Source organism: Aphelocoma coerulescens, chromosome 1A, assembly GCF_041296385.1.
Source record: "Aphelocoma coerulescens isolate FSJ_1873_10779 chromosome 1A, UR_Acoe_1.0, whole genome shotgun sequence".
Taxonomy (NCBI): domain Eukaryota; kingdom Metazoa; phylum Chordata; class Aves; order Passeriformes; family Corvidae; genus Aphelocoma; species Aphelocoma coerulescens.
The window spans coordinates 17,735,228-18,311,943 of record NC_091014.1 but is presented as its reverse complement, the minus strand read 5'-3'; the positions used below and the strand labels follow the sequence as shown (position 1 = coordinate 18,311,943).

At 36.6% G+C, this 576,716-nt stretch overlaps 1 protein-coding gene across 4 annotated transcripts; it reads right to left on the bottom strand.

Moving 5' to 3' along the window:
* Positions 1-121,767: 121,767 nt before the first annotated feature.
* Positions 121,768-532,221, bottom strand: TAFA5 (TAFA chemokine like family member 5). Of its 4 annotated transcripts, XR_011148129.1 has the most exons (6): positions 531,785-532,221; positions 427,123-427,209; positions 303,893-304,042; positions 199,570-199,697; positions 124,352-124,444; positions 121,768-123,028 (listed from the first exon to the last, which is right to left on the bottom strand). XR_011148129.1 is itself a non-coding variant. In XM_069003863.1 (5 exons), exons 1-5 carry the CDS (start codon positions 531,975-531,977, stop codon positions 123,020-123,022), a joined length of 567 nt encoding a protein of 188 aa, XP_068859964.1. In that variant the 5' UTR covers positions 531,978-532,221; the 3' UTR covers positions 121,768-123,019. The 4 variants fall into 4 exon arrangements, 2 of the variants coding, with proteins under 2 accessions (XP_068859964.1, XP_068859965.1); XM_069003863.1 differs by lacking the exon at positions 124,352-124,444; XM_069003864.1 differs by lacking the exons at positions 121,768-123,028; positions 124,352-124,444; positions 199,570-199,697 and adding an exon at positions 301,188-302,525.
* Between the last annotated feature and the right edge of the window lie 44,495 nt (positions 532,222-576,716).

Genomic DNA, 576,716 nt, shown 5'->3' with positions numbered 1-576,716 from the left:
TTTTACATGTATTTTTGAGTGTGGACAATACAAGCACACAATTCATTAGGAAAATACTCAGTTGAAGAGGGATACTATTCCTGTTTCATTAATACCAATATCTTTTTGCTTTCTGAAACTTCTCTGATTTGCAGATTTGATTGAAAGGTCATTTTTTGACATTAAAATGTGCCAAATTAAATCTAGTTGCAGAATCCTATGTCTTACTAATATTTATATTTTAAATGTCTTTTGTTATGGGCACATGAGAGTACTTTGATAGCCTTGGTATTTCTTTTCTAGAACATAGTCGACAGGGACTCAAAGCAGCTCTCAATAAACTGAGCCATATGTATTAAAATATTTAAGAACATTTTGCTAGTGGAAGACATGTCTGAGGAAGTACTATTTTCTGAATCATCTATATTGTGGCATCTGGCTCACTTTAAAATTCAGTTTTATCTGAGTCATTCTTTTTGCAACTTGACACAATAACTTGACTTTTTTTTAAAGATAAAAAATGTGTTTTAATTCCTCAGCATGTGAAAAACTCCTTGTCTGATAATGTTTTTCCTCATTCTTTTCTTCCAATATTAAAAGTTATCTTGTTTTCACTGCACTAATCTCTACACATTTACTTAAAAAAGTAAACGAGATTTAAAGTTCTTAGAAAAGAAAAAAAATTCCTGACATCTGCACTTATCAGGCCTCTTTCTTGTGGGTAGCCTTTGTGCTGTTCCTTTTCTGAAATGCAAAATTTACTTCATGGATCAACAAGAGGAGAAAACTTTTTTTGCATAAAGATAGAGCTGAAGCAGACATCAACTGCACTCTGAAATCTAATGGATGGAAGGATCCTTCCTCTGTTTCACGACTATGTAAAACTTTTGCATATCTTTAGAATAGAAATCATCACAAGTCAGCCAAAGTGTTTGGAAAAAAAGTTTATTCTGAAGAGGGTTATGCAACATCCTTGGACTGGGGTGATATTCTGCCAGTGATTCTCCAGAGTGACGTGAATGCTGACAATTTTTATCCTATTTCAGGGAAGAAACTTGCAGGCTTGACACAGCTTTTACATTTAACAGCATTCCTGAAATTCTACCTTTTAGTTCAAATTATTCCAAAGACGGTGTCATTCATGGACAAATTTTTCTTTATCTTAACATACATGCTTAAGTGGAAAGTTGGCAGCTGGGATAGAAGAAAGAACAATGCAATAGTCAAAAAAAAAAAAAAAAAAGTAGTTTTCATATATTTTTATAAACTGAGTCTCATAAATATACTTTTTAATACTTATGGTTTTCCTTTGGAAAAAAATGGAATTTTCCCCATCCTACTGGCAAGTAGATCACTGAGGTTTACACACCTCTGCTTAGGAAGCAGGTCTTGTTTCTTGGTCTTGTTTCTGGACATTGGGATTAAGGATGATGTAACCTTACAAGTTTTCCTGCCACCAAAGATCAGACAAAGACAACTTCTATGACATCCTTTCTGGCGTGACACCTCTGACTTTTTGTCTGTCCTTTTGGGACTAAAATTAATCTTTGTTATTTCTGAAATGGATAGAGCAACCATTCACAGAAATATAGGTATATATGGAGCACCAAGTCAATTTTCTTCCAGTACCGTAAATGCATTGTGTATTTCCATGTTTTATTCAAATGTAGGAAAAACGTTCTGATCCCACTGAAACCGGAAAATTATGTTTCTTTAGGTTCAAAGAAAGAAGAAATGGCAGGAGACAAGAAAAGGCAAGGGGAAGAGAATGGAAATGATTTTGTCACTATTCAGACACAAATATTAAATGAAAACTATGAACATTCCAGAGGGAAGCTACTGCTGGGAAATCATAAACTACGCAGATTAAAATGCATATGTTCAAATTGCCTAACTTCCTTGGCATTTTTTGAAGAAGAGCTAAATCTTATTCTGAGAACACAAACTGGACAGCCCTTCAGGATTTAATAATGAAGCACATTTTTCCCTCAAATGTGTTGTGTCACATGTTAAAAGCTTGCAATAATGCAAAATGTATATTTGGCTAAGTTTTAGCAAATAAGAATGACAGAAATGCCAAATTTTGAAAACACAAAGGATTATTCCTTGACTGGAAATAATTCTCTGTTGACCAAAGATGAAGGAGATAATCAATGTTGTAACTGTTAGCTTGCCCCTTTCCATTAGCATCAACAAGGTCAAGAAATGGTAATATGCATAAGAAAACACATAATATGTTTCTCTTTTCTTCTCCTCTACTGTCTGGGAAGTGATGGGTCCTTACAAATATTTTCAAAAGGAATCACATGAACTTTAGCTATCACACCTATGATCATTCGTGTGATTATTGCCTTTTCACCCAAATACTCGTTGCTTAGTTCTGTGCCTTAGCCAGTGAGATTCTTTTGTAAGACCGAAGCTACCTAGCAGTGACCTTGAAATTTAAGAAAACAGCTCTGAAGACAGCCTCCACAATCCCAAGGAACAGGAAGAGCAGTGATTACCACAGAACTGTACTATTAAATTGTTCAGAGCAGATGTATAGATATATTGTTGTGGAACAGAAGAAAATTGTAGAATCACTGAATGGTTTGGGTAGGAAGGGAGCTTAAAGATCATCTAGTTACAAACGCCCTGACATAGCAAGGGATGTCTTTCACTGGAACTGGCGGCTCAAAGCCTCATTCAACCTGGCTTTGAACACTTCCTGGAACAAGGGCATCCACAACTATAAATATCTTTAAAGATGGGTGCCAAGAAGACAGTGCCAGACTCTTCCAGTGGTGCCCAGTGACAGGGCAAGGACTAATGGCCAGAAACTAAAATACAGGCAGTTCCACCCCAACATGAGGAATAACTTATTTATATTGAGGGTAGCAGAGAACTGGAACAGGCTGCCTGTGGAGGTCATGTTGTCTCTGTTTCTGGAGACATTCAAAATCCACCAAATGGACACATTCCTGTGTCACCTGCTCAAAACTCACCTGTCCCATTCCTTGGCAGGGCAGTTGGACTAGAAGATTTCTAGAAGTCCCTTCCATCAATAACAATTCTGTGATTCTCTGCGCAACCTGTTCCAGTACCTCACCACTCTTACAGTTAAGAGTTTCTTCTTAATATCTCATCTAAACCTATTCTCTTTCAGTATGAAGCCATTCCCCTTATCCTGTCACTATATACCCTTGTAAACAGTCCCTCTTCAGTTTTCGTCTAGGCTTCCCGGAAGCCTGCTGTATGGTTTCCCTGGAGACCCTTCTCTTTTTCAGGCTGAACAACCCCAATTCTCTCAGCCTCTCCTCATAGGAGAGATACTACATCCTTCTGACCATCTTCCCGGCCCTCCTTTGGACTCACTCCAACAGGTACAGGTCCTTCTTATATCAGGGGCCCTAGACCTGGATGCAGTACTCCAAACAGGGTCTCATGTGGGTGGAGAAGAGGGGAAGAATCACCTCCCTCACCCTGCTGGCCACATTTCTTTTGATGCAGCCCAGGATGCAGTTGGCTTTCTGCGCTGCAAGTCCACATTTCTGGGTCATGTTAAGCTGCTTGTCAATCAACATCCCCAAATCCTTTTCCTCAGGCCTGCTCTTGATGCATTCTCCACCCGGGTTGTATTTGTGCTTGGGACTGCTCTGATCTACATGCAGGACCTTGCACTTGGCTTTGTTGAACACCATGATGTTTACACAGGCAAAAATTCCAAGCCTATCACAGTCCCTCCGGATGCCATCCCTCCCCTCTAGCCTGTCAACTGTACCACATAGCTTGATGTTGTCAGCAAACTTGCTGAAGGTGCCCTCAATCTCACTGTTATGTGGGAGGAACTATGTCATGAGGGAGAAAGTAAATCATGAGAATGATGCAGAGACATGAGCTGAGTGGTGGACAACCTTAAGAAGTATTCAAACCACTGGATTATTAGGTATTTTGATGTGAGAGTTCCATAATTCCTCTTGCAAAATAGTTCTGCTAATAAAATACATAATGACCCTTTCTGACTAGTACTTAGCCAGACCACTGGAGTGTGATAAGTGTTATAGATTTTCATTGAATATGTATAATGAGCTGAATAGACCCTTTATAGATTTGTGCCTAAAATTCATCTAAACCAGACTTTTCCTCCTCAGTGCTACTAAAAAAAAAAAAAAAAGCAACAGGAAAACCTGTTCCCATTACCATTCCATTTATGAGAAGTGCTTCTTCTCCTCATAAACAAAATAGTAAGCTTAAATACTTAATTTTGTCCTGAACGTTCAGCTAAGAAGTGAACTCAAATTTTACATATTACCCATGCCTTAAGTATTGCACTGCACCAGAAGGTTTGTGCATATCTCACAACTCACTTCAAATCCCAAACCAGAGTTTCAGTGCAGCGTAAACTATACATGTACCTCTTCTTTTCACAACAAAAATCATTAACAGAGTGCACAGACACAAGTATTTAAAAGAAAATATCAAGAGAAGTACAAAAAAATGAATCACTATACAGGGAATAAGTCTCTTTCTTTTAAAAGGTGTATTGGGAGCAATTTGGTAATATTTCATCACACAGTACATCTCAGGTGTAACACCTCTAAAGCCATCAGCAGCGTAGATCAGTCCTTCACGTTCATTATGCATAGTGCCCTAGTGTCTATGTATTCTAAGTTGTAGAATGCAAGATGGTTGGAGGTTAATATCAGGTTTCCTATGTATGCTGTCTTTGAAACCAGCATGCCATATCCATTTAGGATTCAAGCAAATTGAACAGAGCACAAAAGTGTTTTACATATATCCACTCAGCTACTCTACAACAAAATTCACTTGTAATGTAAGAGGAGACAAATATCTGCATAACGTTTCAAGTGAAAGCTGATGCAGGCTTTAAATCTGAAAGCAGGAAGGATGGTTTAAGGCATGGAGCCTAAAGAAGAAAGGATTTAAGGAGGATAAAGTGTGCTCACAAATGAAAAGTAGTTCAAGTAAGACTGAAAGCAGAATTGCTACGCGGATTGTCAAGCAAAAAGCAGGGTGAACCAAAGTAGACAACAGCAAAGAAGGAACATTAAATTTGTATACAATGCATATATATCTGTATATTTGTAAATACATGTAGGCAATTATGGGTAGGATCAAAATACTCGTATGACGTGTGTGTTGTACATCCAACACTGGCCCTTCATAACAAGGGATCACAGTTCCTCCTTCCAGACATGGCACAGATGCCTTCAAAGCCTAATGCCCCGAATTTCAAGCTCCTTCAAAGCCCATGTATAATCCTACCACAGGATGTTCCCATTTGTGTTCTCTCATCCCTGCTACATGCATGCCAATGAGTGTCAAAAAGAAAAAGATGAAGGATGCCTTAACAGAGAGGAGTGTCTAGGGCCAGAGACAGGCAGGAGTTGAATGCAACCACAGGGTCAGGTGGGGAGGAAATAAGTATATTTACAGTGTGCTTGGCTGTACTTTGAGGAGAGGTATCTGAATAGGAGAGGTATCTGAGTGGGAGACGTATGAGGCAAGAAAGTTCCTGGAACCCTTCCCTTTATCCACCCACACAATGCCTGACTGGGGCAGGAGTTTCCATGAAGGATCACAGTCTACCAACAAGGCACGCACAACATATCCAGGGATGCACAGGAAGAAGACTACATAGTTTCAGAAAAGATAAAGGCAGAAAATACTGTAAAAAATCAGAACTTCTGTTGAACAGTGTTTCATTACAAGCAGAACCACCTAAGTTTAGTGGAGCATGTATTTTATGCAAAATCCAATACACTTTAGGTAGCACCCTAGTGTCCCTCAGATGGACTACTAGATAAGATCTATATATTCGGTAATTATAACTAATTCATAGCATTGGTCATGATGGGTATTACAGGAAAGTAATTTTTTTTTTGTATCTTCTAAAATACAGTAGTAACAGAAACATTTTCTAAAATGTGATGAAGTTTGGCAGTACTTTTTAAAAAAGCATATTCTGTATTAGATAGAATATTAGACATATATTCCTGTAGCATATGTGAATAAATATTTTGAAAATATTTTTTTTTAAAATTCATTCTCTTACCCAGAGTAATATTTTTTTGCCTCTTTTTTAAATACAATTTAGTTTGTAATTAATTTTTATCATCTGAAACACTTTCCCATGGAAAATTTGAATGATATGTACTTGCAGTAATTTAAATTATGATACCACATAATCCCAGTTCAGCTGATACTTAAGTTCAGTTGCATCTATGTTCATATACAAATAATTTAGAAAATTCACAGCCAGAAACAGTGTAAAAACAGTAAATAATAAAGTGTCACCATATTTATGAGTAATCAAAAATTTCCTATTATCCTCTGTTTTTACAGACAAGATTTTCTGCATTTTTTTACTATGTGCAATTGTGGATTGTGAACAGAGAATTCAACTCTGGTTCAGATGTTGACTCTTAATTAAATTAGAATATGGTATGGACAAATTGAAATGTTTTCCTTTTATGCAACTACTTATTTCCTCAGCCTAAATAAAGAAATTCAGCTGGCACCAGTGTAAACTTTATATATGTCATTTATATGAAACTACATAGAAATTCCCTAGCAGATTTTTCATTAAGGTGGAGACAAGATTATCCCAAGATGATACACAAGGGAAGCATAATACACGAGAAAAGAACGTATCAATAATGTTAAAGAAATTATCTCAAAGCAAAAAGCAGAATGTGATAAAACAGAGTTGAAATGTGGTTTTCTATGATGATTAAAATAGATACTTACCTTAAAATTCTTAAGCAGATCAAATGAAAATCCAGAGTAATAAAAAAGGAAATGAGACAGTACATAACATATCTAAAGAATGGATTAGACCTGAATTTAAATGATTCATTCATATTTGTTTCTTATGAATGCAAAATAAAACAAGTAGAACATGAATGCAAAACAGATTTCATATAGACTGACTAATTGGCTCATATAAAGTGAAGCAATAGTGTAGGTTATAATCATACTGCATGTATGGACACCCTGAAAGATGTTTGGACACTGCTTTCCTTAAATGAAAATGCAGATTGTTTTCCTACTCTCTCCATGCTGGATCAGTAAAGTTCCATGTAAAACTACAGACAACATGAAAGGCTATTTATGCTTTCACACTTGAAAAGCCAATGACCTAGAAAAAGACCAGCTGGGGCACACACACACTATTGCTGATTTCCTTATGAAATTATTTCATTTCTTCTATTAAAATATTTTAACAGAAAATATACTAGTGTTATTTCAGAATAACTTTCTGATGCCAATTCCCAACTTCACTATGTATTCAAAACAGTTATCACCAGAGTCATTGAACCCCTGCTGTCAGGAAGCTGCGCTTATTAATAAAAATGAAGATGATAATTTGAGATATAAACCTGAGCAATACCACAATAGAAGAGGTTTCCTTGACCAAACAGAGGGGAGCAAAGAGGGTGTAAAACATTATTAGCTTTGAATGAGGAATATGCTACAGCATCAAGACAAAAGGATAAAACTTTTAGAACAGACATTATGTCAAGTTAACTGAAAATAAAAAAAAAAAAAACCACATTGATTAGTAAGGAGAAACCTCTAGTGCATTTTACAAAGAGCTTAATACTGGGGTATAAAAGAGAAAAAGGATGCACCATTTTCAGAATCAGACATATTCAATCAATATAAAAATCTTTCCTTGCATAACTTTTTCACAGAATCCACTGGAACTTTCATATTCAGAGACAGTTTTAGATTTAGATTCTATTGCATTCACATTTACATTTCACAGACTGTAAAAGAAGAACTAAATCAAGCAAAATTATATACCCAATCCTGCACTAAATTTAGCCTAAAAATTAAATCATGTTTCTCTTCTTTAGCCAATATCTTAACAGAAAAAAAATATTATTTCTCTGGTTATTCTAATAATTCAGCTCTAGGTAGATCTTGCCAATAGCAGCACCACTTTCTGCCTCATAAAACATTAGTATAGTATTATGAAGCTGGTAGGATAGCTGGACTTGGTTCATTTTTTAAAATAGATGGATAATTGCTTTCCTATTGAAACTCTCTTTGGACTTAGTGTGTGTTCCCACCTTTCACTGAAGGCAGTAGTAAATCAGGAAAGAGATGGGAGACAAGACCATGGATCAGCAGTGACTCTGCTTTTCCTCAATTCTGTTTTCTCTCTTACTTATAGATTGGGCAGCAAATTAAGAAGATAGAAAAAAGTCAGGACACCATAAAGATTCTTCTAAATTACCTGCAAACATGGCAGAAGTCAAAAAACAAAAGAAAACAAACAAAAAAATAAAGTGAGTTAATAAAACGACAAAATCACCCAAAGAAATCCCCAAATAACCAAACCAAAAAGAAAGAAGGTTCCAAAGCAGAAAACCCTAATTACTCTCATTTTTTTTCTTAATAATCACATTATTTCTTTTTCCATTGCTAAAGTATTTGCTTGTTTCTGTAACTGTTTACTAAAATTATATTCTTGTCTGTATTCATCTAGATGCTAACAGATTTACTTCTTCAACTCTATTGTAAAGTATTTCAAAAGTGGCAGATTATTAAGGAACAAATAGATGAAAGTGCATGAAGTTGCAGACCCAAGAATCCTTCAAACATTCAAAGCCTCAAAAGCTCTAATACCCAGTAAGAAGAAACCAGTAGGACCACAGATATAAGTGGTCTTGTCTTTCAGGTATTTCTTTTATTTCTGTGAACTGCTGCAACTCAAAATTCTACCTGAGACTTGAGTGTTGCTTTACTTATTTCCAAACTTTTGAATTCTCTTTTGTTATTAAAATCTAATGACAAATATAAATAATGACAAATCCAAAATGTAATGTGGCAGCAATGCCAAAACATATGCAGCAGTGCCAAAATCAGCATGAACTTTATGCAGACCTGTAAGTAGAAGTATAAATATCGAGTCTTACTGCAGTTTACTTGGTAACAAAGCTTACTGCAGATTTTTAGTCCTAAAGTCAAAAGGTCCAGAGAGGTTTTTATTGCTACTTTTTGAAAAATTAAAAGTATTGCCCCACAGAATTTAATTTGTATAATTTCTCCAGGGATATTTTAAGTATAGAATGTAAAGGGGTAGAAGAGACCCCCAGAGTGCTGTTAGCTTGGGCAAGAGCTCTATTCTTGTGCCAAAGGCTTTATTTCTAAGCAGTAAGATTTTTCTCAGAGGCCTTAAACACTCTTGTCTCCAAATGTACTCTGTGCCAGAACCTTTCATAAAGGTTTCTCATGTGATGTATTTGGTGTAAGCGCTCTCATAAAAATCATGTGCAAATAACACAGTAGAAAAACTAGAGGACTTCCTGAGACCCACTTTTAATGCTGATCTTCTTTAAAAGCCAATCAGTAAGTATAATTGAACAAAGCTTTTCTCAAGGGCATTTGGCAAGTGTTTTCCTGGGGTCTAGATACTCGTCCATAACAGAACAGTTGATAATACTTAATTCAACATGAGAGTCAGGTCTAGTTACTTGACATGGAATCTGCAACTGTTTTCTGCCATGTTTATGATGGCGCTATCTCACTATATATCAATTTCCATTATAGTCAGTCTTTTTTCAGGACTTTGTGACTGGGAAAGTTAGGCCTCTTAAAAGACCTAATCAATTCACGCTCAAACTTTTAAAATTTATGAATGTAAACTGAAAATACCTTTGCTATTTGTGAAGAGACCATTATTTATATCGACCTTTTCTGCTAAAAAAAGAGCAAAGGGTAATAACCTTGCATTATTCCTCCTTTCCTCCTGTGTTCAGATTGCAATTTACTGCTTAACCTGAATCCTCTCTTTACTGTAATATTCCTTACAAAAAAAAAAAGTGTTTTAAAAGTGGTTGATCTGCTTCTTTAGTCTCCTCACCCACAACTTCTGCTAAACCTTGATTACCAGTGATGTTTTTTCAAGGTTTTATATTTACTCTCTGTAGTGGGTTGACCTCGGCTGGATGCAGGTGCCCGCCAAGACACTCTGTGACTCCCCTTCCCAGCAGCACAGGGGAGATAAAATAAGATCGAAAATAACTTGTAGGTTGAGATAAGCAAAAAAGCAAAACAAAAATAGTAAGCAAAAAACCCCAAAAGCTTGTGCATGCATAAGCAAAGAGAAAAAAAGTTTAATCTCTACTTCCCATCAGTGAATGAAGTTTATCCACCTCCTGGGAAGCAGGGCTTCAACATATGGAGAAGTTGTTCCAGAAGGCAAACATTACAAAATAAAAAGCATCCCCTATTCTTCCTCCCTTCCTTAGCTTTTATACCTGAGCTGACATCATCTGGTATGGACTAGCCCTTTGGTTAATTTGGGTCAACCGGCCTGGTTGTGTCCCAGGATATTACCCACTCCTAGCCCCCTTATGGGAAGGGAGGGAAAGGGAAAAGAAAAAGAAGAAAAAGAAAAAGAAAAAGAAAAAGAAAAAGAAAAAGAAAAAGAAAAAGAAAAAGAAAAAGAAAAAGAAAAAAGAAAAAAGAAAAAAGAAAAAAGAAAAAAGGAAAAAGGAAAAAGAAAGAAAAAGGCGATAGAGACAGAGACAGCACTGATGCTGTGCCAGCCCTGCCCAGCAGCAGCCAAACACTGCAGTGTTATCAACTCCTTTCCAGCTACCAGTGCAAAGCACAGCACTGTGCGGGCTGCTGTGGGAAAATGAGCTCCAGCTCAGTCAGACCAAATAGACTCTCATTGTTTGAACTTGCCCTTGTAAAAAAAATCCCAAAAATTTCAGGTCAAGAAGTTTGTCTAATCTCATATTTTGTCACATACCAACATGAAGCTGTGATAGTGCAATAGGTATTGCCTACACATTAGACATTCAAGCATGGTTTTTTCATACTATTTCCACCAATACCTAATCTGTGCACAGGAAACAATACTGAAAATTCCATAGCCATGGTAATGACTAGTGGTGCCAAGTTTTAATGACCAGGTTTCTCTGGCCAACATTTATAATAACATAAACTTCTTGACAACATAGGAAAAAAATACATTCCTTAAAGATTTGAACTATTTTTCAACCTTAAATTTAAAAGTAATTCTTACCTTCTCCCATAGAAAGTGATCCTTTGACACATCTTGGCAAGTAACCAAATCAAATTAAATCATACATATATGAAATAGGCTGCACCACGATAGATCTTTGATGATAGTGATAAATTTGATGGAATTCCTCTCATTCAGCTTAGACTTGTACATCTGCTGAACAGAGGAGATCAAGAGGCTTCTTACAGTAACATTTCTCAGATGTAACTTAAATATTTTCTCTGGGGTTATAGGAACCACATCGTGATCTCTAAAGGGAGTCTGGACAATTGCCTCTGATGTATAATAAAGACATCTGATGAATCTTTTCATTTAATACAGAAAGCCTCTTAGAAATTTGCATCCATTTTTTTTCTCAACAAGTTTTTTCTTATGTCAATAGCCTAATAAAGCTAAGTAAATTCAGCATCATTTAGTTTTAGCAGCCATCTATCCCAACAGCTCAACACATGGAAATTCATACTTCCAGCTTTATACATTTTTTTCTTTTGTGCTGTAACACAAGAACATTAACAGATAAATCTTGGATGTAGTTTAAAGTTTATTGATGACTGCAAATCGAAATAGCTTCTGCTGCTTCACGAGGTTCTTATCAGCAGTCATTCCCAATAGGACCAAAAAAAGCAGACACTATATCAATAAAAAGAGCTTCATATTTGGGATGTTGTGTTTTTCTTTTCTTTTACTTTAAGCCAGAAGGCCCACTTTACTCAGCTGATCAAAATTAGTTTGGTTCCTTTGTGGGGTGATATTTAGTCTTCATTGAATTCAGGTTTCCTCAGAAACATAGAATCATTTGATTTCAAATCATGGTATAGCTAGGAGATAATATCATACACACAAAATAAAACCCTAAATTATTTTTGAAGCATATGTACATTAAAATTTAAAACTTATCCTCATTGTACACACCAAACTTTCCTCAGCCAGTTGGTGCTTCATCTGTCTCTCTTATCACTGTGAGAGCTCAAGGTCTCAAAGTATTGGCCATTTGCCAAAGCAGAGGGTGCTCAGCTGATGGAGTTCAGGGTCACAGCCCAGATGCAGAGGGGGTGTACACCCACCACCAGAGGTTACATGAGGGTTTTGGCCCTTTGGCCCAAGGGAAGAGGCCAGTAAAAAACAGCTCCTGATATGTGGGATAATGCTTTTTATTATGCCAATTTCTGCCCTTTCACAACTGGGTCAGGTGTGAAAACTCCTCTCTGAGGGAGATATTGGGACATTCACCTGAAGGTATTCAACCCTTCTGATGGGGCATAATTGTCTCAACTGTGCTGACCTAAGGAGGCAGCTGTCATGTCTTAGAACGTGTGATTAAACCATCAAAGAACCCTGAAGTGTCCCATGATCCACAGTGCTCTAACAGTGTAAAACTTCCTAACCCAGGGAAGGCACCTGGGTGTTCCCACATAACTAGAGTGTAATCACTAAACTCTGTGTTTTGTGGGCTTTTTCTACCACTGATGGACCAAGACTGTGACCATCACTTTGACAGACATTGAAATTTCAACAGTCAAATCTCATTGCTATATCATGGGTGGTGACTATATACCTTTTTCTCTTCTTTTCCTCTCTCTTTCTCTCCCAACTTCTTATCAAAATATATTGAAGGCAAGACTAAAAATTTCCAGTCAATATCTTAGTAAGTGCCTTGTTCTTTGGATAGGTTAAATTTGGCTAAGTATAAATTTGCTAAGTTTGTGAAATGCCTTACTTTGTCTGGGTGTTGTTTTACAATTTGCCGAGTACCTTATTCTACCATAATGTTCTAAAGTTTGCAAGTAAAAGTGTGGTTTTGAACCTCCTGAGAATTCTGTTGTTTCTTCTGTGCACGGCCCAGAATAAATCAACCAACCTTCCCCTAAACCCACCAAGTGGACTGGGGCATAACATTCCCCCAGAACGTTTTACCTTTTTACAAATTTTTTGCAAGTGAATTTATATTTTCCAGATAATTTCTTCCCCATCCTAGCTGCAATCATTAGCAAGTAAATTATTGTATCCCAAAGTTTGTTTAGAATAAAAACTCCAGATTTTACCTGCCAACTTTATACATGTCAGTAAAAGTGGTATAGAAAGAAGAGCTGTGCTGGATGAACTGTAACTTATTTTTTCCCTTCCTCATAGGATCTTGGCTGTATTCTTAAGTTTCTATAACAGACTAATAAAAAAGCTATCTTCACCAGCTACTAAGTGGTAAAGAGTTTATAACAAATCTACATTCTACCTCTTTGCCATGAGCTATTTCAATTGTATTTTCTAACATTTCAAGAAAAATCCTTGCAGAGTGCTTAAAAAATGTAGGTTGATAACAAACATAACTGAAGTGCGGAACTTACATACTTATGATTTACCACTGTTAACATTCTCAGTGTTATCACAAAACACACAGAATTTAAGCAAGCCATGTTAACAGAGAGAATCTCTGTAAATATAAAGTATAAGTAAATATAAAACTTTGAAAAAACATCACTGGTAATCAAGGTTTAGCAGAAATTGTGGGTGAGGAGACTAAAGAAGCAGATCAATCACATTCCTGCAGTTTCCACTCTGAATTCTCATTTTTCTGAAACTAAACTTGGTTGTCTTATCTACAGTTGTGCAATACTATAACTTGGTATATTAAGAGTTTTACACTGAAGTGCTGAATTTCAAGGCAAAAGACTACATCTATTAAATGTCTCTGTAGAAACATTGCACACCATAAACATTAGTGTTAAATTTATGGCAAAATTCAGCCATTTCTAACTGCCATTGCTCATTCAAATACTCCTTCAGCTGCCTTGTAGCAGCTCATTCTGCAAGTAAAGACCTGAAATTCATGTGTGCATACATACGTTTTATTTCCACCGCCTACTTTCACAGCTTCAAACTATTCAAGGTAGAGTAACCTCTTGAGCTAAAAGTAATTTCTTTGTCTTTTCTAACTCTCAATATATTTTCCTTCCAAGAACTTCCCCAAATGTAACAATAAAAAACCCAGATTGGAGGTATTGGGTATTTTCTCTTTAGTGACTCCATATATAGCAATATTTATTAATTTTAAAAGTAATTCCACACACTAGGTTTGTACCAGAAGCCAAAGAACTCAGAAGCATTCTTCATGGTCACAGTAAAGAATGGTGTCACAATCTTTTCTTTGGACTAATTTCATCATAAAGCAACTTTAGACAATCGGGCTGAAAATATATTAATAAATGTGACACATGAAATTAAAAATTTCACCTGGTGGGTGTGGTGGCCCGTGGGCCTGTGGTTCAAGGGACAAAGAGAGTCCAGAGGTAGGACAGTCCCTAAGATCAGAGACCCTCCCCAGGTTAGGGTGACAAAAGAGGCTTCTCCAAGGCCGCTCTGCCCTGTTTTGTTAATGTACCCCAGTTCTGCTTCCCTGGTTGGCTGTTGGCCTCTCCACCCCCTTGTTACTTTATACGTCCCTGCCCTAGAAGGTTCTCTACTCCATGTTCCCCCATTGGCCCTTGCCCCATCACCACGCCCCCAGAGCTCCCCATTGGCTCCCTTACCCTAGTCCCACCTGTGTACTGCCCCTGTGCCCTCAGATCATTGGTCCCTGATGCTCTGTCTGCTCCCATACTTAAACCTGAACCCTCCATTGTTCTCTGTGTTCATCCCTGGTCCCTTCATGGTGTGGCTGCAATAAACCCCTGTCTGTGGAATCCCATACAAAGATCCTTCCTGCCTCTTTGCCGTCAACTCGCATTACTGGAGCTATCCGTGTGTGTGTGTGTGTATGCGTGTGAGTGTGTGGTGGTCCTGCCGAGCGGCTTCGCCAAGGAGACGCTTTTAGGAAGGTCGCGGCACGTCACTATCCAGCACCAACAAGCTGTGGACCATGACAGGTGGGTATACAAGTCTTCATTTAGAATAGATACTCAGGATCTTATGTTTTCCAGATCATATTAAAATAAACAGAAAATTATGGTTTTCACCTAGGAATTTACATTCCACTGAAGTATAGGGAACTCAACAGATTTCCTTAATAAGGTTTCAATGCTTCCGTGTAGCTTGAAATAATCAAATTCTACTGATTCCACCAAGATTAAGACAATGATTCCATTGAAAAAGGTAACTAATTTGAGGGTCAGTATGATTGAACAAGCTTTCTACTCTCCTTCTGCAGTCTCCTCCAGAAGGCAATACAGAGCAGTTTATCTGTGATGTTCCAAATTACCCTGTAGAGGAGCCAGTTTCTGAAATTGGAAAACTCAGAAAAGAACATCATAACAGTTGGAAAATACCATCATAGCATAGACTCATAAATTAGATGTCTTATTTTAAAAAGTCTCATACAAACCAATATATTGCTGGAAAGCTTTTTAAAAACAGGTAATCTTTCGAAGGAGGACAGTAAGGGAAACTACATGATCACAAGTTTTATGGGATCAATCTAACAATTTTACATTAAAAAGTAAGCTAGTGAAATATTGGCACACATAACAGAGCAACCAGGTAGTCTTCTTTGTTCTAGGAAATGTGTTCATGTACACCCATGTCTACATATGGTGAGAGAAGCAGTATATAAACACAGAAGGATTATTTGGAGCAGGTAGAAAGTAAGACAAATATCTCCACAGCAAGCTGCCACTGAAAAGGACAAGGAATACCAGAATGCAGTTTTTAATTGGATTTGACAGACTTTTGAGAATGGGAAGCATCAGTACTATAGCTGTCACCATGTTCAGGGACCATAGCCAAGAAAGCATAATCTCTGAAATGCATTAGCATTTTCTGAGACTCTCCAGTTTTGTGACTTTAGATAGAACTGAGCATCTCTCGTGATTCTGAGGAAGTGCATCCACTCTGCTACATAATCATGAAAAGGTACCTTGAATGAAAGCCAGGGATGTGCCTTAGTACTTGTATTCTAGGGAAGCTGTTGTTTTATCAAAATTTACAGTACTGCAAATGCATTAATCTCAGCATAATGAAGGACTGGGAATGCAATCACAAAACACACTCCTATAAAAAATACGTGTTAGAAGGTCCATCTTTGTGATGGGCATGGCATCTGGTTTTTTCTAGTGTAGCTCTAGCTTGCTACTGAGTTTGTATGGATACCTTAAGATGGTTTTCTATTTTATTTTATGAAACTGTAAATAGAGAACAGTATAATAAGTGAAAGTTCTGGAGAGAAAATACTTTTTCCTGTCATTCCAAACACGGCACTTGAAAGAGCTGTTACCTGGGTATAATGTTGTGAAGGGAGGAGGTTTTGTGCCATGTTGCGTACAAGTATGCAGCCAAAAAGCATTCTCAAATGAGACTAGATAGTTTGTGACATAAAAATATTAATTCCCTTGATAATTAACTACTTAGCTCTTCTTCATTACCGATCAAATTTGGAGGTCTTTTATCTCTATCTCTCTGGCTCTGTAGCTTCTGTGCCAGAGCGTGAGGTGTAGCGATCTCTAAAAGGCGTCTCCAAAGCGAAGCCGCTCAGCGGGATCAGCCACACACACTCACACACACGTGCAGGCACAAATGCATGGACAGCTTCAGTAATGTGGTCAGTGGCAGAGAGGCAGGAAGGGTCTTTGCATAGAGTTCCACAGGAGTAGTTTATTGCCTCTACACTGTGAAGGGTTCTAGAAGCAAAAATCTCAGAACAATGCAGAACTCAGGCTTAAGTACGGGGGTGGGGCTAGCACTAGGAACCAATGGTGTGAGGGCATGGGAGCGGTACAAAGGTGGGACTAAGGAAGGGGGACCCATGGGGGAGCTCTGGGAGAGTGGTGAGGGGCAGAGACCAATGGGGGGAACCTGGAGTGGAGAACTTTCTATGGCATGGAACATATACGGTAGCAAGGAGGTGGAGCGGCCAACAGCCAGCCAGGAACGCAGAACTGGGGTAGATTACCATAACAGAACAAAGCTGGGAGAGGCTTCTTTTCTCACCGTGACCACTAAGTCTCTGGCACCAGGGACTGTCTTACTGAGAACTCTTTCTGTCCCTTGTACCACGGGCTAACCAGCCACCACAGTCTTTATTCACTTTCACTTGGGCTTGTGAACGCTAAGATCTAAGGCTTAGCTGGAAGTCTTCTGAACAGTTCAGCACAGTATGTAGGACCCAAGCAGTAGAATCAGGTGCAGAACCTAAGAGGAAAGAAAAAAAGGTCTCTATTTTATTTAAATGTCTCAGAGGGAGTATGAGAGGCCTTGTGGATGGGACTAAAACTCTGCAACTCCATGACTGACTGACTGGGATTTTTTCCTCCATATATTAAATGTTTGCATCTTCCAGGTTAGGAAGATACCATGTAACTACCTATACAGACTTTTAAAACCAAGTTCTTTTAATAATCCCAATTTTGAACAGCAAGTTCATATAGCCAGTCCCTCTGATTGTTAGGAATACAAATTTATGAGAACAATGCAGCATCCTGTGTGATCTGCAAAGTGTCCCAAAAGCAAATGATAGATGTTTTAAATCATCTACTTATTCTGACATACCTGCAACCTCCTGAAACTCTGTTTGTTGTGATTGGTTTAAAAGGCAGACACTTCTAGAATGAAAATATGAATAACACAGTCCATTCATCAAAATAGCAGAGCAGAAAATATCAAAATTCAAGAAATATGTATTACAAGAAAATGTTCTCTTTTTACTTTATTTTAAATACACAAAAAATATGTAAATAACACAAGGAACTTATTTTCTCTAGTTGAGCAGACATCCTTAGTATTATCCTTTACATCCCCTCAGTCTCATCTGAAAAAAGGTCGACAGAGTTCAATAGTGCAGCAGTGAAGCAGCAGGACATCTTCACAAAACCATCCTAACTATCCTTGTAAAAGTTCTGTGTTCATTCTCAGGCAGTGAAGAGAATCATTATTATTGTTACTAATGCTGAGAAAAAAAGTATTCCAAAGTAAAAAGAAAATTACTTTATTAGTACAGAGTGCCTCATTTCCCACTGCTGGTTATTAGTGTTCTTTTGCTATTGCCTATAGCTTGTCTTTATTCACTTTCAGTATAGAACTTTTATCATCCTTTCATCCTACTCTTAATTTTCCTTCTCAATGCTTATCTTCAGAAGATTGTTGTCAGACCACACTATCTTTTAAGACCCAAATAAGAGACATTTAATACAGAACACACAGAAAGACTGGCAAAGAAAGCACACACTCAAAAAATTACACAGATACTTCTTGCTTTCATTTAATTTTCTCATAAACCTGTGTTAATATCTCATTTTTCAAAATTTTAATCCAGTAAAGTGCTGGAAATTTTGTCTCTAATCAAGCCAAAGATACAAGCTAGAAACTTACACATCCATTTCTTTGAAGTCAGTAACCTTAGAGAATTCTAAACTGAACCAGTCTTAAATACTTTACTGAACAGGGAGCAGACACAAACTTACAGTTCTGATTTCTAGAAGCGAGAAGATACAAGTGCCTTTTACATGTCATACCTCTTGCTCTTGCTCACATAAATCTATCTATCTATCTATCTATCTATCTGTCTATCTGTATAGATCTATATCTATATTTACAATCCTATTAACCCTGATAGTTTGATATGAAGACAATGGCATATGATTTTAAAGTGATTTTGTTTTGTTGTTTTCAGGGTTTCTTGGTGGGTTAGTTGGTTGGTTGTTTTTTTCCGTGTTAGACCGTTTTCCGTGATAATTCTCCTGACAATTTCAATTATCTTTCTTTAGAATCGCCTCAGCATCATTACTCATCATGTGAAAATTACCCATGATTTCACAGAGTCTGTAAGGCAAGAAGTGCATTGTGGAGGATCACTGCATTATGCTGGTTTGGGCTGATACGTACAGCAAGTCATACAACTATTTTTCACGTGTTCCTATAGAACAATAGGAGTAAACAGTACTGTAGATTTCAAACACCGTTTCTTCCATGAGTCAGGAATATTCATAAGTACAGTTGTTTTCCTCTTCAGTGTGAAAGATGTGAAAGAAAAAGTCTATGCTCATTATGTATCGGCTAGGTTTTCATGCTGGATATATTTGTTAAGAATATATGACAGTAACTAATAAAAATACAAGACTCAAAATTATGGCTTTTAATAATGGAACCAGGGATAACATAGTGATGTTTCTCATTGCACATTTGCTTATGCCTTGGTGTCTAAATCATAGGTCTCACAATTTTATTAATGCTGTATCTAGACGTTTGTTAGCATACATCTATTTTAAAAAATTCTTTTCTTTATCTCCTCTTACCTCTTTCTTACACTTTCTTCCTCAATCAGTTTTCAGAAAGATCCAAATAAAATAAATATAACAAACAACAGGCAAGTAATTTTCACAACTAACTAGTATTTTATACATCTATAGAAACATATCTATAAATGCCTAGGAATTCTAAGGACAAATTCTCAGATTTTAAATGTGAATTTTGAAGAAAGCATTGTTTAAATCCAGGGTAGCAATTTCCTTCTATGGTAGAGCTGTTGGCAACATCCCTGTTATTCCAGTACACACTAGAACACTAGAATCAATTTTTTAGATCAGGTGCCTTTGAAGAAAGAGGTTCCCTAGGAGAAAGTCTCATCCCACATAATTTTAACCCTTCATCTATTTTATGTATCTAACCCACATTAGGATAAATTGCCTCATGCAGTCAAATGATCAGATAAGTATCTTGGCATACCCAGGAAAGTCAATTATTCTGAGCTAGATCTTAAGCCAAAGGAAAGATCTGAAAAACATTGTATATTTCTCTTAATTCTACCCCCTATCCAGTCGTGTTGATTACAATGATAGGAATCTTGGCCAACAATAAACACTTACACAAAGAACAGTAAGCACACCTACACAAAGTTTGCAAGTGGACAGATATTTAAGCCAAGTGACCAACTCATTCAGTTTTCTGTCATTTGCATAATGCCTGCCCACATGAAAAGTCAACTCTAATCCATTTTCAGATGTGTCAACTATCCAGTCTAAGTTCTGTTATCCTAATATGGTACATTATAGAAATTAACTAATGTCTGTTAAACTCGTAATAGTCTTTGTATGGTCTACAAGAAGTATCACAGTTTACCACTGTTCAATGCAATTCCCCTTCCAAATGAATACAAACTGCTGTGGGCTTCAAATCACAACAGGGAAAGAAAGAAAAACATTTTTAAACCCATTATTACTTGCATATCCTTCACCTTTGACTACAACAAATTATTTAGCACATTTCTGAAATTTCAATTAAGCACTGCTTGGTGCTTAAAAACAAAATACCAATGTCCAAAGATCAGTCAGACGTGTACAGAATAAACATACAGCTTTTCTTTCTCATTGTATGTGAGTTCATTCAGTTGGATCTTACATTCCTGTAATCATTTTTGGTCACAATGAGAAAAGTCACACCTTTTACAGCTTAATTGATGCATGCACCATCTAAAAGTTTTATAAAGCATTTTGTGGTTTTTTGCCTTCTGTTCTTTTAACACACAACAGCAATAATGAAAACAAATATAAAAACTTTTTCCTTTCAGCTCATGCAAGCATGCCCAGCTTTAAACCAAAAGAAAGATGTCATTACAGGCTAGTAATTTTTCCAGAGAAGATGCATTAGCATTAAAAATAAATGCTATGCATTCACATAAAAGCAGAGATAAGTCTACACAGTAAATCACACTTTTAGATTCATGATATTCAACAATGTGCAAGAAAATGGTAAGAAAAAAGCTTTTACCCTATGTATATGTATGAGTACACAATGCACTTAGTACCTTTAGGAAAAAAAGATGCTAATGCTCTTTAGCAAACCTGTATGCAATGAATTTTGAGGAATGTAGTTCTTTCATTAGAGGTGAAAGAAGTGTGGATAACAGACAGCCTGTTAATTTACTGAATAAAGTCCATGTGAAAAATGGCTTAGTAGTATGTGTTCATCTGTTCCAGGAAACTCTTCATTAAGATATGTTTAAATACAACCTATCACGTTGATGAAAGGCTTTTTATAATAGAACTTTTTGCATGAGTGCAAGATGTGACTTTGAACGTATTTGTTATAAAAATAGATAAGGAAAAAAAAAACCAACCCAGAAATCAAAACCAAAAAACAGTTTCATCTCTGGCCAGAATTGTAACACAGTAAATTCTACTTTTTTGCCATTTCTAGTAGAAGGCTTTAGGCTGTTCCCTGAGCTCAGAGCACCAGTCTCAGAGCTGGCTTGGGCTCACCTTGGCCAGAGTTGAGCTGGGCTGGTTTCGGCTCGTATCTCAGCTCCAAGGGCCTGTTACCTCCCCTGCCTGAACCTGAACTGTGCCAGTGCCTCCATGGGAAGGGTCTGGAAAACCCAGGGGGTCCCTGTGTCTGAGCACAGGGAAATGGTGAGGATTATGCTCATCCTTCAGCTGGGATCAGCCAGAAGGCATCAGCCATAGGTAAGGAAGTATTTTAAAATAAATCCAAGCTTAACAAACTGAGGAGGAAAGATGCACCCCACCTTTGCACACGAATCTCCTATGCACTTCACAAATTACCTGTTCCTCCTTGTGAGACTTTGTGATGTTTCAAACATATTAAAACCTTTCCATCCAGCAGCCCATGAAGCATAATGAAGTGCTGACCATAGATCCCAAAGAGATACTAAAAGGATGAGAATAAGGCGAGGTAAAAGGGGTAGATCCTAGCCAGTTCACATACAAAGATTTTAAGAGTAATGTTAGTATTTGTTTAGACTCTTGGACTGTTAAATAGTTAATTGGACTAACAATAAGTTCATAGCTAAATGTATATTATGTTCCTTTCTTCCTACAAGATTTTGAGTGTAATAGAACATAGTGAACAGTCAAAAAACTGTTTGAGAACAAAGCTGATTTTTTTACTGTTTTCACACTTTGATTAAAAATAATCCTGCAGCCGTCACATGAAAAATGAAAATCTCAGGAAAAATTAATTAAAATCATAATTAGGTAATAGCCTAGATGTTTGCCTTAGCTCTGCTCTCATGCACTCTCTGTACCTGAAGATTGAGCAAAATTTTAAAATTTTTTCTTTGCTAAGAAGGGCTGTCTTCCCAACACACATTGACCCCTGAAATACAAAGTTAGGAAAGCAGATATCTAGGACATCTAGGTCAACAGAATATGCATGTGGCATCACAGGAGCAAATATGGACCTGTGAATGAATTTGACTATCTGCTTGTCCTTCAATACAGGGTAGAGGAACCTCTAGTGTTAAACATATTATTCTGATTCGAACAGAGGAAATAAGAAAGGAATAAAACATGCAAAATGTGAAAGAAATATTGAATATTCTGAACAAAATTGTTTGTTCCTTTCCTCCTCACAAAGATATCTTTCTTCCATCCTAGATCATTGTGTTCTCAGCTGGTGTATAAACCCAATTAGAATTAAGTTGCTGCATCTGTGTGCACTGTTATCCAGTGTACCCTTTATCCAGTACATATTCTTTGTCCAGAAATTATTAATTTCTTATTATTTTTATACAGTCTAGGTACAGCCATCCTCAAGTGTTTAGACCAGGCTCTGCTCTTTCCATCTATAGCAGTTTGGATGCTGTCTTCCTTTGCTTTCACTAGATAAACCCTGTTCCTTCTGAAGGAGAAGGTATAGACTTACCTTTGAGGAGATGTAGCAGTTGCATCTGGTGAGTGAGTTGCCACCACAGCCAAACTGAAATCCATACCAAGCCTTTGACATTATTTCACTCTTCCATCTTCTTCATCACAGAATGAATGAGTTAGCTGGAGGCATGGAAAAGGAGCAGTGAGGACTGAGAGGAAATGAAGGTTATCTTTTGGGATTTCTCCATTTTTTTTACTGAACAACTTTGGTATGTTATGTTAAGGAGTTATTTGCAGCTTGATGATAAAAAAAGGAACCACAATAGTGCAATGTTCAGTTGCAAAACAAAAGATGGATCAATACTTAATTGAGCCTTACTTTACTTCAAGTCCCATCTCCCCAAGTTCCTTCTTATATTCAGCAAAGAAATTCTCTGAGGGAAAACTTGAAGTGGTGACAACTGTAACATTGTTGTGAGCAGTTCATACCATCCCTGCCCGGCTCCGTGGGCTCCCGCGTGCCTCCACAGACGCACGGGTGGGTTCAGTGTTACAGTCGGTACCAAAGAGCCGAGAAGGGCATTTGTGTGCGTTCCAGCAGGAGCATTTATTGCTGCTACACTGCTGAAGGGTGCAGACGCAAATACCAACATGATCCCGAAACTCACAGTTTTACCTGGGGGCGGGGAAAAGGCGGGATCAGGGAACAGGGACCAGTGGGGAAGCTCTGGGGGAGCGACGAGGGGGTAGAGGCTGACAGCCAGCAGGGGAATCCAAACTGGGGTAGATTAACATAATAGAACAAGCATCCTGGGAGAAGCCTTTTTGGTCACCCTAACATGAAGTGGTTCCTGTGGTACTAGGGACTTTTCTTACTGAGAACTCTCTGTCCCTTGTAATGCATGTTTACTGGCCACCACAAGCAGTCTTACTCCATTAATAGGTCTTCCAAAGCCAGAGGTCTCTTGGTGAATATTCTGTAGTGATGATAACAGCAAGGTTTAAATGTACTTCTCTGACATACCTACACAAGTTTAGTCCTGTGTATTGCAGGATATTCATTTGTGGAGCTTAACACAACAATGTACTTTGTATGTCACAAGGGACTTGCATAAACCTACTTCAGCATGAATTAAGCCCACAGCTTTTATTCTAGTCTTAAATAATATTGTAATAGTTTTAACCTAAAGTGCTATAATTCAGATAAAAAGCATGGAAAGTTGTGTTTTGAGAGGGTTGGGGGATTTTATTTTATTTGTTTTAAATGGAATGTGTGAATGCAAGATATGAGTAGATATAATTATCTTACCTATTCTTTGTCTCCCACTCCATGCAAAAATTCACCTCTTACCCTCTTATTTTTTGTGAATTGGTGTACCCTCTCAAAAGCCCCTCTTTACAAACTATTCCCAGTGGAATCTCAGGAGTGAAAAAACAGCTACAGACTGAAACAAATGTATATGCTTTTATTAGACCGGAATAACTCCATTACTATTTAGCTGTTTATTAGTGTCATAGAGTTGAGTGGTGTTATCATTAAATACTTGACATTATAATGAGACTTCATGGAAAAGCAGTTGGACATTCAAGTCAGTTTTTTAGAGCGATACTCAAACAGAAGATAGGCTTTGACAGAATGAAAGAAAATTATAATTAAAATTTCACAGGTTTTGAGAAAATATTTATCTGCCCTGTTGTTTTGCTTCCTTCATTTCATGAGTTTGATTATTTAAAGCCAGCATTTTTAACAAAAAAAATTCTTTAAAAGAAAAATAAATTAGAAAGATATAATTTTCCCAATTGTGTTATGAATTATGAAACAACCTGTAACTTAATGATTGCATTTTCTGCTGCTGTCAGTGTGTGTAATGGACAATCTCCATTAAATCAGTGGATATGCAGTATTTTGCTATCTATTTGTTGTTCACTGCCTCTCCCTGTCTTAACTAAATTTAGATATCTCTATTCAAAATCAGGTTTGAAGAGAAAATTCTTAATATATCATGGACTATTTTTTTGCCATTTATCAAGATAAATTCTCTTTGTTTCTTAGTGACTTTATCTCATTGCTGTCTTATGTGTGTTATTTCAATTTTACAGATGTAGAATGGGTATATATGGAGGTTAAGGTTTACATATTCATCAATGACATATCTGGTAAGGTAAATGGTATGCATGAGTATATATTTCCAATTACTGACATGCAATTATTGTTACCTGTACTGTATGCCAAACCCTGCTATCAGTCTCTTATCTGGCTTTTTGCCAGTGCAAATGCTTACTTTCTAATAAGGAATTCAGTCTACACCAACACAACGTATTTCAAATAGCTCAATTATAGTTGCACGTGCTGCGAAGTAGCAAATAGAAATAACACATTAATTAATTTTGTAATTTCTGTGGATACAGCACTGTAGCATGTGGCTGTATTGAGCCTTGCATAAGAGGTGCTTATTCTCAATGCAAATCCCACACTCTGTGGAAATACAAATAGTATCATGTGTGAAGCCCCAGAGGTTGCACAGATAAGAATACATAGCTGCAAATTAATGAACTAAGCATGCGAAATTCAAGGAATTGAACAGTCTCAGAGCAGTCAAAAAACCCAAAAGGAATCAAGCATGGTTAAACTCAGTGCTGGGTTCAACAAGGAGATGAAGGAAATCTCAGTTCTAATTCTATTTATGTTTTACAGTAAACACTAATTGGATTTTAAAGAAAATTTAAGAGTAAAGCCTAGAACCTTTGTTATTTCTCAGTTACTGATATAACTGCTCTAAATGCAAGCTATCAAGTCAGAAGACTATTTATTCTTCAGTCGTTCTCTGGGCTTCTCCTGTGCCAAGGGGTGAACAAAGCAGCTGAAAGCAGCAGCTCACCTCTGATAAATAGGAAACTTTCACAGAATATAAGATACATAGATCAGATCCCCTGACATGGCTGTGTGAATTTGCTAACCACTGGGTTAAGGGAAAAGCGTCTCCTTTGACTGCATGTCAGAGGCAGATCTGTAACTCCCCCTGATAGAACAGTCACTGGCATTTGCCTTTGGCAGAGGGCTCTGTGAGCTCATGTCTTACACAACTTTCTAAAACTTTACATCATGTATCAGGAGGGTGACCCCAGGACAGAGGATGAGAATTAGACCCAATGTGAGGCACCTAATTGATGCCATACAATAATCCTAAGAGTCTAACACTCCTCTTTGGTTTTCTGTTTTAACTCTTCAAACTAACCTTATCGCTGTCTAATCTACAACTGAAATCAGCAATTCTCTGCTCTGCTGCTTTCAGTGGGAATATTACCAAGGGATCTATAACCCCAGTCATGGGTGTTATGAAGACGTTTCATCACTTTCAGAAATTTGGGCTCATTCAATATAGAGATCATGTTAAATGGGATATACAAGTCTGTGTATGACCCTCATTGCACAATGGTCTGAAACGCCTGAGTGCAAAACCTGTATGAAAAATCCAGTCAGAAGGTCATATTCTGTATATTATGTAATGATAGTATTGTGAAAATAATTTAAAAGTAGGAAAAAAATAAAAGGGAAAAAAAGGAAGAAATAAAAGAGAAAACAAAAAGAAAGAAAAAAAAGCTTTGTGTGTATAAATTTGAGACCAATGTATCATGAGCTACTACTTTAAATACCTTTACCTGTAATATTTACATTAGTGCCATAGAGAGCATAGTAAAGGAGAAAGAGATTTCTTAAGAACGTAGGGCCAGATTACAAAGGTTTTTCATTTCATAAAGTCATTTATAATTCTCCAAAGGGCAGAATTATACTCAAATTTTAGAGGTAGTTTCTCATTTGACATTATATTGCCTAAATACTATAGATAGATACTACAGATACCTATGGGTGAATATGAAAGAAAACAAATATTAGAGGAGCACTTCTCATCCTTTCCACAATTCAAGTGGCACTGTCAGCAGATTATTTCAGAATTAAGTATTTGAGGCTCATATAAAATAATTTAATGAAACTAGATCCTTTCTATCTACTTTTTATGAGATTATTTTTTCCACCAGGAAAAAAAATTTCTCATTAGGGAGCTAAGTAATCAACAGTGTTCAGATTAAGAGGAAATAGTGAAAAAATTTTTCTACATTTCTCACTTCATCTTTCTGTTTTCTGTTGGTTTAATGATACTTTGTGATACATCATGGGGCAAAAAATGTCGGAGCTGAAAAACAGCAGGAAATATTAATGGGCCTGCTATTTAGTAGCAGCAAGAATGTACTATTCTCTATAAATTACCTTTTTTTACACATTGGGAATTGAGTCCTCAATATGTCCTTGATAAATGAAAAATACCTCTGGCATGAGGAGACCAACAGGCAGCCCCTCAGATATTTTAAATGATAATTACCACAGCAGGCTGTCTTATAACAGAATGATGACCAAAATCTGCAACCAGTTTTATAAACAACAAGGGTAATAATAAGGGTATTAGACAACTACTTTTATTTTAGCACTTCATAAGAATCATTTACCTTTATTAGATGGCTTTACCTTTATTTCATGGAGGAAAAAAGGAAAGTCCAGGTCTACAACTCCATCATTCTTCTTTTGAAACCATTTTAGATTAATAGGGCCCTGGTGATTTCATATAATTTACCAGTCAGCCACTGGTAACTTCATAAGAATTTTTCCCTGAGGGGCTGCTGGATGCTGAACTGCTGAGTCTGAGCACTGACATTACATTACTAAGTGGATGAAAGTGGTAGAATTAGATGAGAGCATTTACAACAGCGTTTGGTCCTTGCTGTTTTGCAACAAGAGTCCCTGTTGTGCCCAGTGTGTGAGACCATGGAGAGAGAAGATACATATTTACAGAGTTACCTGTCCATTCAGGAACCAGTGTTCCTGCCTGCATTCCCATCTGAAGAAAAAGCACTCATCAACTACAATATTTTAGGCTTGTAACAGCTTGCAAAAGTGGTGAAAGAGCAGAATGGATTTTAACTTTCTGACTTTCATGGCAGGAAAAATTAAAAAGAAAAGAAGACTGAGAAATTGTTATAACTTATATGTATCTATAAGTCTACGAATATAATAATTCAGACACAAACTGGATATAGTAGTTTCAAAGAGAATGACGTGTGACTCTTTGAATTAATTATTTTTTTAAATGCCATTTCTTGCTTAAATTGCAGCAAGAAGTTTAGATATATCACCAATTTAATTTGTGGTCTTCTATCAGAAAGCAATCAAGGAGCACTTGATAGGAGGGAAATCCTCTTGGGTTTTAAGGCCCCCTCATCATCCTCTTCCAGTTTAGATTAAAAGATGCTCTTATATTTATGTCATAACCAAACCAGATGTATACCTCTTTATTTGAGTTCAGAATGCAATGTCAGACCTGTCATATAGAGTAAGAAGGAATCACTGAGTGTTCATGTATTTCAGAAAATATAATCCCAATCCAAAAAAAACAGTGTCTTTAAACCTTTTCAGTTCATAAAATTTTACCTTTGGCACTTGATACCATAATCAACTATTGAAATCCTTGCCTTTGCAATCAAGAACCATTATCTTCAATATTACATAGAGAAAGACAAAATAAGCTTGTTTAAGCAACAGTGGCACATTACTGAGTGTGAGGGTTTTTTGTAAATATTTTCTGTGAGCTATATCATTGATCTCAGTCATTAGGATTTAGACTTGTAAATGTTAATTACATTATTACTATGAAACAAATAGGCACAACTCAAGGTTTTTATATGTGACGTCCTTAAATTAGGAACCTTTATTTAAGGTCTACGAAATTTCAAAACTCTTTACTGAAATCACAATGGCTATATTATACCATAGGGCTGACTGCAGTGCTACGTCATATTTCTCATTAATCTTCCCCATTCCTTGATATCACAAGGAATGAACCATGCTATTATTTGATTGGGAATTTTGCCCAGCATCTGTGGTGAAAATTCTACAGCATGTGACCTTTTATTTTTTAATTTTATGTCTGTAAGTTAATGTTGGAAGTCGCTGAAGTATGACAAAGAAAAACTTGTGTGGAAACATGATATAAGTACAGGCAGGTTAAAAATGGAAACAAGTTCACATGAGCTTATTGACCAGAAGTCTCTTCCACCATGTTATACAGGTTTAGAATTGATCTTTATAGATCATCTTAATTTCTGTCACTGTGTTTGCAGATCTCTTGTGAATGAAAGACATAACCCTGTAAACCTGTGTAGCTGAGACATTGATGCTTCTCATTCAGAAAAATGACCCTGGGATAAAAATGAAAATGAGATGTAACTACTCACCTCAAGAGGTTATCCCAAGCCCTAAAATGTGAAATAGACTTTTTAAATTTTTATTTCATTAAAAAAAACCTACAAATTTATTAGTGTACTTCAATTAATTTATATCATACGCAAAACAGTCCTATTCAAAACAACGCTAAGGGACAAAGTGTTGCAAGAAGCCTTCTCATTCAGATTAGGGGAAAAAACAGCTGTGATATTGCCCTTCAAAAGCCTTATCACAACTCTGTGTCACAAGCTCAAGCTTTGTGTCTGCATAGAAATGTATAATAAAAGTTTCCAAATAATACAAATTTGAGAGCTGCTCACATTCTTTATGGTAGGACCATTTCCAATACATTTTTAGAATAAGTCTTCATTTTTGCTGATCTGTTGTTTTAATAAAGATACAAAAGACTGGCAAGAACTTCTCTCTTTGATACTTGCCTCCATATATGTGAGTTATGGGCATATATTTTACTGCCGAGAAATTACTTATTTTGTTAGTAGGCCTCAGTGAAGCAACATAATGTCTTCTGATGTTAGCTTTCATTTGGATATGATAAATATGAAAAATTCATTTGCTCTCAATAGCTGCCATATTTCAGGTAGTAATAAATGAACCCCATGATTTACATGCATGCTCTAATTTCTGAATAGTGACTTTAATTAGAATTATTAACCCAAAACCAGTGCTAAAAGGGGTAGCATAGCTTTCCCCTGCATGTGCTCTTTGTATCAGTCGTACTTGCAGTAATATCAACATCAAAACTCCTGTTGATTTTCCCGAGAGAGAGATGGGCTCCATTTACTGCATACTCAAGACCCTAAAGGATCTTTTAAAGCCTTCAATAAACCAAGCCCCTGTTGTACTGTGGCTAGTTAATTCTGTTAGAATTATTCCCTGAGTAGCACTACATTGCACAACATCTTTTTTTTCATTTCAATTTCTTTTTTCTCATACCATTTTATTGCTTTTAAACTATTCCCTTTTCTTCATCTTTCATAATCAGCTCCAATGTCTTCTTAGGCTAGCACTCAAATTTACTGAGAGGGCAAGCAGCAGGCAGTGAAACAAGGGCAGACAAAGGAGTAGAAAATGGAAATTACTGGGAAAAGACATGCTAGTTCAAATAGTTTTAAGTTATTCAAATGCATCTACTTCCATTTTTATATGGCTCTTGACACTAAATACTTGAGTTAGCTGAACATTATGGTCGTCTCACTTTCAGTAGCTTAATATACCTTAACAGTGATATCATTTCCCCTGAGAGTCACAAACCAAAACCACACAGATAAATCACTGAAGTTTGAAAAGAATTATAATTTTTAGTTCTTTCAGCAAACAAAATTAATCTTCAAATATATACATTTTGTCAAGTAAAATATGTATTTGTTTATATTAACCAAATCTTATTTCCTCAGCTATATTGGTTAGTAGAAAAGATAACAAAGAACTCATATACACCCAGGCACATAACTGTATATACACAAATGTGCATTTGTAGAAACACATGTGTGTTGTGTATGTATTTATGTTCCGTCCCCATAATGCTCCTTTCTTTGCAGTTTATAGCACCATCTGCAAATTGTCCCCCGAATACACCGTATGTGGCATGACATAACTGTCAATTCTCTTCTCCAGATGCTCTGAAAAGGGCAATGAATACTGGAGAGAGAGTTAACTTGAAATGCCTATATTCCTTTGAAGGAATATTACTGAAAGGACTTGACAGTACATTCCTGATTAGACCTCTTCACCTGAACCCATTCTTCATTCTCTTTCTGTTGGCATCGGCTTTTATTGTAAGGGGATAGCTTTGTGCAAGCTACTTTGCAGAGCCAGTGAGTAACTAAGGCAAGCTGTGCAGCTACTGTGAAGTGCACAAAATTATACTCTATTAACTATGTCTCCTTATGGGATTAGCTGGATGATAACTAAGCCTTCCCTGCTTCTAGATGACAAAAACCTGTCAGCAGCTCCAGATCACCATTTTTAAAGCAGTGGTGACTGTAGGGTGTAGAGTTGCAGAGCTCCATCCTTTTGTGAGATGCGTTGGTTTTCTGTCAAGATCAGGGATCAGGGACCTTGGTCACTTGCACTGAAACACACACTGTATTGACACTTGCAATATTTTTTTCCAGAGACAGGGTAAGACCTGGAGAGATGGTTAGTAAAAGAGAATACAAAACAAAGTCACAATGCAGGAATGTTACAAAGCACTCCACAACTGCATGAAATACAGTTGTGCTTACAGACGTCTGGCAGGATGAGACTGCATGTTACAATGGGAGTGTTTCAGAAGGCATATATTGGTCCTGTGTTTTTAGGTCATCTGCACTTTCTCATACACTGCGGTCCATAAAAAATGCTCCAAAGGGGAGCCAAAGTTTTTCAAACATACTTTATTTTAACTGCAAATGCAGGGAATGGCAACTACCTGTGTGCCATGCTCTATCTGAAGCATTTAACCTGGAACCACTGTGACTGACAAGGGGTGAAACTACTAGGGGAAAATCCTCCAAAAGATTCACCCAGCCCTGAAATCTGTCTCTGACACAAGCTAATGCATTGGCCAGTGACTTAATTTTGTTAAGTTCATGAACAACAGAAGTCATTGCCTTGAATCTTTTCTTTGACATTACAGGATATAATACATATAGGAGCTGAAAGGCTGGTTTATAGTTTCAGCTGTCATAAGGTTTAGTAATGCCATTGAGGTTGTTGGTTTTCGGACATTTTCTTCAAAGCATTGTATTTTCTTGAAATGTCTGCTAAAATATTTAGTAAGATTTTTTTTTCTCCATTTAATTTGCTTACACTTCAAATTAATTTCTCCTTTAAAGGAAAATGCTTCTGAAAAATAAATCATATTTTAGGAAATAATCCCTGATATCACTCATTTACATCACTTAGCAAAGTCTCATGCAATTAGAGCTACTGGGCCAGAGAAGAAAAACCAAGTCAATGTCAATGATTTTCTTTCTACCATCAGGCTTCAACAATTTCCTGAGTTTCTGTAAATACAAAACTGTCTTGTTCTTCACATATAATGCCCACGTATTATCTTCAAAGATTAAGAATAAAATGTCCTGAAAACTACCAGCAATCTACACAAAGTACTGTCACCATCTACAGGTCTGTTTCATATGATGACATTATGGGTCAGTAATCAGGTTAGACAGTTTTTATCACAATTTACAAGAATATTGTTATCTAATGTAACTTGTCCAAGTTTCTTGAATATTTGAAAGCTTGTTGACATTTTCTGCCCTATATATTAACAAATCTATTTTGAATCCCTAAAATCTTGAGGAATTATCTTCATTTTTATGGTGATATTTATTTGAAAATTTGTGATAACAAAGGAAGAGTAATCCAAGCTGTTGCATAGCAGGTGAAAACACAAGGTAAAAATAATGTGATGTTTCTTATGGGATTGGTAATTGCAACCCCACAAATTTAATTTTGGGAATCCTTTCAGTCACTGCAATTCACTTTCTTTAACAAGTTCATTTATTCAGTCTTAAACGTTCCAGAACTTGATGCCCTGTGATTAGCACTGCTTTCTTGCATATGTAAAGGGGAAGAACAGTCAAATAATTTGTAGCAGTCTACAAGACTATTGACATATGCATTGATGTTACCCATGACAGGATAGGCCCTAGCGACAGTAATCCACAGAAGGCAGCACACAGCACTGAATAACATAAACCCCACTAAATTGAAAACAGTGCTAGAATGCAAACCAACCTAATTCAATCAAATGCAGCTGTCCTTTAGACTGCCCATAGACCATCTTTTGGAAGACTCATTAGAAACAAACAAAATTACAGTGATCATGTTTTTTATTTAATGTTTGATTCTGTCAGTATTCATACTATGACTCAGTTATGGATATTATATAGTCTGTAATATAGTGCCAAGAACACTTGAGGGAGGTTGAAAACTATATTTTGCTTTTTGCAATATATGTAACAATTATTATAGTGCTGTTTAGAACTGGGAATACTCAAGCTGGACTTCAGAGCTGTTTTTTACAAATTAGAAAACCTAAAAAATTGGAATGCCTACTGTGAAAGAGAGAGAGCGAGAGAGGAAGGAACAGACAATTTTTTCTCTTTTCCTGTATGAGAAATGTTCCCATCTACCAATGACAGATATGTGCATTATGGAGAAACCCATAGCACATGACCTGCTCCCAAATGCTGTAGTCAAATAGAATTTAGTATTATATTCCCATTATTGACCTTAACTGAAGGTACATCCTTGAGGATGCAGTATGACATTGATGGTAGTGATAGAGAATGGGGAGTCTTAAAAAGATTTGTTAAGATGATTTGGTCATGCTTGTCAAATCTCAGGCATCTCTGACTCATTTCATTATTTTTATATTTTACATTGAATCCTGGGATGTTTCATATTGAATGCTAGGATGGAAGACTGAGTACTAAGATACAAATTTGACCTTGTGCAAGATGGCCCAGCCCTGCGGAGGTTGGCAATGTTTCCTGAACCATGAACGTGTACGTGTGATTGGTACTCACTTTGCCTCACGTTGCTGTCAGTTCTCCAGTGCTGCTCAAGTGTGACGGCAAAATCTGTCCTAAAATTTTAGAGAAATAATCTGTGCATGTGCAAAAAATGTGGAAAATCAAGAACTAAACCAAATTGTAAGCCCTTGAAACCTTGCCACCAGCAACAGATCTTTGGTAATTCATATGAGTATAGAAATCTTTTTGTTTTGGCAGTTAATTTGTGTGGTAGTAGGAGAAATTGCATAATTGCATTCAATGCCTCCCAAGTTATTTGCTGTTGAAACAGATTTTTTTTCCAAACATCAGCATTTTTAGATGCTGTCATAAATTAAGAGTTTATTAGCACAAGAAAAAAAAAAATCAAATGTTAAATCTGTTTAGCATAAGCTTTGTATATTAATTCAAGTGAATATTCATCAGCCAGTATTTGCAAAAGAAAAAAAAAATCCTGCCAAATGTAAGCAATGTAAGAAGATACGCTGATACAAAAATGATTTTCACATACCTGTCTTTAACATTCATTACCTTTCCCTATGAGTCTGTCTTTACAGCAAAATAGATCAAAAAACAGACACTATTTCAGCCTTACTCAAAAATCATAAAAAATTGGTTTAATCAAAATCATCCTTCCATAACTAAAGAAGGAATATGAATCAGTGTGGTGAGTTAACCTTGCTTACTGCCAGTTGCCAAACCATCCATTCTCTCATTCCCCTTTATCAGCAGGACAGGAGGAGAAAAAAAAATGTGAAAAGGGTCACGGGTTGGGATAAGGACAGGGAGATCACTCACAAATTACTGACACGGGCAAAACAAGCTTGACTTGGGGAAATGAATTTAATTTACTGTAAGTTAAAAATAGAGTAGAATAGTGAGAAATGAAGACAAAATTAAAAACACATACTCCCAGACTGCTTTTCTGCTCAAACTCAACTGCATTCCTAACTCTTCTAAATCTTCCCCGAGTGGCACAGGCAGGCAGGTAATGGGGGTTCTAGTCAGTTCATAACCTTTTGACTCTGTCATTCCTTCCTCATCACACTCTTCTCCTAATCCAGTGTGGGTTCATCAGCCATGGGATAGAGTCCTTCATTAATTTCTTCCTTTTGGATCCTTCCCACCAGCTTCATTAACTGCTCCAACAAGGTTCTTTCCATGGTGTACTCTTCTTCAGGAACGGTTTGTGTTCCCTACACGGCTACAGCTCCTGACAGAAAACCTGCTGCTATATGTGGTCCTCCATGGGCCTGTGTCACTATGGTCTTCTCCACAGGGTGCAGGAGAATCTCTGCTCTGGCACTTGAAATACCTCCTCTCCCTCCTTCATTAATGTTGGTATCGGTACGGCCGTTCACTTCTTTTTCCTCTCTCTCACAACTTCTACACAGCATTCATTTACCCTTTCTTAAATGTGCCATCAGAGAGGGGTCACCAGCTTGGATCATGGGCTCAGTTTGACCCAGTTTTGGGGCCTTTTGGAGCTGGCTGGAACCACCTGTGTCCAACATAAGGCAGCCCCAGGCTTCCCCTCACAGAAGCCACTCCTTCAGCACACTGTGCTACCAAATCCTTGCCATGTCAACCCAACACAATGAGTTTAACAGCCAAAGACAATACAAGGCATTTCACTAAATCCTGTGCGACCTTCTACAGGCTTTTTCATTCTGCAGTTTTAGAGCTTCACTGCAAAGCATCAGCAAAACTGGCAGTGGCAACAGCAGCAGCCAAATTTTCTGCAGAAAAGATTGTCCAAAATGCTATTAGAAAAAACAAAATTATTATTCTGAAAGTATTTCCTTAATTTATTCTTATTTAGAAAGAAAAAAACAGACAAAATTATGTAAATTGCCTTTCTGGAATGACCAGGCATCACATCTTTTTCTTCTCTTGTAGCAATATAAAAAAATATGGAAAATTCAGTGTCAAAAAAAAGCCAAATGAAAGTCTCTCTTACATATGACAATAGGTATAAAAAGAATCATCCACCTAAATTAAATGCTGATTTAATATTAGAGTGTTCAGCATCTTTGGAGTAGTTGATAAAGATAGAAGGTTGTAAAGAAAAGAATCTTCTGTCAGATTTCACAGGAGCACAGATACACAGCCAATATTTATCTGAATACTCAAAAAATGCTCAAATCTTCCACTTAAATTTCTGCTTTCCTTCAGTAAGTCATAGTCCTTTTGTTGGCTCTAGCAAAGAATAACTTTCTGGAGATAATTTCGATACAATCTACATGGATGTGAATGCACCATTCCTTACTACAAAAAAAAAATTCATATGTCTTAAGATAATATTCTTTGAAAACAAATCATATATGAAGACTGTCTTATTGAATTCACAGCAAAAATGTTATTGTTCAGTTTTACAGTGACCCAGAGTAGCCATAGGACTGTAATAAAAAATTTAGGAGTCCTTTAGTTTAGATTAAGAAAAAGAGAAAACAAACGTTCCATCAGGAACATGCATCTACTTTGGAACTACCAGTTTTTTGGTGCTTTGAGAGCAAACAGGCCATTACTTACTGAAGCATCAAAATCTGTGTTTGTTTTTGAGTCAGTGATAATAAAGGCTGATTTCTATACACCACTTTTAGTTGTATCAAGGGCAGTACTTTATGAAATTTTACAAATACTCTGAAATTTTCCCTCTAGAGAATACACCGGTCATAGAAATCTGCTGTCTCTTTTTTGAAAAAATAAAGGTCTGGATAGAGCATCTGAAAGGGTTGTTAAACAGATGTTTGGGTAATATTGGACAGTATGAAATTATATCTATGAATAATTTTCTGGAAGGCCACTTGTATAAACCTAGTGAAACCTCCCTGGATTCTCCCTGTTCAGATCTCCCTATTAAAAGTGTCTGCCTTCAACAGATGGTAGGAGACAATTTCATGTTCAGCCTCCAATGCTGTTCTTCTCTTGAAAGTACAGAATCACACTCAAAGGATGAGAGAAAAGTTACTGTCAAAGCTGTCATTGTCAAAATAAAAAAAAAAAATCACACAGTATAGAAGTGAAAAATCTGTGCAGTAGTTATTGCATATAGCTGCATCTACCAGAAATTTGGTCGTGGACATGGAAGGCAAGAGACTGGTTTATTCAGTTGCAATTACTTTTTTTTTTTTTGCTTTTTGCTTTTGTTTTTTTGTACTATAATTCTTTCTCAACAGAGAGAGATTAAATGGGAGATTGTCTTCTGAAAGAAGATAAATATTTGGGGGTTTTTAAACACTTCATAAAATAAATAAAAATTATTTGATCCTAGACATATAAAGGAGAAAATAGAGAAAAAATCCTTGCTAAAAAGATCTTCATTGATGACATTATCAATGAATGAGCACACCCTTTAATGTTTTTCTGAGAGATGAGAAAGTTTGTGTATTTGATATGAATTTAAATGTGATGCCTTAGTCAACCAACCGCACAGGTAATAAGCTCCCTTGGCCAGTAGTGTCTGGGAAAACCTCACATGATACATAACAAGGCTAAATATTGTTTCTAAAGCAGACATTATTTTAAAGAATTGCGATATTTACTCAGCCATTCTCACTAATAGCAGAATCTGTTTCAATGGTAGGATCTTAATTTCAGGGAGTTGGGCAGTGTGAAAGCAAGCAACTCAAAGAATTCTGTCCTTTAAATCTGTGCAAGATATATTTCTTATGTGTAACCGTATAAAATGGTGAAAGATTCTGCTATGAAAGCTAAGTGATTTATTACCTTGATATGGAGCACAGGTGAACATATTTCTTCCTTTTTCACTGATACCATTAAGAAGTATTGCTTCATTTATCTTATGTATTCTACCTTCATTTATCTTACATATTTTACCTTCAACACTTGTTAGCAAGCTACAATACAAACTTCTTAAAGAAAGTTTTGATACTCAAATAATGAGATTCCTCTGCAAAAAATACAGTTCTAGAGACTCTGGAACATTGTTCATATCTCATTCCTTCTACAGGGAGCATATTAAAAATAAATTAAAAAATAAATTAGTGAATAATCTTGAAAGAACAGAAACATTAGGCCCCATCTTACTAACTATCCCCTCTTTTTATATGTAAACAAACTAAAAGCCATTTTATATGTAAACAAACTTTAAAAATTCTTAGTTTTGTAGTTTATGATAGCAGGTAAAAATACTTCATACTTCAAAGTTTATGCTATTGAATGATGAATTACATTAGTTCTTGATTTATATGGTGAGTAAATCAACCAGATAATTAGTAGTACAATTAGGCCGTGGGAAAAAAATAATATCAAGAACATCAAAATGAGACATTACAGGAACCATTTGAGAAAAGTATTAAAAACAAACTAATTTTTACATATGAGAAAGCAAATAATTCTCCCCTTGCCTCCCCCAAGGTGTCAAGAACGGCAGCTAAGATCCTTGGGACAAAACTTCAAAATTCAGCAGAGACTGGTTTACATAAAACAAGAGTTTACCAGGCTGGAAGATATTCTCTGCGCATTTCTATGAATGGCTTTCAGTGAAGTTGCAATAACAGCATATATGGGAGACCTGTGGAGCTAAGAAATCCAAGGGGAAAAAAAAAATGTATATATATTAGCTAATGTAAAATCTAGGACTGAAGTAAAATAAATTGTAAGATCTGCCTTCTTTTCCTAGCTTTGTCACAGGACTCACTACAATCTGGGCAAATTAATTAAAACATAATTGCTTTTACTATTGAAGGCAAAGTCTGGAAAGACAGAAATGTATTTTAAATCAAAAAATGTTTCTCTGTCCATCCTTCCAGGTTGCTTCTGACACACCGCAATCCTGTCACTGAGCTTCTAGGTCTTCCTGGTAGTTCCAACTAATAACAGTCTGTATGTCTAACAGAATATTTCTGCTTCATTATAGAGTCATCAAACAATTAAGATTTCTCTGAGGAACCAGGAGCTTTACTCTGAACCACCTCTTACATGTTTTTTAACTGGAAGAAGAAGTTTGAATAAACAGCATGTGCTTCTTTTCATTTGGATATGTTATGTAAGTTAAAATGATATGAAAATATTACTATGATAAAAATTATGTTAGTAGCAAACTTTGTTTTTCAAACATTTAACTGATTCCAAGCAAGTGGCAGCCACACTTCTGCTATGCTTTCCAGGAACTGCTGTAAAGAATAACTTTAAACAGAGAGTCTAATTTTTTTCAGTTGAAAGAAATATCATGCACATTTTGTTGAGGAATATATCTGGTGCAGGTAGCTGGGCTCAAAGGCTGCAGATGGAGATTCAGATTGATCTTGGGTGGGAGCCCCAGACAAGAGGCTGTGAACTGTCAACCTTTGGAATAACAAAGGGCATGAAAACTGGTGACATCAGCCAGGTGAATGGACACTGGGAGTGATGCCTTGAGTGGCTACTTAAAAACAGAGGCTAGACAAAAATAAGAGAATAAAAGTAGGTATTTATTTGAAGGGCCTTCAAAGGTACACCCTGGGCAGTCAAAAGGCCACACCCAAGATGAACCCTGGGTCATGGGTTCTTCACACTTTTATAAGTTTGGTCCATTTGCATATCGAGTTTAATTCTCCAATTATAACTTCAGTTAATGATGTCATTAACCCAAATTTGTCCCTCCTCTTCAGGGGCTTTTAGTTTACACATTTTGGGGCCTGGGACAATCAAGGTGTCCTTGGAGTGAAAACCTAGAAAGGGTTTGTTATGTCTAACCAGCATGAGAAAACAGTACTTAACAGGCCACACGAAACTTCAGAGTTACAAACTAGGCAGTACAGAATTTGAAAAATGTAAAAGTTAAAACCCAAGGCATGAGGAGACACAGCTGGAGCTCAGAATTGCTGATCTTTTGGATAACAAAGGAGATGAAAACAAGTGACAGCCAGCGAGCTGGATGGACATGGAGAGGGGCAGGAGCGGGGCCTCAGGAAGAAGAGCAAGACTTGTGGACAGTTTGTGAGGGTGTAAAAGCCTGGGTTCTTTTGTTGGGGGTGCCTTCTCAGAAGCACCAGCTCGAGCTGTTTCTGTGTCACTGCACCACAAATAAATGGTGATGAGAAACCTGGGATCGAAGCAGTGAGGAAACCTGGTCTGTCTGGGTGTGAGTGGGGCATGAGGGAGTCAAGGGGGCTCCCCTCTGGTCACTGGAGCTGCTGCTGTGAAGGAGCTCTGGTCCCAGCAGTGAAAGTCTCTGGCATTGGGAGTGTGACTGCCAGAGATGCTCAAGAATGATCAGATTGAGAAATTTTCTTAATGATTTAAAATTTCAATTTTCATTTCCATTGTAAATGTTTCATGTGTTCACACATACATTAGGAGACACAACATCCCCATTCCATAAAAAAAAAAGAACCACCATAGTAGAAGGTCAAGACACATAAACATACACATAGTTTACCCCGCAGAAAAAGCTCAAGGGTATTGCCAAGGCCTCTGCTATAGTGGTAAAACAAATTCATGCAAAATTTTGTACTGACCCCAACAAGTGGACCATGCCCTCTGCTAGAGAGAAATGCCATATTGTACGGAATACTTTTGGTCGGTTAGGGTCAGCTGTCCTGACTATCTCTCCTACCAACTTGTCCAACCCAGCCTGCCGGTGAAGGGGGCAATGTTGGTGAGACAGTGCTGATGCTGTGCCAGCACTGCTCAGCAGCAGCCAAAATGCTGGTGTGTTACCATCACCTTTCCTGCTTCTTATACAAAGAACAACACTATGTGGGCTGTTGTGGGGAAAATCTTAATCTCAACCAGACCCAATACATACCTCCTGTCCTAAAATCTTAGGATAAATTATTTCTCTCACATTCTTCCTACACTGAGTTGAGTTCATCAGCTTTCTTTTGGTATGACTATGATTCTTTTTTGGGACAGAGATGATAGTGCTCAGACTTTTACTGAATCAGCATGCTAGGCTCATTTACCTTTTGCATTACAAGAAACTTGGATTTAAATTAATTTTTCACCCTAAAAGCTTTTGCTAATTTTTATTAAAACTTTAAAAGCTACCACTGCCTGACAACTGTGTCTGCAATACATGAATATGAGTAGCAGCTATTTTTTTATATCAGAAGTGAGTGGAAAATATTTTAAAAACAAAATCCACTGTTTATGAAAAACAGCCAGAATGTTTGTAGAGTTAAATCTCTCACTGTGAAAATTTAAGACCTTGGCTCACTGTAAATGTGGCAAACCTCCAGAAGTCAACATGCTCTTTGGAGGTGAACCCTTCAAGTTCAGCTCCTTGGTATTGATTGTGACATTTTCTTGTCAGCATGAACATCCAATATCCAATGCAGGCAATATTTCTCATTAAGTTGTATAGACTACAGACAGCATAAACTTAAACAAATGTGCAGCGTCAGAGCACAGGCAAAGTGCAGCACCTAGTTCTAATAAACTGAGAACAATCCAGCTGACAATATTCCCTAATTTTACCTTTGTTTATGTTTTATTCCATCCAGCATTCCTCCTTTTATCATTACTTTAGCTTCTGCTTTTGTAACCTTTCTTTTTTTCCCAAGTGAGTGGCTTCATAGAAGTCTGCTTCACTGAATTCAGCAATAATGCTCTCATTGGCAGCTCTCATTGGCAGTATCAAGCTCATCTCTAGCAAAGTAAAATTTTTATTGCTATTGCTCTGTTAAGTACTGAATACTCTTCTCTAGCTGCATAATTCAAGTATTAATTCTTCACTAGACTCACAGATTTTAAAGCATGAAGAAATCAACATGATCACCTAATCTAGTATCTTGCATAGCGTAGAGTATATAATTTCACATCATTTTTGTAATGCATTCATTACCTTCAGCTATACTATCTCTTCCCAAAAGTCAGTTCTCTTGAATGAGTAACGTCGTATAAAGTAGAATGTGTCCTGGCCTTTGATAAGTTATTTCAATGGCTCGTTAAATCACAAACCAGTTATAGTTCAATTTTCAGTATGTTTCATTTATGATGAAGTCACCTCTTAAACTTCTCTTGGATAAACCAAAAAGCATGTCTCTGTTTAAGCCACTGTCAAACCATGAATACTTTTATCTGTGTTTTATGAAGCTGTTTCACTCTGTCATCTTTGCTCTAAAGAGCTTCACACAGTCAGTATTCAGGCAATGACCTCACTAATGTGGCAATACGATTTCCCTCTTTCTACTTGATAATCTTTTGCTTATTGAGACTCAATAGTCTGAAGATATTGTCTGCCATAGGTATGCTCAGAGTGCTTTCTGATTACTCACATTTCAAAGATTTGAGTTTTCCCACAATTTTTGTTGGTTAGTTAGCTGGTTTTGTATTTAATTGTCTTAAAGGGCAAGTGAATTTGGTTGATGAGTAGCACAGAGTTGTCTGTATAACAGCCAATATTTTTGTCATTCACTGAGTTCACTAGCAGTGACTTTGCAGTTTCTTCTATAGACCTTCCAGCTACTTGAGTATTGTCTCAGAAGTTTCTGAAATAGTATAAAACAGCCTGGGTTTTGTTTTTTTTTTGTTGTTGTTGTTTTGTTTTGGTTTGTTTTATTAGTGAATACAGGAAAAAAAATCCTCCTCTAATGTGTATTCTTATAGAGCGGTCTACAGCTTCCTTTAATAGAACTCCCACTGGCAGAAAACAAAGAAATGGAGATCCTGTGGAAACAGTAACATCAAAGAGACCAAGTGAAAGAAGCTGTAATTATACAGTCACTTTGGTGTCAGAGTCTCTGTGTTCAAATAGAGATTGTATGTCTGTGGGGGACATCTTGGGCCTGCCTTGTGATCTCAGAAGCTCCTGATAAATCTTGACCAAGCTGACTGAGTGGTGAAACATCCCTTGATTGGATCAGCTGGGCCATGAGTCACTCCCTGATTTACCAGGAGCTCTTACATGGTAAAGGTGGAAACAGCCAGACACTTCTGCTGCCCAGTCAAGGTGGAAAACAAAGGATAGGCAATTATCCTTAGTTACCTTGGTAAACCATTTACCTGAATTATAGTCTGAGTGGAGTGGTACCATTGTGAATTGTAGCCCAAGAGGAACAGCATCATTGTTACTGCACTTTGGGGAAAAAAGCCCAGTAACTGCCAACTTGCATTATATCCAGGGTGGAAACTTACTGCTGACAGAAGTTAGTCATCTTGAGACCGCAGCAGGTTGTGCCACCATCTCCTTCTGTGTGTGACACCTCTCAGAGCTCACTAAGTCTGTTGTGTTTGGAGGCCTGGGCTGATACTCCCCACCCCCATCTCCACGCTCCTTCATATGCACGCCTTGCCTGTGGGGAAACACAAAGGGATTTGATGTGAGTGTTTCTCTGAACTTGAGGGGAATTTTTGATAGGTACCTTTTCCCACACAGAAATAGGTGTACACATCATTTTACCTGTGTGTGTGTGAATTGATGATGGTGTGAATATGTGCTGGTTTTGTGAGTTAATTTTTTTCCGAATGTATAGTATGGGTCTGTGTTTTGGATTTATGCTGAAGACAGGGTTGATAACATGGAGATGTTTTTGTTATTGCTGAGCAGGGCTTACACAGAGCCAAGGTCTTTTCTACTTTTCATATGGCTATGCTAGTGAGGAAGTTTGGGCTGGGAGGAGACACAGCCAGGACAGGTAACCCAAAATGATCAAGGGGGTATTCCAGATCATATGACATCATGCCCAGTATATAAAGTAGGGGGAAGAAAGAGGAAAAGAGTCAATGTTTTGAGTGATGACATATGTCTCCCCACGTCACTGTTATGTGTGATGGGGTCCTGCTGTCCTGGGGATGGCTGAACACCTGCCTGCCCATTGGAAATAGTGCATTAATTCCTTGTTTTGCTTTGTTTGTTTGTGTGGCTTTTGCTTTCCATATTGAATTGTCTTTATCTCAACCCACGAGTTTTCTTTTACCCTTTTGATTCTCTCATCAATCCCACTGGTGAGGGAGTGAGTGAGCAGCTGCCTGCGGGTGGGTTGATGGTCGAGGTTAAAACATGACAGATTGTTACTATTTCAAATCTTTAATTAAGTCTTTGTTGTAACTGTAGTGAAATCTACCAAATCACTTTGTGAATTTTAAAGTATATGATGATTAAGAGCTGCTACATCCTTTTGCACCCTTATCTTTCCATCCACATCCTTTTCGCTCTTACCTCCTTTTGCATTCCTGGGTTCCATGCAAATCATTCAAAATTATGTCTAATTTGATCTTCCTTTGTATTAATCTTCGTAGCAAGCAGTAGAATGAACCTTGCCACTGAACTCTGTAAAACTTTGGAAAAAAATTTTCACAAATTCATATCAAACCCTGTTTTTGACAGCACCTTTGACAATGTTCCTTAAAGTGGCCAAGCAACTCATTCAGAACAATGTTTCAAAACAAGTTATGGTCTTTTTACTTTTGTATTTAACTTTGTTAACAAAGATACCAGATTATAACTTGCAGAAAGCAGAACCTGATCTATTTTACTTACTAGCTTTGAGGTATTAAACAGAACTAAATTTCAGGAATCCTGTGTATTCCTTTCACAGATTTAATCTGCCTTTTCAAAGACACAGTAAATTAGGCATGTAATCACAGTTTACCTAATAGAGTCATAGAATTATTTTCAAAACCTTAGATAAATTTCCAAAAGCTTAGAAGACTATATCCAGTATATATAAAGCAAGCATGTCTCTATGACTGTAAAAGACATGAAAGAAAAACTAAATGCTTAGAAATTCAGATAAACCAGAAATTGGAAGGAGTAGGAAAAAAAGATGAGTAGAAAAAAAAAATTATAGCAGGGGAAAACCCTAAAAACCAGAGAAGTAGTTTGAATTACAGCATTGGGAATGAGGGAATAACTTTATGGTTTTGTGAAAAAGCTCGACATTGTAGCTGGATGAGATTTAAATTGTAAAAGGCTTTCCATATTAATGGAAAATAACAAGGCTGCTAAATAACAGTATGATAGATTGTTAAATCAGCAGGTCCAGATAATTTTGCCTGCAAGTGCTGTGAAGAGTCAGCTGAGCAGATCTCTTGATCATCAGTGATGATTTTCAATAAGTCTTGGAGCACTGGAGCATTTCCAAAGGGTTGGAATGAAGCTAATGTTATGCCAATATTTTAAAAGTATAAATGGGACATCTAATTATAGGTCTGTCATCCTGACATTGATCCCAGACAAATTATGGAACAAGAGATATGGGATTTGATGAATAACCTATTAAAAGAGGATAATATAATAAATGGCAATCAGCATGGGCTTATAGGAAAGACATACTTTTGAACTTGCTTGTAAGCTGATCAGGAAAAGCTAGCATTGAACATGGATAAGGATGATGCTGATGATCTTGTTTTACTTCTATAGGTCATTTAGTTTCATTCTGAACATGCTGATTAACAAAGAAATTTCAAACACCAACATTATACATACTAAACTGAATAAAATGTTCTAACATGTAGGTTTTAATATACTGTATTTAAAGAACTATCAATGAGCATGTGTTCTAAAAAAACGCCAGAGGGCTTATTTTCAGCTTTATTTGCAGCCTCAGTATAACAGCATTATTGCTGGAAAAAAAATAGCAGATAACACAGCAACTGGAGGAGGGGTAAATGAGGAAAAGGAAAGATTGCTGACAAGCAGTTGGAATCCACCAGATATCAGGAATAAACATTTTTTTATTATACACAAGGAAAATTATGTACCTAGGGACAACAGTGTAAAGAACATTTATGAAAAAAAACCTCTATCCTCAGAATTAAAAGTCCAAAACCTTGGGGATGATAAACAGCAATGTACTATGCCTGGAAGAGCCTAATGCAATCCTGGCCTGTGCAGGATTCAGACTCTCTTTCTTGGAATACTAAGGCTATCTCTGTACTCCTCAATTAAAGAAGGACACTCATATATTTAAAAACAAGTACCGAGAAACATTGCAAACATATCTAAGCATCAGGAAATAAATCCTGACACCTAATCTTAAGGTACTGCTTTAAAAATTTTCTGATACAGCAGTTCCTTTGCCTCTTTTAGCATAGAGAGCATAGCAACTATTCTGGTAGGAAGAAGTCAGCCTTCGGGCTCATTTTGAAAGAGTTCGGTCTGCTTAAGTTGCAAAAGAAGGTAAAGGATTCATTTGACCATAAGCTGTCTGTACTTACATTCAGAACAGAAATATGGCTGTGGAAAAATGTGATAACCAGAATCCATTTACCAGACAGTGAAGCTTCTCTTTTTTTTTTTTTTTTGAAATCATATACTAATTCTAACAGAAAGTGTAGTTATATCATTAGCTGTGAGCTTGTTTGACTGCAGTAATTTCCCCTACTAATTGACTTCCATGAGTCAGAACTGATACATCATTCCTACAGATTCTGCTTTTGCTATGTGCTGTCCTTCCTGGGTCCTATTTAATTCAATAGCATTTATGAGATTTATGGTTGATGATAATCCACTGTATATACCCAACTTTAAATACTCAAATTTGAATTAATTATTTCCCTGCCCTTTTTATCTTCTTACTCATCAAAAATAGAGAAAAAAAAACCTAAACAAAAACCCACCAAAAATCTACAGAATAGTTGTAGCCAGTAGTAAAAGAAGTAACACACATGACTTCTCCGGCAAGAGAAGTTAAGAGTGTAATGTGTAAAGTCAGAACTTGCTTCTCAGTTTAGCTTGTTTTAATTCAGTTTGTAACAAATTTGCCTTCCTTTGGAATGAAACACATGAAGTATTCTATTCAAATTCTTGTTTTGATTTCTACAGAATATTACATATTTTTGCATTTTAGGGAATAAAGAATAGGTGTTACTCTTTTTATGACTAAAAAGTAATGCTTGGAAATGATTCAGCTTCACCTAGCTGTTTATGCAACAATCTATTCTGAACTTGTTCTCTAAGACTTCAGCTTCTTCTAGCCTAAAGTAAGATACACTATTTGACAGCATTCCCAGCCCTTTCTAAGGAATTCCTATGAATCAAAATTAACATATTTTAACCATAAATTTTTTCTTTATTGGGTGCTGACCATATGAGTTTCCATTGAACTCAACATGATATTAACTAAAGCTCTCAGTCAGGAATGTCAAGGAGAAACATGATTCCATAATGCTGACTAATTCAGGACTCTCTTGTATAGCAAACAAAAAAGTTCTTGAAGAAATAGCTGCTTCTTTCAGTGCTGATTGTTCCACTGCTGTCCTTTGATTGTGAAAACAATAGCAAACTAAAATTCAAATGGAAGAAATCTTGAAAAATAAGAATATTTTTAAAATCAAGCTTAGCACAAAACTGAGTTTGCTTTGCAGCTCCAGTGCTACCATATTATACCAGTACCAGTAATAAGACATGTGAAGCTCATGCAAATATCTAGAGGCTTTCTATGTGAGGAGAGATATTTTGAAAAATAGTATTTAATAAAAGTCTTATTTTAGGAAATACTGTATAAGACTCTCTAAATACTATCAAAATGTGGTAGAGCAGTTAAGGAGAAGAAACACACATAAGAATACAACTTTCCAAAGATGCAATGCTAGAGTTAAATTTTCACTGGAGAATGATTTTATAACAAGCGCAAAATACTTTATCCCGCTATTAATTGATTGGCAAAAACTGGCATAATGACTATGAATATAACAAATTACGTGATTTCTAAGTGTTTCACAGATGCACACTGCCAAGGTACTGGAGTGTGAAATTAGCAAAGCACTTATGCAATATACAGGCATTGTGAACATGACTATATCTAAGAGATGATTCTAGTAATGATAACTTGAAGCTCATGCTAGAACAGTAACATTTTCATCAGGTGGTATGGGTGACAATTTTAATGTTAAAGGTCTCTATCTTGATCCCTTTAGCATCTGTATGGATATAGCCAATGCAGCCATGCACTAGCGTGGAAACAGTTTATTTCGAGACTGTTATTTGTATCTCAGTTCTGTGTGGTGTATATATGGCTAAAGGAATTTCAGTGTGGCACACTGAAAACTAAGCCATTAATTACATTTATAGAATAGATGAGAATAGTTCACTTTGAAGGAACCTACAAAAGTAATTTAATCCAGCTGCAATATTTTGCTCATTTATGTTACAGAGCAAAAGCTGCTATTATGTGGTACACTGACTGCAAAATTGTAAGGTGGGCCAAAATTATGTATGGTCTAAAAAGACACAGTAAAGACTATAAAATGAGAAAAAACATCAGGCTAAAGCTAGGTAGTGATCACGAAGTGGTTTTTTGTATACTTAGGGTCAGCTGCTCATGCATGAAAGCAGATTGTGCACATACTTCAGTTCATGGAAATATCACTGGTAATCAGTAATAAACCAAAACCAGTCATATTTCTTACAGGAAGGAGTTCAGTTAAGTTTGTTTCTCTTTTCCAAGGGGCTCATTCTGGAAGATGCAGGCTCTCCACCCTGTCGGTAAAAGCACAGCAAGAAAACCTGTATGGACAATGCTCTCAGGTACATGGTGTGACCCCTGGCGTGTCCTGCAGACGGCCAGAAGCTGGAGTCAGTGATCCTGATGGGTCCCTTCCAACTCAGCATATCCCATGATTCTATGATTTGAGACCCTGATTAAAAAGAAAGAGCACAGGTATGGAGATATATCATGAATTGTGCAAAGGATTTTGACCTTTGCTACAATCTCCAGTATATCTCAAATGTGTATTCAGTGTGAACTGACAGTTCCCTGGGAAGTTGAACATACCATCAAGCATTCCTAGAGCTCCAGTAGACAAAGCAGAGTTTTAAAAGAATCCCATTCTCTTGAAATCTATAAATCACAGCAATGTACAATCCTGGTATTTAAAGTTGTTTTTATGCAGTGACTGAATTGACGTAGTCTCTTATTCTGTCACCAAAGCCAACTTGCATAGAGCTTCTCAAGCACTGATGTTTGAAAGGAAGAAAACCTCCAACATTTCTTTGAGTATGGGCCAGAAAATATCTTGATTTTCAGGCAAATGCAATCACAAATACACAGAGGTGTTCGTCCTAGGCATCTTTGACTTTCTACTCCTTTGTATTGATGTCCTCAAGCAAGAATTCTTAATTTCATTTTTGAACATATTACCTACTGAATTATAAATTTAAAAACACTGACAACTAGCCTGAAGTAAATTTTTTTTAATATAATATGAAACTTTTATTTGGATCCTATGCCATTTGGATCCAATGGCAATATAATCACCAAGATAATTTGCATGATTAGCTGGAAAACTCTTTTACAACACTAAACATGAATACTTGAAAACCCATGCTGATTTATTTTCTTCTGTATTTGAAAATGAAACTGAACACTGTCTTTTCTTGTTGAACCTAAGATTCATGAGTCTACAGAGTAAGAATATTTTTAAAAAAACATTTGAGGCAGCAGATGGCTCAGGTATTCCTATAGCGTTCATCTTTCCTCAAAATTTTAATAATAAAAATGGGTGGGATCAATAAAAGTCTCATTCCAACAACTTTCCAGCAACTTGGGCTTTAATATGAGCCACAGAATTAATATCTGAGAGGGTAATACATTGTTTCATTCGAAGTTGACCATGCACTAATACAGCTCCAAGAACTCCAAGAGTTCCAGAGGATGGAATTGAAGGTCCTTGTCATCCATTTAAAGACTCGGGCTTTAACGCGAATTGTATCATACATTGGAAATTTTTAGTTTCTTACAGTTGCTTTTACAAGAATATGTGTGCAAAAATCCCAAAGAATACGTGTGCCGACATCCACAATACATCTATAAATATGACATTCATATTTCTGTATTTCCTCACTGACCTGACACAGAAGGTGTAATAATTTGTAACAAGGCTTTAAACAAGGCAGAAGAAGAAAAGAAAACGTTTTCTTAAAAAAAAAAAAAAAATAGAAACACCTGTAGGTCAGATACTGGTCTTGCCCTCAGGAGACCAGTATTCATTTCCTGATTCAATAAGCAGGAATGAGCTTATGTGTCTCTGTCTCCCATATCAGAGTAAAGATACAGCTGTTTAACACTCTCTAACCACAACATCCCAAAACCTGCTTTGAGTTGCTGAAGCTCGCTAATGATTTTATATTCACAGCTTTGTGTGTACAGTCTCTCTTAGGAAGATGCTGAAGGGAAGGAATAAATCAGTATTGCCTTTCCCACCAAAAATTTCCTTCTCCTGTGATCATCTAACCCGACTGGTTTTGTTACTGTCCAGATGGTCTTGCTGTATTTTCCTTGTATTGTCCTGGTAACCCATAGTCAAACTCCAAGGATGTTACCACTTTGGGGTGTCCTTCAGCTTATGTATGTCTTGTTTATTCTTGCTTCTACCAAGAATATCACATTCTCCATGTCTGTAAATTCTAGCTTCAAGGAAAATCAGGGCTGTAGGCAAAACCATGTATCTACATCCTTAGAAACAGTTTGGAAGTGAACAAAAACCCACTAGAAATCTACAGAATAGGCTTGGGAGTAAGATATGGACAAAAAATATTTGGTGCTCAGCAGCCAGTCCACCTCCGCCCAACACCCTCCTGTAATTCATAACAGGTCTTGTTAATTACTTTTTGCAATTCGTGCCAGAATAATATTCCATTTGAGTCTATGACCAGAAAAAAAATGAAATAACAGTAAGTGACATCTTAAAGCACAGAAAGAATTTTTGAAAAAATATTTCTTCTAAAGAAAATAATCTTTTATCCTATTTAAGCGACACTGTGAAAAGACCATTTCTTCATTAAATTATCCCAGCTGGGCGTCTAATGCGCTCTAGTTTTGAAAAAGTGATGCTCAAGTGATGCTATAAATTTCACACAAACGTTCCAGTTATTTACCAAATGATTAAAACCAAATACATTATTGTCATGTTACAGACTTCTTTTTTTTTTTTTTTCTGGAATCTTAAAAATGCTGCTTCAGACATGCCCCTTTACTGTTATTTGTCAATCCTGAAAATATTTTATTCTTATATGGCAGTGATGGAAAGTTGAATATGAGTCAGCAGTGCCCTGGCAGCCAGGAGGGCCAAGAGTGTCCAGGGGTGCATCAGACACAGCATCACCAGCCAGGCAAGGGTGTGCCACTCTGCTCTGCACTGGGGCAGCCTCACCTCAAGTGCTGGGGGCAATTGTGGATGCCACAATGCAAGAAAGACATTAAACTATTAGAGAGTGTCCAAAGGAAGTCAACAAAGATGGTGAAAGGCCTCAAGGAGAAGCCATATGAGGAGTGGCTGCAGGCACTTGGTCTGGAGGAGACTGAGGGGAGACCTCATTGCAGTTACAAATTCCTGATGAGGTGAAGAGGAGGGGCAGACACTGATCTCTTCTCTGTGGTGACCAGTGACAGGACCTGAGGGAATGACCTGAAGTTGTGTCAGGGGAGGTTTAGGTTGGATATTAGAAAAAGGTTCTTCCCCCAGAGGGTGGTTGGAACAGCTCCCCAGGGCAGCGGTCACAGCACCAGCCTGACAGAGTTCAAGAAGGGTTTGGACAATGCTCTTGGGCACATGGGGTGACTCTCGCAGATGGTGCTGTGCAGGGCAGGGAGTTGGACTCAATAGTCTTTGTGGGTCTTTCCAACTCAGCTTATTCTGTGGTTCTATAATAATTTTTCTCATAAAAACATTTTGAAGCTGTATTCACTTTAATAATTTAATAATAACGCTGATCATGTAATGTTTTAAGTTCCTGTTTCAAATTCATTTTAGACTTCTTATATTGCAGCTTTTTATTACAGAGTTTTCTGAGGTAGGAATCTGATTTTTTTCCACTCAAGCTCTTTTATATTCATAAATGAATTTATGAATATAGAAAAAAAATCATTGCAGGCCAGACTCACAAAGTCATGTAATTAGTGTTGAATTCCTTCCTTCCTTTAGTTGGATAAGCTCTCCAAAATAACGAAGCAAATTTGAATGCAGTTTTTTTCTTCTGTCTCAGATATCTGGCTTTGGGTAAGAAGACATTTCTTTGGTAAGTACCTGTCTTCTTCATTTGTGTTTAGGGTTTATGTGAAGGGAAGAGGACTCCCATGTCAATGTTTTGAGTTAGAAATGGGAGCCAGAAGTTGTGAGTCCATAGTAGTGGGGGCTTTTATTAAGTACTCTGTCTCTGAGATCCTCCCTTCCTTATTTTAGGACAGAGATAGGGTGATCTATTATATAAACAAATATCAATAATCTAAACAAATCAATAATCTAAACAAATCAAAAATTTATACAGTGGGACTTTTTTATACTTATGTATTTCAAATGTCTTGAGGAATCTACCTTCTGTTGACTGATCCAAATCAAATACAGGGAAATGTGAGTTCTTCTATTAAATTTCAAAGCATAACCATCAAGCTACCATTTTCAGGTGGCACACAACATCTCTCTTGTGAACTATTAGCCTTAATATGCCATTGATGTATTTTACTCAGAAACATAGCAGACACTATTTTCCCAGAATTCTAGTAAGTACTAAGTACTTAGTACTTCCCAGGACTCAGAAAGGCCATCAAGTTCTTCTCAGTAATTTCCTTCTTTATTCACTCTTTTGAAATGTCAACATGGAAAAAAATTTAAAATCAGAGGATATATCATTATATGCTGCATTTTAAGAAAAAATTCAAGTACCAAGCTGGAAAGAAATGCATTACTTCTAAGAGAGGCTTTTTTTGTCATGCCATTGTCATTTGTTTATGTCTGGATTGCAGCAATTCTTAAATCCTAATCTTAATTTAGACCAATAGTATACTGACAGGTATTGCATTCTGTAGTGTGTGCACTTGCTTCAAATTGACATAGCATTGACTGGACATGCAGAATCAATTCTATCTGTAGGATTAAGTGAGAAGCAATAGAGGCGAGTATAGAAGCACCTGTGCATAACAATAGCTGCAAAGGATGGGCAAGGCAGCACTTTCATACCTCCACCAAATTTTACTGAAAGTCTGTAAAGCCGACCAGAGAATTGCATCTCAAATAATCTCAGTGCCAAGAACTGACCCTATTGAGAATTCCAGTTTGAACATTTTTCTAATTAAATCTGTTACCTACACATCTGTGTGGATGGGGGGTGTGGGGCTGTCATTTTTCTGCTGAAGGCACACTGAACTTTTTTTCATGGATCTTTTTCTCTAATTTACTTAGGCTTTCATAAAGCTGTATGTTTTATTGCACTATTGGTCTCTACTGCATTAGAAAGTCTAAACTTCAAATAGAAAAAAATACTCTAGAACCGACCAAGCTAATAAAAGTCTCAAATGGTCTCTCTTTAGGTAGAAAAAAAAAAATAGTGTTAAAAACCAGGCTGCACTGCCCTAAATAAAGCATAAATATTTTTTCTTGTAGAAATGCTGACACACTGCATAATTTGTTAACCTGGTCCTTCCTAACTCAGTGGGGCACAAAAGTGTAGTCAGTGAGGCACAGATGTATAATCAGAAGATGAAGTGTGGGGCAGAGAAGTCTGTTATTACATGCTGGAGGCTGCTGAGAAGCCATCATAACTGCTCACCACTGTCAGCAGAAGAACACACACCTCACTGTGTGCTGAGGTGCCTGATCAGCAAGGTGAAGGGAGAATTTTACTTTTCCTTTTCCCTCTGCATCAGGGTGAGTTTATTGTCAGAATAAACAAATAAAGGTAGTGTCCAGAAGAAAGCACCCTTGGAATTCTTCATGCTGACCGCAAAGGATAAAGATTAGTGCTTTACTCTGAGCTCAGGTGTAGCTTCTACTCACACTTGAGCTGGAGTGCAAGTCTTGTGCACTGCACAAAGGCTTACAGTGTCAGGGATTTTCCACAAATGTTGGAAATTATTCTCAAGGATTCACACGTCTGAGCTGAAAATGCTACTGCATGATAGACTGCTGCTTCTATTCCTTTCAAACAAATGAAAATACGTAATGACACATCTATATCTATATATATTTATATAGGTCTCTCAAAAAAAATGTTCCTACTTTATGTCAATTTGTTGCAACATGAAGCAAATACATACCTGCTTCTTTTTAAAACATATTTTAGATAAAACAATATTTTGGTCAAATGATCTATGGATTTATTATTTCTCTTTGAAAAGTAATTTCAATGTCAGTATGGACACATTAGCTGTCCATCTGTGCCAGAAATACCCAAGTAAATTTCACCCATTTTGTTTTTCAACATTCCAAAACTTTCTGAATTAGAAGTGGATCAGAAATAAATATTTCAGATTTATTAGGGCTGATCAGAAAATGAAAATCTGCTGTGGAGAAATTATTGAAATTTGAAATTTACTCAGTAACTGTACAAAGCTGAGATCTTTGAATTTGTTTATAAAGAAATTAATGTAAAGATATGAATATTAATAAAAGACATGGTCAGACATTTACTCTAGCTGCTCTAACTGAAGATATTGTATGCTTGAGGATTTAGGGTCTACCTATAATTCTAATTTATTTTGGCTAGAAAACACTTTCTTAAAAAGAAAAAAAACCCTTGAATTTTATATGCTCCCACTAACTTTTTCAGTCTGGATTAATAGATGTGTTTTGACAAAATTTATTTCATCACAAATTCCAAGCTGTTCTTTCTCCAGCATTCTCAAATTTTAGTGATTTAGATAAAACTGGATGTAAATATAGATAGTATTCATTTCAAAGCCTAATCCACATAAACCAGTGTTGACCACAGTGAAAATAAAAGCAGAATACAATCTCTTTAGTGAGCTGTAGTCATAATAGGCTTAATCACATCAGAAGGTTGAACTTAGGATTCTTGATTTCTAGAGTTGCTGCATTCTAGAAACTGAAACTTAATTATAGACCCTTGCCACATGCTCATACAGTAAAGACAGATGAGACTAATAACAGTTATTTTTGCTTGATAGCCTACTAACGAGATTGCATGTGCCATCATGATTTGCCCATTGCCTTCTCTCTGAGAGAGAGGATATTTGATTTGTTTTATTTGTATTGTATCCCACTTTTAAAACAGAGATTAAATCAGTTTAATTTTAATAAAATAACACTGCTGGATGGAAATGTATTTTATCACTCTAGCATTTGATTGGTATTGATTTAAGAGATAAAAAGAGATACAATTGAATTATATGATTTTTTTAAAAAAGAAATCAGAAAGGAAAACTCACTTCTCTCACATGAGATTTTAATCAAGTAAACATACAGTACCATATCACATACAATTACCAAAAAACTTTTATTTTCAGAAAAATATAGAAAGAACACTTAGAGTCATGAGCCTAAAACACACAATCATTCAAACAGGAGCACCAAAACCTGAAATAATGCACAGGTCTCAGGGGGTCAAATGTATACAGTCTGTTTTCAGTGCTCCATCCCAAGGGATTCCAGTTTTTCTTTCAACATAGTGGCATGTGTGGCACATTATTTTTTTTTAATGGAGATCTTGTCAAGTACTTAAAATTAATAGATTTGTGTAACTCTTTCTTTTGACATGTCACTCTGTTCTCAGAGGATGAGCTTTCATTCTTGAATTACTTGCTTTAATGAACTCTTTCCATGCCATATGATAACTAAGAAATAAAATCCCTTGAATTTTGAAAAGTACAGAATCTGGTGCACAGTGTAATACTTTCAATTGTATTTAAAACTATGTCTTCCACTGAAATGCCTAACTATGCCAGACATTCTCTCACTTTAATAAAGCATGAAAAAATGTGTATTTTGTAGAATACAAATAGTTATTAAAGACTATTTTAAATATATAAGCCCTATTGTATGTGATGGAGAAAAATTTAGACATATGTAAAATCAGCTTATGTGCTGTTTGTCATCCAGTTCTTCTGTAAAGAACACAGAGTTAACCTCAAGAACATAAAAAGTTATACCAGGCCCAAAGTTTCAGAATTTAGGATATGTTCCTATAATAAGGTGTTTGGAATGAGGGAAGCCTTGGTAAGATGTTGGATAACATTCATGGCTACAGTCAAGATTTCGATCAACACAATAAACAGAAGTGTTACACAACATAAGGAATTTGTTTACACAAGTTAGTGACAGCTTATAGGCAGGATTGAGGCAGTTATCAATGAAAGATGGTGTCTTAACTGCAGGATGAAAGAAAGAGTAATAAAAGCTTAGGCTCAAAGTTCAGTGTCATTTATGGTTCTTCAAGGTTGTTCTAACACAGAGTTTATGGATGCAATGTCTCGCCATTTGGTTGTAGGCAGAAAGGACAGAGCAGTCCACGTAGTGAGGAATGACTGAGACAATGGATACTGCCAGCAGAACAATTCTGCATAAAGAAAAATAAAAATAAAACAATCACAAAAACAGATTTGAAAAGAGAGATTATGTAGTGAATTTCCTTCTTTCTACGATCAGTGTCTGAATTTTCTACTCTAAAGGTTTTGACCATCCCATATGAAAAGATGTTACTTTTGACACCACCTATTACAGCAGAGAAACATAACCAACTTTTGTTTTGGCAGTTACAGATAAAAATACTTTCAAAAGCAAACACCTCTTATGGTCAGAATTGGAATTTTCACTGCATACACTTACCTCCGTGAGTTACAGTATGCCTGTGCACACTCATTTGATGATGATTGCAGGAGGACTAAGAAATATCCAGGAAACTTTTTGAAAGAGGATCCGCAGAATATAGCAACTTCTATGTCTTCTGTAAGGATTGTCTTGGTTTAACCCTAATCAGCAACTAAGCCCCACCCAGCCACCCACTCATTTCCCACTGTTGCCGTGGCGGAGAGAGTTACAAGAGCAAAAGTAACTCCAGCCAGCAACTCCAAACACTGACCAATCAAAATTGTAAAGCTGGGGGGGGGCAGGGTGGGGAGAGGGGGAAAGTATACTACATAATGAAACCAAAACAAATTCTTTTTGGATTTGAACAAGGTACATTTCCAGTTTAAATAGACTGAGCTTCTTATCATCTACATATGCACTGCATCTTTCCTTTGAGAAAAAGAAAAAAATTATCAAGTATGAGAAAGACCAGTGAGGGAGAAAAACATCAATAAATACAAATTCATACTTTAAACTGTTATGAATATGTAACAAACACTTAGTGATGTGTTTCTCAAATATGCACACAAATACCTGAACTGTATAGTTCTATGGCTCTTGAAAGAATGAGATGAAGATGGAAGAACAGCTCCTGAAGCTGCAAATTCCAGATTAATATCAAGCCACTTCTAGTGAACAGAAGTAAAACAATGTAAGTAAGACTCAAATCATACAAGTTACACAGCACCTTTTGTATTTTAATAACATTTCACAGTAGTTCACAAGTAAAATTAGTCAGCTTGGTTTCAACAGTGATGACAAAGGTTTCAACTTCAATTTTATAGTCAGAAGAAGAATGTAAAACAAAAAATCTTATGGTTTAGGGGTTTTTAAACTAAAATATTAGATGAAACAGTGGCCCCATCTCTGAAACTACGTGTTCATAGTTGTTCTTAATGAAGACAGGGTGACAAGTGGTGGAGGGAATATAATTTTGTAAGAGGTGATTGTTTATTTTTTTTGGCACCTCTAAGGACAGAATGATAAAATAGTCTTACAGACATTGGTATGTTAAAAACAGCATTGCAATTGGTCTTGCAATTTGTCTTGATGAAACTATAGCAGTTACAAATGGTCATAAAATCTTCATTACTTGAGATGACTCTTCTCCATGATATGTTCCTGTGTTCCAGCACATGGTGTACATAATTTCATGTCAATCCAGCATTTACTGCTGAAGCTGTGGTCAAACACTTGACATCTATCCAATTTACCCCACTTCAATGTCTGTATTAGGTGTAGTTCCTATTATAATTAACAGGGTTAATCACATCAGTATCACTCATATAGTGCTCTTGCAGTGTTTACTATTGACCTTACAATTTAACTGTAATAGGTCAAGATCCTGGAGATAATATATACTTGCAAAAAAAAAAAAAAAAAAGTAGCTCTGCTATACAATATATCCTGTATTAATATATATAAATTATTACCATTTTGATTTCCTATATCTTACCTTTACATTTATGTTTGAGATTTCAATTATTAAGAATCTTTATATCTTCACAATATATCACAAAATTATGAGGTTTATATGTAGATTTTTATTCATATATGTTCTGTGAATAACTGTAAATGAACAAAGCTACTAGTATAAGGATGATATAATTTTTTTAATGTTGTTCTACTTTAATTTTACCCTTGATTAAATTTTGTGAAGGTTGTATTCTAAGCTCTGTGATGAGAAGATATCAATTCACATCTAAGTAGTTCATAGAGAGTTGTAAAACAGAGTGCTGAGATAATTAAATAAGTATTAAGTGGATTAGTTGGTTACATCCCAAAGCTCTGAAAGGCCTTTTCAATGTAAAAGAATGCAAAATTACTACAAAACGTGATGGTAAAATTTTAGTCATGGATTTAGCTGTCTTTGTGTGAATCAGCTTTTACTTTCTGTTGTATTTTGTCCTTGCCACCTTACAACAATTATCAAAGAGTCATGACCATATCATAATTATTTGCTATTTTCAGTATTAGTTTACATGGAAGAGAAAGCGTCTAGAATGAAAATTTGACTCTTTGTAATTCCCAGATGGATTTCATAAAATGTGTAAAATATAAGACCTTCTAATATTCTTTATTTCTACTCTCATAGAAAATAAGAGTGTCATACTACTGGAACCAAAGTGTCTTTAAGTTCTGAATATTTGTTATTTGTGAGAATTCAGATAATGACCATTTTTCAGGAAAAAAAAATCTTAAATTGTTTATATTTCACATTATTCATTTTTAACATATATAAATATATAATATATAATAAATAATAAACATAATAATAACTAATAACTAATAAAAATTAATAACTATATTATATATTAATTATATTAATTACATTAATATATAATATAATAATTAAACTATATATTTTTAATATAACTGTTTACTTTTTAACAGTTGTTTATTTTGCATTAATACTTACAGCAGGACCAAAAGGTTTCAACTTGAATGCTATCTCAGAATGCAGATAATATTTCTCAAGAGGTAAACATACAGAAGGGACAAGACACTGGATAAATACAGAAATTTTTTTTTTAAAGAGAGTGATCAGACTTGTCAAAGTCACTTTAGGATTATAGGTAATAACTAACTAGAGTATTTGCTAGGTTTCTCATTCCACTTTGGAAATTTGAATTATTCTGCATCCTGTCCACTGGAAGAGTTCCACTGGTAGGCAGATTAGCTACAGCTACAGCAGCCTAAAGTGAATATTCCATTTCAAAGTTGAAAGCTATAAGCAGCTACAAGCTGCTGTAAGGTTTCACTTTAAAAAGAGTTGGTGTCCTTTTCTCATAATAGTGTTCCAATTTTCTCTCTCTCTTTTTTTTTTATTTTTTTAATCTGGCCTGGAAAAAGGTACTAAAGCGAACACATGGGAACTGTTTCATCATAGAGATTTAAATGTATGTTAATTAAATCAAAAGTCTATCTAAAAATTCTTCAAAGTGAAACTGTACAGAAAATATTTGTCTTCCTTGGAATTTTCTGGGTTAAAAATCTGATTAATTATCTTTACATTTCATCTCTAATTTCTTGGAAGTCTTTGACTGATGAGCCTCATCCTTTTCTCAGTCCTCTGTCATGTTACATTTTTCTTCTATGTTGTGCATATTTTGCAATACCTTTTCATGTCAAGCCACATCTTCCTGGCAAACCCTCCCATTTTGCTTCAGGTATTGATCTCTGATGGATTTTGCTTTACATATCTGAAGAGGAATTTTCTTTTGTCACTCAATTTTAATCGTCAGTAAGAAAATATTAATCTTCCCCAAGGTATTTCACTGGAGATTCTTTTTCTTTGGTAATATCCCTGGCTGCAGCTTTTTCAAATATAGACACATCCTAAAGTTTGAAAATATTATGAAAGGAATTTTGCTTAAATAAGCCAAAGGCTTGCTGACAATGATTTACAATTTTCTTTAAAAACATAAAAAGGAGAGAAGCCAGATCCATAATTAGCAGACAATAGACAGCAGAGTAAAATCAGCAGATAATTATAATCAGTTATTTACTTCCATGCTTTCCACGTGGCTTTAGTCAGCAGAAAGCATTTGTTAGTTACAAGCTTATACATTATCATAGCTCTGTATTATACAACAAACTGCATATCTTCATGACAAATTTTGAAATAAGGAAATTCCTGACCATTCTAATTTTATATGCTTATTGTTTTGAAAGCAATTTTTTTAGAATAGATGGCCAGTTATCTGAATAAGAACTATAGAATGTTTTGTAAGAACAACCTTTTTTTGCCAGAAAAATGGTATCAGATGGTAGCAGAAAAGCATTTGTTTAAAGCAGTACATGTGTTCCAAAATAATTTTGAACATCTTTGTCTATAAATATGCAAGCATCTAGGTAAAAGGAAACTCAAATGACAAAGAAATACTCATTACAAAAAAAATATATAATTTTACCTATTTGGCTTCAAATTGTCGAGTCTGAAAATTCTGGTAGAAACTGTACACACACAGACTTCTTTGCAAAAACTCTGTCAGTTAGAAAGTCCTTAAAACTGGGAGGAAAACTGAGATATAAGAATATCTTTTGAAAGGGCAGGACTCTCTCTTACTGTATTGAAAAGAAAGGAAATTAGACATTAGAAAGGTAATGGGAGAGAGTACGGAGAAGATATAGGAAAAAACCCTGAGTCACAATAGAGGAAATACCTATGTTTTAGTACATGTCTTTAAGCACCAGTTCTTGAGGTATTTGCTTTTCACTACTGTTGTAAACTACCTGTCTTCAGGCTGAGAAAATTAGTAAACTGAATATAAAGTTTTCCACTGAAGTGACTTTATGCAAATGATTCATTAATGCAGTCTCCAGGATGGTGCCAGCCCAATCTGTTTCTATCTTAGCATTAACTTCATAACATATGTTTGCATCTATTTTATGATACTGGTAACACTTCTATCATGTGAACGAGGAATTGGCCCCAAAACTTCTGAGTAGTAGCAGCTTGCTATACAATACAGGAAACTGTTGTGCAGATCCTTTAAAAAATGATTTAAAACATTCCCAATACATCGCTTAAATAAATTGCTCCTTTAAAGGATTATAGAATAAAGAGATAAATTGGTTCTATCCATTACACATGCTGATGTATTTCTTCATGCTGGGCTATACTGCAATGTGTCACTGCTGGTGAGTTTTCTACTTTGTTTCCTTACAATTTCAGATTTGACATGCTGTTACTGTGACTAATGCAATCTTACAGGGCCTAAAGAAACTTCCACACCAGGAATCAACAATAAAGACTATCTTTGCTTTGGTTTGCACACTTTTATTTATTTAAAACAATGAAAATATCTTTTTCTCAGTAACAGAGAAAATATTCACTAGTTCCTATTGGCTATTTTTTTAAAAAAACAAGAGCTACAAAAAGTGAATAACTATTCTAAATAATATACAAATGAAAATACTTTTCTGATTGCACAGTCCTTTAAAATAATTCATCTTAAACTGACAGAAGCAGAGTTTTGTACATAAATAGCCAATGGCAAGCTGATGCTAATTCTCTTCTGCTCTCAATAAAAATGAAAATTATAACCCCAAAAGGTTTTCCTTTTTTGGCATTATTAAAATTTTGATAGCTGCCTTTACATTTCAGTTTGAAATGCTGCCTGAATGATTTCAAATTGTTTTTTGAGAGTACCAGGTTGTAAGAACTCAGAAATTTTAAACTGTTGCCAGTATAAAAGGCATTAACATCCCACTGCGTAGGGACTGAAATGCTGGACGACTTCTTAAGCTGTCTCATGAGTTTTTGAATGAAGTGTTACTTTTCTACTGCACAAATGAAGACCAGGGGCTGGGCCAGTTATGCCATAGAAAGGATGTAGTGGATACGCAAAGTTCGTAGCTTCTACATCACAGCTGGGGGGAGCAGGATGAAGAAAGAGAAAACTGACAGCTTCAGATAGGAGGGTCTTTCCCTCTGCAGAAGCTGTGGTCCCAGCTTCTCCTTTTGGAGCTGGCAGCAATGGGAGCCCAGCTTTTCACAGCTTTGATACAGTGGGGAATGAAATGGTGCAATACCTGGCTGTCTGGCTCCAGCAAGAAACTGGCTTGGAAAATGGTACAATTAGAAGCTGCTCAGCCTTCTTCCTAAGTTATCATTTGTAACAATTGAACTTCAGCTACACTTCCACTTTGTTCTTTTTTGCCCTGGTTTCATGAATCATACACTTTGATTTGCACAGTGATGCAGCTTTGTCATATAATTAGCCTATAACCAGTGGTCACGGTGAGATATGGATCTGAAACAGCTGGACTGAAATGGATATTTTATCTTTATCACCAATTTCTTGCATGATTCATAAAACTGTCTATAAAAAGTTGGCAGGAAATAGTGGCCCATGGGCAGTAATTTGCTATAGATGCTTTAATTGTCTACAGTCATTCCTTTTAAATTTGTTGAGCATATCTACCTGCAGATATGTCAGTCCTGAGACTGAAAAGCAATGGGATTTCAGGTATTAGCTCTCTGGTCCTCCTCATTTCCTAAATCCCTAATCAACACATGAGTATTTTGAAGTATCTAATTTCTCTGTATAGCACACAGGATTTCCCACTCACATATTTGACTTCTAGTCAAATAAAAAGAAGGATCTAATATACGATTTCCAAAAAAGTGGCAACCCACTTTTTGTGGGAAAATTTCCATCTCTAACCCCATTGCAGGATCACGGTGCAAGCTAATAAGGAGATTGTTTCATCTTAACTTCTTTCCACCTACAAATTTGCATCTGGATATTGTACTATTCAATATTTTGGGGCCAAAAGTTGTCTTGGATTTTGCTTATTGACCTGTCTGTGGTGTATTCCATCCTTTTTCTCTACAGGTTTTCAATGTTGTTATTGTTGTTGCTGTGACTTATACTATTTTTTTCACTACTAAAATACAAAAGTAAAACAGATATTCTCCAAGTTTAAACAAAATAGTCACCAGGGACATCACTATAAGGGGCCTAACTAGACCCTTGGGAGTGCAGCAAGAGGAAAATCATTTCCCCAGAAGATTCTTCTTCTGAAGTTATAGCTGTGGGAAAGAAAATAACAACCAATATAACAGTAAAATCCAAGAGTAAGAGCAGAAAGGAGAATGAAATGAGGTAAAAAGACTCAGTAAAGGTATTCTTTAAGGAACAAATGAAAGAATATATGAGAGGTCAGAAAACAAAAAGAAATGACTGTTACTCTGCTTTGTCAACATTTGAAGTATAAATACATTTTTATTCCCTATATGAGAATATTTAGAGTAGATCCTTGGATGAGCAGAAGCTCACAGGTTTACTTCATAGTTTTCATTAAATTTATGCTTTGTAAAGGTGTTTTTTTTTCTCCTAAATCTGAGTTTCAGAGAAATATGCCTATAGGAAATATCAGAACCTGTTTCTGACATAATTATTTTGTCATAAGAGACTATTGAAAAAGAGAAATATTAGCTAAGCATTCATATTTAAAATTGTATGTTTAAATATAATCTGTGGATTTCACCAACAGCATAAAGTGTATTCATGCAAGTTTTTTTCCTCTTTGATTTTAATCTGTAAATGCAGGTAAGACTTCTAGTGTTCTTCAAGTATTTGCACATATGAGAAAGAATCAGTTCATTTGAGAGATTTAACAAAGGAATTGTTTGAAAATCTTTCTAGAACTTCTTCCTCCTCTGTTTATGATACTCTTCCTTATGCATCATTAACTGTAGGATGACCCTGCTTTATATAAGGTAATACTAATTCAAATTGTTTTCTTAACAGGATGTCTTAAATCACATTCCCTCCATGTGTTTCTTCTGTTCTTTCCTCTTGTATGATTTACACGTATATTCTCCTCTGAAGTGGCTTTAGTGTGGTTGAAAATAATATGTAAGGGTATATGGAAGGGGCTTGTCTGTGCCATTAAGGAATATCTGGTCAAAGGAGCCATAAACAAGAACACACAGAGACAAACCTGACCACACAGATAATGGGGCTGTGACATAAAAAATTGTGGTTTGTCACCCAAATCGCTAAGGACATAAGGAGGGTGAGAAGGTTCCTTTATTCAGCTGGAAGGATAAGGAAAGGGAGGAAGACAACACACAGACATAAAACCTGAGCAATTAATGTTTACAAAAGGAACAGGAAACAAACCTGGTCATTAGCACTAAATGATGTGCTTTCAGGAAGCTGCAGGCAAACCAGGACACTGAAACTGATAAGGATAGGATCTTGAGGGTCCAGTACATGGCAAGAGGTCAATGGAACTATGCCAGCTGGTGAAGCAATGTGCAGGGTAAGGGCAAACAGGGAGCAACAAAGTGAGGGGTAAACAAAAAATGGTAGAAAAGGGAGCAGCTACATGAAAAATGGGGTCACTCAGCACACTTGTCTGACTGAGCCCTGTGTCCGATCACCCCACTCCATCCTATCTTCTCATATCTCATTCTTAAACCTTTTCTTAACTATCTCTCTGTGCAATCTCACTCTCTATCTTGTGTGTACTTGTGCAATACAATGGCTGAATGCCAGCTACAGGTGAGACCAGTGTGTGTGTGAGTGGAATTTGGTGCCAGCTACTGGACTCAGACCAGGGGTATGGGTGCCCCTAGCCTGTGGTGTCAGCTATGGGAGCGAGGGTGGTCTCAGCAACTGGGATGAGTGGGCATCTTTAACCTCCAGCTATGGAGTGGGAATGGTGCAGCTCCTAAAGGACAAGTACTCGGGGCACCAGCATGAGTGGGAAGCTCATTGCTGGTGGATGGACCGACACCACAAGACAGAGGCCATGTGCTGGCTGATGGGGCTCTGGGCAAACTGTTCATTTTCTTTTCAAATTTGACTTCTTTCACAGTATGGAAATGAAAGGAACATAATATATAGGCAAAAATATTTCTACATATTTAAATAGGTTCAGTACAAAAATAGGTTCATTACTATTTTCAGTGCTGAGTTAGGATTGTGTCTTTCTTCTTGTACTCAGTTAAGTCAATATCTGTCAAATTTTCTTTTAAAGTCATGGAAATCCACTGGATAATTAATTTTTGTGTAACTTTAACACTTAGAGCAAAGACCACTTGTGTATTGTTTTTGAAGATGGCTCAGATTTGTGTATAAATGTTCATTTTATGAAATAATGGAGTATTTTGTTAGAAAGCTGGCAGTTTTTCCCAAGCTACAATCTATGACAAAACTTATTTGCAAAATTGCATTAACTATAAAAAATGTGCATGGTTTGGTGTCTCTTGTAGAGCATACAACGAGCATTTCCAAGAAGCTGCAAATGCAGGGACATAATGCAAATGCCTATGAACAAGCCAATAGAACATTCTCTCACATTAGGACCAGAATGTCTGTGACCGGTTGAAAGACCTCAGGAGTGGAAAAAGGAGTTAAGATGTTTCTAAGTCACATTTCACCTTTCTGAATCCCTCATCTTGTCACTCATAGGAGTTTCCCAGAACAATTTTTCCAAGCAGAGCAGTATCATTCTCCTTTCTTTTCACAGATTCCTCCATTAAAAAAAAAAAAAAAAAAAAAAGAAAACAAAACAAACAAAAAATCTTAAATTAGAAGCTGGTTAGAAATCAGGATAAGTGATGCTCACTAGGTGGATCTAGACCATCAGAAAACAAATTTCTTAATCCTTCCAGCACTTGTCAGTTCCTCTCACTCATCAAAACAGAAGGTGGGAGTTCTGAAATTTTCGTGATCTTCAGAGATTTCAATGAAGCATATACAGAGTATGTTGCACAAAGGGAGTCATAGAAGAGATGCAGGACTTCTTCCAACAACTGTTTGACTCAGGGCATGAATTCATAAGCTAATGCCAACTAAAGACACGCACTGTTTGGTGTGGAATCACATTTTTTAATCAGCAGAAGGAACAGGGAGCTGAGCCAGTGAAGAAAAGACAAATCCAAAAACATTTCAGGGATAATGTGATCAATAAATTTCAGTCTGTGACAGGTGTGTGATTAGCATATCCCAGATGTAGTGAAAAGGACATACAGGGCACCAATAAAAAGGTCAGAATGCAACACAGAGCAGTAATTGAGTGTGCTGCTTATAAAGAACCTCTACAGGACTGAGTACTGCCCTTAGTGGAAGAGTGAGAGAACTAACTGTAGGCATTTTTCATTTAATAAAATTTAAAGGACAACCTCTTTTTGTGCTTTTTCCCTAGAAAATTAAAATCAGCAATTTACAGCCATACTTAACAGAAAAATACAAAGAAATCCCCTCCCCCAATAAAATTCTAACTCCCAGCAAGAGCTGATACCTGATCATCTATCTAAATATGGTTTCAGATCTGAGCTCTTCATCTCCAAATTATTATTTCTGTTGAGGTCTAGATCTAGATATCAAAATAGATGAGCCAATTAACTATGTTATACTGGTGTTAACATCTGCTTTAGTTCTGTAATAACACTGTTATTTTTAATAAATGATAAACAGTATAATGTTCCTCAATCTAAGAATAATGCAGTTTAGATTTATGTAGCAGATTACAGATTACTGTGTCTTTACCACTCCTGAAATCAAAATGAAAATTACAGTTGAAGAGAAAAGTTATAGGAAAGAGAGAGAGACTCATAATATAAACATTCTCTGGCTGCAGGTCAGATGAAATTAGTTTACACATCTATTTGTGTTAAAAGGAAGTAATTCACTAAGAGTTTCTGGCTCTTAATGTATCTGTAATACTTAACATGAGAAACCAGTATCAATCTTCCTAATAACAAATTGAGAATAGGGGGAGGAAGTATTTTTCTGCATGCATTCAGCACAGCTGGTAGTCTCCCAGTCACTTGTGTGTGTACCTGCTGCTCTAGAAACACGCCAGCATAAACATAATCTGCAAAATCTCATCCCAAAATAACTGTGTAACAATCCCTGTGTTACTGTGATCTTTCTCGAAACTCATTATAGAACTCAGAAGAAACCGATAGGAATTTAAGGAAAAAAATTACATCTTTCATTCTGTATAATACCTATGGATCAAAATCCTGCCAGTTCTACAGGAGAGATATAGTTGAACCTTTGCAACAGACTAACCCAAATACCTGTATGAGAGATTTTCTGGTCTGAAACCAAATCTTACCTGAATACCTAACTCAACATGTCAGCTTAGTACCTATGCAAAGGGAATTTTTATAGGCATATTTATGACACATATGTTAATTATAACTTTCTTTCTATTCAATGTGCTCTCCTATCAAACTCTCAAATTCCTCTCCTCTGGGACATTGGCTCTTTTGGTTCCCACTTTCCAGCCTGTAGCAGAGGTAACATAAAAAATTAATCTGTAGTGAATTAATATTGAATTCCTTACATTGGTATATCCAGGGTCTGATGTCTCAGTACTGACTTGTAGGTTACTTGTAGTTGCTATAATTATTGACAATGAATTAATTAATGTAAGTAGAGACATAGCCAACAAAATATGTAGCATTTGTAAACTGTAGTTCTTCAAATATACAACCAAATTCAACCTGATTATGTCATTAGTGTGATTTGACTACTTCATAGTGGTTCTTCCAGGCAAAGCATATTGAAGAACATCACAGAGTTTCTTGTGTAAAACAGAAGCAGCATGTTCACACATCCTAGCTGGCTGTAATTTCATGCTGAGAGTAGTATATGTGCTCACTGGTAGGGGAGGCTGGCTACAGCCCAACAGGCATCTTCTTCTTCCCTGTTTAGATAGAATGTATTTATTTGTTAATTTGCCTACCATGATTCCTAAAGCACTGCCTTTACTATAGGAAAGGTTAATCCTGCTGAACGTGACACAGGAGAATAGACTTGCATAAGCACGCAAACACATAAACAAAAACTGACAAAAAGCTCCTCACTTTTCAAAGGAATTGTATTCCCTTATTAACCTCTCACAAGTAGCAAGAATTCATATTCACTGTTTGCCTCAGGGAAAGAGTCCTGTAACTCTGGTTGATATGGAGATATGGTTTCTACTGTAGCCTCACACGCAAGTAGATTCAATCCTTTCAACTAATGGCAAAAAAGAAATATATTTTATGCCTTCCTCTCCATCTCACTCAGCCTATAGCAAATGGTAGTGATGCCCTCCTTGTGTTTCATAGAAGGAGGTACAGTAGCTCATACACAGCCAGCTACAGACATTTTTTTTTGTCCTATGATGTCTCACAGCTTATCATGAAGCTGACAGACACAATTCAGGACTTTCAAGAAACCAGCAGTCTTTTGAAGCAGCAGCTGGAAGCCAAGAGGGGGACTCTAGAGCATACACCTGTCTAGAAAACAACAGGGTGATTGGAAGAGGGGACTCTGAACACTTTAAAGTTCATTGCTAGATCTGCAATTCATGTAGGAATATGAAGACAACAACTGATACTTACATCCTTTTAAAAATTAACTTCCATCTCTGACAGCAGTGTAAGGTAGCATTCCATGACCTCTGCATTTTCTCCCATATTTCTACACACTGGGAAGGAAGATTTGGAGGAAAGATTGAACATGCACATTTCTATGCAGCCTATAGCTCTCTTCAGACAGGAGTTATATGGCTGTAAACACATTAAAAAAAGTGATCTAGAGACTCTACTCACCCTTTTGTCCTGGGGAGTGGCACCATATCTAAAGACATAATCTCTTTCTTTCTATTTTTCTGAGTATGACAGCATGCCCAACAAGTGAAAGATGCAGTCCCTTTTAGGAAGGTTCCAAGACAACCAGAAGCACAAGGGGTCTATGATTTGCCCTCTCCTATCTTTACCAGAGTTTAATTCACAGGCATTGCATAAGCAAAGTAAGTCAGATGAATGAGGCTGGAAATATGGTTAAGTTGTTTGACTTTCTGTCCTAAAATACTTCATATCACACACATTTTCTTTTATCTTTCAGGATGTCTTTCTTTTTACACTCACTACTTTGGCATTCTGAAGGGCAATGCTCATTTTAAAATATGTATAGACTTCATTTAAAATAAATGAATCTAAAATCCTCTGGGGCAAAACCACGTTTGGTGTATCTCAGCTAACTTCAGTGGAGTTACACCAAGGTTGAATCCAGGCCTACCTCCTCTCTTCATGAGCTTAGAGAAAAACAAAGAGACACCAATAAAAATACAGGTTATTTTACGTTCCCTCCTTCATTGACTAGCTTTGTTTTACAGCCTTAATAAAACCTCATATTAGTGGGATTTCATGCATTCATCTTTATGTTTGATAACGTTTTTGAGCACTATGATAAAATCAACGGAAATTAATGTAATTGTTTCCAGCCAGATTCGATAACTCTAATTACCAGCATTTCTAATCCAACTGCATAATATGCTTAACTATCCAATGTACTGAAGAAAATTTAACTACTGCTGACTCAGTGTTCTTTTATATTTGTATAAGGATAACAATCAGAAGAGTAAATAAAGAAAAAAATGAATTTGCAAATTTCTGTTCATCATAGAATTATCATTATTGCCAAGCTCCATAGAGATATATGAAAAATCCAATCAGGAATCTTTTGTGATGGTGCATTTACAATAAGAGAAAATTGTATGAACACATTATATGAAGAAATGTGGTGACACAGTAATGCATTTTTAAATTGAAGAACATCTATGATATCCTAAAATAGCTAGCTCTTTCTGATATGATATTTTCATGACTGTCTTTGTACACTTCTACACCCTTATTTTTATATTCCTCTTGGCTGAAAATGTCTTCAATGGCTTCATGTGCTGAAAACAACATGAAAAAGATAGAGTCCTCATTATTTATCTAAATTTGGTCAAGGGAAACAGGGAGAAACTATGACCTACTTGTATCCAGAAAAATTTTAAGCACACTTCCATTTAAATACTTCTCTTGATAAACTGTAAAAACTGTATGTATATCACTGAATCATGGGCATTTTGGTTTATGTAGATATTTCTAGATATTTTCATCTGGAAAACAGACTACAAAACAGGCACATGGCATAGAAGCTGCCGGCATTTTTTACTTTATCACAGCTGACTCGTGACTCAAAGGAGTATGTTCTACTACTTTTTAAGTTACCAAGTAATTAACAGGGGTGGTATCTCTGTTACCTTGAGAGGACAGACTGAGAAGAAAGACTGAAAAAGAAAGATCATAATGTTCACTTGTGTGATCACTAGGGATGGAGGAAGTCACTACCATATGATAGATAAACAAAACACCAGCTTCTTCCCACTGAAAATGCAATTATTTATATTTCAGAAACAGTCGAGATCTGGAAAATGCTTTTGCATTTTCTATTCAAATTAAAGTGTTTAAAGCCTGTTGTGGATATGGGATTATAATTAATTCTTCTCAAGGCTGCAAATACAGTGATTCACTGAGTTTATTTCATGTGGCTCAACAAACCATGAGATTTAAATACATATACATCACACTCTACCTACATTAAAATAAACATTGCCATTATATGATAAACACAAAGTGAGGAAATTTTTTTCTAAAATTCTCATTTCCTACAAGAAAAGATATATTTTCTGTTCATTCTTGAACTTTACAAAGTAAGTTTCCTATGCAATATCAGAAATACACTAATTTATCTTATTGCTTATATGTTCCAGCAGTATATTTCAATATGCATCCCTATGGTGTTTGCTTTTACTTGTCCACAAACCCAGATGAGGCATAACAAAGACACAAAAATCCACATATCTTGTATAACATACATGTCCAGAAGCTCAAATATCCATTACTGTTTAATCTGAAGCAAATATAAAGCAGAAATTCCCTGTTAGTTTGACATGCTCATCTCATCCCTTTTTTTCCTGAATAGAAAAAATTAATTTCTCTGCAGAGTAGTAGCATAGAACCTATACACTGCTTACAGTGCTCTAAATCCCTGTGCTTTGTACTATTCCTCTTCAAAGTCGTCAAATTTAGCAAATTGCAGGACTGGTAAATAGTTAACAGTCCTGAGTGTCTGTCATTTTTAGAATGTCACACTAGGTCATGTTTATGTTCTCAGCTTGGTTTTCTATTTTGGTTTTTCTCCTGCTCTGGCCTGCTGCTTTATTTTTTTACTGGTGCTTGTGCCAAGCCTAGTTTTTTCCTGTTCATGTGGAAACCGTCACCTTTACAGTGACTGTGATGATTCCAGTAAAATCCAGCATCTTAAGGAATCAGAACACTTGGTCTTGCTGAGAGGTGCAATAATCACGGATGTTTAGGGATGCAACTAATATTTTTTAATTAATTGATTTAAAGAACAATGACCAGATTCACTCAAGGGGATGCAGGGAGCCTCAGTAACTCCAAACATCCAAGCTTAATTTAGTTCTCAGACTGCAGAGTGATAGAGTGCCCTAAGGAAGGTCAAAGCACCTGGAAAACCAAACTCTCTTAAGGATAGTCAGGCTGTATATGTTTATTTTTCGATCTTCAGCATTCTAAGGCTTCCTTTAAAATAATAAAATATTATTTCTTAATAAAAATATTCCCTATCTGTATTTTCACAAAAATGTTTACTTCAGTAGTTATTTTTTTCAAAAATAAATGCTTCGGAAAGTGCTTTAATATAATTTGATGTTGGGTTTATTTTTTTTTGTCTTTGTAGATGGGTACTATTTTAGTACCAGCCTTTTGCGAACTTCTTTTGATCCTGGCCTTGATTTTTTTTATCCCTTATTAGAGTTTCACATCCTCATCTGAACTGTGTCAGACAGGAAGCAGAATTGTAGGTACCACACACTGAACACAATCTAAGGTGCTGCTCTAACACAATTCAGATTGCTGAATATATACAGTAATGATCACTAACAATGACAGTGCACACTGTATGTAGATCAACTCGCATGCTATAGAGCTGAGGAAAATAATGTTGTTTCATTTACCTTTTGGATTCTGACCTTTTCAGTTGCAACCTAGATTAAAGATGAGGAGAGGAAAATAAAGTAACCAGATTGCTCCATAAGGAAATGTAAAAATTATTGATGTTAGTAATGAAAACAAATTTATTATAATATCTAGAAGATAATAAAACCAGAAGGAGGATTGTTTTTTCTTTTGAGCAAAGTAATTTTTAACAGTTCATTCATAGATTATATTGTCAGAGGCGTTATGTGTTTAATAAAAGGGTTTAACATTTTCACTCAGATGTAGAATACAAGAGCTTAAAAGCAATACAAGTACTTTCTATTTTATTATTTTTTCTCACTGAATTTGTTGTGCTGTTGTTTTGGTTTTTTTTTTCCCAATATTCAAACACTCTGATGATTATTTGCCCTTCTTCAAGGAAAATGTTTTAAAGTACCACAGACCTGGTAGAGTTCTTTGTGCATCCGTCCAAGATCTTGGCATACTTCCCTGTGCTCTTCTAGCCTCAACCCTAAGGGCAGCCAAAGGCAAAAGTATTTTCAGCAGACTAAGAAACACTGTAAGCTTCAGGGATTTCTGGATGACAGATTTTAAACTGCAACCAAAGTAGAGGTGTGATTAAAAATAACAAGAGCTAAAGCCTCTCTCTAAAGAGTAAAGGGAAATGTACAATTTTAGCTTTCCTCAATATTACAACTGATGACTAAAAAATTTCTAAGCTATTCACAAATATTAAAAACAGGGTCAATCTATAGGCCATTTGAGCCATGTTCTTAACAAAGCAGCTGTCCTGGGTGATGCTATGAAGCCGCTTTATTCCTTAACTGTCCGCTCAATGCCCAAGGACTCAGTGCCTTTAAGATGGACCCGGGGGTGGGGCCGGAGCCAGGGACCCGAGGGGGCGGTTGAACGGTTCAGCCCAAAGGCTCGGGGGCTCTGGGGCTCGGCAGGGCTCGGGAGGGAGTGCGCTGGGAGCGCTGTGCTGTTTTCCTGGGTTTCCTTTGTGTTCCAGCTAGCTGGGAAAAGGTTCTGTTGGTTTTCCATGTACTTTTTCCCTTCCCCTTGCCTCACTGCCTCCCTTCCCTCCTCGCTGGTCTGGGGAGCCTGCTGGTGGCCCCAGCGGGCCCACGGGGTGGCCCCGGCTGGTCCAAGCCCGGGTGTCTGTTCCCTCTCTGGGAATTTGTTGTATTTTTTTGTTGTTTTTTTTTTTTTTTTTTTCCCTGTTCTACCCTGTTTTATTTGGCGTTAATAAACAGTTTGGTTTTTTCCAGTTTCACTTGCTGTGACCCACTTGGCTTATTGTTGGAGGAAAAGGGGAGGCCCTTTTCCCTTCGGAGGAGACACTCATTTCAGAGTGTTTTCTCCTGAAATTTTGTCTCCAAAATTTGGTTGGGTGCCAAATTTATGTCTCAGTTTTGGAGACATACCCCAAGGAGACAGGCCCAATAAAAAATTCTTTTTCTCTTTAAGAAAACTTACTGATTGGACAAACTTCCTATGTCACTGAAAAATTCTTGATAATCCCTGAAAAAAATGTCATTATTAAAAATTGTATACTGTTGATTGGAAACATTGTCATGGTTAGGCATCTGTTATATTGTAAGTAGATTTATTATGCATTTAATTTTATGCACTAGGCAACAACAATTTGTCATTCAGTGGTCCTTGTTATAATTATTTTAAGCCTCCAATTTTAACCAGATAGTTTTAAAATATACCATGTTTCCTTTCAAGACACTAAGGAATTTCTGATACACAGATAACTGCAGCAGTTGTAATTCACACACTTTAGCTTTGGGTTTTGTTTTTGTTATTTTGAACAAGTCTCTTGACATATATATTTCAAGGTAATAATAATTTATATACTAATTTTGTAAGTATTGCAACTGAATATATTTGTCTATAGATTAAGATTTATATCATTTAGGGAATTAGAAATTATTTTGGGAGTGATGATAACACCAAAAATATCTGATTAAGTAAGAGACAAACGTCGTCTTGTCTTCTTTCTTTCAGATCAGCTTGGTAAGCTATATTTGCTTACATTACTTATCTTGTAATTTAGAAACAGGTGTTACTAAAATAGCTTCAGTTCATAATTTATGTCTATTTTAAAATTTAACTTCTATCCTAAATTTATCTCATATTTGATCTTTCCTGTGAAAATGGATCTGAGTTTAATAACGTGGGAGTATATTTCTTTTAAAATGCTGTCCTTGCATTTTTCCTAAATGCTACTTGGAAAGACTCCCATTAATTTCAGAAGATTTGTTTCAGGTCTTTGTTAAGGAAAAACATTCTATTTTAAGAGTTCTGTGTTGCCAGTTACAGTATTTCCATATGGAAAACAATTTTCAATTTAATTTTTAATTCACCATGGCACATAAAGGTACTGCAAACATAACAAATATACATAAATTTATACAAATTGGAAATCCTTTTTAAGTCAATACACCAAGAACAAGTAATAGGTTATATAATTTACATCAGTATGAGAGTTGATGTGATTTAAAGCAAGATGTAAAAATAGATGTCTGAGATAAGAGTGATTGAAAAGTTGATGTAAAACTGATATGATTTAGGTCCAGAAGTTGAAGCAGACAGAGAAAATAAAGCAATTCAAAAAACTGATGTAGCTCTAAGTGAACAATGCAAATGGTGAACTTAATTAAACTTGAAGAGATGTAAAACTTGAAGGGATTTAAAATGTTAAGCAGTTAGGCGCATCTGAAAAAACTATGTGTTTTAAAGAGAAGACTGGAAGACAGGACCTGAAGTAGAATTGAACAAAAAACTGATTTAGGCTGAAACAAGAAATAGAAATAATCAGCTGAATTATGACTGAGAAATTTCAAGGAAGACACAGTTATTAGATCACATGCTATATCCTTGTTGAAGTCCAGAATAATTTCTACTTTAAACCAATGCAGTTTCCAAATATAAATGCCACATGCTTTTATGAGAGTTTTCTTGGATTTCTTTATCTTTGGGTTGAAAATTTTTTTAACCTGAAGTTTCCTGTGGAGTGTTATATGCTTCTGCCTTGTGCTCCCACAGTTTCAAATGCAAGATTTTGACTCAAGCAGCTGTTTCTTTTTATGACTTAACCATGGCTTTCATACCCACATTCTGGTCCATGCTCCCCTGTGTTTGTCTGCATCCTAGGATTTTAGAATATTATGAGACATTGCAGAAACATGCTTGTTTCCTTTTTTTGCGGTCAGGGCTTTCACAGACCTTGAGTGATATCTTCTTGTGTTTAGAGAACAGGGATATGAATCATGAGTGAATCCAACCTTGGCACTAGCTTTGACAGCTCCATGGTACTGGACAAGACACTTTATGTTTTTCATCAATTTCTCTTTTTGTAAAACTATGATATAAACACTTCTCTGTCTGCAGGCTGTTTCAGTGAATAATTGAATTTATAGGTGTTCAGACCACTATTTGTGCCAGTTTTTTGGCACAGAAAAACTTAATGATGCTGGTGCTGTGGGGAGTGTGTCAGCTTAGGGAAACAAGGGGGATCTGGGAGTGGGGTTGGGGTAATAGGTAAATTTAAGTATAAAGTATGACTCTCATTACTGGATAAAACTGTAAAATGCCCTAAGGAGGATAATGACAATGTTGTGATTTTTACATGAAATAAACCTATTATTGATAGGAGTGCATATATTGACATTCTATGGGGTCTACAGTAACATCAGATTTTTTAGACATTGGTCCATAGTTATATATCTTAATATCCTGTGCATTCCATGTATCAGCTGATTAAGTTAATCTCTGCAATTTAGAGCCCCATCTGAGTTTTAGCCTCTTATGGATCTGCAAATATAATTCTGACTTAGGAGAAATTTGAGATTTTGTCTGTTTTACTCCTGAACACAAACATGACTGTTCTGGATATGATTTCAATTCATAAATAAGCTGTATCAGCATTAAAAGGATGTAAGGTAAAGAATACCACAGCAGTAAGGGTGGAACAAGTACTCACACAAGACACATTATTAACTGCAATTCACTTTCCTTCTCTGCTATATTATCAGGAGGAAAATACAGTGAACTCTTTAGGCTGCCCTGTTCCCAGCTGCACCTCACAACACAAGTTTCCGTAGTTTTCCATGGAGACTGAAGCAGTGAAGGAAGTCAGGAGAAAGGTAACACTGAAAAAGATTATTCAGTCCTTCAAGATATTTGACTGAAAAGTCCAAGGAAAAAGTTCCATAATTTGGGAGGTTGATTACGTTTGGGGGAAAAAAATAGGGAAAAATACTTTCTACTTGCCCATTTATTTATTTTGTCCAATGAAACAAATTATGAAAACAAAGCTCAAATGAATTTAAATGAATATTATAAATCACTGTTGTCAAATGAGTAATCTGCTCATATGGCTGACAGTCCAAATGACAACTTCTAGCTCTTATGCAAACACTATTGTTTAACCAAAAGTATATGGATTATCCCATTAACTTAGTGGGACTGCAGACATGTTTTACATTCAGGAATATATAGAAGCATTTTCAGCAATAGGGCCTAATAAGTAGATGTGGTGATCTGTTTACCCACAGCTTTTCTGATCCCATATTGTTCCCCCCCCACCCCCGGTTTCCCCTGCCCCTAGCCCTGGCCACTCCCTCGGGCTCTCCCTGTTGGTTCCTGTACCCCAACCCCACCCAGGTACCGCCCCTGAGCCCCTGACAAAACCCCCCTGCGCCCGGATCACGAGGTCTCTTTTGTCTCTGGGGGTCGCCAGGACAAGATGTAACCATTAAAGGTTCTCTGAAACCCTCAAGGGGAGCCCCTTCTCGCCTCCTTCGCCGTCACTGTGTGGTAGAGCTGACAGCTGCCGGAGCAAAACCGCGGAGCCGTCCCAAATGGACTACGGGAGGGCGAAATGGTCACACTGCCCTAAGCAGCTCTGCTGAGCTCTCAGGGAAAGCTGCAGCTTGCTAAACTAAACCTAGCACTACAACAAGTAGAGAATACACTAAACCTGAAATAAAATAGTAATTTATCATATTTTTATCTGCTGGGGGAAAGGTCTCTGTGAATATTGATACCTTATTACTAAATCAAAATGTAAATTCAATTCATCCTTGGTCCACTTTTGATACTGCTTTGAAGAGAATGTTGAAGTAGTAAAATGATGATTAGCTTTGATATTCATCCAAGAATAAGTTAAGATTCATGACTAGGGCAGGGGAGAAAAGATTTAATTAGCATCCAGTCTGTTTACTGGCAGATATATTTTTGTTGTTAGTACTTTTTGATGGTGCTCTGCCTCTTACTTGGTTCCACTTAAAATCCAGATATTCAAGACAAACCAGTTATAATATTAGGAGTTACTTCTAAGTGGGACAGTTTGAGATCAGACAAACTGTTCAATAGCCAGGCATATATGTGTGTGTGTGCATATGTGTAATAATTTATTGCTTTGACAGAGAATTATTCAGCCAGTGTCTTAGGCTGCTGTTTTCAGATAGATCAAATAAAGAAATTGCAATTTGGTGTACTTGAGACTTAATTTCTCTATTTTCTTCAAGGCACATAGGAACAGGAATGAAATTCCAAAGACCTGAATCCTAATCCCAGTTTTACTATTAGGTTATTCTTCTGCTACTCCAAAGTCACTAAAATATGCTAAAACTTTAAAGCAAATCAGGACAAATATGAAAGCTCACTACCCTTGGCTTCAGGAATGCAGACTCTGGTCTCTTCATGGACCTACTCAGTAGAGTCCCATGGGATGGAGCCCTAAAAGGTAAAGGGGCCAAAGAATGGTGACTGAATTTCAAGGATTACATCCTCCAAGCTCAGGAGCAATGCATATCAACAAGGAGAAAGTTGGGCAATAATGCCAGGAGGCCTCAGATAGATAAGGATCTGCTGTGCAAATTCAGAGTGAAAAAAGAAGCTTTCAGGAAGTAGATGTGATTGATAGGTGGCCTGAGAGGAATAAAGTGGAATTGTATGGGAAGTTAGTGACAGGTTTAGGGAAGCCAAGGCCCAGTAAGATTTGAGCGTGGCTGGGGATATTAAGGATAACAGGAAGGGCATCTATAAATATATTGCAAGCAAGGGATTAGGGATAAGTGTGAGTCCTCTCCAGAAGGAAAAGAGAGACCTTAATACCCTGGAAATTTTCTCATTTTCATAAGAAGATTGGAGATTAGACAGTAAGGTTTTAAGTAGTGCACACAGGTCTGAACAGATTCACTACTACCAAAATCAATACTGATGTCTACTGTATTAGTACTTTAGTGTCCATGTTATTCATACTCTAGATTACTCTGGTTCCATAAGCCTATGGGATATAGGCTAGGGCATGACAGGGTAAAGTCACCAAGGTAGTGAGAGATAGTGGAGTAAGCAAGTTAGTGAGAGGTATTACAGTGTGGGTCCCAGATTCTCGTCTTGATCTTGGATTCCTGGAACTCTTACTACTGTTTCACACCCCACCAAAAATAAATTTTAGAACAGGGGGATGACACCAAACCCACCAAAGTGTTCTGTAGTCAATGATGCACTAAATTTTCTATATACCACAGAGGAAGGAAGAATTTTTCCTGAGGTCAGCATCAGCTACTCATGGCATAGTGCAAAGGGAAGCTACTCTTTTGTATGTCACAGAAAATCTTAATGATAGCTAAAGGTCCTTCCAAAGCTCACTGAACTCAAGGCAAATGCTTCCTTTGCCTGTGCTGGAAAGGAGTAAGAATTAAACAGCAGGGAACTGACATGACAGAAGACTATAAGGACAAGTGGAGGTAACACTGAATGAAAGGAAAGCAAAAGCAGATAATTAAATTAATAAGAATAGCTCAATGAACAAGAAGATAATGAAAGAAGTGAGAACTGAAGTATATGAGACACATAACCAATAGAAGGTACGACACAAAAATTAGCTTGAAGCAGTTAAGTGAAAATTGTTTTTTAAACAGAACTCTGAAAAGTGCAACAAAATTAAAAGGATGAAGGATATAATTGACTAAATGCTGCTTAAAACATCTTCCATGTCTTCATTACTGTTCCTCTTTCCTCCCTCCTCATTTTTCTGATTCTTTCAAAAATCTGGTGCTTAATTTTCTTCCGCAGTGGTCAGCAGCCTAAGATTGTCTTAAAAGGACCACTTATGGTTAATTTCAAAGGCTAGTTGGGCTTTGTATTTCTATTAGTTACAGCTTCCAGCTACTAAAATTTGTAGATACTGCATTTGCTACTATACTGGCCCTCAGTTCTCTACTGATTCTGCCATCAGAAACAAGAACACGGTGATTATGCACGTTTACTTTAAAAATAAACCATCCATTACTTACCACCTGCCAATCAGGAACTGCAGTCACATGGCATTAGAGAAGAAAACACACATTTGGAGAGGTTTCTATCAATCAGAGAAAGTCTTCAGAATAAATGAGTTAAAGATCACAGAATAGTTTGGGTTGGAAGGGACTTTGGAGATCATCAAGTTCCAATCCCCTATCCATGGTCAGGGACACCAGGTTGCTTGAAGCCCCATCCGACCTGACCTTGAACAATGCCAGGGATGGGGTATCCATGGTGTAGGAAAGGTGTCCAACAATGATCTGTACTGAGAGGTAGGCAAGTGGGAGGGGAGATAATGTCACTGACTAAACATTGTTACAAAACAGGAAACATTTCCCTAGTGTGTATTCATTTGCACTTTCAGATGAAATACAAATGCTTTTGTGAGGAAAAAACATGCGTTATTATATTTACTTTGACTACCACACTGCTTTTGAGTTCCATCCTTGGCCAAAGATCTCAGTGTGATAAATTAGTTGAATAGATAACAATGTTAAATACTTCTCTAGGGGTGTTTTGTATTGCTGGTAAATCTAAATAAGTAAATTAAAAAATACTGATTGCTGACCTTCGTCATGCCTTTTTCAGCCCCGTTACTCTTTGCAGCAGGACTGAAAAGTTCTTTAGTTAGCCCAAAAAATCTCTAGGTTTTTTGATTTTTCATGTGTTTTTCATAATAGCCTATGTTGTTTTGGTGTGAGCAAGTGTTGTCCCTGCAAGATAATCAGGTTTTGGACAAGTGGAAGACAAAATTCAGATTTTTCTGATCTATGGCAAAAGTTCCTGAGAAACAGACAAGAAATTGTTTAATTCAAGATATAATTTGTTTGTAAATCGGATTACTTAGTTTTTTCCTTCTTTTTTTTTCCCAGAATTTTTTGTCTCAGTCTCTGTGCACATCTTATACTGAATAATTGTATCCAGAACTTTTCTCAGAAATAAAAAAACCCTAGACTCCTAAAACGTAAGTATAAACATACATAAAAACATTAGCATTCAGTTTAAATTTAGTGGCAGTTTTCAAATCCAAATTAATTGCTTTGCCTGGATGTTATAAGTCACTAATTACTGATGGACTGATAGCTTCTGATTAATTAAGTAGCCCAATCTGAACTCATATTTTTAAGAATATCATGCAGCCCAGAATAGATAGATCGTGAGCCTGTTTAAATTGTGGTATCTTCCTTCTCTGACTCTTAGCTAAAAACTTACATTTTCCAGAGATTGAATACTAAGATACAGACAGGTTGCACTCTTAGTGGTATTCAGCTGGCCTTTCCCCAGCTTCTTCCAAGAAATATTCATTGTGTTATAAACCACCTTTTTATTTTATTCACCCCTTCTTGGTGAATAGCTAATTTCCTTATTGTGAAAGATTGGTTAATAATATATCTACAGCATTGTGCGATTATGCAACTGTCTCTCTTTCTTGATTTAGAAGTAAGAGGGTGACCTCCCAATACAGCTAATATAATCTGCAAAAATAATCTTGCAAATTGACTTGCCAGAAACTAATATTAGATGAAATTTTTGTTCTATTGAACCTGACTGTCATTTGTGATTCTCCATAAAAGGCTTAATCTGCAATTGTAAAAAATCTCTACTAATGTTGTCAGGTTTCATAAAATATCTATTCTATTAAAGAATTAGTGATGCTGATTCTGGTGGGTTTGCAATATTTTGGTAGAAAGCTTGGATCTGATTCAAATTCAGATCACCTTTTGTATTAAAGTTTGGTCGAGCTGAAAAAGTGCTGCAGTAGCTACTGTGGGTATAAGTCAAGAGCATATGGTTTTAAGAAAATGTTAATTCTTCTAGGAATGTGAAACATTTTAGTTTTCTATGAGGAACAAGAGTTATATCATTAGAATATTTTTCAGCAATCCCCATTAATGTGACTGCAATTTTCTTTTTACCTAAACAGCTGTACACATTATCTAAGATTCCCTATTTCACCGTTTAGGAACAATTAATCTTCACAGCAAAACAAATATGTGATGGTATTGCACATTGTAGGTAGTTCTACAAATTTCAGTATTAAAGCAGCAAATCCATTTGAAATAGATTTTAGTGCTAAATATATTTAATTTTGCTAAATACTCGAGCATAAATACAACAGCTATACTGAAAAGTTAAAAAATTCTTTGTGCATATCTGGAACAACCTCTAAAATCATATAAAGGTAAGTGAGGCTAAATCAGAAGATGATTCTCTAATGCCTAGGCTGTGCAGTGTTTGAAGTGGTCTCCCACCAGACACAGTGAAATGCTAACACCTGATCATTTAAAATTAAAATGCATAGATCAAAGTTACAGAGAAAAATCAAGCTTTGACTGGGTGCAAAATAGATGGGATTAGCTACTTGTGACTTCTCTGTGATTATTTTTACTTACAGAAAGTGCTATGAATTGCATGAGGACAAAGAATATTTTTTTTAATTCAAATACAATAGAGTGTATTACACTAGTGAACAGCCACTCTGTGAACTAACCAATGACCATCAGTTACTATGTGTATACTCAGTGCATATGCACATGTTTTTTACTAGGTCAAGATTGGAGGCAAAAGACAGGTTTAGGAAACAAGCAAAGTCTCTTTGAATACCACTTCACAAATTGGTGAATGTGAATTCAATTTAAAATTCAAAGCTAGAGGTCAGAGCTCTTCCTTCTAATGGTCCATTCCATAGTACAATTAAATACTGAACTTTATCTGAGGCCACAACAATATATATATACATATATATATGTGTATATATTTATATATGTCTTTCTAGAATTCACTTAGTTTACATTTTGAAGCTAAGCTCTTGCTTGAGTACTTTTCAGTGCACTTGAAAAAGTCATTGGATGTTGGACTGTCACATCAAGATACATACATGCATGAAGAATACAAAGGTTTATATTTATCTGAAGTATACATATATATTGTTTATGTATACTGTTCTATACCATACCTCCATTTTTAATGCTGTCAATATATAATTATACAAAAACATGCAAAAAACAAGATACGTGTAGTTGGTTATGTCTGAAGATAGTTGTGTAAGTACCAGCTAATTGCATAGATGTATTTATTCATATCTTTGTACAAAATACAACCAGGTGGAGTCTGTTTTATAGTTGCTTAGAATTATAATAACATTTTTAACATTTAGGTCTTTAAAAGCTATTCAGTAATGCCTAATTTTGGACATTATGCTTATAATAATGAATCAAACTATCATACTACCATTTTATTTTCAAATTGAATAAGTGAATTCAAAGGTGATGCTTGTTTTTAAATTTACTGCCAGCACTGTGCAGAATAAACTATTGTAATAAAGAAGACATGGTGGCAGGCTTCTGTGTTGATATTACATAGAATGTGAACAACACATAACAATTCCAAATAGGCTGTAATAATTACCCATTTGAATTGCAATGGGTTTTTTACATCATATTAAATAAATAAGCATGCTAATGGGCCAAATAACTTGTGTCCAGCTAAAAAAAAAGGTCAGCTGTCAGAGTGCATGCTAGCACTTTCCATTGTTTCCTATATGCTTGGCTTGAGCTTGGGCTATAGTTATGTAAAACATCAGGACAATATTTAATTCGCTTTTAGCAATCTCATATTTCCCTAGTCAAAAAACCCACGTAAGAACATCAAAGTTTCTCTTGACAGTATCTTTTCATGAAGTAATACAATCAAAGGAAAGCAATTTACATCCTTATAGCATGTCTGTCTGCATCAGGATAGTCAGTACATTTCTCAGGTATTATGAAAATTTCCACCCTACAGTTAAAAATTATTGGTTAAGAGAAAAAGCTTTCTTAGGGAACAATGTGAGTGTGAATATGTAATGAACTACAAAAATATCCTGGGACGTCATCGTTTTGCTATTGCTGCTTGTATGGTGACTCATGCCAGTGGGCTTTGTTTCTTTAGCAGCCTGCTAAAGAAACAAAGCCCACTGTTTAGCTAGGTCATCTGGAGAAAGTCCCACATTTTCTGTGTTTCAGCTATTGCAGTTTGAGTCACCCAAATCCTCCAGATGATGGAGGTGAGAGAGGACCTGTTCACATTTGGAAAATGAAAGGGTAAAGCAAGGAGTTGGAATGACAGTAAGGATGGAACCTGAGGCACCCAGAGAAAGATGGAGCTTGCTAAGATGAACCAGGGCGCAGACTCAGCAGTCAGGGGTTGAGAAGTGATTATGCAGACTTTGTTGCAAAGCCGACACAGCTGGAAATTTTTGGGTTAAGCCTTAAGGCTTAAAATGTTACATCCAAAATTTTGTTATGGCAAAAGAAAACCAGCTATATGGAGCAAGGAATTTATTGTCTTTTAGTGCTTTAACAGTCTAAAAGAATAAATTATCATATTGTAACAGAAAAACTATATTAATAATATAATTAAAATTGTATGTAAACAACCCACTACTGTTTCTGGTTTATATTCACCTTTCCTCTAGATCTTGTGTTTGAAAGTTTCAATCTTTCTCAAAAAGCACTGGGTATATGTAAGCAGGTGATACATGTTATGTCATTAATAATCTAAGACTTCCACAGGGAGGAATATGATGTTCATGGTGAGAGTGCCCCCCACTGAGCCTTGGGGGTCCTACTCAGGCAATTTTTATATTCTTCCTTACCCTGGGCTCCTGCCCTCTGGCTGCTCCCAGCTGAGCATGAGCGTGGCCCTGCAGCCTCCCCACGCTCAGCCACAGGGGCTCATCTTATTTGGGCAAGGATGCCCTGGGTCTGCCAGAACCTTCCCTCAGAGGCACTGGCAGAGCTCAGCCTCAGGCAGGGAAGGTAACAGGCACATGGCTCCAAGGCAGGACCTGAAACCAGCCCAGCCCAGCTCTGAGACCAGCACTCGCAGCTCAGGACAGAGTGTGATTCCTTACCAGGACTGACAAACCTTATTGGTCAGGCTATGCCAAGTGCATTTCTCAAGCTTCCCTTGTACTCCATATGAATTGCAGAGATCAGAGACAAAAAAAAAGACCAAAGATGTTCTTTAGAGATCAAGCATTGCCCATCCAGAGGTCTTGCCCTAGACTCTTCTCCCTGCCTCAAGTTGCTCATAAGCACACATGCACAGACTTTTTGAAGGTGGAAATTTTTATATTCATTTACCCAGGCACTTGGTAAGAAATGTAGGTGCAAAATCACACCCCACTTACCACAGAATTACTCATTTTGCACAGGAAATTCCTAATAATATGCTAATTCTTCATACTATACAGCTTCAAAATGTACCGAATCTTCATTTTCTTGAGAGCTTATTAACATAATATAACTACACATCAACATAAACATAGTCCTACCATTAAGCTCAGAAGAAATGTGCACAAAAGGAAAAATAATACGATAATTAGGGAAGAAAAAAGGGAGGAAGAAGTTTGACTAAGATCATCAAAACATCTTGAAGAGGCAGGAAGAAACCTAAAGCTTTTTCAGAAACCAGCAAAAAAACTGCACAACTACTAGTCCTTTGAACTATCAACTAATGAACAAAGGAATCAAAGCAAGGCAAAAATGAAAAGTAGCTTTCTACACTCATATTTGCTACGAAGGGCAATGAGGGAATTTCTTGACTCAAAGATAATTTTTATAAGAAATTAATGAGTGGACTTAACAAAGGCTGATGCCTCTAAGAACGATGGTATTGAGCAACTCAAAAAAACTCCAGGGCAGTAAATCACTGGGACCAGATGGTGCTGATGAAAGAATTCTGAAGGAACTGAAGTGTGAAACAGCAGAGGTAGCAATGAAGATATGCAATATATCCTTAATAAACCACACACTGTTCCCAAAGATTGGGAAGTTGTTATCTTAGGTTAAAAATTAAATAGAAAAGCCATGTATGATCCTTAGCATTACAGACCAGTGGGTCTTATATTTGCTCCAAGGAAACTGGTTTTGAATTTAATTAAAGACAGCATTTATGCAATTATAGCCCAATAGGGTATGGCTTCTGTAAGGGCAAAAGTGTCAAACATCCTAGAAGTTTTAAATGACAGTGGAAAAAAGATTGGTGCTTCTTAACTGACCAGAGTAATGATGTTTTATAGGTTCAGCATGTTACCAAACACATGGGGATCACAGTATACAATCTAATAGATACAAGTGAAGGAAAGGCACTTCATTTTACCTTCCCAGAGTTATGGGGTCAGGAGAGGCAACTGGGTGCTTCTGAAGTGCTGAAAATGTAATTATCATCTGAAATGAAGATAATCTCACTTGCCTGCTCCTTAAAACTGTAATCTCAGGAGAAAGTATTCTCTGATGACCTTTCCAGAGTCACACAAGTAAATTCTGTTGACTTCTCACTGATACATTTTTGAACTTGTTTTTACAGAAACTGTAAGGGAGGTGGTAATGAAAATTTAACTTTGAATAAGCAGACATCTACTTTGAAAGGCTGAAAAATGTTGCTTTAGGGGAACTACTATCACTTTTTTGTTATGATCTCTTTTTTTCATTGCCAGAATTCTCATTTTCTACCTCACAGCTTGAAAGAAGATATCTGCTAGAGGCTCTGAGGTAGCAAGAATTCATCATTAATCTTCTCATAATTTCATCTTTTTTTCTCATCTTCATACCTAATTAGAACTGTGCAGAGACGGAAAATTCCATTTAATCAGAGATTTTATATTTTGAAATTATGTTATGAAACGAAAAACCCAACCAAAATAACTATTTCTTGTTGGTGAAAGAAAACCGAGCCCTATCAAAAAAGTGGAAGATGTGGGTTGTCTAAAAAGTTTGCATCCTAGGAACCCCAGAATCCCTGTTTCTGGGTTCAATCCATGTAGTTCAAGACTAGACAATATGGGAAAATGCTTGGTGTTACAGTACTGGGAAACTGTGGGATCCTCAGCCCTGTGGCAATCAAAGTGTCTGGCAGCTGCACCAGCCAAGTTATCTCCCTCAACCAATCTATCTCTAAAATGTCAGCAGTGCACGCTGTAACACCATGCAGATACATCAGCACAAATCCCAAAGCAATATATTCAAAGTTATATTGAATTCACTTCCAGGTCTTGCTTGTTCAGCACAAGAGCATGGCTCTGGGCACCATGCAGAGACACACTTACAGAACTGCACTCCTAGGAAGCCAAAACTGCTGATGGATTGTGCAGGTAAATTACCAGGAGCCTAAGCAAGCCATATATTTAGGGCTGATTTTCAAAACTTACAAGGTTTACATCAGATTATTTTTTCACAGAATTACTAAACTTCAAGAAAATACTGTGCTTGGGATAATATGACACCAAATTAGTATGTACCTGATGGTTTGGTTCAGCTTATTTCTCTACTGCAAAGCCTTCACTGGAATTCCACCTCCTTGCTCCTCTATCACATTTCTTTTCAAATAAATACTATGCCATAGACTGTGGAGTTCTATTTTATACACCCTATAGTGCAATGAGTTGTTCTTCAGGCAATACTTCAATACAGATGTTAAATAGCAGTAACAAAAATTTCCTGCAAAATACAATTATATCAGAAGAAACTTGGGTTATTACTTGAAAGAGGATTATATATTTGCTTGTTGTATGACAGATTCATTTTTTCACTCTTGTAAAACAGTTATCTGGTACAAATGGTCAATATGTTTTCACATGCTTATTAGCCTCTCTTATAAATCAGTAGTACATTTATAAATGTTTATTTTTGACATACTGAGTGTTATGGCTTCAAAACAAATTATTTTTCAGCACGGTATAAGCAGAACAGAGGAGTTAGTTATGAAGGCTGTTGAGTTTCACAATAATGACACATCTGTCTTCATATCACTTTTCTGACTGTACAATACTCTTTTGTAATGCAAATACCAGAGTAATGTAAGCATAATGCTAAGCTTAATTGCCTTACAAAATCTTTATCCATTTCTCAACATGCATTTTAGTCATTCAACTATTCATTAACAGATAGTTTGCTGTGTGGAGATGATATTTTTAATATGTAAAGCAATTTATAGAGAGTAAGAGTGCTTACAGTACAGAGCTGTTATACAGGTCATTGACCTGTATGGAAATTAATGAAGAAACCATCTTAACTTAAGAGTGCCAGTGAAAAAAATGAGACATGCCAGCAATGCAAATACATAACATTTATCTATGTAAATCTCCTCCATATACATGAAATTCCAGACAAAAATCAATAAATTCAACTCTTTTTTCTTTTTTTCAACAATCACTCTATTACAGGTATCAATAACCAAATCAGGCAATCAAGAAAATGATCAAGTATTATTCATTATGATTTAGGGTAGTATTTGAAAATTAAAATCAACCAGTTACTAACCTTCTAAAACAACCCTTGCACATAGATTCAAGTGTAATTAAAATCTGTATCAGCTCTCAGTTCTGAGGTCATCCTAATTATGTCTTAATACTAAGACAAGCACAGGACCTTGGCCTTATTGAACTTCATGAGGTTCATATAGGCCTACTCCTCTAGCCTGACAAGCTCCCCCTGGATGGCATTCCTTCCCTCAGGTGAATTAGCTGCACTGCTCAGCTTGGTATCATCTGCAAACCTGCTGAGGGTCCACTCAATCCCAGTGTCTGTTAATAAATATATTGAATAATTCTGGTCCCAGAATAGACTTCTGAGGGACACCACTTGTTACTAATCTCCTTATGGACAAAGTGCTGTTGACTGCAAGTCTTTGGAAAATGCCATCTGTCCAATTCCTTATTCATTTTATATTCCATCCATCAAACCTCTATCTCTCCCATTTAGAGACAAGGATGTTGTGTGGGACCACTTCAGAACCCAAGGTAATGACATCCATAACTCTTCCCTCATCCACTGATGTGGTCAGTCCATCGTAGATGGCCACCAGATTACTCAGGCACAATTTTCCCTTTGTGAAACCATTCTCGGTGTTTCTAATCACTTCTCTGGCATCCACAAGCCTTGACATAATTTCCACAGGAGTCTGTACCATGATATTACCGGGGATAGAGACAAAGCTGTCTGGACGGTAGCTCCCATGAACTTACTTTTTATATAGATTACAAATTTAGGATGTATGAATTAGTATAGCTTTCAAAATTTTGAAATGCTAAGCATATACATAAATGCTGCTAGTATTTTATTAAATACATTTTGACACAGGTGTTGTGGAAAGTACTGTATACTTTTTTTACAAGGACACTTTAGATTTCAGTGATGAGGAGCCCACTAACATGTACTGGCTATTTCAGTGGTTGATACTGTATGCTGTTTCTTGACACTAAATTAATCTGCTTTCTGCTTTTTGTTTGTGTTAGTTTTATGCATTTGAAATAGTATCTGATTCTGTAAGACATCTGTAGAGTGTATATTGAGATTTTTATTTTTCAGATTTCTCTAGTGTTTTAAATAGTTGTAAATATGTTATAATGAAATTTCTTAAACTACTTCATAAAGGTCAGTTAGCTAAACCCTTCACTCCAAAACTCTGAAATGGAGTTTCCAAAACTTGTGTCATTCTTGTAGCTTTTTTCTAAATCCTGAATTATTTTTCTATGTACTTTAGAGGGGTGGAAGTAAGGAGCAAGGAAGTAAGGCTTATCAGGTGATACATTGAAAGCATTGAGCCAGCTGAAAATCTACTTCTGTAGATGTATGAAGTATCCTTTAACATCTCCAATTGTTCTCATTCTTTTTAATCTCTGTATTCACACTTAGTACCACCAAGAAATTATGCATCATCACTTTCAAAAGATATGATAAATTTAGCTGTTTATTATGTCTGCTTTTGCAAAATCATTTGCTTCTCCTAATCCTCTCTTTGTAAGTGTAATGCAATGCTACGTTTCTACCTGTGTGATTCAAGCCATTTAGCATGTCCTGTAGAACTGACTTGCTCCATTCCAATGATGCTAGTATGTTTTTCAGAATGCCAGACTATTCATAATAATATACTCAGCTTTATTAAAAATCAACAGCATCAAGGATTTTATTTTCTCTTAGAATTGTTAGGAATAAGCTACTCAAACCTATAGACCTAACAAAAAAAATCATTTTCCATTTAGAATTTGCCTAATTATTTCTGAAACAGAAAATATGGCTGTTTCATTGAAACTGTGAATTTGTCATTAAACTCTCCTTCAGGTGCAGTAGAAGAACATTTGTTGAGCATCTTACGCCACCTTCCTATGCCCTTATTAATCTTCTGCAAGCTTTATTTAAAGAAACTTGAAAACAACAAAAATCTGCAACACAACAGCATTGCATTACTTTAAACGTTGCATGTTTAAAGTAGCATTACTCTTCCTCTATTCACTTATACATTGTCTTTTACATTTCTGGGTGAATTCTTAAATGTATTTCTTTCAATGGCACAGTCACCTCTACTTGTGGTCTACATAAATACAACCAAAGCCAGTGGAGAAATGGATAACACCTACATGCTATAGATTCCTAGTCTACTGTTGGCTCTGTCAGCAGACCTCATGAAGACTTGTCAATATGATCAGGATCCAAGTGCATAAAAATTCAGGGCTGTAACAAGCACAGGGAAAGATGAATAGTGTGGTATCTTTCTTGTCATTGCTGTTGGTACTGTCACATAAAAAGAAATACTGAAGCTTTACAGACACATAGTTGAAAAAAAAAGGGGGAAGAAAAACAAAAGGGACAGAATACTGTATAAAAGGCTCCAGGAGTATTAATCCCAAGATTTAGGATTACATTTGTATCCTGTGTTCTCCTTGTTATGCTGGGGATTGGTTCTTTTGGTTATGTTAAATTCAAAATGTTAGGAGACAGTTGAAAGCAAGCAGATTATCACCCACTGTTTCCAGAAGGCATAACTACATAAAATCTTCTGGCAGCTTTGTAAGCAAGAAGAAACTGATCACGATTGGCCATTTCAGCACTGAATTCATGCATATTCCCCTCAATATTCGCAGTTCCCATCCCTAATGGGAGCTGACAGAATGTAAATGAGTTTCTAAAGGAACCAGCAAAAGTGGCAATTTTTCTCATTTAATCTTCAGATGAGCTGTCTGTCTCCCAGCTGCTGAGCTTCATTAGAATTCTGAAACTAATTTCACCTATCAACACATGATTATTGGTTTGAGTGAGGGTTTTGGGATACTCTGAGTAAAAATCACTCTACAATGCAGAGTTGGCTCAATAAAAAAAAAAAAAAAAAAAAAGGGGATTTGAATAAAACTGGCAGGCTTCAGAACAGTCAGTTCTTACCCTGAAGAAAACTTTCATCTATCTTTGGAATCTGGGAAAAGCTCACCCTACACAGATCAGCAACGTAAAACAATGTGATATGTAGGAAAGCTAGAAAGAGATTACACTTTACTTACTAGCATGAAACAAGTTAGAAAATATTAATATTTTTGCCCGATGACAAAAGCCAGTATTTAGCAATCACTGTTGTGTTTAACCAAATAAACTACAATGACTAATAATGAGATTTAAATCATAAAGTAGTAGAATATACTGCAAAAAAAATAGAATCACTAATTGATTCTTCTATGCAAAGTGAGCAAGATTTCGATATTACCATTACATTAATATTGTCTTTTCCATATCTTCCCTGAAGTCATGCTTTGGTCATCTCCAATATTCATTTTCTTGTCACTTGTTCTTAAGCAAGCAATCAGGTATGTCTGTTTATCTGTTTCAAGATCTATGATGACCACTGATGTCATCACAAATTAGTCATAAAACTGTATATATACAAAGCAAGAAATAAAAATAATTAGTTTTGTACATTTTAATTTGTCCAGAAAATTACATATGTCTGCAGGAGATGGATATAATTGTTACCATGACTATGTGTCCTTGGCACTGGAAAATTGTGGTTTTCTGTGATTGCCTTCCCATTTATTACCAAGAAGTCTTTTGTTTGTCATCCATTTTCCCCTGTATTTTGTCTTTATGGATCAGTATGTGCTCATAACAAGATGCACTTCATTTCTCTCACTACTTTCATTTGAGAAGTCAAGTTTTCCCTAATCTTGCAAACTATTCAGTGCTCTCTTAAAGTACAGTCCATTTCTCACAATAATTCAGCTTCAACCTAGTTATCAGTTACATCACAAATAATTTGTCTCTGTTGGTCCATCTGTTATCTGCACAGCTTACATGATTTAGCTTTATTATGTAGGGGTAACAGAATGGCTAATAGTCTCAACTGGCAGCCTGTTTCTTGTAAAGAAAATTCCTTTCCCCTGTGATATTATTGAATGCATCACAGCAGTCTTGAAATTTCTAAGTGGCTTTGCCTAGTATTTTACATTCCCTTTCTTTCTCCCAAAAGAGCACTGCTCTCAGCTTGCAAGACAACATTTCGATTGTTTCCAGCTCTGATTTCTCTACACTACTACCCACTTTAACTTAATGCAATTTTACACCAGGAGCCTCTGACATATGTGTTAACATACCACAGAGGCACAGAGCAGAAAGGACAATGTTGATTTCTTATCCCTCAGTCCAATGGCATGGGGCAGTTTGCAGAAAGATAAATATACCACAACAGAGATTAGCATAACCTGATACACCAGAGATATAGTACAAAAGAAAAGGAACAAGCTAACTCTCTAAAAAGGAGAACCTTGTTTTCAAGGTCAGAACATTATATTCTTTTTAGAAATCAGGATGTCCCAGGAAATAAAAAGAAATTCTTGAATACAGAAGACTTGGAGCTAAAATAGCTTCATATTCCCTTTTCATTTCTAAGGGCAATGGAGCACAAGGATTTCTTAAAAATATAAAATTAATTTAATTGAAGAACAATGAATAATCATAGAGATAAATACAACAGTAATTTGTGTTTACTAATTATAACTCAACATCCACTTACCAATAAAGCACTTTTAAGAAATAAAAAGTAAAATTTAAACTATTTCTAGTTCTAGTATACATATACAGGCTTGAGAGTTGGGCCCCTGAAAACCTCATGAACATCAACAAGGCCAAGTGCAAAGTCCTGCAAGTGGCTCAAGGCAATCCAAAGCACAAACACAGGCTGGGCAGAGAATGGATTGAGAACAGCCCTGAGGAGAAAGACTTGGGGGTTTTGGTTGGTGAGAAGCCAGACATGACTCAGGGATGTGCAATCACAGCCCAGAAAGCCAAATGTATCATGGACTGAATAAAAAGAAGCATAGTCAGGAGGTTGAGGGAGTTGATTATCCCCCTGTACTCCATTCTAGCAAGGCCACACTTGGAGTAATGCATCCAGCTCTGGGGCCACCAACATAAGAAGCACTTGGACATGTTGGAGAGAGTCCAGAGGAGTGTCATGAAGATCATCAGAAGGCTGAAGCACCTCTCATATGAAGACAGGCTGAGAGAGTAAGTGCTGTTCAGACTGGAGAGGAGAAGGCTCCAGGGAGACCACACAGCAGCCTTCCATTACCTGAAGGAGACCCACAGAAATCTTAAGAGGGCTTTGTGCAAGGGCATGTAGTGATAAGAAAAGGTGTAATGACTTCAAACTGAGAGTAAGTATAGATTAGGTATTAAATAAAAATTTTTCACAGTAAGGGTGGTGAGGCACTGGAACAGGTTTCCAGAAAAGTTGTAGATGCCCTGTCCCTGGAAGTGTTCAAGGTCAGCTTGGATGGGGCCCTGAGCAACCAGGACTGGTGAAAGGATACCCTGGCATGGTAAGGAGCTTGGAATTATATGGTCTTAAAGATCCCTTCCAACCCAAGGCATTCTCTGATTGTACATTACAGAATGCATGGTCAGTAACCCATGTCCTATGTGCAGATTCACATCACAGGCTTAAAACAGACAAGTCTGAAAAATACTACAAGAGAGATAATTGCAGTAGCCTACAGTTTGTATGAAAACCTTGTAACTGTATCAGAGATACTTGTCATTTTTCCAAACTAACATATGTAAGAATTGTTTATTACACAACTGTACTTTATGAATTTGTAGCTTCTTTATAGGAGGTTCTGCAGGATAACTACAGAAAGTCATTATTATTCCATACATATCAAGTGACTTTAACAGGATTCTTTTTCATTTCTCCTATTCATGCATTTTTTACAGCTAATAACCCATAAAGCACCTTTACAGTCAATTTAACCTGCTTTAAATTTTTATTTATCAACTATACAACACACTCCCACTTGCTGCCGTTGCTTCAACAGGTTACCACTATACTAATATATTAAAACAACCTTCCAGTACCTAAACAGGGCCTGAAGAGGGACTTTGTAGAAGGTCATATAGTGACAGGACAAGGGGAAATGGCTTCAATGTGAGAGGCTAGATTTAGATTATATGTTATATAGAAATTCCTTACTGTGAGAGTAGTGAGGCACTGGCACAGGTTGCCCAGAGAAGTTGTGGACAGTCCATCCCTGAAAGCATGGAAGACTGGGATGTATGGGACTTCAAGCAACCTGGTCTAGTGATGGTGTCCCAATGTCCCATGACATTGGGCTTGGAACTAGATGATCTCTAAGGTCCCTTCCAACCCAAAGTGTTGTATGATTCTATGATTCTATAGTACAATAAAGTCAATGGTAAAGAATTTGACATATCATACAAGCGAATCTTAACAAAGTATTATCTGTGCTACCATAGCGTCTTTCCTGCTGAATGCCCTTTTTAAAAATTGTTTTACTGGCTGCTTTAATTTCTGTAATGGGTGTAAAATGGACAAAACTCTTCTGTGCAAAATTTTTCATAGCTAACTAGAAATGGCAATTTTTCAACAGGTTCAGTTCTGAGGCGCTCACTGGATTTCTGTTCCTGGTAGGTAAGTCACTGATGATTCTTAACCTCATAATGAAAAAAAAAAAACAGGTCCTGGGAACAGATATTGTCCCACAAGTTATTAATATGTGTACCATGTCTTAAAGAAAAAACCCATAACAAATCTCTAGAAGATAATACCTATAGCAGGAAAAGAAGCAATTTATTAAATAATACTGAAATGAAAAGCACCTTGAATTGGATAAGCAGCTGAAGATTAAACAGCTGAAGATGAGCAGCATATAACATTTGTATCACAGGAATACAAATTCATTCAAATTTTCAGTTCTAATAACTAACTCTTACCCCTTCACATGATTTTGGTTACCTGAGAGGTCAATCTTTTTGTCTTATTTATATATAATACTTTTTAGAGAAAGCCACAGTTGCAAGGGTATGTATGGGAGAGGCAGGACATTAAAAAAGTCCCACCGTCTCAGAGATCTGTCCTAGGTTGCAGTGTATTCTATTACCATCCTCATGAGCTGTGGAAATCAGGTGGGGCAGTGTTTCCTTGCCTCCTCCCCCCAGACTATCTTGCTGTTAATGGCCCATCATTGTCCTGCTGCATGACTCAGAGATAACTCCCTCCGGACTATCTTCTGTTAATGAGCCTGATCAACACTTGGCCTCATGACTCATTACCCCATTGTGAGATGCTCCACCCAGAGGGAGGAACCAAGCATCCCATCCTGGATATAATCTGAGATTCCAAACACCACAGACACCCTTTCCGTTGGATTCCCAGAGGACAGGAGCTATACAGCCGCCACTGGCTACATAGCCCTTTCTATAGGATCACTGCTTTGACAGAACCACATCCACCACTTCAGGAGGACTGCAGCCACCATCTTATCGGACTGCTACCACCACCCTGACTGACAGGGTGTCAGGTTGTATCCTGACTTCATCAGTTTGAACCAGTGTTTTCTTTTTTTGTTTCTTCCTTTTCTTTAATTTCCCTATTTAATTGTTATTCTGACTTGGTGCCTCCCACTGGTTTGTTTTCAAACTAATACAGGATCACTGCTATTTCCCTAAAACTAATGAGAACACTTAGGTTGCTTCCAAAGCTGCCAGATCAATCCTAGAAACCTTTAATCAGACAAAGCTGGAAAGATGCAGCTGAGGTTATATTAAATGAGTCTGAGTTGTTTTTTCTTGTTGTTCTTATTTTTTTTCTTTTTCTTTTTTTTTGCTAGGGGGATTATACATGGATATGGGATATTAAAGGAAAAACCAGGATACAGGTGTTATTGCATTCCAATTACTTTTACAAAGGGACATTCAGAAAGAGCATGAGTCATTGCTACATTCTTCTGCCTGTGAAATGGCTGATATTAAGAAAACCTCAGAAGTGAAATAACCTTATTTCAGACTTCTTTACCCCTTGTCATCTTTATACACACAGAGCATGCATTATACCGGACGACTGCCCATGGTAAAATTTCATTTACATAAACATGCTTCATGAATTGAACTTGTATTTTTTCTATCCTTTTTTCTGGGTTTCTAGAACTATTAATATGGATCTGAAGCTTTTTCATAGTGTCATTCACAGTGGTAGGTTATACTTATTCATTTGCTTAATTAGTTCATTTATCAAATGGATGTGCTCCATTGTAGAGAAGCCTGATTAAATGCCTGTCTTTTCTGTTGGTTGGTTGGACTCCAGCTCGGCTGTGAGCTGATTTCACTAAAACCAGCCAAAAAGTTTATAGAATGAAGACATGAACCTGATCGATCTCTAGTTCCTCCTGTTGTGTTCACAAGAACATTAATAACAAGTAATTTTTCTGAAATTACAGAAAATGAGGATTTTTCTTTCATTTTTCTGCTGAGGACAGAGTTAAAATTGGCCTTATTATAATTATTATTTATGTTGCAGTGGTTTCATTGTGCATGCGACAAGTGTGTAATATAGACTCTTTTGAAAACCTTAAATTCTAAAGAGAAGAGACAAAGGGGGAAACAAGAAATGGAGACAGGGAAAGGTGACGTAACTGCTTAGAGACCACACAGCAGGTCACAAGAAAACCAAAAATAGAATGTCTCCTGTCTTTCAGTTCACATTGTCTTCAAAATCCCCAGTAAAAAATTATAAATTCTCTGAAATAAGTTCTCTACATGTTGAATATCAGTTGTTTTGCTGTCGATTGAATGAACATCTGCTGTTTTCTTGGCAGCAGTTCCAGCCATTTTGAGGCACATAATATGTTTTGTTCCTTCGCAATATTCATCATGGTACCTCACAAACAATAAATACAATTTAAACTATGCTAATACATAGAACATATACTACAATATGTTTCACCGAAGGGTTGACTAGAATAGGCACAGGAACAGATCAAATTTTATGTGTGTATTTGTAATATTTTATGCCCATTTCTTTTGAAAACAATGCACATTAAAAGAAAGCAAAGAACCATATTTATGCTGTGAAACACAAGAGCGAAACAGTACCTAAAAGATAAGGTGTTCTCTCACAAACAGACACATTTGAAAAAATAGATATTAGTCAAATAATCTGAGTGATTTTGACAAGATAGAAAAGATTGCTGAAGAAACTGGTATATTTTTAATAAGGCTGATGGTTGGATCTCACTCATGAGATCCAAGTTTAAAGAAATGGCAGTGCAAAACCATTGCCAGCAGGCTGTCTGCAGTGCATGGTTACTGGGAATAACTAACAGCAAACTTGGAGATTGGAAGCAATTACAGGAGAACTATGTCATGGAGATTGATGAGGTATCTGGTTGCTCAGATAAAAGGTTATAGTTGACTTAAGTGGTTTATGGTGAATGGCCAACAGGACTCGGTAATCTTGGTGAGGCTGCTCTACACAGCATTCTAGATTTGACCTCTCTTTGTAGGGCCCTGAAAACACATCATGTCCTTCAAGGATAAAGAGTAAGTGATATGAAACAAGAGAAGAAGGCGATGAGAGGCTTCTCCATTAGATAATAATCTGCTTTCATTTAGCAACATTGTGTTTTGTATGAAATTTATAATGCCATTTGAATATCACTTTTCTTAAAATAATACAAACTGAGACTAAGTAAAGACCCAATCCTAAAAACAGCCTTGGTGACTTAGACCACAGCTGTGGGATTGACTGAATTCAGTCACAGTATTTGAACTCATTAAGTAAAAAGTTTGAAAGTTTCTTGGATTTAGGTCACTGTTTTAGTTGTATCCCAGCCCTGTATAAAGCCAAGATTGAAGTCTTCCTAGCACATTTCCCATCCAAGACCTTCATTTTCCTGGGAAATAAATCTGGACAGACAGAACAGAAGGAAGAGGAACAGGTTTGAGCTGGTTTCTGGTCAGGACACAGAAGAAATGAGGCACTCCACAGTATGTAAGAAAGGGCAGAGAGAAAGAAGTTTTTGTCCCACTGATTTGCTTCCCAAATTAGGGGCTCAAAAAGCTTGAACATTAAGACTGCAGCCAAGTACTATAAAGTTATCTTTCACTGAATTTTAAAAATTTGGGAGTTTACGTTTTGGTGACTTTTTTTTTTTCTTTGGTGAGGGCTTTGGGTTTTGTGGAGTCTTTTTGTTTGATGGTTTGGGTTTTTCTTTTTGTTTTGTGTATCTGGGGGTTTTTTTGTTGTTTTGTTTTATCATGGTATACCTCCTAATAAATAGGCACATAGACCTATTTAGTTTGCATAGCATGATATTTTGAGATTAAACACAGCACAAAATGGCGATATAAAAGTAGATGAAGATGAAAGTGGGAGATGAGAAACAGCTTAAGGTAAAAGCTGTAGTCTCTGAAACTACTTTGATGATAATTTTAGCCTAATTTTCACCCTCCAAATCAGTCATGTAATTGAAACTAATCTCCACAGTTCCAGCCACAGAGAAGGGAGGGTTTGACATTTCCTCATTCACTGTAAATTTTTATCTTCATTATTTTAAGACAGAATGAAATATTTCCTAACACTTTTTCCCTGACACTGACTCTGGATGCAATCCACATGTCTATGCACCTATGGAAGAGCAAATGAGCCTTAGAAAGTTTCTTTTCTCAGTCTGATGTTCTCTGAAGTTAGAAGGAGCATCCTTATGCCCTTGTTGCTCAGTCAGCGATTTATAAAGTATTATCAAAATATATTAAGATAACTGATAGCTCAGCTTCCTTCTTGATTAGCCACAAAAATTGCTAGACTTTGAATTAACAGAGAGGGAAGTAACATAACTAAAAGCAAAAAAACTAATGTAACCCTCGAAAATGTCTTCTCAAATAAATACCACAGCACAGCATAAAGCATCATGCATGAAGATTTTATACACTTCAGATTTGCTTGCACATTCCCTAAGGTTGCTGAGATATCTGTGCACAAGGCTCATACAAACAGATGGCTCCCTTGTTTTTCTAGCTAGAGCAGAATATTTCTTCCCTTATCTTTCTGTCTCTTCCAAAAGATATTGTAATTTCCCTTCTTAGTTTTAGCTGTCTTCCTCACCTTACTTCAAGTTTCTTAAATTTATTTTCATTGCATTTGGCTAAATTCACAAATGTGTTTTTTAGGTTTCCTACTGAGTCCTTAGTATTAATATTCTTCAATGTCAAATTCAGTTTTGTAACCCACAGTGCTATGTTGTTCCCTGCTGTTCATCAATTTCAGTCAAGTAATTTCTATTCAAAGCTAATAAAAAATTGCTTGGCATTAGCTAACTATAGGTAAAAAATTTTCTAGAGAGAGAAAGACGGAGAGTAAGAGATGCATATATAGTTCTAATTATTTTTATTAATTACTTAGTCTGCTAGGTTTTTAATTATACCAAACACAGCTTCTTATAAGCCTAAGGCCAAAATGCTTGTTTGCCCCTTACTTGCTTTCATTAATGTAGCCAACAAGATGGACACAAATGAGAATTTAGATCATCTACTTAGACAAATAATTTTTCTTAAACACCTGTAAATAACAAACCAGGTAACAGAGGTAGTCTGATTGTTAGGAGGCTCAGCAGATGACAGAGGAGATGTGGATTACCTACAAGCAAAAAACATGCATCATCATCCCAAATGAGTTCTAGAAACGTCAGGTTACGAGGTCAACCCCTTCAAAAATCCTGTCTTTCTGAACATATGTCACTTTTTGCAAGTACATAATTATCTGACTGAAAAGAATGAACAACTAAGCACACAGTCCAGTGATTGGGCTATGACCAACTGTTTACACAAACAGGACTTGCATGAAAGATTGAAGAAAAGCCACTACAGGATTCCCACTAGGGTGTTAATTAGCATAATCAGAAAGCTATTAGGAGCTTGAACACAGATGCCCCTTCTGTTGGGTCTGGGATTACCACACTCACCTATGGGGGGCTGTGCATGGACAGTATGAAAGAACATGACAATTTCATCAACAGTCACTAGCCAATTTGAAATGATAGCCAAATAAACATCTTTTTTTCTTCATATGTCCTAAATTAAATTTAAATAAATTATGGAGTAGCAGAATATATTGTTTCTAGTAGCTTATAGCAGCTCTGTAAACTTTGGTTAAAAAATCAAATGAGAGGTGGTACCAAGGACAAAGCAGGACAAAGTATCAGGAATCAAAGACCTGTGTTTTGTACTAAAAATGGTGGCATGAATATGTGAGACACTGAATTCAATTAAAGTCTTAAAACTGTGAAAGAACAAGACTTTGTGCAAGGAGTAAAGGGAATGAGAAAAAACTCCATAGAACAAAACTGGTGAAACATGAAAACTCCATTGCAATGAGAGGTTACAATATAAAGACTACATAATATACTACTATCCTTCACTTCATAGCAGACCTATTTAAAAAAGGGAAATAGATAGAGTTGCTAGGAAATACTGTTTCCTCTATGACCTTATGTGATTCTTATTAATTTCAAGTAGACCTAAGCCAGTGGTGATAGATATTATATATGATTTTCACATAACATTTGTTCATAAATCATGTTTACACCCACTAGGATTCAAACATAAAATCTAACAAATCATTATGAAGAGCACATTTTGTAACATGTAGCAAGGCTGCAAGGTCTCTCATATCTCTTTATGTACATTTAGTGAAGAAAGAATGGGGAGGGTATGTATATATCCCTTTAGTTTTCACATATATATACTATTTTGAACAGATAACAGCTATATTTTTGGCACGACCCTTCTAAGTATGCATACAGTAGAAAGCATTTGCAATATTCTTAAGATCTATGGATTCTGTGATACATATAGAATACAGTGATTGCATAGCTGTAAATCAAAAATTGTTTTTACAGTACACTAAGATTTTTTTCTCAGACAACTGAAAAGACTGAGATAATTCTAATGGATTTGGATAATTTTTGCATTGTGTCAAAGTAATATTTATAAGATTTCATCCATCTTTGACATTTCTTCAAGGCAGTATCTCCCTATAACTAGTCTGACACAGGTTTTTTAAGGAGCATGGAAAAACACATTTCACTATTTACTTCAAGAATCTTGGCTTTAAGATCAGCTACTTAGTAGTATACTGGAAAGAGTATTCACAAATTAGAGTACCTCTGAAGCTCATCCAGCTTATGCCAAGCATTAGCTTGAGCCCATCAGCTCTCAGAAAACATGTTAATAAGGCCAGCTATGGCGTTAACTCCCTTATCTGGGTGAAACGAGCCGTGTGTGTGCAAGAAGGCGTGTTTGCACACCCCATTATGTAGTTTCATGTCATGTTCCAGACATATCTTGGTAGTTGAGTGTTTAGGAATTCACTTCTCATTGTTTTATACAGCTGATTACACATATAAAGACCCTGCTATTGAGCACACAGTGCAAGGTACTGTTTTGTTAACAAATGTTCTGTGCCACAGATGAGGTGGCACATAATTACAAAAACACAGATCTTCTTTTCCTTTTGTTATTTTATGAATACCTGCTTTAAAACAAGTAGTGAAACATTTTTACTCCCAACATTATTTTCTGTAGCAATTTGAGTTAACTTCATTTCTAGAGTCTAACATTTGTGGTGTCTACATTTCTCCCTTGTCAAATAATACTTGGAAGAATGTACGATCACACCATTGTTGCAGCAAGTCTTTCTTTTCATATCTCCATAGCTGTGTGAATAGCCGAGGATGCATTCAATCTTTAATTATCCTCAGTAGCAGCTTTATGTGGCTATATAGCTTTCAAGACCAGAGCAGACACCTTGTCATGGAGCTGTACTAACCCAGGAGACGGCTTAGAGCTAAATCTAAAAGGCCTTAATAGTCCACTGTATTGATATGGCCTTCTTTTAATTTTGGGTTCTCTTAAAGGGTGGAATGCAATTCATGGGAACAACTCTAGTCTACAAAAGGAAATATATATCATAACCTTAAGGAGATTATGCTGAAGTAAACATCATGTATATATTAAATCACTATTGCATTACATTGTGACACTGAATTATTTAACTGCAGAGAGCAGAGCAGAACAGATACACCAAATTGAAAAGTCATGTTCTAAACTGGCCTGTGGTTTTGATTCCCTAAATAAACATGAGAATGTGTAAACTTCTCTGCTGACCAAATCTTGATTTCACTCACAATCAGGCTGTTGGTCTAAGATATGTACTGTGAACAGCAGAGAGGAACTGACCGTTCTCCTTCCACCCGTGTTGTGCTGCTTGAGGGGGAGACAGAGGAGGTAGAGGAGTTAGGAATGAAGGAGTGAAGGTGAACCTGGGAAAAAGGAAAGTGTTTCTTTAATTTTGTCTTTTTTTCTCACCATCCAAGTCTATTTTAATAGGCAAAAAATTCAATTCATTTTCTCAAGTCAAGTCTGTTTTGAACCTGACAGAAATTGGTAAGAGGTCCACTTGTCTTTATCCTGACCTACAAGTTTTTATGTCTTGTCCCCCTGTCCTGTTGAGGAGAGGGAGTGAGAGAGCAGCCAGGTGGGCATCTGGCAGTTGGCCAAAGTCAATCCACCACAGTCAGTAACAGAAGAATAATCACAAACATGAGAATGTCATTCCTGATTTCCCAAAGAAATCCTTTGTGTACTTTCCAGGGGGGAACATATATCTAAGGAGAACTGAAATAAGTTCTAAAAAATTAGACAAATTATTTGCATGCCAAGACCCACATTAGTGAACAGGAGCCTTCAGAGTTCTTTGGATCTTTCAGGTCAGCAGCTTTAAATATTACAAATCCTTATTAAACAAATTCATAAGATGTTACGATGTTTCCCTGATTGCACTTAAGAATTCAATCTGACTATTTATAATGTTAATATTTTGGAGCCTTATCACTGTAGAATTAGACACACTTGAAATGCATCATAATACATACATATTTTCAATAAAATGTTTTAAAGAGAAAGCTTCATCACAAGAATAATTCACGTCTTCCCAATTTGTTTCCATAGAGATCTCCTAAATATGAATGGCGGTTAGAATGATTTTACCTCTTTTCCTTTACATTGTGTATACTTATAATGAAAGAAAAATAAAATAAATTCTCTGTTTCTTGATGTAGTCCTGCTCTGGTTATACTGTCTATGGAAATAAACCTTGAAGACCCAGGAATGTTTGAGACGCCTGGGAACGGACTTCAGCAGTTAATCGAACGCCACCCAGTGTTAGAAGAAGAAATCACTACTTAGCTCTGCTCTAAAATAAGATGGGCACTGGGAAATGAGAAAGGGGGGAAGACTCGTAAAGAAGGTCGAATTGTGTTTTATTTTTAAAGTAACGTTTTAAGATGTAGTCTGTTTACTGCTGCTGGGCTATTAAATGGAAATTAAATAAGATAATGAATAAAAGAGTAGGCAAGAAATAGTGGGGGAAAGAAGTTTAACCTTCAGTTTTGAATTGTTAGTTTGAGTATCTATTTCATGTAGTGTTGATCTAAAGTTTAATATTGGATTTATAATCTACTAACTTTCAAAAATTTTCCAACAGTGTTAGCCCACATTATTTAAAATGTTTTCTGTCTTTTGAATAACTTTAGCTCTTGAGAATTAATGGATATGAGTAGAGAGACAATTTTGAAAGCTATGTCCTAAACCCCAGACACATATTCTTCAAAGATTAATCATATTACTTTAGACTTAGAAAAAAAAAAAAAAAAGGGTCCTGCTATATTACATAGTTGAAGGAAGAGAGTGTTGGGAAAAGAATAAATATATCCATAAAATTCAGGAAGTTCCCGAGAAGAATAATCAATACAGAGATATAAGAAGAAAAATTTTGAAATAATTCATGGACGTGCCTCATAAAACATCAGATGAATGCAACAGAATCTTTGGGGGTGGAAGGAGGGATTTTGCCTTCAGACAGTCATGTTTTGCGTATTTGCGACTGATAACTCATTTGGATGTTGCTTCTTTTCCTGGTCTCAAACTGTTGGTGAGCAGCTCATGGTTGTTTCGTTTCAGTTTATTTTTTTGCTGAATGGCTGCTGCTATTGGTTGATCTCTTGGTTGTTCATGTTCACTTTGTTACTCTTGATTCTAAATTAAAACCTGCTTTGACTACCCACACAACAAATCAGCATGACAACAGAGAGCAAACACTTTGTACACTGCGCAGTACTCAGTAACAGAAAAAGAAATATCTGAGAAAACACTGAAGTTTACTTGGTTGGTTTGGGGTATTTTATATATATTCATGTGAATATTTGTGCTGCAATCTGAAACCTTGTTGTATACTTTAATTTAAGGCTAGGACAAGATCTTTCCTTAAGAAAGTACCTGTGGCTACTCTTTGTGTTTCTTACTATGATTTCCCAAAAATGATTGCTCAAAGCTCAAGAAAGAGGATTTTATCTATTATTTTCTACTATATGAAAAAGAATAAGCCTATTCTCAACAATATGCACCTAGCAGATTTGATAACCATCACGCCATGTCTACTCTAACTTACATATACTGATAACATGAGACACTTTTTAATGGTTTTGTTAAGTGGTGTATGAGCCAATAGAACAATGAGTAGTCTTTAGAAGTATTTAGAGGAAAAGTCAATTATCGTAAGGCCTTGATGAAGGTCTTAACTGAAGTTCATAAGGTTATTTGAAACATTTTAATGAATTGAGAGTGATAGAAAACACCTTTTTTCTGTAGTATATAAACAACCCTATCTACGAGAACCATCTCTAATAATACCGGCACTTTGTAATAGAGCGTGTCAAATTCTTAATTCTGGTATTGTAAGTGAATATAGTGGGTACCTCACTGAAAGAGAATGAAAATCCACAGACTTGAATGCATTAAAAAAAAAAAAAAGCTGAATTTACATTGAATTTATGGGTTTGAAAGCAAATTCATACTACTTATAGGACAAATCAGAGCCTCTGAGATTTTTTTTCCTGGTAATAGTGGTTATGTAAGAACAGTGCACATTCTTCATAAGCCAATAAATGTGTAAGAGATGCTTTAAAAGCATCTTGCTTTTAGTTTAATCTTCAAGAATTTGTGGAACAAATGTCAAAGACAGTATTGTTTGCCACTAAAGAGATTCAACATTTTCTAAGATGCTGTAATTTCAGCATGTAGTAGTATTTAGATTTCCATTTACACAAACAAACACACTATGTCAAGATGGACCCTAGATCCAAATGTAAAATTAGTACTCAATCCAAAGTTTTTCCAAATAGGCCCTGGGGTTTGGGTTGGAGTTCAGCGTGCTTTATACGTAGCACATTTTTTCACATAAAGCATATTTTATGAACCAAAAAGAACAGACAAATATACACTTTTCATCATTCTCTATTCTAAAGAATAGATAACTGACAACTGTAACAAACCCAATTTTTTTATATTGCTATGAGCATAAAATATAGCTGTACTTCCCAATTTAAAGGAATGGGAAAGAATGAATGACTGCTTTTATGCAATATTTTTCTGTTTACTGTGTATCTTCTCCATTAAAAAGTCCTGAACTTATAAAAAGAAAACAATGGTTCAGATATTATCAGCATTAACAAGAAAAAGAAATCCCAGGGGTGAGGGAAGGATATATATATATCTAGTTAATGAAGCTAATATTTGGTGATAGGGATCTCCTTTAACAGGTTTTACTCTGACATGATGGGGAAAGAAAACCAGTAATTAAATGAGTTTATGAGGCACAATTAAAATAGTAATACTACTACTGCTACTACTACTACTACTACTACTAATAGATTAGTCATCATTTAAGCAAAATATTCACAAAACTTGTCATGTTCATATGCTATTTAAAATTCCATGTCTTTAGCAAGGAAATGTATTTCTGAGTATTTGTCTAGATTTGTTTATTTGTAGAAATTATTGCATTATTTCTCAATACAGGATCTCTATATTTAATACATGGATTTTTTTTGTCCCTTTAAGAGTAAACTGGTTAAAAATTAAATGATAGAGATTAGATACATTTTCTTCAAAAATTTTCCATTTTAATACAGCCCAGAAGAATAATTGCCATTACAAATTGAGTGGGAATTAATCACATCACAATAGTCTGCTTAAACCCTAATCACAAGCACTTTAGTATTTATATATGCTACCAGAAAAGAGATGCAGGCATTATAATCTGTGATCTGAATTGTTCTCTGTGTCTGTCTTTCTCCATAGGAACTGAAGAAACCTCAATTCAGTGATGATGGTGCCCAGTTTGAGCATGTGGGCTGTTAAGGGTTTCTGCAGCCTGAGCTCGTTGAAACAAACACAGGTGAAGCCAGGCAATACAGACGGAAAAAAAAAGGAAAAGGAAAAAAAAGGTCTATAGCAAGGAAAAAAGTGAGATGAACGAGGTCTGGATTCATTCCACTTAACTTGAGATAGCCTGCTAAGTTAGGATCATCAGTCACTCTAGGCTCCCTGCACAGAAAAACAAATTAGAGGTAGGAACCTTCATAAGGCAATTTACCCCACCTAAGAACCAAGTCATCTTCTGGTGGTATGTCTCACACTGTTAACCACAGGGACAACCCTTGCTCCCAGATAAGGTATGCCATTTTATTCCTGTAGGGGTCCTTCAGCTTAACTAGAAGAGGAGCAAAGTGGCAAAAATAGTAAGACATAGAAATTAATAGCTGGGATATCAGAAAAAATTAAGAGCATGAACAGGAAAAGATTAAACACAAGTTAATCACCATGGAAGAGAGGAAACTGAAGAACCAAAGAAAAATGCAACAAATCACAAAGAATTCAAAACAAGAAAAATGTTTTCTTTCTATTTATAAATTCAAATCAGCAGAGATGGCACTGATGGTGTGAATTAAGAGGCCGTATCGCATTTATTATTTTTTATATTATTTTTAAGTTGCAGTAGGCTGGAATAGCTCTAGCCAATTGGCAAATGTCTGTTCACACATCACATGTGGTTTGATGAGATACAAAGGTGATTTCAATATGCTGGGACTTGTAATATTTCACAAATCCCAAATTATGGCCAAAAAACCTACATCCATCCAGACAGGCAACAATTCTCTAAGCACCCAGACCCTACTGAGAAATTCACATGAACAACCTTTGTGAAATATGTATATTCACTTATTAAAAAAGAGGTGGGGGGAAAAGTGTGCAGAAAATCAAAAAGCATCTTGAACTAATCTTTAAGCCATCTATGGTAACATGGGTAAACAAATAATTCAATGTTCATTATTTGCTGAGCCATGTACATCTTGTTTAATAGAAGGATAATACATTCCAGTTCCCCTCTTGAGCAGAACACTCTCTGACTTGGAATTTGGGCAGCTACTAAACACACTTAATTTACACAGGCTATCTGAGATGTTAAATGAACCATAAAGGGCAGATGACAGAGACAAATAATCCTTTTCCCTGAAAGTGTCGAGTTTCAGGGTCTTGGTCTCCCTTTCACACTGATGCAGTGTGTGACACTGGAGGACCTGGCTATCACTTTCTATAAATGGCTTAACCTTCAGCTTTGTGTGGTCTGTCTAGTGCTATACCCTGACAATTAAAGAAAATCAATATCTGGCACTTCAATGCTGAAAACATGAAGCCCACTTTGGAGGTAAATAATTAGTTCAGAAATGCTTCAGGCAATAATTAACCAAACTAGACTTATTAAGAACACTTGCCTACAGCATTTTTCCTTTTCAGAGGTGTTTAATATCAATCACATAACTTTTAAATGATTTAGATTTAAGCATTTCAGCTTTTAACAGTGTTATAATTAACACTGTTTGACTGGTTACCCTTTTACACAATAAATTATTCTCAAATCACCACACCTTAGTGAAGCTTTAGACCTCATACTCATTTATTTCAGTCTACAAAGACAGAAGCACATAAATTATTTGATTCAGAAGCCTCTGATTTACATTTCTATTTAATTCTCATGGAGAGGGGTGATTGTTTTATATGTTTCTCTTTGAATCACAGATTATACATTTGATTATACAACACACTTGCACAAAGAATTCCCATGTAAGCCACTGAGCATGAGAGTGAAAGGCTAACATCCTTGGCTGTCTGTGAGATTTTTTTTCCACTGCCTTTAGAAGGAATAGGAGCTTATGGGAGACTCTTATGGTGAAGTCCAATGATGTGTCCAACATATTTCAAGTTTACATCATTTGACTCAGTGACACAAAAGAAAAAATGTCATTCCTGTTGGCTAGATACATTATGGCTCAATAGCTGGCTGGAAAGAGAGAGTGGGAAGAGAAGAGGTAATTTTTGTCAGACTAGATATCTGTATTTTTCATGAGCAAGTGTTGAATTATTATCCAGCTGAGGGCTTAGCAATTGCTCAACTTTGAGAGCATTCCTGTTGAAGCTATACTCCTGTTGAAGTCAGCAATTCTTCTAAAGTTCTAAAAGACATGTAAATATTTTTCAGGATCTGGGCCTCTGTGTATGTTCTGTTGCTGTTAACACTGGAAAACTAACATTATGAAGGCAGAAAAGATGATTCATACTTCTGGGTGCAGTAGTCCTGTGGTATCCTCACACTCTGGACTAAACTATGATCCCACCACCATTCTCGTGCAAGTAAATTACAAGAGCAGAACAAGAGATTTTCACAAGGCTGGGCTTCGGGCCTGTATGTGTGTGCGCATGCACGTGTGTGTGCTCAGAAATCCATCCTTCGCCTTTAAAAGTATATGGAAAACACTTACACTAGAACATTTACACTAACAAAAGGAAAGAACAATCCTATACCCCAGTTTTGTAATTAAACAAACTGGTTATCTGCAGCCCCTCTGAGATCAGTGGAGGGAATTACAGAATCTCCATAGAGAATACTGTCCTTTTTTCTCCTCTAATTGAACTGCTTGATGGATAAAATTAGTATTGTATTGTAATCTATCTTCTTCAGTGCCTCATGAATTTTATGGGTAGAAAAGTACACTTCATCTTGCAATGCTTTAAAAAAACCCAAACACTGTAGGAATTACCAGTCATGGATTGCTTTCTATATTTCATAGAATCTATGTCATCCATTTAACAGTGTAAAGGTGACTAGTCAGGAAAGTCAAACACAGAATCATAATATTTTACCTTATAAAGCAAAGTGCATAAACCGGGACATTATGGAAATTGAGACACTCTAAACTAATGAAGAAAAGAATTGTCCTGCTTTATTTTACCTACCAATCTTGAAATGTAGAAGTGCAAATAATTCAAGCAAGGTATCTGATTTAAGTTATGCACTTAAGCTTCCTGTATGGTCTCTAGAAAGAGATTCAGTTGTCTGGCCATTGTCACATATCCTACACTAGAATACATAACTTATCTTCTGGAGTTGATTTATTGGCTGTAAAAGGGTTATTAGAAGCTTATAGTATGGGCAAATTGTGGCCTCATTTTAGTAGTATAGAATGCAAGCAGCTACATATACAGTTTTATAAACTGTCATAAGTCACCAGAAATTAAGTTGATGATTTATAAGCAGTTCACAGGGCCAAATGCTGGTGTCTCCCTTAGGATAAGGTAAATTGTTCTCAGGACACTATTAACAGTACTTACAAATTCTCTACTAACTATATGGGAAGGTCTGAAAAAAATTACCTGTGTTTGAGGCAGTTAAACACAAGGCAAAAATATCCTCAAGATGCCTAACTTTCAGGCATATAAATTTAGATATCTATCAGTTATTTCACACTAGACCTTTCTCTGCCCATCATCTTGTAATTTCTTTTATATGACTGCCATATCACATGGTTCCTATTTTTACTTAGTTCTTCCAGTTTTATGTCACTGACCTCACGTACATCAACACTCACATTATATTAACAGTGTGAATGTATAATTTTCTTTCCATGTATTTAAATTTTAAAGGTTATTGCAATTGCAATACTTTAGGCTACGTCTATAAGACGTTTAATGAAACAATCTATTTCAGAGTAGAATTATTTAAGTGATTTTTATTTATTTTCAGAAATTGAGGTATAACAGGATCAAAACTTTTAAAAATGTCAATGTTTATTAATTTTTTATAAAAATTCCACCAAGGATGTAAAGTATTCATTTAGTCAGTATGTTCTATAGATATTTGGGGTAAAAATCATAAGGTGAGTATATACTTGCCTTCTCTAAGATCACAGATTTGAGTTCAGTATAAGAGTAGAAAATATTAAAGAGAAAACATGCATTCACCTGAAATATGGTAAAAACACTCCATGGAGGATAAAATAAGTTTGCAATTAGGTTGTTGCAAGATTTTTGTTGAAGGCCAGGCTTACAAGAAAATAAAGTCAAGTGGTGCATTTTATTATTTCAGACCCATTACAACATCACGGGTAGATGGTACCCTTACCGTGAAAACAGATTGATTAATTTTCCGTACACTCCTATATTTTTATATTGATCTTCTCCTTATTTGTGTTCTTTTGCCTTTCATGGATTGTTTACCACAGGAAGTTTGGCACACCATTTTTATTGGTACTCCTTTGCTCAGTGTAGAACTTACATCACTATGACAAGCATTTCATTCTGGTTTTAATGAGTTAAAGGAAGTCTAAACTGAAGAATGAAATAGCAGCTCTTTCCAGAATCATTCATCTGAAGTCTTAGACATTTTAGACACAGACAGCTTCCACAATATTTGATTGGTTTCCACATATTTTTCCATTTCTTTGCAAACATCCTGGCCCCCAGGGACATTTTTAATTCTCTGTAAACATTGCACCTCATTCAATAAGTGTTTGCTCTGTTGTGTTGAAAAAAGTGAAGACCTTAACACTGAGGGAATAGAACCACTGACGGTCTAGAAGCAGGATATCATTCAAACTAGAGGAAGAGGAGGAAATGGAAGTGGAGGAAATAACTTTACTGCAGATAATATTTCTTGTTTCTGTATGACCACAAGTCATCCTTAATAACATTTTAACAAGAAACAATCATACAAGCCTCTGCACAATTGGGATAAGAGCTCAGTCTAACTAAAACAAATATTAGCATGAAGAAGAATTTTATTATCACTCTTGAGACTGTGAACTGCAAGTTTTTTGGACAATAAAGATTACATTCATGTCTTCTCAATAAATTGCCTGCTGTACCACAGGAAGATTTCCACTAGAGTTTGCCTAGCTTTATTTTGAAACTACATTCATGGAAATTTATTATAAAAACGACGGCTTTTAGATGCCTTTAATGTAAAAACATCCCACAAGTATTTAATGTCTGAATTGTCCAACATTTTTTCAGGTATTCAGGTGATGTTTCTATGCTTGAAATCAAAGACGTATTTTATTTAAAGATATCCCACAGTTAGTCTTTCAGATACATTTATATTTTTTGTCACTTTTTGAATATGCTGTCTCATGACCACCTATTAATTAGGGAACTAAATGAAGAATTTAGAGCATCCTATATCTCAACTGACCTTGTGTGTATCAGTGGAAAAGCAACAGAACACATGCATGAGATCAAATTATTGGCATTTTCTCTGACATGTTAGCGGTGGTGAGGAAAGCAGATGGAAAAAAACATATTAGATATTGATCCCTTTCTCATTCCTGCATACCCTTTAATTAGATTTAGATTGTAAACAATGCTATTGTATCTTGTGACAGTATGCATGAAATGATGGGCTGAACTGTATCTATGTGTATTTTGAAATATTAGTCAAATTGAGTGCTTGGAAATTTTATGCATTAGAAATATATGCTTTTAGTCATATTGCAAATTTTCTTAAACATTAACATTTAAAAAAAATTAGAATGCCCTTTTGAATGCATTATGAAGGAATATACTAACCTCTCTTTTAAGGAAAGGAAGTAAAGAAACACATATAAGGATGTGCTGTTAAAGTTTATATTCCAAGTATGCAGACAATGCAAAGTAGCCAGGATACCAACAGGTCAGAATTTCTGCCCTTTTGTTAGGCCATGGCTGTCACTGCAGCTGCATCAGCATCTGCCAAGCCAATACCATGCCAACAAGCAAACACACTCCTCCATTTTACACACACAATGGTACCTCACAAAATTATCCTTCACAAAGCTTATGTGAGTTCAGCAGTTTTTCAGCTTAGATCTGTTGTCACACAGGACTTGCTCTCTGATTGTAAAACCAGCTCTCTCCTATTGTAGACCACATCAACATATTACTGATCCCAGGCTCCTATGTTTTGCCAGAACAGCAGCAGCTGAGCAGTCTGCATAATTCCCCTGCATGCTTTGAATTCTGGAGGGGCCTATTAACAAGAGATCTGTGTTGTGAGATGCAATTACACTACATAGGGTTCTATGCCAGGTCCTGGCACACTGGTGATAGTAGATATAGGTTATTAAGACAGCCTGGATTCAGGAGTTTTGTGCAGAGAGAGAAGAATTTCACACAGAGACAGCTCTGGATTTGTTTGCTTCACATCACTTTGTTCCGTTAATCTCAAAAGACCACTTTGATGTTGTTCAAAACAAATACAAAAAAGTATGCACCTGAGATGAAATATAATGTTACATGTAAATAAATTTACTGATTTGGATTTCCCATTCTGTTAGGTAGTGGTGCAGAGTAGCAATGAAGTACACTCTTCTCAGTGGTGGCAAGCAGGACAAGAGGCAAACTGAATAAAATAAAATTCCATTTTAAAAAAAGAAGTTCTCTTTTATTATTACTTTTTACTGGTAGGATCATCAAACAGTGGAATAAATTGCTGAGAGAGGTTGTGAACTCTCCACTGTTGAAAGCACTCAAATCTGACTGATCAAGATCCTGAGAAACCTGCTGTAGTTGACAATATCCACCAGTCCCTGCCAAGCTCAGCTATTCTGCCAAAACACATACATATTAGAGAATTAGTCAGCTAATTTTTAAGATATAATAATAGTATGTATATTCACTTTAAAGAGAATTGCATGTATATGCTGGTGCCAGGCCTTCCAATTCCTACTAGAGCATCAAAACTGGACATTTATTTTTTTAAAAAGTGGGTTACACTCCACCATGGTAGGATAGATCAAAAACTCAGCATGCCACACATACGAGTTACAAAGATTTCTGCTCAAAGCCATCTAGTGAAAAAAAAAAAAGCGCAGTTTCTTGAGATATAGTGAATCCACATTTTTTTCATTTAAAATATGATTCATTGCACTCTGTTCCACATACCATGCAATCTACTTCTCTGTTCCTTTCTACCAAAGCAAGACCAAACTTAAGTTTTACAAAGGATTTTGGAGGAGGGCAGAAGGTGGGGAAGAAGATAGAAAGAGGTTGATCCAGTGATTTCTGATATGGACTACCTATTGCTATTGACTTCTCAGCATATGGATACAGAAATGGGCAGCAGTAATAATAAATCTTAAACTCAATGAGGTGGTCTGAATGGAATAATCTTAATGGAGTGACTCGTCTTCAGTAAACACAAGCCACTGAGAAGTCATGGATTGCAATTCTTTATTAGTAAGTGTACTGAGGTTTTCCATTGCCTGCAATCTGCAGTCAAAGTGCTTCTAAAGCCTCAGATATCTGGAGCTGGCTGTACAAGGGAGCAAATACAATGTCAAAGGCGTTTGCTTTTCCTTATTTAATCCACTGAAAATGCAATTATCCCCAGAGACAGGAGATGAAAGAGACTTGGGAAAAGGGAATTTTTCTCAGTCTTATTGTCAAGGGACTGTCTTGTCAGGCTCTATTGGCTTCACTAATTTACTTATTTCCTAATATCCTTCAGACCTCAGCACCTTTGTTAAGAAACAGTACTGTACTTTTTTTACATTTATGTCTGTAGTTTGGAAATTAACTTTTTTTTAAAGTTGTGACTTAAGTGGCTTTGAGGATCTGTGGAGTTTTGGTTTGGGTTTTTTTGATTTTTTGGGGGGGTTTGTTTGTTTAGCTTTGGTTGTTTAGTTTTATTTTTAAAGACAGTGGCTATTAAAATGTGCTGGATTAGAGACTAAATCCCTTGTATTGCAATTAATGAAGAAAGATGTCAGTGTAAAAAAAACCCCAAACAATTACAAAGAAAAAAGAAAAGGGGCTTCCAGGGGCCTCGGTGATGAGGATCTAGGTCTGTCCATGGCCAGCTCCACCCAGCTGAGCCCCTTGGCCAAGATGGGAGCACCAGTGGAAAAACAGACTTAAGAAAGGTCAAAATACTGCACAGCAGTGAAAAGTGAGATAAAAAACTGTAAGAAACAGCCCTTCAGACATGTAGGTCAATGAAGAAGTGGAGTGGAGGTGCTGCAGTTGTCAGAGATGAGATTTACCTGCAGCCTGTGGAGGAGACCATGGTGGAGCAGATATTTCCCTGCAGCTCTTGGAGAGACTCTGCTGGAGTAGATATCCACACTGTAGCCTGTGAGAGATGACACATTGCATGGTGTACATGGATATCCAGGTTTTGGCCAGGACAGTGAATTTTTCCACTGTAACTGTGAGGGGGCAGAGGCCAGAGCCGTGTGGGTGTGTGGAGGTTGTTATTCTGTACCACTTCACTGCCAGGGAGCAAAAGCAAGGGATTCTCACTTCCAAGGAGGGGAGTGTGGCTTGCGGTCATGAAGAAAAAAGTGGCATGTTGAGGATTTCCCACCATTTCATTCATTGTCTCAGGGGTCACATGGGGCTGGGTTGGTCTCTTTTTGTATACTTTTGTTATTAATGCTGGTTTCGTTCCTCTTTGTTTTCTTGTCTGGATGTTGTTTCCAGGAAATTGTTCTCATCACAGCTCGAGATCTCTCTTTTGTCTCTCTCACCAGAGGGGGAGGGGATGGGGATGGGGAGAAGCTCAAGCTCATGGTTTGCATTTTTTTTACTGGAAAAACTTAATTAGGGAATACCATTCCTAAACCACCACAGTGGATATGGTCTGAAGGAACTGTGGCCTGTGGCAGACCCACACAGAACTGGTTTTCCCTTGAGGACTGCAGCCCACTGGAAGGAACTGTGCTGAAGCAAGGAAAAGTCTCAGGAGGCAAGAGCAGCAAAGAGGTTGTTATGGACTCAGCACTATCCTCCCATCCCATACCCTCCTTGAGGACAGGAAGAGGAAGAGTTTAGAATGAAGTAGTGAAGTTGAACTTTGGGAAAAAGAGGAGAGAGAAGGTGATCTTTATATATTGTCTTTTTTTCTTACTATCCCCTATGTTTTGATTGTCGATACATTGGACAAATTCTCTCAACTTCAGTCTGTTTTTCTCATAAGATTAATTCATAAGTTATCTCCCTGTGCCTGTCTCATTTTCTCCCCCTGTTCTGTTGAGGAGCAGGAGGCCAAGATTAACCCACCATGTGTATAAAATCCAAATCGAGTTACCTTGAATACCAGGAGCAGCAGTATTTTTGAATACATTGTCAAAATGTAGATAAAAAGACTCTGTGAAGAGTCTGTATGGTTGTACAGTACGTGCAGTACAGGAAGAATCACACTAAAAGTACCCAACTTTTGTTAACAGTAGCATAGAAGATGTGAAGACAATGTTTCTCATGCAAATATCAGCATCTCCAAAAGGTCAGAACAACCCTCACATATGAAAGACTAAATATTTCTACCTCTACCACTTAAGCTCTATAGATTGTATCTCTGAATTTTTTTACCCATGTTGATATCACAGCTCCTGAGTGTAACATCTATGAGAGCAAGAAAGACAGTAAGCTCAAACCAGACAGTGTCCTTCACTCTCTCTATATATACACATACATTTATATAATATATTTAAGATAAGACTAGTAACAAAATGGTAAAGATAAAGTTATCCTTTACCTGTGCCCAGATTATCCTGCGGTTTTTCCTTTTTAATTATCTATTTTCACATCATTTTAAGCCAAGAAAGAGGTTGTAATCCAGGACTTGAAATACAAAAGAGTATTTGGTCTTTCAGTTCATATGACACATATTTAGTATCATACCGCATTTTCAAGTAGCAGAGAGGTCAAGGTGTTTCATTACATAAGGGCACTTTGATGTTTTCAATTGGTGCTGTGAGGTGTAGCATTTCAATACTTGTACACTTTTAACTCACATTTATTTAAGCCCTGCTAATGGGATTAGAGAGTTATGATGTTTCCTGGCAGTAGGTATATTGTCCTGCAGATTTTTGCAGATCTTCTATTATCATTAAAGGGAGTTACACACTGGAGTACCAATGTCTATTAATACGAATAGCAGCTTCCACAAACAGTCTTCTAAACAGCAATTTGGGTGTCCTAAAGCTTTCTAGTCATTCAGGAGAAATGACTCTGATGTCAACACTTTAGCAGCAGAGAAACATCCATTCCTCTATAAGCACTCACAAGAGACTCTCAAGCAAGACCTTTTTTTTGTTTTAGTTAGTGGAAATGTCTTCTATTCTTGAGCCTATTAACTTGTAACAATAGAAATAATAGGAGCTGAGACAGGTGTAGAAAGTTTAATTCTCTTCTTCCTTGCAAGCCTCAAATTTAAAAAGGGAGTTCAAAATTCATGATAAAAAAGGTTATTAAAATTCATGAATGCTAGTATAATATAATTTTGATCTGCACAGTTTTTCAGGGATTGTTGTCAGTTTCTATTCCACTGTTAGCCATCATTAACAGCAAATATGACAGATACACTAATGAAATCGATTTGGTCATGTTATCAATTTAATCCAAAAACGTAACCCCATTTTATTACCTTGTAAGTTATAAAGGCTTATAGGCTAATGTCATCTGTCACTGCAAGAGTTCTCTGCTGAACTTCTTAATAAATAAATGTATGTTTATTTTCTTATATTTTGAATTAATTACTTCAATACAGCAGTAATGCTGGTTTAGCTCATGGTAGGACTGAAATATTGGTCAATGCACTCTAGTAAGGGAACCTTTTCAGTGAAAGGAATATAGCAATACAGCATTGCCCTGGAACCTTGCTACAGCTCGGCAATAGATAACTGTGCAGCAATATTCCCTGCAGCCAACTCACTGTCTAAGAAACTAATACATTCCTCAAGCCTCTATAAGAGTTGTGCCTTGTTGTAAGGAAGTTTTTTTAAGGTACAATGAAAGCAGGATTGTCCTCAAGCACATACCTCTCCCATTAATAACATTAGAAAGCTCAGCAAGATACTCCTCCTTGTAGATGGCAGTATTTTTTTTGAGCATTTATTATCTGATGAAAATACTTTATAGCTTTCATATTGTGTTTGGAAAAATAACAGACCAAGCTAGGTATCATTATGACAGGTGTCACCAGATGGCATCATTAGAAACAGACTTCTGAATTATTTCACTGCGCGACTAAATATTTAAACTTGGGAAACTTCTCAACTATGAACATAAGCTTAGGCATTATCTTTAAAAATGGAATGAGAAGCAATATTTTTACCTCCAGTTCGAGTTTGTTCTCAAGGAAGAATTGGTTTTGGAGCACAGAAATATACTGTTGGATGTGAATAGTTGTTTTACAAGCTGTTTGCCTTGTTTCCAGACCCAAGGCATCTTTACAAGTAAGTAGAAAGTCAACAAGCTTTACCATGCATCTATCTAGATTTTTTTTTCTTCACAAGACAGTAAAAGAATGATAAAAGACTTGTGAAAAAGGAAAATGTTCTTTTTTTAACTGGAGAGACATACTGAAGAAATCTTTCATTCCTGTTCTCAGAAAGCCATTCAAATTGCAGTGATTTCAGATTATACATCCTATACAAAATCCCTCCAAGAGTAGCAAACCTGGGGGCCAGTTGCCACTTGGCATACAAGTGCTCAGCTAGAGGCAGTATCATGAGCTGGGCTTTTAGTTGGTACTGCACCACACACTGCCAAACCCACACCAGTAGCCAATAAATAATTCCTTTAGAACTGCTGGTAACCATTGCAGTGGGTATGTCTGCACAGCACTACAGGCTGCAACAATGGGAGAAAAAGGACAGGAGAGGAAGCTTGCTGAGTTTGTCAAACTGCCTAAGGAGACTACAGTTACCATCTAAATAATTCAAAGTGACCATGTCATGGAGTCAGTGACAAATCTTCTTCCAATAACATTTTGTTAATCTACGAAGAACAAGTAATGAAGTACAGGAAACTCTAACCTGATGCATACAACTAAATACAAAGTTTTCACAACAACTTTTCTCTCTAACTTGCTGTATTTATCTTTGAGTTTAGACAGTTTTCATGTGTTCCTGGTTTGGAAGAAGCTCTACAGCAATGCATGTATGTTTCTGGAAGAGCCTCCTTTTCATGAAGAAGGTGTGGCCATTTGCTCTTCTTAAGAACTGTCGGTGTCATTTCTGGGGGTGTTAGTTTCCTGTGCACAGTGAGGTCATTGTTATTTACTCAGCTAGAATTTCTGCCCATCCAGAGCTCACCCTCATTTGATTTGTTTTGCATGAGCTGCAAGATACATTATCACTGTCATTTTGCTCTCTTCAAAATTCTGAGAAGAAACAAATATGCCTGTGGAGAAAACCAAGTGCTGCATAGCTTCATTGAGGCAGAAATTGTTAGTTGTGCCAAATTAAACATAATTTTGTTCAAGCACCAATATATACTTTTTTATTGTTTGTTAATAGCATGTCATTTAGGCTTATGTGTCTTGAAGTTGCAGTCCATGTTGAATTTCTGCTCTGGAGGCGGCTTAAGTACATCTTTGTAGAAGTGAATGGAGAATGTGGACAGAACTAGCCCGCAATAATTTTCATCTATCCATGTGGAGATTGTCTGCATATACAGGAAGAAATATATGACCCTTGCACTTGCTTTAGTCGTTGTGATGGGAAGGCCCTCTTTACTGCCACTGGAGCTCTGTGAGCTGTTTTGTGCAATGTGTTTGTACATTAACAGCTGTGTCAGGCTTCTACTACCCACTTTTTGTTAGCACCTTCACAACTCAGTACAAAATTCTTGTTGACAGCTGATGTCAACCTTTCCTGTCATAGCCTCTGCCTGAGGTGGGTGACAAGTATTGTTATGCCTGTGTGAGAACCCATACTAAGCCACCTGTCTCTCTTCTTGGGTACATAGAAATGTACACATCAGCTTCTTCCAGTGCAGGGAAGGAAGACAGACACTTGCTCACAGTGCTTTATACAATGGCTTTGAGGTAGTGCTCAAGCTCCTTAGGTAATGTAAACTGCTCTCAGCACATGCTAACATTGTTCCTTCTGTTATGTCAGACCCTATACTCCTAACATAAACACCTTTGGAGTTTCTACTCCTAAACAAAGATCTTTGCAGAGATTTTCTTTTTATACTATATTTTGGTGTAGTTTTTGGCTTCTTTGGGTTTTTTACATTAAAAGTCCTTACATGCTTTCCATTTTTTTTTACTGTATCTGTTCTTTGCATGCTATTTATTAATATTTGTAGTAAAACTGGATTTTGATTATATGCTAATCAACTTTGTTCATTTGCACAGGTCTTTTTGCATCACTGCGGCACAATATAGTGTTTTAGTGTCACTTTCATTAGCCTGATAGTGGCAATATCAAACCTAGAAAATTGTGGGCATGGTCTGTCCAAGCCAGATGTGGAGGACATCAATGCCATGAGCACATTGTGCTTTGTGACTACAAATATAAATCGTAAGGGTCCTCCAATGGCTTGCTGGAGCTCTGAAAAGGCATAACTAACATAGGATTACCGTATGAAAACAGTGACTTGACCTAGGCACTGACTAGCTTGAAACATTAGTATCTATTAGTATTATCTATAGTAATATCTATAGTAATATCTATAATGTATTGATACATTAGTATCTATTTCAAGAGCAGAAGTTATTTTCCACATATTTCCTAAAATTTGCCATAATTGAAGCCACAATTACTTTGATGGTGTAAGAAATGATAAATTGACACTCCTGATTTTCAGTTTTCCATTTTCTGTTAATATTTGGTGATCCATTTTGTCTCTGCATATCTTCATATGCCTCCCATATTTTCACTAATCTGTGTAAATTACTGATACTAACAAACTGTGCAATCTCAGTATTCATATTTCATTCATAGTCAAAAGCAGTACAGGAACTTGTGTCGATCCTCCCACAGAATGGCTCATTATTAGTTACTGTCTATTCTGGCTTACTGTAATTTCTATTTTTTAGTTTAGTTTCCATTTTTTAGTTTATATTTAGTAAGTGACAAAATTGCCTTTTATATATTACCCATGGGTCTCCAAGTTTAATGGGATTTATATCTCAAAAGAAGACAACCACATTATCAGTAAAATTCTCATCTCTGCAGTTAAAATAATGTTTCCTTTCTTATTTCCCTGTTTCAAATAATACTCCTTTTGACTCCCCTAGCATGTACTGAATACTAAAAAGCACTTATTAAACACTAAATACTCTGAAATGAAAAAAATATTTTTCTCTGGTCTTGGTAGTTTTTTTTTTCAGTTTCTTTCTTGAACTCCTTTCTCTACTCAAGCCCCAGTTTGAAATCAGAAGTCGAATATTGTGCTTTCTGTCCATCTTTATTTGCCTAAGCCCAGTGTGAGATTCATTATTTCAGTAGGATCAAATCTGTTATGTCAGAAAAAAATAGTCAACACATTCCTGTCTTTGGTTGTTACTCATATAACATCCAGCATCATACAAAGAGGCTTAAAAGAAAATGCTTTCTTATGTATTTATGTTTTTTTAATTGGAATAGCTACTGAATATATGTAGGTTTATGTGATGAAACAGCTGGTTCTGGGTGCGGTTTTCTCCCTTGAATAAATACAATAAATATTTCAATTTAGGTTTGGGTTGGTTTGTTTGTTTTTTTGGAGTTTTTTTGGCTTCTTGTGCTACATCCACTGCTGGCCTGTTAATTTCTTCTTTCCACTAGTTCAGTTGCCCAGATAGTCAGTGCTGTGATTTTCCTGTCAACCAATCATTTACCACCTTTTAGTTCAGCTGTTCTTCATAGCTACAGAGGCTTTTCAGACATAGAGTTGAATTCCTTATTTTCTTCCGGAAACTCTAATTAGTAATCAGGATTGTGATGAGTAGGCTATATGAGATAGTAAGTGCCTGGGTTAAAGATTTATGCAACAGCACATGGGTACAATTTCAGTAAACAAGTGAATGATTGAGGATTCCACATAAGACCTGAGCTGCTGCTAAGAAGAAATGAACTGGCAAAAAAAAAAAAAAAGCTAAAAGCATAATTATGAAATTGGTGAATGATGTGTCACATTGATTGCTACAGTGTGCTAATGTTTGCTCCATTTGATATCCCAGATATTAAAAGCAGTACTTAAATGTGTCCTTGCCTGAGCTAACAGAAAGCTAAATTGAGCTTTATTCAAAAATTTTTTAAAGGTTTACTGCATTTCTAGAGGTTGTTTTTATTAGTCTATTATGTGTTTTTATGTATTATTCTGTTTCCTTTCAAGCGTGTTCTGAAAAAGTTACTTGTGTGCAAGTTGAGAAATGACGGATATTTAATAGCATTCAAATAAGACATTATCCTCTGTCTTTCAAATTCTGCTTTTGAAGAGGCACATAAAATACTTTCAGAAACAAACAAGTTTTTTTTTTATGTAACTTAGTTTTGTAAAATTAAAGTTAACAATATTCTGAAAACATATTGTTCCTGAGAGAGAAACATTTCACCACTGCTCTTAGAGTAGTAATTCACAGTGACAAAGGCAGCCAGTATATTTTGTTTGTTTAAAACTGTACATTCTGGGGGAGGACGGAATAGCACAAAACACATTTTAAGTGCCTTGAAGTGTCTGTTGTACACAAGAGACTCAGAAACTAAAATGCATCTCTGAAGAGTAATCAGAATCTTTTTCCTTTATAGATCTTATCCAGAGTAGGCATTATAACCATGTACATCTACTCTTTTTTGAGTATTTAAATATTTAGAAAACAAAAACATAAGGTTGCATATTCAGAACTGATTGGAATGTATGATTTTAGATGCAAAGAATTCAGATGTCCAGTCTTAGATTCTCTTGTTCCTGGAAGATCCATTTTCCAGAAAATAAATGTCCTTAATACGATCTGTGACTGAGCACACCAAAATGAAAGCACCCAAGACATGAAAAAGGAAGGGTAAAACTTCAAAACACAGTTCATGTCCTCAATTTCCAATTCCATCTTTCTCCCTGTGCTCCCACCTTACTTATCATCTGGTGAAATTCCTTTGGTGACGTCATGCTCAGGGAACAAGTCTCACTTATAAAAGGATTTTCTTTATTTTTCATAATTTAGCTGAACCAACACAAAACTGAATACTGTAAAGCAACAAAAATGATGTAACAACTTTCATTTTTTTCTGTGTTTACTAAATAAGGCTACTAAGCTCCCTTTAAAATAAATCCAAACAGAGAGTTGGTAGAGTGAGGGATCTGGCTCTTGAGGTCTACATGTACAGTAAATGTATTTACCATCATTTATTGCATGACATTTTAAACCTGACATTGGTCATTTATAGTGCAGTCAGTCCATAACACTTTACAAGTGGCTGGGCTTAAATTGCTACTTTGATACTGGTCAAAATCCTATGATTAAATAAGAATTTTGTAGATATTTATTTTACTTGAAGACAAAATGATCCATAGTTCACATTTTCCTGCAACCACTGCATTAAATAAGCCTCAGTGTTTGAGTAGGCTTTAAAAAAAATTCTTTAATCAACTTTTCATTTTTGTACCTTTCATCTATGGTCACTTGAATAATCTCTATATATTTTTCTTTAGTAGAATAGAACTAGCATAACACTAAAAGTTAATTGGAGTATTAGGTAGTATACTTGAAACCAAAATACATTTGCCAGGAAGAAATTAAGCTCCCTTGTTGATTGTATCATACCAATATGTACCAAACTTATATGCCAAAAGGTACAGTAAAAGGGAACAAGGTTTTGTTTCTGTTTTATCATAATTTCTCCCTTGTCTATGCTGTCTTTGCTAAATTTTCACTAACCAATAATGCTGAAAAAGTGGGCTTTCTAACAATGAGGTAAAACACTGAAAATGGGATCAAGGAACAGGTTTCAAACAGACCCTTACATAAGGAAGAGAAGGAAGGAAGGAAGGAAGGAAGGAAGGAAGGAAGGAAGGAAGGAAGGAAGGAAGGAAGGAAGGAAGGAAGGAAGGAAGGAAGGAAGGAAGGAAGGAAGGAAGGAAGGAAGGAAGGAAGGAAGGAAGGAAGGAAGGCCTTGCTATGAAGAGCAATGAGTAAAATATTTTACACTCTATTTTTATCAGTACATAAAGACAAAAAAATAAAAATAAAAATAAAAAATGCCTTCCAACAGTGCAATGGTTGAATGCATTTATGTAATATAAACAACATTATTCTTTGCTTTTTCTACACAGTCCTCTCTGGTCATGCTTTACATCCAGAATGTCCCAATGGAAGAAAGCAAACGACACCGGTCACTTCAGAGACAACTGAAGTAATAAAACACAACTTAACTCTGAACCACTTTTCATAACTGTCAGAGTTATCACGTTAATTGTTAAATAGGATTTTCTACAAATATACAACATATAAAAACTGTTAAATATATAACTTTAGGCTTTTCAAAATACATTTAATGATCTCTTTCAAACAAGTGTTACTTTTGTTTTCTCTTTAATTTGCTTTCTGGTGCTAAATGGTGTATCAGATGAGACATAGGCCACAGATGACCAAACATGCTCTTTGCAAATACTGTATTATCCAACTTTAACTATCAAAAATGGAACTGTAGAAGAGGCATGTTTAACTGGTTAAAACGGAAAATGATTTTAGTACGAGAAAGTCAATCTAAGTACAGAGGAATAAAGGTGCCGTGTCGACAGTTTGTGTTCTTTTTGTCCAAGTTTTCCAAACATAGGTCATTTTCTCTCAGTGCTCCATTATGTTCTCTTGAACATGGCATTTCAAGAGCAGGTCTCTGAGTTAAGTTTTTACTTCAGCTTTCCATAAAGACTTCTGCTGGACAACATTTCAGCTTTGTGAAAGCTGGAATCATGTCTTTGTGGAGACCTCCTTCAATTTAATGACATAACTCTGTTAAGAGTAAGATTGTGTCCACTTTAAAATAGATTTTGCTCTTTGGTCTATTGTAAATACTGAAAGTATAAGAAAATAAAAGCAATTCAGACAGTTTAGGGCACAAGAAGAGTTTCTCTTTTGCACCTCAGTGTCCTCCCATAGGCAAAACAGTCTTCTCTAAGGCTGATTGGGATGATACTCTTCATTGTAGCAGACTCTTCAGATTGAAACATGTAGGTAACAGCAAGTCCAGCAGTGGTGTATAACGCAGATGAAATGTTAACCATGAACTTTTTTGTATTGCTAATGCCCAAGCATATCTCTTTTTCTATATTCCTTAGTCCAGTGATTCTTAGAATGGTAGAACAAACTTTAGCTCATAATGCAGAGGAATTATGCTGTCATTCATGAGATACAGAGAAACAGACAGTTGGGTTGATGACATATAACGGATGATGATCAACAGCAGTGAAACTTGACTAAGTTAAGTAGCTCACAGAGAGCCTAAACCACTCCTACGAGGATTCTGTGTTGCTGCATTTGTCAGGAGACCTGTAAATCAATAAAAACAAATGAGTCAGTGTTTTAATTTACAATTCTGCTTATCTTTGCTGTCCATTATTATAAAATACACTGTACTGAGATTTTTCAAGGAGACAGTTAATTAATTAGAAGATATTTATTTTGCACAGAATTTTCCCTGAGAAAGAAGCATATGAAAAAGCCTATATTTTTATTATAAAAAGTTTATGCTTTAATAATTATTTCCAATAAATTATAACTTATAATAACTTCAATGCCATCTACTTTTTACTAAGCTTCTTGCACGTTCTTTCTCATAAAAATCACAGAATGTTCTTTTACACACATTAAAGTTACAAATAACAATGTCTAATACACATGGTGATTAAGATTACTTTTAATTTTATGTTTAGGATGTAATGAACAATGGACATGAAAACCATGAACATATATTAAAAATGCAAAGATGTTTGTACTGGAGACTTTTCTGCAGTTAAGTTTCCAAAGAGCACTAGAGTGTGCCTAATTTAATCAATACTGCCCTCTAGCGATGCTATTACAAGTGCAAATTAATGTAAATAATGGCTATTAATAGTCAATTTAATCAGAAAATTGTTTTAGTTACGTACCAGAAACAAACAAAACAAAACAAAACAAAATCCCAACAAAATCCAAGATAATAAAAACAGGCAAAGTACTGCCCAATGAACCTGTTGCAAAGAAAATTGAATAGAAGCAGTATTTTGAAAGAGAAACAGAACCAAAGTTCACACTATTAAAGAAATCAAGAGTACTGGAAGACAGCACAAGCACAAATGAGAAAATAACAACTGATTTATACAACAAAGAGCCAGCTACTCATGCTCACCCAAAATATGAGTTTAGAAATGGTTTAAAAAATACACAGATGCTGTATGCTCCAAAATGTTGTGGGGTATATTAAGAAAGCATGATTGTTACAAAATGCTGTTTGAATTTTCAAAAAAAATATCTTCTGCTTTGGCATTTTTCTGTCTCCAAGTAGTCAGAACTGTTATTACTGATGGAAATACCATGCAAAACTCCAGAAAATACTTAACAGTGAATGTAAAAGAGCAAAACAAACAACAAAATCAAATTCAATTGGTTTAAGCCATATATTAAATATTACATTTTTAACCTAATCTTCAGAGCTTTACATGAAAGAAAAATCTGCCTCCAAATCAATTTAGTGACAGCTTGAAACATATGGATCTCTATATATATGCATGTAGAAAGAAAGAGAGAGAGAGAGAGAGAGGCAGATAGATAGATGAATACTTTCCTTACAAGGCATAAAGTGTATGTTATAGATTTCTGCTTTTGTCCTCTCACCTTTTCCAGGAAAAAACACCCCAGAAATCTTGCAAACAGCCTTTCCTTTTCGGACTAGTGATCAGATCTCCAAACCACATGGCCTCAGACAGGCTGAAGGCAAAAAACCTGGTTGATTATTGTGATATATTCCCCTTCTTAAATATACTTTCAGCAAGAGAAATTAAAGTTTTGCTTCTATTAATTTTACTCTTTCCCCTTTAAACTCTTTCTTGGGCTTCCTGATATGCCCCCTATTTTTCTTCCCATTAGAAAAGAACACAACTTTTAAGGTAGTAATACTTTTAAGGTTGCAAGACACAAAGCAAACAATTTATGGTTTATTAGGTCTGAAAGTAAACTACTATGTGTTAAGAATTAGCTTGACATAGATCCATCTTTCCTTTATCATGCTGGAATGGCCCACAGCTAAAAGCAACAGCGTAAACTGCTCATGGACTGTATGTTCAGTGTTTTCACAGTGTACTTCTCTACCATATTGGTCCCAGGATGAAGAGAGAATTCAGGTACAACAACATGCATTCAGAGATACCTGCTGCTTTGTCATTTTATGGGGATAAAAACTTCCTTCCTTCCTTGCTATCCCTGTCTCCACTTTAAACACCCCTGCTGCATGAATATGGTATTAACACTTTAAAAGAAGACAAGAAGCGAGGAGAAAATTATGCACTTTAAAAATGCTGAGGAAGGGCATAGAGCAAGCTTGAAATAAAGTGATGACAGGAAGAGGAACAGATTAGAGAACAGGAGGTGAATTTACAACTTTGGACAATGACAGGAGAAAATGAAAGTGGGAAAAATGCATAGGTTAGCCAGGGAAGTATAAACATCACTCACTAATGAAGGCATGTAAAAGAAGTAAGATAGGTAATAACAGATAAAAAGGAGAGAGAAAATAAGAGAGAGCATGATGAGTCCAGAGAAGAGGAAGAGAATGCACACCTACCCTCCCACCTCCTGTTTTTTCCCTTTCGTTCCTCATTACAGGTAAATTAATCACTCCCCAGAAAAACAGACAGATCAAATAAGAGAAAAGAGGGACTCCTAAAAAAAAATAAAAAGGACTTGTTTACTATTTATAGTAATAGGTCAATCCATAGAATAGAATCATTGAATCAGTTAGGTTGAAAAATACCTTTAAGACCATCACATCCAACCCAGTGCTGCCAAGTCCACCACTAAACCATGTCCATAAGGACCACATATATACATCTTTTAAATACTTCCACAGATGGTGATTCAATCACTTCCCTGGGTAGCCTCTTCCAAGACTTGACAATCCTTTTAGCAAAGAAATTTTGACTAATATCCAATATAAACCTCCCCAGTGTAACTTGAGGCTGATTTCACTCATTCTGTCACTTGTTACTTGGGAAAACAGACTGACCCCCTTCTGGCTACAATCTCCTTTCAGACTGGTAAGGTGTCTCCTGAGCCTCCTTTTCTCCAGGCTGAACAACCTCAGCTCCCTAAGATACTCCTCAAAAATCTCGTGCTCCAGACCCTTCCCCAGCTCCGTTGCCCTTCTCTGGACATGCTCTAGCACCTCAATGTCTTTCTTGTAAGTGAGGGGCCCAAAACTGAACATGGGATTTGAGGTGTGGCCTCACCAGTGCCAAGTACAGGGGGACAATCACCACCCGGTCCTGCTGACCACACTATTATGGAAATAAGCCCGAATTCCATTGGCTTTTCTGGCCGCCTGGGTACATGCTGGCTCATGTTCAGCTGCTATAGACCAGCACTCTCAGGTCCTTTTCTGCTGGGTCGTTTTATATCTGCTCTTCCCCTGTAGCACCACATGGGGTTGTTGTGACCCAAGTGCAGGACACACCACTTCACCTTGTAGAACCTCCTATACTTGTCTTTGACCCAGTGATCCAGCCTGTCCAGAGCCCACTGCAGAATCTTTCTACCCTCCAGCAGATAAACACTTCCACCCAACTTGGTTTCATCTGTGAACTGACTGAGGGTGCGCTCAATCCCCCTGTCCAGATTATTGATTGAGATATTAAGCAGAACTGGCCCCAGTATTGAGCCCTGGGGAACACCACGAGTGACTGTAAGCCAGCAAGACTTAATTCTATTCACCACCACTCTCTCTGCTCAGCCATCTGGTAGTTTTTTATCCAGTGAGAGGTGCACCTATCAAAGCAGCCAATTTCTCCAGGAGAATGCTTTGGAAAACAGGGTCAAAGGCTTTACTAAAGTTCAGGTAGACAACATCCATAGCCTTTCCCTCATCCACTGAGTAAGCTGCCTTGGCATTAGATGAGGTTGGTCTAGCAGGTCAATGCCTTTCATAAACCCATGCTGGCTAGGTCTGATCCCCTGGTTGTTCTGCATGTGCTATAGGATGACACTCAAGATGATCTGCCCCATGACCTTCCCTGGCACCAAAGTCAGACTGAAAGGCCTGTAGTCTGCTCTCTGGAAGTCCAAGGTGGCAGTTCTGCTGACCTCCCTCTTTCCTTCTCTAAGAATTGAAAACATGAATCAAAATGCATGAGAAGCCACTTCCCTGACAGTCAAGTTTTAAGTAAAATGGTGCTCTTGATGAGTGTTTGGCAGCAATTTTTAGAAAACCATTTAGGTCATGAGATTGCAATAATAACTGCAACTTAAATAACTATTTACATAAAACTACTTCAAAGCCTGGGAAATTTGTTTTCACATTGTTTTGGTTCTTTTTTTCCCTTCACTCAGGATATTTGTAGCAGAATCAAATTAAAGAAGGCCTGGGTACCAATCACATAGGACAACATTTTCTATTCTGTTCATACATAGAACTCATGTCAGTTCTAGGTAGCAATGCAAGTCTGTTTGTCACTGACTTCAGCGAAGTCAGAATTTTTTCCTAGTGCTTCAGACAGCATGTTCTGCTTCCTTTGGAAGGAGCCAAATATTTGGGCTGTAAGTTTGAATTTCTTCAAATTTGAGGTACTGAATGGGAATCTAGTATGAGAGATTAAAATACTACTGTATGTGTTCTGATGGTTCACATGGTGGAAGTCCAAGCCCCTGCATGTTCCACAGGAATATGCTCAAGAGGAAAACAAATTTTCCTGCTAATAATCCAAAGCATAAAAAACAATATAGTTCACATATCCATATATATCTTACTGTTGTTTTTGGTGGCTTGAATATGTCTTGAGAGTGTTTGGCTTATTAGAGCAATTATAACACAGTCCACTTAATTTGCCTTACTCTGGAGGGAGTAGAATAAGGGTCAGTCTATCTCCAACTGTGCCCTAATGGCATGTAAAATATTTCATTGGTTAATTTTTATGGTCAAGAAGAAAGGAAAAAAAGTTATGTAAGTCATCTTGAGAAGATAAGATTCTATGATGCTTTGCTGACTTACACAGGCTTTCCACCCAAAGAACCCCCCATAAAACCCTCTCTTTCTTTCAGTGTAGTATCTAGGATTTAACTGAGTGACAAAAATGTTTGAATTTCTCATCACAAACCAGAAAGTTGAGCCAGGCTTACTGCAAATATTTTCAGAGTTAGGATTGAGTTTCAAGTATGTCTGTCCTGACCTTTTACTTCATGTGGAATCTGCATAAATACCAACAATTCCATGTCAAGCCTGATAAAACTTTAGCAGTTGCATCTGCTTTCTACTTGGTGTTTTCTGAATAAAAATAAGAGTGCACCAAAGTTGTTATTTTTGCTACAGTAGCCAAGTCCTCTTAGATGACTACCTGTTGCAGTCACACTGGCACTCTGTGAACTCTGAACTACCTATCATGTTTCCAGAATTGATTTCTGGAAATTTTCTGGGTACCTACAAAGCAATTGGTCATAGAAAAGATGTTTCAGTGTTGCTTAACAGCTGAACTACTTGTCTAAATTGTGTGTTTTACACTTTCAACTACAGTCTTATGCCTCTGCAACTTTTAGGATTCTGTACGGCATCCATCAGTGCAAACAGGTTTTTTTTTGTTTGGGTTCTTTTTGACAAAGATAGTTCACAGAGATGGATGCAGGTTGGACAAGTCTCCGACTCACAAATCTACTCATAATAGAAACAGTTCCAAACCTTTTACCAACTGACTGCAAGTCAGATAAACAGCATGTCTTTTCCCTCTGCTTCTGTGGCTCTCAGTTCTAGGTCCCTAAACAACTAAGCATGTATGATGCAGAGAGAAAGATGCAAAAGCATTAAAATGCTCAAGGAAAACCTTACACTGCCTTGCAAGATACCTCCTGCTTTATGGGAATAAAAATGTAAATTTCTGGTGGTGGTCCAAGGAGTAGAAATGACCCGTTGCATTCATGAGAACTCCCATATTCCCTCCTGAAAATTTATTTTGTTTTCCTCTCTTCTTCCCCCTTTCTCCATGCTGTTCATAAACGCAAACTGAATTGCTTAGTCTTCAGGAAAAAAAAAAGGCAAGTTAATCTAACGCTAAAGCATCTGCAGCTATTAGGAATAACAAAAAGAAACATGAAAGCTACCCTCCTTAATGCTGTATTCTGTCTCACTGAGCTAGCCACAGGAAGCACAATTTCAAACCAGAGTACCTGCAGAACTAGGAGTTATAAGATTGAACAAATTTAGTGTCTGTGCTTCTCGGTGAATATTTATAAAAAGAAGTCTAATGTATTAGGCAGTGTATATGCAGGTATATTTTCCTGTGCTGCACTCCAACAAAGTAGCATTCTGAGTTACAAATAGCAGAATCGCATTATCAGCCACCTTAAAAAACACATGCCTTTTTCTTTTAACATCCATTGTTTGTTTCTTTTCACACCCACTATTCAAACCAGACACAGAAAGAAGTGCTTATTTCAAATCTGAGACTCTTTGCAGATTATTTTTTCCCAATAATTATTTTAATATCAATCTCTCTTGAAAAAAACCCCAGAAGTCTCATTTCCCCTTAAATAACACTTCTAGTCCTATCTTCTCAGGCTTCCCAGATCATCTACCAGGACTATCTTCCTGATCATTAATTTCCTTTTCTGTTAAAATCCTTTTTGTCTCATATTACCTTTTCTTAACTTACAAGATCTTGGAATGCATTGGGTCAGATCATACACTCCTCTCCTCTTCTGAATTGCCTATTACTTCATAAGCAATAGCAGTGAAGAAAGTGGGACTGTTATAATTAGATAATCCTTACAATGACTGAAAATGTTAGAACCACATGTTGTAACCCAGCTGAAATACATTTGAACTCAGGTCATGTTGGTAACCCTTGTTTAAGAGCTCAGCCTTAGGCATGTATAATATCGCAAGTTTGCTTTGCAGCATCTGAGAATATGCAAAGGAAAAGCAATGGAGGTCGCAGAATCACACTCATTTAGGTTGGAAAAGACTCTTCACCAGCTCCGTGCCCTTCTCTGGACATTCTCCAGCACCTCAATATCTTTCTTGTGAGGGGCCCAAAACTGAACACAGGATTCAAGGTGTGGCCTCACCAGTGCCGAGTGCAGGAAGGCAATCAGTGTCCTGGTCCTGTTGGCCACACTATTGTTGATCCAGGCCAGGATGCCATTGGCCTTCTTGGCCACCTACGCTCCCGGCTGGCTCATGTTCAGCTGGCTGTTGACCAGAACCCCAGGTCAACACTGGTCCAGAAGGGAAAGACAGCAGCAAGAATATCTGTCCCCAGAACATTCAAAGCCCTTGGACACAAAGTTGGTCATGGGAGATTTTTGCTCAGGGTAGCATTTAAAGCTGTTGTGCATAACAAAAGAGCAAGGCAGGTCTCATTCTGCCCCTGTGAAAGTCTAAAATCAACTGCTTCAAGCAACATGGGTGAAAAGAAGGAAAGGTGAAGAGGATCACTCATCTTGTAAAGCACAACAATGCAAAGCAGTGTCTTCATGCTGGCTAAAATACTAAACACCCTTCAAATAACTCCAGCTAAAGACCTTGGGCAAGTAACTAAATTTTATCTGATTTCTTTCTGCTCTTTTAAAATGGTTACAGGTGTGCACATATGAAGGTTAGTAGCAGATAAAACTAAGAAAGATTTGCAACTGGCATGGAATTGTAAACTTGAAAAATTACTACTTCTCTGTCACCTTTTTATTCTTCAAATAAAAAGCAACTGCAATAATTTTTATGGTTTCAAACATGATTGAAAGTATCCAAGAATAGCTATGGGCTTTCCTCAGGATACTGAGAAGATAACCTGAGTTTACAATTTCTGACACTTTTCTCTGAGGTAGGAGACTGATTCAGATTAAATCACCAATGTATCTAAGAATCTATCTTTTGTTTAAATGCAATAACTTAATTTATACTGAATTCTGACTATTCATACCTATATACCTATATTCAAAGCATGCTCTTCATAGCCTAACAAATTTTAACAAAGATATAAGGTTAATTACATTAAAGCTTCTTGTGAAAAAAGTTACTTAAATATTTGTGTTGATAAGTCTATTAAAAACAATGATCTTCCATAAAATAATGCTTGTATTGACAAAATAGAAGAGTATTTCATTAAGAGGGTGATGTGACTTTTAATTATAAAGTTTAAAAAATAATCTTGTCTATAATTAAAGTTTAGTAGTCTACATCATAGAAAAAAAAGGAAAAAAAAGTCTGAAAAAGGGCATCAGTCAGCACTGAAATCCACTCACAAATATAAGAATTACTTTTTCTTTTCTAATTAAAAGGAGAAGATTTTTCAGGGACATCTGGGAGTACCAGCTGATTGACAGGTAGTTGGGCTGAAGCAAGGTTAGTCTCACATTCAGTAAAAACTGGAACAGTGTTTTGCTAAGACTGATTGTGAAACTAGTTGAATAATACATCAAAAAGGCAATATGCTTTTAGACGGAATATTTAGGATATTTCACCCATTAAAAGAGCTAATTCTGTCTTTAAAAGCATGAGCTTTAAACTGGAAGTTCAACTTCTAACGAAGGAACTGTGTAGTCAATGTTCACCAGTGAGATACTTTGTCTGCTTTATGTACTCCATTTGACAATTGATCGTTAAGGAAAGCAGCCATGTTTCACATCATTCCAGAAGGCAATGTAGCACTGTAAATGACTTCTAACAAGCAATCTTTACAAATATGTTGTGTTAGAAATAAATTTTAGTATTTGGAGTTTCTCTGCTTAGCCTTTGTCTAGGACTTGAGGAGAAAGTAGTAAGTGGATGTCATGGGTTAGCAAGCATAGCACCAGAAGTGAGTCTTTTGCAAAGAGGTGCTTACAGCTTCCTCTATGACCTGACAGAACCTATCAACTGGCTAGTTTGAATATTGACAAATTTTTAAGCCACTTAGAATTTTGACTGCCTCTGTGGTCCACATTTAAGAATGGACAAACCCCGGGAAGCCCTCTCTCTTGCTTCCGGCCGGGGGACAGGTAATTGGGCTGGGCCCGTTGTCACCCCAAGACACCCGTACAGGGCCCAGCGGGCCTGGGCCGGGCCCTGCTGGGTCTGGGCCAGAACCTGCTTGGGCCGCGCCCGGTCTGGGACACAGCCATCCTGGAACTGATGGGCCCTGTTCCACCCGCGGCCCCCTCTTCCCTGCTACGTGCAGACGGTGCACCCCGGCTTCCCCATCTCCAGTGCGGCCGAAGATTCAGCTGAAGCTGCTCCGCTGCCCGGCAAAGATCATGTGACCAACAGCAATAAGCGACATTCCAGCTGCAAGGCCCGGGTGAGATTAACCCTTTTAGTGCTGTAAGTTCCCTCCAGAACAGATGGAGCCTGCAGACATTAAGTGAAGAAAGAAGAGCTGAAATCCTGAGGGAGGAGAAAGAGGAGATGCTTAAAGCTGAAACTGTTGTGAAGCTATGGTAGTGATGGACTATGATATATCAGAGTACCCGTTGTAATTTCATGAAAGCACGGGGGGTGGAGCGTTCAACTTGTGAGCAAAAGCACCTGTGCTGAAATAAGCAAATGATGAAGCAGCTGTAATTTGATGAGGAATTTGAACAGGGAGAGATGGAAGCAATGAGGACTTTTGCTTTAATCGGAAGAAGAAGACCTCTTTTCCTAGAGATACTCCCAGAGATAGTCCTAGAGATGAAGATAATGAGTCCCCTTTTTCTCCCAGGGAAGAGGAGGGCCTCTATTCTTAGAGATGAAGATGCTCCCAGAGATGGGTGAAGAGAACTTTTATTTTTGAACAGCTCAACCTTAAAATGGTACCCCAGTAGCTCAAGATTGGACCCTTGAAAGCAGTTGTGGGAAAAGCTGCAAGTCAGGGGAAGGGACTCTCGCAAGCAGAGAACCAACCCAGGCGGCTGGCTCGTGATACTGAAGCCATGAGAGAACCTCTTGTGGAGATGTGTCCATAGCATGATCAAGAGAGACTCCTCTCCCTAAGTGAACTGAACAAGGTTATTATAGAAGTGGTAAACAGACTGAGCATCTCAAGGGTTGTCTTTTTTACAGTGGGAGAAGGGAGAAAGGTGGAGGGAGGAGAAGTGTTCTGAAGGTGTGGTATGATTTCTTTTTTTTTTTTTTTCTCCCTTCTTCTAGGTCTGTTGATAAACTTCTTTATATTCTTCCAAGTTTTGTTCCTGCTTTGCTTTCTCCTAATTCTTATCTCACAGAAGGTAAATAGTAATGAGTATTTTGGACAAAACCACTACAGTGGACAACTATAGGGAATCAGAGTAGAGGAGGAATATATACATGTCAGGTAAGAAGAATGCAGTAGGGTTTTTATTCTCTCAGAGACATGTTTGAAAACAGAAGCAGGAATATACACAACATTCTTCTGTAGAAATAACACACAGACATCCACTAAAAGCAGTAAAAACAAGTGTGGTCTTCAACACAGCTCACATGTAGGTAGATATGCAAACAGAAGAAAGTCTACTACTGCTCTTAGTTCTTATGTCCTCTGCAAAGGGAAAGTCCTCTGAAGATAAAATTTGCTAAAAATAGAATTCTTAGACAGTCCTCTAATATGTACATGGAAAACAACATAAGCATGTAACAGCACAAATTAGTTCAGTTTTTTAAACCTTGATCCTATTCACTTTCAGTGCAAGCCCAAAAAGTCCTAGACTAACAGATTGTTACATCCTTGTTAACAGGTTTATGAGATTTCATTCCTGGCCCTAAAGACACTTTCTAAAATGAGAAAAATCTTTCCCTAAAACACCTCACCACAGAACCAGTGAGGTTCTTCGGGAAAGTGAAACGGATATTCTTCAAAAAGTCAACTATCATTTTATATCAGATTAAACCCAAGGTTTTCTAGAGATCCTTCAATCCATCATTCAACCATAAACATCCTGAAATGACAGTGGAAAATGTAGTGACTTAGTGTTTTTCTTCACATTTTCAGGAGGGAGAGGATATTTCTTGACAGGGTAAGGGGAAAATTGACAGATGTAGCGGATTGTGCACATAGCTGATAGGATATGCTGATCCTCTGTTTAATGTATCCATACACCTTACAAACATTCAAGTTCTAGTGTTCTTCACTCCAGGAAATATTTATGTTTGTTTTGTGATATAATCTTATAATCCCACGTAAAATATTCTTTTGCGCACCTATGCTCATCCTCCAGTTTTAAGTTGTGCATGACATTGGCAAAGCTGGAAAGAAGGATGAAACAAGGTATTTAAGGACCATTATCCCAAACCAGCCAATTAAAACAATTTGAATCACCTAGAACAATGCATTTAGGTATAGCAGACACCTAAATGCATTATACCGTGTGGCATTCTGATTAGGAGTGCAAATATATTTAAACTTAACACAGATTAGGGATGCAGTGTGTCAGAAACAACCAGTGTTTCAATGACTACTGAGGCAGAGTGCTCTGTGCACTGTGCAGCATATTGGATCAAAATTCTTTGGCAAGATCACCATTACTCTCCCTACCCTGTTTCTATGCTATTTTGGCAAGCGGTTCTGTGGTGATCAGATTTCTGCAGTAGTCTGAAAACAAACAACAAAAGAGGAAAAATAAACTGTGGCAAACTTCAAGGAATTTTTTGTAATTTGCAATAATATACAGATGAAAGACAAAACTATATAGAAGCAGCTATGATAGGACTTTTGGGGAGGAGGAGAGAAAGTAAATCTTACCTTCTCTCAAAGACATCAATCTCATGTGTCTGTCCTAGAAGTGGGTGAATCCCCTACCTTATTAAACCTTTCTCAACCAGATTTTAGAGATGCCTAATGCAGTGTCTCTTCCATGACAGCCCTTCAACTCTCCTTATTACAGCCACCTCGGGTCAAATTTAGAGACTATGAAACCTGAATGTAGGTGTTAAATGTGATTTCAGTCAGTATCAGCAAAATGTAGAGCTCAATTCCACCTAGGCATAGATGCTTAGTGCCTGTTGGACATGCTTGGGTATCTCTCCTTGTCTACAGATGCTACTTAAAAAGCCCTTGTTGTGCTCCTGAATATATCCTAGGCTCTCAGAACATCTAGGCTGCCCTGGACACATGAGTTAAGGGAACTGAATTCTGCCCTTACTCTCTTTTCTCAAGCTGAAAAGTTACAAGCAGCTCCTGCTTGCGGCTCAGTGAACCTCATTTAGTCATGAGTGACCCACTGCACATGCATCAGTACCCAAACCATGTCCTTGTGACTGAGCATTTCATCTGGATTGAATGATGCAGATGACAGGCAAAAAGAATAAGACACCAATCATGATCTATCTCTGTGCTTAAGAAGCAAGTGATCATGGTTCAGTTAGTCAACATTACAAGACAGACCATGAAACATTTGTGTGGGTCCATCCTTAAGAAAGAAATGTCATTACAGTGATCACACAGAATCAGGAGGATGGGATCACAGATAAGTGTCTTATTACACTAAGCACAAGTATTATACGAGATGTCAGTTTCTTTCTTAAAAACATTTATCTGACCTTTGTTATCTTCCAAGCTTGTTTTCACTTTATAAGAATGACAAATATTAACATCAGACCCTAAGAACATTTTAAAAGTAATTGAGCTATTTGAGAGAGGCTTCTGGGTTAAATCAGAATAAAGTGCTTGTTCCAATCATAGGTATGGAATGGACCTTGCTGGTTCATAAAACAGTTACTCAGATGAAATGCAATGAACCTGAGAGAGAAATAAGCTTCAGGTGAAGAGAGGGATCAAGCTATAGTATTGACAATGTCATTAGTGAATCCATTTTAGTGAATCACACTGTTTCTGTGCTGGTCATCATCTAATGTGACAAATCAACTTCAGGAATCACTAACATAAAATTTATTTTTAATATTTTATGTTTTAAGACTTTAATCCTTTCATTATGGTAAGATTTTTCTGCTGAGAATTCACAGATTTCTTTTTCTCATCATAGTTTTTCTCAGATTTGAAAAAAATATAGAAGAGATCTAAAAGAGTTCAGCTGCTGGCAGTATCAAGCCCTTGGTTCCTCTGGTATGTCTGGGTTTGTGAGGAGGAGGTTCTCAAGACAGAAGGAAGAGATATCACCATGCTTTAGCAGCTACAAGAAAGTACATCAAAGTTAAGGGGATAGGTCCTAAAATATTAACTATAATCCAGATGGCATGTGTGGGTGAAACTTGAGAATGTTTAATGAGAAATCACACAAAACTCAGATGCTATAGAAACAAGAGACAAAACAGAAAAAGAGGAAAATGTATTACTGACTCTGCCAGACATGCTAGGCAACATTTCATAAATATCAGATGGAAGAAGTCATGATCAATCTTTCAGTTGAGGTCAGGAATTACATGCCATATAGAATAGGACTAGTGCACAAATGACATCATATTGTTTGAATTTCTGTTGTCAGAAGGATACTTGTAGATTCTACTCATAACAGGTCTTGGCTTAGGCTAAGAGTTTCTTGGATGTGAGTGTATCAGTGTATTGTTAATTAGCAAGGAATAGTTTGTGTTTCTCTGACACTGTCCATTTTTCACTAATTAATCAGAAATGGAAAAAAAAAAAAAACTTTTTTTTTTTTTTTTTTTCCCAAGTAGGAGCAGAAATCTGGTCTGTGTAGGAGACAATGTGGGTGTGTTCCACAGATTCTGCAAGATTCACGGGGACCACTGTGGGAACGACAACACAGGCAGGAACGTACTATTGAAAGACAACCTTGCAAGGTAAAAGCATAACATTTGTCCCAGAAGTCACATCTGTTTGGAAAGCTTAGCTGCAACTCTCTTCTATACACAATTAAAAACTCTGATCATAAAATCTTTTATCACTGCTAGACTTAATAGGTACAAGAACAGTAAAAAATTATTTTGAATAAATTTGCTTAAGAAAAAACTGGTATTTCAAAAAGTTAAACTTCCATTTTAAAGTCAAATAATTAATTTCTCATTTTGCACTCCAGAAGTAGTAATATGTAAGAAGATAAGCTATTATGAGTATATAATAGTAATTTTGATTTTTATTACTTAAATAATTAGCATAATTTGTTAGCAAGAATTAACTGGGATGTCTTATTTTCAGTGTCACAGTGTTATTGAGCTGTGGTGAAAAGTTGACAATACTTCTAATAGAAAAAAAAATCCAACTGGGCTGCAAATATTATCCTATTGACTGGGCATTTAAAAGCCTAACTTACAATTTTGTTGCTCAAGGAGACTTCCTGGAAAACAGACATTTTGAGGTGGCAATACAGTTTTTTCACACATACTGCAACTAGCTTTTTTAGGTGCTTTCATGTCAAATGCTCTAAAAATGTAAAGCTTGATAGTATTTGAGGAAAAAATAAAATTGTCTTAGTCATCTAAATGAAATTAAACCTTATCTTTTGCAAAGACCTTTGTCTTTCCACTGATGATGGGGAAGGCTAACAGCAACTCTCTTCTGAAGTCCTGTAACTGGTAAATGCCTTATAAAGAAAATGAATCTGGATGTCACAAGTTATTTCTTTGAAATTTTAAAAATCACATTCCTTGGTTTTGTTTTGTTTTTGTTGTTTTTTATTTAAAAAATATAAAACCACCAAAAAAACCCACAAAAAACCCCACCCCAACTGCATACTATGCAACTTCTAAAGATAAGATGACATTTTCATCTTCCCAGCAAAAAATATTTCAAGCTAAGATATTAACAAGAAAACAGCTGCCTTTCTAATTAGTACATTTGATGCTTAGCTTCTTTTCATTACAGCACAGTCAGGGAACACTTTGATCTAAATGTTTTAATCAGTTTTAAGTAGCATCAGGCCCCAATAATTTAAAAATTATAATATATCTATGTATATATGTTTATATATATATATAATATTTTTTAATGTACACCTAAAAATTGATCAGATCAATACATTCCCTTATAACACATCAGTAGGAATTAAGCACATTATAATTGCTGTGGATAGGCCATAAAACACTGCCACAAGTGTAATGAAAATGAGAAACACTGTGATAGAACTGAAGTTTCTTTTGGGTTCTGAAATCAAAAATATTAAAATACTTAAATATCAAAAAGAAGTGAAAATTCCAAGTTTTAGCAAATATGATTAGTTGTTCATCTGACTGTTGATTTAACATTTGGGACAGGAAAAATTGAAATTATCCCTGAATCTCCTCCCTTTCCTTTTAAAAACTCCATACCAGCACAACATCTGACTAAAAGATAGGGGTGAGGAGGGTTTACTTTTTTACAATATATGCACTATCAAGTCGTTAAACTTATTCTGATAAAGTATGCTTAATTAACCATTGGTACTTGTTCTTCTTACCGACTTTCAAAATGCGTAAGAGCTATATCAACGTGTAATAGAAGACCTTTTCACCATGATTTTCTATTTAAAAGTGCACTTATGTTGATATTTGATTATACTACTGTTCTTCTATAAATAGCAGAGTGTCTGCATATTCCCCTATTGAGCTCTGCTCCTGGGAATTTTCATTCAAAATCTGGCACAACTGTAAGTCAGAGCTCTGACATCTGGAACACTTTGGGCTACCTCTAAATGGAAAAAAAAAAAAAAAAACCAAACAATCAGTATTTCCAGAGGCCATCTTTCTCGAAGATGGACCAACCAACCTCGGCCAAACACATATAAACTGAAATTGAGCACCTTGCCATCAAAATTAACAGAGTGCCTTCAAAATGATCCTATCATTCTAGCAATGACACAGATTTGCTCACTTTTGAGATATACAGTTGTCTGATAGGCCAAAACTACACAAATAGTATTTGCACAAAATTGACATGAATTATAAGTAGACATAATTAAGAAGCTACAGATTCAGATCTTTGTTAATGTCAATGAAGAGATAAATTCATTTTCCTTTAAAGCCTCATACAGTGTTTGATCAGAAATTAGTGCCAAGATTCATCAAAAGCTGTCAATTGCCATTTGTTGTGCTAATTCGAGACATTAATGTACTTATATTTAAGTATACTTTTTTGTTTTTCATCAATCCTGCTGATTCTCCTGAGACCATTATAACTGGCATATTTCCCAGACATCTCTGCAAAGGATATTTGGCTCATAGAAAATATAATGTATAGTGTCCTAAAGTGAAAAGTGTGGTAGAACACTTCTGTCTGTCAAGTTTGTGAGTTAAGGGAAAGAAGTGTTCCAATATCAAGATACGAAAGGTAAACTGAACTCTTGGCTAAGTCCTTAAAGCTTAAAAAAAGACAAGTAAAAAGAAAAAAAAAGCTCCTTGGTCCTTTTTCCAAATAAATATAATTATGTATCGTTGATTAAATACCTGCTTTTTATTTTCTATAACATAATTTATGACTGGTCAACTGTATGAACAAAGACTGTAGTTCTCACAATTCAGTTCCTAGTGCAAATAAGAGAGTCTGATGTAATATCTAAAGCATCAGCTAACAACCATACTTTACCTTAAACATAGTTCACAGCTACCACTCAGAAACTGAGAAGAAAGTTATTCACTGGGATTCTGAAGACAGGATAAGGTGTACATATCTGTAACACTTTCAGTCAAAGAAAGAGATAAGGATACTAAGGATATAATTAGGTGCAGTATCTGAAAGCAGTATGGCTGTTAGCACAGCAGAGTTATTAAATTTTATAACATCAGAGAAGCACTTAGCTGAATTGTATGAATCTGCAGGTTCTGGTTACTGTCTCAAAGCACAATGTCAACCTGTTCACAGATTCAGCTCTATTTTTAATCAGATGATGAGTAAAGTACTACTCAAGTCGTTTTTTTGGTTTTTCTTTGTACTTCTTTTTTTTTTCCTAAGGAACCATTCAAAAGAATGTCCTCTTTGCTAGCTTGCAGTTCCAAATTCTCCCCTCTCCTTCCAATGTTCCTGGTTGCACAGTGATATACCTACAACAAAAAAGATTCAGTGTTCATTTTCTCCCTTACCTTATCTCTAGACTAGAGACAAAGTAGATTTCAATTCCTACACTGAAAAGAGAAGAGAACACAAGTTTCTTGCCTCATCAGTAATTATTTTTCATTAGTTCTAACCACTAAGTCTATGGGTTCAATCCATTAACCCCAGCATGCCATGTTTAGATGCCTCAGTGTATCGAGTGCTGATGGACTTGGTCAGGCTCCAGTGATCATGGATACCTGCTTATATTTCTTCACCAAGTACTGTGTCTCCTAGTAGGGAAGTAGGGTGGCAGCTGTGGGAACTATGTTACACAGGAATAAATTGCAGCAGATGAGACCATTTCCTTGAAAAAAAAAAAAATCTTCTACAATCTTCTGCCTTTACAGGTCTTATGTGACAAAAGTCTGCACAGGGAGAAGTAGAGCAGAATACCTGACTTCTGATAAATTGACTCAGTGGAAGTTTGGACAGCCCCAAAACTCAGAGGTTCCCAGAACTATTAGTCCCCAGGCAGCTAACTTGCAAAATAACACTCAGACTACGTGAAACCTCCGAAAGATTGGGTCCTGGCTTTGACTTTGAGTCCTCTGTGGTATTGTTACAAAAACATGGCTGGTGCATTTTTCTCCTATCCTAGTTTTTGAGGAAAAGACGTTTGGATCCAGTGCTTAGTGTAGAAGCCCAGAGTAGCAATATGCATGGGCTCAGTCTCAGTTCAGAATTAAGTGAGGGAATGTGCACTTCGTGGATATCAAACACGCTTAACCTCAAGGTAGCACTAAATTGCTCCTTTTTGCCACAGTAGCCAGACCTCAGGGTGTATGCAGAAGTAAAATTATATGCCTGTGAGCAACTTTACTGAGAAAACATATGCTGTTTATAAAATGACAAGGACAAAGATACTAAGCAGAACATTTATTGAACACCATCTTGGATTTAAGACTCATCAATAAAACAGGAACAGCATAAACACAAATATATTGCACTAGAGTATTCAAGTAGAACATGGTTCCATTCAAGAGAGACTATTTCTCTATATGTTGTCTCTGATACTCAGTTTCCATTAACATTTGTGCCTTAATCACCACACCGAATGTATTGACAACCATTTCTGAGCTCACCTTTTGACCTCACTGTTAGAAAACACCTCAGTATCAAACATGGGCAATATTCCTCAGGAATTATCTAAAAGAAGTCAGAGTGGATAAAACTGAATGTATTCTGGCCTCCATAGGTTTTAAATTGCTTTTGAAAATTACCCTGGACATTTTGAATGCTTTGTCATAACAGAATACTTACTCAGTAAACACCACTCAGGTGCCTTCTAGTGCAAATATGATAAATACAGCATCACAAGATTCAACAAGAATGAATGTCTACCCCAGGAACAAGGAATGCTGACAGGCTTTTCACATGATGAGGGAGCAGATATCCTACTGCACATCTCTTCATCCTTACCACTCACCGGTCTCACTCTCTATGTTGTCTTAGAAGGATGTCTTCACCAAAGATGTTTCTCACAAAGAATTAATTCTGAAGGAGACCTAGTTTTCTTTTCTTAACAAAGTTAAGTTGCATGTACTGTAGGCATGCTGGACTAACTGAAATGCCTAAGGTCAGACCTTCCCTTAGAGCTCAGCCAGATGCTCTCAACAAGCTCTATAAGATGTTCTGGAAACACTGAGATGTGACAACAAAAGCAACATAAACTTTCATAAATGTATCAAACCGTCTGAGGACTGCACTAATGCATACTCTGTAATATTGTATAAACTAGTATGATCCTGATATTTTTTAGTTCTAGAAATAATATATTTTTTAGTACTTTTTGTGTATTATGTGTACTTATGAAAAATGAGTACTTGAAAATACAATGAAAAGGGACAATAAAAATAAATGCTGGCAATTTCTTGTTCTGTCTTTTCAAGCAAATATATTTTAAAATTTCCCAACATATACTTCTTTCCACTGAACTGGGTGTAGCATCTAAAACTTTATTTTGCAATGCAACATCAACCAACAATGGGCTATACTGCACGAAAGGAGGTGAGTATTGTTCTGTTTCATACAGCTGCCTGAAGTAAAGTACTACCGGTCTGTGGTCCACCCCAGGGACACAAGGAGGAATTCATGTGTGGCACAGCTCTTCTTACAGCTCCTTCCAGCTTCACACAGCTTTCCCTCTCACTGAGACCTATCTCGTATTATGACACAGTCAATCCCCAATTCATTTCTAATGCTAATTTGGGCCCAGTACTGCCCATCAGTTTAGTGCCCATGAAGTGCATCAAATATTCCCACTCAACAGGACAGATAGGAGATGACTGAGAAACAACCTATGACCCTGAAAAACACCCACCCTCACTCCAGCCACTGCATCAGCACTAGATGATTCCAGGGAAGCAAATGGAAATCATGTAACTCCTTATGAAAAATTAAAGTCATAAAAGGTGTATGACTGACTGACCACTAAGACAAGCTAAAAAAATCTTAAAAAGGAGAAAAGCCCAAATTTAAAACCTACTCTCATGCTTTAAAAACCTATTATCTTAGTTTCAGAGGCACACTAATCCATTTATTTTCCTCTTGGAAAGAAGGAAGGTGAAATGCAAGGCTTTTTTTTTTGTGGGTGAGTAGCTATCAAGGGCAGCAGATGCACCAAAAATTTCTTAGTGGCTTTGAATATCTTGTGGGTCAGTCTCTTCTCCCAAATAACAACTGACAGGATGAGAGGAAATGGCTTTAAGTTGCTGTCATAGGTTAGCAAGCATAGTCCCAGAAGGGATGTCCTTGCTAAGGGGTGCTTACAGCTTCCTCTGGGACCTGACAGAACCTATCAGCTGGCCAGTTTGAATATGGACAATTCTTTAAGCCACTTAAAGTTGTGACCGCCTCTGTGATCCACACTTAAGAATAGACAAACTCCCCCCCAAGCTCTCTCTCGTTTCCAGTGCTGGGACAGGTGGCTGCAGGTCCCGTGTGGGGGCCAGCAGGCCCGGCCAGGCCCTGCTTGGGCCAGGCCGGGATGGGCAATGGCCATCCTGGAGCCATGGGCCTGTTCCAGCTGTGGAACCCCCCCCCACTGCCTTGCCGTGGGCAGCCGGAGTGGCTCGGCTCTCCCTCCTCTCCACTGTGATAAGAAAAATTCAACATTCCAGCTGCAAAGCTGCAAGGCTGAGGTGAGATTAACCCTTTTATTGCTGTGAAGAGCTGAAAACCTGAGGGAAGAGAAAGAGGAGATGCTTAAAGCTGAAAGTCTGTTGTGAAGCTATGATATATCAGAGTATCCTGTTGTAATTTCATGAAGATATGGGGGGTGGAGTGTTCAACTCGTAAGCAATAAGCAGATGCTGACGCAGCTGTAATTTCATGAGAAGTTTGGACAGGGAGAGATGGACCAGATGAGGACTTTTGCTCCAAATGGGAAAGGAGAAAATCTCAGTTCCTAGAGATGCTCCCAGAGATAGTCCTAACGATGAAGATGAGGAAGACCCTTTGCTCCCAGGGAAGGAGAAGGGCCTCTGTTTTTTGTTTCTGAACGGCTCAACCTTAAAATTGTACCCCAAAAAAAACTTCAAGAGTGGACCCTCGAAAGCAGTTGTGGGAAAAGCTGCAAGTCAGGGGAAGGGACTCGCATGCGAGCAGAGACTCCTCTTCCTAAATGGACTGAACAATATTTGGAAGTGGGCGGCTGGCTCATTGTGATACTGTTTTCATAGCACGAGCAAGAAGAGACTTCTCTTTCTAAATGGACTGAACAAGGTTATTATGGAAGTGGTAAACAGACTGAATATCTCAAGGGTTGTCTTTTTACATTGTCAGTGGGAGAAGGGAGGAAGGTGGGGGGAGGAGGAGAGTTCTGAAGGTGGTATAATTTTTTTTTTTTCCTTCTTTTAGGTCTGTTAATAAACTTCTTTATATTCTTTCAAGTTTGGTGCCTGCTTTGCATTTCTCCTAATTCTTATCTCACAGAAGATAAACAGTAATGAGTATTTTGGGCCAAACCACTACAGTTGCATCAGGGGAGGTTTATATTGGATATTGGGAAAAATTTCTTCACCAGATGGGTTGTCAGGCATTGGAAGAGGCCACCCAGGGAAGTGGTTCACCAGCTCTGGAGGCATTTAAAAGACGTGTAGATATAGCACTTAAATACATGGTTTAGTGGTGGACTTGGCAGTTCTGGGTTATGGCTGGACACAAAGATCTTTTTTAGCTTAGATGATTCTGTTTCTATGATCCCTGACGATCATCAGAATAACTTGGGCCAAACCTCCTTACACCTAATTAAAAATCAGCCACACCTTCAGCCATAGGCAAAACTAAATGAGATGCCAAGATGGCATCCAGGGAAGATGTGCTTGTCCACTGATTCTTGTATAGTGAGGAGCTGTGTGTTGAACTTTCTAATCATGTCTGAAGTTTTGTTGATCCTGCCTTTGGCTGTAAATGGGGAAAGGTTCTGTACAAATGTGTGGTCATGTGCTGTACACTGTAGGATCCAGATCTACAAAACCTTCTACTGACAGAGGAGAATATGCAATTTTGACATCAGTAAAAATCATGACAGTGACCTAAGGATACATCTATATTAAAAAAAAAAAATTGAATCCACAAACAATGACTACAGTGCTTATTATCACTAGCATTGATTGAAAATTCAGGAAAAATCTATTACAAACATTCCTTTTTAAAACCATTTCATTGAGAAAATACCTTCATTCTATAAAATAAGCTTTCCAAATGTTCTTCTTATACAGTGTCTTTCTCAGACTTTCATGTTATCTGGATTTAATTTTGGTTTCTATCTTAGACAAGGATCATCCCCCCTCATTCTTGGGTATTATTTCTGGCAGAATTAAAAAAAACCTATTGTCATTCTTAGTGATGGTATCACCATGACATTTTTCAGGCACTTTGGACAACACTTGTGAAGCTTATAATGTATTTCCATTCTACCATGTACTCATGACCTAAACAGAAAACCTCAGTTTTCATTCAAAAGGCAACATTTTTGGACTTTCTAAAGCATTGGGAGAATATACACACATCATATTCAAGTCTGATTGCAAAAATAATTATTTTATTTGAGTAACATTTTCGTGTTCCTTATATGTTAAGAAAACACTCAAAAAAAATCTAGCATAACTATCTTCACAAATCTAAACAGCATTAGCATATAATAAATTATTTTCTCTACATCAGTTGATTTCATCTCTCTTCATTGCTTCTCTCATGCTTTGTCACACAAGTGGAACAGTGAGATAAATCAACCATTTATTTGCTTTATTGCATAAATCTCAGAGCAATAAAACAGAATTGATCACATAAAGAAATTTAAGATGGGTTTCAGTGAATCCTTGAGACACTGTAAATTAATCATGCAAGCTGATATTGTATTTCCCAAGGGAAATATATTTTAATAGATCTTTTCCAAGCATTTTCCTCCTTTAATATATTTATAAATATTGCTACTACTCTTTCTTTTTTCTAAGATGATTAAGCCGTTATTTTTCCCTAACCTTGTATGTTGAAAAACAAGTCAAGAAAATCTCTTCATTACTTATAAAAATATGCAACAAAATAACTGGGAAATTTAAAATTCAGGTATGTATCTACCTTCAGCAGCATTTATGTATTCCTAACCTTTGTTTAGACCAAAATAGATGACACTGCAAGAGGATCCATAAAAATGGAAAGCCACACTACATGTAGCATGTAATGCTAGCCTGAGATAAGTTTTAAAATATGAAAGAAAATTCAACTAGTCAGTTCATCCTTTGCATTACTTGATACTGTCTATAAAATAGTATTTTAAATCATTAAAAATTTATTTCATTAATTTCAGAGCCACTTGATTTATAATACTAGAAAGTATAGTTTAAAACCCCATTCAGAAAGTACAGAATAATGATTTTATGTCCAAAAGTGTAATTTAAAACTGGACTGCTACTAACTCACAAATAGCTACTGTGTGAATGTTGTCAGTACACAATCACCTTCATTGTCATGTCTCCCTTTCTCAGGGACCTGAACTGTGAAAATACAGTCCCTGCTTGCTCTTGAGATCCTATACTAAATTTTTCCAATTTCTACTGATTTGTGCAAATCGTAATAATTTTGTTCTAAGATAGTTACCATTCTGAGAAAACTGAAGCAAAGCATGAACATTTTCGTACTTGTCCACACAATGGAAATTGACATTAACAAAAGGAGAGAACTGGGCTAAATTACGACTGGAAATGAAAGCACTTTCCCTATCCCCAGTCTTAAACAAATTGTTAAGTCTGACTACTTTATTACGGAAATACAGGATTAAAACATCTGAAACCAGTGATGGACAAGGTAACATTTGTTCCTTTAATAATCCAAACATATGCGATGGTTTTAGTTTGCTCTAAGAGTGATAGCTCTACAGTGAGAACCAGCACCTCTGCATGGCTCCTGATCATCAGCCCTTAAAAAGAAGTCTGGTGTTCATGGTTGTTGTTTTTATTGTTGTTATTATTATTGTTGTTGTTGATGATGATAATAATAATATCATCAATAATATTATTTCCCTTTCTGGCAAACAGCTGGCTGGAGAATCTGGGTTGAAACACAACACTGTCACATAGTCAAAGACATCATGAGGCTAATTCACCAGAAAGTGGCTTATGTGAATGGTAATCATGCATTATTTTTGGCATGGAACAAGGCCAGAAAACTTTGTATCTGATTTAGAGTACAAACTAAGGGCTACTTGTGACCAGTGAAATTGATAGGGGGAAACCTAAGACATTTTTGACACCAACAAGTAACAGTGTGAAAAATAATATTGAACTTTGCTGCACAGGGTAGATGTTGCCAGTGGCATTTCTATGGGATCCGGTAACAAAAAGATTATCTTTATGCTTCCATAATGTAATTTGGTTTTCAGTGTTATTGAAAGAAAACCCAAACAGATTAAGGGAACGGTAAATGTTTTTGCAGTATTTTGCCTTGTTACCATAATTTGAAGTGACTGATCCCTCACCATCTCCAGACAAAAGAGGGCACGTGTAAAATAAAAGGATGAAACAGGGCAATGGATTGCAATAGTAAAGCCAGTGTTAATCTGCTAACCCACTTTGATTAGTAGACTTTCCAGATATAGAAATAAAGGTGTGGTTTCGTTATACTCTATGCTCTATAGTTCACTCTTAGTCTGTTCAATTCTTCTTCTGCTTTCTTGCACCATACACAGTTGCTTATCCACTTGTTTCAAATCTAATTATGGTGCAATCAAAGAAGAAGTGGAACAGTTCAATGATCTGATAGAAAATTAACTCGTTTAAAAAAAAGGGAAAAAAGACTTTCTGTCAGAGCAGTGAGCTCAACTGATTTATGCACACAATTGCTAGCTGCAAGAGATGGACAATTTCCAGCCAGGCCTAGAAGAGCCTCCTTTTCAGGGGCAATGTGTAGCTGTATTAAATCAGGTGCAATCTCACAGTGAGTCCTCAGAAAGATAAATACAAGGGTAATGTCTAGATGCAATATGAGAGGAAAACATAGTGATTAGAAGTTATATGGAAGCTTTAACACAAGCAAAATATAATGATTGCATTCTATAGAGACTTTGAATATGTGGGAGTCAAAGTACACCATTTTATCAGGTGTGTAGATTTCCTGTATTCGGAATTGGCTTAAGAGCCATAACCTTAAGCAGAAGGTTACTGTATTTGAAATATTTAACACGTGATTTCAAACAATGTCATTACCATGAGGACTCTGTTTCTCATCTTCACAGGAACCAGCCAGCTATATGCAGAATACTATATGCTTCATAATATAATCATTACTTAACCAAAATTAACTGAATTTTACAAACACTACATACCAGATGCTAAGTGGTCTTCTTCACTTTTACTTATCTCCTTTCTTCTTCTCTTTGTCTGACATATTGCTTCCCTCAGATTCAAAGTGGAAAGTTTTGGGGACAAGTAATATCTCATGTCTTATGTGTACAAGAGCTGACATAGAGGTTACTGATCATTTTAGATTATTTCTATATTAATCTGCATTGATTTTTTGTATTAATAGGAAAAGCAACAGCTGATACCAAGGTTAAAGAAGGTAATTTTTAATTTTAAAGAGGATTCACAAGTCATCCACCATCTATGCAACATGTGCCAAGTAAAGTTTAATGATGAAGAGAAGTGTTGGCCTTCAGCCCTTTTCATTTAATGAGCTAACAATGCTTCACTTTCTTGGCCAGCACTGAGAACATTTTGATTTACAGTGGATAAAACTGGATAAAATGTTTACATATTAAGCTGCAAAATCTTTCTTCAGAGACAGATTAAGTATATCCAGCTCCTGGCTAAAGAATTTTGAATTTATTGTCTTATCAGAGGTCAAGCTTGTAAGCTATCTTTCCAACGGCTCAACCTGTACTGCACTTTCCACAACACCTGGAAAGAAAGGATTAGTGAATCACCTCTTCCCATTATGGAGATCAAGAGTTAAAACACTCTCACTGCTGCCTCTGGAGTTCCCTCAGATTATGATTAATGAGTCCATTATATTTTCCTGATGGCTCTTCAGTTCCCTCGCTATAGGTTGAGCTAAGAGAAACCCATAGTTTCTTTGCTCTAAAGAAAACTAATTTCCAATTAGTTTGATGGCTACTGTAGTTTTGCTGAGCACACCTCACTCAGAGTATTTGTTCAGTCAACACGACCAAGATATCTGGGTAAACACACCAGATGAATACAAGCAGCATAAAGCAAGGGAACATGGCTGATCAAGCATGAAAATTAACATTTCTGTCCTTAAAAGTCTCTGTGTCCAAAATCTTTAAGTCCAAAAGAGGTATTTCTATTGGAAAGAAGCCTTGTCATGGCAAAGCAATAAATACAGCTAGGGATATATCACATAAACTTCAGTGAAGTTCATTATTAGTCCTACTACAAGGAATTGATATTGTGGAATAGGAATATGAATTACCATTTCAGTGCCTCTTTTGTTTTGCTTAACACAAAAACTTGGTAGTACCTCTGGAAGAGATGTTTTTTAATACATATAATCATATGTGCTACTACTTGGGTGGTAGTATATATGTACCAAAGAACTTACTGTCATATCACCTAAAGACAGAAATTTTTACCTGTTCATTGAAATATTTCACTTGCACCTTCTTCCAAAAAAAGGAAACTGTGTTTAAAAGAAACTTTAAACAATCGCTTTTGCTCTAAAAGTTTACTCACTGGGTTGAACTACTATTTAACTAGTTTTCATGCATACAAGATCAACTATATTTTCCTCCTATGACACAAAAAATTGTTCTTTAAAAAAGACATTGTTTTCAATTCAGCAGCTGCTTCAGGATGTAAAAATTTAGAAACCATTCTACAGTGTGAGACAGGATGAACTGGAATGGCACATACTTTACATGAATGCCAATACATAGGCACACCAGAGAAAATACCTGAAGGACATTTGTGTTGACAGTGCCAGTTTAAGTAATCAAATCTTGTTGATCCACCAAGAATGAAAAATATTGAGGGTTTTTTTTTTGTTGTTTGCTGTCATATGTCTTGTTTTTAAATACTGTGACAATGCTGAAATCTCCATTCTTTCAGAAGCTGGCAGTTCTGAGCATGCTACATACTGTAGTACTGAAGTGACTGAAGCAAAGCCAAACATCGTATTTGTCATCATATGCCTGCATTTCCATTTTTTCCCCTGGCCCATCATTGGAACAATTTGTCTTTGTCTTTTTTAGAAAATGCTCCCTTTCCAAATCACCCCTCAAACAGAACAAGCTGCCAAGAAGACTGAAAGGCACATACAACATGCTCATGATAGGTTGTAATGAGTGCTGTGGGTGTTAGACATTACAATGGGTGCATTTGGTGTTCCAACTCAATGGTACTTTTCAAGATGGTATTTTTACACATGGCTGCTTCCAGTCGGTATTGTACATTATAAATAAGGATTTTCTGGGAGGTATACTAGGCATATTGACCAAGGAGGTACAATATTGTTATATTAGAAGGCCTCTGTTATCATTCATTTCTGTATCATTTCACTACTGTTTCTTCCTGCATTTCATTCAGATGTCATTTACAGCTGAGGTGATCTACTCATTCTTACAGGTTACATATATCTACCATATATAACATGCTGCATCCCAACAGGGCCACTCAGCTTTCTTTATGGCAATTTTAGAAGGTTTTATAAAGGATTTAATGCGAATATCTAGATTTAGCATTTTTAATGTAACAAAGTAGTGGATTTACCCAAGTAACAAGCATTTTCAACACCCCAGTATCTTTTTAGTTTGAGGGAGACATTTTGGCAAGCTACATGCACACACAGACTGTGTGCTATAATCATGTTAGGAATTACAGAAGCGCTGCTTTGCACATTTCCCATGTCTAATAGAAAAACACCTTTCACCATTCTGATTGTATGAGAGATTGTCACCTGTGACTCCCCCACTCAGGAGGAGGTGCTCTCTGGGAGCACCTCGGCTTGCTCAGGATCTGAGGATCAAGCAGCCCTTGAGGAGTACCTCGAGAACAATCTGGTGTATGGGTTCAACTTCTTCTCTGACTCCCCTGTGGGGGGCTTCCATATGGCATTTTTTCACAAAGAAGAATGCGAGTCTCTGCCTCTGCATGGATTGCAGGAAGCAGAAAGTCATCAGAGTAAAGAACCAGCACTCCTTGCCTCTTACTCTAAAGTGTTCTGAATGTCTGCAGTGGGCTCCTCTGCCCTCTATGGTGGATCTATAAGGGGCAACTATGAGCATCCTCCGATGCCATTCAGTCTTTGCAACACTCAGGCTACATTCCAGTATTCTGTAAATGCTGTTCTTAGGGAGTTTGTAGCTATGCTGTGGTATACCTGGATGATATCCTCGTGTTCTGCACCACTCAAAAGGTATTTGTTAACAGCACCCAGGACATTTTTAATGACTTGCAGCAGTGTGCTAAACATAAGAAATTTCTTCTGTGCTAAACAGAAGAAATGCTGCTTTGACCAACAGACGGTGGAGTTCCTAGGGTAACTGGGCAACACTGAGTTGCACACAGACTCCAAGGAGACTGATGACATCACAAGTTGGCAGCCCTTTCTAGCACAGGTGCAATGGTTTTCAGGATTTACCATGCTCTAAAGATAGTTCAGGAGGGGGATTTCTGATTTCTGGCTCCCAGAATGGCATTTGCCCAAAAAAAGGGCTTGACTTTTATGGATGCCTGAAGCACAACCAGCTTTTAATAAATGGGTATGCACTGCAGCTTTTATCCCATACCCACTCTTTTAGTGTAAAACCAGATGCTCTAACCTGTACCTGTTTCTCTGGGTAACTCACCCCACTGAGAGGAATTTTGCCTGAGATAATGAGCTCTTGTTAATCAAAGCTACCTTTGAGGACTAACAGTACAGTCGTGAGGGAGCAGAAGGACTGAAAATGGTGATGACTAGCCACTCCAGCCTGGAAGAATATTGAGGGATGGAGTACCTCTCTCTCTGCCTTGCTTACTGGCCCCTTTTTTTTTTGTTCTCCCCTTTCACTTTCCTTTGGCATCTAGGAAACAGAATGTCAAGGCAGATGCCTTGTCATGGAAGAAGGACCCAGATTTGGATGCACACCTTATAAACAGACCTTGTCTTCTTTTTCTCTGCCTCACTGCAGCTGTGGCAGAGGATGAGGTGGCCAAAGATCACCAGGTCACAGCAAACAACATGCTTCTGACTCGGCATTGTGATGGCACAACTTCAACCAACCTGTAAGCAGGCAAGCAGGTATCCCACAAGGACTGCTGAAAATATGGCCCTTGCTCTTCTACTGATGCCACAATGCATCTGAAGCTGGAAATGAGCACTTGTGTATCCAGTCCTGTGGGTAATCCATTATATGGACATGTGTGGTTGATTATATTTGGGTCTGTAACACCTGTGCTTGTACCAAAAGGCTTCTGCAAAGACCACAGGGTGTTGTATAGCCACAGTAAGACAGCGGGGCTGTGGTCCCTCAGTGGTACCTTAAGACCTGTCTGTCTCTAATCAAGCTAAAGATGTAAACACCTGTATTGTTCCTACAGATCTCATTGGAGCAAGTGGGTAGGAAAGACAGATCAACATTTCCATGTCTCTTTCTCTCCCCATCCCAGATCATGGATACAAAGAAGAAAAGAGCTTTCATTTCCATGCTATGGGTTGTGGGTTAGAAGTTGGTGGCCCTGCCATTTCACTGGTGCTTTGAGTAAATGGTGCTATAAGGAGAAAAGACAGCTGCCATGGAGTCTTTCAATAGATTTCCTCCAGCTGTGCAGGTTGCTGGCCAGAGAGCTGCTTCTTTTTTACTGCAGTCTTAATTTTTGAAATTTTATTATCTCTTATCACTATTACAGTGCATATAAGGTAAGCAGAAAGGAAGAGTTATCAAAATGTCTGTTGCATAAGCACACACAGTTTGATGGATAGTTTCTTCTTTCCCTTTCATGTGAGATGCTCTATTCAAAACTAAATTTTAAACAGTATTATATTTACATAACCAATGTATCCCTACCAAATTATGACTTTTATATTATTCAGTATTAAATTTATAATTTCTTCTAACAATGAAATAAAGTGTTTTCCATGGGATCTTTTTGCTTTCCTTGATGTCATGACCTAATGTAAGAGAAAAATTTTTGTGCAACACAGTTTCTATCAAAGCCTCATAATTAGCAATAAAAGTACCTTAACAATCTTTATTCTTCATAATGAGCATGTACCTTCTAACACTTTTCTTGGCTTGCTTACTCCCTTCATTCTGCGTTGCTCTTTCTGACTTGGTCAGACTATTTTTCTAATTGGAAAAATGCAAGCTGTCTAGTGCATACTCCATTAATTACTAGTTTTAGTCCACAGTTTGCAAAAAGTCTTGGCAAATTGTCAATACAGAAAAAAATGTGCATTGTAAAAAAAAAAAAAAAAGAAAGATTTTCTGGTGAATTTTCTTTGGATCAGGGTGTGATGTTTTGGAATTTTACACACTGGAATATTTCTTAAGTAAACATTAACCATTTTGATTGGACTACAATTTCAATTTCCCTGAAAAGGTCATCTATACTTAGAGTAAAATATAGCAAAATCTTCACAGTTGCACACAGAAGGTGTAGAAACACAATATGAAAACAAAATTGTGGAGGAAATAAACTGGAGATGAATATGCAAAATAACGCAAATTTTAATAACACCAGCTTTCTGTAATACAAACTGTGAGGTGCTATTAGCAAAGCAAGCGAAGATAAAAATAACCCTAATCTTGTAAACACATTGAAAAGTTAAGAGATGATGTAAACAAAGTACTAAGAAAAGAACATAGCTATTTTTTTTTCAGAAGCTCAAGTCATGATTTTTCTAGGAATATTGGTACAGAATGCTGTGGTTGTGCCTCGTCGTGGAAATTTGATTACTGCAATGTCCATTTACGATTTCTGCCTTGCCAGCCTGACAATGTCAGCTGTTAAGTGTACAGGTCCCTAGATACAGCACTGAGATTTTTACCACACAGCTTTGTTTTTGCTGTTCTTACACTGCTCAGTGGCAACTTCCTGAGCTTTGGCTCTGCCGCATTTTGTACTGTAACACTTCAGGCTGACATTTCTGGCACAGCACCTGATTCACTGCTCCTGCAGACAGTACACCTGAGCTTCCTCCGTGGGCAGAGTCTTCATGGTACTATTTCCCTCTATCAGCCTGCTGTGATTTCAGCTGGAAAATAAGCACTATGCAGTCACTCTCTCAATTCTCCTCTCTCCCTTGCTTCTCATTACGCCCTTCTGACATAGTAGGGTGCTGGGGATACTGGTCACTGTCAGCTGAACCACCACCAGACCTTATTCCCAGTTCATAGAATATCAGATGAAATTGGAGAAAAGCTTTATATTTCTCTGAATGCACAGCTGTAATTTCTCTCTGTCCTTATGAGGTCCTCACAGGCTTGGAAAAATCTGTAAGCCCTCCATTTCCCACATGTATCCAGATAATATCAAGATACATTCTGTCATATAAGAATAATTTTCAACTTTTAGGCAAGTGGATTTATTAGATATGCATAGGAAGAAAGGTACTTGGCATGCATAGTCTGTGGTAATGTCTCATATAGGGCTCTCCTAGATTCTAACATACATACATATCATCTTACAAGTTACACAGCGCTATTAGACTGAATAGAAAATATTTAGGTCTGGGAGTCAGGTTCAATATACACTTTGAGCTCTAGGTCAGAGAGCTTGCTTTAAGTACCATCTGTACCTCAGCTATCTCCAGACACAGCATAGGACATTTTCCCTTGTTTCTCCAAGGATTGAATGACCTTCTGCATGACAGTCATTCAACTGATTCTTTTAACGTTTTAGTTAAATGCAAAACATTTCTCAGAGTTATCTCCCACTTGATACTATCCACAAGGCTACATCTGTTATTCTTTCCTAGTATTGCCCCCTGGTACATGAAGGACAGATGATAAATCTGGGCTAGATTGTATCTGGCTTTGCATGGACTTGCAGTGAATCAGACAAAAGGGTACAAGGAACTCCTCCTGTTTCCTTGAGCACTCAGTCAAGGGGCAGACACAAGACACAATCTCATCCCTGATGTAGGTTCTGAATGTGCACAAGATTTGTATTTAATATTTTTAGAAACACCGAGTGCCAAAAAGGGATCTAAGGCCATGGTCTTCTGATTGGGTCAGCAGTAGAATTAGATGACTTTTTAAATGAATTTCACTCAGAAATACAATCCAGAAGACACCAAAAATACTAGGATAGGTAATTTGGATTTCTTGACTAGATTACTCCACACTTCAAAACAAAAACCACAAGTAAAACATTTTCCTGCCCCCTCATTTAAATAAGAATAATACAGTGGCAATAAAATTATTATTCTGTTTCAGTAGTCTCTGTGCCTTGATTTTTTTTCAATTTAACTAGCAAATTAAAACCAGAACAAAACAAAATAATCAAACAACTTTTTTACACAGTATAGGCAATGAGAAAGGCCATTGTTTAAGAATCACAAATTGTACCCTTTAAAAAGTACAAAGGAATGCAGCACAGTAAAGGTCCACCACACCCCTGAATATATCAGTTTCATCCCTATCACACACCCATGTTATGGCAGCTGGTGAGGGGTCAGTAGCTCTGACCGAGGAAGCTGTGACCAGTCCGCAGAGATGGTCCCAAAAGAGATTGTCTTCCCGAGGCCCGGTGTGTTCCCTCAGCTGCTGGCAGGAGGGCCCGTGCAGAAGCTGTCAGCTCTTTAGTGATTGTCAGCTCGTGATTCCAGCTCAGCTCTGCAGGGCAGCCTCCAGGCCAGGCCAGGCCAGGGAGAGATGAGAGGCCCGTGTGGCTGTTCCGCACGAGGCAGATTTATCGGTCCGTACTCCGGCAAAGGAGAGGCCAGGGACGAGCTCTCTCTGCCCTCACTGGGGAAGGGGGCTTGCTCTTATAGGGATACAGGGGGTGGGTGTCTGAGGGTAAGGGCTAATGGGTTACAAAGGATCTGCATAGGGTCTCCCAGAGGATTCTGGGTTTGTCTTCTTCTCACCATAACAAAAGTGGCTCCCTTTCCAGGGGAGTTCTGCTGGGAAGTTAAGCACTCTCCTTATGTCAGCAGATGTCCCTCCAGGGCAGGGGCTGGGTATATCCCACACCATAGCACCAACCAGTCTATATATTAAAATTCATTATACTGTCTTAGCTTAATTGTCTTAGTAAGAGGCTAATCCAAAGTCTACTTCCATTAATAATCAGAAACATTTCAATTTTAAGATCACAATTGTCCATGGCTACATTGTCCTTAAAACAATTCATTCCCTTTGGTGCTTACTTTCTAGCATATGTCTGTTCTGCAATCATCTACATTCACAGGCTTGTTCTCTAGACAGGGCCACAAAGCACACAGTCTCTTTTATTTTTTGGGGGATGGGGTTGTTTGCTTTTTTATTTTGAAGCTTGAATGGTGAGTATAAGTAACCTTAGCATACTAGATGAAGTTTCATTTGTGTTGTATGCAATGGCATTATTGCTTCTTTACTCCAGAATGTCATTCTTCTGGTGCTTCCAAGGGCAAGTAACATTTACCTTAACACAACAATTCATATTTGTTGGAAGGCCTGATACAGAAGCGATGGAGTTAATTACAAAAAAAACCTTAAGAATCGTGTGTACTCCTGAGGAGTTAGAGGAAACTATTATAATAAGACTATTAACTTTGGGATAAGGAAAAAAAAAAAAAAAACAAATAAAAGACAAATGCTCTTGGTAAGGCTTTGGGTCAGATAAGATAGATTAAAATGATATTTGTTTTAGCCTTGGGAAAAGAAAACTAGCAAATTGGGAAATAAGAGTTATAACAGATAAATATAAAGAAGATTAGCTAAGTAGTTTAAACCAAATAGTCAAGGATGGAAACACTTCTGCATTGTGTTTATGAGGGTATAATTGAAAGTAGGAGTTAGACATGTATAAGTTCTTTCCTTAGCGTCTTCCAATATGCTGTTGGATTGAGTAGCTACCAGTGTTTCTAATAAGGATATAGTGTCCACTACCCAGTTTAACTTCAGCTCTCAAACAGGACAATTTGAACACATAAAGCTGTCTGTCTGGACACTGAAACTTTGAGACATATTATCATTTGCTATTCAGCCTTACTCGTACTGAAACCAACACCAAAGTAATTTAACTTGAGGGCAACAGTTTTACTACTTTAGTGTCCTTATAAACGGGTGTTTTTTTCACTTTTCCTTATTTAATTTTGTAGCTACATGGTCAATAAGCACATTGTCAAACCTAATGCCCCATGAAAGTTTGATTTCAGTTTGACTTCTTGAAATCCTCATTTTATTCTACAAGAGGTAAGGTTTTACATCCTTTGCATTTTTCCTGTTTAATATTAACGTCTCATTTGTATCAGTTATTTATCCAGTTTTGATCTTTTCTGCAACGTCTTCTAGCTCTCTGCTTGCGATACTTGTTCAAGAACATTTCTGGACGTGCAAGACAAAGGACTTCTAGGTCTCTTCTGCATCCAAGTCAAATATTAATCTGAGTTTTGTTTCTTGCATAAGTAACTAACTAATTTTGTTTATCTTAGCTTGCCTCTTCAAAACTGATACCCTTCATTACATGCCTCTATTTACTCTTCTACTTAAATGAAAGTCAACTGCCTTGTGATCATGCAATCCAAGTCTATTTTCTACAACTGACATTTTGCATAATGTCCTCACTACTTAAAAAAGCCAATTTTATAGGCAAATCAACTTTGTTGTTTCATTGGTGGAAGCAACACAGTTTCCATATTCTGAGGGAACTCATTCTTTATGAGTAGCTTGTGGTCAGAAGCTCTAGCCAGGAAAATGAAATCTCCTGTGCTTGATTTTCCCAAGATGCACCCTGACAAGATTTTGCATATTTACTCAAGAGCATAAAACTCTTTCAGGACAGGTAAGTTCCTTTGAGGCATCTGCTTCACAGACAAGGTTCCTGAATACTCCAGGGCCCTGGAGCATCCTGGGATGCTCAGAGCAGTATTGGAGGGGCTCTACTTACACTATTCTGTCACAACCAGGTGCAGTTTCACATCTATTATACCTTGCTTCTTTATTTTTTTCCACACTGCAGAGCAAGAATGTATTCCCAAAGGAGGTATGTTCTCCCCACTGCTTTTATCTTTTTTAAATAATTTTTAAAAATTTTTTAAAATTTTTATTTTTCTCTTTCAAACAATGAAAGCTGATATGCTTGAATAAACTATAAAATATAAGCCTGAGTTTTAAATAATAAAGACTGTGGACATAATCAACTAACATATATGAATTATCAGCTTTTTACTAGCCATTCTGTAACAAAATAATTTCAAAGCTGTTTCCAATTCCCTCACATGCCAGATGAAGCTGGGTACTGAATAAAAGACAAATGCCTGTGAGATGCAGAAGGAGTGGCAGTAATACATTTGTCTTACTTATTTTCATGCTAGGCTTACACAAAGGAGGTCCTCTAGAACTAATTTAACAAACGTTATGCTCTTTTGCTTTGCTTTGTAATCTAAAAGGAAGATTTCTATTATGGTCTTTCTCTGAGGGTCTTTGTGGTTTCAGCTAGATATTTTTTCTTTGGAAATCTTGACATTCTTTTCAAAACATTAAGTCAGACTTGGGGAAGATCCCATTACTGTTCCATGGACTGCGTGGCTTCACGTACTGGTACTGAATGAAAGACTCAATGCATTTCATCAGTATGAGTGCACATGAGTGGTTTTTAGGACAACATGAGGAGGTCATACCACAGCCTTTTGTAGGGGATACTAGCAGAACACTAGTAATGTTACGTATTCAGAAGAGGTTAAGACCTCATATCCAAAGATACGTTTTGCTCAGTGAATACTCCCCCTTTCATTTTCATGGGTCCCTTCATCCTGACTGAAAAAAGAGCATTTAAGCACATACTCAGTTTTCTGTCAATATGCATGTACCAGCCTGCAAGCAGGACACTGAATCACATTTCCCAGCATTAGTTAGAGGTGACTGTTACTTGGGGGCATTGCTTCACTGTAACTCCATTTCTTTGCACTTCTCATGTGGGGTCCTGATTTAGCTTTCTGTAATTCTAGTGTAGCACTCAGTCTTTCTAATGAGACTTCAGCCTAAGTAAAACCACTTACAAGCAGATTTTTATCTTCCTGTAAATTAAAAATTCTGCAAGAATGTCAAATGGTTCTGCTAAACACACAGAGCTGGCCATGCCTGAAAATTAACTTTCTAGTCATTGCTCCAGCCCTCGTGGCACTTGACAAGTGCTACAACACTCAGAAAAAGAGTGTTAATTATCACATGACTATTATTTATATCTCTATTTCTTGAAACACTATTCAGTCATTAAAGATAGTGAAAAATGGCACTATCCAGAATGAATATGAAATGAATATTCATAACACGGCTAATTGTCACTGACATCTCAAATTTCATTATAATTTCTGTTTTGCTTAGCACTTTCTCACACTTGCAATAATGCCATCACTGTGCTATGCAATTACTGACTATAACACAAGTCCAGACAAAATTACATATACACAGTAGGACTCTACATTTCATATTCAGCAATATAGTTAGGATGTTTAGAGAAATGCTTCTTATATAAGTATAGATGCATTTATGTAGCAGACCAGATCTTAACTTGCTTAACAGAATCTCCCACTTTTTTTAATAGGCATTGTGTGTTTTAATTCACAGCAAATCTAATAATTCAAGAGTTTGTAAACTTGTTAGTGTAACTAAAATCAACTTTTCCCTTCTACTGGGAAATTATAATAGGTTTTATTTATTTAATCAGAGCATTTAATCACTCCTTTGAATGTGCAAGTAAGAAAATGCGACTAAACAAAAAGCTTACAAGTGAGCCATTCTAATGTTTATCGAGAGCATTATTTTTCTTGCAGGCTTGTTAAGCTCTTAAATATGCATTTGTATCAAGTTAATGTAGCCCATGCTTTTTGTGCTATATCACCTACTTCACATACACATAGACAATAAGGGAGCTTAATTTAAAAATGACTATGGTTATAATGCTGACTATACAAAGCCAAAGGGAGATAATTTTAGCTTTAAAAATTGACTTGGGGAAAATTAACACAGTGAACAAGCATATTAAATACTAACTGCTTTAAACCATACTGATTCTTGCTGCTGCTAAAGAAATGGCTATCTAATTAAAAATATCTCTCAGACTTTAACAAGTACTTCTCTTGGAAACACTTACCTTTACAATCACTATTATTTGAATTGCACTAAAAAAGGAGCTGTTTATTGTCGGCTGTTTAGAGCCAAAAGTTTTGAACTGGACACTGTGATGAGGAAGTCTGACACAGGTGGGAAAATAGTCACTTGGGGAGGAGAATTTTTGATGTTTGATCATGACATATTTACCAGGATTCCTGGGACTGTGGGTCAATAGATCCCCTTTTCTCTAAAGGGGAAGAAGTCAACTCCTAACTAGAGGGCGGTCAAGCCACACGGAGCTGCAGACCCAGCTGCAGAATTCCCACTGACTTCTGCTTGCGATAAATGTCAGCCTCTGAAGCAGTTATTTACAAGCTCTGTCTGTCGCAGCCCTGAGATTCCCAAGACATGGCTGGCTGCAGCATTATGCATAAGTTCTTTCAATCAGAGCAACCAAGGCAACAGGGACTGAAGCTTACAGGTCACAACCCCATTACACTTTATGGTGACTGACATTCTTTTTCGTTAATGGATACTTTTAAAAAATTTAAACCATTTTAAGAAACATTTTCCTAAGAAAATTTTTGTGTATCTATAAAAAATAGCTTCTCTCAGCTTCTCTTGGGTGTGCTATCATTATTTCTTTTACTTTTCTGCTGCAGAATATTCACAGAGGTATATAAGCAGGATGGACAAAAAGAGCTGTGTGTATGAGAAAGTTTTAAACTAACTGTACATGTTCATTCTCTAAAAAGGGTAGTAGGAAAAATTTTAAAAATTCTTTAATGAGATAAATCAGTGCAGACAGTTTAAAACTGATGTTGTCTGTATGGTTTTTACAGAAGCCATCCATGATTATTCTAACGTATACAAATATCTAATAGAAAAAAAACCTCAAACAAACATCTGTATGAGAAGCACATCATACAAAGAACCTTTCCAGAAAAAGAATGTCTGGTGACACTCACAGGCCTAGTTAGCTGCCCCTCTCGAAAGAGGGACTAACAGCTAATAACAGTCTGCCAAAGAAGTTCTGCTGGAGGTTGCATTTGATACTTGTGACATTTAAAACAGAAATGTAGAAAAAAAGGTGTTAATGCTGGGAAAAGAATCAGTGAACACAAACTGCAGCACAACTAAGTTGTTAATACTTATATCTATCTACAAACACCAGTATTTTCTTTATCCCATGATGCACTTAGCTGTCTGATACATCCCTATGCTGTTTAAATATGTTAAATATAAGGACATATTTTAAGTAAATTGAAGAATACAATGGGAAGCATGAGTTTAAATGACATTTTACACTACATTTTAAATACATGTTTCCTTGAACTCCATCCTTCATCATCAGTTAATCAGCTGGGACAGACTAGCTACACTGTGGGAGTGCAGAAGTGTGTGAAACAGGGCATAAGATTCAATTCACAGCCAAAGTACTCCCAAAGATGCTGGAGTCACTGTTAATGGCCTGGATTCAAAAAAAACCAGACAAGATACCTTGAAAATTCAACTGAACTGTGGAAATTAGAAAATGTTCTTGTGAGAGAACAATTAAATTCTGTAGCACCACACATTCACTGAATTTTTACCTAATGTTTGTGGTTTGGAGATAACTTTTCACAGGTGATCTACTAGCAAACTGGTGTTTTCTTCTTCAGTTTGAAGTCAGTCCAGAAGTATTACAGCTGGTGGTGGGGTCAGTGTCTCTGACCCAGGAAGAGATGACCGGTCCGGAGAGATGGTCCCGAAAGGAATCGCCTTCCCGAGGCCCGGTGTCTTCCTCTCAGCTGCTGGCAGAGGGGCCCTTGCAGAGGCTATCAGCTCTTTAGTGATTGTCAGCTCGTGATTTCAGCTCAGCTCTGCAGGGCACCCCCAGGCCAAACCAGACCAGAGAGAGACGAGAAGGCCCGTGTGGCTGGTTCCGCACAGAGGTAGCTTTATTGTTGGTCCCCTCCGGTGAAGGGGAAAGCCAGGGACGAGCCCTCTCTCCCCACAGAGCCAGGGGGCTTCCTTTTATAGGGATACAGGGGATCAGTGGGGGACCAATGGGTTACAGAGGGTCTGGGACAGACCAATGGGTTACAGAAAGATCTGCATAGGGTCTCTCAAAGGATTGTGGGTCCACTTTTCCTCGCCATGACCCAAGAAGTGGCTGCCTTTTCAGGGAGTCCTGCTGGGCGATTGCAAAATCTCTTGTCTCAGCAGAGATCCCTCCAGGGCAAGGGCTGGGCACATCCCACACAGAAGGAATGCTAAAATATGTTATAGAGCTTTTAAAGAAAAACATGAATTTTAGTGAGAATCCCTAAATTTCCCTTTGGTGTGGTGGATACTGCCTTTCTGATTATAGCAAATGTTGAGTGAAGCTGCAATTAAGTTCTTTAGGGCTCCAAACCGACAGTACTAAACTCACTATGGGAAAAAGAAATTGGCTGTCAGAAAAGAAATGGACAAATAAATAAATATACTGGTAGAACTCAGAGAAAAATAATTTGCAATACTGCTATTGGAATTGCTGTAAAAAGCATGGCTTTAATCTATTAGAGAAACCCATTCAATGTGAAGACATGATTTTGACAAGAACAAACGGGGAACAATGTGAGAATAATTACATCCCAGTTTATGACAGATTATACTATTAAACTGGCAGAGTAGTCATGTTTGACCTCACCTACAGAGTAGGTTTTTACAAAATAAGCAAGCAAGAGAACAAAACATAGTACCTGTAATAATAATGCAATGTAGAAAAACACTATTTAATTGCAAATTTTGATCATTGAATACAAGGCAACAAATAGTAGGTAAGGTAAGTTAGTAACCCTACTCTTCTAAACATCCCTTGTTCTACTTAATATGTAGTGGATATTTGAGTTCAGAAAGCAAAATATCACCCCATCTGGAGATGAGATTCCTCTCATTCAGATTTAGAAATTGAGGTGAATGAAATTTACATCACATGTTTGAGACACCAAATTTATGTATCTACATCTAACTTACATATCCAAGACCTCAGTCTAGTCAGTAAAACACTGTAGTTTCAGTCAGCTGTCTAAACACAGTATTGCCTTCCCATTTAAAATGCCTTTTGATTTAAAATGCTTCCAGAGTATCTGAGAAAACCTCATGGGACTGGTAGATATCACAGAGGAGTTCAGGGACACTCTTTTGAAGAAGAGGCTGGAGAGTAGGCAAGAATACCTGAGACACGGCTCATAAATTAGACACCTGTTCATGGACAACTGAAGCAAAGCCATCAATGGATCCAAAGAGCTATTTAACCCCCTCCAAAATGGACATCTTCAGCAGATGAACTGAGCTGATCCCTACATGTCCCTGCAGAGGACCAGGATAAAATCAGAACTATGAATTAAATCACATGCATCTACTTTCTTCTATGCATACCTATTAAGTAGTTGGTTAAACATTCTTCTGCAGTGTACATTTACTACAAATAAACCAAGCCTTGGATTCATTATTAACCAAGTGAACTCCCACAGCACTAACTTTCACAATCTAGCAGGTAAATCACTCGAAAGAAAGAGGATTATTGTGTTATGAAGCCACTCTATTTGGAATACTTCATTCAAAGAAGGAGCTACATTCTTAGAAACAGATTGGCAAATGGGAAGGAGTCCTTCAAAGAAAAAAAGAGATTAGGAATAAATACTTCAACTTTTACTTATTAAATCACTTAAATATTCCAGAGAACTCAGTGGTCAAACAACCTTGGACAAGTGACGGAAAGGAAGAATAGTATCAGTTTGCAATAGTACAACTCCTTAGAAAAGAAGGGGATAATAGTATACAGTACTCTGGGGTGTAATTAGAAAACAAAGACAAGAAATATGAACAGAAACTTCCCAGTCAGTGATAATTTTTTTAGTTATTCAGTAACCTCTGAAACATAGTAATCCCACTTCACAGGATACTGAAAATCAAACTCAATTTAGTAATAGAAAATGTACTTTAGGAGAGTGTCCTATATCAACAGGGAGACAGATGGGATAATCTGAAAAGCTCATCTATTAGCAACACCTCTGAATTTTTCCACACACTATTAGTTGTCAGATATTTTGTCAGAAAAGCAACTATCCTGATAAAGAAACAAGATTTGTCAAGAGAATACCAAATAACTCTTACTCAGAATTCACACTGGTAGGCCCTTAGCAGTACTGCCTTAAATCATGTCTATCCACCAATATTTCTGTTTAGCAGATGCTCCTTGGCTAGTACTTATTTTGGACTGGCTTTAAAGTAAAAGATTAAGGGCATTGAGTATTGATAACTAAATTAAAAGGGCTAGCTGCCAATAGCTATAACAGTAAGTAAAGAATAAAGAGCATTGCCTGCTCTGTGTCCTCTTGACCACAGAGAACAATCATTAAGAATTAAGTGCTGTGATTCAGTCCCCCTCCTCCCTTTTCCCCAGGAGGCAATGCCTCACACACCACCAAGTATGCAGTACTCCGGGAGCAAAGCCAAAAGGAGCAACTCGTTCTCTGAATGAGAACAGCTCAAAAATAGGTCTTATCCAAGACAGAGGAGCAGGGGGAGGGGAATGACAATGTTTCCTGCTATTGCTTATAATGCAATTTTTGTAAATGGAATGAAATTTGTATTAACCCATCTTTTACTGTCCTTCTTAAATGAAGTTCAGGATTTTAGCTGACAGGATACTACAAAAATCTGTAATAAAATGATACTGTTTCTTTTATTCTTTTACTTTTGCAATCATATATATATTATCTAGACTTTAGGCAGATCACTTAAGTTACAGCAATTGATAATGTGTGAAGTTTTGAAGGAAATTATTTCCACCATTCCATACCCCTCCTTCTCTTATCCCCACTAATATCTGCTTCTGGAACACAAACAAAAAAACCACCCCCAACAGCTGCATGATACATACAACAAATATATATGCTTTATACACATATACCAGCTTATATGTGTATATATATGCATAGACATGCATTAACCCTTGTAGTTAAACTGAAAAGCTAGAAATAATCACAGTAACGATTTGAAAAAACTGTTTTACAAAAGACTAAAGTGCAACTAAAAATAATAGCTAAGAAACAGAGCCCCTTCTGTTGGCTTGAGCTTGCTCTCTTAGACTGGTTATACTAAAAGAAGGGCACTGACTTAATTGTAATTGAAAGCAGGAACAAACTACAAAAAAACTTACGTAATATTTGCATCTCTTTAAGGTATTTATTCTTGGTAGAATGAAACACAACTGTTGATTAACTCAGTTACATTTTCAAATGATTTTTCTCTCTTTTGCTTACAATCAATAGATGAATCATTTCAAATACATATTATTTTCCATTTGGAAAACACATTGTGATTTGGATTTTTTTTCTCTATGTTTTTATTTCTAATGATGTTCAACATTATCACCAATTTTCTATTTACTCTGCTTGCAGATCAACCTTGATTGTCAGAACAACACTGCTGCTGGATGTGGTTTTTAAAATTAGTTCTCTTTAGAGAACTAATTGCTCTGGAGAGCAAAAAATGGGAATGATATCTAAATCCTTCAAAAATCCACCTGTGGCTCTTACTTAGGTGTTTTTAGATGTCTACATTGATGACAACAAGGTAGAACAGGCTAAACACAAATGGTATTGAATTCAGTGGGATTATACTGATGATTCATTTAATCAGGCATGTTCAGTATAAAGAAAATATTAAATACTCTTCAGGCTGTAGTTGACACATGAGGGGCCAGATGACAGAAAAGTCTACTCTTGCAGGTGAGAGCCACAGGAATACTGGGGAGGGCAGTCGAGGTTAGTAGAATTGAGCTGAGCAGTGACAAACAAGCTCTGAACCATTTCAAACTGTGGCTGAACTCCTCCTCCAGCATCCCCTCTCCAGAGGTCTGGCACCCTCTGAAAAGGCTTCAGTATGTGACAGATGAATCAGGGAGTATTCCTTGAGGGAATTCCACTGTTGCACAGCTCCTCTTTGTCTCTTGTTCCCTCTAGCGTAACACAGTGCATGCAGTTGTCACGTTCATATATTCAGACCCTGGATTTACACACAAATACAGATGTTTGCATCTGCATAATGAATACACCTCCAGTTTTTAGGGTATGCTCAGAATGACTCCAGAATTTAATGTCTAATTAAATTAGGAGGATGTGCATTGTGACTTTATATAAACTTCATGGAACAGTTCTCAGATCAACAGTCTGTGAATTTTAACCACTAGATACCAATGTCTTTCAGTTGTTCCAATTTTTTATTTTTATTCTTTTTTAATACTCTACATACTGGAATAGGGCATGTCTTAGACATCTTTTAGTACAGAAAAAGTGTTACAGCAGATATAAAATTGAATATTTGAGCATTTTTTCTTGACTGAATAGTTTTCCTGATACCTGACTTTTAAATGCTTTGGAACAAACTGGACACTGATCTTGCATTGCAGTCACTGGAGGGTAAAAAACCCTCCTCCAGAGAGCAATCAATCTTATTTTCCGATAAGCATCTGAGATAGGTCAGCACACGGCTAAGTGCTCATTTCTCTCTGTAATTTGCAGGTAGAAGTTAGGGTGGATAGCTGAGGCTTGTATATCTACATTTTTGATGTCTGTTGTCAGAGAAATCAGCACAAAGCCAAATGACCAATGCAAATCAAAAATGTACCTTGTCCTCTTCCATTTTTCCCTCGACTTCATCAAGGAATCACAAAATCTCAGGATGACATAATGGTTGAGTTTGGTGTGGACATCTGGAAATCCTTTAATGTAGCACCTATGCTCAGAACAGCTAAAGCAGATTATGCAGAGCTGTGTTCACTTGGGTTGTGAATATCTCAAAGGATAGAGACTCTACAATCCCACTAGGTTTGACCACTCTCAAAGTAAAAAAGAAAAAAAAAAAAAAAAGAAAAAAAATTTCTGATATATAAGTGAAATTTCCAGTATTTAAATTTCTGTCAATTGTCTCTTCCCCTTTCACTGGGCACCACTGAGGAGAATCAGGTTCTCCCTCTTCTTTATGACCCTCCTGTCAAGTACTTATAGAAATGGATAAGATCTACCAGAGCTTTCTCACATCCAGGACAGATGCTGCAAGCCCTTAACACTCTTTGTGGTCCTTTGCTGGACTTGCCCAAGTAAGTCTCTCTCACACTGGGGAGACCAGCACTGGACATAGCACTCCTGATGTGTCTTTCCAGTGCTCACCAGAGATGAAGGCAACTCCTTCTGACCTGCTGGTGATGCTCTGTCTAATGCAGCCCAGACGGCTGTTGGTCTTCAATGCAAGAGAGCTCAGCTGGCTCAGGCACAATTAGCTGTCCATCAAGACTCCCTTATTCTGCAAAGCAGTTTTCCAGCCAGTCAGTCCTCAGCCTGTACTGATGTGTGGGGCTATTTTCTTTGGCTGCAAAACTCTGTATTGTTAAACTTCACAAAATTAATACTCCCAGTCATTATAGCCATCAAGAAGTCAATTAATCCAGTTTTTTAAGTCATCCCAATGAATTGGAATGGCAAAATTGTTTCAAAGGGCAATTCATCCACCTACTGCACCAAGTAATGTCTGGGAGAAGGGCACACATATCTCCACATGTGTGGCCAGTCATAGACTGGAGAGTATTTGATGGTTTTTTTATGCTGAATGTGTTTGCTTGCTTCACAAAAATTCACTCTTAATGCCTTATGCTTTCTCATCTCAAGAAAATTTGGATACTAAATTGCTACTAAATATGGTTGTGATGGTGCTCAGCTCTTCTTTGATCCCTGGTGTCCGAAATGCAACTGCTCCTCCAATAGCAACCTTCCCCCTATCTAAGGCACGTCTTTCATTTGCTGTCTTATTTTAGTCTTTAGTTACCTTATCCACTGTGTCAAGAAGTCTTATTTTAGTTGCAATAATTTAAAGCTATTTCTGTAATATTTTATAAATCTCATGTGATAAATATTCACTATTCTTACATCCAGTCAAATTCAGTACCTTTAATATGCCTTGATTTTTTCACACACACCACATATATTAGACTTGATTTTAAAGTTTCCTTAATACGAACTACTTTTTCCATGATACTTTAATCAGTTTTAAGAGTTCATGCCATGGTAGCTTTCAGCAAAGAGAGAAAAGAACTGAAGTCAGTAAATTTTTTTTTTTTCTAAAGCAAATGCAGAAAAAAGGGTTGTTTTTATAATTTGCACCAGTCATTGAATAATGTTTGTATTGCCAATGGCAGTTTAAAGTCCAATGACAGTTCATACATTAAAATCATAACATGAAACTCTACAAAGGTATAGATTATTTTACAAAACTGTCTGGGGTCTTTAAAAAACTAATTGAACAATAAAGAAAGAGCTATGCTAGTTAAAGGAACAACACAGCTAAGTGGAAATTTATATGCAAAGGAAAAAAGAAGAAATAACTATTCTTGCACCCCACAAGTTCTGTAAACACTTATGGCTAAAATCAGAAATCCTACTACTCATGAAAAGAAGTTCTGTTCCAAAGTACAATTTTATAATGGAATCCTATCATGCTAGACTCCTTCTGGAGCCTTTTTTTTCCTCCAAAATATTGTCTTAAGAGTAACTGTCACACAGATCACTCCATTAAGCCAGGTTCTGAAATTCTCATCCATTTTTCCATCTACTCAGTGAGTGGCCTTCAATAACCCTTTCAAAAAATGACAGAGTTCCCCCTCTGGCATGCCCTCTCCAGAGCTGCGACTCCTTTTGAAGAGAGGTCAGCTGGTGCAATACAGACCATAGAATGGCAAAAGCGGATTATTGAGATAGAGCCATAATTTGAAGTCATGCATGCTTTTCTCCACCTTTTTGTCACCTTCTCTTCTTAATTTTTTAAGGCTGCTGGGACCAAACTGGCCCCTGGCATAAGTAAGGCATTCTTAGCAGCCACTTTGCTGGGCTTAATTATTGCAGTGATGCAGAAGGGCTGTGCATTTGGTTTTGTATTTTTACTGTCCTTGGTAGAGTATTATTGAAGGGCAAAGAAGATGATGTAATATATGTCACAATATATTACGGAATTTCTGTGAGGCCATATGTATATTTTTTGAAGCAACTTCAAAAAGAACTTTACACTTAAAAATGTAAATCTCTAAGAAAAAAAAATAAACCCAGCAAACATAACTAGAAGAAAAGGACAGTGTTTGAGGATCTTACTGGATATTCAACTTTATACCTGGTAAAGCATATCCTGCATTCTCTTATTAAAAACAAAACATGACAAAAATCCCCACCTCAAAACTAAAAAAAAAAAAAAAAAACCAAATAAATACCCAAAACAAAAGCAAACACAAAATGCCTGGCTTATATTCCAAGTTAAAAATCTTAGGCCCGTAAGACCTGGTTTATATAGGTGTTTCCAATAGCTCCTGAACTTCCTCCTTGATTTCAAGACACTTCAAGGTTTTTTTAAAAACTACCAATAACATTTTCACTAAATTACTTCCCCCTGTCATATATTCTTGCTTTCCTCATTGGTGTGAGCTCTACACTGTTTTCCTTGCAAGTCTGTCATCAAGGAATCCACATAAACACTTCCCTATCATTGTTTCACCTGAGCAGGAGTAATCACTTTAGTGCATTTTGTTAGCTTTTAATTTTTTATGCCATAGGATCATAATTTGGTGCCACAAAGAAAGACTGTTGACATCTACTATTGCTATGCTCCTTTGATGAGAGAGCACAGGACAATACATTATTTTACTCAGACCAAAACAGCTTGGTCAGGGCAATCTAGAGCCATATTAGGGATTGCACTTGTACTGCTGATCACAGGTGTTTTGTGACATGAGGGGCAGTTGCATGGCTGCATCCTGAGGCTGCTGCTCTCCTTGCAGTCACACACACAGCGGGTCACAGTGCCCTGGGCAGTGGATGATGCTGTTACTTCAAAATAACAATTCTTGACACCGTTTCCTCTTTGAACTAGATATTGCAGCATCAATAACAACACACCTTTGACTTGTGTCTGGAAACCTACAGCTTTCTACAAAGGCTGTCTTTTCCCTTGATTAATGCAGCTTTTCTTCAGCACTGTACCTCTGAACCATTTGTCTGCTGTGTGTTTTCCATCTCTATACCAAAGCTGTCACTGAAAAATGCGAAAATTTTAAGAATGTGAGCAGGAAGACTTGACTAACTTTCATTTCTAACCTTCTAATTTGTGTCTGCCATGATCATGTATAGATTTTATCTATACCAACATGATTATAATGTAGGTTTCCATCAGATTCCTCTTAAGTAATCATTTAAAGGGATAACTCCAGTGTAAAATCCATGCTTCAGTATGAACTGTTTTTAGCTATTATTCTTGAAAAGAACATTTGAAATTATCATTTCAGAGATAGAAAAAAATGTTCTGAATCTTCAGTCTTTATTTTCTGCACAGAACAACCTTCTTTTGCATCATCATTCTGTTTCTTCATTGCCTTCATTTTTAAAAAAAAGTGTGATTTGGTTAAGTCCATATGAAATGACAATATAATAATTCATAGGAAAGTCTACATTAAATCATAGTCTACATTAAATAATAGTATTTTTCACCTGACAGTACTACTGTTAAACCAAATTCCTCTTTGTTACTCTAGCAGAAAAGCAGAGAGTCTGCTATACGATCAGAACAGTTAATCCTTAGTGAGGGCCAAAGAATCATGTCCTGTTTTAATCATGATGTCAAGAAAAATGTTTCCATTTATTTGAAAACATGTCATAAGTGAGAAATTGCAGGATGCTTTGTTTTTCATTAAAGTTATTGACATTTTTTCTCTGATTCTTCACAAAGTAGGACTAGTAATTTCATCCTTGTGCTCATCAGCATTAGAATTGTTAAAGACAGTGAAAAGCAGTTAAACTTTCTAAGACCTGGATATTGAGCTAATTAAAAACAAATCTTTCCAGGTTTATTTTTATTAGATTTCTTACTAAGAAGTAAAAAAAATATGCAGGAACTGCACAGCAGTCATGCTGTTCTCTACTGAGTCTGTCACTTCTGTGGACATGTCATTCAGGGATGTCAGATTCATCCCTTGCATTGTTTTGTCTATATAGACTCTGAATTGTAGACTAAATATACCTGTGCTGCACCTCTTATATACTCCTTTTTCCATCTAAGATATTTTGGAAGAACTATGGGTGTCTTCTACAGGATGTACTTCATTATATTTTGCCTGAAGGTAGACTTCACATTATCTATACCATATTCCTATCCTCAGATAGTCACACTCAGGCTCCCTTTGTAGCCAAAAAAATACAGGAAACTATTAATTTACCCATACACACTAGATACTTTAAGAATGAGAGAAATCACTCACTGCTAGGGTCAGCTTCTCTCCACAGAATTTAAATGGGATTCTTGATATCTACATAACAGTGAGTCCTATTCCATGTCTGTCTTTTTCATCCACAACTTGCCTAATGTGCAATTAAACAGTGCTTCTATCACTCTACAGGAGTAGAGTACTGAAAACTAAACCCGCTTATCATATTTAATTAGGCAATTTAACCATGCTGATTTCAGGATTGCACTTCTTCCTGATTCACATTTGAAAACAAAACCCAGACTGTTTAGAAAGAAACTGTCACATTGAACGGCAGCTGAAGGAGCTCTCCAAATCATAGTATCACTTTTTCCTGATATATCAGCTCTTGAGGAGATTTCTCCATCACTCCACGAAGATAGGGACTGAGCAGATAAATTGTGATGTTGAGTCCAGGAAAGTCTGGAACTTGAATTATGCTGAAAGCCAACAGTACTGAGAATTTAAAACAGAATCTACTTCTGTTGCCTTTCCCACATAAAGGTCTTAGGTTCCATTTAAAGAGATATTTTTTAAGAATCAGTAGTGAGGCAGTATCATTTTGGTATACGTGTCTTACATGTGAGGTTTGTTCAGTTTGCAGTTTACAGAATTGAAAGAAGATAAAAGTTTGTTATAACTTTGCATTGCATGTGGGTAACCATATGGCTCACCCATCTCACCAGAAAAAGCATGAAATTTTATGACTGAGCAGTAGGCAATAATGTTCTTAAAAATATTTTCAAAATTAAAAGTACTGAAAATATATGGCACCTTCTAACCTCTTGAGTTTGCTCTATTCAGGAAGAACCAATGAAAAAGCAAAAATTTATTGGGGCCAGGATAGATTCCTTGGAAGTAATTTACAGCAGTCTGTATCTCAAAGAAGATATTCCTGGGTAAATACTGATAAAGCAAACCTAGATATAATTCTAGGCAATTTCAAACAAGAAATGTAGTTGATTAACTAACATCAAACTTTTTTCTCATGAGTCAATCTTTGAAGTTACAAAGCATTATTAATGGTACATAGTTAGATTAAATAAACTAATATATGTTAGAAGAAATGTAGGAAGTTCATTTTTTTTCCCACCTTACTTATGAAAACCATAATTTGTACTTTTGGAGAGTCATCTCAGTAAATTCAGTCACCAAATGATTTTCTTTTGTTTAGGAGCTCTATGATTGACTGATTCTTAATAAGTGCAAAAAATAGCTGTAGGCAAACAACAATACTAAGCTTCAAGTGCACAGAAGTAAGCTGAAAAACAGATGCCAGCCCTCAGCTCTTCCTGTATAATTTGTACATGGCAACAATAGCAAACTGATTCCTTAAGCATATTTTCTAGCTTATTATTCACTACTATCTTATTTCATGTGGCACTTCAAAATGCTCTTTATACCTAGGTTGCTAGAACAGGATATCAGCAGCTTTTTGCTAGTGCATATAATTGAAAGGCTGCTACTTAGAGGAGGCACCATTAAAAATCTGAATTTGCCAGCAGTTAAAGCCCAATTCTACACCTAGAATAGAAAAGCAATTATGGTATGCTGCTGTATTTGGAAGTGTTGGCAAGTCTTGATCTCTTAAGGGTGACTTCTGTTCATAATAAGAAGCAGACAATCAGTGCAAGTAGGTAAGGCAGAATGAAACATTTTATTGGGATTTAAGGTTCAAACAATAAATTCTGTTAAATTTCAAAGGTAATTTCAATTTTTAAAAAATTTTGTTGGTTCTCTTAATTTCAGATATTAGTCTGGAACCATATATTTTTGTTTCTGCTTTGTGAAAGCAATCCCAGTGTTTGACACGGAGTACTTAATACCACTGTTCAGCTGTAAAATGAACACCACTACAATTCCTGACTATACATTGCTCAAAGGGGATGAAAATCAAATGACTTCACATTCTGATTTTTCCAGAATACAATCCTACTGCCTCAGGTGAAATCAAAATAAACTCCCAGTACTGCAAAGAGTGTGTTCTACTATACAGATATGTCCTAATGGCACTGCATACAGTGCAGCATGTCATGCACATTTACTGCCCATCTTGTGCATTCGTTAAAATAGAAATATACCTGGCATTTCTGAGGTAGACTCAAAAGATTAGGATAAAATTATTAAGTGCTGTGCCTTTTGTCACTGAAAAAGGTGTTAAATTTGAAGGGAGCAGTGAGCTGACTAGATTTCTGTATTGTTGCACATAAGCTGGATTTGCACTAACAATACAGTACTGATTATACCTTAAAGCAAGATTTACTTTTCTGTAGAAGATCATCCCTCTTTATTTACTGAGATAAGCACTTCACAGGCATTGCCTTGTCTAGCATGAAATAAAAGAGCTTGTACTGAAAAAGGCTGCTGATGAATGAGGAGTTATGTATGCTGTAATACATTTAAATTATTTACCATTTATGCATTTAAAATGATTGTCAGAAACACACTTTTATGGAGAATTGATACTAATGTTGTCAATTACCATATATAGCCTTTGGGAATGTAGTGACAAAGTTCTCTGCTCCCGTGTAATCCCAAATTGGAGCATGGATGGATGTCAGCTTGATCAATCACATTCAGGTGAGATATTCATCCTAAAAGTTAAAATCTCTGTGTTTTTATTAATACTCAAAATACTCAAAACTTGTATTTTTATCTAAATAAAGAATGTAAGTCACAGACTCACATCATCTTTTTTAATCCAATGAATACAAAATATTCTTTAAAAGCCAATTTTTAAATTTTGAGTTTTAAAGTACTTTTTTTCTTTTATTGCTGTAGCAGCCTCTCTGGTATGAAAACACTTATCTATTACTCAAATTATGTGTTATTAATTCAAAATAATGGTATTTCTTTTACTTTGTCAATATTATGCTTGTACTTGAAATGCAGTTAAAGAGAAATAGTCAAGCTAATACAGAAAATTTTCAAGAATTCAGGAAAAGTGCCTCTACATTAGCCTGAAGAGAGCTCATTATATCCCTTTTTTAATGTAACTGGTGTTCTAGGAATTTAAGATACTGTGGAGTCACAAAATTGGCACACAGAAATCCCACTAGCAGCACAACTCTGGAGCCCAGGGAGCTGAAAAATGATACAAATCATAAGAAAAAAAATCCCATCTCATTCATTTGATTTAGTAGATGAAACAAGGAACAGATTCCTAAGAGACAACTCCAATTTTATGTAGTCCTCATTCAGGCCAGTTCTCACGAGCACTAGCATGAATTAAAACAAGACAAGATCTTACATTTGGCTTAATAGGATTTGTAATTATGTGTGCCAAGGTATGAGTTTTCTTTTTCTTTGAAGAATATCAATCTTTCCACATGATTTGCATGTCCATGTTTCTCTTCAGTACCAATTGTTTACGAATCTGTAGCAAGATTCAAAATGTTACTCACTCTGAAAGTGCTGTGGACTTAACTGACAGCAGCAGTGGTTGTTATTTTGGATATTTTGGGTCACGGAAGAGAATGATGAATTTCAGTTTCATGAGTGATCTTGTGTAAAAATTCCATAGAGGAGTTCTGTACACATAAGTAGATAGGAATAACAGCAACAGCGTTTGTGACTCTGACCTTTACTGGCATAAATCTGAAAGTCTACATAGACAGGCAGACCTTTCAAATGTCATAATTGGATGGCAAATGCTTCTTGTAAGAGAAATATTTCCTCCTGTTCATTCCTCTTCATGAAAGTGAGACTGATTCCCATGAAATGTTGAGCCCCATTGAGGTGGTCTTTCAATTCCTTATATCTTAACTGCAAGTTGAATATTTCAGACAGTTTTACTTTTGATTTGGTAGATTAACTTATATCTTTTATTGCCTTTCTCACAGTCATGGGTAGCCATCTAAAGATATAGATTTCCTTATAATAAAATCAGGGTGGACAGGCATAGGAATGCCAAGATTCCCTAAGCAGTCCTCAAGAATTTTGCACAGGTTTTTCCCTAATGCTACTGCAACATAAAGAATGTAGAAGATATCTCTCATGGACTAATGCTCTGAATTTTTCTATTCTTTTCCACTGAAAACACCCAGTGTGTAAGAAGTTGCAAAATTATGCTGAGATACTCCAACAGGAAAACTAAATCTTAACTACTTTATCAATTTTAATGTAGAGGTGTTTATATTAAAAATAAGAAAATCTAAACTTAGAATTTTAGAAAAGAATACCACATGTAGAACTAGACTCTTCTTACTTGTAAAATGAAGCTTTTATACAAATCAATGATACCTAAAAACCTCATGGAGGAAATACTAACAGCTTGGATCCAATCATAATCATTTACTCACATTCTTAATTACTAAAAGTCATACTATGATTTTTAATTTTCCAAAGGAAGAAGTTTTTCCTACCAGCTTCTAAAAAGTAGAAGACATGATATTTTTAATGGAACTGTGCTCCTACCCAGCTGACTGTTAAATCAGAAGATCATAAAGAAATATACACTCCACACGAACTTTTGTTTCATAGCATTTACATTTCTTCCACGCATGCAAAGGAATTCCCAATCCAATCAAAATGCTGATAACCTTCAGTTTGGAGATTGGGTTTATTTAAAAGACAGCTAGACTTTTAAAAGTAATAAAGGTTAAAAAAACAAAAAAAGAAACTTATTAAATCTAGCTAGCTGGCTGCCTAAAAAATTGCAAATATAAACAGAGAAGTTTCATCAACTGCGCTTTGAGAAACCTCTAACTTTTTTTCTCTTGCAAATAGGTCACTTCTTCACCCCATGATTTTTAACCATCTATGTAAGTAACTTGCAACACAAGTGCATCCCACATCACCTCTGGTAAAATATAAGGTAACACAAAGAGTGCAGCCACGTAAAGGAGCAGGTCTGATCCCTGCTACAGAATAATTGTGACTGTAAATATACTTACTTAATAAACTGTAAGGGAAAATTAGTATTATATCTACAGGAATAAAGAATGAATGGCATCAATACAGCTATATTTTGGGGTACAAAAACTCTGCAAAGCACTGTGGGACAGGGACTGGGCTGAATATAAATCCACTTTCCTGTAAGAGACTTATCTAAAATGCATATAAAGGGAGGATCTTCACTACTGAGTCAATAGAGCACTGGAGTCCAAGACACTGCTAATTCTGGAACAGTCTGTTCAGTTCTGCTAAAACTGTCATCTAGAAGATCTCCAATAAAATGGAGAGTTTTCGGAAGATATTAGAGAAAATAATTAAAGGAATGAAAACAGACCTTGCCTGATCAAAGGAAAAGATTAATGGGAAAAAAGGGACTTAGTCACAGCCTGTAAAATTCTGTACAGGTTTTTATCTTGCATTTTCCCATCCAGCAAACAAAGGTATAATAAGATCCCATGACTGGCAGTGATGGAATTGATGATAGATGAGTTTGCCTCAAGAGTGTAGTTAAATTTTCTAACCAATGTCTTTTAGAAGCATTTATGTAGTATTACTTTTGAGTCACCCCACTTGATGATTTAAAATAATGCTTTTTAGAGCATTGTTTAATAACATGATGGTCTTTTCCAAACTAACCTACAGAACAACTTAACTAATAATTAGTGCTTCTAATATTAGAGGGTAAATTAATTCAGTGAAGGATTCAGAGAAAATAAAAGGCTAATTCACCAATAACCTAAGTGAAAAAAATTAGCATAATAAACCTCTATTTCATTAACAGATCTGTGATTTAAACACATTTTTGTAAAAACTCCTAAATGAAGATTTATTTCTCTTTGGTCAAGAAGTAGGTTCTTTATTCATGACTTCACAGTTCTTTAAAAACATAGCATCCATTCTAATTTTGTCATTTGGGAAGGTAATATGCTGAGTTAAAATCTTGTCCATTCAGGCTTTATTTCTGTAGGATGTGGGCTACAGATAATTTGAACAGCAAAATCTCCTATCTCTTGGGAAGCACTCATTTGCTTTTAAACTCCAGTGCACTCACTGCAGTCATGCACTAAAGCACCATATTTACAACACAGAATACTGGATGTATTTAACAGGTTCAATTCTGTTTGCTGGTTAAAGATTAAGAAACCAAAAGATGGCATCTATTAACAATACTGCATGAAGAAAGAGGAATCACTGCAGACTGAAGTAAGTCCCACTGGGGGCCTAAGAAGCACCTGCCATTTTCACGTGGTGAGAGATCAATCAGTCTCTGTATGCAGCAAGATGACCTGCCAAAAGCTGAACCATAAGGGGGAGAGAAGAAAAATTATCAATTCCCCAAACTGTGTGCTCTGCGGTAATAAAATGCTGCTCTCTAATCACTTTGCAATTGTGGTATCTTGGTCAAGATCAAACTTTGCAATGAAACCCCAGGTTGATAAACAGAAAAAAAAAAGGTGTCCAAAATGTATTAGAAAATGAATTCTCTCTATTGTTAATGTGGAAATTCAGTCACATTATGAGAAAAATAAGTTTTAGGGTTTTCAAACTGACAGCTGTGGAGCACAAACACCCAGGGTTTTTTCCTCATGTACAAGACTCCATATTTCCCAGACTTCAGTTCATTGCTTATTTGATTTCTGGTTGCCATGGAAGACTGAGTTGGCCAATGGAATACTAAAACATTCTAAATATGCATCAAAACCACAACTGTGACAACTGGAAATGAAAACAGGAGAATTGGAACCTGATATTTGTCTATTTGCTTGGAAGTGTTGTACCAACATCCCTATAAATTCACTTATTATGAAGCAGAAGAATAGTCTAAAAATCACAGAATCGTGCAGATAATTCTAGGTTCCTACCAAAAGTCCAGGCTATTACCAGCTTGGGTTGGTGCCAGGGCACTTGGATACAATTACATGTCAAGGTAAGGAAAGCCAACCTCAATTTGCAAAGATGAGAAACCATGAATGAAATCTCTAGACATTACTATTCTTCCCTAGGAAATCAAATACTCAAATGCATCTTAAAATCTGGCATGATAAAAAAAAAATAAATCTGGAATTCTAGGGGAAGCAGTTAGATCATGCACTTCTTATGTGATTAGCCTGGATTTTTTAATACTTTCATGTTCTCTCTCAAGTGTTTTTAAAGCCACTCTTCCACAATATGAAGTGTGATTTTTCATTTCCTGTTTTACAGAGGACAGCTGTGGAGCAGTAGTTCAGTAGTAAATAATACAGGATGAGAATCTGTTTGGTATACATAAAAAAAAAAAAAAAAAACCACAAAAACAAAAACAAAACCAAAGAGGCTTATTATAGGTATTTATTTTCATTTTCACTTCACTGCTGTTAAGAAGAATGATGGTTATAATAAAAACTCTCAATTAGAAACATCCAAAGCTGTCTTTCAATGTAACAAAAGAAGTCCAAACTGGCAAAAATTAAAAATAAAGAAGACAGCCAAAAAATTCAAAGTTGTATATTATTCTTCAAGAGTCGATTAGAAAAGTACTTTTGTTTGAAACAAAACTATGCCAACAATCTGAGAAAACGGTGTGCTTATCTTTCACTGGAGAAATTGTTCTGGAAGTGTTCATCCTTGCACAAATATTACCTTTAAGATATTATTAAGGTCATGGTCTGCAGAGGTTAACTGCTGAGCAAGTGACTGTAGTGTTAGCTCAAGAGAGATCCAAAGATGGCTATAACTGTTACATCAAACTTGCAGGAGAAAAAAACGTGACTTTCTCATAAGAGAAAGGCTTTTAAATAGCTAGTTCAGTTCCGCCAGTTCCTGATTTAGTCTATTCTCTGTGACTGCAATTAAGTTTCAGCAAATCCATCTTCCCATTAGTTTTTCTCCTCAAACACCATTGTCAATATATTTAATTTTAATACTACACCTTCAGTTGTCCCACGGAGACAAATACAACGCAACACTGGGCAGACCTGCTCTTCAATCTGAGGTAAAGTTCTGACTTCAATGAAGGGAACAGGTAGACTTCCTCTGATTTCTGCGGTATCATGTTTTAACACACAGACTCTATAAATAAACACGTCTCTAGGGTTTGCACAGTAAATCCTGTTATCACTTAGTGCCCTGAACAACTTCCATACATTAACACTCAGTAAATTAACTTGTACAGTTAAAACAAAAAAAGACTTAATCAATGACAGTTATGTAGACAATCTTTAAGAAAATTATTAAAATAAGCTCTTGATAAAGACTACAAAGATAGAAAATAAACAAAACCCCAAAACAACAAAAAACCTCTTCGTACCCTACAACAGAACTGCATATATGAAGAGGTAAACTGCAAATAATTTCTTTCACACATAACAAGAGCTTTCAAACTGTAATGTGTAGCATAGTTGCCTATTAAATAGGAAGAAATATATTCTTTCTTTTTGGCTTTCAAGTATCACAAAAAATATATTCTGTACTTCTGTGTGAGAGCTAAGTACAAAAATGATGAACAATGCTGCAGTCTTTAGTGGTTGCTTCTTTTTCAAAAAACTCTTCTAGGATGACAAAACTTACTAGCAAGTTCTGTGTATGAATTGTGTATCACTGAGGCTTACTGTGACTCAATGCCTATGGAAGAGATTTAAAGCTATAGCTGTGTAATAATATTCAGAATACAAAATTAAATACTTCCCTTTCTAGGAATAGTAGACTAAGCTAAATGATGCCTAAAATGATTTTTAGATATCTTACAAGACATCACCTAATACCCAGCTTTAGCTAATCCTGAAAGCATTTCACTCTCTACCCAGTTCTCAGTTTGATCTCTACTTCCCCTGTGCTTTTATATTAAATATCAATGTGAGTGCATTGACACTGATACACAGGGAAGCGTGTGCTCTGGGGAGAATTCTGTCTTTCTTCTGCCTAAGCTTCTCTATGATCTACTGTGCCTAACCTAAATTCCACTTAACTCCCCAGAAAACTGCAAACATTTTTATGGTCAGTCACAATCTAAAAAGCCATGGAAAACACAGTGTTTAACTCCTAGGAAGCAACCTAATGGCTATCATCCATAGTCCTTGCAATATAAGCTATAAAAGTTTCTATTCACAGCCTGAACCATACTGAAAAGTTTCCAAGAGCTCAGCTTAGAAGTTTGAATAAAAAATTGTAAATATTACATCTCAGGTATTTTTAAAGAATGTCAGTGTATTTTTTCCTGGATCATCAGCAAGCACCCTCTCCAGTTTATGCTGAAAGGACTTCTGTCATCATTGAAGAAGAAATATTTTAAAGTACTACTGTGTTAAACAAATTAGAAGGACTCCTCTGAGTATCCCTAATTTATATTTCCAAACCATTTTAATTAAAACATATATCTCTGTACTTAACTTAAAACCTGTATTTCAATCTGACTGCCTTATTATGATTTTTCAAGGTTCCTGTATGTATATATGCATATACATTTTGAAAAACAAATATAAATAAAATATGATGGAATAAACACTGATTAGAACATTTTGTAACATCATTAACATACCCAATTTACATGGCACAAATCTGCTAACATCTGCAGTGATATAGAATCTCTCAACATCTTTTACATCGTGAAGATGAAAACAGCCTTTTTTTTTTTTTTTGCTTCATTTGGTACAATAAATAAAACAGTGTATTTCACTTATTTTGCAGTCACGAGAAACCAATATGTCATTACAGCATATTAGCATAGAACATGAAAAGGGAGAAGATGGAACTATGACGCTGAGCCATTCAACTAATCTGTTAGCCCAGGACCTAGAACAAGAAATTACCTCCATCAGACAGTAATTCATTGTTCTGGGAGGTTCCAAGATAAATAACCTAGACTACAGCATCACCCCCCTTGGCATTTTTTATATTTCTTCATTTCCATCATCCAAACTGAACAGTGGAATTTTAAACAAGGAACAATATATTAAAACTGATGAAAACCATGTCCTTATATACACTAACATGCAGAAATTTCTGAAACCATTGCTGTTGACTATTTGTGACCAATATTACGTCCCTGTTTATTTAGATGGACTTGGTTGTTTGGTCAACTTTTAACTGGGAAAATGTTTTCTTGACTCTTAGCTGGAAAATAAAAATCTGCCAAAAATGAAAATATATTTTGAAGGTTGCCAACTGTTGATGTAAAATGCAATTATGTTACAATTATATCCATAGTGTACTAGCACAAAGATGCAATAAGTATCATCCATTCAGACCTTATAAAAGAAAGCTCAGCTTAATACTCAACTGCCAGATTTTTGTTTCAGTTGAACTGTTTCACTCAATATCCATTTGTACTAATAAATTAAATACTAAAGTCTTTATTCAGCCTGAAAAAGCAACTATAGTCTTCCTCTGCTGAGAGTGGAGTGTACAACTTACCTAATAGTAACAGATCTGTAAATTGATACTGTAGTCTGTCCATCTGAACATTTTTAAAACAGACAGTTCAGATCCAATTCAGATCTGCAGAAGTTCATTCAAGAAAGTATTAAGTCCTTAGAAGCAACCCTCCTCTGCAAATTCCTACAGACAAATAACTGTTGACAACCTCTTTAATTTGCAGTTCTTTATTTCCACAGAGCCGTGTGGTAGCAATCTATCATCCACAAGGTTTCTTGCCTGTTTGCTCTTTTCCTTTGTCCACATCCTTTGCCCCAGGCATTCTTCTGCTTCACAAAAACTAACTGCTTGTATTTCAGAAAACCTGAATGCAAAGTGTTATGCATTTGCAAGCATCCAAATCCAAGAAAGCCACTGTGCTAAAAGTGAGTGCTTAGATTCAGGAGTCTGAAACCAAATCACTGAGACTTTCAGCTCTTAACCTTTGCAAACTGTTTTTGAAACAAGAAAGACCAGAAACACATTGAACCAAACCACTTTCCCATGGGCCACTGCAGCTGTCAGCATTGCGGTGGCAGCCAGTGGACTGGGTGTTGAGCAGGTTGTTGAACAGATACTGATTTTTCTACTTGTTATATTATTTTCCCACCTTTCTCTTCCACTCAGCTGAAACCATCTCTGTGTCTTCTCTTCTCAGCCATCTCCGTGTGTATTCCACACCCTATCAGGTGCGGGATCCCACACCCTATCCGACACACTTCTCAGGTGAAGAGCTATTACCATACATTAAGATAACCTACAAAGTCAATATCTAAAAGTAAGATCAGTCTGAAAAACAGTTTATTACCTTTACAGATTTTTTGACTACTTATCCATTGTACAGTGCAGGCTTTTTCTGTTTTTACATTTCAGATACATCACATACTATTCCAAGGACAAAAATGAAATGTACGCCAAAAATAATTTTAATGTGAATGTGTCATTCCTCACATAAATTAATGGAAGACCTAGTCCTTGGTTCATAAAATTCTAGCTTATTTGCCTTTATTAGCATGCATTACCAAAGACATATAAGATACATCCCTGTCTCCCGTTTTAACAAGCACTTTTACTAAGATGATTGTAATTAATGATGGGTCTTTTATTACAAATTATTTTGAAATTTTTACTTCCAAAAATGTTATCAGCAGTAAAATCTCCATCACTAACAACAGACCACTCAGCACCACGAGGCAAGAGAAAGATAGCTTCAATAGAGCAAATAAAGTAGCAAAAATACTTCTTTTCTGTGAAAGGAACTGTTGGACTTCTCATATTGATTATGTATTTCTTGTACTTTTTGCATCCTTCATGTTCATCGTAATTTTAGAGGAAATAGTTCCATAGGATTGTAAAAGACAAGTCATTCCTCCTAGAAAGATCAAATTGCTCCTGTGATCAAGTCAAGTAATTCAGCTTGCTCTGGCACTACAGGAGCCAGAGAACTGGAAGAGCAGCAGCCCCTTAGATCACTGGGTCACTGGGTCACAGTCCTATCTGTATGAAGATCTAAATCAAATGACCCAAGCGACTAGCCACTCACTGTAGATGAAAACTCTCTCATTAATCCTTATCGGGGGTGTGTTATCTTCAGAGGACTCAGAACAATTAATGAGATTTCTAATATTTAAGATGCAGTTCATGATAAAGCAGCAATGGGGATCTACAGCAAAACCTTAACTGAAGCACCATGGTCTCTCTGGGGCAATAGCCATCTCACCTGAAACCTGCCTGAGCTGGCAGATGACTGCAGGGATAACAGCAGAAATAAGGCAATCTAAGATTTTGCAGGGAACTTTCACAGACATTTTTCCAGAAAAGTTTAGGAGGGCATTCGCACATATGTAGTTGTATTAATAACTTTTGTATTAATGTATTAATACTTTTTGCCCCTTTCCAAACCCTCAGTTCACTTCCAGCTCTTGTCATCTACACCATGGAGTCCCCTCTAGGGGCCAGGTGCAGTAAAGTATATAATTTTAATGGTGGCAATTTTAAGAGCTATGGAAAGATTTCTGGTTTTAAGAGGAACAGCTGGGCCAAAATATTCTACTGAAACATGTACTATCAACATTACAAAACCAGAAATGCATCCTATTTTACGGGGTTAATAATCTTTAGTGCAGTTATCTTATTCTTTCATCTTTTTATTGTCTCGTAATGGAATACCATTTTTAAAGGATATTGTTCCAGATAGTATCAGAGATTTAGGAAATACAACCTATTAGTTTCTTTCTGCACTTATATTAGGCCTCTTAAGAATAAGTCACTTGGAAATAACTTGTGAGAAATAGTATCTCTATCTTATGGGCTTTTACAGAACTCAGCTTTATTTTTATGGATGTTGTTCATTTACTGAAAAGGTTAAAGATCTTTTAAAGTGTTTCATTATTCATCAGCAATAGAACTTAACACACATTCTATGAACAAAAAATTCCCCCCATACCACCTGTAATTGAATTGTTTCTGCCATTATATACTAGCAGTGAAAACCCTGGATTTTTCTTACATTATGCAGTAAGTTGTAATAGGGTGCAGTATGATGAAATATACATATGTAGTGCTGGTCAACAGAATATTACTGAATCCAGCTCAATAAATTCTGATTTTCCATGTTTTGAAAGACTCAGAAAAAACCACCACCATCAGCAAATAAGGTAAAAGAATGGGGTTTCAGTCCTGCTATCATGGAAAAAGAAAAAGCGGGAAAATTTCACCCTGCTGAGGCAAAGTCACTCAAGGTACACGATCACTTCTGCTTGAATTGCTGGCTTCCCAGAAAGCACAGGCTACACATAAGGGTCAGGTCTTCTAGGGCTAGATCACACTGTAGGCCAGAACTAGATGTGAGGAAAGGAGGCTGGCTAATCCTGAGCCTCGCAGGTGCCCTCATGCACAGAAATATATGGTTAGAGAAAAAGGTCTATACTAGCCTGGAGAAAAGGGAGCTGAGGAAAGACCTTATCACTCCCTGCAACTATCTGAAAATACATTGTATCCAGGTGGGGGTTAGTCTCTTTTGACTAGTCATAGGATAAGAGGAAATGGCCTCAAGTTCCACTGAGGGGGACAGATGGTGAGGGGATGTGTTTGTGTTAGATTGAATATTAGGTAAAACTTCTTTATCAAAAGGGTTGTCAAGCACTGGAAGAGGCTGCTCAGGGAAGTGGTGGAATCACCAGCCCCGAAGGCATTTAAAAGATATGTAAATATGGCACTTAGGGACATGGTTTAGTGGTGAACTTGACATTATTAGGTTAATGGACTTAATGATCTCAAAGGTCTGTTCCAATGAAAACGATTCTATGATTCCATGATTTTATCATTCCTGTCATAATGACTGTCTACCCCTGCAATTGTAAGTAGGCACAAAACTATCACTGAAAAGAAAATGAGAAGGTTTATTTGGGAATATTCTTCTCTCTGAATATGAATTAGTGGACCATTCTTGAACCAATGGGCAGAGAATTCAATGCAATTTTATTAATACGTCATGCTGACAATTTAAAACACGTACCAAGAATTCATACTTGTGGCTGTAGTCAATACAGTACAGTATAATTTCAGTCTTGTTGATACTAGCAAAATTTTCACAACCTATACATGATTTGTGAGTAGAGCTGTGCCTGAATCAAGGCCTTATTACAAACAAAACAAAATAAGCAAAAAAAAAAAAGGAAAAGGAAACCCCAAAAATAGAAGGAATTGTTGAATTACTTATAGAACTCTTCTATATTCTCTTCTATAGTTCTATTATATCTTTTCAGTGTATCAGTTTGCCAGCAAAGCTTAACAACCTCAGACTTTAAAAAGATGTGATATGTACAAAATCAGTCAATAAAACTGTCTGGAAACATCAACAATAACACGCTAACTTTATTACTTAGCACTCCTAACTTGGTTTGTGTACACTATGGTCACAGGTTTTTGATCATGAGGTTTACTAGTCTCTCCTCAAACTACTAGCTTTTCAGTCTGTGGGCCATAGAATTACAGAATGTCAAAGGGTTGAAATGGACTTTAAAGATCATCTAATCCAAATCACCCCTGCCATGTGGAGGGACCCCTCCCGCTAGACCACATTGATCAAGGTCTTATCCAATCTGGCCTTGAGCACGGTCAGGGTTGGGACATTCACAACTTCCTTGGGCAACCTGTTCCAGTGTCTAACAACCCTCACAATAAAAAATTTCTTCCTAATATCTAACCTAAATCTCCCCTCTTTCAACTTGTACCCATTATTCCTTGTCCTGTCACTAAAGTTCCTGATGAAGAGTCCCTTTCTGGCTTCCTGGTCCTTTTCGGGCTTCCCTTTCCTGATACTGGACAGATCCTATGAGGTCTCCACACAACCTTCTCCAACCTGAATAGCCCCAGCTTTCTCAGCCTGTCTTTGTAAGGGAGGTGCTCCAGTCCTCTTATCAGGTTTTGTGCCTCTCCTCTGGACTTGCTCCAACAGTCCTTATGTTGGGAACACCAAAACTGCGTGCCATATTCCAGGTGGGGTCTCACAAGAGCAGAGCAGAGGGGGAGAATCACCTCCTTTGACCTGCTGGCCATGCACCTTTTGATGCAGAACAGGTTGGCTTTCTGGGCTGCGAGCACACATTGCTGGCTCGCAGCGAGTTTTTCATCAACCAACACCCCCAAATCTTTCTTCTGCAGGGCTGCTCCCAATCACTCGTTCACCCAGCCTGTATTTGTGTCTGGGATTGCCACAACCCATGTATAGGACTTTGCACTTTGATTTATTGACCTTTGGGACATTTACAGAGGCTCACTTCTCAAGCCTGTCCAGATCCCTTTGGATGGCATTATCCCTTCCCTCCAGTGTGTTGTCTGCCCCCCCCAGTTAGGTGTCATCAGCAAATTTGCTGAGGGTGACCTTGATCCCACCATCCATGTTGCCAACAGAGATGTTGAACAGTATCAGCTGCAGTAGTGACCCCTGAGGGACACCACTCAACACGTGGACAATGAGCCCCTGACCATAACTCTCTGTGTGCAGCCCTCCAGCCAGTTCTTTATTCACCGACTGGTCCATCCATCAAATCCATGTCTCCAGTTTGGAGACAAGGATGTCACATGAGACAGTGTCAAATGCTTTGCATTTAAGTCCAGGTAGACAATGTCAGTTGTTCTGTCCCTATCTCCTAGTGCTGTAGCCCTGTCCTAGAAGGTCACCGGGTTTGGCAGGCATGATTTTGTAAAGCTGTGTTGGCTCTTACCAATCACCTCTTTATTTTCCATGTGCTTTGGCACAGTTTCCAGGAGAATCTGCTCCATGATCTTCCCTGGAACAGAGGTGAGACTGGCTAGTCTGTAGTTCCCCAGGTCTTTTGCTTTTTCCATTTTAAAAATGGGGGTTATATTTCCCTTTTTCAGTCATCATGGACTTCACCTGACTGCCATGATTTTTTCAACAGTGATGGATAATGACTTAACAGCTTCATCTGCCAGCTCCCTCAGGAGCCACAGATAAATCTCATCAGGTCCCACGGACTTGGGCACATTCAGGTTCCTTAGAAGTATTGAACCTGGCCCTCTTCTACAGTGGGCTGCGGGTCTTCATTCTGCCAGTCCCTGCATTTGCCTTTCTCAACTAGGGTGGCATGGCTGGAGTACTTGCTGTTGAAGACTGAGGTATAGAAATCACTGAGAAACTCAGCACTCTTTTTCCATGGTAGTAATGTCTCTCAGTAATGTCTCTCTTTTCCTTCTGGAGAGGGCCCACATTTTTGCCTAGTCTTTCTCTTGCTTGCAACATATCTATAAAGCCTTTCTGTTATCCTTAATATCCCTGGCCTGCAAGTAAGTGTGGCTCTGTTTTTTGAGTTTTTTTTTTTTTCTGTTTTGTTCAGATTTTGGTTAAGCTGCATAATACTGTAATGAAGATTTCCTTAAAAAGCCATATAAACCCTGCTGTGCAGATATTTCACTCTTTACAGCCTAGCTACAATACTCTTCTAAGATATGGTACCAAATTTTTATGCAATGCTCAGTTTCATGGCAGAAGTCTTTGCATGCATACAGACATTTATATGGCAGATGTTTTGTGCATGATATTTTTTGTTTTCCTTTCAAAAAATTGTATTATGTCTATGCAAATTCCCTGTACTTCAATAATTTTGTTAAGAGCTGACAAATATGATCAGTACTTTATCTTCCAATGGGAATAATACTCAAATACAGACTGCTTTGTCAGCAACATCTACAACACTTTGGGAGGGGCTTCACAATTTGTTTCATTTTAAAGTTCATTAATTTGAGGCATTTAAAACAAAAATGTATTATAAAATGGTGAATTTCTGGCTTTCATTAAAATGTGTATATTGCAGAGAATGTGATTTTGTCAGTACCCTTTATTTCCTTCAAGTTCACCATTAAAAATACAACTATATTTGTATTAGTGTTAGAGTTTTATTTCATATGTTGAATCAAAAACAAATAAAAGAGTGGCACAAAACACACTGTAAGAGGATGTTTTGACCCAGTTCAATTTTGATGTTCCTAAATGAAAAATAAAATATTACTTCTAGGGGATATAACGGGAGTGGATTTCTACATTACTAAGTTGCTACATTGCTCCCGTAAGAGCCAGATGACAACCCATCAGAACAGTGTGACTATTTCAGCAATGCAGGTAGAGATATTTTCACACTTACTTGAGCAGAACTGCATAATATGCTACCAAATAACCCCAGATTTTAAACATCTGCCAGTAGTCTTATATTTTTTATCATTTATTAAGAAGGACAAAGAGATTACTGGTGAAATACAGACATTTGAGAAAGCATTCGTCTTGCAATTAGAGGACCTTCTATCAAGCATTATTATATAAATACATATTTATTCATCATGTTGTACCATTGATTTCAGTAGAGTTAGTTACATCAAGAATGAGAAGAAAGAGAAAACAGCAGTTCACAAAGGAAAAACAAAGATGAAAGGTATGGTATTTAACATAACAAAGCCTACTGAAAATCAGATGATTAAGTGCAAGTATGCACTCAATGAAATGGAGGCGAAAGCAATGCTGCTCTCCACGTCAAATTGTCTTCTGGAATGAGAGTAACAGGGGATGATTTGATTTAAAAATAAAGACATAAAATGTGACTATAAAATAAAGGTAAGCATCAAACTTAAATGTTTGGAAGCGTTCTCCCTCAAATGCATTTAGAACTGCTCCCCCAGCCTCCACTGAACCTGTTTACTGCAGTATTATATGGGTAAACCTGATCCTCCGGATTGCCTGCAGTAGCCAAGATATTCACAGCCTCTGTTCAGATTCCCTAATGGCTCCAAGTTCTTATTTTTCCACCAATAACAAGTTACTATGAAAAAATTTCAAAAGTCAGTAAAAAGTTCTGCGATAATCACCCTGATTGCTTACCAAGTAACATGAAGGAAAAGGCAAGCCACCTAAAAGGTTAGGTGATAAACATCTAAACCTTCCAAATTCAATCTCTTAATTTGCATGTCTTTAGAGTTTATATTTATTAGCTCTCTCTGAAGTTAGTATTAAATAAAAAATGTTCGTTCACATTCTAAATGGAGGTCCCTCTACTATTTTCCAGATTTAGGCAGACAAGAATATGAAGTCAGGCTGAACCACTAGGATGAATCATGAAAAACATGGCAGTACCTTAAGCAAGTATGATGACAACAGGGCAATCCATCATTTGCATATCAGTCAGTAGGTAAACCACTTTTCTGGGATGAATCTAGACCTATTTATCGCAAGGGTGATTGAATCTCCCCATCCTGCATCCCAGGAAAATTCCATGATCACCAGGCAAATATGTCAAATCAGAATATTTTCTCACTCCTTTTTCAAAAACTAAAGCACTGTGCAGCAAATCTGAAGTTGCATGGAGAACTGACAGGATAGTTTGTCTAAGCTCAGTAGTAGACACCAATCAGGGAAGAGAACTGAGGATATAGACCTCTCTCCATGAAACATAGATTTTTATATTGTCATTGGATAAATAACAGTCTGGAGAGATATAATTGTCTTCTGGAGATACCTAATCTGACTGCAAAGCCACTGTGCACAGAAATTTCACTGTCCTGGTTGAGGTCTGGATAGGTACCCACTCTTCTGGATGGATAGTAAAGCTGGGCACCTTTGCTCATGTCCTTGGCTTACACATTTAAGATATGAACAGATGGGAATTCAATTCAAAATTTGCAATGCCTAGAAAGAAATTTCATCATATAATTTGTGTCCTGTTCAAGCCCAGGTGTGTCAAATCTCAGAGACTAGTGAAAAATACAGTAGTTGGCTTGTATCTGATTTTCCCATGCTACCTCTACTATTATAAGAACTATCAGTCTTCCCATAAACCTGACAACTTTCTTTTACTGTTTACACATTTGACATTCCCACACCACAAAATATCTCATTCTTTTGTGGCTAGAACAAGAATTGTTGTGTAAGGGAAAATTCTCAGGACTTCATGGAGAGAAAGGAAAGAGGCAGGAACTAAAAGGAGAAGAATAAAAGAGAAAAGAATTTTTTTTTTTTTAAAAGGTAAATTTATTAGAGAGTAGAGATGCTACCTTTAAAAGCCCTGGTCCAGAAAAGTACAACATCCTCCAGAGTTTAGGACATGGACTTTAAAACATCTTATCCTGTTCATGTAGGGCTACACTGGTATATTTCACATGAGGGATGTATTTAATGCACTTTGTCTTTACTTCAGAGTCAACTTTCATAATTCTTTGGTAAGTGCAAAGTGGGGAAGAATAGCAGTGTTGGCTGAAAAAAGCTAACTAGGTATCCATCAGCAATTGTTGATGGCCCAAAGGCAGTGGAACTATGTAATAAAGGCAGACAGCCTCATAGGTTTTGGCCTAGAATAATTTAATCTGCAATAAGAAGCTGATCTGGCTGAAAACTAACCTGGCAAAAAGTGATGGCTATTTTGCATCCCAGACATTTCCACAAGCACTTAGTGCCTGACCAAAACAGAAGTCAGGCATATACAGACAGAGTGAGGTGGGAGAGTAGGAATGGGGCACTCTGGATTTAGATTGGTTTAGACTACCATGAAGCTGCACTACAAGTTGAAAGAAAAGCTCTTAGTCTATATTTTGCTGATTGATTTTGCTATCCCACCCTTGCCTGGCTTTATTTGGATCAAGGATCAGCCAGTTTTGTTCACTTCCAACCTCTTGTCTCATTCATGTATAATGAGATTACTAAGACCTAATGAAAAACAGGAATAACCCGAGTTTTGGGCTATCACTTTCTCATGACACTGTAAACTGAACTGTCTTTCTGCATACCCCTGCATGCTCATATGCAAGTGATCCAGAGGAGTAGCTGAAAAAACCTCACAGGCAGGAGTTAACTAGATCAAAAAAACTGGCATCTTTATCCTTAAGGTCTGCCCCCAAGGTAAAGAAACTTACATGCAGACATAATGCTATTGAGTATTTCTATTCCAAATGGTTAATGAAAATATAGCAGTGGAATACTGGAAAACAGAAATGTCTGTTATGTGTCTACCTTTCACAGATTTTCAATCACTCTTAAGAGCTTAATATCTTTTATGCTTTTGAAACCATTCTTAATAAAATAACATTAGACTTTTCACAAGTCTGTCACTTCCTGGGCCACCTCGACCTAGATCAATACACTCCTGTTAAGTGTTATTATGCACTGTTCGCAGGTCCTCCATCAGTATCTTGTTGAAATGACAGTTTTCAATATGACAGGCCTTTCTGAATTAATTTTCAAGTATGGTTTTAAGAAATAATGTGTCAAATGTTATTATAAAAATCCATGAACTAAAACACCTTTTTCATTTTCTATATTCACTGCTTGTTTTTTTCAGTCCAAGAATTCTAGCTTGCTTTGCATGATTTAACAGAAATCTTTGGGAGTATTCTTAAAAATGGAAATGTTCCAAAATGGATATACATGTGCAATAACTTCATCTTCTAACACTTATGTCATGAACATTTTCTTTGGGCAAAATGGGTGTGTAATAATTCCAGCATTTTAAATTCTTGGGGTTGATGTGAAATACCAGTTTTCAGCCTTCGTAAGTTTACTTTACATGCCCACCAAAAACGTGTTTTAAACTATATATCAAGTTCTGCGTTAGTCTTTCCAGCCTTTTTCCTCGTTTGCATTATCAAATCTATTTTTCTTCCACACATAAAATGTATCCTGTAGTCCCCTTCAGTTCAACCATATGGTATCCAGCATCTACTGAATCCTTTCTTAAAAACAGTGTGTTGTGCTACTTACAGCAAAAAATTGCACAACTAATCTCCAGGTTTGTTTCCTCAGATAGTCTCTCTTTGCAGTCACTTATTAAATGAAAATTGATTTTCTCATATTCATGCAAGAAATCAGAACCTTCAGACAGTATCAATCTATCATGAAGCATATATGGTAGGAGTGGGCAGCGCTGTATCAAATTGTCTGATTTAGCAGAAATGAGAGGTTTAGTGAGAAATGAGGTTTAGTGGCTTACCACAGACAACCAGTGAACCAGCACATTCTCCTGACTTCCAGCTGTCACCCCACAAGGGCACTGGTCTATAGGTTTTATGTCGTGTGCTCACCCTGTGAAAGATGCTGTCCATACCCTTAGAATGTCTATCTGTTATGCTAAGAATTGTCAAAACACAAAAAGACCCAATATTACCATTACTAATATGAATTTGGTTTGTCTGTTGCTTTTAGTCCATCTCAATACTAATTCTTAACATGCTTATTTCTTAGACCGGTTACCACGTTATTTCAGAATTTGGAAAGGCCTATCTAAATGCAAGTGGTGACCAAATTGTCAAACAATAATTTAAAAATCTAGTATCAGGTTCTTCACAGACTCTCTTTGATGGGCCTGCAAATTTTCCAGGCAGATACCTGAACCATCCATTAGAGGCGTGAATTTTCTGTGCCCTGAGCCTTCCATTTTTAAATTTAGGCTCTTTTCTTGTTTTGGGGGCGATGAAAGATAATCCTAACCCTATAAAAGAACATACTTTTTACTGGTGTCCTGGAAAAGTATGCAATTTAGAAAGAATTTCAAATGAAAGTATTTTGTGTTTATCAGGACCAACTTAACAATTTAGGTATTCCTTAAATGCACCTTTTAAAGACTTTGAACACTTTAACTTTTTCAAATATCCACAATTCATTGTGTGGGTTCACTCTATGACAGAGTACTGAACTCACCAAGTTACAGATGTGGTTTTATTTCCATTTCAGAATTCTGTTTTCAAAGTACAGAAAAAATCCCCAACCCAACAAAGGGTCTGCTTGGTGTTTTTACCGAAAACATAATTTATTCCACAAACCCATGAAACAGACTATCAGAAATTATTATTATTGCCTTGGGTAGAATCAGCTTTCATTTACTTACTGAAAGTGACAGTTCAGACCTCAAACGGATCAAAATGTAGCTCATTTTACAGTGCAGTAACTGTTTTTATAAATAGATTAATCTGTATAACCACGAAAAGCCATAGTTCATAAGCATTAATCAGAAACCATTTTTACCTCACTGAATCTAAAACTGGCCTGTCCCTAAGTTAGCATAGTAAGATTGGACTGAATGCTAGAATTCCCAATATGACTGTGAGATAAGTAATGGGAATCCTGAAAGAAAATATATCTCTAGAAGTCTTATCTATCTAAAATTCTGTTTATTTATTTGCACAGAATATACAACATCTTTGAAATTGCCCATGCAGAAGTGGGCACTCATATTTTCTGTAACTTTATAAAGACAAAAAAAATTAGTATAATTCTTAATTACTGCAATCTGAAAATACATGTTCTAAAAGTGAGGAACAAAACTTAAATTTCCCTAGTTCCTTCCAAGGATTTATTTGAGATGTTAACAAATTATGATTTCACTTAGTATGCCATTTCACTACAAGCTATTTTTGGTGTAAATTTTGGTCTCTTTTCAGGCAATGTGAATCACCAAACATCAGTAGAACCAGTATTCAGCATTCAGGACAGAGGAAGGCAGCTAATCTCTTTAAGTTGGTACTTTAAATATCTGACAGCTCCTTTCAACCTACAAAAATCACAAAATCTTTGCTACCATTTTGGCTTAGGACTTGAAGATCAGTTATTTGACATGAAGAAGTGTATTTTCATAAGGATAATGGAAAATACAATGTGCAGGTTTCAATACATTGGTATGACAAAGAAGGGCACAGCTTTGAAAAGACTGTAATAGTTGAAGCATTACTAATATGCAAGAGAACCCATGTATTTAGAAGGAATAGCATGGCCCCTCCATGAGACGCTTCAGCTTCATGAGGATTTTATTTCTATTTAGGTTTCTCTGTGCATGTAGTCCTTAAGACATGGGGCCATGAAGACCATCCTACCATTCTGCTTGTAAATTGTCTACCATTGTTCTGTAACACAAGAAGTAGAAACATGGTATTTAGCCTTTCTGAGAATTAAGACAACCAACTCCCATACCCCATATTTGCTTGGAAATTAATAGAACAGGATCTAGTTGCAATCCTGTGAATGATGACCCATTTGTAGATCAGGAAAACAATGAGGGGGATGGAAACTGCTCAAAGCATTAAAGCCTCTTGTAATCCATGGAAATAAATAGGTTGAATCTAGGCCTTGAAGTACACATCTATAGAGTAGACACTGAAGCACGTAGCTATAACATGTAAAGAATTGGTATTTTCTCTCATAATTTATATTAGTACTACTGAGAAGAACATCAAATTAATACAAAACTATTAAAAGGCTCAGTTAAAGCACTGTACAATGACTAGGACTTATTCTATAGATAGACTGGGACATTAGAATGAGATGTTAATTAAAAGTAACCTAGTTCTGGTAGTTCATATGTACAGTCAAAGATGCAGATATCATGACTTTTTGATCTCAACAATATCTGCCAAAGGTCTTCTGCAGAAGGTGTTCATGTTCTACCCTTCCTCAATTTGGTGTGTATATATAAAAGGTAGAGCACATCAATGTCTTAACATATGAAAGCTATTTCAGGCTAACGTCCAGTTATGTGGTGTGGTCTTGGAAAATCTTAATCAAATATCAATTTCAGAAGCACACTACTGAAACCTGAGTTGGTTTTAAAGGACTTTGTGATGCATAATGCTTGGTGAAGCAATGGTCTCAGAGCTCACAAAACTGGCTGGCAGCAGGACTTAAGAATGCAAATTATTCTTAGTGGCTTAAAGGATAGGGGTTTTTTTAAATCAGATTTCTAGACAACCAACTAGAAATTAAGAGTGAGTATGTCTGAGGATGGGCCAAAAGGGTTAATTATCTATTTCACCACAAAAGTGTATTTGTGAGAGCCCTTTCTGCTGCTGTTAAGGTCTCTCACAAGGCAGTGTCAGGCATGCCATTATGAAGAGGGACACATAGAAAAAGAGAAGAAAGAGAAGACATAGGGACTCACAATTCTGCAAGCTCATGGACTTTGAAGAAAAGATAGTCCTATAGGTTAAATATAGCCAAAGATTCTGATTCCCCAACAGCTGGCTATACACAATGAAAATTCAGGATCCTAATTTCCTTCTTGTTTCTAAAAGCTAATACTTGGACTAGAGTGAGGGGATACACCAGCCTGATGAAAAGCGTCCTCTGTAATCTTGGTCCATACATAGTGTTTCTGCTACAATTAGGACAGTGAAGGAACTTAGTAGATGAACTGCTGACAGATCTGTAGAATGGACACTGAAGCACACAGCTGTGACATGTAAAGAATTGGTATTATTGTATCTGTTTCATAAGTTGACCACTTCTGACAAAGGGGAAGGGTGAAACTTAATTTGGCATGGCATGCATGCAACATTCCACTGCTCTAATCTGGTATTGGCTGAAAGCTTGTTTTGGTAGGTATTGTATCCTGGAATGACATGGAACTAAAACTGGCATGATGTCAAAATACTTCCAAAACCAGCTTAACCAAATAAAATCAGCTGAGCTGTGGTGATGTGAAATGCACATTTAGAAACACTCAGAGCTGGAATGCAGGTGAGGCTAAATACAGAATACCAGTTTTATGTCAATACCTAACAACAACAGGAATATTACCAATGAGGACATTTATAAATAACATTAGTTTTATTTCTAAGTTACTGTGAATTTCTAAATCCCTTAAAATGTTAAGTCAGGACTCCCAAATTCACTGATGTATGGAGCTAAGAATTGTTAATCTTACTTTTACTGCTGGGGAAACTGAGGCAGAGAGGTTCAGTGACTTACCCAAGGCCACAGAGGGAGTCACTGTTAGAGCCGGGATTAGAGCTCAGGAGTTTCTGGCTCCCAGTTCCCAAGCTCAGACCACTAGACCATGGCCTCAGGATATTTCCAGCTGATCTTCAGTCTAAAAAAAAGTAAATTCTCAAGTATGTTACAGATATGTAACATATATAGATATATGTATATGTATATTTCTTTTTTCCTGAATGTAATTGTATGAGAACACATTGCTCATACATATGCCAGTGATGAAAATCAAACCAGTATATTTTATCTGAGTTACTTTATCATACATATATGTATGATAAAGCTTTGCTGAAAAAAAATCTTGATTTAAATTACAGCTAATACAAATATATATATTTTTCAGGGTAAGGAACAAATTGCCTTTCCAACCCAGCCAGCATGTCATTTATATTAATGGTGAGGAATGATAAGTTGCTCTGTGTGTAAGTAAACTCTATTAAGAAAGTCAGGTCCCTTGGTGAAGCCAGATCCTTAGTAAATTTTACTAGCTAAGCACTGAGCTCCATGTCAGAGTAATTACACCTTTTATCCACTGTGAGCTCTCTCTTAGCTTCTCCATATTCCTTAATTTCCCACTTCAGCTAATTTAGCAGTAAAACAGCAAAGGTTTAAAAGGTTAGCGACTGAGGAATTGGCGCATGAATGTTCTGTTAAGCTCCATGCATTGAAATCACATTATGTAGAAGAAGGAATTAATTAAGTAACAATTAGGTAGTGATGGATCATTGACAACATATATACACTTGGGTGATAAAAATTAATCTCCCCAGTAAAAACAATGCATTGTGTATCTTCTCATCTATACACTAGCAAGGTTTGCACTTGAAATTTAAAATAGAAAGGCCCTTCAGCAATTTCTTTAAAAAAAAAGGCGTATCTTCTGGCAGTGTTAAAACTAAAAAATATTTAAAAAATCATGTAACTTAATTTTTAATAAATAATTGAAAAAAAAGGAGAATAAAAAAAAGAATTTTCAAGGCAGGAGATTTTAAAGTGACTGTAAGGACATTTGTTATATGAAAGTACTTCATATGTTGAAATTGCTAACAATTGTGTAGTATTCTCCTGCTATCTTCTTTTACAAGTTGCCATACTGTTTCCTTGTATTGACAGTCAGCATCTTAATACATAGATTGGCAGTTAGCCCAGTCAGTCCTCAAGTCTAAAAGCCTCTTAGAAGATGAAAAATCTTTGGTTCATTCACACCTTGTAGAGAGAACAACAGGGCAGAAGTGACATCCAGATCCATTTAGAGTATACTTTGAGTCTGATTTTCCTTTGCCTTGCACCTTGTGTAGTCATTTATAGCTGTGCAAAGTGAGCACAAAATGGATATAAAACACTTTTTGTGAGGAGAGAATTCTGATTTGGTTGCATTATTTCCAGAGGTCAACACAAAAAGTGCCAGCCAGTTGAAAAATCTGGCTCTGCATAGAAGGTGTAAACAACTTTGACACAAAATATAAAGCAAAAAGCAGAAGCCCTTTCCAAACATTTTACAGAAATGGCACTTCTGTTTTGCAGCAATGGGTATTTTCACTTGCTGTTTGCTTGGAATTTCCATAGAAAAAATACTAAATGTTAAACTCATCTACAGGAAACAAATGCTAATTTTTTCCTTTCTTTGTAAGAATCGTATTTAACTATGAGTCCTAAAGTATATTCTCACTTAAAAGGGAACTCATGTCATCTATAAGATGTCTGGAAGTGCTAACTTTCCACATGCTGCTTTTAAACCCAGTACTTAAAAAGCTGCACTTCTAAAAACCCTATGGAATGAATGTGAAAAGCTGATATTACCACAACAGTTGGTCTCAGTCCATCAGAGTTCAACGCTGTTCTGACTTTATTACGGGTGACAAATTATAGTCAGCATTTACCAAACAGTGATATCTCTGCTATACAATCTACTATCAGTATGATAACTCAAGACCTACTGCCAAAAATATCTTTAAGATGCAAGCTATATCAGCAGGAAAGGGCTGATTAGATTAACAAATGTGTTTTAACAAAACTGATAGTTAAAAAACCAAGGACCTAATCTGGCTGTTGCTGGAGATGTTGTCAAGACTTATTCCTACTTAAGAACCATGTACAGTAACTAATTCAATATGTCTGGACATTTTTTCCCCATACTACCTAGTGGTCATTTTTATGCCCCTGCCCAGCCAGAAATCCTTCCTAGTACACTTAAATACCATGATGGGCATGATAGTGCCTGGCAACTTATGTATGTCGATTGAGAGCAGAAATAGAAATTACTGCATTAGCGCTGTTGATCTGAGAGTATTGCTAGAGTAAATAATGTCTCTTAGTGTTTCTACTGGAATTTTGTTTTCTTTTAATCACTGTCATGCATTTCATGAAGTCATCCTAAGACACAGTTTCCAAATCGACTACTATGGTCCAAAGCTCACCCTTCAACCAATATGCTATTGGTACTGTATTATAGATGGGAGTTTATCGGAGGGTTTTGTATTTGTTTTTCTTCTTGTCTTTCTTCCCTCTCCCCGCTCTGCATTCAGTGCTTCCGTAAGCATTCTGAGTTGCTAGTCTGGCTTGACTGGAAAGTACTGCGTGTTTGTTGTGTGTCTGCATGTGTGATACCAACTGTTGAAGACTGCTTGATGTTAGATGAGGGCTTATGCTCAGAACTGTTCTACAGTTGTCTCTGGCAAAATCTTTCCTTACCAATGACGATGATGTATCTGTGTGGGGAGAGTCTGTTTTACAATATTATACTTGCTGTGGTCTTAATTTTACTGATGGGGCATGATTATGATTTCATTTACATTAATCAAATTCATGAGTCATTCCATTCATGTCAATAGCATTAAAGAGCTATACAGACAAGTAAGAGATCAGAATCAGGCTTCTGGTGTTCAATCTGAAAGCATATCTGAATCACTTCATTAAAGACAGAAACCGAAGGATAGATCCTCTGCTTACTTTGCATTACTCAGTCATGCCATTACCATAAAACATCAAACAAAGAACTAAAATGACAGCTGGCAATGTGTCACAGTACATAGGTTTTCTGTTTACCTCAGATACAGAAAACACTCCTGAATTAATAAGATTTAAGACTATATTTCAAGTATGACAAAGTTATGGTATTAGATCTCCTTGCCTTTGAAAGTTGGCATTAATGTTTAAAAAACTTTTTTCCTTCCCTTTTTTTATGTCACTCTTACATAACTTGAATGCAAAAGATTTACATAACTTGAATGCAAAAGATCTAAAGGCAAACTATATTTAAGTAAGACCTCAGAGATGAGTTAAGTTTTATAGCCCTGTCCATAATGAGTATCATATCTGGAAAATACAGAAGCATGAAAACAGTGGTCACAATGCATAAAATTTGTTTTGTAGGTATCTCATACAGAATTATCAAATCTCCCTTCTTTTTAAAAAGTGAAAATCATGTTAATTTTCTAGATACAGGTGTTCTAAAACAGTAAAAGGTTTTGTACCACTTTCTGTCTCCTGCTCAGACAGAGAAATTGTGCAGGCGACGATGGGCATTAATTTAGTCCTCACTGATAAGTACGTCTAAGACTAAATATTCTTGAAATTGCACTTATTTAAATTACACTCAAACTCCCTGTAAATCTAAAAAAAGATTATAAGGAGGGGAAATAATTTCAAGAGGCCTAGCAAGCTATCAGAAAATTGCTCTATTATATCTCTTCTGATTTTTTCAATTTTTTAAGTCAAGGAATTGCTGGAATTTGAGACCATTTTCTAGAAATCTGTTTGATACATTATAGGCCCAGGAAACTATTAGTGTCGTATATACTTTCAGCTTCACTACAAGCACATGCCGCAAGGCACCTAAACTGAGAACTGAGGGATTTATCAACAAACCAGGGCCAAAAGGAAGTTGGAAGATGGGATCTTTTGCAACGTTTTCTGTAGGTCTCACTGAAAACTAAAGATCTGTCTGTGCAACTTGTTTTACCAGTATAATTGGAATAGAAAAAATATTTTCTTCAGAACTCCCAGTGAAAGCTTTCTTTTCACCCTGATAGACCACACATGGAGTTTTATATCCTGCACTACAACAGCATAAGAAAATCTGTGTATGCTGGAAGAATAAGATTCTTCAGGCTGAATGCAAACGTTAGTTAAACTACTGGTGTCTTTTAAGAAAACTTTGATATAATATCTACTCTTAATAACCATGAGAATGACTTGTTATCTTTTCCAATGTTGTACTTTGTGATAACATTGCTGTGTATTTCAGCATGCACACTTGGGCACACATTAATTATGAGGAAATCAACTTTACATAAAAGTGCTGAAAATGATTAAAAATCTCACTTTTTTTTTTTTTTTTCAACAAACTAAAGTGAATGAGAAATTGAAGAAATATAAAACAGAGAAGTGACCTACCGTGGTTGTCTTTATCCGTCCTCCTGGTTGTGTACAGGTCCAGCCTGATTTATTGATTAGCAAATCACAGCCTTCTCCTTCTAAACATGGAAGCATTTCACACCACTGTTTTGTTTTGATAATTCGTGCTATAGAACAGAAAAAGAAGAAGAAAAAAAAACCCAAAAACAATTGGCAGGAGAATTCACATTTCATTTATCTCTAAACACTTTCTCATTTGAGTTGTCTATTTTCATTATCTGATAATTCAGCAATAGTTTATGATGTAGACAGCCCTAGGCAATTTACAAAATTATTTACAACACATGTTGTGCCAACAAATTTAATTTCAAACTTAAAAACCAACAATAAAACAAAAGACAGCTTTATTATAAATCAAAAGAACATAGAAACTAGCTATTTTTCTAATTTCATGCTCCTCCTAATCAAGGAAACACTGTTGGAGGGGCTAACAATTAAGACTTCCTATCCTAACTAATCGTTATGGTAGCCCACAACTGGGATCCATTGTGTTAGACTCTCCATAAACCTGAGTAGACAGTCCTTATCCTGAAGTGCTGACAGTGTAAATAGACATGAGCCATGCAGTGGAAAGAGAAAAGCTATAATAAAGTTAGAGGGGTCAGCATAATGACAGCTGTTGTGAAACTGTGATACTTGCTATGGTAGGGGTATAGTCAAGGGCAGAAACTAGGAACATAAGGACAGGTGTTGAATGAAGCAAAGGTTGAGAAATCAGGGAGAAGGAGACAATAAGCTGAGGGAAAAGACAGGAACAAACAGCCTATTACTATAAGGGAAAAGAAGTCTAGTTAGGAAGGGCCCTAACAGAAAGATGGTGTGATATGTATTTTGTGTCTCCTCTTAATGCTTGCGTCTCTGGTGAGCCAGTTCTGCAAAACTTCCTCAAGGTCACACACAGCATGTAGTCTTGGAAGAACAGAGCCCTGACTGCAATGAAGTAAAAGCAGAGGAGCTGTAAGGAGAAACTTTTCTTCAAGATAGGGAGACAAGGGACTTTAATACCTGTAGACTTCTTTCTGGACTATAATACTACTTTTGAGTTCACCTTTGTAGTATCTGGGTTCCTTCTCCTAGAATAGTAAACAATATTACTAATATCTAGTATTCCATTATTCTTTCACTCTCCCCTGAAGACAATATTGTAGAGCAGAGTGTTTAGGATACTTTTCATAAAATACATATACAGAGAGACACTTTCATGATGCCATATATTCATGCTAAATAAGAAAAGGTCCCCCAAACTAACTTTTTCTCAGACTACAAGGCTTGCAGTCCACAGAAAATGGTCCTCAGGGACCTTTCCTGGGTTCCTTCAGGGATCATCTCACCAATTATTTCCTGGACTATAAGAAAGCTTCCCCACTTCAATTCATACATAAGTGTCCTAGGATTCAAGGCCAGAACTTGTTCCACATACAGGGACACAGATCATGGCTTCCTCTATGTTATGTGACACCAATACACATAACACACCTTCAATAGTTGTAAGCCCAGCAAAAAGAGAACTACAGGAGAAATAATTAGTAAAATAAGAGTACAAGAAGCTTATGCTGTATCAAATTAATTTGGAATCCAAGGAGGCTAAAAGCAGGCATTTATTCCAGCGGCAGTTGCAGCTTTATGCTCACCTGAACGTGTGATTCAGCCTGACTTCTGTCTGGAACTACTTAAGAATACAATTCCCAATGCCACTGAATCATGGCAAGAAATAGAAGTGCAATTTAAATTCTTTTAATAAAATCCTTTCCAATATTTTGACACAAAAAAGCTTGTGTCCTCAGCTCTGGTATAATTGTTGGTAAGCTCTAGCAATATAACAAAATCTGATTTCTTTCAGTGGAAGTTCAATTTGAAATTCATATTAATATTTTAATTAAAAAAAACTCTTTAGCACCTAAATGTCTACATAGGAATTTGCACTGTTCATTAGGCAATATATAAATCAATGGTGAAATGATTCATAACTACAATTTTTTGAAGCAACTCTGCTAAGTTTTTATAGCACATAATACACAGAAATGTGGATTGTACTTGGGCACCAGAGGTACAGCTCTACTGATAACTGGATCATATCAGTTTTTGACACTAACTCCTCCTCTGCAACAGATAATAGCCTCATCCTTTCTTAGTGAAGGCATGCATCCAGTTACAAGCTTAACAGAAAAAGCTCAGTAAAATGTTAACACCAAATCTGACTTACTTGCATGCACAACTTTCATAATTCACATATAAAAATGGCTATTTCTATCAATGTTTCAACAATATGAAGTATCTTTGAGAGACTGAATAGTCAGCTAAACTCAGAAACATGGACTAGATTGCCTTTACTATCTCAGCTAGGAGGTTTTCCTGGAAACATAACTTGAAGTAATCTTATTTTTTAAAAAAAGTATCTCTGAATTATTCAGTGTTTGCTTGGTCGCTATTGGTATTATCACAAATCCATGGGATCCTTGCTCTGGGTATTGGCCATATTAACACACACAATATGGCCAATACCATAAATTTAAGACACACCAAGAATATTTTACAAAACATGAAGTCTAAAACACTTCTGTGCTGGGTATAGACCAGTTCATGCATTTAGGCCTTGAGAATCAGAACTTCTTTTGCAGGGAAGAGTTACTCAGCTCAAATGGTTTACAGCTAATTGGTAGCAAAATGGTGCCTCCTCAGCCCCCATGCCCTCTCCCCACTCTGCTTCCCACCAGGATCTCTTCCCCATTACTGGTTTTTACATCGTTTTAGTTCTGCTTCTCCACCCACCCCTCGCTTTGCTTCAGGAGCTTCACCAACACACAGGCCCTCACACACAGTGCCACAAGGGAGGCCCTGTTCCCATCTGCAGGACTACATCTATTTTTGCATTTTCAGTTTTCGGTTTGCACATTATACCAGAGTATGAGTGAAGCTCAAGGTGTAATATAGGAAGGGAGCAAAATGTACAATGATTTTTATCAGCATAATTTCAAAGAATTTTCATCAGTAATTGAAACTGAGTTACACTAGTCAAAGCAAAGGAATATAGTGTATTTCCTGAGGCAGTGCAGTTGCCTTTTTACTGTGTATATTCACCAGGGGTGTAATTCAGCCCTCTGCAGACAAGAGAGCAAAAAGACTATCAGCTTCTTCAAATCCACTCCGAGCTCCATTATAAAGAATTAAGTGGCACTTAAATGATACACAGGCTTTGTGCAGAGCTTCTGCAGAGAACTGAATTTCAGCTTAAGAACCTGTGCTGACATTACCTTGAATCTCCTAAGAAGGAGGCTGTGCCCCTTCACTTAAGCTGAAGTTGATAGGAACTGACATTGCTCAGCACATGGTAGAATTGCTTTCCTGGGCAGTGCCATTTGAACTGGAGAACAAATAGACTCTATCCAAGGGTTTTTCATGCAAACAGTTTTGAGGCGTTGGATGCAAGCAGAGGCTGTATCAACATAACGACAAACTATCCACCAATGTGTTCTTAACTGTTTTGTAAGACAGAGAAACTTGCAATCTATTTCCAGTTATTAGTAGAAAAAATCTCCATTCATGATCAGTATAGTCTAATTTAAGAGTGCTCAACTGAGTAGTGTTTCAGAACACCACAGATTGTTTTCTGCTAAATACTGCAGCTAGATAAGCTTTGTCACTAAGCCTCTCACCTGGTTTAACATTATATATATATTTCCTATGGAAAATAATTTTTATTTTCTGTATTTTCTTTTCCCAAATTCACCCTATATGCAATGCATTCTAATCACTGCATCTCTAGTCAATCTTTTAACTGAAAATCATCAGCTGTTTGTGATAGCAAAAAACAGAGATAAGTCTTGTTCAGCAGCAGTAAATACAAAAACTTACAGCTATCTAAAATATGATAGATTAAAACAGATTGTTACAGTTTGTTGTCTCTTTTTTTTTTTTGTGCATGAGCCTAAATAAAGTAAAAAAAAACCCACCAAAACCAACAACAAAAAAAAGCCCCAAAAGACAGCTTAGTTGATGTTTATCAGTCAATTCCAGATGCCTGAAGTAGCAGAAAGAAGACTCATTGGAGTAGAGAGTAGGGAAAATTTCTCCCGAGCAGAACACAACGTTTTGAAACACACTTCTTCAATGAGAACTTAGCTCACCTATACTTCTTACAGAATGATGTTCTTCTTCACATTACTTTTTTTCAATGATAATTTGTTGTATTTAATGCAAGCTGTAACATATGCATTGGAGAAAATATTTCCTCTTCGACTTTCATATATTATTTCACTCTTGTTTTCCTTGAACTCCGAAGAAAGCTGATCAGCATAGTGGATTCCCAAGGTTCAGAAATGCCTTTGGCTTCACCACTTTTGAAGTACATAGACAAACACATTCATCTTGGTGTACTTCTCTTGCCCTATTAACACTGAATAGGATCACATCTTTTATAATTATTCACCTGCAAATGATCCCAACTGGTTCCATTACCCCACTTATATATTTTTTCTTTTTATCTGATATTTTTCCTTTTTCCTTCTCCTATTTTTTTCAACTCTAGCATTTTGCTTTGGCCATTTCCGTCCTCTTCCTGATTCAGTACATACACACTATCTACCAATCAAAAATCCCCACACACCTTGCAGAACTTCTTATATTTAACTAGTTTGGTAGTTTATATTTAACTAGACTTGTAAATACTGTTCATTGTCCCTATTTTGCACAGAGGTTAACCACCTTGACCAAGGTCACACAAGAATTTGTTCCAGAGCTGGAAACAAAACCTCTGAATTCTTAGTGGTCACTAGACTAGAGACCTTTCTGTGTCCCTTCTTCCTGCAGAGAGAGAGAGTGTACTTAAATATAAAAAAAATTAAACAATAAACTATGCAAAGTAATACACTTTTAAAAACATATATCAGTTAAATTGCAGCAGCAGGAAAGAGGCCATCAGAAAGACAAACTGAATCACAGTACTCTAAGACACTGCAATCATGAACTGTCTTTAGAGCAGCAATTTGACTGTAATAGTGTAAAAGCCCCACATGTCAATCTATTTTACAACAAGGAAACATCACAAAGCTTGGAAACATTTTACAGCAGTCATTCTGCTTCCCTTAAAATAATTGAAGCACTGCTAATTCACAAAGAGTTAGATTGTCTCAATTATTTATAGGGCATCTAGACTGAAGACTATTTAGTTCTAAGAACAGCAACATAGCAATGTCTAGACACCCATTTTATCATTTAGCTCTTGCTGTCAAGATTGGGAGGGATGCTTGAGCTGAGGTTGAGAAAAATATGGGAAAAAGTGGTCTCCTGTGGGCTACAGAGAGGCTACAAATTGAGACCAGGTAACTAGATCATGAGTAAAAGATTGAATGACAGGGCAGAGGCTTTTTCCTGCAGCTCATCCAATCATAGCTCCACTGAGGGATAAATCTTGTTTCAAACCCTGGGTTGAGGAAATACCTTCACTGTTCACCTGTACCCGAAAAAGAATGAAAATATGGCTTTATAAGAAATGATGCAGATTGCACCTTGTATAACATGTATTTAGGAGGAGCAGGATAATACCTAGGAGACAATTTCCAAATTATGCAGTCATCTGTATTATCCCAAACAAAGACTCCCTAAGGGACACTATTGCCAGTTACATGAATTGTCCCTAGGAATTTAGCTGAATTAGCTGGCATAAGAAGTTGTTGGATTAAACTGACTGAATGCAGGAAGCTACTTAGTAAACCACTGAGGCAAAAACTACTTAAAAAAACCTTTAAAAAAGTAAAACCAAGTTTAAACTACTCCATTTAGTAAGACACCCAGGTATTTGTTCAATTTTATGACATATTTAATGTTTTGCTGTATCTTCATAAGACCCTGTAAAATAAATATATACTGAAAGTTTAAAAATAATTACACTAACAAAAGTTGAAGTATAATCCAGATTCTAGGAGCACTCTCATGAAATTCAACAGGTCTTATCTTTTTTCCTGTTTGTATCTCCAAATAGAAGAATTTCCTCATTATGATACCCCAAAAATAAATAAATAAACAATGAAAAGCATATGAGACTAAATACACAGGAACATGATACCTGATTTTTTGTAGTGTAGAAAACAGAATATATTTTTGTGGCCTCTCTCTTTTCACTTCTTTGAAAACCTTAATACTATATGACTCACTGACAGTGATAGGTACCTTAGGTTAGTCTACACCCAGATGTTCAAATATTTGTATGACAGAAGCATTATGCTAAGATGGAAAGCATCCTACAAATCAGCTTCACAGTCAGCTCATGTCAGTTGCCATTTTACTTTTCAAGGGCCAGTATTCTTCTCTTTCTAATTGCTCTCATTTGAGATTGTAATATATCTCTGCATTTGTTCTTAACTCCTCAGCCTCTCGCTGGCAATTACTACAATTGTTTACACGGAAAAGTGATGCAGCAAATATAACACATATTTTTCCAACTTCTTACAAAGCAGTCAAACAGAAACAGAAAAATAATAATTTATTATCATTTACTAAATTTGTTATCATTTACTAAATTGCACAGGTCACAACAAGCATCCTGACAGTTATAATAAATGATGAATACATATAAAATTTACATGTTAAATTTTATTTAGTGACAATACATGTGCTACCAGTCTCTTCCAAACTACTGTTTTCTAACTAAATACTACAATGTCAGTGCTTTGAATAGGCAATCTGGCCTACAACTTCACCCAGGATTTCAGCATTTGTCTGAATATCCATAGATGTACATATTCAGTGGTTTTCAATCTATGAATGATCTAATGCTTAATTGTCTGTGGGTAGCTAGCATTTGCTGTCTAATAAGAGATGCTAATGGAACACCCCTAGAGAAAGCCTTTGTCAGGACTCAGTGTCGTCTGTTTCTGTCCCCTGCTGTTCTGCTCTGCTGTATTCAATTAGTGTGCTGGAAGCAAAGCAAAAATTACTAAAAATCTGATCAGTGATATTCCAGCAGAGAACCCTTCAGAGATCAGGTTTTCATCACATTTCACTTTGCTGCCAGCACATTGAGAACAGCAAATTTAACTGGAGAGGGACAGCAATTTCAGACCCAAACAAGAGAATTTGAAGATGGCAGCAAAGGATAGAGACAAGAAGGGTTATAATGGGAAGTAGTGGGAAAACAGATACCAGGAAAAAAAAAATAAGGCAAGAAAGGAAGGAAAAAGAGGGCAAATCCCAGGTATATGTAGTAGCTACTGAAGCTAATGGGCAAGGTCAAAAACTTGAGCAACTTGTTCAGTGGAGTCAGTATGACAATGTAGGTAAGTGAAGGCAAAAGACCAGAACACACTAGTTTTTTTTCTCTTAAGTACACCAGTTTCAGTCCTCCTGATGTTTTGAGCAGGGAACTGTAGTGGAAGACCAGATTTACTATGGTTAAAAGTAGAATGTGAAAGAACTGACCAGATATTCACTGCCATCCCTATGCTATGCAGAGAAGGCCGGGCAGCTGTGGAAGAGGGAGAAGGACCCTGAGAACTCGTAGCTATGAAACGTTAACATAAGAAGGTAACCACTGAATACACAGCAAATCAAGAATTTTAAGGAGGAAGACACAGTAATTAAACCTGCTCTAGGTTACATGGTATTACAGCTGGTGGTGGGGTCAGTGGCTCTGACCCAGGAAGAGGTGACCGGTCCGGAGAGATGGTCCCGAAAGGAATCGCCTTCCCGAGGCCCGATGTCTTCCCTCAGCTGCTGGCAGAGGAGCCCCTGCAGAGGCTGTCAGCTCTTTAGTGATTGTCAGCTCGTGATTCCAGCTCAGCTCTGCAGGACACCTCCAGGCTAACCCAGACCAGAGAGAGACGAGAAGGCCCGTGTGGCTGGTTCCGCACAGAGGTAGCTTTATTGTTGGTCCCCTCCGGCGAAGGGGAGAGCCAGGGACGAGCTCTCCCCCCACAGAGCCAGGGGGCTCCCTTTTATAGGGATACAGGGGATCAGTAGGGGACCAATGGGTTACAGAGGGTCTGGGACAGACCAGTGGGTTACAGAAAGATCTGCATAGTGTCTCTCAAAGGATTGTGGGTCCACTTTTCCTCGCCATGACCCAAGAAGTGGCTGCCTTTCCAGGGAGTCCTGCTGGGCGATTGCAAAATCTCTTGTCTCAGTAGAGATCCCTCCAGGGCAAGGGCTGGGCATATCCCACAACATGGTAGCAAATTTTCAGTGCCATGGAAAGAAGCTGGGAATAAAAGATTATGAGGCTGGAGTGAAGAAAGGGTGGCAGGAAGGTTATAAATGAAGTTCACATTTGAACACAGACCAAATCTCAGAGTATAAATACTCATGGATAGGGGTGACAGAGAATAATTGGACACTTCACCCTGTCTGCAGCTTCACATTTGACTGCACAGTATCTGATACTGTGCTGACAAAACACACTAAAATGATGGCCAAGGATCAAGGTCCTTCTTGGGACCTTAGCTGTAGAGAGTTCATATACCCTGTCCTACTGGATACCTTTAACAAACTCCATACATGCTTAGTAAGGAAAATATAAAAAGAAAGAAAGAGAAAAAAAAGAAGAAGAAAACAAGAAACACTCTCCATTTGACAACTGCTTTTGCAAGGACAAAGCAATGAGAATCAAAATGTGAGATTTCACTTGCCCAAGGACAGAAATCCATTAGTCTTTAATCTTTTGACAGCTATTTCTGGGAATTTTAGTTAATTTTCTTCATGTGCATTCAAATGACAAGCATTTAGCTGAGTGGTTCTGCTGTGGCCCTCATTGCTTTTAGTACTTTCCAAGTCTTGTGTCAGCATGTGTATTGCTGCTGTGACATGGTGGTGACATTTTATTGTGCACTGAAAGAGATAATAATTCAGCTGTTCTCAAGCACAATGGGCTTCCTTTGTCAACAACCAGAGTGATGGCAAATTCTGCCCTCCTTTTGTCATGTATGTATGACCAGAATATGGAAGCAAACTGAGGTGAAATGAGCTGATGACTAGCACAAAAACAGACTAACAAGCTGCCCTGTGAGAACAATTAAAAGTATTAGAAAAGGGAACTCAGAAATGAAGCTGTACTTATCTCCTACCCAAAGTGTTTTCCCCTTATTCCACGTGACTAGATGCTGTGTTACAATAAACTGTGTGCTTTTTGGGGTAAGCCTGTGACTTTTTGCTTTCATCAAATATTAAAAAAAAGCCACAGTTATAGTGGGTATTTTGACACAAATCAATACTTAAAGAATGAAGATTAAGAAAAAAATAACAAAATGAGTGAAACAGATGAAAACAAAGAAAAAGGGAGCAAAAATATCACTTTTCATAGTGAGAATACAATTAATTATAATCACTTGTGATTCTTTTGAAACTTGTGCCAGTGCCCCAGGACAATTGCCATAGGGAACTGTGATGTTGACCTTTAGATAGCTTGGAAACTGGCCTTTCCTTATGAATTTTGATTTCATTAGCTAGTGTTTGACCAACAGAGGAACAAAAGTGTCAAAATAACAGCAAAGATGTTAATTTATATAACATGCATTGTATTGGTACACTGTCCATAGGGAAATCCTGTTACAGGTGGGTAATATCTCAATTGCAGTCAATCACACATCCTGTCACACAGCAGTTTGACATTATGGCTGTGCAGAATATGATTTCTGACTGACAGACTAGGTCATGTGAATTTTTTTAAGGTAGCTTTTCATCTATACATAAATATTACTGGTCCTTTACCCCAAAATTTTATGATCTGACAAAATTTTCCTAATTTTGTACTTAATTTGGGCAATTGTTAGTCTCATTACTTAGTAAAGCTTTCTATGTAAATACACCAGTATTTTGTAAAAATAAAAAAAATTAAAAATGAGTGCCTAATACTGACATTAGGTTCCTATTTTTAGTTTATTTTTACAATGCTCATAAAATTGGGAGACAGATACCTTAAAAAGACAATGTATCTCCAAAACTCAGCTAATGCATGAACATTTTTACCTTGTGTACCTAATGCAACAGGAAATTGACTTTCAAAGATCCACTAGATTCTACTTCATAAAAATTCTTAAGATATTTTATGCATTAAAAACACTAAAGTTCAGAAGGAGCTCTATAACTGAGGTAGTCACTGATGAGAAGGAATAGTCTTTCTTGACCTAACAGGCAATATTTGATATATTGGAACACGTCCAGAAAATCTATGAATAACCACATATCTTCTTGATATCACTATCTTTTTCATCATCAGAGCACCTAACTTGAAATTTTGAAAGTTGTTTCTGTGAAATCAGACTAGAAGGACTGGCCACAGGCTGAGAAAAGGGGAAATGCTGCCTCTCTACCAGGGCAGGCAATGCATGTTCTGCCATGCTACATCCACTGTATTTGCAAGCATGAATCCTGTCCCCTGTCAAAAGCTGCACAGTGAAGGTTGGTTGGGCCAAAGGACACAGAAATAGCACAGACAATATACTCTGGCTTACTTTTCTAAACCAGAAATTCTTAAAATTAGGTGCTGTAAGCATTTGTGGTTCTGCAACAACTGTTCCAATTGCCAAAAATCAGGCACAAAGCAGTTGATCAGTTCAGGACACTGAGAGTTAAAACTACTTTTTTGCATTGTACTCCTTTACAGGAAACATGACAGAGTCATATATTTTAGGGACAGAAACAAAAAGTCTTTTGAAGGCCATAAAATTTAATCCAGCAATTTCTATAACCATTTCAATAATTTATTGTTGACATAAAACACAACTTTTAGAAAGACATCCAGTACTGATTTTCAGAGAATGCCCTCATTTCTAAAAACTCTTAAGGCAGCTTATACAATTCAATGGCAAAGGCAAAACTTCTCAGTTCTGTAGATTTTAGTATTATTCCTACAGGACTCATTTAACTCATAGGCGTATACTCATCTCCTTTACTAAGCTCCAAAATATTAAGTGGTGTACTGTCAGCTCTAATAAAGCCACATCGTTAACAAAACACTCTGTGTTCCTAAAGGTTAATTATCTAAATTTTAAATCTCCAGCTCTTGCCTTTTTTTTTAACATTCAAAAGCATATTAAGGAAAATAAACCAAACTAAACATCAACACTGGACACACATGGGAGTTAATATCCCACAAATTTAACTGGAATGGAAGCAAGTTAGAATACTCCATCTGCAGGATTGTAATTGTTTTCTTTTAACAGTAACTGTCTGCAAAACAGCTTTCTAAGTGACTCTCACTTTGTAAGAGCAATGGGGAAACCTTACTGGAAATATCTACGGTGTGTAACAATACAAACAGTACAAGTTCACAGTCCTGACTCAGGCAAAACCTGCAATGGGTTTCTTGAGGGTTCTTCTGAGTAAAGCACTGCTTGACAGAATCTGCAGCTTGGAAATAGCCCCTTGCAGATTAAGAAATAACAACTGCTAGTTCTCCATGTTTCTCTTAAGTACAATACTGAACTATTTAAGCATTCATTGAGACTCAACATTTTAAACATACCAAAAAAAAATAACTTAAAGAAATCTCCCCAGGGAAACTCCACACATTTTTTATATTTTCACATAGCAAAATGGCTCTTTAAATTATCCATGAATGCCTAATTATGCTATTAAGCATGTATGTATGCATTTATGCATCTACAGTATTAGGAATAAAAGCTGCTGTTACTACTTCACTGCAGTGTTTTACTCTGGTCAGCAGGATACCACTGTAGCTGTATTGGAATAATAGAATAATTTGTATTAACGTGTAGAATAATGTGCACACTTTCTCCTGTTGAACTGAAAAAACACTTTCATAATTCCATATCTGTAGAGCCTATTTACACATTTTTTTAAATTCCTTATGTTCAAGAATGGAGATATGTATATATTAATAAACATAAAATTATTCTGATATCTTGTGCCATTATCAGCATATTGTGTATCCTAAAATAATCTTCAAATTTCTAAATTTTAGCTTGTCAAGTGAAAAGGTAGGTATTTTTAGCTGCCTGTTACAAAGATTTCTAAGCCCACGAACTTAGAAATAGTCAACAAATATTCCAGATATAGGAGAATAGTTGCATGAAAACACATATGTAGTCTGATAGTATGAAGACTGGCAATTGCTACCATGTGCACAAGCAGGCACTTCAGTTTTCTGAAAATGAATGCCCCAGAGCATATGTGACAGAGGTATGTATAACACACACTGACACAAATTTGTTAGCAAATTCTTCAGCAGCTTTGCTGTAATATGAATGCTGGTTTGTTTTTTGGTTTTTTTTAAACAAATTTGCAGTGGATGTTACAGCTTCAGTGCCCTGTTTATTACATGTATGGTCTTGACTACTTGAATCTGTGCAACCCATTTAAAAACAGACTGCAAAATGCCAAAGACTTTCTTTCACTTCCAGTCCTGCTCAAGTTTTCTTTGAGGCAGTGCTCATCTGAATCATTGCCTGTTTCTTGCTTACAAAACATTCATATTCAAAGCACCATTAGCACAATAGCAATTAACAAAGAGCCTTTTATGCCAACGTGATACAACTTCATCTCACACACCCTTTACAGGAAAAAGGTCTTTTTTCTTCTTTCCAGTATCAGTGAAGCACTCATGCCATGTGAAAAGAATGCTCCCTTTCAGTGCAGAGGAGACATGACTGTGCCTTATGTGAATCTACTCTACGTACAACTGAGGGGAGGACAAGGTTACCTAAAAGATCTTTCTCATTTCTAACCTCTATGAAAGTTCATGGTATTGGGAATTGCATATTAACAACCAGATGCAGGATTTTGTGTGGAAATGGCAAAGTGCTTCCACAGGATGTTTTTTCTTAATTTTTTTTTGCTTTAAAGGATAGGAAAAACACTTTTAGGTTTGTCACAAGTATCATCAACAAGAATGGACAGCAATTAGCATTGAGTCATTCACAGCAGTCATTCCCAAAATATTGCTAACACTGAGCAGTAAATGGGAAGCAGGAAGAATCTGCAGCTATATAACGCCAGGAATTGGTGGGGTTTGTTGCCAATACTACGTCAAGTTGCCACATTGGCACTAAGACAAACACTGAGGTTTCCCATGAAGTAAAACTGTTTCTTCATGGTATGCTGATCGTATTAATTAGAGACAAACAAGAGAAAGTGGAAATGTTTTATACTTTCTCCTAATAATAATTGTAATTTACAGGCAATTTCACAAGACAAAAACGTGAGTCACACAGAGTTGGTCAGAAAAACACAGATCACAAACACATTTGCAATAATGGCATATAGGCAATATCAAAGCATTTTAGAGTAATGTAAAGACAGATATGAGAATCTAAATGCCACAAAACATCTTCAGTATCAGTCACAACATTTCCAATACCTGAACTACACAACCCTGTGGGACGTTAATAAACGATCATTCAGGAACAGCTGTAACATTGTCTAGAATGTGTTACCCTGAGTTCCCACTTGCACAACACACACTCGTAAAACAAGAAACAAAAAAGAAACGACCCCTCAAAGGCTCTTGTGTGCCTTTATTTCACACTGAATAAGCAGGCACAGTACAGCCTGCTGCTAAGCTTTTCCCTACCAGTTGGTCAAAACATGGATAGACTCTTGGTTACAGCTCCTAATGTGTTGATCAACTGACCCAGAATAACAAAGGCTAAGGGTAAGCAACACAGAAATTACTATACTGGATCAGACCTGAATCAGTCTAGTCTAACATCCTGCCTCTGCAAGTAGCCAGAGGGACGTGTAAGAACCCAGGACCAGCCAGCTGCCCCTGTTTCTGTATGTTCTAGCAAGAACTGTTCTAAGAAGAAATAACTTAATATGTTTAGGTTTGTTTCTCAGTTACTGCTTTCCAAGCTGTGGATTGAGAGGCAAAGGGTGGAAATTGTACATCTCAGAGGAACAATTAACTTTGTTCTTGATTCCCTGAGGTGTACAGTAAGCCATAATACCATAAATTAACCCAAAGAGAATTTGCCATAATAGATCTAAACTGATAGCATTAAAAATGTTCATACATTTGTATTTAAAAGGTTTTTTCTGTTTCTCTTTTTTTTCTGTTTTTAAGGATTTTTCATTGCCAGTTTGAGGGAAAAAAAACCACTATAATTTTTTTCCATTATCATACAGAAAGCATTGCATATGCATCACACATTAATCACAGAAAAATTATAGACACAGAAAAACAAATATGATAAATCAGACATCCTTTTGCCTGAGATATAATACAGCATCAGGCCTGTATACCTCATTAACTACTGTGTTTGCCATTAACACTTCACAAAAATGTGTGAACACATAGCTGCATTATGAAGCTGTTAAAAAATAAAATTGCCTTTAATTTTTTCTGCTTCATCTTCCTCTATATATTAGATGAAAATCATCCATACTGCATACATTTCCTGGCTTAAAATAAAAAAATTTCCTTTATGATGGAATCTGCAAGGTATTCCATTCACTGTAATACCTACAGCACATTATTTCCTAAATAAGCTTGACCTGCTCATACACTGCTCTGTTCCATTCAGCTTCTTACACAGCACTCAGCTGTGCTGGACCCAAGAGTCTCTTGGTAGGATATGAGCAATGTGGCTCTCATTTATCATGTGCACTCTCACTCCCCAGGACAAGAAGCACATGAACTAAATGTTTTGTTCAACACTTCATTGCTTCTGTTTTTCTTAATGAGCATATACACCTAAAAGTTAGGGAAAGCAAATCAATGAAACAAGTCCCGCACTTAGAATGGAATGTGCTGAATCTTATCATTAGTTCTCTGAAAAATTTATTTCAGTTGAAGTTAGGCCATGGGCTGCTTGCCTTAGCACAGCCACATGCCAAATGAAGCTGCTGAATGCACTCTCATTCCTGCCCTCTCTTGTCAATAAATACATGTTTAATTATATTAACTTCAAGACACTTCTTCAAACATCTATCCTCTCTTCCACAGCAGCTCTCAAAATAACTCTCAAATTAAGAAATCACATTCAGTTCCTGAAATTCCTAAATATATCCCATGTTTTAGATAGGAAAGACTACTATTTGATTTAGATTCATTGCTTCAGGCAAAAGACCACAACTGCTTTCATCAGGCTCTCTGGAACCCACCCTTAGTACTGGACAATTTTAAACACAAACCCACATTTATTATAATGCAAAGTGTTAACACTTGGAACATGAAAAGAGAATATTAAAAAAATTCTGAATGTTAACATTTGTACTGGATGTTACTCCAGTATCTTACCCACTTGGGGTGCTAGTGGTCTACCTTATTTAATGGAGAGGAACATACTGGAGTTAAGGAACTCTCTCTATTTATTTTTTTCTGATTCTATAGAATAAAGTCTATAATAATGAAGAACTGTTTCTCCTTAGCAGAATCCCTGGTAATTACACTCATACCCTTTAGTATGTTCTTTCACTCTTATTGCTGTAGTTTCATATATTTTTTGTGCAGTTCATGCATAGATCATGACAAATATTCATACATGCAAGTACATGAGCAGTATATTTATCCTAAAAAATGTGTAGCCTCTGCCTTGTCCCAACACCTTCAGAGGGATAACACACACTAAATTAATGACAAGGTAGCAATTCTGACATTTAGAATGCCTCTCAAGCCTGCACTCCTTCATTCATCTTTTGTGAACATGAGGAGTTCCTGGTTTCACAGCTATTTGTGAAGCTGGAGTCTGGCACTGAGAACTTCCTCTAGGAATCCTGACCATATTGTCTACTTCACTCAGTTCCTTCAAGTTATGGAGCAAAATGCAGATAAGATTTAACATCTTCTGGTGATGTAGGCACTAGCAAACAAGTCAGCTTGTTCACCTTGCAGTGGTATACGTTGTCAAAGACACATTTAATTGGAAGATTTTTTCAAAGGCTTCAGGATTATGCTTCAGTCAAAAATAGTAAAACTTGCTGTGGTCTTAACACACACAGTCAACTACTACATAAGTAACCTGTCATTATAAAACTGACTCATTAAAAAAATGGGCCAGAAGTAACCTTGAAAAAGGATTTTGAAAGATTATTGCTAAAATAATGTAAAGAGAAATTCAGGAGATAGCAGTGGATAAAAATAAACCTTGGTTAGGAAAAATTGCATATTTTTACTGACTCTGATTTAACATCAAAGGCTTAGCAAAAATGCAATTCTCAATGACTATCCCACAGTAAGAATCAGTGAAGTATAATTCTAAACTTTCCAACATGAGTATTTAAGATCTCTGCTTTTATATCTTTATATCTATAATTTTCTTTTAGCAAGTTACTAGAGCATGATGGAAATTAAATAGCTAGTACTACCAATATAAAGAGTATTTGTGCCTTTTTTTCAAGCATTATAAACCAGAATAATTCCACTGAACAAAAGAAATCCATTTACATTAATACTAAATCTAGAACTGCTTGTGTTTATTAAGCACTGGGATGTTTCATTCACTGAGATTTTAGGTTTAGAGATACATATGAGCATATCTTACAACTGACAAAATTGTAGTTGCTCTTGGAAATGAGAAAATTCAAAATCTGTGTTACTTGAGAGAAAATGCAAGCCTGTACTTCACATCTTAGTTGCAACACTTGTTCCTAATACAGCAAATAAAAGCAGAAATCAACTTCAAGCAAAACTGTAAATAATCTCAATCATTAAAATGTGTGAACTTAACTAGGTTAAGAAAGAAAAAAAATTTAAAAATTACATATTTGGAAATCTAAAAGCAATACAAGTTGAGTTGAAAAATCTGAAACTGGCAAACACAAGAGCTGTTAATTTATTTTATGGATGACAGACTGTAAGCCCAGCAAGATTCATTGTAATTCTATATTCTGACCTCCTGTACAATGTTACCCAGAGGAATTCTCTGCATTTATCACTCTACTCACCACAACTAGCAGTAGATGTCATAGAACTAGAGGACCATTTTGGAAAACAAACAGAAAATCCTGAGTTTAAAATTTTCAAACCACAAGCTCAGTAACAGTTCCCAAAGGGCAATGGCAATTGCTTGTAGAAAAATCTTGTGCTTGTTTTGCATTTTTTAAAGTCAAAGTTACCACACTGGTGCCTTAAACTGGGTACCCCAGATTTAGGGATGGATGAGGCCTCAGGAGTTTTCTAGTTCTCTTAACTCTTAATCAATGTCTTGATTAGCACAAACTTCATACAGTAAAGCATGTTACTTTCATCATCACCAAGACAGCTCTCTGAAGTCTTTTCAATTTTTCAGTATCTTTATTGAATTGTGAACATAAGAACTGAGCATACTAACATATTAAAATCTGTTCTATGTCTCAAAACTGTACCAATGGGTTTTCCCATACTGACCCAAGCTTTTCCAGACTTTTGTTTGCAAGATATTCACCTTTATGAGCATTTCCCATCTTCCAATTCTTTTATTGCAGTGTATACACTGGATCTGGCTAGGCTGGAGGTAATTTTCTTCACAGCAGCTGGCATGGTACTTTAGACTTGTTATGACAAAAATCTTGGTAACACATTACTGATTTAGCTATTTCTGAGCAATGCTGCACAGCACCAAGGCTTCCGATGCTTTTCATTCTGTCCTCCCACAGACAGCAGGCTGGGGATGGGCAAGAGGTGTGAGAGGACACCCTTCCAACTCAGCATATTCTGTGATTCTGTGACACCTGATCCAAACTGACCAAAAGGATATTGCATGTCTTATAATGTCACTCTTGCCAAAAAAAAGTATGGGGTAGTTTTTCCAAGGTAGACATGCTGGTTGGGCATTGGTCTGCTTGGAGGAGGTGGTGTGCAACTGCCTTTGCATTGCTCCTTCCCCCTCTTGCTATCACTTTAACTGTTGTTCTCTCAACTCTCAGTATTTTCTTACTCTTTTTCTTACTTTTGCTCTTCTCTTGCCTATCCTGAGAGGGAGTGGGGGTCAGTAAGCAAGCAGATGGTGGGTGCCTAAGTTACTGGCTGTGATTAACCCAATACAGCCTATTAAAAGGTACAGTTCACATGGTTACATGCACTGTACCATCTGATAAAGCCCCTGAAGTTTTTGTGGATAATTCCCAGGCTTGGCCTTTGGAACATTTTGGAAAAATTTGACCTGAGTAGTCTTTACAGCAATCTCTGCTGCATACTTTCTGGATCACCTCATGGTAAGAAGTGACTTCCTAGAGCTGCCTGAGGTCATGGAGACATAATCCTCCAGTGCAATGCAGCAGATCCCACACAACTTTCTTTCCATATCATTCTTCCAGCTCATTATGACTTCACACATGGTTTATCTTTTCAGGGGCAAGATGTAGTAAAAATCTTACTTGTAAGAGCCCAACACTGCATGATACTGCACAGGAAAAGCACTACATGTGCAGCCACAATTAGAGACACAGCTATAAGAAGTGCCCATGATGATCACCAAGAATAGAGCAACCTCACACCTTCCAGCATTTAGATTCTACAAATGCCTCTCTTAGCTTCTATAAATGCTAGTCTTGGGCTCTTGCCCTGACATTGTAGGTTGAGAGCTGAAATGGGGGTTTCCCAGGCAACTCGAATCTGTCTAGCAACCACCCATGTAAGCACGCATTACAAGGTCATCACAGTGTGTTTGCTATTTCCCATGGCATCATCTTGTTCCTTGGCAGCTACAGAAGACAGATGCACATGGTGCCTGTTCAACCTTGGCTCCTTGGCTCCTTCTGCCAGCAACCAGAAGCCAGCTGGACCTGCAATCCAACTTTTGACAGCCAGCAGCACTGCCCAGTGCTGATGTAACACCCAGTCGAGAAAAGCGGACAGAGACGGTCCCTATGTGCTCCACACATTGGATGCCCTATGGACCCACTGCCCAGTGCTTCCTGGTCCCACCTGTCTGGGTCTGCCAGCAGACACAGGTTAAGTATAGCACAAATCAGGTATCCACAGAGGCATGGCAGGGAGAGCTTGATGCATCCAGGGGATCCAGTGGAGGGGAAATTTCTGGTAAGATTGTGTTGAAATGGCAGCAATTGCATTTGGGATATCTGTCACTCTTAAGAGCTTTTCTTTGCAGAATGCAGTGACTGGGGTCCCCTTAAGGGCTTGCACTAGGAATGTAAATAGCTATTTTAGCATGTAGTGCCACCACAGGGGTCACATAAAGTTATCTAACACAGCAGGATGGGTAAAGCCATTAGAACTACTGTAGCCATTGATGCATTTTTTACCTGCTTTTAGTCTGTGAATCATCCAAAAAAACCAAAAGTGACCTTACATTTTCTTCCAATTTAAGAACAAAGAATATTAGGCTCTACAGATTAAAAGATCCACTAAAAATGCAGCTATTTGATGAGATCCTCTATTTACATTTACTTACTAGGATCTACTAGTTAATTACTTTTTCACTTATTATATGGCATGATTATTTTTAATTGTACACTGTTCTTTCTTGCCTCCAATTCTTGTGTCTATAGAGGAAGTACACTACATTAACACTAGTACCATTATTACAAAAATTGTAATTGATTTGGGGAAAAAAAATAGGTGGGGAGCAGTATACCAGCTGAAAGCCTGCATTTAAAGTAGCCCAAGTGATAGCCCAGGTGATGAACTCACCTCATTGTCTTAAGTTATTTTTGATATGCAGATTTAAGCAAATAAGCTCCCCCATACCTTTACAGAATAATTTTCATGTTTAAGATTAAAGCATTTCAGAAACAATGTATGAAAGCCCCTCAGAATAATCGCTGACCTAAGTGGTCTTTCGGCATGTTAGAACTACAGGCATTGTTTCACCTGGGATTACCTTTTCGTCTATTGGAATTTAGTATCTAAATTTGTACTAGACATCCCAATGTTTGTTGCAAGCTGCCACTAGATTATCAAGCAAAAATAACCAAGCTCAACCTCCACTCCCAGGAATTCTTTCAACCTGTCCCTGGTTGTACTTCCATACTTTCCATACTTCCTAGACTTGCTAAATACCATGCTGATATTCAGAGAAGAGTCTTTATCTGGGTATTTTTTAATCTAAGAAAGATGGTACTTACTACTACTACTTCCAAATTAAAGTACTCAATTGCTGCTGTAAAAAAGTATTTCATTGCTATCATCTCCATCTAATATAATGTTTTCTTTTTACATAATTCTAGACATAAAAAATAGAAGTTTTTGAATGTAAAGTACTGCGATAATTATAACACATACACTGAGAGAGACATGAGTTTATTCAGTAGCTGAGATAGCATTTATGCTGAAAGCATAATTTGTTAAGGAAAAGAAAAAAAAACCAAAATCCAGAGCAAATATTGTTTGATCAGATTAAGTAGCCAAATATCTTTGTTTGCATACCCACAAAGGAAACTATTTTATCTGTCATTCATTGCTTGATACATGCAAGCAATACAATTCAAAGCAACAAACACAAATACATAAAAATGCCTTCCATCTTATTTAACAGGTGCCTTAAATAGCAGATTCTGTAAAAAATAAAAAACTTTGTCTTACATACGCTTAAATAGATCAGTCTCTGCAATTTTTCTAAAGCAGTCTCAGAAAAGATACCTTTGAGAAAATCTCAGATTACCAAAAGGATTTGATTTTATTATAGTTCAATATAATTTTACTTTCAAATTAGGCAACACAGTCCTTTTTAAAACTAGTGAAGTAATAATTTGTCTCATCATCTGACATCAAAACAAAGCTCTGGGGAAGCTTGCAAGAAAAGATACATAATCTTTAGCATAGCAGGCTCATACCAGTTTGGAAAACACAACACTAATAAAAAACAAAGGAAAAAGGCCAAAACTCAGGTTCCTGTGTAGAAAAATCTACTTTCAATTAAATATTTTTATTTTTTTTGATTAAAAAATGAATGGAAAGTTTAAAATTGTACTAATAAGTTGGAATAAACTGAAAAATTAAAATAATTGATCTACTGCATGGGACTGGAGTATTGATGAAATATTGATGTTGATTTAGATAAAAAAGATGGTGTTTCTGCCTTTGAGGCAGCTATCAGGATCCTCTTCCCACTGACTGCTAAAGACCACTTACCAGTTATGAGCTATACTGGCATTCCAGCAGTTTTACTTCACTCACAGATCCTTTTAGAGGATTGAACAGTAAGGTAATATTCTAGAATGCACTTCAGCATTTGTCTTTATTGTACTAGGACTTCATATCCACATAGCATCAGCTACCTACACTCAAATCAACGCTTCGACTTTTGATCAATTTAGAAAGTAAATCAGAGCAAAAAAGTGCCATCTGACTTGGGTAATAGTGTTGGACAGTCACAGTGGGACTCCAGGATTTCATGACCTGCACAGCTCCCACTTTGGTTTTAACTTAAAGGGAGCTTTGATACAAAAATGCTCCAAATGTGCTCTGTTCCACCTACTTGAAGCAATACCACAGCTAGTATCAACAGAGAGGCTTAACCTAAATTCCTCCCACTTTAAAGAAATCTGAGTATCAATACATTGCTTTTAATGGGAACTTTCAGCTCTATGGAACCCAAATCAACTGGATCCTTGAAGCAGAATTACCTTCTTCTCCCTTGCCTTCTTGAAGTGCACCCATCAAGTGATAGTTCACTTTTATACCTACCTACAGGTATGTTTAACTAGAATAATTTAAAAAACAAAAAAAACCAAACAAAAAAAAAACCAAACAAAAAACAAACAAACAAACTAAAGAAAAAGAAAAACAGGAATAAAACCAGAACAAAACAAAACCCCAAACTCACAAAACTAGTCAAAAACCTCTTAAAACACAAAAGTCTGAACTGCTGGGTGAAACGAGATGCTTGTGAATAAATCTATCCCTGTTCACTGTTCTTAGACTAAAGTGACCTTTCTTCTAGCTCTCATTTTCAGTGTAATAATTTTAGTGAGTTTTTAACCTTGACAGGCTGGAGAGATGGGCTGACAGGAACCTCATGAAGCTTAACAAAAGGGATGTGCAAAGCCCTGCACCTGGGGAGAAACAAACCTATCCCAAGTAAATGCTGGGGGATACCCAGATGGGGAACAGCTTGGTAGAAAAGAATCTGAAGATCCTAGTAGATAACAATCTGACCATAAGCCAGCAATGTGTCCTTGCAGCCAAGAGGGCTAATGGTATCCTGGGCTGCCTTAGGAGGAGTATTTATTCCACCAACCACGTCTTAACCTAGCTGCGGAAACAGCAGATCCTTTCCTCTGCATATTTACATGTCAGTAACACAGATAAAATCATTACAAAATTTCAGAGAATATAGAAGTAGCATAATTATCATCACTTCATCACAGTAGTGCAAACTACACTACTACAATAAACCAGTATGTACAGTATTTCAGTGCAGTATGAGCCAAAGGAAGCCTCATTTCCAGCAGTGGGAGATACAGATTTAATATTTAGTCTTTTTCTCCTGAGGGGAATGTCAACTTTCCTGCCTTAATTCTCTTTGGCACAAAACATTCGCTGGAAATACACCTGGTTCAACAGAGAATGTTACAACTAAATACTGAATTCTGCTCTAAAATAAGCAGCTCAATTTAAATACTGAATGTCTCTTCATATTTTTTGTATAATTTTTAATTATAATAATACATGCAATTACTAGTATGCAGTACTTTTCAGCTTCAGAATTCCACAGCCAAAATTAGATCATAATAAAATATTTCTTTGGAACTTTTTTTAATTTCAATAAAAGGTTCTCTTTCACTCCTTTTTAATGTGAATGTTCATTTTAAATGCATCCAATTTAAACACTATAGCACTTTGACAGTGCATTACAATAAAACATAAAACTGACAGAATTAATTAATGAACAGTAATTACTGTAATTTACAGTAATTCTGTCTGACAGCATCTAATTACCAACAGAGCATCTCTATGACTATAAAGGTAAGCATTTTATTGCTTCTCATTTTTTAATGGGGAAATTGAGGCAAAAATGTTAATTAAGCCCAGAATACTGAAAAATTAGATGTCCAGAATTTAGTCTGGTATGTATCTGTGCTAGATTTAAAGCTTTTTTTTTTATTGGAATGGCTCATTAGTCTCTAGATTCTCTTATTGCTTCAGCATATTTTCAGAAACCAAACAGTCTGACTGGGAGGGGTAAGAAAAATTTCCAAATGATATATTTTGCCAGTGTTTTAATTTCTCACAAGGGGGCAAATCCCAAATATTTAAGTGTAACTATTAGATTTTAGATCAGCTTGGATGGAATATTTATCAGGGATTCAAATATAGCAGGTTTCAGGCTTTTTTAGAGATTTTTCTTCTCAAAACTCCGCAGGTCCCTTTCCATGGCGCTAATATCCAGCATCTTGTTCCCCAGTCTGTATGGAATCGAGGGTTGCCCTGTTCCAGTCAGTGAATCTAGCACTTGCCTTTGATAAACTTCATATGGTTGGTGATTGTCCAGCCCTCTAATTTGTTGAGGTCTTTCTGCAGGGCCTCTCTGTCTTTGAAAGGTCAACAGCTCCTCTCAACTTACTATCATTAGAAAATTTGATATACCTTCAAGTTCTCTGTCCAAGTTGTTTACTAAGATGTTGAAGAGCACAGGGCTGAGGATGAAGCCTGGTAGAACCCCACTGGTGACAGTTCAACAGCCTGATGTCATCACATTTACCATAAACCTTTATGCCCAACCCGTGTGCCAGCTGCTCACCAATCACATGATGTGTTTATCCAGCTGTTGTGTGCTGAACATTTTGTGCAGAAGGACCCTGTGATAGACAGAAGGCTTTACTGAAATTGAAAAAAGTTGCTTCAGAGTCCAACCTTAAATGTCATGTTTTGTATTGTAAATCAACAAATATAACCACCTAGAACTAATCCAAAATGCTTAACTAGATACAGAAAATGGCATACAGAATACCCTTCCTGATCCCATTTTCCCAGACAATGGGGATGTTCCCATTGTATTCAGGAACAAAATGTGCAAGTATGTGAGTAACTTGTGGAAAAAAACCCTGCACAACTGAATGAGATATTCAGACTGCTATACTACTTGTATAATCACCCCACTCCTCTTCTGCTCCTCTTCATTAAAATATTAGCTTATCCCTTCCTGTCACAGCTTCACCTTTCTGTCCCAGAACCATTTCCCACTATAATAGGAGCATTTCCAATATAATACCATACTATACCATACTTCTATCAATACTACCCTGCCACTAAGTCTCTTTTTGGCAATATGAACAACATTAAATTGACAGAAAGATTAATTGTCATGTGTCCATAAAGTCATGTATATGTTTTTGAACATGCGACAAAATATGCTTCTCACAGATATATTCCTTGGACACAGACATGTCAAAGAGAGAAGGAATTCTAAGGTTTGTACTTCCCCACTTGGGTACTTTCACTGTCTGTGATACACACTCCCACAACACAGGCCAGGGCAGCAACTGGGCTTCTCCTCAGGTCTCTGTTTCCGTAACAGCCATGCCTTTCTCTGTTCTTGATTGTGGTCCTGTATTCCCCCCCCTTTTCCCCCGCCCCTATTCCTGGCCGCTCCCTCGGGCTCTCGCTATTGGCTCCTGTACCCCAGCCCCGCCCAGGTACCGCCCCTGCGATCTGACAAAACCCCCCTGCGCCCACATCACCAGGGCTTTTTGCTTCTGGGAGCTGGCTGGGCAGCGTGTAACAATAAAAGTTCCTCTGAGGCCCACATGGAGAGACCCTTCTCACCTCCTTTAGTGTTACCATGTTGCGGGGCTGGCGGCTGGCGGGAGCAGGTATACGGGGCCATCTGGAAGGACTATGGGAGAGCGGAATTGCTGCTCTGTCCTAGGCAGCCTCACAGCGCTTCCCAAGAAAGCTGTGGCTTGCTAAACCAAACCAAGCACTGCAACACTTTACCAAAATGCAATGTAGCAAAAGTGCATTGAACAAACATGTTGGAAATATAGTAAAGACATAAATACCTCTGAAGTGGAAAATGAATGGTTTTCAAAGAAACACTATATTTCATCATGCTATGCAAATTGAACCTGTCTCCTTGGAATTTGCTGTTTCTTGGTTTCTGTTAACACGTGAATCTGCTTACTTTAACCATCAGCTGGAAAAAATGAATCACCTAGAACAAGACCTGTGAGACTGCATGAAGTCCTGCACGTACCATTGCACACTGCTTAGTTCAAACATGCCATAAAGAGCAAAACTGCCAGTATTTTTACGAAAGGTATGGAAAATTTGCACACATTGTTAGAATGTTCAAAAGTACAAATATTTCTTCTAATGTTGCCAAATAGTAGAGTCTATAAAATCACCTTGTTTTTTTTCTTTTTTGGGTAGGAAGGCAATGTAGAAACCTCCCTTTCTATTTTCCAGTACGTGGCTAGTGCACAAATGCACAGGATCAGTCCCAAGTTCTCTCTGACACTGAAGAGAGAAAACTGAGACAGCACAAGAATATTCCAAAATCTAATTTCAATCTGATCAATGGTCTCTAGGCTTGGGTATAAAAGGCATTTGCCAGGCTTTCTCACTGGCTTTGTAACATTTACAGTTCTAATTAGATGTAATTAATAGATTACTTAAAGTCTCTCCCGCATTTTCTTCCCCTTTTGGTTCACTAGCAGATGTATCCCTTACACATGCTGATATTCAGACATTCCTGTAAGTCTAGGAAACTGCTGACATTCCTACTATTCACACTGTTTGCACTGTGATAATGTAGCTGAACATGTAAGCAAAACAATGGCACAAAATGACATCAGGATTTGGTGTGAATTATCCACTCACCTGCATGCACCTTTAGTGCAACCTCTTTCTTAGTCAAGTGCAAATTCTGCAGGATCTCCTTTTCTTTTGGAAATGAAGCAACCTTTCTGGGCCTCTTTTGTAGCATCAGCCACCCAAACGTGAACAGAGTGCAAATGGATATCGCTGTGACTCTGTCATGCTCACAAGAGCCAGCTCTAGTGCTTCTGTCACTATTCCTACCTTCACCAAGCTGCAGGAGAATAAAACCTGGCTGAATTTAATCACATTTAATTGGAAATACTGCCAGCATTGTGGACAATACAGTCACCTAAGAAAAGTGTGATAAAGCAACCTGAAAGTCATGATTAGACTGCTTACACACCACAGGTATAATTTGTGAAACTTGGCTGTCAGCAGCCTAACTACTTAACATTGCATGTTTGATGGGGAGCCCCACCAGACCCCATATAAATAAGACAGCAACAAAAGAAGGCACCTTTGAAAAGTTTAACAGCTGCTGAAGATTACAGTGTTCTCTTGTATTACAATATTATTCCCTATTTTATCTGTGCAGAAGGTCACTCCATTTCATGGGGGAATCTAATATTCCAAAATCTAATTTCAATCTGATTAAGAACAAGAAAATTCAAATACTGAAAGGCTCATTTAAAAGGGACACATTTATTGGATGTATAAGCCCCGGAGCAGTTTGCATGGAAGTTCTAGGCCAAAAGGTCAGCTCCTGAAATGCTGCAGCCTCACAAAGCTCAGATTTCTGTACTGACAATTTACCAGTATAATTTGTGATATTTTGGCCAAATTGGACAATTTCTGTGAAGCATTCCTGTTTAACTATTCGCTATATTCCAACGAAATACAGAGATTTTTCTTTTCCTTCTGACTTTCCTCTACATTCCTGAGCTCTTCAGTTTCTCTGAACTATGCTTCCACCACTCAGGAACCACTTCACTGCTTAAGGACAAATGGAATGCCATATAACACTTAAACAAAGCAAGCCTGGTAGTGAGAAGCAATATATTCTATTAGCCCTGTTGATCAAACTTATCTAGACAAGCTAGCAGACTCAAAACCTTTTCTTTGGGACAAAAAAGGACGACAAAAAGCTCCTCATTTGAATTCAACTTGGATTTACAGTAGAACTTCATAGTACCATTCTGGAAGGAGGTAGCAGCCTTGGAATGCAGTTCATGCAGACTTGCATTAGCTTCATGCTGTGGCAGCTGCAAAAGAGCTGCAGTGCAAGTGAAAATCAGGGTTTTCTTTTTCTTACAATTGCAAGGATCAATTTCAAATCAAGACTACCTGTGAAATCAAGAACTTGAAATAAAGCAGCAAAGTGAATTCTAAGGCCTTCAGAAATCAACACTTTTATGTGCTTTTAAATGTTTTATAGAATAACACTGCATAAAGCTTTAAAGAACTTTGAGAAAACGTATTTCATAGTGATACAAAAGAGCTGCATAACAAAATAAACACACTCATTGCTCAGAAATAACAGACATTTCTTCCAGTGAGGGGTAGATACAATGTGGGGCAGCCCATGAATTTCATCTGGTAGCTGTCAATTTAAGTAAAAACATAAGAAATAAAGAGAAAAAAAAAAAAATCTTGGTTTACAAGCAACTTGCTAAAGCACAATGCTTCAAACCTGCATTTTAGATGTCATTTCACTAACTTTTTTATCCCCTGTAATCCATCAATATAATATGACACTTCAAAGCTAGACTCTAATCTTTTAAATTAATATTTTTAAAAGATTGCATGTGTTTTTGTTTGACTGCTTGGAAATGCTTTTTGTTTTAATGAATAGAAGGCAGACCTCAAGATGTTTATTCATAATTTTATTGGTGCACTGCTGACATTTCTTTCTTGACTTAAGCACACCAAGATACTATAATTGCAGTTAGTTTATTTCTCTTATCACATACTGGCTATCAGTACATTTCAGATATGGTTTATCTGGATTAAAAACTACCACTAGTCAAGTCCCAATAGCAGTGTTCATAAGAATTTATTTTACTAAATTATAATTCAGTTTGGGACATTCTTAACAGCATTATCAACTTATGGGATAGAAAACACGAAGTACAACAGTGTTCACAAAACAGGCCACAAAAGTTTTACCATTTTCAGATTTATGCTTGCTACATAAAATATTTTGAAATGAGAAAATACTTATTTGCTCGAAAACAATGAATTCAGAGCATGAAAAATTCTTTATTCTGTGACTTGTACTTAGGTGAATTTTGACAAGACTAGAAGTTCAAACTCCCCTGATAAAAGAAGGAAGTATTTCAATCCAGCTAACGCAGCATCCTTGGGAGTACAAAGAGCATGTCCTTATATAAGAAAGCCTGAAAGACTCGAAGGATCAAAGCTGCAGAGTAAGACGGTGCTGCGAACCCAGTGTTAACCAAGTATGGATTTGTGAGGTTTACCCTGGACTAGATCTATTCTAGCTCAATGCTCGTAACCATTACACTTGATGCCACCAGACAAAATATCTTCCAGCTGAGTTTTTGTTTAAAAAGAATTTAGCTTGCAAGCTCTCAGAGAGGTCTGCAATGTAATGTAAAACATGGTAAAAATGGGGATGATTAGGAGATTTGCTTTGAAAATGCTTTAATGCACTGTGCATCTCATCTGTGATTTTTGGATGCACATACCTGAAGAATATCTTGATCCTATGACCCTTGCCTGTATTCAGTGACAGGAGGAACAATCCGTGGGAGGTGTAAGTCTTCTAGACACACTGGAAGTCTTTAAAATGCCTTTTCATTCCAGTGGGTGAGAATTACAGACCTCACCTGTCCCTACCTGCTCCCCTCTGGCATTTTTGACAGCAAGGCAGCTGAGTCTCATAGAGTACAATTGGTAGATGTTTTTATTATACCACAATGCCCTAGAAACAAGGGAATAATGCCGTCCTTTTTGGCATCAAGTTAAAACTTATCAGGCTGAAGAAGACTCTGAGTCTCTCCTACTTAGATCAGTGCTGCAATTAGCTGAAAGGTGGGTGAGGACTGCCACTGCTTTATTTTGCAGTCCTGATATTTTGGGCTCATTCAGTATGGAGATGAGATTATTGTGTAGCTAGAGAATGCTATAGCTCTAAATAACCAATCATGATTTATTTCTTTTCTACTCTTGGTTCATTACTTGCAGCCATATCTTTTCCCACTAAAAGTCCCCTTAAATGGTTTCTAATTTGTTGGTACAGTTTCACCACTAACTGTGAGGGAAAGAGGAAAGATTTTCACACTTCCAATTGAGTGCTACATCACCTTGTCTTAGCAAATGACCAAAAATAAATCAATTGTAGTTTGTTCTACCTAAAGAGACAAATCATTCTAATCAAAGTGGTGATTCAACAGACTACAGGCTAGTGAGGTGCTTGGTTTGTTTTTTTCTTTCATTAGACTAACTAAAGGTTTTGTTCCTTTAATCTTTATTCATTATGTGACAATCCTATTTATTCTATGGCACTAGAATAAATATCTACTTACTTTTACCTTGTTTAATAAGTTCTTGTTTAACAAAAACTAGAATACTGCCCATTGGTCTTATAAGCCTTCTAATCAATGCAACAACTTAGTGTAAAAAAACCCCAAACTTAGCATGTTCTTTTCTTTTAAAATAAAGAAAGAATAGACAGAACCACTCTAAAGAAGTGACATTTAGTGATGTTCCACAGTAGATCTAAGAAATCCCCCAAACACATGCATTTTTTTTTCTACCAACACTGAAATAAAATAAATATGTAGAAGACATTTTTTGATGAACAAAATATTCTGAACCATTTTCGTTCACCAAAATCACAACCTTTCAATGTTTATTTTATCATTTAAGATAAATTAAAGCATTGAGAAATTTTCAGTATAAATTTATACGACAAGAAGGTCATTCTGAAGGAGATGATGCTTTCCTATTGGGAATGAATTTATGTATATGCTGGCTATTGTATGGACTGCCATTACTTGATTAGGATTTGATTATGCTTGATTACACTTGTTAGAAAGTTCTTACCAAAAAGTGCTTCTTTGCAATTTTAAAATGTGTTTGTTTGCATCTTAATTCTATTTGTAATAGCTTGAAGAATAACTAAGATTATATCACATCAAAAATAAATAGATGATACAGCCTCAATAGTTTTCAAAGATAATTCATTTGAAAGTTGGAAGAATGGTTCTGCATACAGCTGAGGTCATTGGACAATTTATGATCTTTTATGAAAACCAGGCACACTTCCATCTGAAAATGAAGATATTCTAGTTTGGATAATAGAAAAATCTACAAATCCATTTACTATTCAACTTTAGTCTTTTGTGATAGCTATTAATGATAAAAGTTCATAATTAACAAATTTTAAATTAAATAATAGTAAAAGCATAATGAGATGCCAATCTTACTATTAATGCTTTAAGGATCCCTCCCAAACATATTTTAACTCTTTTTTCCTAGAATTTATGAATATTTTCCAAAGCAGCAAGCAGAAGTATTCGCCCTGTTTTGGTCTGGTTTTGATAAAGACCCTAATCCCTTTCAAGACAACATCAAAATGTCTGATTAATTGAGTAAAGGATTTTACCCAGAAAGCAAATAACAAACAAATCCACAATGTCTTAAAATTTCGCACTTAAAATGAGATTAATTGCTGTCTCATCCCAATCTTCAATATGAGAGTATGCTATTGTTATTAGGTACAACAAACTCCTAGTTCAAGCTATTGCATGTTACATCATTTGGACAATGTGTCCTTAAAAATAAAGACAAAAAGTAATTCATCTTCTGAAACCACAAACATTAAAGAAAAGAAGTTCAAAGAAACAGCAATAATGTGAAAACTTAATGGGCCACATTCCCTGGAAACACCACTCTAGGGCAGTTTCTACAAAAATTAATTCAGCCCATTTCTTTGTGTTTCATGACTTCTATTGAAACATGATAAGAATGACAAAGTAAAAAAAAATTAATGTCTCTAATATCTGACAGACCACAGTGACAAGGAGATTTTAAACTGTGTTTATATACAACTAACAGATGTTTTTACTTGAGCTTCCATCCTGAAAAAGCTTATGTTTGTCCATCCTGGTAGTTTTGCTAATGCCAATGAGATTACAAATGTTTTCAAAACGAGAGACTGGAACCTTGTGTATCCCAGCAGACATTTTTGCTTATAAATACTTGTATATTGAAAACAATCGATCTTTTAATCAGTGTTCCTGTTATAGCATGCTTTTACTCATCTAGCACCCAGTAAAAGCTAGAGGCTCCTCTGACTGGCATAAATTCTATCAGTGAAAACCAGACATGTACATACAACTTTGTCTGCAGTGTCGGCTGAAAATTAGAAAGTGTATCCCTAACTAACTCAGTTATGCTGGAAAATCACAAGTACACTTGGACTTATTTCTACTTGTTTAACATTACACAAATATTTACGAATGACAATATGTATTCCCAGAGGAAAAAAGAAAAAAAAAAGAGAAAGAGAGAAAAAAAAAGTTTTTGAATGCAAATTGAAAACTAACGAATCAGCTGAATAATTCTGGCATCTCACTGTGTTTAACTATAATACTGAAGAAACTGCTAATAGCTCAAGAATAGACAACTGAGGAAGTAAAGAGCTAGCAGCAGGAGGTGTCTGTAGTAGACGCAGCATTAGTTTCAGTGATAATCTAGACTTTCCAGCCTCACAATATATCCTAAACCCTTTAACTGATTATAGAATTCAGAAAGATAAGAAAAATTAGGAGTTCTTCAACAGCAAAGTAAAATTCCTCTATAAGCAATTGGTAATTCCAACCAGCACTGAACAGACATATATACATAGGATATATTTCAAATTTTCCACTGTATCATACTTTAAAAAGGTACACAAGCCTCAGCCTGTTCTAGCCTCCTCCCCAAGTTTTCCTCCCTCAATGTGGAATTCTGTCTGAGATGTTACCTGAGAATATCTGAGCTACCTGAGAATGAGAAACCATTCTTCCTGAACAACTAACTTCCTGTCCCTTCAAAAAAACCTTACTTCTGTTCTGTTGGTTTTGGTGGTATTAATAAATTGATAGTGAAATGGATCCAGAAAAAAATACCCTACAATTCAAAGCAAATTTAAGTATCTCAAATTACAATGGCCAATATAAGAGCTCTAGATATTTATGAAGTATTCCATAATTTACTATCTTCATAAAATATTTTATTATATTAAACATTTTATTATAAAATACTCAATATTACTGCTTAAGCGCCTAGGTCTGATGGGGTCAGGAAAGTTTTAAAAGATTGTTTGAAATATATACAAGAGTGAAATTAGGAAAATTAAAAACCCAATTTTGACTGTATTAAGAAAGAACAATGTCCTTGGTTTGTTTCTGGACAATTTCTAATGGTTCTGTGCTCCCCAACAGGGAGCTGATAATGGGTTCAGATGTTATAACTCTCTGAGATGTTCTGCAGGGGAAATAAACAAATGAGCAAACAAAGAAACAAAAAAAAGCCTACAAAAAATATTTAGCAAATTAAAGGTTTCAGCACCTAAATTCTCTAAAGTTACCAAACATGCTGCCTTTCCTTCATGATCTCCCTACAAATTTATGATCTCTGAGGAAAACTCCTTTATGACAGGATAGCAGCTTCATTACAAAGGAGAATTTTCCTCACAATTTACTGTTACTATTGAAATCTGAAAGAGAGAAAAGTAGCAAAAGGTAGTGGAATAAGTCAGCATAAGAAGGATTGAGATGGGCAACAGAGACCAGGTGGATATGTAACCCCAGCAGGATATTGCCTCATAAAACTTGAGAATCCTTCTACTGGCAGATAACCTGAAAAAACTGAAAAATATGTCATGTATTTCTAGGGGCTGATACAAATAACCAAAGACTGTCACCAGTAACTTTGTAGGAAAGATTGATTAAATGATTTGCAATATCTAGGAAACTTGTAGCACTAGCAGGAAAATCATCCAGTATCCTTTCTTACCACCTTTGCCTTGAGGGCAGTCTTCCCCCACCCAATCCACCTGAAATTCCTTGCTTTTCATCAAATCCCTCCTAACACAGAAAAAGTGTGGCATAGACCCTGTGGGTTCTTCCATAATTTTCAGCTCATGTGAAGACAAAGTTCCTTTTATAGATCATGCTTTTTATAGAGAGCAGGGAAGAGGTTTGTGGGAAAGGTAATGTGTAGTGGCAGCCATCATCACTTATAGGATGTGCTCCTTACCTTTCCTGACATTAGAATATTTGATTCATAATCCTGGGATTTCATATTGTTTTAGGGTCTCTGCAAATCAATAATGAAAACAAGATTTGGGCATTTTTAGTAGCTTACCTTTATTCAAAATGGAAGGGCCTCAGTTGACTTTTGCACTCATACATTCTGAAACGCACGATGGGTTTGCGAACTCCACATAGATAGTGTCAAAGCATAATGGTTATGAAAATTATTTTAAAACTTTGCTTTTGGTCTCTGAAAGAATCTCAATCGAGTAAAAATAATTACTAGCTACTAAAAATACTGATTTTTTTTCCAAAAAAATTATTATTATGCATATTTGTAATTAGAAATAATAAATCACCTATTGTTTTTCCCAGCTTTTGCAAGTAATCCAAAATGTGACTGTAGTCTTAATTAAACTGATCCACCTGTGGCTTTCACTCAAAACTATATAGTTTAGAGTTATAGACTATAACTAGACTTTTGGTCTAGTTTAAAAACACATTAATTCATCTAAGAATAAGACGTGTTTCATCTCAATAGCAAAACGTCAATTGTGGACAATGATGCTTAGAAATGATGGAAAGATCTGCCTGAATGAGTATGCATGGCAATGGACTCAGGCAAGCCATTCCTAATACCTTGGGAAGACACATCAACATCGTACCTCTGATGTGAACGTCCCTTCACAATGAATTAGCAGCCACAACAAGGCAGCAGCTCATCTCCAGGTTCACACCACTGCAAGGCTTCCTCCACAGCTGATGACCAAGTGGCCATGGGCAGTGGTAAGCCAGGAAATCCGTGGTTATTACAGACCAACATGAGTAGGACATCAAGGAAAATAATCACAGCCTTAGATCATTACAAAATAAGTGCAAACTTGATGGAACAGGCATTTTCTCTCACCACACTCTTTAAAAATAAGAGAAGTGAAAAATTAAAAATAGGGGCAAACTTTGGATCAGGAGTGCAGAGGACCTCGGAAGAGTCACCAAAGAAGGGGGAGAGAAACAGGAAGTGCTAAGGACATAAGAGGGTAATAAAAGCTGTGGCTGCTGGGGAGGGATGGAGTGGACATCCTTCAAATTCGTGTATGGGTGACCCAAGGGAGGGAGAACACTTCTTACTACACCAGAGGTCCATGATAAGAGAATACAGGGAAGAGAACAGAGGGCACCATATACCCGCTTTGTAACACATAGCACCTTAATATTACAGATGAGGAAGTACCCTGGGAGCAATCAAAGAGGAGTAAAGAGCTACCCTATTTCAATTGTTCCAGATCTGACTATGTGAGTTGTAGTAAAAATAAACTGCTTCTTTTGCATGTAAAACTAAAGAGCAAGTCAAATATTTGACTTAAGTAAATAATTTCTGTAAGAGGAAGACTATCTTTTATAACCCTACCAAATTCTCTGCAGGAAAAGAAGTGGTTTGCTTTCAAAATTACTGGCTATTGGGTGAATCGACAACTCACTCTTTGACTAGATTGTGAATATACAAATTTACCCGTTAAACATGGTGGGCTTCACACACTGTAAGTCAGAGTTCACATCCATTCACATTCAGCAAGACAGAGTATCTTCATATTTACATGTAAACATGGAGGGATACTAACTCTGCCCTAGTTTCTGAATTTTAATACATATGAAATTTGATCGAGAATCATTGCAACTAACCAAAAGATATGCTTACCTTTGCGTAGACTCCAATCAGTGATTAATTCTTCCTTATCTTTATCTGAATTGGAAGGTCATCGTCTCAGGGACATGAGACTTTTCAATGGATGAAGTGAGATGATGTAGCTATTGTGAACCATGACTATCACTATACAATTTCAGAGGGAGAGAAAACCAGGGCATTGTGGATGCTAAAAGGCAGGAGCAGAGGAATTTTCCTGTGAAACTTTTCTTTCTCATGAGATAGCAGTTAGAGAAATCCAACTTCTCACAGCTTCTCTGTGAAAGCTTTCATTCTCATGCGAACTGGATGGACAACAGTTTAGAGAATGTAAACCATTTCTACACCTGCCAGTTGTTTTGAGAACTGTGAAAATTATTTTCCTTCTCTAAGAATAATATTTGGGAATGGGTGTCTTACTGCTCAACCTATCACCTTGAGAGGTGGTGGGTCAACAGGGCAATCATGTAATTTCTCTTTTGTGAACCATGCTATAAAAGGTATGGGTGATTAAATGAGGTTGCTTCGGCCATATCATCTGACCTGGACTTATGCCGTGATTTTTGCTGTTCCCTGCACACAACAGAGACATGGCATATGCTGTGAATCTTAACAGTGTCACAATGTGGCAATGAAACAGCACAGTAAGACTGTTGCTGTGAATAAAGAAGGCAAGACTATCCTTACACTGAGGTGAGTATGGAGCCTTTTTCCAAGTTGCACTTTGTTTCATAATGAACACAAAACTCACTTCTCATTATATCTTATTATAACCTTAAACCTTGACCAAAACCAGACAGCAATTGCCATTAGTAACAGTAATCCTTAAAGGCGTATAATCCTCATCAGCGAAGAAGACACAATTCACTCCAGTCAGACACAGGGAAAGGAGAAATGCCTGTTCTTTCACCAGGCTTGGGACAACCCTTCAGCTCCCACTGAGTGACACTGCCACAAAGAATTTTTTTTCTGATGAGAAATTTCTCCATGCCATTCTGCAAATGACTTCTTAACTGATGACGTTAATTTTGTTTTCAAACCATGTTAGTTTTCCAATTCCTAGATTAAAATGGCCATTTTCAGTCAGTATCACTTTGCCTGAAACCAACTACGAGGGTGGTGTACTAATTAGGCTGTACTTTCCAGAAACAATTTAATGAAAAAGTAGATTTATTTAGATAGGCCTATTTTGAGTCTTTTGCCGTAAAATACCATGTACTAGTCAGGCTGCATTCAAAACTGAAATAATTATGTGTGATTTCAAACAAGAATGTTTTTAAACCATGAGGAAAGAAATGCACTATGTACAGCTTGAGATATAGCCACTTACAACTTTTTTTTAAGGCAAATTTAATTATTTTTATCTGCCCTGATATAAAATGTTAGTATAAGAAATTAATCTCTACAATCTCCTTGTAAGAGATAAGAATGTTCTGTAATTCATGTGCCATCTGATATGAATATGCATGAATAGATACTTAAGGTAGAGCAGCTTCTCAGGCAAGAGTTTGGCAGTAATATTTTATGTGTAGCAAAGTTCTTTATGTTTCATATTATGAAATAAAATTATATTTCCAAGCTTGAGTTTATCTGGTTCTCATTACCCTGATATGAGAAAAATTTTGACAGAATACTTGTCCAGATTAGAAATATTTTAAAATAAATCAGTCTCTAATTAATTTAAAGAGCTCATTTAAACAGGAACTTGATTTTTTTTTTTAATCAAACTGGTTAATTATTATTTCTTTTTAAATCATGTGTATACAAATATTGATTCCTTTCATTTTTATTGCTATTTTATAGCACATTCTAGGCAAAAAAAATCTTGGAGGATTTTTCCATTGGTAGCCTTTACAATAAGAATTGCATATACAAATAACTCATTTAGAGCATGAACTAGTTGATTGCACATGAAAATTCTTACTTTCTCATGACAAATATATAACTTAGGAAAATCAGTCCAGCAAACAAATTTTTATATTACACATTTTAAAATCAACCCAAATACCCAGCCAAATAATGTTCCCAGGCAAAAGGAAGCACTTATGCTTGATGGTTCAGGTATTTAAAAGATGTGTAGGGGTGGCATTTAGGGGCATGGTTTAGTGATGGACTTGGCAGTGCTCAGTTAATGGCTGGACTTGATAACCTTAAAGGTCTTTTCCAACAAACTTGATTCTGTGATTCTGATTCTATAAACTGTTTCTATGTGAATTAGATTCTTTACCCAGCAAAAGAGATGAGACCACTGACAAACTGCTTTATAACATTTACTAATGTATCTGAACATTTATGTGGATGCAAGAGGATAATTTTGTTTTCAGTATAATCCTTTGCTAAAAATCCCTTACATCCCTCTATGCTAAAATTCTACCGCCAGTCTTTTCTTCTCTTCTGAAACAGTCAAAAGTTCAAATCTGCATTTTCAGAAATGGTATCTTATGATGTCTTTTAGTGTAGGATCCAATGTCCCCAGTTGAATCAGTGGAAATGTAATCAATACAGCCAGATAGTTCAAGGCAGTTCAGCTCACCCTAAATTAGACACCTAACAGTAGGTAAAAATTTCTCCTTGTACTCCATTGACTAGAGTAGGGTTTACTGTATTTTTCACACAAAAGCATCCTGTGCTTTCTGAAATAGCACAGGGGGTTCTGCTTCCCCTCCCTCTGGCCCTCTCAAAGGGCACAAGTCTTGCACATTTTATCTCATATCAGCCACAGCAACTCCACTATTTTGAACACTCTGGTATCATGGAAAGAAATGCCCATGAGTAGATAACTAAGTCAATGCTAAAGTTCCGTCAATGATAATTGGAAGTTAGATACCTACTGATATGTAGGTACTTGAATTTAAATACTTTAGTACAGATATTTTTCAAGTGAGTGCTGGGACCTACCCTTGTTTTCTCTAGCTGTTGAACTGACCTTTCATTCTTTCATATCTGTTCATGCAGATGCATTTTGAGACTTACACATGATAACTTGGATTTGAACAGAAGATGAAAACTTACAAAAAGCTCCATGAATGGTAATATTTTTTTAAGTCAGAGACTTTAGACATTATGTTTCTTTTTAAAACCATTGAAGGATCTTTTTCAAGAGCAATAAAATTATATAGAAATGCATGGAATTGGCAAGCATAAAAACACAAACCAAAACCAGACAGACAAAACACATGGAAGGACAATATCACTTCAAGTATTCTGAGCCCATCAACAGAAATACAGGTCACTGTCATATGAAATAAAATTGAGGCTCATACTTACTGAAAACAAATTTGCTGCTCAAATGAGATGGTGATAACAATTTCTGATAAGAAACAAAGTGGAAGCCATCTTCGTGAGAGGCTTTTCTAACTGAATGTTAGGGCTGTGACATAAGGAAAGTATAAAAAGAAACTAATGCCTTGAAATAATGCAAAAAAGTTTGAGAGCAGGAGGTGGAAGGGACGTGTTCATTACAAATATTGTCACATGGTATTTGGGAAACTAGAAAGCACTGGTATTTTCCCTGGTTGTTTTTTAAATTTAAATCTTCAGCACCGCGTGCTGAAAGTGACCTACATCACTCTCCATACAGTACATCAAATAACCCATTACTTAACAAATCAGTGAAGCACCTCTGCTAAATGAAAGGAACCTATAGCTTTAATCCCACTTCGATTAACTTTGTTCTTCTCAGAAAGCAGACCTTCATTTATATCAATTTGCAGTAATCTTTACAAGAAAATTCTACTTGACTTACACATGCTGTTTGACAGCAAAATGAATTTCTCAGGCATGTGGATACCCTATGATGGTTTCTATAAAAATTGCCCCTAGTAACAATGAAGAAGCTGAACACTGTCTGCTTAAATGATTTCTTTGGTTAGACAGATGATGAGGTTCAATGATGTGTGTTGTGAATTCTCTCCACTAACAAATACAAGCAACACTGATCAGTGGAAAGACCTCAAGGACATTTGGTAGTCATTTAAATTTTCCTGTACATCTCTGTAGAAAGGCATTTTGTTACTTTATTCACTTATACATCTCTGTAAAATAAGTTAAATATATCTAAAGGACATCAAAACAGCATGTTATTTTTACCAATGGAGAATCAAGAAAAGGAATCTTTCAAGTGGGGTTTTACAAGTGGGGCAAACTAATGGTAATCACTTAATTGAATAATTAGGCACTACACTTATTTTTGGTGCCCTGCTTTTTTGAAAACCCACACTTCTCAAGCTAATTGATTATTTTTCAGAAGTCTTATATCTGAGTGTCATTTCTCAGGGTCTGCAAAGACAGTCAGACATATATCTCTTATGCATTTGCTTAAGAATAGAGGAATTTAGAAGCTGAAGCAGAAGGTACTATTTGTGTGTAGTTATTTTTGCAGATTTAAGTCTAAATCCATAACAAGAAGATGCCAATGGGATGCTCAGAAGTCCTGTTAAATGATTCCCTAATCCCTCAATGATCTGAAGCCACAGAAAAGTCACATTTTTGCTAAATAACAAGCAGGCAACAAAGTCTTGATTTGCCCAAAACATCTTGTGATCAGACACCAGGAGATCAGCCAGTTCATTTCTTTTGCACCTCAAAAGTTATCACACTTGAGGAAGTATATGTAAAAATAGATGCTGAAATGGTTTTGGCAGCAGGAACAGACTACCTGTGAACTTGTTTGTTAGCACATACAACAGCCAGTGACTCCATAAGAGGAAGAGTCAAAAAAAGAAGTAGGATGCCTGTTTTCAAGTTCATGTGCTAACATGAAGCAGAGCCTGGATCTAGACTGTGAATGCCTCAGCATTCAAGCTGTAAGACATGCATCATCTCTGTAGCCTTGTTCATTCAAATGACTATTAAAAAACTGATTACCACGTGGAACACCTGCAGCAGAAAGAACTGGGACAGCCTTACTCCAAAACAAATGCTTTCTGAAAACTGAGAAATTCCATGACACCTCAGATATATAGGTTTGAAAAGTTGCATCACCTCTGGTGAACACTATTATAAAACATATATTTGGCCATCAGTGGGACACTAAAGCAACTACAGGGCTTCAGGATATTATGCAGGTGAGGGAATGGCTGCTTATTTCCAAATTGCCAGGACTAATGACTGGACTGTCTTAAAAAAACAACAGACATAAGGATTCCAACAACTATGAGCAGAACTAGACACCTCATAACAACCCATATTTAGGCAGAGTTAGAGTTGACTTAAACTCTGGATTGAATTTTGGTATCTTAGTCCAGGCTCCTATTCAATAGGTCAGGCACAAGTATCTAGTGCTTTCTGAAGTGCCCTTAGGTTCCCTAACCTCCAGCTGGTGATCCAGAGGCAAGTCTTCTGTCAAAACTGCAGGCCTTAGGTTGATGCTTTTGACGTTATAGAGCAGCTCAGGTGTATTAGGTGGCTACTGGGAGATAACAGAGCAGAACCTTTTGTTCATGCAATACAAAGAGTTTAGGGAGTTATACATTGGACCAAATAAAGGCATTTATTTTATTCTGAACGACTCTCTATATTTTGTTTACTACAGACAAGGCATTAAGACACCTAAATTTAGATAGGTTTATGAGAATATTGAATGTTGAAAGATATAGGTTCTGTGGCAGATTTATCCATGATATTATCTACCTCACCACAAAATGGGTGCCAAAAAAATCAAATAAATAAAATACTTTCACAAAGCTGGAAAATCTCACTTCTGGTTTGCAATTCTGTGGTTGACATAAACTCTTAGAGACATTGGTGAAAGTAATAATAGGAAGTGTTTTTCAATGGTCTTTCTCACTAACTACTAAGCAAAATATACTTTCATAAAAATTGGCTAAGACTTTAGGATTTCTAACTAAAGAAAAAGATGCCAGTCCTGAAATTATTTTTTTATATAATTTTAGATTATTTCCCACTGTGTCACACTGTGAGCACATGAATAATTAATGTGGCAGCAACAAATCCAAACATATGGATTTGTATGTTTTGTGTTGGTCTTTGTTAAAAGGATAACATTCTGTACAAACACAAACAAATCCTGTTGCCCTTCATTCTTCCCTCCCTCTGGGGTTAGCGTTGTATCAAGAGTAAAGGCAGAGAGTTTACAAAGCTGTTTGCTGTTTAAATACGTAGACGTCTAACTAAATGCTATAATTTTGCAGTAAAGTTTTATTTCTACGTAACAATTTATTGATTTGTGGTCAATTAATTAAGCAGTGGGTATCTGACCTAAGTTTGGATAAAACATTGGTAGTGCAAATATGGATATTGATGTGCATATGTTTTTTTGGTTGGTTGGTTGGGGATTTTTAAATCCCTCTATTTCATATATAGTTCAAGAAGAGACATCTCATTGAGTCTATATCAATTCAAGAAATGACAATTCATTGCATTTCTAATTTGTTGTTTAAAAAATTATTAGTTCAACTAATTTGTAAGAAAGATAGTAGGTATCATAATACTAAAGTGATGATATTTTATCAAGCCAAATAATGAAAAGAGTATAAATTGGCTTAGATGATACTCAGGATCCAGGAAGAATTAATTTTTAAAAAGAAGAAGAAAAAATGAGCAATCACAAACAAACAAAAAGACAAGAAAGTAACAGTTTTTGGCAGCACAGTTTTCACGTGTGAAGTCCACTCTAGGGCTCAAACGAATTGGTAGTTAAAGTAGAGATGCACCCAAGCAAATTATAGCTTTCCTGAGGACAAAAGGAGGTGGTGGAGGGAGTACCATGTGTTTAAAATTAGAAGTTCTTCTCAAAGCTGATGATTACAGTTAAATATAAATGAGGGAATCCAGCCCATGACTGTCAAACAGAAACAGCTTCAGAGCCCTAAAGGCCTTTCTAAAAACCATCTGAGTTCTAGCCTGCTACAAGAAAGGTGATCAGTCACGCATCCCACAATCATAGAGGGGAAAAAATACTTAATAAGAGTCTTAAGGTATTTGACCCAAAAGATTTGATCTAATATACTTTATATAATATAAAATTATCTTGCATGACTTCATCAGAAGTCCCTGAGGAGCTATTGCATAGTCACTGCTACTCTGTTTTTTTAACTGCCCATTTTTTCCTCAAATGAACCTTGCTGAAGATGCCTACTCATTTCCGCTTTGGGAAGGTCATTTCTGATTTTGAAATCATGGATGAAATACAAAAAATACTGTTATGCTTTGTCTATGATTTACTCATTTCCCTGTTCACTAGTTGTTTTTCTTCCCTTCACTCACCCTCTTTTCCCTTTTGGCTCATACTCATTTTGTGCATGGTTGCCTGAGGTGAAAAAAACCCCAACTCATAGATGCTTTTTCTCTTTTAAAAAGTTAATGAAGAAATAATAGTCCAGGATGAAGCTATACTGGAAACACAGAGTCTTTTTCTTTATCTGACAGATACAATCAGCCTGTCTTCTAATCAACAGCAAGATATCTAGCTAGAAATTCTGCCAACGATATTTCTTTTATTCAATGGATAATCATTCAATCAATATGAAATGCATCTCAGATGAGAAGGGAGCTAAAATTTATCAATCTTAAGTGATCTGAAAAAAACCTGAGCAAACAATAGAAAAAAAGCTGGGAAGTATATGGGCTTGTTTCCCTGCTTGTTCGTATTTTTTTCCTCTGGTAATGTATTATCCAGTATAAATGAGTTCATGACCAATGCCTGAGATTCAAATTTATTCTTCTAAAAACCTACAGGAAATCACTCAAGTTATTGCTCTTGCAACTAAAACATCTGCACTGCCACGGATTTATTTCATATTACACTCTTAATTAACCTATACATGCATAAAATTTGAAGATGAAAAATGTATTTCCTAATACAAGCAGGCATGGTTTTCAGTGTCTCAGATACCATTTATTTTTCTCTCAGGAATGTTACAGTACATAAAATATCTGAGGGCTGCCTGAAATACTATGTATACTAAACCCAAGTGTTTCTACAAGTAAGATTTAAAGTCATGAAGTAATAATAAAATCTCTGTTGTGCAATTATTAACCTACAAGAATTCTTACTGGAAGTGAGAAACTAAACAATGGCTAAAAAAAGAGTAGATATTCATTGCTTCTACCAGCTCTGCCAGCATATGATATCTGGCATATCTTTGTGTGTGGTTTTCTGGTTGGTTTGGTTTTGCTTGGTTGGTTGGGGGTTTTCTTGTTGTGTTGTTCTTTTGGTTTTGGTTTTTTTTTTTTTTTTTTTTTTTTATTCCTAAAGATTGGACCCCTAAGAAAGCAGGGAAAGCCATATATATATATATATATGTGATATACCACTAGGTTTCGGAAAGACAAGAAACTGAGAAGGGCTTTTTTTTCCTCAGATCTTCTGTAGTCACTGTAATCATACTTGATCTTTAGGTACTTATTTTTCAGGCAGAGGTAATTTTTTTTTAAGCTATCACTGACCCTTTAAAATTGCTAAAAGGTTTCCCCTTGTTTCCAGATTTTAATGGTTTTTAAAAATTCAGCTTCAGTTTAAACTGTCAGAGCTCATTCTCAGCCAAAAAGTAATTCAGACAAAATCCAGAAATGTCTTCCTAACACTCACTAATTTGACATAAGAGACAGTGATTGGGAGTGGTGAAAACACATAATTAGGAGAGCTTTATAATAGGAAACCACAGCACATTATGTGCAAACTGCTCTATACCATACAGCATCTCCCTCATCCCCTAAGTATCAGCCTGGCTAATAGGAGACTCTATCCTGATTAAAAAACACATATGCAATGCATCTACCCTATTCTCTTTCCAGAAAAAAAAAATCCAACTAACCAACAACAACAACAACAAAAAACACCCAAAACCAAAACAAAACAAAAAACCAACCTGTTATAAACAAGAGACATCAGCTTTGATACTCTGCTTGGCTGACAGGGGAAGAACTTATTTCACCCATCAATAGAGACTAGAAGGCAAGAAATAAAAAATACAATGCAAAAAATAAAACAATGACTGAAATTTCACATCTGGACATGCTCAGTGATGATCTGCTAAGATTTTGGCAGAGCGTAATGAAGAACCATCTCCTTTGTGACCTCACTGCACATTTTATCTGCCCAGTTTGGCAGGCACATCTGCTCCTGAAACAATTTGCATGAGGCAAATTTTAATTGAGGCACTGAAACACAGAGCCATGGTCTGCAAAAACCAAACAGACCAACACTTCTTCTGCATCAGACACAGGGAAAAATGCGACTCTGAGAAAATAATAATTGGTCTAGTAATGTTAAAGTATTTCCATGCTTTGCTGTTTTGCATACTTAATCTCTTCCCCTTTCTATTTTAAAATTAATCCTTCTTTTTTTTTTCTACCTGCAACAGTATTTCTATTACAGCATATACAAATATGTATGTTGTCCTATTAACCTGCTCTGAAGTGGGACCTCATTGCAGTCTTCAAAATCCTCATGAGGGGAAGCAGAAGGACAAGTGTCAATCTTTTCACTCTTGTGACCAGTGAATGGACTCAAGGGAACAGCATGAAGCTAAACCTTGGGGGTGGTTTGGCTTAGATAACAGGAACAGGGTTTTCATCCAGAGGGTAGTTCTAGAGCACTGGAACAGCTCCCCAGGGAAGTGGTCACAGCACCAAGCCTGACAAAGTTCAAGAAGCATTTGGACAATGCTTTCAGGCACATGGTGTGATTCTTGGGGTATCCTGTGCAGGGTCACGAGTTGGACTTGGTGGTCCTGATGGGTCCCTTCCAACTCAGCTTATTCAATTCTTTCAAAGTGAATGAAACTTAGCAATTAAGTTACCCAGCAAAAGAATAGCATTAGTATAAAGTTGAAGTTTCACCCCAACTCCAACCAGTTGTTTCAGAAAAATGATAATTTCATTCTCGATTAAGGATTCTGACATTAAGTGAGACCCGGACAGGATGGGGTGGAGAGGTGGGTGGAGAGGAACCCATGGAAGTTCAATAAAGGCAAGTGTAGCATCCTCCATGCAGAGAAGAACCCCATGCACCAGAACAGTGTTGACCTGATGGAAAGCAGTTCTTTGCAGAAAGACCTGGGAGTCCTGGTGAACAACAAGTTGTCCATGAAGGAAGGTCAGTGGTATCCCCGGGTGCATTAGGAAGAGCATTGCCAGAAGGTCATGGAAGGTGATCCTGCCCCTCTACTCAGCCCTGGTGTGACCACACCTGGAGCACTGTGTCCAGTTCTGGGCTACTCATTTCAAGAAGAAACTATCAGAGAGGGTCCAGTGGAGGGCAACAAAGATGATTAAGGAACAGGAGTATCTGTCTTATGAGGAAAGGCTGAGAGTTGGGCTTGTTTATCCCAGGGAAGAGATGACAGAGGAAATCCTATCAATGCACACAAACATGTCAAGTGCAGGCGTCAAGAGAATGGGGCCAAGCTCTTTTTGTTGGTGCCCAATGAAAGGACAAGTGGCAGAGGGCACAAACTGAAACACACAAAGTTCCATCTGATTATGACCAAAGACTGTTTTCCTTTGAGGGTGACAGAGCACTGGAACAGGCTGCCTAGAGACGTTGTTGAGTCTCTTTCTCTGGAGATACTCAAAACTTGCCGGGATATAATCCTGTGCTACCAGGTCTAGGTCTAACGTGCTTTACCAGGAAGATTGGACTAGATGATCTCCAGGAATCCCTTCTAACACCAACTATTCTGTCATTTTGTGATTCTGTGATGATTAAATTATAAAATAAGCAAAACTATTTCCATTCTCTCATATCTGGAAAAAAAAACAAAATGAAGGAAATAAAAATATAAAAAACAATCACATTAAAATAAATATTCAGCTAACATTTTCTTTTTTTCATGTCTAAATGCTGACATGAAGATTTCTGCCCCAGCGGTCATACTGTAGGTTCTACATCAAAGTGAAATTTTTTTGATCTTTAACTAAAGTCTGAATCCTGTAAGCTATTTTTAGGAGTAGATACACGTTTGTGTGTATACGCATATACAGAGATCACACTGCCCATAAGGTACATAATCACAAAGTTTTAACAGCACTGTCAGTGATCAGCACTAGCTCAAGATGACAAAATGGTAGCCACATACAGTTAACAAGCAATTCACATCTGGTTCCCATGCTGGGACTGCAGTTTGAGGCCAGTCTGTCGACGTGAAGATTTTGCGATAATCCAAATTCTCTGTCAGAGGAAGCGAAGCAGCCAGGTTGTGCAAGCAACACTGCAGTCCACTCCAGTACCGAGCTGGACACCTAACCCAGTCCTACTCCACAGCACAGCAGAAATCAGGAGCATTTTAATACTCCACGTGAGGGCTGATTTCAGTGTAAACCTTCAAACCCCCACTAAGCACACAGCACTCAGTTGTGAATCTTGCCCACATGGAGGTGCTGGAAATGTGGCTCATGCAACCACGAAGGCTAACCAGCCTAATCCGCCCTGCAGCCAAGCTGGTTGACATCAAATATTGGTCTGAAGCTCAGGGAGATCCCTCGTCAGCTCTGTTGATACATGCTGACCCATAGGAATGGCCTGGGCTCAGGAGATCTACGAGCATTTGTAGATCTCAAATGATCTAAAAATTGGCAGAAAAATTTCTTTAATACTGAAAAGATATTTCACTGGATGTACACAGCGTTTACTTTCCAACAAGCAAAAATCAGAAGTACATTGTAGAAAATGGGCAGGAAAAAAACCATGATTGTGAAATGGGATTGTATTAATACTGCCACAGGAGTAGTAATGTTTTGCTATTTCTGAATCCATTCATAGTTGTTCAGTTTTACCAGAGTATTGAAGTGCTTAAAACTGTTTTCATGCTCTGTGTACTATATCCTTTCCAGGCATATCTATAAAGTTCTCCTTAAAAAGTGCTTATACACCTAGAAAAGAAGCCACCTATTTTTCATTTTGCTTTATTCAAGTATCCTGACAATTCATTGAAAATATTGCAATACAGTTCTCATGCTGTACTGGCTGCAGACCCATTGGAGATAGGAAATCGAGTCAAGAAAGCATGCAGGTAATACACAGTGTTTTCTAAATACAGAGATCAGGCCAAAAGCCAGCACAGTGTAAAATGGGAAAGCATCCAAAAGAGAGCTTTATGCTGTTCTCAGGCATAAATATTTATCAACCAGTGCAAGAGAATGTCACATTCCTCCTCAAGCAAAGAATTTGCTCAGAAAGCATTCCAGAAGAGACAGAAGGGAGAGAGAATGAAGAAGGAAAATAAAACCTGTAAAAAAGTGTTGCCTTTATGATGTCAAGCTGGGTTATAGCATAGAGCCCCAACTAAGAAGCTGAACTAATCACTGTTACTTTTGTTGTCAGGGAGAAAGAAGCCTCTTCCAGAACACCAGCCATCTCCATGACTGGCCAACACTGAGTGCAGCACAACCAAAATGGCAAATGATCATTATGCCATGTGAAAGCTGAAGATAATTTAGAAGTTGATGCACGTGCTAAATGAAGAAAAGCAGGCTGCAAGTATGCACCACACTCATCTCATTAAAGCATTACTCACCTTTTCTAGCTTACATTTACTTTCCTCCCAGAGAAACACAATCAGCTTGCTTAGTTTCCTAATGAGTATAATAGACAGTCATGTAAAGTACACTATCACTTGGTAAAAATGTAATGGAGAACTGCAGGCAGTCTATTAGATGTAAACTTGCTTAATTCTTTAATTACGTGTCTTTGATCAAAAGCAGCTCACTTGGAAAGATTTTTTAAAAAGCAAAGTAATGAGCACTCACCTTTCATGTACACTATTGACTGTTAGGCCAACCTGATATAACTGGTTTCACTGCTTGTATGTCAAGGACACCACCAAAATTGAGATAATAAATGTTACTTACAGCTATTAAAGCTTTTCTCTTGGAGACACAGACCTGTAAGAGCTGCTCTGCACTTTTAGCTTTTCTTTCCATCTCTGTCAAGTATCTCAGAGAATTTTTAAAGGAGCTAATTGAGGCCATTTGTCTTTATTTTTTTTCTTCTTTGTCCTCATCCCCTTTCTTTTCCTCATTAACCTCAAAATCTCTGTTGACGATCTCTTTCCTATTACTTTCAACACTTTATACTGTTCCTTGGACTTCATCTTCTGACAACCCTTAATCAAGACACAATCTCTTCAAGACTCTCCTACCTGCTACCTATTTATCACATATGGCTATTTCCTTCTCATCTCCTTCCTACCTGGTCCCTCAAATATTTTCTCTATTCGGGTCTGGTGCCATTTTTTAAAGGCACAAAAGAGTTGCAAACCAACTTAATGTCATGTGTTATTTAGTTTTTACAATCATGGTAAATTATCGGCCTGAAGGTGGTGTGACAACAGGAGAAGTTTCAGAAACTGCTGCTCCAATCTTTTGTCTATAAGTATAAGTAAGTTTCTGTCATTGACTGGCCAAGGCTCCAGCACGCATCATCAGAGACTGGCAATGAAATCAATGGCAGCATAACAAAAACAAAGAATTGACCATCAAAGGGCTTTGAGCGCAGCCCGAAACATATCATGGTAAGTAGGGTCTAGAATGGAATAAAACACCCTTTCAAAGCAGTAAAACCAGAAGTTAAATTACCTCTATATTTTTAATATAGAATTTTACCTATTTATCAACATATCTTAGGTAAATTTCCACAAAAACAGAACTCTTGTCACAAGAGAGTAAACACACTACATGTTCATTACTGTTTCCTCTGTGTAGTGATGTATTAGTAAATTTATGACTGATATGGAAGTCAAGGCTAATTCATGCTACCTACTTCAATCTAACTTTATTGGAAAAAAAATCATCTAATAAATGGAAATTAGGCAGAAACTAAAACAGAAGGATGCATAGGAATGGTCTGTGCAGCATTCCTGCAGCTTACCGGACATCATGAAAAGCAACTGATGCTATTCCTCTCCTGCAAGTGTATTTTATACATTCTGTAAATGAAAAAAAACCAATTTTTACTGTATTCAGTTACAAACAAGGTGTAACTAAATACTCCTCCTTTTCTGTAAGAAAAAAGAACCTACGCATTGAACAGAAAGAGCCTGATTTGTCTTCTCAATACAGATACCATTTGTGTAGATTACTGTTTAATAAAAATAAAAAATAAATGCTTAACAGTATTGTAGGAGGGCTTACCAAACCCCAAAATGTCAAAAGAAGGAAAAAAAAAGAAGATAAATACAATTCTGAAAGCTGGTTTTAACTCCATGTGTTCACTTACTGAAACTACAGTACAGAATCTATTCTGGCTCCCATAAATAACAGTTTATATTCTTATACTGTTTCTATTTGCAGTTTCTTCTCTATGTCAAATGTAATGACTTGATCCTCTGAAATCCTTGTTAGGACACATGCAAATCAATATCATGTTTTGCCACACACTGCCTTAAGTTTCCTCTTCTGGTAAATATATATATATAATTACTAGATCATCGAGGTTTAGTTGGATTTTTAAAAAGAAATTTTTTCTTGATTTGCATGAAATGTTATTCTTCTTTAAAAATACATTCTTGGACAGTCTTCAGCAACATTTCCAAGACATTAGCGGTTTCTGACATTGATGACTGTACATCGTATAATTTACACTAATGCTAACTTTCAGAAAAATATTTTTTTTAATAAAATACGAGAATGTTTCAAATATTCTTCTAATTCAAAGTTAACTTGCCTCTCAGAATCATAAACTACATACTTAAAAATCAGCCCAAGTGCAAATACTGATATTATGTTAAAGGATAAGACTGAAATGAGTAAGAATTGCTGTTATGACATGAACTAAGCAACTGTGTTTCAACACAAATTAAAAAAAAATAAATTTCTTATCACTGAAAATTGATGGCATTCAGAAAGTAAAACTTCCATTTAACATAATTGCTAATTGCATCTAACCAGGACCTCTAGGAAATCCTGTTTTTTTCTGTTTTAAAGGCATAAATTTAGTACAGCTTTCCTGCCCCATAACTGTTTAGTCTCTCATTTCTTCTTCTGACTAAGCTGAGTTTCATCCGTTGACTTCTGTCTGTAGCAAAGTGAACCAAATAGCTTTGACTAAATGAACAAGCACATTCCATTGCAGCTTGTCCTGTTCTGACATAGCTGTGGTGATCCAATCAATGGCATATGTGAATATCTACTGTAGGCAGCAGGAAGAGCAAAAAGTTATGAATATAAAGGCCTGGGTACAGCACCAAAGAAAAGGTATATTCTGTATTTTTTAACTTTTATTAGGTTTTTTTGTAATAACATGGAAAATACAGAATTTGTCTCTTGAGTCTCCATACTAAATTTCAAGAGAGGATAGCTAAGAGAAAATGGTTCCAATGGTAATCTCAGCACTTTTGATTACACAGCCCTTGAAGAATTGTTTTAGAGTAAAATATTACATAGGAAATACCTTCTAAAGTATTATAAAAATACTAATGTAAGATTGCAGAGTTAATTCTCAGAACACAGGTAAACAACAGTGTTTCTGCATTTTCTTTGAGTCACTAATGTAACCCAGAAATCTAATTTACTAGTCTCTTAGCAATTTTACAGGAGGAGTGCTACCCTATGATTTTTCTCACTTCGTGATATACTCATCTGTTGATTTCTGCACATCTTCCTGCTCATCCGCAATGCTGTTTTTGCTTCATCCTATGCATCAGAGTTAAAAAAGAAAACTTAAGAGCCTGATGTAATTCCGCCAATAATTTCCTCCCACAAAGTTAACCTGCACATGTAGGAAAAACTTGTATCCTTTTATATGTGTTGATGAAATGCAGTGGTTCAGAGCAGGAAGGTGATACATACCTGCACTGACACACGGCCACATCTGTTTCCATTGTCAAAAGATCAGCTTGAACTTAGCCTTCATTGGATGTACTATAAAGTCTTGCATACACATTCAGGCAGTGTTCTGCACTAAATCCTGTAACAGCCTCTTTGATTTTATACTTTCACTAATTACCCTAAATGAGGAGCGTGGTTAACCAAGTTTCCTTTGTGATGTGTGGAGGGAGACCCTTTTCTCCTTAGAAAGCAACTCAGCATAGCTGAGAACATCCCTTCGGACATTCTTTCATCTCTCCACTGACGATGAAGGGTGTCTAAAGAGACTAAGATCTTCACACTGGGGACTTCAAAAAACACCTGAAGTTAGATGGGATCAATCTTGGCTCCAAGCACTGCTGACATATGTAAAGGACTGCATGAGGCCATGGGATGAATGGTCATCTCATGAAATTTCATACAAGGTTTTCCAAAGAATCTGAAAGAGTTCACACTTCAAGCACCTTAAGTCTTCCAGTTCCAAAGGGCTGCCTGTTCAACCTATTCATTTAAGAAGGATTTAGAAGACAGGAAGGAAGAAAGAAAGCGAAAGGCAAAGGAAGAGAGCAAGACAGACAGACATGCATCTATTTTACAGGATTTGAAGTCTTCCCCTCACTCTCTTCTTTTTCCATTGACTTCTTCCTTAGCCAGTTGAGTTGATGACTTATGATTTTAGCTTTTATATTTTTCAGATCCTGTAATGCTTTAGAGTGCAACTCTAAAACTCCATATAGCCTGTTAGCTACTGTTCTCCCATCCTGGTCAGACAAAACAAATCCTCTCTAGGCCTGGACTTAAAGGACACCTTACTGTCCCAGGCCTCGAAATAAGTAAACAAAGCCTCTAAAAGGGAGGAACAAACTTGGGGTAATGACTTCATTACCTGAAATTTTAACTGGAGAATTAACCCTGATATGCAAATGGACGAAACTTATAAAAGTATTAAAAACTTGTGACCTGTCGTCCATTTTGGGTGAAGCCTTCTCTGAAGGCTTTTGACTGTCCAAAGTGTACCTGAAGGCCCTTCAATAAATACCCACTTTTATCCTCTTAATTTTGTCAAGCCTCTGTTTTCAGGTAGCCCCATCAATGCATCAAGTAAGGACAGGAATATAGATCACTAAAGAAAGATAAACCTTCCCTTAACAATGAGATGAGAAGGATATGAGAAACCGTTGTTTACCTAAGCCAAGATGACAAAGAAAGAGGGTTAAGCTTCCTCTCTTTGAACAAAACTCATGACCTAGTGGTCAGAATGGAAGACTGAGACTATGGGATTTTTTTCCCTTTCTTGCTCCAAATAAGCTGTCTGAACTTATTTTTATTTTCTCTGTGCCATTGTTTCCATGTCTGTATAATAATAACAGTTTCTCTTAAGGTTACTGGAAAGTTTAATTCAATAATGTGTATAAAGTACTGAGCAATTCTTAGAATGGGACTGTGGACATGTGAAATATTATTAATCTGTCAGATATTTTCCTACAAAATGAGATCCTTTTTTCGCAGTAAAAGTAATTGCTATGACAACAAGATTGAAAGCTTTTAAGTATAACATAAAAGCTTGCTTATAATTATGAGGTTGTCAACTGACACCATATCCTGCAGAAATTGTGGTTCAAAGACCGTAGCATGACAACAAAGAATTATTTTAGCTAGCATAGTTCACATTTATACGTATTCCAGTATTATTATTACACACACACAAAAAGAAAGTACAAGGGACAAAGAAACAAATGCACCTCTGAGAAATCTCTGTAAGCCTGACAGTTAAAAAGATACTGCTCCTCTGCTAGAGTTTTTGATGGATATTACAGGAATCAAACTTTGGAGTTCTTTAGCAGACATTCAAAACTATTAAAGCATGAGTTTCAAGGAACTGCACCCAGAGATATGCACTATCAGAATTAAAGAAGAATATTAAAGAGATACTTGATACCTGTAAAAGAAGGCTAAGGTTTTATCTCATGGGAATTCTGGCAAGCAGTGTGCCTATGTGTTATAATAAGGACTGACTATGAGAAAAGCAGCATGCTGGGAATACGCAGAAAGTCGACAAAGATGATGAAGGGCAGATTTTGACAAGGACTTTTTCAGACAGCCTGAGTTTCTTATATCAGAAAGTGTGTTTGAAGGAGGCAGGTTATGAGCCAAAGAGTGGTAACATTAATGAATAAACCAGACAGGCAGGAAAGGTGCCATGTGTTCTTTTCACCACCTTACTTTAGACAGGAGCCATGAGAGAAACTCAGTCTGCCTCCTATCTTTCTAATCCTTAAATGTGATAACAGAAGCTTGGTAACACCACTTCTTCCCTAGCAGTGAATCATACTGTGTACTGAGGTTCAAGCTAGAGAAAAAATGAGTATTTAAAATTCCCTTCACCTCTTCTCCTACCTTCAAGGGGGCAAGGACCAGATGTTACCTTTAACATAGATGTAATGCCACAGAGCCTCAGCCACTGTTTGGTTCTGCAGCTCCCATAGCAACTGCTATTAAGTTCTAATAATATGATTAGGAGATAAGAAAGAACTGCTTGAACAACTAAAAAGTAACAGAAACATTTTACTCCGACCCTGCATATCTTTACACCAGATGTTCTAGGAAATACAACCAAAATGCTGTTGATGACTACAACTAGAAAAGGAATTAAGTACATCAGATAATGTGCGATATAATAAATACTTCTATCTCATATTTGCTGGGAGGTAGCAGTGTGCTAGAAAGCAGAGTGACAAGTGTGCCTTAAAAAGTATAAATCGACTGATGATAAGAGAACTGACTCACTTGCAAACCAAGTGATCCTATCTACAAGCAAAAGAAATGGAATCCCTGCATAAAATGTCCAGACTGGGATATTTTATGATTGTACTAAAAAGGAAGAAACAGGGACAGGAAAATAATGCATGGTTGCAAAACAAAATTCAAGACTATAATTCAGCTGAGGTCTGCTGACCCCACAAAGCACAAAGGCCCAACTCAAACAGCTCCTGAATGACAATGAATGACTGAATTCCAGCTCCCGTATTTCAGCTAAAATCAGGATGCAACATAAACCAGTAGAACAAGACTCTTAAATCTGTTTCTTACAGTCTGCAGGTGAAAAATGTCAAAAAGCCAAAATGGCAGCACTTACCCCTTGTGAATTTTAAACAGATAATTAAAAGAAAGAAAGGCTCCTGTACACAGACAGGAGATTTAAAAGGTTAATGAAGGTATAATAAAGATGGAGATCTGACTATGAATGCAATAGTGACTTGAAAAAACAAATGTGAATAATAGGCAGAAAAGTAAGCTGATTAAAATAATTTCCATTGGACTCTTGCCTTCCCACTTGCCATCTACTTTTCTGGTCATTTACTATACATAGGCACATATATAAAATATGTATGATCCCATTTGTGGGATCTCAAACTGTGACCATCTCTGCTGACCCATTCTGAATCAGTTAGGCCACTCTGAGAGCATATGCATAATTATAAAAAAAACCCTAACAAATTGGTTTTATTTCAGCCATTCTACTTCACCTTGCCAAGTGTCCATAGCAAACTGGATGTCTATGTAGCTTTCATGAGCTATTTTAATGTTGTCAATGTTTTGAAACTATCTGAACTTATGGATGGAAGAATTATTATTATGTTTTACTTTTCCAGCCAGGAAACTTGGGCGGTAACACTGGAGTAAATACAAACTTCCTCTCACTGACTTTCAGCTTTCTCAGGGTGGATGGTTATTTGTTTCTTCATAGATTTACAAAAGGTATGACACAGTGTTAGGGTTAATGTAACAGGTCTTAGAAGTAGTATCTTTGGGCAAACACCATCTTAGGCAATACTTTTTACTTTTCAGAGCCCTTGAAAAAAATAAATAAATGCAACATATTTTGACAGTGTAAGGTTATCCCTCCATTTCTCATTTTCCATAAAAGTATTTTTGTGATAATGCATGCCCTGCATCCTATTCATGGAATATCTCAAAAGATCAAAAAAGATTCTAAACTTTTCTCTAAGTCTGTGAAATATCATATTGGACTTAATGCCTGAAAAAAATTATTTTACACAATTTAAACTGCAATTTGGATTAATTGCAAATGTGTAAAATTAGGTCAGAAATACATATATATATTCGATTGAATTTGTTTATGGCATAACTATTCTCCCTCAGGCTATATGTTACAAAGTGAGCTTTCAAAGAATCAAAGCTCTTCTGAATCTAAGTACCACAGAGTCTTTGTGGAGACAATACTGTAGCAAATATTTATTTTGAATTCTGTATACAGCTGTAGTACTCTTCTTAACCAATGTAAATAACTTTATAGTTATTAAACAACTTAATAGTTGCTTAAATCCACCTTATTTCAGTCCTGGAAAAGTAAAGAGAAGTAAGGAGCTTTACAAAGTATTTTTAATGACAGAATAACCAAAGCACAGGGTTTATCTGAAATATTCTCTAGTTCCAAATTCAAGTGGCACTATCTCAGGGTACCTGAAAGTGCTAAAATGTATGCTTAATTTTATAAAGCTTTTCATCAACACAAAAAGACATAATTTAGCAAAACTTGCCTGGAATTAATGCACTGGGCTCAGAAGCTGAAATGTGTGTGCTCACAGAAAGGTGAATTCAAGCCTTTTATGCATATCCATTTCCTTTCCAAAAGTACTTGTTTACTGAGTTGGACTTCAGAACAGGTTAGAAAGGACTTGAGGTATAAAAATTTATGTCTCCTTGCCAAAGTGTCAGACTGACTAAAACCTCCATTGGCAATGGCTCCTTTTCCTAACCATGCCCCTTTACCAGAGAAGAGGAAAGCAGTCATGTAGAAACTGTACAAGTGGTCCTAATCCTTTGAATATTTTCTGTGTAGGAGGAATTTGGGATAGTGGTAGGTTAGCATATATTGCAGGAAGAGTGCAGAGCGTCCTCAATAAATTTCAGCTTTGGCAAGCATATTCTCACTGATTTCATAATTGCTGACAGTTGTCAGTTGGCTGGGACCAAGCTACAAGATGATTGGAGTTGAGAGTAAGCAAACAGAGAAACTGCTTAAAAAGGGAAAAGGAAAAGAAAACAGTGCTCTGGCATCAAACATGAAATGAATCAGTAAAAAAGCAGGATCTTAATACTGATGATGGAAAAAACATGGAATAACCTGTAATACAGCATTCTGCAATTCCCCAGTGTAGAAGAAAAGGGGCAGTCCCCAAGGCAGCATCCAAGTCAATCAATACAGACTGCATACATGATCTGTACACAAACACATGGAGTCACGATGTTATGAAACACAGACAGATGTGCTGGCCTGAAATTTAGCTGAACACAAGAAATTGTTCGAGACAGTAAAGAAGAGCATGAGGAGGTGACAAAAAGGACAGAGTGGTCCTGATGAGAGGAGTCCTGTAAGAACAACCAAACTGCATGTGTACTTGAAAGGCAGAACTGGGGACCTTTGTGGAGAGAAGAGCCTCGCAAAGCAATAACAAGTAATGCCATAAAAGATAAGATTACCTAGGTAAGGGTATCAGAATTACCAACTTTGGGTATGGATTTAGGACAGGAGCACCAAGGCCAGCAACAGGGGCAAAAGGGATCTAGGTCTGGCTCCTGGACAGACCACATGTGTGAAGCCAGTTCTGGATCCCGTTATGTGCAGGTGTGTTGTCTGTGACACTGTGTGACCACGAGCAAGGTCTTATCCTTATCAGCTGGACAAGAGAGCGCTGTGGGTGTTCATGAGGGTGTCACTTGGACACAGCTTGCTTTGGTGTCCATGTGGCTGGTCATGCCTTACAGTGTGTGTGGGGGTGTGTGTACATATTCACCTCTGTATGCCTGCACAAACATCTCTGGAATCCATGCCGGACTTGCAATAAGCTGGACCTGCAAATGGGAGTGGCAGCAAACAGACTCAGAGGAGAAATCACCTGAGCTGGGAAGTCCATTGGATTAGGGTTGCCATAAAATAGCTTATCTTTGGAAGTCCTCTGCTCTCACTTAATAACAGGGGGCTTTACAGCTGGAGATGGAGAACCTGTGTTGAGACAATAAAACTAAAAATCAAACTGGAAGTTTAAAGGAGTTGCAGAAGTGAAATATATATGCTCTGTCTGGCTAAGAAAATAAAATCCTTTCTTTCTCTCTTTCTCCTGTCCCACATTTATGTAAGTTCATGTGTGTGTGCATAAATACGTATATAAACCAAAATACAGGCAGATAGATGTCAAAGAATCAATACATATCTGTTGAAACACTTTTTGTTCAGCTTGAACTTTACAGAGGGACAGGATATACTTCTTTGGGAAGGGGCAAAATCTTCATACTACAGGTATCACTGACTATAACATATTTACTATGTGTAAAGCTTCTTTTTGCTAGACAGATAGGAGATAAATTTGTATTTTCTGAGGTTTCATTTATTGGTGGGGGTTTTTTGTTTGTTTTTTTGGTTGGTTTTTTTGTTTGTTTGAGAGAGGTTGGTTGTTTGTTCAGTTTATTTCTTTTTGCATTATGTTGGTTTTTTTAACTAATCATTGCTTAGTAATGTAGACCGAAAGGGCATGAACAATTTGAATAGATTTACAGCCATGCCTGTTCCTAGTTTTTGACACTGTTTTTAAATATGTCACTCAAAACAAGAGTAATTTAATGGTGATCATATATTACTAATGAATCCAAATGCTTTGAGATGAATACAAGCTCTCATCTCAAGAGTGGTTTATCAATAGTACAACCTTGTCAGGAGAATATCCAGGGAAATTTACTGATATCAGCATCATAAAATAATTAGGCCATTATTACTTCATGCATCTGCGCTCTTATTTCTGGTTTTGCCTATATGATTACATGGAAATGGCACTGGAATGTCCAATAACATCATTCAGATAAGAATCATTTTTGTATTCATAGAATGTAGCTTTATATGAGACTCAAGTAGATAGACCCTGAATGTTACCCTGCCTATTATGAAAGAAATCAAGGGATTCAATCCACTGAAACAACTTTCTTCAGGGCATGTATTATCCCAGTGGCTACTCAGTGGGCAAAGCTGTTGCAGTTGGGTCCCCAGTTGGAGATCTCTGAGACTGGACTCCTAAAACGAATTGTTAACTCTGCTTCAAGTGCCTATGAGATTCATGCTTTGAGTATGTCATTATCTACATATTACAGCATTTTCATGGAGATTTATATTACAACATACAGAAAATTAAAGAAGATAAAGAAAATTAAATGCAGTTGTGTTGAAGTAATCTCGATGGGATTTTTTATTTTTATAGTATTAATTTCAGGTATGTTTCTTATTTAAAATAGCGCAAAAAAAAAAAAAGGTTTTATAAACAGTCCACCTTACATTAAAAACCTAAAATCTCTTTATGATAATTATGATGGAATAAAATACAGGTTGTGGACTCTAATATTAAATTTATATACTTCAAACCTAGGTTTTAAATTTTGAAGATGCCAACAGATGAAAGTCTGAGCATGGAACAGCATTTGTGGGGGAGGGAGTAACCGTATCTGTCAGTCATGAGGCTACTGCTGCTATAGTCAACATTAAATCCTAGTGCTGGATGCTTCACTATGCACTAAGCAATAAAGCACAAGGGAAAAGATTTCTTGTTATCCTTATTGGCCAGAATTGCAGCTGGCATAAATTGGTACATCTTTAATAACCTTAACATAGCTATGCTGAGTTGTATTACCCATTTCTTTAGAGATACCATTCATGATGTCTTTCTGTTCAAGAATACATGATCAAGTATACATGTAGTTCCTAAAGCTGCATGATCTATAAAAATGCACACACAGACATGTATCAGAACTATCCTATCTCCAGTAGACAATTTCTAAAGCTAAAGTGTAGAGACAGACAAGATGATTGCATTCAGACTATATAATTTCAGATCAAAATTCTGCCTGTGAAATTGGTTTGATCTGTAGACAAATGTCAGCTCTGTGCCCTATTAAACTTGCAATTGTTTTAAAAGGACATATCAGTGAGCCCTGAAATGTTGAATAAATGTTAATTTGAAGTCAAAGAAAATATCATGAGAAAAAAAAATATGCAAAGAAAAAGCATTTTCCATCTATAACAGAGTAACAAGTAGAGCCAAGAAAGGAAAGCATTACCCAACAGTCAGGTTCCATCTCAACAGAAGACAAGACAAATACTGGAAGCTAGTTTAATTTAAATGAGTATAACCCTGATGATTATTATTTTTTAAAGTTGCTATCATGAAAGTATATTAATTTTAAAGATTAAATTGCATGATTAAATTGATTGTTGAGCTACCTATTAGCAATCCCATATGCTTAGTAAGGTAAAAATGCACAGGATTTATGATTGCCATACCATAATATACTCATGTAAGGCATTGAGGATTGTAATAATCTTTTAATCTAATTAGAATGAGGAAATAACAATTTGTAATGTTCTACCTTTTTTATTATTCATCCAAGACTAAGTATTATGAATGATTTTTTTTTTAAATATTTCAATCATTTTTCTCTGGTACATTTGTACAGTTTGACAGCAGCAATTTAAAAACGAAGACAGAAGAGGGATTTGATTTTTATTTTTAATTATGGAAATGCAATCTTCTCCGTATCTACTTTCAAAATGATGACTAGAGGCTATTTACTTAAGTGAACAGTGAACAGTGAACAATATGATGAGTGAATAATCACACTTATTGCAGGAACTGTATAACTTATGAAATTATGCTAAAAGGCTGCTAGATATAATACTAAAGGGAAATACCATAAGAACATTGTATCATCTCTCCTCTTAGAGTAAAAATAACATTTTGCTGGAATGAAGTAACCACATCTTGATGTGGAATAGCAGTAAAGAATTTTATGGGTATACTCTTTCCTAAATCCGGATAAGAATTTTAGAACTTGGAAAAAAAATTAAAATATTTTTACCCAAATAATGACACAAAGGCTGATTATTTAAATTCATGTAGTATGACCAATGTCATCAATGCAAACCTTAAAAAAATCAAATACAGTAATTATTACAGTGTTGCTGGATAGGGAAAAAAACAACAGTGTTGGTTCAAATTATACCTAGTTCAAAACAAATTCTGGTAGAATATGACAACAAAGGAAATAAACTGACATTGCTTATTCCCTGAGAAAACAAGATATAAAAGCTTGGTTTCATATGATTCAGTGAGAAATTTCCTACTGGCAAAGGCTGAGCAACTATTTGATTTTAGGCTTTTTTTTCTTACTAACAAGAGTATTCCCATTTCCATTTCTGCTAATCTGACACTTTGATTGCATGTTACTTAATTTTCTCCTGCTCACAGTCTTAGAGAAGAAAAGATCTGATAAACTGCTTTCTGGATTTACTAACAACAATAAAAAAGACTCTATTACTATTCATTTATCTTCAAGTGCATCTGGAGAAACATTTCTTTTCCATGGGAAAGAATATAATATTTTAAAAATTTTAATCCTTGGCTCACTACCTATAGACACCTAATTCACATGCTCTCCAGAGAAGCTTCAGTTTTAGTCTTGAAATATAACCAATCAACAACAATGGAGTCAGTCAATCAATGTCATGAAGGCAGTTTTTAGCAACCTTAACTAAGCACTCCCTTTATTTTTCAATTGTAGAGAAAAAAGTAAGAAGGAGAAAACAATTTCACCTTTTCTTATTCTTTCTCTTCCTCTCAATTTGTTAGGCCTTACCTGAGTGATGAAAAATTTTGCTAACCTACAGTTTTACTACAGCAAAACTTTGTGATTTGGTTTGTTTAAATACATGTTGATAACATGAATAAGATTATACATATTGCATAGAGCATATCCATAGGAAAAAAAATATCCTTAATTCAAAATAATCCTAATTTGGTGAGATGATCCTGCCTTGTGTTAGTTTCCAGCTGTCCCATCCTGCTATGCTTCATGCAGTGCATCAGCACTTCAGATCAATGTCATAGTCTACAGTCATGTATTACTCATCCCATTTCTGTCTGTTCTCTCTTGTTTGACTCATTGTCCACACTGCTGCACATTTATGGGGCCAGATAAATCAGAATCTTTGGGGTTGATGGACTATCCAGTTTCATCACCTTTTACTATTATTTATCCCACCTTTTATGCTGGTATGGCAGCTACAGAAGAGCACCATTTCCTTCATTTCCCAGAAGGGCAATGTAACAAAGAGAATGGAATATATTCTGTGCAACTTCAGATATTTATTTCATCTAAAAGTGGCTGTCTAAAGCAATTCAGTTGAACCAAGTCCAGTAGTGCTTATTTATCTCCAAAGAGTAGAGGGAGTTTAGGAGGGTTAGCTGAGATGTAGTCATATGAAGTTAAGGAAGATGAATCCAGGCCCACCTGCCAAAGGTCATCAAAGTAGCCTAAAAAGACATTTCAACTCATATCTCAGGTTTATATTTTGTATTATGGAATATCTGAGAAATAAAGCCATGGAATAGATTTGTCAGACTAATGAAGAAGAGTTAATGTTGTACTAGTGTTCTTATGAACTGAAAGAAAATATTTAGTTAATGGATGTATTCAGAGTCCCATTTGATATAAAATATTGTAATCCCCCTGAAAATTTTAGACCCAATAGTTATGGTTTATGTTATTAATTCAAAAATTTTAAAATGACCATCTCCTTAAGAAAGAAGTGCAGTTAAAAAAATAAATTTGCAGGTTTTTTAAATTAAATACACAGATTTAAGATCTCCCTGCATCTAGGACCACTTGTTATTTTAAACATAAACAATATGAAGAGTCAAATGATGAATATGTGAATACTTGTATTAAGAGTTGTACAAAAAGAAGGGATCTAAATACTGTTAATTGAAGGTTGACTTGTATAGTGACAAAGACTATTTCTATAACACTGAACAATGCCTCCTGTTGACTCAGACAGTGGTATTTTATGCAAAAAACCTGTATTAGTGGATCCATATCAAAACCTGATACTAGGATTACTTGTATTTTTTGCCCTTGGTACATTCCATTGTCTGGACTTTTGCAAATCAGTTGAACAGTGCATATGAAACCATCAAACAACAGATGAAATAAAGATAAGGCTAGAAGTGAACAAAGTATTCATTCACTTTGATCTCCAGCTCTCAAACTATTATTTACAGTACATCCTGTCCTTCTCAGTTGAAAATGGGACTTCTATTAGCATACAGTTGTACTAATGGCCAACACAGGAAGACATTAAGTTCCAGTTCTTACTAAGAAACTACAATAACAACATAAGAAAAGTAATTGCTTTTAAACAGAAAAATTGTTTGGGTTTTTTTTTCTTTTTTTTTTTTCAAATGAGCTACTTTTTTAGCCTTACAGAACACTGTAACATAGTAACTAACTGAAAATAAAAACCTCTGTGTTGTTCATATCCACTCTTAAGGTCAGAAATTATTTACGCACATTTTTGAACAGTATATTGTTTGCTTTGTTTCATCTTCTTGATGGCTTTAATGTCCTTTTACCTGTGTTTCCTAAAGACAAAGGGCCACATTTCACTTGCAAACATAAACAAATTCTAAGCATCTCTTTCCTGCACAGATGCTTTCTGTGCAACTCTCATTGCAGGGGTGCAACTTTTACAGTTAACATTGCTACATTTTGCAAATGAGAAGCAAAAGCTGAGCAAGGACAATTGTGACAGACCCAATCTTAACTTGTATAAGTCATAAACTGGCCAGGACCCCTACCAATATGAAATGCCTTGTGTCAGTCTTTAAGTTTTTTAAATATTTTTTTTCCTTTAACAATAAACAGCATGTTATGACAATCCTAATAGGGACTGACTGATACGGAGTTATGCTTGTAGAGCCCTTGCAGTTTTTCTAGCATCAGTTCTCCAGAATTTCTTAATTGCCATTGCATAAGCAACTTTTCCTCTCACCAGAACTTGGTACATACTGGCAAAGCAAAGATATGACTTCACTTTTTTTTCTGCCACTTCTCCAATGGTTTTTATTTTAAATATTACCAAAAAGACCAGGAAGGCTTCAACTGTGCCATCTAACAGGACTAAAAAGGATGAAAGATTTTAAAATATCTTACACAGGCACAATTTAGTTTATAGAAAAGCAACATAAAGAGGTACTCCTACCATCTTCCTTATTTCTCAGGAATCCCACCTGTACTACAAGCTGAGAATAGATTTCTGAACCAATTAAATACCTGTCTTCTCTAAACCATACTTATCACAAGAACGCCTGCCCACAATAGGTAATAGAATTAAAAGCTGTAGGTGTATTCACTCTCAGAAAATATCCAATTTCCTCAAAAAGATAAAAAATATGCAGCATTTCTGTACACTAAAATACTGTAACTGTTCTGGAATGAATAACATTTCCAGTCCTCATGCTTATTTCTAGCAACTCAAAACAGTGTGTTCTGCTTGTATAACGAGTATTTAATTTAGACTCATATGCACACTCACTTCTATACAAGCTGAACTCCATCATAAGCATCCTCTTCATTTCACTTACCTTGATTTACCCTCACAATCACTTTGAAGACTGCAAGATACAAAAGTGATTAAAAGGGATTAAAAGCATGGATCAAGGAATAAATGTATAAACAGAAAATAGTACCACCAGGATTTTTTTGAAAAATACTTTTCTTCTAGAATCAGCATATGACAATACTGCATGCCATATTATGTGACGGATGGACTATAATTTGCTAGATGGCCTAAATTTGAAACGTTTTTTCCTTGTTCTTTTGACAGAAAAATACACTCCCACCACCAATCAAACTCTCCCCAAAACTCTTAACACTTCAAAATATTGAAACTGTTCTCAAGCGTAACTTTTAGTATTACAGGATGATTCTTAATCAATAAGGTTCATAAATCTTAGGCTATAATTTTCATTTTATAAACTGGATTTCTTTTGCTCTTTCTCTTTTAGGTTATGATTCCCAAGCCTTGTTTCCCCCCAAAAAGAAAAAGCAAAATGAGAGAGAGAAGTAAACACCATCCAATTCTTGTAATTCAGGTAGGAAAATATGAATTTTCCCTGTGTTTATCAGTTCCAATCACAATTGAAGTTACTCCTAGGATCATAGCATATGCTGACAAACACACAGATTTTTCTATGTCTTTGTATACACTTTCTCGCCTCTATGTTTTTTCTAATGTATGTCTTTGCAATGCAATGATCAGTTTGGGAATGTACTATCAAACGGGAAAGTCTGTATTATGATGAAATACATGCTCAAATGCAAATAAAAAAATAGATATTAAAACTATTCTTAACTTCATATAATGGCATAATATGTTGAAGAGAAGTAGTAGAATAACTTGAATTTCTTGACCACAGTTGTGATTTCAACCAGTTTTTTTCAGTGCTAAAGGAAAAACAAGCAGTTTTTTACCTCTGCCACTCTTTGAAGGTGTGTTTTGGAGGACTGAAGGATGTGTTCAGTAGTTCTAACTACTTTTATTCTGAATTTATGACTTCCAAAGAATGAAAATTTCAAAGGCAAAATAAAAAATAGGATGATTATGTTTTCAAACACACACAATAGTTTTATTCTTCCATTTCCTATGTATCATTGACTTCTAATTCAAACTTCTTCCCAATGTAAAGTAAAATGCAATGCATTCTTACAGCTGTGTGACTGATAGGAGGGAGGTCTTGGCTTTTTGCTGGTTTTGTTAATCACTTCTAATACAATGGTGAGTAGATTAACAGATGCTGCCAACAGTCTCCAGGGAAGTGCAAGTACATTAAGATGACTTTGCAATGTGTCACTCCTGCTTACAATGTAATTAAGTTACAGTTTTCTGTATATAATTTCATTAATATGGATTAGTCAAAATATCAATGCACAAATAAATGCAGACTTGCAAAATGTATATGTCAATAAAATAAACATAGCACTCTAGTAATAAGGTAGGAGTGTAACTTCCACAAAAAGCTGATTCAATACTGCTACTTAATTGTCATTCACATGAGTAACTGAGGTTATCTGAACTGTGAATTTCTGGCCACCTCCTTTTGACAATTCCTCACTATTCTAATATCCTGAGAGAAATGCTTTTTTCCCCTGGTTCTCTGAAGGCAGACTCTTCTGTTTACTCAAATCAATTCTCTGTGACAACATTTTATGAAAGCAAAGGTGAACAGGAGCTCTGCAGGATGAATAGAGTGAAGTAAGGCAGCTCATAAGTGAGCCAGGAGCCCATCACAACAGACCACAGAGTCAGCAAAGAATCTGTCAACGTTTATAGTCAAGACGAAAATGAAACTTGAAGAAAACATAAAAGAAATCTTGACTGTACACCTGATGAGAAATTACGTGTCAAAAACTAATATGGTTTTCATACAGAATTAGTTTGGTTCCCTTCCCTTCTTTCCTTTCCTACATCCTACTTTGCTTTCCCTTTGAAAATTAGTTACACTTACAAGCATGTAGGGTTCAATTTGTAACTTGTCTATAGTCGGCTTTATAGAATATCATTCAAAAATAAAAATTGTGTACAAATTGTGTACAAAAATACAAATTGTGTACAATACAAATTGTTTCCACTCTCACCATACTGGCAAAGCCTTTGAAAGGACAGAATTGTCATTAGCTGATCAAGAATAGGTAAAAGATTTTGATTTACTGACCTTAAGGTTATTATTACACTTAATGTCATGGTAATAAATAAGAAAGCAAACCCATAAAGGCTGTATAATATAACATGCTTTTAGAACCCTCAGAGAAATAGAAAAAAGAAAATATATAATCTACTTGTTAAGTATTTTTATAGTAAAAAAATAATAAATATAGATATCTTTTTCAATCTGAGTTTATACAGAGGAATGACAAATAACATCTCCTGGCTCAGTTGTGTTTGCAGATCAGTACTGTTTGAGTCAGAGAGAATTAAGCTCTTTCACCTCCCACAGCAAAGGTAAAGGTGATGAGTTTCTATTAGTATAGCTAATAAAATCCTACACTGCAGCAAACTATCACAAATAAATCATGCGTTTCCAGCACTAGGCATTAAGATGTTGTACATTAAAAATAAGACTGATGCAAGGAAAAGAGACTCAGACTTAAGTTTAAAGACCTAGAGATTTACAGTGTTGTTCTACAGGGAACAGAACGGCTCACAATTCTGTACAGCTCTTTAAGAAGAATAAACGGACAAAGAGAACACAAGCCAACTGCTGTTTTCTGAAAAGATAGGAGGGTAACACACTCTTCAAGCATAAAATAAATAAATAATTATGATAATTCATTCATTTGAGCTTGTTTTTGAGCAAGTTCCCTGTTGGTTTCTTAATGAGGATAATGATGTATAATCTTTACAACTGAAAGTCTCAGAGGGAAGTTTACACTTCAGAAAAAAAAAAAAAAAAAGAATGAGACAAAATGCCTTAAGAGTAACCTAAAGCCTCACTGGGATAGATCCAAACAAGTGATATCGTAAGCTTTAGGAGAAGCTTCTACTCAGGCTGTGCAGCCTTATGCAGTCATGGAATAATAGCATCAACACATTAGAACTCCTGATTCCCAAAAGCATCTCTTTTTAGATACCAAAACCACATTAGGATCAAAGACTAGGCAGTACAACTGTAGTACTCTGCCTCAAATGAAAGCTATGAAATAAATGGTCTTTCTACCCATCCTATCCCTTAGGAAACTATGCAAGATTTTATACCAAAAATATGTATCTTCCTAGTACTGGCTGGCTGAGCTTGTGTTTCAAGAGAGGATCTGACAGGCAGTATAAGGTAGCCACCAAACATTCAAAAGTGCGAACAGAGATAGAATCATCACAACATAGAATCGTTGAAGCTTTTAGATTGGAAAAGACTTTTAAGATCATTGACTCCAACATTAACCAAGTGCACCACTAAGCCATGTCCCTAAATGTCACAACTATATGTCTTTTAAAAACACCTCCAGGGATGCTTACTAAACCACTTCCCTCTTCCAGTGCTTGACAACCCTTTCTGTGAAGAAATTTTTCCTAATATCTAATCTAAACCTCCCTGGTGCAACTTGAGGACAATTTTTCCTGTCCTATCACTTGTTACTTGGGAGAAGAGGCTTTCCCCAACTGGACTACAGTTTCCTTCCAGGTAGTTGCAGAGAACAGTAAGATCTCACTTGAGCCTCCTTTTCTCTAGGCTGAACAATCCCAGTTACCTCAGCTGCTCCTCATTAGAGAAAAGATATATAAAACAAAAGACAAGAACATTGATGTCAGAACTGAAATAAAAATACAACCTAACAAGCCCAAAGCACTTTCTCTTCTTTATGTCTGGAATTTTAATTAAAATTTTAAACAAAAATAAGCATGACATCAGAAATGTAGCTGTTACAGTAGGGCAAAGGAGAACGATGCTTGTTTGATATGGTATTAGTAAGTTAATAATGTGATAAATCTACTTATTACTTAGCATTAATCCCAGAACCTATTGAGAAGCACTTGATAAAATCTGCCCTTAGAGAAATGACTTTCTCCTTGTTTGAGGAACACATGTAATTGGGTTTGAAAATGGCATCTGATCCGCTAATCTGACAATTTTGAATGAATTGGTCTCTCAGGTTTTATATACTGATAAATCTACAACTGCTGGGCTTTTGGTAGCATTCTCATTTTTAACTGTTTTTGAGATGAATGAGTGCACATTTGGACAGATCACTCTCTCTCTCTCATCTTGATTAATCCATTAAAGTTAATGCTTTAGACCTCGTCTGCAGCAGAATCTCCTTGAAAACCTGGTAAGACAAGTTAATCATGAAAACAAGGTGATGTCACATCGCAGTCTTTAATATGCCCCTTCTGATAACCCGATTAGTAGATCTAAAATATTAGGGAATTATTTTTAAGAGACAAGGATCTGAGTTTCCAATTTAAACTTTGCATTACGAACTGCAAGAATTAGATTACTTTGGTCAGCTATGTGAGAATATAAAAGGAATACAGCTAAATGACTAGTAGACTTCAGTTCAATGTACAAGCAGTGAAGAACATTTCTATTCAAGTAATGTTTGTAATATAGATATACATCAGTGATACAGAGCAAGTATAAAAATTGAGAGTAGTATCAATGTTGAAGACAGTGACATAATAAACACATCAAAATAAAGACTGCAGTTACGGGACTATCCCAGTTTCTATCTTTGCCCTCACACATTAAGAAACCTATTTTGCTTCTTCTGAACATGCTCAACTAAAAAGTTTCCAGTAGTGCACAATAGTACCAGTTATTGAACATATGATAAAATGACTGACAGAGTAATGATGAAATGTGATTGATAATTAAAATAATCTGTTTATAGGACAGGACTCTCTTGAAAAAAATTAACTCCAGATATCGAAGAAGTCCAGAATGACCACTTTCTGCATCCAGTAGTGTTTTAAAATGTACGACACTTCAAAGTACATCTTAAGTCTCCAGAAAATACTTTGTTAAAAAATCCTCACCAAAATTACATTTTTATAATGAGCCATTCAGGCTTAGAGAAGATGCTGCCCATCTCTATTAAATCAATAATGCACTCAGGTGGATATTGCCTTATGTGAAATTTTTATTTCTTCAGGTACTCCCTATAGGTGACATCAGTGTTTTCTATAAAGCATATATAAACATATATAAGCATATATAAACACATATAACTTGCTAACAAGTTGCAATTAGAACACAAAAGAATACAGGAAATATCTTTCACATTCTAATTCAGCAGCTGTTTTAGAAAACTTTATTCCTTACCAATAGCTGAAACAGATAAAATACATTTCACACTCAAAGAAATTTCACAAGTTTTAATTATAAATATACCCATTATTCTTAACATTGTTTTGTTTTTCTGTTAATTACAGAACCCTCATCATATGCACATAAAAACAGTGGACTGCCACTTCGGTAATATTGATCAGGTGAACAGATGAATTCCACTTTTTTGAGAAGTTTTGATGGATGAAGAAATGAAAACCATCATATGCCACAAGAATTTGAAATGTTAAGTTGTAGTCATTAAAAGATCCAAAATGTTACGTCATTTCAGTTGGACTAAGATATCATCCTCAAATTTAGAAATTTTCAGAGCCATGCTTTTTCCTTAAAAGAAAAAAAAGAAGAAATAAAAAAGAAAAAAAAGGGTAAAAAAGGGGAAAAAAGAAACAAAAGAAAAAAAGGAAAAAAGCTACAGAAATTCTGATTTGCTTCACTAGAATAGGATGAGATTTTTAAGTCATCTGAACAGAGGTTGGCCTCTAAGGCATTGTGTTTACAGCATTTTAAAGCAGAGAAGTACTGAAGTTGCTGAGATATTTCAGTGGAAAGAGGCACACTATGATGAGCACCTGAGTCACAACTATAATAAACAATTAGGAGATGCACTAAAAAGCCTGGTAAAGAGAAAAGAAAAATTATTAAGAAAAGTCTTCCTCCGAATAGAAATCAGCAGGAGGGAAGAACTCTCAGAAACCTGCAATAACTTCTTAGTGTATATTGTTGGTATTTACAATTTTGTACTGCTTCTTTTGAAGCTCACCACCTTTTCCACTGACTAAGAGAATTCACATCAGACAATTCCTGACACAGAGTAAAGCTCAGTGAAGTTAGGCTGACGTTCTGAGTAGTGGCATAACCCTAGAGTTTAGGTTCCTTAATAAAGTAAGGAATTCCTAAATGCATGATTTGTGAAAAGTCTAGAGTGACTTGTCTACAATGATTTAGGAATTCTTGGTTCTGGTAGTAATGAAATTCAGTTTTTCAGAGTATAATTCAAGAAACAAACTTTTCTGTTGATCTTTTGCTTCTTTAATTCACCACAAAGGATTTAACAGCTGAGCAAACAAGCTCTGACAACACTACCTGCTTTGACCACATGATAGTGTATGCTCATAGAAGTATAGCCTTGCCCCTCCAATCGTACAGACAGCCCTGTCTCAATTTTCCATCTCAACGTTGCCACCTTAATAATATTCTTCTAACACCTTTTGTTTTCAATATGACTCCCTAAAGACATGATAGTGCAGAATAATGCTACCTGAGTGTCCCTGCTGTTAAAATTTGAACCCAAAAGTAATTTCTCTGATTTCAAATAAGGTTGGAAAATAAAAACAAAGAAATTCTGGGTAAACCTGGGTGGTTGAAAGAAATGTCATGGGTACTTATAGAGGGAAAGGAGGCAGCCTGAACTCATCATGAGACATGACTCAAATGGAAACCATGCTCCTTAAGTGTATGGCTTGATTAGCAATTTTACCTTTCTGAGGGGCAGCAGGAAAGCTAGCAGCTAGAAAAATCATAAATCCCCCTACATGACTTCCATAACAATATGAACACAGAAGAATGATAAGAAGATTTTGCATCTTTATCACAAAGATGACTGCTACTTGAATTACCAGTACAGTAACTAACAGTAATTATAATGATAGCATCATTGATATAAAATAGGCACAGGGTACATTTCTTAGTTCTGAAGTTGGATGACATCCTCTTAGATCATCTCTGAACCCCATAAAGCAGCCACAGGGCTCTAAAGCTTATTGTTTGGTTTGAGTTTTTTTTTGTTTGTTGGTTTCATTTTCTGGTTTGAAGTGTCTGAAATACTGGGAGAGTGGACTGCATCTGCTAATGGTGGTGTTTCTTACAGTACATAACTGCTTCTGTGCCATACTCTAGGATAAGACGTGGCAGCACACGGGAGTATTTGTTGGTGAAAATATGTTGAGATAGTAATGGACAACTGTGGAGAGAGACAAACTTTCTTTTATCTTGTTCACACTACTTCTTCAGGAATGGTCTCTGGCATTTGCTCCCTCAGGCACTGTCTCAAGGAGCACTGGCTGGCCCAGACCACTGATGCGTGGTCAGGGACCATGCTGATAAGAGAGCTGGATGAGTGCAGGTCAAGGCTCAAGCTGGTGCTCTGGCCCTGTTTTACTTATTATAAAGATGCCTGCTATAGAGCCAGCAGGACACAGAGATGGGAGATGGACAGAGGAGTTGGATGCAGACGAGAAATTGTCCAAAGGGTTTCACTGATGTTTACTAACAAAGAAAGAAAGTAAAGTTGGGAAATCATATATTTATACGGGAGCATCCTTCTACCTGTTTCCTCCAAATTAAGCCCATATCAGAGAATCACAGAATCACAGAATATGCTGACTTCAAAGAGACTCACAAGGATCATTGAGTCCATCCATTGATGTCTGTCTTCCACTGACACCATTCCAAACTGTTTATTAATTTCTAGCTCTTCACTGTAGTCCCTTTTTTGCTTAGTTCCCATCTTCTCTCAATTGGCTTCTACCAGTTTCTTCCTTTTCCTACCCATTCCTGGGCTCATGCTTAACAGAGAAGAATGTATTATTTCCCCAATCTCTTTCTTGGAAACAGATGAACCATATTTAGCCTCAAGCAAGCAGCTGTAATGAAATATTTCAGTCCAAAACCAGAAAGTTAAATAAAGTTAGAAACGATCAAAAAAAAAAAAAAAAGACCCATCTTTGTGGTAGACAACTAAAAGATGTGTGTATAATACACATAGCCTATTGTATACTCAAAATAAAGAAACAAATCCCCCAAAATCCAACCATGCCTGACATCCATTTGGCAGTATAACCTTGTTGGAAAGATTTATACTTTTGAGACTAAAATTAGCTTAGAAAAACAGTTGCAAACGCAGCAATGCTGGGCATATTTTGAACACTTAGCAAAAAAAGAAAAAAAGTAAAAAAAAAAAATAGAATGAGGTGACCTAAGAAAAATGAAAACCCCAAACATTTCCTGCCTCACAGGTCACCTAATACTCTGAACCCTGCCCTGTAATTCTTCTCAAGCCAAGGGACCTTTGGACACTGGAGAATAAATAACCTCATTTCCTCTCCAGTCTGTTGTTGGATGTGCCACTAAATAGGAGAGATGTGGCAGCTTTGACATAAAAATTGAGATAACTTACTTTAAATAAAAAAAGGAGGAAAAAAATCCTAGTCAGAAGCAAACTGCAATGTTTCTTTCCTTTTTAACACACTTATACAAACTATGGAGAATACAACTATAATTTTTCCAAACATGAGACCACTGTTCCTAAAATAATGTCAAATGAGCTGGTATAATCACATGCTAAGTTGAGTCTCATATGGCAGCAAAACAAAGACCTTTAAAAGGACTGGGAAATCTTTGAAAAAAAATCAAGTTTTATAACTATGCAACATAAGACAACAGTTTAAGCTCATATTAGAGAATGCAAAATGATTATTAGAGAAGTAAGGAATTTATAGTCATCACCAATTTGCATAACATAATGATCTAAGTTTTAGTGCACAAACTTTTGGTTTTAATCCTTTAAATTATGAGTTTTGTGTAGTAGTTAAGGTAAAAACTAAAGCAGTGAGCAGTAGCCTAAATACATGTAATAAATACTTCTGTACATGAAAAAAACTTTAACAGTCAAGAAAAAAAGTGTCAAAATTAAATAGTTCATATATAAAGCTATCAAATTAAAGGAGTATCTGAGAGCTAAAGTGCTACAGTGAATGGAATTTGTGTGAGTTAGTGTGAATGCTATTTTGGATATCTAAGATTCAACCAAAAAGAACTTTGCAGCTGCCTTAGCAAGTACATACAGGTAACAGAAATGAGAAGATTTACAGGATATGTGGTTTCATTGGATGTTATCAGACAGTGGTTATAATTATATTGTGAAAATAATACTTTAACTGTGATATATCTTAAGAAAAGCATCTCTTACTTTTCAGAGCATGCCAATGAGACATAGGATGGAAATTGTCTACATGCTCCATTTTCATTTTCTCTTAGGCAATCTGCATTTTCATGAATGTACCAAGACTACCTTTTAAACCAGATTCCACAAAGAAATTGTTTAAAGTTGACTAAATGTTATGACAGACTATCTGTAATATTAGATAAATTCTGTAATACTAGATAAACTCTGCAATAGTGCATGAATGGTAATAGTTGGGCAATTGCAAATACTTTATCCCAAAATATTGCCTACTGTAATTGTGGAAGGATATGAAAGTACATAAAGAAGTATAAGGTTGAGTAGAGGCCTTTATAAAAAATACTACCATATCTAAATGGTATTCTTGTACTTATCAGTACCAGAACTTATTTTTAAACTAAAATAAATACAAACATTCTCCTTTAAATACTATATAATATACAATCATATAATGTATAATAAAAATTTCAAAATGTAAACCAAATACGTCTCCTGCAACCTGAGTTTGAAAATAAAGTGAAGCCATTTGTTATGAGAGGTTGTAACTACCCCATTCACCACTGTATGGAATCCAGGAGAAAAAAGCAAACATACACTATAAACATACATTAATTAGTGTGAATAAAAACTGTAAGGCTATATGAGGATTTCTTGGAACTACACACAAACCAGTAACAGACAGGAAAGAAAAAAAGGAGACAAAAACCAAAAGGTCAAGGGAAAAAAGCCTGCTCCATAAAGGAGAAGCATTTTGGAAAAAGATTATTTTTCATCTGTACTTTGCTTCAGGTTAGTATTGTACATATAAATTTTATAAGTGGAGCTGCTATTAATTAATTATTGCTTACCATTCAAAATATTTGAATGTTAATTAATGTTTAGAAAACTCATTGTTTTAAATACACTCCTACAATATCTTGTCCTGATCTACAATTGCTTCAGATGTTGTGGACTACCTCATTATGTGCATGAAGACGAAGACCAGAAAGTTCCCTTTCACCCAGTAAACTGGATGGGAATTTTGATTTATTTTTTCCTTACTGTTACATTGATTATTGCTATTTATTGCTATAATCTATTTAGTGTATGCACAATGCAAGCACTAGAAAGTTCAAATAAGAAACCTGAAAAATAGTGAATGCAGTTCTAGAAGAATCTCAGAAATATATTTGAGATTTCAAAAAGATAAATGAGTTCATGTCTTCCTTCTTTTTTGTCAAAATGTGGAGAAACAAGCTATTATAGTAAAGAAATTAAATGTTGAGAGAAACTGTTTTATTGAAGGGGAACCTGAATGGAAAATATTTTGCTAGGTCTGTTGCAGAGCAAGGATTTTCAGTCATAAAATATCCAAATGTTGCTAAAGAGCATTTCAAAGAATCTGTGCTATTTTTTCCCATAGCAACCTTAAGGTAATTTATAAAAGCCAGGGCTTTATATGCTGACTGACTGAAAACAAAAACTAAAACCTTGAGATACATCTGTTCATGTGGCAGAAATGGCTGGAAATGAAACAGTATTTGTGAACTTAAATCTGACCTCTCTGTACGTAAACCAGCTTAATCTTTCACACTTACAACTTTATAAATTCAGGGGATAAAGGAGTCAGTAGTTTGGAAAGATAAATTCTAAAACAGAAGAATACTTTGAATTATTTCGAATACATTTTCAATACATATGATAAACCCAAATATGATAAATCTAAATAAAACCCCCCAAAAGGTCTGAGACTATTTCTTACCTAATCCCTCATAAAATATAAAAACTTGAAATTGTTTCTTTCTCTATGACAGACTTTTGGTATAAAAATGCAGTCAAAATACAGAGAACTAAGTAAAACAGATCAATCTGGTTGCATCTCAACATTCTTTAAACAGAACTCTCACATTTAAGTTTGTTCCTCTCTCTCTCTGCTTTGAAAGTTTATTTGTTGCAAAGATTGGGAGAAAAAAATATTTGAACAGGAAAACTAACTGAAAAAGACATTATCAATAATTATGTTTGGTTAGCAAATATTCAATTTGTGCCCCAGGATCTCAAGCCATTCTACAAACATTTCCTGTTAAAACATTTTTATCAGCTGTACAGATTTACATGTCAACATGTACCAACACATATGGTTATCATCAGCCAATGATACACATTTATTTAGTGATTACATCAGCTTTTTAGAATTATATGATGATAATTTTCAACTGTCCCCCATGCTGGCATTTTTGGATTATCTTTTTCTTTCTGTTCACACTTCAGGACCCAATACTGTCAACATTAGAAGTTTTATTTTTTAAAAAAATATTTTAAAAATAGAAAAAAATAATAAAACAAACAAACAAACAAACAAACAAACAAAAAACCAGAACCCAAAACCAACCAACCAACTGAAAAAACCCACCAAAAAAACCAAAACACTTTCTGTTACCAGAACTAGGAAAATGACTCTTTGGTGATGTGAAATTGTTTCGCTTCTAAGAGCAGACTATGACCAGCCTTGGTAAATAACCTGAGCATTAAGAAACTATGTTGTATCTGATCCTCCTAATTAATGAAGACCCAAAACAAAAATGAAGCAAATGAAATCTGAGGTATGCACCAGATCTGACAAGGGCAAGACAGTGAGACAGATCCAAAATAAGGCATGAAAATATTATGCATGGACGATCACAAATTTTCGTAGGGGATCACATCCATGTTTTGTGCAGTACTCATCTATTTCAAAGCACTTTTGGTCAAAACAAATTTTAATAATCTAAAAGAAAAACAGGAAGTTGCACAGGTGAATTTCCTTAGTAGGGAAGACACATCAAAGTAGCAGGATCTGATTAACTGAAAATGTGTCCTTTGCTACTACCTACAGTGGAACTTGTGTTCTCTAATGTGATACACAAATAGGTAACTACTAACTTGGTTTTTCCTTAAAAATAAAAAAAAAAGAGAGACTATACCATCTTTTGAAACTAAAATGCTTTGAAAGTGAAGTCCTAGACTCCAGAAGAACATTTTTCCTTCATATTAATTCCAGGTTTAACAGCGTAGATGAGCATTGGTGCACTTTAACAGAACGATGTACATACTGCAATTCATTTAAGGACTTCAGCCAGGTTTATTTCTTATTGTGTGGGGGGAAAGATTAAAATGAAATAAATTCCTTGGTTTAGAACTCAGGTGCTTTCAGATAATGGCTTTTTTAAGATATAGACTTACAACTCCTGTGCCTTTTGCAGTGCCTGAATCAATGTTACTGGGGTAGTGCAAGGTTTAATTATGCAGATGCAAAAATAAAATGACAGGAACAGACAGTTGCTCTGGTCAACTGTCAGATCCTTAACTTCTGGCACTGGTTATACACTTCAGACAGCTAATATTCAAGACATTTTGGAAGTTAAGCTTCCTTCAGAGTTCCTCAAACTGGACATACAAAATCACAAGCAACTATTCAACTAGAGGAATTATTTCAAAGGCCGTGGTGTGGGATGAGATGTTCCATCCCAGCTGTGCAGGGTATTTACAGGAAACCCTAATGAACAAAGATCCTGATGTTGATAATTTGGATAAATTAAACCCACACTGACACAGCTAACTGGCTTCCAGTACCTGAACTCAGTGCTGACAGCTATTCTATGTATCACAGAAAGATTAAATATTACACAAGTAGATAAAGGCTGTGACTGTTCTAGATAAGCATCACAATTTTTAGTTATATACAAAAGAGAGGATGCTTACACTGACTCCTTGCTTTTGTGAGTGTAACAAAAATGGCAAAATTAAAGCCAGTGCAGACCTTATGAAGAAATATAAATAATGAGGAGAGACATGAAAGTCTTCTCCCACAACTTTGCACTCAGTTGGACACAGTCTACCATGTAAGTTATTTTGGGATAACATAAACTCTGAATTTATACAACATATATACCTACTGTTCAAGATGTCCTTAATAACTGCATTTCATAAAATATCCTCTTTCTGGCACACAGGATGTTGTACCTATCTGATAGGTTTAAAGTTGGTAGGCAGATGTTGCAGGTAATCTGTATTATGCCCATCTCTCTAGAGCCTGTGTGTGCAACAGCCAGCCATCTGTTTTCTGGACTCTGATCTCCTCATTTTTTTTAAGGCCAACCCTATGGAGAATGGTGGCAGCAGTGCCTTGTCTTCCAGTGAACAAATATCATAACAGATCCTTTACTTTTTTATACTCCCTGCATAATATTGCATGGTTTATTTTAATTATAAGCCACCTAGTTAATTGCATTCTGTTTGTTGAGTTAAATCCATTTACCTTGGAAGTTCTCTAAAGAGACCTAATAAATTTGGATTCCATAAGTATTTAGCAGTTTTCCAATTATGGATAACATCTGACAGGGAAAAGAAAAGGCAAAAAAATTCATAAGTCATGCTTACATCTCTAAGCATCTTGGTAGCAAGTTTTCTGCAAGTTAGCTAGAAAAAATAATTAGTATATTATTAAATGCAGTAATTAACAATAATAGTGATAGAAATGCTTTTGGACACTTAAAAAATGTAATCGATAGAACACTAGCTTGTTCAGTGTACACCTGCCCTGACAATTCTGCTTTTTAGGGATAGCTCTGTCTCTGGTACAATCTGCCTCACCAGTCAGGCCTTGCTTTGATTTAATTTCTTTATTCTATCTTACTTCTCAGCCTTGGAATAGAGCACAGAAAAAGAAATATTATAAATATTTCATCAATTATTCATACTATTCTAAGATGTAAATGTGACATTTTAAAAGAGAAAAGCTGTTTGGGGTTTACACAGAAACATGTTCTTGTGTCCAAATGATTGTTCTAATGCTTTTATGGACTTCAGTGTTTCCTTTCATCCCTTCTTAACTGTAACATGTAGAGTGGTGATTTGATCAAAATCTCTTACAACTACATCCCTTATAAAGACAGATGAAGGCAGTGTCTTTTAGCAAGACAGGGTGAAGACAAATTGAAGATGGGAAACAAACAAGACAGTTAATTGCTTTACTAAGAAAACCCTCTCTTTTGAGGTATGCTTAAGATTTTTATGTTCTTTTAGTTGATAATCTGTAGAATTAATTCATTACAGACAACAATTAAAACAGGAAATCTCACATAAGTTTCAAGTAAACTTTGTTGCTTTATGATCTTAAATATTAAGCAGGAAGTGGAACTTATTAATTTTAATGAAGGTTAAAAAACTATGAATATTGGACACAGAATCTTTTATGTATCCGTATTCTATTCTGCATATAAGACAGGATAAGCTTTTTCAGTACACTTAGTATCATAATTCCACAGGTGTCCAGAATGCACCACGAAGTAAATCAGCTAATCTGCTGGCTGGGATTTAGGCAGTCTTGCCAAAAGCCTGCCAGTTTAACTGAATAATTCATGATGTTTTATGATGTGGACTACTGTCCACAAAAGAGACAAACAGACTCATTTTTCTTATGTCCTGAAATTGGACTCAAAATGTGAGGTTAAGAAGAGAGGAAAATATGGTTTTATTCCCACATTTAAATAAGCTTCTCACCTCGTGAGAAATGCATTACAAGGGTACTAGTGAGCAGTCATGTTCTATAGTATAATTACTCTGATGAAGATGTTGAGGAACTTGAAAGAATGTGAGTTTTCTGAGGAACATTTTGTTGAAACCAAGGAAGTAAACTGGAAAGAAAGAAGTAACAGAAAACAGACCAAGTTTTGTAACCCACTAGCTTTGGATCTGCTATCCTACCTAATTTCTATAATGGAATGATTACAATGGTTTTCTATTAAGCATTGCTTTTGTTCCTAAAATCTGTCTGCAGGATATAGCAAGGACATTTCTTGGGTAACAACCTGATTCTCAGTAATTATTATTTTTCAATTCTATGGCAGTCTGTTTTAACAAATGACACATCTTTTTGTGTCAGCCCTCTGTAACCTTTTACACGACTACATTCAGTATGGCGGGTTTTTTTTAGAAGAGAATGTTAGTATAATGTCAGCACCACCAATGTTTTCATCTCTGAAGCACTCCCATCAAAACTGTGGGGTGACTTGGATAATCTCATTGCTAACAAATAATTTCAAAGATGTCTATAGCTCTAATCCACTGAAGTCACAGTGAATTTCACTGAGTCAAGACACCAAAAAATTCAAATATGGAATTGCATGTAGATGAAAAACAAGATTAGAAGTAATATTTTTATTTCTAAATATCTTCTTTATTATACTTATTACTTTTTTTAAAATAACTTTCAAATAACTTACTACTAAGTAAGATATAGATATCTTAAGATATATTCTTATGTAATTCAATGCCTGTGAACTTTAATGCCTTAGTTATATATGCACATTGGGTATTTTCCTCAGATCTACAGGCTACTTAATGGGGAAATAAAAAATAAAAATCACAAAAACTGTAAAATATGTTGCTTATATGCATTAAAAATAAACATATTCATATTATTCCTTTCATTTTCTGAACTCCACTTTTCAGATTTAGAAGCAAAGGATTTGTTACTTAGCTATGGAATAATCAGAGTTTAAAAAATCTGTTTTCATAGCAAAAGAAGATTTGTCACTTAGCTATACAATAATCAGAGTTTAAAAATTGGTTTTCATACTTTTGCATTACAAATACTTTAATGTGTATTAAAAGAAAAAGAAAGAAAAAAATATTTTAAAATGCTCTAAATAGATTACCCCAGACTTTTACTTTCTCTTTCTGCATAAGATAAAATGATATAGGACAGAAAAATTCTTATTCAGAATGTCACTTAAAATTTTTAATGCAAATTTAGTTTTTAACAGTGTTCAAACTAGTGCAGATTAGTCTTTTCATTCAGGTAAAAAGCACAGGATAAAAGGAAATGTCCTAAAGTTGCATCAGGGTATGTTTAGATTGGATATTAGGTAAAATCTCTTCACCAAAAGGGTTGCCAAGCATTGAAAGAGACTGCCCAGGGAAGTGGTGGAGTCACCATCCCTGGAGGTATTTAAAAGACATGTAGATGTGGCAGTTAAGGAAGTGGTTTAGTGGAGAATTTGGCAGTGTTAAGTTAATGGTTGGACTTGATGATCTTAGAGGTCTTTTCCAACCTAAGTTATTCTGTCATTCTACCATTTCTCCTCTCAGTTTGGTGGCATCTGCAAACTTGACTACTGGCTCCTCCAGATAATTAATAAAAGTGTTAACAAGACTGGCCACACATCTGCATTTTGTGACCACACCTGGTGCTCTGGTTCCTCCTGCCTGTTTACCAGGATGCATCCCTTTCTGTACATTTACCTGAGGCAGGCATCCATTTGCTATTTTTTGTAATTTCTGAGGTCTCTCTTCTTCATATAACTCAGAAGCATTTGCTTCCTACTCTCGATCTCCACTTCCTCACTTGTCTCCCAAATTCCTGGTTTAGAAGTATCTTGTTACCATGTTGGCCAGACTGTTGTCAAGGATGTTGACAAGGATGTTGACAAGGATGTTTACTGTTGACAAGGATGTTCTTGCCCCACTTTCTCAGGTGGATCCTGTCTCTATCCTGGAGTCCTCATTGCTCAGAGTGAATCTCATGGCCATAAAAGCCAAATCCCTGCTGTTGACACAAGCTGTTGAACTAGATGTTACCCACCAACACTCATCTCCTCCGACCCAAGCTTTTCTCTTGTACCAGCAGGACTGAAAAGAGAACATCTGGGGCCCCTGATCTTTCAATCCTCGAGCTCTGTAGTGATTCTCAGTATGCTACAGCCCTTCCCTGGCAGAGAAATTTAACCAATCAAATGTAGAAAGTTTCCATACTAGCTATTTCCACTTTGCAGATACTGCAGAAAAGCTTTTAATAGGAACTGATTTCTGAGACTTTCATTAGCAAGGGGATTTGCTATGTGAATTTTTGCCTTGTCTTGTCCATTTTTTTTCTAGCTTTACTTCTTTGAAATTACTCAAGCTGATCCTAAATTATTAAGCTCTTCAGGAAATACTATTTCCACATACAGAAAGTCATAAAACAAAAAGCTGATTAAGGTTTAGCCTAGTTCAGCCTGATTTTCTGAAGCTAACAATACTTAAATACATACCTTCACCTCAGTCTGAATTTACCACCCAGCTATGAGGATATTACAACTATTTAATCCAATACTGAATTTCTGTTTGCACCATGGAATGTGATTCCATGGAGAACATAATAATACAATTATGCAAAGGGACTATTTAATTCCTTTTTGGAAGTATGAAATTCAAGATAAATTAAAGTAATGAAACCTATCTTTCTGCAACTTGTCTGTAATAATCTGGTTAGGAAACCAGTGGTGTTATGGTATATATAGTTGCTTCACTGGACAATATGTGAAAAAAACATGAATAATAAATATTTCATTGTAGCTTGAGATATATATAAAAAAGCTCCTTTATTTTCTCATAAGCACAATGAATGAAAATTACCTTATACTTACAGTATATTGGAAATGGAAGAAAATATTTTTTGATTCTTATAACAGGAATTCCTACTTTAACTGAGTTTTGTATCTGACGATGCCTCTGAATAGCCATTACTTATCAGTAACATATTATGTTAGAAAATTGTTCAGATATTTTAGTTTTTAGCACAAAATGCAGATGTTAGGCATAAGCATTACACTAAATAGAATCAATATTAAAATGAGTAAAGATAGTGCAGTACACGTCCAATGAAATTGCTGTTTTCTCATGCAATCTATAGTAATCCTACTCTCATTTACAATCACAGCAATTTCTACATTCATCCCTTGTAGCTAATGCCATCAGTGGTGCATAAAAATAATAACATTGCTGTAGACTTCAGAAATAAATTGTTTAAATAGGATTTTGCCATTCTTCTTGTTCTTCCCAATTCTATTCTGTTCATTGACCACCTCTGGCAAAGGTTAGATGAGATGTGTTTGATTAAACGGCTTCAGTTGCCTTGTAGCCTTTGTTGGTTTTATGGTCTCCAGCAGAAGAAGCAGCAGGGTAGAAGAACACAGCACTCTACTGTGTTCAAGCAGGGTAAGAGGTGAGTTGTGTGCTAGTCTGAACAATGCTAAGAGGGGCAGCAGCGTGTTGTACAAGGGGCTTTGCTGCATTTACTGCAACCTCTATTGCCCCTGCCCCCAAACTCCCTTGATTTCTTCTTAACCCAAGCAACATTTCTGAAAATCAGTGAAGTTTCAGAGTGACATTTCCATCTACCCAATGACTCAGTTGACTAACAGAATTGTCCCTATGCCACCTAACAAAATACAGCCTTAGAATCTGAGATATTTTTAATCACTCATGACTAGCTGTGACAACAAAAAATCCTTGCCCTTGCTGCCACCTGTTTTCTAACATACACTATGTGTTGATACTCCATTTAGACATTAAGGAGCGGAAACAGTATGTCAGGACATGAAACACACCTACTATTTTTTGGGTAACAAACCAAAATTTTGCAGGCAGAGCACATGCTGTGGCAGTGTTGAGCACCAGTGGTGCATACATTACCAACTGCAAGTAGGTGTTCTTCTTGTTCTTCTACACTGACACTGAGATTTGCTAGACATAGTTCATATTCCTTCCTGTTTAAATAACTCTTTATTTCATCTTTTTCCTAATGAAAATGTAATATATGACTCCTGCCAAGTGTTTTAAGTTGCTGTTCATTCCACCTCCTGCTCTGGAAGTGAAGTATCTGCTGTTGTCAAATATTTTGTTTCAGCATCGTAATACCAGTACCGGTAACCCCAGCAGAACAATGTCAGCTACAGGTCACCCACATTTATCTCAGCTACTGTCATCTCAACTGCTGAAAGTAACTAATCAAAAGGAGTTACTATGTTCTCTACTCTCATGTCCTATAAACTGTCAAATTCTAAAATCTTGAATTCCAAAGCATAATGTAGCAGCATGAATACAGGCTGTAAGTGCCGCACGTGTACAGATATAACAACTAACTTGTATGTGAAGGACTCGAGCAAAAAGTTGGCAAATATAGCTACTGTACCCACAGAAACAAATATTATATGTGATTGTCCTCTATTAGGGTGTTAAGCTTAGTTCTTTGTTACACTTCAGTATGCAATGTGGAGCAAACCATAATTAATTTGTTATGGAAACAATCACAAATGTTAAATTTGTAAAAGAAAGATTAAAACCAAAAAACATTAAAGTAACTCTAGCTTTTACAATTAAGCTAGCATTATTTTATGGACTAAGAGCTCTGGTTCATTTTGGATGATTAATCCTCATAACTTGCTGAGAGATTGTTATGATCTCACAAACAATCAAACATGGTAATGGGATTGCAGTAATCAATATTATTGGCAAATCACAATCTGAGACACTTACTCTGTGTTGGGATTCAAAGGAAAATGATAACATTCCTGCAGCTGACAGCCATACAGATCTTACCATTCTTCAAAGAACATACCACTCATCTTCATATAAAAACCATTACAGGTGCCTCTTCAATCAGCAAAGTCCTATAAACTGAGCAAAATTTACAGAAGCCTCAAAACTTTAAATGGTGTATTTTTGCATTATTTAGAATTTATAATAGCCGTTTTTAGCCTAGTTTTTCATAAAATGGAAATAAGTTATCTTGTAGAATATGGTCAACAATCACCAGTCTGATATTTGAACCAGAGCCCAAAAAATTTCAGGAATTACTTTAAAAAGTGGTGACCAGAAAACAAGTCCCCATTATTCCTACATGTGAATTTTAGAGTTCATAGGTTTAAGAAAATATTTATGCATCCTACTGCACAGGCAATGGGATTTGCACATAGGGATCTCTTAATTACATACATTCCTAAAAATGATGCTTTGCTGGAGTATAGGACCTGTCCTGGCTTTGAAATTTTTGTAACAAGGTTACAGTCCATAAGGAAAGCTTATCGTATACTTAGGGAGACACTGCACAGTAATTTCATCATTCATTATTTTCAAAGATCAAAGATTATTATCTTATAGAAACAGACTAATATTGCCCAGCCAGCATTCCAGCTGTAAGACTTCTTCAAGAGACAGAACTGATAGAAGTATAGTTGAAAACAATGTTTTCATCTTATGAATAAATGTCATTAACTTCTTTGGACAAAGGTTTCCTGTAACAAAAAATTCTGGCAGAACTGGACTTCTACTGATGAAGACATTTGTTATCCAGTCTTCTGATTCTGAAAAAGTTACAGGATCTTTGAAGGAAATTAAACTAGCAAAATCTTTAAAATCTATCTATGAATTTTTAAATATAATGTGAAGATGGGACTTTGTTTTTCCCCCCTGGACTAAAAATATATTTTAAACAAAGGTCTTCCCTGCTTCACTAAAAAACTTAAAAGTAATAATTTAGTCTGAGGACATTTTCCAGGCCATAAATTATGTGAGAAATAAAGAACTAATAGGGAAGAAACTCTGCTGTAACACTGCCTGAAGTGCTGACTGCCAATCTTCAGGTGAGATTTTACTGAAGAGCAGACAAGAATGTGTCATGAAAACATAATACATTACAGCACAGAAGAAACTGCAGTGGTTTTTGTCATAACATATAAAACTACAAGATAGTTCTGACTGACCTTCAACATCACACACACAGGAGTTCACTCTGTGGATGACTGGATTATCTGAACACTCAGAGGAGACCATGCAGAACATGGATCTTGTCTCAGACACAAGGTTGGAACAGAAACCAGAGAAACAGGCATGCCACCAACTCCTGAAGACAACTAACTACACAGGGGACTTGTATGTAGCAAATACGGTCTTTGCAAAATTTGCATAAAGTCTAGTTGCAAAACAAATACTAAAAGTTATTGCACTATGAAATACTGAAGGACATCTTGAAAAACAACTTCACTACCAGTCCTTTTGATCATGCCTTTAAATCCATATATTTTGAACTTCACAGAAACAAAATACTGGTGTTCACATTATCATGCTTTTAGTTCTAATACATCATCAGTCCATTTCTTATCTGCATACTCACTGAGCTCATATGCATCTGAGGAATGCTAACACAAACACTCTAGAAAGAACAAGCCTGGAGCACATATGTGACTTACTGCTTGCTTTTTGAACACCATCATTTAACTACTACCTTTTGTAAAAGTTACTTCTCCACCTTTACTACTTTTCTTGTACCTCCCTCAACAGACATTCATCATCTATTCATATGAAGACCTAGAAATACCACTAGTCACCTAAAAAAAAAAAAAAAAAAGAGAGACAAAAGAAATATATCTGCTAAAGAAAAAAAGTGCTTGATATCCAGACTAATGTTCAGGCAGAAACTTAACTGTATCCTGTACAAATCATCCTCACTGCTGGAAAAATGGAATTGTGAAGGGATTTCTACCAAGACACAATAGTTGGAAGAGAATTCATAGGACTAATATTTCCTATCTGCTATAAAATGTAAGCTATTCTAGTAATGCCTTAAGAGACTCATATTTTCTAACTTCATATGTAAACTTAAGATAAGCTTATAGGGATATGTGATTATGTTACTTTGTTAATATGGATAGCAAACATAAAGCTAACTGTTGAGAAATGAAATCCCTTGGAAATACTTCATAGATCTACTTCTGCAAATTTCTTTCAAGCATAGCTTAAATGGAACCAAAAGAATTTGGATGTGCTGATTGACATAGGGATGGTCCTGGAGGAGTTTGTACTTGAGCATATAAATGTGAAATAAAATCAAATTAGCATGCTAAGGAAATTAACACTAATATAAATACATTCCTGAATAGTCCCAGATAGCTAATCCCTGGGAAGAATAACTTAAATTCTGTTTTTATTTATGAAAATGGATTCTAATAGAGTTCCACTTGCTAAAAATGTTCAGAGCCTTAGGCTATGCCTGAAGGCAGAGACACTATATGTGCTGTGAATCCCAACTATTTCAAGTATTTCTTCTTAAAGCTATCCTAAATCTGGCAAAATTTTAATGCCGTATAATGAGCTTGACATTCAATTCCATTAACTGCATACATAGGAACTAATTTCCTGTTTGAATTATTTGATAGATCTAATTAAATTACAATTTAAAATACTATTAATCTTTGCTAATCAGCAGCAGTGAATGAAGATACCTCAAAGGTAATAGGTTTTATATTCTCTTTCAAAGCTTCTCTTTCAAAGCTTCTCTTTCAAACAAAACTAAACCAACTTTTTCTAGCACTCGTTCAGTAATGAACATAAAAGCACTTAGCACCTAAACATCTGGAACAGGAGCACAAAAATCCAGTGAGAATGAAGAATGAAACACCTATACATCAATAAAACTTGCATTTTACTCTAATAGAATTAAAAGAATGTTCTTCTACAATACAGATGCCAAAAAAGCATAATCTAGATTAAAAAAACCCACAAAAAATAATCAACAATAAACCAAAAAGTTTTAGGATGCCAAGGAAGGACAACTTTTTAAGAATATGAATTCCCAAACTGAACCTTTCTTCTGTCTCTTATCCCAGAATATATTTTAATGTTTGACTAATCAGAAACTTTGCTTATTTTCTGGACAGATGATCTCCAGAGAGTTGTTTTAATGTGTTACACACAAACCCCAAAGTAAATAAGCTGACAAAATAACTATTCTCTTCAGCTTGTATGAACATGACAACATGCCATATTAGAGATATGAGGTCAGAAGTGATTTTGGCTAGAACCTCAGATTTGCATTCAATTATTTTACAAGGGCATTTAATAGATTGTGAGATTATTTATAACTTTGCTGATGGTAAAATATCCTACTGTTTTAGTGTATTTTGACCTAAGACAAAAGAAACAATTTTGACTCCTAAGAGTTTGAACTGCGACTCATGTTGTAACTAACAAATTGCCAGGTATAGTATTTTTACTAAGGGTAAAGGATTCTTGCATACAGGCAGTGCACATTTTTTTTGTGAATTTACATGAACAAATACTAGATGCAAAAGGCAGTCTCATTTACATTTCCAACCTCTCAATAGTAATAACAAGTTTGCAGCTTGAAATAAATTAAAGCTTTCATTATGGAAAAAAAACAAATTACAAGGAAAAATTTTAAAAAATCATAATGTGGAAAGCAATCAGGTTAAGTGCTAGCAAGAAAAGTCAACTGATTATTCTACAATAAAAAGAAATTTTCCAAAAGCAATTGACTACTGACATCAGACTGGCAAGAAGACCCAGTATACTGACAATTTGCAACCCAACAGAAATTTCCTTTTTTAAACAACAGTGAGTGATATTATTTCTTTATGTTATATGTTCTTATCATAGGCATGTTCCCTCTGTGTTTTGCATCCCTACAAAGGGGCATGGGGATCAGAAAGAGTAGATTAAAAAAAAAGCCAAGGACAGCCTGGAGTCTAATAGTCTTACTTGGAGAAAATTGCAAATTGTAAAACTTGTTTAGTGTTAAGTTTGATAATAAACAACACAAATACAGATTAACAGGAATTAGAATGTCCAAAATCAGGAAACTGTGATGCTGCAGCTTTTACTGAGCTGGAACTGTGAGGTGTATATGCTGATGTCAATAAATTATTCTAGAGTGGTAGAAAGAAAATTGTGAAAGTTGCAAAGAGATCTTATACTGCTGTGAAATCAGATGATAAACTGGCAGCTGAAATCCAATGTCAATAAAAACAAAGTAATGCACATGGAAAAAAAGTAGCTCTAGCTATAGATATACAGGAATGGACTCTAAATTAGCTATTATCATCTCAGAGAGAGATCTGGAAATCAAACCAGAAACGTTTCAAAGATCAAGCCAGGGCTCAGTAACTGTCAGAACTGGAAGCAGAACGATACAAGTTACTAAGAAAAGAACAGAGAACAAAACAGGAAGAAAAAAAAAACCCACACCATTGAAAAGCTACGTAAGTCACAGTACCTACCTAGGCAGTTTTAAAACTGAAAAGATGCTGAAAAAGAAGTGTTCAGAGAAAGGAACAAATAAGGCCTAATTAGTGGAACACCTCATGAGGACAGGTACATATATGTACACATACAAAATTATGAGCACCACAGGAAAAGTGAACCATTGTTTACAACAACAGACATTAAAGAATTAAGGACTTAATACAATATTTACTGACACAACAAACTTTGAAGACTTTGAAGAGACAATCAAGTGGCTGAAGGCCCATCAGGGGATGCAGTGTCTTTACCAGTAAGTTGTTTGAAAGCAGCAGTGTTAAGAGAATACTGCTAAATTCTTGCTGCCCTTGTTAGCTTCCTTGTCTCCAGCACAACAGGATAATGGACTATGGAGAGCTGCCATCTTCTAACTTTGCCGTGTAAGCCAATGGAATATGGTACTGGACACTCTTCAATCCTCACCAATAAGACTTCTGTGAACTTAGTTGCAAACTCCTGACAAGATCATTACTCACTATTACAACAGGGGAAGAAGGATGAAGAATAATGGATTATAGCATTTGATTAACTATTCTGGACTTATCAGCAAGCAAACACTTAATCTGAAGCAGATGTGAGATGTAGCTCCTCTCTCATTATGGCAAACTTGCAAATAATTTGCTATTAAATTACCTGTCTCTCCATATGAGATATTTAGTATCACATCTTCTATTTCACCTGTTCTGACACTGAGCATACTTCAGTCTTCTCCACTCTAAATACTCCATCCACTCACCTTGTCTCATGAAGCTCAGGAGCTATCCATATTTTTTAAACCAAAACAATTATATACATATATATAAAGCATACAATGAGGATAAAAATGGGTCAAGAAGATGAATGGCTATGAAAACATTATCTATACTGTCCTTGTCCTACTACACAAGCAGTCAGGAACAGATTTTTTCATATTTTAATTCACATTATGTTTAGAAATATGATTAACTACTTTGCAACAAAAGAAGAAGGGTACCCTGGTCTGAACAGTCTACCCAAGATAAATGGCAGAGAAAAGTAGCTGAAGAAACCTCTGCACAACAGTTACTTGCAGAAGAAAAGGTTTCCTCACCAAAATATTTGATTCTTTATCATTGAACACAAGAAGAAAAGAAATGCAATTAGAAGTCCTACACCAATTTGGATGTCAAGTAACTCTGGACAGCAGGCATATTTATCTTGTGTTTTAGATGATGGGTAGTATTTCCAGGTCCTTTCATAAGAGGATGAATAATCAATGAATATCTATAGGTTTGTAAGAAAAGTGATGAAGATTGAGGAACTGAGCAACAGGACTAACTCAACCAGTTTACTAATGTCTTCCTTTAGGAGTTTAATTAATCCATCTGATTAGGCATGCATTATTGGTAAAAACAAACACTATATTTCTTATACTAAAAAATTAAGAAGCAGCTCAGGGGAAGGCAAAAGTAAGTATATATTCATAGATATATAGCAATATTAACTTCTGTTTCACCTTCCTGGTTCAGGTTCTACCATCCCTCACAAATATGAGAACAAAATGGGCTTCTGTTTCTATCTTCAGGTGAATCTATACCTGTTCTTTTTATTTCAGCTAAATTCAGAGCTAATTACAGCTTTTACTCACTTGGAAAGGCATGCTATTACCACTGCAATTATTCAGTTCCTCTGTATTGCCTTTTGATTCACCTCATTAGCCAACCTCTAATTTTACTTAACCAGGCCAGAGTGTTTAGCTTCTTGTCCTTGACTCCACCCTCTCCTCATCCTCTATGTCCCTCTATGTCTTCTTTCTTTCTTCTAAACTCTTGCTTCTTTTTATGTCCAGTAGTCCAGCATCCAATTACATTACTAAAATAACAAAACAAAAATAAAATAACACCAACCAACCAACAAAAAGCCAGTAAAAATAAAGCAAACCTCAAAAAGTAAACATCATGCAAAAGCTACAATGTAGGAAAATATCCTGAAATTAATGTAAGTACATATATAAACAGCAAAAGAAAAGATTTTTGGATGCTCAAAAATGTTGTTTAAATGCTGATAGGACTTCCTCTACTCTGTGCTGACTTGCTCTGGCCCTTCACTCTTCCTTCTCTTACGCATGCTTGTCTGTATACCCACACCTCTCAGGGCTTTTTTCTATGGTTGCATCCCCTTCACAATCTCCATCATAAATTGTTTTCATCTGGCTCTATCAGCTCTCAGCACAACTTAATTCCTCTACACCATACAGAAATGAACGAAATGGAACAAGCACGGAACAAGATTATTTGGTCTCATATTTTTCTAGTAAGTTTTGGCCCTTTTCCCATCCTATTTCTATTTAATTTTTCAGGAAGGGGATTAACTATTATTTTGAGTTTCTACAGTGTTCAGCATAATAAAGGACTGTGATTGTCCTTGCACACTACCGTGGCAGCCATGAGAAACAGTAACAAGAATCTTGTCAATCAGCTTTTACAGATGTATCAATTTTTTTCTAAACTTCCTAATTTTGACTGACCAAAGAAGTCAAAGTTTTTGACATGGGCCAATCTCATTTTGTCATACAGGATGTGATATACTTTTGGTGATGAAAGAATATAGCAACGGTAAACTAAATTATGAATACATCATTATTCTTCCTAAAACGTCTTTATGAGAACCAGTGTAAATAGGCTACTGAACAATCTCACAGACTTTTTTTTTTTTTTTTTTTCCAGTGAGGGTATGGAAAGTGTTATTTTCTTTTTATGTTGATGAATCCAGAAGCAACAGCCCATTTTCAGAAAAGATCTTTATTCATGATACATCTGCAACTCTGCTATTGAATGTCTACCAGAAAATGGAAACTATGCAATCTATCCCTCAAACAGGTATCAGTAATGCTCTTTTGAGATCAATGATTAAATACTTTGGTAGATAAAGAATCCTTATAAAATATATCAAAAAAACCCCACAAAAATTTGGTTTCAGTAGCTACTGATAATCTTAAAAAAAAAACAGGAAAGGCCTTCAGAGGTAGTTATGCCTTATTTTTCTCAAAATGCCTATGACTGTTCTTAATGCAACTCTTATAAGCTACTGGTTATCTCTCCTTACTCAGCCACTGTGCCTCTGCAGCATAATGAAATTCTGGTGTGATGATAGTACATCCTGTTAATGAAAGTATTATGGACACAGATGGCTATCAGGGCTGCAGATTGCTGAACACCAAGACTGTAGCTGATTTTCTAGCTGATATCATACAGTATTTAGAGTCAACAAATCTGGGACACAAACAACTTTGTAGAAAGCATACTCTAGTATTCAGTGGAAGCTTTTTCTGTTCGAATCAGGGGATGCAAGAGATACGTAAGAGAGGGATAGGGTAAGGAGAGGGAAAGGACTATCTACCCGACTTCCATTCTCATGAATAATTATTTTTTTCAGTTGGCAAAATCTTTCAAAAACCATTCAAGTGGATTCAGCTTTACATCATAAGGGTACACTCTAGGAACGTAAAAAATAAATGTCTCAATCAAAATTCTTAAAATTCTTCTAATAATCCATTTTATTTACATTTGAGCATACTTACTAATATTCTCATAATTTTCTTAAAACTCACTTTCACAGACATCACCAGAAATTTATACTGCTTTAAATTCAATCTTTACCTCTTTTATTCTTTATGCTTATCGTGTATATATATATACTCTGATGAATTTTCATAATTGATATTATCATACATAACTTTTTTGCAATTTTTCATTTATGTTTAAATATCTTATTTATGTTTAAATATCTTAATCAACTCTTTTTCAGTACAGAAAAATCTCAACATGCATGGAAAATACTATGTGTAGGCACAGTATTCTTAGTAATTGAAAATTTGAACCTTAAATATTGTGCAAATTAACATTTAAGTGAAGTTCCATAATTTTGAAAAATACTCCAAAATTAGGTTAAATATTGAAGCTATCAGAAGCACTCTAACATGATGTCACACCTCTAAATCCTATCATATTATGATATTAAGTCAGAAATCAAAAGCCCAGGAATGTTATTTTTCATTATTTTAATAGGCAAACTCAATGCAAAAAAAAACAAAAAAAACAAAAAAAAAACCAAAAACAAACCAACAAAAACCCCCAAAAAACCCAAAAAACAAAAACCAACACTTTATGTTAACAGTTCACAATAAAATTTAAAAAAACTCAGAGTACAGAAAAAAATCCAATGCAAACTGAGATGCAGTTTGTCTTTTTCATATAAAACTTTCTATTCCAAATAAAAGCCTGCAGTAGATTATTAGTAGATTACAGTGAAAAGTACACTATTTAAAGCAATTATTATATAAAAACTTAGGAAAAAAAGGGAAAACATTAATACAAAGAACTTCAGAATTCAAATTACTCTTACACGAATCTGAACATCTTCTTCAAATTTCTTTCTTACGGGAAGCTTGTCACTGCACTGATCCCATTATTTTTTTATTATATCTAGCTATCCAAAAGAGTACTGATCCGGTAAATCCAAATTCAAGGAAACAGGTTCATTAGCTACAATAGCATTCCTAATTTGGCTAAGAGGTTAAAGTATGTGAACCTTAAATTATAAAAATATCAAGATAGGAATCATGTCTCTCTGTCTGGGTAGGCTTTTTTATTAATTCTATAATAGGATCTAGACCCATGTTCATGTTCCAGATATAGTCATCAACATCTGAAAGAGAAGCAAAAACTGCTTCAAGTACAGAAACCTTTCCATAATCTTTGTTTGCACACTGAACACAATGTCATTTTAGAATTTCCGACACAAAGAACTGGCACCACTTAATTCATAATAAATTAGTTTAGCCATTGTAATAGATGGATGGGCTCTTACACTGGTTTAAACCTGACTTGAGTCCTCTGGCTTGTCCTGGAAACTACTCCCATGGGTATAATTAACAGCTTAGGACAATTACAATTGCTAGGTAACTTTGTACAACAGCAAGGCTTTTTTACTTGCAAAGTCATCCTTCACCAGGAAAGTAATTTTGGAGCAGAAGCACTACATGTTGGGGAAGAGTTTTGTGGTTTGGCCTTTCAGCTCCTAATTTATTCACTCCAATGCCACATAATAATAGAAATATAAAGGGATTTTATATTTACTATATATTTATACAGAAACAAGATCTATATATATATATAAGACAGAGATAAATATGAAAAATACAATATAATTACCAGAAAACAAAATCTCATGCTATGCATGGTGCCTGCAGAACTGAAGACAATGTGATACTCAGTATATATATATTGTTTCCAGCAACATTAACCAAAAGATCCTAAACTGTGCAAAGAGATTCAAAATTAGCTTTACTCCAGGTTACCTTAAAGAGCAGGAGACAGGGCAAGTTCTGTGGAAAGCAGGGCATGCATGCTGCACAGCCCATCCCCTGGAGCCTCTTGTCCAGCCCAGAATGGCTGTCAGCCACTGGTACACCGGAGGCCCCACCTGGAGGGGAACGGCCCAGGAAACCAAAGCTGATAAAAGCAATTGCACAAAGGCACACGGGGGCACAGCCTAGAATTTGGATTTTATAGTAGCTGTAATTGCACTGGAAATCAAGCAGCGATTATTAATCTTTCTCTGTCACTCCCACCCTGCTCTCCCTTCTCCTAATTTCCTCCTCTTGAAATCTGCGTAACTTAAATTTAGATGGGTTAGAGGTTTCTAAGTCAATGCCATGTGAAATGCTTTATTTCGATTGAATATTTGCTTTAAAATTTGCCAAGTACCCTTATTTTCTAAAGTTTGAGTAAAGTTTGAGTTCTCTAAAGTAAAGTTTGTTGTGTGACCTCCTGAGAATGTCATGTTTCTCCTGTGCCCCTGCCTCAGGGTATAAAAAAAGCTTAACCCCTTTAAGAAACTCATCAAGCAAGTCTGGGGCTTTACACCAACATGCAGATAATGCAGTTCATATCACTGGTAAAGGAAGACAACACTAACTCAGCACTTTTTAGTGTAGGATGGTGAAATCACAAAAATTAAAGTGTGATGTGTGTTCAAATGAACAGAGGTCAGGTACTTAAAATATTCATATAGACCAAGACTTCCTTCCACTTCTGACATGTGACAAATGCAAAATTGCAGAACCCAGTTTATTTGCATAAAGAGTCTAAGAATTGCTCTTCAGGAAATCTGGTACTAAAAGCCCAGCAGTATTTTCTAACAGTGAAGACCTACCCAGCTATTTTAAACCCAAATGTCCTCCTGCCCCATGATTGTGGGGCAGTTTATCTGCCTGCTGCCCACCACTTCAACAAGGAGCTTCTAACATTCAGATTGAAGTTACTAAGCAGGCTGCCTGCAGTTGAAAATAAAAATTCAGATAGAATCTATACAAAAATACAGATTAAAAGAGACAGACATCTGTGGGAGCTTCTGAACATCTCTGAGATGAAATGAGCAGAGAAAACCTTGATATTATTAGCTAAAACATGATATGTTCCTGATCCAGTTTCACAAAGTCAGATCACAATAAAATTGGGTTCCAGGCACTTTGTGGATAGCATGATTTGTCTTCTGAAGGAAGATTGAACTCCAGCTGGGAGCAAATTGCTGATGCTCTTCAGACAGGCAACAGGCCCTCCTAGAGGGATCCCATCAGGTTTCGCCCCACATAAAGGAATAGCAAGCCAGAAGGGGGATGTGTCAGTGTACGGGACCAGATGAAATTGAAGCTGGTTCATATATATTTTGGGCAGGGCAATGCTGGGACCTACACTCATCACTGCAGCCTTCCTCTCCATCTTCCAAGGCTGGCATTTCCCTTGGCTTCATACTTATATATAATGATTAGACTTCCAAAACTTACATCAAAATTCTGAATTAAGGCTGTTAAAGCAAGAATATCAATACTGAGTCCAGGGTAACTACTTACTTTAAAAAAGCTGCTCAGAATTCGTCAATATTCTTAGCAAGACCTCCATGTTTTATGCTTAACAAAATTAAAAATTCAGTAATACATGCAAAGCTGAAGCCTGAAATTTAAAATATGCTTGCTGCTTTGTGAATAAGACATCTATCCTACCAAGGAAAGCCTGTTCTTAAATTATTTTAATCTGTATTAGATATACCCCAGACAGTAAGCTTTAAAAATATATTAAAAAAAAAATACAATTATTCTCAAGGTCAGGACGACTGATTTTTCCAATTTTGTAAACTGTTATGTGATAGAATTGGAGAGAAAATAGGTGATTATTTCTATTGGCTGTTATTGTAATGCTGCTGCTAGTCAGTGCATCAATAACACTCTAGTACAAATTAAAAAAAAAACAGTAGACCTTTCCTTCTTTAAAAAAAATCAAACTTTTATTCTTTATCTGAAATATTTAATTTTTTTTCCAATCACAAATAAGAATTTATTTCTCCTTTGTGATGCACAGTCTAGACTGATACATTTCCCTTCATATTCAATTGGGGCTGAACCTTGCCCTCTCAAAAGGGATGAGCATGGGTGGAAGTTCTCTGTGTATGCCCATCTAGGAAGGATGCCAGAGGAACCGCTGAAACTCTCAAAAGACATAGTCTAAAACAAGTGGATGGAAATTCCAATTTTCCACTTCCACCTTATCTGAGAGTACAACGAAGCTTGGAGGGCTTTCCTCCTTATCCTACTCCCTGGAATCTGGATAATTAACAAAAAGAAGCAGATACATCTTTATTTCTGTGTATCCTGTACAACCAATGACTTGGTCTATCATTAGACTGCAAGAGCTTTTAGTCTAGGACTGTGTGAAACTGGATTATGAAGTGTCTTGCATGTCTGTGATACTGTAAAAATAACACAGCAGTAAAACATAAGCAAAACAAGTTAGAGAAATAAAGACATATTAAAGTTTATTTCTGATATGAAAATGCCAGTTTTTATGACACAAATATGGGGGGGGTGTTATTCCTTGACCATGCTACTTTCACATAGTGCCTGAAATGTCATTTAGCTATAGTTATATCTCACCCATTGGTGAAATGGCAGGGGTATTTATAAAGGTTCGTCTCTCTATACTCTCTTACACTCACTGGAGACAAACGTTGCCCTGACAGAAGCCCACCTTCACACATGAATAGTTTTGAAAGTTTCTCTCTTCCCACTCTTCTGGGGATAACTGGAAGGTAGGATGACAACCAGAGGGGGGTAATATAAACATGTTACATTTTTTTTTTTAAACTGCCTCTAATCAGTGAAGACAGTGGCTTTTCCAGAAGGCACTCTGAGCAGCTGATGGTCTGAAATGTTTACACACATTACATTCAAGCAGAAAACCTATCTGCTAGTCATCCTATGTTCTCTTTAATGCCATAAAAAAAAAGAGACAAGCTTTCAGAAGTGATTCTGGTATTGACACTAAGTGATCTCTGAAATGCCCATCTCATCCCCCTGCCTACAGAGGGAGATGCAGAGGGAGCTTACAGTGACCAAACTCCTGAATTGAGGAATGTCATGTTGACCTATTGCCTGAAGTTGGGTAATGAATCAGACTGCAATCAGACTGCTGTGGTTGTTGATAGTGCCCTGCCGCAAGATATCAAGCACAGAAAACTCTAGCCAGTGATTCAGTGCATGCTTATGTTAATGCATAATATGTTCTCTAGTCATTTTGTCCAGTTCAATTGAAAATGTCTGTAGTAATTAGGCTTCTAGTCACTTCCTCAGAAAATTGTTCCACAATCTAATGTCACATAACCTCTAACGATTTTTCTGTGCTGAAACTGCCATCAGAGCACATAGATGAAAGGGGATTAGACTACATGGGTGACTGCATAGGAACGTGAAGGAAGTAAAGGAAACAAAGCTGTTAGCATTGATGAACTAATGCATCCAATCAAACACCAGGAGGCTGAAGGTGTTGTCTTTCAGATGGATTGTGAAAGCAAGGCACTAAGCATTAGAGGCAATTTAAGTTCTCTCAGCACTCTTTGCACAGTATCAGTGCTAACCCCTGGTTCCTGGCCACCTTCCAAATCACATAAATAATTCTGCTTTCCTAAATATTTCCCTGCCCTATAATTTAGAAAGACAGCCATCTCTTGACTTGAAATAGTATATTGATGCCAGGTTTAACCTCGAAGTAGGATGCTTATAAGTGAAACGTATTTCCAGTTCTTTGTTAACGGTACAAGAAGTATTTTATTTCCAATTACGTTTTATTCACTCTTATCCTGGCATTATTTCCCTTATATATATAATGTGCTCCCTCTTAATCTGTGGTGTATAATCCTTCAGAGGCTAGTAGAAAAGAATCTGCCTCTTTGTGCCATAATTATTTAAACCTAATTCTTCTACCTCCTTGATTTGTTACTCAATAAACAGTCTTTGATCATGGAAGGAGATCTATTGGTCAACAAACCAATAGAAAAAAAAATTAGGATCTCAAAAAAAAAAAAGAAAAGAAAAACAAGCAAACAAATTCTCAGTTTGAGAACCCACAAACGTATACTGTGCCTGACTTTTAAGCTGTCATCAGTAGTCACTCCCTGCTACTTGGCTGCTTGCTCTGTGGAAAAGACTAACATTATGCAAAATCCTGGTCTGCATCTTGATACCAGTTCCAGTCATAGAATCATAGAATCATTGAATATCTCAAGCTGGAAGGGACCCCCAAGGATCATGAAGTCCAAGTCCCTGCTCCTTTCAGCACTAACTAAGAGAAAACCCTATGACCAAGAGTGTTGTCCAGATGTTCCTTGAACTCTGACCAGCTTGGTGCTGTGACCATTTCCCAGGGAAATTTTTTCATTGCCTGACCATGCTCTCAGTGAAGAACCTTTCCCAAATGTCCAATGTGTCCTTCTCCTGATGCTGTTTCATTCCATTTCCTTGGGTCCTAACACTAGTCACCAAAGAGATGGGAGATCAGGATCTCCCCCTCTGCTGCCCATCTTGATGTGAAACACAGATTTAGAAGAAACATAAAGATTTTATTTATAGGCTAGCTGTGTTGAAATTAGATAGAATAGGAAGGAATTCGGGCCCAGGTAGAGTTAAGAGAGCTGGACGAGAAATGGGTTTTAAGATGTTAGTAACTGATTACCAAGTAACTGATGATCTGTCATTTGTACATTTGCTTAGCCGTGCTTAGAACGAGGAACAGAAACATTGATAAGTTGGTGTAGGGAACAAGGACAATCACCAATTTCCTCCCTTGGTGGGAACCTGTTCAAAAGTCACACAAGAGGAAACTTAGAGGTCACTAAAGTAATTAGGATTGTTAAAGTTCAGAAAGGCGAAAAGGTCAAAATGAGGAAGATGAGTTACTTCATCTGTTTTGGGACCACTGACCCAATTCAAGACCACTGACTCAATTCAGGACACACACTACGCATGCTTAATGACATTTAAGCTCATTTCCATACGAAGCAGAGAATGGGAGGTGTTAATGTTATGAATATGCATTTGTATTTTGGATATTCATAATTTTTGTAAATAAAAAGCTTTGTGTTTGCTTGGATCGGGGCCTGAGTCTTAGGGAGCCATCCCATGCAGTGCCTGGCACCAAATAAAACATACACCTTCTAACTCTAAACTGTTAGAGAGTTTTTGTCCATCTCAGTTGGATATCGATATTAGATTAATATTCATATTTTGGTAAATCAGATGAAGTTGTAGACTGAGGTCACCCCTCAGACTTCTCCAAGCTGAACAAACAAAGGGATCTCAGTTGCTTCCCACAAGTCTTGCCCTTAAGACATTTCATTATCTTGGTGACTCTCCCCTGGACAAACTGTAACTATATGATGTCTGTTTTATATTGAGGCACCCAAAACTGCCACAGTACTCAAGGTGGGGCCTCAGTTGTTTGAGTTTAGGTACCAAATACTTCAGAACATAGTGAAGCCCTTACCTACCCTTCTTCATTAAAGTATTCCTTTAGGGTAGTTATCAATCTGTGTGCTAGCTTCCTAAGCAGGGTTTTGGTTTCTTTTTCACTGGTTGCTTGCTTTTTATGTCATGTGTTTGGTTATTCCTTTTATGGATTCTCAGTCAGGAGAGGAAACCTAACTTGCCTCTCTGTATTTCTTATAGACACTTCTGTGTTGCCACTGATGGTGGAGCTATTGAGATGTTCCATTTTATACTGCTCAGTTTCTGTCTCAGGGTTGAACAGAGCCATTTCTTCCCCAGCAACACTTCAATCTCTAACTGACACTTGACATTAATGATCCAAGAGAACAAAGGTATTCAATGTGAACTTGTTTCCATGATTTTACTAAGTTTTTGATATTATTTAGACAAGAAATTTCACTCAGCTTCTTTTGGAATGTCATGTATTGTCCTTAGTTTGGAGCAGAAAGCAAAGCAACTGGAATGACACTTAACTTCCTGTGCATTTCTAAATGAAAAGTGACCTGCAAGGTGGAAGTTGTCAGTGTGTCTGTACCATGCATAGAAAAGGGAAGCTCGTGAGTAGCAGAAACAATTTTACTTTCATATCAGTAACTAGGAAAATCTGCAGTTCTGATGGAATTGTCTAGAGGTAGTTGAAAGAAAAGAAAGCCTTGTACATGCTCCGGTGCATCTATAAGTACAGATGTATTTGTGACTGTATATGTGGGAGTTAGGATGAGGAAAGGAAGAAAAGAATTAATATTTCTTCAAGTCATGTTGAAAACTAAGTTTAATACCCACACTAGTTTTCCTTTTGGTTTTATTTGTTTTAAAGATACATTTCTTAAATGCAACAAAGTAAAATGTATATTACAGGGAAGGAAGATTTGAAATATCTGCAATAAAATAATGATAAAATAACATAAATATTACAATAGCAAGCATATTAAATATTCTAAATGCCAAAGTGAAAATTCCCATTTCTGAATATAATTATAGTTCTCTTTTTGTCTTTTTTTTTGCTCCCTGCAATAAGATTCTTTAGAATGATGAAGCTCTCCAGTTATTAAGCAGTTTTGTTTGAAGTGCATGACCTAGGATTCTATTAATGATCAGTTCTGACTCCTACACCTCCCTATAGAGTCCTAGAGATAATGAGAAGAGCAAGGAATTATTGATTGAAACTAATGCGGCTTCCTTGTAGATCCTGAGTGTCTGTGTTAAACAAAATCAATCAATGGCAACTGAAAAGCATGTTAATCATAATGTATGAACAAATTATATCCACTAACATCCTATAGAAAACAAGATTGTTACAATGCTTGCAAAAGCAATTAAATATTACTAAAACTTTAAAAAGTAAAAAAAAACCAAACAAACAAACAAACAAAAAAAACCCCCACACTTTGATTTGTAACAAAAGTTGTCTGAACACTTTGAATTCAGTTATCTGAGATATAACTTGTCCAAATTTAAGATTTTTGGATATTGGGACTGATCTCCTGGCATTTCTCATAGCACTTTGTGGACATAAAAGTAACCAGTACTCAAATCCAGAGCATAAGAATCTTCTAATCACAGAATTCAGGTAAGCAAATTAATGATTGCCATCCTAATCTTCTCAAGCAAATAAACTAATTCTCTCTGTCTTGGGGGGACTTTATGATGTGTATCCCATATCTCTGCCCTGTGCCCAGAAATTGATTCTTGTGCCTTTCTATGTCTCTAAACTGAACCTGAGAGGGGGAAGGAAAAACTGAGCAAAACTTTTTCAAAGCAGTTTGCAGCTTGTTCAAGGTCACACAGAGATAGCGACTTTCTTTTCCCAGCTGCGGCAGGGGAGGGAGGCGGCACCCGGCTTGCAGCTGCCCAGTCAGCTTTTGGCCAGTTTCAGCTTCTTTGTCTCCGGAGAGAGACTGACAGTTGAAGTTTTTTCCCTTCCCTGGAATTTCGGATTGTCTCCCTTTTCTGCTGGACTGCTTCAACCTCAGTTGAAGTTGAGGACTTTCCACCGGGCACAGAGGGCCTGGCCCTGGGCTAAGCCCCAGCTCCGAGGAGACCAAAGGGAGGACTCTAACGCTTTCCCAGGTTTTTTCTCCACAGTGAGAGATTTTATTATTTAGCATTATTTTCCTTTTCCCATGTGTTTGTTAAAGAAATAGTTTTTATCTCCTTCACTTTCCTTCGAGGAAAATTTATTTTCCTGAACCTTGTGGGGGAGGGATGGTGACCTGCCTTCTCTCAGAGGATATATTTCTAAATTTGGCCAAACTGGAACACTCTCATACCACTTTTCCTCTCCTCAGCTGTTTCTATTTTCTGAACAAAATTGTGGTTTTATTTTTTACCTATAAATGTATATTGGACAGAAGTACAGGACTTATTGAACATTTAAAAGTTCACTGCACACTTCTCAGGATACTATACTTGTGTTCTAAGAAAGGCTTTGGCATAACAAATCTTATTGTCAGATATGTACAATTCTTGTGAAAGAACACAAATCATGGGTGCATCTGTACACAAACTTTTATCAAAGACTTTTCATCACTTACTTTAAAACAAATTAAATTAGCAAAAGCACTGTACAAAACCAAACAGTAATTGTTATCTTCCAATCTCTCACTGGTTCCAGCTTAAAAACTGATGAAGCTTAACTGACACACAGGGAAATTACTCTGGTGATAAACCAGATGCTATGTTGAAATAAAATATCTTATCAAACTAATGCAACTGAGGTCATTGCTACGGAATTTGATCTCAAAAGTGGGACTGGGAACACTAGTTGCAAATAAAAAACAATGTAATGAAAAGTGCAGGCAAACCACTGTCATAATATCACAAACCCTACATTCATGAATAAAAATTACATCATAGCCAAACATACCAAATATACATTATGACTCTGTGGGTGTAGAAATAAAGCAATCAACACTAAATCAAGCTTTAAATCAGGGTGAATATCGATGCCATTTTTTCAGAATACATTAGCAATCTGCCATAGTTAAAGATTGCTAGAAAAAAATACAAAGTAAATCAGCTGTCTCCATCACACGGAAATATTTCAAGAAAATCTCTCTTCTTCATGTTCTGCTCAGACCAAGTCCTAGACACTGTATTTCCATTTCTAAGAATTCCAGTTTTATCTATCTGACATTCACTGTCTTTCCTTTCTTAGGAAAAGACCTTAGGTGATGCAGCAGTGGAAAGCAGAGTGGATTTTGATAATCAACTCAGGACTTACTCTAAGAGCTATGTTGACAAGTGCAATCTCAGGCAATGTTTGTAAGGTTTAAGAGCCCTTAAATTACCTACTCCTTTTGCTGCAAGAATTGACACTTGGATTTCAAAGCTCCAGGAAATACACTACACAACTGAATATATTCTAAGGTACTTCTCTCCATTAAGCATTGTACAAATGGTAGTCAGGTACAACAGAATGCATTTTAAGGTTGCAAAATTTACCAGCTTTGATACTGAATTCTTAAACCACTCGCTTGCCAGAAGCTGCAACAAAACCGTTAGCTAATATTTTCTCACTAGTAGGTTACACTAGCAGGTCACACTTATTATGCATGCTTCCTTCACAAATGACTTTGCATTAAAGGCCTGCGGTCTACCTTCACTTTAGAAATAATCTTTTTAAAATCAAGAATATATAAAGAATAAAACTAAAAGAACTAAATTTTTGAGGGTTTTTTTTTCTTTTTGATAACAGAAATGAAATGTCAAATAGCAGTTATATTCTTAACATCAATTATAATATAAATAAAGAAAAATTTGCAGAAGTACATTCTACATCCTATTTAAGCAAGCTCAGAGAAGGATTTGTTTGTTTGAAAAATGGGATTCTTTATTGTAAAAAAACCCAAAACAAAACAGCAATTATGTTTGGTTGTTACATTCCTGAACCAGCAGTGTTTGACTTAATATTGGAGACAAAACCAGCTTTCTCATACATAATTTTATGTAGTGTTCATGTCATGTTCAGAATAAAGCATTAAGCAGTTGTGTTTGAAAAAAATTATTCTAGAAATGTGTATAAAAATATGGAAGAATTCAGTGTGTATATTCTTTAAACTATGAACCTGCTAAATTCACAGATGGATACTTGTCAATCAGTGGCCCATTTATCTGCCAGCTTTACTCACAAGCAGATTAGAGACAAGATAAAGTACTTGTTTATTCTTTCCTGTGTAATGGTGTTGATGGTAGGTAAATTATTTTTTTTAACTTCATTCATGACAAAAACCTACAGATCAAAGGTTTGACTTTTGCCTTCATTTTAGTCTGGAAACTTGATATGCAGTTCTAGGTATTTATTAACATTTTTGAGCTCTGATTACAAAACATCCCTGACAGTGTTGAGGAAAATAAAGTAGCATGTCCTGCATATCTTGTAGGGCTCAACATCCTAATTATAAACATTTCACAGAATAATGAAGAACCACATTATTAGATCTTAATATGTCACAGAATCAAAGAGTACCAGATTGGAAGGGGACCTCAAGGATCATCTGGTCCAACCTTTTTGAGCAAAACACCAGTCTAGACAAAATGGCCCAGCACCCTGTCCAACTGGATCTTAAGTGTACAATACTGGAGAATCCACCAGTTCCCTGGGGTATTTCAATGGCTGATTCTTCTCATTTTGAAAAATTATTGTTTTGTGTCTAATTGGAATATCCCCATGAGTAACATGTATGCATTATCTTTTCCATGTGACTCCTTGTCAGCCTTAAATAAAGTATTTGGACACAAATGTTAAATGGAAGCTCTATTTTTCAACTAATGAACTTCCCACTTACTTTTCAAACGTGAAGTACTACATAAAGAACCTTCTCTGACTACATGATCTCTAACCATGGATCCTGTCATTCAGTTCTCTCTTTTCATAAAATGATACTCAAGCACAATGAAAGTACAAGCAGAATTTGAAACAGACTTTCCTCATGATTTTCCCTGAAAAAATAAGTAAAGAAAGAAAAAAAATTTTCAAATATCAAATTAACTCAAAGCTTCCACATTTGGAAAACAAGCTAATGTAGTAATTGAAGGATGAGGTGCAGTCATGTCTTCTCAATGGCATGTACATTCCAGCTATCCAAATTCCATCTTCAGACACTCACAGATGTATTAAGGCAAGGCAGACAAAGTGCTTAACAGAGAGTGATACACTTGACTTATCTTAGGCACTTAGGATAAGATAAATTACTCTGAGAAGGTGCCTTTTGCTCTCTGTTGGGTATAAAGAAAAACTGGAGTTACTAACAGCTACCTTCGGATACCCAAGTTACAGCAAATCAATCTAACCATAGGCCAAAACTGACCGAGGAAAAATTATGTTTTGTTCCCATCAGCTGGTGCAAAACTCTTTTTTCCTACCTTAGAACTTTGTTGTTTTAAAGTGGCAAACTTATGTTGAATTTTTTAATTGGTAGTAAGCATTTCTCCTAAAGTTACAACTATAAATGATGCAATAAAATCATTCCTTTCTTAAGCAATTAAATCTTATGATCTTACAACAAAACAGGAAAGCAGAATTGTTGGGTATAGTATTATATTATGAAAGAGACAGCTAAGAAACTGTCTTAGAGAGTACTAAAAACAGTGAAAGAAAAATGCGAAAATAGAATGTGCATGATGTTCTATATTTAGCTTTGTGGGTTGGCTCTGAAATCTCCTTTGAGCTGTCTTCTTTGATAATCACTGGTAAGACCAAATTCTGAGGCAACAGGAGGGTGTTCTCCACAATATTTTTATCTGAGGACTCAAACCAGCCAGTATTCAAAGCCAATCCATGAATTTATTATAGTTCTATACAAAAGCATCTTTCTTTTTTTTTTCACTTTTGTTAATGGAGACTAGATAAAAACATATCGTTTTACATCATTATTTTCAATATGTCTCCAATTTCATTTTTAATATGAATGCTTGCTAAAAGCCTTGCAAGGCAGACCTGTCTTGAAGACTGTCCCACTGTTAATGTAAAAGAGAATTCCATTTGTCTCAAAAAATTATTTCAAAGAGAAACATTTTCAGACTTCCCTGTATGTGAGCAGTTTTCCAGCTACATGCTATCAATGCATCTGCAGTGAATCATACAGAATATAATTTTAAAGAGAGAAGAAATACTGGACATGTGAGGTACATTCAGACACTGTATTCCAAATATAGCATCAGTGTTTTCTTCAACACCATTAAATATAACACAGGAGCAGTCACATTAGCCTCCCAGTGGCATAAGACCTTTGAGGCTTGTTTGCTGCATTTTTTTAATGTTTTAAGGAATAAAAACTAGGGAAAAAAGAATGCCATTTCACTGCTGATTTTATCATCAGATGCAGAATAAATAACAGTACCATGCCCTTAAGATTCAACTGCATATCAAGCTAAAACAAAAGTAAAATTTCCAATTAAAAAAATGTAATTGAAATAGCTATACTATTAGTCAGTATTACCCTTTGGGTGAATTTCAATGCTATTGCCATTGGTAGTTGGGACAACATGAAAATTTCTTCTGTAGACTGCTTTTGCTTTGTTTTTTTTATGAGACAGCACTCTTGAATTGGCAGAAACTGATTGAATAGATTTTTGTTTCTTACCATCAACACACGCTGGCCTTGCTCTTGTTGTACCGGCAATCTGTCCTTTTTTACATGCACAGCGAGCTGTTTGTCGGGCTATAGTCCTTCGGGGCTGACTGCTATCTCTGTCCAAAGTAACAATCTCACATGTACCTGCAGCCAGTTGACCTGGAAAAAAACCAGCAACAGGTACCAGAGTCACTGAATGCACTACAGGCAATCTATTACAGCCGAACAGAGTCACGGCCCCAAGTCACAGCAGACACTCCACAACAAATGGGCAGCCAGCTGATGGATATAATAAAGCTGAGATGACATACAATTTTTCTTTGTGGTGGACATATGAAAACCCTGCAAACTGGTTCTGTCAGAAAATGATTATTGTTCCATAACAGCCAATGAGTTGAGGTTACACAAGGTTACTTTTACTTATGTTGGCTAAGTAAAGGAACAATACTTTACGGTAATGAAATTCAAATGGTATGCTCTTTACATACTTTCAGAAAAGAAATTTTAAAGTATATGGCAAATAAAAACTTCCCCAAATTTCCAGGTGTACAATGAAGTCTTAACTGCTTTGTGTGTTTGTTTTGAAGGAAAAAGTCTTACAAAGCATGTCCATGTTTGCCAAACTGTCAGTCCTTTGGCTCTTGCTTCATCTAAACTGAAAGTTAATTAATTATCTACCTGACTCATATTTGATGTAGCATTTATTTAATTTTTTTTATTTTACTAAATTTACTATGCAACTGTCAAATGGCTTAAATGACAACACACCCTTAGTTCAGTAATTACTTATTTTTGTTGAATTTTCCAATATGGGTAGCTTTTCCTAAACAATAAAGAAATTCACAACACCTAATTCTGAATTTTCACTATGCTATGAGAGGCAAACAAAAAGTTAAAAAAAATTATTTTAGGAAGAGCATTAGTCTGAAGTTAATGTTCAACTTTTAAAGCAATGCACTTCCTCTGGTACAACCAATAGTAGGCACTTATAAACATATGTATTACGTTCACAACTGTGAACACTATCACCGCAGTGATAGATTTATGAGCTATGGTCAGTCCTGTGTTTCTACTCTTTTCCACCCAGTCTGTTAATACAAACATCTTAAAATAAACATATTGATTAGAGGACTTCATTATATGCTGCTTTTTTTCGTTGTTCGCTCAAAAATACTGGATTAGAATGCAGAGGTTTAGCAAGAATGATAGTGGCACATAATTTTCTAGAAAACGACAAGGGAGATCCAGCTACACTCAAACATGTTGAACTGAAAAATATAAAAAAACCCCACTATTTTTTTGCCCTGGTGCTAATATATTTCATTCTGGGTTGTAAGAGATGTATTGCTCCTAAGGAATATAGCTGTCTTGGTAGATCATGTGAAAAAAAAGATAATCAGAGGTGTATTTAGATCCTGATGCCTTAGGCCACAAAAACTGAAAGCATAAGTATGACACATGTAAATGTATGGGTTACTACACTCTCCACTATCCATGAGTATCTATACTATTATTTCTTTCATTAAAAGATATGATAAATCTTATAATCTAGGTGAATAATTATATAAAATTCTATTTCAGAGAAAAGGAACCAGATTTACAGCACAGTGAAAGCAAATAATGACTATACTCAGAGAAAAAAAAAAAACAATGAAGCCTTCTATCAAGGTAATTTGCAAAGGCAAAGAGCTTTCCCGGGACTGCAAGCAGTGAGTATCAATAAGAATACCTAATGGTATTTTCTGCTTTTGGACCTGTACAATTTTAGTTCTGCATTGGTTCATTTTGATCCAGCTGGGCTATTTGGTTTTTTTTCATAATTATTTTGTTCAGAAATGATAATTTCTTGCAGGCATAGTGACTGTATTTTCTTTATGAATTTTGAAAACTACACAAGAGTTATTGCTATACACGGACATTTTGTCTGTTGCCTTTCTTTTTTCTATAGCTGAAGAAAATTGCAAGTTACTGTAGAGCTACAGGAGCTCTTATATATATGACGTAAATATTTTCTCCTGGTTGTGTCACAGGCTGCAAAGATTGTAAGCATATTGAGTACTGCAGCACAGAGTACATCCTCTGTTACTTGGCGTTAGATGGCTGAAAAGCATGAAAAGTATTAGTTAAGGTTATGGAAGGCCATCTCCAGAGAGATAGTCATCCTGGTGTAAAACACGTCTTCTCTGTCTTTCATTAGGGAGAGGGTAACTCTGCAGGAGTACCTCACTTAGATGACATGTGTGCTCCTCTGGCTTTTTAACAATTTAATCTAGAAACATAAGGTACTACATGGAATAATGCCACTAAATGAATATGCTTCTTGGAAGTACTGAATTGCAAAAATTAGGATACCTTTCATTTTCAGGGAAGTTAACACAGTGACCTCTTTCAAAGATATTAATGAAAAAAGGCTGTTCATCAGTAAGCCTCTGAACATGCTCCACTTCACTCCTAAACCCAGAGAAGAAATCTCAAGGCAGCAATAGGTGGAGTGTCACTGGAGCTTTTCCAGTTGAGAGATTAAGAGGTACAGTCCATGAACAGTCATAAAGGCTCCATACTTTCATTATATTTTCTTTATGTTCTTGCAGCACACAAAGCAATTCACCACCCTTCAACCTGAACAAAATAATCTTGGTGGAAAAAAAAGACAAGCATCATTAAAGAACAGAGTCGTTCTAGCCTTATCTAAAAGTTTTTTTCTAAGAAAATTTTGGGTTTCATTATTTTATGAACCAAGCATGAAGATTATTTCAGAAGTACGATAATACAATTTTCCAAGTTAAATGGTAGATATTTCTTTGTTGTGGGTACATTATATATATGTAAATATTTTTTAATATTTATTTTATAATTTTAATCCAGTAATTAAGACCTCAGTGGCAATTTATTTGATTTTGTGTTGCCACCATCTGATTCCTAAGCAGAGAAAAGTTTCAGGTTCTTTAATTCTCTGCTATAATGTTGCACTGCATTCTTAAAATGCCAGTTGACCTCTCCCCTCTCTCTCCCACCACAAACACAAATGCTTCTATATGGAATTATTTCAGGAAAAGGGAAAAAACACAGTATTCTGAATTAAAAATTCAAGTCAAAGTAAATAAAAATCAAAAAATTGCCCAGCTGCTAAAATTTTAAATAAAACAGGATTGGGCTTTTGGCTTGTATCTTGGATTAGCTACTGTATACAGCACTTCTTTTGCTTTTTTTCTAAATGAAGTCCAATTATGATCAGTCCTCAAACTGCTCTTTGTGAGACTTTCATGAAGTGTGTTGGACTCAGTAAGTATAGGTACATATATTTACCAAATATGCGGGAAGTATCTCAAGGTAAAACGAGCATATTTTTAATAGATCTTTAGTACTTGCATTCTTGAAATGAAAGAATTTGTTATTGAAAAGTTTAAAAGCAAATGGCATTTTTCATGCTTATTACTAAGACTCCTCTGTCAACTATATGTCATTGTTAAAAGAACAAAGATTTTGAAAAATCTATACTTTCTGCAGTAGGCAAAAGCCTTAACTAGTAAATATATTTGTATTACATGGAGGGTACTTGGGATAATATTTAATTTTCTGTGGCTAAAAATATTTCTGTTCTCCAATAGGAAATAAAAATCTATATAATCCACATTAACTACAGCAACCAAGTTACAGACTCTGTTTTTAAATTTATGCTTAAAGTAAAGCAGAAGACTTTACCTAGAATTCATTTAAAGAAATAAAATCAAATTATCAACTAATGGAATCTGGGGGTACAATGAAAGTAAGGCTTGATCTAAATATACAGATTTTTCCAGGGGTTTAGATTTCATGCTCATCCAGAAAACCTACTCGTGATGTGTACATGCAGTCTTATATTATATATCCAGTGAACAATTTTTCCATGCATCACCAATTTGATGCCTAGCAACACAAGCTCTTTTAGTTCAAAATGCATTAAGTTAGATGGTATTAAAATTCTTGGCTAGATTCAGATATGCTTTTGTCAGTGAACACAATGCAGGAGTTGTTTCAAAATCAGATCATAGGAATACATTCAGTAGTTTTCTATTACAATATTGAAGTCTTTCTGACAACAGAGCCATGCCAACTCCTGAGCAGAGCTGAGGATCAACAATTCCTACTGAAATAAGGGGAAACTGAAGTACTTATTGTCACTCATTATCTGCAGTTTGATATTACCTGAGTAACAAATATTTAAACATAATTCAATTTAAAATATAAAAAGCATATGTTTAAGTGTAATTTCAATTTTTTTTGTCACAAATCCTTCCTCAAAGACAACGTTCTGAAAGATGCGTTACACTGAGCATGATACAATTCCAGACAGTCCAATTACCTTTTCTTTTTCAAATTTAGTTCATAATGAGGGAGATTACATCAAGGAACTGGTTTGTCTCAAAGAACCACACTCACATTTAAGCTAAAATAGTAAAATTTGTGGAAATCCAACTAGCACAAATAAGAGAGAACAATTCCCACAAAGATTCTGGAAAAAAAAAAGTATTTAAAATAAAGTAACAGAGCAGAATTGGCTCAGCCAGTATGGAGAAAAGTTTTTCAAATTAATCAGCACAATTTGAGAATAACTATCAAATAAGAACATTGTTTCAATTGTTAACTTATATGATACAAGGACATTTCAATTTTTCAATAGAATATGTTCAAGGAAGTACACTATTTCCCTTTCCTCTTCTCAAAGTCAATGACATTAAAAGCATTTGTTTCCAAGATATTTCATATATCATTTAGACTTTATATCTTTTTATTGAAACAAATGTTGTGGCTATTTAAGCAACAAAACTACACAAAACAAGTCTTCATGCCAGTAAAGATAGGTAACATCTTTAAAATAGTCTTCAACAGTTTTTCCTGAGGGTATGATTATGCTGTGAGTACAAGACAGGACCAATGTCACTGAAACAAAAGCTAACTAATTTGGATAATCCTTATCTGTTGGTGTAACCCACAGGTGCCCAGTATAGTAAAAGCAGTACAATTTTCTCAGAAGTTTCCTTACATTTACTTCATTACAGGTTCAGAGCCATATTTGATGAGAGTCAACATTACAACATGACCTTTGTAGCTTCTCAATCTTAAAAGAAGTGATTTTGAATTTTAGTAGTATTAGAGAAGAATATTGGCCTTAAAAGGTGTGGCTTGAGTGCCCATTTTATGAAGGAAAACTCACTGTAAAACTTAATTAGGTAAAAATTATCAATAATGAGAAAAATATGATTAATGCCTTCTCCTTTAAATACTTTAAATATTTTTCAGAGTTCCACTGCAATGAAACAGTACATTATGTCCCCCTAGTAATTACTAATCTTACTGCAATTTTCAGACTACCACTTAGCCATCTCAAGCACATAAACAGCACAGACATTAGAAGGATAGGAAGGAAAATAGTTTTCAGCTCTTCCATTCTGAAGTAAGCAGTAAATTTTAATTAAGATAGATCCTACTCTTCTAAGTAGTTGCACAGGAAAGAAAATGAAGTCTGTGGAGATTCAAGATACATTCAGGACCCATTTGGAGCTTTCATTTTCTACAAGATAAGAGTAATGCCCTAACTTATTGCACCTGATACTGCTATTGCATGTAATTGCTTAATGTTTTGTTGTATAATTAAGAATAATTTCCCCTATATCTGACTATTATAAACACAAGAGAAAGAAAAATAAATTTAAAACCGAATTTAGTAAAAACAAACTGCAAGATTTCATATTACAAATGCAATTCTCAATAAGAATTGGTACACAAAGGGGAATTCCAGACCAGAAAAAGCTCAAAAATAAAGGATGTATGAATAAATGTGGAAGTAAGTCATTTGTACATAGAAACCTAGTTCTAACTAATTTTTCCTCCTTTATTACTTTAAAAAGTAATTCATACTGAGTGTGTAGAAATGACAAGGTGTTTGAGTCCTTTTTTTTAAAGTAATTTCTGCCTCTGTGTAAGTCAGTGTGAACTCAGCTCCACATAGCTCCTCCAAGGAGGACCTGCAGCTCCGAGGGCCTCCTGTTCACTTGTCTTCATGAAGGGTTAGTTAATTGCTTCTGGAGGCCTCAATTGGTTACAGAAAGGAAATAAGTGTAGGAATTCAGGATTGAACAAAGCTTTGCTTATTTGCATAAGTCAGGAAGTGGCTCTTATTCTATTACTTTCCTAAAAATATTAAAAGAGATTTAAAAAAAAAGAAAAAAAAAAAACAAAAAAAAAACCAGAAAAAAAGAAGGAAAAAGAAAATTTAAAAAAAAAAAAAAAAGAAGAAGAAAAAGTAAGAAAAAAATTATTTCTATGTCTTTACCAGCCTCTACATGTAAAATAAACCTAGTCTGCTTATAAAACAAACAGAACAGCCATAGGGGAAAAAACGTTATTGAAGGGATGCTGATATTCCTCTTGAGAAAGACAGGAATAAAAAGCACAGGTTTGTCTAAAAAGCTACTGACATTTGTTGGAGCCAGAAGCTGTATGTCGGGAAGGAACAAGTCTGTTGTGTTAGCAAAATATGTCACTGCAGGGAGCATGAAATCATTTTGAAAGAACATGCAGATAAAGTCATATATCAGAAGTAGATATAATGTAGCAGCTCAGGTAAACAGTTTTTAACTTCTCAGGCTTTCCTTTGTACTGTCCAACCACTATCCTAGGATTAGCTGTTTGTTATTCTAAAAGGACTTGAAAACTATTTACAAATGAAACACAGCCTTTAAAAAGTCATTATACAACTGACCATCCTGCTTGTATCAAGATATGGACTGCAAGATTTGGGGTTCAACAGCAGATTTTGGATAAAATTTGGTCCAGTACGGGTCATGCAGGAAAGAATTAACATACTGAAATTTTGTTTTGTTGAATCCTGTTGATATGTCTCAGTCCTTAAACTGCAGAAATAATAACCCCAAAGTCTAATTACCATCCAGCAGCAGCTAAGTTATACGCTATGCAACAAGAACTGTGTCATTACTCCGTGCCTGTAGCAGGTTTCAAAGCCTGGAGGCCAAAGTAGGCAGCTTAAGACAGCAACTACCTAACACTATCCAGCCTTGTTAACATGCCATATGCTAACTCATACCTATTTATGAATAAGAAATTCAAATTATGAAAATTTTCTTTCATTTTTGTAGGAAAAATATGATCACACTAAATAGCCTACTGTCCTGTTAGAGTATCTAAATAATTTCTTTAAAATAAGGCTGTTTATTTTCTCTACTGCCTGTAACACTAATCTTCCCTCTTCACAAAAGACTATGACAAAAAAACCCTAAAACATTTTCTTTCTAGTAATGGCACTGTAATGCAGTTGGGTTTTTTTTGGTAATCTAGATGGCAGGCTTACCCTGAAGTCACTAGATAGCAGAGAAAATGTTCTAGTAGCTAGGGCAATTATTTTGACATCTTTTTTGTTTACAGAAAAAGTCCATAAACATTCTCCATTTAAAATAAAGTCTCTCAAGACTTTGTTATGCTGTACTTGCTGCAAACATATAGGTACAACAGCTCACACATAACCACAGGGAAATATAAACTTAGTAACACAGCAAAAGTAAACACTGAAAAAAAAAAAGGAAGCTCTGAAGCAAAACAGTATCCATATCCAAGAAGGAAACAAATTTCAAGAATTTTGATTGTCTTACTATACCTGAGAAGAAATATTCCCACTGAAAACTATATGACATTAATTAGAAGTATTATGGATGAATCCAAATCAGAGTCTCACGCTGAGAATCTTGAGCAGACAAAGGATCCTCAAGCCCAAAGCTTCAACAGGCAGAATTTGCATCTCTTGTAGTGTGCCTGCAGTGATCATAAAGGAAGTTTATGGTGCATATGCTCAACTAATCTGGATGCTAGCATGAGTGCTCAAATCAAGCACATCATCAGGACTGGAACAGAACAGCTAGTACCTTCTGTATCTGTTCTTTCTTCTTGCTTTGCTCTCAGTTTCATCACTGATTCCACAGGAGCAGTTCCTCCATGTTTAACACAGGGTGCACCTCATTCAGGTGCTATGCTGAACACATGGCTACATTCAGCACACAAGCCACACTACTGCAGGTACAGCACCAAGGTAAGAGTTTAAAAATACACATAGAGTATGCAAAAGAAATATATCCTTTCTGTTAGAATAATACCAAACTTCAGCACCAACCAGAAGACGTGAACTTGACAGGCTCCTTAACTGATGATTTTGAGTTATGGCTTTCGTTTTAAAGGTTTGTCTGAGAACAGAGTTTTACGCAAATGTGACAGAGAAGCATGAGTATGTCGGCTATTATTCTCAGATGTTCTGCAGACTTGGAGGAGTGATTTTCTATCTGGGCCAGCTTCACTGCTGCATTTTCCATTTTTATCTGTTTTGCTCAAAATGACTTATGAAACAGGTGCATGCTGAAATGAAAAGTTTTCATGGATAAAATCCATGATTTTTATATCCTTATTTCTAGTCCTCCAAGAAGATAACCATTTATGGGATAAGATTCTCTTCTGCACAACTCAGAGGAGGGTGTCAGAAAAAGAGGTTTTAAGTTGCTCATGTATCCAAGGCTACCCAAACAGTGAGAAGAGAACAAGGACAACAGTCATACCACCCACCTTTACCAATCAGTAAAGGGCTCGAGATTAGAGACGTACACAGCATCTCCTCCTGTGTCCCATTAACCAGGAACAATGCCTTCCATTTACACAACTAATTGTTCAAAAATTGCACACTCACAACTCCATTATTTCAACTATACAACATATAGAGGGGTTTCTGCTCAAAGGCCACCATGTAAGTTCAAATTAGATGTAGAATTAATCTTGTTACTGAAAACCTGAAAATATTTTAATTGTACAAATCCATTTTCTGCTGGACTCGGTGGCTGCAAAATAAACACAAATCTATCAACAGAAGCAAAAATTATGTGGTATGATATGTGTTCATACCATAGAAAGCAATGTCAAAAAGACTTTACACTGATGACCTTTTAAAAAGCTTTAAATGAACCTTTATTATTATTATTATTATTATTCCACCTATAACAAGATCCATCTTTTTATGTACTGCTTATCAGTTTTACTAGCTAATAAAAAGTTAAATTATGCCATCAACTTACCAATGAATGCCTAATAAATAATACTTCCTTAGTTCAAGGTCCTTAATAAAAAGGAACAAAAATGAGGCCTGACACCATTTTGCTCAGCATTTTGATGAACTAAATTTCCTACTACTCACGGTGTACCATCATGAAATATGTTTTCTAAGATGTAGAATAGACTGTGGTTAAGTTTTCTAAACACAAAAAAATATGTACTTGGATAATCTCATACACATATACATATACATACATTCTTCACAGAAGGATGTGTTGAAGAGCATGCAGAATGCATTGCTTCTCATATTGGCCATCAGATACAAGCAATTTGCTACAGTTCCTCACACAATACTATTTTACTAATAACACAGAGTGAATCACTAAGTCTGCTCTTTATCATACCATAGTCAATGGATGCAATATCTTTATTTTACAATATACAACTTTTAGTCAAACCCAGAGAAAAATTTCAAAGCAGAAACTACCTGTGTAAGAAGAACTCCCACTTATTTCTAAGGGAATGCCAAATGCAAAAAATAAAAGTCACGTCTGGGTCTGGTATTGGCTATATTTTGCATTGTTTATTCTCACCTGCCTGCTAGAACTTCAACACCACAATGATGACCGTAGACAACATTTCAGTGTTCTGATTGTGTCTGGTGGATGACACTAAGTTTTCCTCCTAAATTTGGGATTAAGTGCATCATAACCATTATAAACTATATTCCATCTTTTATCAGCTAAGACTCTAATAAGAAAAGCTAGGATGTGAAATTTGATCAGCTCCATGGGTTACACTGAAGTAGCACTGACCAGAATTTTCTGGTGCAGAGGACAAGAATAAAGCTGTCAAGGTAAAGAGCACAGAGCATAACTAGATGCTGCTCCTCAAACAGAGGAAAAGCTGAAGGAAAATTGTTAACATTATGGAGAAGCATTAACACTTTCTGCCTTCCTAATGGTGAATATATTTCAGTTGTTTAGATCAGTGATACTGATATTGTGTTTCTGTGGTGATGGTATGAAAGCAGGAGAAAGTATAAAACTCACCGAAAGGAGAATGATCCCACAGGGATGAGTAAAACAGCAGCAAAGCAAGATTTATTGAATGAATGTTTGCACTCACCAGATGTAATAAAACTTGAATGATGTCAAGCAACTAATGTACATATATGAGATATACATGGCCATGTTGACCACTTATGGCCTGCCCTTCTTATTTTAATTTTCCCAATGGCAATATAGAAACCTGAATGAAAACTGAGGGTAAGCTGATAGGAACCAGAACAGAAAAGCTAGCAACAAATATTTCATTAAAAAAGGGTTTCTGAAAGGCCATATAACCTTTGTCTAAATGCCTCAAATCCAAAATGTATTAGGTTCAAACAAAATAAAGTTATTTTAATTAAGTATAGGTAATCAGAATTTATACAGCAACAGCTAAAGGGAGAGTGATTATGACACTAAGACAAATCCAATCATTCAGACCAAAGACTGGGCAGGGTATCTCTACAGAAAATAGGCCAACACAAGCATGTATTACCTAGGGGGCAAGTAAGCGTGGTGAACTGAATGATTAATCACAGCTGTAACTACGCATCACATTATTTGTGTGTATGTTGATGCACACACGTGGATATTTCAGTCTGATGCTGGGGTGGATAACAGCAGAGGGACACAGCAGTTTTGTAATAAAGAGAACATCACAATCCCATATTAAGGAATGTATTAAAAAATGATTACATAGTCTTGGTTCTAAACAGGTATGGCAAACAAAAGACTAGGATTCAATTTCTGACATTGTCATATGTCTTCTGTACTAGCTAACCATTTTGCTCTTGTTAACAGGAGGATAGAACACTGTTTGCAGTGAAACTACACCATCAAACTCACAGTAGCCCAGAGCTGAAGCCATAAGAATGTGGTATTAATCAAAATTCAGTTCTTCTAATCTGCTGAAACCTAATGAATTAAAGAACTACAATCCTTCCCTACTCTTAAGTGAAAACAGTAGTACATTTTCTGTACAACATGAATCTTTTCACAATGACTAATCCCGTTCCCAATAAAATCAATGGAAGTCTTACCACTAACTACATGGACAAAAAAAATCAATGGTATAAAAGTCTCCACACTCCCAGCACCAGTCCTTTAACAAATTTGTATTGCATCTTAAATAACTGTCATTCTAACCAAGGACATACATCAAATGAATCCTTAAGCCAACTGAAAGCTCTGTTTTAAGAACCATTCACTTTGTATGACTTTGTATGTACCCCAAGCCATGGCAGCAGCTCGGAACAAAGGTGCCCTGAGATCAGGAGGTGGAGCTACATGTGAAACCAGAGGCACGCTTCTTCAGTGTTGCTCTTGGCTATGCACTGTATGACAACTCTACAGTCTCTCTGTTTTTCTCCGAGTAGATAACCTCCAGGCATCATTCCAACCTAAATCATTCTATGATTAAATGATGAAAATAATGTTCCAGAAGACACTAGTGTACGCTGCAGGTATAAATGAGTACACACGGTGTCTATACTCTTGTATGCATAGCTTCTTCCTTATGGCTGTTGACATTTTAGTCTTTAAAACACATTAGACACACCACATCTATTCTAGCAATTTCAAGTAGACAGTTTCTATTTTCTACTGTTTCCCAATTTCAGATACTAATATCAACAAAACTTCTCTGCTGATATGAGAGAAGCTTATTCCAAAGTCATTACATTTAATACCTGATTTCTGGTATCTTCAATCAAATGAAGCTGGTCACTGTTAGAGAAGCAAACACAGTAACAGATCCAAAGACTTAATAAGAGTAAGGTGTACAAATAACTGTTTCTGACAATGCTAAACTCCTTAAGAGAATATAGAACTACATGTATTAATGATATAAATATTGTATATATGTAGTATCTGTATGTATAATGCAGACTATAAATTGTGAATACCTAGAAATTGTAGGGGGATATTCCATACTGAAGAAATTTAGAAATGTACAGATCCAGATTTAGTCAGTCCAGATCCTTCTGTAGAACCTTCCCACCCCCCAGCAAATAGATACTTCCACACAGCTTGGTGTCATCCATGAATTTACACTCAATCCCATCACCCAGATCATCAATAAAGATATTGAACAGGGCTGGGCCCAACACTGATCCCTGGCAGACACCACTAGTGACAAGATGCCAACTGAATGCAACACCATTCACCACCACTCTCTGGGACTGGCCATCCAGACACTTCTTAACCCAGTAAAGGGACCACCTGTCCAAGATGTGAGCTATCAGCTTTTACAGAATGCCATAAAAAATGGTTCCCTTTTCCACTTTCATCTGATAGTCCTTCCTACTAATTATCCTTTTCACCAAGCCTAGCAGTAAAGACAAGAATAAAAGTCAAGACTGGATTGCTTGCTTAACCCTTCACATAAACTTATGCATTGTCAGGCAAAGGTTATAAAGCCTAGACACTCTCTCTCCTTCCTTTTAAAGATTACATAACTGATATCTTGTATCCTACACAGAGAGAGTTCCACAGTGGTTACTGAGATTGGATATATGTTCCTACACACATAAGTGCATGGCTATACACACAACCACAGATGCATGTCACACCCTATCCTGTCCTGGGATAAGCCATGTCTCAAGTTTTTTGCCTTCCTCTTATTAGAAAATCCACTTGTAATAGTTACTGCATGATCAGTATGTAACTGGGAAAGAAAAGAAAAAAAAAGAAACAGTAAAAAAGAGAAAACCCTCAAGCTGTCTAGGCAACCAATCCTTCCCACATTGCAAAAACTCTCAAGTAGACTTTCTTGGAGTTGGTGAAAAATTAGAATCTTTGCCAAAGTCCCTTGGTGACAAAGGAAGTGGATTTTGATATTTAAGCCCTAAACACAAATTAGAACCAGGAAAATATAAAAGAGAACACATCAATTTAATAATCTGATTACTTTTTACCTTCCATTTTTCCAGTCATGGGGCTGTATCTAGAGACAGTGTAAACATTTTGTATTGCCCAATACAAGAACCACAATAGAAGAGTGTAATTAGCCCTGGAAAGACATTCTTGAGGAAGTACTTTGATTTCAAAAGACTGTTGCAGTGATTGTCACCCCTGCTGTGCTTGGATTCTCTCTTGATGTGCATAAAGTGTGAATGTAGAATGCATTATTATGAAACGCACTCGTCCTTGCATTTGTGTGCTCATTGCTTTGCCATCTTGTGGTAACCAAAAATAGAAACCTACAGAGCAGCATATAATTCACACTAGAATAATGCTGCCATATCTTTTAATGAATTCTTCAGTGCATTTGCTGGAAATCTACAACTCAAACAATGTTCTGCATTTTGTCATTTATTTAACAAATGTGCAGTCATTTTCCTTTTAAGAGAGATCACTGAAAAATACAAACTTTAGTCTAAACATTAAAAATAATCACAAATATTAAATGATTTAATGATGCATGAATGACTTCCAAAGAATTTTATCAAAATACACTGTTTTTTAAAAGGAAATAAATTGATTCTATTCTCTCAGCACATATAAAAGCAATACCTGTATAAAAATTATCCAACTACAGGACAGTTTAATGTGTTATAAAGGAAATTGGATTTGAACTTCATAAACTAGTCAATAATTATTTATGAAACAAAGGCATTTCCTGGCTTTAGTTTGTGGTTTCTCCTTTAAATTACCATGTGAAGAAATGAATATAAAGCATCTACCCCTTCTAACTTTAACTTTTAAAAGAAGTAGCACATTTTTGAGTTAGTGGTCCCGAGAGAGAAGATGAGGCCTTCTGTTGCTAAGCAAGAGTTTGCAGTTATTTCAAGCTTTAGCTGAGTACAAGCAATAATCACTACTGCCTGAAATATATTGGAATGAAAGTACATGGGGCCATTCATGACACTTCATCAGCATGCAGGAGGCAAACAGAGTGACTGCAGTGATTGAATACAGGCTCAGAACTACTGGCTTTAATCTCCATCTCATTCATTCAGCCTTTACTTTTGGCACAGCTGTATGATAAACACTCTGACATTTCTTCCTTGCCCACCCTCCCTTGGAATCCCATGATTGCTGTGTGTATGTTTGTTATGTATTTAAGATCATCAGGTTTGTTTTTTCTTTCTTTATGGTTTTGGTTCCACCTCCCTTCTCCCCCATCCATCCCCTCCCCCACCCCTCCCAAAAAAAAAAAGAAAAAAAAAGCCCAATAAATGTTTGGGTATGGGTAATCGCCAGGCTTACAATTGTTACTATTAAAACACCATTATTTTGTTTCAGGGAAACTAAGTCATGTTCACTTTGCCTCTGCAGACATCTTAAATTAAAAAAAAAAAAAAAAAGCAGCTAAATTCCCAGTTAATACTAATTCTATTACCTTCATGTATAGGACATATAAATCAAATGTATATGTTTATAATAAAGTATAACTGACTTATAATGGCATTATATAGAATTTTAACATTACTGGTGCTAAAAAATTTCTGATGTTAAAGCATACAGTTCATTACTCAGTAATGGAGCTTTTGTTTGGTTTCTTTTCTGCTTGTTTGGGTTGGGTTTTTTGTGTTTTCTTTTATTTTTATTTTTTTGTTGAACATCACTTATTTTGACAAAAAGAGCTCATATGCACTTCCATATCACCTGTTCCTTGAATCTGACTTGGCTTTGCAGCGACTGAGTTCTAAGAGTTCTGAATACCTTAGGGCCTAATTGGTACTTCAACACCTTAGAGTGAAGTTAATGGAATTATATGTAAAGCCAGTAAGCACAAGCAACCTCTGCAACTGGTAAGCAACTGGTGTCAAAAAGACAATTCTATTTTATATTACTCCTCCTCATACTAAAATACCTAATAGTTTTGGGAAAATCTGCCTAGTCTCCTTTCAGAAGTCTGGCTGACTTCTTCTGCTCAGTATGCCAGACTCCTTGAATTCACAAGTCTGCCACACAAAACTATCACAGCTTTTCACTCATTTTTTACTGAAATTGATGTAGTTTGATCACTACAACAGCTGAAATTTAATCATAAAGATACTGTTATGACAAACAAGACACTGTAAAGAACCTACTTAATAGTCTCCACTACAAGATGGGAAAGTATTTGCAGTTTTTCTGACTGAAGGCATGTCGCCATTCCTTAATGTCCAGAGGTAAGTGGGATAGAGCTCTGCAGAGGATTGGCTCTAGAGTGCCTGTTACTGATATGAAGCTGCCATTTCTCTTACACTAAGTTTCTCTGCTAAAGAGTTACTGAGCAGAAAACATAAAGGAAATGAAGAAAGAGAGAGAGAAAAAAACCAAAAAAACACCTACACCGTTTTCATGCAACATTCAACACCATCTCTCTCAACTAAGAGCAATTGATACACTGCATTGAAACCTGGAGACAGCAAACAGATCACTGAGTGAAGGAGATAAAAAAGATGAACTCTGCACATTCCCAGGGAGATGCAGAAATATCCTTGGGATAGCTAAAATAAATATTTTAAATAAAAAATTATTTAGTTAACTACAATGCCACCTAAAGAATGGGACCTAAAATCCATCCCCAGAAAACAAGGCAAATTCTGCGTTGTACTTAAGTAGCAGCAAACAATCCAGCACCTTCCACTCCTAAGCACTCTTACCATACCATGCACTTTTAAGGATCAAGTTTCATTAGTTATTTACTTCAATCAGAAAAAAACAAACCTTTGAATATGAAAAAAATGTCCCATTGACTGTGAGGGATTAAAATCTTCTAAGCAGCAATGACAAAGGAACACAACACACAGTGAGACACACTAATTTTACTACCTGTATGTCATTATGGAAAAGGGAGTTAGGATGACTTTCTCTATGCTGAAGTGCAAATACATTGAATTGTCAGTCAAAGACTGATACCAATATATTTATTCAACACTTGCCTGCTGTAACTGTTCTATCTTTCCTGGAAACAGCCACTCACTAGTAGCAATCGGTCAGCAATATTGAATGATTTGACTATACCAGCTCACATTTTGATTTTTTTTATTATTTATTTAAAAAGAGGATGCCACTGTTACAAAAACACCATAAGTTCCAAAATCCACTTCAAAATGTTCATACTGGCTGCTTAGTTAAAATAATTTCTTCTTAATTAAAAACAACATGTTTCCTGCTAAGAAGCTTAATGTATTACCAAAAGGAAACAGAAGCAAACAAACACATAAAAAGCAAACAAAAGCAGAAAAAGCAAACCATAATTGTCCAACAGGGTGCACAATCTGATTTATTTACAACATCTATGAAAAGAAACCCATTCTGTTTGTGAGACATATATCTCCTAAAGTAACCCTTTTATCAACTGTTCTTATTTTTAATGTAGAAGTTATTCAGGATATATTTTAACTGGTGGGCTAATAGACTAAACAGACCATAGAAAAGGAAAGCTGACAAGTGATTGCAGGCAACATAGCAGCTTACTGGAAATATAAATGATGAATATCACAGGAGACATCATCAGTGCATTGTGACCTGCTTAAAAAAAAAAAGTCTTACTTTTTTTGATTCCAGAAAAGTTAGGTCTTCCTTTTAGCACCATCAGACAACGAGCCTGCTCTTTTTTTTTTTTTTTTTTTTTTTTTCTTCATCTTAGTTCTTTTCCTCATTAAATGTAGGGCAAGAGCAACCTTGCTTCCCAATGTCAGGATTTATGAATTCCCATTCACAGTGTCCAAAGATTTGCAAGACAACCATCCTGACCTTGGTTAAAAAGGAAATCACTCTGAATGAGTTTAATGAGGATTTGAGAAAATGTCCTTGGAGGTGTAGCTTGAATGAAAATGTAATAATGTCTATATTTTGCCTTGTACCTTATGAGGGGGCATGAAACAAATTTTAGTCAGCATTTTGCACTTGCTACTCTCAGTCTCACTAAAGCTGCTTAAACAAAGCTAATAGAAATTGGCCCAATGAGGCATTATTCCTTTCATCTGCAGTATTTAAGGTCATTTTTTTTATGTTGACTTCAGAAATTATGAATGAAGACAACAGAAGAGTAAGTCAGTATCACTGTGGGTAAACTTACCAGACTTTAGAGACAGCTGATGATTGTTGGTGTCTGAAATGTTTCTTTTGATTTTAGCTGGGAAGTTGTTTTTCTTTAACTGCTCTTCTGTTGATTTTTTTTAATGTTTTAGGAAGATGGTGTGTTTTTTCTAAAACATACACCACTGCTCCACTGAAATTTAGACACTTATTCTGCCTTTAAAATAAAGTAACTCATCAAGGAAAAGTAGGAAGTGTACTATAGAACATTTTTTCCCCATTTAGATACACTTCAGGCATGTGGTCTTATTTGCCATGTTCTCTTTTGGGATGTCAAGGGCCACAAATGACATCGGTTTGGATTTCAACTGGTATTGCACAGACGTGTCAATATCAATGACACGAGAGGTGTTTGTGAATAAACTTGTGTTGCTAAATCTTAGCTACACAAAGCTAAGTAAGGAATTTGTGTAACACACAGCACAACAATGTCACATGCTTATCAGAGGACAATCAAATCAGATGACATATAATGAGATCTGGTAAGTAAGAATTCAGAGACCAGAATGTTCCATAGTATTGCTTGGGAACACAGCAGGATTTTTCCACTGATGAAGTAAGAACTGTAAGACCCTGTATGATACTATTGTCTGCTCATATAAACTAGTCCAAGTTCAGTGATGAGAGATTCATACCGCCAACACAAATAAACATTTAGTGTCATTTTTAACACATCCTTCTATGGTACTAATTTACATGTTCCCATAATCAGAGTTTGAAAAATCACCAAAAAGGTGGAATTTGAATGTGATCTTGTTCTGCAGCTGTTAGGACTGCACTGCTCCAGTGCCTGACCAGAAGACGAAGAGTGAAAATAAAACTTCCATCTCAGTGTAATAAACTGGAAAATAACAATCTGTATCAGTCAAATGCTAACCTATATTCTGCAGGTATAAGTTTGAAAACCACATGCTAGGGGAAAAACTTTTAAGCAGAAGCCGCTGCCAACCTTAGCTAGAATAACCTGTGTTCTTTAGACTTCACAGCTTGTCTCTTGAACGTTCTCTGGCAACATGTGCTTTTTCACATTTGCCATCTAAATCACAGATCCAAATGCAAAATATAACATTAAGGAACAGTAAGTGCATTTGCGACACTCCTTGGAGAAACCAGGTACGCATAAGGCAATGACTATATTACATGGAAACATAAGCATCCCCTAATGAGACTTTGCTACACAAATTTAATTAAGGACCATCAGCTGTCCTTCCTAACATCAGTGCACACCACTGATACTCTGCTTTTCAGAAAACTTTGCAATCCCTACGTGTCAATGAAACAAGATACATGACAACTTGGCACAGTAGTTCAAACCACATACTGTTACCCTAATTATTCACAACGCTGTATAAGTGCAGACAAAGAAGTATGAAAACTGACTCCTCAAATTGTGTCTTCTACTGATGGTGAAATGCAAAGCAAGCAACATATCTACCTTTCATCTGTGACACTGAAACAGCTTTACTGAAGAACTTAAACCAGAAATTTCCAGGATTTTTGGACTACTTTCTCACTGTACCCTGCAAAATTTTCTGCAAACACCCAGTTCAGCTGCAGAGAGTGAAACGGTAAATTTTACTGTAGTGTGGTCGCACATACCTGCTGCAGATTGTGGACCACTGGCAGCCGGCAGATGAAATTTGGCTTATGTGGCCTACCACAACAAGTTTATTTAAAATATAGGTCAGGTTTTGTAGAATTTGACACAAAATCAGGCAACCTCTTTGCCATGAAATCATAATACAGAACATTATATTGCTGAGTTATTAAATCTGTTGTTCAGTTTCAGAAATTAGCTGATGTTGAAGAAATTACTTAGGCAAAGGACTGATGATGTGGCAACATTTATATATGTAGAAAAAATATGCAAAATACATGTTATGATGCCTTATACCACCAATTTCTAATCACAGTGAAATAGCCCATATGAATTTTGCACTTCCTAAATGCTGCCCAGGATCACTGCATCACAGCAAACGAAACTACCTTTTAGAAAAAAAAAAGTGCCATGGAGTGACAGCCTTTAAAACTGTTAATATCATCAATGAACAGTACTTTCATCAACAAAAACTACCCCAAATACTTTTCAGAACCAACAAGCATTAAAATGAAATAAAATTTTGCAAAATGCTTGAAGGGCATTGCAGCTGCAAATCCAGCTACATGCTTGCCATAAAACCAGAGTGCTATATGGATCTCACTGAGTACTGCTCTCCAAATTTATTCAAAAGTCACATACAGAGTACCAATCTTGTAAATACTTTACTGTTTTATGAGACATAAGGCATATAAAACTTTGCATCAGTCACCTTTTATTTTGTGGGTTTTTTTTCTATTTCCCAACAGTAATTTAGTAACGTATATACATTAACCATTCTTACACAAAAGTTTATATTTCAAATCTGTACTAAATGGGGCTAATCCCATCACTACTATCCTTTAAAGGTTTTTATGGAGTGAAGCTTTAAAACGAGATCAGAAGAAATCTTGATCATTTATTGATTATGTTATGACAAATTCAGTTACTATTATCATGAGGAGAGACCTACAGTTTGCACAAAAGCACTAAGTGAATATCCTTAATGTATTCCCCGAATGCAGAAAATAAGAAGATTTTCAACAATAAAATCATTTAACTAATAATCCTAGTCTTCTCTACTGGGCAATACACTAGACAAGAATATTTTGAAAATTTCATCTTTCTCCATGTTACTTAAAGATTTGCAGCAGATTTTGAAGATTACTACAGGAAATTGTGACAGATTCCATCTGCTGTTAGTGTCATTTCACTAAAATAAAATAAATTACAACATAAAATCCAGTCCTTTGAGGGAAAGGTTTTATTCATCTGAAAATATACATGTGTGCTTCAGTATTAATTTTATCTTTGTAAAAATATGGTTTATATTTTCTTGATCTTCTTTAATACTTGTTGCATTTACATGTCAATCACTTTTGATGAACAAAAACAGTACTTAAGAAATTCTGCTGAACTGAAAATTAATCTTTCTTTCCAACAGCATTGAAAGGTTATTTCGGTTTATAATTCTGTTTTTAAAAGGCATAATTACAATCTTTGGATAGAATGTAACTATCACTTTTGGCAATTTTTTTCCTACTTGTTATTCGCTTTTCTCTGGTAAATCTAGCATCTGGGTTCTGAAGGCCTCTAGTGCACTTATTTTGAGCTCCTACTCACTAATTTGTCTTGAACAAATTTTCTTTTCTTGTTTTTTTATCACATCAGTCCATTCCCTAGGATGATTATGCTCAGATTCAACTTGCAGGTTTTTTGTCCATGTAATTCATTTATCTTGAAGATTTTCAAATAATGGAATTATATTTTCTTAAACATGTATCATTTAATTATATTTTAAAGATGACTTTGGAGTTTAACTATTATAATGCATAGCCTAGGCAAACAAAACAGTGAAATGAAACATTTTGACCATGAATTTATGCACTAATTAAACACAGGTTTGAGAAGTAAGTCAACCTGCACATCTATACAATTACCTATATAGGTTTGTATAGCAAGTAACTGAGGCAATGCTCGGGAAAAGGTGTTGTGAACAATAAATAAATAAAGAGACATTGATTTATACATAAATGCCTGCATTTTAAGAGCTTTATTTAAGATTTTTGAAATTTAAGGCTATTGCTGAACATGAGTTTATTTCAGTAGGAAACATGCCTTTGGGCTAGTAAGTGTTCTGAGAACTACCATTTGAATCTGTCCATCTTACTCAAGCTAAAAATAAAGGAGAAAAAACCCCAACCCAACAACAAGAAAAGTAGCCTTCAGTCCAAAAATGTAATGAATTTCAGACTCCTCCCCCAGCCTCCTCAGGTAGTAGAAAGATACTACGCTTTCATAACTCAATTAAGACCTAATATACACTATAATTTATAAAATTCTGGGATTGTTTGTTAATTGAACAAGAGAAACTGCTATGGTGAAACACAAACTTTTCTTTGTCTGACTAAAGATTTGATTATTGTATCTACACATAATGGTTCACAAAATAGATAATGCTCGTAAATATGAATGTTATATGTATACCCCTGATATCATAAGTTACTTTAAGTAAAGATTCAAATGTATTCTGTTTGCTCTTTAATACAAAATTCAATACATGCTTTATATGTTATGGGAGCAATTAAAGGGATTTATGTGGAAGATAACAATCTTGCCCTTGTCACTTGCCTTTAAATAATCTATTTTGAAAGAAGTAAATTACTTTGGACACAACATTAAGTTGCGAACCAAAGCATAATTAATGTGTATCCTGACTCTGCTTAGTTATAGGAAGCAACAGGAATTGTTTAAACATATATTCTGAACTGACTCAGCTTACATGGCCTATAGAGAAACAGAGATAACGCATCTTAGAGATATTAAAGTACTTTATAACAGCATTGTAAGTGCTCTACTGACACCCATGATTAGCTGGAGCATATGCTGACCTCTTTCAGTTAACATCACTCCATTCTGCTAGTACACACGAGATGAGACAAAATAAAACATCCCAGAGGACCTTTTCTAACTTGGGAGGAATCTATATATATTCCCTTTATTTGTCATTCATAATCCTGCAGCAAAGTAAAATAAAGGTAAGTCACTCTGTAATTCCTGCTTCAATATATTTTTTCTAAATGTGTATTCACAGAGTAGAGTCCATGTTGCTTGAAAAGTACATATCTCCACCTCTCCATAGTACTGGCTATGAATCAGAACTCTACCTCAGTCTTAGGTTTGAAACATCCAAGCAGAAGGAGGAAAAGTTGTAAATCTGCAGTCAGAGGAAGGACTGCTAGAGACAAGTGGTCCTTCTTTCTCCCATGATACTCTTACTCCTAGCAGTAGTCCCCACAAAACACAATATATTTGAAAAAATCTTAGGAACCAAAGTTGAATAAGGACTTAAAAAGGTCTCCTACAAAAGCAGCGCCACACCTGGTAGGGGTATCTGTTGCAAGGTCGGTGGATTCCAGAATGAAACTCTAGGTGGCAACTAGATGTGCAGGCTGCATATGCTAGGGATGGAGGCATCTGAAGAAAATAAGACAGCTATGTTAATCTAAGGTGGCTCCAGTTCAGCAGACAAACTGCTTCCCACATGCTTAGCCATCCAGTAAGACAATCTGTTGAAACAGCTGATTTCTAGCTCACTTTGTTGTCATATGGACAAACAAGGATTCTTCCTGAAAGGCCTCATCCTGGCAATATAAAAAGAGACAGCTTGCCTGGGAAAAGTGTAAGAAGAACTAGCACGTATACTGGGGCAAAGATAGGAAGCCTCGGCTTAAATAAAATCCAGTGCCTTAAAATTAAAGGGTGTTTTCCGAGGATAACATCTCACAGAAAAATGAAGAGGAGGAGGCTGTAAATATGTATATACACCATATTGGATTATAAAGAATCAACCGCAGGGATCCAGATCTTTCCCCCTCTCTTGGCTTGAAGGGAATAACCTTAAGGAAAGACAACAGAGGCTAAAGTTGTTTGAAGGCTCAAAGCACTGACCCACCACTAATCTAACAATAGGTTAAGGTATGTACAATGTATACTACATAAAACTAGTATCAGTTTGTCTGATTGCAGCTTCACAAGTATGTCTTGCAGGACCCCTGAAGCTGGTCTAGCTCATTTCATTTCCTTTTGGTAGTCCTGTCAAAACCACTGACTTCAAGATGTGGCTCCACCTTCTTCACCTTTCCTTTGTGCTCCTGTTTGTAGTAGCTTACAGAGTTTACAGCTACTTAACTGTGTTTAAAAACTCCTGATTAAGTTATTCGGTGATTGAAATCGGACTGCAGTTTGTAGTGAGCCACACAAGCAAAAAGAAGTTCATGTTATTTTTCTTTCTGTAGGGCAAGTTGCAAAATATGCATTTGGACTACATTATTTGTAGCTGAACTCCTTTCTACACAGGGCCAGAAAGCCTGACACATCTCATTAGCATGAGCTTCAAGACAGTGACGTATATAATGAACTTCAAGGTCAACTGCAGGCTCCAATCTCTGAGATCACTGAAGTGAAATACCCACCCAAGGAAGGCAGAATTAATCACTATTAACTTAAAAAAAAATAATTGGAAATTATCCTTATATACACTGTGTGCCACCCACAGGGAAATCTTGCAGAGTTCTTCACTACCCCATCTGTACCGGGAACCTGTGGGGAGCAGGACGCCTACCCATTTGAACAGAGATTTGGGGAGCATTTTCCCCTATTAGTGTGTTCTTGGAGACTCTACTTACATAAAGGCTACTTGTAAGATCTAGGAACTGAAGCAGAACTTCCCTAATTACTGAATTTCAACACAGTTGTTTGCATGTTTTCTCAGTAGAAATTCTCGGTCTCTGTACTGTCCGAAATTTAAATCCAACCTAAATGGTGGGATTTGATTGAATCACACCACTCTCTAAGGCAGGATAAGCAATCACTGTGAGTACAGTTTCAGGAACAGTGGGAGAAGTGGTAGATTAAGTCTGTATTACTAGTACTTTACACTCTGTACAATCTTAATGAGGTAGTGGAAAAGAACTGGGGATGTGGTATGCACATTCATTTCAGCTAACGGGTACAAAACACTGGTGTCTAGGGCTTCAAATGTAGGTTCTGGGTATTTCTGAGGGAAAAGAAAGCCTTCTATGCTCACTAAAAAAAAACCTTTTTTACTGTGTTTTCCACAACGCTTCCACTGGAAACTTCTTATAGCATGTATCACCAAGTCTCATTTTCATCAAACAAATATTTATTACTAATAAACACATTTTTTCAACATTTTATATCTATAGATCATCCTAACAACCACTGCTGTTAAACAAATAACCCAAAACACTTTCATGATTACACTTCTGTTCAATTCTTGTCACCACAGATTGATGTCTTCTCACTGATAATTCTAAAACTGTCACTGGAACTGGCTTTTCGACAGCAATATGAAATGACATTTTTGTTTAAATTTCCTGTCACCATAATAATTTTTCAATTATGATTCATTGAAAATGCAGGACATTTTTTGGCTAGGAATTAGTCGCATTAAAGACTGGCAAACTATGCACATTGATGGTAGCTGCACAGACTTTGAGCCATACTGCTACTTGCCATGGGATAAAAACCTATGAAAAGACAATCTATAAAAAATATGCCCATCTTACCTTAAAACAAGATTTGAAAAATAACATGTCTTTACTGTATCTGTGCTCCTTTGTCATATGTCAACTATAGAATTGGATACAGTGGTCATTGCAATGGGATAAGATAAGAGCAACTAAGCCCAAGGTTGGAAGTATGAAGATCTACAGTAACACAGAAAAGAATTAACAATAATATTATGTTTTAAATACAGTATGATGCTACAAAAATAGTATAATGCTATAAAGATTCATTGTTTAAGATCACTAATAAAGTTTATGCTATAATTTCATGACACAGGCAGCGGAGGCACCTTCCCTAGGGATATTTAAAAGGAGAAAATATGTGGTGGGAAGTGAACTGAAAAATCTAGTAACTTTCATCTTTAATTTCTGCAGGGTATGATCTACTTTCAGTTACCCTGGTGTAAATGTCAAAAAAAGAAACCAGAATTGCAAATTCAGATCTTTCTTCAGTTTTTCAGTACACCACTTATAAGGACAGGTCAAGTGATGAAAAGACTGGATATTCCAAATTTGGGACACTGCTAGCCACTCTGCAGAAAGCAGATCCTTTAAAGATCAGTAAATATACTTACTACACTGTAAGTGAAGCAATATAAAGGACTATGATTCAAACAGGAAGAGATTTCTAAAATGTGAACTCAATGTTCATGTTCATGAACTCAAAGTTATGTTTAAATTTAATTTTCCTGTATTGTCTACAATCTGAGGAGCATCATTTTCTAAAAGCCCATGAAATGTGTTATTAAAAATAAATAACTACTAAAAACTATTATAGCAGTGAGTAGGAGGCTGGGAACCTCTTCTAACTGAACAGAAAAGCAAAGAAGTGAAGGAAAATACACACAGAGGTTTGGAGGAGTCCGCATTTCACAGCTGGGGAAAAAAATCACTATATTCTAAAAAAACCCCTATAAAACAAACAAAAAAAAAAAAAAGGAAAAAAGAAAATAGGTTGTGGAAACACATACAGAATAGGTAAGTCCTACAGCTGCTGTTCCATTCCATTGTTTCCATACACACCTCCTCACTCATAATAATATCTATCAGACATGCTCATGATGGCACTGTTCACAACATTTCATATCTTGTCCAGCATGATGTCATCACTGACGAGAGAAGAACTGCACCATCACTACCATCTTCTTATATGATAAGAAAATATGGTATTTAAAAAACCTTGGGCAGCCTGAAAATCTTTGCAGCAGAGATCTCGAGGCAAAACCACAAGTCTGATTTTGTCACTGTCAGATTCTGTCTTTAAAATGCTGGGACAGAAACTCCTTACACTCTGAGTGGTACTGCAGAATCACAGAAAATGTAGTGATCCCATCATGCAGTCAAGATGAGCAGTAGGACCAACAGGTAAAGACAGAAAAATATAAAACTGACAGACGGGGTAACTCGTGAACATTTGCTTCAGCCCTTCATGTACTTCTAAGTAGCTGCGTTTCAGCACTCCTCTCAAGAGGTTGTGTGTGTCTGTGCATGTAATTATGGTATAAAACTGATAATATCAAGACCAGATAGAATTAATAACCTTTACTAATTTTACAGTACAAATAGCAATGTAAATATAATTCAGCTTCAAAATTTATGTCTGATGGTGTCCTGCAAGCCCATCCATTAATTCAAGGAGTGAGTTTATTAATTTTTCTAATAGCTTGGAAAGCACAGGCATGTGTGCTAAGACTGGCAGATCGATCCAATTCACTTTGCACCACTTTCCCTTCAACATGGCACAATAATGTTGCATCTCTGAAACATAAAACTGTATTTGAAATAATGCGCTAAACTTAAATGGTGGAGAAATTAAGCCCTGCTATTAAAACCCTTACAGTGAAACTGAGACTCAAAATAGTTTTACAATGCCTACTGAAGCATCACTAAGATCAACCTACACAGTGTCCTGCTCAGGTCACTCCCACTGGATGTTCACGGACTGCAGACATAAGGCATCTACTAAATCACACACTTCTGAACAGACTAATTCAATCTGGAATTTCCCAAGTGATTGCTAATACAATACCATCACCTGCCATTTAAATATTCTCATGCACTTAATAAAGACTCCTTCAATTAATCTTTCAGGCAGTTAAATATTCTTAACTTACATTGCAGCATTTAGGTGGAAGTACTGAAGAAAATCCAATGATAGTCAACTGAAATACATATCTAACCACAAAAGGAGAGTTGAAAAGGGACTGCAGGATTTCTGCACTAATTCTTTCAATTATTTCTGCATCATGTGCTTGCATACTGCAGTAAGATATGCGCGTGCCACACATGGTAACCAAGCCAATTCTCTAAGTTTAAGGGCATGTCCCTCCCATTTGACCCACTAAATAAATTTTGGTGATACTCAGTGATTCTGCACCACTAAGACAGAATTTAATATTTTGCACTGGCATAAAATACTTAGTTTAGTTCTACTGACTGAGCTATTGACTCTTTCCAATCATTTGCTTCTAAGAACAACAAAAAAAAATTCATCATTGAAACCAGATGTGATGAAGTACATAACAAGTGAGCATCACCTGAAAGTTATAACTTTCAGGTTATATGCCGCAAAATATGCCACAATATAACAACACTCCACCAACTTGAAATTGTACTATGTTGCAATGAAGTTCCTGATGTTGATGATTCAACAAACGCAAGTTAAATAAAGTATTCCTTATGATTTTACATTACAAAACTAAGGAATTATTTGCTCCACTATCTCAACCACCTGCTTTAAAATTTCATCTGGTCAACAATGAACTGAGACCAATAATTTGTTCTTGGCAAGAGTCAAATAATTTCCTGAGAGTTATTTGGTTCTAATTTGACAACCTCATGTGATGGAAAAATCACTTGTTTCTCTTGGCAATTTGTCCCAGCAGTTAATCACCTCCCTACTGAAAGTGTTTGCCACATATTTAATTTGAATTTTGGCTTCAGCTTCTACTAACTTGCTTTGCTAAATTAAAAAGCCGTTTATTACTAAGTGTTTTAGACACAGTTAGCAAACCACCTCTCAGTCATATCTGTGATAAGCTAAACGTATTCAGATGCATCTGAAATTGTGTCATTTTCTCCTACCAAGAGTTCAGCTTTAGGTTTCTTTTCTTCACTCTTTATTTTCAATATGAAAAAGAACAACCACAACTGAGTATTAGTTCTGCCACTGCTTTACACCAAGGTAAAATATCTCCACAATAATTATTTATTACTTTGCTCTACTTATTCAGGCAGCTCAATTACTCTGTTGTCACTGTTGATGTTCAGTCTGAACTAATTTGAAATTAATTGAAAGAAATAGCCTAATTTAAAGACTTACCACTGACAACTTTCCTTTGTTTCAAATTTCCTTCCCCAGAATGTTTAGTGCCTTATTGAGCAATTGATTCTGCATTTTAAAATCGGTATATGATCAGCAATTGATTTGGGCTGGCATTAAATTAAACATTTTACAAAGACTAAACTATGCTGCATTTGCATATCAAATATATCATATTTGATAATGCAACCATATATCAACCAAACTTTTTTTTTCAAGAAAACCAAATTCCTTGGTGAAATGTTAGCTGCCTAGAAAAGTCTTACTCTTTCTTAAATACATCTTTTCCCCTTAACTCTCTTATTTCTGTCTCTTATTACACAGACTGTTATTTTGCCCATAACCAATACCAAATGAATCAATCATGAAACTACCTCTCACTTGAAATATTCAGAAATGTTGAGTCCTTCTGTCTTCTGGTGCCCTGGGATCTATCAAGCAAGAAAGTCCCGAGGCTGGAGATACCCTTACCCAAATCACTGAAGAATCATGGCTGGTAACTATAAATTTTAAGGCATGTATTCCTCAGATACATCATCCTCAAGACAAGAAGGCAGTAACACAGATATGGCAAGTATTTCTGTTAAATACAGTATACTGTTAAATATAACACAGCTGTGTTTAATGTGTAAAGAGCCCTATATATGTGATTAGCTTTGTTTATTTTTTTTTTTTTTACTTTAAATACCTTTAAAAGTATCTCCAGTGAAAGATTAACTTATTTTCTTTTAAACTGAGATGGAGGAGGAACTGTTTAGACAAACATTAACTAAGTGAACACGTCTGTCTATAATCTGAAGGATTATGCTGAGTACATGGCAATTTTTTTCATGATATCACAGCAGTGCTTTATGATTACAGCATTTCCTGGATGCAAAATTACATCATAAAATAGTATTACCTTTCTGTAAACTATGTAATATTATGTATAGAAAACATGTAACGAAATAAAATAAAATGTTTCTGCAATGTTCATAATTATGTGCCCGATATCATTAATCTGGCTGCTTGACCTAGATTTGTTACGTTGTATACACTGCAGCTGCGGTCACCCTCGTATGGAAACTGATGGAAGAGAAATCATACAATATGATACCTTGGTCTAGCAATGACTGTTGATTGTTCACGCCTCTCATTCATAGATACTCCCTATGAAAAAAAAATTAGTTTCCTTGTACAAATCTAGTTTTGCCAGAATTAAAAAAAAAATAATAAAAAAAAAATTAAAAATCAGACATAGGTGAAATTAATTTTCCATGGAAGGAAAAAAAGTAGTTTTGTTTCCTTGAACAACAATTTTTCCAAAAGAGCGAGCTACTAATAATTCTATATTATTGATTCTGGTTTGTTGATTTACTTGTAATGATTTATAAATGATTTAGTAGTTGGTTATTAAGCATGGCAAGGTGATGAAAAATGTGCCCATGCTAGAAGTTTTATATTTTTATTAAACAACCATTAGGCATATTCAGTGCTGTTCATGGAATCATGAAAAAGTAGTTGTAGTAATGGTTTAAGCACCTAAATTGTACCTAGAAACACAGGTTGAGAAGAGAATTCTCAATATAATACTGCAAGTTCTTAACACTAACCAGTGCTTACTGACTTCATTGGTTATTTTGGAAAGAGCTGTAATTCTCCTAAGAAAGATTCATAGTCTATGAACCAACTTGACAGAAAAATGCAAGAGTTTCTCAATAAATTGTGCCACAATTAACAAAAAAACTGTATTTATCTCCCAAGAGCTAGTGCCCTATAGCTTTACAAAAAAGTGACTTTTAATACAAGCATTATCTACATTGCCAGATAAATTTAATAGCAGTAAGTATTATCTCCCACACTCCATTCCAACAAGATATAAGAATGTCATCTTAAAACTCCTATTAACATAACAGGTTTTGTTGTCTAAAGTCCACTTCATGGTACTAACATAAAACTGCAAATATGTGTTCATATGAAACATGTTATTAAAATATGCAAATGTAATGCAAATACAAAACTACCGATAGATGTCTTTCACGTATTTTTAAAAACATGTTCCAAAAATTATATAGTAGCAAAAAAGGCGATGTTTAAATCATATTTATTTCAATACTTCGTTGTAATAAATAATTACAAGGAAAGAATAATTAACGAAAGCCAGTGAAGCTCTGGCAGCTCAAACAGGGAGCAACAGTGCCCACCCAGCAGAAAGCCATGACCTCTCTATGCTCTGCCCCCAAAATGACTCTGCAGCTGCCCAGAGCTCCAGTGGGAATGTGCTGCCAGCCTGGTGCCAGTGCCAGGCTGCAGGATGTGCCCTGCTCTTTTTCCAGGACAGCAGCAGTGTGCACAGGAGTGGGAGGGGCACTGCCCCTGCCTGGGCAGAGGAACTCCCCCCCTTATAGCCAGAGTTCAAGCAGGACGTGAGCAGGCTGGGGAGTAGCAGGGAGTTTGAGAGAGATAATACCGGAACCAAGAGGTGCTACTGGAATCACACCCTACCTTCTCTGGGACAGGCTCAACATGCAGACAGAATGCATGACAGGGAGGATTCCCTGTCCTCTGTCCACCTGCCTGAACACCCTGACTTAGGGGATAGGGGCAATGGTGGTGAGTTCCTACCTGGTGCACCAGGTTCATCAAGATAGCCTATGCCCTGCATCAAAACTATTTCCATAAAGAAAAAGGATGGGTCATCGTGATAGGAGACACGCTTCCGAAGGGAACAGAAGGTTCAATAAGAAGCCTAGACCCACTTCTTAGAGAGATCTTCTGTGTTCCTGGGGCGTGGTTTTAAGATGTGAAGTGAAAGTTTCCTATCCCAGTACAGCTCCTGAATTAGGAAGCAATAAATTTGCAGGAAGAAGGCTGCCCAGGGAAGTGGTGCAGTGACCATCCCTGGAGGTATTTAAAAGTCGGGTAGGTGTGGCACTTAGGGACATGGGTCAGTGGTGGGCTTGGCAGTTCTGGGTTAACAGCTGGACTCAATGAACTTAATAGTATTTTCCAAGAGAAATTATTCTATGAGTCTATGAAAATAAGTCAGTAGTAATTAAATTATCAATCAACAATTTGAAAAGTTGGGGTTTTTTTCTTCCTAAAATGATGTTATGCTTTTCAGAACAAAAACACAACTACCCTACTTCTCACAAGAAAAAGAAGAAAAGAAAATACAACATTATGAACCCAAGTCTCAGTAGAAATGTATAAGGGAACATTTACATGAGACAGTCAGATATACATATAAAACCACAAACATCCTCAACCCACTGAGTTGCAGCTCAACCCACTGAGTTGCAGAGCAGACATTTTCTTAACCAGATTTTCTTCAGTATGAGCAAGGAATGCTCAGCAGTTTGAAAATTAGGTCATTTGGAATCAAGCGTTTAAAGAGCTTGTCATAATATTGGTACAGTAAAAACATTATCAGGAAAAAAAGAATAATAGTAAACAAACCATATAAACACAGGACAACTGACAGACACGAGTGAAATAGCATTAATGCCATGATATAAGCTATTTTGGGAAATTCATGTTGCTTTCTGCGATGGGTAATTTGTTTGTGTTCTGGGGCTCTTTAATTCATTCATATAGATAGAACATGTCTATCTGAAGAGAAGGCCAGCCTTTCATGTATGGAATCAGGACAGCTACTTATGGGATAAGTAGGAGGTAGCAGATGAAAAGCCCACTTTTTTCTCCATTGCACAGATAAGCAGGGTTTTTACACCCTCCTTTAGTTATTCAAACAATATGAGTAGAAATTAGGTTGCTCCTTTAAAACAAATGCTCATAATTTGGTTCACTCTTCAAGGCAAGGTCATACAGTGTTTTGAACCACTCTAACATGAGCACAAGAAAACAATCTATTTTAAGAAGCTATTTGTCTGGGAGCTATGAAAATTGAAGTGCTAGGGTAACTTCTACTATATTTTTTTCTTTTTCAAATGCTACTACTCCTTTTGATTCACATGACTCAGCTTTTGCTGCTGGTTTAGACAGATACAGCATGGATTGAATACTCCTATCACAGAACTTGGTGCTGTCTGTGCCTCCTGTGGAGAGTCCTTGTGCTGAAGCAGCGATGGGAAATGTATCATATCAGGTCTTCATAGGGAAGAATTGACAGAAACAGAGGAAGAAGAGCTTTACATAATCCTTCACAAGCTTTGTTGGGGATAGGAAAAGTCAGATCCTCTGACATCCATGCAAGCAGTGAGGACATTTACCATTAAAACTGAGAAGAAATAAAACCTTTTCCATTCCTACAAAGTTGTCTCAGGTAACTGCTGACTAATGTTGGCTAATGCAAGCCAGAGAAAAAAAGTTACTATAATAAAAAAACTAGAATTTTGTTATGAAAAAAACATTTTCTAAGAACTCAATACTTAAATGTCATAATATATTCTTAAAAAAAAAAAAAAAAAAAAAAAAAAAAAAAAAAAAAGACATAATACATGACCATACAGAATCAACGATATATAACTATATATATATACATTTAATCATTGCTTCTATGGGTTAAGAAAGCTACTTTGAATTCTTCCAGACCTGACTATTTATGTTGATAACATAATGACAGTAATAATGACATAAAAAATTACATAATGACTAATGGGCAGTCATATCACAACACATTTCTGAAAGAGAGGATAGCTGAACACGATGGTTCTCACAAAATGTTGGCCGCATACATCACAAAGACTGTACTGATTGTCAACAAAAGGCAAAAAAAAACCCAAACAAAAAAATAAAGTAAGAGAATTTTGGGTTCTTTTGCTGCTAAATCATGAAGTGAACTGGAGAAAATGGATCTGGCTTTTTTTACTGAAAATAAACCCAAATCTGAAAATAGTAAAGGTTAGAGGAAAAATCTAACCAAAAAAAAAAAAAAGGAAAAGAAAAGGGAAAATACCCAAGAGATGGTACATCTGAGCTGAAGCTTCTGAACTCAAGGAATAACAAAGCAAGAAGAAAACCAACCCCTTTTTGGGGGTTTTGGGTTTTTTCTATTAAACAGAACTACTTACATCAAGCTGCATGAAATACCAGGAAAAATCTTTTTTGGGAGATATATCTATTCTTAAAAATCTAAATTAAAGGACATAATATGTGCTTTTTTTGAAGCCATAGAACACAACTCAAAGAATAATAGATAAATTACTGATAACAGTTGTCTGCATCTAAAGAAATCAATTCTGCCCATCAGGTTTCAAAATATATCAAGTTTTTAAGTCCAACAAAAGCCACTCAAATATCAAAGTGCTGAATTGGATTATGTGTTCTGAAATCACTTCATCAGGTGAAATTCACTTGTTCTGTATTTAACACTGAAATATTATAAGCTTGTGTGAGGCAAAGGCCTCAACAGATCTATGTGAAAAAAAACTAGAGGCAATAACACCAAATACTTTATGTGACTACAGCCGTTCCTATGCTCTAGTATATTAAGCTGTTAACACTTCATAATGAAAGTGCATAAGGGAGATAATGGTACAAATTGGTGATAATAAACACAACACTATTACATTGCTTCTCATTTGTTGCAACAGACTTTTTATGTGCAATTATGTAATTACAATTTGTAAAGAAAATTGAGATCTTCATTCCTTTGCTGTTGAGAGGTTTAAGCCCAAAAGCCAACAATGATAAATTTGTTACTTCTACTCCATTATATTCTATAGATACGATGTGATGAAAAGTTCATATAAATCCCGATTTCAAAAATACTTTACTTTGAAGATACCTCTGAAACAGCTGCTAGATGACACACCATAAATTTAAGATGTTATTGTTGATATATTTTTAAGTACCTCACCACTAAAAGGTGGTAAGAAAAAATGAAACCAGTTTGGTGGCTAGACACCATCAAAGATCTCAGAAACATTAGTGTGACATCACTTACCTTTGAAATACTTACAAAAAAAAGGAAAAAACAACGTATATTTTCCCTGATTTAATTTTTCTTTTAAAAAATGCTGACCAAATTAAGGTTCTGTTAAGATGGATAGCAGTTATTTCCTGAAAAGATGCACTGTTACTTGTAGCAAATTGAAAATTGCTGTTTGAGTTTAAATTTTAATGGAATAAAATTAGCTATTATTTTTGTTTGCTTTGAAATTTCGATTATATGTGAAAGAGCCACAAGTAACCTCTTTTACAGTGAACTCTTTGCTCTATTTCCTTCATAAATTTTCAGTATTGGAATTAATAGCCCTAGAAAACTAGAGAAGCAGAAAAGATGAAGCCCTCATGTGATCATATAATTTTGCTTGCTAATATGGCAGCATTTACTAAAGGGTATTAAAAAGAAAATATGGACACTTTTACTGTTCTCCTTGAGGCAGAAAACACTGCAGTGAAGAGGTTCATTACTAAATATTTTACCACTGTCCAGCTGCCTTACAGTCAATTATGTTTAGTTAATGTGCATCTTAATAAAGATCTTGACATACAGTTATAATCACAAACTGTCCATTCCAATGCCAGTCTTCAGTTCATGATTGGTACTTTGCTGGCATAGTATAACAAACACTTCTAATTACGTTTCAGTTCATTAAAATTAAAACAGAGTTCAGTAAAAGCAACTTGCAACATGCTATTTACTTTAGTAAAGACATAATCCTATTCTAGAGAAGAAGATTCAAGAAGTAATAAAAACATGAAAAATGCACAGACTAAAACTATTAATATTGTACCTGGTCAGTATTGAGGATCACTTTCATTCGGTTATTTAAGGTTTTATGCAAATATTCCCCATAGTAAATCAACACACTACATCAACGTTATTTTTTTGGAAGAGAAGATATATGTAAAAAAGAATACCCCCAAAACACAAAGGTACTTCTGCAGCAGGTTTTCCTGTGATGCAACCATGGAGGTTTCTATGCCTGAAAAATAGATAATCACAGACCTATGAAGATGATTCAGGAAATGAGAATACTGTTAAATGACGGAAAATAAGATTTGTGGCAAAACATGCTGTATTGTTTCAAATGAAGATTTCCAATCTGAATATATCCTCTAAGTTACCACCTGTGATACTGTGAGAGCATCTGTGTTGCAGGTTGTGGGCAGAGTGTTAACTAATATCAACACATCCTGCTATCAGTCCCCAGGGATGAAGGGGACATTGCCCTGTGCCACAGGAAGGGAAATGCTTTGCAGGAAGTACCCTTGACTACTGCAACTTGAATAAAGATTCGGCACCATGCAATTACCTTGACTTTTTTTGCCCCTTTTTAGATGAAGGTCATTCCATTAACTCACACTGGCACAAAAATAAAAGAATGTATTTTTCAAGGCATTAGGAATAATAGGTGAGCTCTGGGGATAGAAATGGGTCAAGAGGCTGGTCCTCAGCTTTACTGCTTTATGAAGGTATAACTGAGACTTCAGCAGATTGCTGCTTCACAGTGTTGCTGAGAGGAGAAAAAAATCCCAGCCTGTAATCAGGAAATTATTGTGGTATAAGGAGATCTTATTTCAAAATATCCTCCCAATGGAAGGTATGTCTAGTTACTGCACAAGGACTAAGAATATCGTTGCTCTGAGAAGAATATGTGAATTTTACATGAGTATTTTTAAAGCAGAAAATTGCTATTTATCACATGGATTATGCAGTTCTCTAATTTTATCTATTACCATGGACCTCTTGTGTTAAATCTTTCCTAGTTTCCTCATAAGTATGTTCTAATGCAATAGACTGTAATTTTTACATAAGTGCAGAAATAACACTTCAAATTAACAGTTCCAATATTCATAAGAAGACATTATCAGAGTGACAGAATTAAAAGATAACCTATCTAATTTTAACTATTTAATATCTGGGGGGGAAGGGGGGATTAAGAAACTATTAATTCTCTTGAACTCCTGATTAAAACGACAATGAAATTTTTCCCACCTCATCCTCACCTGACCCTGAGTGATGAGATGCAGTAAGATCTTGCTTGCACTCTTTGCAGCCTGGATATACGCAGGACAATTGTATTACCACTGTAGACTTCCAGTCAGTGAAGACTGAGTAGGCAAAACAAAAACAAAGAAGAATTCAGGCAGTTGGAGAATTTAGAAAAGCTGGGTGTTGCATATTTAGCACCTGTCCTTCTTTGAAGAAAAAAGTGAAGCAAGATGTGATCACAGACTTGTAAGCCCATTCTCCATTTGAGTGTGACTCAGGCTGTGAAACAGTTAAAGTTTAATCATTTGAAATCCAAGGAAAGCCTCAACAGGAAAAATTATTTTTTAAAAATCTACACAAAAAAATTGTTTGCAAATGTGTGCTCTGATAGCATTTTCTGACTGTATTTGTTGTGGTATTCATTGAAAAGAAAGGTTGGTTTGCATGAGTATCCAAAAAATATGATTCTTCCTTAAGACATATCTCTTGAATGTCTGTAAGTGCTGCAAAGGTCTTAAATGAACAGGAAAATTGATTTTTTCTTTAACCTTTGTATTACTTCTATGTTAATTTTCTCCTTCCCTTTTTTCTATAAGAAGAAATGGATAAATTTCCTTTGCCTAATGACAGAAACATTAAAACAGGTTTGATTCACCTTCCAATTCCAAGTCTTTTCATGGTAAATGAAACTGAAGAAAGGAGATTTCTCCCTTCTGCTGATACTTTGGTTTACACTGTGTTTCCCAAATCTGGCCTACTTGGCCAAGCAGCAGATGCCACTTCCCCTTATCACTGCATGGGGAGTAGTTATTTTTGTTTTCTCATAAGTTCAGAATGAAGCCAGTGCTGTAGAATGAAACAAGTCTCAAACACATGCTAAGATTTAAATGATTCAACATTTTGTAAACATCATTGTTCTATTGTTCTGCAAGAAGAATTAGTAAAAATGTGCTAGTCCTGTCATCCAGAAACTAAAATTGTTCACAAAAAGGTTCTCTGGCATAAGCAGAATACTGAGAAAAAAAGTACTGATAGTGGTTAGGCCCTGTCTGCAATATAAAGCTATTTTCACAGTAAAATATTTCAATGTGAAGCTCTCCTAGAGATCAGCACAGAAAAAGTGAAAGCTATGTGGTATGTGAGTTGTTGTGTTGACCTCAGCTAAGAGGAGAGCAGCAATTATTCCTGCTCTGCTCAACTACATAGTTTTCAAATTGAGATAGGAAATTCATGAAGGAAACACTGATTTTAGTGGGAAGCTAAAGCCTAAAGTATTGCAAGTATTTACCAAGAATCCCCAAGAGTGACTATTAACTGCTTGAAACAATTTTTTTTTTTAATCCAGCAAAATTGTATCCAATTACAGTTTGTAATAGATGTCACACATTTTGTTCCTCTTTTTAGCACACGAACCTGCAGGCACACACACATGCAGACACAAGCACACACTTTCATTGGGAAAGAAAATAAAAAATATTTTTAAACAATTCGAGAATTAACTATAGGTTAACCCAGAAAACCTGGAGAAGAAAGATCAGGTACTATTTTCAATAAATAGCAAAAAACATTTTGAAAGGTTACAAGCTTGTGAAAACAGTAAGGACACCTTCTTTATAAGGTACTACATAAACCCAATGAGATAACAAAAACCACACAGTGACATAAAATATTGGCCCCTGTAAGTTGCCTTCATGTGCTGCACATACAGGCTGTGTGCTTAAAGCCTCCAGCAGAACTGACCTAAGGAACATTCTGCAAAACAAGGCTCATCAGGGCTAGGAAGTCATTCAATGAATCTACTGAATAATCAAAGGTATTACACAAGTTGTTCATCCTGCAGTGAACAACAATGATGAGGCATTTTTGGGCCACAATTATGAAAAATACCAAAACCCATGGAAAATGTGTCAATAAACAGCGAAATTGATAAAAATCCACACCCATGCAGAGAAGTAATTTGTTTTCCAGCTATGGAATGCACACAAAAGACCTGAGGAGAGCCAGCCTTTCTTAGTCTTCTCCTGGTCTTCCACATAGCACCAGGCAGTGAACAATTGACTCCTTATTCCCAGCTTTGCTGGCCAAATACATTTAGAATTGTAGCACTGTTGTACAGGGGCCAACCTATGTAAAATTTAGTGAGTGACCATAGTCTATCCCATACTGAAACATTTACCAGCAGACTGTTGCAGTGTGTAAACCAATTGGGTTATGACAACTTTCCTTATAGTAGGAAAGAAAGTGTAAATTTTACAAACATTTGACTGGTGTATTTTAAAACTGACACTTGAATCATATAAAAAGGTATCACGTAGCAACTTTCCTGCTTAGCTATATTCCTAGATTACCCCTTAAAGAAGACTCTAATGTGCAATGCAACTCCATAGCATCAGTTTATCAACCTGCATTGAAATATACCTCAATTCATATCCTAGCAATTCCACTATTTAGAATTTATCTCCTGATTTGAACAGAGATGTTCCAATTAAAAAAAGAAAAAAATACTATTTAATGTGCATATTACAAAAATATGTCAGACATCTTCTGTGTTGCTATGTGGTAACCAATTGTGTTACTAGAAATGAGCACCCAGAACATCATATGTAAAAACCTGTAATGAAGAAGGTAATTCTAGGCTTCTCAAGTTGCTTAAGAAAGAAGCTTATTCAAAATCAAATTCAATGTGTTTTTCCCTTGCTTCAGTTTACTAAGCAAGAGACAAAAACAAACCTCTGTCATCTAAGTCAATAAACAACCAAAATAAAATTATTTTTGATCACACTTAATCTAAACAGCATTCTTTCAGAAAGCTTGCCATGAAAAATGTCTATTTTCTTTGTAAGCCTAAGATAATAAAATGTCTTTTTATTTTCTTTTATTTTCAAACAAAATAAGCAGTTAGGGAACACAGGTATTTGAGGACTACCCTAATTCTGTCAACCAAACGCTTGTAAAGTTTTCAAGTGATTTTAATTCCAAGTTGTTGTTTTCTGAACCCAAAAACATTACATTTTCTGCAAAAGTACTGCCACCGGGAGCAGAAAACTGTCCCCGTGAACCTGTCCTCAAAATAAGATTCTGATAGGGCACTACTAATTTGGTAACTATTGAAGATTGTAGGCATTCTGCAAGCTTTAATGAGTGCAATAAACATAGAAGCACAAACAGGCAATTAACCTCATTTTCTTTGCAAACAATGTCCAGAGAACACTCCTTGTGCTATCATTTACTATATCAAAACAAGTAAGCACTGCTGAGTTTTTAAGATACAAACAGGTTTATCTGTCAGCAGATAAAGCAGTTACTTTGAAATATCACATGCCGCTCTACAAGCTGGAGAACTGGGCCCATGCAAATCTCATTAAGTTCAACAACATCAAGTTCAAGGTACTGGATTGGGGCAGTCTCTGGTATCAATACAGGCCTGGAGGAAGGAGGAATTGAGAGCAGCCCTGCTGAGAAGGGCTTGGTAGTGCTGGTGGATGAAAAGCTGGACATGACTTGGCAATGTGCGCTTGCAGCCCAGAGAGCCAATCTTACCCTGGGCTGCACCAAAAGAAATGTGGCCAGCAGGTGGAGGGAGGTGATTCTGCCCCTCTACTCTGCTCTCACAACAGCCTACCTGGAGTGCTGCATCCATTGCTGGAGTCCTCAGTACAAGAAAAACATGGACTTGCTGGAGTCCACAGAAGGGTCACAAAAATGATCAGAGGGTTGCAACACCTCTCCTATGAAGAGAAGCTGAGAAAATGGGGATGGTTCAGAAGAGAAGGCTCTGGGGAGATCTTACCATGGCTTTTCAACACTTAAAGGAGTCTTATAAGAAAGATGGGGACAAACTTTTTGTAGGGTCTGTTGTCAATAGGACAAGCATTAATGGTTACCAACTAAAAGATGGTAGATTTAGACTAGATATTAAGAAGAAATATTTTATGATGAGGATAGTGAAAGACTGAAACAGGTTGCCCAAAGAAGTGGTACATGCCCCATTCCTGGAAATGTTCAAGGTCAGTTTTGACTGGCTCTGAAAACCTGATGTAGTTGAAGATGTCCCTGCTCATTGCATGGGGGCTGGATTAGACGGCCTTTAAAGGTGTCTTCCAACCCAAACTATTCTACAATTCGTTTTTTTACCTAGGCAGAAATAATTCCACACAATATTACAGATGAAGGGCTGATTTCCTAGAAAGCAACTTTGTATACAAAGATGTGGGGTCCTGCTGGACAACAAAATTAATATGAGTCAGCAGTGTACTCTTGGAGCAAAGATGGCCAGCAGCCCCCTGAGCTGTATAAGCATAACTAACAGATATAAGGAAATGATCCTTCCACCCCATTTACCATTCATGAGACTCCACCTGTTGTGCTGAGCCCAGTTTTTGGCTCCCTGGTACAACAAAGAAATAGATGCACAGAAATGAAGCCACTGGGAGTCACCAAGCTGGTCATGGAGATGGAACACAGGACCACACAGGAGAGACTGAGAGCTGCATCTGTTTAGCCTGACAAAGAGAAGGCTTAGGAATCTACAACTACCAAGTTGGAGGATACAGAAAACAAAGTGTTCAGAGCAAGAGTCAATGGACTTGGGAAGCTCCAGTTAGATACAAGGAGAAAAGAATTATCCTGCAAAAGGTCAAATGGTGGTGGAACGTGACCACCAGACACTGCAGGATCTCCAGTGCTTAGAGATATTCAAATTCTGGACATGCCCCTGAGTAACTTGATCTAACTGCATTGGCTTCGTAGAAGTAGCTGGAGTAGATGGCATATGGAGTTTCCTTCCAGCCTACACAATTCTGTGAGTCTATGACCATTTTTGGTTTTATAGTCCTCGACATTGCCTCTCAGTAGTCAGGCACAAATTTATTTTCAGTATATTAACTAAACAACCACTTTTATGCAGTTTTTCTTAATAAATCCTATCCCAGATGGTAAGATCAGTCCAAAAAAGGCACAAAGCTTTAAAAAACCCAAGTATCTCTCATGACACAGTAATGAAATTATTTAATTGTATCTTAACCCAGAATAGATTATTTTAATGCATAAAGTCAGCGTTATAAGAAGCTATCCAAAATATAATAGTGCTTATAATCTCAAAAAACTATAATGGTTATATATAATAAATTTGCAAGGCATATAATTAAGGAAAGTTGTGTAGTGTCCAAATAAATGTTACATTTTTGGGTATCAAAACCTTATGGACTCCCAGATACTACTGCTGTTTCATAGCAGAGTTGTGCAACTATACAAACTCTTTCTTAACATTTTTTTTCTCTCTTGCTGCTGTGTTTTTAAAAATACTCTTTTTCCCTGCTAAAATTAATGTGAGTGTCTGTGTAGTTTAACAGATTGGTTGCAGTAAGCTCAAAAGAACAAAGCCTTCATCTTTCACATATCATATAGAAGAAGTGAAAACTTTGTCACGGAAAGCCTACGGTGACTCAGAAGAGAGCTTAAGGAACAATCAGTGGATTTTTTTTTTCCTTTATCTGCAATATCCAGCACTTCTGATAAAAACTCGGAAGAAAAACAAGAATTAGTAACAAAAGTCCAGAACTTCTAGAAGTCTGTCTAAATTCAATAATCCTGAGTGACCAAGGAAGTGTTTTAGATGATTTTGGCAGAACTAACTAGTCATTAAGGAAAGCTTTGATATGCATTTATACAATAAAAAAAAAAAAAAAGGTTCGATACAAGGATGCGTTTAAACTAGGTAGTAAGTCAGGAATTTGGTGCCCAAATGTACATGACAAAAGGCTCTATCTATATCCTATCTGCGTAGGATTTTCCCTCTATCATTATCCCATAACCTATGGACACCTAGAGTTTTCTCCTTTTTTTCTACCACTGCTTCAGTCAGAATGTTTCTATCCTTAAATTAATTCCTCCAGAGACTACACCTAAGCTGTCACTGCTAGAACAGGAATTGAAGCCAGACCTCCCACAGCCCGGGTGAAAACCTTAATCAGCAGACACTGACTCATGATGCTTCTCACCCCTCTTTGCTCCTCAAATTGGCAGTTCTTGGCTGTGCAGAGGAACAACTGCCTTCGCAGAGCTGCACAGGTGCTGGGACTGCCCACCACAGCACACATGACACCCAGGTGCCAGCCTCCATCCCCAGAGCTGCAACCGAACCCCTCAAGGAGAGAAAGAAGCTCAAATGGAAAAGCCATAATCTCCAAGACAGAAAATGTAGGGACTACTCACCATCTCACATTAATATACATACATATCTCCTTCCAGTTAAGAGCAACAATAAGAATTGGTCAGGGTTGCAGAAGTTTGGCTGTACCTATCAGGTTGCAGATGGCAAATGGAGGAAGGTGCCATCCTGAACATACTGTGATAATAAGAAAAAGGAGCTTGATCTCCATGGAGAATAGGAGTTTCAGACAAACCAGCTGTGTTTACCACTTCCTACAGGCTTCTTGCAGATAGTACCAGGCATGCTAGGCAGGTAGTTAACAGTTTCTTTTAGAATTCATCCAAGGCACCTATTTTTCACCAAAAACATACAAGAATTCAAGAAATTATAATGTAGGTTTCCTATTTATCTACCAGAATCTTTTCCCATACCTTAAAACTGATATCCACTAATAGTCAACTGTGAATTTTACATTACTATTTTTTTTTTATTAACCTGGCAACTGTCATGTCCAAAATCTGTAACAAGATCAACATGACATAGCTACAGATTTCACAAGTGTATTTTGTCTCCTAAAGTCTACATCATCTGTTCAGTCCTGAACTGCCACAAAATAGTGTTGTTACCCAGCTCTCAAAAACGAAATGTGCAAGTGACTTATTTTACTCAAAATGATAATAAAGATACTAGGAAAAAAAAATTCTTTGCCTATGTCAAACAATGAAGATATAGAACATGTACTACTAAAAGCACAAAACAACAGTGGGACAGTAATTTGTTTTTTAGAAAGGCAACTTATTCACTCAGTAGATGTCTCAGTAGGACATTATAAAATCGTAAAAACAGATATCCCATAATAATCTTTAACAACACAGTACAAACGAAGGAAACATCACCGCGTAATTCCACAAGATGAAGCTGTTAGTGGGGAGAACTGGCTATATGAGCAGCAATCAGATGACCCAGATTCAACCCAGCTCTTCTACTGACTCTGGGCTTATCTACCCAGGGAAAACAACCTATAATAGCTTCTCCTATAGACACTCTTATTCCATTAGTCCAAAAATTTCTATGTTCAGGTAATTTAGTTCACTTTGGTTTAACTGAAGACAGCATGGAATACTCATCATGTTTAAATTTCATATGCCAGCCTATTTTGCAACAGGTTCAGTGTGTAGACAAGACTTGATTATAAGGCTCAAAATAATCAGTATATCATTTGGTGCTTTGATTTATTCAAAGCGTAGATGACAATGACTTATGTTACATAAATCAGAATAATATTTTGAATCTCTAAATATTCAAAAACTATGTCTAGACCTTCAAATAATGTCATACATATCCAACACAGACATGTAACTGGCAAATTTTTTTCTAAATTGTTTAATAATTATGTAAAACACTATTTTCTGATTTTTACTCCTCTATAACTTAAAGAAACGTTAGCTAGCTCCAGAAAAATTTAAAGATATATTTCTGGAAAAAGAAGGCAGAAAGTTGGCTTCTTTATGGGAAAATTAAAGAAGCTTCCTTTAACTATGCACAACATTTTTTGTTAAATTGCATGTTAGGATGAAGTCAATAAATACACTGGATTTAGAAATTATTTGAATTCAGATTGCGTTTTTCTATTTTTATGAAGGATCTTTGAACTGTAATTTAAATTTAGAACACTTCATAAGTGCTATGCCTATATAATATGGGGAAACCAAAATAGGCAATTATGTCTCATTCTTGATCAAAACATAATTTTAACTTAGAAAGTTGCTTGGTTTCCAGCTGAATTAAATCTCTTAAAGCTACAGATATTCTTACTATGTATTTATGTTTGTTATAGAACTGACATGCAATAGTTATGTTTCCTTGCATCCCTGACATTTCAGTAACCAAAATGCATTTTTGCTTCTTTGAGTATACTAGAGCTAAGACTACTTAATCTGAAACGTTTGTTTTCAATAGAAACTTCACCACAAAAAGATAAGGCAGCATTGTCTCATGGAACAAAAAAAAAATCAACTACAACTGAGTATCACAGACAAAATAGCACTAGTGGAATTATTAATGACACATATTTCTGTTGAAGAGTATTCCTGCACAGAAATTTTAATCTGTAAATTTTAGAGATTAAATAAAAGCCACAATGGCTTTGGCTGGGTCACTTAAATTTTGTCATAGTAGCTGATACAGGGATATGTTTTAGATTTGTGATGAACAGTGCTGATAACACAGGAAGGATTTGTTATTGCTGAGCAGGGCATACACACCATCAAGGCCTTTTCTGCTTCTCAGACTGCCCTGCCAGCAAGCAGGCTGGAGGTGCACAAGAAGTTGGGAGGGCACACAACCAGTACAGCTGACCCCAACTGACCAAAGCGATGTTCCAGACAATATGGCATTTGTGTTCAGCAATAAAAACTGCGGGCAGAAGGAGGAAGGGGAGGACATTTGGAGTTGTGGCATGTGTCTTCTCAAGTAACACCTAATGTCTGCTAGAGCCCTGCTTCTTTGTCAGATATCTCTGAGAAACATGACACGATTAATCTTTGAAATTTGCTAGTTACATTGTTTTTTAAATTCTTCATATATTGTCTTGCAACAGTGAGATTTTCTCATACTTTTTTCTTTTTTCAATAAAAGTTATTTTTTACATTAAACAGTAAGTCTAGGTCTGTCTCCCAGAATGGTAAATTAAATTTGCCTTTACATCACATAAAACTACAATGTGGGATACTAGAAGGAAGAGGAATAAGGACACTTTTAAGAAACTGACTCTTGTAAGGACTTCAAACATTTGACAATTAATACCCACCCAATTTCCATTCTATCCAAAATGCTTTTAAAATGTAGTCTTGCAAGCGAGTGAACAACCTATTTAGATTTGTGGACTGATTCCAGGAAGCTACCTTCTCCTCTCCCTTAACACTATCTAACAGATATTTTAAAAATCAAGCTATCATAACAGTCTTTCCCTTCTCCACCAAAATTAGACTGATCACTGTTAACACTTATGGAGAAAAAAACCACATCTGATTTAGCAAAATTCACATGTTCAAGTGAAATAAAATTTGTGGCCATACCCTCTTGCATACAAAGTTTGGGTTTTTTAAATCCTAAGCATTTATATATGTAGATTCAATGTCTGTTTATTGCTAGGGTAAGGCTGATAGCATTGGTATGGCTTTTCCTAACCACAGTCTTAGCTCTTCCTTGAGAAGAGAAGGAGGAGAATTTGCAGGAGGAAGAAGGAGCTGCAATTTTGTAGTCTCTTGCTTCTAATATTATTTCACTTGTTTTCATGCTACCAGATCTTCTTTTCATTCACTATTTTACTGGCACTGTCGTTGGACCAGGCTATCAAGGCTTTACATGGTCCCTTCAAACAGTGATGAATGTTCCTGGTATTCCATATGTTTTGTGACATTTGAGACTCCCAAATACTACATTTAATCAGTGCAATATGCTTCAATGGTTCTCATCGCCACACAATCTCTAAGTCAAAATAACAAAACATACTCCCCCCAAATCCTTTTAAATGTGATACTTTATCACAGCTGCCAGCATAATTTTCTGTTAGTGACAGCTCAGTTTTTCTTCCAAATCCACACATGTACCACTTTAAAATATTCATTCTATTTATGCAGTGAGTTATAGTATGTGAACATTCATAGCCAGATTCAAAACATGTCAATGGATTTCATTGAGACATGTGGAACACTCCTAAGAACCTTCTTTTATTTTTTTTTGTTATCTAAAGACAGTATAATTTGAGTAGTTTAATAAAATGTCATTGAATTAGTTGATTAGAAGAATTATTTGAGTCTTACTAACTTAGTATATTTTATTATTCATGTCAAAAGACTACATGTTTAACTCAATTCAATAAATTTCAACTCCAAATATAAAATAATTAGGTTCATTTTTTCCAAATCACTCATTGCAACTTGAGGACATGGTGAACATCATGGTGGTGCTGGGTTGATGGTTGGACTTGATGATGTTAAAGGTCTTTTCCAACTTTAACAATTCTATGATTCTATGATTGCTGATTATTCATTACATCTTCAATACTGTAGGATGTCCTATCTTATTTCTCTTCTTTATATATAGATATTCTATGAATATATCAGAAAACAGTAGTTCTGCTAACATAAAGTCTTATTGAATCAGCATGTCAGATAAAAGTTATGTGTTGCTCTTCAGAAAATATTTAAAGCTGAGGGGTTTTTAACTTTCAAAAGATCAATATAAAACCCCAAAACCTTTCAGAAGTTATTTTAAAAATCATAATACTTCAACATTCTAACAATTTAGAATACCTACAAGAAAATATGGGAACCCACATAGATCCTAGACTACTATATGATATAACGCCTGCTTCCCTCCCTATAGTTACATTTGGAATTCTCAGTCCAATAATCAGGCATTTTCCTATATCCAAGGCAAGAATAGAACCTTAGGAAACTGAAAAAACACTCATTCCCTTTTTGTTGTAACTAGTGATTTCCATGAACTCTGCATCTGTAAAAAAAAAAAAAAAAAAAAAAAAAGACAACATGGAATTTTTAGTCTGTCTTAGTGTATATGCACCTTACAGAGATGCTCTACTGACTGCTAAAATGAAAATAAGGTAAAATAAGGATCCATTCCTTCATTCTTAGAATAGAAATGTAGCCCCACTGGACATACAAGTAGAAGAGCAAGAGAAATAAAATAATTTAGAGTGATCATGAAATAAAGAGAAATGGTTGCACAAAAAAATAAACATTAATATCAAGTCTTCATTAATTTCCTCTTCAAATGGGAAGTTCTCCATATTCTCAAGAGAGGTGGTAATTACTTTCCTTGATTCCTTATTCTAACTGGAAATGTCCATAAATCTTTTGTATGAGCATTTTTCCAGCAAAGAATGATGGTCTAATACAACCAAAATTTTCCAAATAAATCTATTTATATTTTAAACTCTAAGGCCAGTACCAGGACTATTTCCACCAGTATTGCTGGCAGCTGGTCTGTCTGTCCATTGTTTCCTTTTTCTGCACAAGGCTGCCAAAAGTACTGATATGAAGCAGAGCTCCTGAGGTTTCTGGCTCAGTAAGGAAGAAGGGCAGCCAGACCTCCAACAAGACTGTTTGCCTCCTCAGCAAATACATGTTGAACTAAGACACAGCTGACTCTGTTCCTGAATCATCTACCTGAATATTTGGCCAGCTCTTCTTCTAGGCAACCAGCCCTTGGCCAACAGCATGGACACCTACACTGCTTCTCCCAGGCACTAAGACTCCTAGAACGCCTGGGAATAAGCTCTGGCAGCCATTCAGACTGGCAAAAAGATTTGTCTTTTCTGTTTCTACCATAATCTGGAGTGGTAAAAAAAATGAAGGTAAAGGGTTAAAATGGACTTGAAACTACATCCAATACTCCAGCAACACTCAATAAAATAATTTAGTAAAATAAAAAGACCAAAATACCCAACAAAACACAAAAACGAAACAACCAGAAAAAACAACACTCAAAGAAAACCCAGATCCAGGGGAAGAAACTGACAAAACAAAACCCAAAAATCCACAGATAAAATAAATTATAGAAACCAGAAATGAAGTGAGAGAAAATTATATCTCATGATCAAGCCTTACAAATTTTTGTGCACCTTTTTCTCTCAAGGTAATCCAACCTCAACCTATTCAGGCAGAAACAATTCTCCTGGATTCAGAAAGCACAGAGGAAGCCACATGCTGTCTGTCTCAGAACAAAGTATCTCCTAAATATCCCATTAAAGCCCTTCTAAACATTCCAGAGTGCCTACTGTAACTCTTCACATACTATTTTGCAAACATCAGGCACTTCAAAGTGAAGGTAAAACCAAATTTTCAAATTACAATAGGAATTCTGGTTTTACATGACTTCAACAAGCCCAAAGATTCAAACATACACCTTGCTGACTCTCATGACAGCTGGCAGGAGTTTGCCTTCCAAAACTTCATTATGTTCCTTGAAACACAGGCTTAAAACTTTCTTGCTAAAATGCCCTCTCTTCCTTTTAGTAATGTAAGACATCACTAAATACCTACTGTTGCTTCTCAAATCATCTGATGAATTAGTCAACTCCAGAGCAAATTATTTCAGTATGTATTTAGAGTGTGTTTCAGACCTGCCATGGGTGTGAAATTCTGGAGGATTTTTCCAAGTGTATCAGTTACTCTAGTAAGAGGTACTTTTCCTTCTTTCAACAAAGTACCCAACAAGAGTGGGTAGGATGCCAAAGTGCTGTAACACCATCTTGCCTCCTTCAACTCTTCTTCTCTCACTGCTCAGACCTGAGACTTTCAGCCCTTTGAGGCAGGAGTTCTTTCTTTTTGTCCTGTTTTTGCACAGCACAAGGAGATTTGAGTCCAAGACTGGGCACTAGGAATAAGGCTTTACGAAATAAATCCTTTTATTCAGGAATAACATTTATTGTCTGAGTTTGAGCTGAAGTATGATTTTAGAGAAATATGTAGGTATTAATATGTATACATTTCCCACTATGGATTCAAGAATTTTACTGTTCAGAAGAAAGCATCCTGTAAATTATTACATTTATTTGGTTAGATTTACTAGGATTTATTAGATTATCATGCACATAGCAACGCAGTCGATACTTGGCAGACTTGAAAAGAGTAAACATTTGTCTTTAAATATGACTTCTTGAGAACTTTTTTCATTAAAAACATACTATCTGAATGAATTAAAAAAAAAAGAAAAAAACTATGACTTTTTGGGATGATACTGTCAAAATTATTCAAGAAAACTGTATTAAGCACTAAACAAACCTGGGAAACTTAAGGATATTAAAACTAGAATAGTAAAAGTGAATACAACTGTAAAGCTGCCCTGCAAGTGATTTTGTCTTACAAAGTTACTCCAAAACTTCAATACAAAACCTAGAGGTACTAGAAAAGAGTGAGTGCAATGTAGTTGGATAACAGAATACAGCAATCCAAAAGCTCACCACTCCTAAGCGTATCCCATGGCTGAGTTTTGTGTAAAGGTCAGGAGAGTTAAAAGGCAATGTGGTATCCCTGAAAAAGGACTAAACTAACACAGTAGTTTCACCGGTAATTCAGTCTGTAACCTTAGGCATATTTCCCTCCTCCTCCTTTGCCTTCCTTTTCTTTCACTCTTTTTGGCAATTTCAATATCTGCACAGATGTGGACAGACACTGAACTCATTCTGACTGCACTGCACAACAGCTGAATGGGAATCATCTCCAACCAGAATGAGATTTAATGACACTGTGCTGGGGTGTTCAAGCCAACAATGCATGCTGACATCTCTCTATATTTACTATCTCTCTCTCCCAACTGGATCATAATGTTTGGTTTTGTAATGTAAATAAAAATATTTCAGACATCAACAACATAACAGCAAAAAAAAAAAGTATCAAAATACCCACATATACTGATCTTCATCTGTGTAAATAGAGGGAGTATAGCCAAAGATGCATAACATGTGACAATGTTATAGTATCAATAGGTATCTTTGGGACAGGCCTAAAACACAGCTGCAATTTTCAGTTTAGAAAATGACCCATCGGGGAGCATATTTTCAGATTAGTACCTCTGTGTTTTCATTTGTTTTAGACACTCCAGCATCCAGTTATAACAGTCCCTGAGACATTACAGTTCCTGTAGACAGAAACAGGCAGTGCTGATACTGCCAAACTCAAAAATATAGTGTGACAGCAAAGGGGAAGTCCAGTTCAGGCTTCAAAATGTTTAGGTTCAGATAAATATTTTTGTGTATGGTGAAAGACAAGCTGCCTGCTGCTGTGGTTATACTTTTATCAGTACTCATACCAGCTGTATGAATACTCAAAATTAGCTTGAGCAGAAGATTTGAGAGGCTCAAATTTTTTTCGTGTATATCATGATCTGGACAAGGGGATCACGTGCTCCCTCAGTCTGTTTTCAGATGACACCAAGATGAGCAGGAGCATTAATCTGCTGTAGGGTAGAAAGGTTCTGCAGAGGGATCTGAACAGGCTGGATCAATGTGCCAAGAACAATTCCATGGGGTTCAACAAGGCCAAGTACCAGATCCTGCGACAACTCCATGGAATGCTATAGGCTGCGAGAAGAGTGGCTGGAAAGCTGCCTGGCAGAAAAGGATCTCGGGGTGCTGGTTGACACCAGCTGGACATGAGCTGGTGTGTACCCAGGTGGTCAAACAGGCCAATGGCATCCTGGCCTGTATCAGAACCAGTGTAACCAGCAGGACCAGGGATGATTGTCCCCCTCTATTTGACATGGTTAGGCCACACCCTTAGTACAAGAAAGACACTGAGGTGCTGGAATGTGTCCAGAGAAGGGCAGTGGAACTGGTGAAGGTCTGGAGCACAAGTATAGTAAGAAGCAGCAGACGGAGGTGGGGTTGTTCAACCTGGACAAAAGGAGGCTCAGGGGAGACCTTATCACTTTACAACTACCTGAAAAGAGGTTGTAGCCAGAGGTTGGTCTCTTTTATCAAGTCAGAAGAAATAGGACAAGAGGAAATGGCCTCAAGTTTGCTGGGAAGGAGTTTTTGAAGACTGGATAGTGGGAAAAATTTCTTCACTGAAAGATTTGTCAAGCATTGGAACAGACTGCATAGGAAAGTGGTTGAGTCAGTATCCCTGGAGGTATTTAACAGACATGCTGATGTGGGGCTTAATGACATGGTTTAGTGGCGGCTTGACAGTGTTAGGTTCATGGTTAAACTCAAGGATTTTAAAGTTTATCTCCAAACTAAATGATTCTACAATTTTATGATTCTAAGACAATCATCTTTCCAGTTGTCTCTTTCTGTATCTCTCAAATCAATTTGTTAGCTTTCACTAATAACTACTTTCACTCATGTACTTATATTACAAAAAATTCAAGGAGTTTGTTTCCTTTCATAAGCTGGAGAGCCTCTGGCCTTATTTCTGCAAATATAGGTTTTGAAACACAGCGGTTATCTAAGAAATCTTGTAGAAATTGCTCCTTTGCTAATTAACACAAGTCAAGACAGATAGGAAAATACTAATAGACTGCTTGCAAAGCCCTTGCACTATGACAATTATGTTAATGTTCTATGATCCTTTTTCTTATTTTCTTCTTAATTGTAGAGACACAGAACATAATCCTATGAACATCCAAGATTGATGGCAGTTATTATCAAACTGAACACTAGGCAATTTCCTTTCTGAGTCCTTACATTTTATGCTGCCAGTATTTTTTGTTTTGCTTTGCTTTTTAAACAGCTGTCTCTAAAGACTCACAGGCATGAGCAGCTCTAGAAAAGATCCTCTCTTCCAATACTTGGCTCTGTAATTCCGAAGACGCAGCCAGCATCCTCTCCCTACCAACATTCACTAAGGCAAATGGGAAGACTCCTGTGAGTCATGGTACAACACAGCCTCAGTCAGCCATTCTTCCTGCACTTTTTTCATAAATTTCATGATCAGGAGTATAGCTGCTATATGCACAGCATGTGAATTACACACAGATTTCTATCATGTATACCTACAAAGGGCAAAAACACAAACTCACCACAATTGTCTATGAATAAAATTTGCAAAATTTTGTAATGTCTGTGCACAATACTATATATAACAATGCGTAAAAATCAGTTCTAAAAAATGGAAACTCATGGAAGAGTCATGATCACATAACTGAAGAATAAACTTCCAGTAAAACTGTTAATTAGTAAGCATTGCAGTCGTATTTTCACTCTCTGTGTTAGCATTTCAAGGCTCTGTTCCCCTCTCTCCATTTGTGCGTTTTCAAATCTGTAATTCTTAGGATTTCTTTCCGTTGCAGAGGTACATCTGGCTGCTGCTCAGCTGCATTGCCAGTGTTTGTACTCCTCCAACAGTACCTGGGACAAAGATGGTAAAATACCTAATCTCAGCAGGCCATTCTGGGGTACAGGCAGACCTCCTCAGATGGTTGATTAACATGTTAGTAGGAAATTTTTCCCAGCAGTTCCCTTCCCATGCCCTGAATGGCTGTCTAATTCCAACAAGATTATTGGGAGTATGAACTAGTGGTTAAAATACCCAAAATTCAACAGCCTAACATGAGTTCAGAAGTAGTGTGGGTGTCATACTTCAGCTTGTCTTTAAAATGTGCTTAGTATGACATTGAAATTGCATGTGGCTGTGCAGACAGGTAACTGTCTTGCTTGCCCTTAAACTAGTTTTTACAGTTTTCACATTAAAATACCCAGAAATTTTGCAGTGACAGTACAGGATTGCATCCACCCTGCTCTGCCAGCAGGTACACTGGCCACAGAAACTCAGAATGCGTGTGGACATGCCCACCCTTCCAGACCACAATATACCTTAACGCAAGCCTGCCTTTTGTTTGCTGTTTTAAGCTAAAATGCCAAGGAAGTTGCTGGCATAGCTGAAGTACAGCACTGGTGTGATTGGTCTGTGTTCTGCACCACCAGTTCTGATGCAATGAACAGTAACTTCCAAAAGAAGCCTTTTAATACCTGAGAGCTGTAATATTTTACAAGGCTGCAGACACATTTACTTTAACTTGTCTATCGAAGCACGTATTACCACAAAGGCTTAAGTGCAAACCCTTCTCTCCCTTAGGTGGTTGTGACATAGACAAGTAGCCTTTTTAAAACCAGTCAGCAAGCGAATCTAGAAACTTTTTGCCTTTTTTTTTTTGCTAAATCAGACAAAACATTATAGCAAATTAGTTTAAAATAACAAAAAAGCCTACATGCTTACCTAAGCTTCTAAATCTTAGACTTTGATACAGCCTGTGTTACATAAGCTTTCCTTTGAGTTATGGAAATATAAATGACTCCGTTCGAAGTTCTGTAGAAAATATCACAGGAGGTTGTTTGCTCACTTTAAGGTTTTCAAAAAGGCCAATCCTGCCCAGATAAAGCAGAGACCACTTTTTATATGCAGTGATGGCTACTAACACTAGGCTAAGACACAAAGTCCTTCTTTCGTCTCAAACTGGTACTCCATCAGGAAATCCAACGGGGCCCTTTGACTGAAGCAGAGCTGCTGTAGCATTTACAGCTGACAGTGGTAGCTCTTGTCCTTGCAGCAGAGCATACAGAAATACCATTTCTCTCTCTCTCTCCATCCTTCATTTCCAGGCATGCTTCTGGCAACACAGCTACACACCTACAGCTGACAATCATTTTCAAATGTTCATACAGAAAGCCATTACAGGACCAATCATATTTGTGTATTGTCTTTCTCCTATTAACATTACAGTGACTTATACTATTTGGAAAGCAATATCCTTTTGTCATTTAGCCAGAATGTCTTTTCCATTTATTATGACTAGAAGAGCAAATAATCACAACTTCTATGCTCCTCAGACCAAAGGTTCCTAATCAATGCATAAAATACCTTCTGCAACAAATTATAGCTACATTTGGATCACTACTTAGAAATTTACTTTGTATTTTATATATCTTTAGGCTAGGATTGCTTTTATTTTTGCTGTATTAAAATATGTGCAAAAGCTAATATCTACTATTGTAAAAAAACATTCTTTCAGAAGATGAGAAGGCTTAAACCACTTATTTTACTAAACTGCTGGAAAAATCACAATGCATTAGTAATTTCAGTAACAACTGAACTTGATTTAAAGATTGTGGACCTAAGAATTCATAGTCTAGTTTTCAAAAACTGAAAGAATTACCTCAGTGCAAAAGGTTCACTGTAACTGAAGAACAAATTGGGAATCCAAACCTCCTCTCATATGCCTAATTTTAAAACAACCCTCCACCCTAGCATACTTATCATCAAAATTGCTATCAACATATGCTGCAGTAAACAAATCTTCACCAGAATGAAAAAATAGAGAATATGCCCTTTCACAACTGGCATAAACACCTCACACAACAGAGCCATCAAACACATGGATCCTGTGCATGCACACATGGAACACAGCAATACTGGTATAAAACTATGTGGGGCAAAGTGAAGAGACCTTCCTATACCAGCAGAACTCATATATGAAACAGTAAAAGACAAGACATGCACTTAATGGAAGAACAGTTTTCACAAAATATTTCTGAACATTCAACCTCCTTCTCAACAAAGAGATACAAAATACTTTGAAAAAATAAGCTTTGGGAATAAAACTTACAGCTTTGCCAGATACTAAAAAATCCCAGACTTAACAATGACACATTATTACTTCACTCACATCCTCTCCCTAGACAACTTCTCCATGTTCCACAGGTAATAATTATCTGTCTCTTTTCATCCCACAGAGCTAACAACTAGAAAACCTCCAGCTTTACTAGCAGCTTCTACTGTTCCACAGGTAAAAAAAAAACCTTTCCATTGTTTTTCAAACTGTATATTAAATTAACATAATTAAATTAAACAGAGCAACTATTTTCAACATGTAGTGTTTTATTTAAGTTTTGAAGAGATGGCTTTGTATCCAGCAACTAGCTTATTTTTCCAACATCTCTATATAAAACTCAAATCCACATACACACACACACACACATCTATCCTACCATATACAATGAAGACTTATATATTTACACATTATAGTTGTATCCAAGAACTAGCTTATTTTTCCAACATCTCTTGTTTATAAAACTCAAATGCACACGCACACACACACACACATATCTATCCAACCATATATAATGAAGACATATATTTACACATTATAGTCTATGTGTGTACATGCACATATATGTATTTTTAATATATATATGTGTAAAACTTCTTACTATATCTTCATAAAAACCTTGTCTTATAAAATCATTAAAATATTTTCAAAGGTTATATTATCACATCTCAGAAACACATACTGACTTAAATAGGCAAGAAAAGATAAAAATCATTAAAAAATTAGAGTTGCAAATAATAATGGCCTGATCTCATTTCACTGGGCTTGTGTGGCCAGGTTTTGGCAGTAAGGGAGCTACAGCAGGGGTTTCTGTGAGAAACTGCTGGAAGCTTCCTCCATGTCTGGCAGAGCCAATGCCAGACAGGTCCAGGATGGACTCACTTCTGGCCAAGGCCAGTCCAGTCAGGAATGATGGTAACGCCTCTGTGATAACACATTTAAGAAGGTAAAAAAAAAAAAAAGTTATTGCTCAGTTGTAATTGCAGCCAGAGAAGAGCAGGGTGAGAATATGTGAGATGAACAACAACGCACACACCAAGATCAGTAGAGAAGGAGGGAGATGAGGTGCTCCAGGCACTGGAGCTGGGATTCCTCTGCAGCCCATGGTGAAGCAGCTGTGCCCCTGCAGCCCATGCAGGTCCCTGGGGATGCAGAGATCCACCTGCAGCCTTTGGAAAAGACCCATGCCAGAGCAAGTGTATGCTCAACAGAAGGATGTGACTCCATGGGAAGCCTGCACTGGAGCAGGCTCCTGTCAGGGACCTGCAGAGGGGTGGAGAGAGGAGCCCACACTAGAGCAGGTTTTCTGGTAGGAATTGTGACCTCATGGGGGATCCATGCTGGAGCAACCTATCCTTGCATGAGGACTGTGCCTCATGAAAAGGTACCCACTCTGGAGTAGTTCATGAAGAACTGTAGCCTGTGGGAATGACTCACACTGGAGAATTTTGTGGAGAACTGTCTCCCATGGGATGGACTCATGATGGAGCAGGGGAAGAACTCCTCTCTCTGAACAGCAGCAGAAACAACTTGTGATGAACTGACCATAGCCCCCATTCTCCATCTCCCTGTGCTGCTGTGGTAGAAAAGTATAGCCCAAGATGGAAGGAGGGGTAGGGGGGAAGGTGTTTTCAAGATTTGTTTTACTTCTTATTATCCTGCTCTGATTTTCGCTGGCAATAAATGCAATTAATTTCTTCAAGCTGAGTCTGTTTTGTCTGTGACAGTAACTGACGAGTGATCTTTCCTTGTCCTTATATCAATGCATAAGCCTTTTGTTACATTTTCTGTCTTCTGTCCAGTTGTGGAGGAGAGTGATAGAGTGGCTTTGCTGCCTACCTGGCCTCCAGACAGGGTCAAACACATCTTACTTATGCATCACCTCTACTCTGAGGGAGAGCACCATACCCTTTGAATATTCTTAATACAGATTTGCCTTACCTATTTTAAGCTTCCAGAGACAGAGATGCCCTAGAGTTTCTCCAAGTACTTAACTGTCACATAAAGAGTTTTCTTGTCCCAGATTCCTGGTGATATGGAGCATACTGATTAGTTTTGTTCTGTTTGTTATTGTTTGGGAAACAGAACCGTCATTGCTCATGCTAATTTTTCCTACATTAGAAGACAAACTCTTTTTGAAATGATATTGGCATATATACCTTTCAATCTTTCTATTCAGTACTAAGAAATGTTCTTTTGTCCTTCTAATATCTGGTTCTGATTATAGTTTCTCTCCTCTGGAGGCCATTCAATTCATTTGTTTCTTTCTTTAAGCCTAATGCCCAAGACCAGGCAAAATGTTTCTGTGATATGCCACTCACTGAAAAAAAAGTTCAGTAGCAACTCCCATGTGTTGCAAATGACATTCCTGTCTGCATGTCCCAGGGCTATTTGCTCTTTTTTATGCAAAATAATCACATCATTAATTAATTTCAATTTGTAGCTATTCTAGCACCCCGATATATTTATACACTACTGCTGCCTACACATTGATTTCCTATTTTGTACATAAACATTTGATTCCTCATTTCTAAGTTTTGGTAGTTAGCGTTTATCTTTATTGATCTTCATCTTACTGACTGAAAAACATTCCCCCAATTTATCACTCATTTTGATCTGATACTAAGTGCTTAGTACTCTTAGCATCTCCATGCTATCCACAAAACAACAAAATTGCTTTATATTGTAAACAAAGGATCTTTTTACCATTCTCTAGTTGCATTTTATTATACCCGTGGATCAAAGGGAATATACAGTTTACTAGGTTTAATGAACTTTGTGATCACTGTTGACTTCATGGAACATACAGTTTCTAAATATGGTGCATATATTCAATCTCTCAGCAAAATTGTTCATACAGCACTGGAAAGAGGGCTGATATTAAAAACTTTGTAAACAAAGATAATTCAGTATAAAAAGAAAAAAAAGTTTGTAAAGAAGAAGACAAAAACTAACTCAGAAAGCACAGATTATGACAAAGAAAAGAAGCTGCTATGACTTTCTACAACATGGAAACCCACTGCAAATCAAAAACTGACAAATAATCTCTGATAAAGACAAAAATCCATAGAAAAAAAATACCAAAAGGAAACAAACAGCACCTGTATACAGGAAATTCTACAAATCTTTCACCAAATCCACAATTAGACATTAATACAACCTCCAAAGTAGATTCTGGGAAAACTTTATACTACCTTCAGATTTTCAAATAAATACTTAAAAATACATAGACATGAAATCAGCGCATACTTTCTGGAAAAAAAATATTGAGATAGATAAGGCTTTTCATATCAAGGGAAAAACACATTTTAAAGACAAAAAAAGTGTAAATTATAATTTTGCACAGCCTTGTTTCTTTTATAATGGTACAGCTTCAGGCAAATGAGGGATAGAAGAGGAGATAGGGACAGAAGGAGATAATTTATGAAAGACAACTGTCAACCACATCATCTCCAAGAAAGGGAATGTTGATTCAGGAAGGTCAGCAGGAAAAAGTGAGGTGTAAAAACTGGAGAAAGAAATTTAATTGCATAAAAGGGTATGTTAAAAGATTTTTGAACTGCACAGAGTAAGGATGAAGAATAGGTAAGTAGAACAAATAAAAAAAGAATGCATATAAATATCCCAAAATGCTGTTTTCCCAATGAGTGCAGTATACTGCAATAAACATTCCTACACTCTCAATCTTATGCAAGGCTTACAGAAAATGATAGTATTTTTGGTTCAAATCTCCCAAAACTCCATTCAAATATGATTCATTTATTTTCACTAAATCTTTACAAGGTAACTATTGTTTGTACTGCTTTACAAATGGATTGACAGACAGCGTGCCTTGCCCAGTCTCACACAATAACTATGACAGGACAAAACTATTTCAAACCTCAACTCTCTTCCTCATCTGTGATATCATCCTTCCTCTACACTTTTTCAAGTGTTTTCTAAAGACTGGCACTAACATCAACAGCAGAATATTCTGTTTTCATGTTGTGCCCTCAACTGTGTCATTAGGTATACAAACAGAGTCATACAATCCACTTCTTTTGGAATAGAAGACTTATTGAAAAAAATAGGTGGGTAACTGAAGCTTGGCAGTATCAAAAATAGATGCAAATACATTCTGCCAGTTTTACTATGTGTAAGCCAAATGGAGACCAGACACCCCAGTTCATATTCATGGCAAAACAGAAGTCAACTCAATCAACAGTAGAAATAATTGCTTAAGAACAGTTCATAGGCACTGATCTTTGGCAGTCACCTTCAAATCCTTCCTCTCATAGCAAACCTGTTTACTTGCTAAATCAAAGAGGAGGATTCAAAGCGTCATATGTTAAGCATTTCAAAATTACTATAAATGATGCATTCTGTAATGACTGAATGAAACAGTTCTGGAATTGACAATTCAAGCATTTCACAAGTTAATAAGTAAAAAATTTGTTGCAACATGGGGAGCCAAAAAGCAGTTAATACATAGAAATAAATGAACACAGGAAAACCTATCAGTATGAATAAGCAGTAAGCAAACTAACAAACAGTTTTCTAGGAAACTCAGGTCTTACATTTGATGGATCATTGATTCTTAATATTTCTCCATAACTCAGCACTTACAAATAAATGAGCAGCAAAGTCTCATATATTACTATTAGAATTGGATAGTGGCACAATAGGCTGACACATGTTTACACCTACATAAGCACATGGATTTTTCCACCACGCACTGAGCAGGGTGCAGTGATCAGCTGTTGCTTGGAAAGGAGCTGATACTGCAGTGCAGTGCAGCAACTGAAAGCTGCCACTGTCATGTTTTGAAGCTGTTACTTCTGAAGGCAAGGATGGATTGAGATATGCTACAGCTCTCTCAAACCCAGTCTGGGATTCTGATAAATTCAGAATTCCTACCTCTCTTCAATGGAAAAATAAATAAATAATAATAATAAAATGTGTGCCGAGTCTAAGAGGCGAAATGTCATTTTTCTCTGTCTGCTGAGAGAATAACAGAGTACTTTCAGAAGGATGTTTCTTCCTATTAATTTACCCTTCAAGACTGAGACTGAGGAAAGCACTGCTATTGCTCAGTGCAGAACTAAAGCTAACTTAACAAGTGATTTCCAATTTTGAGAATCTCAGATTTCAGTATTATTCTCATTTTGAAACAAAACTTCAAACCAAGGCTTCCTCTTTACAAGCAAATCATCGGAGCATTGGAAAACTGGGGAAAACAGCATTGGTTCAAAGAAGATAATCACTTTCACTTGAAAATCAACTTCAAGTCATCAGTTAGTATATAAAGGACAGAGTTTCTACATACCAGTTTCTTCTTTGCACAAGGATACAATCAATTATATATTTTAGGACAGTATATCCTGTTCTACTTGTCTCTTGAGATTCAACAATGCAAGTCACATCAAGAGTTTATTAATAAGGAAAAAATCTGTGGATCTTACATAAAGACGGAAGCTCATGTGGCATGAAGAGACAGGCAGGCTGTGCTCTGCTGCATCTGAAGCTACAGCTTTTATCTAGTGCTCTTTCCAATTCCACACATCTGGAAGCAGCATGAGAACTTCTGCTTGTCAATGCTATTCCAAATTCCCTACACGCACACACACACATCAAATCCTGATTCAGTAACAACCTGCACCTCAGCCATCCCCAAGTACTCATTCCCTTCATTGCTTCAGCAGCACTGAATTGCTATCCACCCTCTTTCATCCTGTACAGCTATCACTGACCTCAGTTCCTCCCTTTCTCATACCTAAATCCATGTCCTGTCAGCCACCCACACATTGCTGCTCTCACTTGCCATGCACCTTTCAGAAGGATTTCAGTATTCCTTGCAATTCCCATCTTCTATTTCATGTTTCTTGAGCTGCAAATAGTGCTTATGGGCAGCTCATATACTCAGGTTCAGCAGAAAATAAGCTGTTTCCATAAATTAAAACTACTCAGATAATTCCAGTGTTAAGAGCTCATATTTGGAGGGAATGACGAGACAGACCATGATGCCTGGAACAAATAATCCAAGATGTATTGGAAGTATAAACCTGACTCTCCGGAGCAGTGGGACAGATGTTTTGCTTGAAGATGTAGACTCAACCTCCCTGAAATAGATGTGGCTGACTCTACACAAAACTTCTTTTAAAATAAATAGTACCCAAGTAACAACTGTCATTCCTAGGAAAGGCCCACAAACCTGCCCTGAGCTGAAAGCTGCCAGAAGGCGGCAGCCTGGGCAAGGAAACATGTGAAAATAAACCCAAGCAGGTCCCAGAACTGACGAGGTGGGTATTCACATCATGAACATCACAGCTCGCTCAGCAAAAACCTCAGGAAAGTGATTGCACAGCTCTACTCACTGTGGGCTAGGAGAACCCATCAGACATCAGCCTGGAAACTTCCAGGCTCCTTTTGGAGCCTGGAAGGTTGAGCACAGGACCAGAGAAAAGACAATAGAGAGGGGTTTTTTTCTGGAACCATCTAGAACCAAAGATTTTCAGGCTGCTATTAATCAGCGCTTTTTTGTTCCTCAGCTCTTCAATCTCTAGAAGACTAAAATAACACATGAAAGCTTCTTGGTCCTTCAAGGGCTTGACACTCATCAATTTCAACTTTTGATTTCCTGTAACACTGAAAGTCTGATATCACAATTATCAATTGCTTGATATCCCACAGATTCATATTTTTTGTCATATAAGCATGCCAGGGGTAAATCATGTAGCATTACACATCTTCTCACACAGCTATAAGTGACCGTGAGAGGGGGCAGGAAATGGATAATTGGGTCCATAGTAACTACCAAGTCCAAATGAGGACATTTACATGTTTTAAGCCATCAGGTAGGCTGAATCTAGACTTTATCAGTACATATGCCTCCCCTGTATACTATAAAGCACATGGGCCAGCTTCTGACAGCCAAAATGCTACTGAGCCTGTTGACTCTTGGTTGCAGAACTTCAGAATACTGCAAAGATATGAGACATCTGATGGACTTGAATTCATCCTTCAGCAAGATGAAGGCAGAAGCAAGTTTAAGGGTATAAATGCCTGCCAGGAAATTTATGGGAAACTAAGACAGTACTTATGCTTTTGTATTGCCATACCACACACTGAAAATTGCAGTGAAAATGAGGTGTCTCCTCTACCATACAAACTCCAGGGAAGGAAGAAGCAAATTTACCCTCCACAGTGCAAATGATTTCCATGTTCACTTGACGCTATTTTTTTTTGTCTTCCTTGAAGTACTGAATATATTCTTTTGCAAAGCTCTGTCTCCAACACTGATTCAAAATACACAGACAGTTACTTACGGACCCAGACAGGGTAAATGTTCCTTTACGTAAATCTTAAAAAAAACCAGCTTCATAAGACCATTTCATGAACACACAAAACCTACCAAAGTTCAGAGTTTTACACAGATGGGATTCTGGCTTGAACTCTTCATTGATATTAAAATGAACGTTAACCAGCAGAAATTACTTCCCCACAGTGAGTGGGGCTTTCCTGGCAGTCATTGACTATTGTTGAAGGCCACAGTCACTGCCAGGGACAGCAGCTGTACTGTACCAGTGCTGTGCTCAATTTCATCATTTTTACTTCATTGTGTTGCTTGTTTTCACACTTCTAAAGGTGTCTTTCTATGCCAGTTACTTTCATAATAAAAGCCTGACTGTGATCAAAATGTTGAGGCAATTTCTTCATGAATTGCTCACAGTGGGCATAGCTTGACATTTGATGCATTTTAGAGGTTGCATCAGAACCAAGAGAATACATTTGGGGACTTAGCTTCCTATTCAACTTCCTCTATAGGAAGATAGGAGAAGATGAGTGCAGGAAATGTGGGCAAAAAAAAAATTCAGGAAAAGAGACCTCTTTCCCAACAAATGCTGATTTTAGAAAGATAAATACTCTTACCCCAAAGAAAGTCACAAACTACAAATTTCAAAAGTTAAGTAAAAAAGCTCAAAATCTCCTTGATCTTTTTGCTTAAAATATTTCATCTGAAGGTTTTTAGATATTGAGAGAAAGCAAGTATAATTTTAAAAATTGCTGCTATTAACACTACAGAAATCAACACATTTTCCATCATACAAAGAGACATATCCTCATGTGGATTAGAAATGTTAAGGAAAAACAGCAGGTTAAGGTACATAGGGATATCCAGAAGAGCAAACATTACCCAGCAGGCCATTATATAAAAGCAGAGTCCAGAAATACCTGGGGTATATTTTCTAATAAAGCAAATACATATTTTTAGTCCACATTCACAAGCAATATAAAAGACAGACACCTGAATGTGTGCCAAATACTACGCAAACCCCTACGAGTTCTGCAATTTATCACATTAAAAACAACATATGCTTTATACAGTAACAAGAAACTGACTTTACCTTACATTTGTAACATTTTTATTACACTTTGGTTCAATAATCCATCTGTGATCCTCCTAATGCCTTGACTACTAGGGTATTCTACCACAAGGCTTTATAAATTTGCCTTTTAAAATTAACTTATAACTCAGGAAGATTATTCAAACTCTCATTTAGGAAAAAAAAAATCCATGAAACAAAAATGAAGGAGGAGAAGCTAGTGAGTTTTCTGGCTAGAATTTACTGAGTTAAAAAAAAAAAAAAACAAAAAAACAACAAACTCAAAACATTAGAAATGATGTATCAAAAGTAAATATTTCTTTTATTTCAACTAAATATGGTTTTTATGTGTATGCATATACATATATATAATATACCTCCACACACAAACTGGTAAGAGATTAGATAAAAAACTGAGCTCAATTATATTGTAAAAACAGAATCAACATAATAACTTTTGCTTAAAAGACTAACTGTAAATTTACCCCTGCATGTTCTTCCTTATGTTACCCAGTTGTGTTTCCATGGTTACCCAATTTTAAAAATCACTGAATCTTACCAGAACATGAAAAATGATATTATTTCTTTATCAATACATTTTATGAAAAGATCAACGAGGCTAGATTTCTAAGATGTACAAAGTAATTTTCCCTTCTTTTTTTTTTTTTTAATTGCTATTTAAATTCTACATTAGGCACACATCAAAACAAAGCAAACAAGTGGAAAAGATTGTCAAAGAAATATTGTAATTAAAACTGATTTACAACTTTAATTCTAATTCCAAATTTAGGTAATAACTTCCTCTATTTCTTTTTAATGATGTGTATATTTATTACAGATGTTTTTGTTGGTTTCTAGCACTGACATTTGAAAGGGAAAGGAAAGGGAGAGAAAAGTGGTCAATGTTTGATAAAAGTATGGCTTTGCAGATTACAGAAAATAGTCCAAGCAACTACTCTTGATTGAAAGCTGATGTTAGAGACAAGTTTTTGTATTAATTCTGTTCCTAAATAGATCACAACAAAAGATTTGTTCAAGTTCTTAGCTGAAATCTGTGTTGTAGCATGTACACAGATACAAAACTATCTGCAAATTTGGGTTGTCATGATACAGCTGCATACAGAAATCCTTTTTTTCTGAGCCACCATTTTCAAAATATTGTTCACTAAAAAAATTCCTTCCATGTTGAAGAATAGTAGGGATAAAGAAAGACAGAGAGAGTACAGAATCACTGCTTTAAGTAGCTAAAAGACATGGGGTAATTGGATCCTCCTTTTTTTTTCCCCCCCAAAGTATCACCTATATCAGTGTATTTATTTACACATTATTTTGAAGGCATTAGAAAATACCTTTTAAATGTAATGTTTCATTGTAAGCCATCTACACTTTCCCCTTAAAGAGACAGGCTTACTTACAACTTCAATGACTGCCACAATTTTTGAAATGTGATTAAGAGTGATTTAGCAACCATATCAGCCAGTTCCCTGAGGACTCTGGGATGCATCTCACTGGGTCCCATGAATTCGCATACATTCAAAGTGGATTCAAATGGGATTTTCCTTTGCAATGGGGGAACTTCATTCTCCCAGTACCTGCCCTGAGATTCAGGGCCTGGAGAGATGTGGAAAAAAAAATTACCATAGAAAACTCACACACACAAAAAACCTACTAGAAATGCTCTTAAATTCCATCCTTTGTCTATAAAATAACACTACATATTACTCTGTTAAAAAAAAAAAAAATCAGAATTGGTATATTTTCAGCTACACAGGACTTAGATACTAAATTCTGAAAAAGCTCACCAAGAATGTACACAAAATCTCAGTCCCAAGCATCCCAAATAACCTGATAAATAATGGTTCAGTCTGCTAACTCAATTGCAGATATACTTTTATCACCTCTGTATCACCAGATTAAATTTGCAGTGCCTACTCACTCTTATTCCAGTCCCCAAAACTTTTAATATATTTGTAAAAAATGCAACATACTCATACAGGCTTAAAATCCCACTGAATGAAACATCTTAGAATTTTATCAACCTGAATATCCCTCAAGAGTCACGCTTATGTCCTCCCACATACAACAAAAATCAATTCTTAGAGAAAGAAGAAATATCTGACTGAATCAAAAGTAAATTGAAACTTCAAGGACTGAGGAGGTTTTCTTGGTTGTTTGGGTTGGGCTTGTTTTTTTTCCTCGCTTCTGCCAATGCTTTGCTTTCATTTCAACAACAACAAAAAAACCTCAAAGAAAAAAAACCAACCAAACAAACAAAAAACAAAAAGAAAACTAAAACCGCAAAAAAACAAACCAAACCAACTAAACAAAAAAAACCCAGATCCAAACCCATGAAATCATTAGTTCTTTTCAGTGATGTCAGGGCTGGAAACTGTTTATGAATCAGGATGCTCAGTGACCAGCAAACTGTTACATCCCTGTGAGAGGCAAGAGAGCTCAGCAGTTTCCAAGACAGCACTATTCTTTAGAGAGATGTATCTCCAGGGCCTTTCAGGATAGCTTCTTTCAGCACTATCAGATGAAAAAATGTAGAATGAAATCAAGACCGCTGTACTCTGTGGAGGTTCATATGTAGCATGCTTCATCACTGTGTGCTTTAACCAAGGGCCACTGTCACCTCCAGTGGCACAGGAACTGATACTCATGATATGCAATGCACTGTCCTGCCTCTCAATGGGACAACTGCCCAGAACATGCATCCGGAACCAAGGAAAGAGGAGAAGGAAAGATGATGAATCACTTACCACTGCTGTTGGACAACACCAGTCCTGGTTCACTGAACAGGCCTTGGGGGCAGCTGAGGGGGTCTGTGATGGGAGGCCAGGACTGCCCTGGGCTGGACATGGCCAGTTCCAGATGACTCCATCCTACCCACCACAGGACATGGCTGAGCCACTTGCCCACAAAGGCAGCACCTCTGGAAATTTATATTTAAGAAAGAGCAAAACCAGCAGAGATCAGTGAAGTAGGACAAGGAAAAAAGTGTAAGAAACAGCCCTGCAGACACCAGGGCCAGGAAGAAAGAGTGGGAGGAGGTGCTCCAGGCACCGGAGCAGAGATTCCCATGCCATGCCTGGAAAGGTCCCCAGTGAAGCAGGTTGCCCAGGGAGAGGACCACGGTAGAACAGATATCCACACTGCAGCCCATGGAGGATGCCCATGCCAGAGCAGGTGGATATTCCTTAAGGAACTGTGGTGCACAGTTGGAAGAGAGAAAGCCCATGTTAGAACAGGTTTATCCTGAAAGACTGTAAACTATGCGGATCCATGCTGGAGCAAGGGAAAAATGTGAGGATGGAGCTTGAATTTTAGCATTCAGTTTCTAATTAAAGAAGAGGTATATATTTTAAAAAAAAAAAATATTCTGTTGCTTGTGACTTCAAAACTTTCAGGAAAAATACACTAGACAACCAAAAATCTACATAAAGGAGAATGTGTAATCTCCACGTGACTTATTGGACCAGCTGTCCTAAACTGTTTTTTTACCAGAAGGGAAATAAGTAAGGAATTCAAGGCTCTTATAAAATGAACTTCGTTGAAGGAGCTCATAGCACAGGAAAGGAAGAAAGCAAGAGCCATCAGCAAGTTCAACATAATGGGAAGAGAAAAAGAATTTTGCTTCCACGTTTATCATTGACTAGACAAGGGAAAATACATTAATACTATCTAATGGAAGATGCACTAAGGTCAGCTACAATTCCAATGGGGTACAAAAAGGAGTAAATTCCAAAAAACCGGTAGCTTACCACAAACTTCAACAGGTCCCTCTAGGAAAACCACATCAAGTAATTCATGTTAAAAAAAAAAAAAAAAAAAAGAGAAAGAAAGAAAAAAAAAGAAATAATTCAGTTCCATATAATGAATAATCTTATGGGAAAGATAAGGTTAAAATCAAGAGGTTGGCCCTCAGGGCTTTTTCTCAAAGTGGTCTTGATATTTTAGAAGGTCTGAGGGCTGTGATGTGCTCATGACAGCTTCATTTTTCCATTAACTCATTCTTTGGTTTACTTTGCTTAAAATAATTTCTATTTTAAATCACTTAAAGGGAGATAATGAAACATTTTTTTCCTAAGGAGGGTTTTTTAAGGGAACTTCGTTTTTACAGCATAGTTACTGAAATAGTAAGCCAAAATGACTATTAAACCAAGTATCTAAGTCTACAAATTCCAAAGAAAAATACTGTGGTTTCTGCACAGACTCATGTTTAAATATCAGTGACACCATGACTTTCAAGATCCCATTAAAGATGTATCCTTCAAAATGCTCTATAACCATCACTTTTTCACATCTGTTCTGGTCCTCTTCCGACACATCTAAGATACCTCCAAGTACCAGTGTAAATGTTTTGATTATTCCATTATGTGCAGAAAATGAGTCTATCAATGACAAGACCCCACTATAAATCAGTGGGCAAACAAAATGTTCATCCTTTGCAAAAGCAGTTTTGTTTGTTCTAAAGTAAAAATTGGGGGGGGGGGGGGGGGGGTGGGGGGGGTGGAAAGGAGCGTATATGAATTAGATTGGAAGAGTTCCAAACCCACACATTTAAAATGTATCTCCGTATAGTTCAGTAATGAGCAGAAAATGACATAAAATAAAGCATGAGAAAGCACTGACTTTACCATTGTTGATTTCAGAGTAGAAGAATTTTAAAGGTTATTTGAGCCCAAGTTTTATACAGCCTGATCTAAAAGAGATGAAACAGTATCTCAGCAAGGACATTTTGTACAATTGCAGTCTTTGGTGCTTATCCTCCTTGGTCTATAACTCAGCTGGAGGCTAGCAGAAATAAACAATTCTTTATAGAGAAATAGTAAATCAAAAATCCCTCATTTTTAAAAGGTAAGTTTCTCCCTATGTTATTATTCTTCTGAATTATTGAAACCACCATAAAACTCATTCTGTCATATTAATGATTTCTATGTTTTTCTGCATTATATATTCAGCTTGAAAACTAAAGCTTAGCTAGCCATTTTCTTTTTATTTTGTTAGTTTTTATCACATATTAGCCATTTTTAACAGGTGAAATTTTAAACTAAAATATATTCCTATATTCCTCAGTTATAACTGATATTGACTAATCCTTTGGTACACAGAAACTCCTTACTGACATCTGACTTGAGGTGATGGGTGTTCCTTAACAGCTTCACTAACAACTGTGATTATTCCAAACAGCTCTTGATCTGCTCTCCAAGAAAAGAGACCTAGCTGTGACTGCAGACTGAAAGCTTCTGTATTCTCACAGCTATTTGCTGTACTTATTAAGAAGACACGTCAGGCTGCTCACCATGTGTTGTCTGGTGAAAGTTAGTTAATAGAAACTATGCGTAAGAGAGCCAAGAATACTCCTGTTCTCAGTCATGATTAAAGTCACTGATAACTTCACCCAGAGATCATTCCATTCAAATATGACTTTCTCCATGTAGAGAAATCCCAGTATTTCATTACAAATATGACAGGTGCATAAACCCATTTAAAAGCAAAGCATGTCTGTAACAGTCTATTTTAAACATCAGAGCTTGTGCTTTGTTTATTGTAACATGTGTGTTCTCCACCTGAACTGTTATCAGAAGACTGCAACTCCTAACTCAAGGAAACAAGATTGCTGACAAAATAGGTTTGAAACATAAGAATTTGCTTAGTTTACCCAAAATGAGCAGCATTAGTATTTACAAAGGAATATAAAATCTTATTATTTTCACGTCCTTCAACATCTGCTTGGGCTCCAAGACAAATACTAAACTATGCTAAATATCTCTTTAATAGTAGCAGGTTTTGTCATTAACGGGCAATTTCTTCTCACTGACTTTGAGACAGAGCAAAGTTCTAAGTAAAATATTCTAATTATTAGAATTATACAAAGATAGCTTCCATTTATGAAAATTAAATCATTTAGCAACTTGTATATGGTTAATGAAGCATAATAAATATTAAACTAATGACATTGTAAGTCCACAGAAGATAATAGGCCAAAGCATTTCATAGCTATCATTTGCTATAAAGACAAGTCTAAATTTTCACAAGTGTAGTCAGCTCCCTAAGCAGATATGAAGGATTTATTATTATTATTATTATTACTATCATTACTATCTTTATTATTATTATAGCTAGTGGGTGTTTTTCTCAATTTTTTTTATTTTGTTACACAGTAATGTTTAGACACCCTATGAATAGCTAGACATATGAAAGGAAAAATGTAAGATTAATAAAACACATTTAAAATTTGATGACAAAATCAGATCAAAAGATCTGTTTACAGAAGATGATGAACAAAATGAGAATGTTTGCAGAAAACATATATTAGTCAGCTCTTAATTTTCCTTTCAATCCTTTGGTGAAGCTAAGGCATTTTCAACTGAAATTAATAACATGTTTTATCAGGGTTGGACATTATTTTATACACAGCAGGAACCATCACCTGTCTACCTAAAAATTAAGTATTTCAGCGTGAACTCAAACACTAGAAGCTTTCCTTCCTCTTTTCTCCTCTCCTCAAAGCCAGTAAGAATCAAGTCTTGGACTGTCAGCCAGGAAAAACAGTGGTGTTCAGCCCCTTAGGGGAGCAGATCCCTTGTCTTTGCTATCTGCCAAAGGACACAGAAATTCTGCACCAGGTAAGAAACAAAATACCCACCCCAATTCAAGACACTGTGTTCCTGTCAAAGTAGAAACTGGATCTTTGTTCCTTGTGAGGAAGCAGAAGTCATGTCCTCCAAGAATCTATGCCCTTCCTAGCAGCAAGAGGACAGCTTGCAGCTCTGGCAGCATCACAGCAATCCTGGCTGCCCCCAAAAGACCCAGCTCCAGCCCCAGCCCAGCAGCTGAGGAGACACAGCTTCCAGCCTGGAAGGGACAGGTCTGCAGCAGCTGAGGAGCAGGAATCAGAGCCAGAGCCCTTGTGGCCCAGTGGAAACAGACTCCAGAAGTGCTTGGAGTAATCAGATCAGGCAATTCCTTGTCAGTGAAATGTTACTGTTCATGGGGCAAAATTCATGAGAGTGTCACAATTTTAATAAAGTTGGCACATGCTTAAAGTCCTGATCTGGGAAAAGTCACTTCTTTTCTGACTCAGATTATAAGACCAATAACGTAGCTCATGTTATATATTAATGTTCCTCCATGTGCTCTGCATCCAATCGGTCACATAATAATAGAAAAACTCAAGTAATCTTTTCTTATGCCATATAGCATTACACATCAAGAAGAATTCCTTTGTATTCACTGAAATTTGTACACAAGCTCTAGAATCCCCCTGATCGGGGGACCTTGGTCCAACAAATGTGTTCTACTACTGACTTTGAGTACCAAGATTGTGCTTTATAAACACTCCACTGAAGTCTGTGACTCACAAGAAAATACTGTGTTTAAGGGACAAATTTTGTAGTCAGAACCTAAATAATCTACTAAATTCAAGGTTGATTTTGAGCAAAAATAATTGTGTCCTTTTATGTTTATTTCTTTTTTTTTTTTTCTTGGGGAGGGGAAAGGAAATAGCTGAAACTGTTGATATAAGTAGACCCTGGAGAAATGGTTTCCTCAATAACAAAGCTTCCTTCATGCATGGTAATCTTTGGCTCTTAGGAGCAGATTGTGAATCTGCGATCTACACAGACTGACAGATTTTCTACAGCATCAAAAATCTGCTGGATGCAGCAGATCTATGATGGGATGCAGCCAGGAAGTGTTTTCTATCCCAGGCTTAGAGAATACAAGGCCTAAACAAGGAAATGTTTTTACTTGTCACAATCAGGAATAACATGCAGTCATAACACATCTAGGGAGACAGCCAGTGTATGCTGTGCTCCAGCTATTTCCCTGGCATCTCCTTTACAGGAGTAGTAGCAGAGGAGGAGGACTAGCATTGACCAACTACAACTCTACTTCCACTAGAGAAATTAAAATAGGGAACTGCCCTGCACGGCTCATCTTCTCTGAACGGGAGATGTTCTAGTGGGAACTTTCATTCACACTGCCAATCCTGTGATGAACTGGCTGAAACAGCTTCCCTAAATGTCTTGCATGATACACTCCAGTGTTCTTTAGCAGTACAGATATGAGCACTTCAGAAAGGAAAATAAGAGTCATCTCGTAGATTTGCAGTGGCAACCTCCGGAGCTAAAAAACAAGTATGCCACTCTCTGACATCAGACATACAAAGTCAGGCTGGCTCTGCCAGAAAAGAAGAAAGGAAGTCAAATAGCAAAAAAAAATTCCTTTTTCAACATCATATGAGCCTGAAAATAACTTTTTTGGTTCCTCTGGTCGCTGGACAACATCCAGAATAAAATAGATAGCTGTTTACAGTAATACAACAACTCTTGAAAGCCTAAGACCCTCCTCTCCTCTTGATCAAAACTCTCGTTATGCTCTGCCCCTTCCATGAGGATACTTATTCTTTTAGTAAGGCTGCCAACAGTTACAAGATGTTCCATTCTTGGCTCTATAGCAAATATATTCACTTATTAATCAAAGGGAACAGTCTCCTTAACAGTGTGCTTTTCATATCTACTGATTCTCGAACCAAAAAGATAAGGAGGGAAAAAAACTTCCAAGGAAGCTGTCAGAAGCCAGAAAGTAAGGAGTCACAAAAATGTTCAATAGGTTGCACTAATACTCTGAAAGTTTCCTGTTTGATGCATGTGGATATGGTTTCCTCAGATTGAATTCCCTTTGATCTCTAAAATAAAAAAATGACTCAGAATATTAGTCCTTCTGATGCAGAAATGTCAGGAGGAGTAGGAGAGGGAGGAGGAGTAAAACTGACTCATCTTGAGAGTCAGATTCAACAAACTCTAAGAGATATTATCCATGAAGAAATCACTAATAAAATATATGAACAATAGATTATGCTACATGTATGATGAACAAGGAATCAGAACTAGACTGGATGCAAGCATCTGTCTATGGTACTAAGGGAGGTCATTTTGATGTGCTTAGAAGTGATCCAGGTAATACAGCTTTCCATCTCCTATAGTCAGATCAGATGGTAGGATTAGAGTACATATTCAATACATGACAAGAAAAAGGGGAGTCTATTAAAAATTATTATTTATATTCCTAAAGAAAGGAAGGAAAGAAGGGGTGGGAGGAATGTAGAAAGTTTACTAGTCAGAAGAAAAACAGGCAAAAAAACCCAAATCCTATTCTGCCCACCAACTGCTTAGACTGAGATACAACATCAATCAAACAAAATCCAAGTGAATTTTAATGCCTGTTGGCCTACCACACCAGTAAAGGACTCTTTCCTGCAATAGTGCTATAGAGAAAATCAGAATAATGATCACATTTAAATTAATTAAAAAACTTTGAAGCTCCTAGAGATCCCTAACGACCAAACTTTTGCTCAAGATCATTTTGCTTTTTGATCAAGGGCACAGTCTATTTGCAAACTATGTGATGCTCAGAAGCTTCATATTCACTCAGAGCCGACTGGTGCAAAAGACACAGATGCACAAAAAACTGAAATCGCAAGGGGTTCTCTGACCAGGGACACCCTGAAAGAATACTTTGCCTTTCTGAACCCAGGAGATATTTGCCCATAAAGTGACTGGAAAAGCAGCTACATCAGGAAGAGGCATTATTCCTTCATTTCTGATTCCAAATCCTTTAGAGCTGCCCTCATAAAAAAACAAAAACAAAGAAAGAAAAAAAAGAAAAAAAAATTGTAGACAAATAAAAAAAGAAACAGAGCAGGAAAAGAAAATCACTTAATGAATAACAAACAGGAGCTTCTAATAACAGAAGAAAAAAATGTGTTGGTCATGTTTTGTTTCAAATGTGTTTGAAACACATCTGTATTGCACCTCACATACAAATATCTTTTTTTCTTTTAATCTTCTCATTAAGTTTGTCTCCTAAAACTAGGCATGCTTTTCACTTAATTCAAATAAAGTAGTTTAATTACTTCTGCTGTCACTAATTTATAGCCTGTAGATTCTTGCTAATTAAGAATCCTAATCACTGTTTCAATCTTCTCCATCATACCTCCATCAGCTGGTGTGATTCATACCTGCTGATTCCCTTAGGCACTAAAGCCATATATCAGAAAGACATTTCCTAGGATAAAAGTAAACTTTTTAAGTATTTAAGAGTTAAATCAAGGAGACTTATATCCCAAAATTTTATCCTTAGAAATTTTAAACAAAACATCACAAATCCTGTATTCTACAGAAAGTCAATGCTCTGAAAAAGTCTGCAATTCAACTTTAAAAGACTTATGACCTCTACACCAAGATGATTTCAACTGTTTTGCATTGATTTGCTACTTCTTCCTTGAAAATGAAAGGACAAGGATAGCAAAAATCATGACTATCAAGAACACCAATACCAAAACCCAAGAATACCAATTCTTACTCACCGATTGAAACTAAGGAAAAGATTAGCAATGGGAAGACAAAATTAATTTCAGAACAGATTTTTTTTTTTTTTTCTATTTATTTATTCTGTTTGTTAGCTCCTCTAAATTTCCACACTCACATAGTCCTGTTCAGGAGAATTTAGGGATTTTTCAAATATTGCTATGATAAGACTTAGTCCTGCAGTAGTTTATTGCATATTCATTTAAGCTTTGTATGGATAATACTGAACTCCTGGACCAGAATGTACTGCAATCAATCCTTTGTAGTTAAGTATCCAGTTTTTCACAAGCATAACCACTATGAGAAAAGAAAAAAAATCAGTAATAATAGAAATATAGTATAATCAATATAATTTAAAAAATAAAAATACAGGATATCCTAAAAGAGGACAACACCACACTCTTTTGATGATGGTGAATCCTTACAATGTTATTCTCAGGGTTGTTGGGGGGGGGGGCGGCGGGTTGTGCAAGAAAGCATTTTTAATTCTACCATGCCTTTTTATTTTATTTTAAATAAATTATAATATACAGTCTCTCCTATCCATAAGGAATTTGAAACAAATGGAGGGATGGCTTAAAACAGGTGGGACAGCTTTAATACACCTAGATGGAATTGCTATTCTTACCAAGCAAAAGAATAGAAACTTCTCCAGCACAAAGTATGCTGGAATAGGCCAAAACTAACAGAAAATTCTTTTTATATTTGCCAGTCTTGGTTTGATAAAAATACTAAATTTTTAAAGCTAATTATTTTTATAAAACCACAGCTATGAAAATGTAAAATGAAAACATTTAACTGTTAATAAACACAGTAAATCTAAATTGGATGTATGGAGATAAGGCTTAGTTTGCTTAATTATAGCTAAAAGATCTACTGGCAATTTTCAGTTATGTTATAATTTCTTATATGACAAAATTTTAAAGGATCAAATAATAAAACCTAGATCTTCACATGTGTTACAACAGCACTTCCATAACACTCACTCTGAAAACACACTGAAATAAGAGATACCCCCATTTAAATAAATGCTATTACACTTGGTAGAACTTTACTTTTCTCATTTACTAAATTTACATAATTCTACGCTACCACATGTGGGTGGAGTAGGAGTTCAAAACAAATGAGTCAATATTTTTCTTCAGGAAAAATACCATTAGCAGAGCATTCATGAGCAATCATATAATCACAGGCAAGTGTCCCAGACCCATAATATATGACGACAAACACGCTTCAAAGAAATATCTCAGACACAGAAAAAGCTCTCAGTATGGAAAAGCCAAGTTGTTACTCCAAGAACAATGAACTTAAGCTTGACAATTTTCCTGCATCCAGTTATAACACAGTCTCCCCTCAGCTGTAAAATGAGTTTATTAACATTCCTATTCTGCCAATTTCTACATCTTTTGCCTAGTCATACTTGAAGCTTTTCAGTGCAAGAACTTTCTCTTATGCTTTTAGCTAAGAGCTACCTCAATGGGTCCCATTATATTCTGTTGAAGAACAGAAAAGGTACACTAAAAACACAAATTCCCATTGTAATTCATTGTAAGAGTTCGTACCCTAGAACTGAGCAAGTTAAATGACCAAAGCTACTATTTTTTACCATTTCTTGTATGCAGGAATTTATGCATAACACCCATAGAAAAGACTAGTTTAAACAGATTATTTTATTCTGTAAAAATTTACAGAAATCCAATCCACTATAAAATTTCCAGCTCATGTTTTACATGAAAAATTTGGAGAACATCTTTCTGTCAAAATTATTGAGAACATTTTGTAGTAAATTGCCCTGCTGTCTGACAGAAAGCATGTATAACTGCAGCCAGAATGATCACTGTACCGAGTTCAATACAGAGTCAGCAGTGACTGCACTTGTTTCAGTGAAGATATTTTACTACCACCTTTTAAACAACGAAGTTTTTGTGCCAAGTAAGAAACACTCTAAAATGGTGAAAGTCTAGATACGAGCAATCAAGTAAGGGCTTATTCCTGCAATGGAAACAGCAGATCTTTGTCAAATGTCTCTTCTCTTTGTCATCCTTAATTATCCCTTATCCCTGTACACCTCTGCAGCCCTGTAGCCCAGAAAACACCATATTCTGCTGCTAGTAACAAGCCACACTGTCTTTGAAACAACCTTTGCACGGCATTGGGACTGACACCTGTCAGACTTGCTTTGACTGGGCTTGTCTTGGTCTGCCTGGAGCTTTGCTTTAACTTTTATTGGTGGAAACAGAAATTTTCTAAGGTTCAGGTGGCTACAGCCTGATTTATATTTGAATAATTTTGTGGTATAATCATAATTTTTACAGTCAGTAAACAAGTCATTTTCTGAAGACAGAAATATTAAGCCTAGTGTAATGGTGTAACATAGAGGAACAGAGGCATGATATGATAACAGAGGTCTCGATAGGACATAGAATGCAGTGCAGTGAGGTGAAAGCATGAGACAATAAGAAAGTGAATCCTTTAAGATCCCCTGACCATAAAAAACCCATAAAAATAGTGAGTTAAAGGAATGCAGACCTGGAAACTGGGCAAAACCAGATGCTAGTGTAACAATAAGCATTGAGAACAGTACCTACCAGTTTATTAAGACACTGTAATAGATTTGATTGTAATGTGAACTTGCAGACTGAAGAGTTAAACCAAGGCATGACACAGAACATGCAATAATAGTCCCAAGTGAGCACTAGAGTGAGGAAGAAGAAACCATCAATATCAGTATCAGTCCTCTTGGCAGAGGACAAAGGAACCCCAGCACAGAAATCACACTCTCTCACCAAAGTACTTGTGGTAGTGGTGCTTCACCAACAGGCTTAGGATACAGAAAAGTATAAGAATGAATGTGACACCATTGAAATTAGTAGATAGTAGGAAGTCTATGTACAGCAATAAGTGATGTTTTTTTCCCCTTTACTAGTATTGTTTCCCTTATTTTCTTCTTTTTTCTGTAATAAATAGATCTGGACTAAAGAAGAACACTTTGATTAGATGATAAGATTTAAAATACACTAAATTCTTTAATTTTCACATAATATGTGTTCTTCTGGGCAATAACAAGACAAGGAGTACAACACCTTCCCAAACTTATATTCTGACTTTGTTCACATGACTGAAAGTCTCCCCTTTTTCATCTATGTCTTCCATTGTGTTTTTCAGTATCCAAGGTCCTGATCCCTAAATTACTCCAAAAATAACAAACTCAGATTTGGAAGCCAGATGACCCCAAACAACCGACCAGTGTATCCAACTAGTTGAATTCGGGTTATTCTGGCTTCCTTTATTCCTGACACAGTGACATACTAGTCCTACTAAACTCAAACCAAATTTCTCACTGACCCTTTCAGTGTAGACTCAGTCTCTTTCTTGTCAAACCTAATGCTCATAATATGTAATTGTTATCCTTTTTTTTAGACAACAGGTAATCTCTCTCCCAAACAACCCAGTTCCTTGCTCAAATGTTAGTCTCATGTTGGAAACCGTAAAATTTGACATGGAACATCACTCAGAGTCTTTCAGGAACAGACTTGTTTGCCACCCACTGCTGTGAATCATAACGTCATGATTACAAAGAAGTGCTGAAGATGTGGGATGTCTCTTTACAGTAGGGAAAGTAGAATATTTTCAATTGCCCCTCACAGTACTTTTATTAGAAGTTAGTTTTGAGAAATTTCCACACAAAAGGATGTCCTTATTACTGTAAACCACAATTCTAACTTGTTACACCTTTGCTTAAATTTCAACTTCTGACCTACCATTCATGTCACTGTCCTTTTTGCTAAGCTCATGTCAAAAGCAATAACTGCTGTCTCAGGATACAGTATTAAAAGAAAAACAAAAGTACTTTTTTAAAAGAAAAATTAAATATGACTACAACACATGACAATCAGGAACAGATCAGATTATTATGAAACAAATCACCTGTAAACTTTGTTCTATATTTTCATATTGCTTGAAGAAAAGATCCTGAAACATAGTTGCTTGATTTCCAGGGATACTCTCACAACTCAAAGACAAATCACTCAAGCCAAAACTATGAGTCTACACAGCCTTCAAAGAGTAGACAATCGACTTCAATGTCTGTTCCTGGATATAAGTAATCAGATACAAGTACTTCTATCTTTTGCCTACTGCAGACCAGTGAATTAAGTTTTGCTGTTCCTAGATGTGCCACAGGCCCTTCCCTGAGCTGAGAGCTCCAGTCTCAGGGCTGGCCTGGGCTTGCCTTGGCCAGAGCTGGGCTGGGCTGGTTTCAGCTCTGCCTCGGGGCCAAGAGCCTGTGCCTCCACTGCCTGAGCCTGAGATGTGCCAGTGCTTCCATGGGACGGGTCTGGAAACAGAGTTTCTTAGTTGCTGTCGAAGAAACAGGAGTCCATGGGAAGGCTGAGCACAGGGAGGGGGCTTCGCGGCCATGTTCACGCTGCTTTGGGAGCAGCCAGCCAGCAGCAGCGTGGGAAGGGTGTTGACATAAGCAGGATCAGGCTGCACTTCTGTGAAGGAAGGAGATCAACCAACATCGACATAGAAATCCCCCCAGCAAAGAGGAGTGTCCTGAAGTCTCCCCGTGACCCCTCCCACCACCCATCTGCCTAGGGAAAACTGACATGATCACCACAGAGGGTTGTTGGAAAGGCGAGCACAGAACCTGAGAAAAAGGCCAAAATTTGCAACATTTCCTGTGTAACAATTTTAAAGAGTATTTTGATTAAAAATACTTCACTTGTATTTTTTAATCTGCTTGTTGTCATTTTGATTAAGTTGCTAAGATTTAAATAGAGCAGTAGTAAATTCTTTGGACCATGCTGAAGAATGTTTCCTCATGCCCAGAGGAACATTTTGACTGTAAGATGTCATCATTTATTTTTGGTACAACAGAAAAAAAAATCTCAGACGAAATAATTAACACTTATAATTAACTATCCCGCCTCCGCAGGATCTGCTTCTCATCACCCTTCTCCCTTATCTGGTTCAAAACCCAGAGCCTCTCTCTGGTTGTGAGTGTTCACCCCTCTGCCTTATGCCGATCAGAGGTTTTGGAACCACACACCCCAAAACTCACTTCCTCCCCTTGGGGGTGCAAACCCTGCCACAGAAAAGCTCCCCAGCTCCTCCACACATGGCAAGTGCTTTGAGTTATTAACATTGCCATTCCAGCCTCCCACAGTAGGAAATAGTAATTAAAAAGCTCTGCTGGGTTAAGATATTGCCTATATAGAATAAAAAGGAAGTCCTAAGTTAGAATAACAGCAGCATCAGTAACAAACTTCTACAAGACCACACACAAGCAGTACAAAATGTAACAAAGTGAGTTTGGGAAAGCTTTTAATGAATCCATGCTCTCAGCAAAGCATTCAATTTCTGTGAGCACAGAAATACTTTTCATTTAACCTTCATGGAGTAATGTTCTCTAGTTGACAGTGAGAGGGAAGGAATGGCCAAGAATTCTCATATTTCTAGTGAAACTACACGGACCTTACATCCATAATAAAGTACTAGATATAGTCATGTCCCTGAACACCAGGTTCTAGCATGCAGAATCTACTGTGGCACATATACCACATCTGTACAGAACTGCCATGTGTAACTAATTTTAATTTAGAATGTATAAATGAAAAGTGACAGAAAAACCTGTGGATGTTAAACCTGCATATGCTAAAGATATGAGTACACATAAATAATTAAAACCTAGCCTTGCTGTTAGACACCTGTTTCTTGAAGCATATTAAAAATTAAAGGAATACTATGGATGACAGAAGGAAATTGCATGTTTGCATAAGAGCCATATGACAGTTACAGGAAAGCAAATGAGTTTTCAATTCCAATGGGCTGCACTTAGTTTAGCCAAAAGGTGTTTTTTGTAATTTAGTGGAGTGTACTAATTTTCCTTTGGGCTGCTTTTTCATAACTTTGAATATTGACCCTCTGGACTAGCTAATTATCTACTTATCTCTCATTTAAGTAGTTATGAAAGTTACTATCAAAATAGTTTTATTTTCATGCTGTGGAAAATATGTATTGTATTTGTTTTAACAGAGTAATATTACTATTCCATATGTATAAACCCTGGAATGTAAATATTAAGATTTCTATTAACTGAAATGACTAATCAGTAGGAAAATACACAATGATGCAAACTCTATATGTGTCCCACCTACTCACAGATATGAATTCTCCAAACTCTCATCAGAACTAATCCCTGGACAACCTCTTTGTTTATGTAATGATTGATACATTGCATATGAACACTGAAGGATCAGGGACCAAAGCTGACTTCAATCTCTTTAAAAGACTGCTAGAATCACTAGTCTGAGATCTAGTGACCCTTATGCACTTCCTTTGTTTCAAAAATCCCTCAGTCCCTGGTTCCACTGGGGTTCAGTTTTGAGAGGCACAAGGGGTGCCATTGGGGGTTTAGTGACTCCTTCAAAGGCTGAGAAGTGTGAACAGCACTAAGCTTGTGTGCAGAGAGACAGAAACCCTTCCTCCAGGGGCTACTGAAAGGTCTGCTCAGAAAGTACTCCAGCAGACACATTTAAAAAACAAAGAGAGGCCCCTGACATACAGCCTAGGCCCACTATTCTCTTTTGGCCATCTCTGCTGAGGCTTGATCAATTTACATATCCACTTAGTCACTTTTATCAACAAGTGTACAGAAGCCCTAGTAGCTCACATAAATTAGCTGACACCTTCTCTGTAGGTGATAAAGCCTGAAGAGGGTCTTGCTCTTTCTTTTTCCAACTCATCTTCATGTTGTTCCCAGATCTTATTCAATTTGCCAGCACTGAAATCATACCAGATATTTAGGGTAGGATTAAATTTATGGATTAAGATGGCCAAATCCAGGTTTGTATTTTAAAATAGTTCCACAGACATGCAGAGAGCTACACGTCAGTACATACTAAGCAGAATGGCAACCTCCACCAAAGAATAAAGAGTAAAGCTAAGAGCAAAGTTTCCATAAATGAGAGCCCCAATCATTATGTCTGAAATCTCTATTCCTTTTTGAGCTGTGAATGAGAGGAAGAGTACAGGGAGTTCAGCTAAGGCGCTGTTCCTCAGATCCCCCTTACACGCACCTAACTCTGCATATCTCACCTAAATGTTTTCGTTTCCACAGGAGTAAGGGAACATTCCACTTCTTCTACAGACATTACACATCACTAGAAGAGAAGGATGTAAGAGGTCTCCAAATACTTCATTTAAACATTTTACCATTGCTTTTTCCCTCTTGAATGTTCTTGCTTTATAAATAACTCCAGTTACTACACAGAAATGCCAGTAGCATGTGTGAAACTTGCAGGTTTCAGTTTTGAAGAGAGATTGCAAACTAACAAAGAAAAAACAAAAATGAAACTAAGGCAGTAATTTCACTCCTGTGCACATTGGCAAAGATACGAGGTGTAACATTAGCACAGGATCTGCATATCTTCAAGCTTGAGAAGACACACTGGTAAATGTTCATATACATTTCCTATCTTTAACTACAACAGAAGCTCAAGGATATTTATTTATTGAACTTAAATGTTCAAGTCCCTAGAAACGGCAATTCCCAGTTTAAAAAACCTAATACCAACCTTAAATGAAGTCTTTGTTAGAGGTTTTTATCCAAAGTAAAAAGTTGTCTAATTTCTAAAAAAAAAAAAAAAAAAAAAAAAAAAAAAAATCTGCTGCCTCTTGTGTCTTTTTTGAACTGCAAAGAAGGCAAAAGCAGCAGAAATACATCCTTGAGACATCCTTCTAGACTTTTTTAGATCTTTGGCATAAGCACCAGACAAAGTTTGCAGTCAGGAAATGTCAGCGGTATCTGATTATCACCTCCCACTGCCACATGTATTGTTACTTGTCTTTTTGCTGAGCCAAGTGGGAAATGCAAATATTTATTTTTATCTAAAAAACCCAGGATATGCAATTTTTCTTTTTATTTCTATGCAATGGACTAATGATTTCTTAAAGGGTAATTTAACACAAAGAGATAGTTTACCATGATGGCCCACTGAATTTTTCTACTTCTTTTGAGCCAAAGAAATTAACATAAAGAGTTTTCTATTATTCATAGCATTGCTACAGCCAGTCTTGTTTGCTTTACTAGATTCCATCTCTTTCAAAAAATTGCAAGTTGCAACAAATTTCCCGGTCTCAAAATGGGAACAGAACCTCATAGCTATATCAGCTACTTCTGAAATAGATATACTGCATAAAAAGATCAGTGAAAATTATAAATCAAATCATATATTTAGAGGGATGGTCAGAGAGGGAACCCTGAAATTCTAACGGAGAACTTCTTAAAACTTTCAGTGTAGTCTCGTCTCTATTTTCCATGATTTCTTAGGATTTCCTTGCATAGTATGGACTGCCCTCCTATCGGCAATATAAAAAATAACCATTTTATGTGCTTTTTATATGCCCTGTGTTAGCAAGGAACAGATATAATAAGTTACTGAATATTCTGACAAGCCCTCAGGAATGTATTCTGACTTTAAAAATGCATGTTTGATTTTGGCAATGTAATGCTTATGCAATTAAGATAAATGAGATAATCATGCACTTAGAACATATCACACTGAAAGTTTAATTGTAGATATCACACAACCCAATAAGAAGTTCCTGGTCCAAATGGAGCATACTAATAGATGTATAAGAAAGTTCCCAAAAACTCAGTAGTAGTGCAGTCATGTGAACAGCAATATTGCAGCTCTTTATTGGTTTCACACTGTGAAAGCCACTAACTTTCAATTTTGTGATGTTATTCAACACAATTTGATCAGCTATTTTATGCCACTGTGTATAACAACAACAAAAGATATAAGAGAAGTAATAATTTAAGAATTTGTTAAAAGTCAACCCCCTTGTCCCATTATAGAGATGATAGGCTGAAAAAGAGGCAGTAATTTAGATTCAGAATTGTCGGGCTAATAAAAGAAATTCATTTTGTTCTGTTTATGCCAATGAGAGCAAAAGAAAGAAAGAATTAAACAAGTCAGCGTGGTTTTTAGTAGTTGAAAAAATACATAGTTCCATAAAGAAAAAAGTCAAAGAATAAATGCTACATCTAAATAATCATCTCTACGTATTTCTTCACTTTTGGTTCCCTGGATTTGATTCTGAGGACATTACATGCTGAAATAAGAATAATCCAATGGTGCAACCTATAGGGGATTTCCTTGTTTTGTAGTTTCTGCTATTGATTAATATTTTTAAATTTTTTTAATAAAACTAAAGTTTTTTGGGTTTTGTATAGGCTTTAGATAGGCACTAAAACAAATACACATAAGACATAATTTCCATCTCTTTTGACTGCATATTTACAAATCTTTCAAAGATCTGGAAAACACACAGGAAAATGTTTTTTGATTTTGTTTTTCAGCAGATAACAAAAAAACCACACTAAAGCATACCAAAACAATCCAAGATCAATAAAATGATGAAATGTTTCTTTATATAGATACTACTGATAAAATTACAATATTTAATTCCTACAGTTGTGGTCTAACATTATTAGCTAACCAGTCTAAGAATGAGAAATGTCAGAGAGCAACTCTCTTTCCATAAACTACCCTAACATTCAACTAGCAAAAAGTGATTAACAAGACTCTGGTGTTTTATTTAGAACAGTTTAATACAGTGTTCACCACCAAAACCCTTTAAAGATATATTGGGTATCCCACACATTAAAATGCCTCTGAGAGTCCCTTCAGACATTTACAGAAAGTAGCTCTCATAAAACAGCTTTATAGCTGAAGAGTTAATTCTTTTCACAAAGAAAGAAACAGTCAAAAAATCATATGATATATATAATCAAAATCAAATTGCAAATACCTAGGCTAAACTAAAATTAATGATGTTACACTACTAATCACCTCAGAGTAAACGTCAGGAAATATGTAATAAAAATATGTACCCTTAAAAAAGTCAATTTATTTCCATCAAATCTACCTACATATACACTCAAACTAGCAAAATAATATTAACTTTCTGAATTTTTTTTCATGTAGAATATATTACATAAATAAATTTGTAAAAGTAAAGTTTCATTGGGCAGTTTTAAAAACAGAACAAAACAAAACTTCCTTCCTATTGTACAAAGATCCCCAAAAATTCAAAGGTAAGCAGAAACAATCTTGTCAAATCTAAACCAGACAGAAATAACAGATCAGATGCAAAAACTTTATGAAAAATCCAGTTCATTTCCCTGTCATCCTACAACTCAAACCAAAACAATATATCAATTATCTGTTCAAGGATCTCATTAAATAACAACTCAGCATTCTGCACATTGTCTTAATGTTAGATGAGTCTTTGTAGCGCTGCAACTTCTTTCAATTTGTCCAGGAACACAGGATAGTTAACAAGATTATTTTAAATTTCTGCAACAGAAGTCATACATCTCATTCAACACCATCCACTGATTTCTGTGTATTCATATACCATGCTGTATTCTTGTCTCATCAGAATCCAACAATTTTCCATACTGCATTATCAGAAAGAAAAAAAAGAAAGAAAAAAAGAAGTATGTTCCCAGGTGCCTTACAAGGAAATTTATGAATAATGAGCCTCTAAAAAAAATTCAATATTTCTAAACCATATAGACAAACTGATATAAACTAAGTTTGCCAATGTTGATTTGACCTTCTGTTTCCCTTAGGAATTTATACTCCTTTCAGAGAGAAGCAAATATAAGCACTTGGGCTACTCAAAAGGGTCATGTACTTATGTTATGACAGGCATTGATTACAGTATTTTGATAAGTCAGCTAATGAAATAGAACTAGAAACTAGCTTGCAGTGGAAGTCTGCCAAGGCTCTATTTAGAAAACCACATCCAGATAAATCAAAAACTCTTTACAGATTAATGAAAACAAAACAAAACAAAAAATTGGCAATATATTAACTATGTTCAAAACTAAATTTTCCAATTAAATGGAAAGAACTGCACTTTGCTTCTCCACATATTCTCATTTTAGTTTTAAAAACAACTCCCTTTCTGAAAGGCAAATGGGAGCTAGTAAAATGTCCTTAATAAAAAAAAAGAAAAGGAGCACTCTTGGAAACTTCTACCAAGTGCAAACATCCCAAGTGCACAACGTCTAACAGAGCTAGACGTCTTCCAGTGTTTATGATCCAAATTATCCCAGTCATACCATGACGTGGCAAAAAAATAAATGGCAATAAACCACGAGAAGACATTTACATAGAAAAACTAATCCAAGAAGAAATAAAGGCAGCATTCACTGGGTCTAAAGTCTAAGCCCAAATTCAGTATAAAGAAAATTTATTTCTCTGATTTGTTTCTGGAAACAAAGGTCCCAAGCACAATACATCATTTCAAGCCCTGTAACCTTTCATGCCTTTTTGAGTATGGACTCTCCTTCCAGTAGAGAGAAGATACATCTCTAAACCACACAAAACCACCACAATATCCTATATGGATGCAATTTTTTGGTAGATATAGAGTGCTAATTTTATATTATTACTCAAGAGATCAAGGTCCTCTGGACAGATTCAAACTGCAAATATCTACAAATGTTGGCAATGCATGCACCCTGATACACACCTACTAATTTAATGAAGAAATTTTCAATGATTCACATGTAATCCCATGTAACTCCATGAAAATGTAACATACTTTGAAAACTTAACTGCCTCATAAAAAATATTAAGTATCAGTTGTAAAGCAGACTGCATTGTACATGAATTATGGTATCTTTTAATTCTTGAGGGCCACAGAAATAAAAGTCTAATACAAAAAGCTTTGCTTAATCAATCTCAAACAATGGCATAATCTTCCTCTTGCTCTTCTTCAACTCCATTCTTATGCATTAACATCCACTTCACTTCTTTGTTAAGCCCCCCACTGAATACATACTTAGCTCTATGGCCACCATATACACTGGGAAGGTGCCTCTGGGAGCACCTTCAGAGGTAACCAAATAGTCAGTCTCTCTCACTGTTCATACTGCATAGCTGCAGTGCATCTTCAGGAGATTGTCCACTTCCAAGGTTCATCCTTATTTCCAGCTAACACACCCCTAGAGCCCTGGAGAGAACACCACACAATATGCTCTCCACTACAGCACATGCAATTAATAGTTTTTGTTCTGTACAGACTGCTGCATTGATCCAGTAAAAATGTGAATGGAGGCATGGCAGAACCTCCCAGGCAATCAAAGCACATGAGCAAACACAGCCAGGAAAGCCAATCCTGCACAGGTTTCCTACAGGCAATTTTTTCAGATGGAGACCCAGGATTACCACAGGTCTACAGGACAGGGAAAGCACCCAAACAAGAAATCAAAGAAGTGCCTTACACTGTCATTAACTAAAATAGTTAAAACAGCAGCAGTGGGAAAGGAGTGGAAGCCTTTGCATGGAAGGTCCTTGGAAAATGTCAGTTTTGTTAACTGTAATTAAAAGGTAGGTATCTTCTCAGGACAGGATGGGCTGAACAGTTTCTTTTCAAAGCAAATCTTCAGCTATCAAAGGCTCAGTTTCTGGGCACCAGTAAGAGCCAAGGATGTGGCTCAAGACCCTCTGGACACTACAATTCACAAGAATTTTGTTGGGCAAGCAACGCCAGCAAAGCAGGTAGGTATCTTCACAAGATACATGTTCAATTAATATATTTCCCTGGGAGAAAAAAAAAAGAACTAAAATTCTAGGCAAACCTCAGACAGGTAGAAGACACTGACAGTGATCAATAAAGTCATGGAGTGAACATGGGATTTGGTCAAGGATGTTTCTGATATGCCTCCAGCAAGGCTGTCATGATTCCTGAGACACCAACCAGGAGAAAAGGTATTATGTAGAGGACGAGCTGTAATGACAATGATAACCATGCAGACTCACTGCAGAACTGCTGTGCTACAGACTGGCACAAGCCTGGTTATGGCGAGTTTCCAGAGCACAATTCCTTTTGGCTTCTGGGCTAGAAACAAATGTGCAACTCCCCTCATGTCAAGGGCAATTCATCACAAAGAGCCACAAAGGTTATCTTGCACATTTAAAAATTATCAGTCAGTGGGTGGTTATCTCATGTCTGATCCCAAAGGGTTTACCAGAAATATGGACAGCCTGTAACACAAAGTTTTACAGTGCTGTACAAGACGCTTGAGAGATCAATATGGCTGTGGTGGGTTGACCTTGGCTGGATGCCAGGTGCCCACCAAAGCCACTCTGTCACTCCCTTTCTCAACTAGACATAGGAGAGAAAATAGAAAAAGGCTCATGGGTTGAGATAAGGATAAGGAGAGATCACTAAGCAGTCACCATCACATGCAAAACAGAGTCGCCTTGGGGAAAATTAATTGAATTTACTGTCAATCAAATCAGAGGAGGAATTTGAGAAATAAAACTGAATCTTTAAAACATCTTTCCCTCACCCCAGCCTTCTTCCTTGATTTTACTCCCCATTTTCTCTGCTTTCACCCCTCAGTGGTGCTGGGGGATAGAAAATGGGAGCTGCTGTCAGTTCATCCCAAATATTCTCTGCTGCACCTTTGTCCTCAGGGAGAGGCCTCTTCACACTCTTCCCCTGCTCCAGTGTGGGATGCTTCCCATGGAAAATAGTTCTCCACAAACTTTTCCAGTGCGTTCCCTTCCCACAGGCTGCAGTTCTGCACAAACTGCTCAAGCATGAGTCTCTTCCATGGGGCTCAGTCCTTCAGAACAGTCCCTTGTGGGGTCACAAGTCCTGTCAGAAAACGTGCTCCAGTCTGGACTCCTCTCTCCACACATTCACAGGTCCTTCCAGGAGCCTACTCTGGCACAGGTTTCTCACAGGGCCACAGCTTCCTTTGGGCAGCCACCTGCTATGGCTGCAGGGGAATCTCTGCTCCACTGCCTGTAGCACCTGCTCTCCTCCTTCTTCATTGACCTGGGTGTCTGCAGGGCTGTTTCACATATTCCCACTCTTCTCTTCTCTGCCTGCAATTTACCTCTGTGCAGTAATTTTATTCCCTCCTTAACTGTGTTACCCCAGAGGCCCTACCATCATCACTGATGGGCTCAGCCTTGATGGTGCATCTTGGAGCCAGCTGGCACTGGCTCCACTGGACACAGGGGAAGCTTCCACCAACTTCTCACAAAAGCCACCCTAGCAGCAACCCCCACTACCAAAACCTTGCCATGTAAACCCAGTGCAATGACCCATGAGATAAGCTGGGCAGGTAGCAGCACAGACAGAGAGCTGGTGGCCCGATTCCTGCTTCATTTCTAGCCCTTTTCTTCCAGTGTTAACACCACATTGATTTACACTATGATTGTAATAACAAACATTACACCAAGCTCCAGCAGTAATCAGAACTCCTGAGAACTGTATTACTCAAGGGTTGCACAGAGGCGGTCAACAGGAAGCCTTATACTAAATCTTGTTGGACTGGTGTCATCCCTGAAAGCATCAGTCTGACTTCCAGTAAAGACACATCTGAATCATTGTACAGAACCATGTATCTGAATGATGAACAAACACTCCAGACTGAGACACTATCATTAGCATCACACACTTTTAGGTTATACTTTTAAGTAAGCAAAACAAGTAAAGCCACAAATTCTAGGTGAATCTCTAAACCTAGAGATTCTAACTGAGAATTCCTTCCTTATGTTCCAGTGCTTCTTAGACTCTCTTTGCTAGATAGCATCTGATAGCAAATCCTCACAAATCAAAGCAAAAGAGCAAAATCAGAGGCCAACGGTTTCAACAGACCTGTGTTCTATTTTTAGGTCCACATAGGCCTCCCATGGACAACTAACCTTAAATTACAATTATATTGTAATTTAAGCTTTCAAAGCCTTATAATAAAACAATGCACACCACCTCAAAAGGTGTTGTGATAATTAGTTCATTCATTATAAAGTATTATGATTTTTTCAAAAGAGAAATGCTGCAGAAAGATATTATACTGCTATGAAACCATAACAATCTTGCAGGACAAATGTTGACAAAGGGCAGAGGATTACGACCTTCAAGTAAATCTTTTTTATTTTTTATCTTGGCATTTTTATGGATCTTATCACTGTAAGGTCTGAACAACTCACAAATACTAATTAACTGAGCCTTTTTAATTATTCTCCCTGCTTACACAAGGGAAACCCTAGACCCAGTCCAATCTAAGTTCTCCTTTAACACTAGATGAGTCAGAAGAAAGGAAGGACAAAGCACAGTATGTAATGTTGATACTCCCTGACCTAATACATTCTTCCAAGAAGGCTGTTAAAAATGGAGCAATCTCTGAATTATCTGAACTCATACACAAGGTCTCATGGTGCCATACGGGAAACATTTATAAGCCTCTCAGCAGTGGGTCCGAATGCTCTATGCTGTGTGCATAACCAATAAGGCTTAAACTGGTAAAACAAGCAACGCTAATATATTCAATGCTCATTCCCTTGAACCAAGACTGTTTCTTGAAACATTTGTAGTAAAGGATCATAGATTAAAAAAAACCCAGAACCTATCAACAGATCAAATTATTTCTTGCTAAAAGCAGACTATACCAATCTGTCTGATTCTTCTTGTACATGCTTCACTGAAACTACAAAGTCAGCACTGGTGCAGTATCTGTTTCATTAGGTTTCTAAGAAAAATATATAAGTACATATAATACTAAAAATTATCAGGTGGACTACACAATGCTTAACATCTCAACCTTTTTGTTCTAGTCTTTGTTCTGGGGGAAAAAAACCAACAGAGAGATGGAGTGATTTAGCTAATTGAAAAATAGAGATCTTCTATCTACAGTGCAGTTATATACCGAAGAAAAAAAAAATACAGGCTATTTACTCAGCCATTCAACATACATCTTCACTGAAAAGAATCTCAGATCATCTAAAGAACATAACAGGTCTCACCTACTTTTGGTTCTGCTTTGGTTTGGTTTTGCAACATCTGGATGCTTCAGTCTCTTCCCCATTTTGAACAGCAAGGGACTGATCCTACAAACAGATTACTTATTGCCAAACTGCAGATAATATTTAAACTAGGAATAGGAATGACTGATGAAATAAGAAATGCAATCTTTTGCTTTTTAAACATAGGCTGCTGTCACCTGTCTCTTTGAACACAGGTCCTTTTCTCTGCTCTTTCTGCCCTCTTTATTCAGATATCTAAGTCAGTAAAAGTCTAACTGACCTGCTCATGCCTTAGCTTTGTCTTTCTTTTAGCATGATATGTACAGATATTTTTAGGGCAGAGCCTTTGGTGACAGAAATATTGTTCCTATCAATCTGCAGAGCATAACTAATGTAAAACAACATAATCATGTGAAATAATGTCTGGGAAGGATAGCTATGACAAGCTTGGAATGCAGTATTTACTAGGGGGAAAAAAAAGGAAACATATTACCAATTTTCTAGGTGTATTGTCAGTGTCAAAGCAACACAAAAGTTAAACACAAGCAGAGTTTCTAGATACCAGATACAGCTCAACTAAGCACAGCGGCAGGAACTGAAGGACTGATACCTGTCCTTGAAGGAAGAATTTTGAAGTCATTATTGCATGAGAGGACACAATGGCAAGAATTCAGCAGTACCATTGCTAAAAGCTCTGAGAAGCAGAGGGCCTCTCCTTCCTCCCAAGCCTGTGTCCATACATGAAAAATGATTCTTCATGAATCAGAAACACCTGCATGCTGGATGCCTCTGTGCAGTCTTATCAGATACAAATCCCTTTGAGCAACAGAAACTGCACCCATTCTCTCAATGAAACTGAAAGGTGTATTTTTAAAGAATTGCATGCTCTGGCTTTGGGGTGGGACTGCATGCAATCCTGAAGATACACTCTCAAAGCAGAGCTACCGAAGAGGTAAAATTAAAGGAGTGCTACAGGACAGCATATGCAGCCCAAACAAGAAGCTTCCCTACACAGATATGTAATCCTGACAAATGATAAACTGCCCATTTTTCTGCATTATACTGGCTATTTTCAGCTGGAAGCTGTACAAGGCACTGTCCCTACACCAAACTAGTGCAAAAAAGGGGCTTTGTCCCCATATGTTCACCAGAGACTGTTTCCTGCAATGGGTATCTAAGAGAAAGAAAGGATGAGCAATCACCAAGTTTTGTACAAAAGTTTCTGCTCCTTAGTAATGACAATATTGCAGTCATTTGTGATATTACTCCTCCCTTTTTTTTCAGGTCCAGAAAATATTCTGTTCCAAATCACAAAACTCTATTCTCTAAATCGCCCATTTACCTAAAAATCTACCTTCCATGAAAATCAAAGCGTTGTAAAACAAGTTATCTGTTGGTTTAATTTGGTTAGCAAGCATTCTCATCTGGATTTTTTACTGGAAATTGGGGGTTTTTTAAACAATTTTATAGCAGGACTCCCTCAGGTCTTAGAGTGAATGCCAATGGTAAAATAAGAAGGTGAAAACTCTGGCAACACTCCATTCCAACCACTTGCAATATTATTTCCATCTAATGAAAATATAACTATGATTTCATTCGTATGCAGTGAAATTGTCTATCAGGTCTAGTTTAAAAAGATGGTGACAAACTCTACCTTGCCCTCTCCAATTGGTTGCATTACATTCAATTAATATTCCAGTCCAACATTAACCAATGAGATCCTCCTGATGGGTAGTATCAGTATCTTCCATACACTTCATGACATTGCATACCCTTGTTTATAGTATCTAACAAGGCAAAGCTAACTGAAAGAAGGCTGACAAGCTTCATATTTTCATGACAGAACACAAGGACAAATCCTGTTATACTTCATGTGCATGTTCACAGCTGGCACACTGTCAAGGGGCATTGTAATATGAATTAAGGTCAGCATATGCATCACAGTGTCAGTGTGCACACAGCTGGACTCTTAAACAGAGATGCAAAGACTCACATCTTCCTACCACTATGTTCACACATAACTGTATCCACCACTTCATACTTTCAAAAAATAACCATCAAAACAGCAAAACTAACATTAAAGTGCCTTTCTCTGCTTGATACTGTCCCCTGTGAATGCATTTTTTAATATAAAGAGTAAATAGGTACCATTATCAGATTATTCAATATCAGATCTATACATAGAAAGATCCTTCCCCACATGCATAATCCTTTCCATGGGCCTGCCAGCAGTTCTTTCAGGTTTTTCAGGCAACTGATTGTATCTTTGATTACATCTTAGCAGCTGTCCTGCCAGCCTCAGTCCCTGGCAGGAGGAGCATAAAGGCCTTGAAGTGGATGTCTGTGGTGCAGAGGACTAATCAAGGTCTTTGTCCCCTATGTAGAAGATCCTGGATACTTGCTTTCACTGGGACTGGAGTCAACTTTTCTATGACAGTTTAATGAAGAAGGGGATAATTTCAGTTTAATATCGTAAAGTCAGTTTTTACTGTTTACCATCAAACAAAAGAAACCCTCCAGGGAGGTGAATCTCCAACCCTATCGATTCCATAGGAATGGAGCTAATTTACATGGGCTTTTTCCACAGGCAGATCTTTTGCTGCAGACTGTTGGCACAGCAGCACAGGTGCTGCCAAGACCCTCAGCAGCCCTTTGCCCCAGCTGCCTCATTCCCTGAGAGCAGTGTGATCCAGCTTCCCCTGAACCCATCCCTGCTGAAACAGTGACAGGCAGGGGACAGGGGCATGGCTCACCTCTGCTCTTCCATCAGGCAAAATGGAGCTGCCAAACTGAAGACCATCAGGCAGTTTAGATTAAATTAACCCCCATCTCCGAAGGGCAGCCTTTCCCTCTTTCTGCTTGACAAGCATTGTTAATATGCCAGCTATATTCCAAACTTATTCAAAGCTCAGCCCTGTGCAGACTAAATACATTGAGTATTTGGTAATATTTCTTATTTAAAAACATGTCATTTGTGTTAATATCACTTTCTTGTGACTGCAATTAGTTTACACTACATTGAAAAGCCTATTCTATTGACCAAGAAGCAGAGTAAATTGAGAAAATTAATGACATGTTGAAATAAATGACTGGTTTCTCCTCTATTAAGCATGTTGAATTTATGAAAAAAAATACAGATGTATGACACAAACTGTGGAGCACAGTCTTCTTAACAGTAATACATTGAATAATTGAACAAAAATATGCTAATTCTAAGTGGAAATGGACCTAAATATTAAAAAAAAGGAAGATAACAGAATACTAATGATTATTTGGAAACGTCCATTTTCATAGTTCCCTATTTTTGCATAATCACACCACTTAATAAAGCTCCAGAAATCTACTGTGCACTGCAAATTTTAATTTATGCAGCATGTAGTTCAGCTGCAGTTCTGAGACATCCTTACTTCTTAGAGGATTAGAGCAGAGTATTATTTTAATGTTGTTCCACAAAGACATTAATTAAACAGTATATTGATAAGTTCAAAGCTGGTTGAGTTTCAGGCCAAGTAAGCTTGCTAGCTATCTTTTTAAATGTCTTTTGTAGACATTTATCAAATTCTGCAGGTTTGCTTGCTGAAACTGATAAATCTTATTTACATTTGAGGAGTTTTAACCCAGCCTGTTTGGTGGCTCAAATGAGCAGTGTTTAGATCAGTTGCACAGCTCTCCAACCTGCACAGAACTTCTTCCTGTGAGAGCTCTTGCTGCTCCTGCCAGAACTGGTCTGCATATCCATTTTCCATGAGCCATGTTTGTGTTAGAGAAACACACACCAGAATCTTGTCAGCTGAACTCGCTATTGCTGTCTCAGCACTGCTACTGCTGCAGCCACTGAGCAGAATATTTTGATTTGGAGGATAAGATTTATAGCTTCTCAAGTTAGTAAATAATGAAAAAGCCATAGCATATACAAATCACACCTGCGGGTTCTAAATTCTATAATAGTTTTACTTTTTTTTCTCCTTCTAAGGTTTCAACAGAAAAAAAAAACCACAAGATTTGAAAGGCATAAAGGTATCCAGCTTTTGCTGCAGTATTTGAGAAACATACGTTACAGTTAAAAAACCCAGCCTAAAATAAAAACCCTTAATCAGCGATTACTGTATAACAATGCAAATCCTGATGTATTTACAGATGAAAGGGGGTCACACAACTCAGCCAAAATGTTTCATTTTCTGAAAATCACAATTCCAGTTGAGTTTGTAATATTAAAAAAAATCCTGTATATTTACAGTCAGCTTATAAGCAGCTAGGGTACACTTCCTTCTCCAGTAAAACGTGTACTTTCATATAAATCGAGTTTATAGTTCACACAGTGCTGTAAATGTGCTAAGTCTGTTCCTTTTAAAAGTGCATTAACAATTTTCAAAAGAAGATAGAGGAAGCCATTTATAAAGCACATGCCTTCAAAAACCTCCTGAGGGCAAATGACACAACAGAAGGGCCAGCAGGAGGTAACACTCTCTCTGACACAAGGGACCAGGACAGAATTTTGAGGTCGGTCCATAGGATAAAGGAAATACTGCATGAGAAAATTAGACATGAAAAACAGCTTACAGGAAAACACTTGGTTTTTCCTTTTCTCAGTGTAGTTCATGTGAGTTCATACCCTGAATCCTGCAGTTAATTTCAGGATTAGACATCTCAAGATCTCAGACCATCAAATTTTTGCTGGTATTGAATAAAATCAGAAACCTCTCCTTGATATACGGTTTGGTTCAAAGCTGAGTCATGGTTCACCTAAAAGAATCATGAACTTCTATTAACCTTTCTGTGAAATTAAGTCAGTTAAGTGCTTCCTATAAAAAATAGAATCTCGTTTCACACCATACAACTGCTCTAATCTTCCATTTCAAAGCCAGTACAAAGTTAGTATTTGTAGTCATTTACGCTGGTCTGAAAAAAAAGAAAATTTGAGATTTCCCTCACAAATGAAAGAGGCAAGCAATGCAAAACAGTCATCCCTAGAAAACAATATGTATTTGGCAATCTAATTTCACCCACTCAATTGCTAAAAATGGCAGGAGTTTATGCTGGGGGATTTGTTGGTTTATAGCTTTTGTTGTTGTTTTTTTTTTTTTAAATCAGGACAGGTATTTCATTACCAAACCCCAAAGCTTTTCTACCACAATTCATCTTTAACTGTTTCCACTTTATTCAGTAAGGTCTTTTCAGGCCCAGGCAATTTAAAGAAGTTCTTAATTTTTAAAAAATAGCAAACTTAAACTCTGAAATTATTCCTCTCCTGTCTCTCCTATACCCCGATCATCTATTTGCAGTAAAAATACTGAAAAACAGAAGAACAACTTGAAAAGCCTGTATCCTTAATACACTGGAAAATATGCAGTCAAATTCACAAGACACTAAGCTTTTCTTTGTAGACATAAAAGCTGCAGCAATTCCAAACTATGTTTCTCAAACAGCAGGTATCATAAAAGAAAAGAAAATATTGCTGTGCAACTGCCAGAGAACAAATAACCCCACTAATTCTTCTGTTCATACCTTCTCCTAAACCCACTAAGTGAAAACCATTACACATTTTGATTGGTTTTATAAGTACAAACAGGAAGACAAAATACAGATTATAAAATGAGAGGTGATTAATTAAATATTAATTGACATAGCTAAACCACTGAGTTCAGTTCTGTTAAAAAAAAAAAAAAAGAAAAAAGAATATGCTTTTCTAATTTAATTATGACAGCCTGGAATATTATAAGATGGAAGTCCTAAAAAAGTGAGCTAATAACACCAGCTTATACCACTTTTGATCGAGCCTTCAGACATGCAGACAACAGTTTTAGTTTGGAAATCTAATCTCCAAATGCCAGTTTAAACCTATATCAGATCTTAAATTTTGCTTTTTCCCCAGTGCTTTTTCATGTGCAAAATAAAACATTACTGCAAATGTGGTTACTGAATTCTTTTTATTGTACATCTGAATTAGAAGCTCAAAAGAATTCTGAAACACAAATTTTAGATGCATTGTTAATACAATAAAAGCTTAAAATACAACATAGGAAGAATTGAATGCCTTTCTGATGATGGGTTTAACAGAAGTGGGATGAGAACAATGAAATGGAAAGCCAAGTAGGCAGGAACTAAGAATAACTTATATGAAAAAATTGGGAATTTACTGGTTGCAAATGACAGAAGAGAAAAAAAGGACTAAAACCATGAACTGACAACAGATTCACGGTACCCTATCACCCTTATGAGGCTATGAAAGGACAATTTCTATCCTAAAAAATGGCAAAAGGAGAGGTAATGCTAAAAAGAGAGAAGCAAGTATTAGTATTAGTATTAGTATTAGTATTAGTATTAGTATTAGTGCTCAACACCCCTGCAAGACAGCTAAAGGTAAGATTATACTTTTTCAAGCCACTATTTGTGGGGAAAAGAAGTAATAACAAGGGTACTACATGTACACACTCTGAAGTAAAGTTGGAAAAATATCTATTTTTCTTAAGTGGGGCAGAATAAAGGCTAAGAAGGAAAAAAGGTATATTAATAATTTAAGTGGGTACACTTAAATTACTGGAAGGAGGGAGAGTGTAAAATAACAAATGGACACGTACCACAAATAAATTTAGGTGGAAAAAATCAATTTCCACTAAAAACAACAATGAAAATCTGAAACAGCCTATGATAGGATTAAGGAGTGAAAAAATCTTCAACAAACTCAGTTTATAAACAGAATATAATGTAGTTGACTGTTGTGGTCTACCAAGTTCTGGTGCTCAACTTGAAAAATTTAATTAGATGAATAAAAGTTGGGAAAGGGCAAGAGAGAGCAAAAGGACTTGAGCAACAGAACAGTTGTAGAGCTGATCAAAAGAGAGATGGGACCTACAGTGTTTCAGACTACTAACTTTACATTTATAAGGAAACACTGTACTTATAGTTAGGGATGATGAAGCTTTTTGCCAACAAATGCTTCAGAGTGTGCAAGTTCAGAATTTACTGTTACTGACTATAGGCAGCAATTGTCTTTGACCAGCCAAGAGGTCTGGAATCATTGTCCATCTTCCACCTCTTGTTACAAACCTTTGGAAAACCAAGTTCCCTAAAACTAATGAGATATACTAGTAAGTATTTAGTCATAACATTCAAGTCCCTTCCATACTGCATTTATGAAATATTTTTGAGTTTCATGTTCACAGTATACATGCATCTAATACCACAGAACATAAACACGCACTTTAAACATGTTAACTCAATTTTCATCACTGAAAATTAAGGATATATAAATAAGAATATTTTTGCCTGTGCAGAATAGGGAAAGCATGCATCCCAAATATAAATAAACCTTTCACCATTTTCTTGTGCTAAAAATTCAGTAAGTATACGACGTATGTGATCACGATATTTCCCATTTTCACCCAAAACCCAAATTTCAGTTGTTATATGCAATTGGCATTATGGCACACTTCATCTACTGAGATGCAAATGAACATGTAAGCAAGATCTCTTACAAGTACAGCACATCCACACTGCTGCTAGCAATCGCTCGTGCAGTTAAACTGAAATTTAGTCAAACTACCATCCACAAATGTGCATTTAAGCCTGTCAAGCCTTAAAAATGTACATAAACTTCCAGGACAGCTAGACTGTGATACAACCAAAATACAAAATAAAGCCTTGGTAGAGAGGGATGACCAGCTAAGCTTCATTGTACATTGTACATTCATTGCACAGAGATATCATCTGAGATATCTGCAGTATTTAAAAAGAGTACACACTGTTCAAGCTGAATGAATTTCTAAAAGTTCTGGCTACTCATTTACCTACAGCATAGCACAGCACTATCAAACATCCTTTGAGAAATCAGAATTGCAAACTATGTAAATTACCCCCAGAAGGACAATGTGGGTCTCATTGACATTGCAGCCTGTCTTTTGCATACAGTAATACAAAGGGCATTTTGTATTACTGCAGTTTTAATGAATCAATGTTTTTATATGACTTAAGCATGACAATATCTGAAATGTGAGCTACTCTATCACAGTCACAAGTACAGTCAAGTATTACTTTACTTGTGGGGATGAAAGTCATACTGTTGTAACATGACAATAAGCAATATATATAGAGAAAAAAACCCACAACAATTCAACCATGCATAGTTTGCTCCTAATTTCTACAATTTAAGATTGCAATGTAAAACTACATATTTTCACTACTTTTAAGTGTTTCCTTCTGTGCCATACTACAATGATTCCTAAACTGTGTCATGACAGCACAGTCCATTCATTGTAGATGAAACTATGCTGTCCCATATTCGATGTTATTCATTGTCTGAAGCATCAGGTGGAATAAAGGAAAACAGAAAAGAGATAAAAGTACTAGTTTAAAAGTATCCTGCAGTGGATCCTGCATCCCAAAATGCTTCACAGAGTCACATCCATGGAAGACAATTTCATGCCTTTCTAAGACATTCAGGTACTATTAAAATGCAGAAACCCTTTAATTGTAGCACAGTTTAGAGAAGGAGAACCTAACTGATAACATCAGTTAGATAACATTAAAGAAAATCCATTACAGTTCAATTCAGTAGTAACCCTCCATTCTTGCATTTCTTTTCTAGTCTTCTGAAGAAGTGACATTTTCAGAAGCACAGATCCTACTTCCTTGAAGAAATGACATCGTGCAGCAACGTATCAATCACCCCAAGGACAGGGCTCACTCTGTCTTCAGGTGCCGGTCCACACTGAGCTCCTTCAGGGCCCATTACCACATTCACAGAGTAATGTACATGGTCTTTGAAAGACAAGTATATGCTTCCCCATAATACACAAAAATGCAAAATGCAGTGTGTCAATGAATGCTGGTAATCTCCTGATGCATCTATAGCACATTCAAGGGACTTTCTTAGTGGATCAGCTACAAAAGCAGATACAACATCAGGGCCCTGAAGGTACCAATGTGCCTGCTCAGCGCACTCTGCCCACAGCCTAGGACCTCATTCCAGCCCGCAGGGCCATCAGCCCCCAACCCAGTGATGCCACAGCAGGACTGGTCCCTAGCCCCCTACAGCCCTTGGCCCAGCCTGGCCTGTCCTGTCCCCAGGGAGGGGACTGCTGCCCTGGACAAGGGCTGCCCCTTGTGCCCCTGGCTGCCTGGCTCTGGGCTGGGGTCAGACAGGCCTCGATGTCCCCTGCACCCCAACCCAGAAGAGCTGCCGGCCTCGCAGCACCCTGACATACAAAAATGCAGAACATGGACCTTAGTTAAATATATGTAAGGAATGTTTCCTTATAGACTTCACCCTCTAACATGAAATTTAGTTGCCGTCTCTATCATAAAGAAATAAGCTACATATTTGCCAAGACTTTGGAAAACAGAAACACAAAGTGAGACTGCAGAGAGCAGCAATTAGAGATGGATGATTTTCAAAAATATTCAAGATTGTCAACAGTAGCAACTGCGTGTCCTAAATACTCCCAAGTACCAAATGTTTCCATAAAAATGGATTTAAACATGACTTTTTATATCCCATTGGACTGAGATTTGCTAGTGACGTCCTTCAAAACTTTCAGAAATTGTATTGCTGGAGAGCATGATGTGCTGCTTTGAATACATTCAATACCTCAAATGAAGAGGAACACATGTATTTTTAAAACAGGAAAAAAAAAAAAAATCAGTAAAATTCCCCCTTACACATTTACCTTTCCATGGCAAGCAAAGCAATAGCACAAAGACATTAGTCACAATATCAAATGCATTGTTATGAACGGTGCTCACAAGACATGTTGCAAAGTCCTGGACAACCACAGTAGGTGGACAGAGCTTCATGGATGCTACTCCTAAACAGTAAAATGCATGGACACTGCATTTAAAAATTCTGAAATACCATTAAATAGCAGCCCTTGGCAACCTCTAAAACCACTGGTGGTCTGTTGATCTGGGATATTTTGGGAAAGCAGAGGACGAGCATATAGGGCAGTATGGGAAGACATTTTGATGCTGCAGTGATGTGAAGCAGGGGCCTCACAGGATGTAGAATCTTGAGGATGGGAGCATAAACACAAATCATTCTATGGCTAGTTACTGGTTACTAAAGGAATGTCAGCTTGGGGAATTCAGTAGAACCAGCATAACAAGGAAAAACAAGGAACATGCATCTCACACATGTAAAACACCCTTGTAGGAGGTGCAAAAAAAAAAAAAAAAAAAAGGCATAGAAAAATGGCTGCAGCTCCCTCAGGGGCAGAGGCCAAGGAATAACAGGATTGCCCCAGCACTACCTTCTCAGCTAGGGATGGCACACCTCACCACTGATCCTGGGTGTCCTCAACAAGTCTTCCTCCTCTCCAGCAAGGACTGAACACTGCTTTTTGATTTGCTATTCACCACATTCTGCAACTGCAACCCAGCAATCATACATAAAGTACTATCTTTACAATTTAATTGGGTTAAGTATGTTAGGATTTCAAAGAGCTCTGTATGTGTGTGTGTGCTTTCTGCTCCAGCCTTCCCACATGACAAAATGATTGATACCACAGCAACCACTCAAGAGTAAATGCAGACATAACAGATGAGTGCAGCATGAAAATCTGGGAAAGCTGTAGAATCTCCATCACGAGATGTTTGAAAGCAAAAAAAGGGTCTAGGTGTACTCTGATCTGCTGTGTGCTTTTTGACTTATTTTTTATGATTCTATAGGAAAGAATAAATGCTAATTAAAAATATATATATTAAAAATCTATATTGAGAAAGGAAACTTTGCAACAGAACTTCAGATGAAAAATGGTAATGGTGGTTTACATTAGTGCTATCTAGTCATAAGTACTTTCTGTTATTACATTTAACATAAGTAAAAATGAGATCTATTTTTAAATCTAACATACCAGTATGGAAGCATTACCCAAGCTTTAACACTCAACTGTATCAGACATCAGCAAAAGCTTCACCTTAAAAAGTTAAATAGCTTAGACCTTCCATGAGTCAAAAGGTCCCTGGCCATCATCAGTAGAGATGGACCTGACACACCAGTATTTAGAAAGCACTAGACAATGGTTGGTTGCAAACATTATTTCATATATAATTCTTAATCAGTTTTAAATATATAAATAGCACTTAAAATAAAAATGTCTGTTTGCTGAGAGTTGAGTTGTGCAGTAAATTAATTAGTTAAAAAACCGACCCTGCAAATTGGTCGGTAAAAGTTATTTGCTCCATTTGGCTGCACATGGAGTTAGAAAGGTAACAGAGCAGCCCATGGCACTCAAGAGTTTACAGTACTCACAGTGCATAGTATTAAAACTGGCCTTTTAAAATAGCAAAAATTAATCCCATTATTAACTCTATCTTTTCATCTGTTCACCAAAGCACCAAGTTTTGTTTCATAAAAAAATATTATTGGAAAGTTTGTTCTAGAGAAAAAAGTTAGCCATTTTGAGAGAATTAAAAAGAAATCTATGGGAACAGATAGAATATAATGCCCTGCATGTTTAAAAATCATCAATATTAACCGCATACTTGCTTAGCAACAGAGATGCAACAAAATCTTATACTGAAAAACACCTATATATTCTATTTTTTTTAGGGAAAAGGATCCAAAACAACAATTATCTTAGAAACAACATAATTAGAAAGCTGATTGGAAAAGACTCAGTTTGCATAACTTACTAATGCCTGCATACTTTTTCATGTTTTGCACAAATTTGTGGCCAAATACACAGAATTATGCTCTTATTCACAAAACTAGAGAAACATGTCATGCAAGTTAAGAGTTCCCTCAGTCTAATACATCAGATTTAGAAAATTTTTGCAACTTATATGTTACTATGGCAACTTTTTGTTTTTTCAAAATGTAAATTAACATTGAGACTTTGATACAAACTCTGTTATTTCCTTTGTGTTTGTACATATTTTTCATATATTTAATCAGAATAGCTGTATACTTTAAATGCCTACAGTTTATATTAAAAGATGAAGCTACAGTGAGAAGTTGGGATTAAATCACTGTAAGCACATCTCTGCTTAACCTTGACTTTTAAACTGTAACAATAAATAAGTGCAGGAGAAAGCAATCAAACAAATGAGTTCTATGGCAAAGGCTTCTCTCTTTGACTTTTACAATTATAAACTTCTAGAAAATGAAAATATGCTGCACATTTCAGTCCTTTTCTTGCTTTTTTTACTGCTAATTCCACTGAAAACCCATTTTACTGTTGGTTTGGGTTTTTTTCTTCTTTTCTTAACAGAGATTTTAAAAAATCTGGAAAAGAAAGTATGATTTTTCTGGGTTTTTTTACAAAGAAAATTGTGTTTCAATATGCCTCTCTAGTACTGGAAAGACTTACTGAATTCAGGAAACCGTCTGCCTAAAGATGCACAGGTGTCTGCAGTTCCCTTTACAGAGAACATTACAGGAATTATGTAAGCCTAGAGATAGATCTGACATCTTTATCATCGTGTCAGAGAGTCACAGCATTAAAATGAATCAGACAGAAAAGCTACTCCTTCAAATTTGACTCTCATTTCATGTCTGCTGAAAAAGACTTGCAAATCTCAACTTGTGAACTCAGAATAATTTCCAATCTACTCATTAAAATACCAGTAACAAATAGAGACTTTCAATTCATTTTACACCATCACTAAACATGCATCATTTCTATGAACTGGGTTTAATATTAAGAATTATTATAAATCTAATACATTTTAGCTCTTATCATAATGGAGCTCACAAAAGTGAAGAAGAAAACTTTAAAACATGGCAATACAATAAAATGCATGTGAAAAAGTAAGAGCTTAGCTACATATAAAATTTGGTCTCCCCAGCATGGGCATCGAAGCAACCTGGTCTAGTAGAAGGTGTCCCTGCCTATGGAAGGGGGTTGGAAATTGATAATCTTTAAGATCCCTTCCAACCCAAATCACTCTATGATTCTGTGATCTGTGCTGTCTTCCCAAGGGACCAGCTGTCTGGAAGTTTACAACTGAGTCATGACCAAAGGTGAATGAATTAGAAAAAGGGCACAAAGTCCATGTTCATCCTAGTTCTCTGCCAGTACTATAAAAAAAATCAGACTACATTCTAACAAAATTAAATCAGGATAATGGTAATTCATTATCTAATACACAAAACCCTAATGCCCACTAAACTGGGCATAAACAGATCATGCAGCCAGCCGTATTCTAAACTAAAAATTAGACCATAACAATTTTATAATGGGTAGAGGGACGGTCAAGGCTATACTTATACAAGCACACAGGCAGAGCAAACATGGAATTTACTTCTAAGAGAGCATAAAAACTACAGGAAAAAAGCATAGTGTTCAGAATCATAAGAGATCCCTTAACCATCTCCTTTTCTGTCCATGTTCCCACGTGTGTGCACAGAATGAAGCTGCATTCTCTTGTGAGAGCATGCAAGACAGAAACTAAAAGTAGACAAGAACTACTAAAGAAATTCAGCAATTCTAGATGAAGAAATGCATTATGCCTGTGAAGAGACTGAGGAGAAATGATATTTCATAACTTCTGTTATTTTAACTACTTGCTCATGTATAATTTAACAATCTTTTTCTTGCACTTCTTCTGTGAACAGCAAGCCACTCTAGATTTGTTAAGTGACTGCAAGGATATAGTTCCAGCTCTAGATAAGGCCTAACTGCATAATTAAGTAGAAGCACTACTAACACTAATAATTCACTGCATTGGAGCATGCAGTTGCACAAAAGCCATAATTTTTAGGGTCTGTGGAATAAGGAAAATAACCTTGCTTTACCATCAGAAAACACTGTCATCAGGAGCTGGAGTGCCCAAGCATGGGACAATGAACTGTAGTGTGAAGCAGAACCTTCCCAGTTAAGTACAGGCTTTAATCAGTTGATTTGAAAAGAGTTTCAGTAGGGATTATCTTTCAAAGGCATTTACCTCACACACCTTACAGATTGAAAGGACACTTTCCCAAGTCAATAAACCAAGGCAGAAATATACCGAAGTAAAACCTCAATGTTGCCCAGCACAGCTAAAACAGGAGCATAAATGAAAATAGCAAGAAGTTCAGCTTCAATTTCAAAGGAGACAAAATTTCATTCCTAATATCAAACAATCACATTGCTCCCCTCAACATTCATACCTTACAGATTTACTTTCTTAAGGCTATTACCAAAGTTTAAGTTCAGTTAAAAGTGAAAAGTCACGAGTGGTTTGCAAGATGCTTTTGTGCTCAAAAGTGCAATACAAAGGAAAAGCTGCTGCTACTTAAGCATATAATGCCTTTTTTTATAAATACTTAACACTACAAGTGATGTCTATATCTCACAACAAAAGGATATTTGTCTAGTTGTTAATTAACCAGTAATTATAATAAATCTGTTGGGCCTTGACATTAAATTAGGAAGTGGACATGACCAAGAAAATGCTCTACCCATGTTTTATCATACAGTCTCTAATTGCAGATAATGGGAGTTCTTGGGTCTTCAGCCCACCTGAAAATCATTCCACTACTTGCTAAATAAGAGGTAAAATACATGTTTAATGTTTTAATAGTCTTTAGAGAAGACACAGAACTTATTAGAATATTAAAATACAAAAAGTTTTACTAAAATGTTAATCAAAATAATAGAATGGTGAAAATATTCAACAACATGGGGCCGTTACTATATGCTACCAAAGAAAATAACACACAGCAAAGAGATTTTTATCTTTAAAGGCTTGCATCTAAAACTCATCAGCATCCATTATAATTCTATAAAATAAGATAAGGCAGCATCTGGTACAATCTATATAGTTTTATAGCCAAGTACACAAAAATGCTTAAAACAGTTACAAGATTTTTTCTCAATAAATGAAGCTGAAGACTCTTTACTTCATCTACCAGCATGTATTATAAAAACAAAGGCAAAAGCTAGAACAAAAGAGGAATAAAAAAGGGCATTCATTTTTCTTAATGACTAAATAATACTTTTAAAGGATTAAAAGATAATGGAACCTGCCGATGCACAAGAAGAGAAAGCATCTTCACAACCATTTTAGTTTAATCTCAATTAGTTCATAGCCGTAAGCAAGGTGATACTCAAGCATTGACCATTTCAAACAACTGTTTGATTCCCTTGAGGCTAAATCTATTCCCAGATTCACAACACACATCTCCAAAACATGTACAACTCTGAATAATGGAGCAGAGGTTTGGTTTTTTCCTTCCTTAAAGCCATAAATATGTACTGAAAGAATGATGCATAAAAAACATGTAATTTAATACAATAAAAACAGTAGCAAATTTCAAAAGATATAACATCATTGTCAGGATTAATTAGCAGTCAGCACAAAAGTAGATAAAATGCAAGTGCTTTTTCAAAACCTAGTGTAAAGGGACAAAGAAATTTTAACTTGCAATACAGTAGCTTCTGAAAACTTTCTTACTTCCTGTCTTTTAGGAAATGTTAGTGCTGCTCAAGAAAACAATAACTAGTACCCAGGTCTTCTACACCTCTAAGCAGAACAACTCTGTAGTGCATAACTGTTCCATAGACACAAAAAAATTCCACACAGAACTTGCTCCAAGCACAAGCTGTGGACTACAAATATATTCAGTTTGCATGGCAATGTCTGGGGAGAGACTAGGGGGCTTTAGGGATGTCTTATGTGAGAAGCTGCTGGAAGCTTCCCGTGTCCAAGGAAGTCAATGCCAACCAGTTCCAGGATGGACACACTGCTGGCCAGAACTGAGTCCATCAGTGATGGTGACAGCACCTCTGGGACAACATACTTAAGAAGTGGGGGTAAAAAAAAAAATCTATGCAACACCAGCAGCATTCAAAAAAGAGGATTGAAAATATGTGAGAGAAACAGACAGCCTGCTGACACCAAGTGAAGGAGAAGAAGGTGCTCCAGGCATCAGAGCAGAGATTCCTGTGAAGACCATGGTGAGGCAGCTGTCCCCCAGCAGTCCATGAGGATCCACAGTAGAGCAGAAATCCCCCTGCAGCCTCTGAAGGATCCCCCATGCTGGAACAGATGGATGCCCAAGGCAGGCTGTGGCCTCATGGGAAGCCTACAATGGAGCAGGCTCCTGGCAGGACCTGTGGACTCAGGGAAAAAGGAGCCCACGCTGCAGCAATCTGTTCCTGGTTGACTAACCCTATGGAAGGACCCACGCTGGAGAAGCTTGTGGAGGACTGTCTCCCATAGGAGGGACCCCATGCTGGAGATGGGGAAGAGTATGAAGAGAAAGGCACAACAGAGACGATGTGTGATGAACTGATTGCAACTCCTCTTCCCCATCCCCCTGTACCACTCAGGGGAGAAGGAAGAAAAATTGGGAGCAAAGTGAAGCCCAGGAAGAAAGGAGTCATGAGGTGAAGGTGATTTAAGATTTGGGTTTGTTTCTTGTGACCCTACTCTGATTTTCACTGGCAATAAATTAAATTAATTATTCCCTGAATTAATTCTTTGTTAAGAAGAATTTTTCTGTGATGGTAATTAGTGAGTGATCGCTCCCTATCCTTACATCAACCCATAAGCATTTCTGTCAGCACAACTTGCTAATTCTCCTTTTGCTACTGGATTTGGAACTATACAAACACCATAAAAATTGGACAGTACTGCATCAAGATACACACCATTGCAGACTGCAATGAACACAAAGCTTTCAATCACCCATAGCACAAAATGGGCACATGATAATAGAGAACTTTACAAAGCCATTTGCAGCTCACCCTGTTGTGGGGCAGGTTCTGTGCTTCCCCCACCACAGGTCAGAGTAGCCATAGGGTAACCTGGAGATAAACCCTTTACATGCTGGGGTAACAAGAGCAGACTGGCAGAAACAAACAATCCTTAACACAAATCCTCATCTTATAAGAAATACCAGAATGGGAATTATACTAATATTCCTGTTTCACTGCTCTTTGCATATGAAGAAGCACAAACAGAGCACGGTTCTGATTCAGGACATCTTTGAGTCCAAAATAGCTTGCAACATAAACAGTACTTAAAAAGTGATCTTTATTTACATGAATCATTATATTTCCTGTTCCTTTTTTTGTTTGTTTTTGTTTTAAATTACATTTGCAACTCAAAAAAAAAGGTATGATTTAACTATTAAAATACTTAAAACACTGGCTGATTTCTTGAGATTGTTTTGTTGTTGTTGTTCTCTGATACTTTCTGATCCTAGGATAATTTCTTATGAGCCTATTCACTTCAGCAGTCAACAGAAAATTGCCCTAAAGTCAGATGTTTAAATATCTTTCACCTTTGAAGGTTTTAGGTAAGTGCACATTTTGGAGAATCAGACTTCAAGGGACTTTTAGAAGTCACCTAGTCCACCTGTCTGCTTCAACTTAAGAATACTGTTCCCAACATTTTAATCTGAAAATAAAACTCTCCTATTCCACAACTTCTCAAGAAAATCTACTCCAATGCTTAACTGTTCTTGCCAATGGCAAGTCCTCCCTAATGCATCAGCACAAATCTGTCCTGCTGCAACCTCTCCCAATATCTAGCCTAAATTTCCCTCAAATCAGTTAGCATTCATTGTTTCTTGTGACCTTCCCACTTTACAGACAGGATGGTTTAGTATTCTCAAGGCAGAATTTTACCCACTGACATCTCTTATCATGCTAGTAATCTCTTCTCTAAACTTGGTATCACTAGTGTCTTTAGTTCTTTTTTCTAGGTCATATCTCCTAAAGATTTAGCTATTCCCTTTGTTCTCCTATGGATCAACTTAATCTTTTCTCATGTGTGACTGCAATTAAACATCCAGATTTTGAAACACCCCATAGCCTTGTGGCACATTAGAAAGAAGCTGAGCTCCAGAAAATAGCTGCCTATTACAAATAAATTTTTTCACCTGGTAAATTAATACAATCTCCTTTCCTTTATATGGTCAAAAAAAAAAATACATCCTCATATGAAAACACATGTTAGTACACTGTCTGCTTTAAGAAAATATTTGTATTGGTTATTTATATGTTAATTTGCTGTTTGGACATATTCCAAACATGTTACTCATTGCTTTTCACAAGACTAACAAAAATTAGTAGGAAGATCTATTGTTCCAAGTAAGATTTACTTGTGAACTGATGTGGTGCCAAAGGTAAAATATAATGAATAGGCAGATTCATTATGTTGTGTTGGATTTCTAGAACAAGCATAGAAAGTACATTTAGGCAAATAATAGGATTTCGTTATTTAACAGAACCTACTATCATTATGGGTTATAAGTAGCAAGAGGATATAATTTCTAATAAAAACAAATCTTTGCTAAAATGCAGATATTGCATGGAATAGATGCCCCAGTTGGTCAGTCATACTCAGCTGAGCGACCAGTTCCAGCTGGGATATTTAATACTCCCAGACAACAAATACTGTTATTTTAATTAGTACAATTGTGTTGTGTTTTTTTCATATGATTATAAAGAAATTTTTTAAAATATATGTGCAAAGAGAATAATTTTATCTATATTTTGACTAGTGAATTAAAAAAAATATGGCTTTTCTCAGCAATATTATATTGAACTCAATTTTAAAATACATGTTTTTGGGGTTTTTTTCACTTGGCCTTTTTAGTTCAGCTTCAAAAAGTCTCAGTTGTGTGTGTCTTGTTTTGGCAGTTTAATATTTGATTCAGTGTATGCCTTCTAAGAAACGAGAAAAATAAGTATTAACAAACAGATCTAAAAAGCATGCACTTTTGTATGATGTGACTCACATCAGTCTATAGTACTGCCTTTAGGAACAGGTAGTGCTGATAAATGCTGAGAAAGGTCAATAATTCATCACTTGTGCTCCTGGGCTATGAAAACAGGCAATCGTAAAAAGGCTACTGAAACATCTCTTACTAATGGCTTTTTTTAAGGTGCTCAGTCGAGAAAAGTAGGTTTATACCATCGATGGTGCAATTCCCTGTGAAGACATACAAGTCGTTCATACTAAACACCCGAAGTGAAAGACTATTTCAAAGCTTCCTCCCGTGGGTAGAAAACCTGTCAGGCTCCCCCTCTTGGTACATCCCAGCACAGCAGACGCCACATAGAGAAAACCTTTCCTGCCTCCCTGAAAAGAAAATGATTGAGAAATTTGTCTGCATTGCTTCCTTTCACTGCTATAGCTCTCTAATCTTATTGAAAAAACAAAGAAAGAAACAAAAAACAACAACGGACTGGAAACGTCAAAACATTTCAAGTACAAAGCTATTTTATCTCAAAGCAGGATCTCTTCTCATTTTTCTGCAGCTCCAGTGTGCCACACACTATCACATAGCCACTGAACTGGGTCTTAATTCTATTTGGTTGCCATAAAACCATATGAAAAATACAAAGAAATATTGGATACCTTTCATATTTTCTTTCCTATGTAGCCCTTATTCAAGCTTAGGGCTTTTCAACGGCCAATTCTGTCTCCTGGATGGGAAGAATAAACCTTCCACTTCTGCATTCTGTGCCTCTCTCTACCCTGATGTCCTGCACTGATAATATCGTTCATAGCTGCCTCTTCACAACATCCCCCCAAAAATGTATGGAAAATAGACAGTACAAAAAATTATACTACAGTGTATTAAATGTAACAAACCCTTCAGGAAACATGCAGCTGGGACACACTGTCCTCAACTCAGTTTTACTATATATAGGTAACATATGCAGCACATCTGGTATGCAAGGTATCTTACTGTTTTGAGACACACGTAAAGCATAAAAGGGCAAACTGAAAAAATAATTCTAAAAGAAACCAAAACTTTTTCTTCCCACATTCTTAAAATAAATAATCTTTCTATGCTTACCTGGTTCAAGTATTTTTTAATGTTCAAAAGATAAAAGAAAAATGAAAGGCTGGCAATATTATCTGTCATACTAAGTCGCATTCAAATACTTTCTAGGAAAATTCTGAGGGCCAAAGGCTCAAAACATTTTAGAAGATAACAACTCCTTTCCTCAAAATGTTTTACACAGCAGTAAACATTAGCAATACCAGCTTCCTCAAGCCATCAGGTTATATGAACAGAAAGCTCTTTAAAAAATCATCTTGGGTATACTGTCAGTAGACATTTTCAAACATTAGCAGAGGAGTAGCAGAGTTGCTTGGGGTTACACAGCTAAAAAGAATATGTGCCTTATTATTGTCAGTGTCAAAATGTACACGTTAAAAACAAAAACATGCATAAAGCTTTTTCTGTACTTTTAGAGCAGGCTAAAATATTTAAATCTGTATAAAATGTGACAGAAAAAAGACATTAAGTATAAAACTTAACCAAATCATTATGTGTAATATGCGCTCTTTTAAAAGTGCAACAATATATTGTTGTAGTATTTTTCACTATTGTGACACTGACTCCTATAAATAGGATTGACACAGAAGTGCTTACAAGTGTAGCCAACAATTGCTAATTTTTGTCCAAGGCAAAAGAAAGAAAATATAATTGTGAAAAATGTGCTAAACAGATACCTTATTGATATATATAAGTATACATTAAATCTGCACAAATGATACTAAATTCTGGTTTATAGCCATAATCATCTGGTTATAAAAGAAGTACTGAAATTCTCTTGTCTCTACTTAATTACTGCAGTGTATCAACAGAAAATCACCCTACTTTACAGAGCTTACTACTGAGCATCTACCCAACAGATTAAGAATATGGTTTTGGGATCAGAATATTTCAATCCTCTATACTTTATGCAAGATTCTTGAGACTGAATCTATGCTTCTGTGTAGTCTCTCTCCAAATAAGGCTATCACCCTAATCTCCTAAACCATTCAAAATATCAATGCACCTTTTAATAAATAAGACATTTCTATCTCCTAATGAGCAACCAGCACATAAACGAAGCTTTAAAGTATATCCAGGGCTGTAACACACCCTGGCTGCCATGTACACATACCCGTCTGAAGTTACTCCCTAACTGCCCTACTTTCTATGAAATTCAAAGACACATTTAGAAACTGTATCCTTTACCTTTCCCATTACTGTTGTGTTTGAATGGTTAAAATGTTCAACAACGGGAAAGAGGTCCTTGTCAGGAGCAAAGGAGTTCCCACAATTCATGGGGTGTAACATAAACTCAAATATTTTTCATTTCTCTTTGAATAAATGTGTTAAACAATAATAGATAATGAATCATTTAAAACCCAGACATGGGTAGTGAATGTACTTGGCTACTTTTAATTTTCAATAGTGTATGCAAAAAGTTTAGATATTGAAATTTCAAACACTCCTTTCATACCGACTGCAGCTGACTAGAGTATGTTAAACTGCTTTGCAGGAAGATCAGACAGCCATGGGACTGCAATTATATATCACAATACCCTTTTCTGGGTTCACAGCTCTATTCATCTTTTAGAAACACTGAAGGACAGATTGGACATAGGGGAACGGATTAGCCACAGGACGACCTGTATTTCCACACAAAAGCCTAAGTGTGGAAAAATGGCACCCTGTGTCACCCATTCTTCACTTCCTGAAAAAAACATATTCATGAAAATAGACATTTAAACAGCTCTTTCCCACTCATCTCAGAACAAGCATTCATTGTTTCTTAACACCATTTATATGGTAGTAATGTAATGCTACTACCAAACTGCCTCAATTCACAAATGTATATAAAAATATCTAAGAATTAAGACAGGGCCACTTCAGCATAGGAACTAAAATTAAATTAACATGAAATTAACATTACTTATGAAAAAAATCTCAGTTGACTGTTGCAATATACAATCTCATATTTATGAATGGGACTGAAGGAGAATTTGTTTCTGGTAATAAGTTTCAGCTGGACATCATGGAATTTCTACACACAATAGCCATGCAGTAAAACTGAAATTATAAAAATACATTGTGTTAATAGGTCATAACAGCCTAACATACCAGATACCATCTGTAACTCCAAGTGAGTAAAAGGAAAATGAGCACAGAAAAAGACAGGTAGTAATTATATAATTTTGTATGAAGTGAAGATTATGTCAGTTTTCTGTTAAAACCTAGCTCTGGAAAAATTAATAAACAGCAAATATTACGAACCATGCAAAAATGGAAAGAGCATGCATTAATAAATTAGGTTTGAACTTTAATTAATTTTTCATGTCATTCACCTTAAATCAATTGTCTTGCATACAAAAGAGATGCTTGGTGTATGAACTTGTACTGTCAACTTGTCTCAGGAGACAGGTGTTATCAGCTAATCTGATCCGGCTAGTCAAACTGGTGACTTATTTGAATGTTCTTTGGGACAGCAGGAAATTATCCTTCTGCACAAGCAATAATCAAATTAAAATGTCCAAGCATTTAACTTAGGAATTCGACCACACAGCTGAGTTACAAACAGCAAGCCCATGTAGCTCATTAGGATCCAATGGGAAATTAATCTTTTTGCCAGGAAATCAACAGTCTAACATCATGTGCAATGAGACATAGTGTTCCTTACTTTTTATAAAATTATAATGTAAATGGATAACTCTGACATCAGAAAACTACTTCAAGTCTTATGAAGGTAGTGAGGTAATCTCACATGTATCCTTCTTTATACATATTTACTTAATAAACAAATGTGGTAGGCATATGATTAAACTATTTGCTACTTCTTTCCTCACACTTTTTCTCTTTGTTTTCTTACTGAAAGTAAAATAAAACACCAGGTTTTAACATAAAAAAAAAAGTAAATAAATCTCATTTTGCAAACTGCTTACAATATATAGCGAAAATCCAATGTTAACTATTTCTCTTTCTCTTATATGCCTTCATTTAAATATCTTATGCTTAAACCATTCATTTTCATTGGATATTTTAAAAGTTCTCCATAAAGAAAAACACTCAGTTGTACCATGCAGACTTTCATTCAACTCCACTAAACTACTCAGTGTCCTTATTGAAACTACAAGAAGGAAGGAAAACATACACTGCTGTGAAGTAATTATATGGAAAGGGTCAAAATGCTATTGTGGAGATTAGCACCTGTCAAGAAAAGTCTGACAACTATGCCAGTACATGCAATTTACAGTCAGGATATAGTTCTCATTGCTAAAGAAAGCAGAAATGTTTCAAGAACAAATATAAACAAACTGATGTAATTAAGTTATCCAACAAGCTAAAGAGCTTCAGTTTGCTCTCTGCAGTCCACATTAAGAATGGTTATAATTGCTGGAGAAATGTAAAATGTGTTAAAAGTCCTTCATGTACAGCCATGGTTTCTGCCTTTATAAAATAAATTGTCAGCTTTCTATTCCTACAAGGCAGGATGAAATATTTTAAGTGAGATAGAATGCTTCTTCCTTTAAGGATTTTTTACAGTAACACAGACCTGCAACCCTGAAAGACTAAAGAAGAAAAAAAGCAGTATAATGGTAAATAGTGTAAAAAAGTAGCCTGAAATTCTGCAAAATCTCCTCAAAACAGGCCATGTCATTAGACAGATATATATAAGTACAGTTGTCTGAGCATTTTAAAAGAATGTTAAATAAGTCACTATGTGGGAGGCATTGCACACAATGCAATTACAGCATGGGTATGTTTCTTAAAGGAGAAACCTTTAGCACTTAAGGTATCTGGGTAATGCTTCTAAATTAACCAGACCAGGCAAATCAGCATTTATTAATTTCAGAAAAAAAAAAAAAAATCTGTGAAAACATAGTCTCATGCTTTTCTTAGACTGACAGAAAATTAAAATCAGTACTGATACTTCAGTGTTTGCCAGGCTGTCGATTTGCCCAGCCTTGAGTGAAACTTTGTCCCAGTCACAAAAAAGTTTTCTCCCTGCTTTACACACCCAGCACTTCAAGCTGAGTTTGGCTCCTTTTTCCTCCAGCTATAATCTCAACTATATTACAATGGTAAAAAAGAAAAAATTGGTTCACCAAAACCCCCGTATTGTTGTGTTATCTTCGTTAACACTGCTTAAAAAACAGGACTGGACTTTCCCATACACCACCCAATATATTTACATTTCTCAAGAGTCACACTTGAATCTCAGACTACAGTTTGCTATACAAGTAACAAATGGAATAATTATTTTAGCAGTAGTGGAAAAAAAGAAAATACCAATTTCCTGAGGAAAGAAAACAAAACAAAAAAGGAGCAATACAAGGGTTACTCCCCAGGAAAATCCCTCTACTCACTTAATCAAACATATTTTTTCCACCCAATTCAAGTAGGAAACAAAAAAAAAAAAAAAAAAAAAAAAAAGAAAGAAAAGAGGAAAGCCTGTCCCACAATCCAAATTATTTTCTCCTGTAAATTGTAATCACAATTTTCTGACCACAAGGTGGAAAAAACAGGATCCTTGAAGATACGCAAAGGCCTTTTCCCGTTTCGGGGCAATGAGGAGAAGGAAGATGCTGAATGCCCAGGATTCGCTCTGCCCTGCCCTTTCCATAGAACTTTAGTGCCATCTATTGAAAATGTACTGAATAAGGAAGAGGAAAAGGATGCCTATTGATTTGGTATAAAAATAAGACGTTTACTTGTTAAGGGGTTTTTTTGGTTTATTAATATTCCCATGATGACTACTGTTTTGTGGTCATCTGATAGCAACAAATATTTTCTATACACTATACATGCCCCATAAAGAAATGAAATGTCAGCTAAAACATCGAATATAAACATCATACAGATTTCATATATATATATTTTTATATATATGTATATAATATATACATTTACCAAAGATGTAAGTCTAAGCCTACCTATTATCTAAAGCAACAAAATTGAGAAGGCTTTAACGGAAAGGAAAAATAGCGTGGAAGCACTGCTGTAAATAGAACATACTGGAAACAGTAAAAATAATTAAGGCACCTCGTAAAGATCTTAGTATTAAAGAACAGGATATGTAGACATGCACATACAATTACCTTCTTTAAGAAACTGTGAGTGGATGACAAATATAAGAAAACAGCAGATCGCTGCTCCTGCTAGTGCCCATAAAGCTTTCAAGAGCTGCATCTCGGTCTGAAACTCAGTAAATACCCAGAAAGTCACACAATGAATTTCCACAGCGATGCATCAACGCTTCCCTCTGTGCGCCAGGCGCGGCGGCTCCCGGCAGGGACCACACTCCCGAGCAGGGCGGGCGAGCCCGGGGCTGCGGAGGAGGGGCCGGGGCTTCACACCCCACGCGGGGGCAGCGGCAGCGCCGCGCTCTCCTCGCCGAGGCAGCCGGCGCGGGGCCCCATGAATCAGCGCTCCGTCTCCGCGGGAGCCGCGCCGAGCCGCGCCGAGCCGGCGGCGGGGGCAGGGAGCCGGCAGTGCCGGGCAGTGTTGCGCAACAGCGCCCGCTGCGCCGCGGGGGCGCGGGGCCGCCGCCGCCGCTCAGGGCGCGCCGCCGCCGGCCGGCGCGGGGCGCGCAGGGGCCGGGCCCTCCCCGCCGAGGCTCCGCGGGAGCCGCTGCAGCATCGCCGGGCTGCGGGTGCCGCTCGCTCGTCGGGCCGCTGCTCCGCTGCTCGCTGCCACGGCTCGGGGAGGAGAGAGCGAGCGGGGAGGGGAGGGAGCGGGAGGGAGGGATCTCTCTTTACTGCAACTTCTCTCGGCTGGCGGCAATTTGTTGCACCCCCTTCCTCCTCCCCCAGCTCGGAGATGCTCTCCAGTGCGGGTGCGGGGGGGCGGGAGGGAAGTCAGTTCATCCCGCCGTCCCCGGGGCTCTTGCACAGATCGCTGGTCTCCCTTCGGGCTTGCACCTCCGCCGCCGGGGCTCCTCGTCGCCCGGCCCCAGGAATTTCCCCAGGCGCCGTGGCCGGCCCCGCTCCCTCGTCCGCCGTCCGCCCGCGAGGTCGACCCTGTCCCGGGGCCGCGCCCCGGCGGTGCCACCGCAACGCGCCCTCCGAGCAGCCGCGCCGGGCTACGGCGGGCTCTCTCAGTCTACAGGTTGATGCCTCCGCTGCAGCAATCCCCGCGGAAAACAGGAGCGCAAATGAAAGAATGTAATAAATCAGGGAAGGAAAAAAACAAACCAGCCCACAAAAAAATAAAAAAAAAAAAGACCAACAAAAAAAAGGAAACACCAAGGCTGTGATTTTGCTGCCGCCCTCCCACTCCAGGGGAAGGACCCTGCCGCGGCCACCGGCTGCCGTAGAGCAGCCGGGCCGGGGGGCGGGAAGGCCGGGGCGGTGCTGCGATGCGATGCGGGGCCGCTCCGCGGGGGCTGCGCGCTCGGCCCCGCCGTTGCGGGACGTGGTGTGGCCCCGGCCAGGGGCAGACGCGTCGTGGCGCTCCGCACCCGGGGGCCGCCCCGACGGCCGGGGCTGCCCGGTCAGGGCACCGATCTCCGTGCGCACAGGCGGGCGGCGGCGGCTCGGCGGTTCGGGGCAGGGCAGGGTTCACAGCCGCACACCGAAGTGCTGCCCGCCGCGCAGCGGGGGCTGCCCGAGCCGGGCTCCCTGCCGGTGCCCTCTGCCCGCGCAGGCGGCGCGGCTCCGCGCCTCTCGTGTTCAAACGCCGCCGCTGCACCGCGCAACCTCCGCGGCGCCTGCGTGTTCCGCAGCGCGGCCGGCGCTGGCCCGCGGGGCGGAGCGTGGAGCGGGTGTCGGCGAGGTGCGAGCGGCGGGCGCGAAATGCGGGACTACAGCAGCGGGGGTGCGGACAGGGGCAGGTGCGGCTCGCAGCAGCGCGGAGGCTGCGGGCAGAGGGCTGGCGGCCAGAGCGCGCAGCGGCCTCGGCGGGGCGGACGGTGCTGCGCGGCCCGGCCCCGTACAGCGGAGGGGCCTCCCGCCGCGCAGCTCCGCGGCACGCTGGAAGTTGCGGTGCTGCTCGGGCTGGCTGTAGGTTCACTGCACAACACTGACGACGATGGTAACGCACCGACGGCCAGTGAGCTACCCCGGTTTCTCCGGGATAGATATCCATAGTTTTGGAGATTTAAACCAAGTACGGGAATACTTGCACGCTGAGAGCTTTGTTTTCCTAGCACCTTGGTTACGTCTGTATTTATGATGTGGATTGGGGTGTTTTTTTGTAATATGTCATATTTAAATATTTTCTTAATTTTAAGAAACCGGGAAAGGGTCTGTGGATGCTTGAAATGACAGATTAATAAAAGATCAGTATTTTTATTGGGCAAACATTTCCCGTGCTGTTTATGACGTGTGTTAAATTCATCCCTGTGCCTTTTCTTTTTTCACAGATAGCACAGAGAAACATTAAAAACAACCATCATCTGAATTTTAAACTTCACACAAATCCCTATAAACCCATGTATTGCATTTACTATATTTGAAGATTACAGCAATGCAATGTTAAAGCAATGTCATAGCTACACTAGAGAAATTCCACTGTAAATCTTTCATTCTGAAATGTACATTTTGGTGAGAAATTTGCCATGCTTGGGCGCAGTTCAAGTTGGGTTTTGTTTGTTTATTTGTCTTCTGGGTGAAAGAAAAAAGTGTCAAGTAGCTAAAGAAAATTCACACATTTTATACTTAAGCAAACACATCTCTCTCCCCCCTCCCCCCCCCCCCCCCCCCAACATTGCAGCTTTAAAATCCACAGGTAACCGGATTTTAAAAGTGTCAAACTTAAGAGTTTACACAGTCCAGGATAAGCAGTATGTATCTTTTAGTTTGAACACATTTAGAGAGAAATCCTCTGAAAAATTTTACTCATTGCTTTCCTTTTTGACTAAAAGCACATAAAGATCCACTGTCAATGGGTCAGAAGCCCCAACTGCTTGTTCCTTGCTCCTTTCGAGGTGCAAGATGGTACCTTCTCCCATTTTAAACAAGTCTTACTTCTCTGACCTTCTGAATTAGACAAATATTCCTGGATTTCTCTGGCCTTTGGATTAGACCCTTCATAAACAAAACACCAGAACATGGCATTGTGCTCCCTGGCTGCAAGGGAGTCACTCTACTTGCACACTAGTGGAAGTGGGAGCAAAATCTGGTTCAGCGCTCACACCATACAGACATATTTAGTCTCATAGCAACAAGGAATTCCAGAAGACTTCCCATTTGAGAGGACAGTGGTACCTGGCAACGCCACTTGCTGTACTACATACGGTTCACTCTCGGTTTTGTGTTATCTAAATAGCTTTGGACTTTCCAAATAGGATGAGCCCTATTCAAAAATATCCATCCTCAATTTCTTTACTTGTCAACTGCATAAAGATTTATAAAATATTAAAGATAATTCAAGTTACCAGTGTGGACTTTTCTGGAAGACATTTTTGAATAAATTCCACTGATAAAAATTCCCTCTTATCTTTCAGCCAAGTAAGATTTTCATCCCCAACTAATGCAATAACACCTGTCAAACAACTTCTAAGCTGCTTAGGCCATAACAGATTTGCAGACCTATCTCACTCTGCATTTCCAGGTTTTGTCCAGAGCTCTGACCCCATTCATCTCCAGATACAATACAGAGGCAAAAAGCCGTGATCCTAGCAGTAGTTCCTGCCAGGGAACCACTCCACTGGAGTTTTCCTCATTGTGTTTTAAAGCTGAAGAAGCAATGCTCAGCACCTAAAAGCTGGTAAAGGGTAGTGATGGTGCTGGGAGACATTTCCAATACAGAAGACATTTGCAGCTGGGAAGAGAAGTGAGGAATGCATTTTCCTGATGATCAGGGAGCAAGAGCAAATGTTTGAGATAGAAGATCTTCTGAGATCTTACAAGAAAGCAGCAGGCAAATGAAGTGCAGAATTTTGAAATGTGTGTTCTCTTTTGGAAATACAGCTCATTTGTTCTTTTTACCAAAAATTCAATGGAATTCTACAGAATTACTAAAACTGGAACTCTGTAGCAAAGACAGCAGCCTTTGCTCAAGTATAGCGATTTGAAAAAATCATCTATACTCTGCATTTAATTTTGTGAAAAGATTCTACCAGACTCTGTAAGATTTATTCTTCACTACTGAGATATTTTATAAATAAAGATGTGCTAAAATTCCTGGAAAACAATCATGTTCCGATTGTATTCCACATACCTAGAAATAAAGTTCTACTATTTTCAGCTGTGTTAAATGCCTTTTGCATAACTATTTTATTCCTGTTCATGCAATAAACCCTCAAATTATGCACAGCCAATGCAGATCTAAATGCAGGAGCACAAAATATGACATTAGCCCATCTTCACTAATGAATTTGGAAGCTACTTCTGGCTTTGAAAAAAAAAACATAGAGCAGACAATAGCTATTATTAGGTTATCTAGACCAAACCTTTGCCAATGCCCACTGGATTTCATTTTTGTTACTTTTGAGTTACTCAGTCAATAGTCTGTCACCAGTCACTTGAGGTGATTATTCCAGCCCAGTGGTTCTCTCAGCTGGAATGTTTCTCCTGATGCTAAGTTTAACATTTTATTTTGTTGAAATTCACCCAGTTCATCTTTCACCTTTCACATATGCCTGAAGTAGCATTATAAAACCTTTTCCATTTTGAATCTAACAAAAATAGAAGATATATTGAATATATAGGAATAAGCACAGATAAATATATTTCCACCAATTAGTTTTTGCAGAGTTTAACTGGTTTTTCCCCCCTCTTCTCTCTGCATACCAATGTCTGGTTTGCATTTCTTTGCTTTTGAGCTAGGCACAACTACAGCAGTCCTCAAGATTTTATTCCTGATCTTCAGCTGATGCTGGGCAACTGCCACTGGAGTAGAAATTATCATCTAAAGAGATGCTATTGATCTCTGGTTTGTGACATGATGCAGCTACCATACATACCACAAATACAGATTCATTTGACCATCTCCTTCCATGAACACCTAAAATCTTCATTTTTTTTTTCCCCTGACTTACCAAATTAGGTGATATATTAACATATCTTTAATATTTTTGATAGACTATATGCTGCTTCCTGTCTGGTCTCCTAGTGGCAGATTCATAAAAGGGATAGCACATCGTAGATAATTTAGAATTACCAATGTGCAATCTCCTTGCTAACAGTTCATGTTTACTTAGAAATTTTGATGGTTTAGGGGAAGGGTTTTTTTAAGTAATTTTGTTTCATTTTGCTTTTCAGTTGCATTATTTTGCGGTTCACATCTTCTTCCTACTGTCTTATTGACTTTCTATTCAGGTATGATTTTCTTCCTCTTTTCTATTTATAAAGAACTGTGCCAGCAGTTCATGCCATGTAGACAGTTGCTCACTGGGAACTCACTGAACATTCTCCCAGACAGCAGTCACCATTTGGTAACAGCTTTTGGCCACTACCAAAGAAGGACCTGCCTAAGAAGTAGAGGTCCTGAGCCAAGCGTTGTTGGCCACAGTCAAGCCCAGCAGTGCAGAAAGCAGGCAGCACCACACAGACAATTTTGGGGGTTTGTCCATCATTGTTTTTCATTGTCTCAGGCTCAGGAATGGGGAATGCTGGCTGTGGAGCATCTGCCACCTTGTCTCTGTCTCAAGAACAACCGTGAGCTGTGGCCAAGATGCAGGAACCTCTCCCATCTTGTCTTTGTCTCGGCAGCCACATGGCACTAAACTGAGGTGGTGAACACCTTTTGTGTGTAAAGAGCCTTCTCTTTTGTATACTTTTGTTACTAATATGGCTGTTGCTACTGTACATTTCCTATTCCACTGCTGTTTGCTTTCAGTAAATTTTTGTCTCAACCCACAGTCTCTGCCTTTGGCCCTCTCTCACCAGAGAGGGGTGGGAGAAAGGGGCGTGGTCTATTTGGTGTTTAATTACTAGCAGGTGTTAAACCACCGCATATAGTCAAACAATGCTACTATGTTCCTTCATCCATGTTGTATTCATGGATCATCCTCCTCACATCTGCCTAGCAGTAAATCTCCCATTATATAATTCAAATCTTCAAGCAGTTCAGTTCTGAAATGTTGCTTTTGTCCTCTCTCATTTTACTTTATATGCTCCACCTGTTACAGGGAGCACCTCATTTTGCAGTAGCTGCTCTGACACATTTAACAGCACAATTATAGATGACTTGGTAACCACCCATTGACTAAAAATAACCTAGCAACTGAAGACACACTTGGGTATTTATACTTAGATATCCCAGAGGAACCCTTCACAGTTCCTGTAGCTGGGGAAAACATATGTATCTCACCAAATGCAGTAGGCTAGGAATCCTCAGGGGTGGGGGCGGAGGGACGTAGGGGAAGTGATAACATTGCACAGCTGAAAGATTTTCCAGACAACACTCTGCCAGCTAATCCAACTCTTATCCAACTAGCTCTGCAATTAAGGTTTCCTACTGAGAACAATGACAGCATTATGACCTGGGGAATTTTCTACATATAAAAACCTCCTTGCATCTGGGTTTGAAAAATTTAGAGCCTTAAAAAATCCAGCTTCTACACTTTTGGTATTTGCAACCATTACAGATCCCAAGGAACTATAATGCCAGTATGCATATGAGAACATACATGAGTTGCAATGAATGAACTACCAATGAGAAGGGAGACAGGCAGCATATCCTCTGTGAAGAATCTGCAGTGCTGAAACTCATTCTTGCCTTCCAAAGTATAGATTTTTTTTTAAATTCAAGATGTACCAAGTTTTCACACAACCCGTTCAGGAAGAAATATTCTGATGTCTGAAGAAAGAGACATCTAAATGATGTGATTTAATTTCTGTGATACATGACTACATATGCTATGTATGCCTGTGGCTAGTTTTATATTTGAGCAGAAGAAGAAACTTGGAATTTAATGGAAAGAACCCCTTGTGTCTTAAGAGAGAGCTTGGATTACTGCAGTGTCCATCTGTCCATCCTTTTTCTACTACCCATTTTTTCTGGTTTATCGATGGCTTTCATCCATTCTTGTCTTCAAAATATGCTTTTGTTCACCTAAAAAGACCTGCATAGTTAGCAAATTATAGCAACAAAGAGAACTACTAATCTCAAAGAGAGATTGTACAATGCCTTAAAGGCCTTTCTACCTGCCTTCAGTTGTAAGATTTTTGTCTTGAAATGAAAATGAAGTGTTCAAATGAGGTTGGGTGGGCTTTGAACAACCTGATCTAGTGAAAGATGTCCCTACCCATGGCAGAGAGCTTGCACTAGATGATCTTTTGAAGTCCCTTTCAACACAAACTATTTGGTGATTCTATGATAATTCAGAGAGAGCATACAACTATTGAAACTCAGAGTTAAGATTAGTGTGCAAGGCATAGGCTCAAATATTCCAATGACTGTAGGGCTATTCACAAAAATCACAATGAAACTGAGGGGGGCTAGTCTCATTCATTTTTTTAATGTATTTTAAGATCATCCAGACTTTTAAATACTTCTCAAAAAATAATTGTTTACTCTTTTTTTTTTTTTTTTCCCAGAAAAATGATTTGTATTATAACCAGGATGATTAAACACATAAAATTAAGGGAATGTAGTTATGATCCAGGTTTCCAGCATCAATTCTTTAGGGTCTTAAAAAATATGCAGCTAAAATGTTGCAACATTCAGGGAGCAAGTTCTTTATTGAGAATGAGACCCATGGAGAAAGCCATGCTGAATACACACAAACTCTATGAGCCATGTCACAGCAAACCTTTATATAATAGCCAATAGCAGTGTTGTATGGAAAAGTGAATAAGCTATTGGATTTGCAATGTTTGTTTATTTCTCCCATCTTAGTGGAGGGGGAAAATTAAAAAATCCCGAAAAAACAATTCTACAAAAATGAATTCTGCCATAAAAACTCATACTCATTGGCAACTTAACCAAGGAACTCTTTGACCTGTAGTTTTAACTTTAACCAGAGAACCTCCTTTACATTTCCTTAGATTTTGACTTTCCACATCAAAACCTGGGTGTTACAAAACTTGATCAGGAAATTAATTTAGACCTCAACAGCCATTTGGAATTCTTTCCAGTAGCAATTCTTATTGTAGTATGTATGAAAGTGAGCTGCAGCAAAAGTGGCGCATATCCAGAACAAACCAGGCACCTCCACAATAAATTAGAACAGGTTCTGAACATACGGGGAAGAGACAACAACTGCACCTTGTGTTTGAGCACATTGAGTGATACTACTGAGAGAAGACGTAATCTTTGGTTGCTACTAAGCTAGTGAAAGGGAAACAAATTTTTCAGACAAATGTTAAGTGCACATGGTTTAAAAATTACTCAAAACCTCAAATAAACATTTAAAATTTTTACATGCACAAAATTAACAATTATTACATTTTACGTATAAATTAAAATGTATTTACCACTATGGCACTCTTTTCTTTAACCTAAAATTTCTCATGTTTTCAAGAGATTATAAGACTATGACATTAAAAGAGACCCAGAATTTTATTTATTAAGTTTCTGCTGGGCCTGTTTTCAGGAATAAGTAAAGGTGAAATGGTTGTTAAATTTAAATATTTTATCTGAATACAGAGACTTCTTTGTCATTCTGAAGTATAAAATAATCATTTTACAAGCCATTCATGTATAATATAATCCACTAGTTCTTTACAGTAAAGAAAAAGTATTAGTGAATCTCTAGCTATTATTAAATAGGGCCAGTTAAAACTAAATGGTATAAGACTTTTTTTTTTTTTTTTCAGTTGGAAGAAAATGGATTATTGAAAGCTAATCTGAGGTTTATGACTGGACTCTGTGGAATTAATACACTGGAGGCCTATCTATTTACACCTGGCTGGGATAATGGCAGGAACTGCAGATTAATATAACCTTCTCTTGCATGCACAACCTATTCATTATTTGCTTGTCTGTTTGTTTTTGTAGAAAGTTTATTTCTTCTATTTACCAGATACATCAGGAGGCCTATAACTTACTATAGTTAATGAAGTAGCCACTCCACAGAACCTTTTCACAAAACTTTTTGTGGAAAACATATTTTAAGAGGCAAACAACCTCTTTGGTTTTGTCTTAAATTATGCTGTTCTAATAGGAACCATTTTTCTGCATGCTTACATTGTTTTGAAGTAGAAAGCTTTAATTACAAGGTGAAACGGAGCATCTGAGATCCTTGGCATTTAACAAAAAAGCCAGTATTAAAATATGACCCCTGGTACATGGAAGAGTGACAGCTCACAGCTTGAACTAACTCTGTAAAAATCCTGGAGATACTGCAGCTGATTCAGCTGGATTTCAGCCGGATAAAGCATTACAAAGAGCATTATACAAACACTGTAAGAAATAAAACATCCTCCTCTACAACAGAATATACGCTGTCCCTTGGACACTGCTTAACCTTAAATAGAGAAGGAGTGCCAAGTCCTGGGGTGGTTTTAGCATCACACCTGTGCTGGACTGTCCCACTCATCATCATACTCATCATCAGACTTTAAACAAGAGATAAAAATCCTTCTCTGATTTCTTAGTGCACACTCAGTGAAAGCCCCACACCCACAGCCCATGTACTGCACAGATGCAAGTTCACAAGCCCTTATGTTTTCAGTTGTCTGTGTCCATATGTGAAAGGGGAGATGAGTCATGATAACTAATTGTTCCTGACTGAACAGGAGTGTGCAAGGTAATATGTAGATAGTAAGGATGATACAGGCATTACATCTTGAATAGAGTATAAATCTTAAACTAGCAGAGTGGTTAAGCCATGCCTGCAGAAACAGCTTTGACCTTAAAGTCACAGTAAAAATCTGAGTCTGGTTTACCACACCAGTGTATTAATATAGTGGTAATAGAAATTAGATTAGTATAATATTATACATTGAATGGCTACTATATTAGAAGTAGACATATCAGAAGTGGGCAATGATGAATTGAAGTTTTTATGCATGAATTACAACATACAGATTAGATATGGTATTTAATTTTTTTAAAATACTTTTTACTTTTTTTTAATGAAAAAATGTTTATTTAGTTTTTGTTTAACATTTCAGAGGAAACCGGTATAGTCTATTCTGTCAGTAAAGCACAGAATAAAAGGTCAGTAACACAGTTTATAAACTATGCTCTCAATCCATGCCATAGTGCTTTGAGAATGTGTCAACACTCAGCGATTTCCTTACCCAGCTCAAAAGCATCTTGGAAGCACCCCGGGCAATGTCTCATATACAGCCATTGAGGGTTATCCGCTCCAAAATAGCTGTTATAATCTGAATGGAAGAACCATAAATGATTCAATTGAAATCATGTCTGAAAATGCAAAAGGAAATGAACACAGAACAAACTATAACATTAGTGGGTCTAACAGCGTGCACACCTGAAGGTCTAGAATTGAAGACTTTGATGTTTCCCCTTACTGTTATCCTACTCTATGAGACAGCTACTTTAAGATGCTGAGAATAGTACTTACAAAATTGACCTTTGCTGATTTTTAGAAGAGTTATTTTGCATCATTTCAGACATAAAGTTAACCAAAAACATCCAGTCACCTCTGACACAACTGAAACTTGGTAGAATCTCTCTTCCCACCCTTTCTTCTTTTCTATTTGAAAGAGTTTACTTATTCATTATCTTTCTTATAAAATGGTTATAGTATAGTACCTAGCACTTACCTAGTCGTAGCTTTCATAGTAAAACCATCTTAAAGAAAACCATAGAGGATAAATACTGGATCCACGTGCAGCTTGCTTTGTGGATTTTTTTAACTTTACAAAGAAACTGTATCAGAAAAAGCCTTTTTTTTTTCCACAGAAAACTAACATAATTCTATACAATCAGAACAGATCAAATTCCCAAAACACATGACAATTACTTCTAGAAATGAGGGACTAGTAAAAAGCAGTATACTAAGTAGAATAATTGTTATGGTAAAAAGGATATCTTGGATTTATTTTGAATAATAACAATATTTTTTATTGTTTTCTCTTTGACAACATGTAAGATATTTTTGCTTTCTTCTATTAGGAACCATTAGGTTTTAAAATATTTTGTTTTCAAAATCACTACAGAACAATAAAAGGGGGGGATATAAGAAGCAGGTGTGTACTCTATGTAGTAAACTGAAATATCAAATAGTATGAGCAAGATAGCATCTAATTGTATATTAAGTATCACCTGAGGGATCAGCAAGGCAATCAGCAAGTAATCAGAAGTTATTTTGTTGCAGAAAACGTGCAACTGGTATCAATCCTAAGGACATACCATAGGTATGAAGATGTTTATGAATAATGTTGTCCTATCAAAATGGATAGAATCAGTATATGACCAATGACCTCCTGTTGTGAGAAATAGCTCCAATTTACTTTGCCATAAGAAAAAAGCCTTACTCTTTCCAGATTATGTACCCTGCTGCTCCTCATACAGAAAAGCATTCTCGAGAAATCAGTCATTAAAAAAAGTGATACAACTGTAACTGCTACTGTTTTATTTTCTTTTTCCAGGTATACTACCAAATATGTGTAATCTTCTTTCTGACAGACACAACATAGGACAGAATTTCTCTAACAGGAATTTGAATTTTCCACTGTTTGTGATGATCATATTTTTTTATTGGGCTGACTATCAGAACTGAGTTTTGTAAACAGGTACCTTTTCCTTTTTTTTTTTTTTTTCAAACTACAATAATCTTTATCATCCCAATTATTTTTGTGTGATTTATACTGTGTCTTAAAGAGGATTAATTTGACAAAAATATAAAATATTTCCTATTTTTTAAGAAGATAAAAATAATCCTTTGAGTTACATTTTTCCTGAAGATTTTGGTAGATATTTTAGTGTTGCTACACTATGACAAAGTATTTTTACAGGAAATTTCTGGTAACAAAGGATTTTACTAAAATAATGCTCAATAACCAGAGACGTGTATAAACTAAAAATTGAAAAGATGTTAGGATGTACAACAACTGAGACAAAATACTGGCTCACTAACAATTGTGAAATAAACCTTCCTCTCCTTGACTTCACTGATAATTTTTTCTTCAATCCTGCACCAACTTATATTACAGAATCTGGAATTCTGATTAAGAATCAGGTCCTGCATTTACTGAAAAACTGAAAGAAAAGATGGTTGTACTGAGTCTTTTACTAAATCCAGAAAATGGCAATACATGACACTGGGAGCAGCCTGATGGTTGTGAATTCAAGTGAGGATTGGGACTTGATGCTTGTGGCTCCTTTTGTACTTAGTAGTTGCAATAGTGTACTTCTTTCTTTCATTTTTGGTCCTTGTGTCTAGAGGAGTATATGTTATGTATGTGTACAATAGAGGATATCAACCCCATTCAATCCGCAATACTCATAGAGATAAGAAAAAAAATTACAAAGCTCTTTTCTCCTGCATTGTGAGGAAAGTCTTAACCATAGCATAATATAATACTCATCTTGAGAAGCGTTTATACTGTCACTCATATGGGAATGTTATTAAAAGCAATTCTATGCAGTACATATTCAAACAACAATAGTTTAGGGATGGACTTCATGGCAAACAAGCAACCTCATGAACCCCAGCACAAATGAGGCCTGTTCTTCTGTATCTTTGCATCTTGTATTTAACTGCAATTAACTGAATTCCTACAGCGGAATATTTTTTAAGACCATGTCAATTCCCTACACTTAATGCGGTAGGAGAGGACATAGTATTGGGATATTTACAGGGTCTCTATCTTCTAATGATGATTTCATAGGCATTTTGATTTAACTCAATCACTAAATTAGAAAGCTTTACATGGAAGCACAACAGATATCTTGTTTTCTGAGCCTCAAAAGCTACAGAGCCCTCTTCATTGTCCTTACTGACTGCTCACACTATTCCACATCTCTTACTTGTACAGTTTGTCTGCTGCTACTACTTCCTACAAGTAAAAACAAAACAAGCCATAGCAAAACGATTTTTTTTTTTTTAATGAAGTCATTGCAGCAACTTTTACCCTAGGTTTGAAATCTGTCACCAAGTCCTTTCCAAAAGCCTTGGGAATACTGAATACTCTTTTTCTGCTCCTTGGTGTTAATGTTCTGAGCCTCACATTCAGATTTTAACACTGACCAGCACTCAGCCAGGCAAATTATCAAATCAAGTTATAGTGGCTTACCAATTTACCTCCCATCAGCACTAAAGCAATACCTTGTTAACCTGCTGTAACTGCGTGGTGTGTCTGAATTGAACACATGTGAATGAAGGTTATTTCAGAAAGAAAGGACAGACTGAAAGAGCAGCCTATATCCACAAGGAAAAAGTAGAGTAGACATTTGAGCTGTTTAACTTTAAAGGCAATTAGGCAATGAAATTACTTGCCTGAGGAGGTAGTTTAGACAATGTAATGAGAAGTGCTTAAAATAGAATAAACTATTTGCGAGACAGATAGAGATGTAAATAATCCTCCATGTTTTGAGCTTGATGAATCAGGAGAAGTATCTTTTCCATTCAAATGTCTGACTATAAAATGGTATTCTCTTTCTTTGGGAACAGCTTTCCAACTTATGACTGTTTACACCTGTTCTGAATACTAAAGTGAAACTGCACTCCAAAAGGCAGTTTAACCTCACTGTATCGTTATAAAGTAGATTTATTCATAACAAGCATCTATGAAAAACTTCCAAGAAAAAAGCCCTTAGTCAGGGAGATGCACATTGTTGCAAAAATGGATTGTTTCTCTAAGTGCTTATATGGCCCCATTGCTATAGCATCCAAGTGCCTTACAAACATTAATGAATGTATTCTCACAACACCCCTGGGAGATAGAGATAGTATTATTAGCTAATGCACAAAGAGTAGCTTGTCCAAAGTCACACAGAAAGTCTGTGGCACAGCCAAGACTCAAAACTGTGATTTCCTGCCCACTGCTGTAAGCATGACTATATTCTCCTGTCCATATACAGAATTTCAAAATATGTTACATATAACCTCAGATCTTTACACAATAAGCCTTTCTGTTCAGCTGTAGATCCAACGACTGACTTAATAAAGAAAAATAACTTTGTTTATCGGGAAGCTTCATTACAGCAACAAATTTGCAGGTTACTCAAACAATGACAGTTATATGGACCATAACTGGTACTGATATATGAGAGCAATGAAAGAGAATTCCCAGATCATCACATTCAGAACAGGAGGCATCATATCCAGAACATGACTTTGATACTTAAATATCCTCCTTCAAACAATATACATTATACAGAGAAGTCTTGTTTTTAGAATAAAGGGAAGGGAAAAAAAGAAGAAAAAGAAAGGCTAGCTGTATTCCCCAAATAGTTCCTTTTGGGTAAACTATTTCTGCAATAAAAAGACACACACTGTATTTCCAGCTGTAATGAGGTCAGATCTGGAGGGACAACTGCAGTAAGTGTATTTACACCTGAATATCAGGGAAGAGAATATGACTTAGTTAATAATAATAATTTAATATTATAATCATGTAAATATATTGAGAGAGAGAGAGAGAGAGAGAGAGAGATAGATAGATAGATAGATTTTTGCAGTCATTTAATGAATTCAGAGATCAAATGATAGCAGGATTCTTCTAAATCAGGAACACAGCAACTTGTCTTTTATTTTGGAGGGGAAGCACAGGCATTACATTTTTTCTCAAGTGCTAAACAATTTAAAAAGAGAAAATTGTGGACATCTGCTTAAATAATGGAAAAAGGTATGAAGGCATAGTGAATCACAAAGTGAATAATGATCCAAAAATACAATATTATTGTAACAAAGTGAAGCATAATCTTGGAATTCATTGGCAGAAACAAAAGACAATGTAAGTAGTGTCTCCTGAAGTTACAACAACAGCACTTCTCTCAGTTTGTGGCTTCATCTTTTAAGAAAGAGGTAGATAAATTAGACCTGCTTTTAATTAGGGCTACCAGTATAGGAAAGGATTTACATTAGATGCTAACTGAAAACAGCTCATCTGTTGGGACAGTTAAATAATGGAGCTGTTTATTATTGATAGTGAATCCACATTTCAATACATGTTTAAGAACAATTTAATAAATACCCATTGGGGAAATCCTGATTCACATAAGAGAATAGACTAGACTGTGTCATCAGATCCATTTTAGCCTAACACATACATTTAATCACTACACAAACAGTTGTTCAGATCAATTATTGTCCAAGAACTCCTATTGTAGAATCTCTTATTCCCTCTCTCCCCATCTCTATTACTTTCCCTTCTTTTCTTTCTTCCTCTTTCCCCCATCAGTTCTCTCGCTTTCAGCCCTCCCTCTGTCCTTTCTGTGTGCACTTAAAGTCACACATCCCTATTTGGACTGGAAATTCCTGAGATGTCTACCCTTAGCAACCTTAGAATGCTAAGGAACATCCTATTCTTAGAGATCAGATATCTGTTCCCTACAGACTACCTCAAGATCCAAATTTAGATAAAATATTATTTAAGCTCCTCATACTCTCACTACAGGACCAGAAAACTGCAATGAGTGGGTACTTCTGGGTAATTTTTATTATCATTTTTATTACCAGAGTAATAGAAAAATTAGGAAGATAGACTGTACATTAGCAAAATTACCGGGTTAGAGAAAAAGAGACTCTTGATATTAAAGTACTTAGGTGCTCAGTTCAGTTGCAGGAACACTTTTTCATTTTCTCTGGTTCTCCCAAGTACACGGCAAGATTTTTTTGCCTGTTCGCTACCATCACAGCAACCTGTTCATGTTAGCACATGCAAAAAACTTCCTCCAATTTAACTGTTGCTCATGGATTGTTCTGTTTCATAAAAACCAGTGTCATGTGAAAGACAAAAAACTGTCCTGTACCACAAGTTTGTCTCCTTTCATTTCTTTTGAGACAGGGATTGGGCAGAGATAAATGGAAGTGCACTCAAATGAAAGGATAATAGGATTTAACAGTTCATAGTTCCAGGTGAAATGCAGTCAAATAGGAGTGTAGGAACTGTTTCTAACAAAGGACTAAAGCAAGACTTTACATGTGGAGCACCCTCTTGGAGATATAATCCCTTCTGGGACTGTTTTGTAATACTGAGATCAGACCATGTTATCTGGTTAGAACAAGTTACTGTTTTCTTCGCCCTACTTTGTTCTCACATATAAAAAGCTAACTGTGATAAACTATTCAGTTATCTGAAATTATACAAAAGCCATAACAATATCAATAAATGTATTTTGGCTTTTTGAAATAGCAGCCTGCATAGCTCCCACTAAGAAGGAGTACAGTCCCTTATACAAAAAAATCCATATTCACTAACATAGATGTTATTAGAATAGCTATGTTTATGTGCAGTTTAGAAGTGACAGTACAAAGGATTGACTAAAAACCCACACGTCTGGCTAGTACAGAAGTGTACATGTGAAGCAAAGTCCTTACTTGAGGAGAAAATCAGCCTTTGCCTAGAATGTGCAAGAACCTGCAGGATGCTTTGCAGACAATCTGGAAAGAAAGACTACTGAAATTACAGTGGGTACCAGAGAGCCCACTTACAAGATGTTAGCAAGGGCCCTCTGCTGTGAAGTTTGTGGAATGCCTGGCCAAACACTAATGAAGAAAGCCACAGGAATCCCATACTGGAAACTGAAAGTTAAGCTGTTAAATATGAACATATGGAGCTAGGAAAGCTGTAGGAATCCCAGATAGTTGTGATGGTTTAGACAATGACATTCGTCATTCCTCACAGGATGATCATAGGAGATCAATGAGAGGAGTCTCCGAATTGTGAGTATCAGTTAAAATGGATGGCTTCACTTAAAAGGGACAACCACCATCAACACAATCAGTGAAGGGAGTCATGATGACTGAAAAAAACCCATAAAATTTCGCTTGACATTTGGTCATGATCAGCACTGTGCTAATTTTACCAGGAGCTAAGAGATTGTCAACAACATATAGGGGGAAATCTTAGAGAATGGCAAGTGAAGCAAATTCATTTTCTCTTGTCAAAGGTGATACTTTTTTATTGTTTGTATTAATAATCTCTGATATAGCATGACAATTCTAAAAGACAGAAATCTAGTTGTGGGGTAAATTTTTTGTTATTTTTGGTTTTGCTTGGTTTTGTGACTGTGCTTGACTGCGGGAAAGCACACAGCCTTTCTGACTTTCACACAGAAAACAAGGGCCCAATGAGTGAGAAAAATTTGAGGAGTCACTGCTAGCTATCACCTAGAATCTCAAATGAAAACATGAGTCTGATTCATGTAGCTTCATTTCACTTGGTAACACAGATAATTTCCTTTCATTTTACAGAGCCTTAGAGTCACAGAGTAGTTCAAGTTAGAAGGAACTTCTGGAGGTCATCTGGTCAAATGCCCCTGCTCAGAGCAGAGTCAACTGGCGATAAAGGTCACTCAGAACTGTTTCTCTGTGAAGACACAGATCACCAAACCCTGGTGAACATCCTCTTCTAGTGTTCAAACACCCTTACAGATAAAAAAATTATTTTAAAAAATTGTATTTAAATTGATGCCCATTTCTCTTGTCTCATCATAATAATTTAGGCAAAACTCAACCAAAATGGAAGAAATGAGAGGAAACTAAGAGAAGAGGGTGACAGAAGCGGTTGTTGTTCAGCTGAGCAGTAGCATGCAACACTAACTATCACATGTATCTACGGGCCACCATAGCAATGTCTTCCGTGGGCTTCCATGTACACAAAAATTTTACTCTACGTGAGTCCTGGCAATAAGTTACATAGATAATCTTTTCTTGTTCCAAAACTTTATATAGAATTTATGTTATTTGCTTAGGACAAACATGACACCTACCTGACAGTCTAAGAAACAGAAATTTGCAAAACACTGACAAAAGCCTAAACTAAGGCAGCTTACAAGATTTATTGTTAAAATAAAGTTTAAGGGAACATTTTAAAACCCAGGTAGAACACGCACATAGCATACAAAAAATTAAAATATCAATAGGATTTTCAAACTTTGCTCAAATTATCAAAGAATAAATTCCTAATGAAGGAGTAAAGAGGTTAAGGAAAATAAGAGCAAAGTATTAATTGCTTGAAAAATAATCTTTAAAATTCTGCAGATTTTATTTTGTTTAATTAAAGGTTAATAGTTTGGACTTTTCATTACTAGTGAGTAACATAACTGAGTAAAATCACATTCCATGACATTAAAAAAAAAAGATTTGCAGGGAAGCTGAGAGACAGTATCACATAATGCTATTTTTTTTTTTTTTAATAAAGGGGGGAAAAAGATAAATAAATTTTAAAAACCCGATACCAAATACCTTAGTTTGCTTTCTCCTAAGTAATAAAATAGATTTATTTTGAGGAAGGACTTTATCACAACCCTCCTAAATATTTCCATGATCCTAGAGAATGTAGTGAGTTCCATAAGTAAGAGGAACACTACAAATAATTGATTATAATCAATAATATTGTTTATAAAAGAATTTTTAAAAACTCTTCTCTGATAATTTCAATATAATGATTACACTTTCTATGCCCCTTGCCCTACCCTCCCGCTGCGGCACTGCTGCCTCGCGCTGCCATGAGCTGTCCCTTCAGCACCACAACCCACCACAGCCGCTGTTGAGCTACTTAAAGCCCTCCAATCAACTCCAGCAGTGAATTGTCTCATGAAAGAAGAATGCTACAATCCTATTCAGACTCTAGAGATATATGTTTAAAAGACATAAATTAAACTATTCAAATTGAGTTCTGAGTTATGCATATGTAAAAGTAGTCATTTAGAATAAACTAGAAACAATGATAATTTTATAAACCACTACTTTTATAAAAGACAAAGAAATTCCTTCAAAACTATGTATTTGATAAATCTATATATGTTTGAAAATCCTGTCAGAATTGCAAAGTAAGAAATAATTTCTTCTCAACAAATAAGCATGCATAATAGAATTCCTTTAAACATCCATCTAATTTTACTAAATCCTACTTAATAAAAATTCTTTTTTTATGCGTGATAAGTGTAGATTTTCCTTCCAAAACATTTAATTGACTATATGATACAAAATTCCTTCTCTGTAAGCACTAAAAAGATCATATGAAGCAATGTCTTTGACGTGCTGCAGAACTGTGTTTCTTAGTCAATAGAAAAATTGGAAAAAATATTCTTAGACTGTCACCTATGCACATGCCTGACAAGATGAGGTTAAAAAGTCCAGATTTAAAACCAGCACTAACTCCAATTAAACTCTAGACAGACTATTTAAATAGCCTCAAAGTTATTGTCTTCTATTGCATGTTTATACCTATAAGCACTCCTGCAAATTTCAGATGTAACTAAGTGTCCTGGGTTCAGCTAGGGTAGAGTTCATTTCTTCTTAGTACCCGTTACAGTGCTGCATTTTGAATTCAGAATGAGAATGGTGTTCATAACACACTGAAGTTTTGGGTTTTTGGGAAGTGGTGTTTATCCTAAGTCAAGGACCCTTTTTTTTTTCCTTCTCTCATGCTCTGCCACTGAGGAGTAGCAGAAAAGAAACTGGGTGGGAGCACAGGTGACCCAAACTGACCAAAGGGATATTCCACAACATAGAGCATCCTGCCCAGTATATAAACTGGGGGAAGTTACCCAGAAGGGGACTCCAGCTTGGGTTTGGGAAGGAAGGTCTGGAATCTGTCAGCAGGTGGTAAGCAATTGCATTGTGCGTCACTTGGTTGTTTGTTTTTGGTTTATTATTATTATTATTATTATTATTATTATTATTATTATTATTATATTACTATTATTATTTACCATTATTATTGTATTTTACTATATTTTCAATTATTAAACTGTTCTTACCTCAACATACAAGTTTTACTTCAATTCTCCACATTCCACTGAGGGTGGGAAGGGGCTTTGACAGAGTGGCTGCATGGTGTTTTATCTCCAGTTAGGCTCAAATCCACAACAGTCCTTTTTTGGCACCCAGTGTGGGGCTCAAAGGGTTGAGATAAGGACAGATCTGAGCAGAGGGTTTTGAAAGAAAATTGTTATAAACATTCTTTGCATTGGTAACTAGCATTTGCATTGCTAGTTACAATGTGGACTTGCTCTCGTATTTGTGGCTTTTTGTCTCGATTATACCAGTACCACATTACTTGCAGTACCTGTTCTCTGTGGTGTACTTCATAGGACGGGCTTATGATATGACAGTGTCGCTGATCAGGACACCAATCTGGTGTCTGTGTTCAGTATTGCAGGCACTTCGTGCTTTGGGAGTCATCTACTGGGAATGATCAATAGTCACACCTTTGTTGTTTTCTCTGCAGAGGAACAATTTACGGAGAGACACCTTCTTAATTTTTTTCTCCCCTCTTTTTTTTCTTCCCTGTCCTCCAGGCTGATTACAGTAGTTCAGATTTTTAAAGATTTTTAATATCCTTTGACTACCCTTGAAATGAAACTGTTGTGGTTTTTTTTGCTAGAGCATGTTGTTCTGTATGGTTGAGGTCTTCTTTAAGGTCAGACAAAGAATTAAGATTATTATCTTTATAATAATTAAGGTCTGCCCAAAAGCTGGATATTTTGGAGTTGTGGGATGTATGGACAAGTACCCATGGCAGTGGGCACCTCCAACATGTTTTCATCTTCCCCCTGAACAAGTTCAGAAGCCAAAAAAACAAGCAAAATATTTTTTAAAAGTGTGCTGGCACCTGGCACTGCAAAGAGGACCCAAATCACTGCAATGTGTCAGGGACTGGCCCAGGTTTATTGGGCCATATTCAACACTCAGTACCCTCAGGAGGGAAAGAAGGTCTCTAAATCTGACAATGAGACAACTACAGGTGCTGTGGCTGCTCCAACTACAGTGACAGACACTGTGGCTGCAGTGTAATAGTTAAGAAGAAATTACATTTGCTCCCTTTTGATGTGATGAAGAGATTGTTCATGCTGGAAAGTTCAGAACTCCACCTTGTGGTGATAATTTTAACTGTAAGTTGAAAACTGGGGAGATGAAAAGGAACACTGAGATGCAACCAGGGAAAGCAGGAGAAATTCTGGTTTTAACTACAGTGAATAAATTCTGTTGAGGTTTATTTGAAGAACCTTTCAAATTCACTTAAGATATGAGGCAAAGCAAAACTGTATAATGATGTCTTTATTTTGTCAAAAAAAAAAATACAGAATAACACAGTGTGTAATATTCACTGTGGAGATAGGCTTTCATCACTGATCCACTTCTTCTGTCAAGACAATGCCTGAAAGTCAGCACATATCTATGCTTACAGAGAGCGTTCTATGGGTTTCTTTAGCTTTCTTCTAGCAACAAATGCTAAGCATTCTGCTGGACTTGAATTGTTTAAAGAAACCCAGTCTCCCACACAGACTGCAATAAATACCAGATAATCAACAACACAAATTCCATCGTTCAATGTTTCTATATGAAAAGCAAATAATCTGCTAGCAAAAGATCCATGCTTTTTTATTACTAAAACAATATGAAGGGAACAGAGGATCTAAGCCTCTAGAAATTTTCTGCAACTTAAAACAAAATGGTCATAGCATCAGGCCAATGCACAGAAGATGAAATATGCATATGCATATATTAAAAAAAAGTTCCAGGCACTACTATTTTAATTATAATGCTATGGTTTAATTTTTCATTATCCTACTTAAGGGTGACAAGTTGGACAAGCAAGTTAATATTCCAAATTCCTAGAATTCCACTGATGCTCGGATTTATCTGTTTATTTTTGGTGAAGCACAGTGCATTTTGGGGACCCCTGTTTCCTTTCATTATACTGAGTTGTAACTGAGAATCATATGCTCTACTGCTGATGTATCTTTGCAGAAAGCATAAACTGAGTTATCTCAGTTATTAAAAAAATAAACAAAAATACTACTAATTTATCTAGTAATACTTATTTGGTTTGTTTTTTTGTTTGATCACATTATTCATTTAACTAATTATTTTACATGGAAAAATCACTACCATGCCACAGCGATTGGCCTCTTCCTGAGGACTAAGTCAATTCTTGCACCTCCTCAGTCACAGAAACGTATAAGGTAAAAAATACCCAATGAATCTGGCCTGCCAGGGAAGCTCAGCTTCTCAGCATCATACCTGGTCAGATATTCCTTTATTTTTGGAAGTATCAATTTGTTGCAAGAGATATGAATAGCTCTACATATTATCACATACAAACTGAAGAAGAAGAAGACATCGTTAACATTTCCTTTGCATGCTTGTCTAAGCCCTTCTATGCCATCATGGGTCTCCTGCAGAAGGAGAGTACTGAGAGCAAAATAAAGACATTCTGCCAGAGTTCAAGACAGGTTTTGCCAACACTCTCAGGCATGTGGTGTGATTCTTGGGGTCTTCTGCACAGGGCCAGGAGTTGGACTTGATGATCCTGGTGGTTCCTTCCAACTCAGTGTATTCTATGATTATATTCTATGATTCTATGCTAATCTTCTTGGAGAAGACGTTAGAAGTAGTCTTAGAAAAAGTATTTCTATGTTTATTGTACACCAGAAAACATTGTGCCCTAACAGCTCACACTAAAAACATGTCTGCACACAAGCACTGTGCACCCCTGGAGTAGCTAGTATTTCAAAGGTAAATTGTGTAAAGCTTAAAAATTGTGTAAAGCTTAAAAAATAAGGACCAAGCCTTTTCCACAAATAAATGAGCTCATACCTGTCCCTGAAATATACCCTCATGGAGCTCCATGTGAACAAACTCTCTAAAATTATTTCATAACTGTAAACAAATCTACATAATCCTAATGTACAAGGCACATACACACTGGTACATTTCTATCCTGACATGAAACTAGTAGCAAAAGCAATAAATAGCTTACTTACAGGGGTTGCAGACAACTATAAATATTTAGGTCACGATAGAATAAAAGTTTTATCCACCAGAAGAGAGTAAAACCTACAATGCAGCTATAAAAAGTAGTAAGCTTTCATTAATTTTTGGCATGGTTGCCTCTTAATGAAATGCTGCGCCATTATTCTGCGCTGCACAAACAAAGAAATCAGAATGAAGGCCTGCCAAACTTATGCATGCAATTGCAGCAGAACTCTGCAAGAAAATAAAGGTTTTAGTGGAAGGAATTAAATACTTTTCTTATTTTCCTTTGATTCCTGTAGTGACCAATGCACCCTACCTTGAGGCACCTGAATTACAGTTGAGCTCAGTGTATGAATTATTGAAACATAATAGACATTAGGCAAAATACACAAGCAGAAAAGCACATCATACCAAGACTTCTCCAAAGCCCAAACATCTAAATTTGCAGTTTTATGTACTTCAGTTCCCAGGGCAATTAAAAGTTTCCTAGATCTCCTCTCCTTTGACTCTCATCTTTTCCATCAGATTCCTACTGCTAACCTGCCCACAGAGCTCTCCTCACTATAGCAAAATAAGCAGAAGTTTAATTCAGAACTTCACATTTCTCTCTCTTATTTTCAGAATTTCCAAGTTCAAAATTCACCAGATATCCATGTAACTTTCCTACTTTTTATGCTCATTCTCTCTGGCCATAGAGGACAGCAAGTAAATCCCTATACTTGGTTATTACCTTCTTGGGTCTGATGGCTTTACATAGCTTGTAAATTGTATTACTTTTGTTACAGTATGCAAATTTCAAATGCACACTTTTAAGCATGGTTTATGTATGCACTCTGTCTGTGACAGTATTTAATGTTTTATTACAATTTTTATGATACAATGAGTTTTAGAGAGGGGAATCCACTGGCAATAACTTAAGCCAATTTCTAAGTAAGAAATTTTTTCTGAAGAAACTTAGCTTAATGCCTTTATCACAGCCAAATTCCTACATGATACAATAATCAGAGTCCACGAAAAGTGCTTGCTTTCATTGGTGTTAATTTGGTATGAGCAGATTTTCTACAACCCTGCAAGATGTCTTTTTTCAGCTCCTCAAAGATTCCACTTGGCCATGGGCCAAGGAGCTCATCTGAGTAGAGTCTTGGCACCTGCTCCTGCACTGACCCCAAGTATTGCCCCTGCTCTGGGACTGCCACTTGCTGACTGCAAGATGCTACCCTTGGTACCGCTCTTCTTTCCAAAGCCACCATTTGTGTCTTACTCAGCACCATTAGTCAGTGTCATTGACAATCCCTTACATTAGGAAAAAATGCAGAAGTAGTTTAAGGAAATACACTTTACAGCAGAAATTCCACTGGAAAATGAAATCATATAAGAATAAACAAAATAAAGTTCTGTAGGTAGAACTTCTGTTTCTTGAACAAAAGAAATTAAGAAATTCTAAAAAGCAGATGTATAAAGAAAGAATCTTAATAAGACTTTTGTAATAAATCCCACACAGTGTTTCTGATGAAATGCATTCTACTTTTGCTTCTACATTTTTAGAAAAACTGTATGACTTTCTCAATGACCTTAAATTGCATTTCCTACTAAAGTTCCTAAGTAGTATCTGTGTCAGAGTCTGTATATTCTGTTGTGAACTACCAACAACAAAGCCAGCCCACAACTTAGAGCCATTAGCTGTGTCAACACATAGATTATTTGCAAACATTATTCACCATTCTCAGGTAATCAGAACCATTCAGAGTCACAAGAATTTAAGTCCAATACTTGCAACTTAATATTTGTGATGATATACATGCAAAATTTGCTAGAATGTATGTGGCACTTCATATATGATCTTCATTTTCCAGATACCAAATTTTTCCAATTTTTCAAATATTTCTGACATATATGGCTACAGCCACAGGTACCTTTCCCTTCTGTGAAAAAATACAGGGAATAAAGCACAGCAATACGTTAGACTACTATTCCTAAAGCAGCTTCAGTCAAACTCAGATGCTTGTCCTTTTAAAACACTTTATCTCATCAAACCAACTTCTCGCTTGGGTATGATCTCATTTCCAAGAAGCCATAAGTATGCCTGCTTATGGATGACAACTTTAAAATTACTTATACTGTAGAATGGTTTTATTTAGACTTAAAAGAGCAACCACAGAAACCAACACACTGGTTAATTATGACTACATTTTTTAAAGTATTTCTGAATTTTATATATATTTATAATATATAGGAATATATAAGGAAAATGTTTTTTACAAAAATTTCAAGTTTCTTTCAAAGCAAGCCAAATTAAGTACCAACTAAATACAAATATGTTAATCAAATAATTTACTTGCTAATTTAGTAGTTTAATGTTTAAATAAAGAAAACAATAATTTAAAATGTTTAAATGTCATAGTTTGTTTTAAACATCATAGTTTGATTGCAAATAGCATAGTCTATGATTAAAAGCTTTGACATAAAATCTAGTTTAATCTTACTGTCTCTGTTTTTTGATGTATGTTACAGATAGATGAACTGTAGTGTATTTCTAAAGAAAATTAAATATGTAAAGAAAAATTTATTGCTTTTCTTCATATTGCTTTGATAAACTAAAAGAATTTATGTGAGAAAAAAATTTCAATACTAAATATAATGCTTTCTTTTTGGTAGAAAATTACTAAGTATAGTACCAAAAAGGCAAATATAATGCATAGAAAAGATTTTTATTTTCAGGAAAGGAGGAGAAGGTACCAGAAAATGTAATTGAAAATGTCATGGGAAAGTGTGGTACTGACTGCTGCATTTAGGGTAATAACAAAGGAAAAGAAAATAAAAATAAAAATCAGCATCTACAGTCCTTCTCAAACATTTATAATATTCCAGGTGAAAGTATGAATGTACTTCTGAAAAATTGTTTTCTGACTTCAAACAAATTCCTGGCTTTTTTTCAATCCTTCTCACTACTCTACTATTCCTGACTTCAAGTTGTCCAAGATTTGCTCACAGGATTTTCTTAAGTTCCCAGTGCTGCAGTAAAAATAATTAGGCATAAAAACCCCCCAATACTCTGAAGGGTAGTTGTCATCAGTCAATTGTGAAGGCACAATATAAGCACAACAACTGTTTCCAATTTGGTGCGTGGCTCAAAGCAGATACAAACATTCCATTCGTGGTTGTTGGCAGGGGCAAAGCAATAGATACTAGCAGACATCTACTGCTGTTAGCAGCGTGCCAAAGCAGAATTCTGCATGAGAAAATGTTACAATTCTCTCTGGAAATACAAAATCCAAAGGAAATCATGCTAATAGAAAACAACATTTACTCAAAAAATACACATACCCATACATAATGGGCTTATACTTACAAAAAGGTAATAAACAATGCGTTGTTCACATTTCAATCATTTTGAAAAACTCACAATTCTCCACCCTGCTTTAATAGCAGTGATACTGTGTTGTTGTCCAACAGCCACTATGTAAAATCTTCACTACAAAAGCACAGCATTAAGGTGTAGAATTGTGTACACCAGTGGACTAACAAAAAGTGATAACATGAGCAATAATAGAACATGACTTCTCTGCCTTTACATGCCCTTTACATATTTGTATTATCTCAAAGAGCAGTTCAATGGAAAAAAACCAACCAGCCAAAAACCAAAAACCAATCAAACTTTAGGAGGACAATCCTAATTCACATTTTCAGGTAAGAAATTACAGGAAACTCAAATTTCTTCCACTATACAGCCCTCGACCATTCAGCTGAATTACAGGAAGACAGCTGAGGTTTTCACACCTTAAAACGGGAAGTGGCAGGTTCATTCAAACAGTGCTAAAGAAAGAAAGCTTTCTGAGCCCTGAATGATAGATCTCTGTATGTAAGGTCTTCTAAGGAAAGTCATACAAATAGGGTGATACGGGAAGTGTCCCCAGCTCCTAGGTCAGCACCAGAATATCTCTAGCATAGGTTACAACAATACAAATAGTGTTAATTGACAACTTTCTGATACACTTTTCTTGCCATTGGCTCAAACACTGGCAGCTGGTATACTTGTAAGGCATAGTCAGTAAGACCATAGCAACAATGATATGCAGGAACGTTTATCATGCAAATAGCAACTAGGCAAATATCAGCACTTTTTAAAAGCAACTTCTGATTATACCCATCAATTCTACTATCCCATCAATTTATAGATAAACTGGAAAGAAAGAAAAAATAAAAGAAAATATCATGAAAAGTTATTTAGGGAGTGTCAAATGAAGCTACAAGATCTTGGGAGTATCAAATAAAGCTAGCAGCAGTCATGATCTAGGGAAACAGAAGTACATGATTCTCAAAACAAACAGGTGTGTAAACCAGCTTGTGATGTTGTGGATTCACGGGAAGACAGGGAAAGTATGTAGAAAAAAGTTTGGCTAAGAGTTATTAATGTAAGACATCACAACACAGTCAAAAAAAACTAATCTGGGAAAAGCTGGAAGAGTTATTCTCTGATATACCATATATGCTTGTCCTGTTTTCAGTCCCCCTGTGTACCAATGCATGAGTGGTGTTGGAGACAGGGGAGGAGATGGACCATCGAGCTGAACACGCGTGGTCATCGAGCTGAACACGCGTGGTCATCCTTAGGTTCTTACAGTCTTGCTTAAAATCTTCCAGTTTCTTTCCATAAATAAACATATGAAATAAAAACCCACAACATTTTTCTAAACATTTTACACCTACGTTGTGGTTTAAGCCTATCTGACAACCAAGCCCCACGCAGCCACTTGCTTACTCCCCCACCAGAGGGATGGGGGAGGGAATTAGAAAGGTAAAAGTGAGAAAATTCACGGGGTGAGATGAAGACACTTAAACAGGTAAAGCATAAACTTCACACCAGCCAAGCCAAACAAGGAAATCATTCACCATTTCCATGGGCAGACAGGTGTTCAGCCATCCCCAGAAATCAGCTCTCCTTTGCATATAATGGTTACTGGGGGAGACAAACACCATCACTCAAAGTGTCTCCTGCTTTCTTCTTCTTCACTCAGCTTCCCCCAACTTCTATGATGACACATGGTATAGAATTGGGTCAGTTTTCCCCACAGCTGTGTCCCCTCCCAAATACTCATGCACCCCCAGCCTCCTCATTTGTGATATGGTAAGACAAGCAGAAAAAGACTTGGCTCTGCATAAGCACTGCTCAGCAATAATGAAAACATATTTATATTATTAACATTGTTTTCAGCACAAATCCAAATCATAGCTCCATACTAGCTACAATGAAGAAAATTAACTTCCTCCCTGCCAAAATCAGCACAGCCTGCATAATACCCTTTTAATACCAAAGAGTACCAAAGAGTACCTTTACATACCAAAGAATGTAGCCTTTTTAGTCTATTCAGGAGACTACAATCTAAAGTAGTCCTGCTTGTTAGTATAGGATTAGGATGGCCATTCATACAAAGTGTGTTTTCACATTTATTGGAAATATAATAGGTGTCTTAATGATCCATGTTGCAAGTCACTTACGTACTGCCATACTTTTCTTCTCACTATATATTTTCAATAGGTCTCTGATGTCCCTATAGGGAAAAGCCTGATTGTCATAAAGATACAGCAGCATGGAAGCCAATTGTGATTTCATACTAGAATACTACACCCTTTCTGTGGCCTTTTGCAGTAGGCACCACACTAAAAATAATTACTTACATTTAAAATCTAAGCTAATTTTTTTGCTGCCACTTTCACTCATCTTTGATAAATTAAAAAACTAGAGATCCTAGAATAGTTGGAGTCCAAGATCAGGTCTTGGCTTATGGTATGCATCATAAATTATGTTTAGCTGACTCTTCTTATTCTGAATGCAATGAATGTTACAGGGCAGTGCACAAAGGGGGTAAGTCAGTTCTCCAGGGCACAGATAAATAATTTTCTGAAATCGGAGGTATTAAATTTTGTGTTATTGGAAGTAACTAACATTGCTGGTATCTATTATCACTCAACTTTTTCCTAGTTTTGTTTTGTATGTAGAACTCCCTTCTGTGGAGGGGCTTTTAAAACATTCTATTTTTCCATTTAGACTGTCAGATTATCTACTTTCCAAATTTTTACTTATTGCTGAATTGAGGTTGTGACACTAAAATAGACATTTATTTCTTCACAGATGTGTAAGATGCAACTTTTTTTTTTTTTTTACTATTACATTTACATCCTAGATACCAAGAAATTTTTCTTTTTAGTAATCTTGAGAAATACATTAGAATGAGTTTATGATTAGTCAAAGGTCTATTAAGCAGTTTCAGTTCACTCTTGTTTCCTCCAATTCAACAGATCATTTCCATGACTGAATTGTTTACAGTACTTTAAAGAGGATTTGTGAAATTGATATTTCACTTTCAGAACATCAACCATACTTGTAGATTGTTCTTAAGAGAGCATACATTTCTGCTTTTAATAAAAGTGTATGATAATAGTTACAGCATTTAATATTTTATGCTATTAACATTTATTTCAAACATGATGTAAATGTTTCAAAAATGCTGTAAAAGTAATGTAAAAAACATTTATAGAAATCAGAAACAAGTTATGTTTTATGTCATACACTTGAAGTAAATACACATTGTAAAAATAAATTAATAAAGAATTTTCATTCATAAAACATCAGTTTTTGTTATAAAAAAAATCATCTGGTATTTGAAATATTTCTATGCATGGATTCTATACTTTGGATAGATTGAATAATTAAAATAGATGTTTTATAAAAGTTAATGAGATGACAAATAAATAAATAATCTAACCCAGACTTTGCATTTTCCCCAGAGATACAGCCCCCAGACAGAGCAGAAAGGTGGCAATCTGAACATACATTGTTAGATATGCCTAACAAAGCTAATCATAAATGTTAAGTGCTTTTAAAATTGCTATGATATAAAATTTGCTGAAGACATTTGGGAATCCTTCTTTGGCAAAATTAATTAAATGAGGAATATTAGACTTTCATAGTACAATAGAGGGAAATTTTATTATGAGTAAGTGCTTTGCAACAAGTTCATTTGGGAGTACCATGTCTCAAATAGTACTTATTAAAATAATTTTATTTTTAAAACAGATCATATATATCTTCCCTCTATGGCTCATAATGAATAAGCAATAAATAATTTGAAATCCTTAATTTTTTATGGTTGTATTTGATTCATTTACACAGAGTGACTCAGAAGAATTCAGAATTCTCCCTATAACAAGATTTCAACTTTTAAAATGTCATTAAATTAATTTAGTAAGGTAAACTGTAATCTAGCCTCATTAGGATGTTTGCCCATGCCCAAATTTCTAGTGCAATAGATTCCTTTACATCCATTGGCCACCCATTCTTTTACATCCATACCTTGGCCTAGGTCCACACTGCCTGTGTCTCTCTGAAGAATAAAATATTAGACTTAGTAGAAAGTATTTGTTGTCATATAAACCATCTTTGTGTTCACACTGTTCATACTGGAATTGTGAGATGGGTTTCCATCTCAACTCAGAAATACTGAATCCCTTTCTCACAAGACATCCATAGCAATCAACTCGTGTGATTATTTGAACCTAGGCTACTGAGTAACCAGGAGACCAAGCAATACTGATTCTAAACTAGGAGTAACTAAAAGAAATGAGTTTATTTGTTTAATGTCTAAGGTGAAAAGGACTTTTATTCAAGGAACTGTATTTGGAACCAAATCTATAGCTCCTGCAAACTCATTGCTCATACCATTAGACTAAAATGAGATATTTACTACTTTCTGTCCCCATCATTGTATCCTCTGTTAGCACACAGGTTCAACTTCTAGAATAATCAATTTAAGTACTCTTATCTGTGGCACTGTAGCCTGGTTATTACACTACTTGCCAGAAATTCAAAAAATTTAAATTTAATGTCCTAGCAGACCTAGCAGACTACTTTAATCATTAGCTATTAAGCAAAAGAGAAGCGTTGTAAGTACAACCACTCCCCCCAAAAAAGTAGGCAGATAGGATCTTCACTGTATGGGAAGATATTTCTGCTATTTTCCTATGGACTTGAAGAATAAGCTTCGGGAAGCGTTGCTGGAAAGCTGCCTGGCAGGAAAGCAGCTGGGGTGCTGGGTCGACAGCCAGCTGAACATGAGCCAGTGTGTGCCCAGGTGGCCAAGAAGGCCAGTGACATTCTGGCCTGTAGCAGCAACAGTGTGGCCAGCAGGACCAGGGCAGTGATTGTCCCCCTGTACTCTGCACTGGTGACTACACACCTGAAATCCTGTGTTCAATTCTGGGCTTCTCACCGTAAGAAAGACATTGAGGTGCTGGGGTGTGTCCAGAGAGGGGCAATGGAGCTGGGGAAGGGTCTGGAGCACAGGTCTGGTGAGAAGTGGATGCGGGAGCTGGGGGTGTTCAGCCTGGAGAAAAGGAGGCTCAGGCAAGACCTCATCACACTCTGTAACTACTTGAAAGGAGGTTGTAGCCAGGTGGTTTTTGGCATCTTCTCCCAAAAAGCAACTGGCAGGACAAGAGGACCTGGCTTCAAGGAGCACCAGGGGACATTTAGATTGGATATTAGGAAAAATTACTTCAGGAGAAAGGGCTACCAAGCATCAGAACAGACTGTCCATGCAGGTGGTTAAGTCACCACCCCTGGAAGGGAGCACCTGTAGGTGCGGCACTTAGGAATATATTTTAATGGTGGACTTGGCAGTGCTGGTTTAATAGTTTGACTTGATGATCATACAGGTTTTTTCCATCCTGAAAGATTCTATGATTCTATAAGAATGAACTTAATTGCCTTCTGAATACACAGTCAAAAGGGAGTTCTCTAACTCAGAAAAATACAAACTGTCTACAAATCTTGAAAGTATAATTAATGCACGTGTTTTATTTTCTGACATCTAATAGAATTATTGATTGCAGTGGATTCAGGCTGTTCAGTAAATACAAATGTAGATATGAACATAGAAAGCAGGTTAGGGATTTAAGTTGAATCTCATTTATTTAAAGAAGGAAAACGTCATGAAAGACAAAGAAATGAAGAAATAAACCATAGCTGATTTTAAATATAAGCTACAAAGCATGAATTGTAAATACACTTATGTTATGAGAGGATAATAGGTTGTCTTTCTAAATGCTACGTTTCAAACATTTAATAAGTTAAAAACAACACAAGAAAGAAATTAAGTTGTCAAAATTAATTACTTCTCCCAGCTATCCATTAAATAAAATTAATATCTATTTTCCGTATGAACAGCTAAGAGATAAAACAGCAAAATACAAAAAATGTATTTGTAATTATTTTTTATTTTCTCAGGTCCTAGGTACACTTTTTCCTCCTTGAATTCGATCACTTGTGCTGGAGTGCTGGTATGGCACAGCTGCATAACCTCATCCCAGACTGCTGTGTAGCCTCCCCTCTCCTCTGCTGAGAAGTTTGAGCTCAGGCTCTTGTCCTTGGCTGGTGACTGAGCTACAGTACTGCCATACCTGCTGATGTATCCTGTTGATTCAGAGTCTGACCTGGAAACTTGACTTCCTGGCTTGCATTTCAAAACCTTGACATTCCTTCTGTTCCCAGACCTGCCTGGGATCACTGCAGTGGGAGTGAGCTTGGTTATGTCACTGGACCAGATCCACACTTGCTGACTTGACTTCTCAGCTTGACCTGGTACATCCCTCATCACTTCAGTTTTGCCTGGTGCTTTAGACTCTCCTCTGACTGGTTAATGCAACCAAACCTGCTTTGCTCATCGGGTTTGAGTATTGTAGGATTGGGCCCTTGCTAGTGAGGGCACTGCTTGACCACCTTGCTTCACACTCAGCACCCAACTTGCTTTTCCTCATGGAGCAGCCCATTCTTGCTGATCTCTGATGTCACTGATAATCACTGGGGGGGTTTAAAATTAAATCAGGGAATGATTCCATATTCAATCATTTTCTTTTCCTACATATTAGAAGATACCACAAAAACTAGCAAGGTGATTTGCTTTCCAAGTACTGCTATAAGATTATTAGAAATAATGAATGGGTTAATAACTAAAATAAAAAGTAAATAACTTAAATTAGAACAAAATTAATGATACAGTGAAGGGATATAAGAAATATCGAAATAAGAAATATTATTAGAAATAATACTGAAATCAGAGGTGACATTCTGGTATTCAATTTTTTTGTTTGTTTTTAATATAGAGTATTGTACTCAACTGAGCATTTTCAAAAGGAAATATAACTTGATAAAAACAGTATTAGTTCAGTTACTAATGGCACTAGAGGTATATTTCTTCTCAGCTAAATTGGACTAACTGCCATTCCAGTAGCCACATTTAAATACGCCAAATAAAAATTCACTGGAAGTAAAGCATGGATAGTATCCTATAATGCAATTCAATACTAAAGTTCTTTAAAAGAAAAAAATAAAATTCAAACTCCTAAGTAAGATAGGATAATATAATTAAAAGCATTATTACTATATAAGGTGTATATCTCACAAGTCCTATTAGCATTGCCTTAAATGTGAAATATTTCTATTACTTCAAATGTAAGAACAAAATTTAAGGTAAGTTCATGGTTATCAAGGCCCTCCACCACGAGTTTGTGCATGGTTGAAACACATAACCCTGGCTAACCACTGTTAAAATGACAGATTGAAGGAACTAGCTTTATACACAGAGTTGGATGGTTCTAGCAGCAATTTAAGGTGTTTCAGCTATTACTGATCTAATGTGAAGTTAGTAAGAGAGAATCAAATGATGCAAGTAAATCATAACTTAATCACATGAAATTAGAAACAGATAAAGTGAAAAAAACCTATATAAATAGAGAGATAGATGCAATTAGAGACCCTGTCTTAAAAATTCAATTTTACAGTCATATCGTTTCTATAAAAAACTTCATAAACTTCAGGAGAGCTAATGTACAGAAAAAATGTAATGAAAAGCATAAAGTTTTTTGCTATTCAACTCTGACAAAAATAAACTGGTACAAACAAAATTAATCTCACCAAATTTCTGAGCTTTGAAAAGCATAAATGCCCAAATTATGCATAAAATGCATAGAAGTCTCTGCTGCTCATCTGGACTCCCTCTAACCTTAGGGGGAAGGTGGCACCATAAGTGGTTTCACTCTGTTTGACTCATACGTGAAGACAACCACGTGTCTCCTCAAATTTTAAGTGAAGCTCAGATGTTTGGCTGTGTTGCTGTACCTACACTAGTCTAAGAACATGAATGAAGCAAAGATTGAGAGTTATGTATTTAGACTATTCTAATTCATTGGTCTAGGATGTTAATATTGCAAAGTTAGTGCTGCATTTGGTTGATATTATCATGTCTCTGCCTTCATACGTTCTTCAGCTCAAGCAAGATCCCTGCTGGAACCAGCTAAAGATGAGGTGAGCCACGCTGAGTGAGCACAGTGGTATGGAACTTCAAGCACCAGCGTACATACTTGCAAAGGAAGACAAACTTCTGTAGTTACAGATATATATAATACAACCTCAGCTGGAAAAACAACAACAACAACAACAACAGCAGCATGCTGCTGTTTAAGGTACACGGAAATGAAGATTAAAGAAGCATTGACTACAGTACTTGGACAGTACGGAAAGATTGCACAGCAATAAATTCTGCAGCCCATTATAAGAAATAAAGGTTCCATGTGGTAGTAATGAGGTGGAGAGAGGATTGTAATATCCTCACCTACTAATGAAACCTGTACCTAATACTGAAGCAAGGTTTGCTTAGTCATGAGCAATTGATGTACAATTTGGACCACAGGACACAGAGATCAGCTCTTCTTTCTGACTTGCATCACTGTGCATGCACACACATAAAACTACTCCCACACTATACAACTCATTTGACAAATCAGGTGTTGCTACCTGTTCTGTAATATAATAAGTTGTTTCCCTACTTTTGAGAAGGGCATTTCTTTCAAACAATGAAGATTTGCCCTATTCTGTTCTTACTTAACACGGAGCTAAAATAGTAATACTGATAGATTTTTTAAAGTCCTTAATTTAAACTTCTTTGTAAATGCCCAGCACTGTGTTCTATACTTTCTAGATTTTTCATCCAGAAATGAACTTTGAAGTTCCCTTCACATAAAATTTTAATTTTAGTATTATTTAACCCCACCCATAGGAAGGTTTCATGCATTATGAAGTCAAGATTCTCGATTTAGATTCCAGATCTTGATATTAGAAGGAAAAGGTGTTTGGGACTCTTGCCTTATACAGATACCAGTATTACTAGATTTCACTTGTTCTCAATTTCTAATATAGCAATAGATACTTGAATATGATTGTCTGACACTAAAAAATTTCTCAAGAAAAAGATATTTTCTTAATTTGGTTTTTTGCACATGATGTTGTGGGCTTGTCTGAACAGTTTGGTGTAGAAAGTATCTCATAAGTACAGCCCACCCTGCAATCCCATTTGCCGATAACTGTTTTGTGCTGATGACTCCTTCCTCTTACCTTGTTCTCTAGATACTCAAAAGATTATAAATTATGGGAACTGTGACATGATTGATTTATTTTAAGATCAGGAAGCTTTCCTTAAAATTGAAATGCTTGTTGATAGCAATAACTGGCCACATTCTTAGTGGCTAAATATTTACACATTGTGGTGGGTTGACCGTGGCTGGACATCACCAAAGCCTCTCTAGCACTCCCCTCGTCACCTGGACAGGCGAGAAAAAATAGAACCAAAGGCTCATGTGTCAAGATAAGGACAGGGAAAGATCACTCACTGATTACTGTCACTGGCAAAAGAGAGGCAACTCAGGGAAATTAACTTACTGCCAATCAGGTCAACATAGAGTAATGAAAAATAAAAACTAAATCTTAAAACACATCCCTCCCAGCCTCCCTTCCTCACAGGCTTAACTTTGCTTAAGTTAAAGCTTAACTTCCTCCTCCTCCCAGTGGCAGAGGGTGGAGAATGGGGGCTGCAGTCAGTCCATCACATGTCTCTGCCATCCTTTCTCCACAGAGGGATCATTCCTCACACTCTTCCCCTGTTCCACTGTGGACTTCCATGGGCTGCCTCACCATGGTCAACACCATGAACTGCAGGGGAATCTCTGCACCTCCTCCCCCGCCTTCTTCACTGACCTGGGTGTCTGCAGGGCTGTTTCTCTCACATATTTTCACTCGTCTCTCCAGCTGCAATTTGCTCCTGTGCAGTAACATCTTCCCCTTCTTAACTATGTAGAGGTGCTACCACTGTCCCTGACGGGCTTGGCCATCAGTCAAACAGCAGGTGCATCTTGGAGCCAGCTGGCACTGGTTCCACTGGACACAGGGGAAGCTTCCACCAACTCCTCACAAAAGCCACCCTAGCAGCAACCCCCACTACCAAAATCTTGCCATGCAAATCCAATACACATATTTATGTTTATTAGGTGAAGAGTAAATATATTCAAACTGGCAAAATAGGCACTTAAGCAAACAAAAAGAGCTAAAGCAAAGTTTTCTTTTTTGAGTTCTTCTGTTTGGGTTTCACAAATGTTTGGGATACAATGAAGATTATTTTCTATTTTCCTTCTCAGGATAACTTTCTGTTCTTAAAAATGATGTAGTTTTAGGCATGTATTTACAAGGTACATAGACATTTCAGTGAAGTGATTTTGCCCTAGAAAATTAAGGATTTTTATTCAACATAATAGAAGCATATCCATACAACCTCTCTATTTTAAATTGAAACAATTAATTTAAAACTGCATCTGAGAATGTACAAAATTTTTTTCCAGGAAAAAAATATACTTGAGGCATAACCAGAAGATGCTTTTAGAACTCCTTTTAGAAGGCCATACAAAGTCATTAAAATGTTCATTTGAAAAAATATAAACAATCTCTAAATAAATTATTCTTGAATTAGTAGATAAAAGAGACAACTTAAACACGTACAACTGCATGTGTGTGAGGACAGCTGGTCAAATTCTAGAGCAATCATGATTTTGTAGTTTAATCCATTAAGACAACAGTTTTTATTAAAACCCATTTGTTACTTGTGAGAAGTTGCTGACATAAATTGATGATTAAGCTGCTATGACCTTCACTGAACCTTAGTAATTCTCATTTGCATTCTCATTAAAGCTGGGTTTCAGTCTCATCTTTTCAAATCTTAATACAATTCTACTCAAGTCTGTCTAAATTCTTCTTCAAGAACAATTATCTGGACTGAAAACAATGTTTAACTTATATATAAGTATATATAATTTTATATAGAAGTATATATATCATTAATAAATATACGAGCAGGTATATAAGTATATATATATTTATTTACCTTTATATATAAAAATACTTAATTGGTAAAAATACTAGGTTGTTATAAGAATTACCTTTCTTTAAATTGAAGATTATGGATCAATATTTTTTTTCTAAATCAAGATAAATTAAGAGAAAAACACTGGAATAGTATTGAAAGTGGCCATAAGGCAGTTTTTATTTTGGATAATAGAACTACTTTGGTATTCTGAATTTTGGTAAATTCAGTACTCTTATTTTACATGTGCATTAAACTACATGTGTTTAAGTATTTGATACAGCTTTGTGGTGGCAAGGTAAGATGAGCAATTTGCCAGAACTAATTTAGTGAGCCTTACGTCATAAAGGAGTAGATCTCCTCTGAAACAAAGGTCAAACATGACACAATTTTAGACATAAAGACCTAGATACAATAGTTTTCTGTGTTTCAGTAAGAATCAACATTGGTGAGGCTGGTGCAAATATTGTGTATTTTCATGCACAAACATAAAGATTAATAGAATTGTTTTAAAGGTCTTTGATATCAGAAAGTAGTAGTTCTTTACAAAGTATGTGATGTCATGTCTGTCTGAATCACATCAGAGTCTAGGATTATGTCTCCCTACACCTGTAATGTGTTAAATTCATTTTAAGAAAAAAGAATTTTCAAAAAAGAACAGATAATTTTGTCTTCAGAATCTTAGCCTTTTCATATAATAAACCAATTGAAATCTTATTTGTACTTGCATGCTGACAAATGAACTATATGAAAAAATCTATTTAGAGAGCTTCTGGTGCTCTAAAGAATGCCAGTATTCCTAATTTTGAGTTCACATTACTTTTAAAGACAGAAAATTTGCAGTGTATTCAACTTACAAGAACAATCGGTATTAAAGAGAGGCAAATGCAGTAGCTTTTCATCAGGCCTCCTTTGACATTCATCTTTAAAATTTAATTATTTTTTAAGAATATAGAAGTATTTCTAGTACATCTCATAGTTTAAGGGACCTAGAAAGTCAAATATAAACACTTTATTTAAAAAGAAAAAAATTCACTCTTTAAGGATTACAAAAACAGGCAACTGACTGAAATTCTCTTAAATCTCTTTTTTTTATATCAGTTCCTATAACAAAACTCAACCTTCACAAACATCTTAATTAAAAACCACCAAAACAGCACAATACCCAAGTAGATTCATTAATAGATATCAGAACATCCTGGAACTATTTTAAGCATCATGTGCTTGGCAAAAATGCTGATAGGGTATCTGAAATGATTGACCTAATTAAGCCCATGTTAAATGTACTCAACAAATTCTAATTCAATATGCATGACTGAGCAGAGAAGAAAGTAAAGGTAAATGACTAAGGCAGTAAGGAAACAGAAATGTGTATACCAGTGATGTCTAAACTGCAACACATTGAAAAGTGCTGTGTTCCAGCCCCACAAACTTACATAAACCCCAAACGATTAGATCTTGTGACTTCACCATGCAACTTTAATTCATACAGACTTCCAAAGGAATTAATAAAGATCACATTCACACAGGACATTCACATTCACACATGGTCCTGAAGGTGTCCATCCCTTCTGATGGGGCATAACCGACTCAACTATGCTGACCTGAGAGACAGCTGTAATGTCTTAGAAGGTGTCATAAACCATCAAAGATCCCAAAGCAGCCCCAGACCCATTTCTGAGCCCTTCCACCAGGGGACTGCACATGAGCGACAAACGTTGCAACAGATCCAGTGTTGCAAAAGGTAGTGCAAAACATCCCTCCCCACAGGTGAGCTGCCTGGCCATTCCCTTGTATACATGAAGTATATTAACCCATTGAACTCTATGTTTTGTGGGACCACACCACCGAAACGACCAAAAGAAGAGGACCAAGAGGACACTGTAGGATCCACAGGGGTGGTGACTGCTGTTCTACTTAATCTGTCTCTCACTCTCTTTTTTCTATTTCTTTCTATCTCTTTGTATCTCACGTTTACAGTTAAATAAAATCCATTCTATTAACTTCAGCATATGGTCTTGTTTGCAACTTAATTCAGGTACAGGCATCTGTCCCTAGTAATTGGATCTTAGCACTTTAACCAGAGCCATAGCAGTATATTTTCTTTCACATTTGCCTCTTCATTCTGGGCAGTAGAAAGAAGATATGTGCTATGTTAACATCATTAGGAGATATTGTAAAAATTTTCATGATATACAACTTTTTCCCAGAAGGCACTAAAGAATAAGCTTTCCCAGTAAACAGAGAATGCATTTATATATTTCCTGTTTCAGACATTTCAAGAATAAAATTTCATTCTTTATCCTCTTGAATTCCTTTCCTTGCTTTGAGCAGAGGATGAATTTTCCTGCCATTATTAAAGACTCCAGAAGACATGTCAAGTTGAGGAAGTCCTATTTTGAAAATCCTTTTTTGAAAAAATATTTTTAAAAATGGCATTAAAATTCTTGTAGAGATTTAAACATCATTTTTCCTGAAGTGGTCCACTTTTTAGCACTGAGAAATTTACATGGTCATCTCTTGGATATCTTTTATGTTTTCTCATTTTATCAAATATGAAATAAATATTATTTCTTTGAAAAATTCTAACATGTTATATCTTATTGAGGGAAAAAAAACCAAAACAACATGTACATGGCAAATATTTTTATACCTGCAGTACCACCAGATGGTTTTTATCATATTGCATTTCCTCTAACTCAGGCAAATTGAGAACATGTTGGTAAGAATTCTCAGTGGTCCTAAATATCACCAGATGACAAAGGATGGAAACATCACTTCTTACTGTGAATCAGTGCTTTAAACAGCTTATCTTTTATAAATAAAGATTGTGGTAACTAAGGAATTAACCATGATCTTAAGAAGATACCAAGAATAGGTAAAAAGTATTACTTCAATATTTACAGGACTCACTCCAAATCTATTCAGGAGCTTTCTGGAATACTTGGGTAACTTGTACAACATCATCTAACTGAGAAACTATTTTGCTGGTGTATGTTTATATTTGAGGTGATACGAGATCAATTCCTCATTTTGATCAATTTTAAAAAAGAGAGAATAAACTAATCTTAGAAAGTACTCAGAAACGTCCTTCTCGAATTAGTTCTTCATCCCATACTCTAATAAACTCTTATTCCTGTAAGTATAAATACACAGGAATCATGACCAGTAAGGAAGTTTGGTTTGTTTCATTAACCTTCCTACAAATCTAGCCTGTTTGATCACCTTATCCACGATGGGATACTAATGCTTTGTCTAATAAAACATCAACTATTTGCAGAATAATCTCTTCCTCAAACACTTGACCAAGTATTTATAGAAATTTCATTTACATTGTTTCACATAAGCTATAAAAAATAAAGTAATTTTCTAAATTCACTTTTGTCATCTAAAAGAAGTCTCAAAAATAGCAAACACAATTTTGTGAAGTGTTTTGGCACTTCCAGGATACAATCCAGTCTCCTACCAGATGAGAATGATTTCTGAGCAGAACAGAGGAGAAGAGAAGAGAAGAGAAGAGAAGAGAAGAGAAGAGAAGAGAAGAGAAGAGAAGAGAAGAGAAGAGAAGAGAAGAGAAGAGAAAAGACAAAAAAATCTGTATAGCGGTTTCTATGTTCTGATACACTTACATATTATTTTTACTATTACAACATCAATATTTCCTAGTGAAAAAAAAAAGTCCAATGCTTATATGAGCCACAAAGTGCACTGAACTGCTGGTAAACTACATGGACAACAATTTATTTAAATAAAAGGGATGTTTAGTTTCTTTGCAGTCATCTGGATAAAGGAAGGAATTTTTTCAAGAAGGAAAACACCTTCTGTAATTAAAAAGAAGAAATAACTAGCAGTCATTTAGAACATAGTAGTTTTCACAAAGGTCAAACAACACGTCAACCACCTCACCCTCATGTTTTTCAGAGGTGGGAAGAAGGGCCTATCTGTGTGTATTTACCCAAATATAACTCTGAGAATAACTGCATTCTCCTTTAAGTCACAAATAATTTACCTAGCCTGAGTGGCTAATAGTACTAATTAGTACCAGTACTAAGAGGAGAAAGAAATGAATACTTAGACTGATATTACATCACTATTCTGTAACTGCTGTAAAGATATATGGGATATTAGGCCATTTAGTTTAGGCTGAAGTACTCCTAAATAGCTTCTGGCACTTCCATTCCGAGTTATTTTCTTATTATGATTAGGTTTAATAGGTTAAGAGATGCATCTACAGGAGTTTTCACACTATAACAAATATATTATTTCCAATTTTTGCATATACTAATATTTATTTTTTAGAAAGTCACCATTTAAAAATAAATTGATTATGCTAACAGCAATATACTGATTTTCAGGAGTAATACATTACTATTGAGTATTTTGAATAGTTTAGTATAAGGCTTCTTCAGATATGAATACAATTCTCTAACAGTACAGAAAAGTGGACACAAACACAGAAAATTTAGGCATAACTGCAGCAGTAAATTAATTTTGTTGAGATCTTTGCATTCTATACTTCTGTTAAGTTTTATAGCTATAAATGATATTTACACAGCTGAAAGCTGCTAATTGCAAAAATGTTACATGAAATGTATTTTTCTAACAGCAGAATGAGGCCTAAAGCAAGGAGTACTTCCTACACATGGGCTTGCAGGCAATTTTTTTTCAATAAAAGCTAGAAAAAAAAAAATTAATTCAAATATTCAAATGGAATCTTGTAATAAAACTTGAAAAGAATATCTGTGCATCATCGAAAAGTGGATGGGGTATATTTATTGTAGAACATTTTTCATCAAGGGCTTCAACTTTGAGAAGTCGTTTTCTTTCATATTTAAAGTTAAAAGCGTGAGATCGATTGCATACTTACAGATATCCCAGGAATCTCAGTGAGTCAAGCCAGTTGGAAAATTTACACTGCTAAGAGCTTTGATGATGAATATACCCTATGGTTCAAATATTTTAATGAGAGTTCAGTGTAGTCTGCATTCTGAGTGATCTGGTCTTGCCAGATCAATGACTGAGACACAGCAGGGTTTTTAAGCTTGGGTCAAATTACCTCTCTTTCGTACTGAGTTTTACTTAATCCAAAGCCAACAAGTGTAGGAATTGTAGTGCACTGAGGAAATTGGCCAAACTGATCTCATGTCAGCATTTTTTAGAGGCAAAGATTACTACGGAGAAGATTAATAATAACCTCTGAGTAATAAATAGAGTCATAAATCCCTTTCAATAATAAAAAGTGATGACTATATGAATAAATTTGTCCTCATGTCATGAAAAAAACCCTAAAATGTTATAAAGGACTATTTTTACAGACTACATCTGTATTGCCAGTAAATAGATTCATCCAACTGTATTTAATGATTACCCAACACACTCCAATATTTTCTTGATTTTATGCATTTTTACATTGGTGCCAAGTTTTTAATGGTTTAGGAGACAGTTTAGTAAGGAATGACACAAAATCCTACAGAGTTTGTTTTTTTTTTTTTTTTTTCCCGGTATATAGAATGTTTGTGCAGACTTCATATATTACAGAAACTTAAATCACAGGAAACACAGTTAAAAGATAACAGTTCTGATTTATTACTAAATTTCACATACTCTAGGCATGAATGTAGTAATTTATCACTTGGAAGATGCCCTTCTTGTTTATTTAATTGCCAACCAAGAGGCAAGATGCATAACTGAATAGGCATTAAAATAATGCCTGCACATGATATACAAACCTTACAAGATAAGATAGTCATTGGAATCTTAAATCAAATAGGGGAAGGTAGAAATAATTAAGAACAGGAAATTTCTCAGACAAATTAATCCCTTCAGTTTTGATTCTGTGCCAGTTCTTTACATGCTTATTTTCAAGCCACGTTGATAGAATTCTCTTAAAAACAACCCAGAGGACTCCAGTAGTAACTAGTCTGAATACAAGTTTTGGACATGGTTCAGCACTGATCTCTTATCTAACCCTAAAGCAAATATCCTAATCTACTTTTTAAGCAAGGCTTAAATGTACAGAAATATTATTAAAGCCCATTTTGCCTTTTCAGTTTAAATGAAAATTTTATTTTAGTTAGTGGCACTGTAGTTATGGTTTTTATTTCTTAATCTAAAGATACAAATACAAATACTAACATACAAATACAAAGATCTTCTTTAAAGGAAGAGAGCCCTACTAAATACTTAAAATACCAGTTTTAGAAGTTTGATCCAAAAACAGAAAGGAAAACTGCCTGTTGCTGTATAAAAACAATATTGCTGCAGCTCAAGACAACAAACCCTAAGATATCTCATGACACATCTCTTTGCAGAAAGATAGGAAGGAATTAACATGGTGTTAAATATAATTAACAATGACTTTTCATTCTTGCTTTAGTGTTGATTGTAATCAAACTGGAATCTTTCTTTGCAGGAGTTTGTGTACTGAAACCAAGCATCCTCCTTTGTGGAATATTAATTAGCAGATAATTAAGTACAATAATTTCATGTAGGCTATTAATTAGCTATGGAGTAAAACACTACTAAGTAAACCATTACTTTCTGTGGGAAAGAATACTAACTGTTCAAATCTCATAACTTCTCCCTATTTTTTTTTAATTTTATGTAGCAAGAATTATCATCTAATAGTTAGTCATCAATTTTTTACTGACCTTGATGCCTCAAGTACTTAACATACTCTCAGACTAATCCTATTTTAATCATTTTAAAATGCTGGTAAGTAAAATAATTTTCTATATTAGCACCTACTAATATGTAATTTTTTAAAGTTTCTTTACCTTCACTGGATCTCAATTCTACCCTTTGAACCCAGTACTTCTTTCCCTCAATTGCAAAGCACTTACAAAATTAATTGTACTTTCCCTATCATATCATCTTCCTGCAAGGCCACCCTCTATGTTCTGGCTGCCAGTCACAGTAAGTAAAAAAATCAAATTGTTCCACACGTAAAGAATTCCCAGTCATAGTCTATGATACCAGCATCTCCTCCACTCTTAAGCTTCTCCTGCTGGCATACACAGTAGCAGAAATTGAGTAATAAAAAGCTTAACGACCAAGTATTTCACTATACATTTTTGGGCTAAACCCTCTAATTATCTCTGTTATCCACTCTCCTTTCTTTTAGTTTTATCTGTTGTCATATTGTAATCTTTTAAATTATGAGCTGTTTGAGTTACCCATTTGAATGATGTCCTAATAAATGGAGTCTGAAATAACTGAGTTATCCATTACCAGTCATTAATGCAATAAATACTAAATATATTATTATTACCACATTAGAAATAAACAAACAAAAAAGTTATGTGCATTCCTTTATTGCCATGTATCTATTTTAGAACCCTCCAGCAACAATTAGGAGATATTGGAGGTAAATGAGGCACAAAAAACCTATTGTGCCTTTCTGGTCTTAGCACGGAAATGTTGCAATGCTGTTAAAAAATGAGCCCAGAGAACGGGGATGAGTTCCTGGCAGCAATGGCTTTTCCCCATCCTGCATTAGGAAATGGCCCCCTTTGACTGTTGGTCCAAAGAGCAGTGACTCACCTGTGAGCAGTGATTTCCAAAACTTGGGGAAGGATGGTAACTGGAAGTTATATATGCAGAAAGGCAACCAATAACTTCCTACTTAAAGCAGCTTAGGAAGAGGCAGCCATTCCCTCTTAAAGTGCTCCCTGCTGTGTTGACTCAGTTGTAAAAACCACAAACATGAATCAAAACATTAATATCTTGCTGAGAAATTAAGATAACGAAGAAAGTCGGTAAACTGTTTAGCATTAAGCTCAGTATTTAATAAACACTATATCTTGTACATGTAAACACACAAATCCTTGTCTCCTTTTGATCATAATGGAAATATTTCCCCTCGCAGTTTTTTTTTCTTTTCACCATTATTTTAGAAACATCTATAAAGGGCTTCTCAATTCAACACATTATTATAACGTTGTTGAAATTTGCTTTTTGCATTTTGCGTTCTGTGATTTATATTTTTACTTTTTATGGACATTAATAAAGGAAATTAGCACTTGTAAGCAGAATTTCTATTGATGAAGTTTTTCATCTGATAGATAAAGCAGCATTATAATGAAGTGTCACCAGCTATTTAAGAACTACCATCCAGGATACAATATGAATATGGCTAATTTAACTCGAAACTAAATGTGCATTAACTCAGGATCAATCTAAAGTTAGAGAAGAAAAGCTGAGTATTATGTTAACTGGAAATAGGAAGATTTGTGATGAAGACCTTGAGAGAAACTCTATCTGGAAGTACCAAAGTGACAGAGGATAAATCTTGTTTTCAGAATTATCTAGGGTACTTCCTGCATTTTAATTACTGAACAGCTCATGAGGCCATAACCTAAATGACTTTAACATTGTACAATTAACAGAGTCTCAGAAGCCAGACCTCAGCATAAACTACATAGTAGATAAGTATTTATCCAGATTTTCAGACTCTGGAATCTGCTCCAGGCCACATACCACTGTAGGAAACCCAGTAACAGTGTTCTCTGCCCCAAAGACTCTGTAACTGTTTTGCACAGGGCCATTTTTACCCCAGTAGAGGTCAAATAGTTCATGCCTCATCTCTTCATGAAGCCTACTTTACAGGGCCAGTTTGGAACAGTTTTAGTCAGGCTTAAAAGCTCTCTTCAAACCAGAAGAGAAGAATGAATGCAATTGGAGAGTATGTATTTCACACAAACCATTTAAGAAATAAAACATATTATTTGGATCAAAGGCAGCCATGCAAGTATATAAATTCACACATAAATTACCAAATTTACATTTCAAGGAGTACAACTGTGAGCCCCACATAGCTGAACAGACAGGCTACAGGGTTGGGTGAAGGTTTAGAGCAGGGCACACAAGCGCAGAGTGGCACCGCTGTGCGATGCTCACCTGTGTCCCAGCATCTTCCATTTCCATGCATGGCCTGTTGGCTGTTAAAAGCCTCATTCTCACCCATTTTTACCAGGAGTATTTGTAGTCCTGACACAAGTAGCTGTGTGAGCACAGTTATACCATAGAATGTAAGAACTTTTTCTCCACCTCCTTATGGAGTTAACTGACATTCAAAGTATAGCATCTCTTATCAGGAGCCACTACATTTTGAAGTCTAAAGATCTAACAAAGACTTTCTCCCGGATTAATACCTTTGCTTCATGTCAGCTGAATTCTTTAATTTACCTGGCTAATCTAAGTAGGCTGCCTGCCCAATACCAACTGCCCCAAGGAATCTGTTATAAAAAGTTGACTGATGTTTCTGCAAAAGTGTAGCAGCAGGTTAGAGAAAGCACTTCACATGACTGAATTTTACATTTCTAGGTGAGATGGTGCTATGGATTTTATGCTAAGGAAGCTGAGATGAGAAATACTGGAATAGGAAGAGGAATAAACAGCATCTCCATTTAAATAAATCAGTTCTTTACAATAATGGAACTAGAAGGATTCTTTTCATTTTCAATGAATATCTTAATCAGGGGGAAATTTTGCTACTAGGGAATTGGACAGGGAGAGAAGTTTATGTTTTTCAGATCTGTAACTAAATTGAAACCATACACTCTTGCAGGCTATTTCACTCAGCCTCTAAGCAAAAATCACCATGAACAGCATTAACACAGTTGCTACTGTGAATTATATACATGGAACTCCTCTGTTTCCAAGCGGCGGGTATTTTTCCCCAGAGATCACACTAGTGAAAGAGGAAATGCCATGCACTTATAATTCAAAATATTGTAGTTCAGATATCAATTGTTCAAAGCAGTATTTACATGTTAAGTATTCCTCTATTTTAACCTAGTAATAACCTTTTTTATATATTTATATAAATATATATTTATATATGAAAAATCACATCCTAGCAAATTCCTAATCCAATAGTTCAGATTAGAAATCTAGTCCTAATCAAGAAGTGCAAACATATTAATTTTGCTGAAAATTGCAAGCATATAAATAAAAATTAACCATTTCATAGTTTTTCAAATTGTTTTATGTAGACACATAATTGTTGTTTGCCATGGTTTGACAAGTAAAACCTACAGAGCAGAAAGAAGGATTTGATAGGACATCTTGAAATGTACTTCAAAAACAAGCAGAACCCTGAAGTATGAGGGTTCTCAACTCGAAGGTGGTTTAAACACCTCTGATTTTCAGGAGAATGTGTGCTACTATTTGCAAGTTTGGCGCTTTTCTTAGTCCGCCAGTAAATATTTTATATGTCATCAATTCATGCTTTATTTCTCTTGTGGTTTGATTTCATCTTTTTATATAATCACACTAATAAAATACATTCTCTGGTCCCCAGTGAACAACTAAGTATGGCAACCAGATCTATATTTCATCCTGCTGGCTATGAACCCTTGTCAGGCCTTTCATCCTGCCCATAGCTCCAGTGAGAAATTACAAGTTATGGACACAGGATTTACTTAGAGCATTCTTAGCATTCCCTATCATTATATACAGATGAGCCACCGGTATCCTGAGGCAGTGAAAAACCTCAGTCACTAACTCTTCATACCATTGTTGCACCATGTTCTGAAATACACAATGAACTTTTAGCCCCAGGCTAGGCTCATTGCAAAGGTTGTTCTTTCTCTGCCCTACTTTCAGTTCATCTTATCATACAGAGCTTAAAGACCTACTTCTAATTTATTTATTGGTCTGAACACCAAAGAAGGTTTCTATTATGACCTGCAACCACAGCTGTAATATCGTGCTAAAACTAGTAGGCATAATACTTGAGAGTGTGTCAAAAACACTGACCAAGACAGGGAGTGATTTAAAAATAGGTACACTCAACAAGAGAAGGTAAAATTAACAGAAAAAGTAGTGGCATAGTTGACTTATCTGTTGAATTCAGAATTCCATTTGCTTACCAGCATAGCTAGTAGCTAAACTAAGGCAGAAGTTAATTATATATTGTGTCACACCACTGGCCCTGCAAGGTAGTTGGAGATGGCAATTAGCAGACTTTCTCCCTGTAATCGTGATCGTCATTCCCAACAAAACCAAAAATGGAGAGAACTAGGCTGAATGCTCCAGTGAATACACAGAAGAATCTAAAAAGAAATAAATGTCCAAAAGGGACACTGAAAATTTTGGCATTTTTGCAAATGCCAGTGCATGTCTACAACTACCCAAGCAGAAGAAAAGGAATCTTCTTTGTCTTTTCAGAAACAGATTTATCTATATGCAGTACTTAGTGCTGTCCAATGAAACAGTTAAACAAAATAAATCTCTTAAGGGGAATTAAAAAGATCATAATTTTCAACTGTATTACAGACCATTTGTTTGATGATGAAAGTGCATTATTGAAACTTGCCATTTTAAAAGCACAACCTGCAGCACTGTTGTCATTGATATAGTAAAATGAAATGGCAGTCTTAAAACCAGTTTCATTTTTAGATAACTAAACAGAATCATTAGAAGTTATTTAAAAAAACCCTCACGTGTACTATGTTAAAAGAACATATCCGTATACATAAAATATATATGCCTAAAAAGTTATGAAAGATCAACACTAATTCCAGTCTTTATGATAAATGTTCAAAAATGGCAAAAAGTTCCTCCAAATTGTGTCATAATAACCATTATGTCAGTGTCAGATTAAAAACAGTACCAATAGTCTCTTAGCTATATACTATTTTACCCTCTGTCTTAGAGGCAATGCTTGATGGTCTATTGTATTGAAATTTCTGAATAGTATATTCTGAACATACAGAATGTTTTGGCAGAGAAAAAAAAACGAGTTTTCTAAGAACTGTGTATAGCATTTGGCTGTTTTTCATATTTCTTAACGACAACAAAGCTACAGTAATTCTGCTTTAAAGTAAAAGGCTTTCTCATTCCAATCTCCTAGTTCTTGCTAAAAGACTGCATATTTAATTTAATTTATTCCAGTACCACAGCATTTTGCTAAAAAATTAATGTAAAATTGAGGGCAAATCTGCAGAACCCATTAGTGAAAAAATTCCAACTCAAAACATTTTAAAAATAAACAATTAGCAATTTTTCAGTTTTCTAGATGTCTGTGTTAGGAAAGATATGGGGTGGAAAAAAGATTCAGTAGTCTGAACTAAGTCACTATACTGATTTTCACATCCTAATAAGACAACTTCTGTCCTTACTAAATGATCTTAGTCAGAAAACTGACCTCTTTTAGGCCTATGCTCCCCCTGGCTGAAGTTCAACACAACTGAGTTTTGGTTGCTGAAAGGTTTTCATTGCACACTTATTGGAGAATTGGATTCCACTTTCAGTTGCAATGACACAAAAGCCATCATGACTGATTATTTCACAGTTCTCTGTGGAATTATGCTGATAGATACCAAGACTGTTCACAATTCACATATTAAACACATGTTTTAGACAGTGTTCTTCACACACTTCCTTAAGGAACTGAAGGCAGCTGCTTGACTCCTAACATCCAACTCCTAAAATGTTGAGGGCTACTGGAGATGGGTGCTAGAACAGTTGGGAAATTCTGGGTAGTGTTTATAGAATGACCAAGGAACAATGATGGGATAGGTTTAACCATGTTCACAGCTGACACTTTTTCCTTTGTGTAGCTGGATCTGGGGGTGAATGGAATGGGATAATGTTGTCTGGAATAATCACAGAGGTTATTCTCTTAGCAGAAGTATGAAAAAAATGTTTGATGCTAAACCAACAGCAAGATCAACTGAGCTGCTGCCTCTCTGCTTTTCTCATCCAGGAATAGAGGTAAAATGAAGTGCATGACCATAGTGTCTGAAGTCAGGTACCAACCAACATAATTAAGCCTATTTTGTATCACTTTGTAATGTTCAATCCCTTAAAATGGTACTGTCCCAGCCACCCCACAATTAGGTAACAGTTTTTTGATCTGCCTAGTGCATAAAAAAAGACTGATTTAAGTAAAAAGCAAGAAAGGATCATTGCCAAAAAATAAATTCATTACGTGGCAAGGTAGGTAGATAGATACTTCAGAGTACTGATGCATGCTGGCAAGTAAAAAGAGGGCTGGGCTTTTCAGGCAGCAAAAAGAACACAACCTGACCCCTCTTGCTGTTCATGAAAATGGGTGACGTTTGCTTCTTCTGTATTGCGGTGTAAGTTAACCTTGAAGGAAAATAACTCCATCTCTACCTCGCATGCAAACATGAATTCAGGTTTAAATAATTTCTCTCTGTAAGCAAAAAAACACTTATACTCAGAGAAGTACACTTCAAAGACATAAGGAACTGAATACCAGTGCATGTTAAAGCATACCTGCACACCAGGTCGATGAATGCTGTATAACTGGTATTACTTTTTTCGTGGGCTACACCACCCTGCACAGATGAATCAAAGTAAACATATTTTTGTTGATTTAATGAAAAGTAGTGTATAATAAGTGCCCTGTTTCTATTTTTTTAAATTGCTTCTCAACATGGACCTGGTATTCTCCACAGCACTTAATATGGGTATAATTTTGCTACCATTAATATTTACTGAGACAAAATCATAAGCGCTTTTGAAAACACAGTTTCATCTATGGTCCTTACTTCTTTGGAATCGTATCATTTCATGACAGGTAACATGCATGTAGCATAGCTTGATACAACATTTTCTGCTCCTAAGATGCCTTACCACCATTTCACCTGTGACATCTCACCCCTTCATATCTCTGGACATCACAGTAAAAACTGAACTTTCTCATGTTGGATTTTACAGTACAAAAAAGAAATCAGGCAAATGAAAGAAGCACACTGGTTGCTATTTCCTTGTGCTTGTTTACACTGTTCATATGTTTATATTTTATGAACACTTCAATGTTTCTGCTACTTGCAAGGGTTAAAAATGACATTTTTTTTCTTGGTACACTATGTGGCTCCTAGATACTGCTTTCCCTTGAACCAGGGGGCATTGATTACCATGAAAGAGAAGATAAAGCAGATTATGTTGCTACTTTGGCAGGTATCCTCTGAAGTACTTTGTCTTACATGTTCAGGGCTTAATCAGACATCGGACTCTCAATCAGGGAAAGGTTTTCCTTTTGTTGTGTGGGCAGAAAACACTGGCTCTCCTGCTGTCGAGGACACAGGCTACTTCGACCTCTTATTTGGCTAGTTCACCTAAAAGAAATATTTTACATGCCAGGATAAGACAGTTCTTTTTAGACTGACAGCATTTAAAGTACCCAAATTCTTCCTCCTGTATTCTTATAGCACATTTTTATTGTGGTGCTTCATCATTTGTCAGTTCTAAAATTCCTTACAGTGTGTTGGGAAATTGTTCTAAATTTGGCCTGTGGTTTCATTGACACTTTTGAATAATTTTTATGGCATTTCTGGCTCTAATTACAGGTTTCCTTCTTTTCCTTTAATTTCTGTATTTTTACAACAAAACAATCTAAATTATTACAGTAAATTCAATGTTTCATTTCATTCTTGTTTCACAATTATGATATAACAATCCCTTAGCTCAACATTAGTTTGTACTGAAATAGATCCAGATGAACCTATGCACTGAAGATTTGGAAGATAAGCTGTCAAACCTACAGAAGCCTTACAGAGAGACTGAAAAAGAATCTTTAATGTTGGCCATTTGGAACAAACTGCATAGCTATTATTGATCAGGAATAAAACTAAAAATATAGCAATTTAATAATACTCAGATGAAAAAAAAAAAAAAAAAGGCAAAAAGTTAAAAGGAAAGCCGTTCCAAGAAGCTGAATTATTCTGAATTATTTTCCTGGAAATAATTAAAAATTAATGACTAAAATGAATAAGGCATGCTCTATGACGGGACTTTATTATTTTAATTATATCCTTTTAAAATGCTGCTTCATTATAATGTTAGAGGGTGTTTCAAAGACCATATGATTTATGACCCAATGAGACAAGTGTGGCTAGTGTGGCTCTGGATATTTTGGGTTTGAAAAATATAAATTGCAGATTACAATAAGAATTTGAATAACAGAAATTGAAACTGAATTGCAGAAATCCTAAATGGAAAAAAAAAGGAGATAGATAAAGAGAAAAGGAGTTGTGATAAGATATACTCAGCTTTTTACAGTAACTTTTCCCAAAATTGAGAAATTAGGCTACATTTTGTCATTATAATCTGTGTAGAGGTTACTAAAGCAATAATCCAAATAGTTTGCTTAAAATAATGTTAAATTGATTTGTTATGTATGTCACAACTAAATTCTCTCTCCAAAGTTCTGATCTACTGGTAATGACACTGTAAAATGTAGAAATCTGGCTCAAATATTATTCAATATTCCATCTTTTTTGGCATATCTTCATAACAACTACTTCAATAATTTGAAGGCAGAATTTTACTTTTCTGGAATTTGAAAGATTAGTCACATTTCCATTTGATCTATGTTCTGTAAATCTTGTCAGAAAGATTTCCCTACATGAGATAATCCACAATACAGCCAATTTGTAAAAGTGGTTAATTTTTAACAATTACAGTGACAGCAGCTGCAAAGACAGAGGCTCTGACTTCACAAAGAGTCATATGGAGAGGACAAGGGGTGACAGGTGAAAGTTGCATCATGAGAGGTTTCAACTCAATAGAAGGAATATGTTTTTCAGAGTGAAAACAATTATTCACTGCAACAACTTCCCCATGGACATGGTAGAGTCCCCAGTGCTCAAGGTTTTTGATATGTTATTAGACTGTGTGCTAGGTAATCTCATCTAGACTCCTTTTTCCACGAAAGGTTGGATCAGAGGGTCTTTTGAGATTGCTTCCAACCTCGGATGTTCAACGACTCTATGATTGTATATCTCTAGATCTCACGCTCTAGTATGGAAGGCAATATCAATACCTCCATTTTCAGATGGAAAACCTGAGGAAGAGAAGTGACTTGGTTATCATACAGCAGGTAACCGGCAGAGCTGGGACTAGAATTTCCCAAATAAAGAATGCTTAGTGATATTCTTTTCCAGTAAATCTTGAAATGTCATTATAAAGGGATGATTTCCACTTATTTATTTTCACTTTTTTCCCAATTCACTGATTTGCCAGACCAATGCAGAAAATGTGAAAAATCTTTTAGATTTCCAGTTCCCAGGGGTAGCTGTTTATTAAATAATTTTCTCTCAAGCTGACTCATCTAAATAAGATCTAAATTTGTCGAGAGCCAAAATTTGCATGAACAAGTGACAGACTTAAAAATATTTAAAATGGGAAGAGGAAACAGTTTGGAGGGGGTAGCAAGCTTTTCAAAACAAGGCAAATGAATCCAATATCCCATGTAGTAAGATGCTCTTTCAGACATGGAAAAGAAGTTAATATCAAACACAACGAATGCAAGACATAAACACCTGCAAGTAAAAGATAATTTTATGACTCTTGGGGATGATTTCATAATGCATTTTAACTAAAAAAATTTTAGGAAAATGAAATAAGAAAAAACTGTCCTTGCTGCCTTCCCATTTAATTAGATGCTACTACACAGGTGACCACATTTATAAGAAGTTTTTTTAATTAATTTGTCTATATACAAAAGTACGACACATAACTACTCGCAGTACATCAAAATAATTTAAATCTCTGGAATCTTCAGTGTTTGATTGGAATGATGTGAATGTTCACACAAGACAAGAGGAACAGCCATGTTGATGTCAGCAAAAGTGAATCCCCAGCAAGGGTCTGTACCCATTTAACTATTTTGAAAGAAAAATAGAAAATGAAAAGTTAATAACAAAATGTTTATAATGGATCCTATAAATTGTTCAATATAAAAATTAAGGCAGTTTGGCATTTTACAATAACTGATGTGAACTGCACAATTTCAGAATAGCGTACTTAGGGTTCTACTAAAAGCCATTTTTATTGAAAAACTATTCAATTTATTTAACTTAAAAAAAAATTACTCATGGTTCAAAATTCCAAAGACAGATGCTTTCCATCATGATAAGAAGAACTGAGAATTATTTTATCATACTGTTTCAGTTATTGTTTGCAATGCCACGTGTTCCATTTTCTTAATATCTTTCTTTTAAAGAATAATTCCACAAACATCTCTGAGTGATTGTATTGTAACTTCTATTATCACTATCATTCAGAACAATAAAATAACTATGAAACTCTAGGTCAAGTGGAAAGTCTTTGAAAAAGCAAGAATTCTCTAGTACGAGGAGTGACAAGGATTTATGATTTTGGGTATGTTGCAGGGTTAAGAAGAATGAGAGCACATGAAATTTGTAAAGAGTAAATATATTATTTCTTATATCATCTAACTGTACAAATTCACAGACTTCTGAGACTGTGTAGCTACATATAGCTCAGTTAACTGAGAGTTTAAAATGAATTTATAAATATTTGAACACATGATAATCTTCATGTCTCTATTTTTTAATTTCTTTTCAGTCAGTTTTTAGTAATAATAAATCATGCAGTCAACATGATCATCTATGGGCCAAATACATACTTCTGTTTCACCTGCTATCTTGCAAGGTATGTGGAATGGTTGTTGCAAAAGTGGACAAAACGAAGCATGAGGATGTGTTTTACACTGGCCGAGAGCACCATTAGTGCTGGATGCAATTTTGCTTCTCCTGACATTGACTGCATTAAAGACTGGAAGACTCTCTCAGCTTACGCCCAGCCCAGCACAGGGGAGGCAAAGGGGCGGCAACGTTACCCTGGCCCACAGAGTCTCCCCTCTCCAGGGATGGTGTTATCGGAAAATTGTGCTCAAGCACTGCTCAGCAGAGCAACAGTACTAAAACACAGCAATAAATGTATTAACAAAGATTCACCATCTTTCTTGCAATCTACAGGCTTCTCTTACTGTAAGGATAATGAACTATAATTCAAAAGCATTAAAACTTTAAACCTGCATTTAAATAGTAATTATACTGATTGTTTTTAATATCTGCCTAATTTATTTTCTTCAGAGCAGCTGAGTATCTTGAGTATCTTGATTAAATACAAACTCTGCAAAGAAGTCCACTGTCTCTAATCACAAATAATATTTTATAATTGCAGCTATTTTAATTTTGAGACATCATGTAATCTGTTAAACACAAAAGTTGAATGAGGCCTTTTGACTTTCAATATGCTGTAGCAAGTCATCTGCACATTAAATTTTGTGAAAACTCTGTAAAGCCACCATAAAAAAAGAAAATTGCCTTTTCAAAATCACATTTGTATGAAGATGTGTCCCTGTGGCTTCCTCGTATCAGCTGCCAGTGACAGAATGCACACCAGAGGTAAATGGAACTGAGCTGCCCATCTGCGTGCTTCAAACACAATTGTGTGCCAGCAGCTAAGGAGTGTACACAGAGACACACACATATAAATGTGTACAACATCCAGCTCCTTCATCCTGGAAAATGCAGCCGGAAGAATAAAGCCATGGTAGTAGTCCACGACTGCCATCAAAGTTAACAATGCATCAATTGCAGCACCATTTGCAAGGCTGAGACAGAAAGCATCACTATCACACTGCCTCCAAAGCCTTGCCAAGATGAACATGTGTTGTCAGGGCAGACATCAGTGGAGAACAGAGCTTGACAAGCAAGCACTGATTCCACCCTCTTGGTGAGAGTCACTTGCCAATTCTGTGGCAAAGGAATTTCTGAATTTCATAAATTAATTTCGACATGTATAAAAATTTTAAAAATATATAACTAATGCTCTTACCTTCTATTGCTTCATTCTAAGATCCCTTTTCTACAGATTACATTAATATCCGAGGAAGTATGGCTCAGATTAACACAGATTTGCATTGAGTCTACAGAGATCATTAAAGAAGGTTTTGATTGTGTTCTGCTACAATAATATTCTAATTATGAATAGGTATGAAATATTTGCAAATAAAAAGTTGAATATACTGAAAAAAAAGCAACTGAAATGTAATTTGGTCATCTATAGTACCTAATCTATAGTTATTTATATATTTATTTTTCTTCCTCACTAAGTCTAATTGGCATGTAACTATAAAAAGACATTTCCTAAACCTCAGTACAGTCAAGCTGTAAATGAGTTCATTACCCATTGGCCTACTTCCACCAGTTTTTCATATGACATCTTTTATTGTGTGTATTATAGAACAAAGGTTTTAAAGTGATATATACTTCCACTTTACATACTGAGAAATAGTCTTACAACTAAATTTAAAGCTATCTTTTGCAAGACATATAAAAACATCCTTATCAAGTCATTTCCTCAGGTGAACAGATCAACACTAACAAACCTCAGCACCCTAGCAAATGAGGGTCTAAGGTCTAAACTTCCTCCCTTTGCAGCTTTAGATTGACTAATTCTTTATAGACGTTTCACTCTTTTTCAAGTTTATTTGCTAATGTCCAAAGAAATCTTTAAACTCATCAAACAAATGATTTCTCAATAATTACAGTAGTGCTTTTTTATTATCTAGACATCGTCCTTTTGGGCTGTTCAGTATTACGTCCCCCCAGAAAAGTTATTTAATTGTTTTCATGAACGGTGATGTTTCAGCTCCACTCAGATTGATCCTTCTTCTATGAATTGCAAAATACATTTTAAGATCAGGGTACTACAGAGAATATAGTCTAATAATCTAAAATGCATTAGATAACATGGCTCAATACTGAAATACTCTTGTATGGAGGTTGTAGGGCTAATTTTAAAAGTTTACATTTTATTTTAATGATATTGAGTCAGTAGCAAACTGACCACTTGGAAAACCTGCTAGGTTCAGGTCTTCACCTACATAGACAAAGCAAGGCAGAAGACAAATGCTGGCAGTTAGTCAGTAATGCAGGTCGATTGAATTCTTTGCAGCCAGATCTATGCAAAACACATGTAACAACTATGTAAGACTTTGTTCTCCCTGATTAGAGTTAGTAAATACAGATACCTATACAAGCATGCTAACCAATGGAAAAGATTAGCACAGCAGCAGAATTCGGTACTTAATGCACAGGGACAATACCTGACAGGATAAAGGCATCCTTCCTGCCTGCACCTGACCTGGTCTTGCATGGACAGTTCTCAGAGTGGCTGTAAGACCACCGTGCACATCTGACACATCTGCATTTTCTGGCTCTGGACCTTTGCTCTGGCTGTCTCCTAAGTCATCAGCTCACTTATAAAGCAAGAGAGGATGATCTTAAGGGTGAAATTTTAACACTCAAATTAAGTTTTCTCATCTAAATTGAGACTTCCACAGTATAGATATTTAAATCTTACCTGCTAAGGTTCAATTGATAGCCAATTGAGAGAAATGGATTTTTTTGGAAAGGCCTCTTACTACTTCTCACAAGGCATGTCTAGGAAAAGTTATGTGAATTGCACTCAGAAGCACCTGGTCCCTTTCATCAGTTATAGAGAAAACTTAGAGAACTAGATCACATGCAAAAATGTACACCATGATTGCTATGTTAGGTGAGATGAAGCTCATCTGTCCCTACACTTTTCTGTTGAAGCAGTGTAGATCATGTGTCTAAAATTGTCTAAAGAGGCCAGAGTCTCACTGCCACATTGAGGATTGTTTTGCCAGTGCAGGTACTATAGAAGACAGTTTTAATAATGCCTACTAAAGAGTAAGATAAAGCTTGGCATACAGTGCCATATTCCTGAAACCAGTCAGTCCCTGAAGAAGTGTGAGGAGATCCCATAACCTGACAATCAATACTGACATCCAAAGTTTTAAGAGGTCATATGAAGGAAGGGATGAAAACAGCTTCCTTAAAGCTTTTTTTTCTCTCTTTAGGTATTAATTTTTTTCTCTTATAGATATGTCTCTATAAAATAAAGTTTTAACTATGTGTTTAACCCCATGATTCTAAAATAGTGAAAAAAAATGTGACTTTGCATATATCAAAATTTTACAGATAGATAATGTCTGTGATCACTTATACTCCAGAATATATATCTTTTTCAGTGATGAAGAACAAATCATTTATTACCTTATTCATTCAAGTTGGATACTAAATATGAAGTAGTTTAGATGGTATACTGTGATGGATTGAGCCTACCAATTGAGTCAACAATAAGCTCCTAATTAAGAGAATATCTTTTAGAATTAAATCAGTAACTCAATATCCAAACTTCTGTATCGTAGTGCTAACATTTAAACCACTTGATCTCCTCAGATTAAAAAATTCTGATATTAAGTCATTATGCCTGGCTTACCTGAAAAAATGACTAGAATTATTCTTAATACAATAACATTTTTTCCAGAACAGAAGGTCCATATGGGAATTATTTGGAAATAATTACAGCAGAATAACTTATTCTGGTCTATTTCCCTTCTATAGACAAAAACTTTTGTTCTGATAAAATTCTACTGATTTCAGAAGAACTACTCTCAATTTTCCCCACATGAAAGATGAGACTCAAGTTCATTGTGTTCTCATCGCCTTCACATGTTAAACCTACAATGGAGTCTTCAGTTAGTAATATTTGTTGTCTCTAGACTTAGAGGTCCCATTCATCAAACTATTATCCATTAGAGAAATTTTCAAAACATCTCTTCATCTAAGAACCAGACATGACTTTATCCCTTTATACCCTTCATTTTTTTCCCTAAATATGAAATCATCTCAGCATAGAATATTCAAGCCCTACATTCTTCAGTGTCAATTTGGAATATAAACCTGGCCATCCCTCTTGTATCTATTTTAAGGGAAAATAGAACAAGGAATGGATGAATGTCATTTCAGAAAGAAACACATTTTTATGGGAGAAAAAGAAATCATATTTGCTTCAAGGAACTATATATATATATTTTTTTTACATACACTAGTATGACAAAGACTGTCAATCATTGCCTGCATCCATTTTGAATACCTCACTGAAATACCTGACATTACATCTATCAGATGCCAAAATCTACCAGATTACATGATGGAGGGCTCAGAAGGCAAGGCATGTAAGAAATGTATTTCCTTCTTAGATCAGTGTAGTGGTTCGGTCCAAAATACTCATTACTGTTTATCTTCTGTGAGATAAGAATTAGGAGAAATGCAAAGCAGGCACCAAACTTGAAAGAATATAAAGAAGTTTATTAACAGACCTAAAAGAAGAGAAAGAAAAATTATACCACACCTTCAGAACACTTCTCCTCCCCCCACCTTTCTCCCTTCTCCCAGTGACAATGTAAAAAGACAACCCTTGAGATGTTCAGTCTGTTTACCACTTCCATAATAACCTTGTTCAATCCATTTAGAAAGAGAAGTCTCTTCTTGCTCGTGCTATGAAAACATTATCACAACAAGACAGCCGCCCAGGTTGGTTCTCTGCTCGCAATGTGAGTCCCTTCCCCCGACTTGCAGCTTTTCCCACAACTGCTTTTGAGGGTCCACTCTTGAAGTCTTTTGGGGTCCAACTTTAAGGATGAGCTGCAGAAACAAAAGTTCTCTTCACCCATCTCTGGGAGCATTTCATCTCTAAGAACAGAGGCCCTTCTCCTTCCCTGGGAGCAAAGGGTCTTCCTCATCTTCATCGTTAGGACTATCTCTGGGAGCATTTCATCTCTAAGAACAGAGGCCCTTCTCCTTCCCTGGGAGCAAAGGGTCTTCCTCATCTTCATCGTTAGGACTATCTCTGGGAGCATCTCTAGGAACTGAGGTTTTCTCCTTTCCCATTTGGAGCAAAAGTCCTCATCGCTTCCATCTCTCCCTGTTCAAACTTCTCATGAAATTACAGCTGTGTCAGCATCTGCCTATCTCAGCACAGGTGCTTTTGCTTACAAGTTGAATGCTCCACCCCCCCATGCATTCATGAAATTACAACGGGATACTTTGATATATCATAGCTTCACAAGAGAATTTCAGCTTTAAGCATCTCCTCTTTCTCTTCCCTCAGGTTTTCAGCTCTTCACAGCACTAAAAGGGTTAATCTCACCCGGGCCTTGCAGCTGGAATGTCGCTTGTCTCTGTTGGTCACATGATCTTTGCTGGACAGCAGGGCAGCTTTCAGCTGAATCTTGGCCACACTGGAGAGGGGGAGCCGAGCTGCTCCGGCTGCCCATAGCCCTGCTGTGGGGGGGTTCTGCGGGTGGAACCGGGCCCATCGGCTCCAGGATGGCCATGGCCCACTGTCTTGGGGTGACGTTATGATGTGTATCCCATATCGCTGCCTATGCCCAAAATTAATTTTTGTGCCTTTCTGTGCCTCTAAACTGAGCCTGAGAGGGGGAAGGAAAAAACTGAGCAAAACTTTTTCAGGGCAGTTTGCAGCTTGTTCAAGGTCACACAGAGATAGCAGGTTTTTTTTTCCAGCTGCGGGAGGAGAGCAAGGAAGCACCCGGCTTGCTGCTTTCCAGTCAGCTTTTGGCCAGTTGTTTCAGCTTCTTGTTCTCCGGAGAGAGAGACTGAGAGTTGGACTTTGTTTTTCCTTCTCTGGAATTCCGGATTTTCTCCCTTTTATACTGGACTGTTTTTTTCAACCTCAGAGCACATCAGGAGGACTTTCCACCGGGCACAGAGGGCCTGGCCCTGGCCCAAGCCCCAGCGCCGAGGAGACCAAAGGGAGGACTCTTAACACTTTCCCAGGTTTTTTTCCTCCACAGTGAAACATTTTATTATTTAGCCTTATTTTCCTTTTCCCGTGTGTTTGGTAAATAAATAGTTTTATCTTCTTCACTTTCCTTCGAGGAAAATTTATTTTTTCCCGAACCTGGGGGGGGGGGGGGGGAAGGGGTAGTTGTGCCTTCTCTGAGAGGATATATTTCTAAATTTGGCCAAACCGGAACACCCCCTGTCCCCCGCAAGGGGCCCGCAGCCACCTGTCCCAACACCGGAAACAAGACAGAGAGGCTCTGCCTCGGAGTTTCTATTCTGAAGTGTGGATCACAGAGGCGGTCATAACTTTAAGTGGCTTAAAGAATTGTCCATATTCAAACTGGCCAGCTGATAGGTTCTGTCAGGTCATAGAGGAAGCTGTGAGCACCCCTTTGCAAGAACATCACTTCTGGGACTATGCTTGCTAACCCATGACAATCAGCTAAATTAGTAGCAATGGCTTAGGCATCAGGGGACAACTATCAAATTTGAAATGCTGAAGTTGATTTAAACAGTCTAATGTCTGTCCTTCAAAATCCTTACTTGAAAACTCCATATAGCGTACAGATAGGATCTAAAATACTTATAATTTATAGTTATTTACTTAAAAGTTACAATAGCAAAAGATAAATTTTATCCCCAAGAGGCTTTTTTTCTTAGAAGAATACCTGAAGTGGCACGTAAAAGCATCCTACATGCAAAAACAGCTGCCACTATTACCATTATTGTCTCACAATGACCTTACAACATCAGAACTAATCTTAGGATTTGCAAACTTTATATACTAACAGCCTATATCTACCTATCACTGTGAAATATATTGCCATTCACATGAAAATTATGAAAAAAATCAGCATTCTGTGTTTCAACTCTATGTAAATAAACAACCCAACTTAGGTCAGTGCTCCCTATTGATTTAAGTTAGACTAACCCCTGTTTGCATCAATTAAATGAGAGCAGAAACAAGCCCAATCAATAGCTACTAATCTTAAATATCTCTGCAAGAAGTACTGGCACTTTAAACCAAAACACTGACACGATTTTTTTGGCGCAAGTGTGTGTGTGTGTGTGTGTGTGTGTGTGTGTGTGTGTGCATGCATGTTCACAAGCACAGGTAATTGCAAGGACCTGAATCTGGGACTTTGACCTTTGTGTGTAAAATCTCAGAGAAATATCTAAAACATTTTTCAACAAGTTACAGTCCTCATAATTACATAAATTCCGGGTAAAGATATAAAATACAGTATCTTATAAAATTATTAAGGCTTTAAAAAATAAAGCTTCTTCACTAAGTTTTTAAAATCAATCTACGATGATCATCTTAATTGTTACATCTTTTAATTTCGGAGTACTTGAAATTGAGACATGAATAATGTTGATGAAGTATATTTTTAGCTTATTTCTTAGAGGAACAAAACATAAATTGCTTTGAATATTTGATTCTTCATCTGGCAGTCCTTAACTTTTTAAACTTTTGAATAATTTCTGTCCATCTGACATAGTCCATTGCTTTTCTAGAAGTTTCCTAAAAGTGGGTTGTCAGGTAGAGAGTCTTACTAAAAGTGAGATGCAGGGCGAGCAGAGCCCATAACACACTGACAGCAACCAGCTGGCCCATCAGATATGTGTTCTGGCCCAATGATCAATATATGAACAGGTCTTAATAAGCCACAGTACTGTCTCTTGCCTGGATGTATTCCCATAGGAGACAGCTATACTTATTGCAGCAGGAAGGAAGAAAAGATTAGGGATATAGAATACAAATCCCTAAGAAACTCAGTTGTCTGTCCCACTTCTCATGGAAGGACCTGTTTTCCATGTACTGTTATTAACTGTCGCCCTAGAAACCGAATCCTAAAGCACTGGTGAAAGAGTAAACAGGTATTTTTGATCTTTTATATGTACATACAAAGTGCACATAATCCAGAGAGGAAAAGTATTTCTCTTTCTAACACAAAGTAGGTTCTGAGTACACGGGAAACGGATCTTTATCTTCACTCAAGGGCAGCAGGGGTTGCCTTCACCTGTGCCTGCATCACCTGCTCAAGGCGCTGTCAGGTGGCAGTGTATTCAGCTCTACAGACACATCTGATTTCTTCTTTTGTCTTGCAGAGAGGATAGTTTAGCAAGCTTGGTGCACCCCTAGGGGAGCAACGGTGACGACAGAATGAGAACAAATTATGCTTTCTCCCCATTTTCATGGATTTTTTTTTCCTTTTTTGCGAGTGGGAAGATGATTCATTACTTCACTGTGATCTTCTCTGGTTAGGATTGTACTACAAGGTTAGTTTATTTATTAGGACAAGCAGATAGTGTATGTTTGTACTTTCAAGTTCTTTTAAATGAGACCTGAAGTTGCTTAGCACTATGAAAATTATTCAGTACCTGAAACTAATCATCCAAAATCAGAGACACTCAAAACAACCCAACACTTTGGTTTACATTTACTCATATCTTCACAGTGAAGAACAGAAAATTGACCTCCATGTTCCTAATCTTGTTCTTATATCACCTATTTTAAAACTTCACTTATCTAATTAATGACATAAAGTATCATTGAAGCCTGATTATCATCTAATCATGTTGATTACATAAAAAATATTCTGGCCCCAGCAATACAAGATAGTTTAGGTTCTATACAATTTGCACAGGGAAATAATTGCAGTTGTATGCATATTTTGCAGTGAAGATGAGGTAAGTAAGTCTTGTGATGATTAAATTTAAAACAGTGTACTTTGTAATTTCATGAAGGGTGTGGCAAAATGCCTGAGGGTAAAAATAGAGAAAGCCGGGAAAATTCACATTCTACTAAGTTATAACAGTATAGAAATTATAGGCTAAAATACAGCTGCTACTCCCTGGGTGAAATGCAGTTGCTACTCCCTGGATGGAATGCAGCCATGCCGACTTCCCACACACAATCCATGCCAAGGGAGACTAAACGGAGGGTGGAACAGAGTAGAGACACTATGGCCAGACTCTGCTAAAATCCTTGCAAGAAGAGGAACTTGGTGGTACCTTGTAGCTGATAAGCCACATAGCAGCTGTCAACCAAGGGAGGAGAAAGGAGCTTTCTTGCTGTTGAACCATCTCCATCCTAAAGGCTACCCCAGATGTAATACTGACATTATCCACCTCCAGGGCATGACTGCTGAACATCGTGTATGACCAGAGTCACACAAGCTCCACCTAAATGCAAACACAGTATAAAAGTAAGTAAAAATGGGGAGTAGTTATGGAAGAATCCATTGTATTTGCTGGGATCAGTTGACAGGAAACTGACTTCTGCCTCACAGGGATGCCTTTCCTGGGCCAGTGATGTTGTAACTGCTAGACTCTGCCTAGCAGGCTGCTGCTCCCTGAGAGCTCAGTGAGGGTTTCCTGGGGCCATGCCATCAGTCGCATCCCGGAGTCCATTTGGGACAGCCCCGCGATCTGGCTCCGGCAGCCGGCAGCGTCACAACGCAGTGGGGGTAAAGGAGGCAGAGAAGGGGCTCTCATGAGGGTGTGACATGGCTTTAATCACATCTTGTCCCTGCAATGTTCAGAGGTAGAGAGACAGCGTGGTCTGGGTGCGGGGTGGTTTTGTCAGGGGCCCAGGGGCGGGCCCTGGGTGGGGGTGGGTACAGAACAAATAGGGAGAAACCAAGGGAGGGGCCAAAGCTAGGGCAGGGAACAGGGGGAACATGTGAAATAGGAAAAGCAATGGATTAACAGATCCCCACAGTGATAGACTAGTCAAACACAAGGGGTTCAACAAAATCTTTCCTTTCATGTGGCAAATGACAAAGATAAATCATAAAGACAACTAGAAAAAAAGCTGTTGTCATGGAAACTTAACAGTTAAAAATTTCTCATGCTCTTTCAAAACATCAAATTTTGATAATCAGGTTGAATTCCCTGCTTCTCAGACCAAACTATTGGGTGAAACAAGTGCTGGTATGAGTCTTTGACAACATCTTCAGTGGTTGATCAAAGCCATATGGCTACACTGCACTGTAGTACAACAGCAGAAGTTTCTTGAATTCCTTGGACAGCACAGTGGAGGAAAAACATCAACATTCTCATATAAAACTCCAATTTTAGACATCCAGTTATTTTTGACAAAAATATCACTTGGGTTTTACAGATGCTCATCTAGGCTTACAGTGCTCAAACAGAAGTTAAATTCAGCTCCTTGTTTGCATACAGAGTAACAACTGTTTATAATAGTTTTCACTTTAATGTACCCAGCAGTGTAAATTTCTGCTAGTCCCTAAAAGGCAATTATTATATGAGTTGTAGCTCTGACTAATTTCTGGGGGGAAAAAAAAATCACCTGCACATCTCAATATGCCAGTACTTAGTTATTTTATAAGGAAAAAGAAATAGCACTGTCACTAATTGACTTCTGCTTAGCTCAGCTGTTTCATCTGCTCTCAGTGCTCTCTAAAGTTGGCTCAAATGAATAGTGATTCCTCTCTGAAATCAGCCAGATAAGCATGCCTGCAAGAAGCACAATATTCTCCCATCAAATCTGTTATGAAAGGCTGCTATAGCAAAATGGTGAATAGTCCAATACTTCAGACAAGGTCTGGTAAGGGACATAAGTACAACACACAGGCCCATTCAAGTCTAATTATCTCCAGAATCAATCTGTAGGATGAAAGAACTTGAACTGGAAATCAGTTAACTTTAAAATAGAAGATAAACATTTAATTGTCTCCTCTTCCACTTACAAGAAAGTGGCAATGGTCTAGATGGAGAGCAGGAGAGAGTTCTGCACTACAGATTTGGCAGAACTAGTAAGGAATTATACATTATTTTTAGAGGTGGGAAGAAGGAATCAAAATTGCACTAGTAAGTAATTTCTGGTTCAGTACCACTGGGTTTCCAGAGGCAGAAATATCTCCAGGACATCAACATTTTATCATCACTCTCTTTCCCCAAGGCTATCGGCATGAACAGTACCATGATGCTGTAATTGAACAATAGAAAAAGAAATTACACTATCCAAATCCCTAAGAGGGAATCTGCAACCAATCATTGTCTTTGGAAAAGACAGAAAACAACCACTGCAGTTAAAAGTGAACTACACTAGAACAATACTTCTCTTTCCAACCCAAGGTCCAAGTTATTGCCACGCTTACAAATGATGATAATAGAAATCTATGGACAAACTGCTTCGTAATTCTTATCCAAATAATGTAATCACATAAAACTATATCAGAAAAAAATATCTCCAGACTCCCTTAGAATTTTTCTTTTTCTTGAAATGCACATGCAACTCAATCAACGGAAGTAATATATACATAATTTTATTAAGAGAAAGTATACTGTTCAGTAGTTTTGACAGAGCTTTTACTCTGGGAAGGAAGGTTCGTTTTTGCTAGCTTGGCTGCTTAACATTTAAATGTAATGTTCCTGAAATGTACCTTGTCTTTATGAAGAAATAAAATACCAGTAGAGCAACATAAAAATTGTACTAAACAACATGAGGTTAAAATTACTGTCAATTTTTTTTTTAAACCCTGCTTATTCTACATAGCCTTCTAGCTTAACACTTTAGAAACTGAACAATAGGAATTAATGATGTTGGGATTTATCATCCATATTTAGAAAGACTGACACATTGAAGCATTTTGCTTTCTCTCAGAAGAAAGTTAATTTGATTAGATGCTTAGCTGGGTGAGCCATCAGCTGAAGTTTTGACCTGCAATATAATTTAAGAACACCAAGAAAAGATGGATGTTACCTAATCCTGCTGTATGAGTGAAACATATGTTGACATACAGGACATTCAGCTAATACTTGCACTAGGGAACACTTGGCTGTTTTCTGGGGACAAATGGCTAAGCCATTGTGATTGGTGCAGTAAACATATGCTGGCCTAGGAAAAATAAATCAAAATAGTTAAAATTTAAGACAAAGCAAATAATTTTCCATCCTTTAAAAATATTGATGCCAAAAAAAAGACTGTCTTGGTACATAATAAAAGAAAACTCATAAAAAAATTCTCTGTTGCCAAAGCTTAAACATAAATAAACCAACCAGAGAGTGGTCCAGTCTTACTATTGGACAAATAATTCAGAACCTTAAAGTAGCACCTGATATTGCACCCATCTTTCTGAAGTAGTAATGAATTTGGCTTGCCCAGTTAATTCAGTCATCAGGTATCACTATGAAAACTATTACAGAAATAATGTTTTGGGAAGAGAAAGCATCAGGAAGCTCAATTCATGTTCTAAGTGTTATTTTTATGCTTTTATATTGCTATATTTCTACAGATAATTACCAAAACAGCTACATACGTACTTTCCATTGCAACCAAATTGTTCTGAAATAAGCCTGCCATATGTATATTTATAAACACCAGTGATTTAGTGTCATTTCACACAAATCCTCCCCAAGGGATCTATTATTAACAAGAACCTCAGTTACCTCACTTCCAGGGGTGGGTTGTAACAAGAGTAACTTCTGTTACAAGGCTTTTTGAAAAGAACACCATTCTCATATGGCTTTTCTGGAAACTTCACTACTGCTATACTTACTTCTCGCAATGTTGATAAACAAAATTTACTGCCCATTTAAACTGTACTTTACTAGGCTAATACAGCAGCAATGATAACAGCTTAGAAATTGGATTGCATGTGACTGAAAGTGGGACATATGAGCGAAAGCTTCTGCTTCTCATATGTTTGCAAAACAAGCTCCAGGGCCCAAATATAGAAAAGTAAGGTACAAAGGCCTGAACATATGTGCTCTGGGAATGTTTAGAAAAAGGATATGCCACATCAATGAACTGCAAGATGGTTTACCCCAAGAGAAAGTAGACAAGCTCACACAACTCTGTCATTTAATTCTCTTGGCTGCCAGCAGGAGATCTATCACATTTCTTTAACTTCATTTTCACCAAACTATTTTATTCCCCTTTTTCTTCAAAATAGAGTTTCAGAAAAGCAAAAAAAGTATTAAGAGATGCCTGAAAGGAAACAACCCATTTTTTTCAGGAAAAAAAAATGAGCAGGGAATTAGGGGAAGCCATTCCACTATAACAAAAAACAAAACAAAAAAGGACATACATTTTAAATGACATCTAAAAATCTAGCCTAATCCAAAAGAGACCACAAGCAATCTGTTTCCAGAAACTTTATTGTGTTTTGTGAAAATCCTTCTGTAAATAAACCTGTATAAATTATTTAGATTAGCTTGAAAGATTAAAGTTCTATTTTCATGGGATCTCATATAAAGCTTTTACCAGTAAGTGATCACTTCTGGGACAACATTTCAGAAATTCTCCGCATAAAACCCTTTAGTACTAAACACATAATCTTCCTGACAAACACATCCTCTGTTTACCCTCTGCCTTTTTTTTCTTCTTAGGAAAAAAACCCAAAACTTTAAGGAAGTTTGTCTCATCTCATGAGATTATAGTTGCTATTTTTAATCTTTCTTTAGGATTTTTTTTTTTTTTAACAGTAATTAATTTGCTAGCAAAAGATGAAAGACATGTAAAATTGGCAGAGTTGCATAGAAGTGTTTAAAAGGTATAACAAAATGCATAAGAAACCTGTATAAACTAAGTATCTTAAAATAGAAGAAAAACTGGAGAAGTCCTGAATTACTGACTCTATTTTTCGTGAAGTCTTATTGAGGCAGAGTTCTCACTGGGATATGTTGAACTATGCACTAGAATCAGAACAAGATGACCTAATTTTATGTTATATTGAATAGTGTGTGATTTCGGAAAATGTCACTTAATTCCTTACAACTTCAGTTCTCACATTTGAATAATAGGGGCAATGTTTTTTACATTATCAAAAGATGCTTCAGAGAAGTAGAATATCTATTTCTTCAACTACCTCACCTTGGAAAAGAAAAGCCATAATGAATTCCTTGATGAAATATGTTCTCCATTTTGCTACACACTGGCAATTTAATAAAACACTACTACTGCCCTTCCCTGCTTCTTCACCTCCTTCCTCCCCTCAAGGATCAGTCAGATGTCAGGCAAAATCACATTTATCTGACATCTTTGAAGTTAGGAACATGGTGAGAAAGTGGGAAATACCCTATCCAAAGGGAAGGAAAAAGTCTAATGGTGAAGCATGAGAACAGAGGGTTGCTAAAGTTACACAGATAGCAGTAGAAACTGAGGTATAGCAAAGAAAATGAGTTATTGAATCATTGTGGTTCAACAATCTAGTATGAAAACCTTGCCAGTGGATAAAAATGCTGACTCCATCAAGTCCAAATGCTGGACTTGATGCTAAACCAGATACAGGTGGTATCCATGTTATAATTTAAATGTCATTATCTTGGCTTTTCACCTCTAAAACTTAACATCCAAAAATAAATACAAAACAAGTACAAAAATTGCTACCCTGCTGTTTCAGAGAAATGGTTTTATGACAGCATTCAGGTTTCATGCTCCCAAACTAAGTGCTGACTTAGAAGCATTTCTGTATGCAGTGTTCACCTGTCTGGCCATTACAGCATTTCTAAACCACCACAGTGAATTCCTTTCTATAAAAACCTGCATTCTTATTCTCCTGTCCTAACTGCTCTGTGAAAATGGCTGTATCAATCAAGATTGATCATTGTCAAGAAAATACTGTTTGGCAGAGAATTTTGAAATTCGTAGCTGCATTCTGCTTTAAAAGCTTCTGGATTCGGGACCATAAGGGGACCCTTGGGAGCCCTCTGAGAATCTGCTGCAAGATAAGGAGAAGGTAAGGCCACATGTGTTTGAACATGAGAAATCTCTAGCAGCTTCTAACAAGCTGAATCAGCTGCCTGTGACCCAAGCATACCTACTGCCTTTGCTACAAATGCCCCCAATTAGGGGGAAGCCAAAGACCCTCTTAGTGTAGCTAAGGAGGGGCCAGCACTAAAGCACGGCTCCCAGAACATAGCTAACAGATGCAGGAGCACAAAGAGGGGGTCCCATCTCAGTTCAGAGCACCCTACATGCTTTCAGGCACAGTGAGGTGCCACAGGGTAGGTTCTTCAGCAGGTGGTGGAGCAGCTGCCTCTACCAGAGCAGAGGCTTCAACCCCAGCAGAGCTTCAGAGTGGGTGCAGCCCTGTGAGTCCCAGGCTGCAGGGAGTCCTTGGGGCCTCTCCCTGGGGCTGGAGAGGTGGTCCCCTCTCCCACGGAGGTATGCTGCTGTTGAGGAGCTGTGTCACCAGTGGAGGAGTTACAGAGGAAGTGAACAGGCTGTGCAATGTCAGAGGGGATTAGAGTGATCTACAGCAGCAACCAGGATAGGAAGGAAGACCTGTATTGAAAAATAGATGGTATTGAATATCTGATCCACATTAAATTCCCACCAAAAAATTTATATTCCTGATCAAATCCACTCTGGTCCCACATCTTCTGAACTCCTTTTGAAAGGAATATGATTTACAAGCTTCAAGACCACTCTGCAATGTAAGGATCCTGATCTACATTAATGTAAATAAACTCCTTTTATCTACACTATTTATATCTTCCATATCTTTTTAGATATAGCTGTGATGCTGGTTTCAGGATTTCTTCTTTCTCAAGCCTCTTCAAAGACAAATAGTGTTCCATCTTTAAATGCTCATACTAGAGGGGAGAAGCAAGTCAATTATTTGTGAGGAAATACATAGAAAGTTATGCCAGGATACAAGGAAACTCTTGGCTATAGTTTTAATGGAAGTAGCTCTTTATAAACTGCAGTTTAGGAAAGCCCTATTAGAGATGTGTAGTGATTAATTCATCCCTACCTTAAACAAATGCCAGTTTTTAAAATTTTCTTCTGAACCTGACCAGTTCATCTGATAAGGATGGTAGAGAATAGTCATAATGTACTGTGATGGCTACTCAGACTGGAAAAATTATATGATGTGCCAAAGCACCTTTCCATATGATTCATACACATTTGTGCACCAAACATTTATCACAGAAGATCCTGCTAAGGGCTCAAGAAGTAGCCAGGTAGGTACTGCTTGCCTGTGACTTAGAAGCTGACATATATGATGAGGAATACAATAATAAGAAATATTCTGTATGGTCTAAATGTTTTCCTGATATTTAAAATTATAGCTATGGGGGAGAAAAAAAAGTTTTATACATACCTGTATGTCTTGCATGCATATGTACATATACAATAAAAACAAAATTTAGGGATCATGCTGCTCTAAAGATATATATATATTTTCAATTAATTAGAAAAGGTCCTTAAGATCAGTGTTCTCTTAAGAAGTCTATTTTTATTACATATTGGAAATATTTATCTATGCTTAATTTAGCTTGTTTGGGATATTTCCATAAGAAATATATTTTTCAATCTAAAGATTGGTATTAGTCAAGTTCCTTAAATACTTGCATTCTATACAAAGTTTATCAAATTTGATTTGAAAAAAATTCTTGATGAATGTGTCCTCCTTTTTCTTTCAACTAGCAAAACATCTCCTCATAAAGCAGTATTTAAATTAATCATTTTTACCTACATAAAAGTACCCTATTTTATAACTATTAGTTTGATGCTTCAATATCATAGTTATTTTATATATTACACACAGTATAGATTGCTCTGTCCTATAAAATTAAATGTTAGCCATTTCATTCTTTCACATGACAGCATGGTTAGATGGCTGTTGAAATACTTACTCACAGAGTTACAGAGGAGTGGGAGGAACAGAAGACCTTTTTGGTGATTCAATTCTGTAAGCAGCCAATTGCAATTGGAAACCCACATTCTGGATGTACAGAAATGTGTTGGTTGTATCAAAACACTGGACAACAGGTTTCTGGCAGGGCCCTGGAGCCATTCAACACTGCATAGCAGAACATTAGAAGACAACCCAAATGGAAAATAAAAAAATCTAAATAAAAGAAAAAAAATTTTTTGATAAATGCCTGAAATGTTTTGTCTTTGTAATTTCTGTCTATGCCTTGTCTAGTGGCGCCTGCCAATTGTACCTAGAGGAGTACATCTTCTGTGTACCAAACTAATCTGTTTCCCCTTTGAACAGCTGATAAAAACAACTCTACTGGGCTTCAATAAGATGTCAAAACATAAGTGGAGCGTTTTGGTCTGATTGCTGTATGCTTTCAGTCTCATTTCTTCTTGTGCAAGATGGCTGCAAAATGCTTGCAAAACTGAAATTTTGGTTTTCTTAATCACCACTCTGCATGGAGCAAGTGATTCATTCAACTGTGGGTATTCAAAAAGTTTTCCCATTAAAAAGCTTTTAATTTTGGTTGTTTTATTTTTATCTATGTATTTCATACTACACCAATAACACCTTGAAATACTGTCCAGAAATGTTAATTCCATGTTCTTCTTTGCTCTTCCCAGCTGCTGAGTTATCTGCAATGCCGAAGGCCACAAATTAGGAGAAATAGGCTCTGTGATAGTCTGAGGCAGATGGTAGGTAGCTTTTACATATCTCCATTACCTTATTCTCCACACTGTTCCCCCCCAGTCATCTTAAGGGGAGCAGTACTTTTCTTCAGCTTTTTTATTTGAATATGCAGTTAGCAGATTTACAATACCTCAGCATCTTCTCCTTCTGCTGGTCTACTAGTATTGTTTGTGTCTAAAAGGTAGTATTAGCAAAACTCCCATTTCATCAAAAGACTGATTTCATCTCCTGGAACATTTTGAGAAATTACATTAATCTGATTCATTACTTAGCAATTTTAAAACATTCATTGTATTGCCATGTTCAGTGGTAATTCGTAAAGAACTTATTTTCTGCTTTCTGTACTGTCTCCTCACTAATCCTTTGGTCCAGGTTTTGTTAGTTGTTGGTTGGGTTTTTTTTTTTAAACATCACAGGTTCTTTCCTCATCATCATAGATACTCATAAATATTATTATGAGAATTCAGGAAGCTTATTTCAAAAATCTTGTGATATGTAAAGTGTTTTTATTTCTGCTGAAGGGAAAAGGATATCTTTTAAAACTTACAATCATATTCAAGTAAAAATTTGTATGAGGGAGTTTAAAAAATGGGATAATTTAAAGTACATATCAAGAGTAATATATATTATCAAAATATGTAAAGTAATTTCTCTTTCAAAAAAAATCAGAAATATTTTCCCAAGTTTTTGATCTGAAGACCATGCCTCTTCAACTTCTGATGTATTTGTATAATTACTGAGGAAGTGATTAAACTAAGATAATGTGTTTTTAAAAGCATCTGTTGTTACACTTGTTTATCCTATTTCTTTGAACAAGGAATAAATCAGTTATCAAGGTTAATAAAATTTCTCACTTAGAGATGTGCTAGACAGATTACTGATATCAGATTTTAGCAAAATGACTTAGGGAAAACCCAGCAAACAGATACTATGTTCAGTACAGAGGCAATTGGGTCACATTCTATTGCCTATTTAACATGAGAAGATATTGTAATAATCCTTTCTTCCATCTATGGATAAGGAGAGTGTTTTCTAAAGGAACAAAGAGAAAAAATACAGAATACCACACTTAATAAATGTTCTCTACAGAATACAGAGTCAACCTTTCCTCTTCTGCTCTCCTGCTACTTCTTCTGCAGTTTCAATCTAAAATTATCAGGCCAGACCCCTAGTCTCTGATTTACTTGCTGTTCCAAATATCTATTTACTATACAGTAACACACTCCTCTTGTAAGACACTAATGGTGTACACAGCAGGCCTGAGAGGGCCTCTGCTATCATGAAGTTTTAATTACTGTTGAAAATAAGGACCACTGAGATTTACTGCAGATAACATAATGGCTCTAAGTAGCAAACATATTCTGATCAACACAAGAATATGACAGTGGGAGAAATATGTAGCTGTTTAATGACAGATAATCTTGTGTGAGATGGAAAAATTAAGATGCCAAAAATTTAGGGCATAACTACACTTCTAACTTACACAACTGATTTAGGAGCCTCCTGGATGAACCTTGACCTTTCAGATCATTACAATATTTAATGAAATTTAATGGAGAGCTTGATATTTTATCATGGAGAACATTTCAATTATTACAAGGAATCCAATAACAAAATATATTCAAAGATCTATTTGTATGTTAAACAGACTATACCCATATGCCAATGAAATGAGATGCATTCTAATAAACTATTTGAAATTGGATTATTCTTGTACTATTTCTTCCATTACCACAGAATCAGCTAGGTTGGAAAAGACCTTTGAGATCATCAAGTCCAACCTATGATCTAACACCAGCCTGTCAACTAGACCATGGCACTAAGTGCCACATGCAGTCCTTTCTTAAACGCCTCCAGGGACAGTGACTCTATCACCTCCCTGGCAGCCCATTCTGTGAGGAACTTCTTCCTAATGTCCAAAATTATATACACTGATAAAATAAGAGTAGTAACACAAAGTGAAATTTCTTATTCTCACTATTTACTTAAGTTTTTTGGCTTGTGTTTAATATGAATGTTCTCACTTCCAGGCTTTGGAAACTGGGCCTGCATAGAAAGACCTGTAGAAACCGCACAGTGCAGAGTAAAAGAATAATAGGCTTAACTTAAAAAAGCAGTCTACAGAACCATTATATGCAAATTAAACAGTACCTTCTGGGAATCATCAGAGGATTGACCAATTTAAAGCACTAAAGTGAATCCTCTGCAAAGAAAAGTGAGATGATGCTAACATTAGTTAGTTTTTTTAATTCGCATTTTAGAGTGATTTGTACATTTTGTTTAGACACAAAGATGTTTTTTGCTGTCTCCCTGAAAGATCTATTCATCAGATCAATATTCTAGTGCTTGAGTACTTCAGTACAGTACAGACATTTTATTTTCTATACATTTACAGAATAAACTGTACAATTAGTCACAAATTCCTTGCATATGTCCTCTTCTCTGCCTCCTTTTGCAAAACATTATTTAATGACTGTCATGCACATTCATGGTAGGTTTTTTTTCAGGCATTCAAAGAATATTTTTCAAGTGATTAGTCTTCTTCTCATTGAAAGGTCATGGCCAAGGAGTTCTCATTATATAAAAGAAACTAACAGAATGTGAAATGAACAGACAGATTAAATATCCCGTGTCATATACTGAAATTCAGCTTTCTGAAAAGCAGTAGGTAGGATGGTTGGGTAAGCACACAATTAAAAAATGTTTTCCAAGCTAGCAGTAAAACAGTTAAGAATGCAGACTGTCAACCCTTGTTTTGCCGTAGGTTTTTTAATTTCCTTCAGTTAAACATTTAGCTGAGACTTAACAGTAGCTACTTTAGCAGTCTAAAAGACATTTATTTGACATTAGTCATCTTGGTTCAATCCAGAGCCACCATCACCAAAAAACTATTAATTCTGTCATAAGATATATGCACAAAATAACAGGATGAACCAGAGGTGGTTCTGCCTCTTCTTTTTGATTGACTCTGGAGAAAGTCTAGGGAAACGGCTTAAATTAGACACTTAAATGTTTTGACATCTACAAATTGTCGAGATCCAAAAGTAGTTACAGTTTTGTACGTAGGTTGTTTTCAGAATTGAAAACAGTGAGGCCTTTCCACACAGAAACCAAAAGAGGAAATAAAGGAAAGCCACCTGAGCCACACAGATAAACTGTACAACCATAAAACAGTATAAAACAGTATAAGCACAAACACTACAGACTAATAGCATAAACACTGTATGCTAACAGTAACTATAAACACTACACACCAACAGAAAGACAGAGGGGTAAATGACTGCATAAACAATCAGGTAAGGCACTTAAAAGGGAGAAACCTCAGGTCCAGGTCCTGTTTCAAGGCACTGGAAGGAACTGAATGTTTGTGTCTCCAAGTACCCTTAAGAGGTGGGACACCACTACAGCCTTCTCCCAACAGCTAATTTTAGGTGCTACATAATTCTGTGGCTCACTAGCATAACCATCACCTTTTAAAAAGAGAAACAAGGGCAAATACATCCCATGTGTTTCACTTACACTTAGTCTGAGATGTGCAAGCCCATTGCTTCCAATTTAGAAGTTACCATGCAGAAAGTGTGGACCCTGATCCTTTGAAACCATCAGATCTTTGTCCTCAAGTCACCAAAGAAGCAATAAAAATCCAGCAAATTAAACAAACTAAAGGAAGGTACCACATATTGTTATGTAACATGCTGACATTTGTTTCCACCTCTAAGAATGAACTAATGAAAAAGTCATCTTCAGACAGAACAAGACAAAGGCATTATCACAGTCCAGACCTTATCAGAAAGATTAAAACTGAATCTCAAACTGAGCATAAAAAATAGTATTAACTACTTCTATAATATAACATGGTATTTCCTTATGCTATGACCACACTAAGTGAGTTCTCTAAAATTCCAGAACTGTAATTGTAGCAATTGTAACCAGAAGACCATTGTAAATTGAGGAGTTAGTGATCCACACAACAGTTAACCTGAGCAGGTGATGCCTGTGCTGCTCTATGCTACACGTATGTCACTGGGCCATCACACCTGTGCTGTGCTGTGCTGTGCTGTGCTGTGCTGAGCTGTGCTGCGTGTACCCCTGGCTGCAGGAGAACCTCAGCTGTGCTGAGCTGTGTGTACCCCTGGCTGCAGGAGAACCTCAGCTGTGCTGTGCTGAGCTGTGCTGTGCTGGGCTGTGCTGAGCTGTGCTGAGCTGTGTGTACCCCTGGCTGCAGGAGAACCTCAGCTGTGCTGTGCTGTGCTGTGCTGTGCTGAGCTGTGCTGTGCTGAGCTGTGCTGTGTGTACCCCTGGCTGCAGGAGAACCTCAGCTGTGCTGTGCTGTGCTGTGCTGAGCTGTGCTGTGCTGAGCTGTGCTGGGCTGTGTGTACCCCTGGCTGCAGGAGAACCTCAGCTGTGCTGTGCTGTGTGTACCCCTGGCTGCAGGAGAACCTCAGCTGTGCTGTGCTGTGTGTACCCCTGGCTGCAGGAGAACCTCAGCTGTGCTGTGCTGTGTGTACCCCTGGCTGCAGGAGAACCTCAGCTGTGCTGAGCTGTGTGTACCCCTGGCTGCAGGAGAACCTCAGCTGTGCTGAGCTGTGTGTACCCCTGGCTGCAGGAGAACCTCAGCTGTGCTGAGCTGTGTGTACCCCTGGCTGCAGGAGAACCACAGCCCACCCAGGGTAACACAGGAGCCTGCAGGCAGCTCCCACTCAGTACGGGGATTGTATTTAGGCAAAAAGGTGGGAAGTACTCATGTGAACATAATTTTTTTTTTTTTTTTTTGACAGTAGAATTTATTAATAGAACTGTTTTATTTTAAGAAAATCCTGTAAAATCTCAAAAGACCTTCTCCTTTACAGTCTTAGCTCTGATAAATGGCATTTTAAGTGGTGTTCCACAGTGTGAGTGCCCTCCTTATTACGATGACAATGAACCAGCACTTGCAGCTGCAACACAGTAACCAAGATACCTTATGTTCCAGCTGAAATGACAGTCTTTAGAAATAAAAACATTTCTACTAATATTTCTGGTGTTAGTAATGCTTTATCCAGAATACAGGATTGTAAACTTACCATTTTATTTTTTGAAAAACATTTAATATATGTCCTAAAATGAAGGGTGAAAGTAGAATTTTTTGACTAAGCTTCAGGTGCAGCCCATACTTCTAACATTCATGATGGTGAAAAAATGCTTAAGTGTGAACTAACTGCCCAGCTTTTCAAAAATACATCATCCCTAATATTTCCTTGTTTCTGGTACTATTTTTAAGAGCTACATACCTAATATATGGAAATCTTTAATGTCACCATGTCTTACTCACATGACCACAAACTGCAACCTTCACCTGTTTTTTACCTACATTTAACAGAAGCATCTACCTGCAATAATTACTGACTCTCATCCAAGTCACTACAAGTTTGTTATGGAAGCTCATTTAAAGTGAAGTCCAGATCAGGGTGAAAAGATCTCAGTGCAATCTACTCTCTCTTAAGTCATTCCAAACATAGCTATTCAATTAGATAATGAAATATATACGCGTATTACATTCTCACACACTAAGTGCCTCTTCGGAAGGAATTCACAAATCCTGGCAGCTGAAAAGACTTGCATATTTAGGAGGAACAACAGTGTAAGAGTGTTAAGAAAGTTTAAATGTAGAACTTCTAAAGTCAAATTTAGTTCTTACATCTCTATAAATACTGACTAAGCCACAGACTACAGGGAAATACTCCAGATGTCTAGTCAACAAAGATCAGGCTCTAAGACATAAAACTCTCATAACAATTCCAGCAACTTCTATCTCCTCTAAAATATGCAATTACTTAGGTGTTGGGAGAAGTCTTGTGTACTTTTTTTATTCCCGAAGCTGACACTACCACTGATTTTTTAAATCTTTTTTACTTTTACCTGCTCTATAAGCAGGTATAGCTAGTAACTATTTTTCTTTATCTTAGGTGCTTGAAGAGATATGCTTCTATCTTAAGGGAAGCATACTATCTATGAAAAGTCTCTCCCCTCATCTGCATGGTAATTAAGCACTACTCAAGGTGCTATCAGAGCGTGTACAAGAACAGGGCTACAAGGCAACATGTCACAATTGCAACTTGGGAACAACTGCAAGAGACTGAGTGCTGGACCCGAAATGTAATGCTAAGTTTTTTCATGAAAACTTTTCCATCCAGTTCGAATTGCTTTTACAGGCTGTGATACTGTGTTCCTAGTTTCTTTTCATAAAAAGGATGTTTTATAAAAGATGGACAGTCAAAATACAGAAGTATCAAGGAAAAAAACCTTGTAGAATATAAAAAACACTACAACACCTTGAGTGCTCACTGTCAGACAAACCACAGTTCCAGCAAACAGATCTCTGTTAATTTCCTAAATGACACATTCAAGAAACAAAAGCTGAATAAAAGGATTCATCAGTTCAGCATTTAAGAAGAACAAATTTCATAGTATATTTTTAAATGAAATCTCCTCCTCCAATAAAAGTGCCATGTTGCAATCTAGTTAAGTCTATTCACAGTACTCAACAGTGATCATGTCATTCTTCTCCTGCAAAAAATCTCCAGAGGACACATAATGTCAGTGTAATCAACATGTAAATGAATTCACAAGACATTGTCTAATCTTGTAAAGACCAGGAAAGATGTAACGATAAGCAGCATAGAAATTGTCTTCACTATCCTGTATGGATGAGTTTCCTAAAAGTGACTATCTCAAAGTTGTAAGTGAAATTAATAAATAGAGGGAAAATGGAGATAAACAGCACTTACAAGCTTATCCAGGCTGATGCTGAGTCTCCTCATCTTCCATATCATTCATTAAGCTGAAGACACTTAGCAGGACTGGTATGCAAGATGATTATTCACTTATACATTTCATCCATATCCTGGTGTTCATGCTATCACACCACATAAGAGAATCTAGAGCACACCTACTTTTCATTTTGAATATTAACTGAATTTTTTTTTGAAAATTCATTTGTTCAAAACAATGAAGTTACAGATTTTGAAGCCATATTTTAATATGAAAAATGGATATACATCAAAACTACTCATATAATTCATCCATCAAGATCCCTGTAACTAAACTCTCACCATGCAAATAAAAATCCTAAAAAAAAGGATTACATTTTGCATCCAAACCTTGAAAGCCCCGAGGATCTATCTGATTCCACCAGAGAAAAGGACGCTAATCTAGCATTTGGGATCTTTAGTCTTTATCTTCCCTCAGTGAAATACACAGAGCTGCTAGTTCCATTCAGAGAGCTGCTAACTGTATTGCCTCAGAGGAGCAGTTTCTGGAAAGTCAAGTTTCAAGTTCTGTACCACTCATAAATCAGTATCAACTCCTTATACTATACCCTGACATAAATGGGAAAAGCCCCTACACTGTCATTCCCCTTTCTTATATTAAAAGTCTGTATAAAGAAAATACTCCAATTTAATAATATGCATGGTATGCTGTGACTGCCATTCCTCATACTGACATTATTCCCCTCTGGTCCTCTCAGAATTTATTTTCTTATCTGTAGTCTTACAGCTGAATTGTAAATTTTCTGAAAGGAAGTATCTGTATCAAGCACTTGTTCAGTACCTAAAATGAAATCAAGTTCCTATTCCATGACTGTACCAAGCCCACAACATATTTGCACAAAGCAGACTTTTGAATCTTAAAATTAAGTGACATATTTGTCACTTTAGCATGCAAAAAAGATGAATATTTTTTTGTTTCATTATAAAGAGAACTAAATCTAGGCTTACGTGATAACACAACACAAAGGCAACAGACATTTCTAGTGTTTAGAACAGAAAGTGTTTTTCTCATGTAGTGTTCATTAGGGACACAAGAGAGTCCATTATCACATCCAATAAAAAATATCTGTGGACTATTCAGAGAGAAATCTTGTCCTAGGCAATAGCAATTCTCAGTTTAAACTCTGGAAATATAATCTTCTTGAGCCTTCAACAATTTTACATGAATGTATAAAATTTAGCAAGAGCAAGTGCTGGATTCTCCACGTGGGACTGGAAAATCTTGGTTATACATAGGAACTGGGGAATGAGAGGCCAGAGAGCAGCCTCACAGAAAGGGACCTGGAGGTCTGGTCAATGACAAGTTGAACGTGAGTCAGCAGTGCCCTGGCAGCCAGGAGGGCCAAGCGTGTCCTGGGGGGCATCAGGCACAGCATCACCAGCTGGACAAGGGAGGAGACTGTCCCACTCTGCTCTGCACTGGGGCAGCCTCACCTCGAGTGCTGGGGGCAGTTTTAGATGCCACATAGGATATAAAATTCTTAGAGAGCATCCAAAGGGGGTCTAGAAGATGCTGAAGGGTCTGGAGGGGAAGCCATTCGAACACTGGCTGAGGTCACTTAGTTTGTTGGGCCTGGAGGAGACTGAGGGGAGACATCACTGAAGTTACTACAACTTCCCCAGAAAGGTAAGTGGAGGGGCAAGTGCTGACCTCTTCTCTCTGTTGACTAGTGATAGGACAGAAGGAAATGGAATAAAGCTGCATATAAGGAAATTCAGGTTGGACATTAGGAAAAGGTTCTTCACTAAGAGAGTGGTCAATCACTGGAACAGTCTCCCCTGGGAAGTGGTTGTGGCACCAAGCCTGTCAAGAGTTCAAGGAGTGTCTGAAAAATACTCTTGCCCATATGGTTTAGTTTTAGGTAGTCCTGCAAGGACCAGAGAGTGGGACTCAGTGATCCTTATGAGTCCCTTCCAATTTTATATATTCTATGATGCTATGATTCTGTGATTCCATTTTGACAGATTTTTTTTTTTTCCTTTACACTGCTACTACCAGCTTCATGATTTTTCTCCATAAAATGAAAAGCCAGTATCTGTAATGAATTATGCTATTAAACTAGGAGAACTATTTGGAGAATAAATACATGTAGTACATACTTAAAAACCACACAGAAAACATAAATAACAAGATGTATGTTATCTTTTTGTAATCTATTGTTTTTATTAAATTCTGCTTAAACACTGAGAAAGAAGAAGCTAAACTAGCCAAAGAGGATTAATACCATAAGAAAGAACATGAAGGATTAATTTAAAAATGCTCAGAAAGAAATGTTAATGTTTCAGAAGATATTGCTCTATAGTTTGGCAAGCTGGTAGCCTGAATCACTGAAAAATAAGTAATTGCCTCCTTGGCTTCAAGTGCTACATCTGTTTAATTGACTATCCTCTGTCCTTTGTCATTTCAAAAATTATAAACACACAATTAAATAGTTTCTAGCAGACAACCAAGCTTATCTACTCCTTGGAAGATATCAGGTAGCTTTATGTGTTTTTATATCTTATGCAGACAAAAAAATGGCTATTTTTTAGTAAGACAGCTGTGCAGCAAATAATAGGGACTTTCCATCAGTGAATAGACAGCCTCATAGTTAAGGAAAATTCTGTTGTACATCAGTCCAGGTGGGATCAGTTTCCCTTTTTCCTTCCTTCATTACTGTCTCCCATGTGCTAAGGTACTTCTACCTAAAATGTTCTTAGAAAGAATCACTGAACCATGTAGCTTGCATGAAGTGCACACACTAGAGCGATGAGATGACAGTTTGGTGAAGTTATAAATACGGGCTACGCAAGAGCATCAGTGCTGGCTTACACATGCTGGGTTCTTACAACGTGTGTGCTTAATACTGATTTAATGCATGATATTTATGATTCTCATATAGTACAGTGATGGATGCATAAATAAGGTCAGATCAGCAGCTAAAAATATTTTTGACACAAACAGTCCCCTTAATTGAGATTGGCCTCATTAGCACTGATACGACTTCCTTATCAAGAGTAGCTTATATGTATCAAGTTTATCACGGTATTTATTTTTTTCTATTTCACTGTTTGTCTTAGTTGATCTGCTTCTGCTAACTAGATATGATAAAAAAAGTCCTTAGTCCTATGCAGAGCTTTTATCAATGCAAAATGTTTTACAAAGAAGGTTTAGCATTGTGATCAACATTGCTATCAACAGAGAAATTTACACACAGGTAAGTCAAGTGCCTTTTGAAGTATGCTCTACACACAAATCAGAGAGCTAAACTAACAGGACTGGAGTCTCAGTCCTGTGCTATATTAAGACAGATATGTTCTCTCCCCAAGAGATGGAAAAAGCCAAAATCAGGTGGCTAATTACAAGTAACCACAGAAAACCAATAATCCTTGAATAATCCAGTTTCAAGACGCCTGAATTATTAGATTCATAGATTCCTTGTAAGCCTCTGAAGTAATTAAAGCCTGACTGAGAAGCTAAGCGATCTTCAGCTGAAATCCTATGAAGAGATTAGCTTGAGAACATAATGTATGATGACTATTAATGCAGTATTTTGCTGTTTGAGCAGCAAGTGTCATTCAGCAAAACCTTACCCAAATTGTACATGTAATAGATTCACATCATCTTTACAAGGCTAAAGCTAATGTTAGAGGAAAGCACCAAAAAATGTGATTTAATCTCTTACTATACCAATGACAACATGAGACGCAGTAACTGACAGAACACAGCCTTCAAGGCTCCAAGGGATGAAGATCTGTGAGTCTTTCCATAAATTAGGAAATGGAGCACTGTCTGATGAGGGCAGTCTAGTAACAAGAATATGAACTTGTTACTTTTTCCACCATTTTTAAACAAAGGTACTCCATAATTTGGAAAAAAATCTTAAGATTTCAGGTCTTCTAGAATTATTAAACTACTGTTAATTTTATATGTTTTAAGACAAAATACCCTTGGAAATGTACTGTAGTGTCTAAAGTAAGTTACATGTCCTTGAAATTACCTGGAATCTCTCCACTGACCATGCGGAGACCAGAGACCATTTATCAGAGTCATATTTAAACTATGTGTGTTGAGCAACAAAATATTTATATCATAACCATTGGACTCTATTGTAAAGGAATTTTCACTAAGTCATCCCTGTGTCTGAGCTCATTAAAACCCTCATCGCTTAATCAGAAAATAAGAGATTGTTTATTCTAATTCAAATTGGACTCAACCTAAGAATTTATTTTTAATAGTCATAGTCACAGGGTTTCTGTCAGTCACTAGGACTAAAGCCTCCTTCTGAGCCATTAAGTACAATTAAGCTTAAGAGTGAATTTGATGCAATTTGACAAGAATAATATCCATCCTTGCAAAAATTCTTGGCCTTTTTTTTTCTACTTTCTGCATCCCTTTTATGTAGATTTTCAGTGCACATTTTTAAAGAAAGTACAATTCTTGGCATGTCTGTTCAAGAAAACCCCATCATTTTTAGCAAGACTATGAGGCTAGAGCCACTTTGGACTACAACATAAACAGACCAGGGCTTGGGTTTGTCATAGCCCCTCCTCTTGAGGAATCTTTTTTGCTGAGCATCTGTTACAATGCTTTCACAATACAGAACCCAGGAACTGAGACATGAATGAGTAGCAGTATCTGCCTACATTACTAACAGCAGCATCCACAACGAATGCCTTAGGGAAGATGGAAATATGTATGGCTCTCCTAAGCTTATCTTCCCACCTGCCCAGATACACAACTTTGCACTCCATGGAGACACATCTTCTAAATTCCTTCCTCCTCTCCCAAGAGAATCTGATGCCAAATGGGGCCAACATAGTCCATCTGCCCAAGAAGGAGCAAAGAAAAATAAAAAAGCTAAGCTTCACAAAAGTGTAGCAGAAAACCATCACAGCAATGGCTTCTGTTTGGAGAATTTCCACATATCTGTGTAACGATGCCTCTTGAGTGAAAGAAACCAGTTATACACTTTCAGACATTGGCCTCACGTCTGACTCACTTCTCTGTTCTAGTCAAAAATTCTATATCCTCTCATGCCTTCTCTTTGCTATTCTAAACATCACCAAACCTTTTGTTCCTTTCCCATTTGGAGGTCCTGACTCTCCAGTTAGGACCAGTTAGGTATTTCCTAACTCTTGGTATCATTGAGACTAGTCAGATTTACTTTCATGTTAAGAAACTTTCTTTAAGGAACTTGTGTCCTTTTCTAGAGAGCAAAAGATAAGGGGGAATCTCATTTCTAAACATATAATGCAAATGTTATGTAGTTCAAATTTTAAAACTAAAAAAAACATTTAAATTAGCATAAATGTTCAAAGAATTCTTCATGCCTAAGTAAGAAACTATCACTTCTGGTCTAATAGCTATGGCTCTGAAAATACGCAGGTGATGAAATATTTCTAAATTTCCATTAGAAGCTTAGATCACAATGGCAGTTTAATGAAAGACCAGAATTAACGTCACTGAAATGCAAAATTATACTAGAAGACTCTTTATATTACACTAACAATGAGGTGAGATTATATAAGCTTTTGAGACAGCGTACTGTTGGGTCCAATTTTTCAGCTGTGCCTTGCAAAGATGAGAAAAAAACCCTATTATATCTCTGGTGCACTGCTAAGAGGCTCAGCATACATATAGTTAAAGTGAATAGGAACAATAGGTCAGCCTGCTGGAACTTGTCAGGAGAGAAAAGCTAGGAAATGTGGAGGTCTACAAAACTAAAATACATATATCATCCCTGAAATGATCTTTGGACTCATGCATTATATTAAAAAAATTAAAAAAAAACACATCTAAAAGAGAGGCAAAATAACAGAGAGCAACATAAAAGTGATAGAATTTGCAACCACAGTAATTTGATTCAAACTCTGGAAAGCTTCAAAAGGTTCCAAGAACTAAACTTTATAAAACTTCGGCAGAAATTCAAAAATAGTCTGACATCTGTTCTTTCTTCCGACACTGTTACACTTTCAAATGTGCATCCCATATATTCAGTTAATACCAAGAGTGAGAGAAAATTTAAGCCAACTGACCACTATCACCTCAAAAGATTTCTCACTATATCATCCTATTATCTCCCAATAATCCTATAAAGCATCTCTCTTATTTGCAACAAAGGAAGAAAGTTACTAGACTGGTGATTCATCTAGTCTAGCACCATGCTGCTGACAATGGCCAGGTTCACCTTCTGTAAGAGTAAATTCTGCTCCTAACAGATACAGAAGACACTGTCTGTGTGGAGGCCCCTCCACAGCTATCATAAGCTATGGATAGACTTACCTTGTAAATTGTGAGGATTTAGAAGAGTAATTTTATTTTTATTAGAATTAAAAATGTTTACATTTTCCATGTAAAGAACAAACGTGGTTTCAGTTTAATCCAGTCTTCTATATCCTTGATTCCCTGTTGCACCAAGTTGAATGGTTCATGTGCTATCTAAAAAAACATTTTATCCATTTTGATAGGTTTTTACATTGTTGTTAAAAATTCATTCATTTTTTAATTATTAGCAAGGAAAGAGGAAGCTATAATACGTCTTCTATTAAAAAAAAAAATCTTATCTCTATACCAGTGCTGTGCTTTCCAGCATCTAAACTCTCCATGGCATGGTTAGTCCATCTTTGGTCAATATGCTGCCCCTCTTTTCTCTGTAATAATGACGAGCCCAGATCCGCAAAAGTATGCATGCAACTACTGTTCTATTTGGATGCTAAATTCTCATTTATCTAATACGAAATAGGAACCAGAACATTCAAAGATTTCATTCTTTGAAGTTTAGGAGCTCAAGAAAAAATAATAATTAATTTGTAATTCATCCCATTGAAAGTAATTTGAGACAGATATCTGAGTTGCAAACTGTAAAACCAAAGAAATAAAAATAGCTCAACTACTAATAACAATGAACAGCCTGGAGCAAATAATGATTTTTTTGATGACAAATAGAGGGAGTTTGACTATAATTTTAATCCCTCTGTCATATTTTTCTTTCATATTTAATAGATTAGGACCATTTGCTGGTTTTTTAGTTACAGCTCTAAAGATGTATTAGGATATGACAAGATCCAAGAAGCCATACTTTTATTTAAAACTTATTCATCTTGTAAATATTCCTTTAGAATTTCTGGCTTTTATCATCAGTTTAATGAAGTCTAATGGACCTGTTATTATCCTTTCTCTTCAATGGGGTGATAAGAATAAAATATAATTAAGTGTGTTTGAAATAAAGGAACAAAAGCTGACGACATGGGAGAAAAAGAAACAGATACAGCTACACTGCATGAATGAGAGGTCAGGCAAGCTGCAAATAACTTTTCTATAGGCACTCTAAAACATAGTCATTCTATGATTCCAAAGCTTATTCATAAGACTTCTGCAGCCTTCTAAACTGGTTACATTCCCAACTGAGTTATGACAAAACAAAACAAATCTGAGTGAACCAGGTAAATTCATTTTTAAAAGAAAATCAAGTCATATTTTACTGAGAGTAAATTGGCTGCATGAAACAATAATTGTGAAGGTGGTGTTCATTTTTTGCACATTGTGACTGTATTTTATTTAAATTAAGGTGATCTTACACGCAAAATGATGTCTGATTAGCTTCCAGTAAGAGAAAAATTTATGTTAAATATCTGCTTTCAAGAGGTTGTCTCTATTTTGTTACTTTTGTATAACTTTGCTATATTAATTATGCATTGGGTAGAGGACAAAATCTTAATATGCAGAAAAACTATGAACAAGATAAGAATGCATATGCAAAACATGCATTTAAAAAAAATAAACTCTTTGTAGAGTCAGTATTTTTCTTGGATGTTATCCTACACTCAGAAGTTTCTACATTGTACATTTCAAGGCATTATATGAAAATGTTTTCCTTTTTTCCTAAAAAACGTGAACAATTCAGTTTGGATTTGTATGACAAATGGGAAAAAAATTTCTTGGAACTCTATCAGGAATATATAAACAAAATCTTTGATTTTATTTTTCAAATTTTTGAGTAAGGAAAAAGCATTTAAGTTACTTAATAGATAGCATGATCTTTTCCTTTCTTATCTAACTCTAGAAAACACACCATATATCTTGTGTTACACATTCCTCATTAATGAAAGAAATAATTGGTTATCACAAAACTGTGACTTCCCATCAAAGTAGCAGAGCTTACAAAAAAAACTTTGAAAAGTCATACTATGCTCTCTTTGTTCCTCAATTTAAGTATGATATTTAATGATTTTATAACCCAACATCCTACAATAAAATTACTTAGTATTGTTTCAGCATGGTCAAAAATAAGTATGGGTTTATAAAATAGAAGCAGGAAAAAAACCACAGGGTTTGTATATGAAGCAACAAGGAGGACAAAATTAAGTCATTTTACTTTGAAAGGTGATAATGAACCTGATCAGGAGCTTCATAGGAAAGTTATTGGTTTTCTAGTTGGATACTTTTAGCTGCACTACTTGTTAAAGAGAAGACAATATCTGGAGGTAGATTGGAAAGTAGATTAATCTTTGCCGTTAGGTTATTTCTGCTCATCAATGAGATCAATGAAATGCACAAGAGATAAATTTATTTAGCCTTTTGCATTCCAAAAAAGCAAAAGCTACCCGATTCCCCACACTGTTTTCTCCTTACACCACACCTTGAAATTCTTTCTAGATTTTTGTAATGCATGCTGCTCCTTTAGTTATTAAATCCTTTGGTTTATCATTTCCGCTATACAGGATCCACACTTTTCCTTGAAGCCTAAGGGTATTCTGCCAATAGAGTACAACTGAAAGTGCTGAGCAAAATGAGCAGTGAACTGAATCTCTGCATACAAGTAAGTTTCCTCATTTTTTTCTACGAAGTATGAATTTGAAATAAGATAATGCCATTTAGATTTCTACTTCATGCTTCAGAAGCAGTTTTTTTGTCAAAAACAAATTCAGTATGTAATTAATATCATTTTTCAGGAAAACATTGCTAAAATTTTTTGATTCATTTTCCCTTCTAATACATGGATAACTAAATTTAATCCAATTTTTTCCATTTTCATATATACCTAAAATCAATATAGTACCAAAATAATTTTTCAGCTTTTGTCTATTTCCCCATTTGATCAAATAGTGGCATAAAGGAGCGCATCAAGGTGGACAATGATTTCTTCATGACTTCTTGGTTTATATGAGTTTGATACATGGTACCACAGCAAGACTCTTGGGCTGTCCTATGCAAGGATAATCAAACATTTGGTAAAGAATAAAAAGTTAGGCAACTCCTCCTTCCCTCCCTTTCAAACAACAGTGGAGCCACATGGTTGTTCAAGCTTGTTATGCACAATCCTGTTGTTACAGGAAGAACTATTCCATAAGAAGATTAGATATTAGCTTAAGCTGCCTTGATACAACTGAATAAGCATGAGCCTGCAGATATACAAATGCTAAATCTACTGGCATTATAATTTCTTAAGCATTCAGAAACCTCTGAGCTTTTCTAAATGGTAAAGCATCCTACTAGGCGTAAGTCCATTTCACAGACATACCAAATCTGTTTATTTTGAACAGAAGCGGCATTGTTCAAGTTATAGTGTAATAAACAGATTAGGGCATTAGGCAACACAATTATTAAAAGTGTAAGATCCTCAAAATGAAGAAAAGAAATGAATGCCAAATCCTCTGTCAAACAAAAAATTGCAAGGTAATTCAAATTAAAATGCAAGGAAATTCAAATTAAATCTAGATCAAAATAATTTACCTTTTGGCATCATACACCAATAATTTAGGTACCAGTTCAGAAAGTAAATAACACTTCAGGTTGAATGAAATTACCATCTCTTTTGATCCAGTGTGGATTTTCAAATTTAAGCAATCTGTAGTCATGTATTTAGGGCACATTGTTAAAGTATTGTTTGTTACAGCAAAGTAGAGACAGGAACTTTTAAGATTGCAACTTGCTCCTGGAAATCTGAATGCATTTCATTTTTTTTTTTCAATTGTTCTCAATAGCTTATGGGAGAATTGGCTCATTGAAAATACTACAAATGGACTATATGTAATATTTTCTTTCACTGGCAAAGGTAAATTCACAGGGAAAGGTTTCCTCCACTACCCCCTTTATCAGAGTTTAACTAATAGAAGGTTAGGTCCTATGCTGGACCTTCACACAGAACTCTCTCACATAATTTTCATCATTTGAATTAATTCCATCTCTTTTGAGATCAATTTCACCAATTGCTATTATAAAGGAAAATATTACATCCAGAGTCAAAAAAAGTCAGTGATCCTTCCTGAGGAGAAGTTTTCTTTACTGTAACATAAAGGTGACTATAGCTGTGTTTCTAGCAGAGTGCACCAGTATTTTGACACTGAAGTACAAAGCCTGAAGACTTAAGAACTTTAAGTGCTTCAGTTTTTTGTAAGAACAGGTTTGCAAATACTATCAGTACCTGCAGAGGCAAGGTTGGGGGTGGAATGGGGATTGCTTTCAAAAACTTATGAAAATCTATCTATTTATAGTCTCTTCCAATCAAAGGGACTTTACAGCTGCCCTCATTAGCCAAAAAACAACCCAAACCAGTAAATTTAAATGTAAATTCTTACATTTAAACACTTAATTGACTTAAATTTCTATCCCTTTCTAAACTTTACCAATATTAAAAATCAAGTTAAATGTTGAGAAACCATAAAATATTCAGGTTACAATATAACATAACTGCAAGAAGCCCAGGCATCCTGTTTCAGCTCTTTGAAAAGAGCTAACCTGTTGGCAGGTATATGTCTCAAGAATATATGTACCTCCATCTCTAGTCAAGAAAGAACTAAAGAGCGAGCTACCTTTGTCTCAGTGGTAGAAATATCAGGCCTTGAGAAACTGAACAAAAAAAAACTGGTGAATATTCATAGAAAACAAGAATAGATCATTTTCTCCTAGTTGCACTATTGTTCAAATCGTGTTTAAGCTCAAAACAACCTCTTTGTAATATTTAGACTGTGTTGTCACAGAAATGAGGGAATATCATAGTGTGCTGTTCAGATAGCACGGAAGTCAGCTCTAAAGGCAGTAACTTTTCATATGTATTTGGATTTTCTGACTTCCCTGCTATCTGTGGACACAGGTGCTCAGGGTAAATAAATCACACCAACGGACTCCAGACTGCAGTATATGGTCAGGCTTGAACATTCTCCAGCCACTGTCAGAGACAGAATACTAAACTATTTGGAACCTTGGTCTCTCTCAGGGGAATTTCTTATACTGTTACCCCTGAGCTCAATTTTGAAGTGTTTTATTCAAATGAGAACATTATCTTCTAGGTTTGACTACTCTATAGCATTCTATACCACTGAAGTATTTCCAACACCTTCAAAGAATTAGAAAGAATTGATTGATGATGTTTCATAAAATTGAGAAAAACCTGAGGAATTCAGAAATAACTGTAGTAGGATTTTTCTGATCTTTTGTTTTTGAAAATTTTTATTTTCAAAGAGTTCTTTTCTGGAAGATATCTGTGTGGATCTTTCACTGAAACACTTCTGTATCAGTAAGTCAGGGAGCATGCTTATTATCCAAGATTTGCTGTCCCCAGCCCTTCTAACCCAGAGCATCAACAAACATGTAGAGCATTCAATTTGCCCCCTCTACCTTATCTTATACATAGGACTGAACACCTGGAATGAAAGAATCAAATATCACTATAGTAAGTTATACTACTTCTTCCTCATCTTCTGATGGTAGCCTTGTGGTTTCACTGCATTTATTCTTCTCTTTTTGTCATTGTTCTGTGACATGGGAAACTTCTGTATACTGTTGACAGTACTAGTTGCTGGGAGACACACTGCAACAATTATCCACTCACTAATTCAGATTTCAAAAACAGAGTTTGAGAAGAAAATTCTTGAGATTCAGTCTGCTACTGTGCACTACTCTTCTCTCTCTTGCTTAAACATCTGTCATATCATATTTTAAAAATAACCTTGGTTTTTGTAAATCAGGCGGGTACTACTTGAAATCAGTGTTACTCGTTTGTAAAGAATGAGCTTGCAGTGGCTTTATTGGTTTACATTTCAAATCCCTTGAGACACTATAAAGGGCAGAATTATTTAGCACTTCATGCTATTGAATATGTGTTGTATCTTTCATATGAGTATTTTATGTCAAATCTTTTACAGAGAAAGCTAACATAAGACTAACACAACTAAGTGAACAGAATTGATAAAAAAACCCCTGAAAAATTAAGGCAAGGGAGAAAAACTAGCTTGAAAGAAGCTATTTCAGTGTGCAAGTGTGAAACAATTTTGGAATATACTCTGTTCCTTTCAGACTGCTGAATGCTTTCCTTGTTCACAGCAACAATAAGAACCACTGGGTTTTGCTAATAACTAAAGATGACATGGGCAAGATTTCTTGCTTAAGAGTACCACAAGGTCAAACTTTTCTGAATAGGTCTTGCTGAATTTAATATAGATTCATATAAATGCAGAATTCTAGGAGGGTTACATGGAATTATGAAATAATTTGAATACTTTTTTAGCATATTTTCTGAAGGCTTTAGATAGTTCTATCTCTATTAACATTTCTAGGGCACCTCAACAAAATGTGGTGATTGATTTCAAGCACGTACTAGAAATGCAAACTTCATACTTCCGTGAAATTTTTGTTTTGTTTTTTGGTTTGGTTTGGGTTTTTTTTTTGTGGTATTGTTATTCTCTATAGCTCTTTTACAATTTCTTTACCCACTGGCTTGAAAATGCACTAATGGTAAATGATCCTGTGACATGGCCGGAGATAAGTCTAAGTAGAAAAGACGAGACTTATACTTCAGGACATCAGCTGCAAAGGAAAGCATGTGAGTAGGAGAGCCCCTGAGAAATGTGTCATTTCATAGATTTCTACAACACACTTTATTTCCAGCTTTTTCAAAGCATTTATCATTGCCAAATTTAACGAGGACTTGGGCAAAGACTTTCCATATAGTCCCCTACCAGTTCTATGAATCTCTCTGTAGGCTAACCCCATAAATTTCTTCAAATTACATTAAAAAAACATTTCTTCTTGATGTTATTTTTAGGGATTTCTAGCCAGGCAGAATTTGGCATTGTCTTCTTTCTTTTTATAGTTTACTCTGCATCCTTCTCTAGCAAAGTTTCACCTACAAGTCTTACTCAACTGTTCTAAGCCACAATAATCCATGCTCAACGAAAGAAGTAGGTCTCTTTTGTAACCAAAAATAACTTACTGACTTGGTAGACAATGGGAGAGCAATGGATATTGTCCACTTTAACTTCAGTGAAGATTTTAACAGTTTCTCCCTCAAGACCATCACAGAGAAGCTGTTGAAGTATGGGCTGGATAAGCAGACAGTATGGTGAACTGAACAAAAGCTGAATGTCAGGCCCAGAGGGTCGTGATTAGTGGCACAAATCCTAGTTGGAAGACAATAGCTAGTGGTGTATCCCAGCAGTGCAGTCCCTTATAATAATCTTCACTAATGATCTGGATGATAGGGCAGAGTGTTCCTTTTGCAAATTTGCAGGTGACACAAAACTGGGTGAAGTGGCTGATATGCCAAAGGGTTGTGCTGCCATCCAATTGGACCTCAATAGCCTGGAGAAATGGCCTGACAGGAACCTCAAGAAGTTCAACAAGAAGTGCACCAGTATATGTTGTACACCAATCATCTGGAAACCAATCTTTTGGAAAAGAGCTTGGCAGAAAAGGTAGGCAACAACGTCACTATAAGCCAACAATGCACCCTTGCAGCAGAGAAGGCTAATGGTATCCTGAGCCACAGCAGATGATTGTGGACAGCAGGATGATGGAGTTGATCCTTCCTTCCCCTCTACTCAGCCCTGGTGAGGACACAGATGGACTTTTGTGTCTAGTTCTGGGCTCCCCAGTATAAGGCATGGACATATTGTAGTCAGGTCAGTGAAGGCATGAAGATGGTAAAGGGACTGAAGCTTCTCTTCTGTAAGGGGGAAGGCTGAGAGAGCTTGGTCTGTTCAGGTTATGGAAGAGAAGTCTCAGGGGAATTTGATCAATACCTGAAGAGAGTGTGTAAAGACAGAGTCAAGGTCCTTTCAGTTGTGCCCAGTGACAGAACCAGAGGCCGTGGGGCACAAACACTGGAGGTTTCCTCTGAACATCAGGAAACAATTTTTTTACTGTAAGGGTGACTGGGTACTGGCACAGGTGGAGTCTTCATCCTTAGAAATACCCAAAAAAAAAAAAAAATCTGGACATAATCCTATGCAGTTAGCTTTGGATGGACCTGCTTGAGTAGAGCTGTTGGGCCAGATGAGCTCAGAGGTCCATTCCAACATCAACTGCTCTGAAAATCTATGATTCTGAAATGCAGACTTGTGACTGAAGCCCAGTGAAGATACAGAATTCAATAAAAGTGTTCAAAGCATTATAAAAATAAGGCAGCAACATCCTAGATCAAATTGAAATGTTAATTGCATCAGGCTTAGTTTTGGCTGACTCTGTTAATCCTCCATTTAAATGAATATTAAATCCAGTAAAATAAAGTTCTTTTCCACTCACCAATAGCAACACTTACTTACTTGGTATTACACTATCTGTGTGCAAACTCTGCTAATACAAATGCCTTCATATAAACACTTACATGAATGTCCTGCTTGTCATATTCATAGGAAATCACTCTACCTGTGAATTACATTGATTTTACCTTTTATCACATTGCTTCTCCATTTAGACACAAACAAAAGATCAAGAGTCTTTTTGTTTAATCTCTGTACTTTATAACATTGACATCATTAGACTGGTTGGCAACTTATACTGATGCTATGGATTTCATTATAACTAGTAGAAATTTAGAGCTGAGGACTATAATAGGCAATTATAGGTAATATATTAAGATAATTTTTCTCTCCCACTTCAACCAACAGAAGCTCTTCCAGAAAAAAGTAAAGCTCATCCAGTCAGAAGGAGAGATGCTCACTTTTAACGCTGTTCTCCGAGTTGTTTGAAAAGGTAGTTGTGACTAAGAAGTAATTTACACGAGGAAGACAGAAGCATATAAAATGATCAAGCTAATGAAAGCCCATTATTCAGAATCCTTCACAAAATCAAGATACAGTCAACTTAATTTTATGAATATTTTCAGTGCTTTTAACAGCACCTGGATAAGGAGCAGCTGTGAAGATAAAACATTATTCCATAATGCTTTATGATCATATATCTCATCTGTGTGTTTCCACTCTCATTTAATTTTATATCAGTTCAGGCAATGGGACTGCATATTTCTATGAGCTGCATTCCAATCATCAGAAAATCTTTAGGAGGGAAATACCATCAGTGTTTGAAAAGAGTTACTGGTATGAAAAAAGTAAGTATAATAGTGTTTTATGCTTTGGGGAATAATGGGGAATAAAAATAACATAGCAATTATTTGAGGAATAAAAATAACAGCTCTGCTTATGGGCAGCAAAAAGACTTTAGTCATAATGTATGTGGTGTTGTGTGTTATTCTGTATTATGTGCCCTGCATGGGCACTGCTAAAGAGAAATGGTGGCAAGTCAGGACTAATATAACAGGAACTGGAGTATTTGTAATTCCCTCCTCAACATCTGTTGCATAAAATGTAATTTGCTCATTTGTACAAGCTGTGCTTCTTTAGAGGCAATCTCAAAATCCTTTTTTTTGGATGTACCTGCCCTAATTTGTACAATTTGAATGTGGCCCAAAATAGCTTTCATTTTGTTTTCACATAATTTGAGGATTCTGCAGTGTTCAAACTGTTTATTTAAATTACATAAAACACAAAGCAACACAGGGGTACGAATGACCAGAGAGCCTGAAAAAAAGAATTGAAAGAGGAATTTTGTTGGATTTGTTTTTTTTGGTTTTTTTTCAGGAGGCAGAGCTCTCAAATCACCAGGAAGAATATTAAGGAAAGCAGTTAATATGTAGTTAAAGGAATCGTAATGCATATGAACATATGTTGTTTTACCTAATTTTGATCAACTTAAAAGTAAAAATATCTTTATTCCTTCAGTTGGGTTTAACACACCATCTGGTTTAATTATTCCTTAGGTAGCACACCATAAAGTTAATAGTAACAGTATTGTTAAGCCAATCAGAAAGAACATTTCTGATGTGATTTTTCACCATGGATGTTTCTCTTAAACCCATTGACTATAAGGTCAATGTAATAAGCTTTTGCATAAGGATTATGTTACTGCCAGTGCTTGACAGACATTAGTTGAGAATAATCACCTCTCAATTGAATCAAATCTGCTTACTAAGTGAAAGAATTTAATCATAATCTAAAGTGCTCCTTTAATCTAGAATTTTGGGCAAATTTTTAATTTAAAAATTGTTGAGAAGCTATAACAAAATTAAAACCACAAGATCTTACAGGATTATCTACTAAAAGGAAATAAACTGCAGTTTATAAAAGTCATGTTGATTAAAGAGCCAAAATTCAAAATTAATCTCAGTCCCCATTTCAGCAAAGAAAGATGAAGCCTTCAGAAGCCCAGTGAGCCTTCTGAAATCCACTTCTTTGATCAACCAGTCAAGTGAAATATGGAGTGTTCATTACTCATTGTAATACCAGAGGGACTGTAGAGATTTAGGGATTCACTTCAACATCTTTAAGTTGAAAAGTGACTTCAATCAGTTTTGCATAATCCCAGTTTTAAGGAGTTCTAGTGAAATTCACCATTCCACCCCTACTGACTTTCAACAGACTTAATTATTGTTTAAAATTTTAGCTAAAAATTACTTATTGTATTTATCTTCAGAAGTATTACTAAAACAGAATGCTGTAAAAAATTCTTACAAAACTGAACATTTCCTTATGGCCCCAAAAAACCTGATCTGACCCGAAAAAGATAAGAAATCACTATAGAACAGAATTTCATCTCAACAGATTTATAAGAATTACTTTACCAAACATATAAACACACAGGTATGCTCTATTTAGCAAGAGAGAAGATCTAATATACATTATTGGTAGGGGAGTGCTTGGTATTCTCATCAGCATACCATTTATTTCCATTGTAGTATTACATTATTACTACATATTCCAATGTAGTATTACATATTCTCATTCCCTATTCCAGACTTCAGCTACAAGTGTGATAAAGAATGCTATGGGGTGATCATGAATTAAAAAGCAGATATCAGTCATACTGAAAAAAAGAACATACTAAATCACTTTAACATCACAGTTAATCATTGTTTTCCCAATTCCTATGCTGTGTTGCCTATTGTCGCTGGATACAATTTATGGCATATTATTGCCATTCTAAATCACACCAGTTACAGTTGTGTCTGGTGACCCCAGGAAATACAAGAGGAAAAAAACAACTTCTCAACAGCCATGCTAAAAGGAGTTAATGGAAATCATTTGCCATTTACTAAATGCCCCTAAATCGGATTCAACCCCAGACTCCCTGAGCAGAGAACAGCGGGGGAACGGAGAGCTTTAGAGACAAGCGTCCTATAGCCTTGTGCTGTCCTTAGATTTCCCTAGGTACACATTGACAGCTACCTCTGTGAGTATTGGGCTGAATAACTTGTTGATGTGACCAATAAATTTGTTCCTGTGTTTCAGTAGAAATAAAGAACTGAACTAAATAGAACTGTAACCCATAAAATGATAGATAAATTACATCAAGACAACTTTGGGTACCTAAATGTGTCTTCTCAACAGAAGAAATGTTACGCAAAAGACATGGATCTCTCCCAGGACTCATTTGGGGAAGTCCTACAGATAAGAATATATGATATTGATGAACAGAAGTCTTTCCAGCTGTAATTCAAAACTTGAACTTAAAAAGCCTTATCAAACAGTCCAAGGGAGCTAATCAACTTGTCAGAGATATCAGGAGATGAAGACAGTAATCCATAGGTAATTCCATGATTTAGTAAAGACTTCTCAAAAGGAGTAATCTCAGCCACATGATCCTACACACTCTTATGCCAACCACAGCACTCAAGAAGCTGTCTGTCTGAAAACCAATTTGACCAAAAGAGTCAGCAGACAAACAAAAGTTTACATGAGATCTCTTCAAGTCATCAAATCCGGTGCCTTGGTATCATAGACCCCTATGTAATAAAATCCCACTTCTAAATCAATTAAATTCCATTTCCACTTAATCCTGAACTAACACTTTTTTTTTTAACTTTTTTGTTCTTTATTCTTCTGATGTACTTGATATCGCTCAGTAGTTTTGTGACTAAACAAGTCAAGCAATTTTCATTTCAAGAACAGACATTCCATTTTTCTGAATATCCAGTCATTTTTCTCCCTACTTCAGTATGAGTTTCTGAATAAGGGAAATCATACATGGCTTTGCTAATGAAGTCTCAACAATGCTGTCTGAAGTGACATTAACACCTCTCTATTTTCTAATTCACCTTGGGGTCACACATCTTTTTCACAATCCCAGCAATGATTCACAGCTCTCCTGCAACTAACCACCATGCCAAGGATCTCTGTTCCTGGAAGATGATAGATAATCTTTCATTTTACTGCAGAAATTCATGCTGACAATTAAGAAACAGAATCACAGAATAGTTAGGGTTGAAAGGGCCCTTTGGCGAAATTCTATTCCAACCCCCTGCCAAGGAATGGTCACCTAGAGCAGGTTACACAGGAATGTGCCCAGGTGGATTTGGAATGTCTCCAGAGAGGGAGACTCCCCAGCCTTCCAGGGAAGCCTGTTCCAGGGCTCTGCCACCCTCAATGTAAAGTTCCCCCTCGTGTTGAGGTGGAACTTCTTGCGTTTCAGTTTATTGCCATAGGTCCTCATCCTGTCCCAGGGCACCATGAAAGAGAGCCTGGCACCATCCTCTTGGCACCAACCTTTGAGATATTTGTATGTATTGATGAGATGTCCTCTCAGTCTCCCTTTCTCCAGACTAAACAGGCCCAGCTCCTGCAATCTCTCCTCGTAACAGAGATGCTCCACATCCCTCATCATCTTTGTGGCCTCTGCTGAACCCTCTCCTGTAGGTCCTTGTCTTTATTGACCTCTGGAGACCAGACCTGAACACAATACTCCAGAGATGGCCCCACTAGGGCCAAGTGGAGGAGGATCACCTCCCATCATCTTCTCGATGGAACTCATATGATGCTGTACTTCATTTAACTGTAGTTGCTCCCTTTCTATTCTAAGTCTTCACTAATCATCCGCTGGTGTTACACTTTTTCTTATAGATAACATATCAGTATGATTTTAATATGCAAGCAAAAGGAGATATGTTCACCCTAAATACATCTGCTTCTTCGAGCATTAGATACAAGGCAGTCTTTGATATTACTTAGACCTTACTTCAATATAAAACATCCCAAACTCATACTGTAGCAAATGATGCCACGGTCAAATAATTTGTTCTAAACTAGGGAAAGCAGCCAAACAACAAATTCTACATACAGACACTATTTTAACAGCTATTTGATTTTATATGTAAAGGAAAATTATTAATACTTTTCATTTAATAGGAAGCAGCTGTAGTCTTTACTGTGTGGAAAACAGGAGGAGAAACAGCTGTTTAAAAAATCATAACATTTTTAGTGAAAAATGGCTTCACCTTTGGGGATAATTGATGTTGCCAGTAGATTTTTTGAAAATTACCAGCAAAGCATTGAAATAAAATGTATTAAAATTCAGTAGATTGTTAAGTAATTATCAATGTGAAAATTAATTACAATTATAAACTGTTGTATAAACACATATCAACAGTCAAGAATACACAGTTGCAGCTTAAAGTAAATTCTTCAGTCACTCACTGGTAGCTGTGACCAGTAGCTACCTAAATCTATCAGGAAGCTCTTGCAAAAGGGAGCCTCGAAGTATAAACAGAAAGTTACCACTTTATCCCATTCTGTCATTATTTTTCTTTCCATTGCAAGTTCTAATACCTTGATCAATGAAACAAGATACCCCAAATTATTATGGCTTTTTTTAACATCTTTTTTCTAAGTGAAGAATTACATAGTTGAGGAACAAAAGATGCACTGGAATTCAGTGAAGATTAAGCCTTACCCTATTCTTTTTGTTCCCATGTCAATCCAGTAAAAGAAAATATCAATAGCTTTTCTTCTATTTCAATAAATGTACTGTTCTTTAGAAATGAGGTCAAACCAATTATTTTCCTGTAGAGAATCTGACACAATATTTTCTAATCAACAAAGTAACTGTTTTTCTGTAAACCCAGTTACAAGACCTAGATGTTTCAATGTGCATGTGCAGAAACACACATTTATGTAACTCAGAAAGAGTGGTCGTTTGATTATGACTGCTGGCCAGGCATTAAAAGTACTAAACCATGCAACAGTTTGACATCTCAGTGCTGGACATGTTCTCAGCTGCTGGCCAAAATCTCATCCCCTTTTTCTAAGAAAAATATCAAGTAAAGTAGTAAAAAACCCTTCTGTCTAAGACCACCTGTCAGCTGGGCTTCAGACCAGGCCACTAGCCTGAGACAGCACCTGTGGCTCTGCTGGATGACCTCTGCATTATAGGGAAAAGGAATACAGTCATATCAATTATAATAGACTTGGCATCTTTGATACAGCTGATCTCCAAATACTCCTACTTTCATCCCAAAGACAGTTGCAGACAGCAAACACTAATAGCCTGAAATGACTTAGGCCATTTTTCTGAAACTATAAACATGGGATAATACAAGCATTCCTTTCCTCTACCATCTTCAGACTCTCACAGTGGTCACACTTCTCCTATTTACTTTGCATCAGGATCTAGGTCTGCTAAGCGCAAGCAGCAGAAGCCACACACAGCATTCAACTCTACCCCACACCAAGTATGAACATAAACAAAATCTGTACAAAGCTCCTGTTTAGAGAGAAGGTGGTAAGGACTGAATCCAGGAAGGACAAAACAATGTTTGAAGGTTGACAGAAGTGCTCAAAAAAACCTTTCTCTGGAATAATTTCCATTTACAAATATGTTTGTGGCATTAAAAAAGGCCACAGCTTCAAGGATATATTTTCTTCCTCATCTTTGGCTCATATGCCATGGAAGCAAAAATGTGCCCCTGGCTGTCATCTGAGACTTACTGGAACTTACCAGGCATGGGTTGGTCCTGGTGAAGTGTTCAGTCATTTCTCCAGATCTGCACTACATGTATGAAAGGAGGAGGGAACTGTGATTTTATGTAGAAATGAAGCTTCAAATGGGAAAAAATTCAAAAGAATCAACTAAGCAATAAAAATGTGTACAAAGCTTAGTTCAAACTTTCAAAGGCCTACATTGGTCCAAGAAAGTACCTTCTGTACTCATTACCATTCCAAGAAAATAATTACGTTTGTCATTCTTCACAATTAAGTGTAAGCAACAAAAATTTTATGATGGTATTAGCATCATTGTGATACTAATTCCCACAAGATTAATAGAATACAAATCCAATTTATTCAGATTAATTTACCTTCATTTTCTTCTTTTACACACAAAATGGAAAGACTCCTATAAATTAATTGAGCTATTTATTCTCCAAAGGAGAGAGAGGGAACGCTTGTTGGCAATGTTTTATGAACCTGAAAAGTAATGGGGCCCATAAAACTCTTTGACACATGTTTTTGAGCTTCATATAATTAGTCTGTACCTCATGCTTGAAGTGTAAAAAAAGACTAGTTTCTTTTGCCTGATCAACTACCAGCCAAATTTGCTGCTCACAAGAATTTATGTCATAGATTTTTAGTCCCTTCTCTTTAAAAAATAATATTTAAGTTCATTGAGGTAGTACGTCTCTTATAAAAGGCAAAAATAGCAGATGTATTATGCCTATCCTGCAAAAACACACACCACAACCACTCTTTTTCAATGTTATTAAAAAGATATGAAGAAAATGCACTTATGTTTAGAAACACATTGATAATGTACAATCAATATTCTTCAAGAAAAATTGGGATTCATCTGTTCTTCACAGAAAGAGTGACTGGGCATTGGAATGGGCTGCCCAGAGAGCTGGTGGAGTCACCATCCCTGGAGATGTTTGAGAAAAGACTGGATGTGGCACTTAGCGCCATGGCCTAGTTGGCAAGGTGGCTTTAGGTCCTAAGTTGGACTCGATGATCTCAAAGGTCTTTTCCAACCTAATTAATCCCGTGATTCTGTGTGATCTTACATAGACCTGCTCTTTCATATGTAGAGAATCTAGTCAGGCAATGGGGAAGAAAATCTACTATCAAACAAGGATTATGATGGGTATACATGGACTCTACTTGGTACAGATAGAATCACTCTCCAAAATAGGTTGTAGGAACAGAAGATACTAATTTCCAATATTTGCAAAAGTTTCACATTTAGATGGAAAATTTTTCAAATGTTGTAGAAACCAAAACAAACAGAGAACTAAAGCACATTTAAAGTAATACCTCAAAGCTACCTTTAGAAATCTAGCTTGTTTCAAAACAATCTGTGGACTTAATTTAAGTAGAATAAGAAATATTGAGTTTGCTATGTATCTTGATACTATCTGCATGTGTTTCATATGTGGAAGCTCTTCTTCCTTTGTTAGTTCCACTGGCTCAGACACTACCACAAATTTCCAATGTGTTCTGACAATATTAGCCATCTTAAATCCAAGTAAAGGAAAAAAAGTCTTCTCTTTTCACCATTAATACGTTAATGAATTACCTGCAATTGATTTAAAATAAGACTTTTCAACTGTTTACAGAAAATAAATCATTCCTCACCTTGTGTGCTTAAACTTGCTCAAATTCGTTGTTTTTAGGAAATAAACATTATGGTAATTTTCCTGGAATAATATCAACTGTTAATATATGTAGGTTTTAAATGTATCAAGCAACATTCACTCTGTCTGAGAACAGTCCCAACAAGATCTACTTTCAATGCGGGAGAAAATACATTTTTATGGTTATCACTATTGTGTTTTATAGATGTAAATGCTGCAGCATTTCATGAACCTCGTGGCCAAGATTCCTGTTAAGTGTAAGTAAATGAATTTGCTGACATGCATTCTGTAAGATCTTGATTTTTTCAGCTAAAATACTACAAAAGCTAGGAACGAACATTTTGACAGATTGTAACCACTTTAATTCCTCCACTACAACAGTTCTCACATTAAGCAAAGAGACAGAACTGGATGCTCTCAGCAGGTACACCTTCCTGACTAGCAGTAATGTTTCAGACTCAGGTGCCTGTGGGAAAGACAAAGAGAGATGCATTTGTTTCCAATGAAGCAAAACTAAAATGGTTGATCCAGAGTATCATATGGTCTTCTCGTATGTGTTTCCCTCTACTTATTTTGTTTTTATCCGACTGTGCAAGTCTGTCAGCAAAACTATGTGGAATTGAATAGGAGACCAAAACAGGAGTGGAAAATAAGAGATATCCATAAGATAAGCGAGATGTAGGTAACAGGAAAAGCAACCAACACACAAACAAGCCTCAGTGTGGATTCAGAAGCTTTCATTATTTAATGACAGAATTTTCTCTGACAGTTCTCTATCACATGTACTTGTTTTAACTCAAAATTTTACTCCTCCATGATTTCTTGAAATGTGTATTTTTTTCCTTCTAACTGAAGTAAATTAAAAATTGAAACAGCAGCAACAACGCCCAACTCATGGCACTATCTCTGATCTTCCATTAAAGAAAAAAAGAGCAGATTTAGAGATGTGGGAAAAAATGCTACATTTTGATCACTTAAGTTCAGCTACAGAGTTATATAGAGGTAATAAATAAGTGAATTTATAGAAATATAAACTGAGAAGAGTATATCAGAAGCAAAGAACATGAAATTGGTCAAAAGCATACTTCAGAAATGTTGCTCTTTGACTTTACAGAAGAGCTCTGTAATCCTCACTCCATATGCTTTATGTCACCATCACTTTCAAAGATCAAAACCAACTAGCAATGATTTAAGTTCTAGCTTCCTGACACCCACTTTTAAGACAGTTGTTCCTGATCCTGGGAAAATGGATGTTATTCAGCAAAACCATAGGTGTGCTTTGTCACACAAAACGTATTACCTCACTAATACTGACATGCATCTGAAATTTAGGGGCCCTTGTCATGACAAATGATACATAACCATCACATCCACCAGCACTGTACAGCATTTTGGCAACTTAAAAGGCTTGTTCAAATTCCATGCACTGAAATTGAAAGAGTATTTTTTCCTCAGCACTTCAGTTCTAACCTTCTGTGAATAACCATATCTGTTGCTCAATATACTTTCAAAATAATTGAAAATGACAGAAGAAAACTTAAACTAAATTCCAACAAGGTACTTAGAGTCCAGACTACAGTATGCTGTATCAGAGAGTTTATAATTGGGCTCACAGAACCTGATGTAGGGGAAAAAAAAGAACATAAAAAAGCCCAATTCTTAAATCTCTGAAGATCTAGCAGTTGGGAGAAAAATTCTCTACACATATATCAAGTTAATTTGTCTGAAAAGTCACTGACAAACTGTGATTCACATAGCAGTACCTGTCATGCCAACTAACAGAAAAGCACTTCAGAAAGTGGCAAGACAAACAGTAGGGGCAATTCACCTGACCTTAGATAAGAAAAAAAAAAAAGAAGCAAAACTGAAAAATACAGAAAGACAGAAAACTAATACTGAACTTAATGCCAACACTGAACACTAAATTCTAAAAGAAGCTCTCAGGAAGGAAATTGTTATCAGTTATTATAAACAGTGAAAGGAAAGGCAGTGAAATATAGGAATGTGCTCTAATAATATAATGTATTAGAGGTGTTTTCTTGGGTTCTACATATTTTGTCTTTGATGGAGATAAAAAAAAACAAAAAACCCTAACCTATAAATTCCAGGAAATTAACTAAGAAAATGAGGCAGGTAGGTGGATCATTTGATTTTTGTGTCTGTGCTTAAATTACAATACTAAGAGGAAAAGATTTGTTTCGCTCTATGAAACTGAGGAGTCTAAAGGACATCCTTTTCTTCCATACAGAGATGAATTATCTGAGAAAACATTAGACAATGATTCTACCTATTCTCAGTACAATGTCAATCTTGTGAAGTCAGTGTAATATTTATGCCAAAGAATATATTCAAATATTGTAAGTTGGTTTTAAACTAATTCACTGCAATTATATCCACTTATTGAAATATCCACTTCTTGTAATTTCAACTGGCAGTTCCTGCAACTTAAGAGTTCACAGCAGCACTTCAGAGAACTCTGCAAAAACATGTGAAAGGAAGCCTTTCTACCACCATAAATGTTAAAAAGTCTCTACAATGATGTTTGGCCAGGACAGGGTTAATTTTTAGCAGTAGCTGGGAGGGGGCATGCCTAGGACAGGGAGGTTATTCCATACCACCTCAGGTCATTGCCAGGTGAGGGGGAAAGGCCCTCTCACTTCTGGGGAGAAGGGGTTCCTTCTGGTTAAGAAAACATGGCAGGGGAACTGTCTGGTCTTGTTTTTTCTCATAGGGTCTGCAGTGACCATTTTTGCATGTGAATCACTCTCTTTTAAACACTTTTATTATTAACACTGTTGCTGTTACTGTTCATTTCTTATCTCATTGCTGTTCCAGTAAATTGTTCTTCTCTCAGTCCGTAATATTTTGTGCCTCCAATTGGAGGCAGGATGGAGGGGGAGCAGTGTGTGGGGGTTTTTTAGTGAGAGTACTAAATTGGAGAATACCATTTCTAAACCATGACAAGTAAGGCATTCTACATTTGTAGACAGGATTAAAGTAGAAATCTCTAGTTACACAGGCAGCACAACCAGAACTGAACAGCTTTTAGACAAAGAATGTCCATGAAGATATATTTACTGTGAAAAAAGGTGAAAAGCAATATATTCCTTAAACAAAAACATAAAACAATGAGCCATAGAAGGCAACAAATCTCTCCAGATGAAAAGGACTGTAAAAATAGCACTTACACTGAAGAATGGAGAATTGGAGGAACCTCTCAGGTCATAAAGCCCAATATCCTCCCAAAAATAACCACATAATGTTTTCACACAAAGCTTTTATTTTCTTCATATCTTCTTTTAGATTTAAGGTAAGCATTTCAGGTCTTCTTTGCCCCTGCAGCTTCTTATAAACATGTACACATTGTTCACCTTTAAACCTTTTCTTACCTAAATCAGTAGTAGATGAAGGTGTTTCAAATGTTTTAACCACACTATAAAAGTTTGCATGGTGAAAATGTGTTCAATATTGTTTCATATGAAGAGGCTTAAAAATGAGAAAAAAGGAATGGTAAAGCTGATAACCTTTGGTACACTCTGAAATTCACATAGTTTCCAACTTCTGGGGGAAAGACAGTAGTTTTAGCATCCAGAGTGTAACAATACTGGCAAAGAAACTGGAGAATTTACAGTAAGACAAAAAAGTATTGCAAAAAGTATTCAGGATACAAACTGTTTGCAAAGATGTCTTCAGAAAATCCCAGTAATTTATGCCAACTACATCCCTTGAATTGTACAAATCCTTTGCTGCATTAGTTCAATATCTTGACCTACAGTCTTAATCAATCTGTATCACAAGCCCATTTTTCTATGTTTTTTCTTCCCTACAGAAATACTGAATCACTTACTTGGCATTAAATATTTCAATATTAAATGTAAGCTTTGAAAATAAGAAGAGCAAGATTTTAAAGATGCTGTAATGAAGGACTGGATTAATGTGATAACATTTTATGTTAAAATCTTAGCAAGTTGTCTATCTGACAACAAAGACAAGCACTTCTGCAGCACAATTTACCTCAAACTCTAAACTCTATTGTGTATCTAAAACAGGTCACATGAACTGCACTATGAAAATGTTTATGTTTTCACTGACTTTAAAATGAGATTATGGTAAATATAGATGACTAAACTGCAAAAATCGAAAGTAAGGGAAGACCCATCCTGTTCAGATGAAACTGAAGTTATTTGTCAGCTGTTCCTTTTAATCTATGAGGATCTGAGTTCCAAAACATTTATATTTGGGTTTGGTGTTTTTGTTTGCTTGTTTCCCAGCTGTAGCTTAAGATGAAAACATATGTGAAAGTTCTTTAAAATGATATCTTGAAAGAATCATTAGTCCAGATATTATGCTCTAGAAGCATATGTTAGGTCAAATGCTTTATAGCAGGTAATTTCATCAAAATTCTTACCTCAGTACCATTCAGTGATATCAAATTTTAAAGCTTCTTAGTTTTATTTTAAATATTGATATGTTTTTTACTGAGCTCATATATATATACAAAAAGCCATATAAACTCTTGCCTTACAATGAGTGTTCAATAAAGCAGTACTGATAGGAGATACTTAGAAAGCTCTGGAAAACCTTTCCGATATTTTTCAACAAAATTATTTTTAATAATAACTCAGATGATTATATCAGTTCAATTCAGAAAATAATTTTCTATTTTTTATGACTCAAGCTGATACCCAGAACTACACTGGAATTTGTTCAGTATGAAAAAAAAAAATAATAGAAATAGTCACACTTCTTTTAGGTTGCACAGAAGAAAAGTGTCTGCCCAAGGTATAATTAAACAGAAGGTTCATTTTTGTTCAAAAAATGAGAAACCAGCAGACCCTTTCAGTAACACAAGAGAATGCTATCAGTAACAGGCAACCGCTCAATATCTGTTACACTTATATTTTGTTTAATTTAAAGCAAGACAACAAAAGTCATAGACTGGTTTGGGTTGGAAGGGGACCCTTAAAGATTATCTAGTTCCAACCCTCACTACCACGGGCAGGGGCACCTTCCACTAGACCAGCTTGCTCAAAGCACCATCCAGCCTGATCTCAAATGCTTCCAGGAACTGGGCATCCACAGCTTCTCTGGGCAACCTATGCCAGGTGTCTCACCACCCTCACAATAAAAGACTTCTTATGTCCAATGTGAATCTACTCTCTTTCAGTTTAAACCACCACCCTTTGTCTTGTCACTACAGGCTTTTGGAAAATGTCTCTCTCCATCTTTCTCACAAGCCCCCTTGACATACTGCAAGGTTGTAACTAAGGTCTTCCCTAAGCCTTCTCCTCTCCAGGCTGAGTAACTCCAGCTCTCTCTATTGGTCTTCATAGGCTTCAGCCCCTTGATAATTTTTGTGGGCTTTCTCTGTGTCTGCCAGAAGAACTGCCAGAAGCCACTGTTCCCACACCATTTCAACATTTCTGCGTTCAGCTGAACCATTGTGCCGGTTTGGAGTCACCCCAAGACAACCATTTAATGAACAGTGCAACAGCTTAACTTAAACCCACTTCTGTCATCAGTTAAAGATGTTCTGCCAAACTTTGCACTGGTCTAGTTCAATGGAAAAATTAAATATCCGCTAAAAGGAATATTGACAGGTGAGAGTATGAAGAGTGATAGAGGCATTCAGGGTTAAAGGAATCTCAACTTGTCAGTGTATCATCTCTTAGAACACATTTGTCAAGATCAGCATTCTAAGATAATCAAAAAAAAAAGTTGCAAGAGCAAAGGTCAAAGTCACCATAAATTTTAGTAGGATTAACAAGAACTCTGTAAACATTCCCATTTACTTTTTGTTAGACTTCTTTTTATATGTAGTGATTTCTCATTGCTGTAAGAATTAAGGACCCTTCACTCAGATGATGCATAACAGAACCATCAGGTTCTTCCACTATGCTTAAATAAAGTTGGTCAGTACAATTCCTTCCTACAATGGACGAAAAAGAGGAATTAACCCAAGCAACATAACTTGAAATCTGAAATGTTACCAATCTCCTAGGCATTCTGTTCTGGGCTTTTACTCAGTTTCTGGTACAGAAAACACAAATAGGACACATCTGTTAACTATGTTCTGGAATTAACCTCCACATAAAACAAAACCAGAGACAGTCCCAGTGCCAGACCTTCAAAGCACCAAAATGGACAAACGGGACATAGCATAAATTGATACTTTCAGTTGCAGGCAAAGCAGAAGAATGGTTTCTTATGTAAGGTATGTGATCCTAAAAACATCGTAAGATCCTGCCCTATGAAAACATTCTCCTGTTGTAAGAGCAGGATATGACAGTGGAGGAGGACTCTTGAAGCCAAGGATCAGATAAAGGCATGGGTTAACTCGGGCTGCAAGAGTTAGGCAGCCTGGGAGTGGGAGCATTTACTAGGGCATTTAGTGATAGGGTAAAGGGCAATGTTTTTAAGTATTACTGTCTTCAAGTTGAAAGAGGGGAGGTTTAGATATTAGGATGAAATTCCTTAGTGTGAGGGTGTCAAGGAACTGGAAGAGATTGCTCAGAAAAGTTGTCATCCCTGGAAGTGCACAAGGTCGGGCTGGATGGGGCTCTGAGCAACCTGGTCTAGTGGAAGGTGTCCCTGACCATAGCAGGGGTTTGGGACTAGCTGACCCTCAAGGTCCCTTCCATCACATAGCATTCTATGATTTTATGAGGCAGAAATATAAAAAATATATAAATATTAAAAAAAACCCATCAAAACTATAAATAAGTCACACCAGCCTTGGAGGGAATTGTAACAAGAAAAATTGAAGCTAGAGGTCTCTCTACATATAGTTTATGTTTTTCTCCAACAACAGCATATAATTGGGCAAAATAAATAACACTTTCTTCTAGAGAAGCAACTTCCTTATTCCTGTACTGGACTGCAGGCACCAAAGAGAAGTGTTAGCATATGCAAAAGCACAGATAATATAATATTAAGCAACTGCATGCTACTCAGGAGAAAACCAGAGGGGTTATTGCTCAGAGACCCCCTTAAAAAATAGTAAGTTATACTCTTCACCCCAGTTAGATAATTTCCTCTTATCTGAGTGCAATCAAGTGTTTGAAGGAAGACATCCAAAGATGCAGTCCATTCAGAGATCAAAATAATACACAGACCACGCATTTTGGAAGAGATCCAAAGACCATCACATAAATGCAAAACTCTCTACCATTTTACTTGTTATTCATGAAAAGTCCTTTTATTGAAAAATATGCACAAAGTCTTTGAAATAAACCTCTATACTAAAAATATTGGAAAACAGTGTAAATACGGTTCATATATTTTCAAATAGTCACCACATAACATTTTCCTATTTGCACGGCTAACATAAAAGCATATCCATGAAGAGATGACTTCCAAAACATCTACAATAAGCAAATTTGCCAACCATCTGTGCAAAAAGCAGTCTAACTTAGATTTAAACACAGAAAAAAAAAATAGATTCCCAGCCCAGCAGTGGAACAACACACCTGATCAAACACATGACTAAGCATGGAAACATTCTAGTTTGAATATAGCAACAAAGACCAGGAAGACTGTGGGTTAATCAAAGCTGCCAGGATTTGCCTATATATCTAACACTTCTACGTGTAGCTCAGTATTCAAGTGCATTTTTGAGTTATTGACAACATTCAAGGCATACCTCTAAAAAACAGTATTTGACATGCCAGATGCTGGACTAGCTGTCAATGGTTTTTTTTCACATAATAGCCTTACAGTTAGAGAACTCTCTAAGAAAGCACTAAATTACATCTTAAAAACTGAGCTATTTCATACCATCAGCTTCTAGCAGAGAAGAACAAGTGGGGAAATACCCACCCCTAAGGGTTAAGCTCAGTGAAGGACTTACTACTACTTCTTCAGTGGCATCAGTAAAGAAAGACCAAAAGATTAATGGGACCCCAGTACAACAAAATCCAGTCTAGCTCATGTTTACACCCTTAGCTTGAGCAGCAGGGCTCTACTCCATGCCCCCAGTACTGTTTTCATAGTATATGGTAAGAAAAAAATAGTACATTACATAAACAGCACAAAAAAACTGTCAAAGAGGTCTCAATCTCTGTCCTGTCAATCCTGCTGAAAGACATGGAATACTCCTCTGCCATGTATTTAATTGAAAATATCCATTTTCTTCTAGTTTCCCCTCCCTACCTATTTCCCATTGTCCATATTTATCAGTGGTTATACTTGCAATGGAAGTATGAATCACCAGAATTCAAATATGTTTGAGAAATTGTAATGGTGCTTACTTAGCCTTAAAGGGTCGAATTCAATATTGAATGCAGTAAGAAGACATTTCTTCTGTTGGTGCCAAGGACTTCTATGTAATACATCATCTGGAAAGACTACAATACAACTGGTGAGGCAATCTCAGTGTCAGTTTGGTACTCACATTGACAGGTAGTACGTTGTAGAGGCCACCAAGTTCAAAGCACTGGTTTTATCTCAAAAATTGATCCTACTTCAAAAGGAGCAGCTGGGACATTACATAAAGAAACAGAATTTTAATATTTTACTTTTCTTATTTAATGTCATGAAAGTATTATTTTTGATTTCTATATACAAATTAGACTGAAAAAAGTTTTACTAATGACAGTTGCTCTCTATGTCACATCCTGCACGCAGGGGTTGGGAAAAATACATACACAGTAATTCTTGTAGAAAACATAATAAAGTTACAGATCAGGTAAACAGATCTTCAAAAAATCTGTAGTTTTCAGTTTTGAAAACAGAAGAAGTGACCTAAATGATAACAGATCAATAACAGGAGGCATAGGCTTTCATTTAGAGGTAACTTATGTTCATCCAACATAAATGGGCAGTGACCATTTACCATCTGACAGCTGTTCAGTAGCCGATGTAGCTTCTGTTGTAGAAGTGGCCAGGTGACAGTCACAGTTAATTGCCATCTCTGTGCTGGCAGTCTCAGAGAGCATAAGGGAACAGTGAGACCTAGAGACCATAGTAGCCCATGTCTTTTAGACAGAGAGCAACTCCTGAACAGGACAATGAAAAGGTATTGCTCAAATGTGCAGTGTCTACCCAATATGTAACAGGATCTCAACTTAAGGTGAGGTCCATATAATATAATATAATTAATATAATATAATATAATATAATATAATATATTTTTTCATGGTTTAACCCCAGCCAGGAACCAAGGCCCAGACAGCCACTCACTCTCTCCCCACAAGCAGGACTGGGGAGAAAATCAGAAAGGTAAAGGCCAGAAAACTTGTGGATTGAGATAAAGACAGTTTAGTAGGGAAAGCAAAAGCCATGCACACAAGCAAAACAAAACAAGGAATTAATTCATCCCTTCCCATGGGCAGGCAGGTGTTCAGCCATCCCCAGGAAAGCAGGGCTCTGTCATGCATAACAGTGACTTGGGAAGATGAACACCATCACTCAAAACCTTTCCCCTTCTTCCTTCTGCCCCCTGTTTCATATACTGAGCATGGTGTCACACGGTCTGGAATGGCCTTTTGGTCAGTTGGGGTCACCTGTCCTGACTGTGTCTCCTCCAAGCCTCCCAGGTACCTCCAGTTTCCTCACCAGTGTGGCAACAGGAAAAGCAGAAAAGGCCTTAGCTCTGTGTAAGCCCTGCTCAGCAACAGCAAAAATATCTCTGTATTATGTTATGGGAACTACTTTGCATTTTGGACTTTTAGATTCTTTTTTCCTAGTACTATCACCATTTAGTAAGCATAAATGCTGGGTTTCATACTGTTTCTTCCATACACAATATTTAAAGCACAAAGGCCAATTTTCCAAGTACCATTCAGTTTTGGTAGCTCTTTTCAAAAAAACCCCATTTACTCACCCTTAGAAGTATTACCTTAACAGAACAGCACAGGGCTCTAATGTTCTATTCCTTATGCTTACTACACAGTATAAAATAAGGAAAAGCAAAAGCTTGTAACAGCCACAACTTTGCTAAAAGCTGATTCATATATTGCTTACAAAGTTACCATTTACATATAAAAAGCTCCTCAATATTTATAGCAAATTCAACTGAATAAATGCACTAAAAAAAGTAGTTCTGAATCAAAACTATGTTATTTAGATTCCTGATGTAGCAGGCAGCTGTGATACCACATAGAATTTCCTTAATTTGACCAAACTTTCTAACATGGTAAAATACATACTCCAGTTCATGAATACTCCCTACTCATTTTACCTTTACAACAGTAAAAAACACAACATGAGGTATTCACTGCAGGTGCTTCTCTCTGGTTTAGTCCTGTTCATTAGACAAGTGTGCAAGATGCATGTCTGGAATCCAAAAATGCCACAACTCTTTTAATTCTGAATTGCCACAAAGGTGGCCACCCTCTACCAGAAGAGCCTTCTGAGGCTGTTTTTACATTTACTGATGCTTCTGTTACGTAAACTAGCTCCTTGTTGGTCACACCAAGGACCATAAACAGCCTATTTCTACTACTTTGTTTTTGTCTTCCCCTGTTGAGAGCCTACCAAATCAGACCATTTTTCTTCAGATGGAGAATATTACATTATATTTATCACTATAGCAACTAACCTAATTGATTTGATGCAGGTTTCTCTTCCACCATAGGATGGAGCCATTATCCCTAAGTATAATCTAAACATTTAAGAAAGAAAAAATTATCAGTTTATCATTTTACCACATCAATAGTAATATAATTGAGCTTCAGATATTAAAGTATAAATGAAAGTCTAATGGGTTGTACATGTACATCCAGAACATTCTTTATAAATGTGCTTATCTGTCAAGTGGAACTTAAAGAGTATGGTGTTTACTGGTTGTTCCCAGTAACAGGGATGACTACTGTACAACAAATACACTTCCAGAAACAAAGATTCACAAAGTAATTAAGAGAAAGAGAAGCAATGTTCAAGTAACTGATTCAGGAATAAGCTTTGTCAGACTAACAGATTAAAAATGGAAAGAGGCAAGATAGATCAAAAATTTTACTTACAGTGCTATTAAGAAAGGAAAAATTGAAAAGTTCTTTTCCAGATTTTGTTCTGGAGGCTGCAGGGTTTGATTGCAGTAGAATGATACAGTGAGAGATAATAAAATATTAAGTTCCTATATTATTTTGATAATATATTTACCTTTATTGGTATACTTCCATATACCTGACAATAAGGTGTGGGGGAAAATAGAGAACACCTTACATAGTCAAATTCATTTCTTTTACTTCCTAAGAAATATGACAATCCTGTTATTTTTAAACCATTTTTTAAAGTCATCATGTCCCCTCCAACACCAGATCTGCTTTTCTTCAGAAAAAGGCATCAGATGAAAAAAGACTGATTAAATTCTAGCTGATTTTTAAAAGAATTCATAAAATCTGAAGTGCTGCTTTACCTAGAAATAGCTTCACTTTTTTTTATCTTGATTTTTCACAGAGCAAAAACCATTTTTTGCAATTTCTCAAATACTACCACTAGAGAAAATATTCATGATGCTTCATTAACATTTGGAATTGCAATTGTCAAATCAGTGAAGCATTACATAAATGGTGGAGTGTTTTGACACTGCATATTTTAAGCAGCATGGTGCTTTTCAGTGCTATATGAAATGAAGAGTGTACTACATATTAGAGGAACACCATCTACACTGGCTGAGAGAACTAATTAGAAACTGGTCTTTAAGCACACCAGAAAATGCCTTCAGATTATCAGCCAACATTTGCATTTTTCATCAGTAAACAATGCAAAAAATAAACAATGAACAATATGTAACAATTCAAATGGATGACTTCATTTTTAGGACAAAACACTGTCAAACTTCACAACGCTGAAAATAAATAATTTTTGAAGTGTCAGAGTTTATGCTAACTCTTTTTGAGGCCAAGTTGATAGAAAATATATGCACAGAAGATCTCATATAGTCTCATAAAAAGCCTGTGACTCTCTGGACACTTCTAGCACAAATTTAATAAAATATTTCCTATCACTAATATCAAGCTGAATTCCTTTTACACTTGAACTATTCATTCTGTAATATGCACTCCTAGTATACAATAAATTCTTTTAAAACTCACTATGTTGTTTAGTATATCCTTTATATTAACACATTGAATATAGCATTATGTACAAAATTATATTATTAAAAGTGTGGCCTGTTTAATATGATTTTATTAATGAGAAGCGTAATGCAAAATGTGCTAGATTACAAAAAAAAAAATTACAAAATATGTTATTCTTTTTGGAATAATCCAATTTCAGTGTCATCACTATGAAGAGCCTCTATAATACGCAAAACAAAAGTGAACTAAAGGTTCTCCTAACCAATTACAATCTTGTTTCAAAAAAATCCCAGAACACACACACACAGAAATGGTCAATGTAATGTAGTTGAAGGGAATGGAATAGAGGGTTAAGAAATGCAGCAGGCATGCTCCTGCAAATTCCTGCAAAATAGAAAGCATCTATTTCCTATTCATCATAGCCTACACCTATTACAGCTCAACAAGACAAGCCTAGTGCAAAATCTTTTATGCTACAGCTAATGAAAGCAATATGCACCATGGGTAAATTACAGACTCCATTCAGTTCAGGGTGGGAAAATACAGTGTAGATTCATTTTTGGCAAAGCTATGTGGGTCCTCTCTGATAAACTGTGTCTTTTTTTATTATTGTGTAAAAACTGCTTTTTTTTATTCTCTTTGCAAGTTTCCCACTCTGGTGCTATGGACTAACTTGCATTCCTTGACTTGAAGTATGGGCATTAGCTCCATTTACATTATATAACTGCTTGAAAACAATTCTTGCTGAAAGCAAAACAAAACAAAACAAACAAACAAAAAGCAGGAAAAAATAAAGACTTCTAAAAGTATTTATAGTCCAAGTACTTGATTCTTACAGATACCTTATCTGCAACAGTGTGATTAATGGAAAATCTATTAAGCCTGAAAAAAGAATATAAAAACTCTGCTGATAACCTGAGATGCAGCTCTAAAACTGGCAACATGGACTTATTAAACTGCTGAGGATATGCTAAGAAAGTGCCAAGATTTCCTCTTACTGAATTTCAGAGGATCACATATGATCCCAGGGATGTTAAGGCATCTGTCACTTCATTAAGTATGTGCTTCCTAAAAGAATGAACATAAGCAAACCAGCTCCTCTTCATGGAAGGTGGACAGAGTTAGGAGACTGTGTAGAGGAGGGAGCAGCCTAGGAGGAATTGGTAATATCTGACACTAAGCAGTGAACAGTGAATCAGAGTTATTGCCGCTAGAAAGTTTGTTTCTAAAATCCAAGAGACGTTACTGTTTGGACTGGAAATGCCACATCTACACCTAAGGATATCTCATTCTCCTGAGAAGCAGCAGCATTAAAGTGTCAGTCTACCTACTTTATCATAGAGGAATGGGGGGAGATGTGTTGAGGGCCAAGTCTAAGGCACAGTACTTATGCCTGCCAGTTTCAGAGCTTGGCCTCTGCCCGAAGCGTTACCTCAGATGGGAAGAGCACAGATTTATGCCCAGCAAAAGCACCAGGACAAATATGTACTTACTGCAGTAAGCGATTAGGAGACTAGCCAGGATCATGATAGCCCAGAAAGTTGAGGACATGCTTGGCAAGGCGTTGGCATCTTTCCTACTGCTTCTCCTGGGAGATGGAGCCATTGAAGCCACTTCCCCGGTGCGGGGAAAGTCAGACAATTTCACCAGCCAGCTCTCCCCTTGACTGATGGCCTTTCTCCACATGTAATCCTCAAGGAAGGCATCTTCCAATGTCTTTGCTGTTCATCATCAGCAACATGGTCCTGTTGCAGGAATCATCTTCCAGCCAGAAAGCCAAGGCGACTCTAATGCATGCAGGGCTTGGGCACAGTGGCCACAGCCAGCTTCCCTCCTGCCACTGTAGTGGGATTCACTAGCCTGGAGGGTTTCACTGCGATTTGGATGCCTCGCCTGGTACTGAGCTTCAAAGATGTCCCACGAACGAGCCTTTTTTTTTTTTTTTTTTTTTCCCTTTCTTTTTTTTTTTTTTTTTTTTTTAATTTGCAGAAGTTATTCCGCTTGCCGTCCTTTCCCCTGCCTCCCCCTCCCCGGTGGCTGCCCCCGCAGGCGGAGCGCGGGCCCCGGAGGTGCTAACGCGGGGCCTCCCCCGCCCGCCCGCCGCTCTACGGCGACACCCGCTCAGGGCGCCACCGCCCCCCAGCCCAGGGCAGCATTGCCGCGGGGGCCACCGCGGGGGCCACCGAGGGGCGAGGGCAGCCCGGCGCCACCGCCGCCCTCCCGCCCGCCGGGCAGGGCTCCGCCGGGCAGCTCCGCGCTGCGAGGGCGATCCGCGCCCCGGCCCGGCGCCCCCAGGCCGAGGACAGCCCCGTCCCCTCCCGGCCTGTCCAGCCTGGGCTCCCCTCCCGACCGGTCCTGCGGCTCAACGGGGCGGAGGCGCGAGAGGCGGCCGGGACACTTTAGGCGGAGGGTCGGCAGCGGGTCTCCTCCTCTGCGTGCGCCGCCCGCTCCGCTCTCAGGCTCTGCCGCTACAGCGGCGCCGGCCCTTCAAGTAAAGGGAAGCGGGAGGAGGAGGAGGAGGGGGCCGGCGGTCACGCCCACAGGTGCACAGCGCTCCGAGCGGAGCCGTCCTTCCCCCGCGCCGCTCCGCTCGCGCGTCCCCGCCGGAGGAGCGCGCCCGCCCCGCGGCTCGCATCGCCCCCGGCCTCGCGCCGCTCCCCTCTCCCGCTCCCGGGGCGGCGCCCGGCGGGTTTAGGGAGGGAGGAGCTGCGGGGCGACTGTCCCTGTCCCCGCAGAGGCTGCTGCCAGCCCTGCGGGGCCGGCGGTGGGCGCGGGCTGTGCGGCGGGCAGGGGCCGAGGGGCGAGCCCTGTGCCTCGGCAGGGCAGAGGCGGCTCCGGCCCCCGGCGTCTGCCCACGGCCGCCAGAGGAGTGATGGCGCGGGGCGGGGAACCGAGCAGAGGGGAAGGGAGCGGAGCCGGTGCCCGCCCAGAGCCCCCTCTGGGAGTCTTTGCTCTCGGCTGAGACGGGGTCTCGACAGAAGGAGAAGTGGCCCAGGGAATTGTCTTTCCCCGTCCCCTCACCTGCACGGTGCGGCTCGAAATCTCCACGGTGTATTGCGCCTCGACACGACCATAGATGCTAAAGGAAACAATTCCTCATTATGTATCCATCTGCGGTCCTTATGGGGACTGCTGTTGGCGCGCGGTTTCTGTCGCTGAAATGACAGCAACACATCGGTATGAAACCCACTTTAGAGGGCTTGAGTTCAGATGTGTGCCAGTATCCTTTATGATAAAAAGCTTAAATGTTTTAAGAGGGACCAGGTAGTTGAGCTTTTCCATTCGGAGTCTCCATAGCAATGTCTTCAAATTAATATTTTAAGTTCTGCAGAAGGTAGTCACGTTCCAAGTACATGCATGATCGGTAGACTAGAAGAGGAGCTTGGTCACAAAATGTCCCCATTATCTCCTCCTGTGTTTTACTTGCATAATGAAAATGCCATGAAAAAGCTCATCCATATTCCTTCAGAAGCCCCAGGTTTGTCTGGTTGGTTGCCATTATAAACATCTGGACTTAAAACTGCATGTGAATGATGCAATATTCACAAGACAGGACTGTAAGGACTTTTTTAGCACAGCTGCACTTGACTAGATACTTGTAATTAAGTTCAGTTTTGCACCATGAGGATGTTGCCGATGTAATATCTTCGAGAAGATTTTCTACCAGAAAGGTTTCATCCTGAACTGGTAGGGCAATAGATTAATGTGTTCAAACATGCTTCAGAGATAAAATTTTAACTATTATTTGGGTACAACTACATTTGGGTACCAGAACATCTCCTTCCAAGACTGACTTTCTTTTCCCTTATTTTCATGGGAATTTCTTTTCTAGTATATTTGAAAACTAGAATAGAGCACAACTCAAGCATTAAGACAACATGCTAAGCTGTATTCTCCTTCCTGTATAATTTAAAAGACTATTTGTATGTAGAGACTAAATCTTTGTATCACCTTCCATCCCTGACTTAGACACTATATTTTCCTTCTAAGTCAATACAAATTCATCATCCCCCTTGGAATCCTGAAGTATTTCTTCAATTTGATGTTGTGAAGTTGTACAGCTTCATGAGTTTTTCTAAAAACTAGGACTCTCAAAATTCCTATTCTCAGACTAGATGTAAAAAAGTGTTAAGCAGTAAAAATGGCTCTGCATGATGTACTGCTGTTTATTGCAATTCCAGGACTAACATGTAAATTAAGCAGTTTTCTGTATTTATGAAAAAATTTTATTTCTGTTACAGCTGTGAGTAGTGAATGTCCAATAAAATTGCATATTTTAAAAATTACTATAAAGAAAAAGCACAAGTATATTGAAATGAGATATATAGTATGATGTATAGATTAAAAGACTCTAAAGCCATAAGGGACAGCTGCAGCAGTATATAGGCCACTATACCTTTCGGTAGAGTCCACAGAATTTTATATAGTAGATCTTTACCCAAGAAGTTGTGGTTAGACAAGAGGATTTCCCTTGGAAATACATCCAGCTTCCAGTCTGAGGAGTGGGAATCATGATTACTGTTCACCTAAATACAGCTTGAAGGTTGATGCAGAAGCTAAAGGCTTGCTTTGATAATTCCGAGAACTGACATTCTTCACTTGAGACCAGGTTAATTCCCGTGTTGGAGAACTACTCAGTTATTCAGAAAGTAAGGCACCACTCACTGAATACAGGAACCACAGAGCTGGGGCCTTGGTGTTTCTATACAACTACCTGCAATAGTTTTACAAAGAAATTTTAAATTAAGAAAGATTTTCAAACATTACATTCTAATTTGATTGTCAAAGACAAGACTTAAAACCACTCTTAAAATGTAATTTTTAGGTCACTGCTGATTTGTTTTGTGGGTGCACGTTGATCTCCAGTAACGGCCTGGCTGTTCTGCATGGTCTTGTATTGAAAAGTATTTCCTCCTACAGCGACACTATTCACAATGTAAAGTCTTACTGAATGAAAAAGTGGCAGAATGTGATCTCAAATTAATTTGCTTACTCCTTTCTTGATATGTTCCTCTCACATTGATTTTCAAGGAAAATGTGTGAGGTCTGTTTTTATCACCTCCCTAATCTCCCAAGAAATCCCAGTATTCAGACTTGTGTGTGCAGAAATGTAAGAAAGAGCGATTAAAGTCATAGACAGATGTCTGAAAGCTGAAAAGAAAATAAAAACCCAAGTTAAAGGCTGTATATCAAAGTGAAATACCCTTTTCAGAAATCAGATTTGTTCCCATACAGTCAAAGACACAGATCTCTCATTCTGCCATTGCTTTTGGAAGAGTTAATATTTACAAGGAAATTGAAGTAATGTTTAAGCTCTTTACTAAGATAGGTTATGCCAATGCTCCAGCTGAAATGATAAGTAAAATGTATCCGTTGACTAGAAAAGGCATAGTTTGAAGCCTGTTGTAGGCTGTATCTGTATGTCAGAGTTTGTCCATAATGTGTATATGCATCACTGCCTTCTGCTAACACATCAGACCTGTGAAGCCTGTGTAGTGATGTTGACCTCTATTACAGGTGAGAGGATAATCTACAGAGGATATATCTATACAGAGGATAAATCTTAGCATTCATTTAGCATCAAGCATGTACATGGCAGAAGGTAGATAATGTTCTTCAGGTCTTTACAGAGAGATCGTCTGTTCTTTTTGAATTTGCTTATTTACTTTGAAAATAGATGGTTTAAATAAATAGTGAGTAAATTACATGGCATTGCACTGATTCACTATACTTCAGAGAGAATTACCAATCAATAAAATTCAAGCCAACAACTGAGCTTTAGCTTGGGATAAAATAGAATTATTCAGTTAATTCTAAATGTTCATTTCAAGGAAAAAACAGAATATCTGGCTGGACATTATTATATTTGATTATATTTGTTAATTTTGAGATAAATATTAGCAAAATAGATGTAAAACAATAGCAGCATTTAAAACTTCTTTTTTTTAACAATGTTAAAAACATGAACTACATACAAGAGCTGTGTAATATAAGCTTGTTGTTTTAGCTCTAAAGAATTTTCAAAGGAAGAGCAGTAGAGCTTAATACTAAGAAAGTAAGCTCCTCAACTTTATTTAACCATTTATATTTTCAACAAATTAGTTAAACAACTCTGTATGTCTCTTTATAAAAATCCATAGCACCTCTTTAACAACCGTAGCAAATATTAAAAAAAAGTGCAGGAGAACTTAAATTTTCTTCATCTTTCTTGAGTCAGGGGATACAAATTCATGTTTGAAGAAAAATAACAGTTTAGTTAGATTTTATGAGGAGCTTTACTATCTTTGTATTTACTGATCTTAGGCTATCTTTGGAAAAAATATTTTAACTAGACACATGCCTCAATGACTTTTTTTTAAAAACCTATTTCGTGCCCAGAATATTGACCATCTATTTAGTAGGGAAGCTTTTGCTATTGATTTACATGAAGCAGAAAATTATTGTATTTGTGAACAAAGAAAGAGTAAGGAAGAAAGAGAGACAGTGTGTAGTTGCATGCTTATTTTATTGTGAAATTATAATTTAGAAAGTTCAGTCCTTCAATAACAGAAATCATATTTGAGTCTAAATGGCAGCGAGCTTCATACACCTGAAATAGTGGGATAAGAAACTCTATTCTTACCCACTAGTTCAGTAAAAGTCTTTGTTTTCAGAGTAATTTAAAATTTGTAGAGAGATATTTTGATACATGTACATGAAATAGGCTTTTTTATGGTCAGTAACAGTAAGGTTCCTAAGAACAATTCTGTTAATGCATAGTCAAATTATATTTAGAGGGAAGCTGTTGACCAAATATAAGTCATGTTACTTTATTGCATTGTGTGGTCTATGTGTTATGTGTTCTCAGTGATGAGTGCTTTTGTTGATTTTTACAAATGCAAAACTACCACCCTGTTACTTGTAAACTGTGCCTTTTCACTAATCTTCTTTCTTTAACAGAATCAGAGTACCAGTTAGTAGTGTTCTTTATTATTTTCTAGCCATTATTAGTTTAGCTGGGTTTAGGGGTTTTTTCCTAACTTTAATTATCTCCCAGTGATATTATAGATATCGTGTGATATAGATATGGTTTGAAAAGCTGTATTGGTTTTGATTTAACATGAAAGCTTTCATAAGTTATGGGAGATCCTTACCCTGTAAAACAAAATCCATGAAGTTGTTCACTGACAGCTGTTAACCTGTCCAATTATGTGCAAAGCCAAGCATTTTAAAAAAGCAAGAAAGTGACAGTGAGAATATGTCACCAAAACAAAACATTTTTATACCTATCTGTATAACTGATGCGTTGTCACAACATCCACATTATCATCCTGACTGAATTTTATTTTTAGTCTTTACACTAAAATGCAGAAAAGCAATGAAGGAGAAATACTTAAAAGTGCATTTTAATTCCACTTTGTGTCAAAGACAAGTCTGCAGTTTTTATTTAAAACTGACACCAATATTATATCCTTTCAAAATGTGTTTGCCATTTTTTAAAAGAAATATTAGTTGTAGATGACCAAGAGATTAAATGAACTTTTTGTAAAATTACTGCCTTCTGATTTAGATCCTAAAAATATAGATTTAAAAAAACCCACTTTACTGTTGTAATGCAAGAAGTCCAAACATCACTGAAGTTGGGTTAAAATAAACTGCATCTCTTTATAGCATGCACTAATAAAATGTTTATTTTTTTATGATGTGGGTGTGTAAAATTGTTTCTTTGCATTGAAATGCCTACAACTGGTGTGGCAGATAAGTACATTCCTGTCACTTAGCAACCTTCACTAGTTCAGAAAAAAAAATTGGGGAGTATCTTAAATGATATTATAAAAGTATCTGGAATTTAGCAAATTACCAAATCATTCAGAAGTGAGTCATTACATGAGCTACAGTGATGTAATATACTGGATTTGACAGCAAGAACAAAAATAACAAACTTGCAGAGTTATTTAAAAAACATTAGGATAGAAATCCAAACATGAAACAGCAAACAAACCTGAGATAAATCCAAATATGTTAAATTGCTTTCATTACAGCAAATAGATAGAAAATGAGACAGATATGAAATCATGACTATGAGCAAATTTCTGTCTTGGAAACTACATAAATTATTAATCAGATCTGTTGTGAATTAGGTCTAGTTTAATTTTGTGCAATCAAGCAAAAGGGACACTGAATTCAGAGCCTGTTCCAAAGTGTCCAGAAAAATCTGCTTTTGATTACATGACAAAGAACACATGCAATTCTTTTACAATATATTTAAAGTGAGGAAAGAGTACATTACTTGCCTGGGAATTTATTCCATTTTGTCTTTTTTTTTTTTTCCTCTGATTTCCCTCTACTTTTTTCCTTCAGTGACACACCACAATTTGATAACTTACACTCTTGACATTTACACGTGTTAAGAAGTGTACAGTCACAAAGATTGAATTTTTTTATGTCAGTCGTGTATTTTTTTCTGTCCTGTATCTCTTAGCTTCCCTGCACCATATTCTGTGGGAGAGAGAAATCAAAGTATCCTATACTTCTCTGTATATACAATCAGCAAGCACCCATTCAAGAGAAAAAAGCATCACTGCAGATCTGGCAACTGCGTGATCCCGTTTTTCAGGGAGTGTGCTCTGAAGCTATGTAAACCCTTATTTCCTTGGACATTTTAACACACACACCAGAGAGGTAAGGGCATATGAGGCTATGTCTCCCTGCTTTTTTTCCTGGAAATCTTTCCCTTTCTTCACAAACCTTGCTATAGGAGAAGACAGAGGTTGTATTGTCTGGAGGTGAAGTACAGGGATATGTTTGAGAGCTGAATTCTGTTGATAATGAAGCCAATACATTTCTGAGCAGCTCTTTGACAATGGTTTAAATGTCTCTTGTTGCCTTGCTGCTGGAATCATGAATTGTTAATGTTTTTTTTCTGTAAAGACCTAGAGAATTTTGATAAAATATTGTTCTGTTTGAAGATGAGGTAACACACAAACATTTAAAAAATGTGTTTTTAAGAACTCATCTCTATGATAAGGCAGTGAGTTCACATGGGTAAGCTGGTACATTAATTGTTAAATTTACCATGCAGTAATATGTTTTATCAGTGAATAGTAGGAAATTTTCTCAGGAAAAGAAATTGCGACAAACCAAGCAAAGCTGCAGATTTAAAAGCTGGAATTTTCATCTAATGCTGATAAGACTTACAGAGAATGTAGTTCCTTTGCATTCTCTCATTTCAACTATTTGTTGTTTAGATCAGGATGAAATGGTGTTTCTGGTATCAGTATCCTGTCTTTCAGAAATCAGCTAACTTTCTGTAACCAAGAAATCCCTCAAAAAAATCATTGCCTTCCTGAGTGGAAACTAGAAACTATTGGTTTACTCAAAACTCTAGTGTACAAACTGCAACCTGTGAACCTGATGGACTTAATTTTGAGAAGCAGACAAGCTGTCTCTTGAATGGTATTTATTGCTGAGGAGCAGACAAGGGTTGAAATTGCCAGTCTTTTTTCTGGTCAGCTGAAATGCTCAGTTCATCATCAAACACAATCTGTTTCTATCATCTAAAATAAGATTTTAGATCTAGGGTAGGAAAATAAAGGGTACTAGAAGTTGGAACAGACAACAGTAAATTACAAATAGGAGCAATTTACTAAGGATCTTGCTGGTAAAATAATTTTTAACTTGGGATTTTTGACTTTGGGTGGGATTTTTATGGAAGGCAGTGGAAGGGAGAACAAGAGGTGGTGAGATGGCAGTAAATGCTGAATTAGAGAAAGGTATTTTTTCATAAGGCAGTGGACGTATTTGATTCTAAAACTGTCACTTCCATGTGCATCTTGCAAAAGTTTGTCAATGCTGAAGCATGGCTTCAGATAACGTTTGGCATTCACAGAGCTCCTGAAGTTCAAAACTGGGAAACGCAAAGTCCTGCACCTGCAGAGGATTAACTCCTATGGGGTTAAGGGACTATGGACTGGGGCCCATGATGTGGAAAGTAGCTTTGCAGAAAATGACCTGGGAGTCCTGGAGGACATGAAGGCGACCAGAAGTCAGCAACATGCTCCTGCAGCAAAGAAAGCCAGCAGCCTCCTGGGCTTCATTAGACAGAGTGTTGTCAGCAGGTTGAAGAAGGTGGTCCTCCTCCTCTAGTTAGCACTGGTGAGACACATCTGGAGTGCTTTGTCCCGAACTGAACTCTCAGAAGAAGCAGTACAGGAGAGCACAGGAAAGGTATGTCCATCTCTCTCCCTAGTACAGCAAAGAGCTGAGAGAATGGTTAAGGAATCAGTGGTGTTGTACAAGGGTAGGCTGAGAGAGCTGAAATTGTTTATCATCAAAATGAGAAGGCTGTGTGTGTGGTTTTTTCTGTGTATGTATGTGCATGTCTTAGTAATGGGTCCTGATGGGGCAAGAAAGACTCTTCTTATTCAATGAAAGGAAAAGAGACAATAGGTACAACTTGAAACAGAGGAAATTCCCCTTAATTATAAGAAAAAATATTTTACTTTGAGGGTGACCATACCCCGGAACAGGTTGTGCAGTGATTTTGTGCGGTCTCCATCCTTGGGAATATGCAAAACCTGTCTGGATAATGTCCTGGACAGTCTGGTGTAACTGAGACTGCTTTGAGCAAGGAGGTATGACTACACTAATTCCAAAGGTCCTTACCACCTTCAGCTGCTCTTTAAAAGGTAATTGAATAATACTAAATAAAAATAAATAAATAAATTTATATTTTTAAAATTATAGTTACTTACTCTTGCCTCTTTTCAAGGTATTTGTCTCTTATCTAATATTTGTGCTTTCAGACAGCATAATGAGGGCTGGGTACCTCAGCACATGATCTGACCATAAAGTCAGCAAATGGTGAAGCTTAAGAAATAACCTGGAGACCTCCACTTTAAAAAGTTGAGGACAAGGGTAAGTCCTGCCCTCTTATTAGGACTCTAAATGCTTTTCTATCTACCTGGGTAACCTACTCCTGAAGGCTGTTACCTATAATCCTTCCTTTTAACCGAGTACCGTGTTTAGAGGAGAATGAAGTGGTGGCAATAGGACAGGTGTCACACCACGTCCTCAAGGCCTCCTAGTCATTACAACATTTGTTCAGGATGTATGGGAGCTCAGTTCAGTTCTCGTCTCTGCCGTGGGCAAATCTGCATCAATCAATGGTTCTATAATGGGGCACTTACAATCCCCTTGTTGAAACAATGTCGCTGTACATGTAATAAATCAAGATTTACAGGGCAGAAGGAGAAAGTATAAAAGTGAAACTGATTCTGTAGCTAACTATTTATGTGGGTACTCACCTTGAGAGGAGACCAATCTTTTCTTGCCAGATCCCAGGACAGTTCATATAATTTTAACAATGACTGTGTAATGTGCTTAATTATGGAAAAGACAGGCCATTGAAAAGATATCTGAAAACTTTATTTACTAGGTCTTAACTTCCATGCTTTGTCTGCAAATTGAATAATATCCAGTGTAAGTACATAGCTTTCATGGCAAATTTCTGAATAGTTACATCTAGGACAGGTTTCATTAAACAAGCAAACAAATGAAATTTTTACATTAGTATTCATAACAATGTTTTCTGACAAGATCAAACAAATATTATAATTAATACACTGTTATTCACTTCACTGAACACTTTCTTTCTTCTTTGCTCACATTCTTCTTCATCCCACCCAGACTATTTTTTTTCCTCTTTTATTAATGCAAACACTTCATTAGACTACTGAAAATAATACATTCCCTAAAAAAATATTTTTAAGTTGTCCAAAACTTGTTTGACTTCTCCTCTACAGCTTTATTTTTTAGCCTTTAAAATCTACAAGTTGCAAAATGAGAAGCCAGATGCTTCTTCACTGTGGTTGGGATTATTGCAATCCAATTTAAGCAGTATTATATACTTCTGCACATAAACTACACTTGGTGTTTGCACAGAACCCATACCTAACACTGGAGCCTCTGTGGTGTGCAGGGATACATGGACATGCTTTCCTCTGCTGCACCTGTGGCACTGAACCACTGGTGCCAGCTCTGATGGGGTTACCCCATCTCTGCCGTCACTTTTGTGAGGTCCTGGGTTTTCAGAGCAGGATTTGATGCAGCTGATGGGTGGACACCTGGCATGGCAGCAAAAGGGGGTTTCAGAGTCAATTACCTGTGGATCCGGTGCAAGTTCTGGTTGCAGCTGGCTGGATAGATGCAGGAAGCTGGGGAACACTACCCTTTGTGCAACTTGCCTGGAGGGAAAGATAACAGAGCTGTCTTTCTTCATTATAGAAAAGTATATAATACTCAAACCTGTGGAATATCCAGCATTACAAGTAGGAAGACAGAATGGCTCAGCTGTGCATGTTAACTTGCCATAAACACATTTCATAGAATCATACAATAGTTTGGTCTGCAAGGGACATTTAAAGGTCATCTAGTCCAACCCTCCTGCAATAAGGAGGGCCATCTTCAACTAGATCTTGTTGCTCAAAGCCCTGCCACACCTGACCTTGAATGCTTTCAAGGCTGGGTCATCTGCCACTCTGGGAAATATGTTCCAGTGTTTCAACTCCCTCATTGTAAAATAAAATTCTGCCTTAAATCTAGTCTAAATCTAACCTCCTTAAGTTTAAAACCTTTAGACCTTGTCCTATTGCAACAGGTCTTCCTGAAATGTTTCTTATAAGCCCCCTTCAAGTACTGAAAGGTCACATTAAGATCTCCCCAGAGCCTTCTCTTCTCCAGGCTGAACAGCCCCAAATCCCTTAGACTTTTCTCATGGGAGAGATGCTCCAGCCCTCTGGTCATTTTAAATGTGGCCCTCCTCTGGACCCTCTCTATTTGGTTCATGCCTTTCCTGTGCTGAAGACCCCAAAACTGGTACTCATTTGATTCACAAGAGTGATAAGTGGTAATTTGCCACATGTTCAGCTTATTAGAACTGGTTCATTGGCACCCTAGAAAGGCATCTTGGTTCTTTCTCCTGTTGGGCACACTAATGAATGGCTGGGAATATTGATTTTGTGTGTCTCTTTGAGACATTGCTTTGCTGCTCCCCTATGGAGCTTCATTTCCTCCATCATGACAATATCATGCAATATTATCTCCAGTTGAATAGAACTGCTTTGTGTTTGGAATAAGGTGAACCACAGAATCTGTTAATACAATTTTAGGTCCTGGACTAACAGAAAGTATACAAATTTTTAAAAATAATTTAGCTTAAAATGAGGAAACAACATACTTATTTACAAGACCTCTAATGAATATTTTAATTCACTTCTATTTTTTTGCTGAGGGTAGCAGGACAATAAAAACAGAACCCAAACACATTTCTGTGTCATCATGAATTAAGGCAATCAGAAAAATTTCTTGACAAGTTGCCAGCCTTCATCATTAGGGACTTCTCTTATGCTCATTCCACAGTAAATTTTTAAATCTCATCAGCTGTGTGAACCATCTTTGTCAGGCAGGAAGGACCTTAACAATGTCATTGTCTATTAACTGGACCTCACATGAAACTAACATGACACTTCAAGTCTGATGTGAATATCTCTATGTCTAAGGCTCTCTTTCAAACGTGCTAAGTGTTGATATCTGGTATGACAGACATTTTCAGTTATCTGTGTTGCTTAAAAGTGTACTCTACTGATCCCCTGTGCACCCCCAAAATCATCTACTATAATCAAAAATGCCCTGTCTCACAGGAAGATCTCTGTGCTTTATGTCAGATATGGATAATATTTTAAGCATTTAAGTCATAGGAAGAATTGGCTTCAAGAAAAGATTGAGTAAAATCCTTATAAATTTTAAAATACTATTTTGAGAAATTCCGAGGATGAAAACTGTGCAGATTTTGACTGATTTGCATGTTCTTAAATTCAGAAATGATAAAAATTGAAAATAAGGGAATTTTTTTCACATGGCATTTGAATTTTGTCCTCAGAGTTTATTTCTCCTGCCTTGTGATTAACTATGGTGCTGGATAAAGCTTTTCTATACAGTATTCTTTTCTTTTTCTCTTGTCACTTTTAGTTCCAATATAATTTTAAGAGATGGCTTTTAAATCATTAGACTTTTCACCTGATTGCAAAGCCATTAGAGGCGAAATATGGCAAGAACTGAGCCTGTCAATGCACCCATTTCTTTTAGTTTAATTGTAGTCTCTCCAGCTTAGCTTCTTTCTGAGCTACTTTTAAACATAGATAACATTCTTTATGAGATTTCCCATAAACTAAAATGTCATTCTCAGAAACTGTGACAGTTTCCAAATGCTGCAGAATCATGCACATTTTTCTAAGTTTATTCTGATGCCAAATGAGAAGCAAAATAGTAGATATCTTTTAAATAATATCAGAAAGTTGTCATCTTGTCTCTTTAAGGAAAATCTGGTGAAAATAATTTTGACAAAACATTTTTTATAAGAAAACATTGTCTTGATGAAACCAAAGCTTTTCACAGAAATCTATATCTTTTTAATAAAAATTTCATAATGAAGAAATTTTTTTCAAGTCCAGGGTAGAATTTCTAACCAAATTCTGACAAATTGAGATTCACTCTGTGGTCAGGGAAAATTAGGAAATCTAGGTTTAAACTATTTACTTTGAGCTGCAGAAGGTAACTGAGCCTGGGCCTAACACTCTAAAAGTGACTGTCCTCAGTGCTTGAATGCTGGTTTTTGAGGTAAGTCTATCTCAGTCTCCTTTAAGATCTCTTCAGAGCTTTTTATATATCTTAGCTTTTCTCTTGCACGGAGGTAAAACAGAAGAGAAAATATCAACTATGTTGAATAAAATAAAATTATTTTGTTCTCAGGCTATTTGTCAGAGTGCAAAAGAAAATGCTGTTTGGATCTGTTTAGTTAGGAAGGCTCATATTTTTAGGTATAGGGTATATTTTAAGTTCCAGTTAGAGTTTCAAGTCACAGCTCTCTGTTGATTCATAACACATAATTCTCTCTGATTTTAAGTGAAATTATCTCTATAGGTGCAGGTAGACAGCTTGAGAATTTCTGTTTATAAACTTTCACAAAGAAAAAAACCCTGTAATTTTAATACAAAAAAAAAAAAAAATTGTATGTGTAATTTGAGTAAACAGTTTTATGCACTTTTTATATAGCAATAAAATTCTCTGCTTACAATACCATGCTAGTCTTTCATGGGGTAGATTCTAGTTTCTAATATTCCATTTCACAATAATATAAAAGAATTTAGATCAGTCAAGGAATTAACCAAACAGTTGAGGATGTAGGTTCTAAATAATCAAAAGTATTAACACTACTGCTATTAGAACAGTCAGGACCAAGAATAGAAGTTACAAAATATAATATCTTCATTATTAATCTGAGGCACTCAAAATTGTGTGAGATGACTAGAACTTTCAAGTCGGCAAGTGTACATATAAAAATATCAGAAGATACTTTTTTGACTTCGACATAAGATTTGTGAAACACTTTGGCTATTGGAAATAAATTACTAAAATTTATCTGTTTAAAATGAAAAGAACTGTGTGAAAGCCAATTTATGTACAGTTTTACAATGAAAACAAGCTGTTATATGATAATAATGAATAGTGCTACCGAACAGACTTACATTGACATATTTAAATAAAGGGAGTCTTTATTTACAAGGTTTTAAAAAGTGTAAGATGCCTTTTAAACTGGACTAGACATTATGTAGACCATGAGCAAAACATTATTTTTCATGTACCAAAATAAGTAGAGCTTCCTGACCATCAGCTTTTTAATGCATTTTGATTGAATGGGAATAGTCTAGCAGTAAGTGAGGTCTGTACATTCTGAAGTCTGGGTTACCGAAATAAGGAAAAGGTGATTTACTGTAAAACTGCAGCCTTGTTAATTACTGCTCAGAAGCCATCCATCTCAGTATCACTCAGTTACAGTAGGCACATCCTTGTTTAGCCTACCCTCAGTTTTCACTGAGGCTTTAGAGTTCTGCATCTGCACATGACCTAAATTGGCTTTGGTCAAGTACCTATCTTCTGCCTGCAACCTGCTGAATCTGTGACACAGCCATGGCAGGGTTCAGATCTGCTAAGTACTCTCACAGCATATCAAATGCACATTATCAAAAGAGCTATGATAAAGTATAATCATGTCTGCATTCTTTCTAAAACCTGTTACCAAGATATAGAAGGGTAAGCTGTTAGCTCTCACCTTTGAATATTAAACAAAGAATTATGACCATTCACTCATGAAACCTGAGATAGCTTGTATTCTAAACCTTTCTCCAGAAGACCATCTTCAAATTCACCTTTCTTGCTTCCATCAAACACAAGCAAGTCTTACTGCACAGAAAACATTTTAAACTGAAGAGTAACTCTCTCTGTGACCAAATAGGGCATTTTTCTCTTTTATTTCTTCTCTTTCTTTCTTTCTTTCTAGAAAATTTATATGCAGCCCAAGATGCAAGTATTGCTTCACTTAATTCATTTAGTGACTCCATCTTTTAATTTCTCAATTATAAAATAGCTCAAATAATTGCACTCCTACCCAAACATTTTGATTATTGTTGATGAAAGACACAATTTAAAAATGCATATAGCAAAAGTGTCCAAGTATCATAGTACTTGATGGCATTTCTTTCCAAAATTAATTGATTATGATAATTTTTTGTAAGTGTTGACCATATTGCCATATAAAAGATTCATTTTTTCACTTTTCTCCAATAGGTAGGCAAAAGGTGATACACTGCTTGATTCTTGCTGGAAATACTGGTTTTGGCTCAGATAGTTAAATTTTTTTGTGCTAACTTGTGTGGGGCTATGTTTTGGATTTGTGCTGAAAATCCAGTGATAGTGTTGATAACCCACTCCTATTAATGCCGTAAAATATTACCGTGTCCCGCAGCGGTAGGGAGGAGGAGAGAAGGTCCAGCAGGCAGGAATTGTGCAGCAAGATTGATCTATTTAATTATTTTACAAACTCTTTTATAGACCCTTTTCTTCATAATCTAATTGGACAAAAGATCAGCCACCCCTTGGGGTGATTGGCTAAAATCCTAAAACATCCATTGTCAAAATATTTTTCAACTGCACTATAAACAAAACTTTTACAAGGTCGCAAGTGTTCTTAGTTTACAGAACTTCTGCTATTATCTTCCATGAGAGAGAAAAGTATCCCACGGTTTAGAAGAAGCAGGAAAATTCCTTGCTAACTGTTACAGTGGGGAAACTGCAACACACATATCAGACAACGAGGCCTGTGGAAAAGAAATATATATATAAGGACAGATTCTTGACAGATGTTTCAGAGATATTTATTTCTCCAGCCGCATGGCTGAGGATCTGCCGAGGAACTGAGGCAATCACGGGGCCCGAGGGTCCTTTGCCTGCGCAGTGGAACGCAAACCAACCAATGGGGAATGAGGCTGACCAGGGGCAGGGAAACCCTGTGTCTCCCCCCCAGGACCCCTCTCCCAGGACCACATGGCAGAGGGAGGGCCCCAACAGCTAACAGCTTTTTTGTATCCACACACTCCTGTTTTCATTTTTGCTGAGCAGTCCTCACACAGTGTCAGGGAATGTTCTGCTTCTCACTCAATCCCACCAGCAAGGAGGCTGGGGGTGCACAAGAGGTTGGAATGGGACAGCTGACCCAAGCGGTCCAAGGGATATTCCATACCCTATGACATTCTCCTCAGCAATAAACCTGGGATGGCTAGATGTAAGCCAGGGCTTCTGTTTTTCTGGGACTGACGGAGAATCGATCAGGTGGGGAATAATTGTTTTCTTTTGCATCACTTGTTTTTCTAAATTTTTATTTTCTTCCCTCTTTGTTGTGTTTTTTTTCCTTGCCTTTTTTTCCTTAATATTATTAAACTCTCACTGTCTCAACCCATTAATTTTCTCACTTCAGTCTTCCAATTCTCCTCCATCCCACTGCAGGGGGGTGAATGAGTGGCTGTGTGGGGTTTAGTTGTCAACTGGACTTAAACCATGACAGTAGGCTAGACACTGCCTCTCCGTCTACTCACTTCATTCATGACTGCATGGGAAGGAAGGAGGCAAGAAGGAAGAAGAAAAAAAGGAAAGAAAAACGAACAAAATGGAAAAATTTTATTCTAAGACTTTGGCAGCAGCGTGTCAGGTTCTGCTGAGACTCTAAGGTGAATTTATGTGAAGTTATGAATTCATATGTAGTTTTTTGAACCCTTAGTATATCCAGGTGCAGAGTAGTAGGTGACAAAAAAAAATTGAAAGAGGAGCTTCCTTAAGGAAAGGAGGACATTCTTCTAAAAACATGTCACTCAAATCAAATTCAAAGGGCTTGGCTGAGACCCTTTTCAAGACTCACAGGGTGAAGAGCAAATAGCATTTCTGCTTTTAGGATGCCATTAGTTTATTTTGTAGCTTGTTTGCAATGCATAAGTGTAAAGAGCTCATTGATAAGAAAAACTGTTGATAAACCTCACCAAAGAGCTAAAGCTTACTGTAGCCCAGTGTCTCATGGCAGACAGAAACTAGGAATATCTCTGAGGAACTGGGAAGAATTGGTATGAGTCAACAACTCATTAGGTCAGAAACAAGGTTCATGCACCTTCAGAGTTCAGAACTCAGAACATAGGGAAGTTAATTTTCAGATCAAGAGACATTAAAGCAAGTGGAAGTACATTGTTGGCTCCAGTCAAAACAGATGTCCATTCAGTAAGTGGAACTGGAATACCTTCTGAAAGAAAGTGATGTTTGCTTTTAAAAAGGTTGCTTTGATTTTCTAGGGAGCCACATAAATCCATCTCTGTAGGGATTTCACTTTTCAGTAGTTTTTGCTGTTATAATGCTTACTTCACACTTCTGACTCAAAAGTTAGAAAGTGAGTGTTTTACTTTGACTTTTTCTATGATACCAAGAGTGGCAGAAATGGCCCACTGTTATTATACAAACAATTGAATGGGTAGCTGCAGGGTGTTGGCATACCACAGCTTATGGCAATGCTGGCAACGAAACAATATACACAGAGACTGTCTTAGAAAATGTACAAATGAGAAATAAATGACCCAGAAGATAATATAATATTTACTTTATAATTAGGATCTTACAGAAAGGTTGTATTGTGTGGCACTTATTCTCTTGTACAACATATTTTGAGACAGTGTGAAAACCTGCCCTGATATTCTTGTTCTGAGGTATTCCATTCTAGAGATCAACCTTTCTTCAGGCTGAAGGTCCAAAATAAGTATGTTCTGCACATTGTTCACATGTCTATATACTTGTTAATGAACACACAGGCATAAAAACTGGCTGGCTTTCTGCCAGAGCCCAAGTAAAAGAATAGTTGGTGCACTAGCTGTCAAACAGCACACCTTCGGGATATACAAAGTGATTATTATATGCCATTGGCTTCTGGCTACTCCTTTGTCATGCCAAACACCTTTAACTAGTGTCCAGGCTCTTCATTGCAGAAAGGGAGTGTGGATGAATATAATCATCTATGGCATAGTTTTACATATAACTTTTTGATTATATTTTGTTTGCTTAAACCCAGTACTGAAGTTGCTATGACAAGGCTCAAGAACCTTAATTTTCTGATTAATAATCAGATCACAAGGTAATAGGCAAGAAAGAAAGAAAGTGGAAATAAAATTATCACATAATTGGATAGACTTTGTATCATGGTTTAACCCCATCTGGCAGCTAAGATACATGCAGCCACTCAGTCATTTCCCCATAGTGGGATGGGGGAGAGAACTGGAAAAATAAAAGCCGAAAAAAAACCTTATGGGTTTAATAAGGAAGGCAAAATCTATGCACAAGCAAAGGAAAACAAGGAATTTATTCACCTCTCCCCATGGGTAGGCAGATGTTCAGCCAGCCCCAGGAAAGCAGAGCTTCATCACACCCAGTGGTCACTGGAGAAGACAAATGCCATCACTCTGAGCATACCCCTCTTCCTTATTTTTGCCCCAGCTCTATAGGCTGAACATGATGCCTTATGGTCTGGAATATCCCTTGGGTCAGCTGGAGTCAGCTATACCACCTGTGTCCCCTCCCAACTCCTTGTGCACCCCCAGCCTCCTTGCTGGTGGGGTGGTGAGAGAAGCAGAGAAGGCCTTGACTCTGTGTAAGCACCACTCAACAATAATAAAAATATCCTTGTGTTATCAATACTGTTTTCAGGACAAATTCCCAAACATATCACCATACTACCTAGTACAAGGAAAAGTTCTTACGCCACTATTCCAGCTCAGCATCTATTCCAGCCCAAGCCAATACACTGGGTTAACCTGGGAAGGTCAAATATATGATAAAGAGAATGAAAGAAATGGAAAGCAGGGGCATAGCTCTTCACATAAGGAATAAATTTGCTTAAACTCCATTAACTTTTGTTTCCTTGAAAGGGAAACTATCCTGGGTAAAATGTTGCTTCCATCAACAGCAAGAGCTCTGAGAAAAAAAAATCAGATTACAATTAAAAGCCTATGGGTATAACATAGAAATAAATAAATAAATAAATGTGTATATATGTGTATATATATATGTATATTATCACTTACAATAGTTGAGTAGTTGTAACTCCATAGCAAATAAATCACCAGGATGCATAAATATTCTCAGAGCACATAGACTGAACAGGTCAGTGCAAGGCAGTATTTTTCTTTGGTTTTATTTACTTAAGATTGGTTTATATTCTCAGACCTAAGTACAAATAACTTCCTGAGAATGAAACTAGACAATCAAGAGAAACGACCGAGAGCATATTCATTTGCGTCCTTTCTCAAATGTTTTTCAGAAGAACATGATGCCCTCTATTGATTCTAAAGACCAGTAAAGTTAAAGTTACTTTTGTAGGAGTCCCTCCAAGGCAATTTGCTTTCTTGGCACTCCACAGTCCATTATTCCATTGAGATTCATGCCCAAGAAACTGTCATTTACTCATTTTTTTACATGTTGCTATTTTCTGATCACTGTGTGGCTGCTTCAGCTACTTTGACACAAATCAGAGCAGCTACGTTAGGAGCAGAAGTTTGTTATGTAGTCAACAGAGAGCACTAGACACTGCTTGGGGCCAGTTCAGAATGCTTAAAATTTATTGAATTGGTATTCAACTAGTCACTATAATCAGTGGAGATTAGCACACAGGTTTTATCATGCTTATAACAGTGGTGAGTTCAGCTGGGAACTAAATATTCTTTCTATTGATTGCGAAGCTAGCCATCCTGTGACTAGAGCAGACATTATAGACATTTAAACTTAGATGAGGTGGACTTCTAAGCCTATCTCTTTCCTCAGCCCAGACAACTAATAGTCAATACATTAGCACTGGACTTTGCAGCCAGGGATTCCACATTAATATACCCAGGCCAGACTACATGGCTCAGAAAAGGTGCAGCTTTGACCTGTCTGCAGCTATTCCCCTCTGAGAAGTTTTAATTTCTCCTTTGCAAAGGCTTTGATTGCTGTCTGGTCCTACAAAACACACCCATTCTTGTCATCATTTAGCACATAAGCACAATGAGAGTTAGGAAATCCAGGTCGAAGAAGAACCAAAATAATAATTGCACCAGGGAAGTGGTATTTGTGAGGACATGATAACCATGTTCTGCAGATCTGTTTGAGAATTTCAGTGTGTCTCTTCCCTAAATTCTCAGAGACTTACTATTTTTCTGATCCAGTTTGAAGAACTCAGGCTTGGTCCATACCAGCAGTTAAACGATTACTTTAATTTTTTGTGTAATTCAAGGATTTTATTTAATTTAAATTTATTGGAAGTAAAAATTGAGTGATTATTCATGTATCAGCAGAATATACCAGAAATTATTGTCCTCAAAAACTTTGTTCATGCCTTGTATCTTCTGGAGATCATCCAAAATCGATGAAGCTCCTAATGAAGTACCAACGTTAGTCCCACTTGGAATTACTAACCATGGAAAGAAAATGACAAAGCTTCTACCATGTTGTACTCTTTTCTTGAGTTGATTTAAAAAATAGTTCTTTGAACATGTTTATCACATTTTTTTTTCACTGGAAAACTGTTTCAGAATCTCATCTGAATAGAATTTGCAATCTCCATATATTAATAGCCAATCTATATATAGGTATACTAGGTGTGTATACCTATATTAACCTGTTTATACCTGAGCAGTTTAAAAGAGATCGGTTTTCCTCATTGTTTGTGTTCACTTCATATTTACAAAGGGTGGGATTATCTTATCTCACCCTTAAATGAACCATGCTTATATATAATGACATTTTGACTCTCTCCAGCTAGGATGTTTCACGCATTGAGATCAGAGTGGTGTGAAATATTTTAAAAGTTTTTGCTTCCATTAATACCGATCTATTTATTTTAGGCTTGTGGTATGTTCAGAGCAAAATGATAGGGCAATGAATCATTTGCCAATGAAAAAACCACTGTCGACTGTTGTGTACTTTAAATCTGTAATTTTGTTATTAGCAAGAAGTAAAAATGTTGGAAACAAAGTTCAGAACTGAGATGCACTAGTTTGGAGTATAAGAGAAATTATCTACTTGAGAAAGGCACACATGAACTAGAATAAATCTGGAAAGAGAGCAAATCTGATTTGCTGGAAGTCCAATAAAGTCATTACAGGAATCTCCCTGTTCTAGTGTGAGTTTTGCAGGGCTGTTATCCTGTTTCCCTACAAAGTTGATTGAAGTGCCACTTAAGAAGGTTTACCCTTTTACAAACACACTTATCATGCTTCTGCCTACTCTGCTGATGTGTACAAGAGTCTGAGTGGTTGTAACAGGCCAACAGGACATGAGATTTGAGTTAAGTGCAGTGGAGCCTCAATAACACATCCACGCTCTAGTCTGTAAAAAACGGGATGTTGAACCTCACCTGTCTTGCAAAGCACCTTGAAGTGTATGTGATGTTAGCTCTTGTGTGGTACCCAGATCTCCTGAAGATTTGACAACATTGCTTTATTGAGGTCTGTTTTGAAGTGACAAACCACTATACACAGTTCCTCCTCATATACTGATTTTATTCTGTTATTCCATGAAATGAAAATAATTGGGGGTAAGCACACTGTTGTAGATGAATTGTTTGAAATCTTTGCTTTGAGAACTTTCCCCCTGTAGAGAAAGGAGGAATACAACCCCTCCTAAGGTTAGTGATGATACACATGGATTGGGCAGTGCCACAAGAACTGGCAGCCAGGTACCAGGACACATGAGAGGATCCCTATGAGCCTCACCAGCCAGGCCTCATTCCAGGACCCTTGGACAGGGAGCAGGGCAGGCCAGGAAGGCAGCTGGGGCATCCAGGCACCCCTGTGGGAATGATGACAACAGGCTGTGGGTTGGTCCTGCTGTGGTGGGGCTAGAGAACCAGACCCCTAAAGCACCACAAGGACAGACTCACAGCTCTGGGCTGGGCTGAAACAGGGCCCTGGGCTATGCAACAGGGGTGTGGGAGCCCTAGGGAAGCTGGATAGGGCTGTTGAGGGCCATCGCTCCCCTCAGTGCCCTGACATTTAATGACCCATATGTGAAACATAAAAGGTCAATTTGTCTTTGTCAGAAAGAATGTTTACATGCATCTTGATCTTCTGGGCTGATGACCTTTCTGTTCACATTGTTTCCACAAAGACAAAAGAATCTGGCAAGGAAAAATAAAGAAACATTAATGTGAAGAGCCATTTTTTGACATTTCCTACCTACACTAAGGAGAAAAAAAAGGATGGCAATACACTAATAATTTTTTAAAAATAAACAAACTAATTTCAAATGAAAACAAAATGGATTATAATAAATTTAAAAGCCAGAATATTGCACATCTTATTTTTCTCTTGGTGTTCAGGAACACCATAACCTCTTGTTTTATTTAACATGGAGATGGCTTAAAGAAATGAGCTATCATTATTTATTTCTTACCTTTTCTTTCAGAAGTTCTCTGCTATACAGAAACACCTTCTCCTTTTCAGCAATAGAATATCAAAGTGTCAAAAGTGACCTATATGTGCATGACATGACTGCTATAAGAGCATATCTTTAAAATCTCAGTAATGAAAACCTTATTACTTATTCATGGATTAGTTGGTCACAAATATAATCAATCAGTATTTTTCATTTACTGATCTACAAGGCTTTTTCATTTCTGATTTAATTTCACAGTTGCATAAACGACATCAAAAATCAACACACTTAAAGCTCTCAGGTAAAATAAGGGGCAACTTACTACCATGAAATGGCAAAGTGTATGAAAATAGATGAATTTGAATTGTGAGTTGAACGGTAAAAAATCTTTCTTAACAACGAATTACATATCTTTGGAGTTTAATTACAATAAGGACTGTCACTATAAGATTAATGATGAGCAGTTTTTCACTTCAAACAATTTCAATTGAGTTAACATAGTATCATTATTCTTAGACTGATAAGGTCAAGCAAATGAGGCAAAAGTGGGCAAAAAATGGAAAACCAAACTCTACTGAGAGAAAATTCTGTGCTATTCTACACTATTTAAAATATTGCAGCAAGATGACAGAATACTAAAAATTTTATATGTTTCTTTTGTTAACCATGTAAAACCGTAGGATCTAATACAATTTTCAGAACTGTGAATCAGAAATAATTTGTACATTGGCATCTCTCACTCTTTTCTGGAAATGTGATAAACTTTTCTAGAACATATATATTACTTTCTCGGTTAGATATCTCATACCAGTACTCATGTGCAGGATGGCCATCTGACTGTATGGCAGGGATAAACTCTGAATCGTTTGTGAGGTGATATTTTAATACACTGGGTAATGTGACCTCAGGAGTCCCTTTAGTTTGTGCCCTTATACCTTGAAATACAAAGGCTGTAGCCCTTCTCCTTAGAGAAGAGACTTTTAAAGAAAAAAAGGATTGTTATTACTTCTGTCAGAATCTGAGAAGAGGAAGTAGGTCCATAATCTTCATTTTCAGCCTCTTTTCTGGAGACTTTGAGCATTGTTTGCCTTCTCAAAATTTTTATAATGTTTACTGAATCAGGAAAAATAATTTTCACATTCTGCACCATAAACTCTGGTCCATAAAATTAGGCAACCTGAGGACACATATAGGGGAAATGGAAATGAGATGCTCAGTCCACTAACCCCACCGATGGAGAAAATTCCATTAGGCACAGACTGGTTTACTTAAAGATATGTGTCTTTATTCAGTGTTAAAAAACAATTTAACAAGGCCCTAGTAAAAGTGGTTAAAGGACCCTGATCTATGATCACAAATTATATTTCAGTTTTCTGTGTTTGATATCATCAGAACTCATCCTCTTCTACTCTTCTTGCAAATCCCAGTGTCCTGGTCTTTCCTTTTTCTTTTTTTTCCTTTTTTTTTTGTTTTGTTTTGTTTTGTTTTGTTTTTAATACTTTTTAGTTATTATTACAATGTCGAAATGTGTATTTCTATATGCTTTGTGTGCACTTTTTGTCAACTTTTGGCCATTATTATTCTGACCTCTTTTGATACCTTTAAGGATCTCTGTTTTATTTATTAATGTTCAAAACCTACTAAAATATGTGATCAAATAGAAATCACATCAAAGGTTTTTGAGAAGGAATGAAGTTCTGCAACTCATGAGGATAACTTGAATAACAGTGTTGGTGATAAATATAAAGAAATGCATTTTCTGTATTTATTTGTCTGCCTTTCGAATGAAACCTCTAGGGAGAGTGCAGAATCTGGCTTATACTTAGCTCTACCTATATCAAGAAGCAGGTATAAGTAATGTATTAGCAATTTACCTTGTTTACTCTTAATTCAGCACATAATCTCGCATTGCTTTCAGCCTGTGAACTAAAGAAGCTACTCAATCTTCCTGACTGACGACAGAATAAATTAATCATTAAACATGATTTTCTGTTTTAATTAAATTAATATAATTTAGTGTAATCTTCAAGAAGACAATAGTGCTAGTTTTTCAGCCCACTTTGTTAATAAATTAGTTTGTCTGAGAGCTCGTGCTTATTCTAAGCTCTTCTGAATGTGAATCACTTAAATAAAAATTAAAAACAGAATCATCTTTCAAATTCTCATTACTTGGGAACAGATGTTTCACACTCTTGTTGAAAATAATGCAATTTTTACTTGTGAGTGCATATTAGGAAAACACAAAAATCCTTCTTGTTTACTATGTAATCTCCATGAATAAACTTTATCTCTCATCAATCACTATGTAAAATGTATTTCCGTTTCAGTAAGAAAAATAAAGAACAACTAATCCTTGAAGTGATAAAAAGCCAAAAACTAAATCTCAAAGTATGCTTAGATCTGAAGATGTTATTTACTCAAGGACCAGTGTCAGGATAGCACAGACAACACAGTTCAAAGATCCAGCTAATAGACTAATAATTATATAAAAAATCAATACCTATTTGCATATAATTAACATTTCCTCCAGAATCCAGCAATTTAAGAATCCAGATGGAAATTTTATAATATAAATTGGTGCAGAGTCAAATTTGAGTTTATTGCCTTTGGAACCGACCTATAATGTGAGAATATAAATGGGATTCCTCTATAACTTGCACAGTCTACATACAACTGGTGCTCATCAGAGTAGCCCTGAAGCCTAAGAGAGGAATCAGCCAATTTGTTCACTCAGAGTCTAGACAGGACCTAGACACTGCTACTGAGGACATCACAGTCATAACCTGCATGATCATCTGTGCAAAACACATGGTATTCCTCACCTCTTCAAAAAGGCTGAACTGGGTTTATGCTTAAATGGTATTTGAATGAGATTTTTTGTTTCTATTACTGCATATTTCTGTTAGTGCATATAATGCTATATATTTATGCATATAATAGTACATATTAAGCGGCCTTACACGCTCATTTTACTTGTATTATTTCGAAGGTAAAAAAAGATGACAAAATCCTGGTAACCTTATACAATTTATAATACCAACTAATACTAGTGCATGATAGGTGATCATTTACTGATACGAAGAGAGAGTTAATCACAGTGTCTTGAAAAGAAGAAAAAAAAAGAAAGTGCAACAGCATATTGTTTATAAGTCAGCAAACTTCATTTACTAATTTATACTGAAATATTTTTACTGCATACATTGCATTGCTAATGCATAGAAACCATATATTTTCCTTGCTCATGGTGGTGTAAGCTCTGAAGACAATAAATCTGGATATACAGTTAGTACTGCTCCCTCTTGCCCATAAATTTAGTAAAAAAGCAGAGTTTCCAAAAATATGTGTTGCACGTATAGAACTCCCTCTAGACAGAAAAGCAATACAGTAAAAATAAGTTCTCCTTTTTCACAGTCCTTTTATGAGAAGGTATACAGCTTCTCTCATTCAATATATTCAAAACTGAGTCTTTCACTCTAAATAATCTGATGTGGTATGACCAATATAAGTTATATTATTCTGAGATTATAATAAATGAAATGCAAGCCATAAGATTATCATTATTTTAATATCACTTAGGTTTTGAGGGTCAAAATAAAATTCAGAAATTGAATCCCCAGCTTGACCATTTGCATTGTGTAAACTATAATTCGTAAGCTTATAAACAGTAAAGCAAAAAATATGGATCTAAACAAAGTTGTTTTTAAACACCCTGAAAGAGGAATATACCACTTACATAGCAAATTTTCAATCTGTTTCTTTTGCTTTTCATGTGATATAATTGATGCAAAATGTCCTCTGAATTCAAGCTGTCCAATTACCATTCTTTTCCCTGTCTTGCCCCAAGTCAAGCCCATTAAAAAAATCCAAACACAAAACACGGAGCAGAATTTTGATGAATTATGCTTTTCTGCTCTGTAAAATAAGATCTGTGTTATATAGAATAATTTCAGCGTTTTTTTTCTCCACTCAGCTCTTCCTTTTCTCCTCTTTCTTTTATGGAAATACAGCGAGAAGTAGGTCAATAATATACCAAACATTTTTTCACAGTTGTGTACATACAGTGGTTCATTGTAACTAATATTAGAGGTCAGCCTATGGGCTGGCTTTCACATCTGCCATGCTTCTGTAACCCCAAGCAGTAGAACAGGTTGCCCAGTGAGATTGTGCCATCAGTCTCCACTGCTGGCGGTTTTCAAGACCTAACTGGATAAAGCCCTGAGCAACCTGGTCTGATCTTACAGCTGACCCAGCTTTGAGCAGAACATTGATCTAAAGACCTCCTAAGTCTCTTCTAGTCTTAATTATCCCACAGTAAAATTTCTGGGGTAAATGCACATGTACACATAGTGTGCTGCAGCGTCATGCACAGAAACTATAGAAAGGCATGTCTTCAGAGCACTGTATTTTGCCAAGTATGTGTTCCATAATGTGCCCCTTTTGAGGATATTGCAATTGTTATATCTTTAATCCAATGAGAAATTACTTCATAATTTCTGAATGAAGGTTATTATTTTAGTTGCCTTCCTCAAAGAGACTTGGGACACTCAAAACATCCCACTGCTCATGAAAACCTGCTTTTCTTTCTTATGGAAGTAACACAGTAGCAGCAACTATTGCTGTGGTTGAAGGACCTGCTCTAAACCCCTGAGGTGCAATCAAATTTTGTTTAAAGGTTCCAGTGTTCGATTTTTTGCTTATAGGTTTGGTTTAAATTACTTTAATTTTTATTTTAGTTGCAATGCAAGTAATTTTGCATTTCACAGGAGTCTTCATTAAATAAATATTTGCTTTTACTCCTGCTTTGATATCTATGGATTACAAGTTACTGTACCTGTTAATGACATTTGCCTATTCCCACCATTTTTCAACTTTTCTTCTTCCTTTCAAGTCCACTCAAGCAGTGTCTTTGCCCACAATCCATCTCCATTCTTCATGCATGACTAAACAAGATTTCATTTTGTTGTGGTTTTTTTTTTACTACTGCTATGGATAATTTCTTTTGTTCCATTGTTTTCATTTAGTTTCTGACGACATTCTTAAAATAATTAAAATTAATTACTCTGCATTCTAATTCCAAGTAGAATTTGTATTTATTTTGGATTTTAAATACAGTTCAACAGTGCTGAAAAGACCTTAAGTAACAAAATTTGGTTGCCATTACACTTGTTGACAAAATTATCTTCTGAACTATCGAACAGATTTCACAAAAGTTTCAGTGACTAAAGCAAGTCAAGAAAAATCTGCTATCACATTATAAAGCCAGAGAAACATCTGTTTTAAGGGTTTGGCCTCTAAATATTATTATTTTACTTTTACTTGAAAGCCATGACAGTACAGTGACAGTGATAGGAATCTCTAGTCACATGCTGTTTAGAGATTGCTTATGTTAAAACGAAAATCTCTTTTGGTAACATCTTTTGTCTCATCTCGTGGGTTTTTGTTTGATTTTTTTTGTCAGAATTTGCAAGCAAAACAGGATTTAATATGGTAGACTTCCCATGGAATTCTGGGCTGTTGTACTGTGTGGTGTGGGTCATAGAATCACAGAAAGGCTTGGGTTGGAAGGAATCTTAAATATCATGTTCTTCTAACCCTGTTGCCACGTGCAGAAACATCCTCCACTAAACCAGGTTGCTCAGGGCTCACCCAGCCTGACCTTGAACACTTCAACTGCACGGGGCATCCACACCTTCTCTGAGCAACCTTTTCCAGTGCCTCATAACCCTTAGACACCACCACCACCACCAAAAGACAGCAGTCTTTTTCCTAATATCTAACCTAAATCTCTCCTCTTCTAATTTAAAACTGTTCCTGCTTATCCTATCCCTATCTACCTGGGCAAAAATTCTCTATCCCTCTTTTTATAAGCCATCTTTAAGTGCTGGAAGGCCACAATGAGATCTCCCCTGTGTCTTATTTTCTCCAAGCTGGACAACTCTAACTCTCTCAAGTTTGTCTTCACAGAAGAGTTGCTCCAATCCTCTGATCATCTTTGAGGACTCCTCTGGATTCAATCAAACATGTCCATGACTTTCTTGTGCTAAGAACCCCAGACCTGGATGCAGCAGGTGGATGCAGATGTGGTCTCATGAGGGAAGAGTAGAGAGGGCAATGCCACTTCTGGCTTTAACTCATCACTGAAGCACTGCAGTAATCTGGTGATAAACTGCTTTTTGTAAGGGGAAAAAAGGCAACGCCAGTCTCCTGCTTATGCAGGAGCACTGAGAGATACTTCATAAAATACAGCTTCCACAAAACAAATATTTCATCTGAAAGGAATTTTTAATAAGTTTTTGTAAAAAATTGTATACAATGCTAAAATTTACAGTGAAAACATTCATTTTAATATGTAAATTTGGAGTTGATATAAGCTATATTTCAGATGTAGTATGTCAGACAAACAATATTTTTTATAAAAACCAGACTGTGGATATACAAAAACACCAAAGCTTTCAAAAAGTTGCATATTTCTAGAACAAGCTTCTCAAGTCAGTGGACATAGCTGCCACGTGGAACTCTTGTTGACTTTATTGCTTATATGTCCCAGTAAAGAGCTGATTGTCTTAACATAGTTCAAATTAGCTAAAGGCTGTGTGTAATCTATTAAAAAGACACCTTGCATTTAACCAACTGGCACTAGCCTGAGTAAAATAAGTCTTAGCTTTCATTACATGGCACTATCCCTTTTATTTCTAATCAAGAAGTGTTTGATGTCTTAATTTACTTTCCCTATAGCTTTGTGATTTCTGCATGGAAAATAACTATAGTATTTCAGGGCTGGGGTTTTTCCCCATCACTTTTCCTTTAAATGCATGTTATGGGCCCAGTTTCAGCCAAGTATTTGACACTGCTTGCAAAAATGTGTTTACACATAGCATTATCAATATGGGTGTCCTGCAATTGCATTTGTAGGTATACATTTTCTTCATTATAGGTTTAACTGATCTTGACTGCATTGTTAATGCCATATTTCAAGGAAAACATTCCATGAAACCTGACACAAAAAGAAGGATGAAATGCAGGGGTTTTTTCCATCTCAGTGAGTACTATCATTTTTTTCATGGATAGTCCAACTATCATGGTTGGACTGGGACAGAGCTCATTTTCTTCTTAATATCTGGTATAGTGCTGTAGTTTGGATTTAGCATGAGAATAATGTTGATAATGCACCGATGTTTTGGTGTTTGCTAAGCAGTGCTGATCCTAAGTCAAGGACTTATTCAGTGTTTCATGCTCTGTCAGCAAGCAGGTGCACAAAAAACTGTGAGGGATGTGTGCTGGAGACCTGCCTCAAACTGAATAAAAGGATATTCCATATCATAGAATGTCATGTTCAGTATATAAACTGGGGAGCTGTACAGAAGGGACCAGTGCTATTCGGGGATAAGCTGATTATCCATCAGGAGGTGGTGAGCAACTTTATTGTGCATCACTTGTTTCTTTTGGGTTCTGTTACCATCTCTTTCTCCTTACTATTATTATTGGTGGTGGTAGTAGTAGTAGTACCAGTAGTATTATCAGCATCTTTTTATTATTACTCCTATTTTTATTATGAAAATATTTTATTTAGTTTATTAAATTGCTCTTATCTCAGCCCATGAGGTCTACCTTTTCTTTCTGATTCTCCCCCACACTGGGTAGGTTGGAGGAGTGAGTGATGAGCAGCTGCATGGTACACACTTCTGGCTGGGGTTAAACCATGACAGTGCTCTCCTGACGATTCATTAATAATCCACTGTTCTCACTAGTAGCAAGATTTGTCCAGTGCTAATTTGTTACCATAAATTCTACTGTGATCATGTGTGAAGCATCAGACTTCAAGCCCACCCTGGAATCTTTGCTAAATTGATTGATTGCATTTTTTTTCTCTTTTAGCTTTTTTTGAAGTTGTATTATTTTGTTGGAGTGAAAGCTCCTCTGGACCCAGGCCCAGAGGAAAGCCAAAGCACAGGGGTTGAATTAAAACCTTTAGATAAGCTGAGATACATGAAGTCATGAAGTACATGAAGTGAAATAGAAATATAGATTTTTAACTTTTAATCTAAATACATGCTAAGTGTTTTAAACATTGAAAAGCTGCAGCAAAGAAATCTTAAACACAGTTCTTACTGCAGGAGTGTTACCTTTCACAGAATTTCTTTACTTAAGACAAAACATAGATGGAACTATACTGATCACATGTTTTAGATAGAGGGTTCACATAAACAATAAGAGCTGATAGAAACTATATACACAAATCTGTGTAATACCTATGTAATAATTGTGTAAGATTTATGACTATTAGAATTAGATGAGGATAGGTTAAGAAAAACTAGAATTGTGTGTTAATTTCATTGGTCAATTAACAAATATAATCCACACTTCTGTAAATTTAGATAATAGAAGAAGCAGCTGTTTACTACTTGCTGTTTGCCTGCTGCTGCTGCTGTTACTGCTTGGCCTTATCATGTAACCCCTTTGAACTCTGCCTTCAGAAAACTATGAGACTATGAAATAAAGAACTTTAGCAGGACGGCAGCCTCCTCTGCTCTTTCACCCTTGTCTGAAAAGGAAGGGTATCCCATCAAAAGCTCAACATTATTTACTTTTTATTATTGAAAATGGTTTTTCTTATAAAATTATTTCTGACAAACAATTTCTGACTCATAATTTTATGAAGGCCTAAAAAAATATCTTGAAGTCATAGAAGAACCAAATAAACAAGAAATATGTGCTACCTTCTTCAATAAAAGCCTAAAGCTGAAAGACGAATTGCCAAGTATTGCACCTGGCCCTATGAACACAGAAGTCCTTTAATTTGCTATTTAGATATTAACTAAGAAGTGTAAAAGTCACAGATGCTAAGGGCAGTTTCATATGTCATCAATTACGACTTTGAAACCAGACACATTTTCTAAATTATAAACACACAGATCATAAAGGATATTTCAGTACTAGTCCTTAAGTAATCATGACCTTAAAACCTTGAGGGATGGTCAGACAGACTCAGGAGTAGAGTAGGTTAAAACACCCTCTTCATTTAATTTCCTAACTGATCTTGGAAGAATAAACCAGAATGAGCTGAAAAAGTTTTTTCATCACTGATGGAGAATATACACATGCCTGTACATTTGTTTTAATTTAGTTAATATCCTGAAAATGTAACTTAATAGATGAAGGACAGTAAAGGAAACCGATCTCTGAAACAGCCTGAAGCCCATTCCATCTCAAGAGCTGGAGCCTACACTGTGGTAATAGATGTTACATTAAGTCCTTGGGGATATTGGTAGAGGAGAGTTTGTCTTCTGGCTTCCAATTAGTCCTAAGCTCAAGCTCCACTATACTGTCAAAACATCGACAGTTATATTTTTATTGATTTTAGAGTGAAAGGTTTTTAGGTTATTTTTCTAACAAGGTCTACCCCTCCCATCAATATAAATCCTTCATATCAGCTACAACCTCATATTTTGCAAGAATTGTCACTCGGTTTTCCCGACTTCAAACAGTATGGCAATTAGCAGAATGGAGTAAAATTTCATATTACCAGTCAAACTTCAGCCAAGAGATGCAATAACTGTCCAGGTTCCAAAATCTGAATTTGACTAATTTCCTTCTTATATAATTACATTGTTACACATTGCTCAATTTGCTAATTGCCTACATAATTTGCCTGACATGCATATATACATTAATCAGTAGTCTTGCTGTGCTTTGGTAATGGGCATACCTGCAATGTTTGGTAACATCTTGACTTGAAAGGATATTTTGAACTGCAATTGTTTGTGCACATTTGTGTACATATATATGTACATATGGCTTTCATCAAGTACAGATAATTTCTTTGAAATTTTGTTTTCACTAATATGTTAGTGCCAGCATAACGTAACATTATTTAACACTCCTCAGTACAAGAAAAATCCCAACAACTTCCCTGCTTGTTGCTATATAACACTTTAATGACCACCTATAGCACAAGATATGTCCCAGTAAAACAGGAAAGTAAAATAATAAAGTCCCTTTGCATTTTAGCTTTCTCCAGGTTTTAGACTGAAGCTTTCAGAATTTGAATCAGGCACTTAAATCCCCTCTAAATCCCAATTTTTGTATATCTCACTGGCTCAAGCCACAGTAAATTTGGTCTGAGTATTGGTCAGTAAATTAGAAAATGAATAAAAATTCCTAGAAGTATTGTTGTGGGCAAGACATGAAGGAGAGAAGGAAAAAACAGAAGACAGGAGATGTGGTTAAAAGCAAAGAGTTTTGAGAGGTTGAGGTCAAATAGTCCACAGGAAATGGATGAGCACGGAGACAAAGGGTGAAGGGGGGCAAGACCTGAAAGCAGTTGCACAATAGAGGAGGAGATTTGCAACAGGACAGGGGAGACTGTTGCCTATACAGTGTCATGCTTTGTTTATTGCAAAAGCTGAAGTACATGAAGATTGATATTATATTTGCCGAAGCTGAATGTTTGTATAGAAACTAGATTCTGTCTATTCTGTTACTGATTTTCACTGTATTTGATAAATCTCTTCTACAATACTTTCTAAAGGTGAATGTTCATAATAGTCAGAACATATTGCACCTCAGTAACAGCAATATTGACTGTTCAGAGATGTAATTGAAGTTGATTTGTTATGCTGTGAATATATGAAGATCCATTAATGCAAATAATATGAAAAATAAGGTCATAGGTATTCAGACCAGGGATTTTTTAATCTTAGTCCTTTGGTGTCTCAGTTCTCTCTCTCTAAAATAGTGACAGTGCCTATATGTGAAATTGAATTCATTAATATTTATGAAACAGTAACACATTCTCTGATAATGTTGTAAAAACACTTCTGGGGAAATTAAGAATTCCTTCTCCAGATCAGGCTTTCTGTTTTATGGAGAAAATAAGGAAGAGGGCCACTGGGAGGAGACCAGGCAGTGGACACTGAAGAGAATGTGAATTATTGAACAGATCTGGGAAACACACTGTGATATTGTGAAGACAGGAGTCCTAAGGAGAACAGAGGTAATTAGATGATACATCACAAGACATATCTACAACAGCACTGTATTAACTTTAAAGTGACAGTCAAAAATTTTCCATGGCTTGATTTTTCAATTAAGAATGGAATTAAATGGAATGGAATAGAATGGAGTGGAATAGAATAGTTCCAGTGAAAAGGGCTTACAGCAATCATCTGGTCCAACCACCTGACCAAAAGTTAAGAGTATATTATTAAGGGCATTGTCCAAATGTCTCTTAAACACTGACAGGAATGGGGTATTTACCATATTCTAGGCAGGCTATTTGGCTGTTTGATCACTCTCTTGGTAAAGAAATACTTCCTAATGTCCAGCCTAAAATCCCCCTGGTGCATCTTTGAACTCTTTCCAAGCATCCTATCACTGGTTACCAGAGACAAGAAATTAGTACTTCTCTCTCTGCTTCCGCTTCTCAGGAGCTATGGTGAGCAACAAGGTTGCCCTTCAGATTCCTTTTCTCCAAACTAGTTTAATCCAGAGCCCTCAGCTGCTCCTCACAGGACATGCCTTCCAGCCCTGTTGCCAGCTTTGTTGCCCTCCTCTGGATATATTCAAGTACCTTCACATCCTTCTTAAATTGTGAGGCCCAGAACTGCATACTGCTCAAGATGATGCTGCACCAACACAGAATACAGTGGGGTAATCAACTCCAATAAATTAAGGTATAGCATGGTGTATTCACAACAAAGAATCAATTTCTTATTCCCACACAATATAGTATATATAATTATATGTAGTATATATTCATGGGGACAAAATATAAGTTGGTTAGCCATGTTCTGCAGTTTCTCTCAGACTAAGGATTCAAAGAATGTCACAGTCATTCTACTTACAGTGTACAAAATTAATTTTTTCAGAAATTTCTACTTGGTGATTAATCTTCATGTAACTAATAAACCTTGAATCATTCATAAATAATTAGTAAATTAGATCAAGCTCTCTCTCATACAGTTACTTATTTCCCTCTTTTTATTGGTGCTTTGATCTTAGGCATCTAGGGGAATTTCAAGCTATGATTGTTTCCTCAAAGATTAACAATCCCAGTCATGTCTATGCTACATGCCATGATGTCAGAAGGCGCAAATTAAAGTACGACAAATTTAACCATCTTGATTTTCAGTTTTAATGTCTTAAGTCATCAAATTGACCGTCATGTTGAGATAAGATGAAAAATAGTTTTTCTGCCAAGACAGTTTGAGTAACAGCTGTGTTCAGATAAACTGACACTACATGAAGGAAAGAGTAATAACAAGAAAAAACTAAAAGCACATGTCACAACAGTACTTAAACATTATTGGATTTTACTTTTTTTTAAGAACAACAAGGACTGGGAGCACAGATCACTGCCCATGATCTCTTTTTTCCAGAGCAAGGGCTATAACTAGTGCACTATAGAGTAAAACTCACTTTTTCAAGTCCAATAAATCTTAAACTGTTTTCTGCAAAGAAACTGCCTTCAGCAGACTAACTTGATAATGCCACAATAACAGAGCAACTCAAGAGCACATTTTTAAGAGTTGGAAGATGTGAATGTTGATTCTTAAAAAGAAGAAAACAGTACTTTGGAATCTGTAGTACTAGACAAGTATGTTCAGGGAATGATTCTGCTTCTCTACTATGCTTTTTTCTTCTGTTTTGAATATTTATTCTGTTGTTACAACTCCTAAATGTCAAAGTGGGTCTTTCATTGAAAACTAAAATTTCCTGGCAACATGGTATTCTGTCTTATAACTACAGTCATAACTGTGTCATAAATGTGTTATTTTGTTTCTAGATTTTTTGAATTTTTTTTTAACATAGATTCAGTTCAGTTTCTGTGGAGGCATGCAATGGACTGGCCAAAGCATATTGTATTATGAAATGCAAATTATGGAAGAAATAGATTTAATAACTGCTTGTGTGGTGCATTTGGGTAACATCATATGGAGTAAAAACTAAAATATATTGTTTAAAATATTTACAAATTCATACAACATGAGGTTTGAAAAATACATGTCAATATCATGACCTTCTAAACAGAACACTAAGGTGTTGGGTTGAACTGAGTATCTGTGCTTTTTTCCACTGCAATCACTACAATGAAGACATGAATTTAAATGGGTAAGTACTGTGAAAGTGGCAAGCAATTAACAAATTGACAAACGAACAAATTGAGAAACAAAACCTGACAAATAAACCAATTGGCAAACTGGAAAACTGACAGATTGGCAAACAGCTTGGTAAAATGGAGATATGCTTGAAGTTTATTAGAAAGGACAGTTTAGGTAGCATAGGCTGGGATATTTGATTCAAGGTCCTTTCTGGCACTGGGTAGTAGTTTTTCACTGAGATATTATGAATGAGAAAAGGAGTAAAGGGTAAGATTAGGTGCAAACTTCTCCAAAATGGGCCCTTCCCATGGGCTGCAGTTCTTAAAGAACTGCTCCAGCATGGGTCTTTTCTATATGGTACTGTCCTTCAGGAAGAGTCTGCTGTGGCCTTGGTAAGAATTCTCTAAACTAGATGGAAATGGGGATACCTACAGTCCTGCACGGTAACAAAATACTTTACTTTCAGAGGTCATTCTCCTGCTCTTAGGCCTTTTGTTGAAAGCTTTAGGAGAATGAGACTCTTCCAAAAGCAGAGGCAAAAGTGCCGAATGAGAAGATGTTTTAGCTTGCTGGTAAGAAAAGCTGAACATAATGGATAAATCCAGTTGACAGAGCAAGACAGAGCACAGAGCTCTGTGAATGCTTTTCCTTCATTGCCTCTGCAAAGGAACTTATATTTAGGTCCCAAAGGCACTAATGGGCTTCAATGGTACTGAGCGGCCTCTCCTGGGAACCCAAAGGCCCAGAAGCCCGATTTCATCTAGGTCTGTGAGTGCATGCAGGAGATAGGCTATGGACTTACCAGGTTTCAGGTCCATCTGCACTACAGCCGCGCCTGGGCCTGGACTTCTGCAATGCTGCTCCTGACTCTGTATCTGAACCTGGCCTTTCTAGTGCTATGTCTGACACTGGGTACCCTCTCTGGTACTGTCCTGGCTCCCACCCAGGGAAGGAGGCTTCACCTCGAATCCTGTGTTCACTTTTGAATCCTTCACTACCAGAAAGATGTTGAGGTACTGGAGCATGTGCGGAGAAAACAACAAAGCTGGTGAAGGATCTGGAACACAAGACCTGTTGAGGAGCAGCTGAGGGAGCTGTTGGGCCATGCTGCCATAATGACTATGTGTCTGAGGCTACTGTGCTGTATCTAAACTAAAGAAAACTTAACTGCTTCTCTGCTTCACAATAAGTATGTATTGTGTCACAACCTTTGCACACATCATCCTTCTTCCAGCATAGAAACATGGGTAAAAGTGGAAGCAGAAGTAAAAAGGACATAAGATGAATTTCAACTATTTTCCATTTTGGTACCTGTCTTTCAATAAAAGCATAGTAAGTAACAAAGAGCAGATTCCTGGCTTATCTGGGTCAACAAAATTATGTTAGATATCAAATGATCAGAAAGTTCTACACAATAAAAAGATAGGGACAGATTCTAATAGTATGTAGTTGCCTTCAACACTGTTTTAAAGGTATGGCTAAAACATATAAGCCTGGTGAAAGCTAAAGAAGAATCTCGCCTGTAAAACGGTCTGGGAGAAGACTGTTTCAGGTTTGCTTTAATGAGTTCTGTCTGTATCAACTATGAACTCTGCCTTGGCATTGCTATCCAATTTCTCTTCAAAAGCACACATATTTGAAATAAATTTAGACTAGAATAAAATACACTGTCTTCCTGTCAAGCACTTTATCTCCCAATAAGAAAGTAACATATTTGTGAAGTAAAAATGTTCAGCTAGCTCAAAAAGTATGACAGCTGAGACAGGGAGGGAAAAAGTATGATTATTGTTTCATTATTGCACAACAGAGTGCTGAAAACTGGGATTTAGTCTCTGTATAGGTACCTCATTGTAATATTTGAGTATTTTAGAATCATACTTGTTTACAACATATTATCCTAAATACATGTTTTTCCTGAGAGCCAGAAACTTATTTTAATTACTCCAGTAGGTATTCATGTTAATTATTTTAAAGTAAATGAAATAATTTTAGTTATTCCTTGTCTAATTGAAGTCTCATTCTTCCCTAAGAAACAAGGCATAGATAAAGAAAAATTATTATATGAAAAAAGGGGTTTTTATTCTTAAGGACATCTAGAGAATAAGCTTCTATAAATGTTTATCATAGCACTGTCATAACACAAACCATAACCACATTGAAAAATTAACCACCAGCTTATACACTTATCACAATAGAGATATCCCCCTTCTCTGTTTTTTCAAAATCATTTCACTCAGCAGGGAGAAAACCATCAAATTTAGTGGGCTAACAACAGTGGAAACAAGAGTATGTTGACAGAATAGTAACCTGCATTCTGTTTTGGCAAGAATCTTCATACTTATTTCACTCCCCATCAACTTTATAAACATTTCTTCAAGAAGCGAAATCACTGAAATTTTTCATTCACTTCAGTGGAAGATGGACATTTTTGGTTGTAGTCATATCAAGAATTAAGTAGAACACTACCTTTCAGCCAAATTGTTTCTCTGGGACATACAAATACTCCAATGAACTGGAGCATTTAAATGGAGATGGAAGTACTTCATTCTTCATAGAGTATAAGAGTAACAGATGCAATACAGAAATAATGTCAAATAAACTGTTTACTTTTTTAGATTAATACAATAGCTTTATTATCTTATTTAATTATCTTTTAATAGTTAGTTGGTTTAGAACTCAATATGCATTCGTGAGAGAAACTTGCATATTTTCAAGTGTTTGCTTGACTGTAAGACCATGCTATTTGCCCTTTCTGCTAACTCTTTTGTGTTAACTGCCAAGTAGTTATTGATGACTTTTTTGAAGCTGCCATTGCAAGAACTGTAATGAATTGCTCTTTTGCAAAGTTGTATAATCAACTCAAAGATCTCCAGCTATAAAGACTGTTTAAATCTATCATTAACATCCTAGGTTGTCTAAGAATCATGCCCTCTGTGCATTCTTACCCTCTGTCCTTTAACTTACGGGCTTTCATTATTGTCAAAAACCATAGGAAAACATATTTTGAAAAATCAGCCTTGATAAGTCCTGCTGATAAAAAAACATGAACAGGTCACAGAAGAAAAGCATGTGGAAACCTCAATTTGCATTATCGACTGCCACTATCTCAGAAGATTCACTTCAAAGGGACCAAGAGCTTTTTTCCTGATAGTAGTATGTAAATGAGCAGAGTATTGAGGTTGTGTACTGGTTTCACACAGTCAGATGTCATTTTACTGGATCTCAGGAAGAGCAGATGGGTACAAGTAGTCCTTTTCATCTATATACAGTCCTTGAGGATTAATAATTAAAGTGACTCTAGAGCTTGCCAATGGCTACTATTGCACCTACAAGATTTTCCTTGTGATAGGCTTCATCAAAAGGAAGAGTGCTAGATTTTATTATCACTTTCTTCTAGAGCTTCTCTGATTTAAGAAATAAACAAAACCAAACAAGAAAGTCCTTCCAAACGCTATCAGAAAGGGGACATGAAAGTACTTTGAGAAATTACTGGTTTTGTTACTTCAGTGGTGACTCAAGGAAGAAACTATAGAAAAATAATAGAATAAAGCCTTTCTATTTTCCCACATTACTGTTGACTACTCTGAAAGAAAAAAGGATGTCAAGATGAAAGAGGCTGTGGCAGGGAAGCAAACAGAAAAAACAGAATCATTTTAAGGATGAAGGGAAAGAAGTTTGGACTGCTAGATTTCTGGTTTGAATTAGTAGCCAACTGTCATTCATATTGGCAGAAGCTGGTTGTTATAATGTTGATCCCATACCTGGTGGCCAGTGTACAGTAGTCTCTCCTTTGTTAATGAAATTTCTCTCTTTTTTTTCTCTTAAAAGAATATGATTCACATGTTTTCTCATGGCTATGAATGGTGGATGGAAGAAGAGAGAAAAGCGATGGGAGTATAACAGAGGAAAAGGATTTTTAGAATTGCTGCAAATTTCCTGGCTCTTGAGACACTGTAGGATTAAATATTGTAACTGGACACACATATATGTCCAGGCATATGATTAGAAAATACTATTTCCCTACATTAGAAGTCAAAACCCTGTATGTTTCTGGCTCTTATACATCCTGTCCATTCACACTCAGCATACATTAATCCTAAACTGTCAGAACATAGCCTAGAAGCCAAGCTCTTCATGCCAGCCTAATATGCCAGTCCACAGTATCTGGTGCACACTGGTTGTACTCCAGTAGCCCATCTTCTAATTCTGTTTCCTCTGAATGAAATCCTCCTTATATCTTTTGAAGTTGTTTTTTGCTGAGAGCCTCTTAAGGGTGGCTGGAAAATTCACTTCAAAAATGCATCTAAATCACTAAATCCTAACAAGTTCAAAATTAGCCAAGAGAATATAGTTAGTATTCTAAATTATACTGCCTTAAAACAAGTACTTCTCAGACTGGAGAACTGAACAACTGCAGAACTGTCTGTGTCTCCTCATGTAGGTCTGCAATGAGTATGGGTCGGATTTATTTTAGGTGAGCTTCCTATACATATATATATAAAAATACATTCTCTCTTTGGACATTTGCATCCTGCTTGAATTGCTTTCATCTGGCCCACTGAATAATGTTTATTAGGAGAGCTGTGTATTTATGCCTAATAGTTGATACAGCTTGATCCCCACTTGCAAAATGGTGTGAAATTACTGCTTCCTGAGACACCCAAATAAGGGCTTGATTGCAAACATCTCAGGTCAACCTGCAACAACACTTGATTTCAACTCATGCTTTGTTCTGAACAGATGCTGTATTCTATTCTCCCCAAATTAACCTCTTTTATCATACATAGCACCAGCTAAATTTACAGAAGTCTATTCCAAGTATATAATTAACTTTTTTTCACAAAATTAGAATTATTCTTACCACAAGCAGTAGTAAAGACCTACAGTGCTTCTTTACTTGGTCCAGTGTCTTAACTAGCTTTGAGTGGAATTGCTACTTGAGTCCCAGGGGGCTCAGATTTCCAAGGACAAATCATCCCTCCTTCTGTGTTTCAGAGAACTTCTCTAACTTACCTGTTTTTATTTTTAACCCAGTTGATTCAGTTAAAAGTAGAAGATAGGGCATTTTGTCTCCCAGAAGGCTTTTTGGACACATGACCCTTTTATTTATGTGTTTCATTTAGTACATTCTTCAGAGCCTGTCCTGGGTGATGCTATGAAGCCGCTTTATTCCTTAACTCTCCACTCAATGCCCAAGGACTCAGTGCCTTTAAGATGGACCCGGGGGTGGGGCCGGAGCCAGGGACCCGAGGGGGCGGTTGAACGGTTCAGCCCAAAGGCTCGGGGGCTCTGGGGCTCAGCAGGGCTCGGGAGGGAGTGCGCTGGGAGCGCTGTGCTGTTTTCCTGGGTTTCCTTTGTGTTCCAGCTAGCTGGGAAAAGGTTCTGTTGGTGTTTTTCTTGTTCTTTTTTTTCCCTTTCCTTCCCCTTGCCTCACTGCCTCCCTTCCCTCCTCTCTGGTCTGGGGAGCCTGCTGGTGGCCCCAGTGGGCCCACGGGGTGGCCCCGGCTGGTCCAAGCCCGGGTGTCTGTTCCCTCTCTGGGAATTTGTTGTATTTTGAGGGGGTTTTTTATCCTGTTCTACCCTGTTTTGTTTGTGTTTTAATAAACAGTTTGGTTTCTTTTTCCCGCTTTCACTCCTTGTGATCCGTTTGTCTCATTGATGGAGAAAAAGGGGAGGAACACTCATTCCAGAGTGTTTCCTCCTTAAGTTTTGTCTCAAAAACCAAGACAGAGCCTAACTGGGCTTGCCATTCACCTTTTCAAGAGTGACAGAGCCTTTTATACATAGTATAACATGGAGAAAGTGTTTATTTTGCATACATATGATAAGGCTAGCAAGCTGTTGTGTGACATGACACTTTTGGCAGCAGGACCATCTTCCCATTTACCCTTTCCCTCACTACCAACCTTGTCAGTTGTCAGTAATGACTTTTTATATTGTGTTTGCTTTAGGGTAGAAACCAAAACAGAGCAAAACACAAACAACCATGCCCCCTATCAAACTGTAACAAAATTATTTTTCTGTCTGTCTAAATTTTCCGCAGACTGCTGTCTACCTTTTTCTGAACAACAATTCAAAGAAGTTTTCCTTTCCTTTTTTTTCTACCTCATCTCCAAATCAAGCAAGTTGGAATTTCTGTTGTGATTTGTGCACTGTGATTCAGTTTTGCAAAAACAAACAACTCTACTAAAAACAAAATAAAAACCCATTATCAATACAAAATATGTTGAATTAAAAAGATTATTTTTTAAATTAGAAATAAAAAAGAAGATGAAGTTTATAGAAACTGGATGTAGAAATAGAGGGGTTAAGTCCCATGTATATAGGGTTGATAAAGTCTCATCAGTTTATAGATCTGAATATATATAAAAACAATGATAGTGTCTATGACTTCATTAAAATCCGGTGATGTACTTAAATGAAAACACCACCTATACTTATAAGTATATGAATAAATATAAGCTTATTTTTCAAAAGACACTCCTATTTCTATTAAGCAGAGTAAAAATAACCACTGAATGTGCTAAATGTTGTGAACTCTCCAATTTTTAAACTTTTAATGGAACTAAACCATGATCATTCCTTAAGATTTCCTGTAGTCACTTATCTTTTGAGTGAATAAAGTGCTATTAATTGCATTTATGTGCTTTAAATGAAGTTCATCTGATACTTTTTACTGATGATTTGCCAGCCAATTTGCATTATAATGAATAAAATCCCAAGGATCTTACATATAGTGGAGAATTAATGTGATCAATATACAAATATATGTATGGTCTGAGACATTGCATAATTATACTAATTAAATAAATTAAAATTCTAGAAAATCCAATGTCAGTTGGTGTATTCCACACCACAAGAGGTTTACTTTTATTTGGCTTTACTTGACCATTTAAATGGAGGGTCACCACATGACAAAATAACAAGCACTTTGAAAAATGGGCACAGATTTTCAGGCAGTCGTATTATGCCATAGCATAGCTTGTTCTTTGTTATATAATTTTGTTATGTAACTTGTAGCACAATTTTTGTGGTAAACTTAACATCAAAGTCAATGGTTGAAAAGCATGCTTATAGTACCCAAAATGGTGCAGCTTCAAGGCTGCTATACAAGCTGCTGCTACATTAAAAATGGATGGTATCATAAACTGTTGGATGTCTTAGGTAATATTTGCTATGTAAAGGAAAACACTGTTTAAACACCAATTGCCTGTGAAGAAAAGCAATGCTGTGTTGCTAAATGTCTGAATCCCATATTCTCTACGAACAGATGTTAACAGGAACAGTCATTATATTAAGCTGAATTAATTAAATATTGACAGAACAACCTTAGTAGACGAATTTATTAAAACAGCATGGGGGCTGATTAGCAATTAGTAGATTGATATATTCATGATTATTTGCATGTGACAGCAAACAATCACACTGTAGAGAGAATATTTTCCATATTATAATCCATATTATCCTTTCCTGCAATTTGAACCAGGAAATTTCCAAATGGATTAACTAACAGATTTAATGACTCCCTTAAATTGTTCACAAGTTTGTATTAATTCTTATGACATTCTGTTACCACTGATTCTGTTAACAACTTTCCCAACAAACAAAAACTCCCACTTGTAATGCAGTTACATGTAACAGTCCTAAATTATATGTTGGCAAGAAATGAAAACAATATTTTGAAGAGCTTTTTTCGATCTACAAAGCAGGTAGAAAAGTTAGTCAAACCAAACTAGTGTCCCTTTATTACAGGAAGACATTGTTCCCTTAGTCTAAGAAAATTATCTTATCCTTGCAGTTCTTTTTCTTTTTAATAGCTTTAACCTTTCACATAAGGTTGAGAAGTTCCTGAATGCTGCTGGCTGTGATTCTAATCAAAATAATTGAATATTAGATGTTGCATTGATTTAAAAGAGGTAGGTAGTCTTAGCTCATTATTTCTTTGAAATAAACTGTTTCTTTCATTTAGAATGTGTTTGGAAGGTGAAAAATTATTTATTGTTAGTTTAAATTTATCTTTATTACTTCCAAATGTAATAGATTGAATTATTACAATTAGGTCATAGGAACGTACAGTATAAGCCTGTGATTATATTTTTAAGATAAACTTTTAAATACCCTTCTTTATTGCTATATTCATGCACATGCACAGTGAAGTTCACACCTTCATTATCTTCCACAAGTGCCTGTTCAGTGGCAAGTAAAACAGTCAATGCCTACTGTCAATGTGCTCCTAAAAGTGCCAGTCCACAGTCTAGTGCTGTCTGCTACAGTCTTCCTATAGTGGCTGATAAAGTCAAAAGAAAGGTTGATTGGTTTCATGCCAACAAGCCCCCCACGTCCACTCCCGGTGCAATGGGGGAGCAAATTAGAAGGGTAATAGTGAAAAAACTTTTCTGTTGAGCTAATAACAGTTTAATAGGGAAAGCAAAAGCTTTGGCCACAAGCAGAGCAAAACTAGGAATTAATTCATCATTTTCCATGGGCAGGCAGGTGTTCAGCTGTCCTCAGGAAAGCAGGGCTTGGTTATATATCATGCTTACTTGGAAAGACAAACATCTCCACTTCAAACACTGGCTCTTTCCTTCTTCTTACCCCATCTTTATAGGCTGAGTGTGATGCCACGTGCTCTGGAATATCCCTTGGGTCAGTAGGGGTCAGCTGTCCTAGTTGTGTCCCTTCCCAACTCCTTCTGCAGCCCCGATCTCCTCACTGGTGGGGTGGGGTAAGAAGCAGAAAAGGCCTTGACTCTGTGTAAGCCCCGCTCAGCAGTAAAGATAACATCTCTGTTATCAACACTTGCCAGCACAAATCCAAAACACAGCCCCACACCAGCTGCCCCACACCAACTACCCCACACTATGAGGAAAATTAACTCTACCCCAGCCAAAATTAGTAGAGTGCTAAAAAGCATTTGGTAGAGAGAAACTTCTCATTTAATTTCTTCTTGCAGAACTTTAGCTAGAGCACACTAAAACTTCTACTGAACTGAAATGCTGTGTTACCACTGGACACAGTTAAGGGACTTGCTAAAATCTTGTGCTATTGCTACAAACTGTATTGTCAATGTAGTTGCAGTGTTATTAGTACAAACTAGGCACTTTGGAGAAGCCCCTTTCCCATACCCTATTAATCATTATTCAAAACAGCTACTTCAGGAGGATTTATGAGAGTCAGAAATAACCAAATCTTTCTCTGTACTCTGTGCAGTAGTGCCCTGTGATAACAGTGGAGCTGTGAGACCATCCTTCCATGTCAAGGCCTTGAACAAACCCTACTTAATTTGAATAGATTTTCTGATTTTTCTTTTTGTTTTCTGACTGCTTAAATATAATGAGATGAATCGTCAGTTTCTGACCTTGATTAATTTTTTTTTGAGGTAGCTGTTCTATGAAAATGAACAAGTCAGAAGGTTAGCTATGGAAAGGTCTTTAAATATCATATTTAATATGTGTGTTTTCTTCTGGAAGTGATGATTTCATAAAGGTCAATAAAGTATTTAATAGTTATACTA

Bases quoted from the DNA above. Each gene is read 5' to 3' on its own strand.
- TAFA5 (XM_069003863.1), bottom strand. From the start codon at position 531,977: ATGTGGAGAAAGGCCATCAGTCAAGGGGAGAGCTGGCTGGTGAAATTG. The intron at 427,210-531,784 runs GTAAGTACATAT...TCTTCCATTCAG, and splicing joins TCTCCTAATCGCTTACTGCA to ATTATAACAGCTATTTTGGA. The intron at 199,698-303,892 runs GTAAGAAACAAA...TCTGTTCTATAG, and splicing joins AAGGCCAGCGTGTGTTGATG to CACGAATTATCAAAACAAAA.